Below are 576,716 nucleotides of genomic sequence, written 5' to 3'. Positions count from 1 at the left end.
TGAAGTAAGCAGGGCACTTATCTTCAAACGACCGTTAGCCTTTTCTGAAATAAGAGTAATAAATAATCACACTTTACATAAAAAGTAACTGAGGTTCAGATTGACAGTAGATTGGAGAATAAGCTTTAAAATTACACAGACTGGGTTTGAGTTTCAGCTCTAAGAACTTTAAAGTAACGTCGTGTTTCAAAGCCTAGTCTCTCTTCATGTGCAGTGTGGGAATAGTTGTATGTGCATTACAGCATCAGCAGATAAATGGCATGATCTGGGTCTGGGCTCTCGTGTGGTACCTAAGTCCCTGAAGGTGAAGGTGATGTATTACGGCACTCCGGAAGCCAAAGAATAAACAAGATTGGCTTCTAGAAGAGCCCATTTTATTCCAAGATTTGGGAAGAAAAGGAAGTTTATTTTAATTAATTTAATACATTCTTTTATGATCAAGTGGCATTTATCCCTGAGATGCAAGGATGGTTCAGCATTCGCAAATCAATAAATGTGATACACCCTATTAAGAGAATAAAAGATAAAAATCAAAAGATCTTCCCAATAGCTGTAGGAAAAACACCTGACAAAATACAACATCCTTTCCTTGTAAAGACACCTTAACAAATTGGGACTGGAAGAAATATACCTCAACATAATAAAGGCCACATATGATCAATCCTCAGCTAACATCGTACTCAACAGTGAAAGGTTGAAAGCTAATCCTCTAAGACCAGAAGCAAGACAAGGATGCCCATTCTCACTGTTGTTATTTGACATAGTCCTGGAAGTCTTAGCCAGAACAATCCGGCAAGACAAAAAAAGCATCCCAATCAGAAAGGAAGATGGAAAATTATACAATCTTATACGTAGAAAATCCAAGACCACACACACACACACACACACACACACACACACACACAACTAGTCAGTGAATTCACTAAGGCTGCAGGATACAAAATTAACATAGAAATCAACTGTGTTTCTGTACGTAAACAATGAAATGTCTGAAAAAGAAATAAAATTCCATTTACAAGAACATCGAAAACAATAAAATACTTAGGAATGAATTTAGCCAAAGAGGTGAAAGATCTGTGCATTGGAAACTATGAGACTCTGATGATAGAAATTGAATAAGACACAAATGGAAAAATATTCCGTGTTGATCGAATAGAAGAATTAATACTGCTAAAAATGTCCTTACTACCCAAAGCTGCCTATAGATTCAATGCTCCCCTATTGAATTTCTGATGGCATTTTTCACTGAAATAGAAAATAACAACCCTAAAATTTGTAGGAAACCACAAAAGATTCCAAATAGCCAAAGCAATCCTGAGAAAGAAAGAACAAAGAACATCACACTTCTGAGTTCAAACTATATTACAAAGTTGTAGTAATCAACAGTATGCTAATGGCATTAAAACAAACACATAGAACAATGGAGCAGAATAGGGAGCCCAGAAATAAACCTGTGCATATATAATCCTTTGATAACGTGCAAAGAGTACTCAAGGGAGAAAGGACAGTCTTTAATGACACTGGGACAATTAGATATTCACATGTAAAATAATGAAATTAGGTTCCTGTCTTACACCACTCACAAAAATTAACTCAAAAGGGATGAAAAGCTTAAATGTAAGACCTGAACCCACAAAACTCCCAGAAGGAGACATAGGGGAAAAGCTCCTTGACATTGGTCTTGGCAACAATTTTGGGGGGTATGACACCAAGCCACAAAACTACAAATAAACAAGTGGGACTACGTCAAACTAAAAAGCTTCTGCACAGCAAAGGAAACAACGAAATGAAAAGGCAACATGCATAATGGGAAAAAACATTTGCCATCCATCTGCCCCCAAAATATAAGGAATTCATACAACTCACTAGCAAAGAGGCAAACAATCTGATTTAAAAATGGGCAAAGGGGGGCACCTGGCTGGCTCGGTTGGTGCAGCATGCGACTCTTGATCATGGTTTGAGCCCCATGTTGGGTGTAAAGGTTACTTAAAAAATAAAAGTGGGCAAAGGACCATGAGAAAACATGTTTTCAAAGAAGACATACAGATGGCCAACATATGGGAAGGTGCTCACCATCACTAATCACTAGGGAAATGCAACTCAAAACCACAATGAGATATCCTACCTGCTACAATATCTATTATCAAAAAGACAAGAGATAACAAATGTTGGACAGGATGTGGAGAAAGGGAAACCCTTATGCACTTCTGGTGTGAATATAAATTGGTACAGCCACTATGGAAAACGGTACAGAGGTTCCTCAAAAAATTTTAAAATAGAATTACCATGGGATCCAACAATTCCATTTCTGATTATATATATCCAAAGGAAACAAAGTCATTTTCATGAAGAGATGTCTGAAGCCCATGTTCATTGCAGCATTATTTACAATAACTACCTTATATATAGCATATATATATATATATAGTTTACATATATATAGTTTATATATATTAGATCTATCGATAAATGGAATATTATTCAGCCATGAGAAAGAAGGAAATCCCTCCATTTGTGACAATGTGGGTGGACATTAAACTAGTGAAATACGTCAGAGAAAGACAAATATTATATGATTTCACTTACAGGTGGAACCCGAAAAAGCCAAACTCAAAAACAGAAAAGTAGATTGGTGGTTTCCAGAGGCTGAGGGGTGGGGGGAATAGGAGGATGTTGGTTAAAGGGCAAACTTCCAAGAATAAAGTGGGTAAGTTCTGGGGATCTGACATACACCACGGTGACTATAGTTTACAAGTGTTATCTACTTAAAAGTTGTTAAAACAGGAGATCTTAAATGTTTTCACCACACAAAAAAGGATGGTAATTATGTGAGGGGGTGGAGGAGTTAACTAATTCTATTGCAGTGATCAGTTCATAATGTATACATGGAGCAAATGATCACGTTGTACGCCTTAAACTCACGCAATGTTATACATCAGTTGTATCTCGTAAAGCTAGGACATTTTTTTGCTTAAACATTAAAAAAATACAGAACAAAATATGTAATTCACATTAATTTTTATGATAAAACAGAAGACCTCTAGGAAATGTTAAGGCTGCATTGGACTGAACTGCCAGCCTCCTGGAAGTTAATCTACTGTTTTCCCACCTTAGGGTACTTTGATGGAAATATGTGAGAGGCACCCTTATAGATAAAGGGCTTAAGATACTCCCTGAGCCATAGTGAATGGCTCCGTATGGTGGTTCTTGTTTTTATTAAGTGATCTCAAAATCACACCAGGACATAGTGGAAGGAAGATTACAGCCTACCTCTTCTGCATTTCAGGCTCTTGATTCTAGACCTGAAGAAAGAACACCCAATCTTAAACTTCCACCCATTTCCAGATGAATTTTGAACGTTAAAAGGAGGAGGCCAGAGAACATTGCCCTTGGAGTCACATCATTTCTTCTGATTTACAGGTCTGACCCCTCTCTCAGGGATCAGTGGATGCAGGCTGCCTGCAACAGAAGTCTCCATTCCTGGGCTAGCGTGGTTGGACAAGAACGTTTCTCTGGAAAGGCATAGCACAGGACGTGGACTTTTCCCTTATTTTCTCAGACTCCCCACTACAACTGAAGATCAGCCCTCTTGGAGTTTCCTCCAAAACAAGCCATACTCTCCATGATCCCACAGGAACGGCGTTATCTGTAGCCACGTACCTAACACATGGGGCACAACGAGGACATCCCCACCCCTCATTTAAACAGAAGAGTGTACTGGAATATTCAGTTTTCTGATACAGAAAAGTGACCCAATTACTTTGATGGATTATCTTGGCATCTTCTCAAAAACATTTAGCTACTGCTTCCTGGGTACACACTGGTTGCTAATGATGTGGGAAGGAAGCATGCCAGATGAGATGGGAGTTCTCACCCCTGAGAACATCAGCATCATGTGGGGACCTCTATTAACATGACAGATCCCCAGGTCCTATCCCAAACCTAACCGAAAAATATTCTGATACTGGAACCCCAGAAGTACACTTTGCACAATTTTCATTAGCGATTTTGACGTGCAGCCAAGGTTGAGACTCCCCCCCCCCCCACTTGGGAGCTTATTATCTCGGGCTCAAGAAATTACTATATCTTATTAATAATGAGGATCTAATGAGAACAGTACTTTACCTGACATAATCTTTCATACTTCCTGAAGACTTTCCATGTGTTCCATGAGTCCGTTAATTGTGACAACAGTCCTGTGAGGGAGGCATCACCATTTCCATTTTGCTGGTGAGGAGAGCGAGGCTCAGGAAAATTTAATGGCTTGATGACTTGTGTTCCCTCTGTTCCTAGATGGGGAGAGCTAGAGGGAGCGTCACTCCTGGACAAACAATGAAAAAGAGCTGTATTAGTTTCATATTCACCATCTTTGGGGGAAACCATCTGTGAACTGAGGTTGCAGGGCAACCGGCTGGCCCAAAGTATGAGGAGAAACAGGCATCTACAGAGAGGGAGGAATCACAAGGGCTCACTTACCTGGGGCGGAAGAGTTTAGAGCAAGTATGAATTGTGGATAATTGTGAATTGATGAGTGCAGCCTGGGGGGGGGGGGTAGCGTGAAGCCTCTGACAGCCACAGAAATTGGGAACACACCATTTCTTGTAGGTCTTCTCCTCCTAGACTTCACGGGGTGCTCACAGCAAAGTCCAGCCTGAGCTCCAAGAAAATGTCCACTATGGTGCAATCCTGGGGGAGGGGCACGGCAGCCATGTGGGAGAAGAAAGTCTACCAGGACTTTGCTCTCATGTCTTTTCTAAGGAACAAAAACATCAATGAGGGGAAGGGAGGGCAACGAGATCTGCTTATTTTGGGCACTGGTGAAAAATCACTGAGGCAGGGGTCAAGAATCCCTACTCCTGGGGGGAAAGGCAGGAGAGGGGAGAAGACCACACCCATGACAGCCAAGGACACAGTGTCCACCTAAAACTGAGGCTGAATCAGGACCACAGAAACACTCCCCGCATCCTCTCTACCGAGCTAACCAGTGCAGGTAACAATTAACATTAACAGCAGGGTGGCTCAGTGGGTTGAGTGTTCAACCCTCGATTGCAGCTCAGGTCATGATCCCAGGATCATGGGATCAAGCCCCGAGATGGGCTCTGAGCTGAGCATGAAGCCTACTTAAGATTCTCTCTCTGTTGGCCCCTCTCCCCCACTTCTGTTCTCTCTCAAAAACAAAAACAAAAACAAACAAACAAAACTGAAACAATTAACAGAATACAGCTGAGAAGATGAGAGAAACCCTCTCTGAGACACAGTGCAGGACCTAAAGCTCACGCCAACGGACATGGCTTTGGCAAATCCGGTTACACCCACGCCTAAGACATTGCTGCTGGGGGCGGGGGGTAGGTGGCACCTGGGTGGCTCTGACAGTTAGGTGTCTGACTGTTGATTTGGCTCAGGTCATGATCTCATGGTTCGTGGGTTCATGTTCTGCATCGGGCCCAAGACTGTCAGCTTGGGGCCTGCTCAGGGTTCGTTCTCTCTCTCTCTCTCTCTCTCTCTCTCTCTCTGCCCCTCCCCTGCTCCTGCACTCTTGCTCTCTCTCTCAAAATAATTAAGTAAACTTAAAAAAAAAAAGATATAGCTGCAGGAACATGAAGCACAGAGGGTAAAAACAGCATCAATAAACCTCAAATCCGGCCCAAGTCCTGAGTAGATGAATTCGAATATCCACACTGTTTATTAGTAGGAAAGGCATGCTCATATGTAGGCATACAGACTCTTTACCCCAGTCTCTGCTGACAAGATGTCAGCTTTCAATGACAAAAAATTATGAGACACACAATTCAAAAACATTCTCTAGAAACAAAGCAATAATTGGACCCAGACTCAGACTTGAAACAGATGTTGGAAATACCCTGGTAGGAAATCTTAAATAACCATGACTGGGGTGTCCGGGTGGCTCAGTCGGTTGAGCGTCTGACTTCGGCTCAGGTCATGACCTCATAGTTCGTGAGTTCGAGCCCCGCGTTGGGTTCTGTGCTGATGGCTCACAGCCTGGAGCCTGCTTCAGATTCTGTCTCCTTCTCTCAGTACCCCTCCCCCACTCTCTCTCTCTCTTTCAAATATAAATAAATATTTTTTTAAAAAATTTTTTAATTAAAAAAAATGGACTTGCACACAAGTAACTGGAATCCAAGAAGGAGAAAAGAGAACAGAGCAGAAGAAATATGCAAAGAAATAATAGCTGAGAATTTCCCCCAAATTAATGACAGAAACTAAGATCCAAGACACTCCCAGAATGCCTAGCAGGTGATTTATGTAAATATACCCCCCCACACACACACAGACACACACCACATTCAAATTACAGAAACAAAAGGAAAAGAAAGTAAAAAAGCACAGCTGGAGAAAAAAAGGACATTACGCTCACAAGAACAACGTAAGAATTGTAGCAGATCTCTCATCAGACACCATGCAAGTCAGAAGACTATAGTGTGACAACTTCAAAATGCTGAAATTTAAAAAAGGAAGTCTTTCAATCCAGAGTTCTATATCCATCAAACATATCTTTCAAAAATGAAGGAGAGGGGCACCTGGGTAGCTCAGTCGGCTAAGCATCTGACTTCGGCTCGGGTCATGATCTCGCGGTTTGTGAGTTTGAGCCCCGCATCAGGCTGTCTGCTGTCAGCACAGAGCCCGCTTCGGATCCTCTGTCTCCCTCTCTGTTTGTCCCTCCCCTGCTCATGCTCTCTCTCTCTCTCTCTCTCTCAAAAATAAATAAAAACTTTTAAAAAAGACCCAAAACAAAGAACACGAAAGTAAGCACTGCCACAGACAAGATCGACTGTTGATGCTAAAATTAATGAGGTTAGAGTTGAAGCAGAAACAGGATATTCATAGTCTAAAAGGATCTCCACCAAATATTTAGCAATTACAAAAAGAAGCAATAGGAACTTTGCAGTGGAGAATTCTGGCAGACACCAGATGAATCAAGTGAACAGAATGAGCAACCACAATAGTACATACCAACACCATGTGCCACGGAAATGACGCATCGTGAAGGGCACGGCATCTCTGAGGCATCCGTCACACCAACTGCAGTCTAATCAAAAGAAAACATCAGACAGACCCAAACCGAGGGACGTTCTACAAAACAGGGACGAGAATTCTTCAAAAGTCTGAAGCTCATGAAAGAGAAGTAAAAAAGAACTGTTACAGATTACAGGGAAGCATAAGGAGTCATGACAACAAAATAGAACCCCAGATTCTAGCACCTGACAAGGACATTTGTGGAACCCAGTAAATTTTGTAGTCTAGTTCATAGTATTGTACTAAGGTGAACGTCTTAGTATTGACAATGGTCCTGTGGTTACGAAGTTAACAGGAGGAGAAGTTGGGTGAAAGGTATATATGGAAACCCTTGTACTATTTTTACAACTGGACTGGAAGTGTAAAATTATCTCAAAGTAAAAAGTTAAAAAGAAACAAAACAAGGGACGCCCGGGTGACTCAGTTGGTAAAGCGTCCGACTCTTGATTTCAGGCTCAGGTCACGATCTCAAGGTCGTTAGTTCAGGCCTCACATTGGACTCCATGCTGAGTGTCGAACCTGCTTAAGATTCTCTCTCTCTCTGGGGCACCTGGGTCACTCAGCCGGTTAAGCTTCGGCTCAGGTCATGATCTCCTGGTTTGTGAGTTCAAGCCCCACATCAGGTTCTGAGCTGATAGCTCAGAGCCTGGAGCCTGCTTTGGATTCTGTGTCTCCCTCTCTCTCTGCCCTTCCCCTGCTCAGCTCTGTCTCTCTCAAAAATAAATAAGCATTAAAAACAAGTTTGTAAAAGTAAATCAGTGGTTCTGAGAGTGCCCCCTCAAGGGCACCAGCAGCCCCTGCACCTGGGAAGTTGTTGGAAATACAGATTCTCAGGCCTCCACCCAACTTCAGGGATCAGAAGCTCTGAGGGTAGGGCCAGGCCATCTGTGTTTTAACAAGTCCTCCAGGCAGTTTTTTTCCAGTGAAGAGTGCTGTCCTGAGCATGAGCTCGGAAGGACGGGTAGGAGACTCCCCACCCCCCGGGGTCCTGCCTGTATCCCCATCAGGCTATGCCGCTGTGGCCAGATCCCAATGCCTCCCAGCCCTGAATCTCTTTTCTGCATCTCAGAGCCATTTCTAATTATTTTGAATTGCCCGGATGCAAAGTAACTACGCTGAAAACTATGCTTCCAGTAAGCTATTAGATGAAGGTAATGATTTAGCATCCCGGATTTATGCAGAAGGTAGCACTTTTTTTAAGGGATTTTTTTTTAATCACCTCATAGCTGTCCTTGGTAGATTTCTGTGTATTCCTAGGGCATTTGATGAGTGAATTTTGTTTAGTCTTCCCAGAAGCTGCCCTTGGATTTAAGTCATTACAGAATGACCTACCAGCAGCAGAAGCTGTCCATCCAATATGTACCACCTTCCTCAAAATCCTCAGAATCGCCATGGGAGATTTTTTTAAATGCAGATTTTCAGGCTATTCCCAGACCTTCTCAATCAGAATTTCTATAGGCCAGGGAATCTGCATTTTTAATATGCATTTCCTGCCTTCCCCCAATGAAAATCAGTTTTTCTGCATATTAACATTTGAGAACCACTGCTTTGGGGGATGGGGAGAGGGGGCTGAAGAAAGGCATAGACTTAAAGAGGATACAGGACCAGCCTCAGATGTGGTGAGAAGGATTTATGGACACCGGAGATAACTACAGCAGAGATTTTTGCATCCAGGCTGGTTAGGCTGATGGCCACTGAGATGCCTGAAAACCTGCATGGTGCATCTGTCCCCATGATTGATTCCTGGCATTCTCTGACCCGTGTGTGAACTTGGGCACCACCCCACCCACTTGTCCCAGCATTCACCCCTGCTGTCTCACAGGCTCTTTAAGTCAGTTCAATATTCAATAAATATCAAAGCCTGCCCTGTGTGCGCTGTTTGAAAGTGCGGAACAAATCCCAGGGCAGTCCCTGACTTCAGGAACACAGTGAACACTGCAAGAACACATTACATAACTAAGGGCTGAAACAAACTATAAAAACAAATTCCCAGGGTGATCAGGAAGGGGTGGGAGTCCACGTAGACTGGGAAAGTCAGGGAGGTCTGCATGGAAGAGGTGGATGAGGGCTAGGACTGGGAGAATGGATACAAGAAGCAAAAAGCTCTCTGCTGAAGGCATAAGGAGGTAAGAAAGGAAGAAGGGAGATCAAGGATTCCAAGGAGAGAGACTGTTTGTGAGCATCTCCCCCTGTGCAAGGGAAGTCAGGAGTGAGAGGCAAGAGCTAGGGGAAACTGCTTGTTCCTAATTCTCCCTCCTCTAAGGACCATCTGCTCCCACTCTTCTCCCTTTACTGGAGTCTCTGGCTCTTTTCTTCCCGGTTACCCTGGCCCCTCCGGGATATTCACTAACCGCAAGGGCTCTTTAAACTTCCACGGAGCTACTTACGCTGTACCTAGTGGGGTAGAGAGCAGTAACCAGCATCGATGCCTCATACTGCCAGAGGAGAAAGAGTGGGACAGAGGAGTGCTGAGCTGAGAGCCAACCTGGGCAAGATGGACAGGCAGCGGCCCATTGTGTCAGCCAGGGACCTGCAGAGAAGGAACCAGTGGCATGGTAGATACACAAGACAGAGATTTATCTTAAGGGATTGTTTCACGCAATTGTGGGGGCTGACAGGTTCAGATCTGCAGGGTTAGACCAGCAGTCTAGAGACCCAGGGAGGAGATGAGGTTGGAGCTCTTGTCCGAAGACAGTCCAGAGACAGAATTGCCTCTTCCTCCAGTGACACCAGTTACTTTCTCTGTGTCTTCAACTGATTAGATGAGGCCCACCCACACCCTAGAGGGAAATCTGCTTTACTCAAAGTCCACCCATTTAAATGTTCATCTCATTGGGGCACCTGGATGACTCAGTCGGTTAAGGGCCCAACTCTTGATTTCAGCTCAGGTCATGATCTGATGGTTCTTGAGATCGAGTCCTGTGTCAGGCTCTATGCTGACAGCATGAAGCCTGCTTAGGATTCTCTCTCTCTTCCTCTCTCCCTCTCTGCTCTTACCCCACTCACACTCTTTCTCAAAATAAAATAAATAAACATTCAAAAATAAATAAATAAAAATAAATACATAAATAAATGTTAATCTCCTCTTTAAAATACTTTCATAGAAACATCCAGACTGGTGTTTGACCAAATATTGGGGTACCTTGGCCTGGCCAAGTTCACACACTAAATTAATCATCTCATGCATTAAACCCCTCAGAGCCTAAAGAAAAAAAAATCAGAAACCATCCTAAGCCCTGAAATCCCTCTCTACTTTGGGCTCACCAAATGGCATATTCTCACTTGGGAGGACTCGATGTCAGCTTTGAGGGAAGGATGAGCACTCCTCCCAGTTTCCAGGGACCTCCCTTGACCAACCCCTCAGCTCTAGGGGTTCAGCCACTGCCTCCACACCCGAGAGCCCTCTTTCCCTGCCTTGAGTAGTTAACCACTTTTCATCACGTAACAACAATTTCTGTTCAATTTTCCCCGTTCAAACTGCTAGTGTGGTTTCTGTCTCCAAATGGACTCCAAGTAAATCGGAGGAGAGCCCTAAGGAGATGGCCTCTGATCCTTCCCTTCCCTAACACAGCCTGAGGGGGGAGGCTGAGGGGAGGGGAAGGAAAGAAGAGAGAAAACTCTGTCCTCTATGGAGAGGGAAGCTGCTGTCTACAGCTCCCCCGTCCAGTCTTTCCCCTGGAACAGGGCATTCTCCAGAATCATTTGAGAGCTTTAAAAGAACATGATGCCCCATTCCTGTCTCCAGAGATTCTGGCTCAGTTGGTCTCGGATGACACTCGGTCATGAGTATTTTTTAACAGCTTCCATAATTGTTACAAGAGAGATTTTCATGAAGCTCTACATGTATCCTCTATAACTTACTATATAGTGTGTTTTTTATATATTTTTAAATTTACCCTGAGCTACTATATTTTGCAAGATTGGTTTGGAAAATTTTAGCCTGGCTGAGGAGAGAGGTGGATTTGTCCTCCCCGCCTAGAGGGAACAGTGTGAGTACAAGATTCAGATCAGACACCCGTCCATTGTCTCCTACCGCAGCTCCTACATTGTCTCCTACACGCTCTTCTTGGTGTGGCCCATGTGTTGAAACATAATTTTCAAAACAGGAAAATCCTATGTCTCCTACAAACATACAGTGCGCAAAAATATTAGATTTCTTTTTTTTTTTAGTTTATTTTTTAAGACAGAAAGCGAGAGGGAGAGGTAGAAAGAGAGGAAGAGAGAGAATCCCAAGCAGGTTCCGTGCTGACAGCGCAGAGCCTGGTGCGGGGCTCGAACCCACGAACCGTGAGATCCTGACCTGAGCCGAAATCAAGAGTCGGTCGCTTAACTGACTGAGCCACCAGGCTCCCCAAAGATGTCTTTAACTCAGTGAAAACAAACAAGAGGAGACAGACAATGGAGGACAACAAACCTGCCTGAAGAGACAATAGGAGATATATCGTGCGTGTACACACACACACACACCGAGAAGGAAAGGCTTCCAGAACAAGATTGGTAAATTAGATACAAAACTGGTGAATGCTAACGGCTCATTTTTATAAATCCAGTAGGGGGATTTTCCTTAAGAGACCAAAACACAAACAAACAGACCAACCATCCCTGGAAACAAATATACTACGATGCTAACGGTAATTAATTCTGAGTTGCAATATGGTTCACTCTCAGTTGCTTCTTTGTAGTTATCTGTTGTTTTTAAATATTCAACAATTAAAATAAAAATATAAAATAAAACAGGTTCAGTACTAAGGGGTGGAAAAATCAGACAGATTCGGATTTGAATATTGGCAAGTCTGTTAATTTCCCTGACTTTTAGCGTCCCCATCAGTGAAACAGAATAGTGAACCTAACCTTACAGCTGAGCCTCGCAGCTTAAAGACTGTAATATGACCAGAAGTTCCTGACTCGGAGTAAGCACACAATGAAAGGATTAACTTTTGCTCTGTTCTTGAAGACTCCATGCTGTGTTTATGGACATTTGACTGTCTCCCTCTTGCCTTAACAGTCATCCTGAAAGCTCTCTGTCTCTCTCTCTCTCTTTTTTTAAGTTTTATTCATTTATTTTGAGGGAGAGAGAGAGAGAGCAGGGGAGGGGCAGAGAGAGAGGCAGAGAGAGAGAATCCCAAGCCTGACATGGGGCTCAAACTCACAAACTGTGAGATCATGACTTGAGCCGAAATCAAGAGTCAGACGCTTAACCAACTGAGCCACCCAGGCGACCCTGGAAACTTTCTGAGCTGTCACTCTACCTATTGGACCAGCCACTCTCCACTGCCTCTCCTAATTAGTGCTCATAAAATGGATGCCTCTCCAAGTATCCAGGGTATCCAGTGTATTTTAAATTATTTATTAAATATGAGTTAATGGAACTGAAAGAGGCTCTAAACAGGGATGCCAGCTTTACTGTTGGGGTTTTATGGCGGCTCATCCAAGCATTTTTGCGCCGGATCTGTGCAATGCTGTGTTCATGCAATCACTCACTCATTTAGAAAACATTTAGTGAGTTCTACCACCTGTCAGCTACTGTCCTGGGCATTAGAGGTAGAAAGATGAATGAGGCGTAGTCCACTCTTTTGAGATTCGTGGACTTTAGACTTTATTCTACACTATGGAACTTGTCAAAAACTTGGCCTCAGATGCTTAGATCAATGTTAATGTGAATTCCTCTGGCCTCTTAAGATCTAGATGAGATCAGTTCAAAGCTCTCCCCTCCTTACTCCCAAGGTTGCTGTGAATTCTAGAGGGACTAATGTTTGTAGTCATCTGGCTCTGAGATTCTTAGTAATCTAATTAGCATTCTCTCTCTTTCTTTTTCTTCTTCTTTTTTTAGAGGGAGAGAGCACAAGCAGGGGAGAAGGGCGGGGTGGGGAGAGAAAAGGAGAGAGAGGGAGAATCTTAAGCAGGTTCCATGCTCAGCGTGGAGCCCAATGTAGGGTTCGACCCCATGACCCTGGGATCATGATCTGAGCCAAAATCAAGGGTCGGACACTCAGCTGACTGAGACACCCAGGTGCCCCAGAATTCTCTTTTTTTTAACGGCTCCTTAAATACCTTCCTGTGTGAATGAATGCATTTGTGATTCCTGATATATGTCCCCCCACCCAAAAGCACATAATACTATTTTTTCTGTCTTCTCTCTCCCTCCTGCCTTCTGTGATGGTTAATTTTATGTGTCAGCTTGATGGGGCCACCAGATGCCCCGATATCTGGTTAAACAACCTTTCCAGGTGTGTCTGTGAGGGTGTTCCTGGAAGAGGTTAGCATTTGAATCCACAGACCGAGTAAAGCAGATTGACCTCCCGCGTGTGGGTGGGCATCATCCTATCCCTTGAAGGTCCCAGTAGAACAAAAAGGTGGAGGAAGGTGGAATTTGCTGTCTGTCTGGCTACTGGAGCTGGGGCGTCAGTCTCCTCCCCTCAGAGTCCCTGGTTCTCTAGCCTTCTAGCTGGTTCTCCAGCTTGCAGACGACAGGCTGGGGGACTTCTCAGCCTCCAGAATCACATGTGTCAGTTCCTCATACTAAATCTCTTTGTATTATGTCTATCATTCATCCATCTATCTCCTATGGGTTCTGTTTCTCTGGACACCCTGACTAATACACCTTCCCACCTCATATTCTCATCCTCTCCTGGATTATTCTGGGGAACTATCAGTTTCTCTAACCTTCTGTGAATTGTAATACAGTAAAATTGTAAATTTTGTGAGTTGTAGTACAGTAAAACCTTGCAAAAATTTGCAAGCATAATTCATTCCAGAAACATGCTTGTAACCCACAGCACTTGTGTACCAAAGTGAACTTCAAGAACCATTGGCTCAGTTGTGATCGTGTGACATTCGGCGTCGTGTACTATGTGTATGGCAAGACATCACTTGTTTATCAAGTTAAAATGTATGAGAAATGTTTCCTCTTTGGGGTGCCTGGGTGGCTCAGTTGGTTAAGCGTCCAGCTTTGGCTCAGGTCCTGATCTCACGGTTCGTGGGTTCGAGCCCCGTGTCGGGCTCTGTGCTGACAGCTCGGAGCCTGGAGCCTGCTTCGGATTCTGCGTCTCCCTCTCTCTCTGATCCTCCCCTGCTCGCTCGCTCACTCTCTCAAAAATAAATAAAATATTTTAAAAATTGTAAAAAAAGAGAAAAGAAATGTTTGCTTGTCTTGCAGAACACTCACAGAACAAGTTACTTACAACCCAAAGTTTTCTTCCTTGTCCTTCCCTTTTTTGAATGATACCCCTTCAATGAGACTCAGCCTATCGCTGAATCTATTTTTTTAAAATATATGAGAGGAGTGAAGGGAAGATGGCGGCGTAGGAGGACGCTGGGCTCACCGCGCGTCCTGCTGATCACTTAGATTCCACCTACACCTGCCTAAATAACCCAGAAAACCGCCAGAGGATTAGCAGAACAGAGTCACCGGACCCAAGTGCAGACGAGAGGCCCACGGAAGAGGGTAGGAAGGGCGGCGAGGCGGTGCGCGCCCCACGGACTGGCGGGAGGGAGCCGGGGCGGAGGGGCGGCTCGCCGGCCAAGCAGAGCCCCCGAGTCCGGCTTGCAAAAGCGGAGGGGCCTGACGGACTGTGTTCCGACAGCAAGCGGGACTTAGCGTCTGGGAGGTCATAAGTTAACAGCTCTGCTCGGAAAGCGGGAAGGCTGGAGGACAAAGGGAGGGTGAGCTGCGGAGCCCCCGGACGACTGAGCTCAGTTTGGCGGGGAACAAAGGCGCTCCCAGCGCCATCTCCCCCGCCCATCCCCCAGCCAAAATCCCAAAGGGAACCGGTTCCGGCCAGGGAAATTGCTCGCTCCGCGCAAACACCCAACTCTGTGCTTCTGCGGAGCCAAACCTCCGGCAGCGGATCTGACTCCCTCCGGCTGCCACAGGGCCCCTCCTGAAGTGGATCACCTAAGGAGAAGCGAGCTAAGCCTGCCCCCCCTGCCGCCGTGCACCTTGCCTACCCACCCCAGCTAATACGCCACATCCCCAGCATCACAAGCCCGGCAGTGTGCAAGTAGCCCAGACGGGCCACGCCACCCCACAGTGAATCCCGCCCCTAGGAGAGGGGAAGAGAAGGCACACACCAGTCTGACTGTGGCCCCAGCGGTGGGCTGGGGGCAGACATCAGGACTGACTGCGGCCCCGCCCACCAACTCCAGTTATACACCACAGCACAGGGGAACTGCCCTGCAGGTCCTCACCACACCAGGGACTATCCAAAATGACCAAGCGGAAGAATTCCCCTCAGAAGAATCTCCAGGAAATAACAACAGCTAATGAGCTGATCAAAAAAGGATTTAAATAATATAACAGAAAGTGAATTTAGAATAATAGTCATAAAATTAATCGCTGGGCTTGAAAACAGTATAGAGGACAGCAGAGAATCTCTTGCTACAGAGATCAAGGGACTAAGGAACAGTCACGAGGAGCTGAAAAACGCTTTAAATGAAATGCAAAACAAAATGGAAACCACCACGGCTTGGATGGAAGAGGCAGAGGAGAGAATAGGTGAACTAGAAGATAAAGTTATGGAAAAAGAGGAAGCTGAGAAAAAGAGAGATAAAAAAATCCAGGAGTATGAGGGGAAAATTAGAGAACTAAGTGATACACTAAAAAGAAATAATATACGCATAATTGGTATCCCAGAGGAGGAAGAGAGAGGGAAAGGTGCTGAAGGGGTACTTGAAGAAATAATAGCTGAGAACTTCCCTGAACTGGGGAAGGAAAAAGGCATTGAAATCCAAGAGGCACAGAGAACTCCCTTCAGACGTAACTTGAATCGATCTTCTGCACGACATATCATAGTGAAACTGGCAAAATACAAGGATAAAGAGAAAATTCTGAAAGCAGCAAGGGGTAAACGTGCCCTCACATATAAAGGGAGACCTATAAGACTCGTGACTGATCTCTCTTTTGAAACTTGGCAGGCCAGAAAGAATTGGCACGAGATTTCAGTGTGCTAGACAGAAAAAATATGCAGCCGAGAATCCTTTATCCAGCAAGTCTGTCATTTAGAATAGAAGGAGAGATAAAGGTCTTCCCAAACAAACAAAAACTGAAGGAATTTGTCACCACTAAACCAGCCCTACAAGAGATCCGAAGGGGGACCCTGTGAGACAAAGTACCAGAGACATCACTACAAGCATAAAACATACAGACATCACAATGACTCTAAACCCGTATCTTTCTATAATAACACTGAATGTAAATGGATTAAATGCGCCAACCAAAAGACATAGGGTATCAGAATGGATAAAAAAACAAGACCCATCTATTTGCTGTCTACAAGAGACTCATTTTAGACCTGAGGACACCTTTAGATTGAGAGTGAGGGGATGGAGAACTATTTATCATGCTACTGGAAGCCAAAAGAAAGCTGGAGTAGCCATACTTATATCAGACAAACTAGACTTTAAATTAAAGGCTGTAACAAGAGATGAAGAAGGACATTATATAATAGTTACAGGGTCTACCCATCAGGAAGAGCTAACAATTATAAATGTCTATGCGCCGAATACCGGAGCCCCCAAATATATAAAACAATTACTCATAAACATAAGCAACCTTATTGATAAGAATGTGGTAATTGCAGGGGACTTTAACACCCCACTTACAGAAATGGATAGATCATCTAGACACACGGTCAATAAAGAAACAAGGGCCCTGAATGAGACATTGGATCAGATGGACTTGACAGATATATTTAGAACTCTGCATCCCAAAGCAACAGAATATACTTTCTTCTCGAGTGCACATGGAACATTCTCCAAGATAGATCATATACTTGGTCACAAAACAGCCCTTCATAAGTTTACAAGAATTGAAATTATACCATGCATACTTTCAGACCACAATGCTATGAAGCTTGAAATCAACCACAGGAAAAAGTCTGGAAAACCTCCAAAAGCATGGAGGTTAAAGAACACCCTACTAACGAATGAGTGGGTCAACCAGGCAATTAGAGAAGAAATTAAAAAATATATGGAAACAAATGAAAATGAAAATACAACAATCCAAACGCTTTGGGACGCAGCGAAGGCAGTCCTGAGAGGAAAATACATTGCAATCCAGGCCTATCTCAAGAAACAAGAAAAATCCCAAATACAAAATCTAACAGCACACCTAAAGGAAATAGAAGCAGAACAGCAAAGGCAGCCTAAACCCAGCAGAAGAAGAGAAATAATAAAGATCAGAGCAGAAATAAACAATATAGAATCTAAAAAAACTGTAGAGCAGATCAACGAAACCAAGAGTTGGTTTTTTGAAAAAATAAACAAAATTGACAAACCGCTAGCCAGGCTTCTCAAAAAGAAAAGGGAGATGACCCAAATAGATAAAATCATGAATGAAAATGGAATTATTACAACCAATCCCTCAGAGATACAAACAATTATCAGGGAATACTATGAAAAATTATATGCCAACAAATTGGACAACCTGGAAGAAATGGACAAATTCCTGAACACCCACACTCTTCCAAAACTCAATCAGGAGGAAATAGAAAGCTTGAACAGACCCATAACCAGCGAAGAAATTGAATCGGTTATCAAAAATCTCCCAACAAATAAGAGTCCAGGACCAGATGGCTTCCCAGGGGAGTTCTACCAGACGTTTAAAGCAGAGATAATACCTATCCTTCTCAAGCTATTCCAAGAAATAGAAAGGGAAGGAAAACTTCCAGACTCATTCTATGAAGCCAGTATTACTTTGATTCCTAAACCAGACAGAGACCCATTAAAAAAAGAGAACTACAGGCCAATGTCCCTGATGAATATGGATGCAAAAATTCTCAATAAGATACTAGCAAATCGAATTCAACAGCATATAAAAAGAATTATTCACCATGATCAAGTGGGATTCATTCCTGGGATGCAGGGCTGGTTCAACATTCGCAAATCAATCAACGTGATACATTACATTAACAAAAAAAAAGAGAAGAACCATATGATCCTGTCAATCGATGCAGAAAAGGCCTTTGACAAAATCCAGCACCCTTTCTTAATAAAAACCCTTGAGAAAGTCGGGATAGAGGGAACATACTTAAAGATCATAAAAGCCATTTATGAAAAGCCCACAGCTAACATCAACCTCAACGGGGAAAAACTGAGAGCTTTTTCCCTGAGATCAGGAACACGACAGGGATGCCCACTCTCACCGCTGTTGTTTAACTTAGTGCTGGAAGTTCTAGCATCAGCAATCAGACAACAAAAGGAAATCAAAGGCATCAAAATTGGCAAAGATGAAGTCAAGCTTTCGCTTTTTGCAGATGACATGATATTATACATGGAAAATCCGATAGACCCCACCAAAAGTCTGCTAGAACTGATACATGAATTCAGCAAAGTCGCAGGATACAAAATCAATGTACAGAAATCAGTTGCATTCTTATACACTAACAACGAAGCAACAGAAAGACAAATAAAGAAACTGATCCCATTCACCATTGCACCAAGAAGCATAAAATACCTAGGAATAAACCTAACCAAAGATGTAAAGGATCTGTATGCTGAAAACTATAGAAAACTTATGAAGGTAATCGAAGAAGATTTAAAGAAATGGAAAGACATTCCCTGCTCATGGATTGGAAAAATAAATATTGTCAAAATGTCAATACTACCCACAGCTATCTACACATTCAATGCAATCCCAATCAAAATTGCACCAGCATTCTTCTCGAAACTAGAACAAGCAATCCTAAAATTCATATGGAACCACAAAAGGCCCCGAATAGCCAAAGGAATTTTGAAGAAGAAGACCAAAGCAGGAGGCATCACAATCCCAGACTTTAGCCTCTACTACAAAGCTGTAATCATCAAGACAGCATGGTATTGGCACAAAAACAGACACACAGACCAATGGAATAGAATAGAAACCCCAGAACTAGACCCACAAACGTATGGCCAACTCATCTTTGACAAAGCAGGAAAGAACATCCAATGGAGAAAAGACAGCCTCTTTAACAAATGGTGCTGGGAGAACTGGACAGCAACATGCAGAAGGTTGAAACTAGACCACTTTCTCACACCATTTACAAAAATAAACTCAAAATGGATAAAGGACCTAAATGTGAGACAGGAAACCATCAAAACCTTAGAGGAGAAAGCAGGAAAAGACCTCTCTGACCTCAGCTGTAGCAATCTCTTACTCGACACATCCCCAAAGGCAAGGGAATTAAAAGCAAAAGTGAATTACTGGGACCTTATGAAGATAAAAAGCTTCTGCACAGCAAAGGAAACAACCAACAAAACTAAAAGGCAACCAACGGAATGGGAAAAGATATTCGCAAATGACATATCGGACAAAGGGCTAGTATCTAAAATCTATAAAGAGCTCACCAAACTCCACACCTGAAAAACAAATAATCCAGTGAAGAAATGGACAGAAAACATGAATAGACACTTCTCTAAAGAAGACATCCAGATGGCCAACAGGCACATGAAAAGATGTTCAGCGTCGCTCCTTATCAGGGAAATGCAAATCAAAACCACACTCAGGTATCACCTCACGCCAGTCAGAGTGGCCAAAATGAACAAATCAGGAGACTATAGATGCTGGAGAGGATGTGGAGAAACGGGAACCCTCTTGCACTGTTGGTGGGAATGCAAATTGGTGCAGCCGCTCTGGAAAACAGTGTGGAGGTTCCTCAGAAAATTAAAAATAGACCTACCCTATGACCCAGCAATAGCACTGCTAGGAATTTATCCAAGGGATACAGGAGTACTGATGCATAGGGGCACTTGTACCCCAATGTTCATAGCAGCACTCTCAACAATAGCCAAATTATGGAAAGAGCCTAAATGTCCATCAACTGATGAATGGATAAAGAAATTGTGGTTTATATACACAATGGAATACTACGTGGCAATGAGAAAAAATGAAATATGGCCTTTTGTAGCAACGTGGATGGAACTGGAGAGTGTGATGCTAAGTGAAATAAGCCATACAGAGAAAGACAGATACCATATGGTTTCACTCTTATGTGGATCCTGAGAAACTTAACAGGAACCCATGGGGGAGGGGAAGGAAAAAAAAAAAAGAGGTTAGAGTGGGAGAGAGCCAAAGCATAAGAGACTGTTAAAAACTGAGAACAAACTGAGGGTTGACGGGGGGTGGGAGGGAGGGGAGGGTGGGTGATGGGTATTGAGGAGGGCACCTTTTGGGATGAGCACTGGGTGTTGTATGGAAACCAATTTGTCAATAAATTTCATATATATATATATAAATAAATAAATAAATAAATAAATAAATAAATAAATAAATGACATTTATTGTCAAATTGGTTTCCATACAACACCCAGTGCTCTTCCCAAAAGATGCCCTCTTCAATACCCATCACCCACCCTCCCCTCCCTCCCACCATCGCTGAATCTAATAAATATCTCTAGTTAGCTTCACAAAGGAAGAGAGTTCTTCAAATTACTCCTAGTAAGGATGCCATTATATATTAAAAGTCAAAGACATTTCTCAAATACGGAGTTATTGGGGGTGGGAATATCCAGTTACAACCACGTGTGTTGATTCAAAACATTTCCTTGGGGCACCTGGGTGGCTCAGTCAGTTGAGCGTCTGACTCTTGATTTCAGCTCAGGTCGTGATCCCAAGGTCATGAGGTCAAGCCCCGCGTTGGACTCTGCTGAGTGTGGTGGAGCCTGCTTGGGATTCTCTCTCTCTCTTTCCCTCTCTCCCACTTCTGCACGCTCTCTGTCTCAAAATAAATAAACATTTTAAAAAATTTCCTATTTCCTATTTTACTTTCTTCTCAGATTGGTGGTGGGAGTTGATTCACAACCCCTTGTGTAAAGTGACAGACAGCTTCTTGTTGGACGTTTCAAGTATCCATTCTCTGTGCCGAAAGTCGTAGAGACAATTGTTCTTCATGTCTAGAGAAATCGCCTCTTACCCAGAAGCTCTCCAGGAAAAATTAAAGAAACGTTCCCCCAACCAGTTCCATCTTCAAAGCCTTACATAAGAGGACTCTTAGTTAGAGCCCTCAATTATTCCATGAGTCGAAGCTATAATGGGTGGGCTGGGGGTGGGGAGTGGATGCCACTCACTGGACAGTCATAATCCCGTTACTTGATAAGTGTCTTAGCCTAAGCAGCATTGACAGGCTCACTGCAGGGCAGTTCCCAGTGTCACTGTTAGTGCAGTCGGTTGGGGGCATTTCCGCCACAAAGCGCCCTTTGACTCCCCTGCCAAGTAAAGGAAGAGATTGGCAGATGTTATAACCTTTCCACCTCTCTTAGACCAGATGCCACCCTACAAATAGACATTTATTAAATAACTACTTAGTAGCGTGCTGGTCCCAAACCTGCCTGTTCCGTGAGCTCGATGAAGTCCCAGCTTCTGCCCTTCACATTCTCTGACCACACTCCTCATCAAACATTCAACAAGACAGATAGACCAACAGTCAGCACGAGGTAGTCAGGCCCTCTGTGTTAGATGCGAGGCTGTCTAGGGGCTTGGCTGAGGACTGGGCTTCATCATTATCCCTTTCTGTCGTGCACATTTGGTTTCTTTGATTGGCTCTGTCTGGGATGACCGCCGACACTGAGTTCTTGCTGTGTGCCAGGCATCGTGCTAAGTGTATTATGTACATCATTTTATGCAGTCTCCATAATAACCATATGACGTAGGAACTGTTTTTTTCTTATTTCATTTAAATCCGAGTTAGTTACCATATGGTGTAATAATGGTTTCAGGAGTCAAACTTAGTGATTCACCACTTACCTATAACGGCCACTGCTCATCCCAACAAGTGCCCTTCTTAATGCCCATCTCCCATTTAGCCCATTCCCCGACCTAACACCCCTCCAGCAGCCCTCAGTTTGTTCTCTGTATTGAATAGTCTCTTATGGTTTGCCTCCCTCTTTGTTTTTATCTTTTTTTCCCTTCCATTCCCCGTGTTCATCTGTTTTGTTTCTTAAATTCCACATGTGAGTGAAATCATATGGTATTTGTCTTTCTCTGGCTGACTTATTTTGCTTAGCATCATACATTCTAGCTCCATCCATGTTGTTGCAAATGGCAAGTTCATTCTTTTTGATTGCTGAGTAATATTCCATTGTATCTATATAGCACACCTTCTTTATCCATTCTTCAGCCAATGGACATTTGGGCTCTTGCCATACTTTGGCCATTGTCGATAGCGCTGCTGTAAACACTGGGCGCATGTGCCATAGAGACACTTAGGATTCCTGTTTTACAACCAAGGAACTCAGTTGGGGTGACTCAGAGGGGTGATGTGTGCCAGGTTACAGAAATAAAGGTGCCCAAAGTGAGAGGAACAAAGACGTAGGTCTGGCTGAGTCCAAAGCTTTAAACACTTAACCACACACCGTATTTAACCTGCACCACGTGCAAGCCCAGTTCCCATAAAACAAAGTAAACAAGAAACAAGAAACAAAAGAAATCCCTTTGATTGGCCACCTTGTCTCTCTCCTTCCCTTCAGAGCCACTCTTGCCCAAGCAAGGTCTGGCGTGGCCATTCCTTTCTCTACCTGTCCCCTCCCATCCTACCACGCTCAGGCTTTGCCTCCGGCACACCACTGTAGTCACCAATGAGATATGCTCACCGACAGCCTCCATATCACCAGATCCGAGGGACGCTTCTGCACAGAACTTACTCCGTCTCCCGGAAGTATCGATTCTGTGGGCCCCAGGCTCCCTGAGATTGTGTCTGCCATTTTGCCCCTACTTCTCTGGGCATGGTGCCTCCTCAAGACACCTTTTCCTCATCCATCCTGTAAACATTCTCCAGGGTTTGCTCACGTGCACCCAAGTGGCTTTCACTTCCGCCCTGCGGAACTCTAGAGCTCCGTTGATATTATTAACTTGTCCTCAGGGTTGTGGAAAAAAAAAAGAAGCAAAGTAGGTTTCAACCTGTGTAAGTAAGGGATGCTTTCTTTTTCTTTTTTTTTTTTTAAGAGACATTAAAAAAATTTTGTTTGTTTATGTACTGTTGAGAGAAAGAGACAGAGACAGAGACCTGAGCCGAAGTCAGAGGCTTAACCGACTAAGCCACCCAGGCTCCCCAGGGATGCTTTCTATGCAGACACTGTCTCCCTGTAATATTGTAAACGCTATGGGATGAGAAGTGTAGTGGACAAGGCTACATCCACAAGTTCATCCAAACCTGTAACAACTCCTTAGGGTTACCTGACTTGCATAAGCGATGACAGAAGCATACTTCGGTTAATGGAGTTATAGGTGGGGTATCGGGACCCCTTTGGTGATTAAAGGGTGAACGCTGGCCAGCCCTTATGATCACGAAACCTCTGGACCTCTGGTTTGACCACAGGGCTTGCCTACCCTGCCATAAGCATATTTGTTGCTCAAAGTTTTTGTGCCTGGGGTAGATCTGTGTCCCAGAAAAAGAGACACTTTTCCTGAAATTCCAACCATTTGTGACACGATCTAGGTAGTTTACTAATAAAGGCCTGCATGCTTGGCAGAATTTGGCGTGAGACTTGCTTTCATGGTCACATACCCGCCCATAGGGGTTGTGTGAATGGGGTCATAGGGCTCCTCCCTGCCCCCAAACACCACAAGCTGCCCAGAGTCATCAAAAGGACCTGACATTCAATGAATACAAGATTAGCTTTTGGTATACAATACTCCCTTTGGAAAGGATAGAATCCAAGGTCAAAAAAAAAATGTCCTACCTGTGGATGTTTTGTGATATTTTTAAAAATAAATGTTCTACTTAGGAATAATTTTAGATTTATAGAAAAGTTGCCCAGGGGCGCCTGGGTGGCTCAGTCAGTTAAGCGTCCAACTTCAGCTCAGGTCATGATCTCGTAGTTCATGGATTCGAGCCCCACGTCGGGCTCTGTGCTGACAGCTCAGAGCCTGGAGCCTGCTTCGGATTCTGTGTCTCCCTCTCTCTCTGCCCCTCCCCTGCTCACGCTCTATCTGTCTCTCTCAAAACAAATAAATAAACATTTTAAAAATTTTTAAAAAGAAAGAAAGAAAGAAAAGTTGCCCAGAGGGGCGCCTGGGTGGCTCAGCCGGTTGAGCGTCCGACTTCGGCTCAGGTCACGATCTCGCTGTCCGTGGGTTCGAGCCCCACGTCGGGCTCTGTGCTGACTGCTCAGAGCCTGGAGCCTGTTTCCGATTCTGTGTCTCCCTCTCTCTCTGACCCTCCCCCGTTCATGCTCTGTCCCTCTATGTCTCAAAGGTAAATAAACATTAAAAAATTAAAAAAAGAAAAGAAAAGAAAAGTTGCCCAGATAGTTCAGAGTTCCCATATACCCCTCAGCCAGCTTCCTTGAGTGGCAACCTCTTACCCAACCCTGGTACAAGTGTCAAAACTAAGACATTAACATTGGTACTTTACTGTTAACTAAACCATCCTATTCGGGTTTCACTAGTTTTTCCCCTGATGTTCTTTCTCTGTTCCAGAATCCAGTCCAGGAAATCACACTGCCTGTGGTCGTCGTGTCTCCCTAGTCTGCTCTGATCTATGACAGTCTCTCAGTCTTTCCTTGCTTTTTAGGTCCTTGACCGTTTTGAAGAATACTGGTCAGGTATTTTGCAGAATGTCCGTCAGCCTGGGCTTGTCTGATGTTTTGTCACAATTAGACAGAGGTTGTGGGTTTGGGGGAATAGTCAATGTCTGAGGTGTCCCAATGACACCTCCACCAAGCGGGAGGACCCCCAGAGGGCTCTGCAGGAGCCATAGACTGGGAAGGGAGCCTGGGGGGATTAGGAGACAGTACTAGGAACTACATGATGGGATGTCATCCTGAAGACCTGTGTCTGTTTTGTGGCCAGTGGCAGTCCCAGGGCCAGAGGAAGGAGTGGATCATTGCTGAAGGAGATACATATGTCTGAGGCTGAGGGAGGACATGGCTAGCTGTATGTGGGAAACCACAGCCCCTGTACACACAGAGTAAATAGAGAGGCCAGGGACGCCTGGTGGCTCAGTCGGTTAAACATCTGGCTTTGACTTAGGTCATGATCTCCCGGTCCGTGAGTTCGAGCCCCACGTCAGGCTCCGTGCAGACAGCTCGGAGTCTGGAGCCTGCTTCAGGTTCTGTGTCTCCCTCTCTCTCTGCCCCTCCCCCGTTCATGCTCTCTCTCTGTCTCAAAAATAAGTAAACATTAAAAAAGAAGAGAGAGAGAGGCCAAACATTCTGGTTAGAGACTTCTGCCAACTCAGATCTTCTACAATAAGGATGCATCTCATGTCAAAAAAAAAAAAAAAGGAAGGAAGGGAGGCAGGAAGGATGGAAGGAAGGGGGGGAAGGGAGGGAGGGAGGGTGGAAGGGAGGGAAGAAGGAAAGAGGGAGGGAAGGAAAAAAATATAAATCACCCTGGACTATATTTGACTTTATACCATATAATTTTTTTAAAAACTTTAATGTTTATTTATTTTTGACAGACAGAGAGTGAGCAGGGGAGGGGCAGAGAGAGAGGGAGACAGAGGATCCGAAGTGGGCTCTGTGCTGACAGCAGAGAGCCCGATGTGGGGCTCAAATTCATGAACTGTGCAATCATGACCTGAGCCGAAGTCAGATGCTTAACTGACTGAGCCACCCAGGCACCGCATAAAATATAATTTTTAATATGTTTTACAGAGGAGAGGTCCCAAAAGTCACACTGCAATGCTACTCCAAGTGCAGGCAAGTGAAATTCCACTCTTTGGTATTCCTGGATTGAATACAGGCCCCTGAAGAACAGAGTTCCAGGGACTTTAACTTGGGGTGAATGTTTATCAGCCAGTGTCTCTAATAAGAAGGGAAAGATACAGCCAGAGAGACTGAGGTGCCCACAGAGAAGGGGAGAAGAAGCAATTAAAGGCAGAGTCCACAATACTTCTAAGGGCTGGGCTTGACCTTGAGAACGCTTGTTCCATTAGCTCCACTGGGACTGAATTCCTGTTCCACACGAACTAGATTAGTAGTAAATGGCAGAAACAAATAGACAATTAGCTAACAGGTTAAATTAGTTTAAAATCAGAAGTGAAATTAAATGCACAGAGCCCCAGTCTCTGGAGGAAGAGGCAAGATTATTGTTAATAGAGCACAGCCGGGCATGCCATACCTTTGGGAGCCCCCTGCCTAGGGAAAAAGACACAGAAGTAAACAAATAACCACAAACTAACATTACATTAAAGGGATTATGAGAATACAGAAGTGGAAAAACCATGCCTCAGAGAGTCAAGAATGATTTCACAAAGAGCTTACACTTAGACTGGGTCTTGATGGATGTGTAGGAGTTTATTGGGTGACAGATCACTGTGAAATGGTGAAAGAGCAAGGGTTTTGGAGCTAAGAAGACCAAAGCTAAAATCCCAGCTCCATTCTTTACTATTAGTGTAACCAGAGACAAGTTATTTAGCCTCTGAGACTCAGCTCCCCTGCCTATAAGATACCTAACATGAGACATCCTTGGTACATATAGTATCCAGGAGCTGCCCAGCACTCACTAGGCTTCTTGTAAATAGTGGGTGCATTAGAAGTTGAGGGTATATAGGATGCCTGGGTGGCTCATCAGTTAATGTCCAACTCTTGATTTTGGCTCAGGTTGTGGTCTCACAGTCGTAAGATTGAACCCCATGTGGGGCTCCGCCCTGGGCATGGAGCCTTCTTAAGATTTTCTCTCTCCCTCTCCCTCTCCCTCTGCCCTTCCCCCCAACCCCCCTCAAAAAAAAAAGGAATTTAAGGGTATGTATAAAAATATGTTGGAGGGATGAGTCACACAAAGGTTGGGGAGAGGATGTGTTGGAAGGTTTTGGGGGTCCAAAGACCCTGAGTTTGAATTTCTTCCCATCCTTGACTTGCCAACAGTGTGATACTGGACTAGTTATAAAGCTTCTCTGCAACTATAAAGTGGGGATAATAACAGCACCACCATGTACGGCTGTCATGATGGTACAATGAGCTAATGCATGCGAAATGCCCAGCACACCATGAGCCATCAGTAAGTGGTGGCTATTATTTCTGCTGTCATCATCCTTATTCTTTCTGTCATTACTGGGAAGAGGAAGTGAGAGAATGGCACTGAGAACCAACTGATCATATCTGGCCCTGCACATACACTAACGGTATTTATCAATTGGCTTACCTCTCCAGCGTGTCTCCCCACTAGAACATGAGGTCTGGTGAGGGTGGGCTCTTTGCCTTGTTCACTGCAGTGAAGCCAGTATCTAGCAGAGCACCTGACACACAGTATGTACTCCATAAACATATTTAGGGTGGGTGGATGGATGGATGGATGGTTGGATGGATGGTTGGATGGATGGATGGATGGATGGATGGATGGATGGATGGATGGTTAGACGGATGGATGGATGGATGGATGGATGGATGGATGGATGGTTGGATGGATGGTTGGATGGATGGATGATTGGATGGATGGATGGATGGATGGATGGATGGATGGATGGATAGATGGATGGTTGGATGGATGGATGGTTGGATGGTTGGATGGATGGATGGATGGATGGATGGATGGATGGATGGATGGTTGGATGGATGGATGGTTGGGGAAAATCACAGGCCCATTGCAGGGAGGACTCAGAGCAGAGCTATGAGTATGGCCCCATTCCAGATGCTGTTAAAGGTTCAATAAAGGCTCCCAGTAGTGGTCCCTGGAGGATGGAGCTGGGAGGAGGCAGGTGGGAGCCCTGGGAGGTGGGTGGGAGAAGTGGGCAGAGACGGAACATAGCCAGCTCCTGAACACAAGTGCAGAGTCAGCTGGACCTTCAAGGGGATCACTGCCAGCCCCAGTCCCTGGCCCAGGCAGCCTGCCAGCCCTGACCTGGAGCCCCAAGGAGGAGTGGGAAGCAGCGGAGGTGGGGGGCATTGTCTCTGCACCTGCTCAAACTCTGACTACCCTTTGTCACCCTTTTCTGAGCATTAGGAAACCTGTGCTCAAGTCCTGATTCTGTCGCTCATTGCTGTGTCACTTAGGCCATTTGTGTGACCATCTAGGCTTCAATTTCCTCATTTGTGGCCGGGGTGGGCAGGGGGTGAAAAGACCTACCCTCTAAATTGCTGTGAGCACTGAACATAATGAGAGCACCTGACACAGTGCCTGGCATGAAGCGGGCACCCAGCAGAGGTGGCTGCTGTTATTACTACTGTTAAAATTATCATATCATTAATAATAAAAAGGCACTTTATGAACTGTTATCATTATTACTACAGCCCCAAAGAATCTTTTGTTTGAGCTGAATGGCATAAAGACAACTGCTCCTACCTCAGCTGCTGAATTCCCCTTCAGATGGAAAGCCACTTAGGGCTGTGGCCTGTGAGAATCATCTGTGTGCCATTCTGCTTTTTCCTGGTCCCCTCTCTGTCCCTCTCTCTGTCTCTTGTCTGTCTCTATCTCTCCATCTGTCTCTCTGTCTCTCATCTCTCTGTCTGTACCTCTGTATCTCTCTGTCTGTCTCTGTCTCCCTGTTTCTCTCTTCCGCCCCTCCTAACTCGTCATCCTCAAAGGCACTTTAAGCATGCTCTCTTTCTGAGGGCTTCCCAGCCCCACCACTACCACCATCTACCATCTGCTCCCTCCCCACTTCCGTCAGTCCTCTGAAGGGCTTTGCACAGAGCCTCTGTTTCCTCATCTGTAGAAGTAGATATGACACCACCCATGTCCCCGTCTCATGGGCTGTTGGGGGGGATTCAGTGAGATGAAGCAGAGAAATTGCTTAGCCTGATGTCAGGCCCATAGTGTTTGGTAAAATGGCAGTCAGACAACTGTTTTCTTATTTCTTATTTCTTATAATTTCTTATTTCTTATTTCTGTGTTTGCACCTAATTCCCTCTATTTCATTGTGAGTTTTGAGGTCAGGCGCTGAGCTCTGGAATCAACTCTGGATGAATCCCAACAGGGGTCATAGGGTCAGTGTGGGGAGGGAGGGAGGCACAAACGGGAGAGAACGGAGGTGGTGATGGGCTGTTTCTGTGCCAGAGGCATTTCAGAGAGAACCCTCTGTTGAGGAGGGTGGGTGTTTGAAGCAAAAAGTGGTTCACACTCCCTCTTCCTTCTTGCCACATGGAGCCACCAGAGGGATGTGCTTCCGTGGGGGGGACCGGTAGGTGAGTTCAGGCGCATGGGGTTAGTTAGGTAAGACCCCAGGATGAGGGCGCCTGGTCTGGCCTAGCTCACAGATGTTAGTGATAGGAGGCGCCGTCCTAAACGCTGCCACAGGTGAGGACATGAGGACGTCTGACCCTCCCCTGTACTGAATGGTGTGGCAGGAATAATGGCCTATACTTCCCAGATGAGGAAACAGAGGCCCTAAGAGTTTAACTTGCCTGAGATCATGCCTTTCCCCGGTGCTGCATCAGGGTCTCAAATCCAGCCCCCACCCCCAATGCCTAACTGTTCTTTAACCTCTCAGTGTCACACAGAACAAGCTGCATCATGAAGCATGGGCAAGGGGAAGGGCCCAGACTCTCCAAGGACATGAATGAAGGGCGTCCAGGTTCATAGGCAAATAAGCCTCCCTCAGGCCCCGAGCCCTTGTGCAGTTGCGGCAGGCAGCTGGCAGACAGACAGACAGACACACGTCCACACCCCCATACTGAAGCCTAATCAGTGTGAGGTCTAACCATTTCACTTGCTACAGAACTACTGAGACCTACTGTGTGTCAGGTGCTGTGCTATCCCTATTTTATTTCATTTAATACTCCAAGCAATCCTACAGACTTCCATTGCCATTTTACAGATGGAAATCTGAGTCAGGCAGTTTAAGGAAGCTAAGGTCATACAGTCATTAGGTGTCATTCACGTGACCATATTGTTAATCCTCAAATCCCCAGGGAAGCTCAAGGGCACACCATCACTGCTATCTGAGTCTCACCGTGTGTCAAAGCTCCAGGTGACCATCATTTGCACACCTAGATTTATAAAGGAGGAAGTCCCTGGGGGGATGGGAGGTTGTATCAGTTTGCTTTGGCTGTAATAACGCTACATAACAAACAACCTCAAAACTTCAATGGCGTACAACGATGAGCACTGATTTCCCTCAGGCGTGCACGGCTGGGGGTTGGCTGAGCCAGGCTGTGCTCCCTGGCAGTGGCTGTGGTCCAGGTGTCTCTCATCGTCCTCCTGGAATCAGCAAGCTTCCCCAGGACACTCTTCCTGTGCTGATGACAGAGGCACAAGCGAGCAGGTAGAAATGCGAAAGATTCAGCACACCGTCATTCCGTCTCATTCCACTGGGTAGCAAGTGACACCGCCAACCCAAAGGCCAGGGAAGCATGCACCACCCACGGAGGTGAGAAGAACTACATGGTCATGTGGCAGAAGGGGTGGCCTTGGGGAGCCATTCCCTCCCCCTCTGTCCCTGCAGGTGGCAGCATTTGGGCAGATAGATGAGGAGAAGCTCAAGTTCTCTCTAGAAGACAACAGTGTGTGGTTTGTCGCCCACCTCTCTCCCATTGCAACGAACTGGTGTCGCTTTGACGAAACATGCTTGGGTGGGCTGTGAATTTCTGGACCTCATTGTCTCTGATAATATTAACAATAATATACCTCAATGGGGAAAAACTGAGAGCTTTCCCCCTGAGATCAGGAACACGACAGGAATGTCCACTCTCACCACTGTTGTTTAACATAGTGTTGGAAGTGCTAGCATCAGCCATCAGACAACAAAAGGAAATCAAAGGCATCAAAATTGGCAAAGATAAAGTCAAGCTTTCCCTTTTTGCAGATGACATGATATTATACATGGAAAACCCGATAGACTCCACCAAAAGTCTGCTAGAACTAATACATGAATTCAGCAAAGTCGCAGGATACAAAATCAATGTACAGAAATCAGTTGCATTCTTATACACGAATAATGAAGCAACAGAAAAACAAATAAAGAAACTGATCCCATTCATCATTGCACCAAGAAGCATAAAATACCTAGGAATAAACCTAACCAAAGATGTAAAAGATCTGTATGCTGAAAACTATAGAAAGCTTATGAAGGAAATTGAAGAAGATATAAAGAAAAGGAAAAACATTCTGTGCTCATGGATTGGAAGAATATTGTCAAAATGTCAATACTACCCAAAGCTATCTACACATTCAATGCAATCCCAATCAAAATTGCACCAGCATTCTTCTCAAAGCTAGAACAAGCAATCCTAAAATTCATATGGAACCACAAAAGGCCCCGAACAGCCAAAGTAATATTGAAGAAGAAGACCAAAGCGGGAGGCATCACAATCCCAGATTTTAGCCTCTACTACAAAGCTGTAATCATCAAGACAGCATGGTATTGGCACAAAAACAGACACATAGACCAATGGAATAGAATAGGAACCCCAGAACTAGACCCACAAAAGTATGGCCAACTCATCTTTGACAAAGCAGGAAAGAATATCCAATGGAAAAAAAAAAAACAGTCTCTTTAACAAATGGTGCTGGGAGAACTGGACAGCAACATACAGAAGAATGAAACTAGACCACTTTCTTACACCATTCACAAAAATAAACTCAAAATGGATAATGGGCCTGAATGTGAGACAGGAAACCATCAAAACCCTAGAGGAGAAAGCAGGAAAAAACCTCTCTGACCTCAGCCACAGCAATTTCTTACTTGACACATCCCCAAAGGCAAGGGAATTAAAAGCAAAAATGAACTATTGGGACCTCATGAAGATAAAAAGCTTCTGCACTGCAAAGGAAACAATCAACAAAACTAAAAGGCAACCAATGGAATAGGAAAAGATATTTGCAAATGACATATCAGACAAATGACGTCAGATACATATCAGACGTATCCAAAATCTATAAAGAGCTCACCAAACTCCATACCCGAAAAACAAATAATCCAGTGAAGAAATGGACAGAAAACATGAATAGACATTTCTCTAAAGAAGACATCCGGATGGCCAACAGGCACATGAAAAGATGCTCAACGTCGCTCCTCATCAGGAAAATACAAATCAAAACCACACTGAGATACCACCTCATGCCAGTTGGAGTGGCTAAAATGAACAAATCAGGAAACTATAGATGCTGGAGAGGATGTGGAGAAACAGGAACCCTCTTGTACCATTGGTGGGAATGCAAACTGGTGCAGCCCCTCTGGAAAACAGTGTGGAGGTTGCTTGAAAAATTAAAAATAGATCTACAGTATGACCCAGCAATAGCACTGCTAGAAATTTACCCAAGGGATACAGGAGTACTGATGCAGAGGGGCACTTGTACCCTAATGTAATAACGGCACTTTCAACAATAGCCAAATTATGGAAAGAGCCTAAATGTCCATCAACTGGTGAATGGATAAAGAAATTGTGGTTTATATACACAATGGAATACTACATGGCAATGAGAAAGAATGAAATATGGCCTTTTGTAGCAACGTGGATGGAACTGGAGAGTGTTATGCTAAGTGAAATAAGCCATACAGAGAAAGACAGATACCATATGGTTTCACTCTTATGTGGATCCTGAGAAACTTAACAGAAGATCATGGGAGAGGGGAAGGAAAAAAAAAAAGGTTAGAGAGGGAGGGAGCCAAAACATAAGAGACTCTTAAAAACTGAGAACAAACTGAGGGTTGATGGGGGGTGGGAGGGAGAGGAGGGTGGGTGATGGGTATTGAGGAGGGCACCTGTTGTGATAAGCACTGGGTGTTGTATGGAAACCAATTTGACAATAAATTTCATATTTAAAAAAATTACAAACAGAACTAAAAACAAAACAAAACAATAATATAATTTACAGTTGTCTGGATCTTGAAAGATTTCCAAGCGTTCATTATCTTCCTGACCCTCCCTCAACCCCGTGAAGTGTGCAGAGGAGGGAAAGAGCCCATGATAACTTATAACTAATAGCAACAACTCTAATAACAACTAGAATTTCCTTAGCTCTTGCTGTATTCCAGGAGTAGATTTACACAACGACTCATTTAAGAAAGACTCATTGCTCCTCACAGGGGCTCTGGAATCAGAGTCTGCTTTGGAATCCCAGGGTTTCTGTTTCCCAGCTGTGTGCCCTTGGGCAACTTATTTAACCTCTCTGCGTCTCTGTGTTGGTTTCCTAAAGATGCCATAACAAATTACCACAAACTGGATGGCTTAAAACAACCAAAATCTAACCTCCAGATCTGTGAGGCTAAAAATCCTCTTTTTATAAGGACACTAGTCATACTGGAGTAAGGGCCAACCTTACTCCAATATAAACTCCAGTCTTAACACACACAATTTAACTAATGACATCTGCAAAGCACCTATTTCCAAATAACCAAATAAGGTCATGTTCTGAAGTTCCAGAAAGAACATGAATGGGGGGCGGGGGACAGAGGAGACACTACCCAAACCAGTCCACACTCAAAGCCTTGTTTTTTCTTTTCCATCTATAAAATGGCGCTGTTAGTGGGTTCTATCTTAGGAGCACTGGGTAAGGTATAGCCGGAAAACTTTTGGCACAGAGCCTGGCACATTAAAAGTGCTCATCAAACAGAAGCTTTCATGTCACTGTCACCATCATCCCCACTTTACAGTGAGGGAAACAAAGTCCAGACAGGCAAAATTGGTTGCCATCTCATACATGGCAGAGCCAGGTTCTTTAATTCCTGAGCCAGTGTGCCATGCATACAGTAGGTGCCCAATAAATGCTCCATGACAACAACTTGAAATCCAATGGGCACAAACCAAGCCGTGGAGCCCTGTGACCACTCCAGGATGAAGGAGATGGAACCAGAAGGGCCTGAAGCCTGAGCCCCCTCCCGGGGCAGCGCCCCCCCCCCCCGCACCTCCACTTCCACCTCCACCCTGCAAGCTGGCTCCCAGCCTCTCAGCTGTCTTTGAAATCAGCTCCTAATTCCACTGCTCTCTGTCTAGTGGGTTGAACCGACACACCTGGGGAAGGATGTTTACCATTAATATTGCAAATTGGATTCCACGAATTAGTCAATCCGCCGCGGGCAGCCGTTTGGCTGGAATTCTTCCAGCAGCTGGCTTTTCAGCTGTTGCAAAGCCGCAGGGACTGCTGCCTTCCCAGGGACTTTGCTCTGTCAAGAAGGCTTTGCTGAGACAGAGAAAGCCCAGTTTTGACATTTGGGGGAACGCTGTTGTTAACAAATTGTAGCTAATCTTACCTCCACGAGGGCTTCCCCAGGCACACAGCTGATTTCTCCTGCGATTTGTGGGGGAGCCTATGGGAATGGATGGGCATGCATTGGTGGGTGGCTTTGCTGCCATGATGTGGGTAAGTTCAGGTAAAGCCAGACCCAAGCAGACTTGGGGCAGTGGTCAGCTTGGCTTCTGCCCCAGGACTCACCCGTGTCCCCCATGATCTCAGCTTCATTCTCTGGAAAGTGCAAATTTCCCCTGTACACAAGCCACTGGGTCAGGTACAGGTCGCAGGACGCACACACAAAACAGTTATGGTCCCTACTCCAGGAGCTTCCAGGCGCAGAAAAGAGATGTGACGTGTACAACCTCCCTAATTAAGTCAACGAATAAAAAAGTCCTAAGAGAGGAGCGCAGGAGCACAGCTTTGGGGGCAGGGGGAGGGTATCAGGAAAAGCTTTATTGGCAGGTGGCATCTAGGTGGGTCTTGCAGGTTGAGTAAGAGTTCAACAGCTAGTGGCGGAGTTAGAAGTATGAGTAAAGTCAAGGAGGTGAGAAGCCCAGGGCAGGTACAAGAAACAAGAACTGGTCCAATTTGGCTGAAAAGCAGGAAATTATGGCAGAAGCAACTAGCGAGGTGATAAATAGTAATAATGATAATAATCCCCTCTGAGGAGTCACTCCAGAAATCTGCAAGCTCTAGAAAATGCCTACAAGCTCATCAGAGTCCTGAGTTTGCAATGTGATGGATAGTTCAGAAGCCATTGTCATTGTTTAGGAAGGGCCCGTCGAGGCCCTTGCATCCTGCACCCCCTGGGGTGAAGCGCCCAGCAGCCTAGCCCCCAGAACGGGCTGCCCATGCAGCCAGTTCCATTCCTTCCATCCTCACTGCACCTGAGAACGCAAGGGTTGTAAACCCACTTCACAGATGGGAAAGGTGAGGCCCAGGGTTTCGAAGTAGAGAATGGCATGCTTAGTAACTAAAGGGAGGTAGATTTTTCCCAATGACCTCACAGTCATTGCAGAGTTTTCTTCCATCATCCAGAACGCGTTTTCATTGAGGTGCCGGGGGTAACGAGGCTGGGAGAGGAGCTGGCACATGAGAGTGACTGGAGCAGCTGGTACTTGTCCTGAGGGAATGGGAAGGAGGGGCTCCTGATGCCACTCTGGCAGTGAAGCCTGACCTGAGTCTGGAAGAATCTCATCGGATCTCATCCGGATGAAAAGAGCCAGGAACTCTGGGCAGAGGGAACAGCCTGTGCAAAGGCACAGAGGAATGAAAAGCAAATCAACTAGAACGTATGTTCCACAAGAATAGGAACTGTGTCCACCCATCCCCAGGCCCAGTGCCCAGCCCATAGTAATTGCTCAGTGCATACCAAATGAGTGAGTGAATGAACAGCTAGTTTACTAAAATTCAGGGAGAGTTCAAACCAGAAATGGTTTTAATTTCCTCCAAACCTGTGCTTTGGCCCATGCCTTGAAAAAGCCTCCTTCCCACCCCTGGATATCTTAGGCAGATCCCAGCATTTTTGGTCATTTCTGGTATTAAGAACAGTCCTATTTTCGGAAGAGTCACTCTGATTAAAAAGCCTGCTCCAGTCTAAAGCACCCCCCATTCCCCTAACTCAGACCCAGTTCACAGCTCAAGACCCCTCCGCCCCAGCAGTGGGAAGGGGCAGGGCCTTTCCTTTTTTGCCGTCCCTCCTCCCACTCTGCTGCTGACACCACCTGGGAGGGGGGATTACAGGGATGCCACAAAAGTCTGTTATCAAATCTGAGCTCCTCAAGGGCATGTGTTGCATATTATTCTTCTATGGAGACAGAGTTGACATATAACATCAGTTTCAGGTGTGCAACATAATGAGTCTCTATTTGTATATATTATGAAATGATCACACAGTAAAGACAAAATTGTTTTCTTGTGATGAGAACTTTTAGGATCTATTCTCTTAGCAACTTTCCGATATAAATACGGTATTGTTGACTAGAATCACCATGCTGTGCATTACCTCCTTAGGACTTACTTATTTTATAACTGAAGTTTGTACCTTTGACCCCCTTCACCCTTTTCACAGCCCCCCTTACCCACCCCCTGCCTCTGGCAACCCCTAAGCTTTTCTCTGTATGTATGGGTTCAGGTGGTTTCTTATTTTTAAGATTCCACATATAAGTGAGAGCATATTGCATTTGTCTCTTTCTGTCTGACTTATTTCACTCAGCATAATACCCTCCAAGTCTATCCATGTTATCCCAAATGGCAAGATTTCCTTCTTTTTTATGGCTGAATAATATTCCCGTGTGTGTGTGTGTGTGTGTGTGTGCACATCATACTATAAACACATTTTCTTTACCTCCTCATCCATCAACGGACACTTAGGTTGCTTCTGTGTCTTGGCTGGGAGGGGGGCAGATATCTTTTTAAGTTAGTGTTTTCATTTCCTTCAGACAAATACCCAGAAGTAGGATTGCCGGATCATATGGTAGCTCTATTTTTAAATTTTTGAGGAACCTCTGTGCTGTTCTCTATAGCGGCTGCACCAGTTTATGTTCCCACCAGTGGTGCACGAGGCTTCCCTTTTCTCCACATCCTCACCAGCATTTGTTACCTCTTGTCTTTTTGATACTATCCCTTTTAGCCGTGATACCTCATTGTGGTTTTGATTTTCATTTCTCTGATGATGCGTGATGTTGAGCATCTGTTTGTGGCCCTCTGTGTGTCTTCTTTGGAAAAATGTCTGTTCAGATAATTTGTTCATTTTTAATTGGATTGCTTGTTTTTGTTTTGTTTGGTTTTGTTTTTTTGCTACTGAGTTGTGTAAGTTCTTTATGTATTTTAGATATTAGCCTTTTAATCAGAGATTGTTTGCAAATATTTTCTCCCATTCAGTAGGCTGCCTTTTCATTTTGTTGATGGTTTTCTTCACTGTGCAGAAACTTTTTTGTTTGATGTAGTCCTTTTACTTGCTTAGTTTTGCTTTATGGCCTTTGTTTTTGGTGTCAAATCCAAATAATCATCTCTAAGACCAGTTTCAAGGAGCTTACCCTCAATCATTTCTTCTAGGAGTTTCAGGTTTCAGGTCTTGCATTCAAATCCTTTTTGTTTTTCTTTTGCATTCAAATCTTTACTCCATTTTTAGTGAATTTTCTTTTGCATGTGACTGTCCAGTTTTCCCAACACCATTTATTAAAGAGATTGTCTTTCCCCATTGTGTATTCCTGGTTGCTTTGCCAAATCAAAGCTAATAGACCATATATGTGTGGGTTAATTTCTGGGCTTTCTATTCTGCTCCATTGACCCATGTGTCTGCTTTTATGCCAACACCATGCTGTTTTGAATAGTATAGCTTTGTAATATACTTTGAAATCAGGAAGAGTGATTCCCTCCAGCTTTGTCCCTCTTTCCCATGATTGCTTCGGCTCTTTGGGGTCTTCTGTGATTCCAGAGTGTGCTGCATTTTAGAAGGGCCATTCTTCTTTAAGCTGGACTGTGTCATGCCACACAAGATGTCCGGAATCCCTGCCCACTAAATGCCAGGGCAACCCCACCCAGTCATTGTGACAATGACTGTAAGCATCTTCATGCTTACAGATGGTCCCCTAGGGAGTGATATTATCTTATTTTGAGAAGTGAGCCTTAGCTGGGGCTATTTGTCATCCTCTTTTGGCTGACATCCACTGGTCAAAATGCCAGCTATTCCATGAAGCACACTGGGCTTCTGCTGAGGCTCCCTGTGGATACCTCCACCATGCCCTGTCCCCTGACTTTGGCTTTGCATTCTCCAGCTGACCTCTCATGACCCCCCCTGGGAGTCTGCCATGAAGACTGTTCCTGCCAGGGCTTCCTCATGCTGGCACACAGCTTCTCGGTCAGGATCCACTGAAGGATCAAGCCAGCTACTTTCTGGGCCAGAGGTATACAGGCTGCCCGTGACTGTCATCTCTTTCCAATTGCCATAGTGAGCTGCCCCAGTCATGCTCCCATGTGGGTCCCCCAACTCCAGGCACACATGTCAAGTTCCCACCAAAATTACTCTCTCCCATGCTACAACCTGGTGCCCAGACATGTCTGCAATTTAGCAGACCTGTGGCCAGGGAATAAGACACAGTCCCTGTTTTCACAAGAACCACCTGTCTCTATCTACTTGAGTTTTGCTCACTTCACTTGGAAGGTGGAAGGGAAAATCTAGAGTGCTTCCGGCTTCCATGGGTGCCCTCCTCTTTCCAATGTCTACTCTTCCATGATAGGTGCCATTATGGCTGCTGGTGGGAGTTTATAGGATTGAGCCCTAAGGGATGTATCTGACATCTCTCTTAGCAGGTGGAAGAACTCATCTCCCTTCCATTTTAGGGTTTCTCCCAACTTCTGGAACTGCTACTAATATCTTATTCCACTTCCCTTTACAAACGAATGAACAAGCACAGTCCTTTGGGAAACAGTAAGTAGATCTCTGAGCCCAGAAATCAGGTTGTATGTAGAGTAGATGAGAGTAAATGAGTCAGGTGGAATCCTGGAATATGTGTAGTAAGTGACGTTTATGTGCTAAACTCTACAGTATGAGCTTCCAATACGTCATCTCGGTTAAAACCTAATTTTACAGAGAAGGAAATTGAAGCTCAAAGAGGTCAGGGGACTTGCCCAAGTTCACCCAGCTGTGAGGTTGAGGGGCTGGGCTGTGAACCAAGGTGGCTCAGGAATGCCATGCTCTGAACCTCTGTTCTTGTTGAGTGAAGTCCCAGGAAGATCCATCCTGCCAGCAGCCTGGACCACAAAGCCCTGAGGAGGGGCTCAGAGGGGTCCTCATTATGCCCGTGTTTGTTATCCCAGCAGCCACCAGTCCCAGGCTGCAGGAAGTCATGCTACCATTTTACTAATGAGTTCAGCCCTTATAGAACCAGTCCCCACTCAACCATTGTTCCCCTGTAGCCTCTTCCTGGTATGTTGGGTCATTAGGTCTGTCCTCAGTCTCTTGCTGATGTCTGATTGTCAGATGCTGCCATCCAGAGGCACCAGCAGAACCGCAAATCGTGCCAACAGTGCAGGACTTTGGGAAGTTGATGACCAGGGCTCCAGGGAGCTGCTCACACCTCCTGCAAATGCCTGACCCCTGGAGGATGTGCTGAGGATGTGCCCAGTGAACACCCCAGGGCCAGAGCTTTGACAAGAATGACCTGATTGTGCCATGAAAACCAACTGAGGAGTGAGAGATTTAGTATCAAACTCTCGTATAGCCTGCCACAGTAATTACTCGAAAGAGACACCTCCAAACAAAACATCAGATTCATGCTTGCTTCACTTGTAAAACGGGTGCAGAATGCCATTATGCCGTAAATTTCTGATCATTTTCATAATTATTCATTATATTTCTAAAAAATGGATTCTTGCCCATATTTTTTTTTCTTTCTACTTTCTATTCCATTCCAGTCCTTGCTTTCAGAGACTGGTCAGACTGGAGAGGAGAGGAAAGACAGAGGCCTGGAGGCAGTCAAAGGGGAAATGGAAAGAAGGAGGGAGGGACAAAGGAGCTCACACCTGCACACATCGCTAATGCCACCACCAGCAGTGACATTGGGATTGGCAGCTGATGAAGGGCATTACCGAACTTGGTGAGCATGATACAGACATGATAGATCCGGGGGGCCTCAGCCATGCCTCATCCACAGATATTTACTGAGTGCCTACTGTATACCAGAAATAGTGCTGGGGCACAGAGACAGGAAAGACCTATAGCTCACAATGTGTTAGAAGAAAGACATGTATGAACAGGTAATTCTATATTGGCAGGGGCGGGGAGTTGTTTCTTTTTTTAAGAAAAGCTAATAATGAGTCTCTAGGGAATTATGTTGTTACAGGTTGAATTGTGTTCCCTTCCTTGAAAGATATGTTTAAGCCTTAACTCCCAGTACCTTGGGATGTGGTCTTACTTGGAAATAGTCATTGCAGATATAATTAAAATGAGGTCATGCTGGACTAGGGTGGGCCTCTAATCCAATATGACTGGTGTCCTTATAAAAAGATGGCCCCAGGAAGACAGAGACACAGAGACAGAAGTTGTATAGCCACAGCCAAGAGACACACCAGAGGATGATGGGGCGGGGGGAGGGGTGGCGGGCGTGGAACAGATTCTCCCAAAGCTTTTCTGAGAGTGAGGTCCCTCCAACACCTTGAGTTTGGACTTCTCACCTTCAAAATTGTGAGGCAGTACATTTCTGGTATGTTAAGCCACCCAGTTTGTGGTACCTGGTTTCCACAGTAGTCCTAGGAAGCTAATCATATGCTGAGTGAAAAAAAATCCCCGAGGTTACAGTCTGTATAATTCTATTAGCACTCTTGAAATGACAAAATTATGGAAATCAGAACAGATTCGTGATTGCTAGGGGTTGAGGAGGGGGTGGGGCTGAGCACAAAATGAGTGTGGCTGTAAACAGGATGCTGGTGGTGATGGGCATGTCCTGTGTGTCGCCTCCATCAATGCCAGTATCCTGGTCGTGATACTGAAAGACCTCCGTCTTGACCTCAGTCTATACTTTTGAACTGATTACATCCCAGTTGATCTTTTAACTCGGGCAGAAGACCAGGCGGGCAAAGCATCCCATGGTGGGAACCAAAACTACCCCCTCTAGCAATAACAACTGTCCTCATGCCACCAAGACCCAGCGTGATTGACCCCAAGACAATGACCATCCTGACCTCTACTGCCCAGCTGCATGGACCCACAAACCTTGGCCCCACAGTTTTCTTACATAACCTAACAAGTATTTTCAGCACTCTGGAGACAGGCTTTAGGACACTAGTCCACTGTCTTCCACATGATGGACCCACTGAAATAAACCCCTGTCTTGTTTTACCACTGCCCCCAATCTCTCTCTCTCTCTCTCTCTCTCTCTCTCTCTCTCTCTCTCTCTCTCCCTCTCTTTCTCTCCCTCTGCCCCTAGATTTACTAGGGCAAGTGACCAAACCTGGTCTGTTTGGGACCCCTGGACCCAGGTGCTCTTGGTCTTTGGTAAATCACCCCCAACTAAAGATGAGAAATTGGGGCTCAGAAACCATACAGCTGATGGGCAGTCAGTCCAACTTAGACATTCTGGCTCCCAACCTGTATTTTCTTTGCCTTTTTATCCCCAGAAAATTCAGAGAGCCTTTGGGTTGGGATGCACCCTAAGTCCACATTCTACAACTTTCCATCCAGCTGTTGTGCACCTCCACTAGCTGCTGGGGACCCCACCACTTTTGCTTGGAGACATCTCTGCCTGGCTCCCACCTACTTTCAAATCTTGTCTTAAAAACACTATCGGGCCCCACTCAGAACCCCAGAGTTAGGGTAAAGATTATTTTAAGCTGAAAACATTTAACATTCAACAGATGGCAGAAAGAAGCCTTCTCAGCCTCACTTATCTGATGAACAGCAGCAACTTCTAGGAAATGAGGCTTCCATGAATTCCCTCTTTGGGACAAGTCTACTTCCAGGAGAGAGACCGAAGATAAACCTACACTAAACCCCTCTGGGGGGGAGGGGGAGTTTCACAGTCCTGAAGAAGATGGAAAGACTACACATACCTGTATAGAAACATCATCTCCCATTTGTTTTCCTAAAAATCCATTTGTCTTTCCCAAAGAAATCTGTTTGTTCTCCCCCCACTTTTGTCCCACTAAGTTAGGTCTATAAGCCTCTAACTTTACATATTTATTGAGCCACCTATTTCTTTTGTTAGCTCCTTTTGGTATGCATACAAATAAGCCTTTTGTCTCCTGTTACTATCGCAGTTTAATTTGCATGCCCCCACTGACTGAATCTAAGAGGGTAGAGGAAAAGTTCTTCCCCTCCCACAACAGCATCCGCCCCAGGACATCTTGCCCCTGACCCTCCTATCTGATCTCTACCCTGGCCATATCTATTCACCCTATTCTCTGAGCACTTATCCCACAAGAGTTAGATGGTTATTATTGGGGACAGAGGTTTATAATGCCCAGACACTGTCTTTTGGTTGCCACATCTACTACTCACCCCCTGTATCCCTGTATCACTGCATCCCTGCCTCAGGTGCCTGCTGGGGCCTCCCCGTTTACTGGTTGAAGGAGTGGGGTGTCCTGCTCAGCTGTGAACAGCTCTGCTGTTCTCCACTGTGTCTGGCCAAGTGCAGAGACATCTAAACTGCAATCGCTTCCGCACCCCTCCAGTGTTTTCAAACTTGGCTCTTCAGGCTTCTTTCCCTCTTACTCTTAGGTTCACAGGATCCTCATTACCTTGAAAAAGCCTCATCATCTGACCCAGCTTCTGTTTCTGTTCCTGTCTGACTCATCTCATTTTTGCAGCAGGACTGCTGAATCAGCCACTACTCCACGTCCCCAGACTTTATTTCTCCAGAACGTTCCATCCTGCTGTGACTTCCATGCCCTCCATTCTCCTACCCCCGCACCCCCGCTCATCATACATAATGTTTCTTTTTTTCTACCTCTGAAAGTAACATGTTCATTATAGGAAATTAAAAAGTAGCGAAAAAAATATAACGAAGAAAATATAAGCATGCCATTTTTCTACCACCAGATAGATACAACCCCAGTTAAAAGTTTGGTGTGTTTTTTTAAGCTTTTTTTTATATATATAAATTTTTTTTAATGTTTTATGTATTTTTGAGACAGAGAGAGACAGAGCATGAGCAGGGGAGGGGCAGAGAGAGAGAGAGACACAGAATCTGAAACAGGCTCCAGGCTCCGAGCTGTCAGCACAGAGCCTGATGCGGGGCTCGAACTCACAAACTGGGAGATCATGACCGGAGCTGAAATCGGATGCTTAACCGACTGAGTCACCCAGGCCCCATTAAGTATTTTTTTTAAATGTATATTTATTTCTGAGACAGAGAGAGACAGAGCATGAGCAGGGAAAGGGCAGAGAGAGAGGGAGACACAGAATCTGAAGCAGGCTCCAGGCTCCGAGCTGTCAGCACAGAGCCTGATGCGGGGCTTGAACTCACAAACCGTGAGGTCATGACCTGAGCCAAAGTCGGATGCTCAACCCAGACGCTCAACCGACTGACCCACCCAGGTGCCCCAAGCTTTTCTTTTTTTAATGTATAATAAGTAAGTGAGCAAAATTGAGACCATACAATATATTTAGTGTTATATTTTCCTTCTCTATGTAAAATAGTATCACAATCATTGATCATGAATATTTTTCTCATGTCATTAACTATTCTTTGAAAGAGATGAATTTTCATAATCTATAACATTCTATTATATAGGTTTATTTCCCTCATCCGACGAGTATTTACTGAACATCTATTATGTGCCAAGCACTGTTTTAGGCACTGAAACAAGTCAGATGAAGTCTCCACTCTCATGGAGCTGAACTTCGGGAGGGAAAAAAGCTATGACAAGGTGATATTTTGGTTGTTAGATATGCCATTATGTATACGAGCCTTTATTTTTAGACTTTATGAAGCTTTCACATTCAGGAGCAGGGGTTCCGTGTCAGAAAGATCTGAGCTTTACCTTTGTGCCTTTGATAAGTTACCTAACCTCTTCCTGTGTCAGTTTCCTCATCTGTAAAATGGGTGTAAAACTAGCATTTCCTCACTGAGGTAGATGAGATACTGCCTGCAAAGCACTCAGCACCTGGTAATCACTTAACACAAGTCAGCTGTTATTTTTATTGCAACAAAGGAACAGAAATCCATGTGCCCATGCTCAGTAATTTTTGCAGGATAAACTCCTAGAATTAGAATGAGGTGGGTCGAAGTTAGCATTTGTAAAACATTGACATATTGCCAAATTGCCCCAAGGAAGTTGACACTCCCATTGGTAGGGTCGGAGGCATTGGTGGACCGTGCCCCAGGGATCTCCTTAAGGGCCATATCCGGTGGCCTTTGGGTTCCCTGTCCTATTCCTCAATGCTGCTCTGTGCACCTGACACCATTGACCCCCTTGAGAATTCTCTTCCCATCACTTCCTTGACATATACACTACCAGGACTCCCCTCTTGCCCTCTCGCTGCCCCTCCTCATGCCCCCCTGACACCTCTCTACTGACAGCCATTCCCCAGAGTCAGTCCTGGGCTGACTGGCTCCTTCCTCCATGTCCCCCGCCTTGGAAGATCCCGTGACTGCGGCCAGCACCTCCGTGAAGACGCGTCCACGGCCGCTTCCCCCTTGTCTCTTAATTTGCGACCATCTTACCTGGAGTTCATCGAACTTCTTGGACCTCTGAGTTAATGTTTTTCGCCAAGCTGGAGGTGTTATTGACAATTCATTTCCACAATTTTTTGGCCTCTTTTATCCCCCTTTCCTTGTAGGACTGCATTTCTGTGTATGTTGTAACACTAGATTCTATCCCAGGCCTCTGAGGCTCTGTTCCTTTTATTTTTTCACTCTTTCCTGTCCTCTGGATTGTTTGTTTCTATTCATCTTTCTTTAAATATGTGGGTTCTTTCTCCGACCCACTGAACCCACCTAGGGAGGTGCTTGGGCTTTTGAGCGATTCCAATCTCGACCCGCTCCACTTCCTAGGCAAGTCTGCCTAACTTCTCTGAACCTCAGTGTCCTCATAAAATAGGGGTGACGATACCTTTTCCTCAGATCTCAGACTTGAGATGGAAGTGTGCGAAGTGGGTTCACATAGTAATGACTTGATCAGTGGTAGTGATCTACTTTTCTAAAAATTAAACTTTTAATTTTGAAATAATTAGGAATTCACGTGCACCTGTTAGAAATCAAACCGAGAGACTTTGCAGGTGCTTTGCCAGCTTCTGCCAGTGGTAACTTGCACTTGCACAACTGAGTGCAGTGTTGTTAGTGGGGCCCAAACAGACCAGGTTCATCCACTTGCCGAGGATAAAATCCAGAAGCAGAGAGACAAACGGTGGCAAAACAAGAAAGGGATTGATTTCGGTGAGGCCGACGCTGGGAAGACAGTGGACTAGTGTCCCGATGTCTCCAGAGTGCTGAAAATACTCGTTGGGTTATGTAAGAAAACTGTGGGGCCAAGGTCGGCGGGTCCATGCAGCTGGGCAGTAGAGGTCAGGTTGGTCATTGTCTTGGGGTCAATCACACGGGGTCTTGCTGGTGTGAGGACAGTTGTTATTGCTGGAGGGGGTAGTTTCGGTTCCCACCATGGGATGCTTTGCCCGCCTGGTCTTCTGCCTGAGTTAAAAGGTAAGCTGGGAAGAACTTAAACAGAAAACACAGACTGAGGTCAAAATGAAGGTAGTTAAGGCAACAACTGAGTCCTGTTTCGGTGACACATGGAAGTCAAAGCATCGCTGTGCATCATCTGGGCACAAGTCTAAGATGGGAGCCACTGGGCACCCAGTAAAAGTGCAGGTGGAATCTGAAGTCTTCAGCTCTAGTTCATCTCTGATGATCCAGAGCTCAAGACAGAAATGAAGTTGAGGAGGGGGGGGAGGAGGGGGGGTGGGACCGGGGGTCCAGTGACAATGTGGTGACTTGGTTCCAACACCAAGAGGAGCTCAGGCAGGCCTTCCTCTGGTGTGGGGGGTCAGCCTGATGGAGCCTGAACAGAGAGGGACAGAGGGTGGCACAGTGATGCCACTGAAGTAGATTCCAGAAGTGCCTAAAGGGTGTGGGGAAGAGAAAATAATTTTCCCTATACCCTTCTAGGTTCTTGGCTGAGACGCCCCTGTAATAAAAAGACTGATTAACAGGAGAAAAATAAACAAAAGTTTAATAACATGTGTACCTCCTATATACTGGGGAGAAAACCGAGTATCTCGCTGAAGTGGCCCAAGCCACCCCCTTAGATATCATCTTCAGCTAAAGACAAAATGGGAGGTTAGCAGGGAAGCACAGAAAGCAAGGGCATGCTTGTTACGCAGATCTAAGTCTTTGCCTTCTCGTTTGACAAGAGTTCCCAGAGATTTGCTCTGTAGCTCTTCTGGGTATGAGGGAGATGCCCTTACGAATGGGGATTTCCCTTGTATTTGTAAACGTCTCTTACAAAAGGGTAACTTCTACCCACTTATCAGAGTTGCTCCTGTGTCTGCGGTTTCTTAAAAATAACCAGCTTTGGGGGCGCCCGGGTGGCTCAGTCCGTTAAGCTGTTAAGTGTCTGACTCTTGATTTCGGCTCAGGTCATGATCTCACAGTTTGTGAGTTTGAGCCCCACGGCGGGCTTTGCACTGACAGTGCGGAGCCTGCTTCGGATGCCCTCTCTCTGTTCCTCCCCACCTTGTGCTCTCCCTCCCTGTCTCTCAAAATAAATACAAATAAACTTCAACGTTTTTTTAAATTAACCAGGTTTAAATAATTCTTATGCCAGAGGGGCATGTTTCAGGGTGACAAATTCTGCTCCCCTTCGGGGGCCAGGGTTTAGCCAGATAGAGGCCAATTAGCAGGCTTCCCAGCCAGGCCAAAAAGGCCATCGTAGGAAAGAGGACTGGCCAGCCCAGGGGGCGGAGGGGGAGAGAGTGAGTGAATAGAGGGTGCAGCGGGGGAGGGCCCAGGGTCATTTGGAAGCCCAGCACCTGAGACCAGCTCCTGAAGGAACTTCTAGTCTGGACAGGAGAAACCGGCCGCTGCGCAGAATTTGGTTGCGTGGCTCCATCTGCCGGCGACTCTCTGAACTGCATGCACCCACGGGCCTCTCAGTCAACTGGCCGCTGCTCATTTCTCCTTCAGTGACCAAGCACAGAAGACATACCCACGGTGACAAGCAGCCTGGGCACTAAAGCTGGGGGGTGTTTTTGGTGACAGATGATCAAACCTCAGGTCATTTTGCCCAAACGCTTCATTTAAAAAAGTATTTAATAAACATATGTCGTACTTAACACATGGGGCAGGTACTGTTGTAAATACAAATGTCAAGTCGTTCTGTGGATAGGGTGTGTTAGTACACCCATTTTACAGATGGGAAAAGTCATGCCTGGGGCCACACACTGATGTCCTATGTGAGTGGCAAGCTGGGGTCAAATCCGAGCGACCTGACTTCAGTCTGTGCCCTTAAACCATCACGCTACTGCAGAGACCAAGATGGTCTCGCTCATGTCAAGCAGTGACGTCTGCAGCCACGGGCGTTGCAGCTGAGACTAGATAGCGCCCAGACCAGCACAGGTGACAACAGCCAGAAATGATGACCAGCAGAACCAGAGAAGACCTGGAAAGGCTCAAGACAAATTAAACATCTTTTATTATTTTTTTAAATTTTTTTTAACGTTTATTTATTTTTGAGACAGAGAGAGACAGAGCATGAACGGGGGAGGGGCAGAGAGAGAGGGAGACACAGAATCTGAAACAGGCTCCAGGCTCTGAGCCGTCGGCCCAGAGCCCGACGTGGGCTCGAACCTACGGACCGTGAGATCGTGACCTGAGCAGAAGTCGGACGCTTAACCGACTGAGCCACCCAGGCGCCCCAAGACAAATTAAACGTCTTTTAAAAGAGAAGACTTTGGAGCAAACTGTCAGACTCTCCAGAGGGTGAGTTTTCACATCTGACCACATCAAAAAGACGATGGCCACCAAAGGCCCTGTCCATTGATCTCCGAACATACCGGAGATCCTCCACTGCTTCGACATAAAAAGCAGCGGGGGCCAAAGAGCGGCCCTGGGCCAGACGGAGCCCTCGCCCCAACAACCGCGTGCTCGCAGACTGAGCGCATTGGGTTCATTAACTTCTTACCTCTTGTATCTTGTGTGCTATGTGACTTTGTCTTGTGCTTTGCTTTGTGTGACACGTATGACGTCAACTTAAATGCATAGTGAAATGTCATTGAATTTGGAATCCTGGACCCGCTTTACAAGTATGGCAGCCTTGCTTTAGGATGGAATCAACTTGACATTGTGGAAAGACACACTCGTGTGTGCGCCCTCGTAGCGTGCTCACGACAGTTTGCACAGTAGGCAGGATTCTGTGCCATTGACTCACTGCGTGTTAGACAATTTAGAAGAATCAGAAAAGGCTCCTTGAGTATTGCTTGAATTGACTCTAGCAGAAGTAATCAATAATAAATTGGGGAGTAGATTTGTGTGAATATAGACTTTCCAGGCATCTTGCTTGGGGTGAGATCCTAAGGTATCAGCAAAGGCAGAGGAAACCAAAACCGGTTCTATGCAGGGGGCAGCCGGCAGTGAAAGCTTATCCTGGGCTTTACCGCTTTGCAAGCAGGGTGGGAGGCGGAACTAGCCAAAGCTGAACCCAAGAGACACCACTTCAGAAGGGCAGTTGGAGGGTTAAGAAAAATGAAGCCGTTTGGAAACATTGCAAAAATACATGCCACTAGTGGCCAAAATAATCTATAGCTTGGCAGAAAGACGTGAACAAAACCCGTGGAAAAATGTGTACACATATCCCAGGTATAAGTGGGGCATGGAGTTCTACATAGTTAAGAAATTGTGTATCGCAGCTGCGAGGGTACAAAAATGGAAGGAATGTGCGGGCACTAGGTAAATGCCTTACGAAAGCGGGAAGGGCCCAGATGCTGGACACCATACTTGGTGTAGAAGACCCGTGGTAGCCACAGAGTTAGAAGTCAGAAAGAAACTCACTACCAGGACCCCGGATCCTAAAAACATAAAGCCCTTACAGTCAAGAGCGTCTACTGCAGACTTCACCATCTTACCAGTGAAAGCCATCTGGCAGGAGCGCCGGGGTGGCTCAGTCGGTTGAGCAGCCGATTCTTGATTTTGGCTCAGGTCATGACCCCAGGGCTGTGGGATCGAGCCCCGAGGTGGGCTCCACGCTCAGCGTGGATGGAGCCTGCTTGGGATTCTCTTTCTCTCCCTCCGCCCCTCTCCTCTGCTCTCTCTCTAAAAAAAACAAAACAAAACAACCCAAAACCCATCTTGCAGCCAGACCAGGACCAACAAAGGGGTAAAAAGTAGTCCTCTATTACTAATAGAGGAATGAGGACGTTCCAATCAATGAATAATTCAAGTGTAAAGGACAAAACACCCTTGGGACCTTCCATCCTGAGGATCCAGGAAACTATATAGTAACCCAGGGAGGGGTTTGGCCGGGAGGATTATCAAAGCAGACCTATTATCACAAGAAAGAGTGTTCAATTTAATCACAGTCAAGGTTAACCCGCGAAGTAACAGAAGATGGAGAATATACTTGTGCTGAGCTTCAAAAACTTAGGGCAGATTTCCGTCAACAAAGTCTGTCTGATGTAGACCGATTACTCCGCGCGTGCGCTGACGGAGCGCACACGAGAGCCCCGGCAGGTACAGAAATGCATCAGGGATCAGGTCTTAGGGGCAACACCCTTGGCTGCCTGCTTGGCAAGTGACTCTATCTTGCCCGCTGCATTTCCAAATCTACGTTCTATATCCTAAGATCTTTCCTGACCCCTTGAAGCTTGCTCGTAAAACTCAAGAACCGTTTCCAGACTGTTCTCCCACCGCGCCACCTCCAGGGCGAGCCGCGTGAACCAAGAGCAAAGGCAGCCAGTGTGGCGGACAGGTGTTCTCAGTCCACGAAGTGGACTTCACCCAGAAGGAAACCCTGCAGGAAACGCGCCCACCCTTGCAGCCCCAGTGCCTAGCACAGTGCCCCAGGCACTCAGCGAATGCAGGCATGGAAGAAAGGAGAGGGCAGAGGGGAGGAGAGGGAGGCCGAGGGGCCTGGAGGGAAGAGGAGAGGTGGGTAGAGAAACAAATTTGGAGGCTGGTGGTGTCGCTGCCTTAGATGCTGCACCTATGTCCTCTCTTCTGCAGGCCACCTCTCCAAACTTTCTTGCTGGCTCGGCCATCAGTAAAGATTTTTGAAAAAGAGTTGAGCATCAAGTCCTATTTGTGTGTTTATTTATTTTTGTAAACAAATCCCCATACATGTATTTATCTATTATATACACATGCAGAGGTCTTCAAAGCGAGGTATGCAAACCGCTAGGATTTGGGAATCTGTTTCTTGTTCCCTAGTGCCATGTTTTCTCCAGGCTAAAATCTGCTCTCTCCGAGGCTGAACCTGCATTCCCAAAGTTCTCCTCCCTCCTAACAGAAGGAAGCCCACCCCATTCACCCACCTGTATCTTGCCGTGTCTTGGGCAGGGGGACCCACACAGAAATGACTGAGAACACGGCTTTGGGGAAAGCTCCTTTGAGGACTAAAATCAAAGCACCATAAATACTTGGGGCTTAGGGTTTCCCCATCATATACCTATTTCTGCAGGGGGTGAAGTTTGGCATTGGGAAGGAGGCCCCACAGACCATCAGGGATGGTGGCCAAGTGGGAGTGAGGAGAAGTCTCATTTGATGGCCTGTCCCCTGTCATAAAACACGTTAGGCATAAAATGTATCGCTCCTGACAGAGTGTCCCTGGAGAATAAAGCAAACCAACAGTGGTAAGAGACGCCGAAGCTGAAAACAGCTCTTTAAAATGTGTTTAAATATTAGCAATTTTTCCAGTTAATCTCAATACTTGCTCCTAGGATGAAACATAACTTAGAACAGCTAAAGTAAGATTGGTTTATGACTCTCTTTTCAGTGTAGTTACAATGTTTTCTGAGACTACTCAATATTGCAAGATACTTTAGATAAAAACAAAAACCCACAGATCGGATTTTAACATGGTTTCTTTCAGATTCAGTGGATGTTCTTTTATGAGGTTATGGAAACCAATTTATCTAGTCATATGAAATATTGATTCCGACTATAGTCATAGTCAAGCCTCACCTTCTTTTAAAATGTTTTCTATTTTCTGCTTCCTATTTCTGAAATTCTATGTGCCAGAAAATTTGAAAAATGCACACATACACACGTTTACCAAAGGAATGCCATACATTTTCTCATAATCCTTGCTTCACGGAGAACTTTTAGTTTTAGTTCTGTTACATTGCATTATTGAAAATCAAAGAGAAACAAAGATTAATTTACCTTGTTTTGAAACAAGACAAATTGTGAAAAAATGGACACATTGTTCCAAATTGATGTTAACTGCCTTTGATCACTTCTTACCAGATACAGTCTATAATTCATATCTCAGCAGTTTTTGCAAAGAATATCCCTGCGTTACATATTAAGAAGTTTAGGGACACCTGGGTGGCTCAGTTGGTTGACTGCCTCACTCTTGATTTTGGCTCAGGTCATCGTCCCAGGGTTGTGGGATCGAGCCCCTCCTCGGGCTCTGCGCTGAGTGTGAAGCCTGTTGAAGACACACTCTCTCTCTCTCTCCCTCTCCCTCTCCCTCTCCCTCTCCCTCTCCCTCTCTCTTTCTCTCTCTCTGCCCCCGCCCCCGTTCCCACATGCTCTCCTTCTGTAAAATAACCAACACAGATAAGGAGGCATCTTGGAAATTAGCAACAGCAGGAAGTCCCTGTGGGCACTGGGGCGGAAGGACAAAGGGAACTTCAAGCCCAGGGCCCTGTCACTCTGTGGGAGCCGGAGCTATGGTTGTCCTGACAGGTGAGCACTGAAGCCACCGTGGCCAGGCAGCCGCTGCCCCCGCCACTGGAGGCTGAAAGAGAGAGAGAGACATTTCTGACTCCTCCGTCTACTCCCTTCCAGTCTCCCACCGGAGAGCTGCTCATTGACGTGACCTGGCTGACACGGTGGCCCGGAGAGGGAAAGGAATGGATCTGAGGTACTAATATTATCCTCTTGAACATATGGGGAAACTGAGGCACAGACAGGGAAGTGACATGCCCATGGGGAGTAAGGACTCCCCAAAGATGTCCACATCCTAATCTCTGTAACCTGTGAATATGGTAAGGTAAGTGGTAACCTCGCTCCAGGGGGTGGGTCACGCATGGAATGATGGGTACTAATCAATTGATCTAAAGATAGGGAGATTATCCTGGATTACCTGGGTGGGCTTGATGTGATTGCCAAAGTCCTTAAAAGTGAAAGAGGGAGGCAGATGTGGAGTCAGAGAGAGATGTGAGGCCAGAAGCAGGGGCAATGTTACCAGCTTTAGGACGGAAGAAGGGCTACAAGCCAAGGAATGCAGGTGGCCTCTTGAAGCTGAAAAAGGCAAGGAAATGGATTCTCCCTAGAGTTTCCAGAAAAGACTACACTAAATTCGTGGTAGTTTCTTAGAGCAACGATAGGAAACCGAGACAGCAGTAAGCGATGGAGCCCAGTTTCAGACCCAAGTGTTCTGATGCCAAAATCTGCTGCTCTCTTCCCTATTGGGTAATAATTTATTAATAATAAATGTATTAATGATTAAAATTTATTATTAATTCCCTATTGGGTTATATTGCTTTGACTCTAACCCCCCTTAAGCCTCCATTGGGAGTTATGTGTCTGTTTTTCAGTTCTTCACCACATGGTGTCTCCAGTCCCTATCACTTGTTGCTCTCACCTCAGGGCCTTTGCACTCGCTATTCCCTCTGCCTGGAAAGCTTTCCTCCAGATACTGAATAGCTAACTCTCTAATTCCTTAAGTTTTTGTTCAGATAACATCCTATTTAAAGTCAGAAGCACCTACCGCCACTGCTGCACGATCTCTAGTCTTCCTTCCTATTTAATTTCCCCCAAAGCATTTATCTTCGTGTAGCATGCTATATACTCATTTACTTGTTTATTGTAAAATCCATTAGGAAAAGGATTTTTGTCTGTTTGTTCACCGCAGTATCCTCAGACCGTAGAGGAGAGCCTGGCACATGGTGTGCTCAGTAATTATTTGCTGAATGAATTGTGAGATGGGTGACAAGGTGGGGATGGAAAGAGGGACGAGATGATGAAACATGACAGAAGCAAAGCTATAAGACTTGACCACTGAGGTGGCCGGGGAATGGGAGAGGTTGGAGGGGAGGCTTCCGGCTTAGGTCTCTGAATAGTGTCATTAGCCAGGATAAAATATATGTGAGGTCCTAGGGGAAGACACTAAGTTTGGCCTTGGATACTTGCAGGGCATCAACGTGTGTGTGTGTGTGTGTGTGTGTGTGTGTGTGCATGTGTGTGTGCGGAGATACAGAGAAGACAATAGATACGCACACCTACTCAAACACAAGCAGAAGTACAAGTCCATATACAACTGTACACATTTATATGTATACGCTATTGTGATATTCAATATCATGTTTCAATTCCTAGATGTCCTAAACACAGCCTAGGCTAACTACAAACAAAATATTACTTCTGTGAGCAAGGCAAAAGTCACTAATGTGATTCTTCATAATCTCTCATCTTCTTCCCAGCCCCACCCTTTTTTTCCCCCTAAGGCAAATGGATATTCCCTGACCGGGTCAGTTTCTGTGCCCTCTTTTCAGGGGAAATCCAAGAAATTGGAAAAAGGGAGCTAACACTAAGGAGAGTAGAGAAGTTACATTTATCTACAAAATGAATAGCTAAGAAGCAGGGAGGGGGTGGAAAGACTGGAGCACGTGGTGCTTGGGGAGGTTGGAAGCTGCAAGAGTTGGGGTTACAGGGCTGGCTGTCATTGGAGTGGAGAATAGTGACGGGGCCAGCAGGAGGGAGAAAAGAGATGAATGTGTTTTCTGTGCATTGAGGGGCTTCTTAATGCAAGTCCTCCAGAATTTAAGTTTTCTTAAGTATCATCAGCCTGTGCTTCTTTGAATGTGACACCACCTCAGGACCTCTACACTTCTTCGGGTTATACACAGATTGCTTAGACATTCCATACAACTCTGGCGTTTCTCTCAGCATTCGTGAAAGGGGAGTTGTCTTGCCCCTCACCTATCATACTGTTTCACATATCATGTAGATGCCAGATTTGTTAGCGGGGATCAACAGTTGTCAAGACATAGTTTTTATAGATGACGATGAAAAGGAAAGAGTGATTTCCTATTTTTGTACCTGTTGGGTGTTAGTGAAATATTTTTAGCATTTCACAACTAAAATGCCTAAATTAATCAGGAGCAGAGAAAAAAAAAAACAAAAAACAAGAATGAATTCCGTCTCTCCAGTTCAGCAACAGGCAACATTTTGAGCACCAGTTGTGGAAGTTTCCAGAGGCCAAAGGGATGCTTGCTATCTTTCTAATGTCCTGGTAGGTGTAATAAATGATCAACGTTACCAACCAGGTGCAAGACTAGTTATTTTAAGACAACATGTGACATCATCACAAGCCACAAAGCATCAAAGGAAAAAAGAAAACGCATCCAGGTAACTCATCAGACAAGGAAATACTCTCAGATGATCACGTCTATTCCAGAGCCCAAATAATAGCTTAAATGTTGATCCAAAAGTTTATGTCACCTTCGCCGTTATAATTCCATTCCAGTTCTTGGAGCAACACGTGAAATTCTTCTCAGTTAAGATTTTTGCAGATTTTAAATATTTTATATTTTCACAACTGTCTTACTTCTTTCAAAGTCTACGTCGTCGTCTTAAACTGTTGACAACAGCCTAACAACTTCGATTTAAAATTGTTTTTCAAGTAAAATATTTTACAAGATTCACGTTTTGCTTCTAAGATATTTCGTTGCCCCACCAAGCCCTTGGAGAGCGACTCCGTCAGGGAGGGATTTGGCTCCTCTCGGCTTCCGTAGCGTCATAGGCAACTTCCGCTTCTGTCGGCCGCCTTGGCAGATGCATATCCGGTAGCGGTGGTTCAAGCGGCCGGAGCAAGATGGTGAGTGACTAAGGGTTTCGGCGGGTGGTGGCGGTGCGACGGGGTCGAAGCGACCCGCGACGAGAGGGCGAGGCGGCTCCCCGAGGCACTCGACCCGCCCGCCTTCCTGCCCGCCGGCCCGCTCTCCTCGGGGGTCGGGGGCTCCCGGAGACAGTGCTCAGGTCCGCCGGGGCCGACCAGCGGGCCCGGACCGGGGTTCCTGGGGCCCCTGGCGCGCAGGGTCCCCCGGGAGGGCTGCTAGTGGGGCGGCGGAGCGGGTCAGGGCGCCCGGCTTTGCTCCTCCGTCGCCCGGGGCCCCGCTGACCGGCGCGGGGAGTTCCGGCGGGAGCCTCCCTGAGCACCTGGGACCAGTGCTTTCTGAGCCGCTCAGGTGAAGGGCTGCGCGACCGCAGAAGAGGGAGGGATTCGTTCCGGCCGAGGAGGGGAGAGCGCGGCGGTGGACGACCGCGGGGAGTGGGGGCACTTGGGGAAGGCATTCAAGACTGACGTCTTTGTGACTGGTGCACCTCGGAGGGGAATCTCCCGCTAGCAGTTGTTCGTTAGTTCAGTAGGCAGGTGTTTATTGAGCACCTGCAACTTTTTTTTTTTTTTTTGGCCAAGTTCTGCTCTAAGCGGTGAGGGCGCAAGAGGTGAGCGTGATTGGCGAAGTCTCTGCCTTCATGGAGCTTACATTCTAGACAAGGCGAACACACACACACACACACCCACACACACACCGAAAAGCAGACTTGCAATATGATGGCAGGGAACGGGAGAGAGATGGGTGGGTGGCCAGTGCTATATGGTTGTTTATAGAAAGGGAGGGGATGGCTATTTTACATAGGGTGTTAGCAAAGTCCCCTCTGAGGAGGTGAGATTTGAGCAGGGGTCTAAACAAAATGAGAGTAGCCTATGCCGACATCTGAGGGGAAGGGGCTCCAGGCAGAAGGAATAGGTAAGCGCAAAGGGCCTGAGATGGCAGTGTGTTCAGCCTGTATCCTGAACATCAAGAACGCCGACCACATAGTCTTCTAGGTCTTGTAAGGACTTCGGGGGTAATGTTCTAAGCATGTGCTAGGTACTTTTCCATAGTTATTCTCCTTGTCACTGTCATGGTTATTGAAGTAGAGCTGGCACAGTGTTAAATTAGTTTCAGGTGGACAACCCAGTGATTGGACGAGTCTGTTCTCTGCTGTGCTCTCACTGTAGCTGCCATCTGTCCCTTTACAGTGCAGTGCTATCCCAGTGCCACTGTCTGTATATTTATGTGCTTTATGTGCCGTACCTTTTACCTTTTATTCCCGGGATTTATACCTTTTATAACTGGAAGCCTGTGCCTTCCATTCCCCATCACCCACTGTCCCTTTCCTCTGGCAGCCACCAGTTCTCTGTGTTTATGGATCTGTTTCTGCTTTGTTTTTTGATTCCACATACAAGTGAGATCGTGTTGTATTTGTCTTTCTCTGTCTGACTTCATTTAACTTAATACCCTCTAGGTCCGTTAATGTCACAGATGGAAAGATCTTTTTTTTTTTTTTTTAATGGCTGAGTAATGTCCATTGTGTTTGTGTGCATTTACATGCCTCACCATCTTTATCCATTCATTTATTGATGGACCCTTAGCTTGCTTCCATATCTTGGCTACTGTAAATAATGCTGCAATAGACATAGGGTTATATTCCAGCATTTTCTTCTTATCCTTACAGTAATTATTATCATCCTCACTTTACCAAGGAGGAAACAGAGACACATTAAGTGGCTGTGCTATTACACAAACCCTGCCAGTCTTTGCTAGAGGCCATGCAGGAAGATATTGGTGTCCAATAGACCTTCGTGATTCCTGGCTACATCTCTGACAAGCTTTGTGATAATAGGCAAGTCACTTAACATCTCTGGGCCTTGGTTTCCGTATCTGTAAACCAGGGGTTATGATTGTGCCAATTTCATAGGGTCTGTAAGAAGTAAACTAGATGATACCCTGAGAATGCACACTGTTTGGCATAGAGTAAGGGCTTGAAATGGGTTATTGTTATTGTTATTTGAGACTGAGAAACATCTTGTAAAATGCCCCAGAAATGAAGAGGTTTATGACCTGTACAGGAAGATGCCCTCCTGTGGGGCCAGACTTGCAGGATCACGAGTGGTAGATGAACCTGGGAAAGGTTAGCTGCAGCCAGTTTGGCAGGGGCCACGTCTGCCACTCTAGAGTTTGGACATTACACCATAAATGCTGGGGAGCAGCTGAAGGTTTTTGAGGAAAATTAAAGGATCAGCTCCTTGTTTTACAAAGGAATAGCTGGATTGGTGAGGGGAGAAAATGCTGTGGGAATGTGAGTGGGAGGTCAGAGTTCTGGATAAAAACAGAGATGGGTTAAATGAGAGTGAAGAACTGAACCAGATAGTTTTATTTCAGAGCCCAGATTTTGTAACCAGGCTGGTCATTAAAATCCTGACCCTAATATTTCTTGTTCACTGGTGATATTGTATTGCTGAGGAGTTACTGTGAGTCATGCACATGCTGAGTGGTTTATGTGCCTTACCTCATCTTCAGTAAGGGGAGCTAGAATCATCCCCACTTTCTGGTTAAGAATGCTGAGGCTCAGGGAGGTGACCTGTGTGATGGAGTTTAAAGCTAGATGCATCTGATTCCATAGCCCATGTTCTTAGGCTCATCGCAGCTCCTCGTCTAAAAAGTGGGAATGATAAACCCTACCTTGAAGGGTGGTGTGAAATTAATGAAGTAGTAAAGGAAAATGTCTGGTACAGACTTGGGCACATAGTAAGCACCCCACAAACATTAGCTGCCCCAGCCAACAGCACATTTCTTTAGGAGGTGTAAGTAAGTATTAAAGGCCTGTACTTTGGACAGCCTACTGCGGTATAACTAACTCTGTGAACCACAGTTTTTCAGAGCCTGCAATTACGTCCTTCAGAATAAAGCACAGAATTTTAAGAATCCTGCAGGTGGGGAACTATATTTGACCCTAACTCTTCTAGGTAACAATGATACATTGTTCTGTCTTGATAATTAAACTGGTGGTGTATTAATTTAGAGGTGCTTACGTGGAAGTGATTTGAGGGGACTGAGGGCTCCTCTATTCAAGTAAGCTCACTATTGTTTAAAATGCCACCAGCTTTGAGATAGTGTTCTTTATTAAGCCATCCCTTGTAGCCGAGGGGTCTGTTTTAAAATCCCCAAATCCCACGAGTGTATTAATACACTTGAGTTCTTGATACCTTAAGGTGATTTAGCTTTTCAGGTTGGGAAGAAAGACCTGCCTGAGAGCCCCAGGCTTTAGAGATGGGAGGTATGTAAGTTGCTTTTGAAAGAAAAGTCTCCTGGGTCTTGGTGTGATCGTAGTAAGGAGTAAACGATTGATAAATGATTGTTAAATAGGTAAAATGACTTAGCTTTGATGGCCTAATTTCATGAAATATACTCACTCAAGTAGTTTTATATTAAAGAATGTCAAGCTCTACTTTCCCCTCAAAAAAGGGGTGGTCTTAGAATCCCAGCCTCATTATGATACATCAGTTTCTTAGTAGGCTTGTTCTTGATTTAAGATGCAAACAGTTGCAGGGCACACCATTGATCCACTAACAGCTTTTCAGGAAGAAAAGAAATTTCTACGATGCTAAATGTACATGTTGACTGCAAGGTACATTTTAAGTCCAGAAATGTTAAATGGTGTCATGGAATCCTGGGAATATAAGGATGTTCTTTTGAAATGATCGCATTCTGAATTTATACCTCTGATTTCTTTTTTCAGGGTCAAAGTCAGAGTGGTGGTCATGGCCCTGGAGGTGGCAAGAAGGATGATAAGGTAAATAAGCCAGATGTGTCTGTGATATGAGTAAACATATCTTGTGCAACATATCTTGGCTGTCAGCTGAGAAGTCCTTTGGGGACTCGTGAGTGTCAAAATGCAAAATAAGTAATCCTGTAGTTTTTTAACCAGCCTGGCCTCACATACAGTATCCGTTTCATGTTGTAGAAGATTATTGACCTGTCAAGTAAGTAATTATGAATTAATGATTTTTATTTTTAGTTTCATTTTAGAGAGAGAAAGGGGGTGAGTGGGAGGAGAGGGGAGGTGAGGGGAGAGAGAGAGAGAGAGAGAATGAGAATGAGAATCTTAAGCAGGCTCCACACTCAGTACAGAGCCTGACACAGGACTTGATCCCACGACACTGGGATCATGGTCTGAGCCGAAATCAAGAGTCAGATGCTCAAATGACTGAGCCACCCAGATGCCCTGAACTAATGATTTTTTTTTTAATTTATTTTGAGAGGGAGTGTGGTTGTAGGACAGGCAGAGAGAAAGGGAGATAGAATCCCAGGCAGGCTTCGTACCAGCAGTATAGAGCGTGACACAGGCCTCAAACCCGCAAACCGTGAGATCGTGACCTGAGCCAAAACCAAGAGTCGAATGCTTGTTTAACCAACTGAGGCCTCAGGCCCCCCACCCTGAATTAATGATTTTTAAATGTGTAAAATAACACTACAGAGTGTTAAAATAAATTGCCAGTAAATTAGTGTTTAATATCCTCAGATGTGAAGAAGAATTGTCTCATTATTTCAGCTCAAACTTTTGGTATATAATTCTGAATTCTGACGTCTAGTCCTTATTGAATAGTCTATCATTGTGTATTGTAAAAAGAAAGATCAAGAGGCGTCAATTAAGCGTCTGACTCTTGATTTCACTTGGTGATTACATTCACCAATTGCAGAAGTGTAAAACCTAGCTTTATTTGTAAAAGGAGTTTTTAATAGCATTCTGAAAGATAAGGAAAATTACAGCCCCGAGAAAGATGATGGCCCTACAGAAGTTTGTGTTTTGCTATGATTGGTGTGGTTTTTGTTTTTTCCCGCTGTTCTAAAAATTCAAGGACAAGAAAAAGAAGTACGAACCTCCTGTACCAACCAGAGTGGGGAAAAAGAAGAAGAAAACAAAGGGACCGGATGCTGCCAGCAAGCTGCCACTGGGTAATGGTTCCTCCCTGCTGTCTCGGTTCCACGAGAGCCGTCTGTGTGTGTAGCGTAGAGGTCGGAATGTGGAGTCAGGAAACGGGGTGGCTGCAGCGCTGCTCGCGGGTGTGGCCCTCCTCTGGGCTGCGGTAAAAGCTGTGCTTTGGTGTTAGCAGTGTGCAGACGGTATACAACCATGTCTCGCTTAAACAGCCAGCTCCTCTGAGGTATGAAGAGTGTAGTTTGAGATTAGAAAAGTCAGATTGAGCTTCAATAACTTAGAAAACACGCTTATTCCCCGAAGAAATGGAACGCCACTGTGTTGGAACGTCCGTCTTGGGATTCCTGAACACCAGCTGTTTCAGTGGCTTCATACTGAACATAGACTGAGATTCAGAGCAGGTGACCTGACCCAGCCCACCTCTCTGTCCTCAGCCCGTCACTCCCCTTGCTGTCGTTCACACGGCCCTGCCTTGTGTTCTTTGACTCTTATCCACATTAGGGCTTTTGCCCTTTGCTTAAAAACATTCTTCCCCCCTCTCCTTCCCATGGCTGCCTTTTTCTCATCACTTCGGCTTACATAACCCTCCCATCCCCATCTAAACAAGTCTCTTCCTGCTTAGATGAAGTAATTTCAATAAATGTTGGTTGGTTAAGAATGAAAGGAATCCGACAATTTGAAAAAATGAATAATGAGTCAATATGGTATCGGTAAAGACTAGGTCCTCAGATTGCCAGAAGAGCATAGGAAGTCAGGTTACATGGGCCGTTACTATATGGTAAGGTGATGTCTGAGTTCTGTGGGAAGAGGATGAAGTATTTAACACAAATGGCTGGCATATTTTATTTGCTGTTGAGGGAAAATGAAATTAGATCCCTTTTTGCCAGATGTAGTACAGACGTGAAAATAAGTAAATGAACGAAAATTCAGGAATATATTTAACCTCAGGGAAGGAGAGACATTTTGAAGAAACCTAGGAACCACAGAAGAAAAGATTGGCATTTTTGTCTATATATGCTAAAATTCCTGTGCAGCAGGGGACTTCAAGCCAAAAGAACGCAGAAGAGTGTGGAAAAAATGTTTGCCGCCTATGTTAATACCACTGATCTCTCACGGTCCTCCTACAAGTGGATGCTTTTGTTCTAGCTAGCATGCAGCATGTATTCTGACTGAACAGCACTTGTAGCTATTTTTATTAGCACCTATGGGGAATAAAACACCGAAGCAAACTGTCTTTTGGGTCCTTGAGTTCTTTTTTTCTTATATATAAAGACAGTTCACTTAGTGTATGTCATTTTGTATTAGCTGTCTGGTCATAGAACTCGTCCCGTTTTTACCTGCTTACTTATAACTGCCAAAGTCTCTCTTCCCTTTGCATTTAGGCACCTGCTTATTAGCTTATTTTAAGTCTTAACCTTTTTTTCTTATGGATGGACTTAATTCATTGCGAACGTCAAGCTCCACATACAATAAAACTTTTTTAATTACAGTGACACCTCACACTCAGTGCCGCTTAAAATTACTGAAGTTAGAGAGAATTAAAGACTATCTTCTCATGGAGGAAGAATTCATTAGAAATCAGGAACAAATGAAGCCTTTAGAAGAAAAGCAAGAGGTAAACTGAGAAATTACTGTAACTTTGATTTTACAAATTGACGGTTTTAGTTATTAGATAGAATTCAGTGAATAAGTGAAATTCAAGCAGTTGACCTGTGCAGGCTCTTATGAATCATAAATTAGCTGCCTTTTAAACGCACCACCTGCTTTGTAAACGTAGTAAAATCTAGTAACTCTAGTAAAACTGTCAGCATTGTCTACTTTTTAGGTCTAACCCGCTTTTCCTTCGTGGCATACTCTTACATAGGAGGAGAGATCAAAGGTGGATGATCTGAGGGGGACCCCGATGTCGGTAGGAACGTTGGAAGAGATCATTGATGACAATCACGCCATCGTGTCCACGTCTGTGGGCTCAGAACACTACGTCAGCATTCTCTCCTTTGTAGACAAGGACCTGCTGGAGCCAGGCTGTTCGGTCCTGCTCAACCACAAGGCAAGTTGCCGGTCTCGAAGCCCCTAATTAGGGATGGTTTCTCCTTCCTCTCGGATCCGCCGGTTCGTGCCGTTCTGGTGATTGGCATTGTACTGTTGTAAATGGACTGTGTAAACCTCACGTCCCTGCAGTAAAACTTAACGTTCTCTGTAGGTACATGCCGTCATAGGGGTGCTCATGGATGACACGGATCCCTTGGTCACGGTGATGAAAGTAGAAAAGGCCCCCCAGGAAACCTATGCTGATATTGGGGGGTTGGACAACCAAATCCAGGAAATTAAGGTAGGTCTAGGCACCGGCTCTGGGTTTTTAAGACTTTAGATTTCTTACTGCGGCCTCATTTAGGGTGCTTAGAGTTATTTTGCATATTTTGTTTTTTCTGTACTGATCAAACAGTAACAGAGCTTGCCAGTGTGCTCTTTTGTAGCTGTTGATACCGAGTTAGGTAATGGAAATAAATTGGGTGATTGTTGCTTCAGCAGCTGCAGCTTAATCCTTTTTATATGCAGTGTTTATTGTGTGTGTGAATATATAATGTTTCCATCTGTGTTAACTTCAGCTGTGGCCATCTGGAAACCTCCAGTGATGTGGGGACAGTGTGAGTCGGGGCAAGTGCAGTGGTCATTCAGGTTGGCTGTGGGCCAGCCACCTGCATGGCGTCTCGTCTGTAGGGAGGTCATGCACAGCTGTCCCTGGTCTCCACCTGGCACCTCTCAGACAGCTCAATCTCTAGCCAGCGTGTCCATCGGTGTAACAGCAATCAGAAAATCATCCCAGCTCCTGTCTGTAGTTTAAATGGAAAGGGTGTATTTTCACTTGAAGTTCTTTTGCTCAGGAAGAGCTTATTAAATGTTGCTCAAGGCTGGCTTCTGGAAAGTTAGAGGGAAATTGGGAGCAATAGACAGGGGGCGGCACCTCGGGCGGGACAGATGTCCTCTTCAGTGTGTCCTTGCTGCTAGATGAAGTCACCCACAGTGTCTCTAACAGTAGTGAGGTTTTAGCTTATTTTTGTTGAAAGTGAGCTATATTCTTGACGCCGGTTAATGGATCTGATAATTTTAGTAGGAAAGTGTTTTATTTTTACCAGTGTTTGTTTTCTGTAGGAATCCGTGGAGCTTCCTCTCACTCATCCTGAATATTATGAAGAGATGGGTATAAAGCCCCCAAAAGGGGTCATTCTCTATGGACCACCTGGCACAGGTACGTATGCTCCGTGTTTGACACTCTCTGGGCACTCAGCTGATCTCCTGAGCTGCAGCATTAGCTTGTTATAATTAATTCTTGTGTAAGGATGCCACAGTTCCTTAGTTTAAAACAAAGTTCTCTAAGCGGCATTTTGGACGTTTTTGGAATAAATAGGGAAACATACCTATTACACAAAAGTATATCCGTATAGTAGATGCTTAGAAACTGAATTATCTTAGACTTGAAATTGTAGACTTAACAGACTTAATGTGTTAAAAACAGTAGTAGGAATTGCAACAAAAAACGAACACCAGTAGGCAGCCCCCACCCCAAATGCCTGCTCAGTGTGAATGCATTTAGTTTCTTAGAACTCCTCTTGTATATCTCATTTATATGCTGTAAAACATAAGGCTTTCAAGTATTCATAATTCAAGATTAGTGTGAGTCTATTAAATATACTTTAGAAGACAGGAAGTAAACCAGGATGCTCAACCTTGGCTGTACACTAGGATCACCCTGGAGCTTTAAAAAATACCAGTATTTGGTCCCATCCCTGAAAATCCCGATCTGCATCTGGAGTGTGTGGCCAGACATCAGAACCATGGTGGAGAACCGCTGATTTAAAAACCTCTTCTGTGCTGTTCAGATTACGTTCATTCTCTGGTCCATTGGTACTGAATGAATATAATACTGTATACATAGATGAAGATAAAAACACATATATTTGGTTCACCGTGTGACTAGTTGACCTGAGTAAGTTGTACAGTCCAGGACTTAGCAGTACATCGCTGTGTAAATTCCAGAGGAAGCACAGTTATTTGAATGAATTGAAACCACGTTCCCAGGAGGATCCTGAGAGGACTGGGGACTGCCCACAGTGGAGGGTCTGGGAGACAAGTGGAGACGAGCTCCGGAGGCATGGAGCTTCTGCAGCCTGTCCTCTTACAGCCCAGGAAATCAAGTGTCAAGAGAGGCCAGTGACCACTAGCCCAAGGCCGCGGTCGCTCTGGGAGTGAGCTGGCAACAGGGCTATGGCTGGAAGAGAGGCCTCCTTTGGTGCATGTGCACTGCTAGGGACCGGTCTGAGGAGCTGGGGTGAAGCACAGGGTGGTGGGCCTGACAGGAGGAGGAAGAAGCCGGTTCGGTGAGCCCTCTGGCTACTGCAGTGCCACAGCAGCTGGCCTTGGCCGCTTCTGGACTGAAAGATGCCACCCACTTAGAAAGGTCCTTTTTGTCTTCTGTTCACCAGCCCTAGTTGGTTCTCTCGGGGAGTCTCCGCACTTTAAGCCTTCACACCCAGCCCTCTGTCTGTCTCACCACAAGGATGTCGTGGCCACATCTTGTAGTAAAGCTTAGCGCCTCGTCCTTCTTCCCACTTGAACTAAGTCTTCCGTGTTACTCCCCGGCAGCCTCCTCCCCTTCCCCCGCGGGCCTAAGGTTGGTCCTTTACCAGCCCTGCTCTAACTGCCACCGTGTCCTGATGCTCCTGCTTGGCCCTGTGCCCCTGTCCTCACTCACCATCAAAGGGGCCAAGGTCTTCCAGCCCTAAAGTTCACAAAATGGCTGCCAGATCTCTTGGTTTTGACCTGAAATAGAAATCTCAAGGAACGGGGCAGGACTGGAAATGTTTGAGATCTTCCCTGAGATTGGAGAGAGGAAGTTCCTCACAAGGACACGACAGAGACTGAGAAAAGTCTGAAGAGCTATCATTTGTGGGTTTCACTGGGAGCTGGCCCCGTCGCAGCTGAGCCTCGGGGAAGCCCAGCCAGCACAGCCACGACGCCTCGGGTGGCCCCGGGGGCTGCAGGCCTGGTGCTAAAGAGTGTTTCCTTAGGTCAGACCTAGGGTTCTCAGGCTGTTTTTCCATCACTGATTGTTTCACAGAGTAGAGTTTGGATCCCAAACCCTGGTGGCATGCGTCGGGTTAATAATATTCTATGCAAGTTCGAATAACCCAGTAAAGTGTATTTTCTGACACTATGATGATGACTTTAGGAAGATGGTTAAAAATAATCAGAACGTTCTGAATTTCCTCTTATCTGCCTTGGAGAACATAATGTCAAGACACTGGAATGGTGGCATGCCTTTTCATCGGAGGGATCTGCCCGTTTTTTATGCCCGTTTTAGGTGGTAGTGACAGGGTTTTCGAGTTAAGACAGCACTTGAGGGTTTTTTCACTTTGTCTTTCTTTTTCTAACCTAAAATAGGTAAAACCTTATTAGCCAAAGCAGTAGCAAACCAAACCTCAGCCACTTTCCTAAGAGTGGTTGGCTCTGAACTTATTCAGAAGTACCTAGGTGATGGGCCCAAACTCGTTCGGGAGTTATTTCGAGTTGCAGAAGAACACGCGCCATCCATCGTGTTTATTGATGAAATTGATGCCATTGGAACAAAAAGGTACATTTTTCTCTGTGTGTCCTTTATAGGTAAAGACCTCGTAGCTCTTGTCTGAGAATGATCACGGAGCACTGCCTGTGTGGCTTGCACATGGGTTTGCCTTGGCTCCTTCTGTACGTGGCTGTGGATGCTTCAGGCTCTGCTCCTGGGTGCCAGGTGACAACCACCCGGGAGTCGTGACCATCTGGAGATTAGTGTGCAGCCATGCCTTGAGTTTCTACTCTGAGCCAGGCATCATCTGCACTCTGGGGACACAGCCATTGTCACAAGGCTTTCCAGGAGCTCATGGTTGGGTCGGGGGCTCAGATACCAAACGTGCAATCCGAATTAATGATGCCATCTCAGGCACGAAAACATCTACAGTTTAAGTAAGATTATGTGGTGGCTGGGAGGCTGTGCTGATTTTGTTGCCAGAATTGAGGGCATCAGAGGTGTTTTTATAATTCCCCTTCAGCAGATCAGTTCGGTTTTCATCCCTTCTCTTCTTTTTCAAAGATACGATTCAAATTCCGGTGGTGAAAGAGAAATCCAGCGAACGATGTTGGAACTGTTGAACCAGTTGGATGGATTTGATTCAAGGGGTGACGTGAAAGTTATCATGGCCACAAACCGAATAGAAACTTTGGATCCAGCACTTATCAGACCAGGTCAGATTTGCGTTTGTCCCATCAAGGAGAATGAGTGTGTTTATACGTGTTCGTGTTTAAGTGCACTTTCAGGGGATTTAAAAATGATACACATCAAGGCAAATACATTATTGAAGTGTAGAATAACTTCCCAAAAGCTGCGTTCCACTGAGGTAATGGCTAAGAGCATGATGTAGTAGGTGTAGCGTGGCCCTTTTCATCGCAGTCTTAAGTTGTGACCGTTTCTCTTTCCCGTAATGAATATTCTTTTTTCTGAAGAAATAGCTCCTATGGTAGCTCCAGTTAATTTCGCATTCGGGTAGCACCAAAAGCAGCAGTAGCTAGTTTGTGTGTTTCTGAAGGTACCAGAGGAGAGAGGATTTCTTTTAAACGGGATGAATTCAAACGTGGATATTTACAAAGAGTAGTGTTCACTTTTCAAGATTTGGACCCTTCCCACAAGGGAAGTTTCCCTCTGAAACTGCAGGTGTGAGGAGACAGGCTTCCCGAGCCACAGCGGAGCCTGGGGGAGCCACAGGGGTGTGACTGGAAACCTTTTATACCCGCAGGCCGCATTGACAGGAAAATTGAGTTCCCCCTGCCGGATGAAAAGACCAAGAGGCGCATCTTTCAGATCCACACAAGCAGGATGACGCTGGCCGATGATGTGACCCTGGACGACTTGATCATGGCTAAAGATGACCTCTCTGGGGCCGACATCAAGGTGAGAACCTGGGCTGGACTGTACCTCTTGGTTGTGTGTGCGCGTCAGGACGTTTCTTCCCTGATGACCAGAATTAGGGCGAGGCTCGGCAGCACTGTGGGGCCAGCCTGCTTTGTATGTGAGGACCTGGGTTTCTGTCAGGTAGGGGTAAGTGCCACGGTCAGGTAGGGACGGCGTGTGTGGGGCCTTTTCACGCCGGTGCCTGCACTGAACTGCGTATCGTTGGCATCTGTAGAACTAGGTTAGTGTCTTTGTTGGTAACTTCAATTTAAAGAGAGTTTTTAAATTTTGCACCAACTTTGTATTTTGGGAAATTTGAAGTCTTCAGAAAAGTTGCAACAATAGTAAATGCCCACATACCCATCACCTCAGTTCACCAAGTGTTACCGTTTTACCTCTTTGCTTTATCATTCTGTTCACTTTCTTTTTTGCTGAACCATTTGAAATATCCTGAGGGTCACAACCAGATAGAAACTTAGTGCTGAGATTGTGGTTTTATCACATCATGTTGTGTGGGTTGTTTTACTTTTGGCAAGTGTTGCGAGACAATAAATGCAGTAAATGGGGAGATTTCCATTTAGCCAGAACGCATGCTCTCTCCTCAGTGTAGGTAGGTGAACTGGATGTGTGCTCTGTTGCCGCGAAGTTTCCAGGTGTAATGGCATCTGTGGCCCGGGAACGTGGCTCCCTGTAACGACAGTGGGGCGTTGGTAGAGCTTCCCTCCCAAGCCACTCCGCCGGGTAGACCCCGAGCCAGTCCTCCTCCTCAAAGCCACCTCAGATCCCCTGAGAAAATCATTAGAAGGCTTCAGACATTCACAAGATCTCATCTTTTCCCAAATGGTTGAGGCAGTTTTAGTGTGGGCGTCTTACACCTTATTTCAAAGTAGCTCTCGGAATCATTAGAACACAAAGTATTTCATTTTCTGAACATACTGTTTGTTCTTTCTCACAGGCGATCTGTACAGAAGCTGGTCTGATGGCCTTGAGAGAACGCAGAATGAAAGTAACAAATGAAGACTTCAAAAAATCGAAAGAAAACGTTCTTTATAAAAAACAAGAAGGCACCCCTGAAGGGCTCTACTTGTAGTGACCACATCTGCCTTCAAGGAAACGGTCAGGGTGTCCCGACTCCTCCGAGGGATGAGGCTGGGAAGCCGCCCAGAGGAACCCACGTTCCCGTTGGTCTTTCTTAGCAAAACCTCCCGTGTCCCTTTTTGAGCGCGGTGTGTAGGGTGCCCGCCAGGCTGCCTTCATGTGTTGGCCACATGCAGTGCTCTCCCCCCAATAAAGTGAGCGCCTCCTCAGTTCGTCCCGTTTCTGGAGCCTCCATGCCAGCCGCTCAGCAGCCGGTCCAGCATTAGGTGGACCAAGGCGTTAGAGAGGCTTCTGGGCAACGGCCAGGAGTGTAAACCCGAACACCTCCTGCCCTGCTCTCCTCCCCAGAGCCGGCAGCAGGGCTGGACAACAGCAGCCGCAAAGCCAGCGGTGTCTGCTGTTTAAGCAACAGAGGCTGACTGTGTGGTTCTGGCTTCAGAAGGAAACTCCGCTTTCCCTTCTGGAAGGTCTGTGGAGCATGAGGGTTCTCGCATCCTTGGGGCAGGAAGGTATTGGCGTTGCTAAGCAAGGTTCCCAACAGGAATCTGCCCTGCCTGCTCGTTCTTAGGTTCAGAAACCTCACCCCCCTCAAGGGTTCTCAAAACCTGTTAGAGTTTCCCCTTACCTTTCTTCATCCATTTCCGGCACTTCTCCCCTCTCTTGAACAGTTCGGTCTTGAAGCCGCGAAGGAAGCGGGGCAGATCGAGGCAAGCGTCCACTTGGCTGGCCAGCCACCTTCCTCGGGTGCCCTGACCCGCCGCCCTTCTCCCCCACCAGTGTCCGCTGGTTTCTAGGCAAGATTCTCTTCCACGACACGGGCTTCTCTGGATGAGATGCCAAAGAAATACAACTTCAGCCGTTCTAGAGATCAGGATAGAGGCAGCAGCTGTCCGCGTTTCCCTTAGAGCAGGACCTCAGGGAAGATAGAGCAATTTCCTCCCAGTTCAGTGTCCTGAATAATGACTGCAAGGCGTGTCCTTTTCAGAAGAAAGTGGTCTGAATGTGGATATTTACGTTTCGTTCCATTCATACCCTCAGAAATCAAAACAAGAATGTGGCCTGGCAGGTCTGGGTCTGGGCCTCTGTGTCACAGCCCCCAGGCAGGGGTGGGTTTGGTGGGAAGGCGCTGGCTCCACTCTGCACTTCTCAGATGGCCGCCTGCACACTCCCCTGCCGCGGGGGTCCTTTGGGCAGTGCCCCCCACACTTGGTGCACCTGAGTCCCCAGGGGGGCCTGTTCAAGTGCAGGCCCAGACTCAGAAGGGCTGAGGTGGGCCCGGAGGCTGCATCTCTAACAAGCCCCCAGGTGATGCTCCTGGTCCACAGAAGGGAGGTGGCATCAAGAGCCTAGCAAATAATGAGAAACTTTTAAAATGGGAGCGAGGCCAGAACACCAAGTTTTCAACGGCTCTTAAGGGCAAAAGCTGCTCTCCTCACCAGCTGCGGGGAGAGGTCCGAGTGCTCAGAAACCAGACCTTTCCTACCACGACGGCAGGACCACCAAGGGTGCCAGTGGGGAACGTTCACGGCCAGGCAGAGGAGTGGAACAGACCTCCCGCACACCAGCCACGACGGGTTTAGTTTTCACTTGGCAGGATTGTTCCCTACGTACACACATTCACATATACGATATGTAAACAATGGTTTTGTGTCCTTCACACATCCAAACAATGTGCAAGAGGTAAAAGACTGATAACCCAGACCCAAATTACTAAGAATTAAGAAACTTGAAAAGTGGAGGTCTCGTGACACGTGCTCACACACACGCGTCCCCGTCCTGCGCATCCCGGCTCCGGTGGGGGGGGGGGGGGTCGGGGGCGGGGCAGGCGAGAGGCCCGGAAGGCAGGGCCCGTTCCCTCCTGGTCTAGTCCTCCAGCAGAAGCGCCAGCTCCTCGACGGGCAGGCGCACCCGGAGCTCCTTCTCCGTCATCAGGTCCAGGACCTCTTGCATCTCTTCGGGGAAGTGCTCCACGGCGTCCAGGTACAGCACCTAGGGCCAGGGGTCCAGCGCTAGCCAGCTGCCCCCACGCCACCCCCCACAGCCTGCGCTCCCCTTTGGCCTCACTGGGCAGGACGCCCAACTCACAGAAGTGGGGTGGAAGGGGTGAACTCCAGCAAAGCCTTCTCTTCCCGAAGTGGGGTCAGGACTAGGTGGACATCTCTGTCCCTGTTTTTGACACCTCCTGACCGGGCTTTGGGACACAGACCCCAATGCTTTCAGCATCTGTGCTGAGCTTTGGGCAAATGACGGACCCCCTTGCCCACAGCAACGCGCAAGGAAAGGAAATAATCAATCGCCCATCAGCTGAGGCTCCACGGGGGACAGCTGCACGATGAAAGGGTCTGGCATGGGCCCTGTCCACAAGGACACGGGAGAGGGGCGGGCACCGAGGCTTGGCGGGAAGGTCCCTGGGAATGTGTGGATCTCGGGGGCTCTGGAACTTACCTTCGCCCAGGGACAATTCTGAAGTGCTTTGTAGAACACGCCTTTGCTCCTTTCTTTGTTTCCTAAGGAAACCTGAGGCAGGGGGCAAATCACAGAAATGATTACTCGAAGCAGAGAGTCTAGGGCTACAGAAACTACCCTGTACTAATCCACCTGGGGGCTCGGCTGCAGTGGGCCAGCCCGTGGGGAAGGGCTGGTACCGCCACCATGGCGTGTGTTCCGTGACCCGCAGCACCAGGACGGGACAAGCACAGAACTGTAGAGGACACGGCTGGTGGAGGAGCAGAAGGCAGGGGTGTGGTGCTCGGGTGGATCCGGGATTCCGAGGGTCCCTCCGGAGGCTTACGTACTCAGCACCAGCGCGGTGAACCAAAGAGGCTCTCGTACATGCTGGCCTCTCAATATGTTCTAACTTCTGCTAGCGGTCAATGGGAAAGAAGAAATGGCAGCGGAGGGTAAAATGCAATCCGGTGACCACCGGCTTGGGTGCCCCTGCTCCCTTTTCTGTTAGTAAGACTGACTTCATCGAGCCCACAGCACCAGCGGACCGCTTTATACGCTCTAGTTTCTTTCCCAATTGTGCAGGTACGTGATCAAAACACCCGAAGAATCTTGAAAATGATGGCAATTTCGGGGTGCCTGGCTGGCTAAGTCGATGGCGTGTGCGTCTCTTGATCTTGGGGCTGTGAGTTTGAGCACCATGCTGAGAGTAGAGTTCACTTAAAATTTTTTTAAAAAAGAACGAGGGGTGCCTGGGTGGCTCAGTTGGTTAAGTGTCTGACTTCAGCTCAGGTCTTGATCTCCCACAGTTTGTGAATTCAAGTCCTACGTCAGGCTCTGCATGCTCAATACAGAGCCTGCTTGGGATTCTCTATCCCTCCCCAACTTGTGCTCCCTCGCTCTCTCCAAATAAATGGCTAAACTTAAAAAAAAAAAAAAATTAAAAAAAAAAAGAACTGTAATTTTATCCAAAACAACAAGGTTCAGTGGGAAAGCGCTGGTTACTGTGTAGGGAGAACAGCACATTTGGAACCGCCCCCCAAACAGGTTTTAACCTAAGTCCAAACCTCAGTGGGAAAAGTTAACTGTTTCCCCAATTCCTTTCTTCTCCTGTACTCGCCACGGCCAACAACAAACTAATTCTTTCCATCGTTCTCCCAAAGAAAATAAGTGAGTAAATCCACACGTGCGCACACGCACCTGGAAAGGCACAAAGACACAACCAGCCAAAGCACCAGCCCTCCTTATGGAGCCGGCTCCCTTCGGCCTCTCCCTGCACACGCGGCCTGCACCCCAGCATTCTGGCCCTATTCTGATTTTTCTCCCGGGTTATCAGAGCCCTGGGAACCGACCCGGATGCCTCAGGAGCTGTGAGAAGAAGTCCTGCTCTAACTCGGCTCTAACTCCCCCTCAGTCCAGTGCTAACCTTTCCAGAAGGAGAAATCCCACACGGGCCCCCATTCTTTTCTCCCAAGTCAACAAGAGTTTTTTTGTCCAAAATCCGAATCTGGCTCATGGAAGATCTTTGTAAAAAATACGCCCGGTCCACCTCGCACCACCCATCTCTACCGACCAAGACGGGAGACGTTAGAACCGGCAGACGCGTGAGCCATCGCTTCTTACGCTTCAAGGTCTTTCACTTGCTGACCAAGGCTCGCGCGGTAACGGCGCTGGAAATGTTAGGGAGCGTCTCCTCTCCTTCGGCTGAGTGCTCCTGTGGCTCCACCCACGGGAGCGGAGGTGCGCCTGGAACCCGTTCTGGCCGCTGCCTTGGCTGCACCCCCGGTTAACAGGCCGCCACCACGAGTGCGCCGTGAACACCACACCAGCACCTGGACTTCTGAAGGTTTCCCCGTCACACACGGGCGTCAAAATACCAACTCTGAGCTCTGGGGTTTTTTAAATGTCACAAAAACACACAAACTTTTGCGGTAATTCATCTTGATGCCGACTTCCGCCCACAAGGAAGTGCCTATTTGTCCCCGGTGGGCCAGTAGGCGGCTGTCCCGGGATCACGCGTCCTCCCTGCCACTCGGGCCTTTCAGAGGTCGGGGGGAGAGGGGGGCACACCCACATGAATTCTGAGATCTGCAAAGATGGGGGGGAGGCCCAGAGCTCTCCTAATCCATAACTTACTTGCTCTTTACACCCGACTCTGTCCTTTGTCAAGTGGAAAAGTCCACAAACTTTGTCTTAAGTTACCCAGTGGAAACAGAGATAAGGAAGATCACTCCTGGCTTCTGAAAGCTACGACGTTCATTACAGATCACGTGGTTTAGTAGCCTTCAGCTCAAACACTGAAGTGGCCTAGAAGCCTAGGTTTCTAAACTGCCATGCAACGTGGCAGTAGACGTGTTGTGGCAAATGAGGCCCGTCCTGAGGCCAGGTCCCGAACCAAAGGCAAAGTTGACTCACAGACGTTTGAAGCCCAGGACCCACCCAGCAGCCCCCACACGCACAGCAGCAAAATTAAAGGGCACTGCACCATGTTCAATCACCACGGTACTTTTCAGTGAGACAAAGCTTCTCTGGAGAGGTCGTTGTAAAAGCGACATTCTAGGGTGAATCTTATTACCTTTCGTGACAGAACAGAATCAGGATCTGGGGACTCTTATGAACAGATGGCAAAGAACTAAGGTCTCTTTCCAATGAAAGCTCAGACCACTTCCAAGTTGCTGACTCAACAAAGTCAACTCCAAGAGATCCACAACCCGCGACCTCTTGCCCAGTCCTGAGACACCGGACGTTAGTCACCGGGGTTCCCGTGAGGATTAAGCGAGGCCACGGAGGCGTGAGGGCAAAAGCAAGCCCCTGCCAGCTTTGCCAGGAGGTGGCGACCGGACGCCTCTAACTTCTCACTTGTGACGAAGCAAAGCTCGGCATAAAAACAAAAACTCTACATATTTTCTTACCAAAAAATTCAGGTACATCCTCCACAGTAAGGGGCACTGGCTGCCGTTGTCGCTCCGCAACGCATTTTCAAACAGGGCTCTGATGCGATGTGTCAAGCCGGTCTCGGGAATTGTGGCGTGGACCTCTCTACCATCTACCCTGCAAGACACAGGCTCGCGTGACTCCGAGGCCACTTCTCGCACCCACGGCGCCACAGGAAGAAGAGGTACATTAGTGACAGCAGACAGCAGCATCGGCAGGACCAGAGTGTGTCTGGGATGGTGCTGTCCCAGGTGTGGGGGCGCTAGGGGTGCAGAGTACAGACATGATGTGGCCCCTCCGAGGCCAGAGGAAGGCAGCGTCCAGGGTTGTGTGTTTTCTACACCAGAGTCTGCCTAGACGTCACCCGCAAACTCCTTGCTCTCTGTTTTCTAAAGAAAGCCTACCCTCTGATCAGCGGAATGCAAATTCTACCTTACGGGGAGGAAAGTCCTTTCCATTTAAGGAAAATAGAGTGGCCAAAATCCCAACGGAAGAAATAAAAAACGAAGTGAAACACTGTTCAGAGGCAACTCTGAGTAGCCAGCTTCTACGAGGTCAGGGTGAAGCGACAGCAAAGATCTGGAAGGAACGATAATGCCGAAGCTAAGGTGTCCCCAAGACCACCGCCCGACCTTCAGACACAAACGCTGTATCAAGAGGTAACAGTTAAGCCTGATACTATTAGCATCTGGAACAACAACAGAGACTGGTAATTCTTTCCCGCTCCCTCTGGACTCAGCACTCACCTCAGCGGCCCCTCCGAGCAGCCCTAAGAGGCAGGCTCTCAACCGTTCCCACGTTACAAAAGGGGAGCCCGTTAGAGGTGACTGGACTTGCCCAAGGCCACACGGCTGGCAAGCGGAGGAATTGGGATCTGGATCCGGAGTCCTACTCCAGGCCCGGGCTCTTGGTCCACGTGCTCTTAGCACAGCTCCTCGGACAGCCGAAAGCCTGGCCGTCACCGCCCACACGCCATAAGCAAGGTTCAGGATCCCAAAAAGCACGGCCTAGGGAGGCAGCCACGAAGGCCCCTAATGAAAGCTGTGGCCACTTGCAAGGCTCTTACTCCTCTTTCCACAGGTCATCCGCCATCACCCGGAACATCCACGGCGGGCGCTCCAGCACCGGCCCATACTCACTTCCGGATCCCTGGGGCCCAGCAGGGCAGTGGGGACCCGGCAGGCGTGCCCCAAAGGTCTGTGGACACACGAACAAGATGTCTGTACTCACCTGTGAACACTTTCCACCAGTCTCTTCCTCATTTTCTCGGCCTCGATCGCAAACAACCAAGGCTCCAAGAGTTTGGTAGACCTGGTGACCGCGTCGAAAAATCTTCTGGTCTCGCTGGCTGTGTGGGACCTGCTCTGAATCTGCACGTATGCCCGCCAAAGCACCTGGTTGCCTGGGTACAACCTTAACGCCTCGGAGAGAGCCTGTCGCAGAGGAGCCAGGGGGTAAAGGCCGACTTTCGTGTGGAACCTGAGCAGGCTCGTGTGCATCAGCGTCACGGCCTCCAGCGCGCCGTGGGGGCCCTGGGCGCGGGCACCGTCCTCCGGGCCGGAGCCCCCTGGGGGAACAGAGCCCTTCAGTTTTGCGAGCACCTGCTCGTACACCCGCACGGCCGCGTCGATCCCTACGGTCAAGTACTGAAAGAGCATGAAGCATTTCACCAGGCTAGTCAGGCGGTCGAAGGAGTCGCTGGGAGCCGGAGCGGACACACAGCCGTCGCCCAAACAGTCCTGCAGCGCGTGTTCGTACGCCTTCCGAGCTTTCAAGATGTGAACGGCCAGCGCCTGCCCGGAGTAGGGCCCGCAGGGCCCCTGCTCCGTCAGCCTGGTCAGTACGTGAACGGCTCGCGCCGCGGCGGCCCCTCTCGGGTCCGGCAATAGCTCCGCCTCCAGCCCGGCGTAGAGGAGGCCGAGCTCACACAGCTCACGGTCCCTCAGGTCTCTGCCCCCCGCCATGCTGAGCGCCGCATCGAACACCTTCCTGGCGTCCTCGGTGTTGCCGAGCAGCCACTCCAGATGTGCGTACTGCTTCCAGAGGCAAAAATTGTTGCGGTTTTCTGGCTCCTTCAAGAGATTTTTGGCTAGTTTCTTGCAGTTCTTTCCCTGTGACTTTAGCCTCTTCTTGTTTTTAGTGTGCAGACACCAAATGACCTAGAAGTAAAAAGAAAAGGACTCCCGAGTGCCCTGGGATTTTACGGCAACCCCCCTGTACCGTCAGTGTTAGAGAGCCACACAGGTGTCGACACTTCCCGCCTTTCTCACGTGTTTGGTAAAACCTGAGGCTCCCTGAGCTGGGAAACAATTCAGGATTGTACCGAGGCCACAGGCGCCCCCACACGACTGCATCCAAACCTCTATAAACAAGGCTCGTACACCCCGAGTAGTCTCCTCCCGTGAGAGGTGGCCACCACATCTTATCCGACAGATACAACCTGGTGTGTGGATCGGCAGCTCAGGCGTCAGAACCGTGGGTGTTAAGATTCACCACTGACTGGTGACCGGCAGAGGGCAGAAGAGCTCACCCTAGACAAATTTCTAGCAAACGGATATGAGGAGCAGGGTCAAGTAGCTTATTTTATCTATTTTAATAAACCCCGAAATCCTCTAACCCCTGCTTACGCTTAGGCCTGGCTGTTCACACTAACTGCTCCTATAATCCCAGACATCTGGCAGCAGAAGTGCGAACACAAACGGCCCCAGTCACTGGCAAGCTGCACCCCCCTTCCTCCTGCCCCCCCCCCCCCCGCGGCCCCTCGGCAGGGGCAGCCACACACCAGGGGCCTCTGGGGTCCCCGAACAAGGAGGTGGTGTGGCCCAGTGCTCCGAGGAACACCAAGAGCCCCGTGATCATGTACAAAGCCCCCACGTGGGGTGGAGGAGGCCAGAGTTACCTTCTCGATCTCGTACCGTAACCAAGAGAAGCAGAGCTGAGACCTCTCCCGGCCTGAAAACAAAGGCATCACAAGGTGAAAGATGTTGCGGATGAACTCCTCGCCCTCTCGATTGTGACCCCGGGTCCAGTGCCGGCGGCCCAGTGGGTCTGAGCAGCCAACACAGCTGACACCGGAAAAGGAAAGGTTGAGAAAAGTCAGTGGCATTTCGTCATGAAGCCCGTCATCGAAGATGCTGTTCTCATCCATGGCCAGGTAGAGGCAGGAGGCTGGAGGGCTGAGGCCAGAAGGCACGCCCAGGAACTGCAGAAAGGCCGCAACCAGCTGAAACTGAAGATCCTGGCTGGAAAGACGGATCATAGACTGGGCAATGTCATCAAACAGCACCTGCAAGAGAGACGAGATGAAGGGGCCTGCTCGGGAGCTCGGTTTGTCTACTGTGACAAACAGGGTTTCATGACTTTCCCCACAGCTCTTTTTATGTGGATGTGCTAATGACTCGATATTATTCATATTAAATTTTAAACGGACAAGAGCTAGGTTTCCTGAAAGATACAAAAAAGTCAGAGGCCTCACAGGGCTCCAGAGAGCTGGAGGGAACTGTTGGCAGGCTTAAGCCAAAACCTTCCAAAGGAGCCTAATGGATTCACAGAAAATCTAGAATCATACTCACTTCTGAAAGCACACATATTTGCTTTTGTGGTTACTCTAAGTTAACGACAGTTAACACTGTTTATTAAGATAGAAAATAATTTTATTATTTGGTGATTTCCTTGTACAAAATTGTTTTCGGAAATGAAAACTATGCCCAAAAGGAGATAAAAAGTAGCAAGGCAGGAAGGAAAGGCAGCAGCCATGGACCACGAGGTAAGAGCAATTAGAAGAGAGAACGCTAACTGCAAATGTCCACAGATGATTTCATGCAGTAACTTGAAAAGGTAAGGCCACAGAGACCAGCCTTTGTCTAAGGGCGCTGCTGACCTGCTTGGTCCCTGTGGTTCTCAGCAAAGAGGAAAGCAAAGCACGAGCATAATAAAACTGGACGCCCTGGGGTTCTACTCGTCAGAACCGTCAGTTAATCAGAAAGCTGTTCTACTCCAGGCTCTGATTGGAGGAAAAGCTAAGGGACAAGGAACGGCTCACAGCAGCAGTTTGGTCCAGAGACGAACTTCCAGAAAATGGCTGGAATTCTGAGCCTTGAGAATGAACTTCTGGAAGGGTGACCCTGAGCGCCATAAAACCCAAACACCAAGACCCTACTCCTCCCGACACAATCAGCTTCGGCCAGAAAAGGGACTCGCCTGGCGATGGGCCATTCACCAAACATCCGAGAGTGGAGTGGAGGTTTCCCTGAAGTCAGCCCCTCCTTCCTGCCCAGAGCTCCCCACTTTCCTGATCCTAACTGCAGTCTGGCCACCCCATTCGCCACACCCCAAACATTCCAGGCACCCATGCTGACTCCTCTGCCTGGAGCAGAGCTGGCTTCAAATATTCACTCACCATCCAGGAACATTAGCCGAGCACTCACCCCAAGAAAAGCACCGTCCACGCACTGTGACCCGGCAGCAGGCAAAAATCCCCACCCTCAAGGCAGGTAGGTTGTGAGGGTCACAGACCACAAACCAGGCCGAAGCCAACAAGCCTCGCCACTGCAAACACCCCCACCCCCCCGCCCCCTGTCTGTACCTAGAACATGCTGTGAGCCACGCAGTATAGTTGGTGTCTTATGAAACTGGGTCAGTTTCAGGTCTCAAAATAGAATCTCTTCCTTTAATGTAAATCGTCAGAGCTGCTGGTCACTAGACACAGCGCAGCACAGACCAAGGCATTCGATGATAGTAAGTGAGATAACGTGAGACGTAAGTCAAGGACTCGGTAAGTCAAGACGTAAGCCAGGACTCGGTAAATGCTACTTCCCTCCCCAGCAAGACAAGCGGTACACGGATTGTCCCGACACGGCCTCTCCATCCAGGTCCTCTTGTCTTCTGGAATCAAACCTATCTGCTGTACCTCTGAGGATCCCAGAGTGCTGCGGGGAAAGTGGACGCGGTTAAAGAATCTAGGACGGCGATACCACGTTTTAAAACCCTGAGTCCTCAGGCTTCTGTGTGAAAAAGTAACTGAATAACCTGGAAGACAATCTCCGGGGAAGCCTGCCCTCCTTACCTGGGGACAGGAACTACCTGGTCAAGTTCCTCCAAGCTCCCACGCCACCAGTGGCCCAGGAGGTCCCCACAGACAGAAACAGGAGCAAAAGCTAACATCTCCCAAGCCAGGTGAGTGCTCAGACAGTGAGCTCAGCAAGCTTCTTTCAGGTGACCAGACCCCAGGGGAACGGGGAGAAGGCAGAGACCCCAAGGCCGGCCTCCCTCCTGGGCCGGGGGACCTGCCTGTCTCTCTGGATCCTCACAGTCTTCCTCGGTTTGCTTCTTGGTCTTATCAGGGCGCCACGGCCGCCAGTGCCTCTGGTCTCGGGACCGCTCGGTGGCAAGCCAGATCTGCCACCTGGGCAGACTCTTCTCTCTTATTTCCTGGTCCTCATCTTCTGGCTCATCATCATCATCATCTAGACAAGAACGGGACTTTTAGCCCCCCTCACCGGCCACGGACACCCAACCGCTCTGCTACGCCAGCTGCTGTGGGGGGCCCTGGAATGCCATGATGAGTAAGACCCAGGCCCAGCCTTCTGGGACACCCAGGGACTCAGAGGCACCGAGGGACTCTGCCATCATCCATCAAATCCCCAAAACTCCCTGGAAGATTAGCCAATGAAATCAGATGATTTTTAATGCTATCACAGCAATTAAAATGGGAATACGCACATTACAGAACAGCACTGCCCAAGAGGACTTTCTGTGATAATGACATAATATGTACCCATGTGTCTAATACGGTGGCAACCAGCCATGTGACTTACTGGGCCCCTGAAATGTAGCTGATACCGGAACTAAATTTTTTATTTCATTTTAATTAAAATGGCCACATGTGGGGGCGCCTGGGTGGCTCAGTCGGTTACGTGTCTGGAACCGTCTGGCTCTTGGTTTCGGTTCAGGTCATGATCTCACGGTTCATGGGTTTGAGCCCTACATCGGGCTCTGCTGCTGACAGCGTGGAACCTGCTTGGGCTTCTCCCTTTCTCCACTCTCTCTCTCTGCCCCTTCCCTGCTCGCTCACTCTCTCTCAGAATAAATAAACTTCAAATAAAATAAAATGGTCATATGTGGCTAGTGCCTACGTATTTGGACAACACAGTTCTAGAACGCTAAATGATATTTAATGACAGCACTGGTTCAACCTTTCTAAAGCCACCAGAATTTTCAGCCAGTGGCCTTATGACTACAACTGGTGTCCACTTCTCAAAAAAAGGTAATTCAAGATTATCCTGTACTTTCATTTTGTTTCCTAATTCTGAACATGCAGAATGGAAGAGGAGAAAAGTTCAATATTTAAAAATAAACAAACAGGATATATACATTGGTACAGCCACGCAGAAAACAGTTGGCAGTTTCTTATAAAACTAGACACGCACTTATTCAAAGACCTGGCAACTACAGTCTTTGGTGCTGATCCCAGAAAAATGAAAACCTACGTACACACTAACACCTGCACACTAACACCCACGGCAGCTTTATCCATAGTGGCCAAGCCCCGCAAACACTCCAAATGTCCCACAGTAGTAGGTGAAACGAGCTGATCCGTCTACACCTACTATTCACAGTAAATGTGAATACACTATGGACACGTGCAACAATTCAGACGGATCTCAGGGGAATGATGCTAGGTGAAAAAAAAGTCAATCTTAAGAAGTCACACAGAACACAAATGTTGGTGAGGATGTGAAGAAACTGGAACCCTTGTGCACAGGTTGGGGAGAATAGAAGATGGTACAGCGCTCTGGAGAACAACATAGCGGTGCCTCGGAGAAGTTTTTAAAACTACCGCATGATCCAGCATTGCCACTTCTGGGCACACGTGCAGAAGAACTCTAAGCAGGTTCTCAGAGACACGTGTACTCCATGTTCACAGCTGCAAAAGGTGAAGCAACCCAAGTGTCCGTGGACAGGTGAACGGATAAGTAAAATGCGGATGCCATTCAGACTTAAAAAGGGGGGTACTGAGGGCCGCCTGGGTGGCTCAGTCGGTTGAGCGTCTGACTTCAGCTCAGGTCATGATCTCACGGTTTGTGAGTTCGAGCCCCTCATCAGTCTCTGTGCTGACAGCTCTGAGCCTGGAGCCTGCTTTGAGTTCGGTGTCTCCCTCTCTCTCTGCCCCTCCCTGCTCATGGCTTCTCTCTCTCTCTCTCAAAAACAAACAGTAAAAAAAATTTTAATTAAAAAAAAAAAAAGGAGGTACTAACACATGCTACACGTTGGACAAACCTGGAAGACATTATGCTAAGTGGAATAAGCCAGTCACAACACAACAAGTACTGTCTGATCCCACTTATCTGAGGTTCCTAAAATAGTCAAATTCAGAGACAGGAAGTAGCATGGTGGCCGTCAGCCGGGGTGGGATAGGGTGGGGAGAGGAATGGGGAGTTACTGCCTAATGGGTACAGAGTGCCAGCTGGGCAAGATGAGGAGGTTGAGGAGATGGACAGAGGTGAAGACAGTTGCACAAGAGTATGCATGTAGTTAATGCCACTGAGCCATATATTTAAAAATGTTTTTTAAGTGGTAAATTTTGTGTGTATTTTACAACAGGAAATTGTTTTAAAAAGTCACACGCCCTATGATTCCACGTATCTAACATGTAAAATAACGTGACAACATAATAACAGGGGTGGAGGGCAGATCAGTGGTCCTCTGCGGTGGTCGTGGGGGCGGACATGGCTTTCAGGCACAGCATCAGGGAGCCCGGTGGTGACGAATCGTTCTCCGACAGCGGGGGTGGTTACAGGAAGCCACGCCTGCGATTAGGCTGCACAGCACCAAACACGCAAGCAAATGAGAGCTCGTCAAGCCATGAGATGCGCGGGTGCGCACGCGCACTCACACATGCACGCGCGTGCGCACACAGGAGACCGCCCCAGGGTCACTTCCAGGTTGTACGACTGCACAGTCGCTGGTGGGCCCTGGGGCGGGGGGAGGGGGCACAAAACCTCCCTGTGTATTTTCCAACTTCCTGTGAATCTCTATTTCAAATTAAATGAGTAACAAGAACTCCAGAGAATTTAAAGGCATGATGTGTACATTAGCATTTTAAAGTTTATTTATTTATTCTGAGAGAAAGAGTGCGAGTGGAGGATGGGGAGAGAGAGAAAGAAAGAGAATCCCAAACAGGCTCTACACTATCAGTACAGAGCCCAATGTGGGGCTTGAACTCACAAACCGTGAGATCATGACCTGAGCCCAAGTCAGATGCTCAACCAACTAAGCCACCCAGGAGCCCCTGTACATTTGCATTTTAAACTCAATATTCTATCTATGGCTCAGTCGGTTGAGCGTCCAACTTTGGCTCAGGTCATGATCTCACAGTTTGTGGGTTCGAGCCCCGCATTGGGCTCTGTGCTGACGGCTCGGAGCCTGGAGCCTGCTTGGGATTCTGCGTCTCCCTCTCTCTCTGTCCCTCCCCCACTCATGCTCTCTGTCTCTCAGAAATAAAAATGTTTAAAAAAAAATTTTTAATAAATAAAATAAACTCAATATTCTATCTAAACACTCTTCTGAGTTATCAAAGAAAGGTAAAATTTAACTATTTATCACCTTCTTCTAAAGACTTACATTTAAGGTAACCCTTTAACCACACTGAAAACCTCTCACCATTAAGAGAAATCACCTGTGAGTCACACATCAGACTTAGATACCTGAACTTATTACATTAGAAATTCAACAGATTACATGGTTTTGGAAAGACATATATAAATATGTAACAACACAGACTAACAGAAAGTGAGGGTGAGAGAGAAGAAATAAGCTGTGATGTATGAAGAAAAAACACCTCAGAATCAATGATAAATACCAACTACACTCTAAATGCCGACCTTGTCAAGATGGACAAGAAAACTTAAAGCAAAAACAAAGAATAGTTATCATTTCATTTTTCTGGAAACAAGAAACGGTCAGCCTTTCTTCTGATCCTGTTGGTTTTCTGGAAGGATCCCACTAAATTCATTTAACTCAATAGAAGATTCTCCGTAACGGAAACGCCAACTTATGTCCGTAACTTGACATTAAAAATCAAGGTTTTACCACTTGCATTACCTTTCTGGGAAAACAAACTTCACATCTGATTATGAGTAACTATTGGGCCTTTGAGCACTTTTCAGAGAAGTAATGTTAACTTGGTCCCTGGACACTGCTATGAGAATTCTACTTTCTTCTCACAGAACATGGTAAACCTTACAACATAAATTCCATGCACTTTAAGAGTCTTGCCCATTAAAACAAAAACAAAAAAAGCAGCCGAAACACAGAGAGGCATGCTGAGCTGGTACCTCAAAGAGAAGTTACCACCAGAAAGACTTCCATTTTCTGGTCCTTCATGGGTCTTGCAGACTCACTGGCTTAAGAGGGTAACACCTACAAGCATTTTGCCCTGCAGGTCATTTTTCTTCATATAGGAACCCCTGGCGAGCCTGAAGAAGGTTTCCAGTTCTCTTTGGGAGAGAACACTCCGGGAGAGTCAAAGTAGCTGAGCCAAGCGAGCGTGACCTTCCCTGATGGCGCTGCCCCCAGCAAAGCTGCCCCGGGCACCTGAAGGGCCAGAGAGGCCACCCGGCCTGGAGCGCTGCACAGACACACTGACCGCGGCTAATCCAGAGTTTTCGTTCCTCAGGTGAAGACGCCGTGGCCAGAAGGGTGACGTGTGTGAGGAGGGGCCCCCTTGCACTTTCAACAAAACCAGGGTGTGAAATCCCAAGGAGCTGAGAGCTGCACTGGCCAGTACGACAGCTGCGCACATGCGGCTACGGGGCCCTTGGAAGTGGCAAGTCTGAACTGAAATGTGCTAGAAAGTGTAAGATACACACCAGACTTCAAAGAGCTCGTATGAAAAAGAAAATGCAAACTATCTCAATGTTTAAATTATTAGTTACATGTTGAAATATTAAGGTTTTGACACACTGGGTTAAACAAAATATATTCCCATTAATTTCACCATTTTACCTTTTTATTATTATTTTTAGTTTTTTATGTTTATTTATTTATTTTTTTGAGAGGGGGGAGGGAGAGAGAAATCCCAAGCAGTCTTCGCACTGTCAGCATGGAGCCCGATGAGGGGCTCAAAGCCACGAAACCATGAGGCCATGACCTGAGCCGAAAGCAAAAGTTGGACGCTTAACCGACTGAGCCACCCAGGCGCCCCACCATTTTACCTTTTCAATGTGGCTCCTAGAAAATGTAGTTATTTTTGTGGCTTGAATTATGTTTCTATTGGACAGTGGTGTCTTAGGGTGTAAATCTGGAACGTGCTTTGGGGTCACTTAGAATGAGTTACACAAATGCTAGTTAGTGTTTCACAGTATTCCTAAACAGGCAAGTGTTTGTCAAAGGATTTGTTGGTCTGTCCACTGCCAAGGAAAGAGAAAGACTGACTTAAGTACACGCTAAATGGGGCAGGGAGAGGGGGGATTTCAGGAGCAACCTTATAAAAGGAAAAATGAAAATTATTGCCCTTGGAAAGAAACTCGAACCCTCCCAAGGCCTGAGGGGTTGAGTGAAACACCCTAAGGGTGAAGGACAGTCTATTCTCCAAATGCAACCACTTGACGTATTTTTGACATTCAATGTTCTTCAGGACTAATAAACAGCTTACACATATAAAGAAATAATCATGAAGATACGAAAACACATTCCAGAAGAAAAAGGCAGAGGCATACGCATCCTGAGAGGCGCCTTACCTGGACTGATGACCACCCAGCCGCCCCGCTCCTGCTGGTGCATCCACGCTCTCCAGCCTCGGGCGCCCTTCTCGCCAACCCGGGGCTCCCCACTGTCCCAGAAGGGCTCAAAGAATTCCACCTGTTCAGGATGAAAATATGGAGGTTAGCCTAAGTTGTACAAAACTGCTGAGTCACTGAGCAGAGTGCGTTCTGACTGGCGTAAGAGGGGCTCATGGCAGAAATCTTGCTCGCCATCAGTCTTCCTAGTAGATGTGGGATACATCCCCAAAATAGAAAAAACTAATTACGTAGTGTGGTGGGCAGCCTCCAAAATAGCCCCCCAGGACCCTGACCCCTGCCCTGTGGCTTTCACACCCCTGAGCGAGGGCTGGACCCAGTGACTTACAACGAACACAATACGGCAAAAAGTGACGAGCTACCACTTCTGAGAACCAGTGACAAAAAGACCAGCCGTGGTCACCGAGAAGGGAGGGCCTCCAGCTGAGTGGGAGAGGAACGGTTTCCCAGCTCTGACCCTGCTGTAGAACAGTCTAACTGGGAACAGTGACACTGCCAGTTCCCTTAAAGCCACTGGGCCCCTGAATACCTGAAATCATGTTGCTTTCCAGACCTTCTGTGGGGAAGGGGATTGATTCAAAGTTTCAACAGGACAGCCTGGGAGCTCCTGATGGCATGACCTCTCAACTCTGTGTTCCTAACTGGCACAGTGCCCAATACATAGTAGGGACTCAATAAACGCTTGTCAGCAGAGAATGGCACATGGCAGGCATCTGGTGAAGAAAATGGCCTGCGTGTTAAAGCCAGGCCCTGGGATCACACCTCAGCTCTCATGCGTTTGGGGCATTAGGTCCGCTGTGTGTGGACCCCAGTTCAGTGCAGTAATTCCCCGTGGAAGAGAAGTGATCACAGCCACGAACAGGAGAGCAATCGTCTCATCAGCTGACAATAAGGACTTTAAAAGTGAACCAACGACTTGCTCAATGGAAGCTTTTATAAGAAACGTTTTGAAGAGGACGAGGTGGCCCACGGCCCAGGAGCCGCAGGACCGTCCAGCCTGAGCCTGGAGGAGCACCACACACACTAGGAAGAGGGCTGCGTCCCCGCACCGAGGGCCCGTCAGCCGCCTCGGGAAGGGGAGCTGGGAAGACCACCCCCCTCTCCACGGGTCTTGTTGTTACAGGAGGGATCGAAGAAAGTCACTCTAGAAAAAGAAGTGTATCTTTTTTTTTTAAGTGTGACGGTGATAACCAATTTATTCATCCCACTGAAACAGACCAGACTCTGCTTCTTTGATGTTATGCCGTGTATGGTAACGAGGTCTCTCCGTTATAAAGATATGGTACGTCACCAAAGAAAAAGCCTTATTTCAAAGTTGCCTTGCAAGTGCTTTGAGACTACATGTGCTACTAATATTTAAAATCTCCAGAGTGTGCAACGGTGGACACTCTGGGCGAGTGGCTCTTGACGCTTCACAGTCCCGGGCAGTGCCCTCCCCACAAGTCGCTGTCCTCATCACAGACAGTGAGTGTCGGCAAAGGGCGGCAATGAGGGCCACTCCGATCCTGCCCCCGTAAGCACACACCCTGTGCCCCGCAGTCAGCTGAGACTCACGTCTACGGCACGGCATATTCCTAAAATAGCAAAGCACATCTTAAAATAATGTTATCTGGCTTATCATACTGCTAATCAGTTATACTAATATTAACCAATATTCTTTAACCCAATTTTGCCTAGGAAAAAACAGATCAAAATAATGATGATAAAAATAGTCTTCAAATGCAATTCACGGACATTCCACAAGATGGAGACCTCAGCCTCTCAAGACCTCTGTTTAAGTTCACCATAAATTCAGCTATCCTACCCATCTTCCACCAGAGCCCCTTCGCAAAGCAGGAAACTGAGATTTCTTCCAAGGAAAAAGGGAAAGGAAGGCTTTCTTATACGGCTCTGTGGTAGAATGTTTTTACTGCTTCAACATCACAAATATGGGCAATGTTCATGTGTCACCTAAATGATAACAGATCCCCCATTAGGACATGTGTTGACAAACCACCACCAAGTAACAGCGTTTGCAATTCCCACGAAGATCTTAGGTGGTGGAAATGTTAACTGGGGAAATGATGTAAGACCGAATTTCAAATGCACGAAGGTAGGACAGAGTTAAGATGTGACTTCAGAAGCGTAACAATTGCTTCTCTGCCTGGTGAGGACAATGAGCACTGAAACAAAGCTCCTAAGAAAAAAGGGGGGACATAGTGAGTCTTTATATGGGGGGGGGAAATCCTTCATCTCTCCATGTTTCACCACCTTCATTATGGAATTTTCCTTGGATCACCACAATACTCTTGAGAAATAATTCTCAGCAAGACTGATACAAAGGAGGACAGGATATTTGAAAAATACCAGCACCATCTCCCAGGATCACACTTGCCCCCAGAAGAGAGAAGAACGGGAGAGGGAGGAGAGAGGGAGGTGGGCCACGCAACCAGAACCCCCACCTGTCCTTTGGTGGGCAGGTCTTTCACACTGTCGGGTTTGAAGAAGGTGAAGTCGACCATGGCCTGGAACAGAGAGACCGCCTTCTCAGAGTGACCAGCCTGCCGCAGGAAGTGGCATTGCTGAAGAAAGAGAGCTGAAAACGGGGACAGAAGGGAGACTCCTGTTAACAGCATCAAAGGGAAAGAACACAGCTTCCAAAGCATGCATTCTGGGGCTCCTGGGTAGCTCAGTCGGTTGTCTCCGACTCTTGATTTTGGCTCAGGTCATGATCCCAGGGTCATGGGATCAGGCCCCACATCGGGCTCTGTGCTCAGCATGGAACCTGCTTGAGATATTCTCTCCTTCCCTCCCTCCCTCCCTCCCTCTCTCTCCCTCCACTTCCCTCCCTCCCTCCCTCTCTCTCTCTCTCTCTCTCTCATCACCCTCTGCCCTTCCCCCTGCCCCTCTTCCCCTCTCCCCCCGCCCCCTACCCTCCTTGTGCACACTCACTCACACTCTCTTTCTAAAAATAAATAAAAAATAAACAAAAATGTGCATTTCCACACTGAGAATATCTTTTCTCCAAATTTAGTTACTGTGGTAATTTCAAAGCTGTAATAACACATGTCCTTATTAAAAGGATTCACAATGGTACTGTAATCAAATGATGTACATTTATCCCAATTTTTATATGAAACCATCGTGGAATACAAATACTGACAAAAACTACATATGTTATAGGAAAAGACGGCAAAAGGTTGGTCTGAACAGTTAATCAAATATTCAAAGCTCATTATGCCACGAAAAATTCTCGGGAAAGGATGATGTAGATTGTCATCAGAAAGCAGAGATGTGTGCCGAAAGCTAGATGGCAGTAACCATCGGCAGCTTTCATCATCTCTTCAGAGTCAGCTGTAAGCAAATCAGGGTTCCATGCTCGAAGACATTGGTTTGTCTCAACTGTGGTACAATTCCATTTACTAAATACTACTAAGCTGTATGAGCATACCGCGAACGGTATCAAACATGAGACTCTATGTCAGCGTGGCAAGTGCTTATTATTTCTGGAGCAATATATTTCTATCTTTGGAAGGTAACAGAAATAGCAAGGGTTTGATCAAATAAATGCCTGCTGTGTGCCACACACTGAGCTGTCTCAGGTAATGTGCAGGTAATGTGCTCAATAACCCTCCAAAACAAGTACTATACCACTGGTGCTGAGGGAGAAACTGGCACTCAACCAGGTTCAGGAACAGGCAAGGTTACCAGGGAAGGGCAAACCCAGGGTTCGAGTCAAGAGTGATATTCTCCAGCTCCTGCTTCACATGCTGCCTTCGGTAGCTCACTACTGGACACAGTTTCTATTCTAGCCTCCTTTGGGACACACCAGAACGGTTAACAGCAAAATAAGAGCTGCTGCTAGGCAGCGGCGCCTGGGTGGCTCAGTCGGTTTAAGCGTCCGACTTTGGCTCAGGTCATGATCTCGCAGTTTGTGGGTTCAAGCCCTGTGTTGGGCTCTGGGCTGACAGCTCGGAGCCTGGAGCCTGCTTCAGATTCTGTGTCTCCCTCTCCCTCTGTTCCTCTCTCTCTCTCAAATAAAGATTAAAAAAAAAAAAAAAAAAAAGAACCGCATCTACACAACGACCTCCAGTCAGCTGGGGCTTCCCCCTGAACACCACAGCCTGAGATCCTAGAACGGGGGAGATGGCCAGACAAGCACCTCCACAGAGAAGGTCACGGACAGCCAGAACATTCCAGACTTCTCTAGGTTTCCTCGGTTAACAAGCAGAAAGGCTGGAACTTCCAGGCCAGTGATACTTCTCTAACTTTACTGGCTCTAATGCCCACCCCACCACCCCCTGCCCCCGACCAAGAAGCTGGAAAGGGGAACATCTGTGGTAATCACAAGGAATTCCAATGCTTTTTTGTTTAAATCAGTTTTATCCATGTCGACACTTCTAAAGTAAAGCAAAACTAAGTGTTCATTTCTGGCGAAAGCCGAAAGAAAGGAGAGCTCCCCCCAGACAAAGGGATCCGGTCCTCGGCTTCTTACCAAACATGGCGTCCTCGGTGCCCGGCAGGGCGGGGTGCGATAAGATGCTGCCGTCCTTCACGGCAGACAAGGTGCTCAAGCACTTGCCGTACAGACCGTGAATTTTTGACACCGTAAAGGTGCTAAACTGGCTCTGGCAAAATAAAAGGTATTTCTGCCACAGGGCTGTATCGTTGGGATGCAGAAAGATCAGTTTCTGCCACTCTTTGGCCAGGGCGGAGGGCTCCCAGAACTCGGAGCAGAGCTTCAGCTTGGCGAGTTTCAGGTCCACGCTGCTCTGGTTGCTTTCGATGGCCCGCTCCAGGATGGCCAGCTTCTTCTCCAGAACGAGCCTCAGAGACCGCTTCCGCTTTTCCTGCTCTCCTTCCTCGATGGCATACAGGCCAGGGCTCTGCATGACCTCGTCCTCCAGACAAAAACATCAAGTTACAAATGCGAACGGCAGTGGGGGAGCCTCAAACGCTCACCGCCGGGACAGAGACGCTCACAGCCCTTCCGGGCCGCACCGCCCGTCACCTCTCAGAATCACTCGTTAGTCCTGCTTTCTTGATAAGCATTTATCAGGGTTTTGTTTTGTTTTTGTTTTGAGTGGAAACTCTGCTACTGGGGCACCTGTGCCACCTGATATGTTTGATCTTGCGTTTATTTCCCTGTCTACGCTCCGGCATTTCAAACTTCGATCACGTATCAATAGCCAGGGTGCAGTATCTTGGAAACTGCTTCCCAAGAGCCAACTTTACCAATAAAACAGCCAAATGTGAGGCAAAATAGGATAATGGTACACGTGGTTCAGCAACAGAGAAGTAGGACGAAGACAAAGCCATGTACTTTGGGACGGGAGCAGCACAGCTCTGACCAGGGAATGGTGTGAACACCACCTTCTCCCCTGGATTCTGCGTGTTTTGCACGCTGTCTATACCCCACGGGTACATCTCCCTGCCTGGTGAACGTCTACTCTTCTTTCCAGATTCGGGTCAGATTTCACCTTCTTCTGGAAGCCCTTTCTCACTCCCTAGTAGCAGGTCACTCCCTCATCCCACCCCCAAGTTCTGCACGGAAGCACACGCTACCCCACACTGCATTTATTCAGTCTGACCAAGTTCAGGGCGAGGGCTCCAGTCTAATCATCCTCAAACGCCCAGTGCCAGGGTTCCTCCCAGGGGCTCGAAAACCGCGGCACAGCAAATCTGTTTTCCCCAAACTAGGACAGTCACTCCGGTAAGAGAACTGGGACGGCGACACTTACCTGAAAAGCAACAAATGCCATCCACAGCTGAATATCCCGGGGATTCTCCCGAACTCTCCTGTTAAACTCCTCCACTTTGGCCTTGAGCAGGGCATGCTCTCTGTCTGTCTGTGAGTCTGGCTGCTTTGATTCTTGCTCTGAAGGACCCTGTCCTTGTAACCACTGCGTGGTGGACTGATCGTAAATCCCCAGAGGGTTCAACCAGGTCGTAACAGGAGGAACCACATCATCCGAGCCCTTCACTGGGATAAATGAGACCGGTTCAGATGAGGGAGGTTCGGTTTTACCGCCAACGGCGACTCCATCAATGTTCATTAGTCCCACGCTCTTCTTCGTGAAATAGCGCTCGACATGCTTGTGTGAGTGCTTCTTTTCTGTGGCAGCCCCCTCCCAGGATATGCACTGCTTCTTAGGGTTAATGCCAAGGCAGGAGTCTCCTTTCCTCTTGTATCTTATATTTGCAAAAGAAAAGAAGACACCGAAGGCGTTATGTGCATGGCCTCTGCACAGGCGAAGGCTCAGCTCAGCAGACCTCAGCTCTCGTTAGACAAGTTAACTGCATGTATTCAAATTCACCTCACCCTCAAACTGTTTCTATTTAGAGAAATATGAGAATTAGCAATTAACTTTTTCTGTGTTTGACTTATTCCCCTAAACACTTCAATTCTTTGTTAACATCTCATGAATTTAAGATCATGCCTGTCCTCCAGATTCTAGTAATTTCTATTTTCCTGGAGCTTGTAAAGTACTGCCCCACACGTTTTGTCATCAATCATCACAATCATACATACCCAGGCAAGGGAGAAATCCTCATCCCCTTTTACACTATTGCTAAGGACACTGAAACCCTGGGTGATAATGTGTCATCTGTCTCCTAGACCAGTCCCTTTTCTTCAATGTGGCCCTGCATCTCCACTTAAGAAGAAAATGGAGAGGGCTAAAATTGTAGTTTTAGTCCTGAAACAAAAGTATGTTGGATAAAATTACAGTTGGCTAGTTTCTACTCTAGGGGAAAAGAGTCTGGGTTCTAAAATGCTTTTATGGGACATGTAGGTGTCCCCAGATTTACAAACACAGGACCACCGAGTATCTGCACAAAAGCTAAGGGAAAGTGTGCACTTTTCTGTACGCATGTTATACAAACAGTCAAGCAAAAAATGGGCAAGATCTGGAAGGAATTCACCAAAGAGGACATGAATGGCCAATAAGCACACGCAGAACTGCTCAACACCACTAGTCATGACGGAAACGCAAGTTAAAACTACGAGATACACAGCATACCCACCAGAACTGCTAAAATTAAACACTGACTCTCATGTGCTGTTAGTGAGAATGTGAGTTGGTACAATCACTTCGGGGAAAGGTCTGTAAACTAAACTTAGACTTACCAACTGTGACCCAGCGATTCTATTTTAGGTATTCACCCAAGAAAAAGGAAACTGCATTTCTACACAAAGACTTGTGCTCAAATATTCTCAGTAGCTCTATTCATAACAGCCAAATACTGCAGAGTCCAGACGCTCAGCAATGAAAGAACAGATAAACAACGGTATGGCCACACAATAGAAGACGACCGGCAGCGAAAAGCAACGAAGTACCGATAAATGCCACAATGTGGCTGAATCTCCAAAACATCACACTGAGCGAAAGGAGCCAGACACGAAAGGGTGCAGACTCCATGATTTCATTTAGACGGAATTCCAGAACAGGCAACGCTAGTTAATGATGGGGAAAAAATCAGAACAGCAACTGCCCCTGGGGAGATGGGGAGTGGACGGAATGGAAAAGAGCGTGAGGAGACGTTGCGGGGTCACGTTAATGTTCTATATTTTCATAGGGGGCTGGATTATACAGGTGTATCATGAAGATTTGTGTGTTACACTGTATGCAAATTTTAAGTCAAAAGAAAAAAATGAAACAAATCTTGAATGCTAGTTAATGACATGCATTCTGAAGCATGGAGGAGGCAGCATACTGATGCTGGCATCAAATAAACAAGGTGGGTTAGAGGACAGACGAACAGATAAATATGTGATCAGGCGAGGGCAGCAAGATGTTAATGGCAGAACGTAGAGGGTGGGAATACGAGCTTCTTTCAACTGGTGCTGTATTTTTTTTTTTTTTTTTTTAATTTTCGTTAACCTAATGCTGTGGGGAGCAGCATGAGGAGGACAGAGCTGCCGCTGTCTTCTGTCCTCTTCCAGAAAGCTCTGTCTCCACCATCTCCTGGTCGAGGCCCAGCAGCTCCTTTGCCTCCCCATAGTCAACAAGTGCCTGAGAAGCCTCCCTCACCGCTCACACACGCCCGTTCTCTTTATCGTCTCCCCTGGCCCCTCCTAGGTTACTTCCTGACGGTCTCTCCCCAGCCTAGTCCATAGAGTGGTCAAAACAATTTTAAGGTCTCCCCTTCATGACTGTTTTGTTTTCACTAAAAATGAACGGTATTACGACATTCACATAATCTCTTAAAAAATGTTTACAGAGTTTTCTGATGTTAAAGTGCATTTTGTAAAACCGATTTTAAGAGCTGCACTTTATAACAGATGAAAATGATAAAGGAGAAAAAAAAGAATCTTACTGATATATATCAAGTGCCTACTTTCAGATATGTGAAAATAGTTTTAAAAATAGTTGATGTTAGGGGCATCTGGGAGGCTCCGTCGGTTAAGCGTCCGACTTCAGCTCAGGTCATGATCTCACAGTTCGTGGGTTCAAGTCCCGCGTCAGGCTCTGTGCTGACAGCTCAGAGCCTGAGCCTGCTTCTGATTCTGTGTCTCCCTCTCTCTCTGCCCCTCCCCTGCTCACATTCTGTCTCTGTCTCTCAAAAACAAAATAAATGTAAAAATAATAACAATAATAATATATAAAAAAAAATAGTTGTTACTAGGGGCATCTGGGAGGCTCAGTCGGTTAAGCGTCCGACTTCGGCTCAGGTCATCATCTCAAGGCTCGTGGGTTCGAGGCCCGTGTAGGGCTCTGTGCTGACAGCTCAGAGCCTGGAGCCTGCTTCGGATTCTGTGTCTTCTTCTCTCTCTGCCCCTCCCCTGCTCATGCTCTGTCTCTCAAAAATAAATAAATGTTAAAAATAGTTGATATTATGGCTTCAGGCTTTCCTCCCTACTTTAAGCACTTTGCCACACCATTAGTTTTAGCAAATATCATTTTTATTGTAAAGCTTTAAATTGGCCCACTGGAGGGGTAAGCCCTCATTTAAGTTAACGTCCTTCTATTTGGGTTTTATCTAATTTATCACTTGTCATAGAATCTTAATTGGGCAAAACCTAGGATGTAATTTAATGCAATATTCCTCCAAAGGCAGGCATGTTTCCTGTAAAATCCTTATCAAATAGTCAGCTGGTCTTACCTGAATAATTCCAGAAGGAATTATTGGAGATTCAGTGAAGGATATCAATGGACATTTAATTTAAATGAATTCAGCTATAAGGAAAAGGGAAGGGATGGGAAGGGAAGAGAAGGGAAGAAAGAAAAGAAAAAGGGACAGGGTATGGGAAAAGAATATATTTAAATCAAGCATATAATTCTGCCCTGAATCCACTGAGTGGCTCTGAGTCCCAGAGTGAGCTGTGCAATAATAAATTTGCCTTTCTTTCAGTGACTTCAATTCACACATGGCTCTCATGGTGGCAGTCACCTGGGTCCACATTCCAACCTCATCATTTACTAACAAGATGACCCTGACCAAGCTATTTCAAACAAAAACCAAAAACCTGTCTGTGCCTCAGTTTCCTCATCTGTGAAACGGAAATAATGGTACCCATGTCATAGAACACAGGGACGATCAAAAAAGTTTATAAATTTGAAGTCCTTAGCCATATAACAAAGACTAGATAAGTTTAAGTTATTATTATTTTATAAGACTTGGCTCTTAAACATAAGCCAACTATTTCATCTGGTATACAGCCAAAGAAACAATCCATTCCAAAAATGGATTAAAACTGAGCTGAACTTCACTGACAGCCAGGATGTTAGTCCTAAGGCATTTTCCGAAGGTAATTCTGACTCTTGTACACAAACCCTAGGTCCCGTTCACTACAATACTCTAACACACACCAGGTCACTGCTGGGATGCTCCCACGATGAGAACATTTGCTCTGATACTGAGCCCAGTCTTTCTGGAACTTCCACTCATTGGTCCTGGCTCTGCCTTCCCAAGTCACACAGAACGTTGCCAACCCACCTTCCAAAGACGATCCAGCAAAGCTTAAAAGACAGTGACCATGCTGCTGTCACAAGCCAAATACCCACAAGCCCTCATCTGGTCCTCACAGGACAGTGCTAGCCAAGTCCTCTCAATGCTCCTGAGTTGTCACTGCCCCTAAGTGTGAAAATTCACAGCCTGACAAAACACCCCCTGTTCTCTGACCAACTCACAATGCTGTGGGATCAATACCTTCCGAGATGTGGACATTTAACAGCTGTACAGCCATTAATCCGGTCAAGACTTACCTCTCCTAAACTTTAGGAATTAACTGGAAAATAACACCAACGCCCAAGCCCTTCCCATAGTATCTTTGCAATTCAAATGAATAAACTGGTCTCATTACTCTCTTCCTAAGGTCTGGGCCATTCATTAGCACAGATTTAAGAGCCACTCACTGTGAATACTTTTCCCTTTTCATCTATTAATAAATAATGCCTCTTTATTTTTGCAAACCGATTTCTAATTCATATCCATTATTTCTGATATCTGAGTGCAAGACCCAGCAGGAGTTAACAAATGAAGAAACAGAGGCTCAGACAGGGTAAGGGATTCACCTGGGATTCCATTATTAGTCAACGGCAAAGCCCATTTCCCAATCTAGAACACAGCCTACCAGACAACCAGGCCCATCTTTACTTGGGGACAGCAAAAGAACATTACTGGTTCGAGGAACACAGGTTCCCCAAAAAGCTGCTTCCAGGCAGTATGATCTCCGGAGGCTACGTAACCTGTCTGAGGTTGCTTTCCTCGTTCGGAAAAGAAGAGTGCGGCCCTCCTCACACAGCAGCTGGAGGGTCAGACAGGCTAGCGGGAGTGGAAGAGCAGGCTGGGCCGGTGTGCGCTGGCCTCCCCAGCTTTGGCTGGGTCCTCCCACGTCTGTGGCGTGGAAAATCTAACGAGACTTTGAGGAGCAGGAAAATAACTCAAAAATATATGAATACACTGGAACAGTCATGCCTCTCAGACGTGACAGTACGCAGCTACAAACACGCACTAAAATCTTATGGATATAAACACATCGTAAAGGAAATCTTTGTTGGAATCACTTATGTGGTGAGGAGTAACGTCATGATGAATGGCAACCATGAAAATTGGGAGGTGCAGCAAAGTAATGGAAACTGACATTTAGTTTAAAAAGTAATCAGCTTATAAAGAACGATAACGGTCTCCCCTTGGCTTTATATTCCAATATTCTCTACCTTCAATTTTCATTACTTGTAAGCTGTTTGGGAACAGAGATTGGGTGTCACTGTTCTTTGTGTCCCGACAGTGTCCTACAACTACTAAGTGTCTAAGGGATTTAAGAAGCATTTAAATATTTTTGATTGGCAGGCTAGAAAAGTTTAATGAACTAATTACTGAAGCAAATACCATCACCCATTTTTTATCTGGTGATGTACACTAGAAACATTTTGAAAAAGTCGTTACTATTTAATGTCTTTTTTTTTAAATGGCTTACGTGGGGGAGAGATAAATAAAAGTCTTCATAACTTTTAAAAACGGCATATAGATCAGGGGCACCTGGGTGGCTCAATGAGTTCAGAGTCCAACTTCAGCTCAGGTCACGATCTCATGGTTTGTGGGTCCGAGCCCCGCATCGGGCTCTGTGCTGACAGCTCAGAGCCTGGAGCCTGCTTCGGATTCTGTGTCTCCCTCTCTCTCTGCCCCTCCCCTGCTCACCCTCTGTCTCTCGCTCTCTCAAAAACAAACACTTTAAAAAAAAAAATGGCATACAGATCAGACCAAATGGTTTCTGGATAGTTTGTCACAATTACTTCAAGGTATTTTTAGAGTAACTCGTTCAACAAATATTTACTAAAAACCTATTACAAAGGAGACCTGGATCCTGACCTCAAGGTTTAAGCTTTCGTTTCAGAATGTGAGAGATAAGACACATATGTCAACACCTCGGCAATGGGGGCCACCCCCCGGAATCTAGAAGGGATGGGAGCAGAGACGATGCAGAGAGGGCTCAAGGGGGGGCGGGGGGAGACAAGTTACTTCCCACCAGTGAAAATCAGCAAAGACACCGTGACGGATACCTTGCTATATCTCCTCGGTAGAGAGACTTATACTCCCAGTTTGCAGGATCCGGTTTCTTATCTGTTCTGAAGGTTTCCCCTGTGAGAGCCTGAACGTCCTCAAGCCAGACGCAGCGGTGCCCAGTATCAGCGACGGCGTTCCCTTCTCGGCTGTGGGGCAGAGGAAGGTGAAGCACAAAAGGGACATCTAGTTACACGGCCCACCTCTTCGGAAGTACGGAAGGTAAACATTTCAAACGCCGCACGGCATCAAAGTGCTTAAATGCATAAACTGAAAGGCGCATGTGTCACAAAGATGGAAAAAACTTTAAAATATAAAGCAAAAACTGTCAACGCTAAGTGGCATCTTACCAAGAAGTCAGCCTACCTCAGAAATTAACCTGATATAGCTGTTCAGGTATTCCATTAAATGACTGTAACTAGAATTTCAAGCGTATGTGGTAAACAAGCGGGCTGCCCTTGCTTAGCCTAACTCATCCAAAAGCGCTCCGGTTATTCCAGCCGAATCTTGGCAACAACAGCAAAGCTGCAGCTCTGAATGGGTCAGCCTCAGACATCACTGAGGCTCGGGCTGAGTCTTGTCTGGACAGCTGGGCTCTGTGGACGGTGCCTCGGCCTTGTGTGCTGACCCCCCTTGCAAAAGGGCAGAGAGAGTCCACTGTGAGACGAGACCCTTCGGTACCCCCAGAACCAACTAGAGAGTGGGCAGACTTCCTGCCAAGATGCACACGGAATCACTTCCCAGGAGTCAAATGAGAGCGAGGGCAAGTCTTTCTGGCATCTAACATCCTCCCTGCTCTGAAGATCAGCTCATAATGCTGCTGACACACAAGAGGCTGCCAGGGCAGAGTCGCAACGGCATTACCTTTGCTCTCTTTGCTGTCTGGCTCTGCCCAGAGAGAAATAACGACTCTAAAGGCTTCTGAATCATTCTTGGCTGGGAATACAAAGGAATGGCATTTCAGGGACACAGAGTAGGTTTCAATCAGTATTTCCTGAATGACAGCATCTCGGGTCACAACACACAGCGATTTTTAACATAGTCCCCTCTGGAACACCCGGAGGGTTTTCTGTTGACAAACACCGGAAGGGGCAGCAAAGGGAAGGAATGAGGTGGATGCATTCCAGAAAGAAATGGAAAGCCTGGGGGGGGGGGGGTGCTGCAGACCACTCCCGGGGAGGAGACAAGGTCTGATCCGTCCCCTACCAGGTACTGAGGTCAAGAAGCAGGACGAGGTCTGGGCTTTGAGCAGGGAAGGGTCTGCCTCACCTGAAGATGAAGAGGTCACCCTAGGAAACAAAGGTCCAGGCGAAGCTGTCGCCTTGGGGGAAGTGGCCCCTTGATCACCCTGAAATAGAGTCCCGTGGGGTATACTATACCCCTGAGAACCTACTTTCCCCACATCCTGGAAATACTCTCACAATGCATCAGTATCTTAGTCCTTGTCTCTATGGAAACAATTCCTCCAGGCCATCTTCCCAGGGAGAGGCTACAGAAGTTCAGATCAAGAAAATAAGAGAGCAACAATCGATTTTGATCTTAATGGGGATATTCTGCAAAGTATCAGTGAACTTAAAAATGCCATTTGGATCACAGAAGTATCAAGAGGCTGTAAAGATCACCTCCGATGTGACTAAGCACAGGCTGAAAATAACTACCTTTCAAGTTCAAACGGTAGTTCCTGTGTGGGTTCAAGAAATCCTTTAAAATTCACTTTCCTCGACGGTAGGAAAAAAAGGACAGGTAGCTAATGGTGAGTTTTCAGAAGAAACGATGATTAATGTATTTTTCTTTGAAGACATACTGAAAGCAAAAATATCAGTAATGCACTCATTCACGTAACAAAACTGTATTGAGCGCTTACTACGTACCAGGCCCTGTGCCAAGCACTGAGAGAACACAATGGCAAGCAAGACGGGAGTGATTCCTGCCCACAGAAATTCAGTCAAATTCAGAGCCCTTTTGCTGGATTCCCTTATTTTCCCCTCCTAGAGCAAATGTGGGTTACAGGTATAGCACCTGAGACGCAGAGAGAGAGCTAAATCAATCTGTGTCTTCTGAGCCACAGAGGCCTGCAACGTTCTCCACGGTCTGATGGCAGAAGGACCCAGGAAGACAGCGGCATCTGCCTGTCTGATGGCAACTCTATGGGCAGAGTCCAGACTTACTCCAACACAGAGCTCTCACTGACCATCAGTGAGACTTCTAAGCATATGATGAAAGCAAATCATCCCTAAGAGTCAAAACTTCTTAAGAGCACTGCATTTTTTTTTTAAGTATGTCTTAAATTTTCTCTCTTCTAGCCCATATGAACAAAGGAAAGAAAAAAGTGAAGTGAGAAATCACTCAGGTAGTTTCACCACACGCCACCTGTCACAGGCACCACAGGGAAAAGTGCCTCCCTGTGTGGGAGGCCAGGAGACGAGGCAGAGAGGAGCTGTGAGCACCTGTGCAGCCGCCGTGCTGTGGGACAATGTGAGCAACACGCTCACGGCAGACAGTGGAGCAAAATGTGAGGAGGAGTAAAGCCCCCAGGAAAGGAGACACTGTGGTCACGAGCTGGTCCACACTTTCAACAGGGGTTCTAAATAAATGTGGAGAAAAGGACAAAGGCAGCGATGGAGTGCTACATTAACCTCAACCAAAGAGTGTGTGTGTGTGTGTGTGTGTGTGTGTGTGTGTGCGCGCGCGTGCACGTGGGGGTGATGCGAGCGATCGGAAGTGTGGGGGCCAACAGCCCCTCCCAGATGGGACCCTACACGACGCAGGAAAGTGGCCCATATTCCCAGGCTGTGCGTGGCCCATCCGCCATCTTTCAAAAACCCCAAAGACTTTTTGTCTGAATCAGATTTTGACACAACCATTACTGTGTCTCAATAACTTTTCTCAAATAAAATCATGACTCTAATTTTTTGTAATGAAACTTTTCTTCTAAATGCTAACCTAATGGTAGAGCTCTCTTTGGAGAGTTTTGGACTCCAGTTGACTAAGTGGCTAACCAGGCATTCAAACGTCTAATTTGTGGCAACAACTGAGGGGAAAAATTCAAACTTTGAAGTCATAGGTATTTACGAACAGAAAACCTACTTTGGTTTCTCGGATTCCTTTTTACTGTCTCTAATGCTTCTGGAAGCTTTATCCTTTTCAGAATCACTATCTGGCTCAGACCCACTGCTACTGGACCGCCCATGTTTTCTCCTGGTTTTCTTGTGGTGATGCTTCCTTTTCTTCTTTTTCTCTTTCTTCTTTTTTCTGCTTGTTTGTTTGGGCTTTTTGTTAGTGTCACTTTCATCCGAAGGCTCTGATTTCAGAGGGCTCCTGTTGGGGAAAATCAGTATCAGAGTAATTTTCAAAAGAGAATTAGAAAGAAGACTATGTAAATAAGCAAATATGTAAAAGGGAACTCTGCAGTGCCTTCCTGGGTCACAACTCCCCTTAAGGACTTAAGAGTTGGACCTAAAACAACAGTAGGTGAAGAAATCCTAATTTCAACAGTTTCTAAACCTAGATGTGGGGCTCAAACTCATGAACCGCAAGATCATGACCTGAGCCGAAGCTGGACGCTCAACTGACGGAGCCACCCAGGTGCCCCACATCTATACATTTTTGAAGGAAAGTAATCTACCAGTCATTTTATCAAATATAGTATTTTTTTAAATAACATTATAAAAGGTTTATTTTCAGTCCTACATATTAAGGCAATATGTCCTTAATGATGAGGGAGGGTGGGGCAAGCTGAGGGCAAAATACGGGCTGGCACCCCGCACCCCCACGTGGGATATGTGTGATGTGCCTGGGACACGCCTGGCTCCCCAAGAACAGAGAAAGTGTTTAAGTGCTTGCCATGGTGGTGTGGGACACTAAGGCAAATGAAAACTGAAATTCCCTTACTGCCTACAACCCATTGACAAGTCCTTGAAACTGGCAGGGTGACCTCCCTCTAGGAGCTCAGCTGTCTCCAGGATGACGCTTTGCTGGGGGCAAAAGACAACCTTGGCTTAACATTATCCCAACCTCGAGGATCCTGTAAGTCGACTTCCCTCATCCCACCTGCCCCGAGATATATGCTGGCAATCCTACTCCAAGCTTGTGCCCCACCCCCCATACATCTGAAGGGTCTCGTGACTGAGGTTTTATTAAGCTCTAATAAGCGGCATTTCCCTAGCAACAGCCAGCCCCTCAAGGTCCTGGAAACCTTGCTTCCAAAATTCCTTAGAGACTTACTCTATCCCTGACCCCCTCCCAACCTGAGGGTATATAATGAGCTCCCCATCAGGACCCCAGTGCAGCTCTTCCTGCCCATGGGTCCCGTCCCCATGCTTTAATAAAATCAGCTTTATGCACCAAAGATGTCTTCAAGAGTTTGTTCTTGGCTGTCAGCTCCAGACCACCCCACCATCACCCCAAAACTTCATCACTTAATGCCAAAAAAAAGATTTCATTCTGGTCCTTGCGTTTAAAAGCTCCAAGGAGCTCTTCTGCATTACTGAAACACCTACAAACAACTGCCTCATGCATCAACTATTCTCAATTTCCAAAGGCTTCTTGTACTTTTAGAGTCCTGGCTTCCCAGGGTTCATCATCTTAATTAATGAGACCATCTAGTCCATATTTGCAAGAGAACTCATTTCTCAATTCAATGATCTACAACAATTTCTTTCTTTTTTTTTTAATTTAAAACTTTTTTTAATGTTTATTTTTGAGGGGGAGAGAGAGAGAGAGAGAGGGAGCACAAGCAAACGGGGGAAGGGCAGAGAGAGAGAGACAGAGACAGAGACAGAGAGAGACAGAGAGAGAATCCAAAGCAGGCTCCAGGCTCTGAGCTGTCAGCACAGAGTCCGACGCGGGGCTTGAACCCACGAACTGTAAGATCATTACCTCAGCTGAAGTCGGACGCTTAACCGACTGAGCCACCCAGGCACCCCAACAACTTCTTTCAAAGCTTAGTCCAGATATGTGCCATTCTGCTTTCCCCAAAGTTTCCAGGAGATGTTATCCTACATTCTACCACACCAGCATCTTGTTTTTCCAAAACTGCTAAAAATGCAACTGAAGAGATATCTGAGTGACAATATTCTAAAGGTTACTAATGAGGTTAGTCAAGTTACTTAAAGAATCACAATGATGCCGTTTCCCTTGGGGCTTAATTATTGGCAGTAACTGTGTCTCGCACTTGCCACTGTAACGCAGGGGGAAAAATAGGTGCAGGGGAAAAATAGAAAGAATTTAGGAATGAGGTAAGGAAAAACAGTCAAAGATCACCTCACTGCTTGAAGTGAAAAGAGTTCTAATTCGCTCTTTTATCACAGGGTTTACGGAGACGCATTATTCAAACTAAGCTACAGACTACACACTGACAAAAACTGGAAATCCATCTTTCATAAAAACCTACCTTGTCAGAGGTGACCCTTCAGAAACCAGGGCTGTGGCCCCTTCAGTTTGTTGGCTCAGAGAGGTTATGGCTCCAGCACAAAAGCTTGGGTTGCTCAGCCAGTCTAATTCTGCACAGGCGAAAGAAAAAAGATCAATGAAGTGAGCTCGATGGGATTTCTAGAGCAGGCAATCCATCTTACCGGCTGACGTCCTAATTCACAGCCAGTGTCAGCCACACGTCGTGAACAGTCCTCAGAAGCCGAAGGGAATCCATGAAATTTTTATTTCCCGGGGCATGGGGCTCTAACACACTCTAAAATATTTAAGACCGAAATCCTCTTGTGATAGCAGGCTGTGGCTTAAGCAAAAGCCACATAACAAGCGTGGCTTAAAAAGCAACAAGGCTTTATGGATTCCATCCACACTTCAATGAGCAGGAACGCTTCCAAAGCACTGGGTTTTAATGACCTCGCATTTGATTCAGACAATTCCAAAAAGTTTAAAAATCAAAGCATGCACAAAAGCCTGCCATGCTTGATACTGTTACAGGAGATTAAGATATTTTTCTTTAAAAAACATTCTGTTTTGGGGGCACCTGGGTGGCTCAGTCGGTTAAGCATCCGACTCTGGCTCAGGTCATGATCCACAGTTTGCAAGTTCGAGCCCCGCTTCGGCTCTGTGCTGACAGCTGGGAGCCTGAAGCCTGCTTCGGATTCTGTGTCCCCCTCTCTCTCTGCCCCTTCCCCGCTCACACTCTCTCTGTCCCTCTCTCAAAAATAAACATTTAAAAAACAAAAACAAAACAAAAAAAACAGTACTCCTCTTTGAAAATAAAAACACAAGCTGTCAACTTTTCCAATGCTAAAATTAAATAAAACATTAATAATGATTATCTCTGGGGGTGGTGAGATTAAATGTCCAAAATTTTTCCTCCATTAATTTTGAAGTCCTCTGGAATGAACTATTTCTTAATTACTAATTTTCTAACCTTTTAGGAGCCTTAGCTGTGAAGGAAAAAAAAAAAAAACAAACCCTGGGGTGGTGGCAGCAAGGGGGCTCCTGGGGGGGGGGTTTGTATTTTGTCCTGTTTTGTTCTAGGACAAGGCCAGAGCATGTTCATGCGCTCAGGAGAAAGAACCCGTGAGATGGCTAAGTTAGGAGATGCACTTCCTAACAGTCATACTGGGATATCATCTATATACCATAAGGGTCACCCATTTAAAATGTACAATGCAAGGGGCGCCTGGGTGGCTCGGTCAGTTAAGCGTCTGATTCTTGATTTCAGCTCAGGTCATGATCTCATGGTTGGTGGATCCAAGCCCTGTGTCGGGCTCTGCGCTGACAGTGGGGAGCCTGCTTGGGGTTCTGTCTCTCTGCCCCTCCCCCAGCTCACATTCTCTCTCTCAAAATAAACATTCTTTTTAAATGTACAATTCAATGGTTTTTAGTATACAGTAAAATATTGGATTGCAAGTTACTTGTTCTGCGAGTGTTCCGCAAGACAAGCAAACATTTTTTTTTTTGAAATTTATTGTCAAATTGGTTTCCATACAACACCCAGTGCTCATCCCAAAAGGTGCCCTCCTCGATACCCATCACCCACCCTCCCCTCCCTCCCACCCCCCATCAGCCCTCAGTTTGTTCTGTTTTTAAGAGTCTCTTATGCTTTGGCTCTCTCCCACTCTAACCTCTTTTTTTTTTCCTTCCCTTCCCCCATGGGTTTCTGTTAAGTTTCTCAGGATCCACATATGAGTGAAAACATATGGTATCTGTCTTTCTCTGTATGGCTTATTTCACTTAGCATCACACTCTCCAGTTCCATCCACGTTGCTACAAAAGGCCATATTTCATTTTTTCTCATTGCCACGTAGTACTCCATTGTGTATATAAACCACAATTTCTTTATCCATTCATCAGTTGATGGACATTTAGGCTCTTTCCATAATTTGGCTATTGTTGAGAGTGCTGCTATAAACATTGGGGTACAAGTGCCCCTCTGCATCAGTACTCCTGTATCCCTTGGGTAAATTCCTAGCAGTGCTACTGCTGGGTCATAGGGTAGGTCTATTTTTAATTTTCTGAGGAACCTCCACACCGTTTTCCAGAGTGGCTGCACCAATTTGCATTCCCACCAACAGTGCAAGAGGGTTCCCGTGTCTCCACATCCTCTCCAGCATCTATAGTCTCCTGATTTGTTCATTTTGGCCACTCTGACTGGCGTGAGGTGATATCTGAGTGTGGTTTTGATTTGTATTTCCCTGATGAGGAGCGACGTTGAGCATCTTTTCATGTGCCTGTTGGCCATCCGGATGTCTTCTTTAGAGAAGTGTCTGTTCATGGTTTCTGCCCATTTCTTCATTGGATTATTTGTTTCTCGGGTGTGGAATTTGGTGAGCGCTTTATAGATTTTGGATACTAGCCCTTTGTCCGATATGTCATTTGCAAATATCTTATCCCATTCCGTTGGTTGCCTTTTAGTTTTGTTGGTTGTTTCCTACAAGCAAACATTTCTAGTAAATTTTAACCTGATAAACAAACGGTGTCTTGCAATACAAGTAGTATGTGATTCAGAATGTCACATGATCACAACTGAGCCAATGGTTCCCCTCTCTCTCTCTCTCTCTCTCTCTCTCTTACTGAGGGATTGTGGGTGATCTCCCATGCTCGGTCTCAGGCCGTGGTGTCTGGAAGAAATCAGTGATTTTTCAGAACGTTGGAAGGTGCCCACAACTGGTACTAGTGTATTTTTTGTCACTTCAAAGCACCTACAGACAGTCCTCTGCTTTTCCATTCAACAGTAAGCTTAGGAATGTTTAGCTTCATTCTAGGTCAGGCTCCTTGCAGATATAGATGCTTTCCTCTGCTGCCTTATTGCCAGTTACATTAAATACAGTATATGACAAGAGTTCATTAATACTGTAGTCAACTTCCGTGTGAGCGTATACAACGGCCCCATGCAGAAAAAGATTCCACTGAGCCAACAGACAGCAGTGATTCCATTAATGATAGTGAAACTCGTCCTACACAATAACCCTCCTCTCTCGTCTCCCTCACACCAGCCACGAAGGTTTTCAAAGGTAAGTACAGGTTAATTTATTTTTCTTTATATGTTTTCTTTATTATTTTGTATTATATTATGGTACTGTATCATTTATGTGAATATTTTGGGGTTGTGGAATCATCTGAGTTTCCATGATTTCTCATGAAGAGATTCACTTTGCTACACAAGTGCTTTGGATTACAACCATGTTTCCAGAACAAATCATACTTGCAAACCAAGGTTTTACTATATTTAGAACTGGGCAGGGCACCTGGCTGGCTGAGTCGGTGGAGTGTGCAACTCTTTTTTAAAAAAAATTTTTTAACATTTATTTATTATTGAGAGACAGAGGGAGACAGAGCATGAGCATGGGAGGGACAAAGAGAGAGGGAGACACAGAATCCGAAGCAGACTCCAGGCTCTGAGCTGTCAGCACAGAGTCCAACGCGGGGCTCAAACTCACAAACCGCTAGATCATGACCTGAGCCGAAGTCAGACACTTAACTGACTGAGCCGCCCAGGTGCCCCTGGAGTGTGTAACTCTTAACCCCAGGGTCATGAATTCCAGCTCCGTGTTGGGCATAGGGTTTACTTAAAAAAATATATATTTTAAGTAAAAAATATCTGTGTTTTAGATTATATATGTATATATGCTTGTGTGTGTGTATATATGTATATGCATATATATGTACATACATATACATAGATATGTATTATGTATATATGTATATACACACACATATATATACATGTATATACACATATATATGTGTGTGTGTGTGTGTGTATATATATATATATATATATATATATAATTGTTCAATTATCACCATAATTTTAGAACATTTTCATCATCCCAAAAAGAAACCCCAGACCTATTGGCAGTCACCATCACTCATCTCTGGCTCTCCCACCCCCAGGCAACCACTAATCTGTCTCTACAAATTTGCCTGTTTGGGACAATATGATTTTTTTTTTTAATTTGAGACAAACAGAGGGGGAGAGGGAGGGGGAGGGGGGAGAGGGAGGGAGAGAATCTTAAGCAGGCTCCACACTCAGCACAGAGTCCAACACAGGGCTCGATCTCACGACTACAAGATCATGACCCAAGCTGAAATTAAGAGTCAGATGCTTAACCGACTGAGTCACCCAGGCGCCCCCAGGACATTTAATATGAGATCATACAGCATACAGTCTTTTGTAACTGGCTTCTTCTACTTTGCATTATGTTTTCAAGGTTCATCCATACTGTAGCATGTATTAGTAGCCGTTCCTTTTTATCGGCAAATAATATTCCATTTTACGGGTAGATCACATTTTGTCCACTGATCAGCTAATGGACGCTTGGGTTGTTTCCCTTTTTTGGGTGTTATAAACAATGCAGCTATAAACATTCATGTACACGTTTTTATATGGACACATGTTTTCATTTCTCTTGGCTAGACAGCCAGAATTGCTGGGTCATGTGGTGACTCATGCTTAGCATTTTAAGGAAATGCCAGACTGGTTTCCAAAGTGGCTGCACCAGTTTACGTGCCCGTTAACAATGTAGAAGGATTCTAATTTCTCCAAATCCTTGGCAACTTGTTACCGTCTGTGTTTTAGATTATAGTCATCCTAGTAGGTGTGATGTCTTTTCTCATCGTGCTGCTGGTTTCCATTTCTCTGGTGACTAATGATGCTAAGCATCTTTTCATGTGTTTATTGGCTAATATTTGAACAGAAATAGTCAAATACTTTGCCCATTTTTTAACTGGGTTGTCTTTTTAGTATTGGGTTGGCAGAGTGCTTTACATATTCTTTGTTCTAGTCCCTGATGGTTACTGCATCTTAGGAGGAAGGAACAGAATGTGTGCCCCGTGATGACAGGTACTTTGTTTTACTCAACTGCTGTATCCATGGGACCATGAGCAATGCCTCGCATAACATCAGGAGGCGTTTAATAAATATTTGTGGAAAAGAGGGGAGACAGGGAGGGAGGGAGGAAAATTCCTAAGGAGGAAAGGGACATTAAAACAAAAGGGAAAGAGAAGGATTGTAACTCTTTAAGTGCCTACTGTAGGCTAAACACCAGGTAAAGCACTTTACATTCTCGTTATACCTTTTAAGCATCAAAACAATCTTCTTTGGGAGGTATTACAATCTATATTGTACAGAAGGAAACTAAAGCTCAAAGGAATTAGGTAATTTGTAAGGTCATACCCACTGAGGGCTACACAGCTGTTCGTGCAGTCTCTTTGCTACTGTTTCCTTTTCCTTCTGCGGTCTGGATCTGATCCCTGGCAAGAGGTATGTGAAAAGTCTCTGTAGCTCACTGAGATCATGATTATTGCCAAAACAACTGCATTGTGTCATGAACAAAGGAAAGGACGGAACAAGCAATATGCAAAGAGAGGTGCTCTCAACATATATTTCACATACATAAACATATTACATATTTTACATAAATATTTGAGACAGTGAGGACAGCGTGGAGGAAATGTAAAGAAACACAGAGGTCAAAACAACATAAAGTGTGTAACTCTCCAAAGTCCTTCAGAAGTCCTCCAAAAATAAGAAAAAGGGTTTTTAAGGAAACAATCAAGGCTTTGCCAAATGAGACCACTGTGGGAAAAAAAGTAATGTTTACAGAACTAAAACGCTTGGGGTTCTAACCCAAATCATAACTGACCTTCTCTGTGACCTTCATCTCAATCAAATGACCTTTTGTCGGGGCAAATGGTATTTCTACCTGACAAGTTACTGCTACTGCTTTTTTTTTTTTTTTTTTTGGTCCTGGTAGCACATTAGCAGTGAACATGCATGGAATATTAGAAGTAATCATCACTGGATGTTAGGCATGCAGGAATTTTGGAGATAATCAGTTGAGGGATTTTAAAACTTTTTTTTAGCTAAAGAAAACACCGCTTAAACAAAATCTTCCCGAGAAGCCCAACCTACAGAACAGCAAAAGCAGGGATGCTTCCTGGGGTTCAGAGGGAGGGGGCAGGTCTGAGAAGGCTCTCCAGAGCACAGCCCGGGCACCACTCCCCCATTTACAGAACAACATGGGAGGTCCGAAGAAGTCCAGTCCTCTGGCCAAGGGCACACACCCAAGCCTCGATCTGCACTCTGCCCAGTTCTCTCCACCATACACCATGGCGATTTTCATTCTGTGATCTCATTACCTGCGGGGCCGTCTTCCCACTTCATTCTAAGGTCCACAGCTCAAATCCTTACAGGGACCAGGGGCGCCTGGGTGGCTCAGTTGGTTAAGCACCTGACTCCAGCTCGGGTCATGATCTCACAGTTCGAAGTTGGAGCCCCGCAACGCGCTCTCTGCTGTCAGCACTGAGCCCATTTTGAATCCTCTAGTCCCCCTCTCTCTCTCTGCTCTTCCCGCCCCCCCCCAAATAAACAAACATTAAAAGAAAAAAAAAAGGCTGACTAAAGAAAATCTTTACAGAGACTGGATTAGTAATGATTCCTGTGATAGCACAGAGAATGAAAAAAAGAAAAAGACAAAAATATTTTGCCAAATAAGGAAATTGGTTTACAACTCTTACATCCGAGTTTTCAGCTCCCACCCTCCTCCTATCCCTTCCTTTCCAAGCTAAGTGCAACATGAGGGCAGAGGTCATGACTACTCACTCCTGTATTCCCAACCCCTAGCACAGGGCCTTGGCACAAAGCAACTGGGATCAATAAATATTTGTTGAAAAAACAAAATGAGTGAGGATCTGAGCCATATCTTCCTATCTTTGTATCCCCAGCACCTAATATACTGAACTGAAGCAATTTGAGATTGTCAAAAGTATGCCATTATCTAGGTATAAAGTACAACCATTTTAATTCTTCCAGTCTTCACTGCAAATGGAGATTGAATCATTAAAGAATAAAGTACTGAATACCCACTATGTGGCCAGGCACAGTCCTAGGCTTTCGGGGTAGAGAGTGACTAAGGCAGGCCAGGTCTCTCTGCTCATATGGTATTTATACTTAATCATAACCTTACTGTTCACATAACACATGTGCATTGTGAAATTAAATTTTGGTTATATGGAATCCTGGAGAAAGTTATCTGAGATTAAACAATGCTTTATTAATCAGAATGCAGTCTTTTTCTATATTTACTTACATCCTCACAATTTACAAGTTCCTTTGACAGAAGTCAAATATGTATTTAGATAATTATATCAACAAATATTATGTATTTAGATAGTTACATCAACACCATGCAGGATGTAACATATTACGGACAGGTTGAGCAGGATACAACATGCTTGGGTTTAAATGGAGAAGCTGCCTGGCTGACAAACCTTTTGTCCCTGCAGGCTGGTAAATGAGCATAGGTTGAACCTGCCTGGAAATGAGCACTCTGCTACACACACACACACACACACACACTCCTAAGAAAGGAAGCATGGAAGCATCAGGCAAAAAAACACTTTAGGAGCTTTAGAGCCTGGCTGGCTCAGTCGGTAAAGCATCTGACTCTTGATTTCAGCTCAGGTCATGTTCTCACAGTTTGTGAGTTTGAGTCTGCACCGACATCACAGAGCCTGCTTGGGATTCTCTCTCTCTCCCTCTCTGTGACTCTACCCTAATCAAATGCACGCACTCTCTCCCTCCAGATAAACAAATAAAAAAAAAAAAAGAAGAACCACAGCATGTGTAATTTTACAGAAAATTATATAATGAATCATCAGTAAGTTGACATTCTTTTTATCACAAGTTTATTATATAATGCTATCTCTCCATCACTAGTGAAAATGCTTTAATTCAATTCCACTGGATACAGGGATGAAGAAATCACCACGAACAGATTTAAAAATTTTTTAACATTTTTTGAATCACAACTGGATGAAATATCCAAGTTCACCCCCTTCCCATTCTATTGTAATAAAATAGCACTGATTCACTGGTTTAAGTGAACTCAGGTGAGCACCACCCCTCCAGGAATCATTCAAAAAGGCATTTCTAAGGCTGACTATAACAAACGAACATATATATTAGGGAAGGGGATTGTCCCTTTAGTAAGACTGAGTCAAGCTCTTCATTTTGATCGAAACCTTTATTTTCTGACAAGGAAACTGAGGGAGGAAACATTTGTTCAGAAAGCCCCAGCAAACATGGCTAAGCACTGAGTTTAAGGTGATTACAGAGAACCTAACCAAAGTCAGCCCTTCTACAGAGCTAACCTACAATTTGAAGAGAACCCAGGGATCCCAAAAGTAATGTTTAAACGACCCAACCCCCAACATTCTAATATCACAGTGTGACTCAGAACACAAGTCTTTGAGTCAGAAGGAGCTGTGTTCAAATACTGGCCTTACCGTTTACTGGTTGGGCAACTCTTAACAAAATATTTAATCTCTAAGTCTCTCTTTCCTTTCATTCGGCATATTTTATTTTATTTTTATTTCTTATTTCTAGGAGCTAGGAACACAAAGCAAACAAGACAAACCCAACCTGACTCTCAGGGTACTGACACACTGGCAGTCACACACAACGTGACAAATGTCAAGATAAAGAAAATACATGGGGTACAAGGAGAGCACATGGTCCCAACCAGGTATGGGTCAGAGAAGGCTGCCTGGGAGAACATCTCCGTCGAGACCTGAAGGATGAGGGTAATCTGCTAGGGAGAGTCTGGGCAGAGGAAATGGCTGCTACAAAGGCCTGAAAGTGCAAACACAGGGCTCTGGGAAACAGCAAGCTATTATGTCTGGACCCCTGGGAGGGAGAGCAACTGGGGGCAAAAGGAAGCTGGAGAGGTTAGGGGCCTTCAAAAGGTGTCAGAGTTTGGGCTTCTCCTAACAGCCACAGACAGACAGTAGACAGCTCTGAACAAGAGTGACAAAGTCAGAGCCAGGGTTCTAAAGATCAGCAGCCAAGAGGAGTATTTAAGAGCACGTGTTTTGGGGGTGCCTGGGTGGCTCAAGCCATGATCTCATGGTTCATGAGTTCGAGCCCCGCATCGGGCTCGCTGCTGTCAGTGCAGAGCCCGCTTCGGATCCTCTGTCCCCCCATCTCTCTGCCCCTGCCCCACTTCCGCTTTCTCTCTCAAAAATAAAAGAATAAATTAAGAAAAAAAGAGCACGGGTTTTGAAGCTGGACTGCCTGAGCTCAGATCCTGGTTCTGAGGCTGAAAAAAGGACGGCCATAAAGAAGGATGAGATCTTGCCATTTGGGACAACATAAATGGACCGAAAGGGCTATCATGCTAAGTGAAGTCAGAGAAACAAAAATACCACACGATTTCACTTCTGTGTAGAATCTACAAGACAAATGAATAAACAAACAAAAAGCAGGGGCTCCTGGGTGGCTCAGTCAGTGGAGCGTCAGACTTTGGCTCAGGTCGTGATCTCACCATTTGTGAGTTCGAGCCCCACATCGGGCTCGCTACTGTCAGCACGGAGCTTGCTTTGGATCCTCTGTCTGCCTCTCTCTCTCTCTCTGCCCCTCCCCTGCTTGCACTCTCTCTAAACAAAACATTTTTAAAAATGTTTTAAAAAACAAAAAGCAGAATCAAACTTCTAAATACAAAGATCTGATGTTGCCAAAGGGGGGATGGGAGGATGGGCAAAATGGGTGAAGGGGAGTGGGAGATACAGGCTTACAGTTATGGGATGAATAAATCACAGCAAGAAAAGGCACAGCATAGAGAATGCAGTCAATGGGATTGTAATAGTGTTGCACTGTGACAGATGATGGCTACACTTGCAGTGAGCATAGCGTAAGGTATGGAGTTGTTGAATCACCATGTTGTACATCTGAAACTAAGGTAACACTGTGTGTCTACTGAAATCCAAATATAAAAGGAAGTCCGGTGCTTCTATGTACAAAAGAAGACCAGAAACAGTGTAAATGTCCTTAACAGAGGATTGTTTGAATAAACCATGTGACATCACACGATGATGTTCTGTGCATCAGTCAAAAGAAATGAGGAAGATCTCATACTATGCTGTACGGTGATCTCTGGGATTCAAGCTAAAATGCAGACCAGTAGGCATTAAAGAAGGGAATATAGTCACTCATATTAAGGGAGAAAAAAAATGGAAGGATATCATTGACTAATTAAAATTCTAACTTGCAGAGTAAGGAAAGTAACAGGCTGGAGGAACAAAGATGGAAGCCTTTATTTCTCTGGATATACCCGGTTTACATTTTCAACCTCAGAACCATGTAAATGTTTCACAACACTATAAAACAGGACTGATTCAAAAAGAAGAAAAAAGCAATCCCTAAAAATTAAAAATATACCTAATTGTATAACAAACTGTTGATAACACCACAGAGAATTACTTCAAGTGATCTTAAAACACAGTAATTTGACCACACATCTGCTGCAGGATAGGTCCTAAGGACAAAAAGAATCACAAAGAAATACTAAACTATTTTTTAAGCTTATTTATCTTGAGAGAGGGAGAGAGAGAGCATGACAGCATGCATGAGGAAGGGGTGAGAGAGAGAGAGAGAGAGAGAGAGAGAGAGAGAGAGAGAGAAGGAGAAACCCAAGCAGGCTCTGCACCATCAGCACGGAGCTGACGTGGGGCTCGAACCCACGAACCAGAGATCATGACCTGAGCCAAAATCAAGAGGTGGACGCTTAACCTACTGAGCCATCCAGGCGCCCCAAACTATTTAGTATTAGTCACAATACTACTGTTATTTTTAACATATACATAATTGTATTGATGGCATTAGGAACTAAGATTTTCAGTGTAAGAAGAAATATAAATATTAAATTACAAATTTATATACAGATTACATATTACATAATAAAAAGAAATTAAGTAAAAATCTCACAATCTTCAATTTGGCCCGGAAATATCACTGTGAATTCATGATGTATTTTTCTCTTCCTGGTTTTGACCACTGAAAATGTCTAGAAATAATGGCAACCCAGTGCAACTAGCACTCCGAACACCAATTTGTGGTTTCAACCTCCCCGAACCATTTTCCACTAAAAGAAACAATGGTTTTTAGAGAAACAGCCAGTTCCAGGCCATAATGGAACATATAAGTGATGAGCTCTGGGCATCCTTTAGACCAGAAAGCAAGAAAGCAATTAAAGACATCTGGGTCATGTCAAAAAAACACATACCAACTTAATTAGACTCCCATTAGCCACGGATGGGACAATGTGAGCAATAGAAAAAATATCTGCAATGGATTGAACTATAAGTGTTAAAAATTCAATAGTCTGTAACGAAAGCAGGGAAAAAAAGAAACACCTAATTGGTCACCTCTAAAAATTGTAAGGACCCCAACTCATTTTCTGAAAATTGGCAAAGAGAACACATCAAGCATTGTCGTTCCTGCCAGAACTGTATTTCAGGGTATCCCAATAGTGTTGACAGGAAGTTTATAGAATAATTGTCACCTCGGTCAATAGCAAATACCCCAACGAAGTATTTTCAGTTAAAAACATTATACCTGAATCTAATTAACTCTCTAGATCTAATTGCCAGCTCACAAGAAATACTGGGATAGAGAAGCATGCTAAAGGACACCAGGAGGATTTGGTGGGAAATGTCCACAGGACAGATGACTCAGTGTCCTCAACAAATAAATCACAAGGGAAAATGGAGGGGAAGGAGAAAGTGTTTTATATTAAAAAGAGACTTAAGAGATATATCTACAAAATACACTGTTGTATCTTTTTTGGATCCTGACTTGAACCAACATTAAAAGACCATTTGCAAGACAAGTCGGGAAATCTGAACAGACTAGAAATTAGATGACATTAAAGAATTACACTTAATTTCATTAAGTGATGCTTAGATTTTTTTTTCATAAAAAGCTCTTTTACAAACATTATCCTGATGCTGAAGACCCCCAGAAGACATTCGATAAATATCTTAAGATAAATGACAAGAGCGACACTCCCCTTTAAACCTTCTATTTCACCTTCCCCCAGTAAAGGATAACCCCTTGGCAGTTACTGAAGTCACCACCCTTCCTTACCATCGTCTCAATCACCCTTCCCAAGACTCCTCTTCATGCCTCTGTATTTCCAAACTGGGCTGTTTGCAGTTTTCTGCATAGGTCCCATGATTTCCTTCCTGCGTGTCTTTGAAGGCCCTGGAATGCCCTTCCACTATCTCCATTTGTTCAAATCCTACCCTCTTGAAGACCCCTCACAAAAGTTAGCTCCTATATAAAGCCTTCTTTGAAATTCCCATGTTGCAATAGCTCACCTGTGCCACCTATAACATCTTACCTTTTCTGTTACTTTGTGAAATACCTATTATTGGTCTGTATATTCAGCAAACATTTATTGAATACCCTACCACGTTTTGGACCTGTGCTAGGGGCTAAGTATGCTATCATGTATAGACACTGTCCCTGACCACATGGAGGTTAGGGTCTAGCGAAGGCTAGCCAAAAACTACACTAACTATATAAGAAATGACTCACAATTATGAGAAGCATTACCAAAAAAGAAGCGTGTGAACTAGAAAGGATATAAAAAGAGGTGCCAGACACAATTGGACTCTGCCACGTGGGTGTACGATTTAGGATTAAATACTCTACATTACAATTCACTGTGCCTCACTTGTTAATAACGCAGATTTCCTGGGAATGCTTAAGGCTTAAAACGAATATGTAATACCATCACCTGGCACCCAGGAGACCCTCAATAAACAGTTCTGACTCCCAGCACCTGCGCCCTTGCGGAAAGAACTTGCTTTTTTGATTAGGCTTTGGGTCCTAATCCCTAGCTTTGAGTCTGACAAAAGCTATGAACCCAATAAGCATTTCAGAAATGAACCCAATAAGCATTTCAGAAATCAGTAACACGGAAAAGGAAGAAAGATGTGGTAAGAACACCCAGCATCTACATCAGGAATCTCCTTGAAATGTAGGGTACTATTATCTACGTTTTATACATGAAGCAACTGAGGCTCAGCGCAAGAATGAGGTCCAAAAGCATGACAACATGCAAGTCCCAGCTCCAGGGCCTCTCCTCGGTCTCTTTTTCTCCATCCATTACTCCGCAACTCAAACCCAGAAGCCAGGACGAGGCCAGGAGCCCTTCCCAGAAGGCTTTGCAGCGCCGCTGAGAACTCTGGGATACAAAGGGATAAACAAATCCAAGGCAAGGACCGAGACCTAAGACCGAGAAACTCCTTTGTAATCTCGCCGGGTGACTTCTTCACCCCTTCTGTTTCCTTACCTTTCCTGGCGCTGCCGCTACCGGAAGTCTCACCAATGCCTGCAAAGGCCGGGAACAGCGCCATGACGGCAGGCCGCACCGCCGTCCCCCTCTCCAGAAATGGCGCCGGCGAGCGGACGCCGGTAGTGAGGCCTTCGCGGTTGCGGTGCACTCTGGGAAGTGTGGTTTTTCCCACTCGCACTCCCTGGGGCTTGACCCGGGGACCTGGCAGGGCGAGGAGGGGCGGGGCGGGGCGGGGCGGGGTGGGGCGGAGCCACATCGCCGTAATTGATACTGGAAGGCTTCTGTTAGAACCCGGAAGTGCAGAGACCGGATGTGGAATTGTTCAGAAAGTAGTAGGAGCTGGGATTCCGGTTGACCCCTGAACTCGCACCGTCACTAAGTGGGTCACATTAATCAAACTTTGAGGTTCAGTTTCCTCATCTGCAAAATGTTCGTTAGATTAAATGAGCCTTAATAAGGTGCTTAGTTGGCATTGTGACTGGCGCATGGAGAGCACTTGATGAAAGTTAGCTATTATGTGAGTTGTGACTGCAGATCCAACTTAAAGCCACGTGAGATAATTCCGTTTACCATTTAAAATACCTTGGGGTGCCTGGGTGGCTCGGTCGGTTAAGCGTCCGACTTCGGCTCAGGTCATGATCTCCCAGTTTGTGAGTTCAAGCCCCGCACTGGGCCCTGTGCTGACAGCTCAGAGCCTGGAGCCTGCTTCGGATTCTGTGTCTCTCTCTCTGCCCCTCCCCTGCTTGCGTGCACTCTTTCTCTCTCTCTCTCTCTCTCAAAAAGTAAATAAACATTAAAAAAAATTTTTTTTTAATTAAAAAAACACCTCAGGTTCTACCAAAACCCCTGGCTCTAAGTTATCTCAATTGGAGCAGCATCTGCCTCCTTAGCAGATGACTGCAGAGCGGAGATGCTGATGGTCCTCCCCAGTGCTCCATGTCTTTCTACTCCAGAAAAATAAGTTATATGGAGGGTTTAGGAAAATCAAACCTTAATAGTAATGTTTCTGTAATCAGAAGGAATCTGGGCATGTTAGATATTTTCGGTGCTACAAATGCATAGGAGAATTGGGCTTAAGAGAGCACCCTTATAAGAACAATTTAAAGGGGCGCCTGGGTTGATTACCTGGTTGACCATCTGGGACTCTTGATTTTGGCCCAGGTCGTGATCCCAGAATCCATGCTGAGCCTGGAGCCTGCTTAAGATTCTCCCCCCCACCCCCTTCTCTCTTTCTTCCTCTGCCTCTCTCCCCTGCTCGTGCTCTCTCTCTCAAAATAATTAATGAAAAAAATTTAAAAAACAATGTAAATTTGGGGGGGGGGTATTTATTTGCTGAGAAAGAGAGAGAGAGAGAGAGAGAGAGAGAGGAAGCTGGGCAGGAGCAGGAAGAGGGAGAGAGAACGGATCCCGAGAAGGCTCTGCACTGCTAGTGTGGAGCCCAATGCGGGGCTCAAACTCACAAACTGTGAGATCACGACCTGAGCTGAAATCTGGAGTTGGATGCTTAACCAACTGAGCCACCCAGGCGCCCCTAAAAAAAACACTTTAGGGGCGCCTGGGTGGCGCAGTCGGTTAAGCGTCCGACTTCAGCCAGGTCACGATCTCGCGGTCCGTGAGTTCGAGCCCCGCGTCAGGCTCTGGGCTGACGGCTCAGAGCCTGGAGCCTGTTTCGGATTCTGTGTCTCCCTCTCTCTCTGCCCCTCCCCCGTTCATGCTCTGTCTCTCTCTGTCCCAAAAATAAATAAACGTTGAAAAAAAAATAAAAAAAAAACAACACTTTAAAGTGTACAATCAAGGGGCGCCTGGCTTTGCAGTTTGACCCCCCCCAACTGGGTGTAAAGATTACTAAAAGCAATTAATTAACAAAAACAAAGTGTATAATTGAGTAACTGATACAAACCCCCTAATTTTAAGTCGAAACTTTATGAAGTTTAGGCAGAGTTTCAGAACATCAAAGAGAATATAAAGTTTACTATATGTGTAAGTATAATTGCTTAGCTTTATAAAAATTAATACCTGACAGGTAATTGAAGTACCTGAAAAGGAAATGAAATATATTAAATTTATAAATTTATATGAAATATATAAATACAGAGCAAAGGTCAGCAAGCTTTTTCCTAAAGGGTGAGAAAGTAAATATTTTGGGCTTTGTGAGCCAGAGGGTCTCTGTCACAATTACTCAGTTCTGCCGTTGTATTGGGAAAGCAAACATAGGTAATAAACACATAAACAAATGGGAGCGGCTGTGTTCTAACAAAACTGTGGTTACAAAAACAGTGAGCCACAGTGGACTTGGAAAGTGTTCTGTATTACATTGGGCAGTGTTTGATTAACTATCTTTATAAATTGAAACAAACATTATTCAAGATCCCTTCAAGGTATTGCTAAAATTTACTAGGCTTATAAATCAAATAAAATTTGTAAGCTGAACTTGAACATTTAAGAACATTGTTCTTCAATGAAAACATTTATTCCTGGGCACCTGGGTGGCTCAGTTGGTTAAGTGACAAACTTCAGCTCAGGTCATGATCTCATGGTTCATCAGTTTGAGCCCCATATCGGGCTCTGTGCTGACAACTCAAAGCCTAGAGCCTGCTTCGCATTCTGTCTCAGTCTCTCTCTGCCCCTCCCCCATTCAAGTTCTTTCTCTCTCTCTCTCTCTCTTAAAAAACATTTATTCCTTTATAGTCAATAGCCAGTTTTCAGGAAATGAAAAAGCGGAAAATGTTAAAACACCAGGGGACACAATCAGCAAAACCCTGAAACTGTATAAAACAAACCATCTGGTTCTTAGAACAAATAAAATACAAGGGAAAAAATCAAGTCAAAAAGAGACATACAGGGGCACCTAGCTAACTTAGTTGGAAGAGGCTGTGACTCTTGATCTCAGGGTCATAAGTTTGAGTCCCATGTTGGGTGCAATTACTTAAATAAACAAATATTAAAAAAAAAAAAAGAGGGGCTGGGGCACCTGGGTGACTTGGTTGGTTAAGCATCCAACTCTTGATTTCGGCTCAGCTCATGATCTCAGTTTTGGGAGACTGAGTCCCACGTCAGGCTCTGTGCTGACAGGGTGCAGAGCCTGCTTCAGATTCTCCCTCTCTCTGCTCCTCCCCACCCACCTGTTTTCTCTCTCTCTCTCAAAATAAATAAATAAACTTAAAAAAAAAAAGAGGGGTGCCTAGCTGGCTCAGTCGGTGGAACGTGTAACTGAATCTCAGAGTTGTGGGTTTGGGCCCCAGGTTGGGTGTGGAGATTACTTAAAATCTTTAAAATAAAAAAATGGAGTGGCATACATTAAAAGAGACTTGAGAGGCATATTGACCAACAGTAATGCACATATCTTATTTGGATTCAGATTCATACAAACTGTGTAAATCAAAATCATGACACTTATGAAACCATTGGTTGGAAATTTGAACACTGGCTGGGTAATTCATAAAATTAAGGAATTATTGTTAAAATTGTATAGGCATGATAAAGGTGCTGTGATTACAGATTTTTAAAAGAGTCTATGTCTTTTAGATATACATACCAAAAGGTGAAATGGTACATTGCCAAAAATTGGCTTCCAATATGGGAGGAAGTCAAGGGGCGAGGTATGGTTGAAGCAAGATTAGCCGTGAGTTGATAACTGTTGTAGTAATGTATACATGTACTATTATTTTGGCCTTTTTTCTGGTAAAATGTTGAAATGTTCTATAATACAAAAGTTTTAAACTAAACATCAAAAAGTTTACTTTTTTATTTATTTATTTATTTTTCAACGTTTATTTATTTTTGGGACAGAGAGAGACAGAGCATGAACGGGGGAGGGGCAGAGAGAGAGGGAGACACAGAATCAGAAACAGGCTCCAGGCTCTGAGCCATCAGCCCAGAGCCCGACGCGGGGCTCGAACTCCCGGACTGCGAGATCGTGACCTGGCTGAAGTCGGACGCTTAACCGACTGCGCCACCCAGTCGCCCCAAAAAGTTTACTTTTTTAAAAAGCATAACAATAAAAGGGAACAAATTACTGATAGGCACAACAACATGAATGAATCTCAAAATCTGTATGCTGTGCAAAAACAGGCAGACACAGGAGTTCTTACCATATGGTTCTATTTATACAAAATTCTAGGAAATGCAAATTAATATATAGTAACAGAATATATAGTAGCAGATCAGTGGTTGCGTAGGGCTATGGGAGCACACGGAGGGATATTCTATGGGAGGCACGCAGAATCTCTTGGGGGAGATGGAAATGTTCTGTATCTCGATCATGGTGGTGGTGGTTTCATGGAAGTGTAACCACCACCTGGCTTTTTAAAAGTTTAAGACCACACTAAGGTTTGGAATGTATTGTTTCAATAAATTAAACACCTTTTAAACCAGGGGTCACCAAACTTTTTCTGAAAAAAGTTGCAGAGTAAATATATTAGACTTAGCAGGACATAGGGTCTCTGTGTCAACTACACTGAAATTTGAATTTCATATAGTTTTCACAGGTCACAAAATATTCTTCTCTTTTTTGCAACACTTATAAATGTAAAAAGTATTCCTAACCCATGGACCATAAAAATCAGCAGTGGGTCAATTTGACCCATGGCCACAGTTTGCTGGATGGTTGCAAACTCTACATCATTAAACAAAACTAATTTTTTAAAAGTTTACTTTACTTATTTTGAGAAAGAGAGAGTTTATGAGCAGGGGAGGGGCAGAGAGAGAGAGAATCCCAAGCAGGCTGCACGCTGTCAGCACAGAGTCCAATGTGGGGCTTGATCCCACGAACCTGGGATCTTAACCTGAACTGAGATCAAGAGTCAGATGCCCAACTCACTGAGCCACCCAAGTGCCCGTAAAAGTAAATTTTTGAAAGGTCTTTTCTACATGGGAAATTCCACCCCAGAGTACGTGGAAACAGCTCACTTTAACTGTTGTTGTTGTTGTTATTATTATTATAATTGTTATTATTATTATTTATTTTGCCCTACAGACTTTGGGTATTTCCAGTGCCTATAGAAAGGATTTCTTAGAATAAGCCAAAAATGGGTTCAAATTCTGATTTGGCTTCATATGTAGTTTGACTAAACGGTGAGAGTGCACCACTCGACCCCTTGTACTTCTATTCTTTGTGGCAGGGATTGCTCCCTCTAGCTGGGCACGTTGCTGTTCTAGATCTATCTTACGTTCCAGTGTGTTCTCGTTTAGCCTGCGTTGCCTCATGGATTTTGATCACCTCCAGACACTGACAAGAACGAATCTTTTCTCTGAGGCTGGCGGGAGGAGAAGATACGTGAAGGAGGAGCGGTGGGAATTGTGCAGGAGAGATCTGCAGAAAGGGGCTCTGTTTTAGTTGCAGGAGTTGGAAGAGAGATGCTGTTCCATTGGATCCCAGTGGAGTAGGCAGCCAGTCTGGCCACGAAGAATGAAAAATGAGTAGAGGCTACAGAAAGCTATAGAAAACAGCCTTTAAACAATGTCATAGGAGACACAATATGAAGAAATAGACTGCCAGGAGGCACTTGGACACAAAGTAGGTAGCTGCCTAGTCCTTATTTGTTGGTGAAATAATGCCTATGTAATTTCCATCTACTTTTGGAGAAAAACATTATAGGAAAAAGAATAGGTAGTAGACTCCTATTGTTTTGCCTAATTCACAGCCCTTTTCCTGAATCCGGGAAGTGGTCATGTGTGTACAATAAGGCCAGGTGTCTTGGCCCCACCTGAGCTTTCCCGGTAGGTATGTGACCCAACTCAGTCAAGGCTTCGGTTGGTAAGGGCTCAACCCAGATCTGACCCAAGCCAGGCCCAGCAAAGTTCTTTTCCAGGGATTTGGGAACTAGAGCTGAGCAAAGAAACTGGCCTCTGTGTGTCTAGACCGCATGATGTAATAGCCCAGGAGCTGGCGGAGGGGCAGAGGATACCTGCCTGTTAGTAGAGAAAGATGAAAACAGATTGAGTTGGAGAACAGAGTCCCAGAGATTTGGGGAAGCTCATTCCAGTTGCCCCTGGAGCCTCATTCCTATGCTTGGATTCTGGGAAACAACCTAATATCCTTATAATTCCTTCTCCATTTCAGTTAAATGGATTCAAGTTGACTGGCTTTCACAACCACGGGCCCTAACCAATAGAGAATGAATGAGTGCATGACATCATTTCCACACTCAAGGTCATAACCTCACAGTCTGGAGGTGTTCCGATTCGTTGGAGTGATGAATGAGACTTTTAAACTGGTCTACCTAGACCCTGTAAGAGCAAACTCCTTTCATCTTCTTCTTCTTAATGTTTATTTATTTTTGAGAGGGAGAGAGACAGAGAGTGAATGGGGGGGGGGGGGCAGAGAGAGAGAGGGAAACACAGAATCCGAAGCAGGCTCCAGGCTCTGAACTGTCAGCACAGAGCCTGACGCGGGGCTCGAACCCACAGACCATGAGATCCTGACCTGAGCTGAAATCAGACACTTAACTGACTGAGCCACCCAGGCGCCCCAGGGTTTTGAGAAGTTTTGCAGAAATTAGAGAAGGATGTCAGCAACAGGTGCTAATGATGCTACCATTTAGAACACCCTTTAGAAGGAAGCTCACTTGGATTTATTCTCCTATAAGGAGGGTTGCGTGGTCAGGCTGAGGGCATTTCCTAAGAGCCTTGGGGAAATGTGATTTTGTTCTTTTTAGTGTGAGCTCTACTCCCAATGTGGGCCTTGAACTCACAACCCACGATCAAGAGTCATATGCTCTACTGACTGAGCCAGTCAGGCCCCCTGAGGGGGGAAAAAGTTATTTTAACCAGAGTTTCAAAAGGCTAAATGCATTTCCTTGGGTAGCTTACTCTAAACTAGCACCTCTTCCCAATATGCCCTGAAAGAATTTTCTACTTTCGTTGTCATGCAAGCTCTTCCAGGAAGTGGAATGTGGTTGTTTTGTTTTGTTTTGTTTTGTTTTGTTTTGTTTATCTTGAGAGAGACAGAGACGGCACGGGAGCAAGGGAGGGGCAGAGAGAGAGGAAGAGAGAGGATCCCAAACAGGTTCCCCACTGTCAGCGCAGAGCCCAACGCAGGTCTCAAACCCACGAAACCATGAGATCGTGACCTGAGCCCACACCGAGAGTCGGACGCTTAACCGACTGAAGCCACCCAGGCCCCCCAAAAGTGGTATATATGTTTTATAGCTATATTGATAATGAAAGAAATCAACGATAAACCTTCTGTTTTTCAATAATTTTTACGTAAGCAAATGGTTAAATCCCCCCTGGTCAGGCTGCCTTTCTTGGTCTAGAAAAGTGACATTTTAAGAACTGGTTTGTCTCCATTTAACAACTTCTTTACCTTGATGATTTGTCTCTCTGGCTTGTGGTCCCATATCTTTTAAGTGCGAGGCAGGAGTGGGGTGTTTATGCCTCTCCACTTTGTTCCCATCTACACCTCTCTTTTCACTGCCTCCTGTCACTGCCCAAGGAGCAAAAGCGTGGATTTTTTTCCCCTGTAAATTTCTAGTTGCAAGTGAAAGTGTCTAAATTAAATCGGTTTCACCTTTTGCCCATCTATTTAGGAGTCCAGAAAGGAACTATCCTGTCCATTTTAAGCATGCAATACACGCCTGATACAGGAAAAGTTTTAAACACAGGGAAGTATGAAGCAAACGCAGAATAATCACCCATATTCCATTGCCCGAAGACAAATACTATTTCAGAGTATTTCTACACAGGGCTTTTCTTTCTTCCTTTTCTGCTTTTCTGATGTCTTAGGTTATGAGCATATGTTTTCATCATAGTTATGATTATTTTTCCTCCTAATATTCTACGCAAGCATCTCTCTGCTTTATTACAAATGTCATAAACATGTATTAGATGTATAATATTTCCTCCAATGGATGGGATCACAATATACTTAACCATTCCCATTTCTAGATATTTAGCAAATCTCGCTTCTGTCATCTTGTTGATTTTATCTGTGAGATCTCCAAAACATGAATGGCCAGACGGGACTGTGAGTCACAAGATCGTAAATGGTAGACCCACCAGTGGCCAAGAGGGGTGTTTGTAATGATGAACTGCCTTGTGCTGGAGCATGAGGAGTGAGGTGGCAAAATGGCAGTGATGGAGGGCAAGAGGACACTTTCTAAAAAGACAAATATAGGAGTGCCTCGGTGGCTCAGTTGGTTGAGCCTCCGACTTTGGCCCAGGTCAAGATCTCGCAGTTCACGAGCACAAGCCCCACGTCAGGCTCTGTGCTGACAGCTCAGAGCCTGAAGCCTGCTTCAGATTCTGTGTCTCCCTCTCTCTCTGCCCCTCTCCTGTTCATGCTCTCTCTCTCTCTCTCTCTCTCTCTCTCTCTCTCTCAAAAATAAATAAACATTAAAAAAATAAAATAAATAAAAATAAAAAGACAGATATCAGAGTGCCTGGGTGGCTCAGTCGTTTAAGCGTCTGACTCTTGATTTCAGCTCAGGTCATGATCTCCCAGTGTGAGTTTGAGCCCCATGTAGGGCTCTGCACTGACAGCTCAGAGCCTGCTTGGGATTCTCTTTCTCTGTTTCTCTGCCCCTCCCCTGCTTGCATGCTCTCTCTATCAAAATAAATTTAAAAACCTAAAAAAAAATTTTATAAATAAAAAGACAAATATAATTTCAAATAATAAAGACAAAGCTCCACAAAACATTTATTGTGCAAAGTCACTATACTAAGTGCCAACACTACATCTCAACAAATAATTCTGGCCTGTAGGAGTAAGTGCAAAGATAATCCATGAATGAACAAGGGGCACTAACGAGACTGGGGAGGTGGGGGTTAACTCTGCCTGGCTCCACAGAGGTAAAGCTGCTTATCCGAGTCTTGAAAAATGATGAAGGAGGAGTTCCCTGGATAGACCAAGGAGAAAACAAATGTAGGCAGAGGAGATAACAAGTGCAGAAGTCTAAATTATGAAACAGCAAGGTGTGTTCAAGGACCCTCAACCAGGGCTATGTGGCTGCCGTGAAGTGAGAGAGGCTTTGGGCAGGTCCTTATGGACCCTGATGCCTTGTGGTGTACAATAAAACATTTGGTCCTTGTCCCTGGTTCTTCCTCAGAGGCTAATACTAAATCCTTGGAATTTTCCAAGATTCTTTGTTATTCACAGGCAGGAGGGGGACAGGCTGGAAAGACTAACTACATGATTAGAGGGCTGGGCTTTGAAACAGCTGACCTCTAGGGAATGGAGTGGGGCAGGAGGTTGAGTTCAATCACATAGCCAATAATGCAATCAATCATGGCTATGTAATGAAACCCAGTAAAACTTGAAATCTATTTCTCCAAAGAACATCCTGGTTGATGAATACATCAGTGTGCTGGGAGGGTGGTGCATCCTGGTACCATGAAGAAAGTGCACAGAAGCTCTACATTCAGGATGCTCCCAGACCTCATCTATGTGTGCTTCATTTGGCTGGTCCTGATTTATATCTTTTATAATAAAATTATAATCATAGCTATAGCACTTTTCTGAGAGTTCTTTGTTGTAGCAAATTATCATACCTTAGGTGGTTGAGGGATCCCCTGAACTTGTACTCAGTTGGTCAGGAGTGCTGATAGCCTGGGCACCCCCGAACTTGTGGCTGGCATCTAAAGTGAGAACAGTCTTTAATTAGGGACAGAGCCCTTACCCTGTAAGTCTGCACTCACTGCAGGTGATTTGCATAGGACTCACATGGCAGGATTGCACCGTGCTCAGGGATTTTAACCTTATTTTGATGATTTTTTTTTCCTTAGAGAGAGAGAGGGAGCGTGAGCAGGGGAGAGGAACAGAGGAGAGAAAGAGAGAATCTTTAGCAGGCTCCATACTCAGCTCGGAACCTGACACAGGGCCCAATCCCATGACCCTGGGATCATGACCTAAGCCAAAATCAAGAGTCAGATTCAGATGATCAACCGATTGAGCCATCGAGGCGCCCCTGAACCTTACTTGGAAAGATTTTAAGCAAGGGAATGTCAAATATTTGTGTCTTAGAAAAACCACTGTGTGGCAGTGTGAAGAATGGATTAGACGGGGGACAATATGAAATTAGGGTGTTACGGATTGTTGGAACTCAGAAAGGAGCGATAAACGAGGCCAACACATAGCAAGCAAGAATGGGGATGAATTATAAAAGATCTCTGTAAAATAGAGTGTGCAGCATCCCGGGGGTTGGTTCCGCAAGGGTGTGCCCAGACTGTAGTGGGATAGAGACAACGGTTTATTAAAAACATCACTTTCAATGAGCAGCAAGCTAAATGATTTGGATCTTTTAAAAAATAATAATAATAAAAAGATATATATTTCCTTTTGAGTCCGCTAGAAGAGTTTAAAGATACCAAATAATACAACAAATTATCATGTGCTAACCCCCACCTGCAATTTAGCACACGGTAACATCTTCTTCCTTTCTCTTCAGTTGTTCTATTTGTGCCTAATTTTTAAAATTATTATATAAGCCAATGGCTCTCAAGGTGGGGAGGAGGGGCAGCTCTTCTCCACAGAGAACATCTGGCACTGTCTGGAGATATTTTGGATTGTCATGACTGGGGAGTTGCTACTGGCAATCTAGTGGATAAAAGCCAATGGTACTGTTAAACATCCTACAATGCACAGGGACAGCCCCCACAACAAAGAATTATCTGGCCCCAAATGTCAATAATGCTGAGGCTAAAAAACCCTTATTCACGGAAAAGAAAGAAAACAGTGTAGATAAAAGTGAGATCCTCATGTATCTCTCCCCAGATCCAAACCCACTTTCCAACCACCCTCTCCCCAAAGATAACCACTCTCACGAATTAGGTAGGACAGAGGTTTGTTGGTTTGGTTTTTGGTGGTATTTATTTTTCCAATTTCTTTTTTTGCTCAATTCTTAGGGTTCGAGTTTTTGAAATTTTTAGCTAATTCTCAGTCTCATACAGGAGTAAAAGTACCCCAAATAGACACCACTGTTGCCGTAAAAAAAGTATAATGGTGGGGGTGCCTGGCTGGCTCAGTCGGTGGAGAACGTGACTATTGATCTCAGGGTTGTGAGTTCAAGCCCCACATTGGTTATAGAGACTACGTAAAAATAAAATCTTGAAAAAAAAAAGTACAACCGTATACATTCTGCCTTTTAAAGCCTTGACACATGCATGCACGTGCCCAGATCCATCCCCTTGCCACCTTAGTCTGCCCTGCCCTCTTTCTCAAGGTAAGCTAGGTTGTCCACCTAGGAACTTGAGAGGAGACTGTGTTTTCCTTTATTTATTAACCTTTATTTACTGTGGTAGAAGACCATGAAAAGTTATTGACAGAAACAAGATAAGACACAGGGCTAGCCATGTTCCAGCCCTGACCAAAATGTAATACAATAAACATTCCCAGGGTACCCAAGTGGCTCATTCTGTTAAGCATCTCACTTCAGCTCAGGTCATGGTCTTAAGGGTTCGTGAGCTCGAGCCCTGCTTCAGGATTCTCTCTCTCTCCATCTCTCTCTCCCTTTCTCTCTGCCCCTTGTGGGATTCTCTCTTTCTGTCCCTCCCTCTCTCTCTCTGCCCCTTGCTCACTCGTGCTCTCTCTCTCTCAAAAAGTAAAAATAATAAATAAAAACAAACATTCTCTAATTCATTCAGTGTCCTTGGACACTGCCAGTAGGAGCCCATCCTACAAGATCATGTGATTGATTCTTATACAGAATATCGTATGAGTTTAATAACATCTATTGGAATGGAATCACCAAAGATAGGCTTATGAAGCAAAGGTGACGTAATTTGTTCTTTTCTTAATTCTTTAGAGAGGGAGGGGGAATGGCAGAGGGAAAGAATCTTAAGCAGGTTCCATGCTCAGCATGGAGCCCAATCCCACAACCCCCAGGATCATGACCTGAGCTGAAATCAAGAGTTAGATGCTCAACCACTCAACCGACTGAGCCACCCAGGCCCCCCAAAGATGATCTAATTTAAATCAGAGTTTTACAAACTACTTACAAACAGCTGTTTGTGTTACAAACAACTTACAAGAATTTTGGATTAATTAATCCAAGAAATTAGGGTTAATACTGAAATGATGTGTCAATGCCAAAAAAAAAGTTAATCAACTGAAATAAATGAAAAAGTAACCAATAAGATGGAGAACAGGGGCGCTTGGGTGGCTCAGTCGGTTAAGCATCTGACTTCGGCTCAGGTCATGATCTAATGATTTGTGGGTTCGAGCCCTGCAACGGGCTCTGTGCTGACAGCTCAGAGCCTGGAGCTTGTTTTGGATTCTGTATCTCCCTCTCTCTCTGCCCCTCCACTGCCCATGCTCTGTCATTTAAAAATAAATAAGTGTTGGGGCGCCTGGGTGGCGCAGTCGGTTAAGCGTCCAACTTCAGCCGGGTCACGATCTCGCGGTCCATGAGTTCGAGCCCCACGTCAGGCTCTGGGCTGATGGCTCAGAGCCTGGAGCCTGTTTCCGATTCTGTGTCTCCCTCTCTCTCTGCCCCTCCCCCATTCATGCTCTGTCTCTCTCTGTCCCAAAAATAAATAAACGTTAAAAAAAAATTTTTTTTAATAAATAAATAAATAAATAAATAAATAAGTGTTAAAAAATTTTTTTTAAAAAGATGGAGAACAAAAAATTGCTCCTTACTTTTTATTAAAAAAATTAAAATTCCTGAATACTTTTCAAATGCATGCTAAGTGCTGTGCTCTACACTGTGATAAAAATATCTTCTCCAAGTGACATAAATCTCACCTAAGATGCCTGTAAGGATCTCATGATCCAGAAGGGGAAACACACACATCAGCAGATAATGTTCATAATATGATGTGATGGGACAACAAAAGAGATATTTTTTCAGTATAGGTGCAGCAGAGATTAAATTAAAGACTCGGTAATAGCGACGCCCTTCTTCATCACCATCAAACTCTGGTTCATAACCTTGTGATAAGAGCTGAGAACACCATTTAAATTAAAATAGTCAAGTAAGTGTGCCCTACCCAATTTGAAACACATTGCTATAATAATCTATAATAATTTGAATGATATGGCACTGGTTTAGAACTCAGTGGACATAATAAAACACAATAGAGATTATAGAAAGAGAATCTGGTCTCCCATAAGCATGGTATTTCAAACCAATGATTGGAATGTGGATTATTCAATAAATGATCTTGAAATACATTTAATTTGGAAGAAAAATTATATCCCTACTTCTCCTTAATATCAAATAAATTCTAGTTGGATCAAAGATGAAATATTTTAAAAACATGCAAAATTGAGAAGAAAATATAAGTATTTTTAAAATCTTTGGAGGATGGGCACCTGGGTGGCTCAGTCAGTGAAGCGTCTGACTCTTGATTTGGGCTTAGTTCATGATCTCACAGTTCATGGTTTCAAGCCCTGCATCGGGTTCTGTGCTGACAGCCTGGAGCTTGCTTGGGATTCTCTCTCTCTCTGTCTCTGTCTCTCCCTCTCCCTCTCTCTCTCTCTCTCTCTCTCTGCCCCTCACCTGCACATGCACACACACACACACACACACACACACTCTCTCTCTCTCTCTCTCTCTCCCCCAAAATAAATAAAATAAACTTTTAAAAAAATCTTTGGGCAAATAAGATCTTTCTAAACAGAACATCAAAGCTAGAATTCTAAAAAAAAAAAGTTGATAGATTTTATTAGACTAAAATTTAAAACTTCTGAACTATAGACAACTCCTGAAAACAAATATAAAACATGAAGCAACAAATTAAAAGAAAAAAAAAACTAGATCATAGATCACCCAGGGGAGCCTAGTGGATTCAGTTGGTAGAGCATACAATTCTTGAACTTGGAGTTGTAAGCTTGAGCCCCATGTTGGGAGTAGAGATTACTTAAAAATAGAAAATCTTGGGGCACCTGGGTAGCTCAGTCAGTTAAACGTCTGACTCTTGCTTTCAGCTCAGGTCTTGATCTCGGGGTCCTGAGTTCAAGCCCCATGTTGGGCTCCACACTGGGCATGGAACCTACTTTTAAAAAATCGGATCGTCAGGGAAATACAAATCACACCACAATGAGATACCACCTCACACCTGTCAGAACAGCTAAAATTAACAACTCAGGCAACAACAGATGTTGGCGAGGATGCAGAGAAAGAGGAACCCTTTTGTACTGCTGGTGGGAATGCAAACTTGTGCAGCCACTTTGGAAAAACAGTATGGAGGTTCCTTAAAAAATTAAAAATAGAAGTACCCTATGACCCCAGCAATTGCATTACTAGGTATTTATCCAAGGGATGCAGGAGTGCTGATTCGAAGGGGCACATGCACCCAATGTTTATAGCAGCACAATCAACAATAGCCAAAGTATGGAAAGAGCCCAAATGTCCATCGACTGATGAATGGATAAAGACGTGGGATGTATATATATATATATATATATATATATAGGAATATTACTCAGTGATCAAGAAGAATGAAATCTTAGCATTTGCAATAATGTGGATGGGACTAGAGTATATTATGCTAAGTGAAATAAGTCAGAGAAAGACAAATATGTGATTTCACTCATGTGTAGAATTTAAGATGCAAAACAGATGAACATAGGGGAAGGGAAGCAAAAATAATATAAAAGCAGGGAGGGGGACAAACCATAAGAGACTCTTAAATACAGAGAACAAACTGAGGGTTGCTGGTGGGGTGGGGTGTTGGGTAGAGGGCAGGGCTAAAAGGTGAGGGGCATTAAGGAGGACACTTCTTGGAATGAGCATTGGGTTCTATTCCTGAAATTAAACACACACACACACACACACACACACACACACACATCCCCACAAAGCTTAAGCTAACTAATCCAGGAAACTCCAGAAGTGGAAAATATTAATTAGCAATAATATAAAGTTTTGAGTACATTTTATATCATTCAATAAAAAAATTTAATTTATAAATGCAATTTAAACTTTTGCAAATTATGTGAAAAGAAATAAAAATCTGCCTAAAAAAGGAGAGAGAGAGAGAGAGAAAGACAAACCAAGAAACAGACTCTTAACTATAGAGAACAAAGGGATGGTTACCAGAGGGGGTGGAGGATGGGTGAAATAAATGATGGGGATTAAGGAGGGCAGTTGTAGTGATAAACACAGCGTGTTCTATGGAAGGTGTTGAATCACTATATTGTACACCTGAAACGAATGTTACTCTGTATGTTAACTAACTGGAATTGAAAGAAAAAACTTTAAAAATCTTAAAAAAAAAAAAACCCAACTAGATCATCTGGAAGAATATCCTTGACAGATTAAAAATCTGTTCAGGGGAACCCTCAGTCAGTTCAGCCTCCGACTCTTGGTTTCAGCTCAGGTTGTGATCCCAGGATTGTGGGATCGAGCCCCAAGTCGGGTTCTGAACTGAGCATGGAGCCTGCTTAAGATTCTCTCTCTCCCTCTGTCCCTCTCCCCCACTCGTGCTCTGTCTCTGTCTCTCTGTCTCTCTCTCTCTAAAATGAAATAAGAAATAAAATAAAATAAAAAGCTGTTATTTTTTAAATAAGAAAAATGTGACTCTCCCCCATAACATGGGGAAACGAGATGAAAATGCAATCCACAAAAAAGATATGCAAATTATCATGTGAAAAGATATTGTTCTTATTTTTTTTAATGTTTATTTATTTTTTGAGAGAGAGACAGAGACAGAGACAGGAGACAGAGCACAAGTCGGGGAGGGGCAGAGAGAGAGGGAGACACAGAATCCAAAGCAGGCTCCAGGCTCTGAGCTGTCAGCACAGAGCCCAGCGTGGGGCTCAAACTCATGAACTGTGAGATTATGGCCTGAATCGAAGTCAGACGTTTAACCGACTGAGCCACCCAGGCGCCCCAAGATACCGTTCTTATTAATAGTGAAAGTTTCACCACCATAAATGATAGTGAAGATTTAAAAAATGGAAAATACTAGTGTGTGCAGAAAGCAGACATTATTATACAATGATGGTGGGAAGAGAGCTAGGTAGAAATCTTCTGGGTGGGGATTTGGGAATATGTATGAAAAAGTCAAAGGAGGAAAACAAAACAAAACAAAAAAACAGAGGCAGGTTGAGGGGAGGAGGGGAAGGTGAAGGGAGTATTTTGAACCAGCAAGTCCTTTTCTAGGAATCTCTACTGTATGCATCTCTTGTGTTTACGACCACATAGTAGTCGGCTCAGGCTGCCCTGACAGAATGCAGCAGACTACTGGCCTCAACAATAGTTTATTTTCCCACAGTTCCGGAGGCCTGAAGTCCAAGACCAAGGTGGCCATCTTCTTGTGTGTTCTCAAATGACCTTTGCTCTGGCGTTTCTTTCTCTCATGTAAGGACACCAGTCACTTTGGATTAAGGTCCCATTTAACCTTCATCACCTCTTTAAAGGCCCCATCTCCAAACACAGTCGCATTGAGGAAATAGTGCTTCAACATGTAATTTTGAGGAAACACAACCTGGTCCATAACAAATAACGAAAAATTGGAAACAACCTAAGGGTCCATACAGTAAAACATTACCCAGCCTTAAAATTGATACAGTCAGTTTATATTTATTAACATGGAAAGCTGCCATGATACATGATATGTTTCTTAAAAGATTTTAAAATCATAGGCTTATATATATATATATATATATATTTCATATATACATATTTGAAAAGCAAAGTTTATGCACCCTAAACAAGGTAACATCTGGGTAGTGGAAATTGAATGTGAATATACACATTCAACTTTATATTTCTATGAATAATATATAATGAATATTTTTACCTTCACATAAAAAAGAAAAAAGCCATTTTATTTATTTTTTTATTTTTAAAAAATTTTTATTATTGACATATAGTTGACATAGGATGTTATGTTAGTTTCAGGCGCACAACATAGTGATTCGACAATTCTATATCTTATTCACGGCTCACCTGGGTAAGTGTGAAAAAAGCTATTTCCCAAAGGACAGTTCAATCCCAAATTTATTTCTTTGAGGATCATTTAAATAAATTTCCATTTCTGATTACTAATTTGTTGCATAAATAATTACAACCTATAAGCCAAAGTGGTTCTACCGGGTACACCAGGAAAGAGGCCACTGATGTGAGGCAGGTTACAATCTTGAGCAGAAGCTATCCATCTACAGGAAAATTATGAACCTAAGTAAATATTAATTAACAATAGAATCTATGGGGATGCTTAGTGGATATTTGGCAATCCTTTGTTAATTTGATCATTTTAGCCAGTTAAACTAGATAATATAAGCCAAAAGTCCCTGAGAGTACACAAATACACTGACAGATTTCAAAGACAATAAATTCTTTTTCTAGCAACTTGGAATCCTATGGGCAATGTCAACACCAACCCAATGGAATTTCTCAGACAAATCCACTTCTACAAGTAGGAAAAAAACCCAACACCACAGTATACAGTATGCTGCTTTAGTTCTCGATTGGTTTATCAACGAATTCGGTCCCTGGAGTGACAACATTCCCTTTAGTGAAAAATCATCCCAACTTGCTACTTAGTTTGAATTAGGGTTTGTCAAATTCAAAGACCTCAGCAGCGCAAGGTCACATGGCGGTGACGGTTGTTTAGACTGAGTGACCATGCCCCGGGTAGTTCCTGATTGACGCTCCCCATTTGCCTACACCTGAGAAACAGATCTTTCCCCGTGGGACCGAACGGTGGCATCAGGGGTGCAAATTCATCGCCGGATTTTTCAGCTTCCCACAGGTCTGGCTAGCTGATTGATCAGAACGAATGAAAGCGTTAGGTCTTCCAACCTCCCTTCCGACAATCAAGCAGCTGATTGCAACTTTCCACAGCCTTCAGCATATGGGTTGCATGACCCATGGCCGATTCCGCTGAATATGCTGGGAATAGCTTCCTCTTTGACATTCAAGTTAATCATCACTATTGAATCTTTAATACTTAAAAAACACACGGTGCTTAATTTGTTCATGAATCCGTGGTTTGATAAATGCCAGTGTATATATTAAATTATGTTAATGCCTAATATCTTTTTTGAGCAGTCAAAAGTGCGTTAAAAATTAAAATAAAATTAATTCCCGCTTTCCCATTCTTACACTGTAGGTAATGTTATTTTACGCTGTGCTGTAGTGTTCTACAAATTGATGTTCGGTGCTTTGAATTAATGAACTTTGTGATTTATTTACTGCCTGGGGTGCTGTTCATTAGTTTTTCAATTACTGTAAAACTTTATATAACACGGCATGAGCCCCTAAGCAATCAGATGAACAGTACTGGGGAGTTTTTCTTTTAAATAGGATCATGTAATAAAGACAGAAGACTAAATTAGCATCTCTGATATGCCAGCCAGAGACACTGGGTGCCATGCTGGTAGGCTTGTGAATAACCTTCCAGAAGTGAATCTTTCAGAATCAGAATGCTCGGGAAAATCTGCTCTCCTGCCCTTGAGTAAAAGTCCTGGTGAACCATCTTTGTCCACAGAACTCAAAACAAGAATCTCTAGGATGCAGTGTATTAGCAAGAGGCAGGTGTGATTTGAAAGTACTGTCATATCACCCTACAAACTCTTAGAAAGGCCAGAAGTGATTGTTACGTGATGAGGGAGGGTGGGGCAAGCTGAGGGCAAAATACGGGCTGGCACCCCGCACCCCCACGTGGGATATGTGTGATGTGCCTGGGACACGCCTGGCTCCCCAAGAACAGAGAAAGTGTTTAAGTGCTTGCCATGGTGGTGTGGGACACTAAGGCAAATGAAAACTGAAATTCCCTTACTGCCTACAACCCACTGACAAGTCCTTGAAACTGGCAGGGTGACCTCCCTCTAGGAGCTCAGCTGTCTCCAGGATGACGCTTTGCTGGGGGCAAAAGACAACCTTGGCTTAACATTATCCCAACCTCGAGGATCCTGTAAGTCGACTTCCCTCATCCCACCTGCCCCGAGATATATGCTGGCAATCCTACTCCAAGCTTGTGCCCCACCCCCCATACATCTGAAGGGTCTCGTGACTGAGGTTTTATTAAGCTCTAATAAGCGGCATTTCCCTAGCAACAGCCAGCCCCTCAAGGTCCTGGAAACCTTGCTTCCAAAATTCCTTAGAGACTTACTCTATCCCTGACCCCCTCCCAACCTGAGGGTATATAATGAGCTCCCCATCAGGACCCCAGTGCAGCTCTTCCTGCCCATGGGTCCTATCCCCGTGCTTTAATAAAATCACCTTTTTGCACCGAAGACGTCTTCAAGAATTCTTTCTCGGTCGTCGGCTCTGGACCATCCCACCACCCCCCCCCAAAACTTCATCATTATGTTTTGCACTAAGATTGAAATGTGTCCATGTGTCGGATTTCTTTCAGCGTCTCTTTTGGTAAGCTCTGACATGATTCCTGGCACACTCCCTCGGGGTTTTCTTCAACTCTTAGATACCCTGTGTCCTTTCCAGGAGGGGCGCTGCATGTAAAACATGGTCCCTGCTGGAAAACTCCCAGGGAGGTGAGGCTGAGGCAAGGAAAGTTTAGAGGGAGCCTCGCCGAACGGCTCCCACAATCACAGAAGAGCTAGAAGAACAGTGGGGAGTGAGGGGAAGCTGTTGGCAAGGCGACAGAGGCAGCTGACGGGCTCAGAGGGAGTCCAGACTCAGCACCAGCAAGGGGGCGGGGGGTGGGGGTGGTAAACACACAGCCACCGAGGCCCAGGCTTCCTCCAGTTAGCTCGACCCGACCCGCTCTGCCCCGTGACCCTAAATCTACATGTATTTCAGATGTGCCCACAGAGAGGGGAGCTTTTCATCTGACACAAGGGATTTACTATTCAAAGGTACAGTAATTCATACTATTCATAGGATGAAGGCAAGAAAGAAACGCTTGTTATCTGCATGGGGGGGGGGAGGGGCGGAAAGCCTGTTGACAGGACACCGAGAAGCTGAGTACCCCCAGGAGCTGAGTAGCTACTCAGGCCGCTTGAGATCAGACCACACAAAACACCAGAAGGAAGCCTGTGCTTGGGACGAGGGGGGTAGTAGCCATGTAACTAATACGTGTTCATTAGTCTTTTGCAAAGTTATACAAAATACAGCGTGAGGAGACTTCAAACTCTAATTTTTTTTTTTTCAACGTTTTTTATTTATTTTTGGGACAGAGAGAGACAGAGCATGAACGGGGGAGGGGCAGAGAGAGAGGGAGACACAGAATCGGAAACAGGCTCCAGGCTCCGAGCCATCAGCCCAGAGCCCAACGCGGGGCTCGAACTCACAGACCGCGAGATCGTGACCTGGCTGAAGTCGGACGCTTAACCGACTGCGCCACCCAGGCGCCCCTCAAACTCTAATTTTAAGAATTTTATTTCTGTATCAGAAATATAACGGAACCTCAGTTTTCTAGAACTTTCCTGGTTAGTCTGTTCTGGCATATCTTAGTTGGCCAGTCTGCCCTCACCCCTATGGTCATCCCCAGTGAAAACAACACCAGTCCCATTGCCTCTTCAGTCACGGGGCTGGTCCCAGTTCACTCGTCTGTCGTACAGCGTCTGTCTGGCCTGACCCCTCGCTTCTTGTCCTCCAAACTGTTCCCTGCCCACAGCCTCTCCTGACCCTCTGACCTGATGTTCAGGATGGCTTCTCTGGCTCTTAACCCTGTCACCATGCTTCTTCCTTGATTTAAACACATCCCTTTGCTGACGCCTGGATGAGCCCCTCTAGGAGCCCCTCGCCCAGGATAGGTCCCCACCAAACCAGCCCTGGTACCTCCAGCTGAACAGACCAAGGCAGTTCTGTAGAATTTGTTTTTGGGGGCCAAGGGGGAAAAAAATCTTCTTTTGCTCCAACTCTTACTGTAAATAGCGCTTCTAAAGACCTCGTGAATTTATTGTCTGATCCTTCCTCCATGATGAGAGATGGTGTGAATCTCAGCATCCTCATTACCAACATCAGTGAAGGCTACACAGGGCCGTGGTTCACCCAGTAATATGGTTCATCAGCTAATAGAACTAGACACTGGGGGGCACCTCGGTGGTCCCGTCAGTTACGTATCCGACTTCGGCTCAGGTCGTGATCTTGTGGTCTGTGAGTTCGAGGCCCACGTCGGGCTCTGTGCTGACAGCTCAGAGCCTGGAGCCTGCTTCAGATTCTGTGTCTCCCCTCTCTCTGCCCCTCCTATGCTCATGCTTTGTCTCTCTCTGTCTCTCAATAATAAATAAATGTTTAAAAATTAAAAAAAAAAAAAACCTAGACACTGGGATCCTGAAGTCACCTCTCCTGTCATTCGATGTTTTCTGATGAGAGATGAATACTACAAAAACAAATAAGCAATAGATTCTAGTTGCTGCAAGTTCTGAGGAGTGGAGTTCTTTCCAACTTGTTACCCCGCAATATCGAAGTGGATCCTGAAAGCTAGGTAGCCTCTGGGCAGTAAAGGTTATCTTGGGCCTCCAAAATCACAATTACCTCGATAAATAAATCACTGTCTCCAGAAACACCCAGATAATTCATTTACAGTAGCAGCTATCAGGTTACTTGAAAAATATAGGCACAGCATAGGTGATAGTGAATAAAGGGTGTGGGTTCGGAGAAAGTCACCAACAGTGCTCACCTCCATGGTGGCTCATGGGTACAGACAGGATGGCCGGTCCCAGCCTGGACCCACGCGAGGCTCTGCGTAGATTGTCCAGTGACCACCAGACCCTGTGGGAAGGTGGCACCAGCACAGGAGGGGGACTGAGGGAAGATTCAGGGCTAGGCCCCACCTTAGCCTCTGGACTAGGTGTGTTACTTTGGCCCCAGTCAGGAGAACTGGTGAATTTCCCAAATCCAAATGTCAGTCATGATTTCCTAAATGGAATGGATCACAGCCCTCGGTATTTTGGAAACTAACCATATCGTCTCCCCTAATCTCTTCGGGGAGAGCTGTCTACTTCTACACATCCGCTCCCAGGAGGTCAGACCCCAAGGAGCTCCCGTTCCAGTGCAGGTCACAGGGTCAGAAGATGCTGCTTCAGCTGCCAGCTCGAGGTGAAGTAGGCAGAGAACTGGGAACAGGCGGGATGTGCTATTTTGATGTACATTGCTCCCACTGCAGCATAAAGACACCATTAAAATGACTTTGAAAACTTTAGACATCTTGATGTATCTGCTCATCTGAAGCTTACTTTAATAACTATAATTTTTTTAAAAATCTTAATGTTTATTTATTTTGGGGGGAGAGAGAGACAGAGTGTAAGTGGGGCAGGGGCAGAGAGAGAGGGAGACACAGAATCCGAAGCAGGCTCCAGGCTCTGAGCTGTCAGCACAGGGCCCGACTCGGGGCTCAAACCCCCGAACCATGAGATCATGACCTGAGCCGAAGTCGGATGCTTAACCCAGCTTAAGGTCACCCAGGTGCCCCTTAATAACTATAATTTTAAATAGCTTCTATCCTGATCTTGATTCTTACAACTTATGTTTCATTTTTAAGGTTTATAATGACCGTTATTTAATGTTTATTTATTTTGAGAGAGAGAGAAAGAGAGAGAGAATGCGAGCAGGGGAGCAGCAGAGAGAGAATCCCACGCAGGCTCCAGGCTATCAGCGCAGAGCCTGACCCAGGGCTCCATCTCAGGACCTCACGGACCTGAACCAAAATCAAGAGTCGGAGGCTTAACTGACTGAGACACCCAGCCACCCCTATAATCACTATTAATAAAACAATTTACTTGGGAATTTACCTGGTGTCTATTTCTTCACGTACAGTTTTTATAACAGCAATCCCAAACTCCTCTAGGAATGTTACCAGCATATTTATTGCCTCCATTACTCACATTGGGAAATACTTGATTGCTTTCTGCTTTTTTGTTAACTCGAGAAGCTCAATGATTTTCAAAAGGAAAACTCTTTTTTTTTTAAGTAATCTCCACACCCAACGTGGGGCTCGAACTTACAACCCCAAGATCAAGAGTCACATGCTCCGCCAATTCAGCCAGCAAGGACCAACTCTGTTTCATCACCCACTGGGACTCATGAACCCCCCAAAATGACACATAATCCCCTGTCCACGTGTGCACATTTCTCTGGGGAGTAGATCCATAGCTTTCGTTCTATTCTCAAGGGTCCATGACCCCCTCTTCCTCCGAAAGAACAGCAATTGTCTGCCATTTTAATCAAAACTATCATTACACTATACTTGCAATATTAAATCACCCTCCTGGCTGATCCCCCTACCTCCAGTCTCCTTCCAGTCCCTTCTGGACGCTGATGTCACCCCACTGTCTCGTCTGCCCAACACGAGGTTTAATTGCTTTGGTTCTTTCTCCCTCTGCATGCAGTGCCCACAGAAGCCTGGTGGTGGCGCCACCACACCGCTTTTATTCCCAATTCGCTGCAGCTCTCCCATCTGCAACACCTCCCCCGCTCTCTCCGCCACCCTCGCCCACACCCCGCGCTTCCAGGCCCAGCAAAAGTCGCCTCCCAGACTAGGACCAGCCCCGAGGTAGAGAGGTAGAGTCCGGTTTCAGATGCAGACTACCTGGGTGGGGATGTAGGCCTGGAGGTCTACAGGGTTGGAAATGTCAATTGGAAAGTTTTTAAAAATCTTGAAAAAGGGCAAGCTCTCCAAGGGAAATAAAAACAGAAAACAGTCAAGGGCTTATCCTCAGTTTCTACAGCACTTAGGTGCTGGATCAGTGCTCAGCAAAGAGCAGCACTCGAATGCTTACAGAATCAACGTGAGATGTCTTGTTCAAAACAAAACGTATCTAAGCGGGTGGGGGATTATGAGGTCAGAATTTGCCTGCAAAATATTTCTAACAAACTGCTTTGTAGGGGCGCCTGGGTGGCGCAGTCGGTTAAGCGTCCGACTTCAGCCAGGTCACGATCTCGCGGTCCGTGAGTTCGAGCCCCGCGTCAGGCTCTGGGCTGACGGCTCAGAGCCTGGAGCCTGTTTCGGATTCTGTGTCTCCCTCTCTCTCTGCCCCTCCCCCATTCATGCTCTGTCCCTCTCTGTCCCAAAAATAAATAAACGTTGAAAAAAAAAAAATTCAAACTGCTTTGTAAAAAAACAAAAACAAACAAACAAACAAACAAAAAACCCAGGTGAATTATTTCCCTAGTCTTTGCGTCACAAATTATTTATCAAAGCATTGGAGTTGATAAGCAGTTTTAAGCAATGCACGTCAAATGACAGTCCCGAATAGGGGCAGGTTAAATACACATCTTTCATGAACATTTTTCCAAGACAAGATAAGAAAGTAAATCTAAAGTGGAGAGACAGAAAATACATGGGATTAGGAATCAGTTAACACCTATCTCTGGTATTTGCTCAATTACTGTTACGTATGCAACTAACCCCGGTCATAATTATTTAGGAAAGAATTCGTGTCTTCTTTAGCAACACACTCTACACCGATATCGTCGGTCTCTAAGGTGCAAATGGGTCCGCAGGTTAAGTTAGGTGTTTGATATTATGAGTCAATATTAATATTAAACTCGGGGCTGAAGAGAGAACAAAAACCAGGTCAGTGCGCAGCTAGGTAACCACGGGATGGTCTGCGACTTAGGCAGGCGGCTGTGAGCTGCCCAGTTTAGGTGGGAGGGAGGTGGCAGTCCCAGCAGGAGGCCGGTGTCTCAGCACACGGGCTCCTCCTTCACCCTTCGCAGCAACGGTGCTCCCCAGTCTGATGTTCCTACAGGGCATCATCTTCTTCATTTGCAGAGGATGATGGACAATATCAAGGTCAGGCAAGGTCAGGTCACTCGCACAAGGTCCCAGCCTGTAGGCACACGGTCACCGTGGAGCCAGGCCTCTACCTGACGATCGACTCCTTCCGGAACTGGCAGCGATCTATCTGTAAGTTCCTCTCGGGCTTAAGCATGCCCTTTGGTCCTCCGCACGCAGGAGCGTTTTTAAAAACCTTTGCAGCTGAGCTCCTGACAGCTCCTCAAAACCCTCATCCCCAAAGCTGGCTGCCTGCAGCATTCTGCCAGGGTTCGGACCACACGGCCCGACCGTGCCCCGAATCTAGAGGAGGATTTGCAAGCAGGAGAGCCCTCAACCATAACTGCTTCTTCCATTTTACACGTGACCAAATGGGGGACTGAAAAACCCAAGAGCTGGCCCGAGATTGTGCAGCTGGCTCGTGGCACGGCCGGGGCCGGTCCAGGGGAGTCTCTGCCGCACCCCACTTCTTCCAGCTGTTGGTGGCCGGGGGGATACCGACCGAAGTAAGGCTGCGTTTTTAGGAGGCGAAAAGTGGGGTCCTTTAGGAGTCCTGAGCACCTGGGGATTTGGAGTCTTATCGGAAAGGCATTGTTCCAACTTACTGGATTTTTTTTTTTCTTTTTACAAATTGACTCCCTGCCCTTGCCGGACTCTTCCCACTCATTCCTTCGGAAACATGTCTACTTTTGACAACTCTTGACGTTAGTACGCAGCTGAGGTGAGCGCGGGGATTCCTGTCTCCCGGACTCCGTTGTATATTAATGAGCACTGGCAAAGAACAGGAGGAGAAGGTCAGAGCTCCCGAGCTTTTATGGGGCAGCCAGTGGCCAAATCCTCAGATCTGCAACCTGCGTAGGGTGCCCATGTCCTCAGGAAAGGCTTCGCACAGCTCAGAAAAGCCCTTCAGCTGATCAGCTTTGAGACATCTCTGAGCTTCCTGTTTCTGCCAATTAAAGCTACCTCACCCCTTTCACCTTTCCCCACTGGTGTAGGAAGATGGCCCAATTTGTCGGCAACCAAAGCAGAGACGATGGCTGAGCTGACTCATTTAGGAACAGTAATTCCTTCCAGAGAAGATTCTCCATTCATTTAGACACCGGAGCAATTATTTGCTGGCTGACAGTTGTAATTACTTTTTGCTGCAGGTAGGTAACTGTTCCAGAAGCCAAGCTAATAGGATTACTGGTTTCTGAAGGGCTTTTGGAACAAGTAATTTTCAAGTAGTCAGTGCGGCATGTTCAGTGAACTTTCCACCCAGGGTAAATTCCTTCCTCTGTGGCTCCCCACGGAAGGCCAGGCGTGGGTTCTTCAATGGGGCACTTTGGAACTGCAGGACATTTTTCTTCCAGCCTCCTTTGTTTGAAAATGGGACCTGAGCAAATCATGCTTGGAGATGTTTCACGAGCTTGCACATAATTTTCAACTGCTCTGAGACTTGGCATTAAATTGTATCAACCAACCAACCCTTTTGGCCACAGCAGGGTAAATCCCTTTCCCAGTCATGGCAGGTCGGGGTAACTTCTCCCTCCACGCTGCCCATTTCTGAAGGGAAATTAAGGGGGAAAAAATAGACCCGGACAGCATTTTGGACAAGGTTTCTAACACAATTACCCTCTGTGTGCCTTGTAGATAGTGATTTTGCAACAAGGTTTTCTATTTGGTAAGAAAAAGGCCTTTTGAATGCTTGTCAACATTTGTCCCTACCACATCGTTTGACATTTAACAGAGCTTAAGCAGCACATCCACGGTCTGTTGGGACAACGGTTTCTTTTACTGAGGAGTTTGAGGTATTTTTGCTACTGTTGTTGTCATTGTTGGGATTAAACATTCTCACATCCTGCACTGCCGTCCACTGATCAGTGGAATGCTGGTCTTGAGCGGGGCATACGTGTTCTGTGTCCATGAGTTAGTCTGTCCAGGAGAGGCAGCAAATGCAAAATTGCATGACGGGGACAAGACGGGGCCTAACTGAAGGCCAGCATCTCCAGAACAGCTCTGCTTTCAAGTAAATAAGAACACTGAGTTGTGGCGAATCAAGAGGCGGTGAACTATACAGACTGACGGTGTGGAGACTATCTCCCTTGTAGCTTTCTTGAAAAATAACCGACACACGGGAGCGCCTGGCTGGCTCAGTCGGTAAAGCATGTGACTCTGGATTTCGGCTCAGGTCACGATCTCGCCGTTAGTGAGTTCGAGCTCCGCATCGGGCTCTGCACTGAAAGCACAGAGCCTGCTTGGATCCCAAGATCCTTCTCTGTCCTTCTCTCTCTGCCCCTCCCCACTTCCCTCCCTCTCTTTCTCTTAAATTAAGTACACAAACTTACAAAAAAGAACCAGTCTCAGCAACTTTCAAGCACACAATGCAACATTGTAAACCATAGTCATCATGCTGTCCATTAGATCCCCAAAACGTATCCATCTTCTAACTGGAAGTTTGTTTGTCCCCCTGACCAACATCTCTTTTCCCCCACCTCCACCCCCCAGGCCCTGGCAACCCGTGCTATCTACTCTCTATTTGTATCAGCTTTGCTTTTTGGGATTCCACATATAAGTGAGATCATACGGTATTTGTTTTTCTCTGTAGAGATTATGTTTTAAAGGTTTGGACATATAGTCAATGCATAGGAACTTGCAAATAAATTTTATTACAAGTAACTTGTGCTATCAGTTTGGTCTACTGATACTCAAATTCATTAGATTCTGGGATCCCCGGAGAAGGAACTGTAACCCTGCAGCAAACTTCCTTCACAGCCCTTAGAAATTGAAAATCTTCACTTATTGTTAGGCAAGCTGAAAGTATGCTAGAGAGCTGTCCTCAAAGCCTGAAAAGTGCTTAGCTGAAATTGTAAAGGAAGCTTAAGAAAATGTTTACTGTTTAATATCACACAGCCTTTAGCATTACCGCAACCTTTGCGAGTTGTTCTGGTGTCCCCCCACCAACTGTAGGACCCCAGCTCTAAAATATCAGGAGAGTAAAATTTGTAAATGAGAGTATAGGAATCAAAGAACAAGTTTAGAAGTAGGGGCGCCTGGCTGGCTCAGTGAGAAGAGCATGTGACTCTTGATCTTGGGGTCATGAGTTTGAGCCCCACGTTGAATGTAGAGATTACTAAAAAAAAAAAAAATTTTTTTAAGTACAAGTTTGGAATTGGACAAAACTGGGTTCAAATCCTGCTCTATCACTTCCTACCTGTGTACAATCATATCTACCTTGAAGGGTAAGCGTGATGAGATAATGTATGTGAAGCACTTAGTACTATGTGCCTGGCACATAGTAAATGCTCAGAAAATCGTGATCAACACATTAATGATACTGATGAATCACACTTCCTTCGATGACACATACCAGTAACATTTCTGAACAAAAGATGCACCGTTTGCCAGCCAAGCCTCCTTTGTGGAAGGAAAATTCTTTTTTTTTTTAAGTTTTAAAAAATCTTTGTATTTATTTTTGAGAGAGAGAGACAGAGCATGAGTGGGGGAGGGGTAGAGACAGAGGGAGATACAGAACCGGAAGCAGGCTCCAGGCTCTGAGCTGTCAGCACAGAGCCTGACGCAGGGCTCAAACTCACGAACCTTGAGATCATGACCTGAGCTGAGGTCAGATGCTTAACCAACTGAGCCACCCAGGCGCCCCAAAAAAATCTTTTTTTTAAGTTTACTTATTGATTTTCAGAGAGAGAGAGAGAGGGAGGGAGAGAGAGAGGGAAGGAGTGGGGGAGGGGCAGAGAGAGAAGGAGAGAAAGAATCCCAAGCAGGCTCTACACTGTCAGCATGGAGCCCAATGAGGGGCTCAAACCCAGGAACCATGAGACCATGACCCGATCCAAAATCAAGAGTAGAATGTTCAACCCACTGAGCCACCCAGGTGCCCCTCATTAAAGAAAATGCTAAGGTACCCAGGAGACATAGGCTATCCCAAAAGGTCATTCTGGTCACTGATCACAAACTGTGGTCAGTGGCCCCCTGCAGCAGAATCGCTAAGAGTGCGTCATTATAAAACTGGTTTCTGGGTTCCAGAGAAGGCAGGCTGTATTGGTCAGGACTGGCGAGGCTATGCTGTGTAACAGACACACCCTAAAAGCTTAGTGATTTAACCTTGAGAGGTTTGTCACTCATTCAAAGTCCACTGTGGCTCTGAGCACCCTCTGGGGAATCTCACTTTACGCAGGGGCTCAGGGGTACAGGCTATTTCTGCTCTGTGGCTCCGCGATGGTGATGAGGCAGGTGAAGACAGTCAAGGTGATCCCTGGCCAGGGACCTACTCACAATCCATTGGCCATAACCTGTCACATGATCCCACCTATCTCCAGGGACTAAGCAGGTGGATATCTGGTGAACATTAAATGTCTCTGTCTCACCTACCTCCTCAATCAGTCCCTGGGGTGGGATCCAGGACTCTATGTTTTCAGACTCCCCTAGTGATACGATTCAAAGTTGCAGCACCATGATTATCTGCTCTGGGCGATATTCCTTTATGGGATAAGTAATTTGAAATAATGGAAAAAAGAGTGGTTCTGTCAACATACTGATTTATGAAGATGAGCATCGAAGGGCCTAAAACATCAGGCTTTTTTCTGGCTGTCGTTTAAGTGTCTGTCTTAGATACAGATGCCTCTCAAATCTATTTCTGGTCCAGATTCCCCCCTGTATACACTCAGCCAAGGGCTCAAGGGTGCCTCCACATGTTTGTTCATCCCTACCAAGCCTGTCCTGTGGCCAGGGACAATGCCAACATCCACCCTCCCAGGTGACTTCCAAGGCGTCCTGACTTGGGAGTCTTCCTTGCCCCTTTTCTTTCTTTCGTGTCTCAAAGCCAGACATCAAGACTGCGTCTCTGTCTCTTTCTTACACAGTCTGTCTATTCTTTCTCTCTTCCTCCACTGCTATCCCTTTCCTCCAGGGTCCTATCATCCCTCACTCACATGGTCCCCCTGCCCCAGTCGAGCGTTTCTGTCCTCTGTGTCCTGTGTTGCTGAGTGATGAATTCCCCTTCGTGATGATTATTTCTTCATCTTCTATGACTCAGCAAGACTCCCCTCTATAAGCCATTTCTGACTGTATTCTTTTCCCTTCCACTGCTCCCTCAGGTAGCTTGTCTCATGCAGCTCTACAGACGTCTTTGTCTCTGCCTGACTGCAAGTCCTGTGGGAACAGACAGCAAATTTGCCTCTCTCCAGGTTGTCCTGACATAGTCTACACCATACTCAGCACATGGTAGGTATGAAGGAAGAAAGGAATGCAGGTCGCAAGCTGCATGGTGCCTGGCACACAGTAGGCGCCATATAAAAGCTCGCTGAATGAAAGAATAAGCAAGTATCCAACCATCCTCCTGTGCTTAATTATCTGAAATATCCATTAGTGTCACCAAACCCAAGGTGATGAACTAATTAAACTGACTATTCACCTTTATGGGTACGGCACTTTTTCTTTGGAAGACTTGATAGGCAAATGCGTCTTCACTGGAAACCGTGTTCTGCCTCTATGACCAAAGAATGAGAATCAGATGCGAAGCGAACCATCATGTTCAGGGTATCTGAGTAATATCATTGTGCAAGGGGAGTTCTATTTTAATTTGCAGGAAAATAGTTCTGAGTAAAATAAGGTGAATTAAAAATAGAATCAAGCGAATTAAAAATAAACTGCGTGAGTAGACTAATACCTAGTTCAAAAGGCGCTAACAACTGAAAGTGATATCATTTTTCTTAATTTACTATATAATCCATAAATATTTGGGGCAGTTAAAACAGTAACGTTAACATATCTACATGAGTACTCATCCACACATAATTAAAAATGAGCCACAGGGTGCCTGGATGGCTCAATCAGTTGAGCGCCTGATTTTTGATTTTGGCTCAGGTCACAATCCAGGGTCATGGGATCGAGCCCCACATAAGCTCCATGCTGAGCATGGACACTGCTTAAGATTCTCTCTCTCTCTCTCTCTCTCTCTCTCTCTCTCTCTCTCTCTCTCCCCCTCCCTCTGCCTCTCTCCCTGTTCATGCTGTCTCTCTCAAAAATTAAAATAAAAAGAAATGAACCAGAAATATTCTCAAAATGTATTTCTAGGGGCAAGTTTGTGAACCATTTATTATACAGTGTGTCTCATGTATTAAATCATAATAAAATTTTGTTACAAAGTCTGAGGTATTTTAGTTTATTACCTCTAAGTTTGTTCTTTCATATATATATATATATATATATATATATATATATAATATACACACATACATATATATATGTATATATATATATATTTTTTTTTGAGGGCAAGAGAATGTGAGGAAGAGGCAGAGAGGGGGGTGCGGACAGAGGGTCTCAAGCAGGCTCTGTACTGAGAGCAGTGAGCCTGATGTGGGACTAGAGCTCATGAACCGTGAGATCATGACCTGAGCCGAAGTAGGAAGTTTAACTGCTTAACCGACTGAGCTACCCAGGGGCCCTTTCATCTATTCTTTAAATGTTTATTTTGAGAGAGAGAGAGCGCGTGCATTGGAGGACAGGGAGTCAGAGAATCTCAAGCAGGCTCCAAGCTCTCAGCACAGAGCCCACGGGGCTTGTTCTCACAAACAGTGAGACACTGAAATCAAGAGTCAGATGCTTATTCAGCTGAGCCACCCAGGAGCCCCTGTTCTTTCATATTTTTAAGGGACCTCTAATCACAAAAGGTTTCCAGAAAATTACCCCCAAATGGAAGATTCTACACAAGAGGGTAATATTTAATATGTAGACATAAAGAGGTGAAGAAAGATTAATGAGTTAGAAATAGTACATTGAAAATATGAAATTCTTCAAGAATAATTTTGACAACACATGAAATGTTTAGAAACTATAGACAAGCAAAAATAATAAAGTGAACATCAGTCAAAATCCTGCCAAACCAGATAACTACTATTAAGGTGTTGGCCTTTCCCCCCACCAATGAGCACGTTTTAGGGAGCACAAAGTAGGGCCATCATAGTGTTCACGATACTTCAGAATCTGATTTTTTCATTTAACAGTATACCACGAGGATCTTTGCCTGTTAATCATTTCTACGACATCAATGACATTCTACAAATCCATTAAAATTATCTTGTTGTACCATGATTCATGATCACTTCTCGCTGGTAAATTATATCCCACTTTTAAAGTACTATAAATAAGGCTGACATTAACATCTATAAATTAAATCTTTGTGCACATTCATCATTATTTCCTTAGGATAAATTCTAGGAAGCGGAATTTCTGGGTCAGAGGGAGCAAAAAAATTTTAATATACATGGTTTAATACATAAGGCTGAGCAGCTCCAGAAATATTATGCCATTTAATGTACAAATATTTATGGCTCTTCTCATTTCCTCTTTGGTACATTGCTTAATCATGACCTTTTGCCCTCATTATTACTGCAGAGTTCGTCTTTTTCTTATTGTAAGAATTCTTTATAAGTATGTATATGGGATCTTACATAATATATTAGACAAATATATTAAATATATCGTCTTACAGGGCAACTGGGTGGCTTACTTGGTTAAGTGTTCGACTCTTGACCTCAGTTCAGGTCATGATCTCATGGTTTGTGAGTTCAAGTCCCGCATCAGGCTCTGTGCTGGCAGCGTGGAGCCTGCTTAGGATTCTTTCTCTCTCTCTCTCCCTCTCTCTCTCTGCACCTCTCCTGCTCATGCTCTCTCTCTCTCTCTCTCTCTCAAAATAAGTAAGTAAATAATTTAAAAAATATTAAAAAATTTAATAAGTATATTGTCTCAGGTTTTTTGTTTGCCTTACATTTTTGCTTACATTAGAGTTTCTTGTCATGGGAAAGCTTTTGTAATTTCCTTTTAGTCAAATCCATTCATTTTGCTCTGTGGTTTCTAGCTTTGGTGTCATCATGTTTAGAAAAATGAAGGCCAAACTCTAGCATATACAGTCACCAAAGCTTTCTTCTAGTACATTTCAGTTCCATCACTTACGTCTAAATTTTTAATTTCTCTGAAATCTTATGTTGACATATGATGCAGAGCAGAAATCAAATTTTGTTTATTCTCCAGATACAAGTTAGCCAATTGTCTCCATTTACATCATGGGGCAAAGCTTTAGCCGTTTGTTAGTTTCCATTTAAACAAACTGAGCCGGCAGCAGGTGCCGTGCCCTCCTTCAAAGCCCGGAATTTGGGGTTTCTGCTTTCCAGAGCGTCTGTTCCTGGAGCAGCACAGGTGTTGGTGCTTCTCCTGAGGTCCTTTGCTTTTGCCACATTTTGCCAACTTTCTTGGTTCTCTGACGGAAAGGAATATGCCAGTGGTGGTTGCCACACTGCCCCCCCCCCCCCCAACGCCCAGCACCGCTGATGCCCCATTCCTGAAGCTGGGAAAACTAGTCAAACCAGAACAGGGAGTGTTCCAGGCCAGCATGCTTAGAGGGGGGTGGGGGTGGGGGGGACTGGGAAGAAAGGGCGCCAGAGATAGTTTCCAAAATTTTAAATGCATATACTCAGGATACCACTTCTTTGAATCTAGCCTAAAGAAATACATTCACATGTGGAGAAAAATGCAAGGATAACACCGTCCGCTGCAACACTATCAATTACGGCAAAAAAAAAAAACAACAGAAAATTGATTACATAGTGATACATCTGTATTATGGAATATTTTGCAGTGATTAAAAAGAATAAGGGGGAGCGCATGGGTGGCTCAGTTGGTTAAGCGGCCGACTTCAGCTCAGGTCACGATCTCGCGGTCAGTGAGTTTGAGCCCCGCATTGGGCTCTGTGCTGACAGCTCAGAACCTGGAGCCTGCTTCAGATTCTGTATCTCCCTCTCTCTCTGCCCCTCTTCCACTCACGCTCTGTCTCTGTCTCTCAAAAATAAATAAATGTTAAAAAAAAAAAAGAAGAAGAAGAGGGAGGGAAGAAGGGAGGGGCAAGAGAAAGACTGCAAAAACATATTAAAGGGGCAAATCCCACTTAGGAAATAACAAATGGCATTGATAGGGAGAGTGCTGGGACGAGGGATACAGATAATTTTTAAAAAATACTTCTTGCTCTAAATACTTCTGTAGTTTCAAAAATCCTTTACAATAAGAATATTTTCAGGAAATTCTTGTGCAATTTTTTTAAGTTTCTTTATTTTTGAGACAGAGAGAGCATGCGTGCAGGAGGGGAAGAGAAGGAGACAGAGAATCCCAAGCAGGCTCCACACTATCAGCACAGAGCCCAACATGGGGCTTGAACTCACAAACCACGAGATCATGATCCGGGTCAAAACCAAGAGGCAGATGCTTAACTGATTCAGCCACCCAGGCACCCCAACTTGGGCAATCTTTTTAAAAGACAAAAATAAGCATGCAAAAATGAAGACTTTCATGGAAGTCAGTCCTAAACCCACTTACGCCAGTATGAACTAGAGTGTTCCCGAGTTGCCTACCGGCTGGGGCTCAGCGTTTCCTTATCAGCAATTTCAACAAGCCCAGGCAGGCGCGGGTGAAGGCCAGCCCACGAATGCATACCTGGGACCCAACGTTTAATATAGGAAATGCAGAATGGAATACATTAGGACAGGAAACATAGAGGCATCCCAGAAATGCTTATATTAAGGACCAATTGAATCCAGAATTTAAAAAACAAAAGAAGCCAGAAATGATGAATACAGCAAAACAAATTATCATCCAGATGGAAAGGACTAAATGGACTTTGTTCTGGGTTGGACTTGCCTACAGCATGGCATTCATATGATATAATATAATATAATATAATATAATATAATATAATATAATATAATATAATTTATATAAAATATAATTTATATAAAATATAATTTATATAAAATATAATTTATATAATTTATATAAAATATAATTTATATAAAATATATTATATATATAATATATATATCTTTTTTTACTGCCTCAGAAGAAAAATAGAAAAGGTATGCCCGAAAACCACAGTTTTATTTTTAAAAATGGAAATGACCATCTATTTTGATACTGTGACATCTCTTAGGACTTACTGAGAGTATACCCAAACTGAATTACTCAAGACCCGGCCTTTGTTTCCTCCTGCATTTATAGCAACTGTCAGATAAGACTCAAACACAGAAGTAAAAACACCTGCCCCAGCACAGAGTGTCAGCCAAGTGCTGAGGACTGTCTGTGACAGGAGGGGGAAGCCCACTTTGCTTTGTAACACAGGAAAGCCAGGGAGGGAAAATCCTAAAGAGTCCTGTTAAGTGAGAAAGGGTCTCCTCTACTACCCTTCCCTCACTCAAATATTCTCTTACCGCCTCAGCCGCAACTTTCAGCCTGCTGAGGCCTCTCATTTAAAAAAAAACAAAACAAAAGCAAAAAACAAACCTTCTCTTTTCATGGACTGAATTTTGTCCCCCCACAATTCATATATTGAAGCCCTAACCCCCAGTGCAGTGGTATTTGGAGACGGGGCCTTTGGAGGTGACTAAGTCTAGATGAAGTCACGGGTGCTTGGCTGACTTAGTTGCAAGAGCACGCGAATCCTGATCTCAGCGTCAGGAGTTCGAGCCCCATGATGGGTGTAGAGACTACTTAAAATAAATTAAAACTTTAAAAAAAAGTATTTAAAAAAGAGCGTTTAGACAAAGTCATGAGGGTGAAGCCTTCATCATGGGATTAGTGCCCTTATAATGAGGGACGCAGAGAAACTGCGCTCACTTCCCAGTGTGTGAGGACACAGTGAGAAGGTGACTGCTACAAGCCAGGAAACAGGCCAGGAGCAGAGCTCTCACCAGAAACCAGCCGTGTTGGCACCTTGATCTTAGACTTCCAGCCTCCGGAACTGTGAGAAAATGAATGTCTATGGCACTGTGTTATCGCAGCCCGAGCTAAGACAGTCCCACCCCCACCCTGCTTTCAGCAGCCACTCTTCCACCATTTCACAGCCAAGTTTCTGGAATGGTAGTGTCTATGCAGACTGTCTTCATTTCTTTGTGGCCCCCATCCCTTCACCACTCATTCCTCAAACCCCTCCAGTCTGCAAACCCCTCCACTTTACTAAGCCAAAGCCCCTTTCTCTAAGGTCACCATCACCTCCATATTGCTACACTCAGTGGACCTGCTTTGGATCTGACCACTCTGTCTTCTCCTAATTTTCCTCTTCTCTCTGGCTGTTCTGCCTCCGCCTTCCGTGCAGGCCAGCTTTCTGCCGGGGCCTCAGGCCCTCTTCTTCTCTCCCTCTGGACTCTCACTCAAGGTACGCACCTCCAGTATCACTCCCGTGACAATGATTTGGACTCTCATCTTCAGCCGGGACCTTTCCTCTAAGCTCCAGACCTACAGATGCCTACTGGACAGTTCCACAAGGTGCACTCAAGCTCATGTCCAAAATAAACTTGCAATTTTGCCCCCTAACCTGGCTCTTTCTTGGTGTCCCGCTCCATGGATTCAGCAAATGAATTGGAAACCTAGGAATGAATCATCCTTGACCATTCCCTCCTCCATCCTCTATCTGATCTATCACTGAGACTCACTGATGTGACTTTCTATGACCAATCCCTTCTATGTCCGCTCCTCTCCTACCTGCTATCGCGTGGATTCCTAACTGGTACTTCCACATCCACCCTTGCTTTGTCAACTCATTCTGCACCCTGTATGGAGCCAGGGTGGTTTTTTTCAGAGTGCAGATCTGACCACGCCTTACTCCTGCTGCAATTCTCCGTAACTCTTCGTTGCTTTTACATTATGACTAGAACCCCTTACGTAGGCCTCACAACTAATCTCACTTCCTTTCCAGCTTCCTCACATACCACACTTCCCGCTCCCTCTCCACAGCACACAGGCCGTGTTTCCTCCTGCCAAAGGACCTTGGCATGTTCTGTCTCCCTTGCCTAGAATACTCTTCTCCTCTTTATGCTGTTATGGGTTGAATTGCGGCCCCCAGAAAGACATGCTAAAGTCTCAACCCCCCAGTACCTCAGAATGTGACCTTACTGAAGACAGGGTCTCCTGCAGAAGTCATCAAGTTGAAATGAGGTCATTAGGGCAGGTCTTAATACGATATGATTGACGTTCTTATTAAAAATGGGCCGGGGCCCCCAGGTGGCTGAGTCGGTTAAACATCTGACTTTGGCTCAGGTCACGATCTCTCGGTTCGTGAGTTTGAGCCCCGCATTGGGCTCTGTGCTGACAGCTCAGAGCTTGGAGCCTGCCTTGGATTCTGTGTCTCCCTCTCTCTCTGCCCCTCCCCTGCTCACGCTCTGTCTCTCCCTGTCTCTCTACAATAAAATAAATGTTAAAAAAAAATTTTTTAAGGGGCAGTTTGGGCACAGAGACAGGGAAGATGATGTGAAGGCACAAAGGGAGAAGACAACCTCAGGGGTGCCTCTACAAGCCAAGGGACACCAAGGATTGCCAGCAAATACCAGAAGCGAGAAGAGGCAAGAACCAAGGGCAAGATGCCCTAGAACCATCAGAGGGAGCATGGCCCTCCTGACATCTTGATTTGGACTTCCAGTCTCCAGAACTGTGAGACATTTGTGAGGTTTCTGGAGACCCAGTTTTTGGTGTGGTGTCACGGCCACCCTAGGAAACCAATGCATCCTGTCATTCCATTTGTCTCATTAACTTCCACTCAGCCAAACTTTCTCGGGGAAGGTATCCTGGACCTCCTGGCTCAGGGGAATCCCCTATTGTAGACACACAGCACTCTGTTCCCCCCCACCGTCTCTGTAGCACTTACCACATTACCCCTTGACATTTATTTATGCAATTTTTTTTTTAATTTTTTTTCAACGTTTATTTATTTTTGGGACAGAGAGAGACAGAGCATGAACGGGGGAGGGGCAGAGAGAGAGGGAGACACAGAATCGGAAACAGGCTCCAGGCTCTGAGCCATCAGCCCAGAGCCCGACGCGGGGCTCGAACTCACGGACCGCGAGATCGTGACCTGGCTGAAGTCGGACGCTTAACCGACTGCGCCACCCAGGCGCCCCTATTTATGCAATTTTTTGATTGTCCAACTCTCTCACTAGACTCTACAGCCTCTTACAGTAGGGACTGTGCCTCCTTTAGCTCACCGTGGTATGTCCTGTGCCCAGACCAGTTCATGACACATATTGGCAATCCACAGGTATTTGCTATATTGAAAAAATATAGCAAATATATTGAATACATGAATGAGAGGAAGAGGGGTGAGGGGGGCATGTTGGAGAGGTGAAGACTAAGACCTTAAGAGAAAGCAGGCGAGGAGACAGTTTAATGTGACATACTTTCCACAAGGGAAATGCCTCTGCTATCAGCTGGTGCTATCATCGCACAAGAAGAAAGGTTCGAAATGCACATATCCCTGGGAGAGATCAGGTATTAACCTAAATTTGCATTAGCATATTAATAACACATCCTTTCCAGAAAGCAAGCTGGAGTAGAGGGTGTGCTGAGGAGAATACTAAATCAAGACACTGAAAATCTAAAGGTGAAAGTGGTGACCAGTGAGGGAAAAACATGGGGACCAGGGTGAATGGTGTTAAAAAGTAACCTTTCGTAGGCCATAGTTTTGCTGAGGGTCACCTTCCATCGGCCGGAAACAATCCACCAGATCACAACTTACCGAGGGTCAATGAGACCCCTTCCCTGGGGTCTAACGTGCTTACGGACACTTGGCAGGTGCTGGCAGCCAGGAAACGATTTACCTCTTCAACCAGATGCATGCAGGGGGACAGCGAGAGGCTGTGCAGATGGCACCCACCCAAAAGGATTCTGATCACAAGGTTTTTCTTTAGGAATTAAAATGGAAGAATCTTCACCATTGATCAGCCTCCAGATCCTACGAGGTACTGGCCACCACACACGGCCAATTATCACAGAACAGCCATTTTTGGGGAGAGGTCAAACTCCAGAACCCAATAATGACAGGAAATGATCCTCACATGCTATTTAAAAAAGACTTGCTGAAGATCAGCAGACACAGAAGAGAAACTTGAAATGGATAATTGCTTTTATAAAGCACTTTCAGGGCTACAGGAGTTCAATTTTTTTTTTCCTCTACTGTCAACATGCCTTTAATGACAATGAAAAGGGAGACGGATTTTTCTCCATTGCCCCAACTCAGGAGATAATTCCAGAATAATGATTAAACATCGCCCAAATGCCTCCCATTCTGAAATTAAGGTGAATTGCATAAAGTATTAGATTGAAGTTTACTAAAATCTTAGACTTTCAGAGTTTAGAAGGGATCTCTGAGACTATCTGGCCCAATCTCCCTCCAGTGAAAAAAAATACATTCTATACAATCTCCAACAGTGACCCCAACTCATGCTTGAGTTTTCACAGAAACAGTGATCTAGTTTACTTCTTTTCTAGCCAACTTATGTCATTATTAAGCAGTACTATTTAAGCTTTTCAGCTAAATTTTATGACATGGAACTCTATGAGACCAATTGGATCAATTTAAGTTTTACACTGGTATCTTATTCCTCCAAAAATAATTGCCCAAAGGAAAACATTTTAATTGCACATTTAAGTGAAAGGCACAGGATTGGCAACAGTTATAAGTTTTAATTTGTTTATTCGTTTTATGTAATCTCTGCCCCCAACAGGGGGCTTGAATTCATGACCTCAAGATCAAGAGTCGCACGCTCTTCTGACTGAACCAGCCAGGTGCCCTGGTAATAATTTTATTTTTAGATTTATGGCCACTGTAATACTCCTGTGGCAGGAATGAAAGTAAACTAAATTTTGAAATTTAATAGATAACCATACACTTATATTTCAACATGTAAATTATACGTTTGCATTCCTTCTCCAAAACTAGGTTTCAGCATTGGAATTATTTCAATTTTTACATTTTTTAGTGATACTTGAACCACACAGAACACTTATTTGTGAGATCTCTTTCCTATGGTGATTTGTTTTTGTGAACAATTTTATTCCTATGAAACATATTGTTGGCACTTGGTATAGTTGTTTGATTTTATAATATGACAGCATTATATCAAGAGGAAAAGCAATTGATGATTTAGAAATTTTGAAACATCAACTGAACAACTGGAAGTAAAACCAAAAACTTTCTCAAATATGTTTTAACGTTTAATTATTTTTGAGAGACAGAGAGACACAGAGAACAAACAGGGGAGGGGCAGACAGAGAGGGGGACACAGAATCGGGAGCAGGCTCCAGGCTCTGAGCTGTCAGCACAGAGCCCAACACGGGGCTCGAACCCACGAACTGTGAGATCATGACCTGAGCCAAAGTCAGTTGCTTAACTGACTGAGCCACCCAGGCGCCCGTTTTCTCAAATGTGTTTTAAGTAAACTATTAGAGTCAGACTACAAAAGAATACTTTTAACTTTGACCAGAATTTAACAATATTCGAAACATTTGTAAGAATCTTAAAACATACAACCGAAATAGGGGCACCTGGGTGGCCCAGTCAGTTGAGCCTCCAACTGTTGGTTTTGGCTCAGGTCATGATCCCAGTGTTGTGGGATCGAGCCCCGTGTTAAGGTCCACACTGAATGGGACCTTAAGATTCTCTCTCTGCTTAAGATTCTCTCTCTCTCTCTCCCTCACCCCTCTCCCCAACTTGTGCTCTCAAGTAAACATTAAAAAAAAAAATACATATATATATATATATATATATATATATATATATATATACACCTCCAAAATAAACAAGAAAATGTGGATGTCACAAACTTTGATGGGACTGAATGTGGAAATAACACCTTACCTTTTTTCCTGAAAGTCAATAACAGGCCTTAGTCATACCAAGAGAGAAAATTCTAAAGAAAGGGGATCTTATCATTAAATCATGAGATGATTAGAAAAAGCATTAACCTTTCAGGAGGCAGTAGGAAGAAGGTAATCTCATCGAACATCTCTAATCAGTAAAAGGGGGAGCCTTGAGAGGCTAAAATGGGTTAGACAGAGCTCTGCTACAGTTCCCCACGATTGATACAGGCTGCTACTGTTGGATTCAGATGTAAGGGTCCATACTGACGAAAATTAGTCACAGCAAGTATTTGTACTACCAGCCATGTCCAAACACTGCTTTCTACTGGACTATAATAATCACATTTCAACTCGAAAGGGATGAAAACCTCCACAAATGCTGAAGCCTATTGAAAATAAATTGAAAACCAGTGGGATGTAGAATGCAGTTTAAAAAGCTTCCTGAAATCAGCCACCTTAAACAGAAGAATTATTGTGTGGGCCCTAGAGAAAATTTCAGGATGCCCATTGAAAGCAACCATTAAGATATTTCAGCGTCTCTAATTATTATATTATTGGGAAGGGAGGCTAAACAGTCTTATTTGGACCTGCTTTGGACAAAACAGAGTGTAACCAAAGACAAATTCCATAGTTTGCTTGGGATGCATCTTTTATCTGCCATATTTTAAAGGCAGAATTTTGAAAGAGGCAAAAAATGTTTCTCACTGTCTAACTCCCCCCCCCCCCCACCGCCCCCATGCTCACTGTGAACAAAAGTTCTGTGTTGTGGATTTCTTACGTGACAGAGGTAAGTGCTCAGGTGCATCAGCAGGGAAGGGAAGGAGTAAATGCCACAAATGCTCATCCCGGTTGCAGCGGAAAACTAGCCTCATCGTTTTTCAGCTGCATAAAAAAAAACAAAGGAAGACTGTTATATGTCGCAGTCGTGGATGATCACAGCTTTCACCAAACACGCACACCAGCGCCCTGCACCATCACTTCAAAGAGCCATTCTCTTGTGCCGAACAATTTGAAAAGCAAGGGAACTACCGAGAGCCGTTTAGAAAGTGAAATGTGGCCTACAAAATAATTATCGGGGTCAAAACTAAAACTAAAACTGAAGGTAGGGGCTTTCTTAGATTTACTTGGATTCCTTCCTAGAGGGTTAACATCAAGGATTATCAAAGAAAATGAATTTTAAAATACTGTATAAACTCCTTTGGAGATGAGCTACATGTACGCAAGCAGATATTCTCTGGATGTGTATAAAAATCATCTCCAGACACTAACAGACACACTACCCTGAATTTTGGTAGTACCACGTAGGATCCATAAGATGGCAGGCCTAGATTTCACAGTGATAACGTTTTTTTGGTTTTTTTCCCACAGCGATGTTCTGAAAGGTGTAAATCTATTCATCGCCTTGAAGTAGATAGTACATATTATCAGCAGCCCGTAGCTAGCAATAATACTAAGAGCACCTATCAGATTAAATTTGTAAATATTCAAAGATGGGAACTATTACCAAACCAATGCATTCTATTAGTTCATAACGCATCACAAAATTTTACAGCCAAAAGGAAACTTACAATCGCCTATTCCGGTATTGCCTTTGTCTAATACGGAAACCAGGGTCCGGGTTTCAGTGCTTTGGCCAAGGCCACGTGGCAAAGCGGGTAGCGGAGAGAGAACCGGGATCCCGCTTTCCCTCCTTCCAATCTGCACCGGTGCCATTGAACTGGCATCTCTCCAAGTCCTCGGGGTGGCATCAAAGTCCACACACGACGGCTGTGCACTAACTTACTGCTCTGAGCCCTACTTTTGCACTTCTTCACAGACCGCCTTCTACCTGTCCGTGTCACTCACGAGTTACCCCGAGCCTGGAATCCCACGACTGTCTTCATAAATTCGTCCATGTGTTTCTCAAACTGGGCTGTGGGGAGGTACAGTGGTATTTGAAGCTACAACAAGAATAGATGATTGGCGGGGGGTGGTCACAATACTTTTTTTTTTTTTTTTAATGTTTACTTATTTTTTGAGAGACAGAGTGTGAGTGGAGGAAGGGCAGAGAGAGAGGGAGACACAGGATCCGAAGCACGTTCCAGGCTCCAAGCTGTCAGCACAGAGCCTGATGCGGGACTCGAACTCACAAACCGTGAGATCATGACCTGAGCCAAAGTCAGACGCTCAACCTACTGAGCCACCCAGGCTCTCCCCACCTTTTTTTAAATGTCTATTTATTTTTGAGAGACAAAGAGAGACAGAGTGTGAGCGGAGGAAGGGCAGAGAGAGAGGGAGACACAGAATCCGAAGCAGGCTCCAGGCTCTGAGCTGTCAGCACAGAGCCGGATGTGGGCTTGAACCCACAAACTGTGTGATCACGACCTGAGCTGATGTCAGACGCTTAACTGACTGAGCCACCCAGGCACCCCTCACAACATCTTTTTAATGAAAAGAAACATAAAAATGTATATGAATTTTAAATACGAAATACATAAAGTTTCAAAGAGGTGTGTAGCTTTGGGTAGCCTCGCTCAGGCTACACCCTCAGGCCTGCAGAAGCAGACCCTTGGTCCCCTAGCCTATTGGGATACTTTGGTGGAAAGCTCAGAACTTGGTTAAAAGGTTGCTCTCTGTCAGAATGCAGCCAGGAGCCCGCCTTGTCTACTGTAAAGTACATGAAGAAGGTCATGTGACACTCGTGTCCTAGACAAATTGTCACACTGCTGTCTAAATACCTATCCTAAGATAAATGTAGAGTCTATATATGACAAGAATTACATTGTAAACAAACATCATAGTATAAATCAAACATCACTCTTATACAGCTATTGTAAGGAATAACAGCTAGAGATCACTGGTAGGCAGAATTCTAGGGGCAAACCAAACATAGTAGACGGAATAAAAATAAACCAATGTACTACTTTCAGGGTTTTATAGTGACTTTTTCCATTTACATGTATGCTGCAGACAGAAGTACAGGGATTCAGGAAGCAGGAGAGATGGTGGGCTTCTAGTCAATTATCTAAACTGTCTTAGTCGGTTTTCTATTTTCTCATAAAAGAGTAGATTGTGGGGGCGCCTGGGTGGCGCTGTCGGTTAAGCGTCCGACTTCAGCCAGGTCACGATCTCGCGGTCCGTGAGTTCGAGCCCCGCGTCAGGCTCTGGGCTGATGGCTCAGAGCCTGGAGCCTGTTTCCGATTCTGTGTCTCCCTCTCTCTCTGCCCCTCCCCCGTTCATGCTCTGTCTCTCTCTGTCCCAAAAATAAATAAACGTTGAAAAAAAAAATTTAAAAAAAAAAAAAAAAGAGTAGATTGTGTCATGATGGGGGGGGAAGTCTAGAATTCTAGATTGTTTTTTCTCATCCTTTGCTCTACCATTTCTTCAGGCATTACTTTTTCACGCATGTAACAGAAGATAATTAGCAGCTAAATCTTTTCCTGTATGCCTTGACAGTGATTAATTCAGTTACTTGAAATATACTTACTTCCTTAAGAATTCTCGTCATATCGATCGGTTAGAAATCAGTAAATTAGTCAATGTTGTGAAAAACAAAGACAAATTGAAGAAGGATTCCACATTAAATGGGACTGGAGACACGACACCTGAATGCAATGCATGATCTGGGATTTTCTTTTGCTGTAAAGAACAGCATTGGGACAACAAAATTTGAATGAAGACTATAGATTAGACAATAATGGACAACGGTGTTATGTCCTTTTCCTGATTTTGACAATTATACCATAGTTATGTGATAGAATGATCTTATTTCTGGAGTTCTCCGCTGAACCATTCAGGGACAAAGGGGCATAATGTCTGCCGCGAGAATGAGCACGAGAGGACATGCATGAATGTGCTTAATGTGGTAAATGTTAACAGTTGGGAAATGGAGGGGGACGGTTCATGGGAATCCTTTGTACTGTTCTTCTAACTTTTCTGTAACTCTGAAATTATGTCCAAAAAAAAAAAAAATTAAAAGAAACGGGGAAGACAATTTGTTTGAATGGCTACATATAGAACTCCAATGGAAACCAAATGTAGAAAGATGAATGGGAAGGGCAAAACTGTCCTGGAAAGGAATCCTCTTTGTTTAGAATATTTCTTTGGAATGTATGAGTTTATGCCACTAGACGTGACATGCTATGCTGTCTATTGTATAAAAGTATGCTCCTAGTAAACATTGGTGTAAGAATTCTTTTAAGTTTATTTATTTTGAGAGAGAGCGAGAGCGAGAGCAAGAGTGAGAGAGAGAGAGAGAGAGAGAGAGAGAGAGAGAGAGAATCCCATGCAGGCTCCACACTTCCAGTGCAGAGCCCAATGCGAGGCTTGAACTCATGAGCTGCGAGATCATGACCTAAGCCAAAATCAAGAGTCAAATGCTTAACTGACTGAGCCACCCAGACTCCCCTTGTGTAAGAATTCTTACTGGAGAAGGCAAATGTTGCTGTAATGAAAGGCAAAACAAGACACGAGAAAACGAACTCTAGTATCTGCCTTCTCTGTGTGCATGGTAGACTGTGCTGATGTCCCCAGGATTTAGCACATTGAAGTAACCTTGCTTACTACTTTCTGATGATATTCAAAGGGCCTGGAATGATCTCCCACGGGACTATTATTAAATGTATTTGGTTTTCAATTGCTTACTGTGTAATTTTTTTAATGTTTATTTATTTACTGTGAGAGAGACAGAGAACATAGGGGAGGGGCAGAAAGAGAGGGAGAGAGAGAATCCCAAGCAGGCTCCATGCCGTCAGCACAGAGCCCAATGTGGGGCTTGAACTCATGAACCGTGAGATCATGACCCGAGCCGAAACCGAGAGTTGGATGCTTAACCAACTGAGCCACCCAGGTGCCCCTAAATGTGTAATTGTTAATGAAAAATTACATAGATTTGCTTTCTGTAAAGCCTTGTTCCTAGTTTATACATCTTAGGGTTACAATACTCCTGAATTGAGAGTGCGGTCTGGGCTGGTGAGGAGGCAGAAGGATGACATTGGAAGTGTACAAGTAGTTCCCACAGTCTTGGTAATTTTCTAGTTATTTGAATAGGTGGCGGGTTCACTGGGGCTTATTATGCTTATTAATTTACATTTACTATATATAGCGTTTTGTATGTGTTAAATATTTATAAAGGCATTTGAAAAGAAGAACATAATGCGGTATTTTCCTTTTTAGAAGCTACATCACAAAATAGAAGCTTTCCTTTTATTTAACTCTCTTTTTCTCTCCAACTATTTTAATAGCTGTTGATTCAGATGCTCAATCTATATTTATTTAGCAACTATGACACGCCAGACATGGTTGTAAGTATTGAGGGTGTAAGCCAATATAAACGTTAACAGAAACCAACATAAATAAAACATGGTCCCTGCCAGCATGCAGGTGATGGTCTCATTATGAGCACTGAAAGGGCAAAGCTAGTGCGATTCTTTGCAAGCTTGGCACCTCCCCGAGTGCCTTGCCCAAGTAAGAGTCTCAACGTTCACTGATGATATTGATGCTGTTTGCACCGCTTACAGATCTTTTTATCGGTAGAAGATTCTTTATGTTGTAATCAGATCATGTGGCCATTTAAAATAGATTTATCCAGGGCGCCTGGGTGGCTCAGTCGGTTAAGTGACCGACTTCGGCTCAGGTCACGATCTCACTGTTTGTGAGTTCAAGGCCCGCGTTCAAGGCCCTGCGGCCTGCTTCGGATTCTGTGTCATCTTCTCTCTCTGCCCCTCCCCTGGTCACACTCTGTGTCTCTGTCTCTCAACCCTGAATAAAAGTTAAAAAGAAATATAAAAAATAAAATGAAATAGACTTCATCCAGTGACAAGGGGAGCTGTCACACTGGAGACCTAAAAGCCGCGTAGAATCTCATCCTTTTTGGGAATCTCATCTTACTGAAATAATCGTCACTGCAACAAGTTTCCAGGTAGAGTAAGGAGCTGTAGACGTTTGCAAACTTTGTTTGGTGTCCAGCTCATCCATCATTAATCATTCACGGAGAAGAGATTCTCAAATGGCAGCTTTGTTGCCTTTCTGAACCTTTTAAACATACAAGTCTTACACAAAGACTTGTGTAAGACATGTATAGATTTCAAAAGGGTTTCTCTGTCAGTCTTTCTGTAATAAAATTTAGCAAATACGGATATTAACTAGGAAGAGCAGCATGAGGGAATAAAAAAAAAAACCCACTGGGAATCTGTTCTGAAAATAACTCCTGTAGTCACTATTCATCCTCCTCAAAGAAAATAAATATTTTTTCAAGACGATAAACAAACATTGATTGAACACATCAATAGTACTAGATCTTATGGGAAAATGTTCTGTGAAAAATCTCATTTATGTACCTCGTTTCTTAGTTGAATTATATACATTTCAGGTGGCACAAAATTTAAAACAAAGACTAGAACCTGAAAGTTTCAAAGACTAGCTCTACCAATATGGCATATTATAATTTGAAAAATATTTTTATCAGCGATGAATTAGAACCCTTACCTTAATGAATAAATGGTGCTATAATATCCCATCTTCCAAATTCTAGTAGTAGAAAGATGGCTATTTTTGCTTTAGTAGAGTTTTAAGATTTAAAGAACAAACAAAAGGGGTACCTGGCGGGGCTAAGCATCTGACTCTTGATTTCACTGAGGTCACGAGCTCACAGTCCGTGGGGTCGAGCCCCACATTGGGCTCCCTCAAAGATAAAATGAACATACACTTAAAAAAACGTTCAAGTATTGAAATATCTCCCTTAGTGCTAGATCATTGAGTAATTGCATGAATGCCTCCATATATAGTTACCTATATAAAATAGATCATATGTGATCGCACAGCGGTAAACCCTAAGCACATCACACTGAAGGGGAGTTTTGGATTTTCTAAAACGCTTTTTGTTTTGGTTTTGATCGAGTCAAAGTCTAGATTCTATGGCAGGGGTTGCAGAATTACTTGATGTATGTATATTTTCTGAGAGGTTTCCATGGCTTTTATTAGACTCTCAAAGGTGCTGATGACCCAAATAAGACTATGAACCACGACCCCAGAAGAAAGTAATCAACACTCACATTCAAAGGCACTTGACATATAGAATGAAATCAATAGACATGGTTGAATGAATAACCTTATTCCAGAGTGTCATTGAACTTTTTAATGCTGTAATCAAGTTTTGGATAGAAAAGATAAATCAGAAAAAAAAGAGGAGAAAAATGACACATCAAAACTGACAAATCAAGAGTGACTACTATATGCAGAGCAATGGTAAGGGTGGCAGGAGAGCTTTTTTTAGGAGCGCCTGGGTGGCTCAAAGCGTTAAGCATCCAGCTTCAGCCTAGGTCATGATCTCTCGGTGAGTCTGAGCCCCGCATTGGGCTCTCTGCTGTCAGCACAGAGCCCACTTCGGATCCTCTGTCCCCCTCTCTCTCTTTGCTCCCTCCCCACTCACTCTCTCAAGGATAATAAATAAAATACATAAATAAATGTAATTTGCTGTTAAGGAACTTATGATACAATCAGAATCAAACATAGACAAAATGCTGTGAGACTATTAGCAAAGGGGAAAAGATAGTCAAGGTGTAATAAAACGTATGCTAGAACTTTTGAAGGTGAGCCTTTCCTAGAGTTGAAGGACTTTTGACACATGCAGGGTTTAATTTTTCCAGCGACAATCAGAACAAGACAGGAAGTGTAAAGGGTAGGGAGAGGTGGAATAAAGGAATCAGAACAAATGAAACTTTCCCCTCCTTACCCCTCTTTTTAGAATCTTCAGTGATTGGGAAGATGGTACCAGAGGCAATCAAGCAATCCAGTGGTTCCTGAAGGGAACACTCACTAGCTCTTTTTATTGCTTTTTTTCTTGGGGAGGCAAGGTGGGTGGAGATCACAGACTTGACCAAGAGCATAAGAAAACCACTCCTCCGGTGCCCTGAAACCATTAAACATCTTCACACAGGTACTAGCACAAGAAAATTTTTCACCCAAGGCAAATGCCTTGAAAAGTTCTAGTTCACATTCTGGAGATATCCCCAGTAGGGCTATTTGGTAGCATAATTTGGTACACCCCCAAGCCGCTGCTGTTGCTTTCTTCTATGAGCTTTCTTTCTTTCTCCTTCTTCTTTTTTTCATGTTTATTTATTGATTTTGAGAGAGAGGGAGAAACAGAGAATCCCAAGTAAGCTCCATACTGTCAGCACAGAGTCCAATGTGGGGCTCGACCCCACAAACTGGGAGATCACAACCTGAGCTGAAACAAAGAGTCAGACGTTTAACCAACTGAGCCGAGGTGCCCCTCTTCTGTGAGGTTTCTGAGGAGTCCAAGTAGAAGACCCAGCCCAGGTTTAGCATCTAAAACTTTTCCTCATTTTGGTATTAGGAGTATAAAAAAATTGAGGTGAAACTTGAGCAACTGCATTTTGCTTACTGGTGTCTTATTTCTTCACTATAGGAAGGTATGTAGAAATCACATGATGAGATCAACATTTAAGAAGATAGTCCTGGGGGTGCCTGGGTGGCTCAGTCGCTTGAACGATCAACCAACTCTTGGTTTGGGCTCAGGTCATGATCCCAGGGTCGTGGGATCAAGCCCTGCATTGGGCTCATGCTGAGGGTGGAGCCTGCTTGAGATTTGAGATTCTCTCTCTTTCTCTCTCTCTGTCCCTCTCCCCCCCACAAAAAAAAAGAGAGAGGAAGAAAAAAAAGATGGTCATAGTCCAGGAATTCAGCCCAATCATGGTGGTATTTGTTGCTACTTCATTTTTTTACCTCAGACACAAAGTACAAAAGTACTATTACTTAAAAAGAGGGTCATTTCGGGGTACCTGGGTGGCTCAGTCGGCTGAGTGTCCAACTTTGGCTCAGGTCATGCTCTCCCGGTTCGTGAGTTCGAGCCCCACATTGAGCTCACTGCTGTCACTGCAGAGCCTGCCTCGTTTCCTCTGTCCCCCTCTCTCTCTGCCCCTCCCCTGCTCACACACTATCAAAAATAAGTAAAACTTTTTTTTTTAAAGCACATCACTCTTGGATCTTCTCTAATTCCACTGCTAACGTTTTCAGATTATAGCTAATTTGCGGACCAAATACTGCAGACAGTAATGACTCAACTTCCAGTTCTGTCACCATGGGTGAACCTGGACAAGTTATTTATTCTCTCTAAGCTTAGATTTCCTTATTTGTGAAAACGAGTGAATAACAGGGTTTTTGTGAATAAACAAGATACTGCAAATAAAGATACTGCATGGCATTTTCTAAGTGCTCAATAAATGTTTGCCATTATTCTCATTGTTATTGCCTTCATCAGTCTCCCTGTCTACAGTCTCTCTAAAATTCACCTCCCACTATGATGCCACATAATTATTCCTAAATCACGTTTGATTTTGTCAGTGTCTTGTCAAAACTCTTCAATGGATTCCATGCATACAAGAGAGTCTTTTCTTTTTGCCTGGAACATTGCCATTCTCCGTGTACCCTTAACCAACCTGTCACCAGCTTCCTCCATAGAGCTTTTTCTGATCCCTCTAGTAAAATGAGTTTTCCCTCTGCACTTCTGAAATATTTGGTTGTTTTCTTCTACCCTGAAAAAGTAGTTCCTAAGTTTACATTATCTATCAACTTGAATGTAAGTCCTTTAAAAACCAAGGGACAGGGGCGCCTGGGTGGCGCAGTCGGTTAAGCGTCCGACTTCAGCCAGGTCACGATCTCGCGGTCCGTGAGTTCGAGCCCCGCGTCGGGCTCTGGGCTGATGGCTCAGAGCCTGGAGCCTGTTTCCGATTCTGTGTCTCCCTCTCTCTCTCTGCCCCTCCCCCGTTCATGCTCTGTCTCTCTCTGTCCCAAAAATAAATAAACGTTGAAAAAAAAATTAAAAAAAAAAAACAAAAAAAACCAAGGAACAAATAAACTATTGGGACTACATTAAAATAAAAAGCTTCCGCACAGCAAAGGAAACAACCAACAAAACTAAAAGACAACCTACTGAATGGGAGAAGATATTTAGAAATGACATATCTGATCAAGGGTTAGCATCCAAAATACATAAAGAAATTATGCAACTCAACACCAACCCCCCCCAAATAATCCATTTTTTAAAATGGGCAGAAAACATGAACAGATATTGTAGCAGGATTCTCGCACGGAGAGTCGTGACACTGAGGCTTTTCTTTCCAGGAAGCAACTTTATTCGCTCCGGTACAGCTCAGTTGTTATGGAAATATAAACCTCTAAACCAAGATGATGCTCTTTGACCCAAAAAAAAGGGGTCCAAGCATCAAAGGGAGGAATGTAGTAGGGTCCCGTCCCTAAGAAATGGGGAAAAAAAAACTCTCGAGGCAACCTGTCTACACATGTACATGACAACACCCCTCACCACCTTGTAACATGAGATCACTTAATCAGACTGCATGCTTGTGTGTTACCATATATGGGAGACAAAGAAACAGAAAATGTATAAAAACTACGCCATGTGGTTTTGGGGGCTCAGTTCTTCAGTATGAACTCAACTGAGCCGTACCGGCCCAAATAAAGTTGCTTCCTGGAAAGAAAAGCCTCTGTGTCATGACTCTCTGTGAGAATCCTGCTACAATATTTCTCCAGAGAAGACAGACAGGTGGCCAACAGACACTCAACATCACTCGTCATCAGAGAAATGCAAATCAAAACCACAATGAGGTATCACCGCACATCTGTCAGAATGGCTAAAACAAAAAAACACAAGAAACAAGTGTTGGTGAGAATGTAGAGAAAAAGGAACCCTTCTGCACTGTTGGTCGGAATGCAAACTGGTGCAGCCACTATGGAAGGGCAGTATTGAGGTTCCTCAAAAAATTAAAAATAGGACTACACTATGATCCAATAAATCACACTACCAGATATTTACCCAAAGAATAAGAAAACAGTAATTCAAAAGGATATATGTACCCCCTATATTTATTGCAGCATTATTTACAATAGCCAAATTATGGAAGCAGCCCAAGGGTCCATCGATAGACGAATGGATAAAGAAAATGTGATGTGTATACACACACACACACACATATGTATACGTATCTATACACAAACACACACACACACACACACACACATATATACACAATGGAATATTACTCAGCCACAAAAAAGAATGAAATCTTTCCATTTGCAATGACATAGATGGATCTAGAGTATAATGCTATGTGAAAGAAGCCAGAGAAAGACAAATACCGTATGATCTCACTCATACATGGAATTTAAGAAACAAAACAAAGAAAGAAAGAAAGAAAAAACAGAGAAACCAAAAAACTGGGTCTCAAACATAGAGAGCAAACAGATGATTACCACTGGGGAGGTGGGTGAGGGATGGGTGACAAAGATGAAGGGGATTAAGAGTATACTTACCTTGAGGAGCACTGAGTAATAAATGGAACTGTTGAATCACTATATTGTACACCTGAAACTAATATAACACTGTGTGGTAACTACATTGGAATTTTAAGAAGAAGAAGAAATACAATTGTCCAAGGAAGACCAGTTTATGGCGGCAAGTTTCAGAAAGGAGTATTTTAACGCCACCCAGCGTGGACGACTGGAGGACAGTCTAGGAGGATGCTGAGGTAGTCCACGAAGACCAGTCTTAGAAGGGTGGGAGGGAGAATTAAAAGGAAAAAGCAGTTGGGGCGCCTGGGTGACTCAGTCGGTTGAGCGTCCGACTTCAGCTCAGGTCACGATCTCATGGTTCATGAGTTCAAGCCCGCGTCGGGCTCTTTGCTGATGGCTCAGAGGCCGGAGCCTGCTTCGGATTGTGTCTCCCTCTCTTTCGCTGTCCCTCCCCCACTTGTGCTCTGTTTCTGTCTCTCAAAAATAAATAAATGTAAAAAAAAATTTTTTTAATTAAAAAAGAAAAAGCAGTGAAATTGGTGGTTGGGGGCTACTTTTAGGAAGCCCCCCCTCATCTCCACCAGACCCCCCAAATCCTACGGAACTAAGCATTTAAATAAATTTGTTCTGCAAATTAAAAAAAGTAAGCAAAAGTAAATAAACAAAACCAAGGTACAAATCGGTTTCATTTCATAGGCCCGTTGCCTCTAGTACACGGCCCCATTCACAACAGGTACTTGACACATACTTAATGGAATGAATAATCAAATACTCAGGAAAGGTAGAAGGTGGTAACAGAAGAGGGTGAATGAGATAAAGTGCCAAGGGAACCCAGGGAAGGAAGAGGTTATTTTCACGGACTTTGCATTTGAAGTAAGCCTTCAAAGACACTAGAATTTTGTGAGGCAGAGATGGTGGGAATCAGAATTCCAGGCCAAGGGAGCAACGTGCATAAAGGATGCAGGGGGAAAGCTCAAATACTGAACAATTCCTCTGGCTCAAATCTAGGATGCAAAGCATAGTAGGTTGTAAGGACTGACAAGGCCAGATCATGAAGGACCCTGGAGGAACTAGTCCTGAGGAATCTGGACGTGGTCCTAGAGACCACAGGAAGCCAAAGCCAGTGTAAGGAGGGAAATAATCCGCTGTGTGCTTTGGGAAAACTACTCCGTCAGCTGGGCTGAAGCTGGAAGGGCGGGAGACCAAGGAAGGCGTCTGTAAGAGGGAAACAGCAACAATGTTTTGAACTGTGCTGATGGCGGTGAGAATGTTAATGTGAAAGGATGCAAAAGGGAACAGAGTGGAAAAGAACTGCGGTGGAGGCAATGGAGAAGGAGCAGGGGCTCTCCACCTGGACTCCATGAAGCAATTCACAGGGTCCGTGAACTTGGACGGAAAAGTAGAACATCTTTATGTTCACTAACCTCTAAGTGACATGTAGCATGCCTTCGGTCGTGAAGAGGGGCAAACACCATAGTAGCAATTAGGCTTCCCCTGACTGGCCGAGGGACCCACGACATAAAAAAAACAGAACTTAAGCACTCTAAAAGGGACTGAAGGGGCACCTGGGTGGCTCAGTCAGTTGAGTGGCCGACTTCGGCTCAGGTCATGATCTCGCGGTCCAGGGGTTCAAGCCCCTCGTCGGGCTCTGTGCTGGCAGCTCAGAGCCTGGAGCCTGCTTTGGATCTGTGTCTCCCTCTCTCTCTCTCTGCTCCTCCCCTGCTTGTGCTCGATCTGTCTCTCAAATATAAATAAATGTTAAAAAAAAATTTTAAGGGACTGAAAGTACAGTAAAGGCTCTACCAGCGATGGAGATTTGAATTAAGTAACAACAACAACAACAAAAACGTGCGGGGAGAGAAGGGAAAATAAAGATGGATGGGGGCGCCTGGGTGGCGCAGTCGGTTAGGCGTCCGACTTCAGCCAGGTCACGATCTCGCGCTCCGTGAGTTCGAGCCCCGCGTCGGGCTCTGGGCGGATGGCTCAGAGCCTGGAGCCTGTTTCCGATTCTGTGTCTCCCTCTCTCTCTGCCCCTCCCCCGTTCATGCTCTGTCTCTCTCTGTCGCAAAAATAAATAAACGTCGAAAAAAAAAAAAAAAAGATGGATGGAAGTATCGGTTTGACTTTGGATGAGTTTCAGGTGTCAGCCCACGCTTATCTCATCTCTTGTGACCAGCAGCCTTCAGCCGCAGGGAAACCTAATCGCCCCTCTACGGTAGGAATTTTCATTTCCCATCCTGCTCATCCTCCCATCTCGCGGCACTGAAAACAGTCCAACGGTGACCACATGTCCTTGTTTGCCGGGGACAAGAGGGGATCTCTTGGACACGGGCCTTTGATGCTAAAACCGGGGAAGTCCTAGGCAAACTGACAAGCCAGTCACCCCAAGAGTCCTCAAACCTGGCACTGTATGCCAGTAAGGCTATATTAATACGATGCCTTCAATTAAGGGGAAAAAATATGCCATTTAAGATTCCGGATCTGAGTTTCTCCATCTGTTCTTCCCCCAAAGAAGAAAATCTTGAAGGAAAATCTCTCTCACACAAGGTCAGACAGCGACGGGTATTCAAAAAGCTGCTTTAGTAACTGAATATCAGTATCAACATTATGTCAATAGTTCTGCAATTGACACAGTGCTGGCACATTCACATCTCATGCAAAACTCACAAGGACTCTGTGAGATAGACTTGATTCTCTTCATGCTACAGAAGAAACCACGGTTCTGGAAGATTTAGTCTTTTGCTATACTTCACACAGCAAGCAAAGGGCTCCTAGTGCTGCAGCTGCCAAAGAACACTGAATTACTGACTGTTCCAGAGAGGCACAAGTGGTCGCTGCTAGGTGGAGATGATGCAAAGCTGCAATTTTCTTTCTTTTGCAATGTCCATGGAGCCAGTGCTCAGGCATCATATCCATACACCGTAAAGTGCAATGTTAGTTTTGGGCAGAAGGCACCCTATGGTAAAGTGTCGGTTTACCTATGGTTAAAAGGCATACCGGCCAATAATTACATGTTCCAAATTGGTTCAGATTAGGTAAGGGTAGCAATAGCTTGCAAATCAAAATCTGTGGCACATGGTACCAAAACTACCTAATCAGAAGAGCTACACAAGGCAGTGAACCCACTTGTATTAGTCCAGATGCAAACCCTGACACGCCCACGTGTGCCCGTACCGATCCAGGAAATCTCGGACAGAGATGGGAATGGTGAAAGCCAGAACACCTAAACCAGGGTAGTAGATTATTACTAAGGCTTCATACATGGGAGAGGCCCGGCCTTGCTGGGTTTAATGGGCCCTGCAATTCACCACCTACCTCTCCCCGTAGCCATGGCAACACCCACACCAAAGCAGCTCCACGACTCACCTTTGGATAGCCACACGCTACCGAATTTGCACCTGCGCAGCTCACAAGAAACCAACACAGACATCACCTCCCGCGAAACAAGACAACCGTGGTTTTTCTCCGTTTCCCATCTCTAACTCCTCCGGAGAACATATTCTTTCTTTTCACCCACAAGCACGAAAGGGGGGAGGTTGAGTCCTGAACAACGACTACTTTTGGTATAAAGATAAGAGGGTTTGGGTGTGTGCGTGTGTTTTACGAGGGGGTGGACATCGGAGATGAACGAAAACCGGATGCACGCATAAACATAACAGTTGCCTAAAAAGGCAAATAAACTGATATGATCACACTAATTTTCAGCCGACATCTCGTGGCATGTCTATCAGGCAAGCTCAGTTTTGCCCCTGCAGGCCACTGTCTCTGGAGCCGATAAAACTGTTTCCAAGACGGCTGATTTGCAGTGCTAAAAAATAAAAACGCATTCCGTGCGGGCAGGATCGCTCACAGCATGAGCAAGGGCCATGACGTATTCGGCAGAGCTTTCCAGAACTGCTTTCCAGCTCCAGCAAGATGCCCAGGAAGCAAAACACATCTTTGCTTCCAGAAAATAAGAGGAACCGCGCACGCCGAGAGAACGCACAGCAAGCGGTTTTATTGAGGCGGCGGCTGAAACTCGCCAGACCCCCTCCTTCCTGGGTGGCTACTCTGCCCGGAGTTCCGAGCCGCGAGCCCTCCAGCTCTACCCCCGCCACATCCCTGGCACCGGAACCAACACAAAACAACCCCCCGCAAAGTAAGAAGGGAAAAAGAAACCCCAAACAAAACTTCTGTCACACAGCCTTTCTCTACTGGCCAAAGCGCCGCGAAAGCCCCTCTGCGTCCGGGGCCGTCCGCACTGCCACTAGTAAAGATGGCGGCCATAGGCGGAGCCGCTCCCTCCCGAAGGCCGCGCGCTGCCCCGCCAGCCACGACCATTCACGCGGAGCCCTCCACGCCCTCCGCGGCTTGACGCATTGCAGGTGCGGAGCGGCCAATGAGGCGGCTCGACGCTTTCCGGCCAACCACTGCAGGGTCGCGCTGGCCTATCAGAGCGTCCTTGTCAAACAGAACGAGGAATGAAGGCTCAGCAGCGCCAACTAAGCAACCGGCGTCTGAGCGCATTTTGGGGCGTGTGTCTGCGGCCTGCCGTGTGCTCCTCCGCCGGGAGATATAGTGCCCTCGCCCGCGCCCCGCCCCGCCGCCCGCGCGCGCTTGAAAGCCTTAGGCGCGAGGCTAGCGTCTTGTGTCCCGCTCGGAGAGACCGGGGAGGAGTCGGTTGCCTTAAAAGCAATGCAGAATTCCTTGGCCTGGGCCCGTGGCCCTCCGAGGGGCGATCCCAACCCGCTGCCGCCCTGCCCCCTTGCTCAGTGAGGCCGCGCTCGGTGCCGTTCCTGTGGCATGTTTTGTGAAAACAGTTGCTGCCGGAGAAATAAAGCGGCCTCCCCTTATCTCGAAACCCCGACCCAAACTGCCACCGAGCTGACCCTTCCTGTTTACAGCAGAGGCCCGACCGCCCGAGAAGAGCCCTCGTGGGCACTTTTGTTTCTCGGGGAGGGGGGGGGGGGAGACGTTTCCATTTCCCTCCTGTGGTTTCTTTATCTCCCCCCGCGGGCCGGGTTTTGAGCCCCGTCCGAGCAAGGAGGGGGCCGCCAGGGACGCGGCCAGGAGCCGGCTGGGGACAGGCGGTGGTTCCCCGCTGCTGAGCTCGCTCGAAGACCGAGGGGAAGCCTCTAGCGTCCTCCCCCATGGAAAGCCCCTTCCGATTGAGGACGGGGTTCAGTGGAACAACCTCTCAACTGGGCCAGATCTGGTGCCACAGACTGTGTGGTGGCTGGATCTCTAAGCCCTCATTGTGCAGTGAAAAATCTGAGACCCAGGAAGGTCAAGCGCCACGCCTACAGTCACATAGCGATTTAGTAGCGGAGCGCAGAATACAGCCTAGGTTGTCTGTCTCCCAAGCCTGGGGTTCTCTGCTCCAGTAAATACCCCCACTTTCTAGAGCCAGCGCTATAGTTGTGAGAGATGGTGGAAGCATTTGGGGAAGGAACTTTATCGTGAAACTGCAAGATGGTGTGGGAACTAAGAATGGGGTTTCTCGGAACAGAATTTTGTTAGTGTCCTGTAGAGAAAGCAGCAGAGAAGAAATGTTACTTGGGTATTCTCACTACTCTAAGAATCTAGCTGAGAAAATGAAATCTTGTGGCTTTCTTAGAACTGCCATTTCATTCAACATCCTCTATCTGTGATTTTGACACAATAGAGCTTTGATGATCTCATGATTCTTGCCATTGAACTATTCTCTATTCCCATCCTGTTTCTAAGAGTATGCTGTTAATGGCCTTTCCTGAGGTTTTACAACGAGTAGTGGTGTTTCTGCTGTACCCACGTAAAGGTTGTTCTTTGATCTAAGGCTGTAGTTGCCAGTAGCTGTTTATTGCCGCTTCTTAAACCTTTACTCAGAGCCTTGTTCAAAAAGGAGAAAAGCTGTGGTTTTCTTTCTGTAGGCGGCCAGTAGTCGTCCCCAAAGATGCTTGCCAAGTGAGCAACGCATCATAAAAATACCTGGCCAAAGAAACAATACATCATATTTCTTTTGCAATATAAATGTTAGAGGAAATATATACCGTGACTTTTTCGGTTAAGCCAGACCACGGTGCGAGAAAAGAGATTTGGCGGGACGCCTGGGTGGCTCAGTTGGTTAAGTGCTCGACCTCTGCGCAGGTCATAATCTGGTGGTTTGTGGGTTGGAGGTCCCCATCAGGCTCTGCACTGGTGGTGTGGAGCCTTCCTGGGATTTACTCTCTTCCTCTCTTTCTGCTCCTTACCCGCTTGCGCGCTCTCTCTCAAAATAAATAAATAAACTTAAAAATATTTTTTTTTAATTTGAAAAAAAAAAGGGATTTGGCTGGGACACTAACAAATTGGGAATTCTTGCAGAAGTCTCTGTATTCTTGGGAACTCAGTTTTATATTCAGTAGAATGAGAGGATGGGATTAGATGATTTCCACGTTTCCTTACAGCACTATTATTTAATGTTGCTGTGAAGAAGTTAGACCACGACTCACTGTGTCATCATATTTAGGCTTATCTGCTTCTGTGCACAGTGCTTTATACTTTTAAAGTGACTTTTGCATTTACTTTCACATTTAATCTTTGCAGTACTTCTAGAGGGAGAGTCTCCATTGCATAAGAAATTGGGTTCACTCTCAAGGGTGTCCCAAGATTATGTAAATGTGAATCAAGGTGCTACAAGGTACTCTTCTGGGCCGATTACTTCAATGCTAGTACATGCTAAACCTGCTGTTGCTTGGTGGTCAGCAATTAGCTCACTAAATTGTGAGCTCCTGTACGGATAGGGCCTATCCAATTCGTCTTCATATTCTCTGTGCTTAGTCAATTTTACTTTAGATTACAGAAGCTCAATAAAGATTCATTAAAGGAATGAATGAACAGTAATTAGGACAGTAGTAGAAGAATCCAGATGTGAAAATGTCTTTTGAGTTCCAAGAAAATCGACCAACCGGGGCGCCTGGCTGGCTCAGCTGGAGGAGCGTGCGACTCTTGATCTTGAGCCCCATGTTGGGTGCAGAGATTGCTTGGAAATAAAATCTTTAAAAGAAAAAACAGAAATTCAGCCAACCAATACTTACTGATAGTCTACAATGTAGAAGGTACAGTTTCTTTTTCAACACTACAATTTTTTTTTCTTCATTTGCGTTGTTTCCACTTGTTTTTTTTTTTTTAATTTTTTTTTTCAATGTTTTTTATTTATTTTGGGACAGAGAGAGACAGAGCATGAACGGGGGAGGGGCAGAGAGAGAGGGAGACACAGAATCGGAAACAGGCTCCAGGCTCCGAGCCATCAGCCCAGAGCCTGACGCGGGGCTCGAACTCACGGCCCGCGAGATCGTGACCTGGCTGAAGTCGGACGCTTAACCGACTGCGCCACCCAGGCGCCCCACCACTTGTTATTTTTAAGTTAAGGAAATATCATCATTATGGGACATTAATAATGTCTTCTTAAATATCAAGGCTTATCTCCAAGCTTTTCTTTGTATGCATTCTGTTACATTCTTTGAACAATACAAAGATTTAGAAGAAAATATTAAAAAAAAAAAATCAGATTCTCTGAAACCAAATCACTCGATTTCCCTTACTATTGTTGCTTTTCTGGTCTTTATAAAGAGATAATGTCCTTTACCCAGCTTTTGGTCTTTTTTTGTAATTTGAGGGGATAAGTGTCACGATTGATCAGTCAGTTTGAGGAGGCATGGCCTAGCCTGTTCTAAGTATTTTAATCAAGTATCATTCAACAAAGTGGGACTTCTATAATGATCTTAATTTTTACTGTTTATAAGAAGATGTAACTCTTGAGTCAAATCCCCTATGACCTTTAGTTCTATTTATATCCACATCTCCAGGGGTCTCCTAGTTACTGTGGAATTCTGCACAAATCCCTTGCAAAATTCACAAGTAAAATAATTAGAATCATAAAATTCTAAATCCGGGAGGAACCGCAAAATGTCTATCCCCCTTTTCCATTTTACAGATAACTAAGTTCTGAGAAGTGAATAGTTAGGAACAGAGTGGGCTTTAGGATCCTTCTAGACTGACCTATGCTTTGACCTTTGAAAACATTTTAATCAAAGATTAATTGTAAAAAAAAAAAAACCCACACTATAAAAAAAAAAGATTAATTGTAAATGAGGGGAGCAGAGGAATGTTATCATCCTCAAGGCCTCCCAGTGACTGGAAAATCTTGAAATGACTTTGCTTTGGACTTTGTTATGCCATTTAGGGATTGGCACTCCTGAATTGTTCTCTGTGCTAGGCCTTATCTATACAGCTGGTTTAAAATCTTTGACCTTTATTTAAATTGCTGACATTTTCCTGTTGTTAAGCTTTATCAGTTTCTTTACTTAGGTCTTCTTCAGGCTAGCAGCGTTTCCCTGTCTCATTCCCAAGAGAAGCCCATTTTCTGAAATGAGTAACAAACACATGAAAAGGCATGTCACCATACAATTGCAATTTTTCCACGACATTCTGAAGTATTTTTTTTTTAGGGTATTGCAAAGTGCTCATAAAGAATAACCGTGGTTTCGTCTTCATTGGTCGTGATGCAACTTTTAGGCCGGTTCCTAAAAATGTGGTTCTCCTCCTCAGCTGATTGCAACAGGTATGAGTGGACTTGTTTAGAGCATGGTGCTGTTTCACAGAAAGAATAACTTGTTCCATAGCTCCAGTAGCACCTAACCCCCTCACCTAGCTTGGCTGTCTAGCAAATGTTCACAAGCCAAAAAAAAAAAAAAAGAGTTTCGAAAGAATAGCACAGCATGAGCCTCTGTATACAAAATACAAGCTGAAATGCGTGCTCAAACCTCAAAGTCTCCCCAAATACAAAGCTCCCGCGGGTACAAAGCACCGTAGAGTTCCATCGCGTCTCATGTTTCTTTGGGATTTGGAAATCAGAAATGCCTCTCTTCGAAACACTTGTCAACAGGCCATTTAAAATATGGCTTCTTTATTTTGCTGCTATTCAATTTCGAGGTCATCTCCTACGTCTCAAACTTGGTGTGAAACAGGTACAACCGTGAAACTTTGTGTAGCAGGGAAGAGCTAGGGCAGCAAAGCCCAAACCGATAAATCAGTTCTCTGAGTCACAAATCTCTGAGGCGGCTCTACGGGCCGGTGATGACTCAGCAGCATTCCGCTGGAGTGGCGGAGGGAGTGAGGCCTGCTGGAGGGCTTGTTGCCCCGGGCAGCAGCCTGTTGGGGGCGATGGGAGACCTCTTGGATCTTCCCACTGCAGAGCTTTAGGGGGACTGCCTCGGATTCCCTGACTGGTCCGGAATGGACTTCTGCCCTGCCCTTTGCCATATTTAGCTGCCACAGGTTTTAATCGTATAGACAACCACAGCTTACATTTGCCTAGGGTTTTATTGTTTACAAACTAATGTGACATGTTTTCCCCTTTCATTTTCTCACTTTTTCTCGTACAAGTCCTTGAGGTATGTTATTATTATCGCCATTTTACAGATGAGATAGCTGAGTCCGTGCGGCTGAGTGGCCAAGGAAGCGGCCATCTAACCTAGCAAATGATATTTCACAGTGTTGTCCCCTCCTGGGAAATAACTGTTTGCTTTGCCAAGGTTAATAGAAATAAAACCTTGAAAAAGCTTTCATTGAGGCAAGACACAATTTATTTCTATCCTCTTGCTTTATGGGGGAGAATGTGAGAAGGGAGGGGGCGTGCCAACAGGCATCTGTACAACTTGCAAACTCTCCTGAAGGCAAACCTTTTCAGTGACCGAATGGTCCACTCATCCCGTTGTGATGCCTAAAGTTGGTTTATTAGCCAATGACTCAGAGTCTCTACTTAGAATGAACAAAACTCAAGAAGCATCTTCACTGGACTTGGGCGTAGATAGTTCAGTTTTCCTATTCAAATACAACTTGCCTTTGGCCATAGTTTCTCCATTACAGGAAGCTGGGAATGTATCCAGTTATGTGAAAGTGGGGAGAGAATTGCCGAAGAAGGAATATGCTTGCTCAGGGCTGTAGAAGGGTACGGGTCAGGAGCAAAGCAGGAACAGTCCAGCATGTTCCTGAGGAGATGTGGCCTGCCACCAAAGCTATGGAGACTGGTTTCAGGTGATAGTTCAGCATTAAAGTAAATATTTCCTTTTCCTTTTCTCTCTACTTTGGAAAATTCATGTCTAATACCTTCCTTAGTCCCAGGAGTGAACTGAGCTCAACACTAATCAATTAAATAATCTATTGGTATTTATTGACTCAGGTACTATGCCAAATTCAAGAGTAGAAGATGGATGGGGCGGGCGCCTGGCTGGCTTAGTCAGTGGAACATGTGACTCTTGATCTCAGGGTCATGAGTTCAAGCCCCCTATTGGGTATGAAGCCCACTTGAAAAAAAAAAAAGAGTGTAACATGGAGCTTCTGCTACTATCTGGACGAGGAGGTGAGGTACATGAAAAGATAATATCAGAAATGGATAAGAGGTAGAATCCAGAAATGGATAAGAGGTGGAATTTGGGAGAGAGGGAGTTCATTTGGAGCTATGATAATCAGGAAAATCTGTAAGGTGTGGTATTTAAACTGGGAATGAAGGACCCGCAGGGTTTAGACAGGCGGTGAGGATATGGACAGACACCTGGACCCTGGGAATGGCATGGAAAGGGCAATCAGTTGAGAGGGCACCATGCTTATTCAGGGGGCAGAGAGTTAACCAATTTGAAGCAGAGAATTCATATCTATAGAATAACAAAAGTAACTCGGAAAGAGTATATCGACAAACTGTTGAAGGGCTTTGAATGCTAGGCATGAGGACTTAGCATTTTATCTCCTGTAGGCACCGAGGAGCCACTAAAGGTTTTAGAGTGAAGTGACACAATGAAAGTAATCTGGTGGCTGTGTGCTGCATAGCTCAGAAGGAGACAAGTCATTGGGATGAATAAAGAATCATGGACCTGGCATTACAAATTTTGGGATCCTGGATTTTGGGATTCTGAATTCAGGCAAATGTGTGTATTTCTTCCCTTAAAAAAATCTTTAGAATGGTGCTGTCCAAATTGAACTTTTGTGATGACCGAAATGTTCTATGCTTTGCAATATGGTAACTCCCAACCATGTGGGTCTCTTGAATAGTTGAGATGTGGCTAATGATCCTGAGGGACTGAATTTTTTATTTTAATTTTAATATAAATAGCCACATGTGGCTAGTGGCTACTGTAGTGGACAGCATGGCTCCAAAAGGCAGGACAAAGGCCATTTGTTAGGATTCAAAACCAAACCACACAGTCAACAAACTAGACCTTCCCTCTGCTGGAATTGGTGAGGCCCATTCTTTGCTATAATCCAGAATCTGCGTCAATTTATCTAATTTATCATTATGGTCAATTTTCTCCGTATCAAGACCTCATTGAACATACCAATTTGTGCCAATCCCTGGCTCTGCTCTTCAGGCAAACTGAGTCCCCCAAAATGTGCTGAGTTACCACTATGGCCACATATCCCTCAACTGAACAGTTGTCAAATCATTTATAAGTTGCTAAATGCATATTATTATATGGACATCTGAGACGAGCTCTCTGGCTTGTCCCCCACTCTAGCACATATGGTAGGAATGAGAAGTTGCTGGTTACTGTTTGGATGTTGATTAAAGTTACTTTTACACTTGACTTTTGGGTTAATTGGATTTAATAGGGGAAATGGTGACTTATGAATTTCGAAAATAAGATGACTTAGAGAATACATTTCTCAGTGGGTCAGCTGCATTAAAAAAAAAAAAAAAAAAGCTTGAATTTAGTGTAAACAACTAAAGCACAAAAACTGTGATCTTATCCCATTGGGCATTTTAGAATCTGAATTCACATACTTGTTCCCTTAAGTCTGTACAACCATTGGCTGCCTGTGACTTAAGAGCTCAGTGGGTGAAAGCACAGAGCTAATGAAGCCCAAGTCATGGGTCCAGACTTATTAATGGCCAGTTATTTTGCTCTGTTCTCTATCCCTGACCCCGACTTGCTGTGTTGCATATTCATGACCTTGGTCACAAGGGTGGAACAGGCCAGAGAGGGAATGGTGCAAATCCATCACCACAGCTACTAGCAAAACAAGCACAAGCCCTGTGAATGGAGGGCAAGATGTGTCCTCTACTTTACAAAGGAAAGCATTAAAAAAAAAAAATGCAAGAATGGGTAAAACATGCAAGGTGAATGGTACTCTTTACAAATACTGCACTTTAGACTATTAACTAAATATACTGATGAACATTGCAAGCTGGAACATACCGCAGGGCATTTAGTCTGATCATGATTCACTTAAACTTATGGGGCACTAAATAGACATATGCTAAAATTGATAATGTTTTTCTCCTGGTACAAAGTGTTGGCCTAACACTTGCTTATTGTGTTCTGATGGTAACATATTTAAAATTTTCAATGTAATGTTAGAATTCTTCCTTTATCCTTTACCTTTATAAGAACCATTCATAAAGGATAATAGCAAACACACACACACACACACACACAAAAACAAAAAACAAAAAACAAAAAAACCCCAAAACAGCAACATTTGAAATAGAAAAATGAGGCATCTTGTCTGTTGTTAGAGATAGCAAAGCTTTTATAATAATCCTGTGGAACATTTCATGAAATGTAAATCCACACACAAACAGCAGGAAATCTGTTCTGGCTCATGGAGATGATTAGCGAGGGAGAGAATCCCAAATAGTAGATAATCATGGAAGTATTATGGGGTGGAGAAGGGGGGAGCTGGGATGGTGGGGAGGGAGAAGACAAGACTCCTTTCCTGCGAGATCGCTCCGGGGCTCCAGTTTGGCGTCACATTATGTCTTGAGGAAAACCATCTGGACAATCCTCCCATGAACACAGCACCGATTATAGTTATGTGCAGTGAATGACTTTAGACTGGACACTTTGTAGAGGGTGGGTACAAGAAATACTCAATCGGAGCCCTGTTCTGAAGCAGCAGATCTAAATATGTACATATATTCTCTGAATATATACTAGTGAAAATCAGGGCCATATTTCTGTCTGTATTCATTGATGTCTTAAAAGCAGGTTATGTTGGGGTACCTGGGTGGCTCAGTTGGCTGAACATCTGACTCTTGATCTAGACTCAGGTCATGACCCTGGGGTGCTGGGATCGGCCTGCTTTGGGCTCCATGCTGAGCATGGAGACTGTTTGGGATTCTCTCTCCCTCTCCCTCTCTCATTCTATCTCTCTCCATCCCTCTGCCCTGCTCCCATGCGTGCTCTCTCTCAAAAAAATAAAAAAAATAGGGGGCGCCTGGGTGGCTCAGTCGGTTAAGCGTCCGACTTCAGCTCAGGTCACGATCTCTCGGTCCGTGAGTTCGAGCCCCGCGTCGGGCTCTGGGCTGATGGCTCAGAGCCTGGAGCCTGTTTCCGATTCTGTGTCTCCCTCTCTCTCTGCCCCTCCCCCGTTCATGCTCTGTCTCCCTCTGTCTCAAAAATAAATAAAACGTTAAAAAAAAAAAATTAAAATAAATAAATAAATAAATAACCAGGTTTTGCGCCAAGACAGTTTTGTAAAAGAGACATTTAAAAGACCAAACGCTGGCGCTAGGGCATGGAGCAGGAACAGGGTTAGGGAGCCCTCTGTTATCTCTTCCTATGAAAGCACGGAGTCGTCACCTGAATGTGCCACAGTGAATACGTTCCCCCGCCGCCTTGGGCCTCATCTGCAAAATGGAAATGTCCTCTAGCTACAAAACGCCACAAAGTAAATGTTTTGCCTTGAGTTTTCTTTCACAAACACTCTGCTCCTTGTGTGGGAGATGTAGCTATTACTACATTCCTATAATCTTATTTTAATTTTAAATCCTTGGATAAGAAATATTTCTTTAAAAATAAATTTTATTTTGGGGGGCACCTGGGTGGCTCAGTCGGTTAAGCGTCCGACCTGGGCTGGGGTCATAACCTCGCGGTTCGTCAGTTCGAGCCCCGCGTCCGGCTCTGTGCTGACAGCTTGGAGCCTGGAGCCTGCTTCCGATCCTGTCTCTCTCTCTCTCTCTCTCTCTCTCTGCCCCTAACCCAGTCATGCTCTGTCTCTCTCTCAAAAATAAATAAACATTAAACAAAATTTTTAAAATAAATTTTGTTTTTTAATTTTTAAAAAAGATTTTAGGTAATTTCCACATCCAACATGGGCCCCAAACTCACAACCCCGTGATCAAGAGTTGTGTGCTCTACCCACTGACCCAGCCAGTCACTGCTAAAAAAACAAATTTTAATTTTACTCTTTGTGCTTCCTCCTCCCCCCAGAAAATTAAATTAAACCTAAATTCTATTAAATTACAGGAAATAGTTATAGTGTAATGTTTAAAGTGCTTGGGGCTAGATTTTTGGGTTCTACCACTTAAATTAGGCAAATCATTGAAACTCTTAGTGCCTGTTTCCACATAAGGATAATAATACCTGACTCATGAGATGAGCAGAAGAACGAAATAATGCATTTTGCACAGGGCCTGGCCAGAGTCAATGCCTGGCAAAAGTTGTTTTTGTCTTTAACCTATTTCCATTTCTTCATTTGCCCCCTTCATCTTCCACATATGCACATTTGTGTATATACACACATAGGTGCATGATAAATATATTTTTATTTTTTAATTTTAAGATTTTATTTTTAAGTAATGTCTACACCCAATGTGGGGCTAGAACTCACAACTCTGAGATCAGGAATCACATGCTCTTCTGACTGAGCCAGCCAGGTGTCCCTGATTTTATTTTTATCATTTTATAAAATAAAATGATTTTATTTTTATCATTTTATAAAATAAAATGATTTTATTTTATCATTTTATAATGTTTGTTTATTTTTGAGAGAGAGAGACAGACAGAGTGCAAGTGGGGGAGGGGCAGAGAGAGAGAGAGGGAGACGCAGAATCTGAAGCAGGCTCCAGGCTCTGAGTTGTCAGCACAGAGCCTGATGAGGGGCTCAAACTCACAAACCGTGAGATCATAACCTGAGCCGAAGTCGGATGCTTAATTGATTGAGCCACCCATGCGCCCCGATATGTATATTTTATAATCATATATATTATAATCTCAGGCACAGGGTTTTATAGCTGGAAGGAATTTATAGATCAAGTCCAAAACTTTTGTCTTATCTTTGAGTATGTACGAGTTTTACATTTGTATTCTTACCATCAGACTCACTCTGACAGAGTGATGGAGTAGTGGAGTGGTGTGGTTACTCAGGCAGAAATGACAGAAATGATATTCCAACCTGAGATTCCTGGCTTGGGCTGCATTCTTTTAACTTCCATGCGACATTACTTTATTTAAATAATAACAATGATAATAACCATTTTCCTTTCAACATCATGAAATACTCCATAGCTTCTGGGTTCTCAGGAAATTATGATATCACAATAATGTGGCTTCTTTTCCTGATTGATCTCTCCATAAATTAAGAAGTTTATTGACTTCAAAGAATCTATTTGACTTTAATGAAAAATCAGTGATCATCTAGGGAGAAGAATCTGCTTCATGAATGAGGCAAATCCTTCACATTGTATGTTTAAAGTTTTCAGATATTGATTTCACAAGTATATAATCTAATATTAGAGCCCCTGTGCAAGGGCCCATGCTCTATTTTATGCTCCATCATTGACTCATAGTAAGATCTTGGGCAAGTCACTGACCTCATATTTCAGTGTGTCAAACTAGCCAAAAAACTGAGTAAAGCATGACCTCACTACAAACCGAGTAGACTTGAAAGGTGAGATGTGCTTTGATACATGAAAGAATTACTAAAACAGAACTTAAGCTAGTAAAACATAAAGAATCAGAATAATGAATTGGACTATAGTAAGTAAAAGGGTTCTAAAATGTATAGGTTTTAGCAAGCAAAGTCATGAAAAAGTTTCAAAGTATTTAATTTGGGTGAAATTGGTTAAAGGACAGTGGGAGAATATGATTTTCAAAATACTATTTGAAAAACCATGGCTTGTAGCAATTTAACCACAATAATTATAAGGAATGGAAGATAGAAGCTAGTGAATCCTTAATAATTAAATACATTTCATTTCTAAGGCTGTTCCCCTTACTTATATGATGTATACTGTATTTTAAAATGTATTTCACTAAATACTATACGAAAAACCTGACAAAAGAATACAAATACCCTAGCAATGAAGCATTTTTAAGATGTGTTTGGCCATTTAGATTTGTAACACGCCATATCACGGAATATTCTTTACATTGATTTTCTATTCGTGCCTCTTCTTCTCTCTTCCTATTTCCAACTCTCCCCTTAATATATACACTTTATTCCCACTCAGGCTTTCCACCGTGAACAAACCTGAACAAACACAATGAAGATGAGGAAAAGGGAGGGGTAGAAGATGGGGGAGAAAGATGATGATTGGTAGATTTGTGAAGCAGATCATATCTTTCTGGTCTGCAGAGAGAAGGCAACACTATTCCACCATTCCCTGGCTTGCTGCTGCAGCCTCTTTAAGTCTTTTTAAAAAAAATTCTTAAGTTTATTTTTGAGAGAGAGAGAGAGGTGGTAGGGGGGAGGGTTGCAGAAAGAGAGGGAGACACAGAATCCAAAGCAGGTTCCAAGCTCTGAGCTCTTAGCGCAGAGTCAGACTCCGGGCTTGAACTCACAGACTGCGAGATCATGACCTGAGCTGAAGTCAAAGGCTTAACTGACTGAGCCACCCAAGCACCCTGCTGCAGGCTCTTTAAACTGAACAGCAGCTTCACCCTCTCTGCAGCATTTCAGAAGGAACGCCTGGTAGAACAGTTCACAAGAGGTTATCCCAGAAGTCTTGTGGCATCTGCAATGTGCCTGAACATTTTTCATTTTTAAAAAATATCTTTCTGCAAATTTTGTCAGAGCCAGAAACAAACATAACCATGGGAAGCCCTTTCTAGCAGAGTTTGTCAATTACACACTTTGTATTCTCTGATTAAGTAAGCAAATGATAAATTGGAACTGTTGCCCAGGCCCTGTAAACAAAAGATCAAATTTTGTCTTCTGCCTTGGCAAGAAAACTAACTGCAGCATTTTGTCAAGATTTTTACAAGTGCTGATTTCAAATTAATTAACTGAAATTGTCCTTTTTCTAGTTTACAGAAAAATTGAAAACATTAGTAAATTTAAAGATAAAATATTTTTAAGAAAGGAACATAATCAAGATTGCACATTAAAATATTATCCAACTGCACTGTAGAGTCAACTTGCTGTTTGTTCCAGCTCTAACCTAGGAGATTCTAAGTGCCTATTTTCTCCCCTTCTTTGCTTTTATGGATTTATGAATAAAGGTCTGAGCCTTCTCAGGACCAGGAAAATTAAAAAAATGTATCAAAGCATGGGTTTTAAGGTCTATGGAAGATTCACAGGTACATTAATTTCAGTAAGACTGGAGCCAGGATGAACAATATTTTCCATAGGAAAAAAAAAAAACAGTAAAGGGAGAGATATTATTCAGGCATACAAAAAATATTCAGTGGAAACGTGAAAACATTAAAAGAAGACTGGCTAAGCATATGAGCATGACACAGATTTAGCAACTAAGCATACATCATTTGTTTCAGAAACTGCTTCACTTTTTTTAAAAGAAAAAAAAAAAACATCTGACCAATTTCTTGCGCGAGGAAAACTGCCATGACCCTTCCAGACCCTCCCCAAGGCAGCTGAGGTGTGCAGTCAATTCCTCTGTCCCCAGCTCCCCACGGCCGGCCGCCCCTTGCCCCAGGACCTCCTGAAGCTCCCCGAATGAAGGGGACCAGCTGGGGACCCAGGGGCGCAAGACCAGGGTGACCTGGTTGCTCCCGACAAGCTATAAAAGATGCGAGGCGGGGGGGAGGGGTGTCCCACAGGTGGAGGTGGAGGTGGGGTTGGGGCGAGAGGCAGACAGCTTCTCAAGTCCTGGGCTGTCCCAAGTCGGGGCTACACAAACACTCTGCCCTTGAGCGTCCCCACATGTGAGTCTCTGGAGATACCACCCCTCACCTGCCTCTGCCCCTGCCCCGCGACCTCGCGCCCCTCTCCAAACCCTACGAGTCCCGGGCCCCAGCCTCGGCCCGCGGCCGGCGCGCGGGTGCAGCGAGAGGCGGGGCGCGGTAGGGGCGGGGCCAAGCGGGCAAGGCCCGGCCTCTCGCAGGGCCGCTCGGCGCGAGGCAACCGCGGTCGTGGCGGAGGGATACGGATCTCCATATATATACCGCGGGGAGCAGGCTCGCACTTCGGCAGTGGTGCTGAGAGCCTCGCGGGCGCGGCGCCGTTACTCGCAGTCGGGCGGCGGCAGCGGCACAGTGCTGAGCGCACACCGCGCCTTAGCAGCAGCAGCAGCAGCAGCAGCGGAGGCACCCCCGCCGTCACAGCCTCTGCGCTGGTGCAGCCACCCTCGCTCCCTCTGCTCTTCCTCCCTTCGCTCGCACCATGGTAGGTCGGGAGTGGTAAACGGCGGCATAGCAGCTCTCTGCCCATGATTTCTTCCCAAATTTTTAGTTCAGCCCCCCCTTTTGGTGGAGGGGAGGTCCTTTTTTCCGGGTGTTACGCAGCAACTGCGGTTAAGAAGGACGCATTTCGGATTTGCATGTCGCTTTCCTTGGCCAGGGTTTCTTCTTAAATTTTGGTCCCTCTTGGAGCCGGACTTGGCTGTGGGCTGTGCGCGGGCAGGGGCTCCGGCCGCAGCAGCACCGGGGCCTTCCGCATCCACCTCCTCCCCCCAGCCCCGCACCACTGCATCCAGCGCGCCGCACCCGGGCTTCCCGCAGCGCTGCGCCTGGGCCGGGGCCCGGGTGGGGGGGCGGGGGAGCCGGGCGGGGCCGGGCACTCGATACCCCCACCCCCCTCCGCCTTCAGCCCGGGGCACGGAGGCGGCGGGTCGGGAGGGCTGCAGAGAATGAATGGGCCCACGCTAGCCGGTGGCGCACATTGCTCGGGCCGGGGCGTGGGGGGCGCCGTCCGCGTCTACCTCCTCCCCCACCCCGCGACCCTGCTGCGCGTTCTGGCCCAGCCGCTTTCCCTCCTCCCTCCCGGGGGGCGCGGCGCGGGCGTGGGCTGGGAAGGAAGGAGCCGGGGAAGGGTGGGGTGGGGGCAGGAAGGCGAGGGGTGGGGGGCGGAGAGGGCGGAAGCGGCGGGCCGGCCGCCCTGCGCCCGGGCGGGGCCCTGCGGTGTGGCCGGGCTCGTGTCTCCCTGTTTCGCACCCCTGCAGCCCCCCCACCCAGTGCGGTAGTGAAGGCGTGCGTGATCCTCAGTACATCGGGAGGTCCCTTCCCGCGGGAGGCGCTCGGCTTGCGCTAATTGGGGCGGGGGGGGGGCGGGGGAGGAGGGAGCTGGCGCGCGGCTCGGTTTCCATTAGAGACGCAAAGTTTCTGCTTCAGGAGGAGGCGGCGGCGCGGCGGGCTCGCCGCCTGGGGGAGCAGAAGCGGGTGGGAGGCGCGGGGCGGGCTTGGCCCCCTCTCGCCGCGCGGTCCCGTAGCGGGGGTGGGAGTGGGGGTGGCCCTGGTCTGGGAGGGGCGGTGTCCCCGCCCTGGGGCCCCCTCGCTCCTCCGCACCCCGCCTGCTCGCGGGGCACGCACCCCTGCCTGGCCCCTCGCCACTTTGCAGTCCGCAGGGAGATGCCCTCCACGTTTCCGCTTTCTCTGCGGCCTCTAGATTGCCAGATGCGCCTGTGCGCCTCGCCGGGTGTGTTTTCTACAGCCCCCTTCCTCCCTTGGGCGGGCAGGGCTGACATCACTCACAGCGTTTTCTGGCTTGGCGGGGTGGGGAGTTTCAGGGCACCTTTGCCCCTAGGCCAAAGCGATTTGGGGGCGGGTATTTCTTTGTCGAATAAGGCTGATGATGGTCTCAAAAACCTCTCCAAGAGAGTTTTGCGGTGAGGTGGGACTGTGCTCCCCCAATAAGGTGACAGCTTCTCTTGCGAGGTGTGGCACCGCTTCCTGTTGTACAAAGACAGATGTCCTGACGTTACATAAATCATCGGGTCTCCTTCTTTCGATGTAAAGAAAACCATCTTCCGGTGACTGGGGTAGAAAGGAAGGAAGACCCAATTCTAATTTGAAAAAATAAGTCCCCCCCCCAAATAAATAAATTGGAACGTTCTTATTGGGAAAGTTTTCATTTAAGAGTTCGAGTAAACATGACTTGGTTAGCTTTCTGTTAGAACTTACTTTGTAACTGGCTTCACTAGGTGGTGTCCTTCATTAAAATAAAAATACATATTAGCTCTCCTTGCATTCTCAAATTCCTCTGGCTGGAGGCACAGGTTCCGTGTTGCAGAGATCAGACAATACAAGTGAGAATTACCTTCATGGCCATTACCACCTCAAGCAAAGTGTGTTTATTATGAGCAGCTCTCTTGGTAGATTGGTAGAGTAAATATTCTCTGGCAAAGTTAATAGCTACTTCTTTTCCAGAAAAGAGAAGGTGTAGTCTTACAATTGTTGTGTACTTTATGTGTACTTAACGTTTGCAGTTTTGTAACAGCTCAGTTGTAGGATGGTTCCATTTTTTCCTGGCTTCTTCGTCAAAGATAATTTGAGGGCATCAGCCATAATAAATGGTAGGCTTTTAAGACATAACTGCCTAATTTAAACAGAAAGCATTTATTACACAGAAATCAAGTTAGGTGGGGCAACCCATTGCCGTAAGTTTATTTTTTTCCACTTCATTGTGTCTCATAAAATAGATCTAAAAGCCTCTTAATCCACTCCAATGCCATTACGTAACGCCTATTCGGAGATTTTGGAGCTCCCGCAGCAATGCGCAAGGTGCGCTAAAAGCCTGCCCCTGGACGCGATCCTGGCTGTGGTGACAGCCTCAGACTAGGATCCTTGGATGGAAGGGGGGACTGCGGTGTCCCTGGCGCAGTAGGTGGCGCTCTTCTTTCTCAGAGCTTGTGGCTGCATCCTATGCGGTGTGGCCTTTTGCCGCTAGAGGTGCCATTTTTCAAATTATGAACTGACCCTTCCTTAGGGAGACCTCAGCACATCGCCTTAGGCCCAGCCAAGAAAACCTGAAGTACAGTGTTGTCACTTCTTTGTCACCGTTTGTTTTTAAAATGGGTTTCATTTAAGGGCAGTGCTACCGTTTGGGGATGGTTGTCTCTTTTTTTTTTTTTTTTAAGGTCAATATTAAAAGTATAATTGGGAAAACTATGTTGCCCTCAGTCAACTCTTGTGCATTGAGTTATAACCTCTTCTTTCTTTATCTAGGCTGATCAGCTGACCGAAGAGCAGATTGCTGGTAAGTTGCTGACTTCAGGGGGTTCCAGTAGACCAGAACTAGGCACGACTGTGTGGGTGGCTTCTCTGACCCTTCCCCCCCAATAATCTGAGCAGTTTTCTAAGAATTGATTTAAATGGAAACAATATGCAGAGATATTTAGGTCAGGAGTGAATTCCTTGCCAGTGTTTCAGAGGCAACGTGGAAGGAAGTGGAGGTGGGAATACTTGTTCCGCCCTGGAGTGTTTGACTGAACGTCCTGGTGTTCAGGGCTCCGCACGTAATGAGATGGCGCTGAGCCTGCTCCTCGCAAATGGAGTTTAGAATTCTTACGCCACGGGGCTTTTAGGAATTCACCGCGAAGGCTTGGGCTTGCTGTTTGAAAATAAATGGGAAAATGAACGTTAGGACTACTATAATCATTGGAAAGGGAGTTACTTTAGATTCTAGCTTTTAGTGTTCCTTGGAGGACTTTTTTTGAGGATGATTCTGTTCAGGAAACCAGGAATACGCCTTTGAGATGTTAAGTGCCACGTAGAGAGAACAGCCTGGTTACCTGGGACTGTACGTTTCTAGGAACCGCTTCATGTTGTTATGAAACCAGGAGTTCTTATGGCTGTAGAAATTTAACAGGAAGGGGCCTGAAGGGAACTTGCTGACCAATCTTCACTTGTCAGATTGGATTGAGGACTAACTTAAGTGTGTTTAAGCTTAGTTTTCTTGAAAAACATGAGAATACTGTGGTTTTGCTTTATGGACTGCTGAATGGAGGCCAGTCCAATAGGACTGTTGTGGTCTTTATTTTAGCAGATAAAGACCAGGCAGTTACTGATAATTCCCAAACTTGGACGGTTTGCTTTGGCAAGCCCAAGGAAAGTGTGTGCTGTGCCTGGGTTGGATAAAGACGTTCATTCTAAAGGGTACGCTTTTGTTTTCAGAGTTCAAGGAAGCTTTCTCCCTATTTGACAAAGATGGCGATGGTACCATCACAACAAAGGAACTTGGAACCGTCATGAGGTCACTGGGTCAGAACCCAACAGAAGCCGAATTGCAGGATATGATCAACGAGGTGGATGCTGACGGTGAGGGCTTAGACCTATGAATGAGTGCCAGCGTTGTGTAATGCAAGTTCAGACATGTCACAAGATTGTCTTTCAGGTCCCCAGAGCAAAGCACATGCACCGCAGTGGTTGCCTTACAGCCGTTGACAAGGAAAATAGAAGATTATGGGCCTGCCTTTGGCTGTGCTCACTGTCTAGAACATTTCCTGGATCAGATCGCTGATTTGTTCTTTTCTACTTGCCGTGACCTACAGCTCAATCTTTTATCAACTGGCCCATGAGTCTGCACTGAGTCCTGTGGGGGAAGTAAAAACAAAAAAAAACAAAAAAAAAAAACCCATAGACCTTTTAAAAGAGCTTACTGTCTGTCTCTCGAGGAGTGGGAAGTGAAGGTGGGAAAAGAGCACTCTTAGAATTGAGTACAGGCGTGAGCTGTGGATGTGTTTGTGCCAGAGAATTTTGAAGATCACGTGAAGCTTGGAGAGATGGGGTGCTTGGTGACTGTACGGAGTAGATTTATAGAATCTACTAGAAGAAGAAGATAAATAAGGTGCAGAGCAAGAAGGAACAAGCAGTAACCCCTGTAACAGTTGGTCACCAATTGGTCATCCATATCTCTGGACTCTAGAAGAGTGGAGAGTAGACCTTATCTTGCTCACTTCTATCAGTAAACAATTTCTGAGCATTCCCCTCTTGAAAAAAAAAAAAAGACACCATGTGTTTGTGGAAACCATATATACATGTACTGTGTAACATTGTAGAACATGGGTAATTTTTCAAAAGATGAGCCAAGAATAACAGTTTGGATCTAGACTCTTTTCTAGATGATTGGCTTGGTGTAGTAGCCATTTAAACAAATGTGGTATCCTAAGGTGTTAGAGTAGAGTTAAACTTGTCTGATCACATTTAGAAGCAGGGGTTTGGGGCGAGCTCTTTAACAAGTGGTTTCAGCCCATTTGGGCTACTTCAGAAAGAGTTTTCATCCATATTAGTGTTGATTTGGAAAGGAGATAGCTCATAATTCTCTTGCGTTTGATTGCTAAGGCCATCTGGGAACATGGAGTGGCTGCCTCCCGTTTCATGTGGAGCCTGGGAAACTGCTTAGGGACTCGCAACTGGCAAAGTGTCTTGGGCCCTTAGATTGTATGCAACAAGGAGAGAGAAGTTGTCTGGGGCTACAGAATCTAACACTTTGCGATGAATAAGTGTAATGCCTGAGGACGTCTTCTCTGCATGGCTAGGAGATGGCACTTCAAATAATTTTTGTCTTGCGTGAATGTCATTAATGCTTTAAAATTTTGGAGGCCAAAATGACTTAAAGGGGTCTTTGAATTACTATTTTGATTTAAAGGTACTTACTTGTGAAAATGAGTACTTAACCTTAGGCTTTTTTCCTCTAGTTTTGTTTCCATTTAATGCAAGTTACCCTGCTAATCTGGTGGTTTGTCTCTGGAGGTGGTTCACGTAACTCTTCGTTTTAGAGGGGAAGTTGTTGGGAATACTGGCTGTAGAACAGATTCTTCTGACACTGTTTCCTAAATGTTTACGGTTCTGAGCTATGAAAACACTTCCGAGCCTTGCCCTTAATGGGAAACAAACAAAGATACGGAATTGGAGAGAAAAAGATTAGTGGACTTATAATGTGGTTGAGAAACACCTTCTGGAGAAGACTTTGTGACGGTTTATGGTCTGTGGCATAACAAAGTCAGTTTTTCCCCTCCCGTAATTCTTTTCTTCTGTGAGAACGTTTGGTTGTATTGGCAGGCCAGTTCTGAGCCTTTCCCAGCATCACTGGCCAAGGCAGAGTTAGGTCGGAGTGGTCACCCTCACTCAGGGGGACGGCGCTCTCCAAAGCCTCTCTCGGGAATGGAAGGGAGCTGTGCTCTTTCTCTCGAACTGTACACCCCCCCATTAGTGGTCAAGAGGCCACGTGTGCACTTTCCTTTGCATCGTTAAATGATATCCTGGGCACCGATTGCTAGTTTGAATTACCACGAATCATGTGAAATTACCCTGCAAAGTGTTTAAACAGTTTAGGCTTATAAATGGTTTTACCTAATAAAATAATTTACCAGTTTGTGCCAGTGAGGCTTCAACCATTCCGTACAGTGCTTTTAAGATTATCACTGCCAGGTAACATTACTGGAGCATTTCTTTTACGTGAGCTTTTGTTTTTTAATTTAAGGTAATGGCACCATTGACTTCCCAGAATTTTTGACTATGATGGCTAGAAAAATGAAAGATACAGACAGTGAAGAAGAAATTCGCGAGGCATTCCGAGTCTTTGACAAGGTAATCCTGCATCTGTGTTGCAGACGGTACTTACATATGGCTTTTTTTTTTCCCCCTATCGTTTCTAAATGCTCTGACAATCTGTTCTCTAGTTAGCACACTTAAAGCTAATTGCCGGGGCCCTGTTATCTCACTTTCAAATATCCTGACTTCTGCAGCCATCTTATTGGGTGAGAGTAAGCATAGTAAGTAGTGGCGAGTTCTGAGCCAAGTTCTTGGTTGTTACTTTCAGTTTGTTAGCTTTTGCAAAGCCCCTGTGTTCTCTGGGTTCGCTGAGTGTATGCACGTAGTCGGTAAGCGGGGAGAGGGGGCCGGACCGGAGATGTGCAGGCTGTATGCAGAAGTGGCAGTACTGGGAGAGGAGATGATGAAGTCACAGACCTGCTTAGCTGCCACTGTCAGTAACAAGGCTCCATGTTCACAGGATGGCAACGGTTACATCAGTGCGGCAGAACTACGTCACGTCATGACAAACTTAGGAGAAAAACTAACAGATGAAGAAGTAGATGAAATGATCAGAGAAGCAGATATCGATGGAGACGGGCAAGTCAACTATGAAGGTAAAACACTACAATTTCCTTAGCTTAGTTTTGAATAGACTTCCCTTTGGTGTCTGTAAACAAGCTAACTGCTTTCACTAGACAGGGGTTTTTTTGGTTTGTTTTTAATGCAGAAGAGAGCTGACGTGTTCATGAAAGCTACTTTTGAAGATAACCAAAAGCTATGATTATTTGTCTTTTCAGAATTCGTACAGATGATGACTGCAAAGTGAAGACCTACTTTCAACTCCTTTTTTCCCCCCTCTAGAAGAATCAAATTGAATCTTTTACTTACCTCTTGCAAAAAAAAAAAAAAAAAAAGTTCATTTACTCATTCTGTTTCTATATAGCAAAACTGAATGTCAAAAGTACCTTCTGTCCACACACACAAAATCTGCATGTATTGGTTGGTGGTCCTGTCCCCTAAAGATGAAGCGCTACACATCAGTTTTACGATATAAATACTTGTACTACCTTAACGATAAGGAAGCACTTAGTGGACTCCTTGCAGTTCCATTTGCTAATGATTACTACACTGTTTGGGCTGGCCAGTTTTTCATGCATGCAGCTTGACGATTGAGCACAGTCAGGCCTTTGTATTAAAAACGAAAAATGAAAAAACAAATTTAAAAAAACCTGTTTCAAATGGGTTCTAGTTCAATTTGTTAGTATAAATTGTCATAGCGGGTTTACTGAAAACAAACCTTTAAAATTGGTTTACCTCAGGATGCTGTGCAGAAAAATGGGTGAAGGATAGATAGACCGTCTAGACGCGGCCCCACAGAGCAGGACGGCCCCCTGTACTTCGTGCGCCCCCACCCGTGGTGACAGTGACACATCCTGCCGGCATCCTGTGCGTGTTGGTTTAGCGTTGTCCGCATTGTACCAGAGAGCGAGATGGGTGTCGGGCTGTCACCATTCACACAAATTTTTAAAAAGAAACCTTTATCAAGGGAGCATCTTTGGACTCTCTGTTTTTAAAACCTCCTGAACCTGACTTGGAGCCAGCAGAGGTAGGCTGTGGCTGTGGACTCTTCAGCACAACCATCAACATTGCTGTTCAAGAAATTACAATTTAACGTCCATTCCAAGTTGTAAATGCTAGTTTTTTTTTTTTTTTCCAATAAAAAGACCATTAACTTAAAGTGGTGTTAAATGCTTTGTAAAGCTGAGATCTAAATGGGGACAAGGCAGTTGGAGGTGAGGTTTAACCATTTAACGCCCACAGCCCAGAATCGGGCTTCTCGCCCTCCCGACATCCCAGCATCAACCTCTGAGCGTGAGACCTTGCCTAAAGCCGGGCAGATAGCAATTGCTTCGTCCTGTCCATAGGCACGTAGGTCTACTTGTATTTTCACTGGGGGGAGGTGGGGAGTGAAGGCCGGGAGCTTCATGATTATTCAGGCAGCGGAGCTCTTAAGGAAGGAAAAAAACCCACTTTTTCTCAAGCATGTACTTCGGGGTTCTTCTCAGTCGTACTGCCGATTACCTGTTTTATGTAACTACTTGAGACCATCTGTGCAAGAGACATGGTTTTGTGTGTCTGTAATTCAATCCTCGCTGGGTGGTAGGAGCACGAGGTCCCCTCTTAGCCAGTCTTCGTGCCTAAAAGACACTACCGGTCACCTTTGATTGATGACTTTTAATTTATACTACTTTCCTTAGCCTCCTTTTCTATTTTTTTGTTTTGTTTTGTTTTCCTGCAGTGGACTTGACACTTTGCTTTCTTTCTCCCAAGTAGTCCCCAGCCTGAAAGTAAACAACTCCAGCATGGAGTGGATTTTGTGTCTAATTATAAACCTGTAACCAAAACTGAGATGCTGACACTGGTCTTTGCGGTGGGATTGGTGTTCTCTAAAAGCCCCTTTAAAGACAGAATGCATTTAGCGTAGAACTCTTTTTCTGCAATGAAGGCTGGAGGTGCGTCTTTCAGGGTGTTAACTGGTCGTAGCTTACCAGTAAGGAGATGGGGGTTTCAAGAGTGTTCGTGGGCGGTTTTAATTTGCCTGGGACAGCAGCAGGCTGCCAGTGAGGCAGCGAGAAGCTCTTGGCAGCCAAACGGGTGCATTCGGGGCTGGTTTATAGAGACCCTTGGCTTCTCCCTCCTACTCCCTGTCTTTCTGGCATTTTACAGCCTGTTAGATTTCCTGCCAGAGGGATAGGTCAGAGCCGTGGAGAGGAGCCCACCCATCTGCTGCTGGTCGTTAGACTGGGCGGTTGTAGAAGAGAAGGTGACTGAACTAGAGATGGCTTTCAGAGTTCCCTGGATCTGGAAGGAGCACCTGAGAACACCTTAGAGGTTCTTCTGGTGAGACAGTGAGGACCGAGGGCTCCTGGACGTTTCTTGCAGGGAGGCCAAGTGTTGACCCATCGCGGGCCTGTGTTCAGTGGCCTCTCCGTAGCGTCAAAGAGGGATGGGGGTGATTTAACTTGTTTTCAAAACTTTGCCTTCTGTCTTAACTCTTTCGTCAAGTCTTTTTCTAGAAGCTGGGTGGGCTCCATTTAAGCGGTCCCACAGTCCTTCGTGAAAGACCGTTCATGAAGTCAGAGTCTTACATGGCCAGCATCCTGGATGGGAAGTGAAGCCTTGCCCCCAGGGAGTGCTGAGTTCAGCTTGGCGTCGAGGGGCAGCCCAGTCCGCTGTAGCCTTTTTTTTCCCCTCTGGCTTTTGAGGGGATGACCAGCCCAGATTGGGCGTTTGCAGGCTGCACGAGTTTGTGAGAGGAAATAGCTGGATGTGGGGGTCCGTCCCCCTAACGTTGGTTAGCACCTTCCTGTAAACTCTTGCCCCTACTTCTAACTGCTCTATAAATATATACATATATTTATATATATAAAGTGACTAGTTTAACTGGCATCCCGCTTGAGCCTGAGACTTGCCATAAAAAAACTGCTGAGTACTTGGCAAACACTTTCATAGTTTTGTTCTCCATCTGTTTGGGGTAGGTGTTAAGCAAGGCAAATGCATCTCGATGTTTCAGATGGGCCTTTGATGCACTGTTGCCAAGAAAGGCTTTTTTTCTGATTTTTAGACAAATGAATTTTTGCACACTTTAATTGGTGTCTTTCGGCAACACACTGAAAATTAGCTACTGTACATATTTTTATATTCTCTTTATAAATGCATGTCTGACTGTACTTCTAACCTGTATCGTAACGAGCGGCCGTCCAGTAGGCCTCCCTAAGTGCCACCGTGGCACATCAGAGTAGCAGCATATTATTGGCCCCTCAGCATACTGGGAACTTCTTCCTAAACCAAGAATGTAAATTTGGTCAAGGGTCTGCTCTTGTTTCATTCAATTATTTTAAACCTTTGAACTAATACTGTATATCCTAAATACATTATCCTTTTGGCAGTGACTAGGATTCCACGAATGTGTCTTAACCCGTCCCTTCAGCCGGCAGTTTACGATTTCCTTTTTTTTTTTTTTAAATCCCCTGAAGTTGTCTTCTAGGAGACAGAAATCCTTTGCGGTCTGTATCCCTCGAGTAAGAAGGTAGTGGCGTGGGTGGGGTGTGTGTTCTTTCTCCAGCCCTTCTACTGTTCATTACACACGTCTGTAGCAAAAGATGGCCGTAGTTCTGTTACCGGAGTTAACCCTTCACCATGGCGATTTGAAAAGGAGATGTACTTGAATGTTTCTGTAAATCTTGAGATAAACTGTTTGGAGATTTAACCACCTCTCTGATGGGGGACCAACTCTATGGAAATTGTAAATAAGTTTTATTTATAAACCTGGCACTGTATTCAATAAACATTTCTGCAGCCTTTCATCTCTAACTGCGAACTGTGTAGGTTTTTAGCTTGTATAGCCTCCGATCCCTTCTGCTTAACGGGCAAGGTACACCTGCCCTCAGATGTTATTCCACCCAGGCTCTAGGACAGTGGGCGAGCATGAGGGGCCAGAAACACCACAGACACATCCCACTATAGACTTACTCTAGTTTTAAGTTCAAGTGATAATAGCTGACATTTGAACTCAATCTTGTGGCCAATCACTGTATCCGTGCTTGCTTTATGCAGAAAATTCACACCACGAAAAGGTTCATTTCCCTTTAACCTCAGCGTTAATTCCAAGTTTCTTGAGGAATTGTGTGAAGAAATACACTTTACAAATTGGATGGGAATTTTATACCTAAGCCCATATTACTTCTGCCCGCGTCAAGAGCAGGGCGGCCAAGGAAACGGGGTGGGATGCAACTTTACAACCTTGGAGTTGAAACCTTCCCCTGTTCCGATCCTGTTCAGACCCTGGTCCTAGGCAAAGTTCTCTAGCGGGAAAGTCCACCTGTTTTCCTAAAGGATCTTTTCCAGGTTGCTTTGCCCGTTTCCTTCTGCACAGAATCCGTGAGAGAGCCAAAAAGAAGGGGAAAGGTCACAGGGGAAGCCCCTGCTTTGGTCAGAAGGCTTGAGACCCGCTTCCAGGGAGCATTTGGCCCCTTCTGTATACAGGAGCTGAACTAAAGGATGTGGACACCACTGTGGAGACAGAGCCCCTCTGCCTGACACTTTAGGCCTGGCTCTTTGTTTTTGGTTCTTTCCCTCTGGAGCTGTGGACAGGTGCTTCCCTTCTCTGGGCCCCAGTTTCCTCCTTGGTAAAAGAAGATTTTTAGACGAGGTGGCTTTCTAGGATTCTGGCCAACCCAGCTTGGCATCTCTTGGTGTTTAAATTGAAATTGCAGCCTAAGGGGTGGGAGGCAGAATAGTGTGGGCGTGCTATACGCTTCGAGGTGACAGTTGGGATTTTTAAAGTGTCAGCAGCTCCATGTTGGGAGTGGAGTGAGGGGTAAGCTTGCTGTTCAGACCGACGTCAGGTGGGGCACCTGGGTGACTCAGGTGAGAATTCGACTCTTGATTTTGGCTCAGGTCATGATCTCATGGTTCATGAGATGGAGCCGTGTTGGGTTCTGCGCTGACAGCATGGAGGTTGCTTGGGATTCTCTCTCTGCCCCTCCCCCCCACTCACGCTATCTCGCTCTCTCTCAAAATAAACATATATATGAAGACTGTGATGTAATATTGGAACGTGGGTCAGAGAAACTGATCATTGACTTCCATCCTCCTCCTGGGATGGAAATAGGAAGCTCTCTGCCTGCAAGAGATTCAGTCCAAGTGGCAACGTCATCTGGATTTTCAGCAGCTTTGGTTCAGGAAACACACACACACACACACACACACACACACACACACACACGCACACATTTCCGATTTGAGCTGAACTTCCCCGGGCACTGGGGGCTGGAGCACCCAGTGACTCAAGATGCCTTAGAAGGAAATAAAACTTGAAAGTTTTTTTATAGCTTGGAGCCTCTCTCTCACTGCCCTCCACCCTCTGCCAGGGAGCAGGAGGAGTTAGCTGACTCCAGAACCCCACGGGAGAGCAGATGAGGCCAGAGGAGCCGGCCGGCTTTCCCGCCTCTCCCATTGACAATCCCTGAACTTGAGTTAAAAAAAAAAAAAAAAAAGGCAGTTTTCTTCAGAAGAATTATGTTCTGCCTCTGTGTCAGCAACCTTTGGAGTGAGTATGTATGTATTTACACACTCAGATATTATTAGAAATGTCTCATTTGAAAGTTTTATTTTCACTTACAGAGATGAAGGGGAAAAATCTGGAGGTACTTCCACTAAGAAGATAATTTCTTAAATTTTGTGTTATCATCTTTCTATCCTGGTGGTATGTAAACATGTGCAGTTTGCTAATAATTTTTTTTAATGTTTTATTTCATTTTTTGAGAGAGAGAGACAGAACGCGAGCAGGGGAGGGGCAGAGAGAGAGGGAGACACAGAATCTGAAGCAGGCTCCAGGCTCTGAGCTGTCAGCACAGAGCCCAACGCAGGGCTCGAACCCACAAACCACAAGAGTATGACCTGAGCCCAAGTCAGACGCTTAACCGACAGCCACCCAGACACCCCTACGGTTTGCTTTTAAACTAATTTACTTCCCCTTGTTGGGTCTTACTATATACCCTCAGGCTGTGACTTTTTTAATTACCGTGTTTTAGAGTAAAAGATTTTTTTTTCCCCCACAGAGATTGGTACCAGAGGCAAGATTTGAGATAATGGATTATAAAAAGAAAATGGGAAATAAATGAAGAAGTAATCATAAACTAATACTTTAGTTAAAAGGACTAGATCAGGGGCACCTGGGTGGCTCAGTCAGTTGAGCATGTGATTTTGGCTCAGGACATGATCTCATGGTTCGTTGATTCAAGCCCCACATCAGGCTCTGTGCTGACAGCTTGGAGCCTGGAGCCTGCTTCGGATTCTGTGTCTCCCTCTTTCTCTGCCCCTCCCCCATTCACACTCTGTCTCTGTCTCTCAAAAATGAATAAATGTAAAAAAATAAAAATAAAAAAAGGACTAGATCATACATTGTAGGTCAAACTCTCAGTGCAAATACCCATATCTGGTGATTCTCAAACTTTTGGGAACACTTGACCATGACAAGAAGCTTGTTACCTCAACAGGCAGCCAGTCCCATTTTGACAAAAGTATGTCTGGGATTCTAAAAGAAATGTTTATTGTAGAAAATCTGTGATCTCAAATGACCCCACTACTATGTAAAATATACTTAATGCTTAGTATTACCTTCCAGAATTTTTTCTCACCATATGGATGCAGAGAGACAATGGACAAAATTGGATCTGTAGGTACGTTTTTTGTTTTTTTTTTTAAATTAAGCATAATATTCTTTATTATATACAGTTACATATTGTGTATATTATATACATATATAATCTTTTGATTATGCTTTTTCTTGATCTATAATTCATGTACCATAAAATTCACCCTTTTCATAGTGGTTTTTAATATATTCACAAATTGTGCAGCCATCAATATTATCTAATTTTAGAGCATTTTCATTACCCCAAAAAGTAGCCCTTAGCAGTCACTCCCTATTCTCTCTTACCCCTACCCCTGGCAACCATGAACCTACTTTGTGTGTCTACAGATTTACCTATTCTGGACATTTCATATAAATGGAATCATGTATTCATAATTTTTTCTCCTCTCTTTTTTACTTTTTATGCTGAACATTCCTCCATATACTTCAATTCTTAGATACAATTTTTAGGAGCTGACTACATGAGTATGGCCTACTTTCGTTAACGATCCCCTAGTAAAGGCCATTTGGCACATTCCATTTTGAGCAGTTCTCAGTGTGAGGACATTCTTAATAGGTTGACCTCTTCCTTTTAGCTTCTCCTCATTGATTCCACGTCAGCCTGGTGGAGCTACCACATCTAATCCTGTTTCTACGCTGTAGACCTTTGGTCTTTTCCACTTCCACACAGCCCTCCTTAAATCTTCAGGCTTGGGGTGCCTGGGTGGCTCTGTCGGTATGACTCTTGATTTCGGCTCAGGTCATGATCTCATGGTTCACGAGTTCAAGCCCTGTGTTGGGCTCCGTGCTGACAGCGTGGAGCCTGCTTAGGATTCTCTCTTTCTCGCTCTCTGCCCCTCCGCCTCCTCTCTTTCTCTCTTCTCTCTCAAAAAAAAAATTACAAAAAACTCTTCAGTCCTGGTATTTACTTTTCGTTGTTGTTGTTCTTTTTTTAAAGACTGCTCTGAGCTGGGGCGCCTGGGTGGCTCAGTTGGTTAAACATCCAACTTCAGCTCAGGTCATGGTCTCACGGTCTGTGAGTTCGAGCCCCGCATCGGGCTCCGTGCTGACAGCTCGGAGCGTGGAGTCTGCTTCGGATTCTGTGTCTCCCTCTCTCTCTGCCCCTCCCCTGCTCATGCTCTGTCTCTATCTGTCTCAAAAATAAATAAAAAAAAGAAAAAAAACAAAAAACAAAAAAAGACTGCTCTGAGAGTAATCAACAAAATACAGTGAAATTCACTCCGATTCTGTATTCAGACAGACTTCTGCATTCAAATCTTGCCTTCCCAAGCCATACAATTTGGCAGGTGACAGCTTGGTGCCTTAGTAGCCTCAAGGCGGTTGCAAGAGTGAGATTACAGAAATCCTCTGGCTTGGCGGCAAGCACGTGGAAGGTGCTTAAACGCTTTCTTCTTCCATGAGGTATGAATTCTGTTACTGCAGAAGAAAACGAGGCCAGGTTTCCAGTTTCCTTTGTTTGAGCCAGCTCCTGTTGGCTCTTGGGAGTTGCCACTTCCTCTCTTTGTTCAAAACACACAGACCTTCTGGTTAGTTAGCTTCTCATCCTTTTGGGAACCTGATGACAGATGCCAGTGTCTAGTCTTCTGGTATCGGCTCCCCAGAGCTCACGGGCAGGCCTTCTGGACCCTCAGCGGGGCCAGGCCTAAAGGCCTCTGTCAGTGTTCTCCCTAGGTGTGCCTGCATGGGAAGAGCTGTAGCATCTTTGGGCACTTGCAGACTGGGCCTTCTCTGGAGAATGATCAAGGTCCCGTTCTTGTTAAAGGTCCATCTTAATGGAAGCAATTGACCCCATGCGGGAGAGGGCAGTGGTGAAGCCCTCTCTTCCTTCTCAGGGAACATCTCATTACCTTCTGTCCCTGGCAGAGGACTACCTCTTCCTGCTCCTTCTCTTCTGGGACCCTGTGGTTCTATCAGAATTCTGACTGGTCCTTGAGAAATGCTCACTGCCCCCAGCTGGGAGCCCTACTCTCTAGGATGGCTGGACCTGGCCCAAACTTGTCTAACACCGTGGAAAGTAAAGCCACCTGGTCGCATCCTGCCTCTTCTCTTCTCTGCCAAACTTGATCTTCACCTGGAACATGTCGTATGACATGCCTTGGCTCCCAAGACCTGATTCCAACTCAGTGTCAGAGACACCTCCCCAAACCCCAGAAGTGGGCAATGACCCAATGGTCAGCTAAATCTTATGTGAGCACATCATTTTTTGAAGGGTTCTGGAAGGAAATTCAGAGTCTGGACACAGCTGTTTAAACGGGGCAAATCCTTTAACTCAGCCTTGCCCATAACTGCTTAGTCTTTCCATTCAGGCTGCCACCTGTAATCAGGAAGGAATACACACACACACACACACACACACACACACACACACACACACATATATGTATATACTTTTTTTTTTTGCTTGCTGAGAGAGCCAGCTGATTAAGGGAATGAGTGAGAGGGTTGTATTCTAATTATTTGTTCTCAGGTTTGATGCCTACAACGTTTAGAGCTCTGAATCAGAGGGCTTCTAAATATGGGAAGACTCAGTCTCTACCTTTTGAGGAGCTTTTGCAGGCTTTTCAAAGAAACAGTAACTACAACTACCAAGCAGCATGCCGATGAATAACATATACCAACTTGAATACATAAGAACTGATGCAGACATAGCATAACAATGTATAAAACAAAAATCGACAACAACAGGAATAACAAATCCATCATCATAGAGATTTTAGCATTCTTCTCCCAGTAATGAAGAAACCAGGCAGACAATAGCACATTTGAACTACGCAATTCACAAGTTTGATCTTGCATATATGTAGAACATTTTATCCAGCAATTAGAGATTTCAGATTGCAAATACTAATTAGGTCTTAATAATAGTTATAAATTAATAAACTATTATATTATTATAATGTATACTTATAAATACAAATATATAAATAACTACTAATGTCAACAATAAAATTAATAAGGAAGATATTAAATACAGAATTAAGATTGACTATATATTAGATCATAAAGTAAATCTCAACAAACACTTTTTTTAACATTTACTTATTTTGTTGTTTTTTTTTTTTAATTTTTAAATGTTTATTTAGTTTTGACAGAGAGAGAGAGAGACAGAGCACGAGTGGGGGAGGGGCAGAGAGAGAGACACACAGAATCTGAAGCAGGCTCCAGGCTCTGAGCTGTCAGCACAGAGCCCGACATGGGGCTCGAACTCACAGACCGTGAGATCATGACCTGAGCCGAAGTCGGATGCTTAACCAACTGAGCCACCCAGGCACCGCCTCAATGAACATCTAAAAAAAAATCTTTCACATTGACTATGTTATAACAATGCAATGGATGAAAAATAACTTAAAAAAATACAACTTTAAAAATACGCATTTGTTTTGAAAATTAAAGTCCATTTCTAATAACACATGGGTCCAAAAAGAAATAATGAAAATCTAGAAAATATTTAGGACCGAATGAAAACAAAATTCTGCATTTCAAAGCTGTAGGATACAGCTTAGAAATGTATAGCATTAAAATAATTATAATAGAAAAGAAGAAAAGCCAAAAATAAATAAGGTAAATATGCAGCTTAAGTTAGAAAAAGAATAGAATAAGGCCAAGAGAACAGAAGGGAAGTATCAAAGATAACCACAGGTACAAAATACAAAACAAAACACAAAGCAGCGGTAGTGAAAAGAAGACCAACGAAGACATACAAAGATGGCTCTTTGAAACGATTATTAGGAAGAGTGTGGCAGTTTGTAAAAAACTAAAAATATAATTACCCTCTGATCTAGCAATCCCACTTCTGGGTATATAATCAAAAGAATTGAAAGCAGAGACTGAAATAGACATTTGTAAACTCATGTCCACAGCAGCATTATTGACAATAGCTGAAAGGTAGAAGCAACCCAAGTGTCCATCAGTGGGTGGATGGATGAGCAAAATGTGGTGTAGACAGACAGTGGAATATTATTCAGTCTTAAAAAGGGAGGAAGTGCTGACACGTGCTAACACATACATTAACCTTGAAGGCATTGTGCTAAGTGAAAGAAGCCACTCAAGAAAGGACATGAATCCACGTTCATGAGGTCCCTAGAGTAGTCAAATTCACAGAGACAGAAGGTAGAATTTCTAGATGGATGCCAGAGAGGGGAGAAGGGGGAATCCTTTGCTAAATGGGTCAAGTTCCAGTTTTGCAAGATAAAAAAATTCTTTGGGGGCGCCTGGGTGGCTCCATCGGTTAAGCATCCGACATTTCAAGTCAGGTCATGATCTTACTTGAGTTCGTAAGTTCGAGCCCCACATCAGGCTCTGCTCTGACAATAGGAGCCTAGTTGGGCTTCTTCATCTCTCTCTCTCTCTTTATACCCCTCCCTCACGCTCTCTCTCTCTCAAAATAAATAAATACACTTAAAAAAATTGTTTTTAAGTTCTTTGGAGGCCGATGGTGGTGGTGGCTGTACAGCAATGTGAACGTACTTAATGTCACTTAACTGTACACTTAAAGATGGCTAAAATGGTAAATTTATGTTATGCATATTTTACCACAATTTTTTTTAAGTTAAAAACGTGGAGAGAACATTACAGAAAGATAATGTCATCCTGGAAGTTGCTTATATTGCAGATGATGTTTTGTCTTCTGTTTCATTGATTTGATTTTCCCCCCTCTTACTTCACCATTAATATATTGTGTAATTATTATAGCTTAAATTTTTTTTAACATGTTTATTTATTTTTGAGAGACAGAGAGAGACAGAGCACCAGCAGGGGAGGGGCAGAGGGAGAGGGAGACACAGAATCGGAAGCAGGCTCCAGGCTCCAAGCTGTCAGCACAGAGCCCGATGTGGGGCTCGAACCCATGAACCGTGAGATCATGACCTGAGCCAAAGTCAGCTGCTTAACTGACTGAGCCACCCAGCTGCCCCTAGTATGGCTTTACAATAGAAGTTAATTTCTGGCATTTCAAGTAAAAAAAAAAATGCTAGAAATGTCAGGCAGTGCTTATGAAAAAAATGTGAGAAACAAAAATGGAGACATAACCACAAATAAAGCAGAGATTTAAAAGAAAAAGCATATTATGAAACTTTGATGCCAGTAAATATGAAAACTTAGGTAAAAGAAACAATTCCTTAGAGAAGAGAACTGACTTAAGAAGAAGTAGAAAACTTAAAGCAAACTATAACCATTCAAGAACTCTAATCGGTAGTTAAAAATATATCTACCTGTAGCGAATATCTGTCAAATTGTGCCATTCTTCCCTCTGAGCCATGAGGTCTTTATCTCATCCCCTGGAATCTAAGTGGGCACTGTGACTATTTTGACCAATGGCACACAGTAGAAAGGATGTGCTCATGTCTGGGTCCATGCCTTAAGAAAACTGAATTTTTCTAATTCTGTCCTTGGAACATTCGGAAGGCCCTGAGACATTCATGCTGGAGAGGCCACAAGTAGATGTTGGGCCAAGCCTTCCTTCTGCTGTCCCTACCAAGGTGGCCAACGTGTAAGGCCATCTTGGACCCCCTAGACAGGGCTACTGGCCAGCTGAAAACCACTGAGTAACCTCAGTTGACCTCTGGCCACAATGCTTGTCCCTTCACTATAGGATGACTGGCTCCTTCTCAGCCTGTGGGTCTCAGCTTTGATGCTTCCTCTTCAAGAATCCTTCCCTAACCATCCTCTATAAGACTCTACAAAACCCTGTCTCCATTAAGCAGCCACTTCCCATTCCCCTTTCCTCCAGCCCATGACCACCACTAGTCTGTTCTAATTTATTGATTCAGGATATTTCATATAGACAGAATCACACAGTGTGTGGCCTATCACATCTGGCTTCCTTCACTTAGCATTTGCTTTGAAGTTTCATCTACACTGTCACAGGTTTCAGTGCTTTGTTCCTTTTTTATGGCTGGATAAAATATTCCACCGTATAGTTAGACCACAATTTGAGCCAAGCTGGGCTGGGAACTTGGTTCTCTTGCCCCAAACTTCAGATTCCTGTCTCTGAAATAGTGAGAAGGGACCTTATATCACACTCCTGTGGAAAGGTGAGGCACGGGCTCTCTGTGAAACCAATTCACCTGTCCAGCTTGCAGATACAAACCTTCATACAGCCATGCATACACATGCAGGGCAACCGGCAAGATAATGAATAGTTAAAGCCCTCTTTCCCTCCACCGACTAGAACACTCTCTTTCCTTCGCTGGAGCAGGGTTGGGAGTTAACCCTTCAACTGGAGACTCATTGGGTCAGGGGTCCAGGGAGGATCTGAGATAACAAGAAGGTACTTGGGTGTTTGGGGCAGTGATTTTTTTTTTTTTTTACCAGCAGGTAAGGATGTTTTAAAATATTTTAAGACTGTTAAGGCTACGATGTATGTGGCAGGCGAACCTCAAGGTCGCACACCTATGAACACCAGCACGTCCGCAGACACAGACAAGGGCACACATCTTCACACCCATGCATGCACCCTGCCCAAAACCAGACTTCCTGACCTCCTGCAGTTAGTTTTCCTCGAGTGAGGCCAGAGCTGGGCTGACCCAGGCGGCACGCTGCCAGCTTGCTAATATTTCCCTCGGCTCTGGCCCGAGAAGCTTCGGGGAAAAACCCACTCACATCCTGAACTCTCACCTGCTCTGGGCGGGCTTTCAGGCTTCCTGGCCTGGGTGTCATGGCAAGTGGCCGCGGTTCCACCCTGCTCTTCCCTCTGCCAAACACGTTCGCAGGGAGAAAAACCCACCCCGCACAGGGTTTCTCCAGAGTCCTCCTTGGAAAGAGGCCTGCGGGATGGGCTGTCTGGTTTTCCTACCTTTTGGAGCTGGGATAACTCTAGGATAACTTGTTCAGGCTCTTCACTTACCAGGTGAAGAATTAGGTCCCAAACGTTGGAGGAGAACCAACCAAAGTCACACATGGCGAGGGTGGTGAGACCAGGGCAGAACCCAGGCCTTCTGATGACCCAAATACCACTTTCTACCCCAGCAAGAGACAGATGGTGATTCCCTGCCTGGGAGCACTTGTTACCTCCTGTCCAGTGCCCCCTCGGGCGAGATGGCTTGACTGGTCTGCTCTCTCCTTGAGTTCTGCCCCATGACCATCCTGAAGGCCTGCCTTGGGCCAGCTCCCCTCAGGACTTCCCCATCCTGTGGCCCGCTCTCCTGTTTCCAGAAGCGAATGTGTTCCGGGCCCGGCCAGATGACAAACATTCCCTCCCTGTAAGGAACTCCTTCGTGGGGTGTGTGTGTGGCCTTAGCTGGGTTGGAACTCAACCTTCCCGGCCGGGCACCCTCTCTGCGTGGGGCACAGGCAATGCTCGCTCTAGATGAGCTGGGTGGTGGCCACGGATGCAGCAAGGCCTCGAGGACCCCTCGGGGGCATCCAGGTTCTGACAGAGGGGGAAGAGGTTCATGCACGCACAGAAAGCTCTGGATGCACCCTGAGGGGTTTGCAGTGGGGAGCCAGAGAGCCTGTGGTGCTGGCTGTTCCCCATTTACCCCAGGACTCCTCTCTGCTCAGCTCTGCACAGGCTTGGTGCCCCGGAAGAGGCTGATCCGTCTCCACTGCACGAAGGACTTCTGGTTGGGTGTAGCCAGAGGCCGGCACCATGGAGACTGAAGGGCGGAGGGGTGTGGGTCCCTGCTGGGTCGTGAGTCAGCAGGGACTGTGTCCCAGGGGCTGGGACGCCTGGCAGAGGGACACAGCTCTGTGGAGCAGGCCTCTCTATAGCCTCCGCACCTTGTCCCCCTGTCCTGGCAGGCTTAGGGGCTGGTGCTGGGGAGGTGCTGCTGGGGGCAGGTGCTTAGCCCTGGGGAGCTTCAGCATCCCACACTGGCTTCCTTAACCCTGTCCACACCTGCAAACAGCCCCAGTCTCCCTGTGTGAGGGGGCCCTGTGTCCTGCGGGCACCCTGGCTGGGTTCACAACCCTGCGTGTCAGGACCAACAGTTGACAAGCACCAGTCTAGAAGATGAGGGAAAAGCAGAAATGACAGTAATGGTGACTCTGGGGACTCAGGCTGGGAAGTGGCAAGCAAGCAGGAGGCTCACCCCCCAGAATAGTCTCCACTGAGCAGAATTCTGAGCACAGCTATCGCCCAGGCTCAGCTGGGGGCCCTGGGGGCTGAGGCTGGAGAGCCACTGAACCACACAGTGAAGGGGACTGTCCTGGCTCCCAGCAGGAAGAAGCCAAGATAGCGCTCCCCAAGCCCAGGCAGCCTGCGGGAGTGGCAGGGGGTGGGGCGGGTCCCCAAAGGTAGGGAGCTAGGGAGGCCCAGGCGAGCCTTCTTCTCCACCCCCACTCCCAGTCAGCCCACAGGGAATCGACCTGGGCCTCTAGCATGCCTGTGAACTTCTTGGACCTTGAGGGAATAGACCTGAGCCTTAGGGAGATGTGAGAGGGGGTGGGGTCAGCATGAGTGTTAGTTCTGGGTTCAGCTTTCCCACTAATTAGCGACAGAACCCCAGGGGGCAGCTCCTTAGCACTGGGGCTACAGCTGTCCCCCTCCCACACCTGGACTCTGGGACTTTGATCCAAATCTACTTGAGAAGCTACCGAGAGCTGCCTCGGCTTCTCTAGAAAATTGGAGAGAACAAAGAAGCAAACTTACCAGTTACCATGGAAACCATCCAAAATTTAAAAGACTAAAAAAAAAACCAGTTTAATATCTCAAAAACCCTCTTGTTGGTGTGTGTGTGTGTGTGTGTGTGTGTGTGTGTGTCCCCTTTCAAAAACACACGCTCCCATACAAATCCACATTAGTCTGATGAGACAGGGGATGAGGACCAGAAAAGGATTCAGGATCTCTGGGGGCCGCGGCGTCCCCAGAATTAGTTTTAGGGTTTAAATTAAAACAGGAATAAACATTTGAAATGCAAAAGATCTAAATCCTCAGTCTCCACTGATGAAAAAGAGGTAAAAGCTCTTTGCTGGATTAAAAGGGAGAGAAGATGGGAGGGTGGGGGAGGGGGGCAGATGGCGCACACTGGTCCCCGGTGTCTGAGGGAAGGTGGGGAACCACTGCTCCCTCCGGGGCTCAGCCGTCCTTCCAGCACCCTGTCCCATCCCCCCTCTCTCTGCAGGGCCTGAGAAGTGAGGACCCCGAACGAGGCATCCCCCGTATCGCGTGGCGTTGGTGTGGGTGAGTGGGGACTGAGCTAACTTTCTATTTTGTGGAGGCCATTGGTTGTGCCACTGCCTAAATGCTGGATCCACTCCCGTGAACACGGGTCTCCCCTCCCAATGTGTCGTGCTGGCCCTGGGGACGCTGTCCTGGCGGGTCCCTTGCTGCAGAGCTCCCCACTGCTGACAGGATGACTGTGTGGGGCATGCTGGCTGCCCTCCCCTGGGAACAGTGCCCTGAGTGCCCACAGGTAGCCACCCTCCTCGAGTCTCAGGCATGTGGCCTGCGGAGGACTCATCCCACCCCCAGTGCCCGGGAGAGGCCTGTCTGTCCACAGGGACAGTTTGGAGGATGAGCCAGGGGCATGTGATTAGATGCGGGCTTTGAGTTCTCCATCTTCCCCTCTGGACTTGAGCTGGGCAGCATAAATGTACTGGAGGCCATCTCCAGCTCGTGAAAGGGAAAACCTACTTGCAGAAAGGAGCCAACACCGAGAGAGCAGCGCCGAGCCAAGAGGATGCTGGATTAAGCCTTACCTGCAGCCCACCCCCACCCCGCCAACCCCCCAACATTTCAACTGCATGAACTGATACATTCCCTTTTTGTGCTTAAGCTAGTTTGAGTTGGTGTTTTCATCATCTGCTCCTAAAAAAGTTCTAGTTGGTACAGACTCTCAACCCCTCATCCTGGCATTAAGGCTCCTTGACATCTGTTTCTCTCCTCTTCTTTCTTCACCCCCCACACTCCCTGCTCTGCACTCCTCCACTCAGCACGCAGATCCAGTGGGCCTTTTCCAAACACAGTGCAGGCAATCCGCCCTCCAGGCTGCTCACAACACTCTCCCCACCTGGAGAGCCTGCCCTACCTATCTCAGTACTAAGTAGGTAGCACTTAGTACAATCTGAGTACTTAGCACTGTCTAAATTGTACTTAGACACACAGGGCAGATTGGATTTCTACTAATTGCTAAGTACTACTTGTCTAAGTATCCACTTGTCTTCCAAGGCCCTTCTCCGTCTTCCAGAAGTCTTTCTTAGAAGGCTCCTCCCGTGTGTTGCCCTGACTGCCCGCGTTTCTCCTCTGGCCTCCAGGAAATACACTTGGCTCCCCTGGTGGTCCAAGAATTCCAAGTATCATGACTTGGCTTAGTTTAGCAGTTTCCTAGAACCCGTTCCTATCCCACAGAACCAATCCAGCAAGGGACTTGTGCCTGTGGAGGCCTGTCCCCAGGCCCCAGCCCTGCCCTGTTCAGAAATGATCGTTTCATCCTCATTTTCTCATTTGGTCTTCACAGCAGCCCTGTGAGGTGGGGCCCCCGGGTGGCTCAGTCGGTTGAGGCTCCAACTCTTAATTTTGGCTCAGGTCACGATCTCACATTTTGTGGGTTCAAGCCCCACGTCGGGCTCTGTGCTGACAGCACGGAGCCTGCTTTGGATTTCTCTCTCTGCCCCTCCCTCCTCCCTCAAAATAAATAAACTTAGAGCACAAACTCCAACAGCCCTGCGAGGCAGGAGATTTTAACCCACTTTCAGAACAGGGCCTTGAAGCTCAGAGCAGTTCAGTTACTTGTCCTGGATCACATGTCCCTGCACTAGCAGACCTGGGATGCCGAACTTAGGTCTTCTGATTCAGCCCCACTGTGTTTCCGTGCTCATTCCTCTGATGAGAGGCAGATCTGAATTTCACCGAGGGATCCCGGAGGATGTGTGTGAATTTCTCCTTGGCTCTCTCCTTGGAACAAAGGGTGACACCTGTACCCTTGTGGCATGGCCACTGTTCTTCCGTCACGGACCCAGCAGGCTGCTTACCAGGGGGCCGTGGCTTCCAGAGGCAGGCCGGCCTCATCCTGACCACGTGAAATCCCAGAGGTCTTGCCGAAGGATTGTACCTTTCTAGATGAACGACATAAATTCGTGGAAGTGTTTTCAGAAGGGCGTTTTTCCTCCGCTGGTCTCCATTTCCTTGAAAAACACAGACTTGGAGGTAAACAGTCTTTGCTGCTGCAAGTGAGCAAGAACAGATTTCCTTCCACATCCCTAGATCTGACAGTTCTGTTTCCTCTGCCCTTCCTTCCAGCGCTGTCCCCCAGGGAAGCCTGAGAGGACCAAGTTCCAAGGAGGGAGGGTGTCCCACAGAGCCAAGGTGCAGGGACACCTGGGATTCCCAATGCTTCTGTCTCCCCATCAGTCAGCGTGCTTGGCCTCCTGCCCTCTTGCCTCTCTCCACAACCATCAGGCTGGACCCAATGCCCTTCTAGAAGCAGAGGTAGAGCATTCCTGAAAGGAAGGATGCTGTCAGGTTAAAATGGAGGCTCGATCCTAATGGGAAAGATAAGCCGTGGGCTTCAACTATCTTTTCTTCTTCCTTCCAGACCCTGAAATTGGCTCGTAAACAACACATTGTCAGATCCATTTTCAGCTTCTGGAAATTAAACACTCTGTTAGGAAGAGTTTGTACGAACATCCCTAACTGCGGAGAGCAAAATGAGAGGAATTACCGCCTGTTTGTTTATGCTTTACACGTTATACTTGCAAACTGCTTCAAAATACATTTTATTTTCTCTTAGGGTTTTTTTTTTTTCCCTCCCCAAGATCCTGGTGGGGATGCATCCTTTAGGTGATTCCTGGGTGTGGGTTGGAGGAAAACAGCAGTAGAGCGACCTGCCTTCAGTCAGCTGCAAATTAGAGGTGGGCTTAACAGGTCCGTGGCGGATGGGATGATTGATTACAACTTCTCCCTCCTCTGTGCTTGTACAACACACCCACACAGAAGCACAGCAGAGTTCTCCACCCCTCTGACAATGAGGCTGACCATGTGACTTTTTTTCCCCAATGCCGAACGGACAAAAGTGCCAGTGAGCCAATTCTCAACCCACGCCCTAAGACACCGTGTGCATTTCCGCTTGTCCTTCCGCCATCTCTGTGAGGAGTTTCCCCCGGTAGCTTCTGCCCGTTTATCCTGGGTCCCAAAGTGAACACATGGGTGGCGGGGGACGGGGCGGGGGGGTGGGGGTGGGACAGAGTTGCTCTTATTGACCTGCAGATGCCTGAGTGAGAACAAATGATGGTTTTAATTCTTTGAACTTTGGGATGGCTTGTTACACAGCATTTCGTGGCCATAGCTGACCAATACAAGTACTTAGTAGAAATTCTGTAGATAGTTGGTGATTAATAAATGGCACCATCCCTGGCATATTCATTTCCTACCGATTTGCTGGGCATCTATGTTTTCGCCAGGCACTGTGATATGTTAGGTCCTAGGGATACAGATAATAACAAAAATCAATAAAATAATAATAATAATAGCTAGTGTTTATTGAGCATTTACTAGGTTCTAGATACTGTGCTTAGCTCTTCCTGTATATGCTCTTACTTAATTTTCCCATCATTCATATGAAGAAATAGAGGAAATTGAGGCTGTGAGAGGTAAGTAACCTGCCCCAGGCCATATGGATGGAAAGACCCAGTCCCTGCCCTCAGGAATCTCAAGGTCTGGCAGAGAAGGATGTGTTCATGGTGAACACTCATGCATCCCTGTCTGTGTGACTGAGCTGATGATGATTACTGTCCAAGTCTGGAGTCTGTGCTGAGGCAGCAAAAAGCAGTCTGGCCATTTTGGTAGGAGAATCCGCCTTGCTCCTACCTGCAGGCAGAACGTTTGCTCTGGAGGCTGTCAGGAGGAAGTCAGGGGACAGTGAGGTTAAGACCTGGATGAAGGTGAGCCTGTCAGGAAACCCACAGGTGCTGAGGAAAGCCCCGCCTTTGGAACTGCAAATGCTGGAGACTGGGCTTCTGTGGTATGTCGTGTGACCGTGGGTCTACCCCTTGCCCTCCTGTGCCTCAGTCTCCTCACCCCTAAAATGGGCTGGAGGATACAGTGGGGTGAGCCCTGTGGTGGAGCCCTGGATCACTGCTTTGGAAGGAAAGCCTTTCTCTTTGTTGTTATCAACTGCAAGGGGGAGGGGGGAGGGAGGAGTAGACACGTCCTTTCAGCAGGATGTTAAAAGCAGTACAAACAGTCTCACTGTGCTATTTGTTTGATTAGAGACCATGATGACTGTGTCCCTTTTTCCTGGAAACTGAACTATAGAGAGGGATTTTAGCACCAGCGTATGTTGTGTGTGTGTGTGTGTGTGTGTGTGTGTGTGTATTTTGGAGGAGTGGTGGTGTTTGCAGGTTCTGTGGGTTTAGCTTTTCAAAGGGAAGGGTCACAACCACACCAATATCTTCCATTTATTGAGCCACTATTATAAGCCAGGCACTTATGTTATCTCATAATAGCCCTGAGAGGCAGGAGTCCTCTATCTCATGAGGGAGAAAACTGAGCCCTTTTAGGGGTGGGCCTACCAGGTGATTTCTGTTGTTCAGGAGCACCTCTTCTTAGCTTCTCCTCCTGGGAGAGTAAGATGTTCTTCATGGCGGTGTCATCTTGGGCAAGTTCTGAGTGTTTCTGAGCCGCAGTTCCCTGATCTATAAAATGGGCATAACTAAGCCCTTCCTCACGAGTTTGTGATGACGACCGCCACTGAGTAATGTAAATGTCTCGATGTAACTGTCTGAGACAGAGAAGTCACTTGGTAAAGATAATTATTTTGTGTAACGCATAACGATTATAGATTTACTCGAAAGACATTGGTAAGTCCTTTTGTCCAGATGAAATAATTCTAACTCCATCTTTCTCCCCAGAATGTTTTATTTTGTTTTCACCCTCACTGACTTTGCTCAATTCATTTCAAACCACAGAATCACAGACCATCGAAGCTTGAAATCAGCCAATGCCTACCCGTCTAGTTGGTTTGAATCTTTTCTTGTTTTTTTGCGAGTCTAACCAGGGAACACTTTTTCCTGACTAAGCCTGGCAGGGAAGGCCAGTGAGTGAAACACAGAAGAGCAGGGTTGTTTTGACTGAGGCGGGAATGGTAGGTGGTGAAGGCCCAAAGTCCTGTCTGATGGGGGTCCCTCCTCCCTGGAGGGGGAGCCTCTCGGTGCTTCTGAGGCCGTTTGCCTGGTGCTCTTTCAACTTCAGTCATGACCCACCAGTCACCATGAAGTCAACTGGGAAGTCTCCACTTAGGCGGAATAGAACAGGAAATATCCAAGTGCCTGGCCCGAAGTCACGGTGAGTGTTGGCTTGTATCAGTTTTGTTACGGTTACATAAGCACCCATGTGTCTACTGGACCATGATGTAAAAATCCACTTCTCACTGGGATTTGCCATCACAAAGTTTGGAAGGCCAGGGGTGCCTGGGTGGCTCAGCTGGTTGAGCGTCTGACTCTAGATTTCAGCTCTGGCCATGATCTCGCGGGTTCGTGGGTTCGAGCCCTACATCAGGCTCCTCCCTGACGGTGCGGAGTCCGCTTGAGATTCTCTCTTTAGCTCTCTCTCTGTCCCTCCCTCGTGCTCTCTCTCTCTTAAAATAAATAAATGAACTTAAAAACCAATAAAGTTTGGAAAGCCACTGCCATTCACTCCGATCTTTTCAGTCCACGTTTGGGGAAAAAGAACCCAAAAGAGGGAAGTGACCTGCTTGAGTAACGCGGTAACACAAATCTCTGGATGCTCTGTCCATGGTCTTCTTAACGCACCACACAATGGACTAGGTAATGGTTACTGAGTGCTCACCGAGTGCTGGGTACTGTGCTCACTGCCTCAGGCAAGAAGCCATTTCGTCCCCACCACCCATGATAGTGATGGGTGACAGTAGTTCTGTTCGTATCACCATCCAGAGAGGAAGAAACTGAGGCACATGGCAGGTGCACAGGCAGGAAAGAGAGCCTGATTCAGACGCAGGTGTGTGGCCCCTGAACTCGCATGTCACCCATGGGGCCCTGCTGCCTGGGACTAAGGAGGGTGCACTGGGAACCCAAGGCTGGATGGGGAAGGCAGACCAAGGAGGAAGGAGCCCATCCTTTACTGCACCGAGGCCCCCCCCATGGGCCCTGCAGTGCACGCGTGGAGCTCGAGGGGAGCGGATTCCACGGGGTTAGCAGCTCCTGTCCGGCTTCTGCTGCCCCTGGCAGGCCAGCGTCCTCAGGCTGGAGCTGGGGGTCACCCACACTGCACCTGGGCACGCTCAGTGCCCCTCCAGAAACCTTAGGGAAGGCAGGTGAGCGAGGGCGATCCTGTTACAGGGACAACCTCGGACCTCTTTTGAGTTGTATTGTTAGCACTTTTGCCCAAGCAGATCACGCGTCCTGTGCCCCTCAAGCGGTCGTGTCTGGGATGCTCAGGCAGAAGGCAACAGGCCTGCCGTAAAGCAACTCTGATTTTTGTGTTTCTTTTTAACATTCATTTTCTTTTTTTTTTTTTTAATTTTTTTTTTAACGTTTATTTATTTTTGAGACACAGAGAGACAGAGCATGAACAGGGGAGGGGCAGAGAGAGAGGGAGACACAGAATTCGAAACAGGCTCCAGGCTCTGAGCTGTCAGCACAGAGCCCGACGTGGGGCTCGAACTCACGGACCGCGAGATCGTGACCTGGCTGAAGTCGGACGCCTAACCGACTGCGCCACCCAGGCGCCCCTTAACATTCATTTTCTAGACACACCCCTACAACGCTTCTGTCCTCTTTGTCCCCATTGTCCAGGTGTTCCGGCCCGTGTCTCTTCTTTGTCTCCCGTGTATCTGCCTGGAGGCCCCCGTCTTCCTCCACGGGCTCCTCTCTCTGTCTCTGGGCCACTGATTCTTCCTCTTTCTGTCTGTCGCTCCGATGTCGTCCCTCCTTTCTCACTGACAGGGACAGAGCTGGCTGCTCCGGATTCTGCACCGCTGGGACCAGGAGACTAATGATCATGGGGGGACAGGCTTTCTTGTGCAGGTTTCTGGGCAAGGCCTACCTCAGCTCCCATCGATCCCCCCTCTCCAGATGGACAGGAGGGGTGCGGTTCGTAGCTCGTTTCTCCATGGGAAGCATTAACAAGGTGCCGTTAACCACCGGTAGCCTTTTGAGCCATGGTTGCCCTGCTCTGGAACACCATCCGATTCCAAAGAGAACCAAAACCGAAATACCCACACCGGACGGGGGGGTGGGGTATTGCAGTGACCTTGACCCTGACATACAAAACAATTGCCTCCTCCCCCCAGCATTCCCAGGATCCTCCCAGAAGCTCTGTGAGGGGGGCCAGTACTGCCCCCACTTCATGGATGAGGGAACTGAGGCTCAGAGTGGTAAGTGAAGTGACCGCCAGGGGTCACACAGCTGGGCCACAGCAGTCCAGATTCGAATCCAGGTCTCCTGGCCCCAAACTCCAATGCCGCTTCCCTGAGGCCTGTCCAGATGGAAACTTCAGGAAAGTGTTGGCAGAGAGAGAGAGAGAACAGGAGCAGAATGCAGGTTGCTTAGAATTTTGACGATCTGTTTCCCGCATAGTGATTTCCTCTATTTCTCTGGGCTGCAGTGAGACCATTCCTTCCTGAAGAAAAGATGGTATTTCTGCCTGCAGGCTCCTTCTCCCTTGGGGCGAAGGTTCCCAAGGCAGCAGGGAAAGGGAGCAGCTGGTGAGAGTTCCTTGCACTGTCCCAGAATCCCATGGGGCTGGGACGGGGTCTGCGGCCCCTGGAGAGAGTCGAAGTTAGCAAGCCTGACAGATCCCCCAGCTGCCCACACCTGCTTGTGTCCACCCTGTCATTCCAGCCTGCTGACAAAGTCTGAGGGCCTCAGTCTGATTTTTGGATGGGCAAGGGGGCACCGAGGAGGGATGGCGAAGGGGGGTAGCACCCCGCCCTCCAGGGCTGCGTGTGATCACGATCAGTGAGAACACCCTAAGGAGGGTCAGAGAGGCCCTCAACAATGGGAGGGACCAGACACCCTCCCGGCATGGAACCTCTCCCTTCACTGCCAGCTTCAAGGGTCAGCATGAGATTTTGTTTAAGGAGCTGAAGCTGGTGGGCTTGGCAGGTTACGGTATGGGGGTGGAGACGCTGGTCCAGTGCTGTCCACTCTGGGGATCTACCAGAGGTCTAGGCAGGCTGGTCTGCCTCAATCAGCCTCCCCGAAGGATGTGCAGTGGACAACTCTGGGGAGCACCATTCCCATTGTGCAGTGGACAACTTACACGCTGGTAGGCGGCAGTCTGGTCTGGGAAGGGACCCTGCTATTGATTTTGCTCTGGGCCCTACAAATTATGTAGGCAGCACTGCCTCTTCTTATAACCCCGTGGAACAGACATATTCTGCATTGTCACACCTATTCTACAGATGCATAAACTGAGGAACGGAGAGATAAAACGACCTGCACAAACTCAACCCGCCTGTGAGCTGCAGAGCAGGGGTCCTCTTGCATGGACCTCCATTAAATAGCGTCCGTTTCACTGGGGGTGGTGACCCTGTCGCTGTGGCCACACACCTGCTGGGCCCGGTGGTGGACAGGTGACAAACTTGAGTGGCCTTTCCCTCTAGCTCTTAGAGGATAGGGATTTGGAGGATCTCATCAGTCTCTGGAAAAACCTCCAGTCTTTGACAAAGCAGTGAAAATGGCCTGCAGTCCACCCACTCTGTTTCTTTCTTGTTCTGGAAGATGAGTGAGAGGACAATGGGCGGGGGGCGGGGGGGAAGCAAAGATGAACAAATGTCACAGAAAGTCAACGGCACCTCATCCGGCTGAGCGAGGTAAGGAGGACACAGAGAAATGTCAGGAAGGAACAGCCCCCAACCCAGGCCTGGGACCTCTGGAGGGTTCTGTCCACAGCTCTGTCACCCATGCCGAAAACGAAAAGTGCAAGACAAGCTGGTCCCTACCGCCTAGAACAAAGGGAGGCTGGTGTATCTTAGTCACTGCTGACTTCTGGCAAATAAGCGGCTTTAGGAGCAGGACTGCTTGTAAAGTTCCCAGCTCCAAGCTGGAGGCAACATATTCAAAGGGAAATAAGGACCACATCTATCGAGGTGATGGGGAGACCTGGGAGCCTCTTGCAAGCTCGTAACGTCTGAGCCGGAATCTTAGATGCACCTGCAGTGGGTTCGACGCTCTCCCCAGCACGGCTTTTATTCCTTTGGAGTGGTTGGTAGAAGGAAGCTCAGAAGGGCTTATGTGAGCTTGGGAAGTGGTGTATGGGTTTTGAAAAATATAATAAAGTCCTCTACTACTCCCGAGGCTGAGCGCATCTGGGAGGAGGGGAGGAAATTGCAAGTGGTTTTTTTCAGCCTGAGATGCAAGGTATGGGCAGCACGTTCCCGAGGAGAGGAAGCGCTCTGTTAGCTCTGAGTTCTGAGGTGGCTGGCTTCACACACAACACTCCAGCAGCTAAAGGCAACGAGGGAGCTCCAAGGTTCCAGCTGAGCACGGGTCTCAGGGCTGGAAACCCTGGGCAGGGGCGGGGGCAGGAGGACGGAAGGACCAGGACTTCTCTTTGCCTTCTTGACCTCAATTTGCTCCTCTGCAAAATGGGAGGCGGGAGGCCGGACTGGAATGGTCCCTTTGGGCTCAGACATTCTGGATTATGAATCTAGAGAAAAAGGGACAGGCAGGAAGAGGTTATTCGCTAGTACGTGTGCTTCTTTGCTGTCACGGCGGACACGTGGAAAAGGACATAAATGTAAATCTCACAAATAATTGTTATCGCAGTAATTGCAAAGCAAACACCCGTGTCACAGATGACCCAGATCCAGATAGAATGAATAATCTGATGGTGCCAGGATCCCTGCGTGGCCTTTCCCACTCACACCCCCTCCCCCGTCCTACAGGCACTCATTGCTTTGCTCTCCTGAAGGTCATTTCCTTCTCCATTTCAGCTTGCCACGGTTTTGAACCGCATACGAATGGACTCATACGGTGTATGTTACTTGTATCAGCTTCTTTTACTCAAAACCATGATTGTAACATTTGTGTACTTATGCAGATGAAGAAACGGAGCCCCAGAGAAGTTAAGCGACACATCAGAGGTCACAGAACTAGTCATGGCAAAGCGGGGCACGAAGCCACCCTTCCTGGTCACTCCACCACCCAGAGCCGTCAGCTGGGGTTGGTGACTTCCATTCCCAGCAAAATGGCAGAGTGGGTAACCTGAGAACGAGTGAGATGGCTCATATCCTGCTTCACTTTCTTTTTTAGCGTTTATTTACTTTTGAAGGAGAGAAAGAGCGTGAGCGGGGGTAGGGGTGGAGAGAGAGGGAGACAGAGAATCCGAAGCAGGCTCCAGGTTCTGAGCTGTCAGCGCAGAGCCCGACGCGGGGCTCGAACCCAAGAACCGCGATAACATGACCTGAGCCAAAGTCAGACGCTCAAGTGACTGAGCCACCCAGGCGCCACCCACCCACCCCTCCCCCGCTTTTTTTTTTTTTTTTTAATGTTTTCCTAGTTCACTTCTTCATATATAAGTTGGGACAGGGGCACCTGAGTGGCTCAAGCAGCTAAGCCTCCGACTTTGGCTCAGGTCGTGATCTTGCAGTTTGGTGAATTCAACCCCACGCCGGGTTCTCTGCTGTCAGCTCCCTCTTCGGATCCTCTGTCTCCCTCTCTGCCCTCCCCCAGTTGCGCACTCTCTCTCTCTCTATTGAAAATAAATGAACATTAAAACAATTTTTTGAAAAATATGTAGGTTAGGACAAAGTATGAGAATAAATCCGAGTACCTGCGGTCCCCCCTCGTCTCTCATTTCAACAGTGAGCAAACTGATGGGAACATGGATTTTCTGAACCTCTTCAAGAGAGCTCATAGGCTCTTGCTCCTGAGGCTGACGCAAAGGTATCATAAAATCGCCACATTTTACAGCGGCTTGAGGCCAGAGGACTTTTTCAGCTCCTGCCCGGGAAATTGTTCTCTCGTGTTACCCTTGCCTTTTCCTGGACCCTCAACTTCATGCCAGGGACCCCTAGAGTCTTGAAAAACACCCTCAAACAATTTCCAACAGTGGCATTAAGTGGTTTCCTCATTTTGTCTTCGGCGGGGCTCCTGGCAAGTCAGTTATGTCCTGATGTCTCTGAGATGCGGAGAGCCTCTGGGTTTGGGGAACATAGTAGCAGCTGGGATAGGACTTGGGGGAGGGGGATTGTTGGTTGGAGAGGAGAGATGGTGTAGGAGGAGAAAGGGATTGCTGAAGAAATTGGGCTGGATGGGGCTCCTGGGTGGCGCAGTCGGTTAAGCGTCCGACTTCAGCCAGGTCACGATCTCGAGGTCCGTGAGTTCAAGCCCCGCGTCGGGCTCTGGGCTCATGGCTCAGAGCCTGGAGCCTGTTTCCGATTCTGTGTCTCCCTGTCTCTCTGCCCCTCCCCCATTCATGCTCTGTCTCTCTCTGTCCCAAAAATAAATAAACGTTGAAAAAAAAGAAATTGGGCTGGTGGAGACCAGGGCATGGGAAGGAGGGCAGGCTTCCCAGGACAACTCAGGAATCACAACACAGGGGTCCCGGCGCTTGGTGAGGGGGCAGGGTGGCAGGGACGAGGACTTGGACAGTGCCTGTCCTGGGTCAGGTCTTCTGGGGTACTCGCGACTGACTCCTTTGGCCCCTTCCAGGAGGACACAGAGCACCACCAGGCACCCCTAGCCTTGGTCTGAGGAGTGAACACTGGGCGGGACCCAGGGGCCCTCGAGACGTGCTGGGCACTACTCTGGGGACACCTGTGTGTGAACTCACTTGGGACTCACAGGACCTGACACATTTTATTGGCATCATTGCTTTATGACAATGATTTTTTTTTGACAAATGGGGAGACTGAGGCACAGGGAGATTAAACGACATGCTTGAGGCCACCCAGTGGTGGAGCCAGGATTTGAATCCTGCCGTCTGGCTTTCTTTTCTTTTCTTTTCTTTTCTTTTCTTTTCTTTTCTTTTCTTTTCTTTTCTTCTTTTCTTTCTTTTTTTAATGTTTTTTTTTTTTTATTTTTGAGAGAGACACAGAGCATGAGTGGGGGAGGAGCAGAGAGAAAGGGAGACACAGAATCCGAAGCAGGCTCCAGGCTCCGAGCTGTCAGTACAGAGCCCGATGCAGGGCTTGAACTCACAAACTGCGAGATCATGACCTGAGCCGAACTCGGCAGCTTAACCGACTGAGCCACCCAGGTGCCCCATCTTCTTTTTTCAATGTTAAAAAATGAAAGGATGGGACCAGGTGGGATGGGACCCAAGGTCCTTCCGCATCCCACCCCTGGGATGGTTGATGGCCTTCTCTGCTAACTTAACTGCAGACTCTGGTGTCACACAGGGCGACAGAACAAACCTTATGATAAACAAGTGGCTTTGTAAAAGACGAGCCTGTCAGGCTAACCCAGTTTCCTTCCTTGACATCATGAGATTATGCGCGAATGGCCAGGCCTGGGGCACATCCTGCCCAGTGGTTTGTGGGGAGTGGCCGGGAGCCAGGGGTCCCTCGGAGCTCCCCTCCCTGCTCTTGGTGTCTCTCTGAACCGGGCCCACGCCGTCCGGGACAGCTGATGCTGGGTGAGCCGGCCTGATCTCTTCCGCCCACCCCCCCCTGCCCCCCACCCCCCCACGCTAACCCTGCCCGGTGCCCTTCTTGGGCTCTGAACCCGAAACGCCAGGACAGGGGGATGAAGATGGGTCTCGCGTCCTTTCCCCGTGGGGTAGCGCTGGGTTGTCATCAAGCGGGCTCACCTATGCAGAGTTGGGAACCCAGTGCTTTGCTGGCCTGCCTCGACTGCGGTGCCTGCTGAAGCGGAAAAGCAAAGATAAGCCTCGGAGGGAGGCACCGAGGGGCCGCCTGGTCAGCACTGAAGGGGGGAAGGGTCAGAGGGGAAGAAGGGTCGGCCCCAGCTCTGTGCTAAAGCTCTGTGTGGCAGGGTCAGGGGCTTGTGATGGCACTGGGCACCCCCCTGGACAGAGGCCAAAACCCGGACTCGGAGTGACTTGGCCACGTCCACACAGCGACGGATGGCAGACCCAAAATTGAAAGGGGATCTCTGGAGGCCAAGTCCGGGCCCTGTGCACTTACCCTTGCTGCCTTCCCCTTCGGTACCAGCTCGGCAGGCCCTACGCCCTGGTCATATGGGCCGGGCACCCAGAAGGCCCCAGACGGCACCCAGACGGCAATGCTGAGGAACACGAGACTGTGAGAGATGAAAACGAGCTGGTCCCGTTCTCTGGGGGAGAATGGGTGGTGGAGACTCAGCGATGCCACGCCCTCTGAGTTCTTGGGGCTCCGGCATCCAGAGCCCAAGAGCCCAGGCGTAGGACGGCCCGCAGCTCTGAGTCTCTGCAGGCCAGGAGAGACACAGCTGCCCCTGGTGCCTGGGGCGAGCTCTCTGCTTTCCCTCCGGGTCCCCGACACAGTGACACAGCTGGCCAACACTCAGGACGCACGAGAGTTCTTTTACACTGCACGACAACCCTGTGAGGTTGATTCATTACTGCACAACAGCCTATTAGAGATGAGGAAACTGAGGCATGGAAAGGCTAAGTACCTGCTTGTACTAGTTAAGTACACGGAGGAGGTGGAAAAACCAGGATTGCGAACCCAGACGGCTTGGCTCCCAGGTCCAAGCACCCAACCCTCAGGTCACCCATCTGGGGTAATTAAGAAGCACCCCTCCCGCATTCCCCAAGGTCCCTGTGGCCTGTCACAGTGCCCCACCCGAATGGCAGACACCATGCTCAGTGTAGGCCAGTCGGACTCTCTGGAGCTTGAGTCTCAGGCTGAGTGACAAAGGGGACTGGAGTCATCCTCCCAGAGGTGCCCCCAACAAGCCCATTTCTGGCTGAGTTCTTTGGAATTGCCTTTGTTTCTCCAGCTCTTCCTTCACCACTGCATCGCGTCCAGTTTCCTCTTAGTAAGGAAGGAGCCCCAGCAGGAGCCCCTGCTTGTTAGCCAGAATCGGGTTCTACAGTTCAAGAGTCCTGTGGATGCAACCATCCCCCAAATGATTTGCTTTTCTTTCTTTCTTTCTTGCTTTCTTTCTTTCTTTCTTTCTTTTCTTTCTTTCTCTTTCTTTTTTCCTTCTTCCTTTTTTTCTTTCCTTCCTTCTTTCTTTCTTCCTTTCTTTCTTTTTTCTTTCTTTCTTTCTCTTTCTTTTTTCTCTTTCTTCCTTCCTTTCTTCTTTCTTCCTTCCTTTCTTTTCTTCTTTCTTTCTTTCTTTCTTTCTTTCTTTTAAAGTTTATTTATTCTGAGAGAAAAAGAGAGCATGAGCAGGGGAAGGGCAGAGAGAGAGGGAGAGAGAGAATCCCAAGCAGGCTCCTCATCATCAGCGCAGAACCTGTCGAGGGGCATGATCCCACAACTGTGAGAACATGACCTGAGCCGAAATTAAGAGTCAGATACTTAACCGACTGAGCCACTCGGGTGCACCGGTTTTTCATTTCATATACATTTAAAGTAAGCACTAACCACGTGCTTAAACAGGCCTGGATTCAAATGTGGGCTCTGCCACTTACTAGCTGTTGTGAGCCTGAGGAAGTGACCTCACTTCTCTGATCTTCACCCCTCTCATTTGAAAAATGAGGATATTACTTTGTGGTACAATTATAAAGATGATGCTCTGGCAAAGGAAAAAGCAGGTGCAAAGAATGAGAAGTGAGTGTTTGCCTTTGACCACATTAATGCTTGCATTAATGGTCCCATCCTGTTACTCCTCCCTATGTCCATGCCCTTCGCCATGAGACTTTGCAGACCTGACCTTACTGTGGGTGGGAGGTCCTTCCCTACCTCTTCACTCTGCGCTCAGCCCTGTGCTTTGGCCAATGGATGATAGCAGCCATGGCTCGGGAAGACACTTGAGATGGGCTTGCAGAATCGAGTGTGCTCTCTTATGCTGCTACAATGGTCTGCAGATGGCAACCCACATCATGCAGGGTTGAGTCCATTGGTAAAACTGTTGTCCATAGTAACTTGGGAAACAAAAAAGCTTATCTAATGAACTCTTGGACTCGGGCAAAGAGATTTCCAGGCAGAATATTGAAAGCATCGGTTGGCTCTTATGAGTGTGTTTGGTAAGGTACTAACCGACGAGATGGGCTCAGAAAATAACTACTGGGTGTGCAGACAGTATTAGAAGGACTACAGAGAAGTTAGCATCTGTTCTGTTGATATGGTTTTGGCCCAAAAAGTAGAATGGCATCAAAGACATAGGGAACCCACAGAGTTTTTGTAAACAGTTGTATCGACAAAAGGACTCCCAGTCTGAATTAAAGAGACAGAGACCGTTCAAAATGTAAACAGACCTCAGGGTAGGAGGCAATGTGATTGCTTAAAGGCTGTGTTTCATGATGCCTTCAGAAGTGGCCCGGGAAGGTGACAGAAAAGAGGCTGGAGAAGGAGCCGTGTCTCCCAGAAGCAGATCTTAGGGCCGATCAGAGAATGTCACCTGCCCTGTGGGCTGGGGTAACGAGAGACATTGTCCCAGCAGGATTTCAGAATTGCTGCGGACCAGGGACCACTATGGAAGTCCTTCTTTGCTGGTTTGAATGGCAGTGTTCATGGCAGATATCCCGTTCCCAGTTTACCACTGTATGTTGGGGGCACGGAAGATGGGCAGCTGTCCACGGGTCTCTGAAGGTAGACGTGATCTAGCTGTGTCTGGACTTGACGTAGATTGTGAGAAAGTAGACTCCAAGCTTGATGCCATTGGTTGATTTGGATTCTTGCTATGGTAGTGAATTTTGAATGGGGTCCGGGGGGAGGACCTGATTAATTTGGGTCATAAAGGCCGAATGTGGTAGATTTGACCGCACCAAGGGACCCAATTCTTCACCCTTCCCTGTATCCGTGTCCTTTGCATGTTCTCCTATTGTGGGCAAGAGTCCCTTCCCCATCCCTGAGTCCCGGCTCAGCCCCGAGACTTGCTTTAGACAATAGGATGTGAGCAGATATCACAAAAGCAGAGCCTTGACAAGTGCTTCCCCCACAGGGCTTCCCCACCTTGCACCTCCGACGATGCCACGAGAAGGGCATGCTCAGGCTGGCCTAGTGATCCATGGAGGACGACGAAAGAGCCATCCCCAACCCAGCCAGCCAGCCAGCCAGCCAGCTTCAGACTTCTGTCCATTCAAGGCCTATAGAAGGGCACCTGGGTGGCTCAGTCAGTTAAGCGTCCAACTCTCTGTTTCAGATCAGGTCATGATCTCACGGTTCCATGAGTTCGAGCCCCGTGTCGGGCTCTGTGCTGACAGCACGGAGCCTACTTGGGATTCTCTCTCTTCCACTCTCTCTGCCCCTCCCCAGCTCATGCTGTCTCTGTCTTTCTCAAAATAAATAAATAAACTTACAAAGAAAAAAAAAAACCCATAGAACTACCCATCCAACTCAGTCTAAACCAGCTGACCCCGGGCAATCCACTCACAGGAAAACCAATGATTGCTGTTTTAATTTTTTTTTTTTCAACGTTTATTTTTATTTTTGGGACAGAGAGAGACAGAGCATGAACGGGGGAGGGGCAGAGACAGAGGGAGACACAGAATCGGAAACAGGCTCCAGGCTCTGAGCCATCAGCCCAGAGCCCGACGCGGGGCTCGAACTCACGGACCGCGAGATCGTGACCTGGCTGAAGTCGGACGCTTAACCGACTGCGCCACCCAGGCGCCCCAATGATTGCTGTTTTAAGTCACAGAAGTTTGAAGTGATTTATTATGCAGCAATAGCTGATTGGACATAGCTACAAAGTGGAGTTTTTCTCCACGGCAGGCTGCTAGCCATGCATGAAGACCAAGTGAAACTTTTCTCTTGTAAGAATTTTTCTAACACCAATCATGCTAACAACAAAAACTACTACTTATTCAACTCCTACGGCCGGGTCTTGTGAGAAGAGCCACATACGTATCAGCTCATTGAATTCTTGAAACAACCCTAAGGGGTGGGTGTGATTATTCCCATTTTCCAGATGAAAAATGGTGAGGCTCAGAGAGGTTAAGAAACCAGGTCTAGGTCACACAGCTAATTTGCAGCAGAGTTTGGATTCAACTCCAAGCCAGCCGACTCCACAACCTGCCTTCAGAGTGTTCTCTGTCCTACTTCTGGCTTTATTTATGGTGTGACCATGTTCACTATAATCTCAAAGAGAAAAGAAAAAAAAACTTGTAAAAAGAGCAAAAACAACAAACATTTTATTCCAAGTAATGTAGTAACTTTTTTTGTGTATATACTTGGCTGTACTCTAAGCGGTTGGTTTGTACGAGATGGTTAAAAAGGGGCCAAAGATAAAAGGTTGCTTTTCCTCCCTTTTCCTGTATATGAAGTTGCTGTTTGTTTTTTCACGTTTGTTGTATGTGTGAAACAATGTTGTCCAACAATGGACCGGAATTTTATTTTGCTGAGTTGTTCTAACAAGAACAACAAATATAAGTGGGTGTAGGCATTGTAGCCGATGGGGTTGGCTTCTTCCTTGGGAAGAAGTGACTCCATTTTTTAGGCTGTGCACAGGGTCACACAGCACTTGCTGGTTTTGTTTTCCCAATAGAATTTTTTTTTAAGTTTATTTATTTATTTTGAGAGAGAGAGAGAGAGAAAGAGAGAGAGCACAGGGGAGGGGCAGAGAGAAAGGGAGAGCGAGAATCCCAAGCAGGCTCCACACTGTCAGCGCAGAGCCCAACATAGGGCTCAAACTCACAAATCGTGAGATCATGACCTGAGACGAAGTCGGACGCTTAACCAACTGAGCCAGCCAGGGGCCCCAATAGAAGCAATAGAAGACATTCTGTAAGCAGGTGTCAGAGAATCGCAGGAGTGAAAGGCGGACACTCAGATAAGGTGAGGTAGAAACCGCAGGAGGCTGATAGGACGGCACCCCTAGGTCAGGGAAGAGGTCAGACCTCGCAACTGGGAGTGCAGCCCCATGGAATCGGGACTCAGTCTTCCTGGAAGGCCCTGCCTGGCTTGTGCAGGTGCCGTTGAGAGAGCAGAGATTATTTTTGACACGTCAAGGACATCAACGAACAGAGGTTGGGGCACGGAGTCCCCTTGGTTCCATACACAGAGGACGCCCACGGAGAAACCACGACACGGAGAAAATGAGGCTTGGACTGGGCATCAGAAGATGGTCAGGATTTGGGTAACTTAAGAAGAAATCTCAGGGAAGGATTCACTTGCCCAAAGTCCTGGGACTAGCCTGGGGCAGGATGGGACTGACCACGGATCCAGGTGTGCGCGCTCCCTACTACCCCACATTGCCCTGGGGCAGGTCCCCGCCCTGGCAACTCCCAGCCAGGCCCTGAGCATATGCCTGTCCAGCAGCTGGCACCATGGCCGTGGGCACCTACAGCCCTGGGTGAAAGCTGGGGAGAGCAGGTGACAGTGGCCTTCTGGGTGGTGCAGTGTGGTGGTGACAAGCACAGACTCTGTAGCAGGTGGCTGGGGACCTGTTCCTCACTCTGCTGCTAACCAGCCACGTGGCCTCAGGCAAGTCACTTAACCTCTTTTATTTTTAAACTTTTCATGTTGAGAGACTTACAGATTTATAAAAGAGTGGCAAAGAGATTTTACATATTACCTGTCACCACACGTCACATACCTGTCACCCAGCTTCCCCTGATGTTGACGTCTTACATCACTACGGTACATTCGTCACAGGTAAGAAATGAACACTGGTACATTACAGTTCACTGCATTCCAGGCTTTCCTCGCATTTCCGGTTTTTCCACCGATGTTCTTGTTCTGTTCTGGGATCCCCCACGGGATACAACACCACATTTAGATTCCACCTCTCTTTGCTTCGGTCCCCTCTGTTGCAAAATGGGGATGACGGTAATGATGGCACCTATTTCATCGTGAGGATCCAGGGGTGGACCACAGATGTCCGACACAGAGATGGTGCCTGGCACAGGGAGGTGCTGTGTAAGTGGAGGCCGTGATTATTTCACTCCACCTAGCAACGCCTTTGCGTGACCTCTGCAGTATGCCTTACGGGACCAGCTAGGACCTCTACCACTCACTTGGGACTCAGGTTCTTCTGTAACCCCTGGCAGGCTGGGTTGGAGACAGTCAACCCCAGACATCATCACTGAGACCCAAGAGGTGCTTCTCCTACCTCTGCAAACTGACCAGGGGCAGTGGCTAGGGACTCACTTTGGAATCAGGCAGGCCTGCGTTCAAATCATGACTTGAACGAGATGTGGGGGGGGGGGCGTGGTATGGCCACCCACCCTCCTGTCATCTAACAAGTAGCTACTAAGGGCCCACCGGTCACGCCTGGCTCTGTGCTAGACATTTCCCCACACCCTCCCAGCAACTTGTAGGATGCTTGATGTTTCCATCCCCATTATACAGATAAGGGAACTGAGGCTCAGAGTGTTTGAATGAATGACTGAAGTCATCCAGGTAGGAAGGAAGGGAGCCAGGACACAGGCCCAGCCCCTTTGGGTGTGGAACCCAAACCATCAGCTGTTCTTCTAGTTGCTAATGCCTCTCTGAGCACCAGCCCTGTTAATAACAGCGATAACCCCGGGTACAGGTATGGCTCTAATCACTTTACATGAACTCAACCAGTGAATAAACTGTTTTTGTTTTAATTCACTCGCTCCTTATAATAACTCTTTAGGGTGGGTGCTATTATTACGCCTCTCTTACAGATGAGGCACGGAGAGATTAAGTGACTTGCCCGAGGTCACACAGCTGGAAGGTGACAGAGGCTTTGAATCCAGACTCTCCACCTCCAGCACTTGCCCTCCTCAGCACTGAGTCACCTGCTACGCACTCATCTTTTTTTTCTTTTTACACTCATCATTTTCTGTAGCCAGGATTTCACAGACTCAGGGTCTGAGGGCCCCACACGTCCCGGGGGTGGTGGTGGACAGGACACAGAGCTGCCTTAGAAATAGGAGGAGAAATAGAAGCAGAAATAGGGACCCAGAAAGAGGGTGGGCAGCAGAGCACGGTCGGGGACAGCCCGAGACCCTCCTCTCCAAGTCACGAGGCCGCCCGGAAGCCCTGGCCGAGTGCCCCGCGCTGGCCGTGCCGCCCGAGACCACCCTCGGGGAGCTTCCTGCTGACTCTGGGTTCTGGAGGCGGCCCCCAGGGAATGCCCTGATGGCCTGGTTGGGCATTTTTGCAGAAGCATCAGCTGGGGAGAAGAGGGCGGGCAGGGAGGGGAGCAGAGAGGAGATGGAACAACATGGCCAAGGCCAGGGGCAGCTGGGCAGAGTGGAGGGGAAGCCGGCATATGTGATTCCCTGTTAGCCAGGCGGCGTGTTCAAATGAGGACAAATATGTATGAGTGGGCACGGAGCCCACGGGGAGCCCAGCAGCACAGTGCAGAGAGGGCTTGGTCTGCCTGGGAAGTCGCTGCAGGGGTCTGCATCATGCTAGGAAAAGCAGGGAGTCTGAGTTTGCTGCAAAAGAAGGGGGGGTCTGGGGAGGGGGAGAAGACGGAAGCTGTCCATTGTCATGCCTGCTGCCCGCCCTGAGGCCGATGGCCACTGTCAGCCACCCTCTCTTCCAGCCACTCTGGGAGGCAGGGATTATGGAGGTTTAGAGAAATGAACTGATTTGCCCAAGGTCACACAGGTTACTAACTGCAAGGTGAGGTGTCTCAGATGGTATCCTGGTCCGAGGAGGTTGGGGTGTTCAGGACTTATAGAGAGCTTCCACACCAGGCCGGCCTCCCAGCTTGCAGCCCCACCTGCTATCATTTGTGGCTTTGAGGTGCAGAGGGGACTCTAGGGCAGCTCATGGGCTCTGAGCTCACACCTAGCAGTGGAAGCAGCCACAAAGGTCAACCCACAGCCTTGGGGACAAGGACAGATTTGAGGGCTTTAAAAGACAGGCACAAAAAAAAAAAAAATTAAGAGGGCAAAGAAGGCAGCACTTTAGTTAGTTTGGAGTGGATGAGGAGGGAGGCGTTCAGGCGAAGGTTTAAAGAACTAGACCGAGAAGGGTCTTGAGGAACAGGAAATAGGCCAACAGGTGGAGAGAAGAGGGGCAGGGGCAGTGTTTGCTGCTGATTGCACTGAAGGCCCCAGTGAATGGCCTCCCTGAACCCACGCCTTCTGCAACGAGACTTTGTAGCTCCTCCCACCCGCGAATCAGGGATGCCCTTGGTACTGGCTTGGGCAGAGAGAAAGCAGCAGCAGTGTGCCAGTCCTGAGCCCAAGCCATAAGAGGCCCTGCACGCCCCCACTCACTCTCTTGGACCCTGGCCTCCTCGGTGTGAACAGCAGGGTCTAGCCTCCTGAGGGGAGGTAGCTGGAGGGATGGGTGAAACGAGCGAAGGGACTTAGAGTACATGTATCATGACGAGCCCTGAGTAATGTATAGAATTGTTGAGTCACTGGGGCGCCTGGGTGGCCCGGTCGTTAAGCGTCCAACTCTTGGTCTCAGCTCAGGTCATGATTTCATGGGTCCTGAGATGGAGTCGGAGTTGGGCCCCACACAGCGTGGAGCCTGCTTGGGATTCTCTCTTTCTCTGTCTCTCTCTGCCCCTCCACTGAGCGCGCGCTCTCTCTCTCTCTCTCTCTCAAAATAAATAAATAAACTTAAAAAAAAAAAAGAATTGGTGAATCACTATATTTTGTACACCCGAAACTAATAGAACACTGTATGTTAACCATACTGGAATTAAAACAAAATAAATTAAATTATTGGGAGGTGTTAGGTTATGAAGGTGGAGCCCTCATGGATGGGATCAGTGCCCTTATGAAGGAGACCCCACAGAGGTCGTACCTTCTCTGCCACGTGAGAACACACGAGAAAAGGCCCGTCTGCAACCCAGAAGATGGCCCTCACCAGGACTGGACCACGCTGGTACCCCAACCCCTGGAAGTCTGGAGACTTCCAGACTCCAGAACTGGGAGAAATAAATGTCTGCGGTTTATAAGCACCCAGTCTGTGGTATTTTCTTACAACAGCTCAAGTGGATAAGACATCGTCTGTGGACATCTTCCATTGCTCCATGGCCATATGGGGTTGGTTATGTCTACTATTCTAGGTGTCTGGAGTGGGGGGAAGGCCTTACCCTTTTGCGGGGGGGGGGGGGGCATCTTAGATGTGCCTCCTCTGCTGGAGTCACCAGTGCTGCTGGGGGTGGGGAGACCTGCACTCACGGAAGGAGCCCGAGCTGGGAGTCTGGACACGAGCCCTGGTCCTGGCATTGTCCCAACAACTGTGACTCTTGGGCAAGACCGTCCCCCAGTGGCTCAGTATGTCAAGCAGAGGGCAGGGAGTCGAGGGAAGCTTTGCAATCCTGTGCTGATCTCCAGCAAGCACCTTTGGCATTATCCCCTGAAAACCTGCATCTGAAAATCAGGCAAGGAGGCTACCTGTGTGGGATGCTTCCCACATGCTGGGAGCCCTCAGCACCTGCCAGTGAGCGTGATTCCCCAGGAGGCCCAGAGAGGTTCCAAGACATTCCACAGCCAGAAAGTGGCCAAGGCTGAGCCGGAACCCCAGTCTCGGGCCCTGTAAGGACGCTCTGTGCCACACAGCTGGGACCCCAGCTCAGCTGCACACCCACTCTGGCAAAAGCACAGGCAGGAAGTAGGTGAGAAGTGGGTTAGCTCCTCGGGAGGGGCCGAAACCGAGGCCTACTAGTTCTGTACCGAGGAGTGAAACTGGGGTGGGGGTGGTCCCAGGCCCTCTGTCCCCCAGGACAGGTCCCCGTGTCCTGACTCTGGGGCTCCAGTTGGAAATTGGAGTTGCAAGGCAGGCTCTCCCTTCCCCACCCAGGCAGATCCCGAGCCCAGCACTGCCACTGCTGCCCCTCGCACCCAGGCTGGAACCCTCCCCTCAGCCTGGGCCACTCTTAGGCTGCTTACCTGTGTGAGCTAAAGAGCCTTGGCCTTGGAGTCAGGCAGCCCTGAGTCAGGCCCTGGCTTTCTAACACTTTACCTCTCTGTGCCTCAGTTTCCTCATCTGTCAAACGGGAATAAGGAGAGCGATGACCTCCCGAGGTTGGGGGAAGGACAGGCCCTTGGGTGTCTGTGTGTGGTTTGGATTCATGCGGCAGGGGGTTGGGAGGAGGGGCCCTCAGGAGTGCTCCCCACAGACACACCTACTACTGGTATCTCACTCCCCTCCTCAGAGAAGAAGTAAAAGCTGCTTCTGTCCTTCTCCCTCAGAGCACTTGAATGATCTTTATATATATATATATATATATATATATATATATATATATATACTTATTTATTCTTGAGACAGAGAGAGACAGAGCATGAGCAGGGAAGGGGCAGAGAGAGAGGGAGACACAGAATCCGAAGCAGATTGCAGGCTCTGAGCTGTCAGCACAGAGCCCGACGCGGGGCTTGAGCCCACAAACCGTGAGATCATGACCTGAGCCAAAGTCGGACGCCTAACCGACCGAGCCACCCAGGTGCCCCTTGAATGATCTTTTTTGAAAAAGCACAGTGATTTCCAAGGCAAGCCCAAGCCGTGAGCGGCTCCCGTGGCAGGTCCCACAGTTTGGACTCCGAGCTGCAATTCATTCCGCGGTCATGCTTTATTCCTGCTGAACCCAGGCCCCCGCACTCTCGGCCCAGGCCTCCTCCTGGGGCCCTCTTCTCCTCGCTCTCCCGGGATCTGCGCGCCTGCCGACCCCGAGACGCTCGCGCTGCCTCGGGAGACGACAGAGTTGGGTGTCTAGACCCCGCAGCTGCGCTCCCGCAGGAGCTCTGAGCTCCGCAGAGGCCCCAGGGGGCGGCGGCCAGCACCCCCCACCGCCCCGCTCCGCGAGGGACCTGGGCTCCCAGCCGGGTCCTCAGCTCCCCCTGCCCGTCCCCGCCCCTCCCCCCGGCCAAACACCCCCCCCCCCCACTCCTGCGGGAAAACCTCCCCGGCGAAAGGCTCCGCCCCCGAGCGGGCTCAGGAGTGGCAGGAAGGGCAGCCAATGACAATGGAGACAGAGCATTACATCATCACTGTGGGCTCCCATTGGTTGGCAAGACAGCCTCCTGGGCTCCGCATCCGAACTGCGACTCCAGGCCTCTGTGCCCCAGGCTCCCAGAGCCTTGGGGTCAGGCTGGCAGAGAAGGCCCGTGTAGGGCAGAACGCTGGGCAGACGGAGGTCCGGGCTGTGCCACCGAGCAGGGGAGAGGCGTGGTGTCGGCGGGCGTCCCTTTCCTCACGTGCAAGAGAAGTTTCCTATTCTAACATCTTCCCCCACTGCCACCATTTTACAGAACTCCCAAGACCACCTTTTGCCCCCCCGCCCCCCGCCCCCGTTCCTCTACCTCCACATATTCACCCACTTGTGCGTTCTCCCTGCAGGGCTGCTAGCCCTCGGGGGACAGAGGTCTTGTCTGGCTCGCTCTCCGGTGCATCCCCGGAGCCTGGCAGGACGTGGACACGTATGATAATGGTTTGCATGAGCTGAATGTTTCCTAAAAGGCGGACACAGCTAAGGCTTCTATGTTATTTTATTCATATTGTAAACATTAACTCTGCGCAGACATTGAGGCTGGGTGAGCATAACGGATGGTCCAAGGTCATAGACCTGGTGAGTGGGAAATTCGGCATTTGCACCCAGGCAGACTGGCTCTAGAGCCCTTAATCCCTATGCCCCGGGGAATGAATAGCCAACCCTCGCTGTCGGGCCTGGTTTAAGCTCCCCAGCCCGATGGGCAGTCTTTGGCAGGAGGCTTCCTTGGCCTGGCTTGTCGGGGCCAGGCAATTCCACTGAGCCGTCCTAGTGGGCTTGGGTGGTGATGGGGAAAAACCGGTGCTGGGATTTGAGGAGGTCAGTCCTGAAATGTCAGAAAGGATTTCAGCTCTTCTGCCACCCCGAGGATGGTGGCGCATACATCACAGCGAGCTGGCTCACGTCAGGTCATCCGTGGCATTCGATGCTGGCATGTTGCTTCCTCTTCTCTCCAGCCCCCGGCGCCCCATCTTTCTCTCAGTTCTAGTCCGAGCGCTGCGCAGATTCTCTGTGAGTGATCCTAAGAAACCGTGCCTCCTCTCTAGGCCTTGGTGTCCCCTCACCTGCACCAGGAAAAGGTGGGATGGATACTCTCAGACCCAGAAAACCTTTGGGGTCCAACCCGTGCCCTCCACTGGAGGTCTCTGGCCATTGGGCCTGTGCCCTGTTGTTTTGAGCCATGGGGGGTGCTGTCCCAGTGGTGCCAGGTGGGGGAGGGGGGAGTGCAGGTGTCTGAGTGCTGTGCTGAGGCTGGAGGGACAGAGAGAATGAGGCCCAGCAGGGGAACACATACTTTAACGGATAATTGCAAAGCTTGTCTGTGAGTAGGAGCACAGGGAGAGAGCATTCAAGTCTGCACCGGAGTCTGAAGGATGCTTTGAGGATGAGAATGCAGCCCTTGGCTGAGCCTTAATGTGGCCCAGAAGTTTGTCAGGCAGATGGGCTGGGGAGAGGGAAGCATTCACTCACTCACTCACTCACTCATATTTTCTGAATAAATACAGAAGGGCATATTGTGGAAAAGAACGTATCAGGGGAAGATAGGACTGGGTACTTTTAAAATCCAGAGTGGCCTTCACCATGGGTGTTCAGAATCTCCATGTAGAGTTCCAGGAGGGGGCTGGGCCTCTCCCTTTTTGGCAGGCCTGACTGTTGGGTGCTGCCTCTCTTTTCCCCTGCCCACCACACAGCCAGCCCATGCAGTGTCTGTGAGCTGCTCTAGAAGGATGTGACTCCGAGGAGGCTCTGGGAGCCGTGTATCCTAGCAACCGCCGAGGCTGGCATCAGCAGGGCTAGGCCCAGACTCAAGGTGTGTTCTAATTTTTCAGCCTTCTATTAATGGTGCCTCTCCCACAGGGATGGGGGTAGGAAGGAAGAGGAGGGAGATGGTCAGGAAGTCTAGCATCCAGCCCCCTACTGTCTCTCAAACAACACAGTTGGGGCAGAGGGGGGGGGACGGGGGGGGGGAAGGAGGGAGACAAAGGGAGCCCTTTAGCTGAACATACCCCGGGCCGGTCACCAAGGCCAATTTATAATCATTCAGAATACAATGAATCCAGGTAGTGATCGTCGGTGACAGCTAACATGGTGAAAGGATAGACAGATGGAAATGATGTTCCTTCTCGTGGAAGACTGTAACACCACCTAGGAAGTATTCCTACCAAAAGTCAAACCAGAATCTGATCAAGCCTCGACAGGTAACTCCTGGTTACAGAGATATAACCAGATGAACAGAGAAGCTCAAGAGAAATCCCAGCCAATCATAACGGATGGACTTTATTTGGATCCTGATTCTTAATAACAAACTAAAAAACAACAATGACAATAAAAACTGAGACATCCGATGAGACCATTGGGGAAATTTAAACACTGACTGGATATTTAATCATGTCAATGAGTGATTTTTTAATTTTTGAGCGCAGTTAAGATGGTTGGGACTATGCTTAAAAAGAGACCTAACTGGGGCACCTGGGTGGCTCAGTCGGTTGGGCGTCCGACTTCGGCTCAGGTCACGATCTCGCGGTCCATGAGTTCGAGCCCCGCGTCGGGCTCTGTGCTGACAGCACAGAGCCTGGAGCCTGTTTCAGATTCTGTGTCTCCCTCTCTCTCTGACCTTCCCCCATTCATGCTCTGTCTCTCTCTGTCTCAAAAATGAATAAACGTTAAAAAAAAAAAGAGTCCTAACTGCTGAGGAATGCAAACGGAAATATTTGTGGATGAAATCATTAGATGTCTGGAGTGTGCTTTCAAGTCATGCACGGTGGAGAGGTGGATGTGGGGGGTTACATGCAATGAGATTGACCCTGAGCTGATAATTGTTGTAGTTGGTGATGACGGGTGCTTGGGGTCATACTACCCTATTAATTTGAGTCATATGAAATTGCTGATATTTGACCACTTTTGACCTTCAAAATGGCAATTTCGTATGGTGCAAACTAATTTTTTGGTATATACTTGACATTTTTTCCTAATAAGATATATATATTTTTTGGAGTAGAAGGAGAGGTCCATGCCTGCTTTTCCGGAAGTCTCTGCACTAGGAAAGAGGTATTGTAGGCTGGTACTAAAATATGTAGCACTGTCATGAGAAAAGCTGAAAACAGCCCTCCGAGGCTTTTGTAACCTGTGTGAATTATTTTCTGTTGAACTAGTAATAATAGTCATTCACGATTTGCTGGCCACTGACAGCAAATGTTCAGCGTCTTGCCTGGGTATGTTTGAGCTGCAGAAGGTGGCTTCATTGATTTATTTTTTATTTTTTTTTAAATGTTTATCTTTGAGGGGGGAGGGGCAGAGAGAGAGGGGGAGACACAGAATGGAAAGCAAGCTTCAGGCTCTGAGCTGTCAGCACGGAGCCCAGTGGGGGGGCCGGAACTTGTGAACTGGGAGATCGTGACCTGAGCTGAAGTCGGACACTTAACCGACTGAGCCACCCAGGCGCCCATTCATTGATGGCCAATTGCTCAATAAGAGACAATAAAAAACTGAATCCAAACAAGCAATCCACTGGGCATCGAATGGAAATTCTTGGCTTATGAAGGCAACTTGGGTCATTCCTGGAGTTTCTGGAGATACACTAGCCTTGTGGGACATTGTCTGGACGATCCCCGCAGTGGGTGCAGAGGCAGGCCTGGGACTTCAGCCCTGCTTTGTTCCGTGGTCTCTGCATATCTCTCGACCTTTGGAGCCACAGCGTCAACTCTTACCTTTTTTGGGACTTGTGGTTTCCTGTACCTGGAAAAGGCTGGGGTTTTCCATTAAGTCCCTTCTCTGGTTGCTGTTTCTGTCTTGATGATGAGTTAGTTACTAGATCAACCAACAAGGTTTTCTTTGTTTCAAAAATATTTATTTACTTATTCTTTTTAAGTAGGCGCCACACCCCACATGGGGCTCGAACCCACGACCTCAAGATCAACAGTCACATGCTCCACCAACTGAGCCAGCCAGGTGCCCCCTTATTTGTTTTTAACGTCTTCTCTTTGCTGACGACTGTGGTGGGTGCTGGTTTCTTGTCTTAACAAGCTCACCAATCAAATCCCGACTCTACCTCTTACAAGCTTTGTGACCTCAAGCAAGTATTTCATCTCCGTTTGGGCCCCAGTTTCCTTTCTTGCAAACTGGGGGTAATGAGAGTTAATACCCTCGTGTAGGGATTTTGTGAGGATTGAATAAGATAAAGCAGGCCAAGTACTTAGTGTCTGGCACATTGTAGGGCCCAGTGAATGGTAACTACTAGAACTACTATAATTATTATTACATAAAGCCCTGAGTGTTTAACAGTGAATACAGACCCTGTGGTTCCAATGATGTGTGATGTAAGACATCCTAGGGGACTGCTGTCACAGGGAAATCTTGCACTAAACCTTGAAGGATAAGAGAATCGGAAAGTACCAACTGCCCCTCAATATTCATTCTTCCCCTTTTTCTTAATAACAAAATCGAGACTACATTTTCCAGCCCTCCTTGCTGTTAGGTTTGGTCATGTGACTAAGTTCTGGCCAAAGAAGTGAAAGCACATGCTTTAAGTAGGACTTCTGGAAAGCCTGCTTAAAAGAATCTGACTCAGCTGGGAGCAGAGTCCCTTTATCCCTCTTTCTTTTTTCTGTTGGTCTGGAATGCTGATGTGATGGCTGGAACTCCAGCATCTACTTTGAAGTATGAGTTGACCTTTTCTGACCTTGACAGAAAATATGCACTGAGGATGATGGAGCATGATGGGAGCCTATTTTTTTTAAATGATACTATGGAGCCACTATGCTGTCCCTGAACTGCCTATCTCTTTACTTTTTTGTGTGACAGAAACGAACTTCTATATCACGTCTCCCGTTTTTTCCTGTTATTTGAAGCTGAACCTAATTCCAGGGGTCATATTCAAAATATTAAACACCAGAATGGCATGGGCACTGACAGGTCTGAACAAACTCTGGTCATAGTGCTAGGGTACCAGATGAAGGGCTAGGATAGCAGGGAGATTGGAGCAGAAGATATTTATCGTGTAGTATGGAAGTATTTTAATATTTTAGCCACCAGTCCAGCTGTATCAATACATATCAGCTGAATACCAGCCCTGCTTATTCTTAGCTGATACAACAAAGTTTGAGAATAGCTAAAAAGACAAGAAGGCCTTCGGATCATGGGCACAGCTTGAGTAGAGGTTTAGTGGGTGAGTGAAGCATGGTGAGTTATGAACACTGAGAACTCTAATTCAATCTGACTTGATGGGAATGTTTTTTTCTTTCTTCTTTTTCCAATTTTTTTGTGTTAAAATACATGCATGTAAAATCATTTTAACCATTTTAAAGTGTATAGTTCAACAGGATTGAGTACATTTATACTGTTATGCGATCATCACCACCGTCCATCTCCAGAACCCTTTCATCTTGTAAAACTGACACTGTCCCTGTGAAACACTAACCCCTCACATCCCCCCCTCCAGCCCCCGGCAACCGCCATTTCACTTTCGGTTCCTGTGATTTTTTTCTACTCCAAGTACTTCAGGTAAGTGGGGCCATAGAGTATTTGTCTTTTTGTGACTGGCTTATTTCACTTAGCATAATGTCCTCAAGTTTCATCCACACTGCAGCACATGTCAGCATTTCCTTCCTTTGTAAGGTTGAATAATATTCATTTGTATATATATGCCACATTTTGTTTATTTTTTCATCCATCAACGGACACTTGGGTTTCTTCCATGTTTTCGCTGCTGTGAACCTGGGCGTACATATTTGAGTCCCTGCTTTCAGTTCTTTTTGGTATATACCCAGAAGTGGGATTACTGGATCATTGGGTATTTCTATTTTCAATTTTTTGAGGAATCTCCATACTGTTTTCCACAGTGGCCGGACCATCTGGCATTCCCCAAAACAGTGCACAAGTGTTCCAATGACCCCACGTCCTCGCCAAAACTTGTTGTTTCCCGTTTGGGGATAGTAGCCATTCGAATGGGTGTAGGGTGGTATCTCATTGTAGTTTTTTTTTTTTAATAAATAAAAAAAATTAATGTTTATTTTTGAGAGAGAGAGAGAGACACAGAGTGCAGGCAGGGGAGGGGCAGAGTGAGAGGGAGACACAGAATCCGAAGCAGGCTCCAGGCTTTGAGCTGTCGACACAGAGCCCGACGCGCGGCTCGAACCCATGGACCGTGAGATGGTGACCTGAGCCAAAGTCAGATGCTTCACTGACTGAGCCACCCAGGCGTCCCTCATTGTAGTTTTGATTTGCATTTCCCTAGTGACTAGCAATGCTGAGCATCTTTTCATGTGTTTACTGGCTATTTGTATATCTTCTTCAAAGAGAGAATGTTCTTTTGAGCGAATGTGTGTATGTGTAGGTTATAAAGGGAGCGGGAAGATAACATCAGAGAGGTCACACAAATCAGGTAACGGAAGCTAGGGAGAGGTAGATTCAGGAGTATTCTTGAATTTCAGCATTTGTGGGCTTTGGACTACACGAGGGACTAGATGGGAAGTAAGAATCTTGGTTCTGCAGTGCTGGTGTGTGTGTGTGTGTGTGTGTGTGTGTGTGTGTTTCCGTTTCCATTGCAGTATAACCAGCCATCTCTATTAGTCAAAGAAACACAAATCCACCCAGATTTGAGGGTGAGCAGGCCTGGGTGCCCCCTCTCACGGGAGGGATTCAAGGTCACATCGCCAAAACATATGTGAGGTGGGCCATGCTATTGCAGCCATCTTTGGATGCGACAACCTGGCACAGGAGGTGTCCTTCCTTTTCAACACTGGTCTTGTTAAGAAGCCCCTCGGGGTGGAAGCCTTCTCTTTCTTCCCAGTCCCAGCCTGCTCAGAACTAGGAGGAGGTTCTCACTGTCTTCCAAATGGGATACACAGTGTGCACCTAAATTATTTCTGGAAACCAACTATATCTTTGGTGGAAAACGTCCAAGAAAAAGCTTAAGCACTGAACTAATTAGCTAATGTAATTGAAACAAACGGAATAGTGCAGGCTCTAAGTATGACTCGAAAATGCAGAGAAATGGATTTTTCAGTGGGAGGTGATATAGTTCCCATCACTACCCAAAATTACTGGCTTTATGAGTTATTCATTTAGCAGAATTTCCTGAATGCCCACGAGGTGCCAAGCACTGTGCTGGGTTGAGGTTGAAGATGCAGATGCCCCTGTAAGATGCTTAAACTTAGCAGCAGAGAAGAAGAAGAAGAAGAAGAAGAAGAAGAAGAAGAAGAAGAAGAAAAAGAATGTAGACTCGCTCAGCGCTCTGAGGGAGGAAAGCAAACGGTGTCTTGGGGACATGGAAGGGTTGGGCTCTAGGATTACCCTTGGGCTGAGTTTCAAAGGAGTGTAAGAGTCCTAGGAACTCAGGAGTAAAGCAGACACCGGAAAATTTACAAAGAACTTTTATACCTATGCTTTGATCTAACTTTCTTGACAGCTGTGTAAGGGAGTTCATCCCCATTTTTTTGGATAATGCTCAGAAAGATCAAGTGGCTCACTCAAGGTCATGCAATTAAAATCAGAGATGAAAACTCGAGCCTAGTTCTTCTGACATGTTTTACTTTCTTTATTGGATAATTAACTTCTGGGGAACAGCTGTTTTCTTCCCTGATGCCAGATCAATGACAAGTGAACGGATTTGAGCTAAAATCATGGAGGGGAGAGAACGATGATCTTTTATCATTTAGATCCCCCAAGGTCACTCTCAGTTTTGACATCCACACTGGCAGGAAGAGAGAGAGAGAGAGAGAGAGAGAGAGAGAGAGGAGGATTTTTTGACCAGGTCAGGATGTGGTGTTCATCACGTTCCCCCATGTTCTATTGGCCAGAACACAGCCATGGGGCCCCATCTCAAGGTCAAGGTGGCTGAGAAACATAGTCCCCAACTAGCCAGGCGCTTCCCTGCACACGAAGAAGGAGGAGCATGATTGTTTGGTGTTCAAGTGGTCCTCTCCGCCACAAGCCAACACTTATAGAGCACTTACAATCTACCGGGCAGCATTGTAAAAACTCCGCCTGTATTAATGCATTTGATCCTGGAAACATAACTCTATGTGGATGTACTACTTACAGTCCCATTTTATGGCTAAGGAACCTGAGGCACAGAAAGGGGTAAGCAACTGGGATTCAAACTGACATCCTTGCTCTGGACCCTGGAGCCTGGCTGTCCCCACCCCATGCATCACTCATCAATTTCTCCTCTGAAATGTGGCCTGCACTTGGCTTCTCCTCTCCATTCCTCTGCCACCGTTCTGGGTCACACCCTCTTCATATCTCATGTGTCCCCATCCCCTGGGTTGTCCCCTCCTATCCACTCTCCCCTCTGCTGCCAGTGATCTTAAGTGTCAAGTGTGGTTCTGTCTCTGCTCTTTCTTCCCAGAACTTGGGTGGTGTCCTCAGGATAAAGTCCTGGCTCCCTTCATCTTTCACTAGCCTCTGTGCTCCAAACACTCTGGGGTTCAACCTCTCTGAGCTTCTCACCAGTCCCTATACTCACCAAAGAGCCCAACTGTGAATCCATGCTTTTGCGATGCTTTTCCTTCTTTCTGGAATGTTCTCCCTCTCTTGCATTTGCCAAATTCCCAGGCCCTCAAGACAAGGCTCAGAAGCTGCCCACCCCATCCTTCCCTTCCAGGCCTCCCCAGGCAGGTCCTTCACCCCTTCTTCTGTGTTCCCCAAGCTTGTACCCGGACCCCACCCCTTCCCATACTGCCTTGTTGTTGGCTCTTTACTCAGGTGTTTTGCTTTCCCAGACCAGGAGCAACATAGGGTCGGGAGGGTGTCTCATCCATTGTCATTCCCATGGGGCCTGGAACAGTGGCTGAGCTTTCACACTGTCACAGCAGGAAGAAGGGTGCCTGTTTTCTATGGCCTGTTCTGCCTCTGCCTAGATTTGACCCTGGTTGACTTCTCTGTTATGGGAAAGCATTTGTCTATTCGTGGATTCTTAACCCTGGGCACCTTGTAAAAATGACTGATGGCCACACACCATCCCAGTGATTCTGATTCCCCTGTTCCCCAGTGATGCTACTATGCAGTCAGGGTTGAGAACCACTCTGAGTGCTTCTCTGGTTTTAACGTACCCACAACCCCCCTGGGATGCTGCCGAAGCGCTGGTTTGAATCCAGTAGGTCTGGGATGCGGTTGCAGTGGCTGCGTTTCTCACGAGCTCCCAGGTGATGACGATGCTTCTGGTTCATGGATCACGATGTGAGAACAAAGGCCTTAGATGATCTGACCATCCCTTGCCTGACATTCAATGCCACTGAGATGGGAGGAGGAGGCCCGGGGGCCTGCATGAGGGGTGAGGGAAGGTGGTGAGGTTGGGGAGGTGGCTCATACTCGAGAGCTGCCACGGAGGACACATGGGCAGCACGTGGTGACACTTGGCACACAGGTGGTGGAAGTGCTTGCATGCGTGGTCCTGCTGATCATCGACAGCTAGTGTTTACCATGTGCTGGGCACTTTTCTAGACTTCTATTCCAGTAACTCACTTGATCCCCCTCCCATTTTATAGATGAGGAAACAGAAGCCCATTAAATAACACATCTAAGGCTTGCAGCTGGGATATGACAGAGCCCAGGCTCCAGACTGTGTGACGTCTCCTTTGCCATGTTGTCCCTCTAGTGTCTGAGCCAATGCATACTCATTTATTTGTCCATCACACCAAACATTTGATGAGCCCCTGTTCTGAGCCAAGCTCAGGGTTGGACACAGGGAAAAACAAGGGGATCGCCACCCAGGACGGAGCCCAAAGGCAGACCCTGAACATTCACCTGGAGGGCTTATGGAAGGGCCTCTCTGGCCCCCACACAGAGAACCCCAGCCTCACCTGCACGTGGATGAGTAGCTTCTAACATCGGCCACAGCCTGATGACCTGGTTAGGTGGACGGTCAGTGGACAACCACACACAGGACTCTGGACACGAGGAAGTCAGAGCAGCCTGGGGCTCCCGCCCCTTCCTCCTCAAGACCTTCCTCTCCCGTCCAGCTTCTCAGGATGTCGGTCCTCCTCAGGCTCCAGCTCACTCCACCATCTGAATCTCATAGTCACAGCCCATGGGCCACGTAACTGCCCGTCTTTAACAAAATCAATGCCATTCTATTATTTATTAATTGCTTCGTTATTATTTTGGTGGATGGAATAGGACACTCAGCCCTCTGGGCTCCTGTAAAACAAATTGACTTCCAGCCCACACCACTTAGATAATAATAGATCTTCATGTGGGAAAGCCGGACGGGTGTATTGGGACACCATGGTTTCCTGTATCCCTGGCTCCTGGGGACTGACTGCCTTCACCCGACTTCAGGTGGTTCTCACAGAGTGGCTAACCCATCTGATGACCTTGGTAGCTAAGGTCTGAGCTCTCCCTCAGGGTCCCTGGTTACTATGGCAGCTGATGTTCTAAGCTCCAGGTTGGGGAGAGGGGAGGGAGACCCGGTCAGGATGAGAGTTATCCAAGCCAGAGGGAAGCGGATGAACCAGTGAAAGGCTTATTTTTTCAAATATCTTTTTTTTTTTTTTCAATTTAAATTCAAGTTAGTTAACATACAGTGTAGTCTTGGTTTTAGGAGTAGAACCCAGTGATTCATCCCTTACATATGACACCCAGTGCTCATCCCAACAAGTCTCCTCCGTAATGCCCATCACCCATTTAACCCATTCCCCCCACCCACCTTCCCTCCAGCAGCCCTCAGTTTGTTCTCTATTTTTAAGAGTCTTTACGGTTTGTCTTCTTCTCTGCTTTTATCTTATTTTTCCTTCCCTTCTCCTGTGTTCATCTGTTGTGTTTCTTAAATTCCAATGTGAGTGAAATCACATGATATTTGTCTTTCTCTGCCTGACTTATTTTGCTTAGCGTAATACACTCCAGTTCCATCCACATTGTTGGCAAGTGGCAAGATTTCATTCTTTTAGATCACTGAGTAATATTCCATTGTATATGTATTACTACACCTTCTCTATCCATCCATCAGTCGATGGACATTTGGGCTCTTTCCATAATTTGGCTGTTGTTGAGAGCGCTGGTATAAACATTGGGGTGCCTGAGCCCCTTTGAATCAGCATTTTGTATCCTTTGATGAAAGGCTTTTTCAAAGCCAGTCCCTCCTTGGTCCCAGCTCCTGTCCCACTGGGCTGTCACGTCTGTTGGCATCGCTGTCATCTCCATCAGGCTGGGAGCTTCTCTATCATCCCAGGAGCCAGTGTGGAGTTTGACAGAATAGATGATATCATGTGCATCCCACTGAAAGGGAGAGCCCAGGGATTATAATTCCAGTACCTGTACCCAGCCTGGCATCTGCCGTTTGTGTTTGATTCTTTCCAACAGCTCACATTTGTGACGCATACTTCCAATGCTCTGGCATACTGTTTATTCACGGTCAGTATTTCCACTTGATGAAGTCCTGTGGGATTCTGCAACTTATATAACAAACTCTTAGGGAGCATTTACTATGAGCCAACCCTGTTTTCAGTGTTACTGACTCATTGACTCCTTATGATAGCCCTCTGAAGTTGGTACAATCATTATCCACACTTGGCAGAAATCTGAAACGTGTAGAGGTTAAACAAACCTGCTAGTAAGTGACCTTCAGCTAAGCTTTCTCTCCCAGTCTCATTTCCAACCATTCTTCCTGTTTTCTGACGCTGTATGCTTGCCTGGATCTTCATGAAGTAGCTTCCAAATTTTTTTTCTTATTATGTAAAATGCAAAGTTCCTCAGGTACTTCCTTTGCCCAAGCCACATACCAGAAACCAGCAAAAGATATTATACAATTACTATGAATGTGCTAACCTTGCTCTGCCAACATTTTGTTATAATAATAATAGCTAACATTTGGAGAATGTTGACAACTCTATGCCACAAGCTTTAAAAAGTTTATAAATGCAGAAACTGAACTTCGGATAGGTTAAGAAACTTCCAAAGGTCTCACAGCTAATAACTTTTTGTGTGTGATTCAAAATTTTTTTTATTATTGGGATTTAGTTGACATACCATGCTATGTTAGTTTTAGATGCACAACGCAGTGATTCAACAGTTCTATGTGTTACTCAGTGCTCATCACGCGGAGTATAGTTTCCATCTGCCTCCATAACTTCCAAGCTTTTTTTTTTTTTTTTTTTTTTTTTTTTCAACGTTTATTTATTTTTGGGACAGAGAGAGACAGAGCATGAACGGGGGAGGGGCAGAGAGAGAGGGAGACACAGAATCGGAAACAGGCTCCAGGCTCTGAGCCATCAGCCCAGAGCCTGACGCGGGGCTCGAACTCACGGACCGCAAGATCGTGACCTGGCTGAAGTCGGACGCTTAACCGACTGCGCCACCCAGGCGCCCCACTTCCAAACTTTTTGATCATGCACTCCACCAACAAAATTTCTAACCATCCATCCTTCCAACATATGCATGCTTGAGTGTGTGAGCATGAGTGGGGGAGGGGCAGAGAGAGGGAAACAGAATCCAAAGCAGGTTCCAGGCTCTGAGGTGTCAGCACAGAGCCCGATGCGGGACTCGAACTCACAGACAGAGAGATCATGACTTGAGCCAAAGTTGGACGCTTAACCAACTGAGCCACTTAGGTGCCCCCTTCATAGGAGTCTTTTAAAGACATCTGTCCACTTAGAGTTGATTTAATGAAAAGTAGGCAGTTGCAAATCCAGTTGCCCAGGCAAAGCCGAACTACCATATACTGAAACCCCATTGGGAGAGGGTGTCAGTGTATGGTCCCTCCAACGCTGTGGCCACCTGATCTGGGACAATCTGGAGGTCAGTTTGTAAATTCAACATCAATAAAGCTTCGTTTCTTTCTGAAGTTTTACATACAGGTCTGAATAAAAATCCTAATACTGTCTTCCTGCACTCAAATGAATTGGCTTTCCAAACCCCCCGGAGTCCACTCCCCGCCTCCACCCCCATTATAATCTATGGTTTTGCTCCTTTAATGTTTAGTAGAATTTCCAGAGTTCTTACACATGATTCAGACATTTTTACACAGATTAAGTCTTTGGTTGAGCAAATAAACATTTAAAAACATCCACAGATAGTTATTTGATTAAATACATGCTCGGAAACACAAACAGTTCTCAAAAACACTTTTATGTAAGGTATTAAGTTCAAAATAGGTGATCTCATTTGGTATTATACATGGTAGAAAATTCTAAGCTTGATTTTAAGAGATCAGATAAACAAATGCTCTGGAGAGCTTATCATTCTTTTAAACAGTCCTTCCCTGCCTGTCACTTGTTGGGTCCACATTTGTAAAGCAATGTGCATGGGTCTTAGGGGGTCACTGGCTGGAGAGATCATGGGATTAGTGAGCCCAGCTGGCCGTGTAGCTCCCAAATAAGCGGAGATTTAATGAGGGAAACACCTGAGTCTCATAGAGGTGAAAGGTCATACAGACAGTTAATGGTGGAGCTGGATTAAAAGTCAGGTCTCTTTATGGCCGCAGCATACCAAGCAAGCTCTTTATTCTTTGGTATATTAGTTACACACTAGTGTTGTGTAATAAGATGCTCCCAAACCCAGGGGCTTAAGATGGCCATTGATTACGATCATGTTCACGGGTCTTCAGGCCCAGCGCACCTCAGCTAGGCTGGGCTGGTTTCCAGAGGCCCAGCCCTGGGTTCCAGGCCCCCAGCTGCAGGTTGAATTCAAGCCTGCTCTACATATAATTCGTGTTTCTTGGCCCAGTAGCTGCTGGGGGTATGTGGTCTGTTCCACTTGTCTGATTCTAGGGCTCAGACTGAAGAGGCAGCTTCTTCCATCCAACCAGTGGAGCTCAACAGGGCAAGTCTAGCTGGGTGAATGCATTTCAAGCCTCTGCCCACTAAATGGCCACCAATATTCCAATGTCACTTGTGTGAGTTACGTAGGGCAAGCCCAAGTCCAAAGGGTGGGGAAGTACTCTCCGTCTACCATGAGGCTGTAGTAGATGCAGATTTAGAACTCTCTGACAGGAGAGGGACAAATTTGAACCAATAACTCAAGTTATGCACCTGGTTTAAGTTAGAGGCATACTGTATTGGCCCCAGCATCACCTGCCTTGGACTCGTATGTGCTGGAGCGTTTTGGATGATCTGAGGAGGAGGGACACTCGAAGTGAAGGTAAAAAGGCTTGTCTCCTCCATTTTTGCTGAGATATTTGAATAAGTGGGATGATTTCCTATGCCTCCCTGGGGCTCTGAAGGGCTTTTATTCAGCCCCTGAGTGCAAAGGTGGTCCTGGCTGGTAGCCCCGGGTTTCCTGGTGTAGGGCTGGGGAACCTGTGTGGCATCTCTTCAGGGGCCCCGTGAGAAGTCCAGAGAAGGCCCTGGATGGCACCATGGCACCGCCCAGGACCCCCACCCCCCACAATAGGCTGAACTCTGCAGGATGATGGAAAGAGCAGATGTGAGGTTGCAAAAAACGGATGCGACCTAGTCGTCCCCCAAATACCCACAGTGACAGAGTAAGTCCAAGCTTCTCTTCATACAGTTTCCCAGAAATGCCCCAGTTCTCACAGAGGAGAGCAAGCCCCTGCGCATTCACAGGGGCCAAATCCCCAGTGGCCTGAAGGGGACTGGACTTGCGGTGGCCGCTGGCCCAGAAGATGGGGCTGGGGCTGGGAAGGATGGCACTTCTGTCTCTATTGGAGTCTTTGATTTTCTTTAATGTTTCATCATGAAAAATTTCCAAACATGAAGAAAAGCAGACATAGTAGTGTATTGAGCATTCTGACATGGGCTTCATCTATTGGTAACTAATATCACCCTAATACTTTTGTCATGCCAAAATTAATATTTCGTTGCTTAACGTCATCTAGTACCCTTACTCTGCCCCCAGTTCTCTTAAAAAGCCTTTTTACAGTCACTTGTTTGAATTAGGATTCCACACATTGCATTTGGTTGGCATGTCTCTTAAGATTCTTTCAGTCTGTAACAATTGCCCCTCCTTTTAAAACACCATTCCTGGGGTGCCTGGGTGGCAGCCAACCCTTGATTTTGGCTCAGGTCATGATCTCACGGTTCGTGAGTTCAAGCCCTGCGTCGGGCTCTGCACCGACAGCACAGATCCTGCTTGGGATTCTCCCTCCCTCTCTCTCTCTCTCTCTCTCTCTCTCTGCTCCTCCCTAACTTGTGCTCACATGTGTTCTCTCTCTTTCTCTCAAAACAAATAAATAAACATTTAAAAAATAGGGACAACTTTGACTCGGGTCATGATCTCATGGTTCATGAGTTCTAGCCCCGAATCAGGTTCTGTGCTGACAGCTCGGAACCTGGAGCCTGCTTTGGATTCTGTGTCTCCCTCTCTATCTCTGCCCCTCCCCTGCTCACACTCTGTCTCTCTCTCTCAAAAATAAATAAATGTTAAAACATTTTTATATAAAAAAAATAAAAACACCATTCCTTTGTCAAAGAAACGCAATCATTTGCCCTATAAAAAGTCCAACATTCTGGATTTGACTGTGTTCTCGTGGTGGTGTTTGGCATGTTCCTCTCTCCTCCATTTTTCTGTAAACTGGAATATCTAGAGGCTTAAATAGATTCAGATTTAGTGTTTGGGGAAAAGAAATTACGTTGTGGGTACTGCTGTGTACTCGTGGGCATCCCATCAGGAGGATGTTCTATTCGATGTCTCACATCGGTTGTGTGATGTTGACTGATCAGTCAGTGCAGGTGCTGGAGCCTGACCTATTCTAAAGTTCTCCTTGAGTCTTCTACCCCTTTCCACCAGCTTTAGTAGCCATTGAGTGAATAGACCCATTATTTCATCAGGACTTGCAAGGGTGATATTCTAATTTTATCATTTCTCCTGCTTTTATTAGCTCTCATCCTTCTATAAAGAGGAATGTTCTCACATCAACCATTTGGTTATCTTGAAGATGAGTTTTACAGGAAAGGCATGATAAGTGCTTGAAGTGCTTGATTCTTTCTCTTTGATGGTCTTCTTTCAAAGTGATGAGATAGTGCCTGAGCAAACCTCCACAGGTGGCCAATAAAGGACTGTTTTTGTTTTTTATTGAAGCCGTTATGATCAGTAGGTTTTTAACATATTTACGTGCTTTACTCCATTTTGGTCGTTAGTCTTCTTGACAAATAAATATTCCCATCTTTGGCCAGGGGGGAGCTCATTCAAGTTGGTTCTCGTGTCCTTTTTGACATGACCCCAGTAATCACTGCCTTGCTTTCAAACAGAACAAGAGGATCCAGACTCATCCTGTACATTTCCTGCCCCATCCCTAAAATCAGCCATTTCTCCAAGGAACCCTGGTTTTCTTTCAGTGAGAAAAGGTACTCAGACATCACAATCTAGATATTAAGTATTGCAATTGGGTTGTTACTGCTTCTAAGACTTTTCAGTGGACAATGCTAAGGGGAAAACTGCATATTTTAGAAACAGGGAAAAAATCCTGTGATACTGATATTTCAAATTTAATTAAAGAGCGTAGGTAAAATTTTATTTAACTTTTTAATTTCATATTTATCTCTTTTCTCTAGCTCCAAAAATATTTATTGCCCTGTCTGTATCCATCCATCTATCCATCCATCATCCATCCATCCATCCACACATATATTCACACAGATAAGAGTAGTTTCAAACTAACCATGCTGACATTGACACTGACAATAACCAATAACTAAATACAGTTGGAGACTGCTTTGTGTGTGATTTCTTCCTTAAGATTTGCTGAATAGTGTGCTTTAAAGTCACTTGAAACCATGTTTTTTTCTCCATATGGTTACATTGCCAGCTTGATGTATAACCATTATGATGTAGAAGTAGGTTGATTTAGTTCAGTTTGGTATGTAATTAAAAAAAATTAGAGATCCTTTGACTTTGTTTTCAATTTTTATTTACTTGATCTCAAGTCAAAACTATGAAACAAGTTGCATTCAGAAAAGTCGCTTCTTGCTGTGTTTGCCTCTCTTGTTTTTACTAGTTTTTGCAATTCCTTCGATTATTTCTTTTTGAAAATATAAACAAATACATACATATGTGTATATGTGTATTTCCCCATTCTACACAAAAAAATAACAAACCATGCACTCTGTTCTGTACCCTCCCTTAGCAATATGTCTTGGAAATTGCTCTACAATACCATTTACAGGTAGTCCTCATTCTATATACCTAAATAGTACTCTGTTGTATGGATGAACATAGTCTTTTCAGCCAATTCTTTATTGATAAATATTTGGGCTATTTCCAGCTTTTTTCCTTTTTGCTATTATAAGTGATATTCCAGTGAATGACCTTGCACCTATCATTTTGTATTTCTTTCAGTGTGCTTTTGGGGCAGATTCCTAAAAATGGGATTACTGGATCAAAAAGTAGATGCCTATGTAATTTTGCTAGATATTGCCAAACTCTCAAGAGAGGTTGCATATTTATGCTTTCCTATCAGTACTATTGGAGAGTGCCTGTTTCCCTAGGGCTTCTCCAACAGAGTATGCTGCTGAATTTTGGAGTTTTGCCCATATGATAGGTAAGAAGTGGTATTTTGGTTCAGTTTTCATTTGCATTTTCCTATTTTCATAGGTTAAGAAGCTATTTGCGTTTTTTCCCCCTGGGAACTGTCTATTTCCATCTTTTACCCATTTTTCTTTTCTTAGCTGTTGTTGGGAATACTAATTCTTTAAAAAAATTTAAAAAAAAGGAATACTAATTCTTTGTGATGTAAGTTAAAAAATATTTTCCCAGTTTATCATTTGTCCCTGTGTTTTTATATGCTTTATAACATATGTTTATATGTTTTTTTATATGAAAATTTTAAAAGCCTTTTTTTAATATAGTAAATTTACCATTTCCCTCCGTATTGTTTCTGGATTTCTAGTCATAATTAGGAAAATGTTTTTCCAATCCCAGGTTATAAAGATTATTTATATTGTTTTGTTTTTTACAATTAGATTTCTCATGTAAATGGAATTTAACCTGGTGCACAGTGTTTGTCTGCATCTAATTTTATCTTTTTCTGTATGGCTGTCCAGTTGTTCTACAAGACTTATTAAATAACCTTCTTTGCCCCCGCTTACTTGAAATGTTGCCTTTATCATATACTCAATTTCCTTAAGTACTTGGGTCTATTTCTGGATTTTCAACCCTTGCACCATAAATAGATATATTCATCTTTATGCACCAATACTACACTGTTATAATTATAGAGGCTTCCAAATATGTTTAATATCTTATAAGGGTAGGACTCCTTATTACTCTCTCATTTTCTTTCCTGGCTATGCTTACTAGCTTTCTTCCATATGAATTTTATAATCAATCTTTAATGCTCCAGGGGAAAAAAAAGATGGTATTTTGAGAAGGGTGAATCCTATTAAATTTATAAGTAAACTTATGGAGAATTGACATTTTTACAGTGTTGAACTTTCCCACCAGGAACATGGAATATACATCAGTTTGCTCAAGTATACATATTTGCATTTCAGGAAACTAAAAAAATTTCCTCCTATAGATTTTACACATTTCTTGTTAAGCTTATGTCTAAATATTTTATTTCAAGTTTTGCATTACAAATGGAGCCTGTTCTTCTGTTAACTTCTTCTTATAATTTTTTATATTTATAAAGATGATGGGTTTATGCATGTTGATTTTATTATCTTACTACTTTACTAAATTCTCATTGTTTATAGTAGTTTTTCCATATTCTTTTGGCTCTTTCAAATATATATAGTCATATTATCAGCAAACTGAGTTTTTTCTTCCTTTCTGATTATTATGCTTCTACTTGCTTTCTCGTATCTAATTGCATTGGCTACTATCTCCATCACATGTTACATAGTCATTGTGTGTTATTTTAAATGTACTGTTGTTTTGTATTTGCTAGTATTTTATTTAAGATTTTTCTGTGTATAGGTGAGATTGGTGGGGCCTGGTTTTAAACCCTTCTATGGTACCCATGGCATGTCACCTACAGGTGACAGCATGAACTGCAAAGAGTCTCATGAACTTCACTTTGCATTTTCTTCTCTTTCTTCCATGCTGGCTAGTTCCACACTTGTTTGCTTCCATTGTTTTTGTTGTTTGTTTGTTTCAGTCTTTTGCGTTCACCCTCATGTTTGCTTTCCATTCTTTCTCCTTCCTGGAGATCGATGAAGCTTGGTAGTGTTGGGGAAGTGAACGTGCCTCAGACTCACACAGACCAGCCTGGCATTGAATCAGAGCTCAGCCACTTACCAGTTCTCTGACTTTGGGCCAATTGCAGAATCTTTTCAAGCCTCAGCTTTCTCATCTGCAAAATGGGAATGATAAAAATGCCCAACTTTACAGGTTTGCTGGTAAGAGTAACACAATTAAAGAATACAATTAACAAGTGTTTATTACAGCTGCTCGCCAAACCCTTTCTTTCCTCCAGGGCACAGACTTAGATAACATTTTCCACTCTTCATTGCAGGTAGGTATGGCCATGTGCCTGTGTGCTAGCAAATGGAATGTGATCACAATGATGTGTGCCTCTTCCAGGTAAGGCCCATAAAAAAAAAATTCCCACGTGTAATTGTCCATGCTCTTCCTTCTACTGGGCTGATGCAGACGTGCAAGGTGAGGAATGTGGAAGGGGACTGGGCCCCTGAATCACCACATGGAAGAGAGTCACCTGCTAGTCACAAACACAGTGTTGGACTTTACGTGAATAGATAATAAATTTCTATCACATCTGACCCATTGCCCATTTCAGAGTTTGCTTGTTACGGCGCCTAGCATTACCCTAATTAATACCATGCTCAAAAAACACAACTTCTTCCTCTCCCTTTCCCCTCTTCTCTCCCTCATGACCCAGCTCAAAATGTCAGCTCCCTGGTGAGATTTTCTCCAATCTCCTCAGGCAAAATTAATGAGTCACTGTCTCTGTGCTCCCAGGGCACTTATAAGCCCTGACCCAGTCACAAACTGGGTTCTGAATTTCTTTGTTTATGCTTCTTCTCCAGGTGCCTTGCCCAGAGCTAGTACTCAACAATGGTTAGTGGATTACATGAGGAATGAGTACATAGTATGCAAACGCCTCAAACAGACATTCTGAATAAAGACTGAAGGCTGGCTAATGTCTGCAAAAGGGTGTGGCAATAACACACTAACCTTTTCATCTAACCTTAAATCTCAAAGCAAACTGTTGGCATAGTTACACCTTTGTTTTTTGTTTTTGTTTTAATTTTTAAAGTGTTTTATTTATTTTTGAGAGAGAGACAGAGTGTGAGCAGGGTAGGGGCAGAGAGAGAGGGAGACACAGAAACTGAAGCAGGCTCCAGGCTCTGAGCTGTCAGCGAAAGAGCCCAACGTAGGGGCTCGTGAGATCATGACCTGAGCTGAAGTCGGACGCTCAACGGAGCCACCCAGGCACCCCTTAAAAAAATTTTTTTTAATGTTTTATTCATTTTTGAGAGACAGAGACAGACTGTGAGCTGGGGAGGACCAGAGAGAGAAAGGAAGACACAGAACCTAGTTATACCTTTGGATCACTGCCAGGGACGGCTCTCTGTAAAGCCTCCTGTTTTTGCACTGGTACAAATGACGTAGGTTGCATGGACCCTTCATTTCCTACCACATAAGGTTCAAGTCTTGGCTCTGTCTGGAACTAGTCATGTGGCCTTCGATTTGTCACACATACACACACATGCACACACACAGACACTGGTTCAAAGGGATGTACCTGGGAGTGAGGAGACCACTTGTGCTCTGAGGGTGAGCCTGGGGAAGTTGAGATGCAGGGAACTGAAGCTGGGGGGAGGCAGCCTACAGTTTTTCCGGTCTAGGGTCAGGAGACTCCTGAAATGCAAGAATGATGGGCCCAGGACTCAGCCCTCCCCGCCTTGGTCAGCTCAGTCTGTCAGTCTTGCTGCTCCAAACTCTCCAAGGGTGGGCCACATGAAGATTTTCTGAGACCCTGTATTTGGAAGAGATACAAATACAGTATCTCTGTATTTTGTGGCCACCACCTCACAAGTCATACAAAATTAAAACAATATTAAAAATACCATAGTCTCATTAAATTCTGATTTTTTGTGTGTGTGATTATTACTTTAATAGTGCTTTTACAACATTATATCAAAATCTTTTAAAAATGTTTTATTTTTCCTTATTTATTTTTGGTGCCCCTATTTGCCATCATCTTTAGCACCTGCTAGGCCTCCTGCTGTAAGATCCAAGAGGCAAGTGATGCTCCTCTTGAAGCACCTTGAAAATTGTGTGTCCCTGGGATTTATGGGAGTGGAGCCCAATTCCTGTCTGTGTGGGTAGGTGTTAATACTTCCCCTCACACGTGGCTGGAAAGGAGCCAGATCTCAGAGCTGTAGCACCTCTCCTTAGTTCCTTTGGTGCCTGGAGGAGGCAGGAAGTCTTGCAAGCTGCTGAGTGTGGGGGTGAGGGTGTGACAAAGGGCGCTGGGGATAGGGACAGGCAGGGAATGGAGAGGCTGAGCTAGGAGGAAAGCTAGCAGGGAGAGGCCTGTGGAAAATGCCGCCTGCATCATCTCTTGGGCTCTGGGCGTGGCAGAAAAATGTGGAGCAAGCCCAGGTGCTTCCTCATGCAGGGGCCTCAGAGCAGTTCCTTGGGACAGCAGCTTGACTGGATGGAGGTAGGGGGATTGGTACTGGGAACAAGGAGCCCCTGGTTGGCCTTTGAGCCTTTTTCCTGATGTCTCAATAGAAGCAGTAAAGCAGAATATTTAGCAATCATGGACTTCAGAGTCAGATTGCCCAGATCTGAATCTGGGCTCCATCATGCACTAGCTCCATCACCTTGGGGAAGTCATCTAACATTTCTGAGATGCGAGTTGGTCCAGATGGAAGGGATCAAACAGTCAACTAGTCTAACAAACTTGTTTTACATATGATGCTGATGAGGTCCTGAGTGGGGAAAGAGCTCTCCAAGAGTTCGAGTAGGAGGTGGAGTTAGAGCCTGAACCAAGGACTTCTGACTCCCATCCAAGTACTTCATCCAGCATATCTCTGTGAACATTGGGCACAAACAACATCCAACTACCAATCCCCCCATTTAACCATTCATTCTCTTAATCATTCATCATCCATCCCCAAACCAATTGACTCCTTTATTTAACCATCCATATAAATATCCCATCCACCCCTATCTGCCATCCACCCATCTATTCATCCGTATATCCCTCTATCCAACTATTCCTTATTCACCCATTTACCCACCATCCTTTCTATCATCTATCTACTCATCTATCCACCCATCTATCCATCCAACCACCACCACAACCATGAACCCAAGGTGGGAACGGGGGATGGAATGACTGTTGGGTACCTAACCAATAGTGTTTGTCATAGGGTGTGAGAAACTGAAGTTATTACCTTTAAAATTTGTGTTCCTAATTCAATTCAAAGTGGTCGATGAATTGCTATTAGGTTCACAGCATTGTGCTGGCATTGCTGCCTAAATGTAAAGGTTCAGGAAAAAAACCCTGTTATATACAAAACATTTTCTACTAAAGAAATATGACAACTAAAAGCAGTTCGAGGCCCTGGATTGGATCTTGGACTGGGAAAATAAAATAACTACAAAGGACACTATTGAGACAATTGATACAATTCGAATATGGACTGTGTAATAGATCATAGTATATTACTAGAATGTTTGATACCCTGATTTTTATAACTGTACTGTAGTTATATAAGAGTATGTCCTTTTCTTGGGAAATACACCCATAAGTATTTAGGGTAAATGGACACAATATCCCCAACTTAGTTGCAAATTATTTAAGAAAAAAATATTTCTTATATGTAAAAAATGTTTACATAAATATTGTAATATACAATGTAAAATATATTTATATATAATATGTAAATGTACATATAATATATAAAATGTATAAATGTTTACATATTACATATGTAAATATATATTATAAATAAATAAATATATTTATAGAAAGAGAGAAAGCAAACAAATGGAAGCAACTGGTGAATTTTGGTGAAAAGCAGTGAATTTTGGTCAAGTATATAAGGAAGAACCTTGTACTATTCTTGCAGATGTTCTGTCTGTTTGAAATGATATAATTAAAAGCCATCCCCCAAATGCAGTCTCTTTCTCTTGGAGTTTACTGTTAGATGAGGGAGCTACCCATGGAAAACCCAGACACATAAGAAGAAGACAAGACCTATTAGTCCATGAGTGTTCATGTTCCCCTTTCACCCCAAGCACTGTACATGATGAAGACCTAGAGGGGAGAGAATGGAAGAAAAACTAGGGGGTGGGACTGGGAAGAACACGGAGAGAAGGTTTGTGAGAGCTGTAGCTCCCGGGTCTGGAGACCTTAGGAATGCCAAAAGGAGCTTCGGAGAAGTCTATTATGGGTTTTGAATTTGATTGCTTTCCAAGAATCAAAAAACAAGGATTGAAATGTCTTTTAAAATTGCTTTCAATTGCTAGACTTTCTTTGAGTGCAACTTCATGCAAAGACTAATTCACAAGGAGCCCTGCATTTTATCAGGTTGCAGAGATATAATTATTCCCCGTCAATTAGTATTACGAGATTGCTGAGGAATGGGTTGGTTATAGAAGCTCTACCTCCAATAGTCACTGGAAGATGTTGGGAGTAGAGCTTGAAGGGTAAGTGGCAGCTGGCTAGACAGAGAGGAGGAGGAGGCCTTGGGAATCCAGGTGAGAAAAGGGAAACCCTGTGCTAGGCTCTTTTACATACCTATATTTCATTTCATCCATTCAGTGTCCTTGTTAACTACTTATCATTAGCTCTGTTTTACACATCAGGAAACTGAGTCATAGAGAGTTGCCCACACTGCTGGTAAGAGGCAGAACCAGGAACTGTATGACTCCAAAGATCTATGATGCCATGCTGCCTCAGGAAAGAGCATCTGGGGAGATGGTAGAGAGAGATAAGGTGGGGGTGGGACTGAAGGGAAAGGCCTTGAAATGCTAAGAGTGTCAGCCCAGACTTTACCAACATAGATTTCCAGAAAACTACTAGCAGGGAAGGAGCCTGGTAGATGAGGGGTATAAAGAATGGGGACCAGGGGTTCACAGTCTTGTCCAGCCACAATAGCAATGGTAACAAAGAAGGCCACCTCTTACAGGACCTCGCAGCAGACCCCTTAGCCTGACAGGTTCTCCTCAAGGTGGGAACTGCTTCTTTCACCACGGCACCAGATACATTTAAATTCAGAGAGGAGGATTTGTGACTCTGTGTGGGCAGATTCCCAGTTGTGAACTTGCCAGCTGCCATTTCTTGTTCCTTCTGCCACAGGATGGGGGAAACAGGCCCCTTCTCCCCCTTGTAGAGAGTGGGTGATTATTGGACACACACCGGCTGCTCATTCATCCAGTTTCCCTCTGTCTGGTGGTGACTTGGACAGCAGCTCAAACTCCAGACCAAGCCCTTCCTAGATGGGCACAGGGGCTGAGCATGTGACATAAGGGACTAAGAGAAGGCTGGGGTCTGGAGAAATGGCTCAAGGGCAGAATGAGGGGGACAGTGAAAGCCAGAAAAAAATCATTTGGGGTTTTAGCAAAGTAGAAGTAGAATTTTCCTGACTGGGCCAGTGTTCTCTCTCCATTGGTCAGCTAGAGGGGAACTATGATGAGGCCCCACAGGATGGCTGAGCCACAAGATGGAAGGAGCCTGGGTCTCTGAAGGACAGTGAGGAGGACAGCTACCCAACTACCCTGAATACCTGCCCAGGACTAGTGTGAGCAGAGTAACAGAGGGGCCTCTGTTGTAGGGATCTGCTACATGTTTGGGCCTATTTGCTACAGCAGTTAGTTGGCCAATACACAGGCTGAATCATCAAGGGGTCAATGCAAAGAGCATGATCTTATTCCTGGTTCTACCACCAATTGACTCTGTCGTCTTGGGCCAGTCACTTTTCTGGACCTCAATTCACCTGTGAGACCTGTGAGACAGGTTTCTCACCTGGACCTGTGAGAAAAGAGGTTCAGTTAGGTGACTTCTAAAGTCTCTTCTATTCTGCAATTCTTTTTTTCTAAAAGGTGAGCAGCAGTCCTTGAGAAAAGAAACCCAGCCAAATATTTGACAAAATGCCTCACAGTATCCTTACTGATAATATGGTAAAATGGAACCTTGCAGGTTCTAGGTGGAGATAAGTCACAGAAGATAGATTAATGATGCCTAAGGAGCATTGTTTCGTAGATCAATAACCTGGAAAGGAGGTCTCTGGTGACATTGATAATTTGGATGAATACAAAGAAAGGGAGCTGGAAAATATATGGAAGACACAAAGCTGGCTGGCTTATAGATGGATGAAACACTCATGGTTCAAAATAGTCTCTATAAGGCAAGGGCTGTGACAAAGGCAACAAAGGGAAATGAAGAAAGGTAATGCAAGCCCTGCAAAACTCAAGGGCTAGAGGAGGTTGTCTTGGCAACAGGCCTTAGCAACAGGCTATGCAAAAGTGACCTGGGCATTTTTGTTGACCACAGGTTCTCTTGGAGCCAATACTGGGCCATGGCTGCTGAAACCCCACTGCATCTGTGGCTATACTAAGCAGCCACACACTGGGTCCAGGGAGGGGAAAAGGAAGAGTCATTCCTCAAGATCAAGTCATACCTGGGGTCTCCTGTACCATTTATGGGACAATTGATGCTTTAAAATAGATGTCAGAAAACTCTTTCTGTAAAGGGCTATGTAAGTAAGTAAATGTTTTAAGCTCTGTAGCACAAAAGCAGTCATAGCCAATAGTAAATGTACGAGTGTGGTTGTGTTCTAATAAAAGTTTATTTACAAAATAGGTAGTGGGTCAGATCTGGCCCCTGGGCCAAATAGTTTTGCCAGCCCCTACTTTAGAAAAAGGACAAACGAAAATGACAAGCATGGGAAGGGTTCTGGAGGCTGAGGCATATATGGATTGGTAAGTATGGAGAGGTAGACATGCCCAGTCAGTGGTCTCAAAGGGAAAATAATAATGGAAGGAAGTTACAAGAGGCTTATTTTAATTCGTGTCAAGGAAGACCCTTTTTAAAACAACAAAGGGGTAATTCTGTATCATCAGAAATGGGCAAGTAGAGGCCGGGGGATGTGGGAATTGGGCTCTGTGTTCTTTAATGTCCAGTTTTGCTCTGGAGTGAAAAGTTCTCTGCCTCCCTTGATGGCCCTGTCTTCCCTTCCTTCCCAGTACTCAGTGCTGAGCTGGTACATCCTGCCCACACAGTGAGGCATAAATAATACATTGGAGATACAGCCATGTCCCTTTGATCACGAGGCTCCAGGAGTTGGAAAGACATTTGTAGGACTGGCTTGACTGGAAATTTATGGTGAGCACTGTGGAGGCTGGAGAGGCCTCTGGCTGCAGATATGCTCCTCTACCCACGTAGGTGATTGAAAGCTGGCTCCTCAAATGGGGATCCTGGCCTGGGACTGAGCATTCAGAACTCAGTTTGTCCCTTTCCTGACCAAAATGGTGGAGGAGATTGGATGAGTTCATTTCTCTGGTCCTTCTGAACATAGGTATCTTGGGGGCAGTACACAGCCACCAATGATTACTGACAGAAACACATGCCTCCATGTCAGTTTTAGCTGGCCCCTGGAAGGAGTCTCAAGAATAGGACTGGGACATCCAGGTTTCCTGAGGCAACATTCTGGATTCACTCACTTCAGTTCTGTAAGTTCATGACTGAGCTTGAAGAGGTCTGATCTTTCAATCTTGCAATAACCTGTGAAATGAATGGGGTGCCACCAGAGAGTTTTGGTTGCTAATAACAGAAACTCCAACTCAACTAGTCATAGTGGGGCAAGGAGTGACTCATCACCAAAGGCATGAAGGCTCCAAGTTAGTGAGGTGGCTTCTCAGGTAAAGGAATCTCCAATTCCCAATGGCTTACATCAATGAAAAAATGCATCCATTATATCAGCGACAATATTCAGTAACGTGAGACCCCACCTCCCTGGCCACAGCTGATTGGACTACAGGGAAGTATGAGGCTAAGAGCAATCAATCAGTTCCCAATGAAATAGTCAGGGGGCGGGGAGCTCTGCCCAATCAGGGAGCCAGCAATTAAGAGATCAGAATTTGAGCAAGAGAGTTGGATAGAGTGTGGGACCATCTGTGAGGGATCTGAAGACAAAAATCCAACTGAAGGTAGTGGGTAGAGGAACATGAGCCAGAAGGATGCAGAAGCCAGAGGAGAGTGAGAAGCAGGCAGAGTCAGCCTGGAGAGGAGTTGGCCATCTTTAAAGTCACAAATAGGGGATTCTCTTTCCCCAGAGCTGAAGCAGGTCTTTCCCAGCTCCCAGTTTGTTCTGGTCTTTATGAGCCTGGTTGAGTGTCTCACCATGGAGGTTATGCCAAGTGAGGTCATGCCTGGCAGAGTTGCTATATTTGCTGCTGTCAAAGCATCCATCTTCCTTCCTCCCTCTCTCCCTCCCTTCCTCCCTCTGTTCCTTCCTTCCTTCCTTCCTTCCTTATATTTGAGAGAGAGAGAGAGAGAGAGAAGGTGGGGAAGGAGCAGAAAGGGAAGGGGACAGAGGATCCAAAGTAGGCTTTGCACTGACAGCAGAGAGCCCAATGCAGGGCTTAAACTCATGAACCTGAGCCAAAGTGGATGTTTAGCCAACTGAGCCACCCAGGTGTCCCTGCCACAATATCTTTTAATAGGACCTATGATCAACTTCTCACTATGATCTGGGAGATTTTGAGGAGAGAAGTGAATCCCCAGGAATTCTAAGTAATTCTCTTGCAGGGTCATGATATGGCATAAGCCAGACTTCCTGGGTCAGGTTTTCTCTCCTCAGGGTACCCCAGGAGGATTGAGGGAGTGCTGGAAATGATACCCATGTCTCTTGCCTCCTTGATCTCTCAATGCCAACCATAGACCAGTAGCCATCTCTGGGCTTGAGAGAATAAGCAGTCAGCCAGGGCCAGGGAACTCAGTCAACAATAGTGTCAGGGAGGTGTGGTCAGCTGGCATTGCCCTCAGCCCTGGCCTCAGCCAGGAAGGTCGATGTGGGGTGTAGACAGAGGGAAGGGGAAAGTGGGGAAGGCTCTGTGGGGTCTCTAGAGCATAACATATTCTGCCTGTGTCCCTTGTCTGCCTCCCCCACCCCCGATTTCATTAGCAGCACCTGGACTTGTTCAGACAAGGGAGACCACCCAGACACCATAGTGGCTAAGGGTGCAGTCCCTGGAGCCCAACCAAACTGCTGAATCTGCCATGTATTGTGTGAAATGAATAAGTCACCCATCTTCTCTGAGCCTCCACTTCCCCATCTGGAAAATGGGGATGATGATAGAGCCTACCACACAGGGTGGGAGGATTACATGAGTTCACATGTGTAAAACACTTGGGATGGTGTCTGGTGTATAGTACTCACTCAATAAATGTTAGCCACGGCTCCTAAGAGCAAGAGCTCAGGGGAAAGAGTAGGAAAATCAGGATTTAGAGAAAGGACAAAAAGATACAGATAGAAACATTGAAGGAGGAAGGGAATGAAGAAGGCAAAAAGGAAATATGGGACTCATTTGGGTGCTGGCCTTGTCCACTCAGGGTCTGCTCAGGGCTCACTCTCTTGTTCTTCCCTCCCCCATATAATATCCCTGGAATTCTGAGGAATTCTGCTTCCACTCTCCAGTGGTTGCCATGGTGATGGAAACCTGGACCCAGTGGAAAGTTCTCTGTGCTTGGCAACGAGGCTGCAGCACCCTGCCTTCCGCCTGCCTGCCTGTGCGTGGGCGACTAGCTACAACTGCTTCCAGATTTGGGGCCAGCACAGCCTCTCTGTGGAGACCCAGCCCTCCCCCCCTCAGAATCTAGGATGAGGGCCCTGGTGTGACTGGCACCAAAGGCCCTCAGAGAATATCTAGCTTGTCCCTTTTTGCAGCTGGGACATTGGGCCAGAAGGGTGACTTGGGAGACTCTTTCAAGGTCACACAGGCCTCTGACTCCCCTGAGTCATCTCCCCTGGGCTTAGCTGTGAGTCCAGTAGGCATGGTGTCCCTGAGGACATCACAGATGGCAGTAGCTACATGGTAGGCCAGCCCCAGAGAACACACCAGCTGCTGAGAGCCAAAGGGACACGGGAAAAGAATCGGAGCCTGGGGAGAGCACAACTGCTTCCACTTCTCCCAGATTTGGTGGTAGATGGGATTTATTGGGGTGCCATGTTTGCTTGTCTCTCAACAGCCCTGATTACAGCTGAAGTAACAAGGTCACAAAGCCAGCCTTTAGCAACCTCCCTCTAGCCTTCCCTGGTAGGGTCCCATTGCTTATCTTGGCTCCTCCCTCTGCCCATGCCCTGCCCCCCAGACTGAGCCTCAGTCCCCAGCAGGAGCCCAGCTGTCCCCTTCAGTGTTGGTACGGCCTGGCTTAACCAGGAATCTCCTACCTTTCACCCCCACCCCCACCCCGCAGTTACTTGTGTGATTTTTCTTCTGTGGACTCTGTGTTGTCTAAACCTTTGTCCTTTGAGCAAACAGCGTTTATTGAGTAACTCTGCACACCATAGCCCATTTTTGATCATCAGAAACCAGGCTCTGACTACCCCAGAAGCAGAAACATGGGTTTGTATGATTGTGTGGTAGGTATGCGGGACCGTTCCAAGAAGTGAAAATTGACACTAGCTCAGGGATTATCTTATGGTCCCTACCTCTCAGAATCTGGCAGGAGAAGGTTTCCATGTTGGCAACAATAGAATTTCCCCCAGTTCCCATAGGTCAACCCCAGCAGGTGGGATGTGGTCTGTCTTGGGAGCTCTGACCACTGACCACATTAAGGCCAGACTGGGCCATATCATGCCTACCCCCACTTCCTATGTATGAGCTTTGACTAGGCATTTAAGGTTGCTGCTGAGAATTCAGATCATGGAAAGGAAGGGCCCTCTACCCTGTTTCTGATAATGAGATCTGGAGACAAAACTATGCATTGGAACAAAGGGCTTTCTTTGAACAAGAAGTTATTACCCAAAGAATAGAGACTAAGCCCGTGGGTCCTAATTTTCCATGGAATCTGGGAGTTGAAAAATTCCCTTAGAGATAGATTTATCCCAATGTCATCATTACACAGGGGTGTGAACTACAATCTAGAGGGGGAAGTGATGGCATTGGCAGGGGATGAGTACCAGGTCCAGGGGTAGGGGGAAGTTTTCACCTCCATTACACCTGAGATATGTGGTTACAGAAGAATTGCATCATTTCTCTAAGCCTCAGTCTTCCTACCTGCAAAATGGGGCTCAAGTTATCAACCACCATTAATTCTTCCACTGGGTCACGTGATCCTTAGGGGAAGGACCATGCCAACCTCCTATTTTTCTGCCACAGTCCTAGCACAGAGAGGTATAGAGGTCCTGGAATAGAGGTCCTGGCTTGATTAAAGGGTGAGAAAAAACATGAGGGCATTCCTTCCACATACTATCCACCACTCATTCATTTCATTCATTGACTCATTTATTCGTTCAACCAAAATTTATTGTCATCCTTTATGTGTTGGGAACACAGCAGTGCAGAGAATTACTAGGAGCTTAAAACTGACTGATGGGGTTTGGACAGGTGGTCCTCACACACTGGAATATGGGAAGTACAGGACATTATGTGAACACAGAGGAGAAGATCACACTCAATTTTACAGAGCCCAAGAAGACCTCCTTGAGGAGGTGACAACTTAGCCAAGACCTCAAAGATAAGAAGGTTTAATAAAAGCAAAAAAAGCAGAATTAGAGTTTGAGGAAAGATAAGTGTAACCTAGATAAGGAGGGGTCCTCTGGGGCACACAATTCCCCACTCTCTACCTCTGCTCCTCAAAGAACAAAGTTATACAGAGCAGAGACTAGTGAGGTGGTTCAGGACCACGGAGAGCACCATGACATCCTAGCCACCATTGTGGTCTTGCTAATGCTGAGGGGCACAGCACAGGCTAAGACCTGAGATGAAGAAGGGCAGGGCCTATGGGGGTTTGGGAACCACCAAGCTGGGAACAGAGGAAGGAGAATCTGGGGGACTCACTAAGATCCAGGGTACTGATTGTTACATCTTCAACTGGATGAAGGCTGCAGTCACAGACCCATGAGAGCTGGTGAGCAACTCTGCATGAGAGTGGAGGAGGGAAGAAGAGGTATAGAGAGGAGCTGGGCTGAGTCTGCCTGGATCCTCAAGCCCAGTACGAGAGGGGGCTCCATGCTCCCTGATCAGCTTCTGGGGGCATCCGTGGGTTCCCAGCTCCTGCTTTGCTTTTGCAGCCCACCTTTCCATTATCTTACTTATTAATTGAGCACCTATGTCAGATCACTCCCTGTTCTACAGGTTTAGGGTATATCAGTGAGCACAAAAAAATAAAGTCAATATCCCCATAAAGCTTATATTCCAGTGGATGGAGACAGATAATAAATAATAAAATAATGAAATTATATAGTATATTAAAAGTGGTAAGTGCTATGAAAAAAGGGGGCGGGAGGAAAAAAGAAACCTGGCAAGGTAAGAGGAATTCGAGCACTCAGGATGGGCTGGGAAAGGGGGAGTCAGTTACAATGTTAAATATGTAGGCTATAGTGGGATTCATTGAGAAAGTAACACCTGAGCAAAAAAGGTTGAGAGGGAATAAGAGGGCTCCAGGCAGAGGGAACAGCCAGTGCAGAGGCCTGTGTTGGAGAAATAGCAGGGAGGAGTCAGGGAAGAGGTGAAAGGGACAATGGGGGACCATATGGTGGGGAAGCTTGCACCAGGTTGTTGCCAGAGCAGTGGAGGGAGCAGTCAGATTCTGGATGGATTCTGGAGGTAGAACCAACAGGACTTGCAGAAGAATCAAATGTGGGATGGCAGAAAAGGAGAGGAGTCAAGGATGACTGAAGTTTTGGCCTAAGCAATTGAAAAGGTGGAGCTGCCATCAAGTGGGGAGAGATGTGGGCAGAGCAGGTTTGGGGGCACAGAACAAGAGCTCACTTTCAGCTGTGTCCTTTATGAGATATTCATTGGACATCCCACTAGAGACACCAAGGAGGCATTTAGAAACATGATTCTGGATTTCACAGCCCAGAGTAGCTGAAATGGAACAGGCCCAGAAGAGGCTGCCTGAGCTCAAGTCCCCATCAGAGCTGGCACATCTCCTCCACACATTTCCCACCACTGCTTCCATGTCTCTAGGGGTGGGTCATCGTTGTCTGCCCCTACAGACATATGGAGGCCTCTGTATGTCTGAATAGTCCTGAGGGAGAGAAATTCTTCCTACACTGAGCAGACTTCTGTCCCAGGTGTCAAGACCACGAGAGAAACTTAGATAAGAGACGCTGTGACCTCCACATGTAAGAGAGAGTGAGATGTAGAGGACATGTAAGGGTTCTTGATATCGTTCCAGTGTCTGATTGCAATCCTTTGTGAGACCAGTTTTCCCTAAGACACCCAGGGGCTTTCCAACGTGTGTTCCCTTTCTCTTAAGGTGGCTCTAGTGGGCTCTAGAGGTCTCTACCTCTGCCAAGCCAAGCCAAGCCAAGAACTGACAGAAGAGCTGTGAAGATTCAATGAAGGAAAAAATGTCAAATGCTTAGCCTGGTGCCTGGTGCCTGGTGCCTGGTGCAGAGAAGGTGCTAGATGCAATGAAATAGTCACCTGTGACAGAGGTAATCACCTGTGCCCCAGAGCATCCAGAAAGACAGTGATCAGGGAAGGGACCCTTAAGTTAAGTCCCAAAAGGTGGGTAGGACTTAACCAGATGAAGAGAGGGATGCAGGGATTCCTTGTCCCCAAGCCATCTCTTCTCCATATGGAGCATGACCAGCTCCTGCCACACATCCGTCCACCATGACTAGTGTGGAAGCTCCAAGGACAGGCACTTGAGAGGACACAGCACAGTGTAGAAGTATGTGGGGACTAGAGCTAGATATTCAAATCCAGGCTTCATCCTAGCTGTGTGACCTTGGGTAAGTTATTTGACCTGTCTGCATTTCTGCTTCCTCATCTGCAGACAAGGGGATAGTAACAGGGCCTATTTTGTAGACTGGTTGTGAAGACAAAGTGGGCTAATGCCTGGTAAGAGCCTAGACGTGGTGAGTGCTCAAGAAAATGTATCTATTATCATGGTTGGGGCCCGACACTGCACTGGCCTCAGCTTCTGCTCAGCCCAGCAAGCCCTGACAGGTCTGTCATGGTTCACAAAACCTGCTTCAGTCCATGAGCTCAGGTGGCTTTGTTTTATAGAGAAGGACATGAAGGTGACTCAGAGAGGCCAAATGACATTTCTGAAACCCTACAGCTAGTCTGGGGAAAACTCAGCTGAAGGAGACAGACAGGCAGTTGCTGAGGGACCAAGTAAAAGTGTTGTGGGGACTCAGGGCCAGGAGCAGGAAGCAAAGGAGACAGGCAGGGCTGAGCTGGGGGGAGGCAGTTTCCAGCAGGAAGAGGGAGTGGAAACCAAGCAGCTTCCCGAGGGGTAGTGGAAGCTCTGGCCACAGACACCTGGCTGTCCCATTGGGTCCCTGCAGACCTCTCCTGCCTCAACTCTGGGTCCTCGGCTGCAGCAGAAAATCCCTTTGCTGAGTCACCGAGCAGCTGGAACAGGCGTGGAGCTTCCTGAGTCTTCCTGTAGAGCTAGCCAGTTTCATCCCCCTGCTGAGCAGCTCCTTGGAGCATTGGCTTCTGCTCTGGCCTGACCTTCAGCTGATTATGTATCCTTGGGTAGACCCCTGACTGTCCAACAGGGGTTCCCATCACCAAAATTCAGCTGCCAGGAAGCTAGGGACATTGATGGCCTTTTTTCTGTGTATTCTAGGGCCTACAGTTCAGTCAGGTACTTGATACTCAGAGAGTTTTTGTCAAGTAAAGCGAATGACTGAATGAATGAATGAATGCATGCTCAGCCTTGGTCTGAGGGCAGTAGTGGAAACCAGATGAGTAAATAGGCAGCAAAGGCCTTGCTCAAAGGCCTTGGTCCGGTGCTCAATATCTGCACACACACTGGCAATTGGACCCTGCTCCAGGATGCCTCCAGGCCTCAGAATCTCCATGACTGAATCCAGACTCATCACCTGCCCTCCCACCCTTGCTGCTGCTTACACATTCCAACATCTTTGTCTCTGACCACAGAGAAGGAATTCCCTCAGTATCACCACCCTCAGCTCTTCACCTCCTAAATAATTCTCTATCCCACCCACTCTCTCCATCTGAACTCCATCACCTTGCTAGACCATATCCTCTTTCCCCTCCTATCTTCCAGAATGACCTTGCAACTGGTCTGTGTCCAGGCATGCCCTGACCCACCCCACCCACCCCATTTCAATCTTCCCACTGTAGCCGAATAAGTCTTTTGCTTCCAGGGCTCCTTATTGTCCTCAGGACAGAATCCAAATTCCTCAGCAAGACCTGCATGGCCCTTGGAAACTGGACCCCTGCTTATGTTCAGCCTCCTCCCTCTCCATACTCCCCTCGTCTTATTTCATAACACTCTCCTTATGTTTCAGGAACCACCATATTGTTTCCATGTCTCTGTATCTTTGCACATTCCATTCCTTTGGCCTCCCTTGTCTGCATGATAAACATCCCTCCCTCCCTGGTTTGGTAATAAACACCCATCTCTCAAATCCCTCAAGAAAAGTCCCAGAAAACCCATCCTGACCACCCCAGAGTTGCATAATTTCCCCTAAGACTTGCACAACTTATTATGAACAAATCTATTCTATCACATCTCTCATGTTGTACCTCAAGTATTTGGATGTCACCCATCCCTAAGAGGTATTTCTAGAATATCTAGGCACATGGTTTGTTCAGACTACATATGAATATATATATATATATATATATATATATATGTATATATATGCAGTATCTAGCTCAAGTAGGTGTTCATAAATATGTAATCAATAAATGTACTGATGGGGTGGACAAACGGAAGAATGGGAGAAAGAATGGTTGGATAGATGGATAGACGGAAGTAAGGAAAAAGGAAAGGCAAATGGATGGATGTATTGAAGGAACAGGATGAAAGGAAGGATGGACAGCTAAATTGAAGGAAAGGACAGGTATTGAATGGAAGGGTATAAGGACAAGGGATGGTAGATGGAGAGGAAGACTGAAGTTTGGATGGATGGAAGGAAGGATGGGGAGATGGAAGAAAGGAAGGAAGAGAGAAAGCATGAATGGATGAAAGAGTAGTTGGATGGAATGGATGGATGGAAGTAAGAAAGGTGAAATGACGGATGGATGAATGGATGGATGGATGGATGGATGGATAGTTGGTTGGATGGATGGGTGGACGGATGGTTAAACAGATGGATGGAGGGCTGGTAAGATGGAAGAATGAAAGGGAAGAGAGGAGGAAGAATGGAAGCATGGTTGGGTGAATGGGTCAATGCTTAGGTGTGATTCATGGATAGATGTAACAGGTTTTGCACCACTTGAACTGGTCAGCTTTCTCACAGGCATTCTGGGGCTCCCACGTGGTCCCTGAAGTTGGTCCTGGCCTGGTATATTTACACTGCACACTTTTACATTTTGACCTTAGACAATAAAGTCATCTACTTGTGGTTGTTAAGAAAAACTAGAATGGTAGAGGTCAGCCAGTTCAATATGTTCAAGGGAGTGTCAGAGGAAATGGGGCTCAGAGGGTTTGGGCAGCCTGCCTAGGTCAGAGCCAGTTCCCGAGGTATCTGACTGGAACTCAGCTCTTCCAGCTCCCTCCAAAGCTCTGCATTGTACTCTTTGGTTTGCTCAAAGCTTCTCCCCAGAGGCTCATTCTGAGCAGGCCCTGCCTGTCCACTAACCTGGGAGAGATTTTTTCATGGAACAAATGAGAAAAGGAAATGATCTCAACCTGGGATTGAGGCTGGGGAGGCCTGAGTCAGGCAGCTGCTTTTCCACACTAAACGTGACCCTGGGCACATTCCTAAGTGGCAGGAAGAGGATCTGGTCCAGTGCCAGCTTCCTGGCACCTTGCCAGGGCCATGACATTGAAAAGGTTTGGGGAGCAGCAGAGAACAGTTTGGGTGCCCAGAAAATCCTCAGGGGAGGTGGGCTGAGAGGTCAGAGTTCCCCTCATTGAACCCAGGGCAGGGCATGAGCGTGGAGGCATCCGTGGACCTTCTGTCCCTGCCACACCCATCCTCTGTGGTCAAGGTCCAAAGGCTGAACCTCTACCAGTATCCTCAGCCTTGTTACCCCTGGTAGCACTCACCACTCTCTTTCTGAGCTCTTCACCCACAGATTTCATTATTGAGGCTTCCAGAAGATACCTGGACACCTGTGGTACCCATATATTGTCCTGTATCTCTGCATCCCAGTGTGGGTGGCAACAATCCAGGGGAACAGTGCCTGGGAAGTCATTTGTTTCTTTCTCCGGTCTTCCACACAAAGCGCCACTCTGGGACACCTGGTGGCTACTCCCTTGGAACTTCCACCTTCACCCTCTCATGGAGACCTCACAGCCCCTTGAAGGGAGGGGCGTGGGGTTTCTGCTATGCAGACATTGACCTACAACCCAGCATAAGAGGTCAAGCGAGGCCACACAGTTTAGTTGCCAAAGGTGCAGATTCTGGAAGGTGCTATCAATGAGAGGTAAAGACTTCACTTTTTAAGCCTCTGTCTCTAATTTTGTAAGTTCTGTTGTATGTTTATTTTCTTTAGGGCAGCTGAAGGACAAAGCATGTATTTTTGAACCAGCAATGTTTTTAGTGTTTTCTTTTTCTCCCTTTCTTCCTGGGAAACAATTCAGGGCTTTCTTTTCATGCTTCATGACCATAGAGACTGAAAAAAAAAAAACAAAAAAAAACCTTGCTTTGGAAAATCCAGAAAGAGTCCAAGTTTCCTAGGGAGGCCAGCCGGGCTGGTGGGGTGTGGGCTTTTTTGCTTTCTTTGGTGCAGACGTGGTTGGCCTATCCTGCCGCTCAGCCTCAAACACTCAGCCCTTTGTGGGCCTTGTGCCTGCTGTGGTTTTTAATGTTGTTGTGTTTCAGAGTTAAGAATCTGTGGTTTTTAATTGCACCTCAGGATACCACCCAGCTCTGTTCCCAACCACTGCACCCCCTTACAGGCTGAGCGGAGGGACTCAAGGTAAGGTCTGAGGCTCTGTCATGCTGATAATTCATGAAAAAACATGCAGAAATCTGTATTTATTCAACCAGAGATGTCCTAGAAACCTTTACAGAGAACTAGATATGAATTCTAATTTTAAAATATATGTTTGGGTAGATTAATATTTGAATTGGACAAATATATAGCAAGAGTATTGTAATACTGTGCTTTGGGATGTTCTTTACTGCTTAAGAGTCCGCCCTCTTCGTGGGCTTCCTTGCCTCTACTCTTGACCCGCACAGTCTTTTTTCAGCATTGCAGCCAGGGCAAAACTTAAGGCACACACATTTAGGACAGGGGTCAGAAAACTTTGTCAAGGGCCAGATAATAAATATTTAAACTTCGTGGGTCTTACAGTTTCTGGGGCAGAAACTCAACTCTGCAAAAAGCAGCTATAGGCAATAGTAAACAAGGGGGCATGGTTGTGTTCTAATAAAACTCTATTTACAAAAGCAGGCTGAGGGCCTGATTTGGCCCTTGGGCTATATTTTACCAATCCCTCTTTAGAGAAAGGACAGACATAAATGACCAGTATGGTGAGGAGGTTGAGGTATATGTGGATTAGTGGAAGAACTTCATGGGGATTGATGTGGAAAAGACTCGGAGAGTTTGACACATCCCTTAAATGACCAGGGAATGGGAGAGGGACCCACTCAGTGGTCCCAGAGGCAGGCCATAATGAGGGAGAGATACTGGAGGTTCATTTTCATTCATGACAAGACAAACCCCATAAACAACAAAGGGGTGAGTTCCCTGTTGGTAAGGGCATGCAAGCAAAAGCTGGGGCATGGGAGGATTGGACTGGATGTTCCTTAATGCCCAGTCTTGCTCTTGGAGTCAGAAGTCAGAAGTCCTCCACTTCTGCTCAAAACAGTCCTCCCCTTTGCTCACAGCAGAAGCCAAAGTCCCCACAAAGACAGACCAACAGTTCTGCACACCCTGCTCCTGCCTTCCAATCCTCTCCCTGTCTCTGCACTCCTGCCTTACTGGCCTCCGGGTTGCTTCCTGAGCCCCAGACACACACCCACCAAAGTGCCTCTACTCTGGCTGATCTGGTTCCTGCAATTCCACTTCCAGACCTTCATATGGCCAACATTCAAACAGCCACCTGACATATACATCACCACCTGCTCCCCACACGCCCTAGTGCTTTACCCTACGTTACGGTTCCTCTTAGCACTTACCTCCACTTGATGTGCCTTTGAGTTCACCTATTCACGTGGCTGACCGATTTAGTTGATCGATTTGGCTGTGTTCTCCAACTAGAATGTCAGCTCCCTGAGGCGGGGACTATTGTGTCCGGGTCACTACTAGTTCATAGTAGCCACTCAATGAACAGTTACTGAAGATGGCAGGTTGTATTTTTCAAAGGTGGCTGCCACCACCTCCCACCCCACTCGCTCTTCATACAGTGTAATTGTGACACTCACTCCTTTGAATGGCAGGAGGTGGATGTCTCTGCTCTCTCCCCTTGAATCTTGGCAGGCCTGTGACTATGTCAGAAGTGACGTTATGTGACTTCAGAGTTGGGGTCAGAAAAGCGACAGGGCTCTGCCCAGTTCTCTTGGGATGTCCGCCCTTGGAACCCAGCCACCATGGTGTGAAGAAGCCCAAGCCATACAGAGGTCAAGTGCAGGTGCTCCAGCCAATGGCCTTTGTTGAAGTTCCAGCTGACAGTCCGCCTCGATCGTTGGACACAGGGGTGAGGAATTCTTCAAAAAGGCTCCAGCCCCAGCCACCGTAACCACATGAGAGGCTCCAGGTGAGAACTGATCAACCCCCAGAACTGTGGGGTATAGTAATAAATTTTTTTTGAGAGAGAGGGTGCAAGTGAGTGAGAGGCAGAGAGAGAGAGAGAGAGAGAAGCGGGGCTCAGCCAAAGTGGGGCTTTTTTTTTTTTTTTACCCAAAATGGGGCTCGAGCTTACAGGACACAGGGCTTGAACTCATGAACCATGAGATCATGATCTGAGCCAAAGTCACATGCTTAACCGACTAAACCTCCCAGGCACCCCTAAAATGTTGTTGTTTTAAGCCCCTAAGTGTTGGGGTGGCTTGTTATCTACAGAACATCCAGTGACAGCATGCTGATGTGTTGTTTGTAACTCCCGTGTTCCCCACGTCAGTGTTCGGGACCCCACTTGACACTGACCCCTTGCTGGAAACCAGCCCTTCTCAGAGTGGGTCCTGCTGTGTCTGCATGTTTTCCTGGGCACTGTCTACCTCGTGTGCTCTCTGGAAGCTTGTCCTGGGCGGGGGGCGGGGCATGCCCTCTTTTCTGGCGTCTGCTGAGACTCCTTCTCCCGGGCCTGGCTCTCTGCTGGGGTCACTGCAGATGCTCTTCGGGCCTCAGGAGGCATGGGGACATGGCTCTCCTCAGGCTGTTCCCCCTCCCTAGGTTGGCCAGAAAGATGCCCCTGCATTGAGGCTGAGGGCTCCTCCATCATTGTCCTTGATACTCGTGTCCCAGAAACTGCTCACTGCTTTGGATGCCTACCTCTGCCACCAGCAGGCGGGAAACAGAGGCACAGCTTGTTTTTAACTCTCAGCTGCCTCCATGTGACCCACTGCCAAGACCACTTTAGACCCTGGAGCTAAAACTGAGAGTCCAGGAAGAGGAGAAACTCCTCCTGTCCCCCTTGCCCCTTTCCTACCCCCCTGAGACATTCCCTTTTCACGAACGTTCTTTCCAAGATCATTGGCGGCACCCATTCCACTCAGATTTCACCCGAGAAACAACCCCCAGCGTCCATCCAGGATGTGGTTCAGCGCTGTGATCCCAGCAAGTGATCCCCAGAGAGCCCAGCACTGGTATTTTCCTGAAAGCCTGGTCTATCCACGAGCACAGGGTTCCACCTGTCTTCTCCCAGCATCCTCTGGTTTGCCTGCACCTGCCCTCTGTAGGAGAGGTGCTGAGGGTGCTGAGGGTGCTGAGGGTGTGGGCAGGGCTGGGGCTAAGAGCACACGCTTCAGAGTAAACCAGACCCAGGTTTTCATCTGCTTTGTGGCCTTGGCCGAGTCACTGACCCTCCGTGATCTTGGAACGGGGGAAGGGTCTTTCTGGCCCTACCGTGAGGATCAGGGAGGTAATATGTAAAATGCCCTTCTCATAGTGCTCGGCACATTGTAGGCTTGCAATACACGGTGGTTGTCACTATTGGCATGTGACTTGCCAAGGTCATGCAGCCAGCCAAGGCACACGCAGCCCTGTGTCCCCATCTCCTCCGCTTTACCTGGCTGACAGCCCCCCTGCCTCACATCACACTCAGCGGGTGCACACCCCCACGTCCCACGTCTTCACTGAAACCACCTCTGGAGGGACAGCCCCAGGAGCTACCTTGGGGCCACAAACCAGCTCCCCCTGGGGCTTCCTTCTTGGGCTTGCAAATCAGGATAAGGTCTTCTTCTCCGCCTTGGCAGCCCTTGGCAGACCAGAAAAACAGAAAGGTTCCAGGAAAGGAGGACATGTCCCAATTTGGCCTTTGAGTCAGGGTCAGATGGATCCAAGGTTGGCTGCTGGAAGCAGCATGAACCCCCAGAGGGCTTGGGGGATGCACCTCTGCCCCTTCCTAGCTGTGTGACCTTGGGCAAGTCCCTTTACCTCTTTGAGCCTCAGTTTTGTCATCTCTGAAATGGGCATAGTAGTACCAGCCCGGAGCATCGGTGCTTCCACCTGGCTCTGGGGCTGGATGAAGGCACTTCTCTGAGGCCACCTCGAAGTCGGTCTCCCTCCTGTCTGGGACCATAGTCCCTTTTACCTCCTCCCCCAAAGAAGTCCCATGGTGATGTATTTGCTTGCCCTTTACCTTTAAGCGCCTTGAGGACTGGAACCTTCTACTGTGTTCCCTGTCAGTGGCCCCATGCCCAGCACAGGGTCACATACAAAGAAACCAACCTGTGTCAAAGGAGCAGGTGCTGACTGATGTGTGACCTCACAGCTCCAGCTGGGACTGAGAGTCCAGAAGAAAAAGGCCCCAATCAGTGCCCCAACCAGGCAGAGGCAGGGACAGGGGCAGGCTAAGGATGGTTGTTTTTAGCTCACCTGGCCTTTGGAGCATTCCTGCACAGTGGCCCAGGGGCCAGCCCAGCCCAGCCCGCTGCAGGTGGCACTAAGAGGATGACGAACTGCCCCACTTCCCAGAACCCAGGAGCCCTAGAGGTACCTCAGCTGGAGAAATGTCTAGATTCCACGGGCCTGAGCCGTTTTACTTTCCCCAAGGGTTTCATCTTGTGACCTTTGTCATTGTCATCATCCAATAGGCTTACATAACGGTTATGCTACCCCAGGGCTGTTCTAAGTGCCCAAAACATGTGAGGTCACCTATCATGCTAACTCTGGAACATGGGTACCATGAATTAGCCTGGGACCCAGAGAGGTTGGGTAACGCGCCCACGTCATGTGGCTGAGGGGCAGAGCGGGGCTCTTTGCTTCTTTCTGAGAGCAGCAATTGAGAACAAGGCACAAGATGGTTCTAGGCCATCTCCAGGCACAACTGTAAGTTCCCCCGATGCCGCCTGTGGCCTTGCGAGCTTCCATTTCTTCATTTGTAAGTGGGGACAATAATGGCCAGCTCCTGGAGGCAGGAAGGAGCTCCAAACTCGAAATCTGGCCTTACTTCCTTCTCGCCCAGCATCTGGCGGAGGCTGGTTCAGAGGTCCCCACTGATACAATTCTGCTGGAACAGCATTCTGGGGTGGAAGGAAGTAAGGGCAGGGCTGGGGAGGAGCCCTCGACTTCAGGGCTGGCTACACTGGGGGGCAGCCCCAGAGTGTGACATCCTCAGGCAGGGGTGGGGCATGTGCCCCAGACCTTCCCCTTCAAGGCCGAAAGCCTTGGCTGCCCCCTCTAACGAATACTTGGGTAGGCTCACAGCATCCCCAGGGCCTGGCCCTGAGCTGTGGGCTGTTTGCCAAGGTAGGGTGACCCTGGGTCAGAAGGCCTCCCCAGGCTGGCCCACCCCCGCCTTTGAGGAAATCCACTCTGTTCCCCAAAGGATTCCCTGCGTGAGTGTCCTGCCAGCCAAGGTACACGGGACCTTTGTTTGTGGAGCCTGGGGTGTGGGCAGGAGGGGAGGATGGGGCTTGGGCCAGGAGGAGCACCTGGCCTGGAGCACCTGGCCTGGCAGAGGCCCATTGGGCACAGGCCCAGGAATCATGGGCATCCCTGGAAATCATTTTCTGGCCCCCAAGCCCCACCCTCGGGCCTCCCGGGTCTTCTGCGTGAGGTGAAGCCCTAACAGGGTCTCTAACAGGGACCTCAGGGCAGGAGACGCGGAGCCCAGAGCCCACATCGCCCTTCTCCTGGAGGAAGGGAGCCAGGGAAGGCGGCCCTGGCTGAAGGTCACACAGGAGCCCTGGCTGCTGGCCACCTTGGGCTGGGCCTGTCGCAGGAGGCCTCTCGTGCACCGAGGGCCTCAAAGTAGCCCTTTGACATTCTCTGCAAAGGAGGTGACAGCCTTAGGTATGACTGACATATCCACAGGGCTAAAGGAAGCTCATTTTATGGCTACCGGGGAGGAGGGTTCCCTCACTGGACGCACCATCCATGGCCCCTAACCGTGTATATGCAGAAAAGAAATCCTCTAGCTAACTTGTAGCTGCCACTATGATGTTACCCCGGGAGGGGCTTTAAAGGCGATTATTAATGATTAATTGCAAGCATTCGAAATAAGACCATGATTTTTTTTTTTAACTGTATCTTGACTTGGTTTGGGGTGTTCTCCACCTCCGTGGGCCTGGGCCCGGAGACTTCTGGGTGGGTGGCGGGGCAGCCTCCGCCTGCCCCTGCCACCCTCCCCCCACCTCCACCGCCTACCCTAGGGAGGGAGGGAAGGTGGTGAGGAGTCACATCGGAGCCAAGTGCTGATGACCAGGGTGTGAGAGACAGGTGGACATCTCCCAGATCGGCTCCCCGCAGAAGACAGACTCTCAGCTGCCAGGTTTATCTCAGCTGGCCCCTCCTCTGTGACATCGGGCCAGAGGCCCCTGCCCCCTCATCCCCATTCCCGCCTGGGGCCTCAGTGTCTCCAGCGGAACCTCAAAGGGCTGAGCTGAGCGGCCTCTCTGGTATCTTCCAGCCTTGACCCAGCATGGCGGAGACACCCCAGCTCACACCCTCCAATGTGGGGAACCACCTCGAGCACTCCAGGGCTTGAGCAGCCTCAGGAAGGAAAGAAAATGCTCTTTAAGTTGTCATAACAGAGCGGGCCTCCAGGCACCTCCTGTTTACCGAGGCTGAGTAAATACAGCCCGGCCCTTAGCAACAGGCACAAAGGGGCCCTTGTGCCGCCTGCTCGCCCTCCCTCTGCTCTCTCCCTGAGCTCAGCCCCAGCTGGGAGCACTGTGGGAGGCAGGGTGGCCTGGCCTGGAGCCGCCTGGCGGGTGACAGGGGTGGGTGCAAGACCTGCCGTGTGGGGACCCTGGGGCGTGTCAGGGACCCAGGTCTGCACGGGCCCCTGTCTTCTGCAGGCAGGAAGTTCTGCCCCATTTTGATCCGGCTTGTCACTCAGAGATGGAACAGGTAAGCCTTAAACCAAGGAGGAAGGGTGGGGGTGGGGGGTTCAATGTCAGTCCTAGCTGTGAAACTTTAGGCGTCTTATGGAGCCACGTTGAGCCTCAGTTTCCTCATTTGTGACCAGGGACTAATACACCCCACCTGCCTCACCTGGCCACCTGGGCATCCGATGAGACGGATGTTCATTCTATACGACCGACCCCGGGCAGACAGAAGAGTTGTTAGTTCAGGCTGAGGGGCAGAGCAGGTGTTACGAGTCGATGACAAATGGGTTGTGCCCCTGTTGAGTGCTAAGAGCTCCCAGAGCCCCCTTTGAAGGATGAGGGGTCCCACTTTTGGAAGCCTGTTCTGTGCCAGGCACTCGGGGCGGGGGGGGGGGGCAGGCGGTGAGGCTGGTACACCCTCTCCCCATAGACCCTCACTGTCTAAAGTGGGAGATGAGGCAGGTAATGACAAAGGGCTGATTTCTGTAGCATGTAAAGTGTTACCACAAATCAATACAAGGATGAGTGGCCCGGTTGAAAAATGAGGAAAAAATACGGAAAAGTAATTCATAAAAGACTGGCTGATAAACACTTGGGGGGAAAAATCAACGTTACTAGTAACAAAAATGAAAATAAAGGCAACAATGAGATTTTCTTTTTTTTCCTCCCGTTAGATTATCAAAAGATTAGAAATGTTTCTCGGGATGCCTGGGTGGCTCAGTCGGTTAAGCGTCTGACTTCGGGGCCGGTCATGATCTCACCATTCATGGGTCCGAGCCCCGCACGGGGCTCTCTGCTGTCAGTGCAGAATCTGCTCGGGATCCTCTGTCTCCCCCTCTCTCTGCCCCTCCCCTGCCTTGCACATGAGCGTGCTCTCTCTCTCTCTGTCTCTCTCTCAAAAATAAACATTTAAAAAAATTAAAGAAATGTTTCTCTTTGTATTAGCAGGACTGTGGGGAAATGGGCATCTTCATGTACTAATGCTCTGCCACTTACTAACTCTGGACTACTGACATAAAACTTCCCCCTGCCTCACCTTCCTCATCTGTAAAATGGGCTATGGAAGCATCCACCCGGCAGGTTTGTGGGGGGATTAAATAAGTCATGAGGTATAAAGTGCTCAGGGAAGGGCCAGGTAAGAAAAAGTGCTCAGTACCTGGTATTTATTATTCATTTGTATTATTACTGTTGGCTCAAGGCATAAATTGGTGCACTCTTTCTAAAGGCCAACTTGGAAACACGTGTCTGAGTTTTAAAAGTGCCTACTAAATCCTGCTCTAAGAAAATAATCAGACAAGTGAGCAAAGACCTGTATACAAGGATATTCATCAGAGTGTTGTTTGTGAAAACAAAACATTGGAAACAATCTAAATGTCCATTAATAGGGAACAGAATAATTCAATTCTAATCTACCTCTTCAATGAAATACTGCCCAGCAATTAGATCAGATAGGGTAGACATGTTTGCATTGACATGGAAAGTTCTACACGTCACATTGATGGAGAAAAGAGCAGGTCAGGTGACATCTGATGCAAAGAGATCCCATTTACATGCAAGTGTAAACACAGATTTATACGTGTGTGTGTCTGCACACTGAGGGATGTGTGTGAGGATATTCTCCAGAATGCTAGAGGGGCCTTCTCGTAAGGTGGCTTTTATTTTCTTCTTTATATCTTTTTGTATTCTTTTAAATTTTTTTTAATGTTTATTTATTTTTAAGAGAGAGTGCAAGCAGGGGAGGGGCAGAGAGAGAGAGAGAGACACAGAATCCGAAGCAGCCTCCAGGCTCTGAGCTGTCAGCACAGAACCTGACGCGGGGCTTGAACTCATGAACCATGAGATCACGACCCGAGCCAAAGTCGGACACCCAACTGACTGAGCCACCCAGACGCCCCCCTTTTTGTACTCTTTAAACTAAAATACACACAAACATGTATAAAGTTGTTTTTACAGTTTATTAAAGCTACCTATAGTTTATTAAAGCTATTTTTGTTGTTAAGTTCAAAGGCAGTAAGTGCTGAATGGAAACGTGGCCTTACTCTCTGTGTCTGGAAAGGGCCAGTGCGTGGAATGACTTAAATGAGGATTCGCAGCGTGGACAGGAAAGGTGTGGTCAGTCCTGATTCGGGGAGGGGGAGGCTCCATTGAGGGTGGACACAGAGGACAGGGAAGGTCACAAGGTCAGTGCAGGGGGACACTGTTTGTGGTCAGGACTCTGGCAGAGACAGGGAGGAGAGGAATAGGGAGCAGTAGTGAGAAAAGTAGACCGAGGCCAGGTTGCAGTGACTGGAAGGCCAGATGCAGGGTGTGGATTTTACGCAGAAGGGGCAGGGAGCTGGGGCAAGGCAGAGGCCCCAACCTGGCGTCTTTGCTTTCTTTTGGTTGCTTACATTCGGCTCTCACTGCTCTGGGCAGGGGAGCCTTGGAACGGAGGGGACAAGCCCGAGGAGGTAGGTGGACCCTCACACACGAGCAAGTTCTTTCCGCTTGAAGTCTTTCTGCTTGAAGCCGGCCGGGGCTGTGGCCATGACCAAGTCTCTCCCAGTCCAGTAGAGCCTGGGCCTTCCCATGATGCACGATGAGAGCCGGTCCCCATGCACCTGTTGGAACTTGGAGAGCCTGAGGAAAGGGCTAGATTCCTGTGGTCAGCAGACTGTCACACCCCAGAGCTGACAAGGACCATGTGCCACTCCCCAGAGCCATCTGATGGCAGCCCCATGAGTAACCCCAAGGTTTTCACCAGGGCATCGTATAATTATAGGAGATCCCATGCTCTAGTCCTCGTGCCCTGGGCACTTCCCTAGTTGGCCAAAGGTGCACTATTGACATTTTGGGGGTTAGATAATTCTATGCAGTGGGGCTCGTCCTGTGCACCCAGGGTTTAGCAGCACCCTCGGCCTCTACCCACTGCCGTGAGCAGCACTCCGGCCAGATCTAACGACCCAAATGTCTCCCACCTCCTCTGGGTGCCACAATCGCCCCCAGTTGGGAACCAGGGCTTCACAGTGACCTTCCGTGGCCGTCAGCCCCTCTCCGGGACTGAACGCCAGACCAGGGCAGGGTCTTCCCAGCCCCAGCCCGGGCTGTGCTCCAGCAGGAGCTTGTGATGGCCGAATGGGAGCTCCAGCCCTGCCTTACCTGGACACCCCCTCTGCCCCCCACCCCGCCCCTGCCACTTCTACCTCGGCGGTGGGGGAGTAACAGCTGAGAGAAGCAGGTCCCATCCCTGTCCCTGCACCTACCTGCCTGGCCCAGGACACTGAAAGCCTCATTGTCCCTCCCACCTCTCCCGGCTCTGGTCTGCAAGCCGCCATGATGGAAAGAACCAAATCCTTTGAGTGAAACAAACTTCAGTAACTTTCTCAGACGACCGCCCCCCCGTCCCCCCCCACACACATGGGGAGGCCAGCTGCTGACAGGGTGGGGACTCCTTCTCCTTGGATCACTGCATATGCATCCTTCACACCCAGCCTTCTCTGGCACCAGCCGCCTCAGAGGGAAGGGCCATCGAGATGTAGTGTCACATCCTTACCACCCCAAAGCACTTAGGGGAAGCTCAATTCTCAGAACGGCAGCTGGAAGGGTGCCTCAGATGACGGCTCGATGTGCAGGGAGGAGAGAGCCAGGAGGGGACGTGGGCCGGGGTGTGACGTGTGCCCCACGTGGGGCTCCGGCGACTCCAGCGGCAAGCATCCCAGGGCCGTGATCCCCAAGGGGGATCTTTGTTTCCATCTGAGACTCTGACCCGGAAGGATTCCGTCATCTTCAATGTTTGAGACAGACATAAAGGAAGAAGCCATTGTAGTTAGGCAGGTGGCCAAGAAGGCACAGAGTGCCTTGAAGGAAGGGAGCCCATGCCAGCTGCCAAGGAGCTGGCCAGAGAGGGAGCTGAGAGCATTTGCACGTTCGGGGACCCCAAATGTTGTGTATTTGGTGACACGGGTCTTGCCTCAGGAAGGGCTTCTTCCCAGAACCCATGGCCTGGACCAGAGCTCACTGGGTGCACAGGGTATCAGCAGAATTCTGGAAACCGGAACCGGGAAGTCTCCAAGAAAAGGCTTGTCACAGGTCCCTGGAGAGGAAAGATTGGATCCTGATGACTAAGCCGCACTGTCCGGGCTCAGCCATGATTCTCCACGCTCAGATGTGTTCACCGAAGGGCAGACGTACTGACTTTTGTTTCAGAAGGTGCCTGATAGGCAGCTGTCCCCAACAAACCATCTTCATAAAGTGCTGTCGCCTCAGGGCTTCTTGGTTCCCAGGGGTCCCTGGAGCCGCGGAGTGGGCAGAGAGGGGTCATACCAAGGCATCTGGGCTTCTAAATGACTTCCTGTTTTTCAAAGTTAAAGGGGATTCTGGGTGACCCTGGGACATCATCGCACATAGGCAGGCAGAGGTTTTGGTGAGGGCTGGGGAGGAGAGGGACCCTCGCGGGAATGCCGCCAGTGGATGTGTCGTGGTAGGAAGGACAGAAGCTGCGGCACTAGACGCTGTTTGGGGACACGGGACATCATGACCAAGATTCTGGGGCCTGGGTGGGCACAGCCAGGTAAATGGCCCCTTCCTGCTTCCAGCAAGGTGGCTTCGGCAAGCCTGTTCCTGGCTGGGTTTGCCACCTTTAGGGACACAGCTGCAGTGGAATTTGGGGTCCCTTTCCCTCCCCCAGGGAGTTCAAAACTCCTGTGCCCTCTGTGTCTCTTGTCCTCACATTGCCCCCTGGAGGAGGGACGGGGGGTGGAGCTCGTGGCTGAAGGGGGGGCAGATGCCAGGCATTTGAACTGGCCCTTCCCCTCCTCTTCTTGGCCATCCGAATCCTGATTTGGTTCAAAACAGCAGAGAGTGCCAGGGCCCAGGGGATGAATCTTGCCTCACTGCTGGTCCTGTGCCCCTTTGCCAGAGTCTCTCTTTCCCGGCCTCCCTTGCAGCTCTAGGTGGCCAGTGACCCAGTTCCGGGTGATGAAACATAAGGTAAAGTCTGTGGGGAGGGAGTGAGGGTGGCATCTGGGAGAGCTTTTGTTTCTTCATAAAAGGGACAGGTATGAAAGGAGACTTCTCTTAGGCCACCTTTCCTCTCTTTTCATGCTGGAATGCAGACACGATGTCCAGAACTGTGGCAGCCATCCTGTAACTATGTGACACCATGTTAACGCTGAAGATGACGGGCCGAGAGGTGGAAAGAACCTTGATGATCTCACTAAGTTGCCGAACTGCCCAGAAGTCCCCTATGCCCGAGGTCCTCGTTAAATAAGCAATTACTGTACTTGTGGGTTAGCTGGATTCTGATACTTGTAACAAAACATGTTAGGGAGGCAGTGAGGTATGACTTCCTCTGTGGGAGCGTATGTAAAGGACCTGGCTCAGCGGCCACTGTCACGGCCGCGTGTATGTGCTCACACCCACAGATGTGTGTGGACGGATGATAGATGAGTCAAGTATATGTACACGTGATCTCTGGGGTAGAAGGTGGTTCGAGTCCAGGTCCTCCGACTTGGCCCGGGTCTTTCGGGTTCTCCCTACCCTAGCAGAGGGCGGTTTGGTTTCCTTAACTAAATGGGGGACGATAACGATGACTGCCTAAACTGGCAACTACGATGTCAAGTCTCACGATAACCCAGAGTGTGGGCCAGAGTCCTGGCTCCACCCAGCAGACGGGGAAACCGAGGCTCAGAGAGCTTGAGTGATGTGTCAGAGTCGTGAGCCAAGCTGTGGCGAAGCTGGGGCCCGAACCAGCCTTCTTGCTCTCTCGTGTGGCCTCGCACAGCGCTCTGGGCGTCGGAGGGCTGCGTGTGTGCGTGTGGGCAGGGGCATGTGTGCAGAGGTGTGCCTGCAGGGTGTACATGCAGGGGTGGGTGTGCGCAGCCACACAGGCCAGTCACATGGGCTCTTCCAGCAAGGATGCCCCTGTGCGACAGACAGCTCCCTCCGCTCCCTCCGGCTCCCTGGGGCCCTGGGGCCTCCCGCTCCCTTCTCCAAAACAACTTCATCAGCAGCATGGGCAACAGCTCCCCAGGGGTGGGCCACCTGTTTACCACTTACGCGGGCCTCACCCCTCCCAGCTGCTCCAGGCTGCGACGACCAGTGCCCTCCAGGCCCCCAGCCCTTTCCCTCCCGGCGTCTTCGAGTGCCAGCTTGGTGCAGCTGCTCCTGAGAAGACCTTCCCTTTCCTTTGCTGCCCAAAGCCCCCAGACAAGGGGGCGCTTTCCAGCCTTCTCCCGCTGGGCAGCCTGGGGGACAGGGCTGGGGGCCTGTGTGGGACAGAAGGAAGGCAAAGGAAGTCAGAAGCTCACAGAGATGGTTCCAGGCTCCTCCCTCCCACCGCCCCCTCTTCCTTGTCCAAGCAGATCTTTCAGGTCGTCCTGAAGGACAGAGGTCCACTGGGACCTCAGGCTGCAGCCCAGAGGTTGCCCGGTCATGGCAAACATGCTGGGGAGCCCTCCTGCTCTCACCTTACGCTGAAGGGTGCCTCCCTCCTCCCTCCTGTTCTCTGTCCTCACTTCCTCTTCCCCACCGCTGGTGGAAGGAGATTCGGGCCCCGCACTCCCATCTGGAGCTCAGGGCAGTCCCACCCCTCGGCCCTCCAGCTCCTGAGCCACAGGCCTCACCTCTACGATTTTCTCACAACAAACACACTGTCCTGTTGTCCTCCCCACCAGGGAGTCTTTGATCCAGCTTGGGCCCTGAGCCAGAAAGTCATTCAAAGAAAGTACAGCCAAGGAGAGGAAAAAATTGCTCTTCTGACGGGACAAAACCAAACACTGTCACACGCCAGGGCCACTGGCCTCCTCCCAGGAGCTCGGAGAGAACTTCTGGGGGGTGGGGGCAGGGTGGGGGCCAAGGAAGGGGGCAGAAGAGGGGTGGTTATGGCCAGGGCCTTGCAGCCCAGCTGGGGTGCAGAGCCCAGGTTCATTCCTGCCGAGGCCTTGAGCGGGCACCCAGCCTCTCGGGGACGGCCACCTTGTGGGGTTGGGTGCCTTGGAGGCCCGAGTGAAGAGGGCCTCCTGAGGTCTCTGCTGTTTCCCACAGCTCACAAAAGTGTTTGGGGGCGGGGGACAGTCCCCACACAAGCGACCAACTGAGGCTTGGGAGGGGTGAGCCGCCTGACATCACGGTTGGGGCACCCTCGGCTGTTCCCACGTTCCCCGGGGCCCCCACGGCTGTCCCACACCTGGCCTAAGGAAGACAACACAGCAGTAAAGATAGCAACCCTCAGGAGCCCCACCTTCTCAGTCCCTGGCTGGAGGAACTGAGACCCGGGCCAGCTCCTATGGGGTGCCCGGCTCTCCTCGCGCCGTGCCTCGCTGAGCTACGTCGCTGATGCTTACAGCGTGCTTCCTGCGAACGGGGCTAGTGCTTCGCGCTCTCAGCGTATGATCGTGTTTGGTTTTTATAACAAACGGAGACATTAGGCACCTCTACTACCCTCCTATTTACAGACGAGTAAGCTGGGAGGGCGAGGGACAGACCCAAGGTCACACAGCTGACCCGCGGTGGAGTCGGGACTCGAACCCACGACGGCTGCCTCCAGTGCCCGGGGCTACGGCCCCCGGTGAGGGCTTCCTGTTTTAAGTGCTGTATGTGTAGTATCCCAGTCGCCAGTTCCTTCTAGGGGACTCGCAGCCAGAATGCCCCGTTACTGGGACAGCGTAGCCTGTCCGCCTCTCTGTTCGGTGCCACGTCTGAGGGTGTCTGCTCTGTGCCAGGCAGGCCGCGGAAGGAGATCTTGCACCCTTGCCACCTGGCTCAGGGGTCCGGGGAGGGGCAGAGGGTGGGTTGTGTCGGCTCTTCTCAGGGGGGCAGGGGGAGGGGAAGTGAGGTTGGAGGGAGGGAAGGGTTGGGGAGAGAAAGGGTGTCCTAGTTAACCCTCCAGACAGCCCTGTGAGTCAGGGCGCATTGCCACCCACTCTGGAGATGAAGCCGGGGGCCTCCTGTGTTCTGCCCGCGGCCCAGCAGTGAGGCGGAGTCCCCCCTAGACCTGCTGGCTCCAGGACCAGACCCCCTGCCTCACTTGGTCATTCCTTCCGGCTGAGGGTGCAGGGCCCAAATTAGACACTCGTCTCTGTCCCGATAGACTGAGTGCCTGATGCTCTCGAGCGGAGCTCCCGGCTCACCCACGACCCATCCTCCGGGGCGAGTTGGGAACAGCCACGCAGGAGGCCCGTATCCACATGGGGTCCCCGGCAGAGCGTGGACCACATGGGGCTGAGGACCAGGCAGCTGCAGGAGGAGACGGCAGGAGAAAGGGCCACGGGCGCTGGGCCTGGCCCCTCCCTGGCCTGCTGAGCCCGCACGGGGCCGGCAGAGGGTCTGGAGTCTAGGGCGTTTGTCACTCTGTCCCTCCTGCCCCTGAGCACTGGGGGTGGGCTGGGGCTGTCTGCGAGGAGAGGCAGTGAGAAGGGCTCTGCTCTCCTTTCCAGAGATCTTGCTGGACAGAGCGTGGGGGATGGAGGGTCCTGGCTTCCAGCTCTGCCCCAGCCGCTCGCTCATCAGCTGTGCGACCCTGGATATGATTCTTAGCCTCTCCGAAGCTTTGGCCTTTTCGGCTGTCACAGGGCATGTATTGGTCTGCCCGTGCTGCCGTGACAAAGTCCCACAGACCAGGACTTAAACAACGGACGTTCCGTGACTCGCAGTCTGGAGGCTGGAAGGCCTATGTCAAGGTGTCCACAGGGCTGGTTCCTTCTGAGGCCTGGCTCCTTGGCTTGTAGGTGGCCGCCTTCTCCCCGTGTCCTCTCGTGGTCATCCCCCTGTGCGTGTCTGTGCCCTGATCTCCTTTTAAGGACATCAGAGCTCACCCTAATGGCCTCCTGGAATCACGTCTTTAAAGACCCTATGTTCAAATACAGTCATACTCAGAGGTACTGGGGGATTAGGACTTCAATCTAGTGATTTGTTGGTGGGAGTCACATTTCAGCCCTTTAACAGGCATAACGTGAGTATGTTCTCACAGGGTTGTCATGAGGATTATTTACTATTGAGTTTACTTATTTTGAGAGAGAGAGAGAGAGACAGAGTGAGTGGGGGAGGAGCAAAGGGGGAGGGGGAGAGAGAGAGAGAGAGAGAGAGAGAGAGAGAGAGAATCCCGAGCAGGATCTACGCCCTCAGCACAGAGTCCGACGCGAAGCTCGATCCCAGGAAGCGTGAGATCATGACCAGAGGTGGAATCAAGAGTCAGATGCTCAACTGACTGAGTCACCCGCACGCCCACATTGTGAGGATTATTAATCACGAAATGTAGGCTGGCAAGCCTGGATGCTGCCACCTGTCCGGGCACATACACGGGATAACCCTCACCGCTCAGGGGGTGCAACCTGGTGCCTGCACCCTGAGGAAATGGAGGGTGCTGAAGCCCGGGGCTTGGCTCAGGGGGGCCCTCGGTCAGGTTGTGGCTTTCCAGAGCCTGTCCTGTCCACTCAACCACGGGAAAGGGGAGCGTCCCTGTGGCCCTGGTCCGTGGCCCGGGCCCGAGGCCCGGGCTTCAGCCAAGCCTCCGCTTCCTGAGCCGGCCTCCAGGACGGGCTGGGCCGCCGAAACCCTTCCTAAAAAGGAATTGGGCTGTAGTGGCCCAGGCTATTTTTAGACAATTGTGTTGAAAAATCCCCAAAGTACATGTAGCATCATGCATTTTTTTTTTTCCTTCAGGAAGAAAAAAGAGAGGGAGTAAGTGGACTCCCCCCATCCCCCTCCCCCACCCCCGACACTGGGAGGGGCCTCACAATGTCCCCTCCCTAGAGGGTCAGTAGCCAGGGTCCTGCAGCTGTCCAGCTGTGAGGTTTAGGAGCTCAGCACTTTGGGCCAGGGGAGGGGCTCCCACTGGCCCCCACCTCACCCTGGGCCCTCAGAGGGGACAGGGCACATGACATCACCCCACATTACAGGCAAGGAGACTGAGGCCATGCTGTCCTTGGCCCCATACTCCGGCTTCGCATTTTACTTTTTATTTTATTCTTTTAAAGTTTGTTTATTTATTTAAGTAATCTCTACACCCAGCGTGGGGCCTGAACTCACAACCCCAAGATCAAGAGTCCACTGATCCAGTCAGGCTTTACTTGCTTTGTTTGTTTGTTTGTTTGTTTGTTTGTTTTTGAGACAAAGAGCTCAAGTGGGGGAGGGGCAGAGAGCCAGGGGGACAGAGGGTCCGAAGTGGGATCTGCCTGACAGCACAGAGCCCGATGCAGGGCTCAAACTCACAAACTGCAAGATCATGACCGGAGCGGAAGTTGGATGCTCAGCCCACGAGCTACGCGATATGTTTTGATGGCTGTGAAGCCATCCCTACAACCGAGATAGTGAACACACTCGTCATCCCCTAAAATTTCCGTCTCCTCTTTGTAACCCCTCCTTCTCGCTCCTCTCCCCTCTCCACCCGCATCACTACCCACCCACTTGCCCCAGGCAACCTCTGGTCTGCTTTTTTTTTTTTTTTTTTTTTTTTTTTTAATTCTAGAGAGAGAGAAAGCAGGGTGGGGAGAGGGGCAGAGCTGGAGAGAGAATCTTAAGCAGGATCCACACTTAGTGCAAAGCCTGACGTGGGGCTGGATCCCACGACCCTGGGATCGTGACCTGAGTCGAAATCAAGAGACTCACGACTCTGAGATCGTGATCTGAGATGAAATCAAGAGTCGGACCCTCAAGCGACTGAGCCACCCAGGGGCCCTGCTTTCTGTCACCATGGATGAGTTTGCATTTTCTAGAGTTTTCTGTAAATGGAATCCTACAGTAGGTTCTCCTTTGGCTTCTTTAAATTATCATCGGTATTCTGAAATCCATCCATGTTGCCTGTACATCTCGACAGCTCCTTCCTTCCTATCGCCACTGGTACCCCCTTGTGCGGCTGCATCACAACCTGTTTACCCATTCATTTGCCGATGGACATTTGAGTTCTTTCCACTTTGTGGCTGTTATGAATAAAGCAACTCTGGGCATTCATATACAAGTCTCGTACGGACAGATATTTCCTTTTCTTCAGATAAATACCTAGATAAATACTACTGGTAATTCTATGTGTAACTTTTTAAGAAACTGCCAGATGGCACCATTTTGCAGTCCCACCAGCAGTCCCGCCAGCAGTATATAAGGGCTCCAATTTCTCCACATCCTTGCCAACACTTGTTGTTGTCTGTCTTTTTGATTATAGCCATCCTAGTGGGTGTGAAGTTGTGTCTCCTTGTGGATTTGATTTGCATTTCCCTTATGAGTAATGATGTTGAACATCTTTTCCTGCGTTTGTTGGCCCAGATCTCACTTAAAAAAAACAACAACAACAAAACAGCACATACTTTTAATTTTGGAATAATTTTAGCTATACCGAAAGGTTGCAAAGACAATACCGATACCCATACCCCCTCACTCAGTTTCCCCTAATAGTAACACCTTATATTACCTGGCACATGTCACCACTAAAGAAGCAATATTGCCACATTATTATTGATTAAACTTCAGACTTTATTCAGACCCCACTAATTTACAACGCTAATGTCCCTTTCTTGTTCCAGGATCCCACCCCGGAACCCACACCACATCACATGCGGTGGTCGTGTCTCCGTGAGCTCCTCTGGTTAGTTTCTCAGACTTTCCTTGTTTGTCACGCTCTTGACAGTTTTGAGGAGCCTTGGTCAGATATTTTATAGAAAGTTCCTCAATATAGGTTTTTCTGACGTTTTCTCATTACTAAACTAGGGTAATGGTCTTGGGGGAAGCAGACCCCAGAGGTGAGGTGCCATCCCATGCCATCCCATCCCATCCCATCCCACTGGGGGTACATGCCATCCACATGACTTACTGCTGGTGACATTGACCTTGATCGTGTGCCGGGTTTCTCTGCTGTGGTGGTACAATTTTCCCCCTTTCTAAACTCTGCTCTTTAGATGGGAGTCCCTAAGTCCAGCACACTCGAGTGTTCAAGCTCCTGAAGCCTCACCTTTATCTGAGAATCTTCTATGCCAGGCACTTCACACTGTCCCCAACCCTACCACTGTCCCTTTGGGAGAGGTCCCAATAACCCCTAAATTTGGTAATGTTTAAGATTACAAAGGATCGGGGTCATTTAGTCAAGCCCTGTCTTGCCCTTCTTACAGATGAGGAAACTGAGGTCCAGAGAGGGAAGTGATTCACCTATGATCTCACTACGATCAGAAGGAAAACGGGGGCACCTGGGTGGCTCAGTCAGTTAAGCATCCAACTTTGGCTCAGGTCATGATCTTGCAGTTCGTGAGTTCGAGCCTCGCATCAAGCCCTGTGCTGTCAGCGCGGAGCCTGCTTCTGATCCTTTGTCTCCCTCTTTCTCTGCCCCTCCCCTGCTCATGCTCTCTCTCTCTCTCTCAAAAATCAATCAGCATTAAAAAAAGGTAAGAAGTAAAAGGATCTCAGGGCCCCAGACCAGGGGAGAGATCTGGAAGGATGTCCTGGCTCAGAGTAAATGCTCGGTAGGTATTTAGGGATAGATGAGGCGAGTATATGTTGAGTGAATGGTAAGGGCTTCCAGAGGTGATGAGGGTTCTCGGTGGACACCATAGGCCAGGCAGACACCTGCCACCTGCTAGTTCCCTGCACAAACTAGGGAAGGAATGATGCTGAAGGGCAGACAGCCCCACACTCCCCTGCTGTGAGCCTCAAATGCCTCCCACGTTGGCCATACAACAGAAGGGCTAGAGGAGCCCAGATTTGGGGCTTCCGCTGGCTACAGATGACCCTCTGAGTGGCCGGTTAGGAACTAGAACCCCCATAGTGAGCAGACACTGTCACATCTCACCGGTGAGAGAGTCCAGTGGGAGGGCAGTTTATTAACGCTTATCAAGGGCATTAAAAATGTTCATGTGTTTGCCCCGGTTCCTGCAGGGAGGCGAGTGGAATCAGATGGATCCTGGATGGAATACAGGTCATGCTCATTGGCAAGTCACTTGATCAGTCTGTTTCAGTTTTCCCGTCTACAAAATGGGGCTAATCACTGCATCTACCTTTTGTATTGTTTTTAATTACGTTAACATACTTCAGCAAGGGCAGTGCAACATATATTAATTTTGATGTGCACCTAGAGATGACTACTTAACTCTTAAAGAAGTCTAAGCAGGAATATACACTCCAGGGCTGGTTGGTCAGCATCTGAAAGACTAATCAGAGGCCCCTGGTCTAAGAGGCAGCTATGGGGCGCCTGGGTGGCGCAGTCGGTTAAGCGTCCGACTTCAGCCAGGTCATGATCTCGCGGTCCGTGAGTTCGAGCCCCGCGTCGGGCTCTGGGCTGATGGCTCAGAGCCTGGAGCCTGTTTCCCATTCTGTGTCTCCCTCTCTCTCTGCCCCTCCCCCGTTCATGCTCTGTCTCTCTCTGTCCCAAAAATAAATAAACGTTGAAAAAAAAAAAAAAAAAACTAAGAGGCAGCTATGACCTGCTCAGCTACTATATCTTCCACCAGGTCCAGAGGGTTTGGGGAGGGTGCTAATTAGTACAATGGATATGAAAAACGCTCTTTTTTGGGGGGGGGGGTGAAATTACTGGTGTTAAAGTGTTAGTGTGGATTGGCTGGCAAGACTGTACAGGCACCTCTGACGTGCCCAGCACTCCAGGAGTGGCCCAGGACCAAAGACCCAATCTAGTTCTGTGTCCAGATTCCTTTGAAGGTTTTGATGTCTGATCTGACCAGAGGGAAGCTGAATTCTGAATCTTGCCATCAGAATCCTGTCGTACCTGTCCTTTCCTGGGAGTGCTTCTCGGCACCCGGGATGCCGGAGAGCTGGGACCCATCCCACCCCCACCCCATCCCAGGCCGTGCACCTGCTTTGGCACCTGCTTGCTGATAGCATGATCTGCCTGGGTTTTGCATTCACGGGGCTCAGCTGGCAAGGTGGACTTGTGGGTCAGGAGCCCGCTGCCCTCCCTGCCAACGATTGGCCTCCACACAGACCTGCCAGCGATTCAAACTGACCAGCGTGGCTCCGGTCAATTTACAGACCGCCTCATAGAATCACGAGGGTTGAATGAGGTAATCCACAGCATCACCCAAACCTGGGGCGGTTTGCTTCACCTTCTCAAGAGGCCTTCATTCCTCATCTGTTCCGGTACCTGTCATAACAGTATCCACCTCACAGGGTTGCCGTGAGTGTTGGAGTTCATCCAAGTACAATGCTTCGATCGGTGCCTGGTGCATAGTAAAGGCTCAGTAAATGTGAGCTGGCTTCCATCATTCCACTTCGTGTGATATGACCATGAGAGACCATGGCTGACAATAATGGACAGGTGGAATGATTCACAGTGCACCCGTGTGATGGAAGCATCTGCTATCCTTAAATCGTGTACTGAGTTCAGTGACAGGGGAATATTACGTGAAAAGGTGTGTAAGTATTATATGTAATTTCCATTTCATCAAAAATACCCTCATAGGAAAATACTGGAAGGCAACAGGGCAAAATGCTGAGAAGACAAACACTAGATGGTGACATTTGACCTTAGTCTTTGTATTTCTGAGACTGGTCACAGTGGGGGTGGTTGTCAGAATAATGGCCCCCCCAAAATGTCCACATCCTAATCTTTGGAGCCAGTGAATATGTTGCCTTATATGGCAAAAGAGACTTTGCAGATGTGATTAAATCAAGGATCTTGATTTGGGGAGGTTATCCTGGATGATCCAGGTGGGTCCAAAGCAATTACAGGTCCTTGCACGTGAAAGAAGGAGGCAGGAGGCAGGGTTGGAGAAGGAGATGGGACAAAGAAGATCACGGGTCACAGTGATTCACTGCTGGCTTTGAAGACGGAAGGAGACCACAAACCACAGAACATGGGCCGCGTCTAGAAACTGGAAAAGACAAGGAGCAGATTCTCCGCCAGAGCCATCAGAAGGAACGCAGCCTTGGGGCGCCTGGGTGGCTCAGTCGGTTAAGCGTCCGACTTCGGCTCAGGTCACGATCTCGCGGTCCGTGGGTTCGTTCGAGCCCCGCGTCGGGCTCTGTGCTGACAGCTCAGAGCCTGGAGCCTGTTTCAGATTCTGTGTCTCCCTCTTTCTCTGACCCTCACCTGTTCATGCTCTCTCTCTGTCTCAAAAATAAATAAATGTTAAAAAAAAAAAAGAAGGAACGCAGCCTTGCTGACACCTGGATTTGTCCTATGAGACCTATTTCAGACTTTTGATTTCTAGAACTGTAAGCTAATAAACACGTTGTTTTAAGCCATTGAGTTTGTGGCAATTTTCTACAGCAGCAATAGGAAATTAATACAGTGGGTATTTTGCAATGATAAATGAAAAACAAAAGATGTTTGCGATTTATTTATTTATTTATTTATTTTTTAATGCTTTCTTCTTATGTTTATCTTTGAGAGAGAGAGAAAGACAGAGTGGGAGCAGGGGAGGAGCAGAGAGAGAAGGGGAGACACAGAATTTGAAGCAGGCTCCAGGCTCTGAGCTGTCAGCACAGAGCCCGACACAGGGCTCGAACTCACAAACCGTGAGATCATGACCTGAGCTGAAGCTGGACGCTTAACTGACTGAGCCACCCAGGCGCCCCTGATTTGTTATTTTTAAGACCATCGTTGGCTAAATAAAAATACAGTAAAACCTTGGTTTGTGGGCATAATTCATTCTGGAAACATGCTTGTAATCCCGAGCACTTGTATATCAAAGCTTATATATCAAAGCACTTGTATATCAAAGCAGCTGTGATCATGTGACGTCCAGCATCACGTACCTACTGGTATTGCAGGACGTTGCTCTTCTATCAAGTTGAAATTTATTAGAGGGGCCCTGACAGCAGAGAGCCCGATGAAGGGCCTGAGCCCACGAACCGTGAGATCACGACCTGAGCCGAAGTTAGACACTTAGTAGACTGAGCTACCCAGGTGTCCCCAGAGAGGGACTCGATCCGCAGAGGGAATCGTGGCGTGGCCTCCAGCCCTGCTGCATACGGTTTGTATGGGAGGGGGGAAGAGAGCCAGCACATGCCTCCCTGCCCACCCAGGGCCGCTTGGCGTGTCTCAGGGCTGCTCCCCCCACACCCTGTGCTCGGCAGGGAAGAAAGCACATCCTTGCGGTGCGCCTCTGGGGCCAGGCACCGTGTTCCATCAAGATTACGTTCACACGCCCGGTAGCCCCGTGAGCGGAAGTGTCAAGCCACTTTGAGACAGGAGCTTGCGACCCTTTTCCGTCAGAGGTGACGTGACCGGGCAGAGCTGGGATTCCAGCCAGATCCGTGTGACCCACAGGAAACCGTATTGTCCTCAGGGGGTCGGGGGCCAACCACCAGCAGATGGAGGAGGCAGGGGGCCTGTGGAGGCAGGCCACTGGCCAGCTGGAGATCCTAGCTCCAGACAAACCTGCAGAAGGCACCCCGTGACCTGCCTGTCACCTTCCCTTAGCCAGCCCCACTCAGGGCCTGAACCCCCAGGAGGGGTCCTGCTATAGCGGGGCCCCACAGCCCCATGTGGAGGCCCCACGGGGGACAGTGTGCCTGCCCGGCACCCCATAATCCCTACAGGGGCCTGCCAACTCACATCTCAGCCCAGAAGTGAGGCCACCATCCATCCCCGCTGGACCCTGAAACCCAGAGAGGGACAGTGACTCAGTCAGGGTCACCTCCAGGCAGGCATAGAGCTGGAATGGGTCTCCCAGGGCACGGCCTTGAGGAGGGGGTCCCAGATGGGCTCTAAAAGACCTTCCGGAGGAGGCCATGCTTGTCTGAGACATTTGCAGGATGTCCTTTTCCGGGTCCCGTCCAGCGGCAGCGTGGGCGGCGGCGGCAGGAAATGAGTGAGAACAAGTGTGAGAGGAAGGCCGGTGGCAGGAGCAGCATAGCACAGAGGGCCAGCCTCCTGGGGCCCCACTCCCTGTCACAGGGAGACACGGGGGGCCTGCTGGCCCTGAGCAAGTTCTCGGCGACTGGCGGTCAGCGTGTGGCTCTGAGTGGCAGGAGGGAACAGAGAGAGGAACCGAGAGAGGGGCAGAGAGGGCAGGGAAGGACAGGAGCGCCTGCCAACGGGCCGGCCGCCGCACTCAAGGCTGAGAGAGTGCTAGTCACCAGTCCTCCAGCTCAACTGGTGCCCCCCCACTGGATGACGTCCACCCTGCCGGCCCTGAGAGGTAGCGGGGAGAGAAGAGCAGGAAGGAGACAGGAGGGGAGGAGGAAAGGGGGAGCTGAGCAGTGACAGGCACCCCCCCCATCCGCAGGGGAGGGCTGGGGGTGGGGATGGGTGAGGGGACGGCAGGGCGCCTCGGAATCCCCTTCTCCCCACCGCCCAGTTTAGTGGGTACTGGCTGGGCAGGGTAGGGGTGCAGGGGAAGGGCTGCTGGCCCAGTTTAGTCAGTACTGGCTGGGCTGGGTGGGGGTGGGAGGTTCCCAGGTGCCTCACTGACAGGGTGGAGGGTGCCGGGCAGAGGGTAGGGACGACCATGGGACCACAGGGGAGCTCTGAGCCACCATCTGGAGTACTTCCATCCATGTGCCCTCCTTTAGGCCATAAGACAGGTAAGGACACAGGCATGGGAAGCCTTGGTTCTCACCCGGGGAGATCTGAGCTCACAACCCTCTCAGTCCCGAGGGTGTGCAGGGCCCTGGCCACAGCCCACACCTCGGGGCCTCGACCTGGCCCCGTCCCCACGATCCTTCTCTGCCGGCAGGGGCTGGCTCCTTGGAAAGAAGAACCTCCTCTCTCCTCTCTCCCCTCACCTCTTCCTCCTTCCCTCCCTGGCCCCCTCACACCCCCTTCCCCTCCAATTGCCCACATTTTCTCTTCACCCTCACCTTCAGCTTGCTCTCTAGCTTGCTGAGAGGTGGGGGCCACAGGAAGAGGACCACCGAGGCTCCTCGGCATCAGGGGTCAGGTGCTCTACCCACGGAAAACACCTGGGCTCCTGGCTGAAGCAGCCGGCTGCCTCTCAGCTGCTCGGGGACGCAGCTCCGGCAGTTTCCGGCCCTGCTCTCCTCGTCCATCCATGTCCCGTCTGCAAACTTGAGCGTGAGCCCATCTTAGAAACAGTCCCGGCCCACCTGTGCCCCCACCTTCTCAGGGTCCCTTGGCAGTGACATGCTTGAAAGAGACGTCTGCCCTCCAATCTCTCTTCCCACTCTTGAACCCGCTCCAAACTGGCTCCACCCTACCACTCTGTCCAAACGGCTTATCTTAGTTATCTCAGGCCGCCATAACTGAAATACCACAGACTAGGGGGCTTAGCCACGGGAATCTATTTTCTGACAGTTCTGGAGGCTGGAAGTCCAAGACCGGGGTTGTGGCCCATCTGGGTCATGGTGAGAACCCTCTGCCTGTGGTGAGAACGGCCGCCTTCTGGCCGCATATGCTCACACGGTGGAGAGAGAGGGAGACAGTGTGAGCTCTCTGGTGTCTCCTCTTACAGGGACACTCATCCTGTTGGATCAGGGCCTCACACTTATGACCTGATTTAACCTTAGCTACTTCCTTAGACTCTGTATCCAAATACAGGCACATTGTGGGGGTAGGGCCTCCACTGTAAATGGGGGGCGGGGGCATGACTCAATCCATAGCACAGCTCTCATCAGGATCATCACCAACCTCCATGGTGCCAAACCCAGGGGTCCGTTCTTAGGCCCGGCCTACTGGCCTTCGGGGCACGGAACACAGCCGGCTCCTTTCCTCCTTGGCCTCTGAGACTCACTCTCCTGCTTCTCCTCCCTCACAACTGCTTCTCCTCATTCTTTGTCGGTCCGTCTCCATTTTCCCAACCCGTTAACCTTGCCATGCCCTGGCGCTCAGCCCTGACTTTTCCCCTTCCTGTCTGCACTCACTCCCGAGGCGGCCCCACCACAGCCCCCTTCACTGATGTCCCCACGTTTACACCCTCATCTTGGAGTCTCGCCTGTGCGCCAGCCCTGTCTAGCCAGCTGCTCCCCACTCGGAGCCTTCACGGGCATCTTACAGTCAACCTGCCTACAACAAACGCCTGTCTTTCTCCCACCTCGCCAACCTGCCCTCCCCTCGGGGCCGTCAGCTCCCTTCATCCTGTGGTTCAGGACCGAACCTTTGCCATCCTCCCTCACTTCTCTCTTCCCCTCGCAGCCCTGGTTCTACATGTGAGCACATCCTTTTGGCTCCGTCTTCGAGATACTCAGTCCAACCACACCTGACCACTCGGCCTCGCCACCGTCGTGTTCATCCGGAGGAACCATAGCGCCCTCCTGACAGTCTCCCACTCGGGTGGGCTGGGTAACGTCTCTCCTCCCCCAAAGAGGTCTGCGTCGCAATCTGTAACCTGTGACTGTGTCACCTTACGTAGTAAGAGGGACTTCGCAGACGGAATTAAATTGAGGACGTTGAGATGGGAGATTATCTTGGATTATCCAAGCGGGCCCAAGGTCCCTCCTTTTGAGAGGCGGGCGAGGACAGAAGGCAGAAGGTGACGTAACAGTGGCAGCAAGTGTGGTGTGACGTGGGGCCGCGAGCCCAAGAAACGGCAGCCTCTAGAAACGGATTCTCTTCTAGAGCCTTCGGAAAGAACACAACCCTGCCAACACAGACCTCCAAAACGGTAGAATAAATGTGTGTTGTTTTAAGCTGCTAAGCTTGTGGTAATTTAAAAAAAAATTTTTTTTAACGTTTATTTATTTTTGAGACAGAGATAGACAGAGCATGAACGGGGAGGGGCAGAGAGAGAGGGAGACAGAATCGGAAGCAGGCTCCAGGCTCTGAGCCATCAGCACAGAGCCCGACGCGGGGCTCGAACTCACCGACCGCGAGATCGTGACCCGGGCTGAAGTCAGACACTCAACCGACTGAGCCACCCAGGCGCCCCTGTGGTAATTTTTTTAGAACAGCCACAGGAAGCTAATGTGCACCCTTGATGTGGGCCACAAGGCCCTGCATGATCTGGCCCCTGTTAAGGCCCTCTGACTCATCTTTTTCCTCTCCTCCTTACCGCCCTGTCCCCTGTCTGCCTATGAGCTTTTGCACTTGCTGTTCCTGCTTCCCGGGATGCCCTTCCCCCCCCCCCCCCCAGATCCACCTGGCTTGTTCTGGCCAAATGGTACTTTATCAGAAGCTTTTCTTTTTTATTATTATTATTTTTTTAACGTTTATTTATTTTTGAGACAGAGAGAGACAGAGCATGAACAGGGGAGGGTCAGAGAGAGGGAGACACAGAATCGGAAACAGGCTCCAGGCTCTGAGCCGTCAGCACAGAGCCCAACGTGGGGCTCGAACCCACGGACCGTGAGATCATGACCTGAGCCGAAGTTGGACGCTTAACCGACCGAGCCACCCAGGCGCCCCTATCAGAAGCTTTTCTAACCATCTCCTATAAACCGTAACTCTGATGCCCCCTTGCACCCCTGCATACTTGTATCACTGTGTGTATATGGTACATACACCAGATTATATATTTCTCTCTTTTCTTCCATGAAAACGTAAGCGCCGTTTATGTGTGCTGCTTGCCCTCAGTGCCTACAATAGGTGTTCCGGTGTTGTGAGCACTTTACAGATATTTGTTGGATGGAGGGATGAATGGAGGAATTTTACAGATGGGAAGACTGAGACCAGGGAAGGGGAATAAATCGAACACGGCAACTGCCACATCTCACTGTTCCTCAGCTGGGCAGCCGTAGGCACCTTTCAAAGGTTTATCCCTCAGGCCTGGGTCTCAATCTGGGTTCTGCCGGGTAGTGTTCACATGACCCCAGGCTGGTGTCTCACCCACTCAGCTTCTGCTCCCTGGTCTGTTAATGAGTGAATGAATGAATGAGTGCGTGAATGCAGGCCATTGGTTGGGAAAGCCCTGCAGGCTAGAGGACCAGGGCCGGAGCAGCGAGAGACTAATGGGGAGCAGGAGGGGACAGCAGGGCCAGGCCGCAGGCGCTCGGGGCCTGGTTCCAAGACAGAGTGGGATTAGCCGTGGAGCAGAATGAAGTGGGCAGAGGCCTGATCCAACTCTCACCCTATAAAGGACCCTCAGAGAACGGATTGCAGGGCACAAGGGAGGAGCAGCGAGGACACTGCAGTGGTCCAGTCAGAGGTGGTGGGGCCGGCTGATGGGGCAGGTGGGGAGGGAGAACGGACATATGATCCGGGTAGAAATGACCGGCCTCACTGACGGGTAAAATGGGGGGTGGGGAGCAGGTGAGATTAAGGAAGAGGACCAAGGGGTTTGGAAAGAGTTCCCTAATGGGGGTGGACAGTGACGGCCCCTCACGGAAACGCGCTCTGCTTGCACAAGCAAAACAGGGAAATGCACAGGCTCCCGTGATGGAAAAGTCTGGGGCTCCAGTGCTCCAGCTATGAGTCTGGGATCCGGTCCCTGTCTCCTCACTCTCTCCTCCTGAGTTGGCATCACTCTCAGGCAGGCCGTCCCACACGGTGCCTGTGGCCAGCAGCAACCCCAGGCTGGCATCCCTTCAGGACATCAAACCCAACAGAAAGAGGGTTTTTTTCTCTTTCCGTAACACAAATCCTAGGTGGGCCTCCCGTTCCCATTGGTCAAGCTTGGACCACAGGCCCAAACGTGAACCACTAAAATTGGGGGCTGGCTGGCAAGGCGGGGCCCACGTGCTTATCTTTGAGCCACGTGGATGGAGAGTGGGGGAGGGGGTTCTCCCGAGGGAGATGGGACCCCGGGGAGGGGACGGATGGGGGGGTAGGCAGACACGATCCATCACTAGTGCCCTTGCACAGCCTGACGTCTTAGGGATTTTCCGAGGCAAGGGCCTGGCACAGGGCTGGCTTGGGAGATAATGGCCGGTATGGTCCCTGGACTGTTATTTTTGGGTAGTCCCGGCTCCTGCCTTCCTGGTCCTGATCTGGGCAGGCCTCTCCCTACACTCCTGCACAGGATGGCAGGGCTGGGCCCTGAGCCTCCAGCCAGGGTGAGCTGCTACCCCACTGGATACCTGCCCCTTCCTGCCTGTATCTAGTGTTGAAAATTCCATGATTTTTGTCCATCCACAGCCCCAGATGCCCCCTGGCAATGCCAGTGCTGAGGCTGGGGGGCTTACCTGCTCTGCTAATGGCAGGCAGGCTTCCTGCCTGTGGTCTCTCCCCAGACCTCAGCTGCCCCCTCACCTGCCTGCCCAGTGAGTCAGGAAGGCTGCGCTCAGCTTGGGTGGGGGGGCTCGAGATTGGAACTCAGCCCCTGCCCCCCACCCCCCATTTTCTTGGGCCCCGGCAAGGTGGGGCTGCCCCGTATCTGCTTGGCTGAGCAGCTCCGGGGGATTGGAAGGTCCTCTCCGGCTCTTGCTGTTATCCATCCTGTTGGAGTCAGTCTCTGGCTCACATTTGTCTCTAACACCTCTCTGCCCTCCCTCCCGCCACGGTGGCAGGAGGGTTGCTGAAGTCCTAGCCACACCACTCAGCATGGAGAGTAACAACCTTTCCTCACACCTCCTGCCTTAATCGGGTCACTTTATTCCTGATCCTGTGCGCCCGTGAATGCAGACATCAATTGCTAGGCCTGAGTCCCATGCTCCAATCCCAGACAGCAGGGGAGCGATGGGAAAGGTGAATTTCCACAGGGAGGTCAGGGCGGGTCCCGGGCGCACACGGCCTCCCGCCCCGCAAACTGAGCCTTAGCCCCTCAGCCCTGTGGGCTTTCATCAACACCACAGACCACGGGTCCATTTAAAAATCATTTTATTATTAACATCATCTTCCCATTTAGCCAAGTGTCTGTCATGTATAAGGAATGTCGGTAAATATTCCATTTGAAGCTTCTTTGTACATATTTCCATCGATAAATAAACTCTGAATTCACATAAAAAAGTTAAACTTAAATAGCTCCTATTCCCTTCTCTTGTAACAGGCATATATTGGTGAAATATAAATATTCTCGGACTCAGGCTTTGTTCTAAGTGAGGAGAGGAATTCATCACATGGTACAGTTACTGACAACAAAATCGAGAAACTGTCAGCTGGTGTCCTGGCTTGGACTAGGACTGAGGTGGGAACCAGAAAATTCACATTTGGTTTCCCGGCCGAGGTTGGGGGAGGAGTGGTGACGGGGAGGAGAGTTTCCTTTACAGCTCTGATAAAAATAATCTGCTCTGCCAGTGAACTTTAACTTTGAATATATTCTTCTACATTGGCTGATTCATTCCATTATTGTTTTACTTAAAACTTGGATGTCAGCTAACAAAATATGGCACATAATCCATTTTGAACAATGTCGGTGGGCTTGGAAACTATCATTGGGCTGGCCAAAACAACAACAGAAATGCACGTGGGGAGAGCGACGATCCGGGATTGTTTGGTGAGTTCACTGTGGTCAATCGCATGTTCAGCCACGGCCTCGGCGCGGGGCGCCCCGGGTGGGGCCTCCTGGGCCCGAGCGGCAGTGAGGCTGGCAGGGGCCTGCTCAGAGCACCCGGGGGATGATGGTGAAGGGCACGGCGGGGCTGCTGGCCTCCAGCTCCAGGGCTGTCAGGAAGCACTCGGTGGCCGCCGCGTCATTGCCCTGAGCTTGAAGGACCTCGCCCAGCCCGTTCCAGACCTCGTGGGCCGTTGAGTTCACCTGCACCGCGTCCCGGAGGATTTTCTCTGCCAGACTGTAGCGGCCCAGCTGATGAAGAATCAGGGCCTGCAGGCATCAGAGAGAGAGAGAGACAGACAGTCAGAGAGAGAGTCTCTGCAGCTCTAGGCTCTTAGCCGTCCTGGAGTGTCTGCACGTTTCTGGGAGGCTGGTGTGAATCTCCACCGGGCTGGGCACCCGGCAAGTTCGAACCCTTCCCGCACTCAGGGGCAATGTTCCAAAGAGTTGCTCGAACTGTATGAAGTTGCCTACGTACAGCCGTTTTTTTGAAATATACAAAAGGCAGTTCCACACGGTTCATCTTACTACTTAACCCCCAGGAGCGAACCAATCCGAGAGGCCAGTCTGTACTGACCCAGGGGGCCGTCCCGGGTGTACCGGCTGATACGTAACAGGTTTTCTAACCTGAAGAAATGTCATTTGTGGCATTACTTATGGTGGTGACTAGAACAGACCTTTTTTTATTGCTCTCAGTCCCCCTACCATAAACAAGCCCCTGCCTTCGTTGTCCCCCGCCCGCCATTTTACACAGTTTTAATTAGGACGTAGGGGTTGGTCCCCAAATATTTGACCATGACCATGTTTCTGAGTTATACATCTCGATGACCGATGTTTTTGTATTCTTTCATCCGATGATATATTCTCTTTGCTCAATCTCTCCCTCACGGGGAACACGCTGAAATTGTGCCCACTTTCTCTGCTATTTTATTTTATTTTTTTTTTTACTTTATTCTATTTGTTTAGAGGGGCAGAGAGCGGGTGTGAGAGAGAATCTTTGGCAGGCTCCATGCCCGCACGGAACCCCACATAGGGCTCGATCCCACCACTCTGGACTCAAGACTCAGACGCTCAACAGACTGAGCCACTCAGGTGCCCCTCCCTTTGCTATTATAAATCATGCTGCGATGGTCTTTCCAGACAGCGCCTCTGCGCTCTTACAGAATGGCAGATCTCAAATCTTTTCTACAGTCCTGTTGACCTGTGGGTAAATGGAACCTTACTGAGAATACCCACATATTCTGGGGGGGACGCTGGGGTGGGGGCAGCAGCCTCTGTGGGCTCCTCGCAGCAGCCCTGGAAGGGGCTCAATGGAACCAGCCTGATAGCAATTTGGAGACTCTTCCTTTACGGCAAACTTCCGCAAAGTGACCTTGACCGGGTTAGAGGATGTGACTCTTTTTAAGTTCTCCAAATAGTCTGCAAATTATATGCCTAAAGGGTCACTTTCTTTTTTTTTTTTATAATTAAAAAAATTTTTTAATGTTTATTTTTGAGAGAGAGAGAGAGAGAGAGACACAGAATCCAAAGCAGGCTCCAGGTTCTGAGCTGTCAACACAGAACCCTATGCAGGGCTTGAACTCACCAACTGTGAGATCATGACCTGAGCCGGAGTTGGGTGCTTAACCGACTGAGCCACTCAGGTGCCCCAGGCTGTGTCACTTTCTCACCCATCCGCAGAATTCCAGTGCTTGGTCCCCTGTCCCCCACTATCATTACTCTTCATGTTTGCTAATTTCTAAGTGCAGAACGTCTGTCCTTAGTAAAACCTGCATTTCTTTAGTAACAGTTGAGGTTGGGGCTCCTGGGTGGCTCAGTCAGTTGAACACCTGACTCTTGATTTTTGGCTCTGGTCATGATCCCAGGGTCATGGGGTCAAGCCCCGTGTTGGGCTCTGCACTGCGCATGCACTGAGCCCGCTTAAGATTCTCTCTCTCCCTCTGCCCCTTCCCCTGCTCTCTCTCCCTCTCTCAAAAAAATAAAAATAAAAAAACCCCAACAATTGAGGTTAAAGATTTTCCATGCTTTTGTTTACAAGTCTTTTAGAAGACTGCTATTCATCTGCTAGCATACTTGTCTAGATTGTTCTTTAACTTTTGAGATTTTTTTCTTTGAACAAAAGTTTTTAGTTCTTTAAGTTGGATTTGTTGAACTTTAGTGGGTATTGTTTCGTTTTTTGGTCACTCCAGAGCTCTGAAAGTTATACTTTCAAAGAACTGACGCGCGTTCAATCCCGCTTTGTTAAGTAGTTGTCTGCTTTATCTTGGCAGACAGGAACCTACCTGGATTTCTTCTTCTCTGCCGGACACAAACTAGCTACCCCTCCCTCCCCGTCCCTCCCGTGAGGTGCTGCCCGTCATGAAGTGAATTATTACATGAAACACGGGGCCTTCTACAACTTTCCAGTGAGCCACAACAACCCCCTCCCGCCTTTGCATCAGTACTGTGCTGTTAAGATTGCTGTTACATCATGTTTTAATGGCGGGGGTGGGGACGAGAGCCTCTCCTCCTTCCCTTTGCTTTTGAGTATTGCACGACCGTGCCCGATGAACTTAACAATCATCTTGTTCATTCTCTTCGGGAGTTGAATCGTGCTTGCGTTAACCTCCTAGGTGTGTGTGGAGAAGCCCGACATCTACCGTGTTGGGTTTTCCCAACCAAGAACATGGCATGGTCGGCTGGTCCCGCGTATCTCTTCCTAAATTTCCCGGCAAAGCCTTGCTCTACCTTTTTGTGGTTCACGCGCAGAACCGATGAGGCACCCCCAGTGTTCTCGAGCATATGCGTCACCGAGGGGCGAGGGCCAGCAGGTAGGCTCTCGGGAGCAGAACCTGCTGGGGAGGGGGCATAAACGCGCCTTCCAGGGGGCTGGCTGTGGCCTGAGCCATAGGCCACAGACAACGTGAGCACCGGGGAACCAGGTGGGGCCCACTCTGAAGAGCTCTGGCCTCCGAGACAGGCTGTGAGGAAGGCGCCTCCGTGGGCGGTGTCCAGGTCCTGTGGGCTGCTCGGGCTGGCCTCTCCCCCTGGGCGTGTGGCTCTGGAGGTGGCGTCTGAGGGCCTGGAAAGCAGCCTTGCTTCCGAGAATCACCCGCACTTAAGAGTACCCAGCGCAGGAGATGTGAGGACGATTCTGGCAGAGGCCAAGGTCAGTGGGGCGACGGCCAAGGCGACCCACAACCCCAGGGCAGTGCGAGATACTGTGGAGGGGTACTCTCCGTGCCCCCAGCTCCAGCTCCCCGAACTGCCTTCCAGAGCGAGGAGGAGAAGGCCTCCAGCAGACAGAGGCTGTCCTCCCCTGGCCAGGGTACAGCAGACCTCAATGTCAGCTCGACTCTCTCTGGGAGGAAAATTGAAAGGAAACACTATACATCCCCTTTCTTATTAACATCGATATGTGCCTTAATTACGTCTCTGCTGGAGTCCACGTCCTAAATGGGATCCGTCAGAGCTGAGGCTCTGAGAGGGTGGCCAGGGCCGGGCAGACAGGTGGCTCCCTCTGATGCTTTAGGACACGAGAGGTGGCCGGAAGTCAGTCCTTGCTGTTAGGATTTCACCTTGGCTTCTGAAATTCTTCTCTCCTCAGACTACAGGCCTTCCCGTCCTCCAGCGCGAACTGCAGGTTTCAGCCGCCGTCCCAAGGCTGGTCAGGGTCAGTTTTGCAGAGGCCGCCGGTGAGAGCCTCCCAGCTGTCTCCCCAGAGCCCCATCCTCCACCCACCTAGGAGCGGGCAAGGGAACCATGTGCTGAGAGCAGGGGTAGCGGTTCAGCATGGACCCAGCTTCCTGCAGGATGATTAACAGTGATAACAGCAGCAAGGGCTTTCAGCGTTTTTGACACACCAGGCACCATTCCAAGCGCTCACGTTCATTAGTTCACTTAATCCACCCGGGGACCCCGAAGTGGTTTCGCACGGGCATGGCCGGGACATGTCTGCACCTGGCTGCAAGGCCGGCTTCGACCGCGGTGGACAAAGGTCCTGCAGCGGAGGAGGAAATCTCCCCACGCACTAGGTACTCCTCCCGTTTTGCGGGTGAGAACTATGGCTCCTACGGCTGCGTCTCCTGCCCCAGGCGCACAGCCAGCTGCTGCAGAGCTGGACTACAACCCGCATCCTAACTCTCAGGGCCTGCCTGACATCCATTCGGATGCGGAGTCCGGGGCGGGGCTACAAGCGGCCACCTCCACCTCCTGGGGGGGGGGGCGTGGGGCATCCTCCCTCTGGCCCTCCTTCAGAGACACTGGGGCAGCTCGACACCCACACTTCTCAATCTTGGAGGTCCAGGCGGAAAGGACGAGAGGCCCTCCCCGGCTTGCAGGCAGCAGGATGTGAGGGCCAACGAGCTCCTGCCTTCATTCCTTCCGGGAGAGGTTATCAGCTTGAGCTCACTCTAGAACATTCCGATTTAACCAACAGAGCCGTGAGAGGAGGGAGGGGGTCAGGGTGGAGGCAGCAAGCAGTGGCATGAATTTTACCCAAGTGACCCTGTCATACTCTCTCTCAGTGCATCAAATTACTGAATACACACCACCTTTTTCTGAGTGGCCCTCCCAGGCAGGGAGACACTCACTGCGTGTGCCGGGCAGATGGGTGAGGAGGGACAAGCCACCGGGTAAGATGGAAAGAGGCGTCCCTGGTTACCTGGCGGCAGGCCGAGCATACAGTCTGGGTCCCGACAGGCTCTGCTTTCTTCCTCTATGCGGAATGTTTTCTCCGCATCAGGCACGATGCTAGGCACTTGTGCTTGGCTCGTCTTACATTACCACCGCTTTATAGATATAGAGACAAGGTTCAGAAAGGCCAAGAGTCTTGCCCAAGGTCCCAGGGCCAACGGATAAGGAGCTACGGGCCGGCCCAGGTCTGCCGGAGGCCAAAGCCCCCATGCTCCCCGCACACCTTCCCAGCCGGCCTGTCTGCTCACTGCTGCCTCTGTCGCTTTAAGAGACGAGCCTGGAGCCCCCTGGGCACTGACCCAGTTACATCTGAGCCATGGCAAATGGGCATCTGCCGCACTGGGTCTCCTTTTCACTTCTCCAACCATTGATCACTGGCTCTGTCACTCCTCCCCGTGGTTATGGCCAGGAGATGGTTCCTCTCCAGCCCAGCTTTTCTCCAGCTCGGGTTGCTGCTTGGCAGTATCCTATATATTCACTCAAGGACGAGGACAGCTCCTTGCCTCCCTTTGGTGGCCCAGAGGCTAGCTATGATCTTGAGGCTTGGCATGGACATGGGTGCCAAAGGACTGGGGGCCAATGAGACGTGAAGACCCAGAAGGACCAGGGCCTTGGCCCAGCAAGACCCAGAGGCCACTGCACTCAGCAGCAGTGACCTGCCCCCACCCTGCTGGAGTGGGGACAAGGTCACCAGTCCTTTTAACTGGGAATTTTGTTTAGAAGATGGCAGGCTATTGTCTCTGGGTGTAGCCTACCATGGGGGCTCCAGGGTCTAAGGCAGGGAACACGTCTCCCCACTCCCAAATGCTTGCAAAGAACCAGCCAATGGGCTAATCTGACCTATCACCTGCAGTGTTGGGAAGCTAAGAGTCTTCATGTTGTCCAGTGTTGTACAGGTCTTGTGGGCTTGGAAATTTCCAGCCCGTGTACCTGGACTTATATTCCTAATGTAGGAACAGGCTACCCTTTCCAGATGACCTTGAAGCTTCCTGAGCAATCTGTTTAGTGGAATTAATTCCTAAAGCTGGAGCTGCTCAGGGAGACATCAGAAGCTTGCCAGGGGCTGCCAGCTCAGGCTTGGCAAGGGAATGAAAAATCAGCCTCTGCCCAGTGCCCCAGCAAGCCAAGAGCAGCTCAGAAATCAGTCACATAATGGGATCAACCAGGACAAGCTCCAGCTGGGGTCTGAGCCATTGCTTGGGGCCAGCATCGCCGGCAGGTTGGCCAGAGGTGGGCTGGGACCTGGACACGCCTGGCTGTCATGAATGACATGCCACCCAAGCCCCGGTGTGCTGGGAGAGGCCTTCCCTGGCTTTGCCGTGCTCTTATGCACTAGAATCCCGACACCCTTTTCTTTAGGCCCTGCCTCCTCTCTCCTCCAACCATCAAAGGCTTAACTCGTGAGGCTCGCGTTTAACTGTTTTCACCACGGCTGGATCCAACTTCCTCCTAGGACAGACCTCTTGGTTCAGCCAGGCTGGTCTAAAAGCCCACCCATTTCTGCAGGATGCCTCCCCCAGCCTTCTTCCCCCTCTCCAACCGTAGTCATTCCTGGTCTGGCCCCTCCTGCTGGAGTTCAAGTCCATCTGCTCAAAGCCCTACAGATCACCATTCCCCCAAGAGCCCGGGCCACACTGCCCCCCTTAGGCAGCACTACCCAGAGGCACGGGTCCGGCTCCCAGCACTCAGGCTGGTAGGAGACAGAGCTCTCCATGAGTGACATATTTCATTACCGCAACAACCCGCCTTCTCTCCCATATCAAAATCCAAACCCCCACTGAGTGACTGTCCAGATCCCAGCCACGTTCCGGCGACACACAGGAGGTCAAGTCTGCTCTCAAAGCTCGGGGCCCAGTGAAAATCCTAACCAGATCGAGCAATCGCTCCCTAAGACCTAAGACACCACTGCAGGCCGAGGTGGGAACTCACGTTGTCCGTGCCTTCTCTTTTTTTAAAAAAAAATTTTTTTTTCAACGTTTTTTATTTATTTTTGGGACAGAGAGAGACAGAGCATGAACGGGCGAGGGGCAGAGAGAGAGGGAGACACAGAATCAGAAACAGGCTCCAGGCTCTGAGCCATCAGCCCAGAGCCTGACGCAGGGCTCGAACTCACGGACCGCGAGATCGTGACCTGGCTGAAGTCGGACGCTTAACCGACTGCGCCACCCAGGCGCCCCTGTCCGTGCCTTCTCTTAACACCAGCCCCTTCTCTTCTCTTGGAGGTTGTGCAGACAGGCTTCCACCTTTCCCAGCCCTGGGGTTCCTGAGCCACCGTGAGAGCCAGCTGGGCCAGCCTTCTGAGAAGAGGGGAATCACTGAGAGGTAACTTACTTGTCCCTTTTCCTGGACACAAATGAAGACAACCTCCCAAGCTTGTGATTATTATAATCACGTGTTCTGTACAAATAAGCTCTTGGTGCCACACCAAATTGGAAGTGAGAGATTAAATTAAATCTGTTATTTCAAATGAGACAAAATGGACTTGGCTAATTTGAGGACGGTTAGCATCTTCCTCACTCATGTCTTGTGTGTGTGTGTGTGTGTGTGTGTGTGTGAGATAATTGATGCCCAAGGACTAAAGACCTTGCCACATGCCGTGGGCACCCGCGCAGGAGCTCTGCGTGGGCTCTAGTGCCCAAGGCGTCCTGCTACAGCCCTCGCTCTGGAGAGCACTCGGAGCCCTGGATCAGGTGACCAATAGCAAAGAGGCAGGACAAAAGCCACTATTTCAGACATCCCCATGGTGCTCTGTGCAAGTGCCAAGATGGCCCTTTGCTGGGCTCACTGCTTGCCCCTGTAGGGGTATAGGCACAGAGAGATAATGTCCCTGCAGGAAAGCATCCTTCTCAATGCCGAGCCACCACTAAAAAGCAGTCCTGCAACTCAGCTCTGGTTCGGGGGTCAAGCCGCAGTCTCCGTGTGCCTATCACTCTTTCCGGGGAAGGATGCTTCGGAAATCAAATGGTCAGCAGCAGGGTGGGGGTGAACAGCTCCCTTGTGCTTTCCATGCCGCGCCAGGCTGCTGCTGCAGACTCCACCCTGGGGCCGCTGCTCTTGACTTCTGGAGCAGAGACCAGCAGGTGCCCTTCCTGTGTTCGAGCCAGCCTGGGTTTTGCAGGGGCTGCTGGAAGCACCAAGGCCGGGGGGTGGGAGGAAGTCTGGTGTCTGGGGTGGGACTGGAGTATTTAAAGAGTTTTCTGTCCCATCCTGGGTCAGACACTCCACCATTAAATCACTGCAGGGGGGTGGGGTGGGGGTGGGGGTGAGGGCGGGAGCTTAGGGCAGTATTGTCAGGAGGTTCCTCCAAAAATACAGGTAAACCTGCAAGGACAAATGCATGGATCCACTAGGCTCTATTAATCTTTAAGTTTTTTTTTTTTTAAGTTTATTTATTTTTGACAGAGACAGAGTGCAAGCACGAGCTGGGGAGGGGCAGAGAGAGAGAGAGAGAGAGAGGGAGACACAGAATTCGAAGCAGGCTCCAGGCTCCGAGCTGTCAGCACAGAGCCTGACGCGGGGCTCATACCCACGAGCTGTGAGATCGCGACCTGGGCCGAAGTCCGACGCTCAACCGACCGAGCCACCCAGGCGCCCCATAGGCTCTATTAATCTTTAATGGGCAAAGTGTGATAGCCAACACGCTGCGTGTTACCGATTGCCAAATGCTTTCCTAACCGTCCTACGCGACAGGTGCTACGTCAGTCAAGGTGGCTTATCTCCGTCCCAGCTCCCCAACTAGGCCTCGCTCTGAAAGGCCGGAGGGCAGGGGCTGGGCAAGCTGTGGGTCGTCTCTGCTTTGGCAGGCTCGACGCCGAGCAGGCGGGGCCGTATTCAGTGCAGAACGAATAAATGAGGGGCCCCCAAAGATCGAAGAAACGAGGATCATGTTTAAGGCCACTGCTGGCCAAGTCCAGGTCGGTCTGGCCCACAGCCTGTGCTCCTACCCGCCACGGCATGCGTCGGAGAGATGGGGGACTTCGCCGGCACCCATGAGCCAGGGGCCTGAAGGCAAGGCTGTCCCTGGAGGAAGTGGACATGGGCTGAGGACCAGATCTGCAGCCCCTCCTGGGCCACTCAAGCCGAACTGGCACCTCCAAGACTTTTGGACAAAGACACCTAAGCCTCCCCTCTGGTGGGACTTCTGTTGTGACGGCAGCTAGAGGAAAGCCCATCTCCTCAGCCCGTCACCCTCTGGGACGGTGACAGAGCTGCCTGGCTGTAGCCTGAGCGGCGGCTGTGCTGACTAGAGGTAGCTTGTTGGGGATCAGGACGCAGGCGAGGGGTTACAAAGAGCTCTGCGGGCTCTGGCCACCGCCAGAGGACCCATGCCACGCAGGTGAGAGGCCCGGCTCCTTCTTAGAGAGTGGGAGGTGTAGGTTAAGAGCGTGGCCTGGGGCTCACTGGGACTGGGTGTGAGCCAGTCCCACCAGTGACTTGGACAACTTCCTCCGGGTCCCAGATACTTGATCTGTATAATGGGGACAAATGCCAACTCACAGGAGGGTCATGAGGCTACAAGAGCCCAAGTTTGTAGAGCGCTCAGTAAACCTCTGGTGAATGGTCACCATCATCAACAAGACCGTGATCGTTATCGTTACCCTTAATGACCTAGGGGGAGGGGAGGCCCTCCCGAGATGCCCAGGGTTGCAGGACTCTCCACTGCCGTCCTGTGTGCCTCTGGGTAGAGCTTGTGACAGCAAGGGCCATCTGGCTTGTCCTTGCACACAGAGGGGGTTCTTGGTCAATGTTTGGTGAACGGGTGGGAAGATAGACAAGCGGATGGCACGGGACACTGTCTGATGGTGGGAGGACGGGGGCGGGCATGACTTCTTGCCAGTGCTCTCGACCAATGAGTACCAAAAGGCCTGGCCTCGGGTCACCCTCGTCCACACTCGCATCAGAGCCCGATCGCTCAGAGCCTCCACGTGTGCCTTCTGGGGACATCGTTGAGGCGGCTGAGCCCGACGGGAAGAGGCGCTCTGTTCCCAGGGGGTTGCCACCGTCTCCCCTACAGATACTGCATCGCCGAGGAAAGCAGGACGCCAGTCCCCGTTCTGGTCAGGTACTTGCGTTCTCCTTCCTGAGGATGCGATCCATCAGAGAGAAGCCGGGTGGTAGTGGCGGTGCCCTCAGAGATAGTTTCCTTTTAAGTCAGAATCTAAATGGACTGCCAAGCAGGGCCACCCTGAGAAGGCCGCGGGAGACGGTGGCCTTGCAAAGGTTTTCTGGGAGCAGCGGTGGGAAGGCCAGGTGGGGGGCTGCCGCCGGCCCCCCCTGCCCCGGGAGTGGCCCTTTCTTCTCTGGGAAGCATCAAAAGCACTGACAGTTGTGAGCACCAGCATTTTGTGGGCGCAACTGAAGGGGCAGCCTGAGCCCCGCCCCGCTTCCCAATGATGCCTTGAAAAGGAACTGAAAACACACTCGGATGGGGTGGGGGTGGCGCTCAGCTTCTCTACCTGGATTCCAGCGGCTCTGGGTGAGGTCTGGGCTCTCCTGGGCTCTGTTTTATGTTTCATTTCTGTGTGTTTTGAGTGCTTAGAAATGCACACTGGCTTGCCAGGGGGCCGAGCGTGTGTGCCTTGGCCAACTATGCCAGGCTTGGAAGGGCCTGCCTAACCAGGCCAGGAGCTCCAGAGGCCAGATTCTAGGTGTCCCGGCTGATGCCAGGCGTCACTGCCCTATGCCGCTGCCCACTGCACCTCCAGAGCGCGGCGGGGGTCACACGCTGCAATTCAACCCCCTTTGCTACGTCAGTCAAGAATGAGTTTGGGGTGCCCTTCTGGCGGTGGCTCGGCAGGTCAGAAGTTTGGGGTAGAAACTGATAAGGGGTGGGTCTTTTTGTTTTAGCCATTTTACTTAGTTTCGCCCCCAGTTTCCCCAAAGGCCGGGGCCAGCCATTCCCGGCAGCCGCACACCCATCTAACCACAGACAGCAGGTGAGGCTGCCGCAGCCCCCACCCACGGCTGTCCGGGTCCCATCCACCCCACCTGGCCCTCGTGTAGGGACACAACATTCACGAGGCCGCTTGACCTTCAGAGCAAAGGGCCACTGACGTCCAGTACTGGGGACGGGGGCTGAAGAGCAGGAAGGAAGAGGCTGAGGGACAAAGGGGAGGAGGGCGATGTGGGCTGAGCGGCTCCTGGGGAAGGGCCAGCGACTGTTCAGGCTGCCCCGAGGAGTGGCTCCTTGTGACAAGGTGAGTGGAAGCCAGGCCCCCACGTAGCTGGCCTCGCTCCATCCATGGTGGGGCCAGAGATGGACATGGTGGACATCACAGGACAATCTGGGCAGGCCTGGGCGAGGAGGGGCAGTGGTCTGAACCCAACAGACACCCCGTGGAGGCTTTCCCTCAGGGTGTGCTGTGAATTGGTGCTGAGGATTCCAGAAGGAGGGAGGCAAAGACCCCAGCGCCTCCCTTCCTCCACCCAGGGAGGACCAGACGTGCCCGAGAGGCAGCTGGCACCTTTGTTCGGGCAGGAGATCGGCCGGCTGTGGGAAGCTGTCCTCTCACAGGCCCCTTTTCCAGGTCAAGTGTTTTATTTGAAGAAATGTGCCTTCTGGAGACCAGGCCTTTATAGCATTTAACTCAACTCAGAAGGAAACAAAACTCAATTTTTCCCAAACCTCTTATTTTTCTAAGCCAGCAGCCAACCATCCACGGAAGCAGAGCTCCTTGGGGTGAGGAGGGGGCTTGGGCCTCTGCTTCATGACGCACGAGCCCCTGCTGCAGTCCCTGACAGGCAGCCTCCCACTCTTGCTTACACCCTCCAGTGACGGGGAGCTCACCACCACCCCGGGCAGCCCACACCATTAGTGGGCAGTCTGAACTGTCAGTTAAAAATGTAGAGCCCTAATTAGGCTTTTTATCTAATTACTGTTCTCTGATGTTCGTTTAGTCTTCTTGAGTCATATGGAAAAAGTCCCCTCCGCTTTATATCTGAAAGTCCTTCAGGATCCGAAGGAAGCTTCCAGAATCACACACGCACACACACACAAGCCCTCTCTCTCTCTCTCAGTCCAGGGCATTAGAGGAACAGTAAATTCAGGCCTCCCTAATCTCCCCACCTCACTGACTTTTGCTGCTGAGCATGGTACCCAAAGGAGACTGAATGGTGGGTTCAGAAGAAGGAGCGATTAAGCCCCAAGGCAATGTGACTGTGGCTTTTCCTTTTCTTAAAGCATCTGACTGGCATTGCTTAAAGCTGCTTTCTTCCAGAATGGTCTGGAATATTCTGGAGGAGCTGATTCCTCAAATAGCAGAGCTATAGGCTGTCCAGCAGTAAACGTGCCAGCAGTGAGGATGGGGGCAGTCTGGTCATAAGCCAAAGGGCCCGTCCAGCCTCAAGTGGATTTCACACAGAAATCCCAATTTGGCCCCAAATTTCCTCTGGCCTAATTTCTTTGAAACTGGGTACTTCACTGTCGGTGCCAAAATATCCACGTGCTGTGGTGGCTTTCAGAGAACAGTTGCTGGGGATCAGTGGGACATTTTAGGGAAGGGACCACAGTCAGCCCGCCGCCAGCAGCTTCCCAGCACCAAAGACCCACAGCCTGCCGCTGCTGTAGACAAATGCCCAGAGGGTGGTCAGGGATGGCAAAGAAGGGCACATGAGCATTCCCCAAAGGGCCACCCTCCTATTTCACAGGCAGGAAACAGAGGCCCTGATCTACCCAGGTGACAGAGTGAGCTGAGGAACAGCATTGAGGTCCCAGGCTGGGGCTCTGTTTGGTCTGCTGTAACCAAAGCCGTTTCTAGTCCTTTCCTCCCTTCTATAAACTCCACTGAGCACCTGTGGGTGTTCTGGCACCAGTGTGTGTGTGTGTGGGGGGGGGGGGGGCTAGTTTGCTGAGGGTCCCGCCCCAGAGAGCTCCCTGAGCCCAGCAAGGGTGACTGTACATGTGGAGGTCCAGTATCTGGAACAGAGTGAGGCCTGCTGGAAGGAGCACAAGGGAGGTCATTCCAGAAGAGATAACACAATGCTCCCACCCATTTTTTTTTTTTTAAACTAATGGGAAGGCTGACGCTCAGAGTTGGGCGTGACTGGCTCATGGCCACAGAGCTACTTCGAAAAGCTCCTTGTGGACAGGCATGTGGGCAGCCCAGCTTGGGAGGGGCTTCACTGATGACAGAAAAGTGAGGAAAGGGTCCTGGGCGGGCGAGCACCTGGCTCAGTCACCAAGCCAGGTAGAGGCCAAGTTGGGTCTCAGAAGCCAGATTTGCGGAGGACCACCTCAGCGCTGTTTCTCTTAGGTCAGGGTACCGTGGTCTCTAGAAGGTGTTGGGCATTTAGGGGACCAAGAGACACATTCTAAGAGGGCTTCTCAGGGTTAGCTGGCTCTGGACTGGGCTGTCCAGGGAGCAGTCCTCTTTGCAGAAGGAGCTCTGGGGACAGGACTTCCCTGTCCAGCTCTGTTAGCCTGGACACTAGGTCCTTCTTCCATGCAGGGGATGCCACTCCAGTGGGGCTAGACTGTGGGCTCTCCGGACCTAGGTGAGCACCACAGGACCTAGCTTGAGAGGGGCTGATGGGGCTGCTCACATCTGCGTGACGTGACGAATGCCCACCCCACCCAGCACCCTGTGCTAGTGGCCCAGACGGTCACCTGCACGGCAGTCCCTCGAGGTCTGGACTTTGCCATGCAGTGCAGGAAAAGCCCAGCTCCCTTCTATTCGGCCTGCTGTGTTAATTTTACAACACGCCCCCCTCCCCCCATCTGTAATGTCTGTTGGCAAATGAGATCATTTAGGACACTGGTCACACTCCAAATCAGAGATGGGGTACCCTGTGCTCTCAGCAGTCTCTCCTGCCCTATCTAGGACCCGGCTATCTAGCACCCCAAGTTCCTTTCTTTCCCTACTCTTCGGAATGGTGTGGAGATTTCATTAGGAAAAAGATGTCAGAGCCCCTCTCTGACTTCATCGAGAAGGCCAAGAAGGCAGCTGCTTCCTCCCTGGAAACGGCTCAAAGGCAGCCTTCGAGCTGCTCCCTCTTGGTCCCAAGCACAGCCCCCACCCCAGCCCTGGGAGGTGAATCGCTCTGATATGTGTGTAAAGCCTGAGGGTCAGATACCGCTGCCAGCAGGCCCTTGGAGACCAGGCCAAGGGCAATGGGGAATCCCTGTGTCTGGTGGGGTGAGCTCTCCCTTCCCTTTCCCTGCTATCCACTGCAGCCCAAGGCAAGGCACTCACAGATTACACACACACACACACACACACACACACACACACACACACCAGCATAAACACCTGCAAAGCTCCGCATGGTGCACCTGCTAGGCAAGTCCCCTGCACTATCAAAGGACATGAGCGAGAAGGTCTGCCTCTGTGCGACTCGGGTTGAGCAGGGGGCCCTGGTGAGGGTCAGAGGGGACAGGGCCTGCTGAGCCTGGGATGCTGGGCATTCTCTTTATCTGAAGCCCGTGACAGTTCTTGGTAAAATTCCAGATGATTCTCCATCCTCCCCTGACCCAATCTGTCATTTAAATTGCACGCCTGGTTGTTACAACGAGTATTAGTGCAGAGCCTGAGGGTGGACATAAATATTAGCTACCAACTCTTAGGTGAGAGGAATCTGCAGTTTGGCCCTGGTGCTGTGGGACCGGCCACATCCCAGCCAGCATTTTCTGCGGGTGCTAATGTGGCTCCCCTTGCTCGTACTTTTCCATTGGTAATGGGCAAGAGACTCCTGTTGACTTACTTCTACATCTCCCTCGTTGACTGATTTATTTATTTTTATCTACCTTCCCCGACAAACAAGTCAGGCGGACATAGCAGCCCAGGGCGGCCTGGAAGTCAGCGCTTCCCCACGGCCCCGAGTTATCCACGCAGTGGAAAGTTTGGTGCTAATCACTCCCCGGGGGCGAAGGCCCAGCCTCCCAGCCTCACGGGAGGCTGCTGCCACCTCAGGTGTGTTCGGGAAGATGGCGTCCCACCCCAGGCTGGTCCAGCTCAGCCAGAGAGGTGTGGGCCAGGGAAGCTCCGAATAAACTTCCAGCCCAGCCCTCCCCTGGGGTCCTGGCACCCTGGCTTCCACAGGTGAGAAGGGAGGCCCAGGCAGATGCTTAGCTCCCCATGAGGCGATGGACACAGGTAGGTATGGAGGGAGAGACATGGCCCAGAGCTCTGGTGGGGGATGTGTCTGACAAGCCCCAGCTGCAGGTTCTCTGTCCTCAGGAGAATAATTCACACGTGACTACCACAGAGCTGAGCTGAGGGCTTGCTGGGAGCCCCTGGGCCATCGACAGTGGGGGAGTCCTAGAAACCCCAGCCCCATCCCCGAGGTCCAAGGCTGGGCCTCCTTCCCAGTGACCCTGACAGACTCACGTTGGGCCTCTGCTTTAACCTGTCCTCAGATGGGGCAGGGGGAGGCTGTCACACCTTCCACTGGGATGTCACTGCACTGAAAAGTCCTGGCCTTCCCTGGGGCAGGAACACAGGGCTGTGGGGGACATCCTGCTGGCGGGGGGCACACTGTCTGGGCCTGCTCTGTGGCCCACTGCCAACCATCCTACTTGGGCAGAACCTTCTGTCTGCCTCACTTTCCTAACCTAGAAAACAAAGAGTAGATGATCAATATGAAAATTCTAGGGGTCTGGTAAAATCTTCCATCTAGCAAGTGTTTTTCGGACCACCTGTTAGGCCTCCGGTTTGAGAACTTAAATGTTAACTAGAGAAAGCACCATAGGGAAGAGCCTCTTTCTGCAGTCTGTGGGGTGCAGGGAAGGCTGCCCACAGCATGCCAAGAAGGGGCAGGGAGGGCTTCCTGGAGGAGGAGAGGCCACCACAGCCCAGAGAGCGGCCCTGGAACCTCGCTCCCTGCTGTGCTGTGTTGGCTGGGCTGAGTGGGGCCTGCGGGGTCACCGGGCAGTGCAGCGTGGCTTTCTCTCTGACACCTGAAAGGCAGCCAGCGGCTGGAGACACTTCGGCCCAGTGTGGAGTGGGGTCAGAAAGTGGCGGTACTGGAAGACGGCTGGATTTACAGGAAGCCCTGGGAAGCGCAAACAGCCAACAGCGCAGACGCAAAGGGCTACCAGCTTCTGACCTGTGCAGACTCAGGCACCCGGAGGCAGGGGCCTCGGCGACTCATCTCTGTATCCCCAGAGACCGGTGTGGTCCTTAGGACCCAGTGGGCACTCATCAATGACTGCAGTATGGGTGTCATCTCCCAGCTGTGAGCCAGTCCCCCACTGCTGTCCAGGCCAGGGCCCGCCAGAAGGGCGTGGAAACCTCGCCCAAGCTCGGTGCTAACTTGTACCTCTGGGTGCAGTGGAGGCTGGCCCAGGAGCGGACGGTGCTGTCCGGGTGGTGGGGCGATGGGTGTGCCCCTCAGCCTGGATGGCCAGCAAAGCTTCCAGACCCCAGCCCTGAAGGCCACCTGGGGATGCGGGTGCATCCGGGCTCCATGGAGAACACTAGCTCCACAGGCAGCCGCCAGGATGACGCAAAGCGGGGTGCTCCCCGAGTCTGGGTTTTCAACAGGCCCTGCTGGGGGCTGCTGGCCCCAGGCCACCACGGCAGTGCCACGCCCCTGATGGAGACAGACGGTTCTCTCGCCAACGCGCCAACGCACTGAGACGCAAATGCCGGTGATTCACTACCTGCCACGGGGGACGAGGTCATTTTGGCAGGCGCCTTCCCCACCCCTGCCAGGGTCTGGCACCAGCTATTTTTTCCATGTTTAAAGAGAAACAAACAGAAATGATAAGATACTTCTGATGGGGAGAGAGGACTGGGATTGATAGGCCTTGGAAAATTTTTTCCACAAATAACAAGAGGGATTCCAATCCAGGCAGGAAGACAGGGCAGGGGGCTCGCTGGCCAGTGCTCCGCCTGACCCCGAGCGCTTCCCCCTCACGCCCTGTGCCATTCCTGGTGCACCAGAGGACAGGAGAGCTACCCTCTAGTGAGAGAAGAAAACAGGCAATTTGCTCAGAAATGAGGATTTTTACCAAAACTTTTGCCCCAGGGCCCCCAGACCTTGTCCCAGGACTGGAACAGTGACGATGGCAGATGAGCTAGGGGACTTGTGGGAGCAGCTGCCCGCAGGGAGCCACATGGCTGCTGTGGAAATGGGACAGAGACTCGGCGTGGCACTTTCTTTTCCAGCACAATTGAGCTCTTATCACTGACCACTTCAATATGGAATAAATCAGCATCAAGATTAGAGTCATTTCCTCAAAAATCCCCCAGCACTCTAAAGAGAGGAGCACAGTGATGTGCCCGGTCTCCGGAACAGAGGCTTTTTGGGCATAGCTAACATGCAGGGGCCACCTGCTGTTGGATGGGCCGTAGCTAACAAGGAGCCTTCTCCCAAGCCAAGCCCACGCCCAGAGCTCCCAACAGATCTGGGAGGGGTCGAGCCCCTCATTTGCAGGGACACGGGACACCGGAAGAGCAAATCAAAGCAACAGCAAGGATTGCTCCCGAGCTGCAGTACGTGTGACTTTCACGCCACGTGGGTTTAGGAAAGGTAATACTGTGCCGCTCCCTGGGGCCCACACAGGTGGCTGCTCACAGCCCAGGGGGACCTGCCCAGAGGCTCTGGCTGCCAAGGAGCTGAGGGGACGAGGTCTCAGCCTCCCTGTAACCCACTCGGGCACCCGCTGCTCTCCAGTGGTGATGCTGTGCCGGGGAGTGAGCCCTCTCCTTGTCTCAAAGAACGGTGAAGAGCAGGACCGTGGGGAGACCCAACGGCCATCCTCTGTGGCTTCTGGGGGATCTCTTCACCTCACACATGATTCTCACAGCCACACTGTTTTGGGAGAAGGAGGGCCTGGAAGACTAGAAGCTGCCAGGCAGATCTTATGTGCTGGGAGTGCTCAGAACTGTGTTCAACCTTTACAACAGCTCTGCTAAGGTGTTATGTAGGAGAGGGTTAAATTTTCTTTTTTAATGCTTATTTTAGAGAGACAGAGACAGAAAGAGAGAGAGAATGAGCAGGGGAGGGGCAAAGAGAGAGGGAGACAGAATCTGAGGCAGGCTCTGCTGAGCTGTCAGCAGAGTCTGACGTGGGGCTCGAACCCACGAACTGCGAGATCATGACTTGAGCCCAAGTCGATGCTCAACTGGCTGGGCCACCCAGGGACCCCCTGTATGACAGAGGTTAAATAACATGTCCAAGGTTAAATAGCATGTCCAAGGTCCTACGCATCGCCAATGAATGGGAGAGCTAGAATTCAAATGTAGGACTTTTCGCTCCAAACCACACCTTCCTTCCTGCCACCCACCCAGGCAATTCTGAGTCTCGTTCTTTCTCCCCTGAGCCTCCCCATAGCTGTTCTGTCTCTATCTAGAGTGGCAAGGTGAGCTCCACTCTACCTGTCCCACGAGAACCCGCCGCCCTGGAAGTCCTGAGGCAGGGACACGTGTGTTCTTCTCTGCCTACCCACTGCTCCCCCATTGCCTCCCTTCCCCCCGTGAAACCACTTAGATCTGTACGTCCAGTGTTGTGCTGGTCTGCTGGCCCTCTGAAAGAAAAGAAAAAGCCCTGATTTGTAGTGCTTGCCAATTTCTAGGGTATCAAGACTCCCACCATGGCTGGTTTCAAGCTACCCACGAGGTCACTCTGGGCAGAGCTGGGAAAGGATGAACGGAGTTGGCTGGCCGGCTCTGGCATACACTGCCTGCATCTACTGGCGAGCAGGAGCCACAAGAGGCCCCTGGCCCAGTAGCAGAGGGACCACAGAAGATGCAGGTGATGCTGGTGCCATAAAATCCGCCCATCCTGTCGGCCAAAGCACACTGCTATCTTGATGGTGGAGGGGGGTCGGCACAAAACTTCTATTTTCTTCAGGGTTAAGGATGCAGAAAGGGAGCAGAGGGACACGTTTTCTTCTGTCATTGAGCAATCTGACTTGCGGGAAGCCTAAGGCACCACTGAACCACCCTCAGAACACCTCCCACATCCGGGAAAACGGGGCTGGGGGCTTCGTTTCTCCCCTTTAGTCTCCCAAGATCATCCAGCAACACAGCCCTTTCAGCCTGATTTCTCTAAAGCCAATTTTCTTGTCAACTGGGCTGTGTCCCATGTCATACTTGCTGGTGGGCATGTGGGCGTCCGCGTGGTGGCAGTTGGGGGTGGGTGGGTAGCTGGAGGGGGCTGTTGCCGGCAAGAAGGATGGGATTGTAGCCGGCTTTCTTTCATCATGCCAGAGGCAGGAGCAGATGCATCACCTCTGTGTAAGATGCCAGGCAGCAGGTAAAGAATTTAACAGCTTGTGGGAGTTCTAATTAGATTGCCAATTATAACTCGATTGACCTGCCTGGCTTTGAAAGGCCTGGAAAAACGCATGTTGTCTGTAGGAAGAAGCAGATTTTGCTTCTAGTTTGTTCTGGGGGATCCCTGCAGGGATCACTTGCTTGGACTTTGGTTCTAGCCCCATGCATCTGTCTGGACTCCCGCCGCCCCGGATGCAGAGGAGGAGAGAAAACCCGCGGGGGTGCAGGGAGGGAGAGAGATTCGGATCCCTGTGGGGGGGGGGAGCCGTTGTCTGCAATAGGCATCTTTGCTCCTTTCTTTATGAAGAAAGACTCAGCATCATGTCCCCTAGGCTCCCCTGCAGGGTTGGGCCAGCAGTTTCTCCTTCATTCGGAAGGACATCAGCCAGCATTGCAATTACGGATCTAATCAAAACTGACCTCCTGGCGAGGCCAGATCCCAGGTTTTGTGTGTGTGTGTGTGTGTGTGTGTGTGCGCATGTGTTCAAGAGTCTTTGCAGAAAAGGTCACCGTTGATATCAGCTTGGGGCACGCCCCCTCCCCCGGACATTGGCACCCAGCAGGAGAATCGGGTCTCCAGCAGACACGAGACGGCATGTTTCACATCCCTCCTAGGAACCAAGGCATCCGTTCACTGTTAGACACCATTCAAGTCCTTCTCGCTCACACATGTGATCCCATCTGATTCTCCCATCACCATCTCTACTCATGGAGGAAGAAACTGAGGCCCAGAGAAGCTCAAGGGCTCCCAGCTCCTCTGTGTGGGACCATGTCTGTAATTCAAGTCATTCTTGTCTCTCACACTTATCACAGTGATCTTGCTCACCGGGACCCTTCCTTCATGGACATCCCATAAACCTCACAGGGCCCTAGGCCGGCCACAGCCCGGAACCAAGAACTGAGTGGGGCCATGGGAACAAGAGGGCTTGGGGATCTTCAGGGTCAGGCCCAAATCCCAGCTACAGTTTGGATGAGCTGGGTGCATGGGAAAACTGTGTAAATGACCAGAACCCATGTGTCCTCATTAGCCAAGTTACTCTCCCGCTCTGTGAATGCTGGTGCTCCTTGGGTTCCGTCCTTGGCCCTCTTTCTTTCTCTCTCTGACTCGCAGCTCAGCTGCCACCTCCAGGCCACCACTGCTTCCTAACCATGGCCCCTGCCCTGGAATGTTCTGCCTCCAGACCGTGTGCAAGGCTTGTACCTTCCTTCCTCCCATTGCTTCCCTTCCTCCTGTGTTTCCTCTTGTTGGTGAAGTCGTCTTATCCATCCAGGTACCTGACCCGGGTATCTGAGAATCAGACGAGAACCTTCCAATTCCCTCACCAAGCCTTACTGCATCTGCCTTCTCGAAATCTCTTCTCCTGGACTGTCAAGATGTTATTAGTGGAGTCCAGTCCTTGGTGTCTCTTAGCTTCTACTAACGTATCCTCCACAGCTTCTAGATTGATCACTCCAAAATGCAAACCTGATCTCACTACTTTGTCTTAAGTTTCTTTTAATCTTGAAAAATTTCAAGCATGCAGAAAATTCGAAAGGCTGATATAATGAACATCTATATACCTATCACCTAAATTTAACAACTGTTAACGTTTTTCACACTTGCTTTATCTATTTTGGGGGCAAGCGTTAGTATTTTGAAGTAAACTATAGGCACTGTGACACTTCATCCCTAAATACTTCAGCAGGAATCTCTTAAAAAAAAAAAAAAAAAAGAATGTTTCCTTACAGAACCACCTCTAACAAAATTCATAGTACCTGCTCACCATTGTCTACTAACGGGCCCCAACTGTCCCATGTAGATCTCCAAGAGCTAGTTTGTTTACTAGGTATTCAAGCTCCATCTGTCCCTAACTTGTGGAAGAGTCGACATCTCTACTCTGCTGCTGAATCCTGGCCCCCAGGTCACACCTTCGGTGGAGCCGTGTCTGTCCCTCTTCCCTCATGACACCAGACAACCTGTGACCTGTACCTCTGTCTGCCAGAGCCCCTGTGACTTTTTTTTAAAATACTTTTTTAAAAGTTTATTTATTTTGACTGGGGGGGGGTGGGGGAGACAGCGGGGGCAGGGCAGAGAAAGAGAGAGACAGAGACAGAGAGAGAGAATCCGTGCAGTCAGCACAGATCCTGATGTGGGGCTTGAACCTCATGAACCTCAAGATCATGACCCGAGCAGAGATCAAGAGCCAGATGCTTAACCGCCTTGGCCACCCAGGTGCCCCTCCCCTGTGCCTTTTCCTACACTTACTTATACATGTTTATGGCTCTCCTTCGAGACTTGAGGGGAGTGGTCTGGTCCAGTATCTGGCACAGAACCAGGCTCCACGCAGCTTACGTACATCGTGCCATTTAATTCTTACAGCAGTAACTAAGAGGCCATTGTGCAGAATCCATGATGCTGAAGGTAAAGCCAGAACAATACCTGACACAGAGAAGGTGCCGGTGCCCAAGTGCCGGGTCCCTTCCTGCTCACAAGCCTCCAGCTGAAGATGTTCTGAAAGGCTTGAAGAGAAACAATGCCTGCAGAGGTATCTGAAGAGGCAGGTGTCCCATAAATACCAAGCAGATGAGGAAAGGGAGGGAAGAGAGATCACGCGTCAGTCGGTGAGCCTGGCGGGAGGTGAAAGCGGTCAAGTAACCGTGGGGACAGGGGGTCTGCCGCCAGGCAAAGGGGCTGGAGTCCCAGGGACCCTGGCAGAGGAGTTCTCAAAGGGCTTTGCTAAAGCTCCTGCAGGCCTGGAGCTTTCTGGTTGCAGGGGCCCAGATCTGGGAGCTAGGGGCGGGCCCTCAGACTGTGGTTCTGGTCTCCCTCTGCAGCAGGTCGCCAAGGCCCCGGGGAGGGACATCAGGGGCAAGGCTGCCTCCAGACCCTGGGCGGTGCTCTCACCCAGTGCCCCTGGAGGGAGCCTCTGCACACTGGCACACCATTCCTTGGTCAGCGGCGCTCACTGGCTTCCGAGAGCAGGGGCTCCCCAAGGAAAGGGCCCAGGGCATGCTTCTGTGATCTGTGCAGGGGAGGGGGCCTGCCTTGGCTCCAGGCCACCACCCTCCTAGAGTCCGAGGGTTTGAGGCTTGGTGGGTTTTGGTATTTTGTCACTGATCCGTTTGTCATTCCTTCCTCCGAAGCAACCCCTCACCCCCACTCCTTTGGCAACGGGAGGGGTGCCAAAGGCTACTCTCTCCTGCGCCCAGCTGGGCTCATAAATCAGTGCTGATCCTGCCGATCCAGGCTGTGAGAAGGGGTGCTACACAGCAGGGGGGCCAGGTAAGAGGCAAGTGGGGAGACCAAGTCTTGACTCCAATTGGGAGCAAAATTGAGAGAGGATGCAAACTCAGCGGATGCTACACGACCCGCCAAGACAGGCTCGAGCCCCCTACTCCCCTTCTCCCCAGAGCAATGAGTGGGCTTCTCCGGGGCCAGGGCCTACCCTCGAGGAGTCCTGGGAGCTCGTCTCTTCCCCACCCCCACCCCGATGTCAAAAGGCAGACGTCACCGCTCACTTCACAGACAAAGTGGACGTGAAGCCTTCGGGAATGATGCGGTCAGGATTCCTGGTGGGTCTGCCACCTGCTGCCCTGTGCTCTTGGCAAGTCCCTTCCCCCCTCTGGCCTTAGCTTCCCCATCCGTCAAAAGGGGTGCTTAGACTACGGAATTTCGTTGGTGTTCTAAATCCTGCGATGCCTCTGCTCTCTGGTGAGTGTTAGGTCCAAAGACGTCCCGGCTGCTTTAGGCTCTCACCCCTGATACTGGTGAAGAAATGCCGGAAGCAGTACCTGGGAGAAACTTCCAGGGTGTCCTCCCCAGACCTTTGGGCTGAAGGGTTTTAGGCTCAAACTGAAGCTCTAGACAACATGTGTGCAGGCATGTCCCAGAGAGAGCCCAGGAGCACTCCTGGGGAGCGGGGAGCCTCTGGGACTAGCACTGAATGATGGGGAAGCCATTCAGACAAGAGGCGGGTTGGGGACAGCCAGCCCAGGTGGACCCGAATGCCACTTTCTCATGGCGACAGCCCTCTTGTTGACTTCAGGGACAGGCGGTGTGGGGGAGGAGGGTGCTGTAGCAGGGCTCGAACCCAGGGGGGCCTGAAATAAGGAAGGGGAATTAGGGGCAGGTATCTGGGAACACAGAACAACCCAGATAAGGGAAAACTTGGATCAGACAGTCTGATCCAAGCCAGGGAGCAGCAACCGTGGCAAGGCAGGAACGCGGTGGAAGTGAAATGTCAAATCATACTGGAATAATGGGCCAGAATTTCTAAGAATAAATGGTTTGGATAGAGTATGTCAGATTTTAAATAATTTTAGATCATAATTACTAATGAGACACTGAACTGCACTGCCTGTAATTAGTCATCTAAGACTCCCAAACAGAAAATAGAAATAAACACAGAATTAATTTTTTCCTTAAGCCGCGGCGAAGGAAGGCCCAGTGACATGGCTTGTATTTCGGAGCCTGCACCGGGTCTGTGATTTCAGTCCTCGCTGAGAGCCGGGTGGCCTGATGCCATATCTCCCTGGCCAGCACTGAGAAAATGCTGCAGTGGGAAGGAGGAATCCAAAAACCAAGCAGAAAATGTCTGCAGAGAGTATCTCTGCACCAAAGGATGCTGTTTGGGGTGGGAGGGCTTTTAGTGCGGGAGGGGTTGGCAAGATCAAGGGCCACAAGCCACACAGGAGCCACGTGGGTGCGGAAGTTCTACATCTCCAGGTGACACTCCTTTTGCTCCAAGGAGGACATACACGCCAACAAACGGAAAATGCTTTAAGCTAAAAATACGCATTTTCAAAAGGATGTGAGGACATAGCTTGAGTCATAAAAAAAAACCCTTTCAATTACCTGGTTCTTCCCCCAAATAATTTCCAATCCCTCCCCCTATTCAGATGTCCTCCCCATGTGGCTCGCACCTCCGACCTGGCTCTGGGAGGCTCACTGTCGCTACTGCTGCAGGCATCCTACCCCCAAACGGGCGCGGGCACCGTGCAAACCCAGTTAGAGCGACACGGCCCCCTCTCCTCTCCCCAGAGGAGCCCACCCTCAAGGGACACGTCTTGGTGCTGTGGCAACAAGGGAAGCTGCTTGAATCTGGGTTTGGGGTAGGCACGGGGGTTACAAACAGAGGCTCCCACAGCCTGGGGCCAAGATCAGAAGTCACACCCTGAACAAGACACCAGACTCACAGTCTATGGAGGGAACCAGATAAAAAGGGCTGAGGATGTGTCCTGGGTCACCATCGGGGCAAGTGAAGAGATGACTAGGGGGTGGCTGACAGAAACTCCACAAGAGAACTCATTTGAGCAGAAGGATCAGTGTTTGGGTGTCTGTTTTCCTTAAACAGGAAATGGTATTTAATGATATTTGTATGGCACCCTGGGACAGGAGGACCGGGCTGCTCTAGGCCACATGTGACACACTACCCCCTTTCCTTGGCACTCCCGAGGGCAGAGGCTGTCCCCTCTTTGGCTCATCTGTAACCACAGGACAGAGGCGAGATGCTCTGGCCTAAAGGGCAAGAGAGTCTGGGGCCTGGGAAGAGGGTCTCTGCATCAGAGGCGGGCGGGGTCACTGCCTGGATCGGCACAGCCCCAATCCCTCGGTCCCTGCCACGTCCACCTGTCTGCCTCGGTGCCCCAGGCTGCCTGGGGACGGCCATTTCAGCATGGGGTCTCTGGGATGGGCCGTGGAGCCTGACATCCGGCTTAGAGGGGGAGTGCCTCTGGGGAGGACGAGGGGTGAGAAAGCACAGGGGTGCGGCCCAGGAAAGGCATCAATCTTTATAAATTTACCGTTTCACTTTCTAGTCTGAAACTAGGTCTCTCATGGGCACAGTTATTATGGGTCAGCTTCTCGGAGGGTGATCGTCTCACTGAATGAGAGACAGAGAGCAGGCAGCCTGGGACACATGGGGCCTGGAAGACCAGGGCTGACCCTGGCAGGATGGCCTGGACGCGGCTCCACAGCAGCCTCTGGCCTACGGATGGTGACCGCTGCCACCCTCAAACGGGGCACAGGGGCTGACAAAGAAGCATGCGCTTGGGGACAACAAGACAGGGTGTCTGTACTTGAGAGGGGCCCACTGCTGCCCCCCAGGGCCCCGGGGCAGAGGGCTGCCCCTCTGGAGCAGGTGCTACAGGTTGGCCTGGGGACCTGGCTGGGCCAAGCATGCCTGGCAGGAGCCCCACCTTATAGCACAACACGTCCTCTTTGAGACCCGGCCTGTGACACACTCAGATCCCACTGCACTGGAAGGTTCCATCAACTGGCTGACTCGGCCTCCATGGTCTCATGTGAAACTGTGTGGCTGCATCCTCCAGTCCCCGCCTCGGTGTCACTTCCTGTACTCGTGGCGGGAAGGGACTGTGCCAAGGCCAAGCCAACAAACGCCCAAAGGACTCCGCGTAGAGAAATAGTTAGCCTAGTTAAAAATAGCGTGTTCCCATGACACCTGCTCAAAGTCCATTCAAGGGAGATGGCACCCGGTGCTTTGGGGGTCTTTGTAAAAGGGGAATGATGATATCTGTCAAGGTCAAGTTGGCTCCTGAACTTGTTTTTCTCCATCTCTCCCTGCCATACCTCATCTACCTGACACTCCTGGTCTACACTGGCCGCTGTGTCACCACAGGCATGGCGCCTTCCCCCGACAGATATGCAAAGAAAGAACCCTATATTGGTTCCACAAGTGCTTCAAGAGAGGGAAGTCAACGGGCCGAAGGCCCCTCTGCAGGGGTGGGTGGGTAGGGGTCAAGAAAGGCTCCTCAGAGGTGTGACATCTGAGCCGGCCTCCATGGCAGGCTCTGCCCTCCCTGCTACCCAGGCCAGTCTATGGAGCCTGCCCAGCACCCCCTTCAGGTCCAGGGCCTGCCGCCACCCTGGTCTGGCCCCCCTGAGCCCAGATGCTTCCTGTCTCTGCCTGACAAACCACACCATGCCTTCCTACTCTTTTTGGCTTTAATAAGCTGGACTGCGGGCTCCAGAGAAATAGAAAGTAATACTTAAAAGCAAAAGCACGAGCTTTTGGCCAACCACGTTTCATGACATATTCTTATTTCAGCTCCTCCGGCTGCTGAAATTCGGTTCAGAAGGAAAGCCACGCCCATGGGCAGATCTTTTGGAAAGGAGATGCCTCCCTCACTGTCAAGTAGGTACACAGGGGCTTCCACCGACTCAAATTATACAGAATGAGAGTAGCGTTCACAGCTAGTGTTTGTGGAGTGCGATGCAGCCCGTATGAGCTCGTTTAACCACACAATAACACGGATGGGTACTATGGTTACCCCTGTTAAACAGCTGACATAACGGAAGTGCAGGAAGATTAAGGAACTTCTCTCGGGCCACACTGTTAGAATGTGACAAAGCTGGGACCTGAACCCAGGCAGGCTGGCTCTCACGCCGGGCTCTGAACCGCTGTGCCATGCTATCACTCAAGCTGTAGGCGCTTCTGTAGACTCCACAAACATCCAATCTTAGTATCGCCCAGCCCTGGATCTGCTCTTAATTTGCAGTGTAGCCTGGGGCCGGTCACCAAGAGCAGTCTCCCCAGCAGTAAAAAGAGAAATTGTCCACTTCAGCACATATCGTGAGAACAAACGCATCAGGTAGGACCTATGAGGTTTTCAATTTCTTTGTAAAGGTTATTATATTCATGCCAAATACTAAGAGTTCTCGAGAGGGCCTTGAGCTACTAATGGGGCTAAAATGTAGTGTGTGCTACTAAAAGAAGGGAGAGAAGGCAGAATAAAGAACAAAGACCTAATCCCCCAAAAGAATGTGCTACTTCTTCTCTTGCACTGTTAGTTTGAATCCCAGTTACAGCGAGTGAAGATACTGGAGAAATTGAGCGTCGTACATTTAAGAGTACTCTCCGTAAGCACACAGATGTGTAGGGAAGGGAGAACATCTAAATATTGCATTAGGTCGTTCTTCAAAGAAAAAAACTGGTCTTAATTTGAAAAGCATATTTTAAAAAAACAATCAAGTAAATAAAATGCAATTAATAGATAAAAGAGCCTTCTCACTTGACTATGGCAAGGCTTTGTTCCTGCCAATCATTCTATGGACAGGAAGAAAATTGATACTTCAGATGAAAGAGATCCATTTCCAAAGATCAGCGTTTGAAAGAGGAAGGGTATCTTGATGCTATTTCATTGGCTTAATTGTCTTACCCAGAGTAGCAATAGAGATCAAGGGCCCCTCTTGAAGACAGGTTTTGCCGCGGGAAAACGAGCCGTGCCGAGGTGAAACCCTGCCTGATGTGTCTGTGCCCTGGGCCGCCCTCGACCCCAGAGCCCCCCGCCAGACTGATGCCGAAAGCAGACAGATACACAGACACAGGATGCCTGTCTCTGGAATGAACTCCTGCAACTCCATCCCATTCGTTCTGCACCTCTCTGCCAACAGAGGCACAAACCGGAAAACATGCTTCTAACCAGTAAAAGAGGAGACACAAGCAATTTCCCCTCCAAATCTCATTAAACAGATGGACGCTTGAAAAGATGGGAGAGAGAAAAAACACCGAAGGTTCAGAATTTAGCAGTGCAAGTCGCCGGAGGGAAGCCAGAGCTCACCTCTTTCCCTCGATTCCAACCCTCTCTGCCATCCTTCTGGCTCCTCATGCAGAACGGGGTGAAGCCTTTTCCACAGTAAACAGGCATGTAAGCCCGAAGACAGTTAAAAGAAAGCTCCAACTTCGGGCCCTTCTTTGAACTTCAGAGGAGCCTTTCTCGCCTCTGAACAATGTCGTTAGCCAGCCTCGTTGTGACGAATACTTCTGCATCAAACTTTAGAGCTGTTAAAACAACTTAAAATGTAGTCACAATCCATGAGACATAACCCACTGCACTGGATAATTGATGTCCTCCTTCCAAACCCACCGTCGATGTGACGTGCCTCTGCTATTTCGTTGTTTTTTTTTTTTAATGTTTATTTATTTTTGAGACAGGGAGAGACACAGCATGAACGGGGGAGGGTCAGAGAGAGAGGGAGACACAGAATCTGAAACAGGCTCCAGGCTCTGAGCCGTCAGCACAGAGCCCGACTCGGGGCTTGAACTCACGGACCGCGAGATCATGACCTGCGCCGAAGTCGGACGCTTAACCGACTGAGCCACCCGGGCGCCCCTGCTATTTCGTAATAGAACGCGCTTTTCCAACAGCTCAGCCATTCTCCCTGCGTCTTTGCCACTAATGCACTGCCGTGGAACAGAAGTACAGCAGTACTTCTAACATTGTTAATGTCACTTCAGATTTCTGATGTTTCAGAAAACATTAGATCATGGAGAAACCCCTTCAAGACAGCCTGTGTACGGGGGCGCCTGGGTGGCTCCGTCGTTAAGTGTCCAACTCTTGATTTTGGCTCAGGTCATGATCTCATGGTTTGTGAGATTGAGCCCCATGTCGGGCTCTGTGCTAACAGCGTGGAGCCTGCTTGGGATTCTCTCTCCCTCTCTCTCTGCCCCTCCCCTGCTCACATGCCCACGTGTATGCTCTCTCTCTCTCTCTCTCCCCAAGTAAATAAACATTAAGAAAAAAAAAAAAAGATAGCCTGAGTATGAAACTGTTAGCCAGAAGCCGTCTTGACTGCACTGGGGGTTTTCATGTCTTATGATCCTTCCACAGAAGACAAGCCTCAGCCACAGTCCTTGGGCAAATGGCCTAGCCTAACCCATCACCTCCAACCTCCTCTCTTCCCAGCCATCTTCCCCTCTCGTTGGGGAGATCCACCAATGGTTTCTTACCACTACTTCCTCTGGGGGAGGTGGTGAAACTTACCACCTTCCCCAGTCTTCAGGCTGCCCTCCTTTGAATGACTGATGGCTTCTGTCCCTTTCTAGGCCTTGTCTTGGGAACTTCAACATTCAAGAGGATGGCCCCTATGTTTTCTCTTCTCTGAGCATCAGCTCTGGCATATCACTGCCTCTGTTGCACAAAGACTTGCTTTAGGTGAAGGCTGACCCCTGACGCCATCTCTCCTCCTGCCCCCTGCAGAGGTGCAGGCTCTGGCTCACCAGTGCCTCTGTTAAGCCCCTCCTCCCCTGGTTCCTCTCAGGCTCACAGCCCTCTTCAGAGCCCTGTGTCCTTCCCTCCATGTGCTGTCCACTCTGGGAGCCCTGGGCAGCACCATCCCCCTCCCCCCAGCCTTTGTTCCATGCCTTTTCTCAACCTGTCAAGTGGTTTAGAAGAAGACCTGAGCATGCTGGTAATATGATCTAGGATACATTTATTTCTTAGCAATACTTTCCCCTCCTCGCCTTATCAGCTCCTCTCCGTATCACCTTCCTGGCTCCCTGCCATGCTCATTCATCTCCTGAAAGTTCTTGTTCTTTTCATCCTCCAATCTCACGCATTGCCCCCATGAGCCCAGGCTGATGTTATCAGATGTTGAGCAGATGTCCCTGTTTGCAGAGCCTGTCCCTGTCCTGGTAATTCCGTCCTTGGCTACCTTGAGTCTCTATGCCTGCCTGTGGCCTGAGCAGTGCTGCCCAGCTGTCCCCAGCCCACTGACAGCCCTGTTTCCCTCCCCCCACCCCCACCCCCCACTCCAGGTCACAGGACAACTGATGTGGAGAAGGGTGCTCTGTGTTTCATTAATTCATCTTGGGTCCTGGGGATGAAACATGGCATGGAAATGTATGTAAATGTATTCACTTATGCAAAATGATATGAAAATATGTCTTTAGATTTTCTGGGAAAAGTCTGATCATTCTATGAATTCCTCCCCTTGTCAACAACATTACTTTGTAATTCCTTATCCCTTCAGCTCCCTGCTCCCTTAATACCTGCCCACACTCAGCTCTCTGCCTCCCTTATCTTGTGCCAAATCATTATTAACGGTCAACACATTATTTCTCTTCTCCCTTCTCTCTATATGTGAATTTAAACATATAGATGAAGGCTGAAACGATTAGAAAAGTGTTAATTTTTACTGGGTGTAATTTACTTTTCTTTTGTCGAGTCTGACCTTCTATTAACTTTAGTGAATACCATCTGCCTCCAAGTCATTACTGCTTTTCTAACAATATTAACGTGTTTGCATTTCTGCTTAAATCGTCCCTGTCCTCCGAGCTGGACAACTGGCACATGCTATTGCTAACAAGCCCTAGAAGCTAACCAATCCTTGTTCTTCACGAAACAGGCAGAGCTTCTGACCGTTGGGTTCTTCGCACTCTCCATCTGCCACCTGGGCTCCCACTGTAACAGACGTGGCTTTCTTCCTTCAGAAGAGCTCCCTCCGACTGTCCCTCCGGCTCCCCTCCTTCCTCTCCAAGCCTGACTGCTGGCGTGGACGCACTTTCCACCCTCTGGTTTTTTCTATGACCCACAATCGGCCTGTAGCCGGCTCTTTCCCTGGGAACCCCTGTGGTTGACTCTCGTGGTTGGCTCTCCGGCGGTCTCCAGCGCTCGTGCTCTTCAAACTCCTCATTGTGATCTTCTGAGCCTCGCCCTGGCCTGACCCAAGCCCTCACTTGCACACTCCTCGCCCCGAGTGTCAGAACCGTCATCTTGGCTGTTTCTACCCTGCTTCCAGCACAGAAGTCTCGAGCTCCTGGCTCCTCCCTGGGACTCGGCCTGGTAAGAGGCCTCTGACCTCTCTGTTGACCCCTTCCCCTCAACTTAGGGGCCTGCAAATCAGTCTGGTTTCTATGAGGGCAGAGGCAGGACCTACTATGCCTTAATAAAGAGATTTCGGTTCTGTGTTTAATTTGTGTCTGGTGCTAGTATTGACCCCATTTATACATCTGAGGACACTGAGGCACAAAGAGGGTGACTTACCCATGGTCCCCAAACCAGTGACGGACAGAGCTGGGATTCTAATCTCACACCTTTTCTGGCCTGGAGCCTCATCCTTAGCTTCTATTGCAAAGGCCGCCTCCTTCCCTTATTATGCTCCAAGCCATAGAAACACAGCTTTTCTGTGTATCCTGGGGCCGGAGGGCCTGGGGGTCCTGGGGGTCCTGGGGGCCGGGGCCGCCCCCCCCGCCCCCCCCCCCAGACACCAGGAGATCCAGTAGCACCAGCGGGAAGGGAATCTGCCAGCTGTGAGATGGACCGTGGGGGGTAGTCTGGAGAACACAGACCATGGTGCATCATTTACAAGGTCACCAAGAAGGAACCATCCACTCTGCCCTTTGGAACTCACACCAAGTATAGTCATTGAGCAGTATTCTGGACTCCAAGAATCAAGACCTAAACTTTGCAGGCCTGCTGGCCTCAACCTGCCTCTAGTCTGCGTGGTTTCTGCATATGTCAGGATGCACTGAGAAAAGTCTTAAGGGTTTATGATTACTATTTTCTACGGGCAAGAATGCCTTTGAGCCAGACAAGGCTCAGACATTGCTGGTGATGGCCTGGCCTCACCTGGGTCCCGCTCACCAGCTCCCCTCACCAGGCCTGAGGCTACTCCTTTTGAAAGGCGAGCATCTGACATTTGTTGGAGAGCTCGGGTGACTCGAAAAGCTCCAAAGGTGAAACAGAAAACTTTCCTGGTGCGATCTTCCTACTCGATCTTTTGTCTCATGTTCCCCTTGGGGATGAACAAGAAATACTTGTCTGAATAATTCATAGGCCCTGAGGTAGAAATATGCTGCTTCTTTTCAATAAAAAGGCTGGGTACACGGTGTTGATTATACCTCTTCTGCAATGCTCTACCAAAAAGCACAGAGATCTGAGAAGCTCTGTACCAAATCCCTCTTACAACAGGGAGACAAAAATGAAAAGCCATGTAATATTTTTAATCAAACAGACTAATGCTTGGATAATATGGAAAATTACTTATAAAGCTGTACCAAGCTACAAAATGTTCATAAAGGGAAGGTGAAAAAAAAAATCAAGTAGCTGTAATTATAAGGTCTGATTTATTTTTATTTTTTTTAATGTTTATTTATTTTTGAGAGAGAGAGACAGACAGAACACGAGTGGGGGAGGAGCAGAGAGAGAGAGGGAGACACAGAATCCGAAGCAGGCTCCAGGCTCCGAGCTGTCAGCACAGAGCCCGACATGGGGGTTTGAACTCACGAACGGTGAGATCATGACCTGAGCCGAAGTCGGATCCTTAACCGACTGAGCCACCCAGGCGCCCCAGTCTGATTTGTTTTTAAAACAGAAAACTAGTAGTTAGTTATTTTTGAAACTGCTGAAGCCCTTCTACATCTTGCAATATCACTAAGAGACGTAGCAAGAGAACTAAGGCTTTGGGATCCTTTGGAGAACATTTTATTTCTTAGGTACTAAACCATAGCCTCCTAGCGTTGGAGGAGGTTCCCAGCCTATTTAGTTGCTTGTTTTCATTTTACAGAAAGGAAACGGGGGGCAGACACTTAGGGTCTTTCTTTTTGTGAGCTTAGGCAGGCTCACAAGTTAAAGAGTGAGCAACTGACACCACAGGGTCCGGAACGCTGTTCCCAGACTTCCTGGTCCACTGCTCACTCTTTGTATCACACACTGACCACTGATTACGGACACCGGGCTCCCAAGGGCTGCTGACACGAAGGCCACCTCAGTTTCACCACAAGTCTCCTCTGTCCCGTGGCTCACGAAATCACAGATATCCCACCACTAAGTACGGAGCGCGAATCCCAAACGTCAGCCTGGCGTGCAGGCCCAGAGAAGCAGTATGGCTTTTCATCAGCAACTCAGACTTTGGTTAGCTTTTGAGTTTCCATTCAGACTCACAGGAGAATAACAGGAGATCGGCGGCTTTGTGGGGCAGTTGTGCTCAATGCGTGTGCCTAACACAGTAATGCCACCAATGCGAACCCCGCGGAGGGATCAGTCTGCTCCCCCACTCCACTGAAAACGAGGTGGAGGGACAGCCGACTCCAGGCAAGGCAGGGAGAGGAGCAGCCAGGCAGCCCCCCGGCTTCGGGCGCACATGCATTTCTGGGGAGCCACCACACCACGCGCAGTGTGCAAACCGGGTGACTTAGCTGGGTCCTCTCGGTACCAGAGGGCCCATCCCGCCCTCCTCTGACAGGATGCCCCTGTCAGCCAGTAGCCTCGGAGACAAGCTGGAGTCTCCCAGCGTGGGGACACCCTCCCGAGGTGGCAGCACAGAGACCAAGGTGACAGTGGCAGTGCCCAGGAGACTAGTGACTCATGCCTGCCCCTTGCGCGGAACAGGACCGCTGGGCAGGGCTGCCAGGGCTGTGCACCACCAACTCCCAGGGGCTCCATAAACCACACAGAAATGGCGCCGCTGGCTCTGTGCGGTGTGACGGCCTGGCAGGCTAACCACATGGGCCTCCGAACCGGAGGAGACCCGCCAGTCGCTCCGAGGGGAGCCCCGGCCCGGGAGCGGGGGTCCCGGCCTGGCTCTGAGACTCACCAGTCGCTGCATGCTCTTCACGTGGGTGGGACTGATGGATAAGGCTTCTTCATACCACCGCCGGGCCTCGTCGAGGTTTCCCCGGAGCTCGGCAACCTGGCCACGCATGTACAGGACGTTGTGGGACATCGGGAAGAGGTTGGCGGCTTCCTGAGTACAGGCCGTGGCTTCTGCAGGCTTCCCAATGCCAATGTAGACTTCAGCTGTGGCGGGGAGAGCAGAAGACAGATGCTTTACTGGTTTGCTGCCTTTCTGAGGCCCTGCGAACGGCTGTGACTCTAGTTGGGGACACTTACATCCCCCCCACGGGAGTCTGGCAGGGACCCATCTGGAATCCGCAGGGCCCAGAGCCAGCCAGTCCCCCAGCCTGAGTCGAAACAGCTGCGGTGACGGCCCTTCCCGCCCTCGGTTACACCGGGACTCGAGTCTCTCTGGCTGCAGGGCCTTGGAAGGTACACGAGTCGCCACCAGCCAGAGGGGAGTGAGGCCTGCCTGGCGCCACCCCCCCCACCCCCACCCTCAGAGCTGACCTAGGGCACCTTGGTGTCCGGGGCACCTGCCCTCGGCTCTGACATCCACAAAGAAAGGGCCGGAACGAGCTGAAGGCCAAGAAAACCAGAGGCACACGGCCCCTCAAGGGGGACAGCTCTGCCCTCCGGCCTGTTTTCCTGATGCCAAAAAGCATACAGAGGGAGCGGACTGTGGCTGCCATGTTCACGGGCATGAAATAAAACGGCGGCTCCATCAGACCCTGCCCTCCGACCAGTAAAAGCTACTGCGCCCTGGAGACCATTAACTGTATGACACCGACAAAGCCCTTTGAAAACCAAGCTGTCACTTTCAAAAAGGCAGGAAAACGACCTTTCCTGCAATGTCAGGCCTCAGCTCTCGCCGGTGGAGTCCCGAATCGCTTTGCGGCCCCTGCCTCCCAAAGGGCCCATCGCGCACGGCCGCCCGCCTGTCTCTCGGGCACACTCAAGTGCCCTCTTCTCCTGAGGCCTGTGACCCTAGCACCATCTTCTTCCCGGCACTGGGCAGGTGTCTCCAAAGACTTCAGACCCCTCTCCTCTCTCCTCACCGTATCTGTCACGACTACCGCCCGGAGTCCTACTTGGCCGGCCGCTGTGCCCTGGGGCCTACTGACTGCTTCTACCTCCAAGGCAGCCCCCGGCTCATCGGCTCCTGCCTGGACCCCCACCCCCTCACCCCTGGTGGTCAGCGACATCTGCACCCATGCCCCCAAGTTACACATACAGTAAAATGTTATGTGTCATATAATGCAGGCCGAAGTAGAAGGAGTAGAACACAACACAAAAGAAATAGAAAAGTCCTAGTATTTTCCTTGTGCACTTCACAAGCTGTGTACTGGAGGCCACTTTGGAACTGCCCTGACCAGGGCAGGCCCTCCTTGGGCCCCTCACCTGCTGCCTGCCACACCTGTCTGTCCCACACAGCCGCTGCCAGGTCAGCCTCCTGAGGCAGAGCTCGGGGCCGGTCATCCCACCTGCTGAAAAGCGCCCCTTCCTGAAGACCTGCTGCTTCTGTTCAGCCCTCACGCCCTTCAGCCTGCCTTCCAGCGGCCTCCCAGGGAGGCCTTCCCTGACCGTCCTGCTTAGCGGGCTGCTCCCCACGTACTCAGCATGACCCTGTTCCATGCTGTTTTCTTGTCCTCCATAATTCCGACCAACAGGTTCCTCTCGTTGGTTTCCTGTGCTGTCTGTGTGTCCCCTGCAGAACGTAAGCCATCAGCACACGAGCACAGGGACTGTGTGCGTGTTGTTCACCGCTGTGTCCCCGGGGATGGGAATAGCACCTGGCCCAGTCAGAGCTCAGGGAAGAGTCGCTGAGCGAATGAATGAATGAATGAATGAGTAACAGTAACAACAATAGTAGCTAACATTCATTAAGCATGTGCCTTATGCCAGGAAGTGCCCTCATTTCTCCTTCATCGGCACACGATGCCATAGGTACTATTATTTTATCCCCATTGTACAGATGAGGAAACTGAGGTACAGAGAGGCTGAACAACTTGTCCAAGGTTTCAGGGCAAGTTGGAGGCAGAGCCTGGTTTGGGCCTCTACAGAGAACAGTGGCCCTGACCCCAGATAACATCCAGATCCCTCGATGACTGGCTCCACGGCCCCTACGAACCTGTGTCTCTACTGCTCCCCGACACCCTAAGCTCTGGTGAGCCGCTGCTGTTTCCACACACGTGTCCAGTCTTCTGCCCCTTCCTGTGGTGCCATTCTCCCCCCACTGAGGCCTGCTCAATAGCCGTCATCCCTGGCAGCCAGCTCTTCCCCTCAGAGGGGAGCCCGGCCTCTGCGGTCTCTGATGGCTGTGGCCCTAGTAGATGTGTTTCAGTGAAGGGTCTGGGGTCCGCTCGCGGACAGCACACTTTCTGTCTCCCCACCTGCAGCTTTGGGCCCAGAGGCTGGAACAGGGCAGGTGTGGATCACACACTTGGGGTGTGTTCATGTTGACTACTTTTTGACCTCAACCAGCCTGATGGCCCCTCTCCTCGAGCCCCCTCTCTTTCCCAGGGATGGTCACCAACCACTGACTCCTCAGGCAGGGACAGAGCCCTGGGGAAAGCGGGCCCCGCACCGCCCATCTGTTCTTCCGATCTGTGGGTGCCCTCTTCGACAGGGAGCACAGACATGACGGGCTGGCCCAGGGGTCCCTCAGACGTGGAAACTCGGGCCACTGAAATCCAGCCGAGCCCTGACGGTAGCAATGCCAGCACCGTGCCTGTCTCCCGTCCTCTGGAGGTTCAGCTCACCGGGTAGTTACTGAGCTCCTATGACACACAGAGACTCTGCAGGAACGAGGGTGAAAGTCTGTCCCCGGTGAAAGTCTGCCCCTCCTGGGAAGGACACGGCAGGGCTGTCTGATGTCTCTCACCATGCAATTCCCTCCCGGCTCTAGCCAGCCGGCTGCATGCCCACTGCAGTTTCAGGTTACTTGAGTGTGCCAGTGACTCGGGAGAGCTGTACAGAACGTTCCTCCCACTGTATGCTTGGCTCCTGACTTGCTCCCATTTTGGGGGTGGGCTTGTGTACATTTCTGAGGTCCCCAGGGCCTAGAGCTGACTGGGTGGGTGACACACTGGGCCTCTGTCATCTAAATCACTATGAAAAAAGACCAGCTTGGGAGTGGGGACCGAATGCTTCTAGAATTTTTATAACAAGAATCAAGGTGGGGGGGGGGGGGCGGGCTTAAACACCAGCATGACAATGCACCCATCAGCCCTGTTCTAGGAAGGTTCTCCGTGGGACCATGTATCTTCATGACCACCGTGTTGTCATCCGCCACGTGTCTGATGCTATTGCTTCCTTCCTGAGGAATCGATTGGAAGACAGAGACCCAGCTGAGTCATGATCATGACAGTGGGAGAAAGAATCTAGGCCTCCAAGGATTTCTTTTCAGTGGTGCAGAAGTTACAGGAGGAAACCTATGTCACTGGCGAGGCCTGTGCTCCTCACATAGGTGGGGCAGACAGATGCATGGCCTGGCTGTTCCTAAATACATCCATTTTAAGCTCAAATGGAAGGACACAGGGCAGATATCCTGTGGTGATTTTCAAACCATTTCCTCCAAAGGAGCCTCTTTTTCCAAAGGGATCTTAAGAGTGGCAGCTGGCCTCCCTCTTGGTTTGGTCCCCTCTTCTGGCCTCTGAGGCACCTCTGGGGACCTCAGGGCTCTAGGGTCCTCAGTTTTGTAAGCCAGTGTCACGAGAACACGGAGGGTTCAGTTCCTGTACCTGGGCCGAGTGCGTGGCTGGGGCAACGCAGTCAACTTCTCTGGGCCCGTTCACCTGTCAGCTGGGGCCCGAGGCTGGCCCACAGCTCTCCCTGGACAGCGGTACGGGTCAACCAGGGTGGTGGGAACTGGGGAGGATGGCGCTTCGTGGAGCCCTGCCGCCTTCCAGATGGCCACGAAGAAACAAGAGTACGGGATGCTGAAGCCACCTGGGAGACCCGTCAGCATATTTGGGCATAGTTTGGGCCGATCGGTATATTTGGGGGTGCAGGGCCAGCCTTCTGTTTACCACGGCTCCTGTGAGACAGTGGCTTGGAATAGTCATTCCCCCTTTATGAGGAAATCACGTCTTCTTGGGGTGCAGTCTTAGGCTCCAGGAGCAAGACCCTAGTGGACGAATTGGGGAGGAAGAGGGAAGGATTACAGAGGCCTCCCTGCATCCCTGAAATCCCCAGAGGGGTCCTCTTGCCTAGACAACACAGCTGGCCTTCTGGAATGTAACGAGTCCCTGTAGGTATTTACTCTGAGCTTATGACGCTTGGGAAGCCTTCCTTCCTGGGGGTCCTCAGCTCCAACAAGGCCCAGTACCTTCCTGGATGAGGGGTTCACAAGTGTCCATCCCTGAGTCCTCAGGGCTGCAGCTCCCGCCTTTGTGGCTCCATGTGGCTTCCATAAATGAGCTCTACCGTCCCCTGGAGCACATCATCTTTTCGAGAGGACCCTCCAACCTTTGCTTCTCGTGTCTGCCAGGGGCTCATCTGCCAGAGCCATGCACCTGGCCCTTCCCCGCCTGCCCCAGGTCCCATCTGATCGATGCGTTTGGGAGAGGGCCTTGGGCGTGCTCGCGGTGGCCCTTCAGAGCCCCCTCCGCCCCAGGCCTTGTCTCTCGGATGCCTGAGTTCTTGGCTTGCTCTCGCAGGCACGTCGCGGGGCTCTGCCTCTGCCACGGGGAGGCCAGCAGTTTGGGATGGGCGAATTTACCTGAGCCGTGATGTTAGGGAATCTGACCGAGTCCAGATGCCAAGCCACATTCTCAGATTCCACTTCCCCAAGTAAGTGAGCCGGCAGTTTGCTCTCCACTTGCCAGAACTCAGGAGCTAAAGGGTGTTTCGTACTTCCCTAAAGCCTCCAGCATATGACCAGACTTGTTTTCTCCCTCTAAACTATGAGCGACTCCCAGCCACGGCCATCTCTGCATTCCTTAGCACAGGCTCTAGCGTTTAGCAGGTGTTCAAAGTGCAGTCTGAAGATTAGCGAATGCTCAGTGAAGGCCAGAGATGGGCCATTTCTGGGGCACAGGCCAATGAAGCAAGTCGAGGGTCAGAGAAGCAACAGCAAACAGTTTCCCTGACCCTTCACCGATGGCTAAATTCAAGTTAAAAAAAAAAATGAACAAAGGGCCTTGTGAGCTTATGTAAGAGATGGTAAGAGTCTGCACCAAAGGAACAGCAAGACAGAATGAAGCTGGCTCCCGGAACCGAGAGAATGCACTTGAACCGTGCAGGGCAGGCTCTGAGAGGTCACTCTCTGATGGGGTCCCAGGCACAGAGATTCTGTGCTGGTTGCTGGCAGCTGACAGCCTCTAACCGGAGGTAAGGGGTTGCTCAGGGTCATGGACACTTTCCACCTTTCTGAGAGCTCACACTGAGCTCTGACAGTCCCCTTTGGAATCACTTGGTTTGTCCTTGTCATTCTGTTGCTGCGGAACATGTTGGAAATAAAATCCCCTCTCTGCTTGCAAACTTCCCATGGTTCCCTACTGCAGGTGAATGTAACTGAATGTTTTTTGTTTTGTTTTGTTTTAATTTTTATTTTTAGTTTAGAGACAGCGTGCATGAGGGAGAAGAGCACAGAGAGAGAGAGAGAGAGAGAGAGAGAGAATCTCAAGCAGGTTCCATGCTCAGTGCAGAGCCTGACATGGGGCTCGATCCCACGACCCTGGGATCATGACCTGAGCCAAAATCAACAGTCAGATACTCAACCGACTGAGCCACCCAGGTGCCCCTGTAAACCAATTGTTTTTGCTCAGCGTTCAAAATTAGGGCCCTGCCACCTTTCCGACTGCCTCCCGCGATGTTTAGTTTACGGTCTCACCCCCACACCTCTGCTTGTGCTGTTCCTTCTGCCCCAAATGCCCTCCCCGAGTGGCCATCTGTGAAGACTCCTGGCTCTCAGCCCCAGCACACTCCAGCTGCACTTGCCTTCCCTAGACACCCCCAGGGAAGCCACCTCTCACACTCCTGTTCTTCCAGTGCCCTGTGTGTGCTCTGGGAAGCATGCACCCCAGTCCACCTTGTCCCATGAGAGCTGTGTGTGTGCTCGCTTTCCCACTAGAGGCTGTGGTCCTGGACGGCCAGTCGAGCTGCTCTGCCTTGGTGTTGAACCATGCCTTGCGTGGAGGGCCTTCTGAAATCACTTGCTGAACCATCTATGGGTGTTATCTGAAAGAGCTAAGCTCTGCATGTAAGCCTGAGGACTGTTTCTTCCTCAAGGTGAAGAGCTGTTCCTGGTTGGGGGACCCAGTGTAGATGCACTCACAGTCTCCCACAGGTCTGGTTTCCCCATTCATTCATTCATTCATTCATTCATTCATTCTTCTAACACTTGTCAAGCATCTGCTTCATGTCAGCTGCAAGGTTGAGAAGTGGCTTACAACATGCCTTCCCTGGGCTCAGGGTTGTGCATGTTGTGCACTGTGCAAAGGTGCTGGGCAGAGGGGGGCTGAAATCTAGCCTGGATCCTGCTGGCAGGCTGTGTGCCTGCTGCAGGGCTGCATTTGCCCAGAGAGATGCAAAGTGCCTTCTCACAAATGTGCCTTCAGCTAGTTAGTTAGGCCTGTTCTCTGCGGGATAGTCTACCCGGAGGGGACACCTATTTTGGAACTCAGATAAAGGAGCAGCAGTATATGCTGGAGGCAGCTCAAGGGCGGCACCTTGTCTGGGTGCTCAGATCTTCCATTCCACCTGAGGTCTGGCCGACAGGGATGCAGGAAAAGACCCGTGTGCCATCAGGTGCTCCCCAGTCATACAGGTCAGACCTGCAGGCAGGCAGGGAGCTAGGCCAGTGGGCCCCCTGACCCTCTAAAACCATTTCCTTTACCCCAAACCCTACTTCCCTGACTTGCGCTTGGAAAACAAACCTTAGCAACTTGGTTCTGGGATAGCTCCTGCACATGGGGGGCCGAGGAGTCCCCATGGTGAGCACAGGGCATCTTCTGGAAGCATCAGGTGCTCCTAGAGCATAGCACCCGGACCGCTGAATTCACTCTTTCATATTAAAGTCAGCACGAGGGCCTGATGAGTCTCCTGTCACCCTTGCAAGTCATGAAGGCCCAGGGGAGGGCTGCGCCCTTATCAGCTCTCCCCAGAACTGTTCTTTACTTTTCCTCCGGGGAAGGTCAGAAGTGAAAGAAGGCAGTGATTTTGTTTGCATGCATCTGTCCTAACCTGAGCTTCTCTGGGCCGAGCCCCAAGCTGGGCCTACAGTCCCCAGGATGAACATAGCCAGGGCCTTTCCTCCATGAAAGCTTGGCCAAATGCCTCTGTCAGGGTCTCAGCTTCCGGATCAACACTTATTTCTGAGTTTCCGAGTGGCTGTGTCAACCTGTCAGGGGGGAATGCCTCCCCGGGTGGCTTGGTAGGGGTGGCAGGACGGGCTCCTCACCCTCTAGCTGCATCGGAGACACCTGACCCCTCCAGGCCCTGGCCCAGCTGTTCTCCTGATGCCTCAATCCTTCCCCAAAGCCCTCCGCCCCTTTGGCTGACCTTGACTCATTCAAAGAGAAAACAGAAGCTGGCAAAGCAGACCTTGAGCCTTCTCTTGCCACCACATTGACAAGCCCTCTGTTGTCCTCTGTGCCTATCCACTCTGCTCCTAACTGAGGGCCAATCCCTCTGCCTGCGCCCTGGACCCCACCACTCTCTTGCTTTCTAGAGGGATTCAGACCCCCACGTATCCTCTCTCTCTTCAGGGCAAGGAAGGCCTCAGTCTTGACGTGATCGCTCCCAGCAGCAATCAACATGCTTCTGTGTCAGCCATTTGTGAAGCCCCCTAACTTGAACCCACACTCCTCCCCAGCTACCCCTCATTTCTCCCCTCTGCTGCATAGGGGCCCTTCCTGGAAGGATTAGGTACCCCCTGCCTGTCTTCGCCACCTGCCATCCACTCTGCAGCCACATCAGGAGGCTCCATCTCTGGCCCCCTCACCTGTCATGGCCGCCGCCAACTCCCATCCGCCACGACCAACAAATGCTTCTGTGTGCACCTCTTCAACCTCCCAGCAGCACGTCCTACCAGCCGTATCCTCCTTAATAACAGTGATTTGAGGAGTTCTCAAGCGCTTGCTGCCCACGGAACACTCCCCATGCGTTATGCGGTGTAGCTGTCACAACTGCCCTCATCTTCTGTCGGAGAGCACTAGGCTACACCCAGGTGACACCGGGATTTTCACGAGCCCGACTTCAGAGCCCTTGATCGCGCCGCACAGGCCCCTTGGAAGGAAACCCTTTCAGCTGCCACAGTGCCACCTCTCCGGTTCCCCTCCTGCCTCCCTGACCTCCCCCTCCTTGCCCTCGCTTTGGCTTTTCCCCTCCCGCCGCCCAAATTTTAAATGTGGGAGGGGCTTGGATCACACGCAGTCCTGTCCCTTTCCCTGCTCCCTGGACGTTCTCTTCCTGGGCCTTCTTATCACACCCCTTGGCCTTAAATCCTCACTCCCAAATGTCTGTTTCTAGCCAAAACCTGACGTGGAGGCTTGACTGTCCAGCTGCCCACATGCCGTCTTCATTTGCGCATCCTCAGGCACCAGACGCTTCCAAGTTCAAACACGACTCTGGTTTCCCTTCCTCCCTGACCCCAATGCATCAGTTCTCAATGCCCGCTCCCCTGCCATGGCTTCCCATCACAGAGAACAGCGTCACCAGTCACCCGCTGACTCAGGCCCCGAACACAGAACTCTTCCCAGATTCTTCTTTTCTCCTTCTCCCCCAACTTCACACCCACCGGGGAGTCCTATGGATCCTGCCGGACAGTGCGTCTCAGGGCCCACCTCCCTCTGCCTCAGACACCGAGCCGCACCCTCTGTATTCCACTCTTTCTGTTCCCACCCGTCTGACCCTTTCACCCTCCTGCCGGAAGGCCATCGGTAGCTTTTCAATGCTTTTAGGATTAAGTTAAAGATCTTAGCATGGCTACCAGGGGCCCTGCAGGACTGTGCCTCACCTCGGGCCACGTCGTTTCTTTCTCCTTAGGCTCCAGGCCCAGGGGCCCTGCCATTTCTCCAACACTCTCCGGCACTGTCTGCAGGCCTCCCAGGTGCTGTCCTGTGCCTCCCCGCCCATGTCCCAACCACCTTCAATCACTCCTCAGGCCTCCGGTCCCATGCCCAGACCTGCTCTGGCTCCCGGCTTGGGGCGACCTCTGTCGTCAGTTCTCATGAGAGACCAACCCTGACCCTTCATAGCACGTGGCACAATGAGAATTAATCTGTAATTGTTTTCTCTCACATCTGTCAACTCCATGAAGGCAGGGACCGTGTCTGTCTTTATGACCACTGCTCTCCTGAGCCTCACTCTGACTGTGGCCCATAAACACGTGCCGGAAGACGTTGTGCTGAACGCCTGAGCGCCCACCCGGGGTTAGAGCGGGGGTGCTGAATTCTGGCTTCTCCCCTTACTGGCCATGTAACATTAGGCAAGTGACTTGACAGCTGTGTATCCGTTTCTTCATAGGTAAAATGGGGTGATTAAGGTGTTTACACCTCAGAAGGCAATTAAGGCATATAAAGTCCTTGGAATAAAGTCTGATACCTGGACAGTGCTTGGTAAATGTTAGCTACCTGTAGAATGTAGACCATTTAGTCAAAGCCACTCCGGGCAGGAGCAGGGGCTGGTTTGCTTAATCTAGACTGGCCCTGAATGGGGCTCGCCCGACCCCCAGGTACTGAGCGTTCCCTCCTGCAGGGGCTTTCTGTGCGGTGACCCATACACCACCCGTCGGGGAGCTGGGGGCTATGCCACAGGATGACCCCTCGATCCTGCGGATGCAGCCTTTGGGAGGCTGGGAGGAGCCTGGTAAGGGGGTGGGGGCGGGGTGTAGGCTGGGCCAGGGCCAGGGAATTCGTGAGAGTATCACCGCTTTAAGTTCCCAGCAGAAATCAGAAAATCTGATCTTGCACATCTAAGAATAGCCGCTAGTTTCAACTGTGAGAGCGCCAAAGTGAAAGCTATAATTATTAGTAAGTAACAAGCAGAAATTAACCACCTACCGCAAAGTCATTTTTAGCCGCCATCCCAACGTGGAAACTAAAAGATGGGCAACAAAAAGCTGCCGCCTGGTGTGGCAAAGGCTCTGGTTCAACCCGGAAGGTCTGTGAATGTGTGAGTCTCCGATGGCCAACCATCGGTTTGCCTCTTAAAGAAGTACGGCTCCTAGGGAAATGGGTTTTGCGGTACAATAAGCATCACGTGCTCTAACGGAGCTCCCCTGAGTCTGTCTCATTCCCCAGGAAGACCACAGAGGCACTTATTTCCATCTGGCCTGGGTTCTCCCACAAAGGAGAGGAGATAACCCCTTCTGACCTTTATAAGATGGTATATATACCAATGGCCGCAGAAGGTGCTTGGAACTTCTGAAAAGGAGACCATAAAAATGGGTAAATGTCATGTAAAGCCCGGATGCCATCAAGAAAAGATTGATAAATATATTTTTTAAAAACTGGCCAAAAAAAAAAAAAAAAGACCAACGAAAACACTAACAAAATAAAAACAGGAGAAAATATTTATAGCTCATATCACAGACACAAGGCAGATTTCTTTGACACATAACATGTGCTTACAAATAAAAAAGGAAAGCTCAGTACCTAAGAAGATAAATGAGCAGAAACCATGAACAGACGATTGAAATACCACTTTTCACCTATCAGACTGGCAGAGATCTAGAAGTCTGAGAGTTCGTCGTGTCGATAAGGATGCAGGAAAATGGGCCATTCACACACTGTTGGCGGAGCTATAAGTTGGTACTATTTTGTGGAAGTCAATGTGACCAAACTTATCAAAATTGAAGAGTCCCTTTGGTCCATCAAGTCCATTTTTAGGAATTTATCTTACATGCAACATAGAGAGCAATAAATATTTGGAAGGATACTTACTGATGCATTGTCCGTAATGGCAAAATATTAGAAATAATCTGTTAACTAATGGAGTCATATAATGGATTTATACTATGCAGCCAGGAAAAAGTCTGAGTCAGCGTTACATGCGCTGATGAGCAATGACCTCTGTGTGCGAGTGACAGCTCAGGAAAGCACACAGGGGACCTGCTAACAGAGGGTGCTGTGGGTGGGTGGCTGAGGCTCAGGGGCAGGATGGAGCCTTTTCACTCTCCATCCTTTGTACCTTTCCAGTTGTGCACCAGGGGAAGGTACTCTTTATTCAAAAATAATTTAGATAAAACTGTCAGGGAGGTCCCAACAAACTAAGGAACAAAATACACACAACCCATGCTGGTCAGCCACCAGGTGTCCTGGTGAAGAGCTGGAGGTCAGAGGGAAGGGTGTGAACTGGGAGTGAGTCCCACCGCTCAGGAATGGAGGGACCCTATGTGGCCAAATGTCCTTGGTCTTCCCGGATCTGTGCTCCCTGCTAGGCCATTGGCCCATTCCTTCACAGGGCAGCTGGAGGCTCTGGTGTCCAATTCATGATCTCTTTGCCATTCAAATGGACATACCAGTGGCCCACGGACCTGCTCATCCAATAGGCTGAAAATCGAAGGTTGTCTCAGAGTGACCTCATCTGCTAGCTTCGGGGGCCCCCTCACCATGGGCTCTCTTCATGAGCTCCCACTATACTCAGCTCACCAGAGAACACAATCTAGACAGGAGAGACCCACAAATGCCACAGTAACACCATGGCCTTGGGCATTAGGCCTTGATCTAATTAAATGTTTCTTCCAAAGCTTGCAAAATTTACAGAATCTGGCAGTATTGCTAGGCCTGACGATGGAACCACAAATTGTCCAAGAGTCGGCATTGGACAGGGCGGGCGGGGGCGGGGTGACTGGTCACTGCTATCTTGCCTCTGAGAGCAGTAGAGCTCACACCACAGATGGTAAGGTCTTACGGTTAAGTGGAAGCTGTTTTCTCAGTTCATTCTGAAGTTACCTCTCCAAAGACTATATGAATATATGATCCGATTCTAAATCTTGACTCAAAGTCATTGCTTTGAAAGAGTCAATATGGCACAGACCCCATAAGATTCTAATTTACTCAGTGCATTCACATAACATAAGCACTATGAATATTCTGTCCAGAGTTTATAAGGCAGGTATGGCATTCGTTTCCCACAGTCCAATGCCACCAACTAGTAGACTGTTTTTTTTCTAAATGTTTTTCCATTCATTTTTGAGAGAGAGAGAGAGAGAGCGTAGGCACGTGAATGGGGGAGGAGCAGAGGAAGAGGGGGACAGAGGATCCAAAGCGGGCTCTGCACTGACAGCAGCGGGTCGATGCAGGGCTCGAACCCACGAACTGTGAGATCATGACCTGAGCCGAAGTGGGACGCTCAACTGACTGAGCAACTCAGGATCTGCCCTCCCGCCCGCCCCCCCACCAACTTGTAGATTATTAAAAGCCACACCTATAAACTAACAACGAGAACTTTGTTCTGTGCTGTAAGCTGTGCCGATGAGAAGTGGATATTATGTGATCATGTAAAAATTCAAGGACAGCTCTAAACTGAATCTTCGCTACCAAGTTCTTCAATGTTCTCATCAGCAGCCACAAAATTCCCTCCCAAGAGTCACGTGAGATATGCAAAAAGGAACAGAGTCTGAATAACCGAATAAGGGGCAGCAAGCCAGCGGGAGAGGCCATTCTGGAACTCAGTGACCCTCACTCAGGTCACTGACTTTTCCAAGAAATGGGCAAGAAGAAGTGTCCCTGAAGTCAAGGAAGTTCATTCCAGCCTAGAAGGACTGCCTTCAGCTCTTCTGGTTTTTTTAGATGGTGGCCCTCCAAAATCCCAACTTTAATTCAAATTCAAAAGACACTTCTGCCCCCACACTGGCCCTGCAGGGTCAGCCGGTCTCTCCTGGCCGGCCCTGACACTGAAGCCTTCCCTCTCTGCTCTCTGGAGTCACCGCTCATCAGGCGGCAGGATGGGACAGGTGCCAGGCCCTGGACTGGGGACTGGGCTCTTCTGTGGGAGAGCAGCATTAGTGCAGAGGAAGGCATTGCTGCTGTCCCCACGCCCTGAGCGCCAGCTCATCTAGGACCCGGCGAGAGGCCACATGCTGGCAAGCGTCTGCGCAGGAAGAACAATCAGCACATTCATGAATCATCCCTCTTTTGTACTTCTGCTTAGAAGAATGTAATTTGTTAATTTACGGGAGTTGTTATGGCTCAATTAAAGATGCCAACACAGAAGAGGCCGGCTGAGCTTGGCTCTGTGACCCGCCAAAGCCAGGTAGATCCGACCATGTTTCCAACAAAGGTCCGCCAATGGTTCCAAACAAGGCTCAACATCACATAATGAGCCTTGGCAAAAGACGACTAAATAGATGGACAACGGTGGGTAATGAGTACTTTCCTCAGCTGAATCTGGCCTTCCGCCGTGCACCCCGAGGGTCTAGCCTGGGAAGGCCCAGTTGGGGGTCTCGCAGACCCAGTGATAAAACTTGAGGAACAGAAGTTACCGTCTATACCCAGATATAAATACGGAAGGAAATCCGCAGCCATCACCTACCCGGAGCCTCTGTGTGTGTGGGGGGCGCTCGTTGCTGCATTGCCTGCACGTGGGATTTATTTGGGGGATCTCCAGCTATGCGGCAGCAACCATGTGAAACTGGAGGGGGGGGGGGCAATCACATCTGCCTTCTGGGCTGGTTTCCAGCCCTGTGTTTGCTGCTACCCGCCCCTGCCTCTGCAGATTAGCAGGAGTGCCAACAGAGAGGGGGCAGGGACATCGAGAGCGCTGCCCCTTCCCTGGCTGTGACGAAGACATCTGAGCCATCAACACACCCGTCCCCTCTCCCAGGGACCCCAGGATGCGCCAGGCGCCGCGCTCATCCACCCTAGGAGGCCGGTGCTATTACCCCCACTGTGCAGATGTGGACCCTGAGGGGGAGGGGTGAAGCTATTAGCTCCTGTCTACACAGCCAGTAAAGAGTAATGGACTTCCAGACTTCTGAAGCCTGGGACACCCTACTATGCTGACCCCTGCAAAGAAAGCCTGGGTATAGCTCTGGGGTCCCTGCTGCAGCACAAACCCTACAACCACCACTGAGATCTCCCCAAGACCCTTGGCGTCCAATCAGAAAATTTCCGCTGGATGCCTGCTCTGTACCAGGCGCTGGCTCAGGGTATCGAGGCAGGGGACGGGGTGGGGAGATACACAGCAACTCGTGGTTCCTGCAAGGAAGTAGTGCCATTTTGGCGTGTGACCACAAAGGCCGTGATTTCTCCTGATGTGGGGTTGAAGGCTAAATAGGCAAGTGCCCACAGGATGCTCCGGCCTCCGGCTCAGTGGGTGTGGGTGTGGGTGGTGGGAGGGCCCACGGGTAGGGGCAGGGCAGTACCTGCATGGAGCCAGATCTGCGCCAGCGTCATCCAGGGGTGTAGTGGGCCCTGCTTGGGGGCGCTGCTCTGCAGAGAAGAGGCCACTTCCGACAGTGCCTGCTCCACTCTTGAGGCTGCTACTGACGTGGCGTGGACAGAGCCTGTGAGGGGTTTCCGAGAAGACGGCATCAGAAGTCAAAGGACAGACCCGACTGACTAGTCACCCCCCCCCCACCCCCTCCCACACACAGACACGAGTTCAAGACGAACACACACTCCTTCCCCAGGACGTTTCTAAGTCTTAAGTCCATAAAGAAATACGGACAATCATTATGGCCTTGAACCTGAGTTTCCATCCAAGGCTCTAGCTAATCTTTTAGTCAACATCCAGAGCACATGCCGTGGGAGGTGCTCCCTCGAGGAGCTCAGTCTAGGACAGCGCGAGTGTTGGGGGGGGGGCGACAGGGGTACAGCTAGACACAGCTATGGCGCTCATGCGGAAACGTGGCATAAATGAAGTGCTACAAAGGAAAGTTACAAGGCACCCCTGTCAGGGCCTAAACCTGGAAACTATCGTCGGAGGGGGGGGGGGCGTGCACTGGTGACTGGGGGAGGAATCATCCTTGCCTCCTGGGGATGGAGGCCGTTCTTAAGATAAACCAAGCCACTTGCCATTCCACTCCCTGGCTTTTGCAAGGCGGCTAACACCCCTGGATTTGGAAACACATTCTAGGACATGACTTAGGAGGAGGAGAGAGAGCACGCTTTCACCTTACGTACAAGCAGATGTCGGTCATCAAGGCTAAACTGAGGGAGGATGGGCTGTAGCAAAGGCACCTATGCTCAGGAGTTGCTACCTGCCTGACTCTTGGGTAAAATTTGTCCTAAAAGGCTATGGAGAGGTGTGGACCAAGCACATTCACAGGCAAAGGGAGTTGGCAAAGGAACTTCTATTCGGAAATCAATTGACTCATTCCTCTTCGTGTGGCCCTTCTATGGGTCCTGATGGCTGGAGACCATCAGGGGCTTGGTCCTCACCTCTTCCCCCAGTTCTCTCCTGGAGATGTGGTTTCAGAGCTGAGAGAAAGGGTCTCAGTTATTTCAAGGTGAAAACTTGATACTTCTATCACTGGCCACATTCTAAATTTGAATTCATCATAAAGTGTAATATGTAGATAAACATGGAACCATCAACTTATCATAAGGATTCAAATAGTGATAATATATAAAGACCAATGCTGACTACTCAAATAAACGGAGCTGGTTATACTCTAGATAAGACAAAATTGTGAGCATAAAAATAATTTCCGTTGGGGCTTTGAAGTGCACCATAATTTATTCATTTTAAGAGTATTTGCAGCAATAGACTGGCCATCCGTTTTGCGTTTTGACTGTTCCAACATGAAGGAAACACAGATACCTCTAAATACACTCAAATCCTTCAGCAGGGATTTGGTGGAGGTGGCTTATGGGAGGTGGACGGAAACCAGGCCAGGAATTCACCTTCTGTGGATAATCCACACAGGGCACCCACGAGGACGAGCAAGAGGAGAGCCCCCCCCACCCCCGCCACCCCCCATGCCCTCTGTCCCGGGAAGGAAGTGAGTCCTGCAGAGTGAATGCAGCCACACCGGAGGAGGAACCGGAGGCTGAGTTAGAAGACATCAATCAATGCCATTACCATCCGGAAGACCTAATGAAGTTCAGCTAAGAACTGACTCTTGGGTAGACAAAGTGTGTCTGACTACTTAGAAAAAACAAAAACAGAAAAACAAAATCTAAACAGCAAAGTGATTACACTGCTGTTGATTTTTTTGGTCTCGTTTTGAACTTTTTTTTTTTTTTAATGGAAAATAAATATTTTAACTTTGAGAACAAAGTTTCAGGAGCAGCTGTCAGTTAAATAAACAAGGTTGCCATTGCTATAGTCTGACGTCGCCACGGTGGCTTGCCTTCTCATTGACTGCCTTGAACAGTGGTTCTCAACCTTGGCTTCACATCAGAATTACTTGGCGGGGCGGGGGGGGGGTGGTGTGTGTTTCAAAACCCATGATGTCATGGATTTTTAAACCACCCCCACACCAACTGAGTCACTAACTCTAGGGATGGGGCTAGGCCTATTGTTAATCACCCAGGTAATTCCACCGTGCAGCTAAGACTGAGACCCACCGACCTGGAGAGACAGAAAAGCAGATGTCATTAATGTTTGGTCAAAAGAAGCCTGAAAGCATATTCTGCACATGCCAGGCAGCGAGCGTGGGTTTTCCTGCTTCCCTGCGGCCCAAGACTCTGGAGAACAGAGTTCCAGGAAGATCTTGTTCTTTAAAGAACATTCGTTCTCAATTCTCGTGGTCTCAGGATCCTTTTATAGACTCTGCAGAGTTACTGAGAAGCCCTCAAGAGATTGTACTTATAGGGGTTATATCTCTCTCTATATTTACCACACTGGAAACCAAAACTGAGAAGCGCTTCAAATGTTTGGTCATTAATTCATTACAAAATACAACAATAAACTACTACTGAAGAAAAATTCTACACATTTTCTAGTAGGTTCTATGGTTCCCTTGCTACAAGGGACCTGTGACTTTTGGAGGGGCTAATTTTGCTCTTTGGATTCACTGTTTTATTTGGTCTGCAAACAAATTAATCAGAGCTACTGTTAAAGTTCCTTCTCTTTGTGATATCTACATATGACCAAAGTAGCTAATTATTCACATAATATATGCTTCACTGTGGATAAGTTCTGGCAAATGATGACGGTAGTGATGATGAGTTTTAGTGAACATGGTGTAGCAGGCTTCAGGCACTCCCAACTAGCACTTTACATAGATTATTTCATTTAACCTTTAAACAGTTCTGTGGGGCTGCTAACAATGTTATCTGCACGGTTTAGGGGACAAAATTGAGATTTCATGAGGTTATCCCAAGTCATACGGCCAGTGGGTGGCAAAGGTAGGGCTTAAACAGTAGTCTAACTCCAAATCTAGCCTCTAGCCTCTAAATCCAGCTCTGGAGCCACCTCCTCCAGGAAGGCTGCTGTGAGCCTTCCCTTTCTTCCCCCTGCCCCTCCCCTGTAAGAAGCTAGGCCTTGGTGCCTTGGGTCCTCGGTGCTCCTATACTCCCTAGGGGTGTGGCTATCACTGAACAGACCGCACCATTTCATGTTCAAGTTAATGTAACTGTCTCCCCTCTTAGACTGTGGTTCTGGAAGATAGGAAGCGTGCATTTAGGTGCTGTCAGGGGCTAACGACGCCAAACCCGTGAGAGATACCTGGTAAAGGCCTGTGGAACGAAAAAGTGAATGAATGACTACTGTCAACAGGCACGTCACTGTCTGAAATCTGGAAGACAGTGGTTCCCTCTTTTGGAAAAGCACGTCTGTGTCCTCTAGTCTCCTTGACTAACAGTGGCTCCGAGGCCGGAACCTTCACGGTCTCAAAGGGTTTTCTCAGCATGGCTGTCATCGCCTCCAAGCACCCGGACTGCAAATGAGTGTGGCGCATAGTTAGATTAAAGTCACCTCACTCAGTGACTTTCTCCCATCTCTAATATAACCAAGCCATTTAAATATGGAGGGTAACAGGTTTCTCAGAAATATTTTTTTTTTTTCCCTTCCCAGTCAATCCCTTTTAACACCTGCTTCACAAGGGCAGAGACCCTTCACGTCCTAAACCAGGGATGGATATTAGAGGCTTCGGATATGTACTAATAATAGGTGACTGGTAACAATGGCAACATTATCTCATAGTTAACACCCACTATTCCTGGCAATAACACCATCAATCAGATTCCTCCATTGGATTAGAATTTGGAGGAAAAAATAAATAAACACGATTATGAATCAGAATGGATGTATCTGATTAAAGAAAATAACCAAAACAACCTGTATCTTACTGTCTCATGGGACTAAAATGGTAAGTGCCAAAATAGATATGATATCAAAATAGATTTGGATTTATGTAGGTACACAACTAGAAATGCTAGTTCTAACCAACACTTTTTTTTAAAGCAACCACTTTCCTTCTCACCAAAGTAAATGTATTCCCACAGCATACGTGGGGGTGGAAGGGATTATTACCCTCAGAGAAATGGACAAATTGAGGCTTAAAAAAGGAATCAGACAGAGGAAGGAATAGAAGACATATTTCTAATTTGAAATCCAAGACTCTGGAGGAATCAGCTCCCATATAATCAGGTTCCACAGGTAAGCCAGGGAGGCCGGCTGCTGTACATCTCTTATTTAGCACAGGAATTCGAGACGTGCTTATCACTGTCCTAACCTTGCAAGCTGAGCAGCTGTGGTGCTCCACCCAGTCCCTCAGCCACAGGGCACGAGGCCCTGAAAAGCCACCGCAAAACCTAACTGAACTGAGAGCTGACACAGGCAGGTGAGAATGTGCCCTAAAACCTGGTCCAGGTTCTGTGACCTAATCGTCCAAATGGTCCGGAGGGGGTGGGGGGTGGGGATCAGATGCCCTGGAGCTGAGATCTGTATTTTCTCAAGCCAACTGCTCTCTCTTCCCTGCCACCAAGATGCCCCCAAAGAAAATGTGATCTTGGGCACCTCTTACGAAGGCAAAGTGTCCCCTGATGAACTGTTCTGATCCCTCCATCCCGGGTTTTCATCGGGGTTCTCCTTGGACCACCCTGTGTGTGGGGATGGGGGGAGGGGACGGCAACAGAGTGGCCCCGGGGAACTGAAGTGGACAGGCATCTCCCCACGGCTGAGAGGACTCAGGACCGAGGCCACTGACCTCAGGAAGCCGTGAGTCCAAGCTCTGAACCCCTCTGCTGACCCATGCTGCTATCATGTGCTGAAAACCCTGTTGGGAAACGCTGCCACAGACAGGACACTGGGAACAGCCAGCTCAAGTTGCTTGTGCAGCTGCAGCCTTTACGAAAATCCTTTTTCCAAAGCACGCTACACCTGTGGTCGACTTCACACAGCCCTCCAACGTGGCAGCTGTACGCGAACCCCATCTGACCATTCAAAGGGATCTCGAAGGCAACCGTTTTGTTAAGCAAAAGGCACGATGAATGACGTGGCTTGGTTATGTTCAATGAGGCGTTATTTTCACAAGCGTGGTCACTGAATGCACGGCCTATATTTATATTCCAGCTGTCCTTCTGACTGTTCTGGTGGCATTAGGTAAGCGGCTATGGTCTGAAGGGTGTGCCCCTCCCTCTCCCCTCCTATCTTCTCAGCGTGTAGCAGATAAACTGGGTCTGAGAAGGAACCCTGCCCCCCTAGTGACTAGGCAAGCGTCAAAGTCCAGGAACAAGGGACAGGTGTTACACTGCGTGCAACGAAACTCGCTTATCGGAGAGTCAGTAGACACAGCTCGAGTGTGTTTGCTTGGGATCCGGGCTGCTCTCTGCTTCGCGGCCCCAGAATCAACTCAGATGCCTCACGTGTATGAATATGGGGAGAGTGATGGAGCATGGGGCTGTGCCCCAGGTCCCCTCTCTCTGCTGGTCACCCACATTCTCCCTAACGCTACAGTGGCAGATACCTGGCCTCCCCACAGTTTTTCTGAAAAGAAACAGAGCCACTCCAGTAGCGGGCACGCAGAACCTCCACGGCCGATGAACCTCTCTACTGATTTCCCCTCGGTTATGAAATGATGCAATATTATCTGTCAGTAGATTTCGTCCAGCTTCCAGTTTCTGAGAAGCTGTGCTCCCCCCCCCCCGAAAACAATTCCAATAAGAAGGAAACGGAAGCAGTTACACCTTCTTAAAGACCCCGAATACTAAATAGCAACCCTGAATGACTAAGCATTCTTGCCAGAGAGCTTTGCTTACAATTTTTCACTTTTAACAGGAAAAGAACGTCTGTTTCTCGAGATAGGGCTTGAAAGTAAATCAGTCCGACGCTGCAGACTGCTGGCAGCCGGTGACCTCACACCTGCCACCTGTGCTCTGAGACCCAGGATGTCCTCGGGGCGGAAGGAGACAGCCCCTCCGTAGCCAGTGATGACTGTCTCTTATTTTTTGAAGGGAGAGGAGAACCCACTCTCACATCAACATTATTTATCTCTGTACCTTTTTTTTTTTTAACATTAAACATTTTGGCTCCCCTCCCACCCCACCCCCGGCCCCGATTTCTGCTGGAGGTGGTCTTGCTTCTCTAAGGAGGCTGACTTGGGGCTGGGGGTGGGTTCCTCGCTGTGCTGTGCAACGTGTCCTTCTCAGCTCCCCTCTTAGTAGCATGTCTGCTGGGGTGACAGGGGCGTGGGGCTCGAGTGCTCTACGGGCAACCGCCGGCCCTACCCACTTCCCATGACAACCAGGCCTCCTGCTTGTGGGTTCCTCCGATCAATAACTCTGGTCCCCATTCTGGGAGATACTTCCCTTTTTCACAGAGTGGGAAAGAGATTAAGACAGCCAAATAAATCAGGACAGCCAAACCCACGGTCTCAAGACGAGATCACAATTTCCAAGTGACTTTAACAGAATATCAAGCACAGCTGAAACCTGACAGGATGTGTCTTCTCCTGAAGGGGGAAAGTTCTTTCCAGGGAAAGCTTTAGGGAACGATCCCACTAAGGCAGGGAGAGACTGGGGGATGCGGTCACCAGTGGGCATGCGGGGGTGACCCAGCATGCTGCTGGCGGGTGCTGGCAGGGCCAGGTGGTCACACGGGAAGCGTGGAGGGAAGCCGTTCACAAGCATGCAGGAAGATGCCAGCTGTCAGAGTGAGCCGAGCCATGGCTCTGGGCTGGAGACAGTACCTTCTGGAGGACGACACCAGGCAGATGCTTTCATCGCCATCAGAAACCCTCCCTGTTGCATATTCATGAGGCTGTGTCTTTGCACTCGAGTGTCTGGGGAAGGCTGTGTTTGTCTTTGAATGCAGCTTATGGGAAAAGCCTTCCCGGTTTTGGGTGAGGGTCTAATGATTGGACCCACACTCCTTAACTTCTATCCGAGTGCCGTTTGTCACTGACTTGTCAATCTCCTGAGATTCTTTCTATTCAATCTTGTTTAGAGAAAGACACCACAGAACTAATTGGGGAGAATTAACTGTAATTTCATTAAAAGAGCAAGAAGAGGTTCATACTTGACTCATCAGGGCTGGAGTTTTTTAACTGCCACCCCTCAAAAGCAGTGGAGTCAGCACTAAGAGTAACTTGTTCAAATACAGATTAAAAAAACCCCGACTTTATTCTGTTAAGCAGGAGCAGAGGGTGAAATAGACACCCAACAGACTGGTCATTTCCTGATCACGAGATACATTTTGAACTGTCAGAAAATGCAAGGTCAATAATAAAATGCTAGCCATAAGAAAAGGGGAAAAAACAATGACCTTGAGTTTGTTTTTCAACCTTATTTCATTCCAGGGGTTTGTTTATCATTAATCTGCTTATTCTCTTCTCCGGGTTACAGGTTCCTAAAAGGGGCAGCAGCTTGACCAGAATCAGTGATAGGAAAAACTGAGCCAAGAACCCAAGTTGGCGTTCTTGATTTGAGCATGTTCTTGGAGAGGCAAATAAAATGTCGACACACATTCTCCTCCAAGGTAAGGACTGCAAGGGCACTCAAGAAGGGGGCTGCCTGGCGTCCCCGGGTCTAAGGAGTGGTGAGCAGCGTGGAGAGAGCCTTGGACAGTTGTGTCCCAGTCGGGCTCTTCCCACCTGGCGGCCACCTCCCTGCCCCTCGGGAGCAGGTACCTGACCAGAAGCTTGAGATCAGGAGGGGCTCCTGGCATACCATAAAGGCCTGTGTGAACAGAAGAATTAGTAAGCTGACATCCCTACAGATGGGGAAACTAAGGTGGACTCTGATTAAATGAGTTCCCTGGGTTCTTCCACAGAAGTGGCCCTTGAACCTAGGTTTCCTGACTTTGGAGAGAGCTGGAATGGTTTCCACAGAAGATAGTTAAGTCCCTTGTACACATGTATCGAGCCTCACTGTCACTAATATGGGCTGCCTGAAGATTTTAAGGTAACCTGACTTTCTGAAAATCAAATCTTTTTAATGTATCCGAGGAGCCTGATATTGAAAGAACCTTGGCGGTAAAACCTTTTTTTTTCCCCCATGAAGAACCCTAATGTGATGACAACACCAAACATATCTCTTCTATTATGGACTTGTATTTATTTAAAAAAATGTCTTATTTGTATTGACACTTTTAGAAGCCAGAAATAAAGTCACATCTAAGCTGAGCTGGATTTCAGAGGGGAAATCAACTCCCTGAGGGGTACATTTACTATAAGCAGTAAAGGCTCAGATCATTCAAATGCATTGGATCACCATATACGTGAGCATCTCCCAGAATGCGGTGCCTGGAATGCTGATTCTACAGGGTGGGAAAAATGATGAAATTAGCTCAGGAAATGAGCTCGAACTTTTTTTAAACTGCAGGACTTCTCAGAGCCTTTAATATGCTAATGTGAACTGTTAGTCCCTAAGAGGGAGATGCAGTATTTCCCAAAAATATTTGCCCAGAGAGAATCAGAAGTCTAGGAAACATCCTCTGAAAGATGTGAAACTTCACTCCTGCCTTAAAAGGATACCACCTAAAGTATGAGTCCTACACCCAGGGAACCGCTTAGTCTCCTTTAAATTTTGGTAGGTGTAGGTTAAGTTTTATGGCATCTGTTTAGCTTATTTTAGGAAAATTCATGATTAGGACTGCTTTCCTATGCAGCAATAATGGTTGAACTGGAAAAAAAATTTCCAGATTCAACTGGTTCCCTCTACCTAAAATTCACAGACGACCCACACTGGGGAGGCTGAGTGCCTCACACTTCCAATCAGGCCACTGGGGCTGCTGACCAATCCACTGCATGCCCTTACTAGGGCATCTTTCCCACACTGCCTCCTTCTGTGGTCCCTCCCAGAGAAGTGCTGCCTCCTCATTGCTTAAGCCCAAGCTGCAGCGGAATGCATTAGAATCTTGGGAGAGATGGGAACTGGGGGGGGGGGGGGAGGGGGGGGGCGGAGTGGGCAAGCACGTGGCAGCTTTGCGTCCATGTCATCTCAGCATTCCCAGCGGTCGACAACGACAACACACGTTCCGTGGTGGAGGGAAGCGTGATTCTGGAGGCCCTCAGAGAGGTTAATAGATAGATTGGTAAGCTACTTACTAACTGAAAAAAGGGAGGGGAAACCATGAAAGTATACTTCTGGAGAGTTGCCTTGGAACAACAAACCAAATCAAAAATTAAAACCAAGAAACAAAACATTTGAAAAATCAAAATTAAGGCTAAAAAAGCAAATAGAGTTCTAATAACCTTCCAACTGTTAAGTCTGGCTGTGTCGAATTAGATTTCAACTCAAGAGTGACACATGTTTTTCCACTAACAATGATTTTTTTTTTTTAAACCAAAGAAAGGCCAACTGGGCATTCCCCTCTACATTGAAATGTTCACCCAGCACATGAAAGCTGACCGATTCATGTAATGTGTTTTGTTTCCAGGGCAGGAAATTCCAAAGGGAAGGGAAAAATAATCAGACAAGCACTTTTCAGATCTTTCCACCACTAACCCTAATCATGATTCCAATACTTTGTAGACCTCGGCCAGTTTTTGCTCCTATGAAGTCAAAGGATTGGGGAGAGACATTCGTAGAACTTGGGGCCTTGGCTATCCCTCCTAATGAAAGGAGCTGGGATTCAAATTCATTACAGTTTTAATCAAGAAATTTTACATTTATCAGTAATGTGTGGTATGTTTTCCCCTTCTCTAACGAAATGTTGTATCTATGGGGGAGAAAGATTCTTGGGCACTTCGGTCTTGGTGTAAAACACCTGGTTACTGGCTAGGCACTCTCTAAGGATGGGAAGATGGCTCTGGGTTTCACAAAGAATAAACAGTTGAGTCCTTCGTGGAATACAGCACATTCAGCAGAAAGCCCAGTGGGGGGCTCATCGCCCTAAAAATTCACTAATTCATCTGATATCTAGTGCTTCACTGAAGAGTCAGGACTTCAACCTTATAAAGTCTAAAGGAACACAGGGATCCTCGGGATGGTGTTGACAGAGGTGGGTTTGCCGTGTAACAGGAGAGGACGGGCCAGTGGGAATGTATCATGCTATGCTAGAATGGTAAGATCCCATTTTAAGACCAAAAAACTGGGCAACAGTCAATGTGAAAAAAACAGCTTTTCTGGAAAAAACTGAAGGTGGCAATTGCCTGGAGGCATTGTATTAAGAGACAATGTCTATTTTAAGAAGTGGGTTAAAAACAACATAAGCAGTTTATAAACATTATCTTCATCTTGCGTTTCATAAAGCTGGGATTGCCACGAAAGCAAAGTTGAGCACACTTACTACACAGATAAGTAGAGCCAGAGTGTTTCCTGGTTTGGATGATTTATTTTAGATGATAGCCTCATTTCTGCCCCGGCTTTGTGCGTGTGTGAGTTTAACACAGCAGCTTTACCATCCAAACGATGAGCACATTAGAGGAAGCAGTTCTCTCAGACAGCGCCTCCCCTCAGGGGCTTTTGTTCTGCATATAACTGAGCATCTGGGACAAAGATGAGCCCTTCTAAATTATGGATACAGAGATTAAATTTTCTGGCAGTGCTTTGGGCAAAGTGGATGTTAAATAAATAAGTGAAAGGAAGCAAGGCTGTACCTCCTAGGGGGAGACCCACAGTTGGGTCCCATCTAAGGACCTTACCGACCAGGGTTTCATTTTAGTACAGGACTCTCTCTCTCTCTCTCTCTTTTTAATGGACAGGTCCCCAAACACTGTAAAAGAGACTTTCAAATTTCTGTATTATTTAAAAGCAAGATCAGATTAAAATACCATCCAATTTCCCTACATGATTTCATGGGTTTTCACCCAAACCCTACATTTTCCTTCCTAGCAAATGGAAAACAATTTATACCGTTGCTTCCCAAGATGTGGTGACCCACTGGCTTTGGAATCCCAAGTGGGTATTCTGTAAATCCAGGTGCCTGGGCTCCAGCTCAGGCCTACTGAGTCATAAGCTATAGGGATGGGGATCAGGGGATCTGTGGTTCTTAAAGCTCTTCGTGTGCTTTTGATGGACAGTAAGTAAAGTTTGAGAACCACAAACTTAAAGGGCATACGACCATTATCTTTAGGATATCACCTTGATCACTGTATGCTTGTCGAATTAATTTCTAAATAGAAAATCAGAAATACACATAAATAAGTTATTGGCAAAATGTTCTAATTTGCCTTTTTTAAAAATAGCGTTTTTATGCATTAACATTAACTCCAGGAAAGCATACAAGTAACCAAGGACAGGACGTAATTGTCTAGAAAAGCTTCTGTTTATTCTGCTCAAAACAGGTTTCCTTTCCTTTTCAAAGAGGAGGTTGGAACTTGGGCACCAATGTCTCTTTCTGCCCCAAACAGTTCTTGGACTTTTTAAATTAGCAAGATTTTCCCCTCAGATAAATTTGATGGGAGTTTCCTATTCAGCTTATCAGTTAGGAAGATTATCAGAAAATGAAACATCAGGCAAATGAAGCAGGTCTAACAAGAAAGGAAAAACCATAAAGCATGTTTACACAGAGAGGGCTCCTGGCGGGGACCTGGGTCATTGAATGAATGAGCTGCAGGGGGCCACACAAAGGTGTCAGGTTTGGGAGGAGAATGAAGATGAGGAGATACAAACAGGTGGAGAGGAGATTCGGTTCTTGAAAGAGAAGAGGAGGAGGAGGAGGAATCTGACACTAAAAAAGTGAAAGAGAAAAAAAAAAAAGGATAAAGGCAAAAAAAGCTTTAGAAACACAAAGGAAAAAATAAACTAGCTTTTCATATACTCACATAAGCTGCAAAGAAAATGAGGTCATGTAACAGACAATCATTCCTGTACTGGACAATAGCATACAAGTGCTTTTCGAAGAAAACAAATTTGTTGTTTTTTTCCCCCACTGGTTATTTAATTGTTCTGCAACAACACCACAGAATAAAAATAACTCAGATTTACCTGGGCACAGACTCAGCAGCATGATCCAATGACCATCTCTAACCTACAATATCCAGAACATTCTAGAGGAAACCGCTTTTCATTTGGAAAGGTGCAGTAGACCTTGGTTATTCCTGGACTTGTTTTTTAGGAGAAGCCCTTATATAAAGTTTACCTGAAAGGTTAGGTTTTCCTAGGTAGAGATACTGAGGTATGATGATATGTCTTAGTCCCAGCATCGTGACAACAGAGTGCTAAGCTTTCTAAGTTGGTCTGTGGTTCGGTGCACAGGCTGGGGCAATTTGAAAAGGAAGCTGTTATTGTCGCCTTCAGGTCTCACAGCTGGAGACATACACAAGTAAGAGGGAGACCACCTTTCCCAGACACAATGGACCAAACTTTCAAGTTAAAAGAATGACTTTGCTTTGGACAGGTGTCCAGTGATATCTACCAATGATTAAAGATAAATGTCCTTACTCCACATCCTGTTTTGAAGGCAAAGGAAGAAAAAAAAAATTTTTTTTTTCATCCTCTATTTAAGGAACTACCAACTTATTCCTAAGAAAAGACAATGATTCATAGCTTCAACGTTAAGACTGTCACTCTATTTGATTCCTCTTTTTCCATGGCTGGGACCTATCAGAGGTGGGGGAAGGGGGACCAGAGGTGACACTGAAAGGGAAAACATGTTGTTTAGGGGGATTTTTCAATTTGTCACATCCATTTAATGAACCCAATGCCCACTTTCTTAGCCACAGGGGACTTGGCCAATCCAAAGCTTCCAGACAAGAGTTCCCCTGATGTTATTCCATAGATGTTCATGTGGACAATTTCGGAGGTAAAAAACCATACCTAGTTAAGTAACCACTTCCAACATCAATAATGCTGAGCCTGCACCTTATAATGACCCAGATGTATCATAATAGCATTGGACTTACATTTTTAAAGAGTTCTTATCTATTTGACATGTACACTGAAATTTTAGGACACAAAGTATGATGTCTGAGATGTGCCTTAAAATACTCTGCAAGATCTAAGTGTGGGACAGGAGAGGTGGATGCAAAAGGAATACTGATTGCTGAAAGCTGGTGGTAGGTACGTGGGGATTCATTATATTAGTATCTCTATTTTGGGTATGTTTGAAGATCTTCCACAATAGAGAAAAAATTTTTTAAGAGGAGATACGTTTTTGTTCTTCAACACCCAAACAAGTAACCCAAGAGGGCCTATCTGCACGCTGGCTGACTGAGAACGGACAGGGTCATGGCGGTGGAAGTTCGCCATGGCTCTGGCCGCATCGTTGCCGATGCCAACGCTGTGGCTTTGCTAGTGTCACATGCCTGTGCCCTTTAAATGAGGGAGTTGGGGAAAGAAGAGAAGAGCAGGTGTTGCATGGACCCATGCTGTTAGCAAGATGTCACCTGCAGGGCTGGGTTCTCTCAGACACTTTGTTTTGATTCAGGAGCATTACTACCTCGGGTAAGTTCCTTTTCTCTTTTTCTCTAAGCCCAGTTGCTTTCCGAAATGAGCAGAGCTGCAGTGGATACTCAAAATTAGCCAGCCTCCTCCCTCACGTGCACTGAAGACTGTGGCAAAGGGAAGGAGGAAGATGGCCGAGATCCCCGCCGGACGGGTTAAGTCCAGAGTGTGAAGTGCGTGCGCCATGGAATGCTACGTTGTTGTAAAGAATGTGGACATTCTGTACGGATGGATACGGAGGGGTCTTTAGGACATGCCGTGAAGTGAACCGAGCCAGGGACTGAACAGCACATATACACAGTATTTGTCGTGTGGGGGGACATGGAAATGATATCTCTGAATATTTGAATGCAAACACACTGGAGGGGCAAACCAAAAAGTCAATAAAAATGGTTGCCTTTACGGAAAAACCAGACGGGGGTGCGGGGATGGGAGTAAAAACTTCTCTAGGGCACCTTCCGAATCAAAACCTAAAATCTGTGTGCTGTTCACAAGTTAGGCCATCCACACAGGTGTATGAATGAGAATGGGTTGGCCCTCTGACTGCTCCCCCACCCCCCAAGCTGAACTACAGAAAACTGGGCTCTAGTAACCGAGATGGAGGCACACTTTCCATTTTTAGGCGAGCCTCCCTAAATTTCGTCTCTTTGCTTTCAACTGTCATTTCAGAATGTACTACCCTCATTTACAACCAGGGGGCAACTGGCAAGGCCTCCTGAGGTGGCCTTCCATTCTTCTGATTCCCTGGCCTCCTGGGTAAGTAATTGGTGCTGTGTAAACCAAGAGTTTGGGGCTCTGGGGGCAGGGCTGGGGAATGAAGTCTTGTAGGGATTCCTGCAAGCATCATCTTGTAGGGATACTACAACAACAACAGTAAAATGGTCAGTGGCCAGGCCTGGGAGGCTGTGCTTCTCTCCTGCTGGGGGCAGGGCACCTGTGCAAGCAATCCAGACTCTAACCACCTGGGACCCCCGGAGTGAGTGACGGAGCAGATGCATGAGCCCCTGCCTGTGCCACAGACACACCCCTCCTGGACGCTATGGCACCTGAGAAGGCTCAAACCTGAAGAGGGAGATTCTTGAGGTCTCTAGGGAGAATGTCCCACGGGGCAAAGGGGAGAACAAATAACAGGATCTCTCTTATTTTCTGCCACTCTCTGTATTTAATGCGATGTGGCATTCGAGCCTTGGGACTTCAGGGGAAATGAAGGTCCAGGCCAGCTGGAAGGAGAGGGGGTCTGCATTCAGTAGGACTGTCCTCCCAGGGTGGTGAGGAGGGGTGACGGGGGAGGAAGCCCTGGGCAGCCGCAGCAGCTGTTCTGAACCAGCCAAACTGCTGCAGGTGCGGCCGTGAGCTTCCCCTCCTCGCCACCGTGTCCCAGCCTCACCTTGCAGCGGCCAGTCTGGACAGCCTTTCCAGCAACGAGGGCTTACACAGTGTCTCTAGGAGCACTTCTGTGCTACTCAAAGCCAGAGGCCCCCCTCCAAGGACTGCTGGTCAAGGGGAGGGAGGCGGTCAGGCCACTGCAGGGTGGGGAGGGGGAGTTTCTCTGTGGCTTGGTGGTCTGCATTTTGAGCACAGGCTGCCAGTGTTAAACCGCATTGATTTGCAATTCATGCTGCATCTAATACCCAACACTCCTTTGACCTAGGAACCCTGGGGCCCTGGGGGCAGACTTCTGAAGACTGCAAATTTGGTAAAAGGGAGCCTAGCACAGGAATGCTGTTTGCAGGCAGCTGTTAGCATGGGCATGGGCCTGGGCGGGTAGCACATCCGGCTCCGAGAGGTGGTGTTTCTTCCATCCTGCCAGGGGTCGGATCTTCCAGGAGATGGCTGTGCATACCTCAGGGCTGCTCCCTGGCTTTCTCTGGAAAGGCTTGGTCAGGAGATGGACTGGGAGGCTCCTCCCATGAAGCCAGCCCATAAAAGAGCCCATAAAAGAGCCCTGTGGGGCAGGGGGAGAGGAAGCAGGGCCGGCTTTCCGATGATGCTGTGAAATGGTCTCTGAGGCTCAAAGCAGAGGGAATTTCTTTACATCCTCCAAACTGCCCCTGGATGGTCGGTGTAACTGTTAGCATTACTTGTTTGGAGGTTTGGAAATGACAGAGGTATATTTGTTCCTCCTTACCCGGCACATGTGGAAGCAAAAATGACGAGGTGTACCTATTTGCTCAGAGGCAGTGAGTGCAGCAGGCCTTCACGTGGGGACAGGGGCATCAGAAGCTCGGAACCCACCTGCGTCCCTAAAGGGCCTTTTGGCCCAGGGTGGGGGTGGGGAGGATGTTCCTATGTGCAACTGATTAAAAATCAAAACCGATTTCAGCAAGGTCTGAAACCTAAAGAGAGAGAGAGAGAGGCAGACAGAAAAGCAGAGGGGAAGCTTCACGGGGATGGGAACGATCTAATTTTAGTTTTGAATTTTGGGCTCTGAGAACAAGGGGAAAAATAGAAAAGATTTCAAAGAGCTCTGCCGGGCAGGCACTATCGCAACCCCCACTGTGAACACACACTTGAAGAGACGCTGGAGAAAATGCGCCTCGATTGAGTTTAACCTGGTTGCGTGAGGAGCGTTTCCAAGCCCAGTCCCTGGCAGTCTCCACCCCACGCCACTCGGGGCCAGGCCCCACGTTCTCGTGGACACCGTTTCGTCCCCTCTGGTCTGTTATTCTCACCTGTCTCGGGATCGCTGAAGTCTGGCAAAGTAATTGTGTTAAGCTGTCGTCTGTCAGCAATGGTTCTATCTAAGAGGCTGCTCCCACGTCCAGAATCACTGCAAAACACAGCTGCAGAGGTCAGTCATTTGAAGGGGGGCAGGGGAAAGACACAGACTTAACCACCACTGACCCTGAAGTGCAGTAACACCCCTTTTGTGCGTTTTCGATGCTCTTTAACATTCTCTCCGTTGACGACCAGGCATCCCGCTTGTGGCAAGGCCTGGGCTGGGATTACTTTCCATGTTCACTGTCACAAACACACATAAACCACACCCACAGACCCTTGCTAATTTTCGCCCTTTTTGTGTCATTATAAGATACAAGAAAGAAACTTTGAAGGCAGGTTCTCGAACCACCTTAGAATGGGGAACCCACTGGATTGGCATTCTGTGTTGAATGTCTTGCACCTCATCAAGCCCGTAAACACACACCGTCCTCGAACTGCTTTACTAATCAACGGTCTACACCTCAGCCCTCACTGCCCAGGGGAGTCACCTGCCTGGGGCATTTCTAGAAGACTCTGAACCCTAGGCCCCTCTCCAGACCAAATCCATCAGCATTTCTGGGGCAGTCAACATTTTTCCAAGCTCCCCAGATGGCTCTGATGTGTAGCTGGATCTGAGAACCCCTGGCCCCTGCTTTTCCTTTCCAAGGGCAACCACAGTCATGGCCTGGTTTGTGTCCCTACTTAACACAGGAGGGAAAGGGGCTGTGAGGTCACACAGGCCAGCTGCACCACCCCTCCCTCCCCAGCCTGCTCCCACAGAACGGGCTTGGCACCATTGGTTGGCAAGTCGCTTGGGAGACCACATCAGGCCCGGGTGGAATGAAACACAGGTAGCGGACCGGAGCTCATACAGACTCTTGTTTTCTTTCGTTCTAAGAAGCTTGTAAGCAAAAACAGTTACATTCTTCCTTTTTTCCTCTATCATAAGATTCCATCAAAGAAGCTCCAAAAAGCAGCCCATCTATCTCTTGAGGTTTGAGTCTATCTATAATGCTTTTCTTTGCATCTATTTTGTTTTGTCAGTCTGGGGGCTCTAGGAGTGGTATTTTGTTGTTGTTGTTGTTAAGAAAGTTCAAATTCTATAATAAAGGGACACAATTTCCTTCCTGCGTGCAGCTGTTGCTAAAAGTGATACAAACAAGATTGGTATGAAACTTAATATGGTTCTCAGGCTGCAATTTCCACGTCCAGTGATGTAGTTAGAGAAATCCACAGGAAACAGATGGAAACTTGCCTCAGTACAGACTATTTGTCAGCCTATACTTATTACATCATTGGATACCCGTTTTTTGGAAACCGCTCTATTCATTATTTCCGCAATTGAGAAATAATAAATGTCTCTGAGCAGAAGACAGCACAAAAGTACATGCAAATGTGCATTAATCACATTACCGACTGAACAGTTCCAACATTGGTCTGTTCATGTATATATTTTTAATATACATATGACAAAGATATTACAAAGAGTTGTCTGAATATGGCAATGGCTCCTCACTTAGGAGCTTTCCAGAAGATGTTATCTCAACATATAGTGATATATATTTTTTTCAATCTCCTGGGGGATTCCAGGCCACACAATAAGGTGTTGGCATTGCCAAGGAAGGATTCACCCGGCATTTTGGTGGACCCAATCTGAGGAAATGGATCAGAAGTGTTTGTTTTGGCCCTAACCCTCCGGGCTTCCCATCTTACCAAGTTTCAGAGCCCAAGGTTGGCTGTCACATGTGCTGCTGGGTCCTGGGAGCCAGCCAGGGGGTGGGGGTGGGGGTGGGGGGGGTCATCTGGCTTCTTACTTTCTATCTGTCCCTAACAAGTAGGTCACTTGGGGTCTACTTTCCCTGTCAGATGAAGATAAGGGTTGTCTTCATACATACAGCTTTGCAAGGCTGAACTGAGGTCATGTGGTCACAGCGTTCAGAAGATTTGTAACTTTTGGGTATATTCCGTGCATCGTTATCAATATACATACCCATACATGCAGCTGAGGTTAATACGGCTGGCTAATTTCTGAGGACCACTTATTCCTTGCATTCTGGTGCAATGATAAGGGTGGGAAAGCTGATTTAAGGGCCTCCTGCTCTCAATGTTAGAAACTGCAACCAAAACCCAAATCGTGACTTGTGAGCCTTACCCACTGGTAATGACACAGGATCGACTTCCCCTCCACCAGCCCATAGTTACAACCCATAGTGCATGTTCCATAGTTCCTTTTGAAAACAGTATATAAGCAACAATTCACTCTTCAAAATGGAGATGGTTTTGTTTCCACCCTGAATGCTGGGACTGAGAATTTGGCTGGTTGCTTTAAGCAATGGTTAGTTCTACCTTTAGAGGGTACGGAGTCTTAACCCATCAAGATTTGCCTTTGCGATGACCTCTGGAATGTGGAGGAAGGGGCAAAGGGAGGCCCTGGCCAACCCTTGAGTTTCTTTGACTTTCTCTGGCCAGTGTCTCTTACAAAAGACTTCCTCTCTCCCTCTGGGGCCTGCTTGGGCCCCTCCCATGGACCACCCTCTGCCACCTTACTACCCAGTTAGTAGAGCCCAGTGCTTTAGGCTGCCAGGAGCACCTCTCAAGGAGGCAAGCAGGAAGGGAAGCAAAACCATTCCTGGTCAGTGGTGCTAGGAGACAGTTTAGGGGGAGGACAGTGGCAGGAGCCCCAGATCCATGGTACGTAAGCTACAGATCTCCATGTAGGCAGATGCACAGGTGTGGGTAACTTCTGTTCCCCGCTCAGACTGAACATTTAGAGTGCACTGTAGTGACGGTTAAAGTTATACCAGACACTGGAAGCTTCTCTTGGAAATCCTCTCTACCTTCCGTGGTACGCAGAGGTGGCCAGACGCAAGAGGCAAGCTGGCAGCGGGCTAGGAGTCAGAGTCCGGGAGTTCTTGTTGCCACCCAGCCTCTCGCCAGCTTCTGAACTAGCAAGTGGCACACATAAGTGCCGGGTGTAAGAGAGGGGCCTGGGACAGGACACCAGAGAGGGGCAGGTGGGAGAGGAGATGCCTGGTGTCCTCCAGGCCTCTTACAGCTGGGTAATAGGAATCAAGGTAAGCTCCCAATATCTCTGACCCTCAATTCTCATCAGTAAAATGGGTATGAGAGAACATGACATTTGCCCGTTTCATGGGGCTGCTCTGAAGATGAAATGACAGCCCGCTTTGTAAACAGAAAAGCTTCACCAAAATGCTCTGGACCTTCTGTCGGTAAAAATGTTAAGTGCTGTTTGTTAGTAAGGAATAGGACTGAGGAAGAAAACATTTTCTTCCAATTACATGGCTACATGATGGAGATGGTCCCAGTGGTAGTGGCAAGAGGGAGAAAGAAGGGGTTAACAATAAAAAAATAAAAACAGGGGCGCCTGGGTGGCTCAGTCTGTTAAGCGTCCAGCTCTTGATTTCGGCTCAGGTCATGATCTCGTGGTTCGTGAGATCGAGCCCTGCATCGGTCTCTGTGCTGACAGCACATGGCCTGCTTGGGATTCTCTGTCTCCCTCTCTCTCTCCGCCTTCCCCCGCCCCGCTCATACATACTCTCTCTCATGCGCGCACCCTCTCTCTGCCCCTCCCCAGCTCGTGCTCTGTCTCTCTCAAAACTAAACATTGGAAAAAAAATTTTTTTAAATAAAATAAAAATAAAGGAAAAGAAGTTGGTTGCTGACGCAGGTTGGTGCAGGAAGCTTTGGTGTTAGACCGGGGCTTGAATCCTAGCTCTACTGCTTGTCTGATTGGGAAGATGGAGGCAAATTATTCAGACTGGTTTATTTTCTATAAAGCGGAGAGAACAGTAGTGATTCTGCAGGGCTAACGTGCGGACTGAAGGTAAGGCACGAGTGGATGGCCCAGCACAGCCATGGCCCAGGGAAGGGTCACTCAGTTCGAGGAGGCTGCTGGGGCCTTCTGGGGGACGGGGTGCTCTGCTCACAAGCCACCCTGTTCCCAGTGGCAGAGTCAAAATGTGCAAGAACCAAAGGGGCTTGCTACTTTACTGGGAGAGAGGAGACGGAACAGGAAACGGGTTTCTCTCCTAAATGCACATAAAACTGCACACCCAGCGAATAAACCCAGGCTCCTGAGATGACACACACCTTGCCACATGTACACTGGAGAGAACGCCTCCCCCCCATGCTGCTCACAGCAAGAGATGCGTTCTCAGACTGCGGGTGGAGCGCTCTCTGCAAGCTGTCTGAGGCTCAGTTCAGCCACTAGCTCGGTGTGATTTTCCTTCGAGCAGAAATACAGAGCGAGTTGCAGAGAACACGAAAGCCACGTTGAGTCTCCGTGTGGCCCGCTACTGCTCATACCATCCTCTGTGCCTCACCGCCTCCCGGGCTCTGGAGGCCTGTGTCAGCCCCGGGATGGAGCTGGGAGGGGGTGGGGACAGCGGGAAACCCTGGCAGGTCGAGCACACTCAGAAATAAGGGCGCCCTGAGTCAGGAAGTCAGTGTGGACCTTCTCTCGGTACAAAGCAGCCACTTCCCAAGATGCTTTCTGCTGTTTTCATTTTCGTTTTTTTTTTTTTTTTTTTTTTAAAGCAGGGATGCTTCTCGTGCATCGGTTCATGCAATTCTACCCTCTTCTGAAACCCTGTGTGACCTGATCATAGACTCAAGGCTCTTGGGCCCAGAGCTGCCCTTATCTGGAGAACTAGGAAGTATGTGATCCCTTGTCAAGACACAGCCCTCTCCTCTTTATGCTTTATTCTATTGCCAGGGTCACGTCTTGCCTGACCACACTGGGGAGGATGTCTAAATTTGTGCAATGGTAAGGCCTACAGGAGAAACATTTATTTATATCCCAAAGAAAATAAATAAAGTTAAAAAAACAATCAGGAAGCTCCTTAATAAGGGGCTGCTCGATTGCCACCCGTCCCCCCTCCCTCAAGGCTCTCTGAGTAGCAGGAGCGAGAGCTCCGCCAACTGATGGGTCCTCCTCCAGCCCCCCACCCCCCGCACACCCCACCCAGACTCTGCTTCTGGAGCCAGGGTCCCTCCCTGCTCCGGCCCCGAAAGATCCTTCAGGAAACGGAGGAAGTATGGACACACAGCCCAGGCATTTGGTTAAGTATTTTTAAAAAGCTTTCCAATTCTGCTATTTTTTTCTCCTCACATTCAATATTCTTGGTTGCTAAGTGGGAGGAAATGTGGGGAGGTGGGAGAGGTGTGGAGAACGGAGGGAAAATTGGCAATGTGAAGGCTGATGGGTGTATTTTCTCATTTCTAAAGGGGGTACAGGCAAAGGAATGCTCCAGCACGGAAGCAACCAGCTTGGGGAGCGTCTCCTGTTAGCTGGGCTTGTGGCAAAGACTCTACCCCAAATCCTGCTGCTTCTGGTAAGCCAGGAGCGGGGGGCTTTTCGGGAACATAAGATGGGCATTTTCTATTTCTGCTGGCAGACTCAGAAAAGGAGAATTAATTAAAATGATCTTTATTTTCAGAACATATCCGCAAAAGGGAAGAGGCCAGTTTCACGATTATCTTTTCACGGAGAGGAAGATGGGGCATGAGCAGTCATGTGCCACAGGCTATGTGAAGGGGACTCCTGTCTAATTGTTGCGACTCCAGCGATGCAAGGGTCGCCTGGCCGCCCGCTGGGCGTGGAACTGGACGGTGGGCTGGCTGTTCAGGGTGAGCTTCCTCCCGTCCAGCTGCACTGCCCCCAGGCCTGTGGTCACAAGTCTGTCGAATGTCAGGTCACAAACATCCATCCCCTAAGAGGGCCCTGATTTTGAATATAGTTTTTTAACTGCAGAAACTTCTATAAAACAAAATCCCACACGGAACCCCACCTGTACTCTGTGGCCTCCTTAGCGCCCATCCCACCAGCGCTCTAGGCCAGTGGCCTATTGCCTCCTGGGGGACTGTGCTGGGCTAGTGACACATTTATGACACATTTACGATGTGAGTTGAACATATTTAGGCTCCTGACTTTTAAGAGCCTAGTGTGGGCTGTCCGTACATCTTGCTATGAGCTTGAAAAACGTTCCTAGTGTGTCTGAGCAGTTGTCTGAGTTCACTTGAATTATTAGGTCCCTTTTCATTAAATGACGTCCTTCATAAGGCAGGACACACACCGGGAAAAACTGTTCAAGACTTGAAAAAGGGCACAACAGGTTACTCGGTGTCTTACAGCGGTGAGCTGGGGGTTGACTAGTGAACCTTCTGCAGGTTATCTGCCTCTGTGGGCAGATGAGATATGACTGATTTCTACCCTGCAAAAAAGATGACCCCCAACCATATATTTCATTGTTCTATAGGATCCTATCTTTGCATGTCCTTGCAAGTTCATTTTAGCATATCTATCTTTTGCAAATTCATTTTAGCGTTATCTATTTTTTGAATTCTTCTCTGAACCAGTCTTAACATCTTACTGGTTCCCTCGTTAATGAGGTAAATAAAATCTCGATAGGTCCTTGTTTTGTATTTGGGCCATGATTTGAACTGTTTGAAAATCATGCTTTATCCTGCCAATAGTGATACAGTGATTTCTACTCTCTTTAGAAGGACATGGCCTATTGTCTACGGAGGCCTTTTAGATATTACCATAGGAGCCCCATCTGGAGTATACAGTTGACGAGTCTATCCACAAATTACCCGAAAGATGGTAAGACTTGTCAAAGAAGTTAACTGAATGGCTGGTTGAGAGGAATCAGATAGAGGTCGCCCATGAACCGGGCCCTAGAGGGGCATCGCGGCAGCAGCCGCAAAAGAAACCCACGGTGTGGGGGCCTCATCGGCCACTGGAAGAAAATCCCCTTAAGAATGGAGTGTGTGTGGCTCCATTGCTACCATCCGCTAAATGCCCATCGGCGGCGGCACTGTGGGGCGGGGACCCATGCAAACACCACACAAAGCAGGCGCTGCTGGCCTCTTACCTGGGGTTGGTTAGGTTGTAGCAGGATTTCCATATCTGCAACATGTGCTTACAGGTGAGGAGCGCCTCATCTGGGCCCCGGCACAGTGACTCCACCTTCACTTTGGAAAACAGTAGTCTACGGTGGGGAGACAAAGGGAGAAAACAACACGGCTCAAGCCAGAGTCCCCACCGGAAACCAAACACCGTGGCCTGGCCTAGACCCGGGTGCTATGGTGCTCATCCTAGAAAGGGGTGTCCAAAGGCTTGATCCAGGGGAAGCCGTGGTGCAGACCAAGGATTCCAGAACTCCCAGCTCAATATACGGCTTTGTATACTGAAGGCAAATGCAGGCACACCAAACAGGACCATCTGTGATCAGGTTAAAAGCATCAGAGTGGTTGGGGCACCTGGGTGGCTCAGTCGGTTGAGCATCCGACTTCGGCTTACGTCATGATCTTGCGGTTCACAAATTTGAGCCCCGTGTCAGGCTCTGTGCTGACAGCTCAGAGCCTGGAGACTGCTAACGATTCTGGGTCTCCCTCTCTCTCTCTCTCTCTCTCTGCCCCCTCCCCCACTCGTACTCTGTCTGTCTCTCTCTCAAAAATAAATAAACATTAAAAAAATTTTTAAAAAAAGCATCAAGGTGGCTAATTTTATTGAGAACACAAGGATTTTATTAAGGCGACTTTTTTTGAAAGTTTATTTCTTTATTTTGAGAGAGGGTAGGAGAGGCAGCAAGAAAGGGAGAGAGAGAATCCCAGGCAGGCTCCTCACTGACAGCACAGAGCCTGATGAGGAATTCAACCACAAACTGTGGGATCATGACCTGAGCTGAAATCAAGAGTCAGATGCTTAACTGACTGAGCCACCCAGGTGTCTCAAGAGCGGCTTTCAAACCAAGCTGTTTATTAAGAGCTTTTTAAAACAAAACCAGTTCATTTGCAAAGCTTCAAAAATTCATTAAAAGGGAATCTTGATTTATTTACAAAATTACACAAGAGGTGTGACTCAGTTGATATAAGCATCTACAAATAACCTTCCACAATGATCCTCATCATGTGATGGTGAATAAATCTCGTAAGCTTCGCAGAGCCTGAACTGCAGGCACATAAAGAAGGGGGCATCTGGCTCATGCCCTGTCCTCGGATCTTCTCAGTCCTGCTATTTATGGGTTAGGATTTCACCAACTCACTTCGTAATCACCAACTATCTCTTCCCTATTTTTGTTACCACCAATGGCTTCACCCTCTGTCCAGACCTTCTGAGAGCTAAGCTTCGATCCTTCTCTCTCGGCCCCTCGGCTATCCCATTCCTAAATTCTACTTATGCCTTTCTGAAGACATTGGCTCCCCTGGGCCCAGAGCCCATCAGTACTATCCTTGCGAAGGCCCCAACATGAGCCCAGATACCGCCCTGGTGGTCTTCCAGTCCCCTGAGTTGCCCGGCTCTAAGAAACTGTAGATCTCTAAAAATCATTTTCATTCCCAGCTCGAGAAACTACAATGATTCCTTATTGTTTGTAATAATAAGTCAAAATTCCTTACTGAGTCCTCGAAAGTACCCTGCCCACCGGCCACTCCTGTGTCACCACCCACCCCATTCTGGGCCACACATCCCTCTGGACCCCTTTACTCCTACCAAAGGCCAGGTTTCTGCCCTAACTCTATGAATATATTTGCCGTGTCCTCAGTTTTCATCTGTATGGATGAATCTACTACTCTCCCCCATTCTTCTTAAATTCTAAACCCGGCTAAAACCCCACCTCAACAAACAAGACCACGTTTACGTCTCTGTCTTTTCTACTCCGTGTCACATCAGCTGCTGCTGGTTGTTAATGAAAATACAAAGAAGAGAGGAAGGTGCTCCTGTTTATTAAGGGTCTCCTCTGTGCCAGGCCCCGTGGTTGGCACTTCACAGACAATATCAAGGGCATCTTTGTAACAGCTCTTCCCGGCCCGGTGGTGTTTCTCTCCCTACAAGAAAAGAGCAGCACCCCTCACTTCCGGAGTGCCTAGGATTGTGCTCAGAGGCCAGCGGGCCTTAAATCTGCATTTGCTCATTGACTGCTTTCTGTACAAATCACAGATTGTGAAATATGTGTCCAGTGATTTAAGGTAGATATGTAAGACAATTCTTCCACCACAAATGACATAACGGCTTCATTTGGAGGCACTTTAGAAGAAAAAAGTCTCCTTTTCCTCAGTGGGAGATGGAATGAGGGTGGTCCGAATGCATTACTGCCCAGGTTCCAGAAGGGGTTAGTGTCACCTGCTCCCTCCAAATGGAACACAGGATGCCCAAGGGGGTGGGTGTTGGGTGGCTCTCAGAGCCTCCTGGAGCCTGGATCTGCAGACGCCTGGGATGACAGCGACGGGCCGGGTGATGACAGGGACGCAGTCCCTGATCTACAGACAGGTGGGCATAAAGGGTGAGGCCAGACGTGAGAACAGGGATGGGCATCTGCTCGAAACATCTCAGGAAGGAGAGGTTCCCAGAGGCCTTTCCAGGACTGCCCACAAAGAATGACAGCCACTCAGGGCATCTCAAGGGGTTCCTAAGGAACCAGGTGCCGACTCCTGCCAATGTCTCCACTAGTCCAGAGAGTGGTGAGAGTTTCTTCCCACCGGAATCGGCCACCAAACATGGGTCAGCTGGGGATGTGTTACAGATGGAGGAGAAGCTGCCCAAGGGTCACCTAGCAGCATTTGGCAGAATCCTATTCAGAGGCCAGAGACCCCCTTGGGTCCGGTTGCCAAGCCATTTTGGCCAAGGAAGACCCCACCTAGGACCAGGGTGATGTTCTCTGAGAGGCACATCGAGCCCACCTGCCCCAGGGAGGGCCGCGAGATGGTGGGGAGGGTTTCCCCGCACACGCTGACGGTGTGGTTCCAATCGTCCACGATTGCTTTCGCTGTACCCAAAGTACAAAATGCCGGAGCTTGTCTCCAAGCCTCAACTTGGGGGAATGGTTCCATGCAAAGCCTCTTGGCTGCAAAAAGAACTTCTAATTAACATGAAATAACAGCTTTCAAACACTTGACTCAGGATATGGAGTTGAAAAGGTGTGGGCTGGATTTAAGAGAACCAGACAGGAAGAACAATGGGGGAACGGCTGAGCACAGATGATGGGAAAGGCACCTGGAAGTGAGGCTGGAGGAACAGCATGAGAGAGAGACTGGCAGAAAGAAAGAGCTGGAAAACACGGGCAGGGGAGAAGAAGCAAAGCCTCGCAGCTGCTGTCAGGTATCTCCAATACGCTGGGCAGAACGCCCTGCCGAGCCAAACTCTGATATGTTCCCTCGGATGGGCACGTAAAAGCAGGAGGCAGAGACACGGCCTCCAGGAGACTGCTCCTTCTCACCACTTCCCCAAACCTCAGCTTGTCTACAAGCAGAGAATAATACCGAGCACAGGACAGGTGATGCTTGTCAGCATACTGGCCAAACCCTGCTCACACATTTCAAGACTGTTTGAAAACATCTGGCTGGCGGGAATGCGACATTAGCCCAGATAGGAAGGGAATGCAAACAATGATTAGCATGAGTGTGCTACAGGTGATATCCAAAGATATTACAGATTCCACCTACTGAGGAAACCCTGAGGACAAAACAGGAAGTCATGAGAAAGCCTGGGACAAACCAGCATTGAGTACGTTCCAGCACGCGGAACTACCAACCCGGCAGAGCGGGCAGAGGGGACTTCAGGCTGAGATAGTCTGCCGGTCACAGCAGCCAAGTCCGACCATGAGCTGAAGAAGTCACTTCTCTTAGTAAGAAGTTACGTGCTGGGAAAGTGGTCTATTCCTATGCCCTATGCCTGGCTCAAAGGTCATTGACCTAATTAAAACAATTTTGGTTCACACTCACTGAAACTTACAGAAAATGAATGAAGGATAGAAGAAGCTTGCCAATATACGACTCTGACTACATTCCTGATAGCCCAAACCTGGCGTCTCACACACTGTTGTTCCTGACCCGGCTCCTGCCCAAACGCTTAGCCTCGGTCTGCCCCCTGCCCGTCGTGTGCATCCCCCATTCTGGCCGTGATCAACTTCCTCCACGCCACTCTCCTTCATGACCAGGCCCTTTGCACATGCTATTCCTTCTGTCTGCAATGCTTTTTCCATCCATTTCTGCTTTTTAAAGCATCTACTCATCTTTCAAGATTTGGGGCAAACAGCCACTCCCTCCTTCCCCCACTGCCCAGTGAAGCCGACCTTAAGGAACAGGAGCTAAAGGTCCCAAATAGAAATGCAACTCCAGAGAAGACAAGAGAGCTCAGCTGTGGGATAAGAGCCTACAAGCCAGGAAACTTCTGCTTTTAAGACAAGCGAAATAATAACAATAACAACAGCTTTAAACAGTTAATTTAAATTTAACTATTTAATCACTGATTCTTACACTAACCCTGAAAGTCAGGTTGCGAGTTAAGTAACTTGCCCAGGTTCGCACTGCTGGTCACTGGTTGAATGGAAGCAGAAACCTGGATCCATCGGACTCCAAAGCACTGAACAAGAAACGCAGGAGAGTGACTGAAAATGCTCTAATCACGCTCCTGACATTAACGAGGATAGACAGCATTTTCTAATCCATTGCCAAGTATTTAAAACCCTGTATAATGTGCAAAGACCTGTGTCACTGTGTGGCATAGAAAGTGGTAAATATAATAAAATATAGTCCCTTGCCCTCAAAGAACATAAGTCCAATCAGAAGAAAAGATCTGGCCATGAATAGGAGGTAGGCTTCCTGGTTTAGGGACAGATTACGGCCCTGGAACTCGAGTGCGGCCGCAGGAAGATGGGGGTTGGGCTGCTGGGGGATTGTTCCTGGGATACATCAGACGGGCTTCTTTACAAAATGATCACATTTATCTGTGCTTCTTGTGACTTGCCTCCTTCACCCAAAAGTCCGGTGCATACAAAATTTGAGTCATTTGAAGGACTCAGTTAATCAAGGTTTTACTTTCCACTGAACCTAACAGAAATAACATTTTACCCTATTTTTGGAATTTTTTAAGACTCCCAAGATACTTCTTGAAATAACACCTGTGTTTGGCTTAGTGTAGAATTTAGAAAGAAGATATAACCCCCCGTGAAGCTCAGGGGCACGTGGTACTGCGACTTTTCCTTGGGTACCTTAGGGAATGCATCAAAGTGGCATTTTATCGGGGCCAGGTTTAATGTCTAATGATCATCTTCAGGAAGACTTTCCTGACTCCCTGGAAACTGCCCCCAACCACCAGACCCTCAACTCCAGTGGCTCATTCCAGTTTAACTTTATCCCCCACCCCCAGGAGTCCCAGACCTCAGACGCCCCTCCTTGAGTCCACTGTAGACGCTCACCCTCACAGCTCCCACCTACGCTCATGGTGTTGTATCTGCTGGCCTGGAAGTCTGCTCTCTCCCAGTGCTCTTCCCACTCCCAGCTATGAAAATCCCACTGTCTGACATCTTCCATGGCCCCCAGACTCAGGCAGAAATCTATTTCCTTCCTCCCCTTACACGTACAAAATATTTTTTCTAATCTGTTAATTCATCCATATTTGTACAGCTGACCACCTATATACATCAATGTACCTGATAATGAACTCAAATTTGTTCATCCTTTTGTCGGTCATTTTTTAAAAATGTTTTTATTTATTTTTTTAAATTTATTTGAGAGAGACAGAGACAGTGTGAGTGGGGGAGGGGCAGAGAGAGAATCCCAAGCAGGCTCCATGCCGCCAGCACAGAGCCCCATGAGGGGCTCGAACTCAAGAAACCGTGAGATCATGACCTGAGCCGAAACCAAAAGTCAGACGCTTAACGAACTGAACCACCCCAGCCTCTTGTCAGTCATTTTCAAAGTGCCTATTATGCCCCTGAGGCTACAAAGGGGAATAAAACGTGGAATGTTCCCTCACAGTCTAGCGTTACGCACACATGATATGTGAAGAACAGACATACGGACAAAGTTCTGTGGGAGCACAACCGGAAGAACATTCTGCCTGGGGCTCATGGAAGACCACAAAGAAGTGGGACCCTTGCGGGGGGTGTTGGGGAGGGCCTTCCAGGCAGGCGGATGGACAACCTCTCGAGCATAGGCAGGGAGGTGTGAGGGTCCACAGTAAGCTAGGAGTGGTGTCTGGAATCCGGGCTATCAGGCTGGGGCCCGAGATAAAGGTGAAGGGGTAGGTATTTCAAATTTCTGGAATCTAATATGCCTCACAAAACTTTCTGGTGAAGAACTCTCCAAGAAAGTAAATGAGAAAAGTTTAGAGAAATACTAAATTAATACTTCCCTCCAACCTTATTTGGCAGGATATAAAATGCACTCATTAAGTGCATCAAGGAGGAAACATGCATATTAATATACAAAACCTGCACTAATGAGCCGATCTGTAAATGCTGTATTCAAGGCAGATGATTCAGAATGAGAATCACAGGAACCTTGAACATTCGGTATTTGGTGCTGGTCTGTGTTTGAATGCTCTTGGGCCCAGCATGCTCTTTGTTTATCTGCTGAATATAGGCAGGGATGCAAAAGAGCTGTGAAGAAAAGCACATGGTATCTGCCCAAGTGGGGCAATGGCCATGGGGGCCTTGACTACCGCCCCCATCCCTCACTTCCAGGGAATCTGATCCGAGAGCTGACGTGGGGCTGGCTGCCAAACACCTGAAAGAAAGTGAGAATCTGTCACCAGGTAAAAGAAATAATGGGTCAGGAGAGGGGGTAGGAGGTGCAGGTATGTTGAAATTAAAGTTTAAACTGAGAAAATGGTTTGGCAGCTGCAGACCAGTAAGGTAAGAGGAATCGAAAGAGATGTGCCAAAAGCATGTGGTGACGAGGGGAAGAAAGATGGAAATCTGAAGCCAGATGAGTCAGCTGGGAACGAGGTCTGAAAGGATAGAGAAAGCAGCCCGTTGCTGATCGGGCAGAGGTATGTCATCAGATAAATCTAACCAACCCCTCAGAGGGGAATGAAGGGTTTCTTCCAGGCTCCGATGTGGCTTTCAAGAAGGAAATCTAATTCACTTCATTGTCACCAACATTTCTGATCTGGTCTTGGAGCCTCTCCTGGCTGGGCTTCCGAAGTGGTCCAGTCCCAGAAGGTCTGAGCCTGGGCTGAGTCACTGTCACTGAAAATCAAGACCATGACGGGCCTGTGAGCTGCCTGGCCTGACAGTTCAACAGGGCCCCTTCACCACCAAGGGGGCCAATGATGTTGGGTTTACAGCAGTGAGGGCCGCAAAGCCACGCTCTGAAACTGTTCCCGAGGGTCCTCTGACAATAGCTGGAAGGGATGGGTGGTAAGGAACCAGTTCATGTGACTCTTCCCACTAGACATCAAATAGTGCCTGGGGACTCACTAATGGTGAATGTTCAATAAAAGTCACCTGAATGAATGATCTATCTACTCAACTGTTACTCGGGAAACACGCAATTTCTTTGACCGTTTGGCTTACAGAATTGCTGTATTGACACTGTTCATTGGCTTGTTAGAAAAAAAAAAAAAAAGAGAGAGATTTTTCCAATTAATCCAAAACTGGAAAAGGCCTCCAGTGGTCCTGTAATGCTTTGCTACTCAGAGTGTGGTTTGGGTCAGGCAACCGTGGGAGCTTGTGAAGAATGCAGAACAGCCACCCACCCTAGACCCAGCGCATTACAGTCTTCACGGAACGCAACTTGCAGATGATTTGTGTGCGAATTGAAGTTCAAGGGCCACCAGCCTGGTTCATAACTCTCCATCCAAACTTTCAATCAGCTGATCTTTTTAAAGACCTCCAAAGGAAGTGTTCCCGTAGCCCCTCCATTTAGGAAAGCCCGCCTCTGTTTATTTCCCTCCAGTAAGAATTTTGGGAGTCTTTTATTCTTGAATTCAGTGGGAATTCTGATCAACACTCACATTAAGCTCACAAATGAAGCGGACCCCTATCCATGATCTTGAGCAGAATGCTTCTGTTCCTTCCGGAGGGCTTCCCAGGGCAGCTTCCTGAGGGCCGTGCTATAACCCCGCCCAGGTCCTCCCTGAGAGTCTCTCCAGCGAGGGTCAGCATATCAACCCTGGGGGCACATTCACATTGTCTCAAGGGCACAAGTGTCTCAAGGGCACCCCTTGAGTCTAGAGGGCACTGAGCATCACCCACCGCCATTGTGGGTCCTCTTGAGGGACAGAAAACTCCAATGTCTCCCACAACCAGGCAACTCAATAGGAGCTGGGCTCAAGATGTCAGGGAGCGTTTGGAGTCGTGCCTGCCTACCGGAGAGGTAATCAAATCCAAACATTTTTAAAATGTACGCTGACCTAATGGAACTCCGCTAGCAAATGTCAGCTCCCAGGCCGCCAGACAGAAACCCCTGCTTTACAAGCTTTTCAGGGGTCAAATCTGAGGAGCTGGCTTTCTTGACAAAACCCCAAAGCACAACACAACCACGGAAGGAGGGTGGGAAGACTGTGGGTCTTCTCATAAGTGTGTCTGGTCCAGGGATAAAGCCTGTCCAGGAGCTGGCCCCGGGCGGGTCCCTGGCAAACTTCTGTCCGGGAGTTTTTAACCCCTGAGCAAGTTCTAAAAATCTGACCACTTTTAAGGTTCCTGGGTGCTCAAGAAGAGGTCACCTAACGCGCCGGCCTGTCAGGGAGGTCATTTCAGCATTTCCCCACACTGGCCTCGCTGTCACCCATGTTATCCCGGGCCCAGGCTCCCAGGTCTGCTGGTTCCTGGGAAAAGCGGCACCACTCTTGTTTAACAGACTCTGGTATCAGGAGCAGAAGCCTCGCTCTCCAGAACTTAGCCGACCCTCGTCCCTGGCTGGGAGGCTGCCGGAAGGGACGGGAGCTGCGGGGCGTCCTGCCGTCTGTGAGGGCTCAGCTGCGCCTCTTGGTATCCTAATCCGGCCTCCTCTTTATGACAGGCAGGGACTCCTGTTAGATCCCCTATCAGTTACATTTCGCTTCTCATTTCAGTCAAAGTGTCAACAATCTGGAATACTCCCCCATCCTTCTAGCGGTATTTTTAGAACAAACAAACAACTGACATATTTAGCTAAAATAAATCACCTCAAGAAACCCCGGTTTGGCTCATTTTTTGCTCCCGCTCCGGTTCTTAATCTCAACTTAGACCAGTGACCGGGACCAGCAGCCAAACTGGAAATGACATGGCCAGGGTGAACTAAAAACACCCCTGGAACCACAGTGGCCGTGTTTCAAAGACCTCCTCCGGGGTGTGAGTTTGGCATTTTTTGGAAGGGACCCATTTCACTTCGTGCTATCCACGAAGCACCAAAGAACCAACATGAGCAGTCAGGGCCACTTCCTGAGCGCTGTCTCACCGGGTGGTGGGGGGAGGCCGAGGGGGTACCGTGGAAGTGGGAGCACCTGCCCTCCTCTTTGCTATAAGCAAGCCGGCAAGCAAGTGCCTTTGGCACAGTGGCCATCGAGGAAGTAAATGTGTGAATGGGAAATATCTGAAAGCAAGTTTTCCCATTAAACTATCTGGCTAAAAGAAAATCATCTATTCTCGCTGAACCACAAAGCCATCGGTCATTTCTAAAACGGGGGAGGGAGTGAACCAGAAGCAACTCTACTGACCTGCCACCTGCTCAGAGCCCATCTCTCTAGAGGGTATCCCTGTCCTTATTTCGGACTTAGCTCCCATGGCCCTGATTTCCCGAGTCTGTATTCCCGAGTCTGAAGCTGGGAGCTTGAGCACAGAAATGAGGCATATGGGTCCATTTCAGTGGATGATGGCAGATGTCAAAAGAATGGGAATCCTCTGTCACATGGACCTAGATGGGGAAGAGCCCAGGCCAGATGGGACAGAGACAAAGGAATCCATGAGGATCTGCAGTATAGAAATGGCACCCTCCACTCAAGGACAGGATGGGAACCAGAAAGGAAGGAACCTGGCAGGGGGCTGGGAAGCTGAACCAGCTCTTTGGGACCTGAGGTGGACAATCCACCCATCCCTCTGGGATTGGATGCGAAATGGGACCTAGTTTCTGCACCAGAAAACTGCTGCTGTGATTCCTGGCCTGTTTCACATGTCCCATGTTCTCGGTCTTTATGTCCTGTGTGTTCTCACTTAGCACATCATGAAGGGGTGGGTTTTGTCTTGCTTGGCTTTGCTTCAGCGGTGCCAAGGAGACCAGAAGCAGGACCCTTGTCCGTGGGGGCTGGAGCTTTAGCAGGGGGCCCTGCTCTCCAACGGTGTGCGTGGCGGGGGCCACAGCCATGATCTTTGTTTCTTCTGAGGTGCTCGGGACACTCTAGAGTAATTCTTCACACGGCACTGTAAGCGGCACGAAGGCAGGGACGGTGCTTTCCTCGGCTGTGGCAGAAAGTGGGAGCTCTCTAACCTTTAACTAGGGGGGTGCTCAAAGAACAGACAATCGGATCATCTGTAGGTGGGTTATTGATCCCAACCAGCTGTTTCCAGCTGAGGATTCCCACAAGAATACTTATAGGATAAACGTGGAGACTGTCTTCTTTGCTCTCGGGGACTTTTGTTGTGTTTTGTTTTTAAACAAATAGTAAATAGTAATCTTTCATGACCTTAAAATGCAAAAAGACCGCTATGAATGCACTGACATTCACCTGTATTTGGACTGTTGGATATTTTTTGCACAGTTGGCTGGGTAACTAGCAGGTAGGTGCTTTATATGATCCATATGTAGTAAGTAGATATCATCATTGTATACAGCAGAACTTGGCAGATTAAAACCAAAATGGACAACGGAAGAAACACAGGTAGACACACGCTTAGCTGGAACTAAGGCTACCAGACTATTCGGTAGGGTCATCAGTTTCAACCACTCACTGCGCAAACGTGTATTAATGTGTACAGCATGGGCTAGGTGCTAGGGACCCAGAGGTTTCAGGAAACACCTTGAATGAAGTCTGAGGATGACACTCCATACTTTGAATTGTTGAATAAGGTATCTAGAAGAACTTGCAATCTTGTAAAGAAAAGCTCCAGAATAAATAAACCTTGTGCATGCCACCACTGGGGATAGATGGCTTTGGGGTGGCCGCCCTGGCCTGGCCTCTCCCAGCTGCCAGGCCTCCTGAAGAGCTCTCTCCCCTGGCTGATGGGAGAGCGGCACATCCTGAAGGCTTTCTCTCCAGCATGCTCTGAAATAACCAGGAAAAGGGGAACTCTCTGGAAAGGAAGCAGGAGAGTCCCATGAGGACTTAGGACTGGGGGACAAACAGCCACATGCATATCTAGGACTGGGCATGTGGACTCAGGGAGCAGAGTTTGGGCCAGCTCAGCTCCCAATATGAGGACAAAGCCATCCCTAATCCTGGAGCAGGGAGGTCTTCTCATGACCCAACATGGCTTCGAATACATTTCTCCTCCATTTTCTCTTTTCCAGTTCCTCTACGCATACCTCACAAACCCAATTTTCAGTTTCTAAGCCGTTTTTCATTGGCTTTTGGGTATTTTGTCTCTCTTAACAAGCATCTACATTTACTGAAGGCAACACGGCAGACCCAGAACTTCACAGAAAGATTACATCAACGGGCTGGTGCAGGGGGCGACCCCGTCCCCTGCCTCAGCAAGCCCCTCCCAGAAGAACCGTGGCTTTGTGACCCAGAGCCAGAGAGTCAAAGGGTGGAGGGGCCCCCAGCCATCTAATCTCAGCCTCTCAAGAATGCTGGCAACCCTCCTACCACCACATACGTCTACAGGGAGAGAGGCTGGAAAGCTGATTTTTTTTTTTTAATTGTGGTAAAATATACATAACGTAAAATCTGCCATTTCAAAGCGTACAGTTCAGTGGCATTAAGTATATTCACGGTGTTGTGCAACCATCACCACCATCCATCTCCAGAACGTTTTCCTCTTACAAAACTGAAGCTCTGTACCCAGTAAATGGTTACTCACATGCTCCCCTTGCCCCAGCCCCTTGGCAACCCCTAGTCTGCTTTCTGCCTCTGTGATTTTGGCTGCTCCGGGAACCTCACAGAACAGTAGCCACACAGTATTTGTCTTCTTGTGTCTGGCTTATTTCACCGAGCATAATGTCCTAAAGTTTCATCCATACGGTAGCTTATGTCAGATCTTCCTTCCTGTTTAAGGCCAAATAATATTCCATCCTATGTATATATCACACGTTGGTTAAATCACGTTGGTGCCCCGTTCATTCATCCGTGGGCACCTGGGTTGCTTCTACATCTTTAGCTATTGTGAAGAGTGCTGCTGTGAACACGAGTGTGCAGTTATCTATTTGAGTTCCTGCTTTCAATTCTTTTGAGTACTTACCCAGATGTGGAATTGCTGGATCATATGGTATTTCTATTTTTAACTTTTTGACGCACTGCCATACTATTTTCCACAGTGGCTGCACCATTTTACATTCCCACCAGCAGGGCACAAAGGTCCCAGTTCCTCCACATCCTCGCTAACACTCATGACTTTCTGGTGTGTGTGTGTGTGTGTGTGTCTGTGTGTGTGTGTGTGCGCACACGCGCGCGCATTACTAACAGCTCTCCTAATGGGTATGAAGTAGTATCTCATTGTGGTTTTGATTTACATTTCCCTGATAATTAGCGATGTTACGAATATTTTCATGTGCTTGTCGGCCAGTTGAATATCTACTTTGGACAAATGTCTATTCAAGTTCCTTGGCCGATTTTTTTTGTTTGGGTTGTTTTTTGGTTGTCGGAAGTTGTTTTTAAGTAACCTACTGCACCAATGAATCTGCTCCGCTTTGATCCACGGTGTCTTTGAGGGTGCCACCCATTTTCTTTTGCCCAAAGATCCTCCTCTCCAGCTTGTATTCAGGCGTGGGCATCCCTGGGTGGGTTACCTTGCACTCATCCCTCCCAGACATCCTTCAGGTTTCCATGGATTATTTCTCTGAGCTAACGAGAAGAATAATCTCTTCCTTGTGGCCCAACTTTCTATCAAGTGCAAATGTAATGGGCATGTTCATTACTCCATCACTCGGCCCAGGCATAAGAATAGCCCACAGCACCTGGCCTCTCAGTAATCACTACATCAAAACATTACTCAGTATCATCTTTCAACTTACATTGAGTGTAAGTGAGACACAGTGAGGAAGAGACAGCCTTACTTGCCAAGTAATGATTTTTTTTTTTAAACCAGATATATGCTCCACTCAAGTACAGAATGATCCTAACCATGTTTTCCAGTTTATTGATAAGACTGACAGGGGAGACAGCATAAAAATGCGGTCCTTCTGGATTGCTAGCTCTGAGCATAAAATGTCTTTCTCTTATTCATGGCAGCCTTCCCAATGCCTAGCATGGTACCTGGAAGGTGGTAGGAACTCAGTGCTTCAAAGGCAGTGATTAAGAGCACAGATGTTGAGGCCAGACCACCTGTGTTCAAATCATGACTGTGACTGACGACGAGGTGGGTAATTTTGGACAAACTAGTTTACCTTTCTGTGCCTCGATTTCTTTAGCTGTAAAATGGGGGTGATAACACTGCCCACCGTGATCAAATGAGTTTAGAATGAATTTACAATGTGCTGAGAAGAGTTGCCTATAACAACTATTATCATAAATGCTAATAATTATCGCTGCTAAGTGAATGAGTAGATGTTATGTATGCCCACTGCTTTCCATGCAGTTAGTTCCCATTGGTATCAAAAGAAATGTGATCTCTCGCATGTGTGAGAGTATAAGATCACCCACAGGAGAGTGTTTAGAAGAGCTGGTGGTCTTCTGGTCAGGTGACTGAGGACTTGTGTCAGTACCCTCTCACGTATCAAAGTTACGGATCAGAAAACATACTGGAGGCATCCGGGTGGCTCAGATGGTTGAGTGTCTGATTCCTGATTTCAGCTCAGGTCATGATGCCAGGGTTGTGGGATCAAGCCCCACGTCTGGGGTCTGCACTGAGCGTGGAACCTGCTTGGGATTCTCACTCCTTCCCTCCCTCTGCCCCTCCCTCCCACTCGCATGCTCTCGGTCTAAAAAATAAACAGATAAAATAAAATTTAAAGGAAATGTACTTAAGAGAGTTGGCCACACACCTTAATGATGCCACTTGGATTTGTATCCTTGAGAGGTTCTAAAAATTGCTTTCTTATGCTTTGCGTCACAAACCGCACTTGTGGTTTAAATAAGAAAGATTAAAATTCAAATCAATTGGGGCGCCTGGGTGGCGCAGTCGGTTAAGCGTCCGACTTCAGCCAGGTCACGATCTCGCGGTCCGTGAGTTCGAGCCCCGCGTCGGGCTCTGGGCTGATGGCTCGGAGCCTGGAGCCTGTTTCCGATTCTGTGTCTCCCTCTCTCTCTGCCCCTCCCCCGTTCATGCTCTGTCTCTCTCTGTCCCAAAAATAAATAAACGTTGAAAAAAAAAATTTTTTTTAATTCAAATCAATTAACAATTTGTAATCAGTCAGGCTGCACAGCCACCATTTGTCTCAGGGCAAGAAGCTAAACCTGGCAGCGGCTGCCCTTAGCAGCTACTGTAAGGCTGGCTGAATTAGAAGAAAACATTTTAGTTACACTAAAATTCTCAGATGCCACTGTAAGTAGGATACTATCTGATATATTTTTCAAAGACAAAAAGGAACAAATTGTCAGCTTCCATCCCATTATTTTATCTAAAAATGCATCCCCATGGCAGAAACACAAAGTCCGTGAGGGGCTGACCAAGACCTCACTGACAGATTGCCGCACCGTCCCCCAGAGAGACACCTGTTCCAAACATCACCCGGCACCTACATCTACCTTCTTGGGCCAATGAAGAAATCTACCAAGTAAAGTGTATTCATCAATCAGGAAATTTTTGCAAAGCTGTATTTCAAAAGGAGAAATGTCAAGGCTCCTCTAACAAGTACATTAGATAAGGAATCTACCCGAATTTACGCTCTTCAATAGAAAAATGTGTTCTTTGTTAGATTTTATTTTGGGAAAAACTTACAATGTGTTAAAGACATTTTGGAGCACTGGGGTGGCTCAGTCGGGTAAGCGTCCAACTTTTGATTTTGGCTCAGGTCACGATCTTGCAGTTTGTAAGACTGAGCCCCGTGTCGGGCTCTGTGCTGACAGGGAGGATCCTGCTTGGGATTCTCTCTCTCCCTCTCCCTCTGCCCTTCCCCTGCTTGTGTGTACTTTCTCTTTCTCTTAAAATAAATAAATAAATAAATAAATAGACATTTAATATATAATCAGCAAATAATTTGTCATTCGTTTGATTAGGTATTTAATAAAAGGTTTTAAAAAATAATTTTTTAAGAGAAAAAGAAGTCACCACAAGAGGAACAAAATAAGAGAATACATCTATAGAAATCGTACACATAAATCCAACCATACCATTACTTATATTAAATGTGAATGCACTAAACACTTAAGACAAAGGGCAGGAATGATCAGACTAAATAAAAAAGCAAGACCCAATCATAAGCTATCTATAAGGGAAGAAGTATTTGGCTGAAAAGAAATAATGGCAGAGAATTTTCTAGAAATGATAAACAATACCAATCCACCATTTAAGTAAGCCCAGTGAATCCGAGCAGAAGCTACTCTTATCTGTATTACAGCGGAAATGTACAGTGTCAGCAACAATAGCAATTAAGAATAGCCAGAGAGAAAAGACAGATGACATTAAAATGATCTAAAATTAAACAAATAGTTGACTTCTCAACAACTCCAAGAGGAAAGCAAGATCATTTGTGCCGTGAGAAAATGTGAGCCTAGAATTATATATCCAGTTGGAAAATCTCTCTCGAGAGTAAAGCCAAACATATTTTCAGACACAAACTGAGAAAGTGTGCCAGCAACAGACCCTCACTAAAATTTCTAGGATAATCACTAAACAAAAACCAAAACAGAATGTTTCTTTTCCAAATTGGCAAGTAAAAAATACGTAACAAAACCACAATTAACCTAAAAGAAGGTAGGAAAAGAGAGGATAACCTATGAAAAAAAGGGCAGGAGAAAGAGAAAGCACAAATGAGGTAGGAGACACTAACGCAAATATAATAGTATTTACAGTAAATGGAAATGAACTAAATGTTCCAGATAAGACTGTCGACCTGAGTTAAAAAAAAAAAAAATTAGCTGTCTATATTGAGCACAAGAGTGAATCTAAAACATAAGCATATAATAAGTTCAAGATAACAGAATGAAGAAAGATACTCCAAGCGTGCATGCAGTGTGCACATGTATTGTATGTGTGCACACATTAGATAAATGTTGTGGATGTGTGTGTATCGCATGACAAACTAGATTTTGAAGCAAAGTGAATTATATAACTTATTACATAATGATAAAGGGTTGAATTTACCAGGAAGACAAGCAATTCTAAATTTATATGCACCTTATAGCACAGCTTTAAACTATATAAAGCAAACATTGCTAGAACTATGTGGGGAAATAGGACAATCCACCATCCCAGTGGCACATTTCAACACACCTCTGCTCAACAATTGATTGGTTAAGTAAACAAAAAACATCAGTAAGAATGAAGAAGATCTGAATAGTGCAATTAATAGCTTAATCTAATAAATATATATGAAATATATACAAATATATAAAAATGTACCTCCAAATACAGAAAGTGTTCTTTTCAAGCACAGATGGAATATTTACAAAGGAGTGACCACATGCTGGGCCATACAAAAAGTCAACACATTTCAAGTTCATATAGATTGCAGTTTCTGAACACAATTCAATGAAGTTATTAAAAGCCCATTAACAAAAGATAAGTGGAAAGACCCATATACTTGACAGTTATAAAACACAGTTCTAAAATAACCGATGGGTCAAATAAGAATAATGGAGATTTAAAGTTATTTAGAATAAAATAATGATAAAAATTTCACATACTGAAATTGTGGTCTCCCAACTAAAGCAGCACTTGGTGGGAAATTTTTAGTCTTAAATGTTTATGTCAGAAAACAAGAAAGACAAAAATTAAAAATGAACTAAACACCTAACTTAAAAGATTAAGAAGGAAAACCAAGCAAAACAAAACAAACTCAAAGAAAATAGAAGAAAGAAAATAATAGAAGAACAGAAATTCATGAAAGACAAAGTAAAAATACAGTTGAGACCATAAAAAAGCTGGTTCTTCGAAAAGATCAATGTAACAGACAAATTTCTGGCAAGGCTGTTCAAGAAAATTAAAAAGAAAGCACATTAAGCAGTATTAGGAATGGAAAAGACTTAACCATAGGTGCTACCTGACAACAAACAGATCATAAAAAAATATGAACAACTTTATGCCAAGGAAATTTAATATTTAGATGAGATGAACAAACCCTTAAAATATATGTTGTATGTTTCAGCCTCTATGTTATATGTAGCTTAATAAAATAAGTGGAAAACTTGAAAACCCCCTAATTATTATTATTAGTAGTAGTAGTATTTATGAAATTTATTGTCAAATTGGTTTCCATACAACACCCAGTGCTCATCCCAACAGGTACCCTCCTCAATGCCCATCACCCACTTTCCCCTCCCCCCACCCCCCATTATTTTTTAAAAGCATCAGAAGTCTTTCCATAGAAAAAAACCCAGCCCCAGATGGTTTTACAGGCAAATTCTACTGAAACTCATTATTCTAGAAACAGGTAATTCCAATCTTACACAAATGATTCGAAAACACCCCCAAAATGATTCCAACTCCTTTTAGGAGGCTGGCCTAATCTTGACGCCATAACTTGACAAGTATACAAAGAGAAGGGAAAATTACAAGGCATTTCACACCTGAACATAAATATAAATGTCCCTTTAAAAATTAGTCAACCAACTCTCTCATCACCTATAGCAATTCATCTCATATAATTTCATAACTAACATCTTTTGCATTACTACCATTTGGAAGTGATAATTACAATTTTATTTACATTTAAAAAATAAATAAAAATAAAAATTAGTCAACTGAATCCATTAAAATAAGCTAATATGTCATGATCAAGTTGGGCTTATTCCAAGAATGCAGAGTTAATTTAACATTAAAAAATATCAATTAGTATAACATTCAGATTCAAGGCAGTAAAATCATACAACAATCTCAATAAATATAGAAAAAGAGTTTGATAAAATTCAATATCAACTCATGATTTAAAAAGATCAACACTTAGCAAGCCAGTAAGAAGAAAAGTTCCTTATCTTCTTAAATAATATCTATAAACAAACTCGTAAAAAGCATAATTTGTAATGGCAAAACACTGAAAGAATTTTATTCAACTATACAGAAGGCCCAGTAAGGCCAGTTTTAAAAAGTTGAGGGATTAGAGATAAAGAAACTGAATTTTAATTATTTCAGGTAAAAGTCATTGTCTATACAGAAATCCCAAAGTAATCTATACATAGATTGTTAGAAGTAACAAGAGTTTAGCTGAGTTGCTGGGTCAAGAAGAATATACAAAAATCAGCCACCTTTCTACACACTAACAACAAATAGATAGCAAATTTGATAAAGAAAAAAATACTACATATATAGTGTATACAAATGAAATTTTTTTCAGGTAGTTAGGAATAAAGCTAGTTAAAAATGGGCAAAATATTTATAAGAAAAATCATAAAACTTCATTAAAAAGTATTTTTAAAGACCTAAATAATTAGATATAATGGCCATGGATTAGAAAACCAACTGTCATAAATATAGAATTCTCCTCAAACTGAGCTATTAGACTAAATGCAATTCCAATAGATTTGTTTTTGTTTTTGTTTTTGGAACTTGACAAAATTGATTCAAAAATTTATACACAAGGGGCACCTGAGTGGCTGAGTTGGTTGAGTGTCCGACTCTTGATTTTGGCTCAGGTCATGATCCCAGCATTGTGGGATCGAGCCCTGTGTCAGGCTCCGTGTTGGGCATAGAGCCTGCTTAAGATTCTCTCTCTCTCTCTCTCTCTCTCTCTCTGTCTGTCTGTCTCTCTCCCTCTGCCCTTCTCCCCAACTCACTGTCTCTCTCTAAGGAAAAAAAAATTTATATGCAAGTTCAAAGGCCTGAGAATAGCCACAACACTCTTGAAGAGCAAGATATGGGGACAAACTTACCCCCCATATAATAAAGTTGTAAGAATTCAGAAAGTGGCAATCACACACAGATGGGTACATTGACTGAAAGAACCAAACAGAAAGCTCAGAAATAGCAACCCCCCCCTCAATATGGGCATTTGATTTAAGGCAAAAATGATACTGTGGAACAACAGGGAAAGGAATCTTTTCAATACATGATGCTAAGACAAGCAATTTTTCCACAGAGGGAAAAATTACACTACATCCTTCACACCATACATATATAAAACAATCATTTCCAGATGGACCCTTAGATTTAAGTGTGAAAGGTAACACAAGAGAGCTCTTAGAATATAACTTAGGAGACTTATCTTCATGACCCTAGAGAAGGGAAAGTAAGGTTTCCTAAACTAGACACAGAAAGTAAAATCCATAAAGGAAATAACTGATAAATTCAATCGCTTTAAACATAAGAACTTCTGTTCATCAGAAGACAAGGCACAGACTGGTGGAAGATTTTTGCAACACATGTCACCAACAAAAGGACTCGTAACCATAATATATAAAGAAATGTCACCAATTGGTATGAAAAAGTCAACCCAATTAGGAAAGAAGAAAGATTTCTCCCTGTACTTCACAAAACAGAAAAGCTAAATGACCAATAAACAAATACAAAGGTATTCAACCTCATGCAACTTAAATTCACAATGTAACACCATTGCCAAAAATAAGTCTGAAACACCAGGTATTGGTGTAGGCAGCCACATGGGCTCTTGGGCACTGCTGGTGGGAAACTGGCACAACCCCTTTGGAAAATAGTTTGGAATCATTTGGTAAAATGGAAGATGCAGATACCCTATGACCCAACAATCTCACTGCTACATAATGCCTGGAGTGTTTGCACATGTGCACCAGGTGACATGTACAAGCATATATTGGGACGCCTGGGTGGCTCAGTTGGTTAAGCATCTGACTTTGGCTCAGGTCATGATCTCGCAGTTTGTGGGTTTGAGCCCTGCAATAGCTCAGAGCCTGGAGCCCGCTTTGGATCCTATGTCTCCCTCTCTCTGTCTGCCCACCCTCACCCCAACTTGTGCTCTGTCTCTCTCAAAAATATATAAATAAACATTAAAAAAAAAAAGAATATCTACAGCAGCTTTGTTTGTAACAGCTGAAAATGGAAAACAACCTGTATATCCATTTGCGATCAACTAGAAAAATACATCTTGGTATATTTGTATAATAAAATACTATTTACCGGTATAAAGAATAAATTGCTGCTGCAGGCGGTAAGGATCAACCCCAAGAATACAATGCCACACGATGAAAGCAAGCAGTATAAGGATATACTCAGTACAATTCCATTAAAAATGTTTAGATATGCAAAACCAGAAATTTTCATTCTTTGGGAGTGCAAACAGATATGGTATAGAAACACAAGGGAATGCTCAACATAGAACTCAGGATGCAGTTAACGTCCGGAGATGTTAGAGAGGTAAGGGGACAGGATAGGCAGGGATACATAGGAAATTCATAGGCAATATTAATTTTCCTTTTCTTAAACTAAGAAGTGAGCACACATGTTAACTGTATTATTATTTTAAATATATTTAATAAATAACCTTTAGCTTTTACTCAATATTTAATAACAATCATTTTAAAGGATTCTCAAATATCATATTTGAGAACACTGTAGAAGGACTTGTAATACCAATAACATGGATTCCTACCAATTACTAAGTGATTACCATGTACAAATGCCTTAAATGCACTAGCTAAGACAGCTGAACGTCCTCAGAGGGGCAGCTGGTCTCTCAAGTACTACTTATCCTTACTGTCACCATGAAATGATAAAAGATGGCACTTAAGTACCTTGAATGAGCTTAACAGGGACCAAAAAGTCTATTATTCTCTGCATCAGGCTAAGAGGCTAGCTAAATCAATGCTCTGTTCAACAGTTTAACTGCCCAACAGTTAAACAGGCCTAAGCCCAACTGTGGGAGGGGCTTTCTCCTCCATCTGGCAAGTTATCTAGGAGGAAACATCAAGCATGTCCTCAGTCTGTGTATGGCCATTGGGACACGAGAAACATGAGGCATTCCCAGGCTTCCGAGAGCCTACGGTTCTGCGGGAGACGAGCTTGTCACAAACGGATAATACGTGTCGGCATTCGGGACAGGTGCCCACATGGTCTTGTTTAGGTTGGTGATGAAATGTTTTACCCACGTTGGAAAGAAACCATGGGATCCACCAATTACATCTGGCCCCAACTTTTCACAAAGTATTCTTGGGAAGAAGTTTCCCATCACATAGGAAGAAATACAAATATTTAAAAAGCAAACAAGTCATTGGCTGCTCTCAGACCTGCTGCCATATGCTTTGCTTTTTTGAGCTTACAGCTTAACATTAAAATAACAGGCCTGCATTCTTCAAATATCTCTACTGCTGTTCCTTACTTATTCTACTTGAAAAGGCTGTCAGCTGCTGTCACTTGGAAGCATTACCATATTAGCCACCACTGTTTACTGCTCACTGTGTGGCGTGGCTATTAGTTTAATAAGCCTCCTCTCGGATGACACCCGAGGCTGTCTACACAGGAGACACACGCGGGAGTCTAACGTCTAATGAAGGTGTTGGGGTGGGAGGCAAGGAATGCCGCTTTATAAATATTGATGAGAGAAACCGAATTCAACGGCATCAGGTTGTACTTTACTGATGGGTAAAGGACCGAGTCCTTTTTAAAGTGCTTTCACCATTTTAAGATTCCTTGGGCTAACCGGCTTTGGATACAATCCAGAAATACACTCGGTGTGCAAAAGAGCACGTTTGAGGCCTGCAAGAAGTAAAACACTGCAGCAGAGCTCTTTAATTCACTCTGCACAAATAGCTGAACCTACAAAAGAAACCTCTAGTCAGAGGTTTCCTGGGTTATAATGAGAATTTTCTCGATGGGGAGAAGAGAAGTGCCCTTTTCACTTGAAGACAAAGAAATGTTTGTAATGGAAATGCGTGAACCAATTTTCCAAGGAGAGCTGAAACGCACTGATTAAAAACAGTGAAGTGATGAGGCACGGAAATAAAGCCAAAGCAGAGCCACTTAAAATTCACCACGGCGGCACTGATTTCTGAAAGTGAAGGGAGCTGCCCTGAGCCCCTGTCTGCATTCCTTCCCTCCCTCCCGCCCCAAGCCACCCCCGCCCCATCACTGACCCTGCCACTTAGACAATTAGAACTGCCAGCGTTTCTGGCCACAGTATACTGGTTACCAGGCTACTCCACTGAGGATAAAACGGGAACCAAGGCACCCACACAACAGTGTCCTTCTCCACAAAGCCTAACCGACAGGCCCGGATTCAGGGATTTGGAAGAATGTTGTGAATTCAAGTAGACCGACATGCATATGGCAGTTTACAATGTCAATTCTTCAGTTAGGTACAGACACTAATTGATTTATTTAGGGAATTCTATTTCCTAGAGAACAAAACCAAGGTACAAAGAGGTCAGTACCTTGTTGCAAGGTGCCTAAAAGATGATAACTGCCTGGAACTAGCAGAAGGCGCCGGTGACCAGGACAAACCAGCCATAAAGCCTGTTTCCCAGGCTTCAGGCACTGGAGTCGGCTCGATTTAACTGGTGCCATATCCGTGTGTATCTGTATTAGCATTTACTTCATAGTTTTCTTTAAATTGACTTTGAAACAACTCATTTGAAAAATCTGTGGTCTCCCTCTGAGCAGGAATTTCTATGAAATCACACTTTGATACACAGGTATATTTTTTCTAATGTGCATCTTAAAAAATAAAAAATGTTCGTCCACCATCCATCTAAAATCATCTTGGGGCGCCTGGGTGGCTCAGTCGGTTAAGCGTCTGACTTCGGCTCAGGTCACGATCTTGCGGTCTGTGAGTTTGAGCCCCGCGTCGGGCTCTGTGCTGACTGCTCAGAGCCTGGAGCCTGTTTCGGATTCTGTGTCTCCCTCTCTCTCTGACCCTCCCCCGTTCATGCTCTATCTCTCTGTCTCAAAAATAAATAAACGTTAAAAAAAAAAAATTTTAAATCATCTAATGTGCACCAAAGCTACATACACATTGGGAAAGACCTGGATAAGGTGTTTTAATGTAATAAGGTGACCTAACAGGCTGTGTTTGTTTCTAAATATCATGGAAAAACAAGAATAAAGGAATTTTGTACTATTTACCCTCAGGGTATCCATGAAGGACTTAAATTAGAGTGACGGAAGGGGGAAAGAAGTAAAGTTAATAACTTCTGAGTAAGGAAAAACAAAAGGCCAGGATCACTTACATAAAATTTTCTGGATATTCACTCAGGGCCATGTCAATGATATTCAGAGCATCGTGGTAATGCTTTTGTGCAGACAGTAAGAGGGCAAGAAGGTGCAGGGAGTTGGCATCATCGCCTTGAAGTTGAAGAGCTTGGCGGACGTACCCCAGAGCCTCTGGTATCTGGTTTGAAACAAAATCAAAAAGAATTTTAAAACACACACACACACACACACACACACACACACACACACACACACATACACACACAAGAAGATACCATTTCAATATCTGATTCTCTATAAACATCAAAAGTTGCTTCACCCTGTGCCACATTCAGATTTTAACCTTTGTGATAGCCCCAGGATATTAACCACAAACATGCAGACAGATGTCTTCTTCAAGCGACAGTATGACCTGCGGAGTGATGCTAGATGCTCTGTTTCTCTGTAAAACTGCCAATACCAAATCTTTTGTTTCTCTCCAAAACACAATTTCTCTTTTTCCACAAAACTGATCCAGTCTTGATTATGTCCAAGATTGTTTCACTCTCAATGGAGACACACACAAGTTGCCAGAGGTTTTTAGTGTAATTAAGCTGCCTTAGCTGAACTGTTCTCATTTTTTGAAGTATTAGTGAACTAAAGTACATAAGAAATTACAAAACCTTAAACAGAGCTTTCCAAAGGATCAGACACGCGTGAATCTTTTCAAGTTCCTTTGTCCTGGACATCTCCATCAGGCATCAAGGAAATATGCAAACAAACCAACAAACAAAAACCCCACACCTTTCCAAACTACAACCTAAAATAACTTGATCCAAGAAACAAATTGCAATGCCGCATACAAAGCAGATGTATCCAAATTCAAATAGGGTGAGATAAAACTTTAACCTTTAAAATGCAAGAGCTGTGCAAGACTCTTCAAAATTGTCCAAGCACCAGGGTTGATAAAATGCATACATAATGGATATTTGAACGCCCGAAATTCCGTGCAGGTTTAACAGTAACTGGGGGGAATTAGAACCTGACACTGGATTTCGAAATAGAGCTCAGGACTGAAGCATTCTTACACAACCACCCAGGGACTGCTTCCTGTCCCCCTGCCTCAACTCCAGTCCAGACCTCTTCTCTGTTCGCCTGCTTCTTCCCAGCCCTCAGTAACCTCACTCTGTAGCAAGAAGCCACGACTTCCCAAACCTATTCATTCTCCTCTCTGAAATTCCATTTAGGATGATTTAAGTTATAAAGCCTGGCTACAGAGACTTTCTGCCACCGAGCCATAGAATCAGGGCTGTCACAGCCTGGGAGAGGCCTCATCCAGCCCAGCCATTTGTTTACAGGGAGGGAGCCGAGTCCAGGGAGGTGACAAGACTTGAGCATTGCCATCTAGCTAGTGAGTGACTGAGTCAAGAGTGGCTCTAGACCTTCTGATTCTTCTCCTGTCCTCTCCTCCTGCGCAAATGGCATTGGCTCTAAAGATAAGAGGGCCACAGCCTTGGGGCCCCTGCCCAGCAGGGTCACTCTCCCACAGAGGTCTGGTGTCTTCACACTGCGGGCCTGCAAAGATAGCGGCTGGACCCACAAGGCCCCACCTATGTAACCTCTCTTCGGGGAGACAACCCACTGCGTGAACAGCCCTCAGCTTCCTGTTAGGAAGGTCGAAGGCAGGTGTACTTCTGGTGTGGATCTGCAGGGGTGACCAGAGTAATCAGGGACAAACTGATAACAGGATTCAACATGATGGCCTTAAGGGAGAGCTGACTGGGAAGGAATTCAAAGCTGGTTTCTTCATTCAACGAGTGTTACCGGGTACCTAACATATGGTGGGCAGTGTCCCAGGCACCAGGGTATAGTGATGAAGGTGACAGCTTCCTGCCCTCTTGGAACCTGAAGTCTAGGGAGGAAGACAGGTCCTGAACAGGAGAGCTGAGCAGGAGGAAGGAGAAGAGATGGCTCCTGCAGGAAGGAGGCTTCAGGGAGAAGGTGAGAGACGCTCCTGGTGGAGGAGGGCCCGGGGGGTCGACCCCCAGTGCGCAGCTGAGGCAGTAGCAAGCTCCCCATCCGTCCAGCTGTGAGCCCTACCATGCCGGGCGACAGGGCCCACACAGAGGAGGCATCCTGGTTTCCTCGGTCCCCGGGTCACCACGGCAAGGCACTCCTCAACACCATTCCCAGGCCCGCGGGGAGTCAGAAGCATGCCCACAGCCCCGGCCTAGCCGGGGAATGGCATGTCTGGGGAACTGACCTCTGCTTCACCCTCCAGTCAGCACTCAGGAATGTGCTGGGGTTACCACCAGTGTCTTGCACCTGGTGGGCAGGCAGGCATGCGGCCAGACTCTCAGAGCAGCTGGGAGGGGACGGGAGGGTATGAGAATGGTCAAGACGGCTTCTGGAAGCTGCTGTTGGGAAGAGGAAGGCCAGCGAAGCTTGCCTCTCCAGCAAGGAGAGTGCTGAGGAGTCCCGTATGTCGAGGGGGGAGCCACTGTGACTGTCCCTCTCTTCCACATGTTATAAAGGAAGCTGCTACCTTTTGCCCATGCCTGCCGGCAACTTCCTGTCAATCGCCAGCACCTTACGATGACCAGTGGCTAATCCCCACTGCGCAGCTCGGCACTGGGTCTGCCAGCAAGGGACAAAGGCTCTTTGGTGACTCCTGGGTTCATTCAGGGTGTCTGCCACGTGCTGCAGCCCGTGTTGCCCTCTGAACCCTCCAGATGTGTGGACGTAATCTCCCAAAGCGGAGCCCGGGACATCTGTGTCTTCACAGCAGATGCCCAAACTGACCAAAACACCAGTGGCTGTGCCGTGAGGAGTCAGCATCCTCTGAGAAGAGACTGGCTTCGGGTCAGCTTCGGGTCAGCGAAAGAAGACCAGCTACTGACTCAGAGGGAGGCGCCGAAGGAACTGTAAGAAGGCGCGCACACCAAGTTTAGAGAACGTGAGAGAAACTGACCTGTCTGGAGATGGCAAGCTGCAGAGCCAGGTAGAAAGCTGCTTGGTGATCTGTAGGTGACAGGCTGTGGGCCCTGAAAAAGTATTGATGGCCATTAGAACGCGGGAGAGGCCATTTGAACCCTTCCTATCCAATGAGTGTTCCCATTTGCAGTTTTACACGCAGGCCACATATTTACGCAACATTTCCTTCAAACTCTCCTCTTTTGTCCATTAGCAAGTGTGACGTGTTTTCCCTCTTATGGCTGTGTGTGCGTATGGCGCCGGAGCCTGCCTCTGTGTTTCGTCTAGCATCTGAAATGGCAGCCAAGGACCCTTGGCTTTGAGGAGGTGAAGCCACAAGGCCCTGAGATCTGACCCCCCAACCCCCAAGCAGACACCTCCCTTGGGCTGAGCAGGAGAAGCCCACGTGTCATGCTAGGACACGGTGAGGCTATGAGTACACTTGGCAAGGTGACAGCTGCATTGGTTAAGTTTTGGCTTGGCCTTAACACTACTCCCTCCAAATTTCGGGATTTCAGGGAAACCGTATGAAAATCAAAGACCTGGCTTTGCTTGTAAAATGAGGTTTTGGTTTTTGATGAACCATGGGAAGAGGAGGATTCTCATTCAGCCTTTTGAAGCTTCTACTAAGCTCCCTCCAGCTTACTGATGTAGTCTGCGTAACTATGCATGTAAGTCTCTGTGGCCAGACACTAGGCTTGGTTTTATTAACTGGCCTTTGACAGCGAAGGGGAAGAGGCTGTACTGGCCTCCTACTTGATTGCAAACACAGTCATTCTTGCTTTTATGTGGAGGCCAATTGTATTTCACCAAGAGTAACTCAAAATGTGACTCGACGAGGCAGAAGTCTGTGTTCAGAAGTCTGGTACGAAGAGAAAAACAAACTTTCAGTTTCTTCAAAAGGCACTATGGGGCCGACTAATTACAACTGGGGGTGGGGGTGGGGCAGACAGTACACAACCCTTCACGGTCCTCTGTCAACACTCTGGGATTAAAGGAGAATCTTCTACCAGCAGAAAACAAACCTGAGATAGAAAAGGAAGCCAAATCATTATGTATTCAATGGCAGTAAACACGTCAAGGATGTCTTCCTGTAGTAATAAGGCCTTTTGCAGAAACCATCTGTCTGCTGTGGAGAAAAGGGCTAAACAGTCTTCCAGGTATTTGGGATCCAGAAAATACGCTACTGGGTCCAACAAGTAGGGCATTGTTTAGACAAATGTGGTAGCTCCAGTGCAGGACTGGGGAAACTGGGGTGGTGACTGTCCTTTAGGTACACTCAACAGCAAAGGACCCAGACTCCCATTCCTGCGAATCTTCATTCATCATCTTGCCTCAAGACACAGCCCTCATTTCAGAGGCTGAGACTGAAGAGGTGTGCGTGTTGTCCTTTTAAATGTCATATTTCTGGGGCGCCTGGGTGGCTCGGTCGGTTAAGCGTCCGACTTCGGCTCAGGTCATGATCTCACGGTCCGTGAGTTCGAGCCCCGCGTCGGGCTCTGTGCTGACAGTTCAGAGCCTGGAGCCTGTTTCCGTTTCTGTGTCTCCCTCTCTCTCTGACCCTCCCCTGTTCATGCTCTGTCTCTCTCTGTCTCAAAAATAAATAAAATGTTAAAAAAAAATTAAATGTCATATTTCTGCCAGAGGCCTACTTGGTGGGCTCCAGGTTTTATGATTTTACAAGTATTGGTTTTCCATGAATTTGTACACCAAAGAATTTTTTTTCTTTGGTGTTCATAAAAAGTGAGATTGGAATGTCATGGTTTCTGCCTCTCCCAATTATTCAGGGAAAACGAATACACACTTAATTATGAAGAGACTTTGAATTATTTAGCATTATTTATTTTATCTTATCTTCTTTCACAATGGATGAAGCCAGGTTTTTACAACCCTCAAAAAAAACCCCAAATTCCTCAGAGCTACCATTTTCTCAGGCCAGTTTAGACTTGTCACAAATGAAGTTAAATCAAGTCACGGTTGCTTCTGCCCAACACCAACCAAGAAAAGCTGGCAATGGCTTGGTGAGTTCAGGGAGTAGATGGGGATAGTTCTGACCAAAGGCCCACTCTGGCCTCCTCAAATAATGATTAACTGCCAGCCACAGCACTATGAAAGAAACAAACCAGGAACGACAGAAATCTTGGCATTTCTGGGGTGCATCAGGACAAAACCTGAAGACTGCCAACTTGACTACCCAACTGCCAAGTTTCTAACAGGACACAACTTAAACATACACATTGAAAAATCTTATTTCAATAATTTTGCTAATGAATTAAACTGACCACTTTAGCCTATGAAAGAAAAAAGGAGATAAGGAGAATGCCCAAGAAAACAAGAAAAAGCGCACAGTGTGGAGCTCATGTAGACTCCAGAAAACTTGCTTCGGTCATGTAGAACAGTTTCAGCAGCTAGGCTTCCTGTGACAAAACTATGCCAACAGAAAACGTGCTCAACAGAAATGACCAAGCAATGCAAGTGAGAGGAAAGACATTAGTAGCGATCTTGAAAACTGTAAGCCTGCTGGACTCAGCATATGGACTTAAAGCAGCCTCATAAAGCCCATTCCCATAGAGTCAGCACCTGGTAAGGCTGCTAAGAGAAACCCAAAGACCTAAAAATGTCACCCCATGGATGCTCACAAAGCACTTCCCTTGTCAAAGCACCTCCATATCCATTAAGTCAGTTTCTCTTCTATGAGAAAAAATTCTTAGATTGCTGGCTCACTGAGGCTGCCCATCTGTCCATCCATCTACTCATCCATCATCCACCTACCCAAGTCACCCATCCATCCATCCATCCATCCATCCATCTGTCCACTTATCTGCCATCCATCTCAACTAGTCGCCCATCCATCCGCCTGCCCTTCCATCCATCTATTAGTCCATCTACTAATCTGACCACTCATCCATCCATCCATCTTAGTCATTCATCCATCCACTAATCCATCCCTCCATCTACATATCCAACCATCCACCCCTCTATCCACTCATCCATCTATCCATATCCACCTATCCATTCACTCACACATCCATCCAATCATCCATCCACCACTCATCCATCCATTCACCCTAGTCATCCATCCATCCATCCATCCATCCACCCATAAATCCATCCATCCATCCATCCATCCATCCATCCATCCATCCATCCACTCATCCATCCTCATCACACATACACCCACAAATCCATCCATCCATCCATCCATCGGTCCGTCCATCCATCCATCCATCCATCCATCCATATTATGCAGTACCTATTGCAATGCCAGGACATGTCCTAGCCTCTTGGAGAGGAAGGAGATGAAAGAACAACACAAGCGTCTTTCCTTCAGAAGCTCCCCACAACCCTGCAGACGGGGAGACCCAAAGTGATCGTTACAGTGCAGTGGGAGCATGTCCTGGGAGAGGTATGCCAGGGTGCTATTGGAGAGCATGGATGGGCCTCCCAGACCACCTGGCTGAAACTCAGAATGCCTTGAGGTCACTCTAGTGCTTTCCTAGACTCTGGTTCCAACATCCTCTAGAGATGAACCAAGAATATAGAGAAGGCTGACCAATTTGAACCTGGTCCATAAGACACATACCTGGTAACAAGAACAACTGTAGTTTATGAAGCATCTACTATTAAGCATCCTGTCCAAGAGCATCCAGCAAAAGAGGTAAAGCCAGAAGTGAAATTCTGAGGCCTTGTCTCCCTAGCATAACACCCCATTGCCTTGTTTAGCCAACTCTTAAGGTCCCATTAGTCCTAATTACAGTGGACATGGGATCTGTGTGTTATTAAGGAAATAAAAAACACAAACCTGATGAAAGTTATTACTCAGGAACCTCCCTTTAGTTACACACATAGGATATGACCAACTTGTCCCGGTTTGCCCAGGATATTCCTGGTTTTAGTACTGAAAGTCCTATATTCTGGGAAACTGCCCAGTTCCTGACGAACTGTGCATAAAACATGCCACATTAACTTAAACTGAAGCTAGGAGGGGGAGAGAAAAAAAAGAGCGAGATTGGACCCCCTGTAACACTTTATATGGCAAATGTGAATGACACCATGTCACCTCTTCCTTGTGGGGCAGCCCAGATTGCTGCCGTTGGGGGGTCAAGCTGCTGAAACATGCTCTCGACTGTTTGCAGACTTGCTTTCCTCTGGAGGACACAAGAGCACAGAAGTAGCCACTCAGACCACTTGTGTGTCTTCAGAAAGCTCAGAAGACAACACTGTTTTTCCTCGTGATTCTTTCGTACCAGGCAAATGAGTTGGTTCAGCTGCTCGGGCTGAGTGTATGAGTCAGCAAACAGCTGAGGGTCTCAGTATTAAGATGCAGTCATGCAACTAGGAGGTCTTCAAAAATCGACTTTTGGAATCCACTAGAAAGCAAATCTTTCTGAATTCTGACTCCGGTCATAATTAAGAGTTAATTCTCACATGCTATATCTATAACCCCATCCCCTTCTTTTGAAAAGTAGGATCCACACCCAGCGTGGAGCTCGAACTCACAACCTCGAGATCAAGAGTTGCACCTCCACCGACTGAGCCGGCCAGGAGCCCCAACGTCATCCTTTTTGAATTATACTGTTTTCTCTTTAAACAAAAAAATTGTCAAACAACGGTATAAACAGAATTGTGGGCAGAAGATTTACAATACACAGTAAATAAGTACTTCTCAGCCAAGTGGTTTTTAAATACCCATTTACATTTAAGAAGTAATACAAATCATTCTTATTTACCTCACATCATTCCCTTATAGATTTTTGTTAAGTCTCCAGTGCACTGGAATAGCTCTAGCTAATGAACGTACTTGAAACAAAATAATTTTATTCCTTTGAAAAATATTCTTTATTTCACACAAATACTAATGTAGGTTAGCCTTCCCCAATATGATCGTGTAGGTTAGCAGGATTTTATTACTCTTTATTCCCATATGAACTAATATTTTTAAAAATCTCCATGAATTAAAACCCAAGCAAAAAAAGGAACAAAAAGGGATTTCAGGCCAATGGAATAGCTGTTATATAACATGAAGTTACGAATTCTGGCAGCTCAAGGCAGACCACCGCCATGGCTGTTTTTAGACAGTCGGGAAGATGTGCCGATTTAAGAAAAATGAAACAGATGTGATGGCCACTTTTCATAGGCATCCATGTGTGGGCTTTACAAACTAGGACTGCAGGACGTGAAACTCCAAATCATTTGAAATGGAAATGCTTTCCACACTCCATGCTGAAGAACGTTAACAAAAGCTTAGCATGGAGATAGGAGGTCTGTCTGCAGATGTCAAGTGGTACTTTGCGTCATTAACCAGTCTGGGACTGGCAAAAGGGAAGAAGCTATCAGCATGCCTGCTAGGAAACGAAAAGAAACGAGACAAAAGAGTCCCACAGTAACTGAAGCCGGGTGATAATGATTTCATGAAAAAAGGGACATGTGCGCAGTGACAAATCTGTAGGCAACCCCAGTTACTAAGAAAAGAAATTGAACAGAGGTTATTTGGTATTGAGAGGTCCTCATAAAATTTTCAGATAAGTAACGAAGTTTCTAATACAATTCCAAGAAATCAGTGTAACTCAGATACATTTAAGGTGACAGGATCAATACCGATTCAAGATTTGACATCACGGGGCTACCCCTGCAGGCAATGATTCGTTTGGGTGATTTATTATACCTGTGGTAAGGAATAAAATTAGGGCGGCAAAGTATCGTAGGTACGAGGAAAGCTGAGTGGGAGTCAGGCGACCTTGATTCTACCCTGACTTCAGTAGCTGTGTGACTCTGGCAACCCTTTTCCCTCCTGCACACCTTAGTCCCTTACCTGAAGTAGACACACCACTTGTTGGTCTGTCTTATTGGCATGAGGATCAAGTTCAAGGAGGAATGCGAGAGGTCACTCGAGCATTCTCTAATTATAAAGGTGCCCTCCTAATTTCATGAAGAGCATAATTGATGGAGACAATCACAAGGCTTATGGAGCTCAGCGGCAGTGCGGGGTCTGAGACTTGCTGGCCTGTCTTATCACAGCATCTCAGAAACTGTCCTAAAATCTGGCCTTTTCATTTCTTATAAACATCTTTAGCATGACGTGTAAAACAAACAAACAAACAAACAAAAAAAAACACAAAGGCTAGAAAAGAAATGATCCCTTTTCTAGATGATGACAATTGTCTTTAATAAAAGGAAGCATCTCCCCAGACATACAAAGTGTCCATCTTCTTAGAGCTGAAATCATTTAATTAGGAATGAATAACATGCCCAAGTGGATAAACAGATTAACAATGCAGATTTACGTAGCAACAAGTGGGGCAGCAAGTTTTGATACTGTGTGTTCGGTGCTCGAGATGAAAAGACTCCCGGGGGGAAAATACTGTTTACATAATCTTTATAAATATCTCTTCTTTTTATACTTTTCATACTTTGGTGTCATTATGCACAGCCGAGTGAAAAGATGAACTCCCACTCACCTCTGAAATGCAAGAAGCGCCTTTCTCTGTAGGACCTCCTGCATCCCTCGCAAAGAAGCTAAGAAAAGGGTTCCATTAGTCAGTGGCATGGAAGATCGGGGAGTTTCTGACAAACACAAAGCTCATCATAAAAACTGTACATGCAACTGGGTTAAAAGCAACACAGGACTGTGTGCCCAGCCCCGTCCGAGCACTGGGAAATGAAGCCCAGACCGCCCCCAGACGGTTGCACTCTGTGGGCACAGCTGTGGAGCCATGCCGAGGGGACAGTATGAGTTGGCTGGTCACCTTGATGCCCCAAGCATAGGGGGCTGTTGTCAAAAGATCAGCTGGGAATTCCAGAGAGGAGCGCGTCTGCTTTCTCGAGCGCGGGCATGTGGCTTCCGGGGGGAAGACTGCCTCTACTGGATGGTCCAGAGAGATTCAAGCACCAATGGTGTTGATGAGACGGACTTCGGTTCCTTCTGGCACTGACAACTATGATACTGGGCCAAGGGAACTAGCTTGATGCCATACGAGGCCGGTTTAAGTCACACTGGACAATGGCCAGGATCTTTAATACCTTGATGTGAACATAAGGGATAGACCAGGCAAACCCACAACTGATACTAGAAAATCAGCTGAAAAGTGTGAGGCCATCTTGCTGTGAGCCCACACGTCCCCTGTATAGAGCATATGAGAAACGGCTTCCTTAAGGTCTGTCATGGGAACTATAAAGGTACTTTTTCCTAGGGCATGAGAAAAAGTCCTGGAGGAACCTGCTTAGGGTTGGAACTGAGGAGGCCCTATCGAACAACCCAGCATGGCCGATCCCCTCCGGCCATGATACTGAGAATGGTGGACAGATGTCCCAAGGGCCATAGCTAACTTAGAACAACAGTGACTAAGCTAGAGAGCATCTCAGGCGATCCTACTAAACCATGAATGCAAGATGAGGCTCAACAGGTCAAGCACCTCTCCCGAAATTACAGGGCTAATCAGGGCTGGGGTCCAAACTAAGACTCTATCTGGATAAATATACGGCATTAAACTTAAACTTCACTGAAAGTCGCCCATAGTTAAAACAATGTGCTGGGTGTTGCCAGTGTATCATGTATGCAAAAAAGATTAGCAAAAAAAAAAAAAAAACACAAAGAAACAAAAAACAAAAACAAAACCCAAGCCCATTATTGAAAATCGATTGATAATGTGAAATTTCTCTAAGGTCTTTGATTTTTTTAGGGCAGAGGAGAAGAGGATTTGGGGTAATTTGTAAAGTAAACTACAGCAAAACTATAAAGAAAGTGAACACTATACAAGTCAGGATGGTGTTTTTCCTTCATGGGGACTGTGATCAGGAGCGGGGGGGGGGGGTGGGTGGGGCAGGGGGGACAGGAGATGTTCCCCGGGCAGCTGGTAAGGTTCTATCTCCTAAGCAGGGTGGTGATTACAAGGATATCTCCTGTATCCTCATTAGTTAATGATGCATTTGCTTTGGAAATTTTTTTTTATTCGTGTTATATTTAACAACAAAATGTTAAAGACATAATAAGAGTTCAGGAAAGTAATTTATCAGTTTATATTTCCTGCAAACCTACCATTGAAAGCTTCATCAGGTGTACAAAACATAATTAAGATTTTTAAAAAATAGCTGGGACCCCCAAATTCTACGTACATCCAACAAGCATGTCCCCCCGCATGGGTATTTGGTAAGCTGTTGCACAGCATGTGCACATATCTGAACTAAAATGTGCTACTAGGGAAGGGGCATCCTGAGCAGTCAAGGGAAGCTTCCTGGAGGAGGCTGGCCCTAAACTCTTCCACATTCCTGTGCCTAAGACACAACATCCCTTCACATGGGGACAGCCCAGCCAAGTGCCAGGGCAGACGCAGGTGCAGGCTGGGCTGGGTGAACCATCTCTCAAGACCCTGCACCTGCCAGCTGGGCACCCCGTGCACCACCAGTCAGTGTACCTGGCGCACAGGGCCTTCGCCCCCGCGCTCCGATTCTCCAACCAGTGGGAGCGAAAAGGACAGCAGCAGCAGGTCCCCACGGGACGGCACACCCGAGTGACCCAACTTAGATGCATACTCCTGCGACAGTCCTCTGTGAGGGCTGTGGCAACCCTGCAGTGCAGACGTAGGGAGCCCAGCCCTGAGGAGCCCAGATCCCTTGGGGCGGGACTTCTCTCACCATCAGTGGCCTGCAGACTGTACGTGAGCCCCAGAGCTAAGTAGCCTTTGGCCTTGAACTCTGACGTTTTCTCTCCCGCATCAACGACGGTTTTGGCAAACTTCTCGGCCTCTTCCAACTGAAAAACCAGACAAGTTGAAAACGACAACAACCTGCAGAATTTCTAACATGAGTTCCCATAAGCGTCTGCTGGCAAAACCAGATTTCTGATGAGTCACTGTGAAAATAACTCCCAGGTCTTCCAATTCCACTCTGGTGATTCTGTTCTCTTTATTTGAGCCTGTCTGACAGACCTCAGGGCTCCCACCTTGCCTTTCTTTCTTTCGAGTTTGCCTTAATGCTTTTTTTTTTTTCACTTCTTTTCCAAGGTCATTTTCATTCTTGGTGGGGTTCTATCTTTTTCATCTTTAGTTTTTACTAATTTGTTCTGTAATTGGGCTGTGCTAGGGATTCAGAAATCGGATTGTAAACAAATAATATCTATAATAATTATAGAGGTAACTTATATATAATATATATATGTTTTATATAATAAAGTTCTTAAAACATTTGGTGTCTGGTCCTTCCTTTTTTTTTTTTAATGACAAAAAGAACACATTTGGGCTTGGATTCTCTTTCCCACAGCTGTTAAAAATTTCAGAACCCCCCATCTATTTATTATACAATGCAGAGCACATGGACCTCACGTCAGCAGATTCCAATGAGAAAATGTGAAAGGACCACAAATTTCATGGCTCTTTCCAAGCACCCGGAAACGGCACCCACAGTAAGACCTTTTGCACAATTTATTAGAAGCCAAAATGATAAGATTTGTTTCTTCAAAATATGGCAAATGTTGGGGCCACGGAGGCTGGGTGATAATACCCGGGAGTTCATTACACTCTTGACTTGTGGGGTGTTTGGAAATTTTAATAATAAAAATGTAAAAAATATATATATACAGAAAAGATTTGTTCTGCTCATCTTCACACACAAAAAAAGAGAGTCCAATTTATTTTTGGCCTTAGGGAGAGATCTGAGTGACAGTCACGAACAATGCCATGGCTGGAAGGGGCGCGACAGTCATCGCCGGAAAGTGGCATTTTCAAAACGGAAGGGTCTGTCCAGCTCTTCCGCCCACTGCTGGAGCCTGCCTGTGTGGTTCCCTCGCCTGTGGCACCGAACTGTCCGAAAGTGCATGAACCACACGACGCCTTCAGAGCTGTGAGCCTCAGGTGAGAACCTGCCCTTTCAAAATGTCTTTTTCCTTCCACACTTCCCCAAGTACAATTTAGCGGAAGTAGAACACGTTCTTCCCAGGGCTTACTTTCGTCCTGCTGCGTGAGAATAAATGGAAAAAAAAAACAAAAAAACAAAACAAAACAAAAAAAACAAGCAGCGAGGACCGTAACAGCAAAAATCCTCAGCAAGGCACCTCGGTCTTTGGAGCAAATTCTTCTTCTAATTAATCTTGACGTGAAGTTAAAGAAAAGAAATTAAAACTGGATCGTCTGTGGTAATGATCCATACCACCACCTCAGCGGTTAGTCTGGCTTTTCTACATTCTATTCAAACGGTATTTTTTTTTTTTGAGGTACTAGCACTGTTACAGATGGGACTATTCCCAAATTCAAATCTGAGCGACAGGAAAGCCTACGTGAAGCAGGAGGAACGAACAGCATTGGTTTACACGTGAGCTGCAGGAGAGAATGACTCTTCTCTTCTATAGAAAACCTCCGCTCTGCTAAGAGTGAATCACTCAGTGACATACACCTTTCCAGTCCCGCATCCCTTCTTTGCGTACAGCAAGGCTGGTGTGAGTACGAGTTCCAATTCTCTTTTATCAGTTCTGCCTCTTTCATCAACTGAAGCACATTCCTGTGAAAAAGAAAACCCTGGAGTATCCCGGGAACGTGATTCTCCTCAGTCCTGGCGCGGTGCGTTGAGGCCGGAGGGGTTCTGGGGTTTGGGGCTTTGGGCGGCCTTGTTTTGGGGTAGGTGATGAATTGCCACTATTCTCTCTCAGTGTTTTGAAGTGAAAGAGGTCACTGCCTGAGCGCGCGGGGCCCCAGCCCTACTCACCCAGTGAAGGGAGCCCACGCACAGCTTCGCGGCGAGGAGTGGGATGGTGGCGTCGTCGGGCTTCAGACGGATACACTCTTTCAGCACCTTCACGGCACGAGCAGACTTGGCAAAAGGAAATTATTTCTGTAAAACTCAAACTTTTTTGACAGGACCAAATACAGGGGCCTTCCCTGAGGGGTTTCAGTAAGGGTGGCCTCTTCACGAGGCTTCTCAACTTTGAACCCAAGCGAGCAGGGGCCTGAGGATGGTGACAACCAGAGCTTGGGGCTCTCGAGTGACGGGAGTAAACTGTGGTTAGGACAAGTAGAAATGCTTCCCTGGAATCGCCCTAATTTTCTTCCTTACTTGTGTAGCCGTTGCAAAAACAAGAAACAAGTAAATAAAGGCAGCGAAGGCTTATTATGAAAAATAAACGGTACAATTTAAAGGACGCCATACTCAATTTCTGTCTCCACTTGGCCCAAATAATCTCATATCTCAGACTTAACGAGGCACTAGATGGCAGCTTCGCTAAATGGCCCGAATTAACGAGAATGGTGGCTACTACCTTTATTGTGTGTGTACCCGTGCAGGGGGTAGGGGGGTGCTATTCTACACATCTTAGGGGTTTTACCTCATTTACCCGATAACGGTTCTGTGAAGGAGGCGCCGTTAGGTCTCCACTTTGCCGAGGAGGAAATGGAGATACTAAGTGACCTGCCCTCAGTGATAGCTGTGAGGGCAGCTCCAGGCCTCAACTCCAGCAGCAAGGCTCCACAGCCCAAGTTTTCAACCAGGATCCTACTCTGCCTGATATAATGCATTGCTAAAGACAACGGAATGATTTCCCCCTCCAGGAATATGTTTATACTTCCAAATGAGTGAAAGGGTCGCTGGGAGAACCAGCCTTAGCTTAAGTCCCGCCTTCACACGACAAAGTTACAGTGGCCAAAAAAGGGCAAATATTTCAGAATTTCTCTTCTCAGTGGCATGTCCGTGTTTGGCTCCCAAATCATTACATGTGATGACTTAGTTATAAATGACCACAGGAGAGTTTCAGATAGTTGGTGTAGACATCTACAAGGTGTGATATCACCCCCTGGAATTCCAAGACATGAAGCACTGAGATAGAGGATTACGCATCAAAGGGCAACTCACTTTTCCGGCGGCCATGAGGGACAGAGCAAACTGGTACCACAGCTGGAACTCCTCAAAGGCAAACTTCATGGCTCTTTCCAGGCACTGGTTGGAAAGAAGAATAAATGCAGACATCTGAGAACTGCCAGTGTCACAACGGGATATGTGTGAGTTTGTGTCTACACATGTTAAGGTAAGTCCTACAAAATCTGCTTCCCTCGAATGCGTCAGACTTAATCCTCCACCAGACCCCTCCTGAGGAGCTCCCACAGGGTATGAGTCACTGTGCCAGAAGCCAGGACCATCCACAGTTGACTAAGTAGTTTTTCATCCAGTACAAAGAAAAAGGCACGTACAGAAACAACTCAAACACAAGGCCCAGACTGATATGTGCCCCAACAATGGGCAAGTAATCACAGAATTGAGAAATGGCATCCTGGAAAAATGCTACTTGAGCTGGGCCTTGATTAATGAGGAAGAAAAAAAATGCAGCTCTGATCTGGAAGAGGGGGGTATAAGCAGAGATGTGGAGGTGAGAGGGTATGCTTTGACTCGATGATAGCAAATGGTCCAGTAATAAAGGCAGCCCAGGGCACACAAGCAGGAATGGGCGGAATGAGGCTGCGAGGCTGGCATAGGCTGGGCCCATGTCACTGAGAGTCTGACATGGCAGCTCCTTTTCAAAGATGTTCCATCTCCCTCCTCCACCCCAGGCTTGGTGGTGCTCCTCAAGTTCATAACTGTATGTTAATATCACTGTCTTCACCTTTCCTGCCCCAGCCCAGCCACATTCCACTGTGAAAAACCATCAAGGGCAGAAATCCTGACTTTGTCACCTCAGGACCCACCTAGGTGGGTAATCTACAATAGGCTTCACTATGCACAGAGTGATATGATCACATCAGAGCTTTAGAAGGATCATTTGGGGGTGGGGAGAGGGATGTGTGACCAGCATGAAGACAGACCAGGAATAAGGTGGATAGAATGGTCTAGAGACTTCAGCAAAGACAGGGCAGCCAAGGAGGGGGGAGGGATGACTGGTGATGTGTAGAGGCTGAAGGAGGCCTCCAAAGTCTCTGGCTTGTATACTTGGGAGCAAACCCATGACAGAGAAGACCCTTGTGTAAACACACACATATGCGCGCGCGTGTGTGTGTGTGTGTGTGTGTGTGTGTGTGTGTTTATGAGAGAGAGAAAGAAAATTTTTAGAATAAAGAGAGAATTTGAGGAAGAAATGTGTTTTATTAATGAGCTTGGTAAGGAACATGGTGAGTCTGAGGTGTCATGTGGTTACTGATGATAATTAGAGACAATCTGGGGCCTCAAGAGAAAAATCTAAAAAAAGACATACATTTGAGCTGAAAGAAATTAAAGACATAAATAAATGGAAACACATCCCATGTTTATGGATTAGAAAATTTAATATTATTAAGATGTCAGAACTATTCAAAGTGATCTGAGGATTTGACACAATCCCTGTAAAAATGCCAATGGCATTTTTTTTTTTGGCAGAAATAAAAAAATCCTATCCTAAAATTCATGGGATCTCTAGGGACTCAGAATAGCCAAAACAATCATAAAAAGGAACTGAGTTGGAGGACTCACACTTCCTCATTCCAAAGCTTATTACAAAGCTACAGCGCTCAAAACAGTATGGTACTGGCATAAAGACAGACCCCAAAGAATTAAAAGCAGGGACCCAAACAGGTATCTGCACACCGATGTTCATAGCCGCATTATTCACAATAGCTAAAGCATGGAAGGGACCCAAGTGTCCATCAATGGATGAACAGATAAACAAAATGTGTGAGATATAAGCATACAATGGAATATTATCCAGCCTCAGATTAAAAAGGAAGGAAATTCTGTTGCATGTGAAATAAGCCAGTCACAAAAACATAAATACCATATGATTCCACTTGTATGAGGTACTCAGAAGAGTCAAGATCACAAAGACAGAGAGCAGGATGGTGGGTGCCAGGGTCTCGGGGAGGGGGACGGGGGAGGTAGCATTTCATGGGGACAGTTCCAGTTTTACAAGATGAAGAGATTTCGAGAGATAGATGGTGCTGATGGCTGTACAACATTGTGAATGTATTTAATGCCACTGCACTGCACGACTTTAAAATGGTTAAGAAGGTAAGACATGTATTTTACCACAGTAAAAATAACTGGGGGAAAAGTACATTTGAGAAAACAGTTGAAGCCATCAGAAGAGGTTTTTTTTTTTTTTATTTTTTTTTTATTTTTTATTTTTTTAAAAATTTTTTTTTTCAACGTTTTTATTTATTTTTGGGACAGAGAGAGACAGAGCATGAACGGGGGAGGGGCAGAGAGAGAGGGAGACACAGAATCGGAAACAGGCTCCAGGCTCTGAGCCATCAGCCCAGAGCCTGACGCGGGGCTCGAACTCACGGACCGCGAGATCGTGACCTGGCTGAAGTCGGACGCTTAACCGACTGCGCCACCCAGGCGCCCCTTTTTTTTTTTTTTTTTTTTTTTTTTTATTTTTTGGGACAGAGAGAGACAGAGCATGAACGGGGGAGGGGCAGAGAGAGAGGGAGACACAGAATCGGAAACAGGCTCCAGGCTCCGAGCCATCAGCCCAGAGCCTGACGCGGGGCTCGAACTCACGGACCGCGAGATCGTGACCTGGCTGAAGTCGGACGCTTAACCGACTGCGCCACCCAGGCGCCCCAAGAAGAGGTTTTGAAGAACATCAAAGGAGTGCTCGGAGAGAGGGCAGTTCGGGCAGGACCGTGGGAAGCATTTCTACTTCGGGGCCAGGAAAAGAGGCACAGACAGGTCTCAGGACGGGGACGAGGAGACGGTCAGAGTGCGGGAGACCCAGGGGCCCCAGACCCAGCAGCAGGTGGCCGAGCTCCGGGAGCACGGTTCTGGGATGCGGTGCAGGAGGATGCCGGGCTGCGGGGGCCTAATGAGCAGAGAAAAGAAGGAGGGGAGTCTGCAAATGGAAGAACAGTGACTTATCTATGCACCTATCTTTCCATGGAGACAACTTGAGACGAACAAGCGGAAGAAAGTCAGAGAAGAAACCGAGGAGATAAATTAGGTCCCCCAGGACCAGAGAGAGCCAGGTCCCTGGAATAGACGGGCCCCTGGTGGAAGGCATTCTCTTAAGGACACAGGCTCTTTAAGATAAAGAGGAGAGACCCTTACCAGCAGCTGTCCTTCCCAGCCACCGTTTCCTCTGTAAAGATGGGCTAAGGTGGGTGTAGGAGCAGGGAAACAGCATAGGGCCGGGAGTTTCTTAAAAAAGAAAAGCTTTAAACATCAACTTCACCCTGAGACAGACAGACACCAGCGTCACCTTAGAGGCTGGTGTGTGTGCAATGGCACCTGCAGCACCTGCTGCCAATTCTCTCTAGTGATGCTCTGTGGCCAGCCTGGGGCAGAGGAGAGCAACTACGGAAGTCTCAGGACTAACAAGCAGACATTCAGGGATGGGTAGGGGGCTAGGGGCTGAGGGAGGAACAAAGGAGCCACAGAGAGGGTGACGAACGAATGGCAGGAAATAATAAAGGCGAAGTGAGGAGGTGGGAGAGGAGAGAAAAGAATTCCAGAATTTTAGGTAGTATTTACAGAGAAGGTCACAGCAAATACTATGCTAGCTGGTTCACTGTAAAAACCTACCCCAATCAAAATATATTAAAAGGTAAAGCGATAAGCAGTTAAGAAGCACCTACTGCACACCTGGTGATGGGACAGGATGGGGATCTGCAGATCCCAAGTAAGATGAATATTTGGTTTCTCATTTCGATCACACTGGCAAACTGCTTAGCCAAAATCTGGGGGGTTGGACATGTGACTTCATTCTGGATCATGTGATGTCGGCAGAGGCCGCTGGGTGAGGCCTCCGGCATGGCTCTCTAAGAGGAGGGTTTTCTGGGCTACTGCAGGCTCTGCCCTCAGCCCTGGCCCTCCCTCCCACCTGGGACGCAGACAAGAACGCCGAAGCATGAGGACAAGAGCCACTCTCTAGAATGGCTGAGCAGAAAGAGAAAGCACTGGGCCCCTGAGGCTGTGACATGCTGTGGCTGTGACTGCAGCCTCTTTCCAGACGTGTTGCTGTTGTTGTGGGGGGAGAAATTGACTCATATTTGGCTAAGTCACTGTGAGCTGGTTTTGTTGATTACATCTGGCTGCACCTCTCACTAACACAGACACTAAATGGCAGAGCTGGGATCCGAACCTGACCCCAGAGCCCCCTTAGCGGCTCTGCTATACTGATAAGAACAGGAAACCCTTAAGAAGGGCCCTTAAAAAGCCCTCACTGTGCCTTTAAGAAGCACTGTGGGAACAAAAACTAAAGCAGCCTGCTGAAAACATCAAGTAGGCAAGATGCGCGAAGGGAGACCTCATCCAGGTGTGGGGTGGTAGGAGCTGGGAAGAGGTGGGGGAGGACGGCTCTTAAGGAGAGAACACCAAGCAGTGAAAAGCCAACAGTGCTTGGAAACTGAGTTGGGGGATGAGGGACGGCGGAGGAGGAGGAAACGGAAAACATGATCACACTGCAGGAATTAGGCAAAGGAGCCGGCACGTGGAGAAGGTCGCAGATGACAATCAAAAATGAGGTTTGTCCTAACAGCTCTACGGAACCAGTTCACTGCAATATGACCACTAAGTACTTAAATATGTACACAGAAACATTTAAATGTTTGAACGCTTTTCTTCCTCCTTTTGCTAAGAGGAATGATAAATATCAACTGTTTTCCCAATAAACAAAAGGAGCTCAGCAGCTGAAACAGCCTGTTCTGAATCAAAAAGCTAGATGCTATAAATAAGTGTGCATCCTTATTTTCTTTTGTGCCAAAGGCTAACATACTCATTATACTCAGTGAAAAACACTTACTGGAGGCCTAATTGGTACAGAGCTCCATTCCATATGCTACCAGCCATGGCACCAGGAAAATACCAGCCCTCCTAAAAAGTAGACCTGGAGAACCTTGGGGCTACGAGGGAACCTGAGAAACGTCCAGTTGAAGTCTCCAAAGGAGAGATCTCTGTCGTTTTGGCTTCCCATCACCTCAAAACACTTCTGATTTTTTTGTTTCAAGAGTTGGGGATACCCGACATTGGAGGAAAGCAGCCTCTCTGTCTCCCTGTAGTAAGGCCTAAGGATGAATGAAGGACAGAAGCGATAGGAGTGGGTCACGTGGCCCAAACTCAGCCAATCAGATGCTCCTGCCGGAGCTTTGCATCTGGAGCAGGGAGGGGAGGGCCTGGGGGCCACAGTAGAAGAAGGGTTGGTGGAGGCCCTGGAAGGAAGGAACGGTGTCCTCCCAAACTGAGCCAGGGACCTTGCCTTCTTAATTTCTGCTCAGACCCATTCTTCAGCCTTCTGTGGATCTTGTGAGCAGCACACAGGGACGACTGCCTTTTCTGCTGGAGTGAACTCGTCAGCTTCTGCTACCTACAATCAAAGCCCTAAAGGTACAACCAATCAAATGCTTCAGGCTCTTACAAGCAAGCCCTGCCTCCTAGCCCCCAACAAGTAGTTGTACTAGTTCTGCTGGGGACCTTCCAGAATAGGGAATTCACAACCTGAACAGTAGCTGGAAGTAAAGCCAGGCACCACCACAGATGGAGCGTGTGGATTCGGGCAAGCCAATTAACCTCTCTCTATCCACTCCTCGTGGTAAAATGGGAAATATAATAGTAATTAATGTAGAGAGTTATCAGGAAGATTAAATTAGTTAATACACGTAAGCAATAAGAACAGTAGCTCAGATACTGGCTAGTAAGTGCTAAATAAAAGTTAGCTATTAGTTGTTGATAAAAATTTAACATTCTTTTTAAAAAAAATTTTTTTTAATGTTTATTTATTTTTGGGAGAGAGAGAGAGAGAGCACGAGTGAGGAGGGACAGAGAGGGAGACACAGAATCTGAAGCAGGCTCCAAGCTCCGAGCTGTCAGCACAGAGCCCGACGCAGGACTCGAACTCACAAACCATGAGATCATGACCTGAGCTGAAGTCTGAGGCTTAACTGACTGAGCCACCCAGGCGCCTCTAAAAATTTAACATTCTTATATTAAGAAGCAAAACTGTATAATTCCCATCACTTTATCTAAACTTAATGAAAATCTGAATATTAAAGTTCAAACTTATAATATATCAGAAATAATTACTTTACAAAATGCTTTCTCATCTTAGAAAAGGATTCAGTCTGAGATCCTTGAAAATAGCACACTTTATAGAATCAGACTAGAATATATGTTAATTATCTATTTCCTTAACAAGTGGTACGGACTGAATGTTTGTGTCCCAAATTCATACGCTGAAACCTAACCCCAATATGATGGTGTCAGGAGGTGAGGCCTCTGGGAGGTGATTAGGTCATGCAGGTGGAACCCTCAGGAATGGGAATAATACTCTCATAAGAGAGAAGAGATCCCTTGCCCCCTCCACCGTGTGAGGACACAGCACGAAGCCCACAGTCTGCAACCCAGAAGTGTTGGCCCTTGCCAGACATCAAATCTGTTAGAGCTACGACCTTGGACTTCCAGCCTCCAGAACTGTAAAAAATAACTGCTTACTGTTTACAAGCCACCCAGCCTGTGGAATTTTGTTACAGCAGCCTGAATAGACTACAACGACGAGCCTTACTATAGGATACTGACTCTGTAGCCGGGAGCTAGTCTCATTGCTTTACAAGAACTGCCTCATGGCTCGTCCTCACAACCCTCCAAGGACAAGCCGGCACTATGACGGTCCTCCCTGGAGCACGGATGTGCCAGGTCGCAGTGAGCTGGTGGAAGAGGCAGGACCTGAATCCGGAAGGTCTGGTTCCAGAGTCAGAGCCCTTAACCACAATACTCCCCTGCCTCTGCGACTTTAATTACAGACAGGCCAGCCACACTTATCAGTCCCACTCTTGCCGCATAAAGCAAAGGATAGCTAAAATAAAAGGCCCCCCAAAATGCCACATGCTCACCTGAACTGTTCTGGAGATTCAGCAATATTTTTTACTGCTAATGGGGCCCTCGCTCCCATGGCCTCTTTGGGATCCCCGAGGCTTCAAAGCACGGAGGACTTTCCGGCTTGCGGAATTTTCAAGAAACCTCCCAGACCCCGTGATATCCACCAGCACCACAGTCAAGCAAAGGTGCTCAGTTCGTGTCCTTCAGGCATGTCCCCTCCACTGTGGCATCCTTCATGGGCCCCTCCCGCTTTGGACCTCCCTCCCATAATGAAACCGGTTTCCTAAAGTTAGTCCAGGTGTGTCACAGAATTAGGAAATACAAGCCAACAACGACAAAGTAGCCCTTCGCCCCCAATTCTGAGGGGTTTGAGCTCCGGCATCACAGCTGAGGGCTCTTGTTCCCCCGAGGCTCTTGGCATCTTATATACGGTGACGGCACGCTGTCTCTGAGAAAATGCCTAGACAGCTCCAGATGCTTGGGAAAGCTTGAGGCCAAGCATACCTCTTGGGTATATAGCATGTCCTCCCCGTGGTCCCCTAAACACGGGGATTATATAGCCCCGAAGCAGCTCAAGTCAACATACCTCGACAACGAACGGAAGCCCTCTCCCAAAGGATGCAGCTGAATAAAAAGGCACTTGAGTCATCTCTGGAGGCATTTGCCATCCACGGCTTCCGCTCCTTAGATGAGGTGTTTGCTCACCCCGGTTCTACCTGACTACCCTTTTTAAACACCCCCTAATCATATCTGTATAGGGTGAAGTAAACATTTCCCAGTTTTAATGGACCGAGGGAGATGGCAATCCATACGTGCTGTAAAATAAAGTCAGACAAAATAAGAACATTCATATTTCAATAACGGTTCCAGTCTAAAAGACGTGGGTGTTTGTGTGCCAGGGGCACGTGAGAGGCCGCTTCAATCCCCAGGCCCGGCGGGGGCTGGCGGCCAGAAGGGGAGAGGAGCCCGTGAGGCCAAGAGAGAGAGAGCAGTCACGTGCTGAAGGCCAGCCCTGAGGCCAGCTGCCCAGGCTTCATCCAAACTCCCTACTCACCAGCCGTGGGTTGTCATGGGGTTAAGTGGAGAAATACTTGAAAGAGTGGCCGCCACAGAGCCAACGCGATAAACGCGTTGCTGTTGATGGTGCTTTGATGAAATGAGGAAAAGTAGCAGACGCTGCGGGGCTCGGGTCTGATCTGAAGGGGGCACGAAGGGGAGGCCGAGGGCCCTGTAGATGGCGCGGGGGGTGCCGGTAGATGGCGAAGGAAGAGGGGAAGGGGAGAGATGCCAGCCAGATGCCAGCCCTTTCCCACGTGTGGTGTTGGGTCGAGAGATGGCAGCGTGGCCGGGGCAGTGGGACGTGGGGCAGATGATGCCTGGGCCACACACCCCAGGCGGCAGGTGACATCTCCAGATCGCCTCCCTTGCAAGAAAAGAAGGGGGATTCGGGAGTAGCATTACGTCTACCAGGAAAGGCAGGTCCATTCGCTGTAATCACACCTCTGCCAGCTCGCTACACCCCAGGTCATGTTCATTTAATACCGCGGATATTTTGTAGAGCAATAATTAGACTCTAAACGGCATCCTAATCATTTGAGCGGTAGTCAAAATGCCACTTGCGAAAATGTCGCTTCCCTTTGGGAGCAAAGGCTCGCCCTTTCCAGTCTATTTTGGCTCTACATAAACCAGCCAGCCCTGAGGGGGCTCCAGGAATGAGAAGCTCTTCTGGCCCAGGCAAGGGATGTAGCGATTACCTTCCTAGTACCCAAAGCCCAACTACATGAACTGGGTGCGTGGCAGTGACAGCAGGACAATGCCACGAGCAAGGAAAAGCCAAAGCCTAGTTTTGGAATTCAAGAGTGAGATCCAGCAGCCAAAACCCATGGGGGAGGGGACAGGAATAAAATAATCAGATACCCCTCAGCTTTACCCTGGAGCTTACGTCTTAAATCCATCAGTATTAAAATAGAACAAATAACACACCGAGCTGTCTTCATTATTCACCGTCGTGAACAGGTTGGCCATATCCTAACTAAAAGTTCTCGTAACACAGATCCTCCAGTGGTTTAGGAGAATTTTCTACATCATATATACTTAATGAGTTCGTTGATAAATGTAATCCTTTGCAGCTGTGTAAAATTGTAGTTTTTTGTTTTAACTTTAACGTGGCGTATGGATAATATTTCACCTCTTTACTTTTAACAATGAGAAACTATCTAAGCAATTTACACATTTTGGACCAGTATCTTAGACCCACAGAACGACATCATCAGAGAGCATGTTGGGACCCTGGAGACTGCCCAGCCCTATTCTTCCTTTACAGATGTGGCAACTAAGACCCAGAGAGAAAACAGGGCCTGCCCAGGGTCACATAGGGGCAGATCTGAAATTAGAGCTTTGACACTCAGTTCCGAGCCCCTATTTCTATATTAACTAAAAATAAGAGTACAAATTACAGATCTACTTGAGAGATCTACTCTACGAGAGTCTGAGTCCAGGAGAAGCTTCTAAAAGTCATGCTTCTGGGACTCTCAGCTACCAGTAAAAGTTCCCCCACCCAGGTTGTGAGGAAATAGATGAGGTCCGTCAAGTCTCACTCAAGTTTTCCCCTCACAAATGAGAAATAAAACAGAGTGAACCCCACATCTGTGCCCCCATCCCATTTATCTTTTTGCTTTCAAACACCAGTACCGCTCCAAGCTGAGGAGTCTCAAACCTTTATTGTTCAGACAAGTGCTTAAACCAAAGGATACCACTGCTTCTGGCCATGGTGGGAGGAATAGAGAGCAGGCTGGTTTCCAAAGGTTACCGACTTTATTGTAGACTTTGAACGCTGGACACCATCCTCTGGCACGCTCTCTGCTCAACTCTATGAAGTGACTTGATCAAGTTTGCCTTGCGAGTAAAGGGTCTCCAGGGTCCTAATAAAAAACGATTCCATCTGCCGCTGCGCTCATGTAGCTGTTATTCTTGCAAAATGAATCACTAAATTCAAGAAACGGGCATCCTGTTGATCTACCTCCTCCTCAACTCCTTCTAACCTTGGGTCTTCATCTGTTTTCAGTCCACCTGCCCTGGATGGGGGTGCCAGGTGTTTGCCCTTCGACCACGGCTGCCGCTTCACCCATGCAAGGGCTGGGGGAGGGAAGTGAGGAGTCAAGGTAACAGCAGACCAGGGGAGTGTCACACACGAAACAGACGCTCAGCGAATGCTTGAAGGAAGGAATAAACCTGGGTCAAGTGGCGACCCACTCTTCCAGATATGCTTTTAGGAGGCCACCCAAACAAGGAAGCACTTGGGAAGAGTACAGTAAAGTGCCAAGAACCTGGAGCTGGCGTCACATTAGGAAGGGCTACCGTAGTATGGCCTGTGAGCCAAACCACACCTGCTGCCTGTTGGCATAGAGTCCAAAAGCTAGGAGTCCTTTATAGACGAACATTTGCCATCAATTTGATGAGCAGAAATACTATCTTTGAACCCAAATTAAGTGAAATGTCATCCTCCAAAATAATCCCGTTCTTCTCATTAGTGGACCTGTATCACAGAAAGTTGTAGTCATTGTTACAGTTGGAATGTAATCAATAAAAATTCTGTGGAAATTTGTTTCCTTTCTCGTCATACCTACATAATATCCTTGATTTTGCCTCTTGGTCCTCAAAGCCTAAAATACTTAGTGTCTGGCTCTTTATAGAAACGTTTGCCAACCCCCAAACTAAAGGCACGGGGCACTTTAGGCTGGAGGAAAGAAGACGGCATAACAGCTGCCTGTCACTGAGGCAAAACCGAACTTGCTCTATTGTTCCAAAGAGACAGAATAGATGGAAGTTATAGGAGACAAACTTCAGATCCATCCTTTCTACTAACCAGAAAGAAATGGAATGGTACATATCACATACCAAGAGCTGTGCTATTTTATACCTATTGTCTCACCAAGTTTTATGACGGTCTTTGAGGTGGGAGTCCAGAATGGCTAACTCTTGGGGCGCCTGGGTGGCTCAGTCGGTTAAGCGTCCGACTTCAGCTCAGGTCACGATCTCGCGGTCCGTGAGTTCGAGCCCCGCGTCGGGCTCTGGGCTGATGGCTCAGAGCCTGGAGCCTGCTTCCCATTCTGTGTCTCCCTCTCTCTCTGCCCCGCCCCCGTTCATGCTCTGTCTCTCTCTCTCTGTCTCAAAAATAAATAAACGTTAAAAAAAAAAAAAAAAAAAAAAGAATGGCTAACTCTTTCCAAAATCACAAGCTAGGAAAGTGTAGTGTCAGGATTTGAACTCAGATATACTCAGACTCCAAGGCTGAGTTTTTCCACTGTACAATGAAAGACCCTACCAAAACTCAAGCATTATCTGCCAGGGTAATTACAGAGGGGATTTTACTTGAGAAAGCACATGATCACCACCACCAATAAGAACAGCAACACACACTTTGCATATACTATCCCATCAATCCTTACAATAACCCTCAGAGGTAGGTCCTATCATTACCTGTATTTTCCACGTAAGGGGACTGGTGTAGAGAGGTAAAGGAATCTGCCTACGTTCATAATCAGCATATAAAGTAGCAGAATTGAGATTCAAACTAAGATCTGATATCAAAACATGAGATATTGTCAGGAGGGCAACACTTTCCAAATGACCTACAGAGTCAACACAATCTCTATGAAAACTCTAACAGGTCTTTTTTGCAGAAATGGAAAAGCCAATCTTCAAATTCATGTGGACTTGCACGGGGCCCTGAATAGGCAAAACAATCTTGAAAAAGAGCAAAGCTGGAGGACTCAAACTTCTTGATTTCCAAGCTTGCAAAGCTACAGTAATCAAACCAGTGTGGTACGGACATAAGAATAAACATATAGACCAATGGAACAGAACTGAGATCCCAGAAAGAAACCCACACATCTATGGCTAGCTGGTTTTCCACCAGGGTGCCCAGTCCATTCAATGGGGGAAAGAACAGTCTCTCAACAAATGTTTTTAGGACAACTGGGTTTCCACATGCAAAGAATGAAGTTGGATCCCTACCTGTATACAAAAGTTAACTCAAAATGGATCAACATTCTAAGAGTAAGAGCAAAGACCATAAAATCCTTACAGGAAACATAGGAGTAAATCATGACCTTGGATTTGGCAATGGATTCTTAGCTATGACACCCAATGCATGAACAGCAAAAGAAAAAAATGGACACAATAGACGTCATCAGCATGAAAAGCTTTTGTGCATCAAAGGACATTATCAAGAAAATGGAGAGACAGCCTACAGAATGGGAGAAAATATTTGCAAATCATTATCTGTTAAGGGTTTATTATGCACAATAAAGAAAGAATTCCCAGAACTCTACAACAAAAAGACAAAAACCCAAGTTTAAAATGGGCAAAGGTCAGGGGCACCTGGGTGGCTCAGTCGGTTAGGTGTCTGACTTCGGCTCAGGTCATGATCTCATGGCTCGTGAGTTCAAGCCCTGTGCTGACAGCTCAGAGCCTGGAGCCTGCTTCGGATTCTGTCTCCCTCTCTCTCTGCCCCTCCCCCGCTCACACTGTGTCTCTTTCTATCTCAAAAATAAATAAAAACATTAAAAAAATCTTTTTTAAATGGACAAAGGTCTTGAATAGATATTTCTCCAGACAAGACACACAAATGGCCCAAAACCACATGAAAAGATATTCAACAGCATTAGTCATTTGGGAAATGCAAATCAAACCCACAATGAAATACCATTTCACAACTACTAAGATGGCTACGAGAAAACAAAACAAAGCAAAAATAACAAGTGTTGGTGAGAATGTGGAGAACTTGGAACCCTTGTGCCTTGCCGCTGGGAATGTCAAACGGTGCAGCTGCTGTGGCAAATAGTTTGGTAGTTCTTCAAAAAGTTAAACAATTACCGTATGAGCCAGCAATTCCACTCTTGTATATGTGACTTTACAGAACTGAAACCAGGAACTCCAATATGTGTTTGCCAATGTTCCCTGCAGCATTATTCACAGCAGTCAAAAGGTGGAAACACTGAACATGTCCACCGATAGATGAATGGATAAATAAAATGTGGCGTATACATACAAAGGAATATTCTCCAGACAAAAAAAGGAATGAAGTCTGATACATGCGATCAGACGTGTTACACAACAGAGTGGAATCTTGAAAACATTAGGCGAGGTAAAATAAGCCAGACATAAAAAACAAGGACGGCATGGTTCCCTTGACATGATGCAAACTCATAGAGACAGAAAGTAGATCGGAGGTTAGCAGGTTACGGGGGGTGGGGAGGAGGAAATGGGAGTTATTGTTCAATGGGTAAAGACTTTCTGTTTGGAGTGATGGACGATTTGGAAATAGTCATGAAGGCTGTACAATATCGTGAATGCAATTAACTCACTGAATTGTATACCTTAAAAAGGTTAAAATGGCACATTAAAATTTATTGAGGGCCATAAAAACAGAGCAATGATACTTAATTCAAAAACGTTTCCATAATGGTGGACATGGAGGTGCCAGGGGCCATGTCAGGAGGTGAGATTCTTTGGGGCAGGCCTGTCACACAAACGTGACGTAGCCGATCCCTGCTGGGTGACCCCCAGAGCTGGACCAGAGTGGGGATCTGTAGGTGCTCTGGCCCATGCTGGGCCCAGCTCTTCCTCTGTTACCTATTTCCCAGCTAAATGACCTTTACTCTTTGGACTCACCTGGGAAGATATACTCACTGCATATCCAGGGAAAGTTTATCTTGAAAATCAAAGAAAAGGGAGCAGGACGAGAATGTCCATTGGCTTTGAGTTTATTCAGCAAGTTTCTACTGAACACCTACCATGCACTAAACATTCTGCCTTGATCTCTCAGAAGGCCACGCCTCTAGTGGTCGGGCCACACTGATGCCTGCTAGCGAGCTGGGCACCTAGGTCAAGGCTGGGCTTCTGTAGCCCAAGTGGGGCTGCACGAAACACCAAACTCTAATATAAACTGACAAATGGTGGGCCTGTTCCGCAGACTTAGACATTCAAGTGTCTTTCACATGCTCCCTGATTAAATGAGTGTTTGGGTTAGGAATGTGTAAATGTCCCTTTGGTACAAGCACTAGCCAGACAGTTCTACCCACAGAACTATAATGTTGTTGAGATTTACCAGAAACGAATTGGGAGTTCAAAAGGAAAGACAAAAATACCACTTCTGTCTTTAAAGCTGCCGTCTCTATGTAGAGGGGACACGTACACCCTTCCCAAAAGGACCCCCTAACATTCTGTCAAGAGGGAGCCATTAATAGTCAAATTCAAGAAACAAACCTACTTCGCAGTTTGGGTTCATTCTGAAAAAAACAGAGGAAGCGGGGCTTGTTGCTTTACTTTTAATAGCACGGGTTGTCATGCCAACTAGTGCTCCTGTTTAAATTGAAGGGGAAGAAAGAAGTGTTCCTTCCTACACAAACCTTTCAGCGGGGCTCACAATTAGTCTTCTAAAAACACGAAAACTCATGGCGCCGGAGATACGGTAAACACCATGCTTATATTTAAGCCTGTCACAACGAGGATGTGGGAAACCTCTGGTTTGTACTGCCTTTACACAAGGCTCCTGCCCGGTGATCTGGCTGTGCGCTGCCCTGAAAGAGAGCAAGGCGTTCCGTGGGCACACACACAGAGGCGGCCGATCTCGAGACGGGAGGGGAGCCTTCCATCTTGAAGGAACACAACTGAAGAGAGAGACAGAGACAAACACAGTTTTCTGGTCAAGGTGGCTCTGCTCCCCGCGAAGGCACCGTTCCTAAAAGGCTGGGTCCGCACAGTGCTGCACAACACCCAAAGGTGCCAGTGATGCGGGGAGGGAAGGGGAAGGCGCACCAGGTGCTGCGGCAGAGGGACCCCCTCGGTGCAGGGGTGCCGAGGGGCCCGGGTCAGCGGCAGAAGGACGGTTGTTGGCTTCTGCTCAGGCAAGGTCCCAGCTGGCATAAAGGAAGGTCTGCTCAGTGTTGCTACGGCAAGCAGGACCTGCTCACAGACCAGCCGCGGCGCGGCACGGCCGGATCCCATCAGCGAAGGGCACAAGCAGTCTGTCGCGAGATGTCGGGGGTTCCCAACCCAGCCCCGTGCCCGTCTGGTGTCCTCTCCTCCCGCTCCTCCGTGAGAGCCTGCCCTTGTCTCCCACGTCCTCAGGCCTCACGCCCTCACACCCCCACAGTCTTGAGGATGAAGGTGTCTCTCTGCTCTGAGACTTTAATTCCTAGCAGTCCTTGAAGAGCCAATTCAGGAACCAGCGTTCCTCCTCTCGCACTGGCCCCCCACCTACAAACACTGCGGCAGCCTACCCGGTCTGTCCACCTGTGGTTAGCATGCCTTGGGCTAACCAGTCTTCTCTAATCAGTGTCCTTTTGTGTATTTCTATTTAATTTCCCTAATTAGTTTCTGGAAGTTTCTGGAAGCCAAAAGGCCTTTCTCTGTGCACTTTGTTGCTTCCCCTGTGCCTGGAAACCCCTGAGCATACGGTGGTGGGGACAGCACAGAAGCACACAGTGGCCGCGTAATAAGCTCCAGTGCTGGGCTCTGTTCTGAGTACCTTATGTGGTTTGGCAAATAAGCCTCACAATAGAGGCTGAGAGAGGTGTGATTATTAGCCCCATTTCCTTTTGCAGAAGGAAAAACCGAGGCATATGAGGTCAATGACTTGCCAGGATCACACAATTGGTAACTGGCAGACCCAGGACCCAAACCCAAGCTCTCTGACACGAGGGCCTGGGCCTGGGCCACACTTGGTTGCTGCCCTGGGTTTGGGGGTTGAGAAGACAAAGACGGGGTGGGGAGCCAATGGAGGGGAGAAAAATGAGTGGGAATATCTATAGTAAACACATACGATACTATCCCATTCCTTGAAACTTACGTAAATGTACATGCATTTATTCACAAAGAGATACATGAAAAGATGGTCTCTATGATGTCAATGGGTAGTCAGCTGTCTCAGGAGGGCGGGGCTTTAAGTGCCTTTTATTTCCTTTTCCATATTTGTCTGTACAGTTTGATTTTCAAGGAGTCTGCAAGGTGCTGCATACTGCAAAAATGATCACCGATGAAGTCAATTTCATCATGGGAGGAAAAGGGAAACAAAACAAAAGAAAAAGAAAGGAAAAAGAGGGAGGGATGGGACAAGCCATCACGTGTTTCTGATCGGAAGGGTGGCATGCCACACCTGTGACTTAGATCACCTCGGGGACAATGCAGGAGGTGAAGACAGACATACTATTCCACCGCAATGAATGACAGCAACGACAATCCCTAACTCTCATGGGGCCCAAAGAAGTAGTACAGGAAGTTGAAAATCCAGCTGCCCCCACAGCAGCACGGCTCACCACAGTCAAATGCCCATCACCAGATGAACGGATGAACAGGTTGTGGTATAATCTACATGATGGACTGTTATTCGACCATAAAAAGGAACGACACACTGACAGGCTACAGTGTGGGTGACCGTGAAAACATTATGTTGAGTGAGAGAAGCCAGACTCAAAAGGTCACTTACTAGATGATTTTATTAATAGGAAATACCCAAAATAGGTAAATCCATAGAGTCAGGAAGCAGGTTAGTAGTTGGCGGGGACTGGGGGGAGGGGGGAGGGGGGACAGTTGCTTCCTGGGGATGAGGTTTCCTTTTAGGGTGCTGAAAATGTTTTGGGATTTGATAGAGGTGATGCCTGCACAGCACGGGGAATGCACGGAACGCCACTGAATCGTGCACGTTTAAAATGGTTTAAGTTTATGTTACGTTAACTTATCTCAATTAAAAGACAGTCCAATTAGCTTTTAACCTAAAGCCCCAATAAAATGGAAGGGCAAATGAGAAGAAAAAAAAAAAGAAAAAAGAAAGAAAGTCCCAGCAAATGAAGGAAGCAGGACACTCCACGGAAGATGTGGCCTGGGGCCGGAGGAGAGAGGGTCCCTGCTCAGCCAAGCGTGGACCTTCCGTAACTGAGCACCGAGGTGCCACCGTCTCCAGATACCGGGAGCTTTCACCTTCCTCCTACGACACCTCCTGTTCTAGCTAAAAGATATGAGACAACGTGGTCATCAAATATTTGCTGCGGGAAGCTCCAACTGCAAAATCAAGTAGAAACAGCAAGAAAGGTTGAAGCCACGTATTCAAATGCTTTGCTACTGGAAGCGGACCCTGCGGGGAGCCCTCCCCAGCATCAGCCACACCAGATGGCAACTGCCTGCTGCTTGGCTGCCTCCCCCAAGACTGGGAGCCACTCACGGGCAGGGACCATGCCTCGTGCAAGGCTGTGTCCCGGCCTTTATCACAGTCCCTGGCTCAGAACAGGGGAATGCATATACCTGTGTTAAAGAAATGAATGTCCTCCATTTTATATATCTTATCATTTGACTTCTATATATATTTTTTAAGTTTTTATTTTCATTTATTTGAGAGAGAGTGCACAAACACATGCAAGCGGTGGGGGTGGGGGGGGAGGGAGAGAGAGAGAGAAAGAGAGAGAGAGAGGGAGAGAGAGAATCCCAAGCAGGCTCCACGCTCAGCACGAGACTGGCACAGGGCTCCATCTCACGAACTGTGAGCTCATGACCTGAGCCAAAATCAAAGGTGGGACACTGAACCCACTAAGCCACCCAGGCGCCCCTGATTTATATTTTTAATAGATAAAACACAGCCATGGGATAAAATCCAAAGGCCTCCAAGGAATGTAACGGTGGTAAATTTCCCTTTCTCCTACCCTTGTGCTCCCTCACCTACGAGGCAACCTCTGACGCTGTCCCCATCACTTTAAACGTGACCAGGGCAGTGAAATTCTGAATTGCAAAAGCTCCGGCAACCAGACCGCCCGGTGACTCGGGCGTCAGGTCATCACCACAAGATGGAAGCCACATGTGATACCAAGATGAAAGTCATCGGAGTGCAAACAAGGTCCCAGTATTCCGTGCTGGGAGGAGGCACATGCCAGGCTTGCAGAGGAACGCTGCTAAGGTGACAGCCGTCCCCCTAGAGTCATTCATGGCATGTCGAGAAGTCCGTGGGCAGGGGCCAGCCAGCCACCTCCAGTTCCTCACACCTGATTCTGACGCTGGCGCATTTCAAGCTGAGGCAAGGCCACGTGGCCACATGATGGGACGAAAGCAGACACACAAACCGCAATCACGCTCGGACCCAGAGAGATGCTTTAGCGGTTTGTCTAGAGGAAAAACGTTCACCTTAAAAGAACTCAATGGAGAGCTGGGTGGCACTGTCCCCACGGACAGGCTCCACGGTGGACACGGCAGATGGGAACTCAGCCGGCCAGGAGGAGAGGGGCCGGGGAAATCAAAGCACCCACGGTGGCAAAGAATCTGGGCAGCGTCCCCAGGGGCATACCGTGTGCGACAGGAACATCTGGACACACTGAGCCCCGGCCTGTGAGGGGCTTTTTTTGAAGACTGAGTAACCATTGCCCTGTATAGTCACCAAACCGAAGCCTAAAAAAAGACCCGGGCCGCGCAGGCTCATCTGTTCTCCAAGGCTCCTGCCTAATGTGGCGAAGCACCGGCGAGAGGGTGAGCCGGGTGCTTATCTGATTTCAGCCAATCTGTTACTGTATTTCATTCCCTGTCCTCGTGCCCAGAGGCTGTTGCAATGTGTATAAATTTAGAAAGAAAAAGATAAATAACATGGAAAAGTCCATTTTAACAAAATGACTTGTTTTCTTTCTTTTCTTTCTTTCTTCTTACTCCACTAAAGAAAGGACAAAATGATCGTGTTACTTATTTAGCCCTTACCGTGGCGGAATTTGGTATTCTGGGCAGCAGCTCAATAATGCATGACCGCAGCCCAAGATTAACTAGCTTCTTCTGAAATTGTAAAATAGTCAAGCTTCCATCCCAAATATTTTTTAGAAGCTGAAGGAACAAAATGACAGTACCTCGCCCAAGATCTGTAATCAACTAGAGCGTCTTCTGATCGAGCCAAAATCTCTGAACGAAGACTGTGCTTATCGACACGAATGTCTATGCCAGCTCACTGACCACACACGGCGGTGCCATTTTGCCCCAGGAGTTATGCGTCGATGCTTTAAATAAGGTAAAACCTTCATAAGGACATTAGTATCACGGATGGGAGGTTTGGGGTTACGGTAGAAATGACCCCCAAAGAGAAACTGCTTGAGAAATGCTTGCCTTCCCTCACACGCAAATTCACAGCCAGTGGGTTTATGGACCAAGGTAGGAAGTCGCCACCAGTGGATTCTACGAGCTAATCATTTAGCCCAATTCCCACTCCACAGAGTTAAGTGATGGGCCCACGGTCACGTGGCTGCCGTGGCAGAGGGGTCAGGACCAGGTCTCACAGCCCTTCCCCCGGGCTTATTCTGCTGGCACCACTCCCCACCGGAAAGTACCAGACTCAAGCGCTATACCTCCGACAGCATCTCGTACTGGCCTCTCCTCCCAAGGGCAATGGTCAGCAAATCATAGACCACAGATGCGCTCTGCAAGCTGATGAGGCGGTCACTCTTGTGCTCGGGTATCCGGCTCAGCACAGCGTCCCGGTTGGCCTGAAAACAACGCAGAAGAGAGAAGCAGATGGTGAGCCAGTCCCTGCACACCGCCAGTGTTCGGGGCAGAGAAGCCATCTAGGCCCTCCCGCCCCTAACAGCTTGCCGAGGGCCTGGAGACAGGGGAAGGAACGAGTACGGGACTTGTCACCTTGCGCTGTTTATTCAAATTCCCCAGAGCACTGCAGCACATGGTACGGGGTGTTATCCAAACACGAAGGCCCGGAGGTGTGGTTCTAGAGGATGCTTGGTACCTGTCAGCAGGCATTTGAGGGAAGCTTTGGGGGCTGATGGGGAGCAGGGTGGTTTCTCCTGGGCTCGGGCTCACAGCCAGGCTTGCTGCAGACACAGCCAGTGCTCGGGGGCAGCAGAATGACCCATCAGGTACGGCCCTGCTGTGCCTTGCCTGTAGGTCCTGCTTCTGCTCTACATTAAAGAGCAGGGGGGAAATCCCCAGTCCCATGTTCCCATCATCAAAGGGTGCCATTACGTTGTGTCTGTCAGTCCTGCGGAGACGTGCGGTCCTTTTCCTGTGTCACTAAAGCAACATTCAAATCCCTATATGGCACCTTCCCTGGAACAGACTACAAAGACTAATGCAATCTTGTTTAGGGAAGCACAAAACAGCTGTATCAGAGAAACCAAGAAGCAAACAGATTTTTGTCTTAAAAGATATTACCGAGGACTCAAGAGATCACCTTGCCTATTTTCCATCGCCGCCGCTTGGCACAGAGATACAGCAGGCACATTCAAACTTATTAATCTCATCTATCTAGAAATCAAATGCTCTTTCCGACAACTTGTTTCCGTTACTTCCGAAATTTAATTTCTCTACAGATTCTCCACACATATCCCATGTATCAGGGACGCTACCTACTCTAACCATTTTCTTTTTCTCCCTAATAGGGAGCCGGAATCAACTCAGTTAGGTTTTGCCTGTCTTTGTTCGCCCTGCTAGTTAACAGAAGTCTCCAGATCTATCCACCTCTAGGAGGACAGAAGGGGCCCGTCGGTTTTTCCTGCAAAGGGGTGCCTGAGACACCAGGGTCGCTTGTCCAGGCCAGCTGATGATCATCTCCCTGCCTGACATTTGGATGGCCGCGCGCACACCTTCTCTCTCCCAAACGAGGCAAAATGCTTTTTCTGTGTGTGAGTCCAAGGCACTCACTTTTAGCCACCCATCAGTACTTACTCACTCGAAAACTCCTTGCTCTTAAATGTCAAAGACAAATAAGAATACATAAGACAGGCCACTTCCTACAAAGTGAGTCATCTCTTATGGATACAAGCCTGCTTTTGAAGATTTCATTCTAAGGTTTTCTTGTTAGGAGTGTCTTTGAGCCAAGAAAAGAAACCCTGAGGGAAATAGGAGGGCCTCCTGTAAGGGGTCTCATTTTATTTACTTGCCATAAATGTTCCATACTGAGACCAATGCCTGGAAGAGAACAAAACAAAGCAAAACAAAGCAAAATACTACTTAGGGGATATTTTCAAGTTATGCCAAGCACACTTTTTTTTTTTTTTTTTTAATTCTTAGAGAAAATCTATTGACGTCTTTTGATTAAAACCTCAATACATCCCGGGCGCCTGGGTGGCGCAGTCGGTTAAGCGTCCGACTTCAGCCAGGTCACGATCTCGCGGTCCGTGAGTTCGAGCCCCGTGTCAGGCTCTGGGCTGATGGCTCGGAGCCTGGAGCCTGTTTCTGATTCTGTGTCTCCGTCTCTCTCTGCCCCTCCCCCGTTCATGCTCTGTCTCTCTCTGTCCCAAAAATAAATAAAAACGTTGAAAAAAAAAAAACTTAAAACCTCAATACATCCACAGAAAATAAATACCGCAGAACACCGTGTCGGTGGTAATTGTGGAAATGTAGTTCTGATGACCCCTTTCTCCTGGGGAAACTTCATTTGACACTTTCTTGCAGGTGGAGAGACTATGGATAAATTGACTTTTCTAAGTTAAAGTCAGAACCAACGAAGATACAATTTTCTCAGATACCAAAAAAAACACAGCAATTCTCAACTGGTTCTGAAATTGAGCACATGAAACTTTCTGTCTAACAGCTGAAAAATCAAGAAGTCAAGGAACATGAAAAAAGGCTTGCAAAGGCAACTTAACTGAGACTTCTACCTACATAATTACGGAATAATTTACAGGGAGAGCACAGTCATTTTGGTTGGAAACCCAGACCTCCATATTTACTGATGATGTCATTGGATTTCACCATCCTCTGAAGAGAGTTTCCAGAAATTCAATACCACAGAGCCAAATCGGACTGTCTCAAAGGGATCTCAATTTTGAGTTAGTTTCTATCATTTATTAGTTTCTATCATTTCAATTAAGGAGCAGGAAAGTTGGAGACATCATTCCCAAGACATCTCCACTTAGAGCAAGCATTTCAGAGATGTGCCTGTGTTTTCCAGACTCTAAACTGGAACACACAACCTGACCACAGAACACCATATTTTCAATCAGAATTGTCCAAGAAATCTAAAATGTGTGGTCGCCACTCTTTCAGAACTTTTACAACGTCACCATCCCAATCTGCCCAAATGAAACTAATTGCTAGGTTGTGGAGAGCCCCGCCTAGAAGGAGGGCACGAGAGCTAGGAGGCCAACTCGAGCTGGCCCCCACCAAAGAACTGATGACGAAGCACGGAGAGACCGGCTCATTCGCAAAACAGTTCCCGAATGCCACAGAGTGCCAGCCTGTTCACATATATGCTTTCCCTGACTGTGCCAAGGCAGAGTAGAGAATGTAAATGACACCGTTCTAAGTTACCAGCTGACAGTCAAGGAAAGATGAGTCAAGGGGGCAACCTGTTTCCTTCAGAGGAAGTAAGGCCAATGACGTCAAAGAGGTTCCAAATAAAAAGCAGTGGTAACTCAAGCAGTCTTGCTCCTGTAAACATCTCTGGGCCATTTCACAGAACAAGGAAACCCAAAGCTTGAAATTAAGGCAAGGATGCTAGCCTCCCTGACTAATCCCAGCCTCTTCCAATCCCTCCTTCGCTCAGCATACAGCCTTCTTCTTGTGTTCCATTTCTAAATCTTCTTCGGCTGAGCGCATTTCATGGCTCCATTTAAACTGCACACTTGGGGAAGAAGGAAACTACCTTCTCTCGCTTCAGTTTCGATTCCTTTTCTTCCACCTTCTCCACCTGCCTGCCTGGTGAGGAGGGAGATATGAGAGGATGCAGCCTAATCTGGAAAGAGCAACAGACCACTGTGGGATGCATCCGTTTTGCCTGCTCTGGTCCTCATCTACAGAATGAGTGAATGGGTGGGAGGACATCTAGGTCCTTCCAAGTTCCAGGAGCCTCGCCATTCTGCTCAGGTGCTTAGCACACACCATTTAGGTGCTAACGTACTAACTACTATAACACAGATTGCTTCTCAGAGTTTCAAGCCAGGCGGTCATGCCTAGTGATATGCAGAGTAGAAACCCAATAAATGGTGAGTAATGAAACACTAGATGTAAACTTTGATATTCTGGCCAGACATTACGAAAACATTTCAAAGGAATCTGATGGCCTGGCAAAAACTCCCGCACAACAGCAGAGCAGGTAACAGGAGCGAGCTCTCACGGCCAGGGACTCTGCAATGCCCAGGGAGCGGGCAGGAGACCTGTCCAAGGAGCTGAGTCTGCTCCATCGGGCTCCTGCTTTAAAAACCAGAGGTTTGGGGCGCCTGGGTGGCTCAGTCAGTGAAGCGTCCGACTTCAGCTCAGGTCACGATCTCACGGTTCATGAGTTCAAGCCCTGTGTCAGGCTCTGTGCTGACAGGGCAGAGCCTTCAGATTCTGTCTGTCTGTCTGTCTGTCTGTCTGTCTCTCTCTGTCTCAGTCCCTCCCCCGCTTGTGCTCTTTCTCTCTCAAAAATAAATAAAACATTTTTAAAAATTAAAAGAAAAAAAAACAGAGGTTCGCATACACCACAAGTTATTTATCCCTAAACTCTCCCTCCCACCCAGGCAAGTTGAGAAGGCTAGAAAAGGTTACCCTCTGGGGGCTTCCTTCCCTTTTTAGGGTTACTTTGATGGTCTTTTTAGCTGCAGTTTTCCGATACACAACTGTGCTAGTGTTCCATCAATACTCACCAGGTGGGCAAATAAATGAACTCAGATGCCTGTTACCTACTAGGGCAGAGAAGTCCCATGCCCCAAGCTGACATTAACCTACAGGGGACATTTCTAACCATTCCAAGAATTAAGAAACATCCTTCTTTTCAAACCCCCGTTGTTTTTCCCCCCACCCAGCTATCCCCTCTAGAAAGTATTCTTCTCCAAAGAAAAACAGCCACTGTACTGATGGAGTCACCATATCACAAACAGGACTGTAGGAAGAGGGGAAAGAAAAATGTAAAAACACATTCTACTTACCATTGATTCACTGATCAGCAGTAACAACAGGGCTTCTTCAGTATTTTCTTGAGGACAAAAAATGCTGTGTAAAGAAAATCAAATGTTATACATGGCACTTTCAAAATAATATAATGAACGGAACTGATTATTAAAAGCTTTTAGATTTTTTATATAGAATCCACACAAAAAAATACTGTACATCAGGACACTTGAAAATACTGTATCATCTGGACAGTATCATCTGGACACTTGAATTAATTTGCTTATTTCTATGGTAATCTATGGAAGTTTTAACTATATTTTAACTATGCATTTTAACAGCAGGCAGCAGAGTGAAGTAAAGCTGTAAAAACCACATTAAAAGCCCAAATAACATATATGCCAATTACAGAGGCAGAAATTTGCTACAAACTGACATTACCTCCATGATAAAGCTCTCTCTTAAACCCATTATGGGGTATCAATTATAGGCATTTTACTAAGCAGGTGTCTGCTTACCTATTTCTTGCTAACTGCCATATCTTATATTGTCCATTAGATGAAATAAGAGATTGGAAGCAATTTTAGAGTTTGAATCATTTCTAGAATACTGTAAGAATTTGGCGAGCCACCTTAGTTAAACACACATGTTCGTTACAGGGTGGCCCGCAAGAGCTAGCTGTCTTATTAATCTGTTTTATGGAAGTTGGCTGAGCTATATAACATCTTGGATTGAAAGAAAAAGCTTTTAAGCTCAATGTTGCTCCTCGAGATTAGAGAACAAAAAAACCCAAACATACCCCCAATCTCTATTCTTTATAGCCTATAGCCTTGTGCTTTGAGCATTTTTAAAGACTTGTAGCATTTTTTCCCTCTGTTCTAAAAGCTCTAGAATCCTTTGAGTAGAATTGGAAGTGTTATCACCAACTGAGCCAAACTCGACTGTTTCACGGAAAGGAAGGGGAGTGCAATAAAAATGAACTTGGTTAAAAACACACAAACAAGGGGCCCCTGGGTGGCTCAGTCGGTTAAGCGTCCGACTTTGGCTCAGGTCATGATCTCACGGTTTGTGAGTTCGAGACTTGTGTCAGGCTCTGTGCTGACAGCTCGGAGCCTGGAGCCTGCTTTGGATTCTGTCTGTCTGTCTGTCTGTCTCTCTCCTTCTGCCCCGCCCCCACTTGTGCTCTGTTTCTCTCTCTCTCTCTCTCTCTCAAAAATAAATAAAGCATAAAAAAATTTTTTTAAACAAACAACCCCCCCACAAAACAAAACAAAACAAAACAAAACAAAACAAAACAAATCTCCTGGACGTTTTGGAGACGATTACAAAAGAATAAATCTTCCCAGTGATAACATCACAATCATTTCAGAGATGGGATGACTCCCCCACCAAAATGGTGAAAAAATGTCTTCCACATCATTATAGATCCTTGTTTTCTCTGAAGCGCTGGCAACTTTTGTATGGCGACAAAGGACCGTGAAGAGCAAGACAGAAAAAGCACAGGGCCTGGTTCTCTTTTTACAACTCTGACGTCCCTAGAGGTAAGGAAACCACCTGTGGATGGTTCCTGTTGCTCTTGTGGGCTAAAATTTTACGAAAAGACTGGCCTGTAAATGATGAGCAAGATTCTGGGATTTGCAGTGAATTTCCTAAAGGAGGTAGCTTGAGGTGAGCTGGGTTTTTCAGAGATGGAACTCTTCTTTCTCCTTAAATTTAGAAATAGTGCCTACAGAATTTGAATGAAGAGTGTTCATGTGTGTGTGTGTGTGTGTGTGTGTGTGTGTCCACCCAGCAATCATTTCCTGATATTCTGGCTCCAGCTTACATACAACTGGGACCTTACAAATAAAGCAGTAGCATTAACCTTTTTTCTCATGGCTAGCCAGTTCTGCATTGTCCAGACTAATTGAAAAGAAGAGAGAGCCCATGCTAATTGTGACTTAACACCAGCCAATTCAGTCCATGGATAATCCCTAAATTCCATTTGAGCCATCCAGCCTGCTTAAATGCTAAGTTGTGTTATTTTTACCAGAGCTGCTAACAAGTAACACATTAACTGATTCTAATTCCACTTCCTCTACCCTTCCTTTCGAGGCAGGCGAGATGGGTACTCAGGAGCACTGCAAAGCTCTCAGGGCTGGCAGGAGGAAATGGGGGGTGAGAGAAGGAGGAAGGTAGTTTTAAGGGACATGTTGAAAAACTATATATCAGAATGCACCCCTTCCAATACTTATGGATTCTCTAGACCCATTTCTGTCCATTCCTCCCTTCTTCTCTGTTGAACCTGATGTGGAGCTCAGGGTAGATGTCGGAATTGTGACAGTCTCCTGGTGGGGACCAAGAGCCTCAGGGGAGGTCCCAGGGTGCTTGGGTCTCAGCCTTGTGGAGTGGGAAAGCTGGGGCTCTAGACCCACAGGACATTGACTAAAGGGTACGGTGCAGGATTAAAAGGAGCAGAGAGAAAACAGGGCCCGTGGGGGGTGAGGACAAGCTCCTGGGGGACAGACTGGTGGCCAGCGGAGGGGATAGAAGCACAGTGCTGCTGGGTAAGATGGAAGGACTGCACTGAAAGCCCAGCCACATTACTAACTCACGGGCTGACCTGCAGGCAAGCCACTCATTTTCTGACTTTGGATGAAATTTACCAACTCACTGTCTGACTCTACACAAAAGAAACAAGGACAAGAAGCTTCACTTATAAATAGTGATCATGACCTTGCTGAGGTTCACAGATAACAGCCCTTTCTTAAAATTTTCCCAGATAGGTGAAAAATGTCACCGTATGTGGTAGAAACCATCATACAAAAGAAATCAATCCAATTTTATCCAACTGCCGTTCATCTTTCTGTCATCTTTAGCCATTACACAACTAATGACGAGTCGGATGTCTGGAAGTCAACGGCACCATCTGGGAGTCAAAGCAGACCCTATTTAGGTACAAAGATGGCCCTGAGCACCTCCAACCTGTAAGAAAGTTATGTGTAAGTAATGACGACATCAACTCCAAGGCCCAGCAATGGTGCCTTTTATTTTGACTATGTCTTGCCTGATTGTGATACTACTAGGGAATCTCTGGACAAATACAGCCTCTGAACCACAGCCAGTGGAGAAGAGCTAAAGAATCAAAGCCAACAAGGCTGCAGCCCCACCCCATCCCCAAGTCACACTGTTAAAGATGCTGAGACAGAAAACACATCAGTCCCAGGTTTGTGTGGAAGGACAAGGATTCCAAGAAAGAAAAACTAATCATTAAGAGTACCTGCTGATTATGAGGGATCAGCTAGCCTGATGTGAGGATCAACCAGGCACACAATTCCATACAGGTCAACATCCCCTCATGACAAAGAAAGAAGGGTCCTTCGTTTGGATCAAGTCCCCTGAGCTATACTCTGGAGTGGACTGGGTGAGTCCCACAAAGCATATGGCCTTGGACGAGGCCTTCTGCATTCCTGATGAGAAGACAGGCCCTCCACCATGACTGGAAGGTGGGCCATGTATACTAGAGGTGAGCCCAGGCAGGAACCGGGGGCACAGGGGGTTGCTCACACGGCTTCAGTTCTGCCATCAGGTGGTTCTCCTGACCCTTCAAGCCCCCCATCTTCACACTTTAAACAGTGTCCTCATCTTTACCCAAAGCCTGTGCACTGGCTCTGGGAGGTTCAGACCTATATTTAGAACTCCATGATAGTCACTCTCTCCTCCTGGGCCTACAAAGGAGTTCAGCACATCTGGCTCCAGGCTTTCAATAAATGTTCTCATCAACCACTTTCTGGCACAAAAGTAGTTTTTAATCTCCCTCCTTACTTTGCATAAATCAAGAAGTCGAATATGCATTTAATGATCTAAGCCACCTCAAGTGTTCTTTACAAGGAGGAATACAATAGAAGGAAGATATACCTGACGTGTGTACACTAAAGGAACATGTGTAAGAATGTTCATTGCAGCACGTTCTAGAAGGAGGAGTCAGATAAACACATGAACCAAAAAAATCAGATATTTTGAGTGCTATGATGAAAAATAAAGGAGCTAATGTGATAGAATATGCTTGGAAAGGACAGTTAGATACAGTGACTGGGAATCCTTTCTGAGAAGATAACAGTTAAGCTATTTGGGCCAAGGCCTAGATGAGATGGAACCAGCCCCAACTGAGAAACAACTCCAACATACATCATGAACAGAACGGATCAATATATTAGAATAGCTGTGGAATACTGTGCAATAATGAAAATAGACTCCAACTGCATGCAAAAATATGGGTGAATCTCTCAAACATAATGTTAGAAGAAGTTAAACAGAAGAGTTCTTCATGTATTATTCCGTTTACATAAATTAAGAAAAATGGGCCAAACTAATTATTGGGACAGAACTCAGGATGGTTTCCCTTGGATAGGGAACTTGGTAAAAAGTCATCAAGTTTTATACTTCTGGTTTATTTCTCTCAATGTGTGTCATGTATCAGTAAAAAGCTTACTTAAAAAATAAATAAGCAAAGATAAAAAAAAAATTCCACATGGAAAGACCTAGAAGGAAGGAAGTAAAGAGGCCAATAGCATGTGCTCCCTCCCCTCTTTTCTATCTAGGATTGTCAACATCTGCTTTCCTTTCAAAATTCAAGATGGGGAGAGAATGAGCATCCTGTTTCCACTTCACATGCAGGCCACATTGACAAGGAGTGGAGTTTTCTGACAGAGCTCACTTTTCCATTATGACCAACTATTCTGAAGGGTTCTTGCGATTTGCTGGAGCTAGAAGGCTCTGTGCCTCCTAAAGTCTGCTCTGTGCTCATATTTCTCATAAGAGACTGAGAAGGGGGAAGCATTTGGGACTATTGACCAAGATGGGGTTTAATCATTATCTGTGGATTTCCTTTTTCACCTCCCAACTACCACAAATGAATTGGTGGTAATGCCCTTCTCGCCACAGGGTTGACCAATCAGATAGTCCTGGTGACTAGGAAGCGCCAACACACGTGTAATCCCAACAGGCTTTCTCTGTTTACTAATAAACCAGGAATATCCCTGGGAACACACAAAACTAGAAAGCTAAAAAATGATAGTAATGACTGAAGGAATAAGGACCATGTGGAAATTAATGAAATAGTGAATAGAGACACAATTAAAAAAAAGGAACAAAACTAAAAGCTGGTTCTTTGAAGAGATCAATGAAGTCTGATGAAGTCTGGCTTAGCATCTGAAAATTAATTAATGTAATACATTACATCAATAAAGAAAAAATGTACATGATCATTTTGATAGATGCAGAAAAAACATTTGACAAAATTAAATACCCTTTCATAAAAAAATTACTCAACAAACTAGTGATAGAAGGGATCTTTCTCAACCTAATAAAAGGTATATATGAAAACCCACAGCTAACCTCACACCTAATGGTGAAAGACTAGACGCTTTTCCCTCGTAAAATCAGGAATAAGACAAGGATGTCCGCCACTCTTGCCACTTCTATTCAACGTTATACCAGAGGTTCTAGCCAAGGCTATTAGGGAAGAAAATGAAATAAAAGTCATCTAAGTTGGAAAGTTAGACATAAATTACTTCTATTTGCAGATGACATGATCTGGTATGTGGAAAATACTAAGGAATCTAAAAAACTATTTGAACTAATGAACTAGTTCGGCAAGATTGCAGTATAAAAGATCGATATAGAAAATCAATTGTATTCTATATATTTGTAATGAACAAACCAAAGACGAAATGAAGAAAACAATTCCACCTATGATATCATCCAAAAGAATAGCACACACAATAAGTTTCACAAAATAAGTGTAAAACTTTAACCCTAAAAATAACAAATCACTGCTGAAAGAAATCAAACAAAACCTAAATAAATGAAAAGACATCCCATGTTCATGGATCAGAAGACTTAATACTGTTAAGATGGCAACACTCCTCAAATTGATCTATGGGTTCAATGTAATTCCTATCAAAATCCTAGCTGCCTTTTTTTCCCCCCAGAAATGGACACTAACTGATCCTAAAATTTATATGAAAATGCAAGGAACTGGGGGATGGGGGTGACAGCAGCTAAGAGGTACTGAGTTTATTTTTGGGGTAATGAAAATGTTCTAAAGTTGATTATGGTGATGGAAGCACAATTATATGACCATATTAAAAGCCACTGAACTATATACTTTAAATGAGTAAATTGTAAAGTATGTGAATTATATCTCAACAAAACGGTTAAAAAAAAAAACCCAACTGACTGTATCTGTGCAAAATGAAATTGTGACTTAGCAATCAGCCCTGGTATGGGAATCCTCTGGTGAACCAGTAATTGCATTTTCTAGATCTGCATGTTGCCTCCATAATTCTCCTCGGACAGATGGGGAAGTTGACGTCAGAACAGTGACAAAGTCTGAGTGGTTCACAAAATAAAGGAGAAGTGGCCGGCTCTATGAGCTTTTTTGCCTTCGAGAGGTGAGGCCACATTGGAATAACACCCAAAGAGACAGAGAGCTCTATCTATGTGTCCAGCTTGATCAGGGGAGGGAGTAAGAGCTGAGTTTCTCAATATACCTGGCATCTTATATACCTGCCAATTAAGAAACATAGAAAGCACACACACAAACACACACAAAAATCTCAGGTCTATTTTTAGGATGTAAGTTTCACTTTAAAAATGAACCCCAAACCTGCTTCTAAATAGTTCATAATGAGAAGTCAGCATTTTTAAAGTGAGAGTTTGGGAATTGTTAGGACAGACGTTCTGTGAATCCAGATAAGGACTAAGGAGTGAACACAGGCCATGAATTAAGCAAACTCATGGTTCAACGAAGCCATAAAAAGGGGGGATTAAATTAAAAGGGGATTAAACACAAATTAAAATAAGCCTAGGGAAAAAGTTAAGAATATGCTCACTCTGAATCCATACAAGAAATACAGTCTGAACAGGAAGATGATGAGGGAGAGAAAAGCCAGGGTCAACATAAGAGGATTAAGAGAGGCTGCCTGGAGAAATGCTGTCCCCTTTGAAAATGCGACAATCATTTTCAGAAGTCACACATGTAGTATCTAGCAATACAGCAGCCTGCGGTCTCTCTGCCATTTTCCCGATTTGATAACAACCGTGGAGGCTTCCATATGCATTCATACACGCCACCTTTCCCTCATGGAGAGAGTCTGAAAAGTCATCATGCCTTGTCCTCGCAGGGACAGGCAAAGATGGGAAGGTGAGGCTCTAAGGGGAGGAATCAAGAGTGAGTCAACAACTGTCCCTGTCTCCTGGCCCTCTTCATGGTCTCTCCCTGCCACGTCCCCCTCCCCCAAATGGGGAGGGCCCACACGGAGACTGCAGTGGTTCCCTAGCCCACCTTCCTCAAACGTGGTTAAGTCCCAGATTTAAAACTTAAAAAAATTAAGAAGATCTAAAAATGACATCATCTTCCAATCACTTGCAAATTATTTAATTCTCCTTCTTCTTATAGATAATTCAGTTTAAAACAAATTTTTATTCATTTTTTTAATGTTTATTTTTATTTTTGAGAGAGGGAGAGAGTGGGTGAGAGATGGGCAGGGGGGTGGGGGGGGACAGAGGATCTGAAGTGGGCTCTGCACTGAGAGCAGAGAGCCCAACGCAGGGCTTGAACTCACAAATGGTGAGATCACGACCTCAGCCAAAGTTCGGTTGCTTAACCGACTGAGCCACCTGGGCACCCCTAAAACAAATTTGTCGCTAACTGCTGGATATTGCTAGGTTTCTTACAATAAATAGAATGAGAATCCCAAAGACCAACAGTGATGGCTGAAAATGGTGGCCAACCACCGAAATGAGAGAATTTTCCTACTTAAAATGCCCCACCGGTGCATAGATATTTGCAGAAGTTATGAAAAATAATGAGGTGCATCTATTAAATTGGCAAATGAGACTTGTCTGGTTCTCTTCTCGGGGAAGAATCTGCCCTTGAACTTCTACTCATCCTTGAGTTTTCCCCCAATCCCCTAACCTACAAATGAGGACATCAACTGCCATACTTCTCTCCTGAGTAGACGCGGGCTTTCCGAGGCAGGGTGTAGGTTTTGGTGTTTGCTCCTTTCCGGAGAGGATCGTCCAGAGGTGACTGGCAGGGTGGATCCTCCAGGGGGTTCCAGTAGCTCTGTTCACACATACCCCGCAACAAGATCTCCGCCAACTGCCTGGCTATTGTCTGGAAACACAAAGGAGGAAAGGCATAGCTATGAATCAATTTTGTATCATTCATTCACTCGTTCACTCATTCAATAAATATTTTTCAGTCATCATTTTGTGCTAGGCACAATTCCAAGACTCATGATTAAAAATTTTTTACTTCTCTGATGAAAATTATATCAGTTGGTGACAAAAAAATAAAATACAATACAGCAAGATAGTTGAACCTTTTTGAAACACAAGTTCATGCCCTTTGAATGCCACCCTGCCTCTGAAATGCTAAACGTGTTTTATGCCTAAAGCAACTGAAACTTTGAGTTAAGTTCTCTCCCAAAAGCTCTTGTAACAGGTGAATTGCAAATATTTTCATCACCTCCCAACAGATCCCTGCTGAAACCCAAACTTGGCATCAACCTAGATGATGTTATTCCTGAAAAACTAAAAAAAAAAATCTCTTCATTGATGGTAAGATGACAATCAGGGAAGATTTTTAGAATGCCTTCCCTCTTTGAAGTGCCACAGGCCAGTCCCATGGTGGCCCCATCCTGGGACTCAGCACCTGGGCACCTCGTTCCGGGCGCACCCTGGGCCTTGCGGCCCAAAGGCTCCTGCTGACCTTGTGCAACAGAGAAAGCAAGGTGGGGAGCGTGGCTGCTGATCAAGAGAGACCTCTTTTCAAAGCTGGATAGGTATCTCTTTTCTCACTGTGAAAACCCAGACATATCTGGGTCTTGTCATCCTGAGTTAGAAACAGATTTACTATGCTTTCTAAGCCCTCTGTCATGGAACATATAGAACAGTACCACGTAGGATGAATGGGAAGAGGGTGTGTGTGGCATCTACTAAGAAATAGTTCGTTGGCTGATGCATATCAGTTCATTTACCTCATAATCTTCCAGAGATAAAGGAGAGGAGAAGTAAAAACAAACACACAAACAAACAAACCCACAAAATCTCTCTGAAAACAGAAGCATTGCACCTGAGGGTGGTCCAGGCTACCCCATGATCAGCCAAAGGTGGCAAAATAAAACTTCAACCATTAGGTTTTCCCACAAGGTTTTAGCATTCTTTGGAACACGCAGAGAATGCTGATCTTCCCTGAGGGCGAGACTTTTTTTTTTTTTAATAAATATGTTCCAGGAGAGAACTCTGCTAGGTTTTCATCCACATGAAATCTCCTAAAACACCACAAGGAAACTTAAAAGCAACCAAATCACTAGCTTAGTGGTTTCTGATGACCACTGGGTAAAGGCAAATTTTCTTAATTATTCCCAAGTAAGACCCGCTGGCTTTAAATGTCTACAAAAATGTGAAATTAAATGCACTCCTATCATCCCCAACTGAGCCATCTGTAAAGATCTCATAAGCACACAATTTTCAGGACCTGAACAGCTCCCGAACTGTTTTCTTAAACCTTCCATTATAGTTTCATTTCCATCTCATTGCAGTCATATACGTTAATGACTTCTGCTGGAAGCATCAACTGGCAGAAATAACCTCCACTCGCTATAGCTGAGGGGAAAAAAAACGTCAAAGGAGAAAAAATGAACGAGGAACTTCATTTTCTGGGTATATCTGCCATGGAGGGATTCTGAAGTTATAAAAATCTCTGTCCTAAAAACAGTTTGCTTGTCCACTACTAGACAGCTCATGCGAGATCTCACTTTACCTCAGGGTATTAACCTTCCAGAGAGACTTTGAAAATAAGGTTTTGATGTGATTGCATATTTTAAGGGTGTCATTTCACCACTGCACTACCGACTAGTTTGGTTGTGGGCACTGAGAGCCCACATGAAGTTTTCAGAACAGGAGATTAAATATGAGAAATTACCAGCAACATTACCAATGTCAATCAGACCTTCTACTTTTTTATACTCAGGTTTCATTTGCTTGCAGTTGAAAAGTTAACAAATTATTGGTAGCTATCAAAGTCAGAAGGAAAGAAAGGAGAGGAAGGGAGCCAGACGCAAGTCAGGTTTTTATGTACAAATCCGTTTTGTAAATCCATTATGTAAATCCATTTTGTATATATTTTTTAAATTGTGGTAAAATTCGCATAACATAAAATTTACTATTTTAACCATTTTGGTGTATAATCCAATGGCACTTAGTACCTTCAGTGCTATACAATCATCACCTCTATCTGGTTCCAGAATATCACCCCAAAAGGAAAGCCTGTACCCTTATAGTAGTCACTACATTCCCCCCTTCCAGACCCTGGGAACAACTGATCTGCTTTTTGTCTCTGTAGATTTGCCTGTTTGGGACATTTCATAAAAATGGAATCACACAATTTGTGGCCTTTTTGTATCTGGCTTTTTCACTCAGCGTAATGTTTCCAAGGCTCACTTATGTTGTAGCCTGGGTCAGTCTTCACTCTTTTTGTGGCTGAATAATACTCCGTTGTGTGGACATACCACATTCTGTTTATCTAATCGTCAGCGGATAGACATTTGGATCGCTTCCATCTTTTGGCAATCATAAATAGTGCTGCTACGAACATTAACGTTCAAGTTTTTGTTTGAACACCTGCTTTTAGTTCCTTGGAGTGTTTCCCTAACAGTGGGGTTGCTGTAAATGTACTGTTAAGCCCTCAGCTATGGTCTCACCCCATAGAGCTTACAAAGCAACGTTTCCATCTCCTAAGTGTGTCATAAATTTGCAATGATCAGCTGATCCTTGAGGAATCCTATGGTTATGAGCAGTATTAACTGGACAAGCTTTCTGATGTCTAGTCCAGACCAAGATACCAGTGAATAAGCCCACCAAGCACCAAGTGCTTCTCAGCTGGGGAAGGCAAAGAATCCCTTGTGGAAATGAGAAAATAAAATTCTCGGGTCCTGCCCCAAACCTACTCAGTTGACATCTCTGAGGTCAGGATTAGGGATGTGTACTTGTTCAAAAATGTTGCTCACATAATTCCAATGCACACCTTTGGTTCAGCCCTCAAGGAATTGGAAGCAGTTCAACCTAGGTCACGTGAGCCTCATCAACCAAGACCACAGGTCTACTCGCGCCTCAAGTCCAACACAGACAGCAAGTGACTCCTCTCGCGTCAGCACCAACCAGTTAGCAGCTGAAAATGCCCAGGGGCAACTCTAGTCTATCCAGACTTCTTTAGGAGCCTCTTCACGGTACTTCTCAGAAAAAAAAGGAAAACTAATTGAAAAAACTTCTCTCCCTTCCTGACATATCTTTATTCAGAATCCCACCTCATAGGATTTTTATAAGTTAAAGTACATTGATTTCAATACCACAAACCTTAGGCAATGGTGGAAGATATTCTCTAATTCTGTGAAAAATAATGTTGAAGAAAACAGCAGGCAGATCCCCACAGTGCACTCAATGCACTCGCATCTTCTAGTGGGGGAAAACCATTAATCTTCTTAATAAAATATATATGCTTTTGAGTCAACAATATGAACAAATGCATCATATTTAAGCAATCTTGAAAGACTGGATTTTTAATCAGCTCTTAAAACAATTATAAGAACACTTGCCAGTATAATCAGTTACTTTAATTGTGCTTCCAAATCTTAAAAGAACCTGTTCATGCTGACCAGGCAAGGAGTGTTATGAAATGTTGGGAGGAGGTCAATCTGAGAGAAAAGACATTTGGCAATAATTTTTATCTATACTTTTTCAGGGTTTTGTTTTGTTTGGTTTTCCCTTAAAGAGCTCTACAAATCAAAATGTCTAGTTTGAACTTCTTAAGGCACCTAAAAATCCCATCAATATATAAATAAATCTCACAGACCAGGTGAAGTCTTGGTGGGGGGTAGGGGGTGGGGGGTGTAAAGTCACCCATCTTCCCTCATGCCCACTAATTCCAGGAAAGCCTCTGGCTTAGCCACCTGGCCCCATGACAGTTGCGCATCCTAAAACCCTGAAGACACCAAAAAGAAGATTCAGCCTCTCTTCCCACAACAGAAGTCTCTTGGCCTTGCCCAAGTGAAACTCTACCATGGCACGAAAAGGGGCCATGACGTGAGGAGGACAGTAGCATGGTAACAAGACAAAGGAAAGTGGAATCTCGTGCGGGGTTGTATGTGATATTCGCTTAGCTTCTGGTAAGCTCCAGACCTTCACCCAGACACCCCTTGGCTATGGCTCTGCAGGCCAAGCTATGGAGGTACCATCAATAAGTTCCCCCAGGCGGGAAAGTATAAGGAGTAAAAGGAAGAGGGAGAACTTAAGTCAACAAGAGAGCCAAACAGCGATCAACAGCTTGGTTTATGGAACCAGCTTTTATATTTCTCCTCTGAGTTTTAGAGTCAATATAACTAATCAAACAACTAAGTACTCTTCAGGATCTAATCTGCTTTTGCTCTGGTTAGGTTTTGGTGTGCAATCATTAGCAGACAACCGACTCCTTTGCTACACTGGCATCTGGGAGGGCTTACGTTGCCCCTGCCTTATGGGACGCATTCCTTAGGTTTCAAGAGCTAGCACTGACAATAAATACATAAAAAGATGCTCAACATCATCAACCATCAGGGAAATGTAAATTAAAACCGCAATGAGACAGCACGTCACATGTACTGGGATGGCAACAACTAAAAAGACAACAGCAAGTGCTGTGAGGGATATGGAGAAATTGCAGGCCTCGTAACTTTCGGGGGGAATGTAAAATGGTGCAGCCACTTTGGAGAATCATCTGGCCGTTCCTCCAAATGGTAAACGCAGGGTTACCATATTACTCGACAATCAAAAAAGAATGAACTCTTGCCATTTGCAACAACGTGGGTAGAACTAGAGGGTATTACGCTAAGTGAAATTAGTCAGAGAAAGACAAATACCATATGACTTCACTCATATGTGGAATTTAAGAGACAAAACAGATGAACAGAGGATAGGGAAACAAAAATAACATGAAAACAGGGAGGGGGACAAAACGTTAAGAGGCTCTTAAATATAGAGAACAAACTGAGGGTTGCTGGAGGGGTGGTGGGTGGAGGGATGGCTAAATGGACAAGGGGTTAGTGGGGAGGACACTTGGAATGGGCACTGGGTGTTATATGTAGGGGATGAATCACTGGTTTCTACTCCTGAAATCATTATTGCACTGTATGCTAACTAACTTGGATGTAAATTAAATCATTAATGAGTTAAACAAACAAACAAACAAATGTAGAGCTACCATACGATCCAGCGATTCCAGTCCTAGGTACAAGAATGTATATTTCCACCTAAAAACTTGCATGAGAATGTCCACTGCGGCATCGTTCATAGTCACCAACTCGTGGAAACAATCCAAATGTCCATCTGATGAACAGATACATGAGATGTGTTCTATCCATGCGGTGGGATAGTATTTGGTCACAAAAAGGAGTGAAGTGCTGATCCGTGCTACAACTTGGGTGAACCCTGAAAGCAGTGTGCTAAGGAGGCCAGTCATAAAAAGACCACATGGTACATATCACCCCGTTTATCTGAAGTGTCCAAAACAGGCAGATCCATAAAAGCCAAAAAGAAATTAGTGGTTGCCGGAGGCCAGGGGAAAAGGGGAGCGTGGGGATTGACTACTGATAGGTATGGGGTTTCTCTTTGGGGATGAGAATGTTCTGGAATTAAATAGTAGTGACGGCTGAGCAATCTTGCGAGCATACTACAAACCAGTGACTTTAAATGGGTGAGATGTATAGTGTGGAAATTAGATCTCAATAAAGCTCATATATCTATGACAGAGGGGCAGAGGGACAGAGGGAGGGGAAGGGAGGCAAGGAGTGAGAACACCTGAAGTGCCCTTCTGGCCTCAATCAAGTTATCCATCACACTCACCATTCGCAGGTTTTGAGTTGTTCTTGTTTCTACTGCTCTGAGGATCTCTCTAAATCTCCCGACTCCTCTTGTCAAGTTCCTGTGTGCACACAGAATTTGACAGGGTTTCCATCTGGCGCGCATTAATATTAAATATTTTATACACATATTTCAATGCATTTTGTCTACATAAAAGCTGTTGGCTAGATTTTCAGCAAACAATTATTCTGCACATGTCCATCCATCTTTGTTCAACTCTGAAAAATTTGGCCTGGGATTGGTGGTCTTTTGCGCTTCCACAGTCAGATTTCCTCAAGAAAAAAAAAATGTGAAAATCAGTTCTAAGGTATAGAAGGAAGAAAGGAAGGAAGGAAGGGAGGGAGGGAGGAGAAAGGAAAGGAAAGGAAAGGAAAGGAAAGGAAAGGAAAGGAAAGGAAAGGAAAGGAAAGGAAAGGAAAGGAAAGGAGGAAGAAAATGTAAGATATCTTGCAAGAGTTTCTCCTCAACCTCACAATGGCTCTGTAGTTTTCCTGCTCTATTGATTGGTGCTGAAATCTATCTTTTCACTTAAAAGGTGGGTGGCAACAGGGTACAGAAATGTCAGCACTGAATGCACTGTGGGTAAAGGCTTCCTGTTACTTGCGATTTTTATGGGCAAGACAAAGGTAACAGGTATGAAACGGTGGGGTTCCACCAAGCAATCACTCTGCATCTTTGAGGACAGAAATCACTGTCCCCAAAAGCCATCAAACCGGCCTTCCTCCCCCCAACCCTGCACCAACAAGAAAAAGCAAATGGTCAAAGGCCCTTCCGAGAGCAAATGCATGAGGACTGGAACCCGGAGCTGCCTGACTCTGCTCAGAACACATCTCCCTTCCTGGCCCCACACCTCCCAAGACAAACGGACAAGTCATTGTTTAGTGACATCCTGGTGCAGATGTCCAGGCCCCTGCCCGGTGTCCTCCCTGAAAGCTGCGCCTGCCCTGCTCAGCTGGGAACACTTCCCATTTACATTGAGTGCTGCCACCACCTATGACATAACTCGGTGATATTTATAACTTGCTCATTAGGACACATCTCATCTTTCCAAAAAGCCGCAGAACGGGTCAGCCGGTACAAACCTGTCAGCCAGCCTCTGCCGGCTGGGACAGATGCTCTAGGTATTTGCCTCTCTTCTTGGGTGACATTTTAAATCATGCAAAGGTATTTAATCAAACTGAATGTGGGGTTTCTGTAGGTTACAAGCACTCATGCGGGCTGTTCCTTTGTATCTTATACCTACATGACGTCCCAGGACTCTCGTTCACAAGTACAGCCCCGGAACTTTAAGATAATAGTTTACTGGCGTATGTACATAAATACTCTCGGATTCCTCTCACCCACACATATCAGATGATACCAGATCAGAAGCTTTATGGTGACATAAAAAGAGAAGCGTGTGCTCAGGACTCTAAGCGGCGCTAAAGAAAATCTAACAGAGGCGTGAATAAAAATTAGGTAATGGGCCCCAGGACATACAATCTCCTCTGCTTTCCCCTTCGTTTGTTTTTATGGGATCTGTGTTCACAGGCAACAAAGTACATTTGCTTTGGACTGAAGCTCAGCTCTCTTAAGTAACGGGGTGGGGGGTGGGGGAGGAAATAGCAACAGCTAAAAAAGGGATGGGTGTGGGCACGGTGGGCTAATTTTGTTCCAGAATCACAGACCAAGCTCCTACTGTGCGCAAAAGGAACGGCAGTTTGAACTGTAGGACGTAAGGGTGGGGCTGAGGGAACACAACTAAAGACCCAGTGTGTAAAGGGCTGTTTTTCCAGGGTGGAAATCAGGCCTGAAAGTAGCATCAAATCTGAATATGATGAGCCAGGGAAGGCTGCAAGATAGGCCTGGTCATTCAGAATGTCTCCCGCGCCCTGCTGGCAAAAGGAGACACTTATCCAGTTACAGACCCACAGAATTTTCCAGCTAGACACGATCCAACGCAACCTAGTCCATTATGACACAGAAGTGAAATGGCTCGCTCAGGTTCACAAACCCAGTGAGAGAATGAGCTGGAAGCTTTCTCCTGGGTTCTATCACCTTTCTGGGCAAAAGAAATGTCAGCTCTGAAAGCAAAGTGAGGCTCTAGAAGAAAGAACCAATAAGAGAGCTCAGGTCTCTGTTTTGTAACATTTATATGCAAATCACTTCATATATACATAATACAGATTTTACCCGTTCCAGTGACCACAGCTAATGAGCTACTGCTAGGAAGTGGTTCACGATCCGAAAGAAAATGCGTCAGCCCAGGTGAAGCCTTCTGGAGGGTACTGCCTCGGCTGCCTTAAAAGAGAAAGGATGGCTGGAGAAACTCAACTACCCTCTGAGGGCCAGGAGGCTCTCCCGCGCGGGACCGAGGCCCCCTGCTGGATGACTGGAGGAAGTGTCTGGGCCTCAGGGGTGCGGCACAGGAGGGGGCTGATCAGCCTCTGGGTGCTTGTTCCCAAGGTACCCACGCTGCCTCTGAAGCAAACAGTTTTTCTCAACTGTTTCCACGGTATTTCTGGCGGGAGCTTTTCAGAATCGAATCGTTCCTCAAGCTCTGGGATCCTGCTTGTAAACAAAGGATCCACAGTGACCCCCGAAGGCCTCACCCCGCCGTGCCAATCAAACGAATGTGGCACCATCCACATGTGGGTGTCCGGCCACAGACCAGGCTGACAGCAGGAAGAAGGGGCTGGAGGTGAAAGATTTTAAATAGCAGAAGAGGAAGAAAGTTTCCCAGATGCAGAAACATCTCCTTCTCAGCAACTCCTATACCATTCATACATTTTTTTTTTTTAGGCACATAATTTTATTCAACCAATCATTTCCAACCGTTGCCATGACAGCAGGAAAAAAAATTTAAGCTAGATGGATGATCATGACAGAAAGGAACAAAAAGGGGAAATTAACTTATAAGAATTATAGCCTAAATGCTATGAAATACTCCATTTTGAGGGAAATAAAAGCCACAGGATTGCCTTCATGTCTCTAAACTATTAGTTTATTCTTCAAATGTTGAGATCATTAAATATCTAGAATGAATTGTTGCTTAAAAACTCCACTCCAAAACGAAGACAAGGGAGGCCAGGACGTTCCTTGGTTTTGAGGGTTTCCACAGACCCTTCACATTAGGTCACTGATTCCATTTCAACACCCTTGACTGAGAGAGCACAATGATGTCAGAATTCATTATGGCAAACTAGACTCAAAATGAATGTTCCTGCCAGCCTGTGAGCAGCGGGCACTTTGGCAAGCTGTCAGAACTTGGGGTTCACCTCCCGCATCTTGCTTGGGTAAGCTTCCTGAGCTGGGCGCGTCTCCCTCCATGTGGAAAGGTTCCCAACAGCTCAGCTATCACCAGGGAGAAGGGGCCTGGGCGTCCCTTGAGCCCCAGCTGGTTGTCCAGTGTGACGAGCAGGCACAACCCTGCCTTCCCTTGCCAACATCCCTGTGTGCCCCCAACCCTGTGGGGAGAGCTTGGGCCAGTCCCACCGCCTTGCTCGTGTTCAAACCCAGGCAACCTAGTGCTCTGTCTTGACAGGAAAGCCCGCCCACTTTTCCCAGGGACGCGTTCTGTTCCTGGTGACCTACTTGCACTCCTTCTTCCCTCCTCCTTTCTCCATCTGGTTTCAGATGGGAGGAACCTCCCAGGTCTTGTCTGCTGGCCCTTAGGTCAGGGCAAAAGCATGACTTCCTGAGGACACCGAGGGAGGCGGCCCCGCCAGCACTTGGCCTCCCTCTGGACCCCGCGGGCCCTGCGGCAGCCATTTGAAGGCTGGTCTCTGAAATTTACACCCTGCCACGTGCAAGTCCACGGCAGCGCCTGTTTCACGACTCTGAGCCACATTCAGAGCTCTTTGACACGGCCACCTGTGCCTCTGTGCCACAAAACCAAGGAGGAGCTGCATTGGGAAGGAAGCCAGAGCTCCAGAATCAAAATCAAAATGGGAAACCAGGGCTGGGAGAAACTCGGAGACGTTCAGAACCGTTACACCTCGTGATAGGTGGCTCCTTCAACAGCAAGCTCAATACACCTTTTTTCGTTATTATTTCTCCTTTCGTTTCTCGGGACCAGCGTGGGTGGGACGGGGCAGTTCTTCCCCTAACTTGTCCTTCCAGATTATTTTCTGACCTCAGAGTCTGGCCCAGGCCACCAACACTCTTCGATTCAACTATCCATTATCACGGTCATGCAAACCCAAAGTTCTGGGGTGAATAAAATACTTTTTATGCTGTTTGTCAAACTCCTGGATGATAAGGAAAAAGTGCTCCTGCTAGAGTAAGTTCAATATTTTTTCTCCTCTGTGGTTAAGAAATTTATAACCAAAGATCAATTACAGGACAAGTCAAGCTGGTAGATCTCTCAGAACTAAGAAGTCGCTGGCTTTTCCCAGGTCTTTTCTTACCAACTAGCACCCCTGTGGCTCTTCAGCAGTAGGGTCATTTCAACAGTCACTGAGTGCATTGTTCTTCAGGTTCCAGGCTCATCCCTGAAGATACACTGGCGAGCAAGGGACACCATCCCACCCCAGGGAGCTCAGAGGGCTTCACACACCCCATAAGAACGTAATAAGCATCTTGAGGACCAAGATCTGTGTTCTATTCACCGACATACCCCAAGCCCCTCAAACAGAGTCTGGCATACAGCAAGTGCTCAATAAATACTTGTTGAATGAGGGACGCCTGGGTGGCTCAGTCAGTTAAGCATCCGACGTTGTCTCAGGTCATCATCTTACGGTTCGTGAGTTTGAGCCCCTCGTCGGGCTCTGTGTTGACAGCTTGGAGCCTGGAGCCTGCTTTAGATTCTCTCTCTCTCTCTCTCTCTCTCTCTCTCGCTCTCAAGAATAAATAAACATTAAAAAAAATTTAAATACTTGTTGAATGAATTTCAGAGCTACTGTAAGTCGAATAAACCAAGATCACAAGGGAATACATTTTCTACCTGCTCCTTGTCCCCTTCTTTCTCGCTGCACTGGGTTGGCAGACAGCACAGCAATGCACTCTCTTAAACAGAATATGTCACAGATGCCCTCGGTGGCATTGCAGCATGGGTGCCTGGGGGAGCAGTGACATACCTGCCTGTCCCAAGTGGCAGAGTGAGGCATGCCTGGCCTGACAGCTTCTAGAGAGCTGCACGGATAAGAAGGATTTTGAAGATTTTTTAAAAACCTTCCAAATATTTCAGGGAAGCTTTCCTGCTCACGTGCCTTTTACACTTGCTCCTCTCTGTCTGAAGTATTCCAGGAACTGTTAGTCATCCTTCAAGACCCAGGTCAGAGGCCACCTGGGGAGCCTTTTCCTAGGTTCCCTAGGAAAACGCAGGTACTGCTTCCTGGGTTCTCCCAACAAGCTCGCTTGTGTTTTGAGCCTAGTGAGCACTCAACACACTGGTTTTCACATGTATTTCTGTCTGTCTGCCAACCAAAGCGTGATCACCTCGGGAGCAAAGACCCTCTTTGTCCCAACTGCTACATAGAACCAACCAGGCACCCAGTGACACTTAGGAAGCTGTGTGCCCTCAAAAGAAAGAGTGAGCGCCATCTTGTATTCCAAAATCCCTTTCCCCATCTCCTTGAAGAAAAGTCTTCTTGACCACAAATGGGACAACTGAAGCAGACCCTTCTCACATGAGACACACCCCACTGGTATGCTAGACATTGTCAACACAACCCCAGAAGGACGGAAATAAACCAGCCTTCTCTAGGTCAATTTCTCTTAGCTCTCAGGCTTGAGAATTGCTTCCTCTTCATTTATACAACCTTAGGATCATCTATTTGGAAAAAGTCTGAAATCAAAACCAGATATCCAGATCGGGAAAGTGTGAGAAGAAAAAGACATCCTTCGCAGTCCAAAAGGGCACTTCTGGCCGGCTGTCAGGGAGCTGCTTTTTGTCCCAGAATGGACTCCAGCTTCTCCCTCTGTACACGCTCTTCGCCTCGTATCCAATGACATGCATTTGTGAAGACAGATGGCTTGCTGTAGTCAGAGGCCAGGGATCAAACCCACAACCTTGGCCTGGTTAGCAAAGGACTCTGTCTGATCAACGGAGCAGGCCAGCTGCAGCCTAGATATAGTGGTGGAGGGTGTGACAGCCATCCACGCTGGGAGGCGATCAAGCAGGCGAAGCTTCCGGAAGTCTCACTGCAAACCTAATGAGAGTTGTACTAGGCTTAACAACATTTTTTCTGACTACCTCAGCAACTGAGGCTTCCCCGTGACAAAAGCAGAGTCAATCAGGCATTTCGGTCAGCCGGCCAGGCAGCAGGCAGCACGCGGAGCAGGCTCTGTGTATCAGACAGCGTCTCAGGCAGCGGAGGGACAAGTCCAGTGAGGCAGGCAGGGCTGTCGTGGAGCCGGGACAGGACATGCACACTTCCAGCGTGGTGTGCTAGAGGCCCCCAGATGCAAGCTGGACTCGGGCAAAACAACGGCACCCTTCCCCCAGTAACCTCTTCCCTGACACTCGCCCGGACCCCCGGCCTCTGAGGAAACACGGAATACGGAGAGGCTTGCTTCCTCCCACGTTCTTCTCCTCCAACTTTGGGGAATGGGTCAAAGGCTATCAATCCTCATTCCAACAATATCTACTGAGTGCCTATGGGCATCAGGAAAGGGGCACAGGGGTGCAATTGTGAGCCAGCCAATACACGTGCATCCTCGTGAGCTGTGGTGTGACCATGGTCACCTTCGCCCCGAATCCCAGCGGTATCCAACACAGAGCAGGACTCCTCAGTCTAATGCTACCTGCACCAAAAGAACCAGAACTTATCTAACACGTGAGGCCGGCCCTCCCATATGCTCACCTGGAAATCCACATACTTACATATATACTGACACCTAGACCAAACAGAACATGGGTCCTAGAGCCACATGGTAAGGTCTCAAGCCCCAGCTTCATACTCACTCATTGTTGACCTTGGGCAAGAGCCTGTGCCTCTGCTTCCTCATCTGTAAAATGGGGATAACAAATGTAGCCCCCTCCCCCCCACAGACTGGTTCTAGGAATTAAATGAGTTAATACACATGGCAAGTGCTTTTAAATGTTTACCATTATTACTACTATTTCCTCACAACTCTGTCGTTGCTCTAAATAGTTTTGGAATTCTGGAAACTACCTCCCAGTCAACTTACAGAACATGAAAGTCTGTTTTACCGCTTTGGAGACATTTCACTTTGAAGCAAAAAAAAAAAAAAAAAAAAAAAGTTATTCCTGGTTTGGATTCACTCATTCACTTTGTTATTTACTGAAAACCTACCATGCCCTCAAAGACAAAAGACAACAACCCATGTCAAGGGAGGGTAACAGAAGCTCCTTCTCCGGGGCTCTGTAATCACTCTCCCAGGAAATGATGGTGAGATCTCCCAAGTGTGCTGGTGCCCACAGGGAGGAGTGCAGAGTCCCCACCGAAGCTGTAGGGGACGGTCAGGGACAAATGCAACACTGAGAAGCAGAGGCACTGAGGGAGGTGAACTGAATCCTTCTCGTGCTGTCTCAGTTAAAACAGCCAACTTACAGAGATTGCTCTGAATCAATTGATGAGGGCCAGGCCAAACTCAAAAAGGTTAACCTGGGAGGCTGAACCACTAACTGTCTCACAAGTACTTTTGACCTCCTGCTCACCCAGCCGATTGTGCTACGGAGAAGGAAAAAGGCGGAGAAGACATCAAGGGGAGGACAGTCCTTCCAAATGTACTGCAATACTTGAGCTAAAAGTTAAGTACAAGGATCAGAGTGCAATACTCACTTCCATTTCAATTAGCGGAAAACAGAACTGCAGTTCCAGAACAACGTCTGGGGACAATATTTTAAAAGCTATGACAAGTGGGAGAAAAATCCAAGGGACTCAGTTAAAAAGAAAAAAAAAAAAGATCTTTAAATGTACAGGGTCACAGGTCCAAACGCCTTCAGGAGCCAAGCAAGCGGCCATGTGGGTGGGGCCAGGCAGTGGCAGCAGCTGGGGGCGGTGCTGGGGCCCCAGGCCTGCCTAAGGTGTAGAGTTCAAAACCAGGCCAGATACACTCCATGTGGGAAAGGCGGTGGCGGGGGGGGGGGGAAGCGCCACCATTAAATTGGCAAATGAGAGCCTCCAGTATTTTTCTTGGGGAAATAAAGCAGTATATCTCAGCTCGAGGCAGCGTGGTGCCGTTTGGGATTCGCAGACATTCCCGTGAGTCATGCCAGATAACTTGCTTGGGTCTGGGAGAGGCTAATAAGCTGGGGACAGAAAAGAAGAAAAGGGCAAAGGTTGCGAGTGATCATGAGCAGAAGAGGAGGAAGGGAGAATGGAATGTGAGACATCTGGAAACACAGCGAAGGGAAAACAATACCAGATGCTAGGCACGCACCGCGAAGGGTAAGAATGTGGGCAACTGGCTTTATCTTGCTGTGCCTGTTTCCTCGTCTAGAAAATGGGGCTATCTTCCCTCCAAACACTGGAGTAAGATGACACCTGTACAGCTCCTGACCCAGTGCTCAGAACCATGTGAACTCCCCCCATTCTCCAACCATCCACTGCCTCCCACCATCTATCATCTGGCTCTCCGCTCCACATGTCAACATTGACTGGGCCAGAGCCAAAAGCAGCCGCTGCTATGTCCGTGTACCTTTGGTTTAGCAGAAAACAGAGGAAAATCAGGACCAGCTTCTATTATATACTATGTCAAAATGTTCTTCTCAACCAACCAACAAGTATTTATTTAGCACCTTCTGTAGTTTTACAGAACTTTTGCATGAGGAAACAAGGGCTCAGGAAATTACGTAACATCGTACAGCCCACGGACAGAAGAGCCAGCATTTGAACTCAGGCTCAATCTGATTCTGGTGCGAAAGCTGAAGACCATCCCCGTCGTGCAGAAGAAGCCCGCAGACAACCTGGAAACTGTGACCGCTTCGCGTGACGCAGAAACAGAGGCAGAAGAGAGGCCAGAAAGGTTGGGAGCAGCGAGGGTCCAAGTCTCCACCTGAATACACTGGTTTCTAAAGAAGGGATGGGATTGGAGGCCCCTCCCCTGGGGGCGGAGGACAAAGGAACCTCGGGGAATTTCTGCTGAGTGGTCTGGGCAGAAACACAACTCTGAAGTAAGACGGTATCAGAGAGACTAACACTGACCAAAGGACGACAACACAGAGACGGGTCTCTCCCCAGTCGTCAGGACAAGCTTATAAATTAAATTCTTTCATCATACAGTGACTCGTTTATTTGGCCTTCCCAATCACAACCAGTCGCCTAAGATGGTGAGCTCAACTGTACCTTTGGACCATCTATAGAAAAAAAAAAAGCTTTGCTAAGCACACGAGCAGGACAGGACAAGCGTGATCTATGAGGAGCATATTTAATTGTCTTGGGGGAATAAGCTATTTTCGAGCCCCTCGAAGCCATTCAGAAGTGTATTAATAAACCACTGACAAGGTAATTAAAAAATATTTCACTCCCCCATCAAGAAAGCCCCTCTAAGACTTTCGGCTCCTTCAGGACAGAGACTGGGTCCTCGTGTGCTCGCAGGATACGACCCAGCTGCATACCTGCTACTCACAGGGCTGCTGTCAGGATTACGTGAGGTAACGGTCAACGATGAGTAAATGTGAACCACCATCATTATCTTCTTCTGAGGCAACACCAACTGGTTCCATGCCATCTCCCAACCCATTATTCCAGATGGTTCTCCCACCAACCTAGTGAGGCATGTAGGACTTCATTACCTTCAACTGACAGAGAGGGAGACCGAGTCCCTGAGAGAGAAAGGGAGAGGCCCACCCAGCAGCTCCATCAGTGAGTGGCCCCTGGCTTCCCAGTACAGGGATCCCTCCCCTGCTCTCTGCCGGGCACTGTTCTATCTCATCTTTCACTGCCCACCCTCCCCCATTCTTTGTTAACTTTTATTGTATGAAATATAGAGCAGACAGCCAAATAAAACAAATAAATCTCCCGGGGAATTCTTAGGAGGCAAACACCCTTATAACTACCACTCAGGTTTAAAAAAAGACCACTGTCAGGGAGGAGAGCCTGGGAGACTCAGTCGGTTGGGCATCCTACTCTTCATCTCGGCTCAGGTTGTGATCCCGGAGATCGTGGGATCGAGCCCTGCATCAGACTCTGCAAAAAGCCTGCAGCCTGTTTAGGATTTTTTTTCTCTCTCTCTCTCTCTCTTTCTCTCTATTTCCCTCTGTGTTTCCCCCTGCTTGTGCACACATGCTCTCTAAAAAAAAAAAAAAAAAAAAAAAAAAAAAAAGACCATTGTCAAACACCCTATCCCAATTAACAGGCTCCTCCCTCCACCCAAAAGTACCTGCTACCCTGACTTTTAGAATAATCGCCTCATTCCATTTCCTTATGGCTTACTCCCTCAAGTATACATACCTACACTACAGTACAGTCTTGCCCACTTTTCTCCTTACTCAAGGAGTCTTTAAAATCTCTTAATCTATAGGTGCCCTTTCTACCTCCTTCTTTTCCTTAGAATTTATCTATTAAAGAATCTGAACTGTTTGCCCCATCGAGTTTCTCCTTAGCTGGAAAACTGCACAGTTTCATACTTTTCTCTGTTCTCTGTATTTCTTAAACTTGGTAGTTGGAATTCAAGAGTTGACCTATTCAAGTTCAATCCCTTTGCTCAAGATTTTGCCAGTGGTGTACCCCTCTATCAGGAGGCACATCATTTCTGGCTGTCACTTTTTTTTTTTTTTTTTTTTGGTGTTAGCAGCCCTTAGATACATGAATTCACTGGGAGGTACAAAATGGTGATATTCTAAGTCTCTCTTTGCATTTTCATTCATTAGCTGGAATAATCTTATAGGAAGGTGTTTCCTTTCATCTAATATTCGGTTTTCCAGTGCTTTTTATTTACTTTGTTGATACCGATTTAGAACTCATGAATTTAAACATATTTGATGAGTCTCTTGCAATTTTTATCCTTCTTGAAATTCAAATTGTCCCATATTTGGCTTGAATTCTTTAAACATGATCCTAGAAATCTTTTGAGTTTCCTTGCTATCTGGTATGTAAAGATGTTCCAAACTCACCCTATTCATTTCTTATTCCAGAACTGGAATGATTTCTTTTATTGGTAAATGATACTTCAAGATCACAATCATGCACTAGGGATGTTCATTGCTACTGGGTCAGTCACTGAGTCAGACCTCTCTCCCTCTCTCCCTTCTTCTCTCCCTCCCTCTCTCACGCACACAGGTGTATATATGTATATATATACACACATGCACACACATGTACATATGCAGACACACACTACCTCATGGTTTCAATCATTTCCAATTTAATCATTCAGGACTGACACAGTTTGTTCTTGATTTCTTCCATTTTAAATCTGTTTTGCCCCTCTCCCACACCAAGAAATCTGGTTCTCAAGGACACAGGGGATAATAGATAGAACATTCCATAAGTATTCATTTGCTTTATTCCATGTCACATAAAAGTGTTTTGGAGTAGCAATACTAATAATACCACCATCATTATGATTACTGAAATATTAAAAATTTATTTTCCGCATGTGCTATCAGCGTTCTCTTTCCATTTTAAAAGTTGTGATTGTACTCTATCTGTTATGAGACACACAAAGAAACAGAAAAGCCTGACCTATGGCCAGAAAAAAAGAGCAATCAATATAAACTCACTCCAAATGGATCCACATGTTGGATTTAGCAAAGACTTCAAAGAAGCTATTATAAGTACAAAGAATTAACAGAAACCATATACAAAGATGTTTTTTTAAGATCAGTCGATTCAAAAACAGGGAATCTCAATAGTGAAACAGAAACGATAGAAATGAACTAAATGAAGAGTTTTAGAATTAAAAAGTATAAGTACAATGAAAAATTCCCTGAACGGAATTTGGCTGTTTTGAGATGGCAGAAAAAGCACAAGCTTAAAGATAAATGAATAAAAATTGTCCAGTCCAAAGAACAGAGAGAAAAAGTACTTTAGAAAAACAAACATGTAATTGTAAGCCTGCCGAAAGCAAGAAAAAAAAAAATCTTGAAAGTAACAACGAAATTAATCACATACAGGGGAACAACCATACTGTTCTCATCAGAGGAGTAGATACACTCTAGGTACGGAAAGAAAAGAAACTATCACCAAGAATTCTATCTACAATAAAACTGTCACCCAGAAATGAAGGCCAATAATGACATTCCCAGATAAACAAAGAGTGAGGGAATTCTCAGCTAGGGAATTCTCACACCCAATACAAAAGTTTAAAGGAAGTCCAGACTACAAGGAAATGACAACAGAGGGCAATTTGAATCCACAGGACAAAAATCAGTTAAGAGTACCAGGAATGTAAATATAGGGGTAAATATAAAATATTGTATGAATACATTTTTAAATCATTTTAAACTCCTATAAAAAATAAGATTGTATAAGGGAATACTTGTTTTCTGCACTGTTGTGTTTATAACATATAGAGACATTAATAGCACAAAGAAGGGAGGAAATGAAGCTATATTAGAGTCAAGTTGTAGATTTTAGTAAAATTGAGTCAGCGTTAATCTGAAGTAGACTATGATCATTTAAGACCTACATTGTAATTCATAAAAAATCAACAGAAGAGTTAAGATGTAATACTAAAAAGTATTTGCTTAACACAAAAGAAAGTGATAGGGAGAAACAAAGAATCAAAAAAGATGCCAGACATATAGAAAAAAAGCAAGATGCAGACATGAATCGAATCACATCAACAGTTACATTAAATGGGGATTGAATCAAAAGGCAAAATGTTTATACTAAATTAAAAAAGCAAGGGGCGCCTGGGTGGCGCAGTCGGTTAAGCGTCCGACTCAGCCAGGTCACGATCTCGCGGTTCGTGAGTTCGAGCCCCTCGTCGGGCTCTGGGCTGATGGCTCAGAGCCTGGAGCCTGTTTCCGATTCTGTGTCTCCCTCTCTCTCTGCCCCTCCCCCGTTCATGCTCTGTCTCTCTCTGTCCCAAAAATAAATAAACGTTGAAAAAAAAATTAAAAAAAATAAAAAGCAAGATCCAACTACATGCTATCTACAAGAAATATATACAAGTAGTACTTTACTCCAAAGACACAAACAGGTTGAAAATAAAAGGATAAAAAAGATACACTATGTAAACAGTAACTACAAGACAGCTAGTATGGTTATACGGATATCACATAAGACAGTCTGTAAGTGAGGAAACATTACCAGAGACAAAGAGGCATTTATAAAGAACCTACAGCTAACATGTTATGGTGAAAGACCAAATGTTTACTTCTTAAGATTAGGCAGGAATAAGATAAAGATGTCTCCTCTTATCACTTCTCCTCAGCTTTGTTTTGGAAGTTCTTGACAAGGCAACAAGGTAACAAATGGAAGTAAAAGGCATACGGTTTGGAAAGGAGGAAGTAAAACTGGTTTTATTCACTGATGATGTGGTCCCGCGTATAAAAATTCTAAGGAATCTATTAAAAAATCTACCACAACTAATTAGTAAGTTTGGCAACATCACAAGAAACGATATTGAAATACAACAATATATCAACAGTATATCTATATGATAGCAAAGAATAATCTCAAAGTGAAATTAAGAAAATAATTCCTCAGGAGGCCTGGGTGGCTCAGTCGGTTAAGCGTCCGACTTCGGCTCAGGTCATGATCTCACGGTTCATGGGTCTGTGCCCCGCATCAGGCTCTGTGCTGACAGATAAGAGCCTGCAGCTGCTTCAGATTCTGTGTCTCCCTCTCTCTCTGCCCCTCCCCCACTTGCATTCGGTCTCTCTCCAAAATAAACATTAAAAAAAATTTTTTTAAAGAAAATAATAATTCCATTCACAATAGCATAAAAATGAATAAAATAATTAGAAACAACAATAAATGCTTAACTTGCACAATAAAAGCCACAAAAAATTCTTGAGAGAAATTAAAGAAAATCTAAATAAATGAAGAGATCCTGGATTGGGAGATTCACTATTACTTTTATGGCAATACTCCCTCAATTGATCTAGAGATTCACTGCCAACCTTATCAAAATCCTGGCAGGCTTTTTTTGTAGAAATTGACAAGCTGATTCTAAAATTTATATGGAAATGTCAAGGACTGAGAATAGCCAAAATAATTTTGAAAAAGAACAAAGTTAGAGAACTCACACTATCTAATTTCAAAACTTGCTATAAAGCTACATATTCAAGACAGTGTGGTATTGGCTTACGGACAGACATATAAATCAATGCAACAAAACAGAGATTCCAGAAATAAACCTTTAGATTTATGTTCAGTTAACTAATTTTTTTACAAAAGTGTCAAGGCAATTTAGTGGGAAAAGAGACTTTTCAACAAATGATGGTTGGACAACTGGATATCGAGATACAAAAAAACTTTTTTACTCAGACCCTTACCTCACACCATACACAAATATTAAAGCAGATTACAGACCTACATGTAAAAGCTAAAACTAGAAATTTTCTGGAATAAAACATAGGAGAAAATCTGTAGTCTTAGATTAGGCAAAATTTTCTAAGATACGACACCAAAGGATGACCCATAAAAAGAAAAATTGGACTCCATCAAAATCAACTTTTCTCTTTAAATGACCTCATTAAAAAAAATTAATACAAGCCACAGACAGGCAGAAAATACATGCAAAGTATATACCTGATAAAAGACTTGCATCAAGAATATATAAAGAACTCCTACAACTTGATAAGACAACACAGTAGAAAACCAGGCAAAAGATCTGAATAGATATTTCATACAGAAGATATAAGGACAGCTAAGAGGCACACGAAAACTGCTGAACCTCATTAATCATTAGGGAAATACACATTAAAATCACAATGAGATACCACTACAAACCCACTAGACTGGCTTTAATTTGAAAACTGACAACACTAAGTGTCAAAGAGGATGAAAAGAAGTTGGAACGCTCCCACGTTGCTGGCAGGAATGTAAAATGGCACAACCACTTTGGAAAACAGCTTGGCAGTTTCTTAAAAAGTTAAACACAAACTTATATGACCCATCAATTCCACTCCCATGAATCCATCCAAGGGCAATGAAAACATGTCTACAGAAAGTTTTGTACGTGAATGTTCATAGCAGTATTATTCATAACAGTTAAAAAGCGCAAGCAATCCAAACGCTCATCAATTGGTAAATGAATACACAAAAGATAGCACAGCCATGTGATGCAATAACTATTTAGCAATAAAAAGCAATGACCTACTGAGACTTGCTACAATGTGGGTGCACATAAAAACCATGCAAAGTGAAAGAGGCAAGACACAAAGGACTCCATATTCTATGATTTCCTTTCTGTGAAATGTTTAGAAAAGGCAAATCCATAGAGCCAGAGAACAGATCAGTGGTTGCCCGGGGCTAAGGGTGGGAATGGAAACAAATACGCATGAAGAACTTTTTAGGGTGATGGAAATGTTCTAAAGGTGCCATGTGCCGATGACTGCACCACTGTAAAAATTTACTCAAAGCAATTAAACTGCAAATTTACAACAGGTGAGTTTTTGATATATATCTATAAAACCTAAATAAAGCTGCTAAAAAACATAGCAGCTTGCTTTATGATAACTCTTGGCTATCTCCCTCTCCCCCCAACGTTTACCTTTTCAGTCTTTTGTCTCTTGTGTTACTTCTTGGTCAATTTCCATTCCACGCTCTGCAGTTTCCCCTCATTGTGGGGCCCAGTCCCAGCAAAGAGCCCACTGGTCCATTTTCAAGTCTTCAGAGGGGCCACACTGCTCCAGCCCCTTAGACCTTACTCGGCAAAACCCTCTCATTTTTAACCGTTGATCCCAACTGGCCTGCCAAGCTGTCCAGCCAACTCTTGTTGGCTATTTTAAAGTCTCTTACTCTCAGGTCCATCAGATGCCCCATCGCTTCCTTCTGCATTCTCCTACACAAATGCAAGTAACATGCTAGTCCATAGCTGTCGGGAGTTGTCACATCAGCTTGTACCTTGGTGTTCACGAGTATACCTTGGCATCTGGTTCTGTTATAAATGTTGTTTTGGGTTTGCTGCCTGGTTACGGTATCTTTAAAAAAAATGTTTTTAATGTTTATTTATTTTTAAGAGAGAGACGAACAAGGTGCAAGTGGGGGAGGGGCAGAGAGAGAAGGAGACACAGAATCCGAAGCAGGCTCCAGGCTCTGAGCTGTCAGCACAGAGCCTGGCATGGGCCTGGAACTCAGGAACCATGAGACCATGACCTGAGCTAAAGTCAGACGCTCAACCGACTGAGCCACCCGGGAGCCCCTACTGTGTCTTTTTTACGTGGATACGTAAGAAGATCCAAAAGCCATGCGGCCCCTGTTGTCATCACTTTCCCAGATTTCTTAGCTGCCAATCGTACCTTTCCCTCTAGGAAGCTGAGAAATCCTTCAGTCTGTGGAGCTGATCAAACCTTGGTATAGAGCTTACTATGTGCCAGACACTGTTCAAGCACACTATCGTTACTGAACCCACTTAATCTGCTTAAACAACACATGAATTAGCACTATTATTATCCTATTATATATATAGCATATATATATATATATATATATATAGTATATATATATAATATATATATGCTATATATTATAGCACTATTATATAATTTACAAATAGGGAAACTGAAACAGAGAGGTCAAGAAACTTGCCAAGATCACAGTGCTGGTGAATGTCTCTATAAAATCTAGAGTCAGTGCTCTTTAACCACTAGACAATGCTGCCTTCAATGAGCGTATGAAATGTATCTGGCCTGATAGATCTATCATTCACCTGTGACTAACACCCCTGTCCCCCCAGTCCTCCCTAAGATGGGAAACTGTAACCCCTCCTTCAAAGACCAAGTTCAAATGTCAATTCTTCTAAGAAACTGGATGAGCTCACATAGGGAGGTGGCTGTTTCTTCCTTCCTCCCCCTTCTTTTCTCCAACCCATCCCTTTATGATTGTGCTTTTCACCAGGTGTTAAAATTGTTCGTCAACATCCTTGTCTTCCCCATGGGCTCGGAGAACAGTTTTCATTCGTCTCCTATCCCAGAGCTTACCCTAGTGACGGGCGCCCAGCAGGCTCTCAATAAACATTGATGGAACTGAGTCGGCAATAGTTTTTTTTCTTAAAACTAGCTCAAAATGTACTTGAAAGCAACATAATTGCATCTTTTTTTTTTTTTTTAATCTGTAATTCAGAGGTTTTACCAAGGCTGGCTAATGAGTTTTTCTGGGGCATTCTTCAGAAGAAACACAGCATCTGATTCTCCTGATATTTTAGCTGCTTATTTCCAACATGCATAGATTGTTGCTTCTGATGCTAATTGCCAGGGAGATTCAAAGGAGAACCAGCTACCACACCCTTCAGCCAAGCACCTGCCAGCACAGAGAGGATATGGGAGGAAGAGCTAGCAGAAGAAAGGTACCATGTGTCTGTGCCAGGCCTAAAGAATTACCACCAAACTCACAAATAAACAGGAAAAATTCAAACCTAAAATAGAGAGGAAAGTGGAAAAACCAAATGTCAATTGAAAAGAAATAATTCATTAATTTTTAAAAGTCTGGTAATTTAACAGGGGCACCTGGGTGGCTCAACTGGTTAAGCATCCGACTTTGGCTCAGGTCATGATCTCAAGGTTCGGGGGTTTGAGACCTGCGTCGGGCTCTGTGCTGACAGCTCAGAGCCTGTTGCCTGCTTCACATTCTGTGTCTCCCTCTCTCTCTCTGCTCCCCACACGCTCACACTCTGTCTCTCTCTCAAAAATAAATAAACATTAAAAAAAATAAAAAATGAAAAAATAAAAATCTTGTAATTTAACAGAGAGCTTTGCTATGAGAAAATACAATTATATCGTAGATTTCCTTGTTGGTGTACAGATCTATGGCAGATATTGCCATATAAAAATAAATATACAAATATAAAGGCAGATATTTGTAAGAAAATGTATAACCCCGCTCGTTTTCAGTAGAAGGTTCTAGTAGTTCCTAAGAAAAGTCAGAAATTCTGCAAAGATGCCTTTGTCATTTTCTGGGCTTTAGCTCAATCTCTCTCTGCCACTTTAAGACTTGACTAAAAATACCTCTGAGAAAAAAAGAATGGAGAGAAACACAATGATTTAAAAAGAAATAGGTAGGAAGTATCCCTTGAAAGAGCTGGGTACCCCATCCCCTCCGACCCTGTTCTCGTGTAAAGTATTAACGCATTTGACACCGAAACCAGGGAAAGAAAACAGTGGCTTAATGAGTTTGCTCTGGCCAAGAGCCAGAACAGGGGTGCTGCCTGTGTCCCCACCCCTCTCCTTCCCATCCACCCTGCTTCCAGGGCTAATACCTCTGGACTTGCTCTGTGGCATGGATATCACTAAACCACCAGGAAAGCTTCCCGGAATCTGACAGGCTCAGAGAGGGTAAAATTTGGCTTCCTTCTTGACCAGACAGGATGCGAATTCCTCTTTCCCAACACACATGTGTCATTTCAACAGTCGGCCCTTGGGGGGCCGCGTACAAAGGCCACACTTAAAATACTCTGACGTGCTTCAGTGTCCAACTTTGCCCCAAGAAGTTTCAACTCGAAGAGTTCCTTACTTGAAAAATGCGGGTCTGGAAAGCCCTGGGAGCAAACTTTCTCAACAACTAAACCACTGAAGACAGTCATTCTCGTCCCTGCTGTGGGAACTCTGGACTCCCAGCCAGACGGGTGCATATGAGGCTTCCGTGAGGAGGCCTGCAGTCACCAAAATTCCACTAAGCTAGGAGCACTAAGCTAGGCCAGGGCCTGCTTGAGAACTTTCTTATAGTTAAGCCGCCATTACTGCAAATATCCTCCAATCCCAGAGGTAAGGAGGAAAGCAGAGGTCCCAAAGCTTTACCCAGAAAATGTATTACTTTCTACTGAGGTCAAGGAAGTTATCTGATGCCTCGCCCCCTCCACCCTCCTTTAACAGAAGGACATGATATGCAGAAAGACCTAGATGAGGAGAGCACATCTCCCTCCTTACCACCGAGAAGCAGTTAACTGGGGCAGTAAGTTCCATTGAGCTCTCGATAAATATATGCTACATCACCTAATTTTAAGGTAAGCACACAAATGTCAGCCATCTGTGAGCCATGGCTATCTCAGCTGAAAACAAGAAGCTCATTTACTCACTCGTTCATTCACGTACAGCTCTGTACCAGACATTGCTCCCCACACAAAAGAGAAACTTCTGCCCAAGTGGAACGTATATTCTAGTGATGGGAGACCGACAAATTAGATAAGAAAAAAAAAATACAATGCGAGCAAAGGGTTAACAAATTCCCTTCCTTGTCTGCTTGAGAACTTGACCCGAGGTTAACTTTCCAGTTCTGTTTCCCAGGAAACCTAATAAAGATAAAACGTCAATTATGTTACCAGGCAACATTGCTTATGATAAAAGTGACCCCTGATTGATAACTTGCATCTGGACTGGAAGGAACCATATACATCTGACAAGGACGTCGTAGCTTGGGCTTCCTCAAATGTGAGGGCTTAAAACTGAGCACCTCCCTAGGGGAACCCTGAGTACTTGGGACAGATCCCGTGCCCACTAATTGCGAGGCTCATTCTCTGCCACTTGATGGGGGAGGGGCAAACACAACAGCTGCTGGGTGGCCATACGGACTGCTGAGACCATGATTCACAAAGAAGAGAAACCCCTGACGTTGCCCTGCTGGCAATTTACAATCCTGTTCTGGATTCTTCCATCTAGATGGGTGTCCACTGTGGCCTGTGAAAGTCTTGTGAGTTAGAGTGTTTCACTGAACCTGAGAAGACCCTGGTGAGCCCTGTGTATAGTATATGTGATGCTGGTTCAACGCTAAGGAGAAAGAAAGACAGAAAAAAAAGATGGGTCCATTGGGCTAGCCTGCAGGCTTCTACACAATAAGCACCACCCCCCCAACCCTTGACTTTGCCACTTAGCTGCCATGGAATGATTTATCTTCTCAGGCTTCTGCTCAGTCACTCCCTCAGGAAAACCTCCCCTCACCACCAAATCTAGGTCAATGTCATTTTAAAATGGACTCCCACAGAAATGGGGACCTTCCCTTCTGAGCACTATCTCAGCCCTAGACACCCAAGAATATAATGATCGAATTTCTCTCCGGGAGCAAGGAGCAGGTAGGGCTGTTCACCATTTCATCCTCAGGTAAATATCCTCAGATATTTATGCTGGCAGAACAAGTGAAGGTCACGACACATCATCTGAAACCAAACAGAGGTGGGTAGTGTTCCTGATACCACGGATACCACCAGTGTGTGCTTTTTTGGGCTACCCCCATCCAGAGCATGACCCAAGAATTGTTCTGCAAATATTGCCACTGCTATCAGTAATTCCCAGGGGGATCAATCTCCAGTCATATCAAGAGGTATTGGGAATATTAAAAAAAAAAAAAAAACCTGTTAACTTTGATTGTCAGACATTGTATTGTACAACTATCTCTTTCAGGAAAACTTGCCAAGCGAAAGGGTAAATTTTTAAAAATTTAAAAATTAGCGTTGTCTTTGTCCTATTTCCGAAGGCTTGACTCACTGGGAATTTTTATTTTCCTGCTGAACTAGAAAGTCCATAGGGATCATTTGTGCGCTTAACCCTAGCTCCTAGCCCATGAATATTTGATGGATGAATAAATAAGTGAATGAATAAACAAATAATCTCTCCCTCCCCTCCTGCCCCCATCAAAACAGAAAATAACCACAGAGACAAATCTATTGCAAAGAACTGAAATAAACTCATCTACTAGCTCATGTTTCAGGGAACTCCCAATTCTAAATGGTGACTGAAAGGAGGCAGCGCACAGCCGGTCAAAACCATGTGCGCAGAGGCCTTTATGAGATGCAGTGAACTGCCGGTTAGTTCACTGGTCCCTCCCCTTTCAACCCTCCCATCTCAGCACTTTGGAAGCCTAAAATGACCTACCCTCTTCCACTAAAGCCAAGGGCAGACCAACATGGACACAGCTCCCTTGCACTCGTAAAGCTTTCGGACAACACAGGGCTCCAACATTCATTGTGAGTACATTGAAAGCAATTACCTGTTCCCTATAATTCATTCCCCATAATTTATCACTGAAAGTGGTCTTGGGGTTTCATAATTAAAATTGACAAAGATTCCTTTGTTTCCATACTAAAGTTCTGATGGCATTAAGGGATTAGCCAGACCTAGTCTACATTTAAACAAAACAGAGAAGATTTGGCTGATGCATTCTGTTACATAAATAATTACATCTCGACTGGCTTTTAAAAGTCCTTGTTTTCTAAGTGTAACGTATTCCTCCAAGCTACGCTGCCCAGTGCACCACTGTCAAGAACAGGGTACCAACTGGGCATGGTCCATGTGGGCCAAGTGGTGAGAGAACAGGACTGGGTGTCAGGAGGAGGTCCAAGCCCCAGCTGTGCCACCAACTAGTTGTGTGATTTAAAATCCTGCTGCCTTGGGGCGCCTGGGTGGCGCAGTCGGTTAAGTGTCCGACTCAGCCAGGTCACGATCTCGCGGTCCGGGAGTTCGAGCCCCGCGTCAGGCTCTGGGCTGATGGCTCAGAGCCTGGAGCCTGTTTCCGATTCTGTGTCTCCCTCTCTCTCTGCCCCTCCCCCGCTCATGCTCTGTCTCTCTCTGTCCCAAAAATAAATAAACGTTGAAAAAAATAATAATAAAAAAAAAATAAAATCCTGCTGCCTTATCTACTGACTGTTTTCCCAACCAAAATGGAAACTCCACAGGGGCACTGACTGGGTCTCACCTGTTCTTAGATCAGTGTTCGGCATCAGTAAAGTAACCCAGTAAGGTTCTCAATACACATTTATTAGATGATACTGAATGTGATTTCTCTGGCTCTCAGATTCCCCATCTGTAAAGGGCAGTGATTGAAACAAATGTGCTCTGATAAGTCCCCAGATTTCCAGATTCTATACCCCGCCATCAGTTCAACTATTATGGAAATTTTCCTTAGCAGGGAAATGACTCGTGTGACATGCTCAGGGCAGTGAGTTAGGTTGACCAAAAGTCCTCGGGACCGAGTCTGTGACTCTCCCCTTGCAACTGCTTCAGCCACGCAGAATCCTTTCAGATTCTGAAACACGCCAAGGTCTTTCCCGCGTCCAGACCTCTGCACATGCTGGCTGCTCTGCTTGGAATCCTCTTTCTCCTGCTGTTGGCAGGGTTACCTCCTTCTCACGGTCAAGTCCTGGGCTCAGCGTCTCCTCCTCGGCAGGCCTGGACTGACCACCCTACATAAGCAGGTCCTCTGCTCTTTGCCTCCACTGCACCCACTCAATGCCTGACACTTCTTCCAATTTGTAATTGTACACATCGGTTTCCCAGTTTATTATCTGTCTCCCTCAGTCGACTGCATCCTCCCTGATAGCCTGGACTATGTCTCTTCTATTGGCCAATGTAGTACCAAGCCCAGTACTTGACATACAGCAGAACTCAACAAATACTTGTCAGATGACTGGCCAAATCTATGGCGTGCCAGGCCCTATGCTGAGAAGTTTATGTGAAAATCCACAGATCTCTACATAAACCCTCACTCCAGCCGAATGTATACGATGCTGACTAGAGTTCTAACTCCATAGTTCTACCAGCTATTTGGGAGGTAGCCCTGGCACTCCCTAGTCGATTTGCATTGACAGCATTTCAAGTGCACATCCTCAAAGCTTTACTCCCTTTACAAATCGTGAGGCTGTCTCAACATGGCCGCTTTCCTATTTGCTTTTGTGGCAACCTGGACCTTGCCCTGGCAACTACACAAACTATCCCGAAATTGCTTGTTTTAATTCCTAACTCCCCATGGGACTGTAAGTTGCAGGAGGGCAGGGACATTGCCCCTCCTTTTCACCAGCACCTAACTCAGATGGGGTCCGTTACCTCACAGGTAAGCAATAATCCTCACTAAACGAATGAACAAATGACCTTGCTGAGTGAATAAATAAATGGGCCTAGAAACTCGAGCTCACTTCAGTTAAAGTAATCAGGTGTCCTCCTTCATTTCACAACCTTTAAAGTTACTTAAGTTTACGTCTTTTTTTTTTTTTTAAGGTTTATTTTTGAGAGACCTAGAGAGATAGGGCATGAGTGGGGAAGGAGCAGAGAGAGAGGGAGACACAGAATCTGAAGCAGGTTCCAGGCTCTGAGCTGTGAGCACAGAGTCCGATGCAGGGCTCAAATCCACAAACGGCGAGTTCATGACCTGAGCCGAAGTCAGATGCTTAACCGACTGAGCCACTCAGGCGCCCCTACTTAGGTTTATGCCTTAACCTTTTCTTTTCTCCTACTATCTCCTAGAGTGCAGGCCCATTTCCTTCTAATCTCTGAATCCCTGGAAGATCGTCACGGACAAGAAGTTGATACACAGCTTCCTGGAAATGTGTCTGAATTCTCCCATGTTCGCCGTTGGCTTCTGATACAAAAAAGTCATGTGCTGTTCAAGAAGGGAAAACTTCAGACCACTGTAGGTGGGAAGACAGCCGGTAGGCCAGCTAGCAGGCAAAGGTGAAGGCCAAGCTGCTTCAGTGCCTGGGGAGATGGTGCATGCAGCACGGCCCCCCTGGCTTCCTGGCTGGCCCCCTCCCCATGGTCACATGGGCCGTAGGAGTCTGTCTGCCTGTGGCTGCTATCTGGGGACCATAAACACAGGAAGCACCCTACTCAGCAGCCCGTGGGACACTGCAGGCCTCTCTGCCCCTTTTTGGCCTGCTGATTCTGGGCTACAGTAAGCCAAGCTGAACAGTTACAAAGGGCACCAAAATTACTGGGGAAGTCTAGGAATCTTTAAAGCCAATGCACAGTGGTGATTAGCGGTCTATTTGATTGCCTGTAATAACAAAACTCCAAAAAGGCGCTCTACACCGCTTTACTCCCCAGTGTGGCCACAAGCATCTCGGGGAGCTCAGAGTCTGACCACAGGCCTGACTTCCCACCTTCTCTGAGTCGGGGTCTCCCAGGTACAACTCCAGGATGCGCTCTAGCAAAAACTACAACCCACAGGCACGCCTCCCAGGTGTCGCTGGTATTTGCCTTGTTTTAACTTGTCCCCACCCTCCCTGAAGTAAAAGAAATTCAGAGCCAGGGAAAACACACACTGCAATCCGTTTTGCTCAGCCAGTACCTCGGACATGGCTGACAAGAAGCAAAACCACTTGAAATGTCCTTTGCTGACCTCTGTTTATAAAAGATGATCAAATATTCCTAAAACAGCATGTAATCAATAACTGGAATCCCAAAGCCAAGCTTCCCGGAAGAGCCATGGGGACTGAAGAGAGGAGAATCATTTCTCTTCTCCTTAGAAGGCTGAGGGGAGGGGCACCTGGCTGGCTCAGTCAGAAGAGCGTGCGACTCTTGATCTTGGGGTTGTGAGTTCGAGCCCCCATGTTGGGTGTAGAGATTACTTAAAAATAAAATTTTAAAAAATCTTTCAAAAAAAAAAAAAAAAAGAAGGCTGAGGGGAGCGCCAGGCTGAGACCCCCTGTGCTGCCCAGTGAACACCCGTGGCTACCACATCAGACCAGTCACCCCACCTCCTTTCCCTAAAGCACCAAGGCCATCGGTCATTAGGGCTATCCAAGCTCACTGATAACACATCTTGAGCACAGCTCACCCAAAGCAGCAGTCACAAATAAATGCCCTTCCCTGAAAAACGTGTGGTATGAGCCTCAGCAACCAAATGAGTGATGGCTGCTTCACAAACTCCTGCTTCAACTTGGTTCCACTTCCTGCTGGAAAGTCGGCTGGGCACCATCATCACCAGAAATGACAACTTAGCGCCTGCCGCTCGCCTGATGCCCTACAAAGCGCTTCCACGAGCATTTTCTCACGTGTGCGTTACCTCAGCTCTGTGACATAGGTGGGATTACGCCCATTTCACAGATAAAGAAACTGAGACCCAGTGAGAAGAAGGACTGGCTCCATCCAAGTCCAAGGCCTCTGGCTCCCACTCTCGCTGCCCCTCATCCGAGCGCCAGCCTGGGCAACGCCCTCCGAGAACCCACGGAGGGAGCAGTCCTGGTGCTTGAAGGCTAACACTCTCTGATCTCACCCTCTGCAGAGGCTGAGCTACCCACAGGGTAAGAACTAGATGTGAAACAGACGGGGCAGAATGGCGCTGGGATGGCACCAAGCATTCTCTCCCTCCAGGAGGAAAGAGGCTGCAGGAAGGGCCAGGGGAGAGGAGGAGAGAGGAAGAAATGGTGACCTGGGACATGCTCTGCATGAGACATGAGGAAAAATGTGATGAGAAAACCCCAATCAACAGCAGAGCCTGGGAACCGTCCCCTGGCAACGCCTCATGCTTGGGTCCAGCGCTTCCTCCCAGCGGGGCAGGATGACGGCAGGCCATGGACCAAGCGTCTCCACACACAGACAGACCTTCCCCTGTGTGGCACAGGGCTGGAAGGACTGATGGCAGAACGGCAGCCAGGTCACCGTGTTCCCGTGGGGTGACCTACAGCGCCAGCCTCACGGGGCAGCAGTGCCCAGGAAAGAGCGAACACTGTGAGGGTCAGTGATGACAAAGTAAGAGCCTTGGTGAACACAACGGCATCCCTGGGATCCAAGGTCTGGAGCTCAGGCTCTTTCTGAAAGAGACCCAAGTTCACTGGTTTGGCACTGACTCTTAGAAAAGATGGGAGAATTACAAAAGTATAAAGTTGATTACTAAAACTCATTAAGTCCTCAGGGTTGACAACTAAAAAGCTGAGGGCATCTGAGTATATTTCTCTTTTTTTTTTTAGTTTGTGTATTTATTTTGAGAGAGAGCAAGAGAGTGTGAGTGGGGGGAGGGGCAGAGAGGGAGAGGGAGAGAGAGAGAGAATCCCAAGCAGGTTCCACACTGTCAGCACAGAGCCCGATGCATGGCTCGAACTCACGAACCATGAGGTCATGACCTGAGCCTAATCAAGAGCTGGACACTTACCTGACCGAGCCACCCAGGAGCCCCTAAGTGTATTTCTAAAGAAAAAGATCTGCTTTATGGATTTCCATCTCTTATTACGAAGCTCTCTACAGTACATTTTCTTATCCTTGCAAATCAGTCTAACCCTGTCCATTATATCCTTCCAGATACATATTTTTCAGGGGCAGAAAGATGAAAAGGAGCAAACACATGAGGAGATGGGATGTAAGAAGCCACTGGTGCTTAGGGACAGCAGCTACCTCCGGATGTCCCCACCTACTCTGCAGAGACCCTAGCTGCAGACGTCCACTGACAAATGACCCAGGTCTGGCTTTTGGGCCCTGAGAAACCCACTGCTCTAAGTCAGGTGGTGCTGGAAGCACTGGGCATGACCAAAAGCTCCAGCTGCTTTTTCTCTTTTCATCCACGTTTTGTGGTCCCCTAACTGGCCTTCACCTCTATCCACCCCAAAGTAATCTCTCATCACTGCCGCACAATCCCAGCCTTCAGGACGCTGCAGCTGGCAAGGACCCTCTGGAGTAGCTGGCCAATCCCCTCACTGGTCTTCAGAGCCCAGACAGAACAGCAAGACGGCAAGAAAGGAGAAGAAAAGGCTTCAAAGTTAAGCGGTCTCTTCACTTTGGCTACGTCAAATGGGAATCTCCTTGAACTTGGGTGAAACAAAAAGAGAAATGAGCCGGTAAGCAATTCCTGGCATGTAATCCATCATCTCGTGCAAACTTCTCATCATTATTATTTTTCAGTTGGACTCCGGTGGACCACCAACATTTCAGGGCAGGAGGCCAGAGCCCAGTATGACTGGCTTCCTCCTCAATGAATAGGCTTCAGATGAAAACAAATGATCCAGCCCACCCTCACCAATCTTACACAAAGCATTTTCAATAGCAGGTATTGGTTTGGCACCTCTGAGAGCCCCAAGGGAACGCATTCACCCCTCCAGACTTGCATCTGGGAGTTAACCACACACACTTACAGGTTAGAGGGAGGGAGAGCAAGGTCAGGGTCTCTCCTTGATGCCCACCACTTATTATTAAAAGGGAGAAGAAACAGATCCTCAAAAAAATATTCCATGCTCCCTCCCTTCTCCCTCTATTTATAACATCACTGGAAATAGAACTAAAAATGGAGCTTAGGGGACATGCACTATCGCTCAGATGATCTCAGTCAGTGGAGGATGAGATCAAACTTGAGAGCATCTTCTTGGTGCCAAGGCCTCAAGCCAGTCCAAACCTTGGGGTGTCCTTGCGGCCCTTCACAGGCCGTGCCAATCTGAATCAATGGCCTTTGGAGCCAAACAGGCCTTCTCTACAAACAGTTTAACAAGATTGGGAAAATCAGCATTTACGCACAACAAATAGAAGATGGAGGCGTGTGGCTTTGAGCCCCCAGGCAGATGAAATGCCATTTCCATGAGCTACGCCCCCAAGGTTTGAAGCTCTTAAAAATGAACAGGGAGCAACTCCACTGTTCATTTATCCCAAGGCTGGGACCTGCGTCCCCTCTGTCGTTCAAAGCGCTACGTGACTATTCCTAGAGGAAGGGGGATGGGCCCCTAGGGGCCTCCCGTGCCCAGCCCAGGAGGAGCTACGGAAGAGCCAGATACCTACTGTTGGACTTCATGTACATCTATCCTGCAGCACAAGGTCAAAACAAGGGACAGCTGAAGAGATTTGGAACACAATCATCGCATTTCTTGTAAGAGCCACACAAAAAGGAAAACCGCCACCAAATGCCTTAGACAGCTAGCCCTCACATGCCCTTTCCAAAGGCAGCTCAAATGGAAAGCGTTCTTGTGTGGCCTCAGAGCCGCCCCCACGTTCATAAAAACTGTCCGATATTTGGCAAACTCAAGTCTCTGGACTGATAAGCCATTCAAGGGACAGTGATCCTGTGTGCTGGGATTTCCATGTCATGAACTTGTCCCCCAAAAGAAGGGGGAGGCCTGTGTGCAGAGCCACTGCCACGGAGGAAGGATGGCATAAAGCAGGCTCCCATCGGACCCCCCCCCCCCCCGACTCCCGCTGGGCCGGTGCTTCGTTCATGTGACTCATACCCATACAGCCCTCCTTCCTCCCTCTCCCACCTTCAAACCTCATGGCAAAGTGAGAGAGCCGGGGGAGAACAGACAAAAGAGCCTATACCCATTATTCTAAAAAACTATTCCAATCGTAGTTCATATTTAAAATTGCTTTGTTACAATAGCTAAACCGGAGATGGCATTGTAAGGCTTTCTATTTTCCTTCTTTAGGAACCTGATTTAAAAAATGAAGAAGGCTTACCCATTTTTGAAATAGAGGACATGGGCTCTCTGAAGTCCTGTTTCTAGGAAAAAACCTAGTTCTTGATCGTGGGGAGCAGGGCCAGGCTTAGGGCTTCTGTTTTGAATATTGGTAAGTATTACCTAGAAGGGGAGAAAATCGGAAAACTAATCAGATCCACATCCAAGCCTCGTCCCTTCAAACCGCATGTCTACACGCGCTGCACGACCTGACAAATCACCTTCCTCACGCACACACCAGTGCATCGGGGCTGGTGCAGAAGCGAGTGCAAGGATTAGGAGAGCCAAGAGAATGGCACCTATGAGACGGGGCATGTGTGGCCCTCCTGGCGAGGATGGCTGAGGACTGAAGGGTGCTGAAGGGTGCATGGTGCCGGGAGAAGAGCTGAGGCGGAGGGTTCTGCTGGATGCCAGGATGTTGACAGAGAGTCTGGGTGAGACAGAAACAGGTCCCAGCAACAGGCGGGAATAGTCATCAGCTACCAATGGCCGACGTCACAGACAGGCAGACTGAAGCTTCAGCCCTACATAAGCTTGATGAACTCAAAAAGGGTGGAGCCTATGATTGGCATTGGCCCCAGAGTTCCCTAGGGAGGGCGAACCCTCTAAGCTACAGAGCCAAGGTTACAGACTCTCGAGGGGAGAGCCGAGACAAACAACCTAAGCTCTCTCTCTCCCCAGACTTGATCTTTTGTCAACAGACAGAGAGGTTTTAAAGGTTTAAACTTTTAGCCCCGGCAAGAAAGACTGCCAAGTAAGCAGGATAAAGACCTGTAAGTTGAGTGGGTTACAGTGACGTGTAAACACATATCTACTATTACAGAGGCTACTTGCCTTAAACTGGCAAGTCGAATAAAGCATTTATCAAACAGAAGCTACTTGTGGCCAATTTAAAAACCATACAAGTGTTCTCCAAACATGTTGTCCACATTTGCTGACAGTGAGCAGCTCCCCAAAGACCCAACTGTTAGCCACGCCCCAAACCTCTTAGAGGTCTCGACATTATTCTCTGAATGGAGTTGAAGCGATTGCTGGATCTCTAACTCTCGAGCTTTGGGAAACAGAAAAGAAAGCACACAATGAACAGATGTTGTGGAACGAAATCCAGGCGGGCAACCCTTGCATTTGAACAACATCCCAGCATCTTCTCAAAACTGCCTGGCTCCTTCCCGACTTAGCACTTGTCTCTGCAAGTGCTAAGAGGTAGGTGTTCCTCCTACCCCGTGAACCGTCAGTTTTGGCTTCACTGCAGGCTCCTCCCCAACATCCTCCAAGTGCTGCGGATGCACAGAGCACGGTCTCTTGTAAGTCTCTCCTCAAGATGATCTCATCCGTTCCTCTGAGCTTCAGAAATCATCTCTATGCTGCCAACTCCCAAATTTATCCTCTCCGCTGCAGACTTTCCCCCTCTGAATCCCAGACTCAGATATTCAACGGCTTCCTTGACATCTCTACTTTGGGGCCCAATAGTTAGCCTTCGTGTGCTTTCAAAAATAGTTTTTTAATTTTTTAAAAATGCCATGATTATCTTAAAAAGCAAAAAACCAATTCTGTACAACACAGAAAGAAAATTAAAAATCATCTCAAAATATCCCCCCTACAGAAATAACCAGTTAGCATGTATTAAACAACAATCCAGATGTCTCTATACATACGTATCAAGGGAAGAAAGATAAAAATCATTTTACAAAAACAGATTGTATTCTATAAGCCAGTTTTAAACTTAAAACCATTAGAATTAATTTTAATTGAATTTAACAGGAAAAACTAAAATGTGATCAGAGTAACCACTGAACTTCAGAAAAGTGTTTGTTTGTTTGTTTGTTTTAAGCACATAGTCATTAAAGGCCTGGGCACTTTTCCTAAAGTTAAAAATGGATCTTGTATTTATTATGTGTGTGTGTGTGTGTGTGTGTGTGTGTGTGTGTGTGTAGAAAGAGAGAGAGTATAGATACAGATACAGATATATCTTAACAAGTTAAGTCTTTTGATCCATAAAAGTGGGATGTCTTTCCATTTGTTTAGATTTTCCTTAATTGCTTTCAACAGTGATTTGTAGTTTTCAGGGTATAAGATGTATACTTCTTTTTATTATCCCCATGTATTTTCATCTTTCCGATGCTATTATAAATGAAATTGACTTCTTAATTACATTTTCAGATTGTTTATTGCTAGTGTATAGAAATAAAAGTGATGTTTTTATATTGACCTTGTATTCTATAATCTTGCTGAAATCATGTATTAGTTAAAATAGGGTTTGTGTGTGTGAATTCCTTAGGATTTTCTGTATGCAAAATCATGTCATCTGCAAACAGAAATAGTCTTACTTCCCCCTTTTAATCTGGATGCCTTTTATTTTATATTGCCTAATTGTATTGGCTAGAACCTCTACTACAATACTGAATAGAAGTGGTGAGAAGAGACATCCTTGTCATGTTCCTGATCTTAGGGGAAAAACATCCAATCTTTCACCATTATATATGTTGTTAGATATTGGTTTTTCATAGGTGCCTCCTTATCAGGTTGAAGATGTGAACTTCTAGTTTGTTGAGGGGTTTTTATCAGGAAAGGGTGTTGGATTTTGTCAAATGCTTTCTCCACATCTACTGAAATTATCATTATCATGTGGGTTTTGTCTTTTATTCTATTGATATATATTTTTTAAAATTTTTTATGTTTATTCATTTTTGAGAGAGAGAGAGCGCACGCGCAAGTGGGGGGTGGAGCAGACAGAGAGGGACAGAGAATCTGAAGCAGGCTCCAGGCTCTGAGCTGTAAGCACAGAGCCCGACACAGGGCTCAAACTCACAAATGTGAGATCATGACCTGAGCCGAAGTTGGACGCTTAACCGACTGAGCCACCCAGGCACCCCTCTATTCATAAATTATATTAATTGATTTTCACATGTTAAGTCAACCTTGCATTCCTGAAATGAATCTCGCTCAGTCAAAGCATAATCCTTTCTATATGTTGTTGGGTTCAGTTTGCTGGTATTTTGTTGAGGATATTTGCATCTATAGTCATATGAGATATCAGTCTCATAAAATGAGTTAGGGAGTGTTTTCCTCCTCCTCTGTTTTCTCGAAGTTTTTATAATATTGCTATAATCACTTCCTTTAATGTTTGGTAGAATTCACCAATAAAGTCAACTTGGCCTGTAGTTTTCTTAGAAGGTTTTTAATTACAAATTCAATTTCTTTAAAGATATAGGAATATTTGGGTTATCTATTTCTTCTTGAGTGAGCTTTGGTAGTTTGCATGTTTCAGGGAATCTATTTTCTGTAAGTGATCACATTTACTGACATAAAGTTGGTCATAATTTTCCCTTACAATCTTTTTTTCTTAAAGATTTTATTTTTTAAATAACCTATGTACCCAATATGGGGCTTGAACTCACAGCCCCGAGATCAAGAGTCACATGCTCCACTGACTGAGGCAGCCAGGCACCCGTTCCCTTACAGCTTTTTAATACTATGAATCTGTAGTACTATTTCCTCTTCTTATGGGTTCATAATTTGTGTCTTCTTTCTTTAACTCTTCCAATCTTGTTAACAGTTTACAAATTTTATGGATCATTTCAAAGAATCCATTTTTGGTTTCACTGATTTTCTCTACTGTTTATCTGTTTTCTATTTTACTGATTTCTGTTTTGATCTTTATTATTTCCTTCTTTTTGCTTGCTTTGGCTTTAATTTTTTCTTCTTTTTCTAATTTCTTGAATTGGAAATTTAGATCACTGATTTGATTTTTTTTCCCTTCTAGTATATGCATTTAATGTTATAAATTCCTCTATACATGTTGTTTTAGACATTTAGAAGCTCTACTTTAGGTACATACATTTTTAGAATTACAATGCCTTGTTGTTAACTGACCCCTTTTTAATGTAACATCTCCCTTTACCTGTAATATTCCTTGTTCCAAATTTAACTCTCTGATGTAATACAGTCATTCTAGCTTTGCTTTGATTATTGTTTGCATGATATATAATTTTACTTTTTGTCTACCTATATATATAAATTTTAAATAGTTTTCATATAGATAGCATATATTAGGCCTTGCATTTGCATCCAATCTGAAAATCTCTTCCTTTTAATTCTTTAGACCATTTACATTTAATGTACTAATTGACATGATTGGAACCATCTTGCTAGTCTTTTTTTTTTTTTTATTGTCTCATCTGTTGTTTGTTCCTTTTTTCTCTCTCGTTCTGCTTTTTAGATTGATGTTTCCATTTCATTTCCACTAATGACTGGTTAATCGTGTTTGTGTGTCCATCCATCAGTCTTTCTCTCTCAGCTGCCCAACTATAGACAATACAGCTCTTTAGCTCATCACAATTCATGTTCAAATAATATTACACTAACTCATATGTAGCATAAACACCTTATAATAGTGTACTTACATTTCTTTCCCCATCCTTTGTGCGATGGGTGGCACACCTTTTACTTCTATGTTATTTATCCCACAATATGTTGATGCTATTATTGGTTTAGGTGGTCAATTGTCGTCTTTTTTTTTTAATGTTTTATTTTTTGACAGATAGGGTGTGAGTGGGGGAGGGGCAGAGAGAGAGGGGGACAGAGGATCCAAAGCAGGCTCTGCGCTGACAGGCTGACAGCAGCAACCCCGATGCGGGGCTCGGACTCATGAACCATGAGATCATGACCTGAGCTGAAGTTGGACACTCAAATGATTGAGCCATCCAGGTGTTCCAAAGGGGTCAGTGATCTTTTTAAAAAATTAAACATAAGAAAAAGTCTTTTATATGTATGCTCATTATCACCATCTGTGATGATCTTCACTTTGTTATATCTATTTGTATTTTCTTCTGCTTGAACTTCACTTTGTTATATCTATCTGTATTTTCTTCTGCTTGAACTTCTTTACCATTTCTTGTCATGCAGGTCTGTTGGTAATGCATTGTTTCAAGTCTTGTTTGTCCCAGAAGAAACAGAAAGTTTTTGTCTTCTTTCTTCGGAGGTGTTTTGGAATTTTTCATCCAGTACTTTAAGGGTATCTTTCTGACGTCTTTTAACTTACAGAATTTCTAATGATAAGTCTGCTGTAACTATTACCATTATTGTTCTGTATTTAAAGTTTCTTGCACCACCTGGGTGGCTCGGTCAGTTAAGCAATTCTGGATCTCAGCTCAGGTCTTGATCTCAGGGTTACGAGTTCAAGCACCGCATTGGGCTTTGTGCTGGGCCTGAAGCCTACTTAAAACATAAATAAGTAAATAAGTAAGTAAGTAAGTAAATAAATAAATAAATAAAACAAAGTTTCTTTTTCTCTGGCTTCCTTCAAGATTTTATCTTTGATTTTCAACAGTTTAACTATAATATGTCAAAGTGTATGTTTCTATTTGTCCTGGTTGGTGTACTCTGAGATTCTTGGACATGTGGTTTGTTGTGTTTCAGTAATTTTGAAAAACTCTTAGCCATTTCTCTTCAAATATTTCTTCTGTTCCAGTTTTTCTCTCTTCTCCTTTTGAGACACCAAATACATACATGATATTTTTTCCACAATTCTTGCATGCTCTGTTCTAATTTTTTCCTCACTCTTTTTTTTTTCTTTTCGTGTTTCTGTTTGAATAAGCTCTATTAACCTATTTTCAACTGGAAGATTTTTTTCCTAGTTGTGTCCAGTATTCTAACAAACCATCAAAAAATGTCTTCATCTCAGGGCACCTGGCTGGCTCAGTCAGTACAGCATGTGACTCTTAATCTCAGGGTTGTAAATTCAAGCCCCATGTTGGGGATAGAGATTATGTAAAAATAACATATCAAAAAAAATTTCTTCTTCTATTATATGCTGCTTTGTTATTTTTAGCATTTCAATATTACATTTTTATAGTTTCCATCTCTCTGCTGAAACTCCCACCTCTTTATGCATGTTGTCTACCTTTTCTACAATATCCTGTAACATATTATTCATTGATATTTTTCAGCTCCTACCTGATAGTTCCAACACGTGGGCCATTTCTGGGTTTGGTTTATTGCTCTTCACAACAGTTTGCTTATTCCTGCTTGTGTGTGCATTTGTGTATATATCTCGTATTTTTAAATTCAATGTTGAAGATTATGTGTAGAAAAACAGAATGAGGTAAATAATATTTACACCTGAAAATGGGCACATTTTTTCATCTAAAAGGCAACAAATGGGGGAGACTGAGCCAATGTAGTCAGAGGATGAAGCTGGGCTGGGTTTTGTTGTCTCTATAGTTACTTCCAAAGTACCACAGATTGCAAACTCCTCAAGTAGTGGGCTACTAACTTGTGCTTACTGTGGGACCTGGTATGCCAGAGGGTTTTCCTCGGTGTTTCTGTTCCAATTTGTTTTCAGCAGTCCCTGTATGTTTGGGCTACAGAGGGGATTTCTCTCCAATTTCATGCCCCTTTCCCAGCAGTATTCTGCTGTTACTCATTACTTGGCATTGTGTTTGTTGTGTGGCTGGTGGTGGGAGGGGGAAATTCTTGCTTTTCCTGGTCCAATTTCAGTCTTAGGAAGGTTCTATACACCTGGAGCTCAGAGAGAAGACTCTTCCTCAGGGGCCCCTTTCTGGGCACCTCCTTCCTACCTTCTAGAATGCCTTCTTGAGACAAGAACTGCCTAACTTCCACCCCCAGGAAAACTCTGAGCATGATTAAATCTCCAGAAGTCCAGGGTCACTCCAAAACACAAATCTCTAGTTGTCGCATCTTAATAAAGAACATCATCCACCCAGCTGCCCAAATCGGACACTGGGGGTGAGCCTGGACACCCTGCCACTCTCTCACATCTAATCTATTACCACGTCCCTTCTAATTATTTCTCAAATATGTCTCTATCTACCCATTAGTACAACCATTACCTCCATCTAAGCTACCATCACTTCCTGTTAGATTTCTACACTAGTCTCCTAAATGGAATCTCTTTCTCCTTTTCTTCCTTCCCACTTTCCACAAGCAGCCTGAATAACTTTTCTCTAACACAATCTGGGTCTTGTTACCTTTGTCATCTTTCTCACCTTTCAGGTGTCAGCTTGATTGTCACCGTCTCAGAAGGGCCTTTCCTAGCCACCTAACATCAAGTAGGCCTGCCTCTGTTATTCCCTCTCAAATCATCCCATCCTTTTCCTTCACTGCGTTTATTGATGTATTTTTTTTGTCTTTGAATACTGGCTGTCTCCCTCCACAGTGCTAAAACTTCCACAAAGTCAGGGCCACATCTATCTCATTTGCTAATACATTCAGTGCCTACTGCAGTGTTTGGTGTAGGGAAGCATTCAATATACAGAACAGATAGATAGATAGATAGATAGATAGATAAATAAATAAAATAAAATATGTAGCAAATGAATGAATGAATAAATTTGCAAGACCAATCAGAAAGGCAGGGAAAAAGGCAATACGAAGGTAACCTAGTATGCATTAGGTACTATGTAGGTACACAGGCTCTCATTTATTCCCCCACAAAAGACCACCGAGATACACTATCCTCTCTTCACTGAAGGAGACAGCGAGGCTTTGTCCCATTGAGTGAATTGCCCAAAATGCGCAGCTAGCCCATGTTAGAGTTGGTGCTGAAACTCAGGTCCACCTGACTCTGCAGTCCAGCTCCTCTGCCTCTGTCCTCTTGGTCTGTGTTTGCTTGCAGAACAAAGTTCAAAAGACAAGAGGTCAGAGCTGCCAGGATGAGGCTTTAGGTTATAAGTGGGAAGAATGGGAAAGATACAGTGGGGAGGCAGAGAATAACCTAGCTCAGCTAAGCACCTTAAGTTTAAGCACCTTGGATTTCATCCCGTCTTCACAAAGAGCCTCTAACACATGGGCCTGGGCAGGAGCACTGTTTGGCATGTCGAAGCCACCACTTGTTCTGTGGATAAACACTTCCCTGCAAGAAGACTGCCAACAAACCCTCTTCACAAGTGCAGTCTGCTTTGGCAAAAGCATGCACCTAGTGACTGCGGAAGCATGACAGAAAGGGGGCAGAAGCTGAAAACTTTAGGTCAAAAGACCCAGGTTCAAGATCATGTTCTGATACTCCTCACCACTATGGACTTAGGACAATTCCTTCAATCTCTCAGACCTTCACTGTCCTCATCTGTGTATGGGCATAATAATATATACCCGACATAATGGTTATGAATTGTAAGTGGGAAACTTAATAAGCACACAAACATTTTAATCCTTAATGGGCAGATATTTATGAATTACTTCAAACAGGAACAAAATAAGGGCATTTTCTACATTTTCTACCACTTTCATTCTTTTAACATTGCTTTAGAAAAACCGGAGATGGGGGGAAAAATCTGGAGGGACGGCATGAGAGGGATAAGACGGAAAATATTAGACAGGAAGAAACAACAACAAAAATCACTCCTCTGCCATGTATTCATATTCTTAGAAAAATGAAAAGAATCAATTCTATTTTTACAGAATTCAGGACTGTGGCTAGTAATCCTATGCTACCACCCTTGTCAGCCTTTAAAATTCAGCTCAGATGTCCTGTCTTTCAGGAGCCCTCCCTGACCTACCATGCTGCTCCACCAAGACCCTTCTCTGGGCTTGCAGAGTCTGCTGAGTGTTCCCCACCAAAACACTGCCCACACTGGTTATAGACCTGTGTCCTCACGAGATCATCCGTTTCCTAAGGACGTACTCTGTGGCTTATTAATTCCAGTGTCCCTCGTGTCAAGCACACTGCAGAGCACAGAAGGCACTCGGTAAATGTTGGTGTAAGTGAACGAAAAAATTAATAGCACTGCTATGTGCGAAAATATAATTAAAAAATAATGATCCCATTCACAAGGCAATACAAATGGAAAAGATCTGGGAATAAAGTAAATTGACTACAATCTGTGAAACAAGAAGTCTTACAAAGCGGAAGGTGGTATCATGGTCATAGATGAGTGAAGACTAGATATGATTCTCCAAATTATGTATAGGGTTCATAAAAATCCAACCAATCCCAATAGGATTTTTCTAGAACTCAACAGAATTATTCTAAAATTCACCTAGAAGTATCATGAGAAAAGAACAAGGGATATTCTGAAAAATAAGACTAATGCGTAGTTACTAATCCTTTCAGATGTTGAAACTCATCATAAAGAAGTACTTATTAAGTAGTGTCATATTGGTGCAATATAAGATTAGGAGAACAAAATAGGACAGCCAGAAATGACTGTTGTATCTAGAATTTTATTGAATGACTTAAAATCTATGACAGAAAATGTGAAAAAAAAAAGATCATCTTAAAGCAGCAGTGAAATTGGAGAAAAACAGTAATTTAGAGTCATATCTACATCATACAACAAAATAAATCCCAAGAAGATTTCGAAATTAAAAGTTGTTTTCAAAAACATGGAGGGGTGCCTAGGTGGCTCAGTCAGTTGAGCATCCGACTTCACCTCAGGTCATGATCTCATCGTTTACGAGTTTGAGCCCCACGTCGGGCTCTGTGCTGACAGTCCAGAGCCTGAAGCCTGCTTCAGATTCTACTTCTCCCTCTCTCTGCCCCTCCCCTGCTTGCACTCTGTCTCTGTCTCTCTCTCTCAAAAATAAATAAACATTAAAACGATTTCTTTAATAAATAATAAAAATATGGAAAATGGTTCAAAAAAATGTTAAATCCTGGACGGGGTTATCCCAAGATTTCAGCTTTTTTTTTTAATATGAAATTTATTGTCTAATTGGCTTGGTTCCTTTATTTTGAGAGAGAGAGCAAGTGAGGGAAGGGGCAGAGATAGAGGGAGGAAGAGAGAATCCCAAGCCGGCTCTGCACCATCAGCACAGAGCCCGATGCGGGGCTCGAACTCATGAACCGTGATATCATGACCTGAGCCAAAGTCGGCTGCTTAACCGACTGAGCCACCCAGGTGCCCCAATGATTTCAGCTTTAAAACAATGAGGTAAATGTAATTTAAAAAATCAGATTCAACTATATACAGATTTAAATTTCATAAGCAACTTGCAAACGGAAATTTACTGATTGGGAAAATATTCAGAGCAAACATGATTAAAGGGCTAACATATTTATGATATAAGACTTTATTCAAATTATCAGAAAAAAAAAATTCATCCAAAAATTGGACAGGAAGTAAACACAGGCAAGAAAGGAATGTTACTAGGTTAAACATAAAGTTACCAGTTTCCACTCCTAAGAATATACTCAAGAAAAATGAAAACATTGCCCACATAAAATCTTATATGTGAAAATTTATAGAAGCATTATTATAACAGCCAAAACCTGGAAGCAACACAAATGGTGAATGATAAAATGCTGGACAGTATATCCACAAAATGGCACATTTGTCGATAAAAAGAAATGAAGCACTGGAACGTGCCACGAGATGGACGAAGCCAAGAAGCCAGTCATAAAAGACCACAGGTGGTAGGGTTCTACTTGAATGAAAAATCTAGAATATACAAATCTATACATACCGGGGAGATTGGAGGCAAATGGGGAGTGAGTGCTAACGGGTACAGGGTCTCTTTTGGCGGTAACAAAAATGTTCTGGAATTAAATATTGGCAAATGGTTATACAACTCTAAATATGTTAAAAAGTACTGCATGGGATCCTTTAAAATAGCTTTTTTTTTTTCAAAAATTGTTAACATTGATTCATTTTTGAGAGAGACAGCACCTGAGTGGGGAGGGGCAGAGAGAGAGGGAGACTCAAAATCTGAAGCAGGCTCCAGGCTCTGAGCTGTCAGCACAGAGCACAATGTGGGGCTGAAACCCACAGATGGATGGTTTCCTTTAAATAAGTGAACTGGGGGCGCCTGGGTGGCTCAGTTGGTTAAGCGGCCGACTTTGGCTCAGGTCATGATCTCACGGTCTGTGAGTTCGAGCCCCCCGCGTCGGGCTCTGTGCTGACAGCTCAGAGCCTGGAGCCTGTTTTGGATTCTGTGTCTCCCTCTCTCTGAACCACCACCCCCCCACCCGTTCATGCTCTGTCTCTCTCTCTGTCTCAAAAATAAATAAACATTAAAAAATTTTTTAAATAAATAAATAGGTGAACCGTATGGTAGGTGAATTATAACTCAATAAAGCTGTCATTCAAAAAGAGACAAAACGCAACCTGGAAGTAGATGGACAAAATTTCAGCCTGACTGATAGTCAAAGGAAGGCAAACGAAAACCGCAAGCAAGGTCCCATTTTTCCACCTAGCAGATCAGCAAAATAACCTTTACACAACAAAATAACCTTTACAAGCCCGTTGAGAGTGCAAAGCAACCATTATGCTCCCGGCGCGCCAAAGGGAGATGTTAGTGTGACTCGTATGGACACAATATGTAGTTAATGAGAATGTCGAAAATATCTCCACTTGCAGGAATCTGCCGTCAGGAAAACAACGAAAGCGAAGGGGGAGAGGTCCCCGCAGGAAGCTGTCATCGCCACGTTATTTACAACAACGGGGCAGACCCGGCAGTGAGCTGATTCTGTCAGAGAGACCGGCCACTCGATGAAATATTATTTGGCCATGAAAACATTCTGAAGTCCCGACGTAATGTTGAGTGACAAAGGACAGATACGAAACTCTTGAATGCCACGCAATTACGAGGGGAAAGGCTGGCTGGGAACGCACGAAAATTAAAATCAGCTGCTGTTCTTTTCCGGTTTCCAGACTTTTCTACCACTGCTTCAAGTGTGTGTGGCCTCCTCTCCCAGGCAGCCAGATGGCAGGCCCAGAGTCAGAGCACATTTACTGGCTAGTCAGCCTCTCAACGTTTCTTTAAGGAAGCAAAGTTCGTAAGCTACGAACAGTCACCTGGTGCTCTGGCCTGGGTGGAAAGGCAGGCCCTGGAGAGGCGGAGGGAAGCAAGAATCTTCTTCTTTACCGTCTCACGTTTTAAAGCCAGAAGCACGGCCACGTGGACCTCCAGAGTCACCCCCTGCCTTCCCCATCAGCGGCGCGGGGTCCTTCTCCTGGGACACCTCGTGTGAATTCAAGACCCGCCGTGACCTCCATGTCATCCGGTCCAGAGTCCGGCACGTCGACGACGTCACTGCGGGCGCCTCCCGTGCTGGCCAGGGAGCAACGCCTTGATGGAGCAGGAGTCCCGGGCCGGGCCCCGCGATATTTGGGGACCAGTTGTTTTCTCCTCCAAACGTCAGCACTGAAACTGCCCACGAAACGTCTCCGGCACCCCGTAATTTAGCAGTGACTTCTTTTCTAAAATCGGGCGTGAAGAAACGAACTGCCGGCAGAAGGTGAAGCTGAACCCCGGCGCGGCTTCTCCTCAAGAAAGCCGTAACCAGCTGGTTGGCTGAGGCGTGCAAAGGACACAGACGGGATGATTTCATTTGCCAAAAGCGGGGCTCGGCTTATGCTCTTCAAAAATGAAGTCATCTTTATTCCTATCGCTGCACCAGGAGACGCTCCTTGTGGGGCAGGTAACTTTATTTACCGTTGGCATAATGCCACCAGCTCGAGACAAACAAATCAAGGACAGCCTGTGTCCTTTCTAATTCGATCCGTTCTAATTCGATTTGTTTGATTAAATTACTATATGTGCACAATTGTAGGAGTGTCTTACTCCCCTTCAGAGAACAAACTGAGAAAATTAGATGGCTCTTTAACCCTAAGATAACAGGAACAACTCTAAACAAATATTGAATCACCCTGCTTTCGTGGATTCAAATTTTCTTCGGCCCTGCCTCCACCTCTGGACAAGGGGCAGGGGGACAATAATACATGGCACGTCCCATAAGGGGTGGAAAACACCAGCCCCAAACACACCAGGCAGTGTTAGCCCCACCGTGACAATGGAAAGTCGAAAATATATGACTGGACCAAGGTCAAACAGTCAGGGGTAAACAGAAGTCCGGAATCCAGATATGACATGAGGACTCCAGGCAAGACGTGGTCCTGTTAGGGCTTCTGCACAAGAAAGGGAAAAGTTCTGAAAAAAAATCACTCCATAAATATGCTGCTAAAAATTATTTAACAGTTTAATAATACAAAAAAAAAAACAACAGTGTGTTAATAATATTCCAGATTTTTATCCAACTATCTGAAATCTTCTAAGATTAGGAAAGATTCCACCGCTAACCGTATGATGGCAGGCCTATGAGTGAACCCATGTTATCCTCATGGCAGCCTTACAGCAATTATTATTGCCATGATACAGATGAGGATCTTCGGGTGGCACAGAAAGGTGGAGTAACTTTCCCAAAGTGCCACAGCTAGGAGGTGGCAAATCCAAGATCCCAACCCTGGCTGTCACTATACCACTGCGTTCTGCTGCCTCTCACAGCTAAGTCAGCTGCCTCACAAATCTAACACTCTCAAACATCTCTGAAACACGGTTCGGGGGTGTCACATCATGAAAAAATATCGACCGTGTCACTCCACCCTGTCCTCAAAACTTCTCCCCCAATTTTCCTCTTGCTAGTGAATGAAGAAAACCGCTCAGAAAACCAAAACAAACAAACAAACAAAAAACCACCACTAGTAGATAAAATGCCGGAGGTCCTGGCCAATGGAAGTTTCTTTGCTACGGAATGGCCGGTAAATGGGGGGAAACCACTGAGTGACCGACTGCCTGTGCCCAGCAGAACGAATACCAGAACAGAGTGTGTGGGATTTTCTACTTAAAAGGCCTGCCCGCCCAGAAAAACAAAGCACTATGAACCTCGGCTTGTCCTAGTCTGTGACTTCTTTCAGATTCTATTTCCCTAACATTTCTGTTAGCATAATTCTTAAAAGTCATTTTAACTTCAAACTTAAAAAAAAAAAAAAAAAGAGGCCAAGTAGGTATCTTCTGCATAGAACGCCAATCTTGCTTCATCAAGACCTTGAACATCCACCCAGCCCAGCAGTCACTTAGAAAGGCTATTTTTCCCCCACGCTTCCCATCAATCTACACATGGCTTCTCGAGCACCTACTACAGTCAAAACAGATATCTGGGTCATTCCATCTCTCTCATCACTAATACCCCAGCATGTTGTATCTTGGGGGGGGGGGTGGCAAAGTGATTTCCCATAAAGCAAAACTCACACTGGAAAATCAGAGCCAGAAATGTGAAAATCACCTATACCCTGAGATTACACCCTAGGCTGAGGCTGCTTCCCCGCGCTACCGAGAGCTACGCTCGCTTGGCCAGATACCTTCTGAGCGCTTTCTGTCGGGAAGGGTGTGGGAAACGACACTACCTTGTACTTGTGTGCAGCAGCCTGACATGAGTGAGCCCTGAACTTGGTGTCAGAAGAATTCTAATCCTACCTGTGGTCCTAACTTCCTGTGGGTCCTCCCTGTCTGGGCCTCCATTTTCATCTCCAAATCTCACATCCTATGACCACTGTTTCCCAACACCGCACAAAAAAATTTTTCTTTTAAATTCTATGATTATACAAGTCTCCTTGGTGGTCTGGCGGGAGAACCCGACAGTGAACTGGTGGTTATCACTGAACACAACAGGAAGTACATCCAGAGCTGCCAGTCCCCACGTCATTAAAGACACGTGTCACAGATGAACTCCTCCAGCCGGGAGAAGGCAGCCCCGAGGTAACGGGGCCAGACAACTGTTGGCAAGTAAGGTGCAAAATAAGGGCCCCTAAGTGGCAAGGGCTGTGTGGTCAACAAGAACTGCTTGGCTGGGTAAGAGACGTCTCCACTTCCAAGCACTGGCTATCAGGGAGACAGCCGTTCAAGACGCTGCGCATTTTGAAAATGCATGACCATTTCTTTAAAGATCATATCAGAAATTCTGAATAACTGAAAAATTCCTTTCTCATATGAGCAGCCTTCTGAGGGGACGTTTTGGCAAGACGGCCAAGTATCTTCCTGAATTCCCAGACACCATGACCTGCGATTTATGACCCATGCTGGTGTCGGCCAGGTCAAATGCTGGTCCCCTCATTCCCCCAGACTCCTCTCTGTGGCTCTCACCTGCACTCCCTGCCCCTTACAAGGCAATTCTGATCCTTATCACACACATCAACACGTTATGAGAAAACTTAAGGGAAGAAACTGCTTCAGTCTGTACGCATACAACGTAACAGAGCTAACCAGACTTTGGCAGCCCCTCCCCATTCTAATCCTTAGGGAAACAGAGAACTCATAAACTTGATGAGAAACAAGACATGTGTCATTTTCATGTCTCTGGGTGTGAAGGGGGAAACACCGGTGGCAAGCCCTTGGTCAGAATGCCAGGAAACTCTGCTGGGGGTAGAGATGGCTAGAACCCATTGTCATTAGTAGAAAATAAGTGACGTGTACCAAGAATCCAGTATATTTCTGCATCGGGGCTAAGTTCCTTCACTGACACATCCTTTTACCATCTCCACAAGAACTTCATAAAGTAGACGTTCCTTTTACACACAGAAAGGTTGAGGAGAGAGCAGAGCCAAAAGATGGCGATCCTTCTAAACAGACAAGCTGCCCGCACCTGGCTGGCCCCATCGCGCCTCCGACCTCCTCTGCCCGAGGGCGTGAGCGCAGGTATCTTCCCTCCATCCCTGCCCAGGGGGGCCCCCTTGTCAGCTGCCGGCTTGGTTCCCCACACCACAGGCAACCACTGACCATCCCAGATGGTTTCGGGGGATACGCACCTGCTCCGAGCAGGTCAGCCGGGAGTCCCCAGCCGACCTTTCATGTAACTATGGATGTAAAGCTTCCCAAACCCCAGATGTACATCATGTGGGCATATCATCCGTGCAAGTACAACCCACTTCGCGTAGGAGAACATGAATGACTAACCACCCCCGGGGCACACTGTCACTTCTGCTCTGAGGATACTAAAATGCTTCCCAAACACTTTTCACAAGATGCCACAATCCCCACCATCTCCCATGCGCTGAAAAATGTAAGGAAAGCTTTACACCCAGAGGCAGACACGTGGAAGGTTTTCCAGAGGTTGACCACAGTTCTCTATGGTCTGGTTTGAAATTTTTAAAAAATTATCAGCTGGAGCGAACACACGCTCCTCACTTACCCTCTCTATCTCTTGGAGGTACAGGAGTGCAATGTCGCCTGCTTTCTCATAGCAGGTGATGACATCCTGTTCCCGGTCCACGTGGAGGTTACTGGTAGAAGAGGAAACAGGCAACTTCTCTAAACAAAGTCCTAAAAAACAAACAAACAGACAAAAAATCAAACATACAAAAACTAGGTGAGTTGTTTTTCATGGAGCTTAATTTTTCAGTATTGCCCTAGAGGACCAGAAGATGGTCCCAGGATATCATAAACTGTCAGAGAAGCGGCTTCTCTGCCCTCTACCCTCCCTAAGGACAAAATGGAACATCAAAATGAGACACCAAAAAGAATATCCGTATATGACACATGAAAGAGGCCCCAAATACACAGAAATTACCCCATGACTTTGATATCCAGGTTGAGAATTTGACCGGGTACTTTACCATGACCCCATTCAGACCTAACAGAGCTTCTCATTCAAGGTATGGCCCAAGGCCCTTAAAGTAAGCAAAGCTTGGCTCACAGCACAATACTAGCTAAAGAATATCTTCTATCCCAAAATGTACACTTAACTAATTGAACATAAAAAAAAAAATGTTAAATGCTCTCAGGAGTCTCAGTTACTAGGAAAATCTTCTGACTCTGTGCTTTAGACTTTTGGGAGTCACAATAGCCCCACAGACCACCTCTCCGCTGTGGGCTAAGAAAATACCAGAGCTGCTTTGTGGGCATTTCTTTGGAGACGGAAGAGATCCTCTTTGCCAAGAGAGTGTTCAGGGCTGGGAGGTACAAAAGTATGAAAGATTGAAAAAATAAGAATGCTAAGAACAGCTGTTGCCTGAACCAGCACCAACCTCAGGCCCGGCCCTGGGCAACCAGTCGCCCCCCGGTCACCACCCACAACTGGGGGCAGAGAGAGGGAGGGTCTCCGGTGACTCTACACAAGAGGGCTTCTCCTGTGACAAGTGCCCTGGGACATATGTATACAACATGGCATATATTCCACTCCAGGGAAAAGTGCGGGAGAAGTTTTGATATTGACAGAAAGGGGGTCTGGAACTGGAAGAAGCCAGAGAAATTCCCACCCCCGGAAAACCCACTCATTTTATAGACCAAGAAGCTGAGATCGGCCAGGGTGAAAGTAAGTGATTTGTCTAAAACCTGACAGTCGGTTAATAGAACAACAGGAATCAGAATTCAGGTCTCCAGCCTCCCAAATGACACCCATCTAGTTAGTTGCTAATTTTCAGAGCAGACCCACTACAGAGAAGAGACCAGACATGCTGAGCGTCAGCAAATGACCCATTCTTTCATGTGTCATCATGTTGAGAACAGCTTCTTCCAAGCTGCTCTTATCAGTGACCGTCCCTCCAAGGCTGCAAAAAGCCACGAGAGAGATGTCTGTACTGAACAGGAAAGAAGAGAAGCCACTTCTATTTACAAGGACACAATAACTGAGGACAGCGTGCCTGGGAGCTCAGAGGTTACCAGTTTGTCACAGAAAGTGACGGCTCAAAGATTTTGTCATTTTTTTTTAGCAGCTTTATTGGGGTGAAATTGGCATACAACAAGCAAAACATTTTTTCAATGTTTCATCATGATGATTTTTTATTTTTATTTAATTTTATGTTTTATTAACTAAAGTCCATAGTTAAACCACATTAGGGCTCACTGTGTTCTGTACTTGATGAGTTTTAACAAATGTTTTGTCATGTATCCACCATTACAGTGTCCTACAGACAAATTCACTGCCCTAAAGACGTCCCATGCCCCACCTACTCATCTCTATACCCCTCCTCCTGACCCCCTGGCAACCACTAATCTTTTCACTGTCTTTATGGTCTTGCCTTGTCCAGGATGTCATATAATTGCAATCATGCAGCATGTAGCATTTTCACTTTCACTTTTAACTTCACTTTCACTTTTAACTTAGCATTTAAGGTCCCTCTGCATCTTTTTGTGGTCTGATCACTTCTTTTTGTCCCTTTACAATATTCCACTTATTCATTAATCTATTGAAAGGCACCTTGGTTGGGGCTTAAGCATCTGACTTCAGCCAAGGTCATGATCTCGCTGTTTACAAGTTCAAGCACGGCACTGGGCTCTGTGCTGACAGCCTGTCTCTGCCCCTGCCCCACTCACGCTCTGTCTCTCTCTCTCAAAAATAAATAAACATTAAAAGAAGGAAGGAAGGAAGGAAGGAAGGAAGGAAGGAAGGAAGGAAGGAAGGAAGGAAGGAAGGGAGAAAGGCACTTAGGTTGACCCCAAGTTTTGGCAATTACAAATAAAGCTGCTATAAACATTCACGTGCAAGTTTTTGTGTGAACATAGTCTTCAATTCAAATAGGTCAATCAATACCAAGAGTGAGACTCTGTAAGAAATAGTTACAAATGGGGTGTCTGGGTGGCTCAGTTGGTTAAGCGACCGACTTCGGCTCAGGTCATGATGTCGCAGTTTGTGAGTTCGAGCCCCGCAACAGGCTCTGTGCTGACAGCCCAGAGCCTGGAGCCTGCTTTGGATTCTGTCTCCCTCTCTCTCTGCCCCTCCCCTGCTCATGCTCTGTGTCTCTCTGTCTCTCAATAATAAACATTAAAAAAATTTTTTTTAATAGCTACATAAACATATTTTGTTTACAAATAACTTTGAAACAGTAATATTTTTAGCTTTGTCAGAAAGTGCCAAACTGTCTTGCAAAGTGGCTGTACCATTTTGCATTCTCACCAGCAATGAATGAGACTTAGTATTTCTCAGCATCCTTGTCAGCACTTGGTGTTACCAGTTTTCTGGATTTTAGTCATTCTAATAGGTATGTGGTAGTATCTCCTCGTTGTAATTTGCAATTCCCTAAAGACAAATGATGCTAAGCATATTTTCTCATGCTTATTTCCCATCTGTATACTTCCTCTGGTGAAGTGTCTGGTCAGATCTTTTGCCCTTTTTTCAATTGGGTTGTTTATTTTCCTATGGTTGAGTTTTAAGATTTCTTTGTATATTTTGGATACAACTCATTTATCGGATATTTGCAAATATCTGCCAGTATTTTATTAGAGTCTATGACTTGTCTTTTCATTCTCTGAACAATGTCTTTCACAGAACGAGAGGTTTTAGTTTTAATAAAGCCTATCAATCTTTTTTTTCACGGACTGTGATCTTGGTGTGGTATCTAAAACCCCACTGCCAAACCTAAGGTCACCTAGGTTTTTTTCCCTATGTTATCTTCTAGAAGTTTTACAGCTTTGCGTTTTCTACTTAGGTCTAATCCATTTTGAGTTAACATTTGTGAAAGGTGTAAAGTTTGTGTCTAGATTTTTCTCTTTTGCATGTGGATGTCCAGTTGTGCCAGCACCATTTGTCGGAGAAACTATCTTTCCCCCACTGAATTGCTTTTGTGCCTTTATCAAAAATCAGTGGATTATATGGGACATCTGGGTGGCTCAATCGGTTAAGCGTCCAACTCTTGATTTCTGCTCAGGTCATGATCCCAGGGTTGTGGGATCAAGCCCTACATTATGCTCTGCACAGAGCATGGAGTCTGCTTGGGATTCTCTCTCTCTCCCTCTGCGCCTCTCCCCTACTCACATTCTCTCTCTCTCTCTCTCTCTCTCTCTCCCCCTCTCTAAAATAATAAATAAAAGTTTCATATCCTCATTAAAATAAATCAGTTGGCTATAGTTGAATGGGTTTATTTCTGGCCTCTCTCTTCTGTTCCATGCATTTATTTGTCTATTCTTTCCACAATATTAGGCTGTCCTAACTACTCTATACCATTTTTTCCAAACACAACAAACAAACCTCTACTGAGGGATAATTTATATGCCATAAAATTCACTCAGTTTAAGTATGCAATTCAACAACTTTTATCTTATTTTATTTTTATTTTTTGACACATGTAGGGTATCTGTTCATAGGAAAGCCACAAGGTTTGTGCCCCTTGTCACAACGAACCCAGATTCCTGTTGGGTGTGTTGTAAACAGAAGAGCCATTTCTTCAGGCCCCCTGCTCTGATCACACCCCTCAACAGCTTTTAATAAACTCAGAGCTGTGCAGCCATCAACACGGTTCAGTTGTAGAACATTTCTGTCATCCCCCAGTGATCCTTTCTGCCCACCCCCTGCCTCAGGGAACCACTAATTTGCTTTCTGTTTCCAGAGAGTTACCTTTTCTGGACATTTCATAAAAACAGAATCATTTAATATGTGGTCTTTTGTGTCTAGCTTCTTTTGCTTAGCATACGGTTTTCGATGTTCATCCAAATTACCACAGTACTCCATTTCTTTGTATTGTTGTATGGATAGACTGCATTTTACCTGCCCACTTGCCACTAATGGACCTTTGGGTTGTTTCCACCTTTTGGCTATTATGAATAATGCTGCTATGACCATTCATGTATAATTTTTTGTGTGGACAGATCTTTTCAATTCTCTTTCAATGGGTATGCACTTAGAAGTGGAATTATTGGGTCAGATAATAAATTTATGTTTCATTATTTAAGAAATACTAAACTGTTTTCCAAAGTGGCAATAGCATCTTACAGTTTAGGGGGGGGTCCAGTTTCTCCACATCCTCGCCAACACTCATTATTGTCTGTTTTATTGGAGCCGTCCTAGCGGGTGTGAAGTGATCTCATTGTGATTTTGATGGGTGTTTCCATAATGACTAATGAAACTAACCATCTCTTCGCGTGCTTGTTATTCATAGATCTTCTTTGAAGAAATGTCTATTAAAATCCTTTATCCATTTTTACTGGGTTGTTTGTTCTCTTATTATTGAGCTTTTAAGAGTTCTTTATATATTCTGAACACAAGTTTTCTATCAGATGCGGGATTTGCTAATATTTTCTCTCATCTATAATGTTAAGACATGTTTTAATATGTCTTTTGAAGATCAGAAATCTTAAATTTTGATGAAGTCAAACTTATCAATATTTTCTCTTATAGACTGTGCTTTGGGTTTCCTATCTAAGAAATATTTGCATAACCCAAGGTTACAAAGGCTTTTTTTTTTTTTTTTGAAGTGTTTACTTTTGAGAGACAGACAGAGTGTGGGCAGGGAAGGGGCGGAGAGAGAGGGAGACACAGAATCTGAAGCAGGCTCCAGGCTCTGAGCTGTCAGCACAGAGCCTTACGTGGGGCTCAAACCCACGGACCACAAGATCATGACCTGAGCTGACGTTGGACACTTCACCAACTGAGCCACCCAGGTGCTCCCAAAGGCTTTTCTTCTTATACGTTCTTGTGAAATTTTTATAGGGTAGGTTTTACATTTGGTCTATGATCCATTTTAAAATAATTTTTGTAGGGCTGCCTGGGTGGTTCAGTCAGTTGAGCATCCAACTTCGCCTTAGCCATGATCTCATGGTTCGTGAGTTCAAGCCCCATATTGAGCTCACTACTGTTGGCATGGAGTCTGCTTTGGATTCTCTCTCTCTCTCTCTCTCTCTCTCTCTCTCTGTGCCCCTCCCCTGCTTGCACACATGCTCTCTCTCTCAAAAATAAAAATAAACATTTAAAGAATATTTTTTGTATATGTTGCAAGATAGAGATCGCAGTTTACTTCTTTATAGATAGACATCCAAATGTACTACTTATCGAAGATTTTTTACTTCACATGGAATTGCCTTTGCACTTTTGTGAAAAATCAGATGGGGATATACATGTGAGTCTTTTTCTAGACTCTCTATTCTGTTTCAATGAGCCAATTGTCTATATTTATGCCAATAGCACCCTGTCTTGACTACAGCACCTTTATAAATCTTGAAAGCAGTGTTAGTGTTCCAATTTTGTTCCCATTTATCAGGTTCTTTTTTTTTTGGGGGGGGGGGAGAGCTATTCTTAGTCCTTTACACTTCCACATGAAATCTTCTTGTCAATATATTTTTTTAAGTTGGCTGGGCTTTTGATGGAGATTGTGTTGAATTTATAGATCAATTTGGGAAGAACTGGCGTCTTAACAATATCGAGTTTTCTGACTCATGAACACAGTATGTCTCTTCATTTCTGTAGGTCTTTAACTTCTCTTAGCAATGGTTTGTAGCTACCAGTGTACGTGCCTTGCAAACCTTTCCGCAGATTTACCCTTAAGTATTTCATATTTGTCATGGTGTTAAAAATGATACTGTTTTAATTTCAATTTCCTTTTGTTCACTGCTATATATAAAACTACAATAAATTTTTGAATATGGATCTTGAAATCTGTAACCTTGTTAAATTCACTTATTCTAACACCATTTTTGTAGGGTCCCATAGGGTCCCTCAGAATTTCTACAAAAATACTCATGTTGTTTGCAAATAAAAGGCAGTTTTACTTCATCCTTTCCAATCCGGATGCCTTTTATTTCTAGGTACTGCCTTATGCCTTGCTGCAAAGAATCTCCAGTACAATGCTGAATGTAGTGGTGAGGTCAGAAATCCTTACCTCATTCCTGATGTTAGGGAAAAAGCACCAGCCCTCCACCATTAAGTTTGATGTTAATTGTGAGTGTTTCACAGATGCCCTTTATCAGGCTGAGGAAGATCTCTTCTACACCAATGTTACTATGAGTTAATATCAAGAATAGATGCTGAATTTTCTCAAATCCTTTTTCTGTGTCCACTGAGATAATCAGATGGCTTTTTTCTCCTTTAGCTTTTTAATCTGGTAAATTACACTGACTGACTTTCACATATTAAAACAAACTTCCTTTCCTGAAATAAACCCCACTGACCATGATGTATTATCTTTTTTTATACTGTCAGATTTGATTTGTTAAAATTTTGCTTAAAATTTTTTCCATCTCTGTACATGAGGAATATTCATCCATAGTTTTCTTGTAATGGATTTGGGATTTGTATAAATGCTAACTTCATAAAATGACTTGAGAAATATTCCCTCCTCTTCAATTTTCAGGAGGAGTTGGCATGGAATTGTTATTTTGTTCTTAAGTTTTTGGGAGAAGTTACCAGGGAAGCCATCTGGACCTAGAGTTTTCTCTGTGGGAAGCTTTTAACTACAAATTCAATGTCTTTGATACAGGGTTGTTCAGATGATCCCCTTCTCCTTACATGAGCTTTGGTAGTTTGTATCTTTCAAGTAATTTGTCCATTTCTTCTGAGTTGTCAAATTTACTGACATGGTGCTGTTTAGAATATTCCCTGATCCTTTTAAAATCTATAGAATCTCTGATCAAGGCAGCTTGTGTTCTCTCTTTTTATCCTGGACAGTCTAGCTAACGGTTTATCCATTTTACTGAAATTCTCAATAAAGATCTTTTGACTTCATTGATTGGGGTTTCACTGATTTTCCTCTATTGTTTTCCTGTTTTCTATTTCCTTTATTTCTGCTCTGGTTTTCGCTATTCCCTTTCTTCTGTATACACTGAACTTGATCTACTCTTCCTTTTCTTATTTCTTAAAGTGAATGCTAAAGGATAAATCTGAGACCTTTTTTCTTTCCTAATATAGGCATTCAGCTATAAATTTCTCCCTAAGTACTGCTTCAGCAGTACCCTATAAATACTGATATGTTGTGTTTTTTTTTTTCATTCAGTTCACAACACTTTCTAATTTAACTTTTGATTTCTGCTTTAGAAATGTATTATTTAGTTGCCAAATACTTGGGGATTTTCCCAAGATCTTTCTATTATTGATTCCTAAATTAATTCCATTATGGTCTGTGCAGTAAAAGGCTAAGCGGGCTTGGGATGTTCGAACTCCGCACATTCCGAAGAAAGGACTGGCCCTTGTGCAGCTCTTGGGGAACAACCTCTAGGATCCTAGAAAATCGTACCTGATAAGAGTGTCTTTGTTAATCTGGGTCACACCAGATAGTTATACTTATAATGTGATTTATGGTGAAGGCCTTGGGCCACCCTATATCCGTTTGACCTCTGGAAATAGTAAAAACCGAATAATTAAAGTCAGTTCCATGGGTGCTCCATTTCTACATAACAGAATCCCAATAAAAACCCTAAATGCCAAGGTTTGAATGAGCTTCCCTGACTGGCAATACTCCGTAGGTGTTGTTCCACAACCTTCCTGGAAGAATGAAGTGCTGTCCATATGACCCCACTGGGGGAAGACCACTGAAAGATTGAGACTGGCCTCTCCCAGACTCTGCTCTAAGCGCCTTTTCCCTTTACATATTGTAATCTGTAAACTTTGTTGTAATCGTCTGAAACAGTGAGCATAACAACTTTTCTGAATTCTGCGAGTCTTTCTAGTGAATCACTGACCTGAGAATTGGTCTTAAGGATCCCTAACACAGGCCAGAGAACATAGTTGAACCCTTCTAATTTGCTAAAACTTGAATCAAAATTCTGGCCCAGAATATGGTCAGTCTTGGTAAGTGTTTCATTACACTTAAAAAGACTGTGTATTCTGTTGCTGGGTGGAGTGCCACATAAATGTCAGTTAGGTCAAATCAGTAGACTGCTTTGTTCCAAGGTCCTCTATCCTTACTGACCAATCAACTGTGTACTTGTTCTATCACGTATTGAAATGGGTACTGACGTCTCCGAGAACTGTCAGTGGTCGCTTTAGGGTTTAACTCATCATGGTCTACTTCAAATGACAGTATTCCACATCTCATACAGTACAACACCTTCACCATTGCATACTTTCATTTAACTCTCTCCAGTCTTTATTCTCTTATTATACACACTTTACCTTCACATAGGTTCTAAGTCCCACCCTACATAGTTCTCATTTTTATCGAAATGATCAATTACATGCTAAAGACATTTAAAGAACAAGGAAGAACACACACAGCCATCGATATAGTTATGACTTCGTTCCTTTGCATGGATTTGTATTTCCTCCTGGTACCACCTTCCTTCTACCTAAAGGGCCTCCTTTAACATTTCTTAGAGTTGCAGTTCAGCTAATGATTTCTTTCAGCCACTGTATGTCTGGAAAAGGCTTTTTTAGGCCTCGTTTTTTGAGAGATATTTTCACTAAGTATGGAATTCAGGGCCGATAGTTCATTCCCGTGTCCCCCACCAGCGCTCTAAAGGTGTCACTCTGCTGCGTTCTCACTTTCATGGTTTCTGACAGTAAATCTACCACGATTATAAACTTGGATGGGTTTTGACAATAAATCTCCCTTATGTTTGTCCGTCTGCATGTAATGTGTTTTTTTTTTTTTTTTTTTCTGGCTGCTTTTAAGATTTTCTCTTTATCACTGGTTGTGAGCAATTTGGATTATTAAGTGTTTGGTTCCGTTTTCTTCATGTTTCTTGCGCTCGGGCTTCACTGAGCTTTCTAGATCTGAGGAATTACGGTTTTCACAAAATTTGAAGTGTTCAACTGTTATTTCTTCAAAAATCTTTTACGCTACCCATCCTATTAGGGAACTCCAATCACACACACATGAGGCTTCTTAAAGTTATTCCATAGCTCACGTTTGCTCTCTCCACTTTTTGAAAGGAATATTTTTCTCTCTGTTTCATTATGGATAGTTTCTACTACTATGCCTGCAAGTTCATGAGTTTCTTCAATGTCTAATTTGCCATTAATCATATCCAGTGTATTTTGCATCCCGGACATTACAGTTTTCATTTCTAGAAACTTGACTTACATGTATTTTTTGTTTCTTGGTTTGTTTGTTTGTTTGTTTTTTAGAGACAGAAAGCATGTGAGCAGGGGAGAGGGACAGAGAGGGAGAGAGAGTGAATCTTAAGCAGGCTCCATGCTCAGCATGGAGCCCAATGGAAGGCTCGATCCCATGACCCTGGGGTCATGACCTGAGCTGAAACCAAGAACAGGATGTTCAATCGATTGAACCACCCAGGTGCCCCAACTTATGTCTATTCTTATCTTCCATGTCTCCAGGAAATTTTTAAATGGAAGGAATACAGTTCTAATTCCTGTTTTAACGCCCCTTCAGTCCTAGAATGTTCAATATTCATTCCTTTCCCATTTAGAGTCAAATTTGTTTACGCAGTTGCAAAAAAATCACTATGCAGCCTCTCTCCAGTGTGAACTCTGCTACAGCCTCTTGAAATTTTCTTTGAAGGAGCATACAAGACAAATTGAACAAACTCTGGGGCGCCTGGGTGGCTCAGTCGGTTAAGCGTCCGACTTTGGCTCAGGTCATGATCTCCTGGTTCGTGAGTTCAAGCGCCACATCGGGCTCTGTGCTGACTGCTAGCTCAGAGCCTGGAGACTGTTTTCAGATTCTGTGTCTCCCTCTCTCTCTGCCCCTCCCCCGTTTGTGCTGTGTCTCTGTCTCTCTTTCTCTCGAAAATAAAACATAAAAAAAAAATTTTAATTGAACAAATTCAATGGGAGTATTAGTTGAGTTTATTTATAGAAAGCACTCACGAAGCGTTTGCTATGATTATTGTTAAGGTATTATTACTACCACAACAAACTGCCTCACACTCAAAAAGCAAACCAAACTAAACGAATTCACCATTTGCCAGAGCAGCTCTGGAACTACTCTGAAGCGTGTGCTTGACTGGAGCTTCCTCGATGTGCTTTAAGTGCTCACTTGTGCAAAATTTAAACCACCGGAAAACAAAAAGAGATCAATGGTTCCATAATCTGCCTTCTGCTTGTATGAAAAATGACCAAATAATGTGCAAGTCGTTATCAGGAATTTAATATAAAGAAAAAAAAAATCTCCAGGGTGTGTTGAAGGGCCAGGAAAAAGAAAAAGGTGGGGGGGGGTCGTCTATCCTGCGGCACTTTGTATCACTGCAGGCTGGACCCTGACCACTAACGCTCGTGAAGACGACCTTCAGGGACCCGCCAAACCCACCAAATCAAAGAAAAGCCAATTCCAGTTCAGCACAGTTTGTCTATCATCTGTATTTGGGGGTCTGAAATATCTGAAATCCAGTCATCTAGGCTTGCAATCCATCAACATGCATAGTTAGTAGGAACACTCAAACCAGTTCCACAACTTAATCCTCCACAGTGAGGAGACACGGGTGTTTTCTGTGGGTCTGTGTTCTAATTCGGGAGATATGTGGACACCCAAGGTCTGGGCTGGCAAACAGGCCCCTGGCAAGGAATCATTCTTAGTAGGGGGCTCTTTATGGTAAACATTATTCCTTTCCTTCTCCCAAATGCTATGACATTCTTTCCATGTGTCACTGGGCACATCTCAGAGCAACAGCAGAGCCTTGATTTACCACAGTGAATTTGTGGCTATGCAGCTCAGCTCCAGGATATTTAATTCTCTGTCAAAAGCTACTTACAGGGCCTCTCGACTAGACTATAAATTTTCAAGCATCTGGGATCAGATCAACACTGTCTGAGAAGCAAGTCCTGAGGTCATGGCCCAAACTGGCCCCCATTAAAATGTCAGATGACACCCTGTCAGTTTGGAAAGCTATCATCAATAATGATTTTAGTTACTTTCTTTTTCCCAAAGAAATGCATGACCAAAAAAATAGTGAAGAACAGACTTGACAAATAGCTGGTGTGACAGCAATGTCCAATGCACATCTTGATAAGCTCTGTGCCTCCAAAATCAAAGCTGCGTACAAAGAGTGGAAATCAACAGTTCCCTGCCCAATCATCGAGGCCAACTTTAAAGCATGGACGAAAACAGTAGCGGACCATGTGCTACAATTTCAAAAATGCAGAATAGCCACTGGACCCAAAATGCATCCCCCTGCCACAGGAGGGGAAGCCCACAGGTACACTCACTTCTGAAAGGTCCCTCCTATGAAGGGTAACACGCTTAAGTAAATTAGTGATCAGAAAATCATTTAGATCACACCTGACTGCTTTCGAAGCCCTTCCGTGTACAGAAGCCTGTGTGGTCCTGGTTAATAGACACCATCCTCCCTCCAATCTCGTGGAGAAAGAAAGTCTCAGAAGAATGAAGCGACAACCAAAAGGTCTGTGCAGGGGCCAGGAGGAAACTATAAGAGGGCCTGGGAGCTGGGCAAATGTGTCCTGTCCCGGGGAATATTCTGAGGGGAGAAATCAAGACTGCCGAGTCTGATGCAGCAGGAGGGGTGTCGGAAGGCAAAGGGGTCACACGGCCACCAGCAGACCAAAGGGACGTCACAGTGGGGGCGGGGGGGGGGGCAGGGGAGGGGGCTAGGCTGCAGGGAGCCGGCTGAGGACCTCGGACACTTTTAAAAGCTCAAATGTGTGCAGCCTCTGAACTGCTCTATTTAGGTGTGGCCTAGAGAACATATAACATAGCAACCTGGACTCTCCATCCTTGGTTTCCTTCTGCAGCAAGGTTTCCTCACCTCTGAAAGGGAGCTCCGGTTTATCTCCACAAGGGCTATGTATCCCTGGAGGGCTGGCTGAGGAAGTGGCCAGCTGCACATCTCACTGGCCAAAACTCCAGCGATCCCTGAGGGGGAACCACCCCAAATTCATTTGGGACTGTTCAAATTTGAGAACCCTCAGTGAGGAGCCTGGTCTGGGTATGTAAGACTAAACAGTTTCAATAATGATAAAGGCTCATTTATCAAGACCCTACTCAGCACCCAGCACTATGTCTGGGGCCGACATGCACCATTTATAATCCCCACAGCCACCACGCAAGGAGGGTGTTAACAGCACCTTACAGATAAGACTGAACTTCGGGCTCCACAGCTAGTGAATTTTATGATAAAGTCAAGTTTTGACCCCTGGTCTATCAGACCACAAAACCCTACTCACAATAGCCAGTCTCGCTGAGCTGCTGACAGCATATTCAGTGTCTGATAAGAGTAATGATGATAAAAATGAGTTTCAAACTGTAAAGACACAGAAGTCAAAGTCCAGAGCCCAAAGGCAGTGGTCTCTCCCACCAAGAGCTGTGCCTCCCTGGACAGTTCTGTGGATCACTGGGCCTCCCACACTTTGTCTGTGTCAGGAAGGGCTCAGCCACCAGGATACCAGCTTGAGCTGCACAACTTCAGAGAACAGCCAAAACCAATATTTTGAATTTTTTAATCGCATTAAAATGAACAAGGAATTAATTTCTTATAAAGTTATGCAACACAATAAAAGCCTATAAAATATAATCATATGAATTAGGGACTACAACATTAGGCATTGTTTCCTCATTTATCTTAACCACATCTCTGGAAGCCAGACCCTGACACTTGGCTGTAACATGACCTATAAGGGAGTATATAACTAGAAGTACCCGGAAAACTTTATTATAATACACTGTCTCTGATAACCCAGTCCTGTGGTATGGCCTTCAAAGACAGTAAGACGATTTCCAGGGATCTCAATTCCCAAGGCTGAAAAGAAATTCAGGAAAAGAGATTCCAGATCTTCAAATCCAAGTCCTGGCAAAGGCAGCTCCAGATTGTTGGTCCTGTGTTCTCACCTCTAGAATGGCCAGGTTCCCACCAGGTGTCACATGTACTCAACTCAGTGGAAGGACAAGCCACTGTGTAGGGTGTAGGGAGGAGAAAGCCAATGGAAACCACCAAATGCTGGTGGGGGTAAGGGAGGGGGGTGGCTGGCCTAGACTTCTTGTGAAGTCCCCGTCAATCCAGGGCTTCTATAATTTCTAGTGGTCTCTGGGCTGGGGGCCTCGGTTGGCCCCTTCCAGATGCTTTTAGAAACTGCTGTCTTCTTTCCAGAGTCAGCATATTCTTCTTAGAAGGCGTGCACGTATATACACTTACACACACACACAACGCACACACATCACTCACAAAAGAAGATGCCAGACCCTGAATTACACACTCACCTGCTACAGCAGACCATCTTTCAGTGCCCCTTCCACAATTCTGTGAGCAAGTGAGACGTAAACTCAACCTGAAATGCTCGCCAAATGAAATTTGCAATTTGAATGACGCTCGTTAAGTCACTACTTCGTAACAACATAAGAGTAATAACAACCCTTAGTGAGTACTAGCTGCACACCTACACACGAGGCACTTCTGAGAGTTTGACATAATTTCTCTACCCTTCACAAGAATGCTATGAGGGAGGATTTACTATCATCCCCTTTGAGAGATGAGGGAACTGGTCTCTGTGCTATTAAGTAACTCACCTAAGATGATGCAACTAGTAAGTGGCAGAGCTAGGGTTCCAGCCAGATGCTATTACTTGACTTTAGGTCTCACATTACACTCTCTGGTCTCTGATTTACCTGCCTCTATATGTAAAGCAGTGCTGTGGTAGTGATTAAGAACTTGGGTCTGTAGTCAGACTCCCTGGTTTTCCAATCCACAGGTGACTTTCTGTGTAAAAACGCCCTGTGCTTGGAACAGTACTCGACACATACTAAGCACCTGAAAAACAGTAACTACCATGATCATTCCCTACACCACTGTTATCTTTAGGTAACAGCAGGCTGGAAGGTCTCCAAGTGGGAGCATCATAGTCATTTGTTATACTATTTGTATACAGATTTTAATGACAGCTTTACTGAGATATTACTTATATACCACAATCACCTGTTTAAAACATCATGATTCAGTGGTGTTAGTATATCCGCCTAGTTGTGGAACCATCGCTGCTAGCTAACTCAAGAACATTTTCATCACCCAAAAAGAAATCCCACTCCCATTAGCGGCTCCTCCCCAGAGCACCCTCCTCCCAGACCCTGGTAGCCACAAATCCACTTTCTGTCTCTAGGGATTTGCCCCGCCTGAATAGTTCACATAAATGGAATCATACAGTATGAAACCTTTTGCTTCTGGCTGCTTTCACTTGGTGTGTTTTTTTCGAAAGGTTCATACCTCTCGTATCAAGTATCAGAACTTCATTCCTTTTTTTAATTGAGGGGAAATTCACGCAACACAAAATTAGCCATTTTTTAATACTCGCTGGCATTTAGTACATTCACAATATTGTATGACCAGCATCTGTGTCTAGTTCCAAATACTCCATTCCTTTCCATTGCTGAATAATATTCCATGGTACAGGTATAACACTTTATCCATTCATCGGTTGATGACCATTTACAGTTTTTAGATATTATGAAAAATGGTGCTGTTAATAGTCATGCACTGATTTTTGTATGGACACACGTTTTCTCCTTGTTGTTGTTCTAACATTTGTTCTTTATTTTGTTTTGTTTTTCATTAAGTTTTTTTACTTTAATTCCAGGACAGTTAACAGTGTTATGTTACTTTCAGTTGTGCAACAGTGAGTCAGCGCTCATCCTAAGTGTTTTCCATTCTCTTGGCTATATCCCTAGAATAAAACTGATACAGAACATGGGGTAATCCTATGTTTTGTTGTATTACTTTCAGTCTTTGTTTAAAAAAAAAATCGCATTACTATCTAACTGCCACACTGCTAGTAAAACATTAAGAAATGAAAATACATGGGCTTCTGAGTACACAGGCCTCAACCCCAACCCTTGCTTCTCCATTTATTAGCTCCGTGGCTTTGAGAAAGCTGCTCAACATCTTGGAGCCTCTATTTCCTCATCAAGTAAACGAGAATATTCTGAGGCTTAGCCGGGTGCCTAGCACAGAGGGAAGTAAGTCCTTGATAAACAGTAACTACTACTACCAACAAGCACCTTTCTTGGGGACAATGACGAACCTTATCCTTTTTTAGAAGTATCTGAGAAAGGCAGAAAAGCACTGAGAAGAAGAATCACCCATACTCCCACCACGCAGAGTTATACGCATACACCCTCAACCCCAAGCATTCATGATGCCGTGTAAACTCTGGTCTCGGCTTTAGTTTCTTTCCCAAGAAAAGTAGACAAGGGATCCCCACAGTGCAAAGCGCAAGCCCTGGGCGCCCCAACTCCAGCAAGGAGCGAGGGCTGCCAGTGACCAGATGTGCTGGTCCTTTCTTCACTTCTAGAATTCTCACTGAGCACCACCTGTGGGCAGTGCTCTGCTGAGGGCTGGGCCATGGTCTTCTCCCTCGAGAAGCTCACCTCTAGTGCAATGGGGGAGAAAGACATTCTGAAAACAATGGAAGCAGTGCAGTGACTGAGACAGAATAGGTATCACAGAGAAACTGAGGACAAGCACCTCCGTGGACCTTCGCCTCAGATTCCAGCCCTCAAACTTTCTTTGGTCTCTTTGAGTCTCTGCTTGCTTTCCAAAATGAGAACCGATGAGGAGCCTATTAACACAACCAACATTAAATATGAATATGGGTCAGTGGCAATAAAAGGGCTCTTACACTTCTCACACCATCTAAATATAAACAGGAAGCTTTGACTAGCAACCTGAGATGAGTAGCCACAGAGCATGCAGCCTCCCGCTAGTGGGAGCATGGTTACATCTGGCCGGGAGGACGCCAGAGATCAGGAGCGGGAAGGCTTCTGATGCAGGAACCTCCCAGGCCCTGGCCTCGGCCATCACTTTTTCTGGGTCTGGCACACTGGCAAAAGCCAGCACTCAGCAAGGCCCTAGCCCCAACTCTATCACCCTGTTTCCTCCACCCATCGACTTTCCTTTTTTTCTTTTCAAAAAATTTTTAAGTTTGCTCATTTATTAGTAACTTATTTGTTTACTTATTAGAGAGAGAGAGAGAGAGCACCCAGGCACCCCTACCCATCTACTTTTCTATAAAACTACTTTTTTCCCGGTACCAAAGGGATCTCAAGGCTTCAAAAAATAGTAAGAGGAGGAAGGAAGGAAGGAAGGAAGGAAGGAAGGAAGGAAGGAAGGAAGGAAAGCAACTTCTCAAGGAAAAAAGAAAGGTTCCCCTATCTTCTCTGCTCACTCTGCAGATGAAAAAATCTATGCTCAGAGAGGGCTCCCCATCTGCCCAAGGTCACATAGAGGGTTATCTGCCCAAGGTCACATAGAGGGTATTGGTAGAGCCAGCCCTGAGCCCTGCTCCGATGAGCTAACTACCAGAGCAGGTCCCCGGTAGCTGGAACACGGGCCCCCCACTGGACTGGAGAATTCTTCTGCCAGGGAAGAGACACTGTCAATGGTTACTTGTCTGTGCTGCGCACCTCCGGGATACCTAGAAGGTCATGGTCATTAGCAGATAAGCAATTCATAAAGGTCAGGCCTAGACACTGTCACTTCAAGACTGGTACATTAATCTACCAACCACTACTCCAGGAAAATCTTCCTTGGGCTTCTACAGTCCTAATTATAACCGGGGAGGGGAGTTCGGTCGGTGATAAAAAGAAGGCATGTTAACTCCTGCTAAACCTCCACTATCGGCATACATACTGGTACATCCCTTTCCTTCTTAAAGCGATGCACGCACTGAATGTCTCCGGGTACTGGGCACTGCGGACGCCTGCGGGACAACAGCAAAGGCCCGGCCGGGTCTGCACCTGCCAGAGAGGCCCCCTTGCCCCTGGAGGCTGCGCTTCCAGAAACCGGCCTGGAGTTCCTCGGGCGGCTCACGGACTTAATGAAGCCTGGCAAGTTCACCCCTCTCCTCCGACCCCTGACCTCGCGTGGAATCTCAGAACGACCCAAATGTCAGGGCCTGCCCCGCGAGTCCGCTGCCTGCCGCAGGCCCGCGGAGGCGGGCAGGACCAGCGCGGAGACGGGACGCTGAGGCGCGCCCTGCGCATGCGCGGCCCCGGGAGCCCGGCAAGCACGCGGCTCCGGCGCCCCCTGGCGGCGGCGGCGGCGGCGGCCGGCTCGACTTGGAAGCCCCGGCGCGGCCGCTGGCCGCCGTCCCTGTTGGAGTGGCCCGCGACAGAGCCTTGAGCAGGTGGCCTCGCTCGAGGCCGTCTGTGGAATTCCGGTTCTGGAACGTGCTCACCGAACCACAGAACTCTACTGCTTAAATAAGAACCCCGAGTGCTGTCTGTGCTGTGTTCAGGGAGATGGAAGTTTTCCAGAAGCTCCTGCAAAGTCGGCCTGGCAGCAAGGCAAGGCACCCCCAGGACCCCAGCGTGGACTCGGCCTCTTGAGTGCGGCCTGGGCAATCTCTGGAGGTGACCCGGGGGTCCCTACCCACACAATGCGCCAGCCCCAGTCTAGGAGGCAGGGGAAAAAGGGCCAGGGGCTGGAAGGGGGGACCCACCCTTCACCCCTCCTCTTAAATGGGGACCTTACCAGCTTCTATCTAACAGGGTTGCTGTGAGCATTAAGGGCGCTGAAGGGCAAGGGCTTAGAATGGTATTTAGAAGGAATCATCTTTAATGCTGTAATTACCATTAATAACCTGCTACTAGGATCCCAGAAGCCGGCACACAGTAGGCGCTCGCCGAAGCTGAGGCCCTCTCCTTCGCTAGTGAGGCTGCCGCGTACCCTGTAGGGCAGTTGCGGGCCTCTGCCTCGGTCAAGGCTCAGGGCCCTGGCCAGGGAGGCCCCGCCCGGGCCCCGCCCCAGCTTGCCGCCCTTCTTCACCAGTCCCAGCGTGAGGGAGAGGCCGGGGAGCCCAATCCGACACCCTCCTTCTCCACAGAACAGGCTGTGCTCCGCTCCCGCCCCCACAGAGCTCGGAGCTTTCCAAATCTGGATGCTTTTTTCATTCCCGAAGCATCGGGAACATTTGGGGGAAGAAAATGAACACCAGACATGGTTTGGAAATGATGGAAGCCAAGAGATGGGCGGTGGCAGAGGGAGCACGGTCTCAGGCGTCAGGAGTCCTGGTTTTAAAATATTCAACAGGAGTATGAACTAAATGATCTTTTAAAACCTGGCCAGCTTCGTACGAGCGTAGGCCCCAAAGAGATCCTAGCAGAAAGCACCCAAATCCCAAGAGTGAAAAATAGAGCAGCTATAGCACAGTGCAGGGGAGAAACCTGCATTAAGGACGTCCAAAGAGTCACTGGCTTTCAAAGAAAAGGAGCCATGGGAGAGAGGTTTCTAGAGCCCTACAACCTGAAACACAGTCCACAGCCTGGGACGAGCCGACCTGAAACTGAATGTGGTAGAAGACGAGTTAGAGACACGATTCGTCTCGTGTCAGGCCCAAACCAAAATCTATTTTTATCTAGAATGGAGAGGATTTCAGAATACACTGGAAACACGGCACTTTTGGTTAAGCAACTTGTGTTACTTGGCTAGAGTTCACCTTCAGCGGTGCACCCCAGGGTTGACAGGGGAAACTGTTTAAAGAACCACCCCATCGCCAGTAGCCCTGTGTGGCAAGTACTGTCCCTTGCGTGAATGTGGGGACACAAAACAAGCAGTTGGGACATGACATGCCCTCAGAGGCCACCCCGGAGCAGGCGCTCACATATTTGCTAGCTTAATGAGTTAAATATACAATCTAGTTTGAGAAAGGCAAGTGACAGGTGTGAAGTCATCAAACAAAAACTGAATGCCAAATTGGATGGTACTAACTATAAATAGAGGTAGAAGAGGAAGGAGGGACTGAAGTGGACAACAGAGCTGGAGAGATGGTCACTGACATGTCACCAGGGGTGGACTCCTCACAGGGAAAAGGAAGAGACCCTGGTTGGAGGGAGAAGACAAGTAGAGGTGGGGAATGGGCCTGGCAGGGGTGAGGGCAGGTGGGCAGAACACGGGTGGGACAGACCAGGATATGGGGCTGCCCCAGCAAGACCAGGACAGAGCCTCCAGAATCTGGAAAACTGCTCGGCCCCGCCTAGACCTGCTTTGCTCAGCAGAAGCACTCATCAAGAACCTGAGCTTCAACAGTAAGGGAAAAGCTAACTTGGGGTGGGGGTGGGGGGCTCCACTCTTGATTACCTCAGTAACTTTCCATAGTTTTTAAACCTCAGACTGACTTGTCCTGACACTCAGGCCACTGTCTACTGACTGCTTTCACCACACTTTAACTTCAGCCTACTTAAGAATATAAATCTGCCACAAATGTACACTGCTGTGTTTTAGACCCTGTAGACCCCAGGGAAAAGTTCTGTGTCACCTGCCTCCCTCCTCCTCTCCTCCCAGAGCCCTGGTGAGTGCTCTCTGCCTGAAGGAAGAGCTTCTCTGGTACATCCCCAGGGCCCCCAGGGTTCCAGCTTCAGATCTTGCCTTTCCTCACTCTCTGTGTTCCTCCGAGAGCGAGCTTCAGCCACTGCTGGGTTGTGACCAAATTCTATACACAATCAGCTCCTAAATCCTGACCAACAAACCCGAAGCCTAAAGACCCCTGTGCTGAGCAAAGGCTCCAGAATTAGAACGGTTCCCTGGACAGCACCCCCTTGCGGTCACAGAGGTTATCACCATGTTCCCCTCCAACCGAGTATCTTCCCCCCCCCCCCCCCCCCCCCCCCCCCGCCTCCAAGGGAAGCTGGCTTCTCCTCCTGTAATCCTTAACCTGGTTCAACATCATTCTCTGCCCCGTGAGTGATGCTGAAAATCCCAGTCATCTTGACTCCTCCCTCAACCACCTTCCCACAGCAACTCCCCCCAACACACACGTCTCCGGGGCCTGCTGGAACCCGGGTTTTTGCAGTATCTGTCAGGATCCGGTAGGACAAGAGAATCACTCTAGTTCTTACAGATAAAAGAGGTTTAAGGGGATGAAACAGATGAAAAGACAAACAGGATGGTGTGGCGTCCAAGAATTCTGAAACGTCAGGAGGCCACTGACATCCCGAGGGCCAGAAAGGACCGAGAAAGGAGATGGAGTTACGAGAGCCCAGAAGCTGGGACTACTGGGGGGGAGATGCAACCCAGCAGAAGCTCCCCTGTGGGAGCCAAAACCTCAGGGGAAGTCTGTCAGACCCCCACAGCTGGGGCACCTGCTGTCAAAAGTGCTGCTGGAGGCAGACAGACAGCAAGAGCGAGCGAGCGAGAGAGAAATACCCTGGCTTCTCTCTCCTCTTGCTCCCCAATTTCCTGCCAATGCTTCCTGTTGGCCAAACCCAGGCAGCAACCAACTGACTAGGGGATCTTGGAAACAGCTGGCAGAAGTCAGGCGCCCTGGGATGTAGAGCAACAAGAGGGAAAGAGCCTGCAGCCAGTTCACCTCCCTGACCGGTCCCCTTCCCTGTAATCTTTAATTCCTTCTAATCCATTCTCCGTTCCATGCCAGAAGGATCGTTCTTACTTATAAACTTAAGTTACTCTTGGTTGGCAGTTTCCTGGCAGGGCAAAAGAGGACTCCTCCCCCAGGCTGACTTTGTCAATCAACGGCAAATACAGGAAGTGCTGTTCCCTTGACCACACCGTAGACTGGGTGTACGGTGTACATAACATGGGGGCTGCTGCTGAAGGTATTACTGAACTTACTAGCTAAATATCATTCCTTTCTGACCAGGGTTGTTTGCCACGATCAAGAGGCTCGGGGCTCCAATGAAAAAATGCCATGTCAAAGGAAGTGGAGAACAAGTAAAGGCTAATTAAAATCTATTAAAACAGGGCACCTGGGGGGCTCAGTCGGGTAAGCATCTGACTTGGGCTCAGGTCATGATCTCACAGTTGGTGAGCTCCAGCCCCACTTTGGGTGAGCAGGAGCCCTGCTTCGGGTGAGCCTCACTTCTCTCTCACTCTCTCTCTGCCCCTCATGGGATTCTCTCTCCATCTCCCTTTCTCTGCCTCTCGCTCACTTGCACCCTCTCTCTCTGAAAAAAAAATAATAATAAAATAAAATCATAAAAAATACATTTTAAATTTTACAAATCTTTTAAAACTGTAGAGTAGTAAGAGACGGAATTGAGAAATCAAAAAATTTCCTAGAAAGACAAACTCAAGCTCAGATGGCTTACCGGTGAATTCTACCAAATGCTTAAAAAAATTAACACAATACTTGGCAAACTCTTCCAAAGAGCAAAAGAGGAGGAACACTTCAAAACTGACTCTGCAACACCGGTGTTACCTTGATAACCAAAACCAGACAAAGACATCACCAAAAAAACTACACCAATATTCATTCTGAGTATAGAAGTGAAAATCCTGGACAAAATATTAGTGCATCAAACCCAGCAACATATAAAAGAGTGTATATATGCCCTAAGTGGGATTTATCCCAGGAATACAAGGCTGATTAAACATATGAAAATCAATGTAATACGCCACATTAGAAGAATAAAGCACAAAAATTTACATGATCATCTCACTAGAAAAAAGCATTTGACAAAAAAAAACCTAACATTCTTTCATGATAAAAAACACTCAATGAACAGAAATAAAGGAAAACTTCTTCAATCTGATAAACGCCATCTATGAAAAACCCACAGCTAACATCGTATCCAATGATGAAAGACTGTAAGCTTTTCCCCTATCTTAGAAGATCTCTGTTCTGGTCATTTGTATTAAACATTAGAATAGAGGTTGTAGCCAATGCAATTAAGCAGCAACAACAAAAGGCATCAGAGTGGAAAGGAAGTAGTAAAACTATCCTTTTTACAGGTGACATGATCTTGTCTAGAGAAAACCCTATAGAATCTGTACACACCAAAAAATTATTAGAGCTAAAAAAATCAGTTCAGCAAGGTTATAAGGTAAGAGATCAATATACAAAAAAACACTTGTATTTTTTATACACTAGCAGTGAACAATCTGAAAATGAAATTAAGAAAACTATTCCAGTTATGATAGCATCAAAAAGAAGAAAATAGGAATAAATTTAAGAAAAGGAATGGAAGTCACACTGAAAATTACAGAACACTTTTACAGTCAAATGTTCTACCACTGAGCTATACCCCCTACAGAACACTTTTGAAAGAAATTAAAGAAGACATTCTGTGTTCATTGACTGGAAAATAATATTAATCAGATGGCAATACTCACCAAATTGATCTATAGGTTCAACAGAATCCTCAAATTCCCAGCAGTATTTTTTTTCCCCGGTAATTGACCACCTGATCCTAAAATGTATATGGAAATGTAGGGAACCCAGAAAAGCCAAAATAATCTTAAAACAGAACAAAGTTGGAAGACTCACGCTTCTATATCTCAAAACTTAATACAAAGCTACCGAAATAAAGACAGTGTGGTATTGGCGTAAGGACAGAAATATAGACAAATGGTGGACTAGAATTAAGAACCCAGAAATAAACCCTTACATTCACGTTCATCGATTTCAACAAAGACATCAAGACAACTCAATGAAAAATAGTCTTCTCAACAAATGCTGTGGTAATAACTGCATATCCACATGCAACAGAATGAAGTTCTCACACCATACATAAAAATTAATTCAAAGTAGATTATAGATCTAAATCTAAGAGTTAAAACTGTAAAACTCTTAGAAGAAAACATAGGAATACATCTTTGTGACCTCAATTAAGTAGTGATTTCTTAGCTACAACACCAAACACATAAAAGCAACCAAAAAAAAAAAAAAGTAGAAGAAACACTGAACTTAATCAGAATTTAAATTTTTTAATGTTTATTTTTGAGAGAGAGAAAAAGAGAGAGCGCGCGGAAGAGGGGCAGAGAGAGAGGGAGACACAGAATCCGAAGCAAACTCCAGGCTCCGAGCTGCCAGCACAGAGCCCGACACGGGCTTGAACCCACGAACCGCAAGATCATGACCTGAGCCGAAAGTCGGACGCTTAACCAACTGAGCCACCCAGGTGTCCCAAACTTAATCAAAAATTTAAAACGTTTATGTTTTGGGGGGTGCCTTTGTGACATACCACTTCATACCCACTAGGATGGCTATAATCAAGAGGACAGATTATAGAGTCAGCTTCACGGCGGACAAGTTGTAAAGCAATGGGAGCCTCTAGAGTAGTATAGCCGCTTCGGAAAATAGTTGCAGTTCCTTGAAATGTGAAACCCAGAGTAGTCACATGATCCAGTCATTCCATTCCCAAGTATATACCCAAGACACATGAAACTATATATGCCCCCCAAATTTTATGCACAAATGTTCACAGCAGCATTATTGATGATAGCCCCAAAGTGGAAACAACCTCTTGTCCATCAACTGATGCATGGATTAATAAAATGTGCAAAACGTGACATATCCATACAATGGAATATTATTTGGCCAAAATATGAACGAAGCACGGATTCATGCTACAACAGGGACAAACCCTGAAAACATGCTAAGAAGCCAGACACAAAACATCACATACTACATGATCCTGTTTGTATAAAATGCCAGAACAGGCAAATGTAGTGGAGACACAAAGTGGTTGACTTCAGCTGGGGGGATGTTAACTAGGCAATGGGAAGTGACACTGGTGATGGGGTGATGAATGCACAACTCTGAATGTACTAAAAACCACTGAACTTTAAAAGGTTGTATTTTATGGTATCTGAACTATATCTTAATAAATCTGTTTTTTTTAAAAAAGCTATATTTGACCATATAAGCTATACAAAGACCATATAAGCTAGACAAAAAAGCTATACAAAGACCATATTTGTAACATGAAAAACTGAAACAATACAGATGTTCCATAGGAAAAGTGGCTCAAAAATATCCCATATGGCACACCACCATGCCGTCGTTAAAAACTTTTTTCAAAGATACATTATACATATACATATATACATATACATATATACATATAGTGAAAAAGTAGACCATAAATAATATATCTAGCATAATCCTAACTGTATTTAAAATAGCATAGGAGCACCTGGGTGGTTCAGTCACTTGAGCATCGACTCCTGATTTTGGCTTGGGTCATGATCCCAGGCACACAGGATTGAGCCCCACGTCAGGCTCCACACTGAGCACGGAGCCTGCTTGGGATTCTCTGTTTTTCCCTCTGCCCCTGTCCCCTGCTTGTGGGCTCTCTCTCTCTCTCTCAAAATAAAATTAAAAATATTATATAAATATATTTTTATATATTTTATATATTAAATATATATAGATATAAATATAGATATAGATATTTAGGTATAAAATATCTATATGTAGACATATATAAATTTAAAAATATATATTTATATTATATATATATTATATGTAATACATATGTGTATATATGTATGTGTATATATATATGTGTGTATATATATATATATGTGTGTGTATATATATATATATATATTTAGCAGTGGTCAACTAGCTTAAGTGGTAGCATGAGGACTGATTTTACTTTCTGCTTTACATTTTTTCTTTATTTTCCAAACAGCCGGCACTCAACACACAACCAAAGAATCGAAGTTCATTTTTAGGTCAAAGGGGTTCTATTCAGTGTGGGCCAGAAGGAGAGGCAGCAGGTCCCCTACCCTATGGACAGAAAAGCACAAAGGTACAGCCCTCTGCAGAGCAGTCTGGAAATACTTCTCTTTTGACCCAGAAACTCCCCTTCTGGAAATCTCTCCCAGGGAAATCATTAAGGACAAGCACAAAGACCAGGCCGAGAGGGTGGTTCGTCACAGCTTTACGTGTAACAGTAAAAAGCTGAAAACAACCTACATGTCCAAAAATAGGGGCTTTTTAGTTAAATATATTATAGCTTGCCCATATAATGAAATGCTGTACAGCTGCTAAAAGTGTTTATGATCTGAAGTGGAAAAAGCAGGTCACAAAGCAGTATATGTGGTATAAACTCATTTTTATAAAAAAAAAAAAATCACACATGATAATTATAGAGATCTAAAAGTAAACGCACTAAAATGTTAACAGAGGTTGGCTCTGGATAGACCAAGTGATGGATATTTTTATGTTCTTTTGACTGGTCTGTATTTCTGATTTTTATATAATGCACATGTATGTTGTCTGTAACAAGAAGAACAGTAAAATAAAATGATGGGGGAAGGGGCAGGAGGTCAAACACAGGGACAGCCAGAAGTCCCACCTCACTGCCCAAGGAAAGGAGCATGCTAGACAGGACTTTGGGGAGGGGAGGGTGAGACCATCACAGCCACCCGTCGCCCCCAACTGCAGGTGTATGTCCGACTACACAAATCTCCTTCTGTTGACCTCGGATTTATAGACTTCAAAGCATTTTCCCATTTTGTCTTAATCCAGCCTTCTCAGGACTCTCACCTGAATATTATTGTCCCCATTTTGCAGGTAAAACAGGTAGGACTTAGGCACTTAAATCAAATGGTTTAAGAATCACAGAACAGAATGAGGGGTTCGCAGGTTATCTGACGCCAGACCCTTGTCGACAACAACCCCACTCTAAATGAGTTTATGCTCCAGCTGAAAGGCAGCTCGATAAAGCAGAGAGAGTAGGGATTCTGGGGCCCACAGGCCTTGAGGTGAATCCCACTTCACCTCCGAAATTCAGCCTCTCAACTGCTCACAGGGAATGATAATCCCTGAGCACAGGACTGCTGCCAGAATGGGGTGCAGTCACACAGGTAAATGAGCAAGCATCACGCCTGCCTCTGGGCAGGGCTCGATAAATGCTAACCCACCAGGAACCCCCACCTCTCAGGGCAGCCAAGCCCTGAGGTAGCTCCTGCTAGTAGAAAGACTTCCAGATACGGGCCTAACGTTGGACTCGGTGAAGTTTCCACCGCCCCGCTCTGGCCCCATCCCCGAGGACAGAACAGAGAAGTCTTTCTTCCCCCAAGGGCCCTCCACCCCTGGAGACTGTTCTTTTCCAAAATGCCCCATTCCTTCAGCGCTTACCCACCTGATATGGTCTGGTTGGAAGGCCCCTCCAGTCCAGTCCACAGAGACTCCGTCACAGAGCAGCCATGTGGCTCCTCTCATGTTCCTTCTACCCTGCAAGGACCGCTGCCAGGGAGAAAAGGGTGTTCAGGGCCCTGGGCCTCTTTGACGAGAGCACTCCTATTCAGAAGAGCCACACTATGGACTTCTATCATAGAAGTCTGATTCTCCCAGTGGGACCACCCCTCCTCATCACGGCCTTCATGCAAGGCCTAAGCCAGTCCCTGGGCACGATTCTGGCCCCTGAAACTACATCAAGGATGGGAATGTGATCCACCAGGGCCAAGGAGACACAGTGAGAATGTGGCCGAGGTTTCTGAGACTTACACCTAAGAGAATCAAGAATCTGGAGCCGCCCCAGCCGCCTGGAGCCTGGAATGGGAACCAACACAGAGGACGGTAAGCTGAGAAATGGAGAGAAAGCACCTATCTCTGAAGCCTGAATGCGGCTGCCGCTGAGGTCGGCCTGGGTTGGGTTTTCTTTCACCGACAACTGAAAGTTGTCTTTCAGAAGACACAGATCTTAGCAGAACTTCAAAAGGAGCCTCCAGCTTGGCTCAGGGCCTCCCCTCCCCTTACACTGCTTCCCTTCTGCGTGTCCCTGGGGGCAGGGGCTTGGCCCCACCTCCCGAAAGCCTTGTAGGGTGGAGTTTGAGTTGCTGACTAGGATTTGCACTGCCGCCTCCCATCCTCTCTGTGAACAAAACACATTTGTTTACCGCTGGGGCGGGGCAGAGCAGAGGACAGGGACCCTCTGCCACCGGTCTGCCCCCTCCCTACTCTCATGTCCCCAGTGACCATCACATCTCTTCGGTGACACTCTCTCCCACCAAGTACACGAGTGGCCTCACCCCAAGCCCTGGTCACCGCCCCTGTGCCTGAGGCCGAGCAAAGGGCTCAGAAGACTTCAGCCCCCCGGCCTGAAGAGGGCAGGGGGCCCCTACGTGAGTGTGACCGCGGACGCCTTCGGCACTGGCAGGGCATGGCCAGCCTGCAGCCAACCCACCACACCCGGGCTGCCCCGGGACCAGCAAACAAACTAACGTCTCCAAGGATGGAGCCCGCAGCATCCTGAAAGCTGAAAGCCCCCAGAGAACATGTTTCCACTTTCCTGGGGGAAGCTGGGGCTGCTCCCGGGAGCCAATATTCCACGATGGGAAAATACGCTTCGAAGCAGAAAAGTAAACCACCACGTAGGAAACGAATGCCTCAAGTCACCTGGTCGAGGGTCTGGCCTCGCCTTGACATACAGTGCTGTTAGAATCAGCCCCTAGGGAGAAGAGCCGATATGCCTTCGTTCTGTATCTTTTACATTCCTCAGAGGCAACCCCTGCTTAACATGGCAGCCTTTTGGGGGGTATGACGGTCCTCAAGCCATAACCACCCACCGTCTGAAGAATTTCCAACTCAACTTGTTCCAAGCCTTTTCCCATGCCACCCAGATGCCCAGGACTGAGCCAAGTGTGGAGAAGTCACACCCGAGCAACACTTGATAAAAAGCCCCTCATCAATGGACTGCATCCGTTATGCTGAATTGTCTAAATTTTGCTCTGGTAGGAGGCCCACAGGAGACAGTGGGCAATCCCCAGGGGCCTCTTCCGAAAACATTCATAGAGAATGTTTAAGTCTCTTGGCCTAACAACCGCTTATGCTGAGCTGAAGTCTGCGGGTGTGTGAAGACACTGGGTTTCAAGCTGGGGAGAACAGGGCTGGGATCCAAACCTTTTGGAGACGGGTTCTCTATTTACAGACTAGTGCTTATCAGTTGCGGAAGACAGGTGGTGCTTCTGGAAAGCCTCTCTTGAGAGCTCCCTTGCCCCTTCGTACTGCCCACTGCAGAAGGCAGGTGTCTTCGTTCCTTCCCTGACGCTGACCCCTGAGATGGAGACACTCAGAACGCACACGGACAGTTGAAAGAGAACCCTAGGCCCAGCTTTACTGGAGGCAGGCAAAAGAGGATGTAACATTTTCCAAGGGGAAGTCGTTATATGATTCTCGTGCTATTCATCACACCTGCGCTTCTGGGAAGACCAAGGGGTCCACGAGCTCTGCAGATTCTAGAGAAGGGGAGGTCTTTAGGGATCAGCCTCTGACCTTCGACCTCCGGTCAGGAAGGGGTGTCCAATCAGAAGAGACAAGCCCTCCTCCTGGGAGCCGAACCAAGAGATGGTTTCTCCTCAGCTATCTCTCCTCTCATCAGCCAACGTATTTAGCATGTTCCTTACGAAGACAACTGTCAGATGACTGTGTGAATTGTTCGTGCCTCTTACAGGAACACTACTTGAATCAACTGATCCATTCCAAGGTGAATGGTCCTTTGTGATAAAACCATGAATGTGGGCCCAATTCCAAAGACCTCTAACCCTCTGGGTCAGCCTTGGGCAAGACTGGTGAGGGGCAAATGGACTAGTCTTGGGCCCCACCCTCAAGCAATCCCCTTAGGGTAACCTCTCCATCTGCCCCTGGCCACTGGGTACAGCCCTCCTCCAACACCATCAACACCTTTTCCTCTTTATAGGGCACTCCAGGCCTCAGATCTTTGGCTTCATCTGCCCCTAGAGATTTCCCTCTAAATATACTGTTCCCAGGTCCCACTCCTGGGCCCAAACCCTCTGCCAGACAAGGCAGATATACTAAAGCAACGATTCCCTCTCTCCATAGCTGGATGTTACCTGGGGCTTCTGGAGAGGTCTATCCATCTGAGGTCACACCCAAGAACAAAAATAGCTAAACTTTGTTGCTCTCTGCCAGGTGCTGTGCTAAGAGCTTTACAGGTATTCACTCTTTCCCTACGATAACCCTACAATGCAGACACTATTATTATCTCTATTTTATAGAGGAAAAAAACGGAGCCCCAGTGACGTGAAAGCAACTTGCCAAAGATCTTATAGCTGATAAGAGACAAAGCTGGAGATCAGATCTGGGCAGTCGGGCTTCAAAAGCCCCAGGCTCTTAACCAACGCACCAGAGGAACAATTTGAAACCAGGAGCAAAGGAGGAAGAGAGAATGTGGCTCCAGAGAGCTCCCCCACAGCGTGCCACCTTCTCTACCTGGGCACAGAGGCCGAGCAGCCTGACGGGCAGGTTTCCTACCTCATCCTGGCCCTCCCTCCAGTTTACTGGGTGTCATCAGGCAAGTCCCTGAGCCACTCTGGCACAGTCTCCCCCACTGGAACACAGAACATTTGTATGAGGGCCCCGTTTGCCCTTTGCAATCAATCCTTCTCTGCCTGATACCACACAATCTAGAAAGGAAGTGTAATACCACGCCGGGTATGTCTCCGGGTCCATGATGTCCCTCCTCTTGGGCACCAAAGCCTCAGTCTTGCACGTCCCCTTCCATTCACCCGAGAGCAGGCTACGTCTTTCGGCCACTTCCAGCTGGGTGAGAGACCACACTCTACGGGACATGTCTAATCAGAGGCTGACATGTGCCCCTGGTCTTGTTTTTCCCAGGTGACTATGGTCCTATAGCAACGTCTCACCAATGGACTGTCAGCAGAAGCGAGGCATGCTCCTTGTGCTCACCCAGACATCTCTCTCTCTTCCCCTTTGCAGGAGCTGCAACACATCAGCAAGCCGGCTTCAATCACAGAGATGAGAACGACACCCTAGTGCCTGGGGAGAAACGGTAACCTCAGGGAACACAGCTGCCCCACCGGCTGTGACCAGTTGGAATATTACAGGACTTCTCTCACATGGGAGCCAGTGCATGTTTGGTCCCTGTAGGATGAAAGGGTACGTGCCAAGGCTGTCTATAAAGTCCACATCCAGGAAGGCAAGCCACTTCTAGCTTACACAGTCCCATCTGCAGAAAGTCACCCCGTGTCCAGCAGATCTAAGTCCCAAAATAGACAGTGGCCATGTGTCCACTGTTCCCAAGCCTTCCCGTTTGGGAAAGAAACATCTGTGGCCATTTGGTGTCCTGGAGATTTCACCTGAAACCTCAATCTGTATCCCAGAACAAAGATGTCTACTCACTGGATTAAACCAATGCTATCAGAAGCTAAAGTGTTTCTCAATTCCCTCTATTCCCACCCTCTATTTGTCTGCTTCGGTTTAAGAAATGAAGGAAGGAGTTAAGGGGATGAGGGGGAGGTGAGATCCACTTAGGAACTCTCTGATCATGGAAGTGAACTGAAACGTACAACCTTTTGGAAAGAGATCCATGTCCGGCTCTGTCATGGTGTGATGCCAGTATATGCTCTCATAGGTACTTCCCATGATTGCAAGGATATGACCCTGAATCACTAAAATATGCCCAATACGTTGCCTACAAACAAAACGCATCTCACTGTGACCGGCTATGAGCGAAGGCACCTGGAATCACCTGAGCTACACGATGGGCATCTCAGTAAAAATCCAAGCAAGGGAATTTTATAAATTTCACTCAATAACTGAGCACCAATCATGTGCCAAATACTGTGGTAAGTGCTGAGGCTCGCAAACAAAGAGCTCTTCCTTCAGAGGAACTCATGGACTGGTGGGGGTGTCTGATAATAGGACAGCTAACACTAGTATGATTTTCAGGCAGTATGCTAATCTACCACACAAAGACAGCAGTGAACCTGATTAACTCTGAATGTGTGAGTCCCAGAAGGGGTCAGAGAAGATGGGAGGTGTGAGCTTGAGGCACAAAATCTACAGGTAAAACTCTAGGCAAGGAGAAGGAATTAAGGTGGAGGAACAAGGAAGGTGAGTCTGCAAAGAGGGGTGTATATACAAATCAGGGGTATTCTCCAGTGATCTGAATGTCTTCTACATGAGGAGACCTTACCTGGCCCAACCATCCTCTGACCCACATGCCAGTAGAGCAGCATGATTAAGAACATGGGCTCTGCACTGGGTGTTGTATGGAAACCAATTTGTCAATAAATTTCATATATAAAAAAAAAAAAAAAAAGAACATGGGCTCTGGAGCTGCACACGCTTCAGACTGAGTCCCCCTTCTGCCGCTCAGTAGGAGAGCATGGGCTCCAGCACCGGTCTCTGCGCTCAAGTCTTAGCTCAGCCACTTCCTGGCTTTGGGACCCTGGGCAGATTATCTAACCTCCCTGTGCCTCAGTTTTCTCATCTCTAAAATGGAAAGAATAACACAGCCTACCTCATAGGGTGGTTGTGAAGACTGGCTGATACCCAAATGAGGGGCACAGAGCCTGGCACAAGTAGGCATCGGTAACATTCCAGTAACCTCGCCCAGTCTCACTTCCTTGGTCTGTAAATTAGAGGTTTGCAGGATTTAAGAGACACTAAAGCCCTAACTGATAACTCAATGATGTTGGCTTCTGATTCCCAATAAGTCAAGGCTAACATCAGCCCGTCAGGGGAAGCGCTCCCAGCAATGGCTGGAGAAGCAGATGTGGAAGTTCATGGACATTTCCAGGCTCTGGCTGGCAGCCCGGCTCAAGTCAGGCCTCCGGAAGCCATGGACCAGTTTAGGTGACCTGTGAAAGGCCAATTCCTCCACCTCCAGCAGCACGCAGGTGGCACAGGGGAGGGGTGTCCCAGGGGCTGCTGTGCTCAGCTCCAGCCAGGGCCTGCCCAGAGGCAGTGAGGGGACCGCTCTTTCCTTCTTCCCAACAGAGCTGGAATTGACTGGATGGTCCCAATCTGGAAATGTCAGCAGCTAATTCAAAAGCACTGGAAACACGGAGGTGACCACACCAACCCCGTCTCCAGGGCCTGCAGGTTAGCGGTTCGCACGGAGCGGTGAGACCTCCGTATATTTTGCGTTCATCGAACATTTGTCCGCAACCTCTCCTAAAAACTTCTCAAGGACCTTGATGGAGAAAGAAGAACCAAAGAGTATTGCTACACAGAGTTAAGACCAAGAGCCTCTTGAACTCCTCAGAGAAACTGGCCTGTCTTTGGGCATCTCCATGAACTAAAGGGGCAACTTTTCTGCCACTCATAGTCACTTCTTGTGGTCCCCCCATTAAACACTTAGCTTGTAAGCCAAGAGTTGTGTCATGTTCGTTATGTGCCAGGCACTGTTTTAAGCATTTTCTATATACTACCTCATGTAATCCTCATGACAACCCAAGGAGAGCTTGACAGATGGGGAAACTGAGGTACAGAGCCATTAAGAATTTGCACAAGGGCGCAGAGCCAGTACATGATGGAGGCAGGCATTGGACCCAGAAAGATGGCTAAGCACTGGTGGTCCACGCTGCCTCTCACGTGGCCGACACAGGTTCTCAGGGCTGGGGGCCTCCACTGGCAAAAGTGACCCTTCCCTCTCCCATACACGTGTGACACTGAATGTGCCCACGGAAGTCAGAAGCTAGCCAGGGCATGGTCTCCCGTGAGCCGGGCAGCGTGTCTCAAGAGCCAAGTGCCTCAGGGTGCCTGGGTGGCTCCGTCGGTTAAGTGACCAATTTCAGTTCAGGTCATGATCTCAGGGTTCATGGGTCTGAGCCTCACATCAGGCTCTGTGCTGACAGCTCAGAGCCTGGAGCCTGCTTGGGATTCTGTGTCTCCGTCTCTCTCTCTGCCGCGTGCACGCTCTCTCTCTTTCTCTCTCTTTCTCTCTCTCTCTCTCTCTCTCACACACACACACACACACAAACACACACACACACAAATAAATAAACATTAAAAATTTTTTTTTTTTAAAAAAGAGCCAAGTACCTCAGCACCATGGCTAGGGGCCCCCTGCTCACCACATGTCACCCAGGGCAACTCAGGGACCAAGTCTTCTGTCCTCCTTGCCCACCTGCAGCCACGAGACTCTGCTGGCAGTGCCACCTGCGGATGGTCTGCCCCCCCAGCCTGTCTTGGAGCCAATGCGAGGACCTGAGCTGTTGCTGTGAAGCAGGCCTCAGAGCCATCCCCCACCCCCCGCTAGCAAACACCCCTGGCTAAATCCACCAGCCCCCAGGTGACTGGAAACTGCCAGAGGAAGCTCTGCTCTCACTGGAGAATATCGTTCCTGGCCCCAAATCACACACGAGCTCCCAGAAGCCTAAGCCACAGGAGGTGATGTGAGGTGACGGAGTGGGCACCGCGAAGAAGCGGGCAGCAAACCACCAGAACGCCCTGGCCAGACAGACGGCATCCTTTCCCAGCCCGCACGGATGTAGAGAAGATCAAGTAGATGAACCTGGCAGCACTCGAGGCTCCCCAGGGAACTGGGTGACTATGTCACCCCTGTCACAAAGCTCATAAGTGTGCCTCGGGCCAGGCCTTTGTTCAATATCGCATGGGACAACCAGTCAGACAGCCAGCAGCACACAGATGACCGGCTCGCCGCCGTTCTGGTGGCCCCTGTGCCCAGCCACAGTCCATCACATGCACGGTTTGGACGGTAGGTGGCAGGAGGGAGAGGAGCAGCTTCAAATGGTCCCTTTCCTCCCAAGGCCTTTGGAATTCAAAGTGTCCCTCCTCCTCCAGGAAGCCTTCCTGGCCCTGCGGGTCTGTGCGACCTCTGTTGTCTCCAAAAAGCTGTTAGCCGTGCCCGACTTTTACCGTTTGCTCCTTGTTTGGCGCCGATCTTTTAAAATGTTATTTAATAAGCACTTCATAGGCCACTTCATAGGTTCTGTGGTGCTCTGCATACATTATTTGACTGAATCCTTAGAATACATCTGTGAAGCGAATATGATCATACCCATTTCACAGATGAGGAAGTAGCCGCTTGGAAAGGTCAAATAATGTATGTGTCCTGCCTCTGGCATTTTTCCCTCTCTGAGACTGCATTCTCACACATTTGGTTACAAACTCCTTCCTGGCAACTGGGGTGATTTATACTTCTACCCCCACAGCCCCCAGGCACACAGCTAAACACTGGACGACTGACTGTGCCAGGGATGGCCATCCGCAGGGACCGATCAGCCTTAATTAGCCCAGAGGCGGCATCAATGAATACGACTGGTCAGCCACGTGGCCCTATGACAAGACTCCCTGCATGTGCTGTGCAGGATCCCCATTACCCCATAAACCTCTGCTTTCCTTGCAGATTAGTTATCAGCACCCTTTCTGTGTTCGGCCTTTCCTTGTTTTGGTGAGAACTGCAGACCGGAGGCTCTGAGGAAGCAGAGTGTGGCTGGGCCTGAACTATGCAATGCACGTGGTGGGCTCCACCCCGAGGCCTTGCTGGGGACTGCCAGTCCAGGGCACGGGTCGGCCTGCAGGCTCCACGCAGGGCAGCGTGGCCCCGGGGGACGGCCTCCGGGGAGGGAAGGCGAGGGCTCACCTTTGGTAGCGTAGGCTTCCGCAATCAGGCGCAGCCTGTAAGGAGGGACGGCGGTCAGCGGCAGATCATCGAGGCCCCCCCGGGCATAGATGTTGAGAGCCTCCTTATAATCTCCTTCCACGTAATTCAACTTGGCCATGATCAGACTGGATTCTTGTAGGAACTCTGACTAGAAGGAAAAGGAGAGAGAGAAACGTTTTCCGACGATGCTCTGAGTCACGCTCCCTTGGGGGCCCTCCACCTGCTGCTGCAAAGCCTTGAGGCTCTCTACACAGAGCCCACACTTGAACGTGCACAGCACGACGGCCCCGAAGTGGAAACAACCCAAATGCCCATCGACTGAGGAACAGATAAGGAAAATGTGGGCTAGCCTCGCGGTAGAATAATCCTCAGCCAGAGTGAGAAATGAAGTACTGGCCCACGCCACAGCACAGATGAACCTCAGAAACCTTACGGCAAGTGAAAAAGCCAATCACAAATGGCTACATATTTAATGCTTCCATTTATATGAAATGGCCTGAATGGTCAAACCTATAGAGGCAGGAGGTAGATTACCGTTTGCCTGGGGCCGGTGGGTGGGAGGATGGCAGGTGACTGCTAATGGGTACGGGTTTATTTTGGGGGGTGTTGAAAATGTTCTAAACTGAGGGTAATGACTACACGAGTCTCTGAATATACAAAAAAACCCCACTGAATCGGACATTTTAAATGGGAGAATTATATGGCACATGAATTACATTTCAATAAAGCTGCTGTAAAACAAAACAAAACAAAACAGAACAGAACACTGAGGCTCCCCCCGCCAGCCCCTGTGCTTGGCTATGCTGGGCCCAGAATGGAAGGGACACTTTATGAACAAAAACATACAAGCACCTGTCTCAAAAAAGGACATCCGGGTAGGTCCTGCCCATTGCACAGGGGGTATGCCACAAGACCGTAACCCAAAGGACTCCAGGAGAGAGGCTTTCTAAATTGGTGCAGGGCACCTGGGTGACTCAGTTGGTTAAGCGTCTGACTCTTGATTTTGGCTCAGGTCATGATCCCACAGTTTATGGGATCAAGCCCTATGTCAGGCGTGCTGACAACGCGGGGCCTGCTTAGGATTCTCTCTCTCCCTCTCTCTGCCCCTACCCCCATGCATGTGCATGCGTTCTCTCTCTCGTTCTCTCTCTCTCTCTCTCTCCCCCCAAAATAAATAAATAAACATTTTAAAATAATAATAAACAAATTAGTGCAAAACCCAGGACTTTTCTTTCCAGGGGCAAACTTCTCCCACTGAGCCATTCTTCTTGTCAAGGTGACTGAGCCCTGGTCCCCTCCACAGAGGCTGCAAGCTCTAACAGTCATCTGATGGGCCCTCGTTCCTCTCCAGGCAGGAGCACTTGGCTCCCCCAGTCCACACCCACCCCACCCCCTGCCCTTCTTCCAGGCCACCGCTCCTCAGCAGGAAAAGAAGAGACGACCCAGCCATCTATAGAAGGAAGCCGATTTATACCCTGGCGCAGGCCTTCTCCCTGGAACCCAAGCTACGCGAGGCTAGCCTCGCCAGCATACAGGAGCTCGCCAGGAAGCTGCACTGTCCCGCAGCCTGCAGCTGGGAGGGGGTGGGCAATGCACAGGTCACCTGCCAGAGCATGGCAAAGCAGCTGTCCGCCAGGATGGTCAGCTTCCAGGCATTTCTTTCTTTTTTCTTCGAGTACAGTTGGCACACAATGTTACATTAGTTTCCAGTGTATAACATGGTGATTGGACAACTCTGTAAGCTAGGCTGTGCTCACCACAAGTGTAACTACCGTCTGTCACCAGAGGATGCTCTTAGGATACCATTAATGTGTTCCCCAGGCTGTGCCTTTTACCCCCATGACTTCTTCAGTCCAAAACTGGAAGCTTATATCTCCCGCTCCCCTTCACCCAATTTTACCCACCTCTCCCTCCTCTCCCCTCTGGCACCCATCAGTTTGTTCTCGGTATTTATGAGTCTGTTTCTACTTTTTGTTTATCTGTTTAGTCATTTGTTGTTTTTTAGATTTCACATATAAGTGAAATCATAACGTTATTTCTCGAAAGGGAACAGGGGCAACAGGCAACACTGGAGAGATAGCAAAATGGGCCCAGGAAGTGAAGGGAACAAAGGGGTTTCTTTTTCATTTAAGTTCACTATTATTCTTTTTTAAGTAGGCTCCATGCCCAATGTGGGGCTTGAACCCACAACCCTGAGATCAAGAGTGTCGTGCTGTAGGGGCGCCTGGGTGGCTCCGTCGGTTGAGCGTCCGACTTCGGCTCAGGTCATGATCTCACGGTCTGTGAGTTCGAGCCCGAGTCAGGCTCTGTGCTGACAGCTCGGAGCCTGGAGCCTGCTTCGGATTCTGTGTCTCCCTCTGGCTCTGACCCTCCCCTATTCATGCTCTGTATCTCTCTGTCTCAAAAATAAACGTTAAAAAAAATTAAAAAAAAAAAAGGGAACAAAAGAGTTTCAAGTGGGGGCAGTCGGCGGGGGGGGGGGGGGGCACCAATGCAAGAAATTAGAATTACATCTGCAAACGCAGAAATCAAAGCAGACTTAAGAGAAAAAGAGCGATGACAAAAGCACCCACCGCTGGGTTCTCCACCCAGAGGAAAGGCTTCCTGGCCGACTAGGCTGTCTTCCTTCCTACCTCAAGCCCTCCGGCACCGAGACCACTGGCTTAAAAGCAAGGGGGAGGGGCGGCGGAAGCTGGTGTCTAAGAGGCTTAGCGCTTCATCCTGGGACAATGAAAAGGTTCTGGAGATGGCTGGTGGAGACTGTTGCACAACAGTGTGAATGCACTCCATGCCACTGAAACTGTATACTTAAAAATGGCTATAACGCTAAATTTTGTGTTATGTATTTTTTACCAACAGAAAAAGATTTTTAATATTCAGCTTGAAAAAAGTGTAAGTTTTTTTTTTTTTTTTTTTTTTTTTGAAAAGAAAAGTAGACTACGAGGCCAGATGGAAAAGATGTAGGAGCCTGAAGAGAATTACAAGCGGAAAGGCACAGTTTGAATGCAGGGAACAGCCTTGCTGGGTGAGTCCAATCGGCCGCAGGCGGACGGAGAGCACCTCCCCCACGGTGTTCGGCGTGGCCTTGCCCTTGGTAAACACAGTTCTCTTGACTTGAATCAGAAGCAGGGCTCCTGACTCCCAGGTCAGGCTCTTTCCGCCACGCCACATCGCCTCCTTGCTCTGGTCCTTCCTGCCTCAGTCCACGTGTGTTTTGTGGGTACCTTGTCTGCACTGGGCTTTAGCAAGCTCCCAACCAGGAGACAAACCGACGTAAGGTCAAGAAGAGAGGAAGTTTCCCGTACAAAAGTTGTGTGACTCTGGAACACTCTGTATAGGGTAGAGGAAGCTACAAAATGGTAGGAGGAGAACATTCCTCCAGGTAGAACCAGTAAAACAGCAACAAATGACAGGTCCCTGGTGCTGTGTGGCTGTGAAAGAACTTCCACGTCCGGGCCTCAAAACAACCCTGAGCTAACTATTTGCTTACAGATGAGCAGTGTGAAGCTCAGAGAGGTTAAGTAACTTTGCCGAGTCACACAGCTTATAAATCCAGAACTGGAACACAAACTCAGGCATTCTAACTTGAAATTCCGTGTTCTTACCACTACACTGGGTTGTAGAGGGTGCAGAGCAAAACCCAGCAGCACCTGGTAACACAAAAGGTCAACTTTTCACCATGAAGTTAGGGGTCTCGAAGGGGGGAAAGAAACTAGCCAGAGGTCAGGCCTGGAGCGGGATCCTCTGCCTTTCTCCCCTAACACACAGCCACATCCTCTTGGAGTAGTGCTTGAATCTGATGGCTGCCACTGTGAAGCGTGGCCCCTCGTGTCCACTGTCCTTCTACCCCTTCGCACTGATGAACACCTGCTAGTATCATGAGCTGACTTTGAAGAAAAGTGTATCGTGGCCCCTGGAAAGCAACAAGGAAAGAGAGAACATGTGTTTTTAAAGCCCCACCTGCAGCACCAAGTGCTTACTAAACTGAACTTCCTATATTAAAGTGAATGCTCTCAAGCCAGCCTCTGAGGGGCCCGGGGCTATGTCCACTGGAGACAGACATACACAAAGGCCATTTTGAAAGGAGGCTTTCTGCCAGGGTTTCCAGAAGCCTGCAGCCACATAACTGATGAACACTAACACTCACGTATTCAAATGCTGCCCATGCCCTCAACTGCTCCGGGGCCAAGGAGGTGATCAGATAACAGGGAGGAAGAACATCTCAGAATGAAAGCTCGCAGGCTTGGAATATACTGGAGCTGGGAGGGTCCAAGCTCACCCCTCCAACAGCCCACCCCTTTCAAACCAAGAGAAGCTAAGCCCCAGGGAGGGAAATGATCTCCTTGGGGTCACACAGCAATTTGGGAATAGGCACAGGTTTCCAAAACAGATACAGAAGGTAAAGTCGAGGAAAACATGGCCTATTGGGGTGGGGGGGAGGGGAGGTACACAAATAGGAGAGTAAAGTCCCAGAGGATTTGGAGACAGGAAGTAAAGAAAAGGGAAAAAGAAATCATCCAGGTCAAAAGCAAAGAGATACAACTCAACAACAACAAAAACCCAACCTGAATAAAAGCTGGCCAAGGCACTTGAATAGATATTTCTCCAGAGACCTACAGATGGCCAATGAGCATATGACAAGATGCTCAACATCACTGATCATTAGGGAAATACAAATCAAAACCATAATGAGATACCACCTCAAAAGTATTAGGATGGCTACTATCCAAAAACAACACACACACACACACACACACACACACACACACACACACACAAATACAAAATGCTGGCAAGAATGTTGTGAAATTGGAACTCAGTGTTGGTGAGAATGTAAAATGTAAAATAGTGCAGCTGCTGGGGAAAACAGTGTAACAGTATGGAGGTTCCTCAAAAAATTAAACATAGAATTAGCATATGATTCAGCAATCCCACTTCTGGGTATATGCCCAAAAGAATTGAAAGCAAGATCTTGAAGAGATATCTGTAAACCCATGTTTATATCAGCATTATTCAAACTACCAAAAGGTAAAAGCAACATCAGTGTCCACTGATTGATGGATGAATAAACACAACGCAGCTTAAACACATAGCAGAGTATTACTCAGCCTTAAAAGGGAAGGAAATTCTGATACGTGCTACGACATGGATGAACCTCGAGGACATAATATTAATAAAATAAGCAAGTCATAAAAAAACAAATACTATACAATTCCACTTCTATAACGGATCTGGAGCAGGTAATATCACAGAGACAGAAAGCAGAATGGGGGTTGCCAGGAACGGGTAGAGGGGGGAATGGAGAGTTAGAGGGTAATGCATAGAGTTTCACTTTGCGATGATGAAAAAGTTCTGGAGCTGTGATAACAGTGAGCGGGGCACAAGAGCACAACGGTGGCTAGAGAAGATGATGGGAACGGGCTAGGTACGGGCAGCAGCCTGCAGAAGCGGTAAGAGCCAGCCTTCGGGGCCACAGAGTGTGCAGAGCCCCGCAAGCGAGGTAACGGTGGGGAGGGAGGAGGGGGAGTGAAATCCAGATGAAGGGAGATTCAAAGGAAGCAAGAAAGGACTGTGGTGAGAGGGAGAGGGCAAGCTGGGTGCAGAGACCAGAAGACAGAGCAGGCGGAGAGCAGAAGGGTAGCACTTCAGGTTTCTGTGCCGTGAGGAACAGGTCATTGCTCAGGCAGAGGGCAGTTCCTGTCCTGGCTCCTTCCCACACCAAGGTACCAGGCCTGCGGTCACCAGCAGGGGCCCCACACAGTTCTCAGGACATGCGTGTCTCAGGCAGGAACTGGCGGTAAAGGGTACTCCTGATCAACTCCTCTCCTCCCTACAGTGGGCCAAGGTGGCAGGTTGAGCTCTGGGCCTCAGACGGCAGCTTTATCCAAGCACCTGGGGCAGATGATGCTTCAGGACAATGTGTCATCGAAGAATCACCAGAGAGGCCCCTAGGAGCCGGAAGCCCCCCCCATGGTGGTCAGCCAGCCGTGGGTCCAGCACAACAATAGCGCAGCGGGTCGGCCTGCTTCCCAGAAGCCACGGCAGGGTACAGACGTGCTCCCCACCTGCCTGGCTCCTCATAACTACTCACTGCCCGGAGCGGGGCGGGCCCAGCGTCACCCCTCCGACCCCGCATCTCGGGCACCCACAGTACCTTCAGGTTCCCCCGGTCCAGGGCGGCGGTCAGATGCTTGCGGACCTCGGTCAGCTGGGGCCTGGGGCCTCGGGGACTGGCCCCCTGCCGTAGGGGGTGTTCCTTCAGGTACTGCTCCAGCTTCGACTCCCCGAGGAGGAGCTCTGCCATGTCATCTGCAGAGAACAAAGCGAGAGGCTAAGTGGGAAGGCCCCCCAAGGACTTCAGGACCGCCACACCCTTGCGCCGTGCCCCCAGCAAGGCCCTTCTGGAACTTCATAACCTTAGATGGAGTCCAAGGAGGCACCATCTTATGGTGAATTCTGTTCATCAATAAGAATGTTCCAGGGACATCCGGGTGGCTCAGTCAACTGAGCGTCCGACCTCGGCTCAGGTCATGATCTCACGGTTCATGGACTTGAGCCCCACGTAGGGCTTGCTGCTGTCATCGCAGAGCCCTCTTCAGATCCTCTGTCCATCCCTGCTCTGCCCCTCCACGACTCATGCTCTCTCTCAAAAATAAATAAACATTAAAAAAAAAGAATGTTCCAGAGTTTGTACTCAGAGAGGTGGTAGCTCATTCCTTTGTCACACATTGATTGAATCTAGAAAGACTTGATATATGTTAACAGAGAGAGCCCAAATTCAGTAGGAAAACACAAAGTTGTCTTACGATATTTTTCAGCATGATCTTTATAAAACAATACTATGTATTTTCCAAGAGCAATGCGGTGAAATCTCCTAGTCCTGTTGTGTTCTATGGCCTTATAACACGGAGGTGAGCTGGCAGAATATCTTCTACAGTCATTTTTTTATTATTATTTTTTTTACATTTATTTATTTTTGAGAGACAGAGAGGACAAAGCACAAGTGGGGGAGGGGCAGAGAGAGAAGGAGACACAGAATCGAAAGCAGGCTCCAGGCTCTGAGCTGTCAGCACAGAGCCCGACGCGGGGCTCGAACTCACAAACCATGAGATCATGACCTGAGCCGAAGTCAGACGCTTAACCGACTGAGCCACCCAGGCGCCCCTACAGTCAGATTCTTAAAACGAGTTGTGTCAAAAACACCTGAGTTGCATGCAGTCTGTTTCCGCCTAAAAGTCGAAGCTATATAGACATTGACAGCTGGGAATGTCTAGATGCAGGTTTTACCCCTAAGAGTATACTACTTATGGTTGCAATTCTGCTAATATCCGTGCTGGCTTGTTAATTAGAATGAAGAGCTCACTCCAGAAGTAGCTCTTTGGGATCCGCACATCTAGATGCTCTGAATAAACCCAGAACAATTCATACACCAGCCTGAGCACGACGTATTTCTGCTGTCATGGGACAGGATGCAATTGTATCAAGATGTAAGAGTGACAAAACAGGTCTGGAAGGATATATCTCCAATCCATGACCGTGGTTACCACCGGGATGCAGAGCGGCAAGGACCTCAACTGGAGTAAAGGGTCAAAATGGACTTCAGTTTTACCTTTAACATTCCAGTCCCAGAAAGGAGAACAGATTTGCCTATTGTTTAGGTAATCTAAAATTAACTCAAGAAAAAAAAAAAATCACAGAGGACCCGCTGAGATTCTGGGTGGTAGGTCCACTGAAGGCTGCAAGCTGGAACGACAGCCCTCCCAAGTCCTGTGGTCAGTGACCCAGATCTGCCAAATCTAAAGTTCTCAGCAGTGCTTCTGTCTGTGCACCAGGAAGCCTAAAATAGTCTCTTAGAGACGAGACCGAGGGTCCTAGGATAAGCCGAGCAACAACAGAACAGGGCTGAGATAAGTGACTGAACACAAAAATTCTGTAAGTGTCCAAGAAGAAAAAGCAAATCACCTACAAGATGAGGGGGAAGATCAGGCAAGATCCACAGAAGTATCCTGAACCGAAGACAGTGAAGCCACGTCTACAGAAGGCACAGGGACACAAAGCGTAGCCCAAGTGCACATTCTTGAGAATGAAATCCCGCTAATAAAGAAACTCGGGACTCAGGGGTGAAGGATATGTGGGCAAAGGCCTGACAGGGAGGGTCCACACATTTACATACAGGATACTAGGTGCCTACAAGAATTACAGTTAAAGAACAGACTGTGACTGCTTTAAACACAGTGCAAAAATGACAATATATCAAAATTGGGAGGAGCTTTAGAGCACCATCTTTCAAAACACGGGAATATAGGCTTAAAGAAAACACACACACACACACACACACACACACACACACGACTCCAGTCTTTTGAAGAGTTGATTGAACTCTTTTAGGAAGTGATGCCGTGCGCTGAAGCATTTATCTGGAGTTCAACAATTCCCTGAGATTCACTTTTGTTTCTTTTTTCCCATGAGTACTTATTAATACTTTATTTTTCAAATCGAGAACGGCTGCGCCCAAGACCTGTGTACAAGCCACACGTTATTTTAAAAGTTGCAGTCGCCATTGTAAAAAAGGAAAAAGAAACAGGTGAAATAATTAATTTTGGTAATATCTTTTATCTAACTCAATATATCTAAAATATTATCAGTTGAACAAGCAATCCATATTTTTTAACTACTGGCATAGTTTTATGTTCCTTCTTTGCATTGTTTTCCAAATCTAGGGGCACCTGGATGGCTCAGGTGGTGGAGCATGTGAGTCTGATCTCTGGGGCGTGAGTTCGAACCCCACGTTGGGCGCAGAGCTTATTTAAAAAAAAATTAGTAAATAAAAATGAATTTTAAAAAAAGCTTTCCAAATCTCATGGGTACTTCGCACATATGGCACATCTCAATTCTAACCAGCCACCTTTCAAGTGGCCAGAAGCTGCCCGTGGCTGATGGCTGTGACGTTGGACAGGAATGTGCGATCACTCTTCATAAAAGTCTGCCTGCTTACCTTTATTCTGTTTTCCTAAAAACATGTCTAGAATGAGTATCTCTTAAGAATGAGTAATAAAAATTTCTGAATGATAGGATTTGGGGTAATTTTTTAACTCTGTGTAGTTTGAATTGTTTTCATTGAGCAGAATTGTTTTACCTTAATATTAGGAAAAAGGGCGAGTCTTCTTTAAACACTGGAAGTATATATGATGGGACAGGAACAGTGGTTATTTCTGGGGTGAGACTATTCATATACACGGACTTTCTTTTCTGTAGATTTTAAGTTTCCAAAAGCTAAAATAACGTTAGATTCAGAGTTACAGATATAAATTCCAGTTTGTCACGCTGGGACTGTGGCCCTAGGATTTAACCTCAGTGTTCTGGGGGGGCGGGGGGAGCAATGTTAAGAAAGCTCCACTGTACGTGTGAACTGAGGATTCCTCGCTCCGCATTTTTCCCCACTCCGATTAACTCCCCACTGCGGGCTCCCCTGACCTACAGCTGAAATGGCCGTCCCCAGCAGAATCACTAGGCCAGCAAGCAGAAAGGACAGCAGACTGGGCCCTCTGCTGTCTGCCACCTCTTTCTAGTTGTGCGACCAGGGGCACATTGCTCACCCTCTTGAAGCACCAGCCTCCATGTATGAAATGGGAAGGATACTGTGACCACAGTGAGACCGTGGATGGGAGCTAATGCATTCTCGGGGAGGGACATGCTGTGGCCTGGCCTGCCATGCCTCTCAACTAGACCCTACAGGATGAGTAGGATCTGGACTGGCAAATAGCACAGGGAAGGACAAACCAGGCTGAGGGAACAGCAGAGCACAAGGAAGGTGCAAAGGCAAGGAAAGTGCACCGGACCAAGTGGCCGGAGAAGAGGGTGTGGGCGAGCGGGAGGGCAAGAACGGAGACTCAAGCGGGGAGCAAAACATGGGACTAACGGTTCCCCTCTCCCCGCTGAGCCCCATCTCCGTGGAAAACAGGTTCCGTCCAAGTTCTCCACACGTGGGCCCAGTGAACCTCCTCCACGCCTCTGGGATGACTCGGAATGCGGAGAACACATCCACCGCTCCTTGATAAACACCTACTGATCTTTTGGGCACTGCTCATCTCTCCCCGCACGTGCCCTATCCCACGCCACCCCCGGCTGCCACCAGGAACCTCAAGCACGCCAGCCTAGGCCTTTACTTATCTGCCCCTTCCACACTGAAATGAGAGGCCTGAAGGAAGAATCTCTATGTCACTTGTTTTCAGTCTCAGGGCCAACCAAGCGTAATGTCTGGCACAGAGCCAGTGTTCAATAAACGGTGAAGTAACTCAATGGTAGGCCAAGGCACTTGGACTACACCCTCCAGTGTTAGGTCTGGTCCTGCCTGTGGCAGAATCTGCCAACTGTCCCCAAATATTCATTCTCCCCTTTTTCCTTTAGTATTAGAGTCCCTGAGTTTTATCCATGCCCATGGCTGTCAAGGTAGAGACTACTTCCCGGGCTCCCTGGGGGCTGGATGCTAAGTTGTGGTCAGTGGGATGTGAACAGAGTGCCGCATGCAGCTTCTCTGCTGGCCCCACAGGAAGTGAGCTCACCCTCCGGTTCCTCCTCGCCCTACCCCAATAGCTGGGAAGAGTCCGCGTTGCTGGGAAATGGCGCATCCATTCTAACCCTCCAGATGGAAGCCATCTACTGAGGACCACAGAGCAGCACAACATGAGGAACCTCGGTCTCCAACACGCGTGAACTGCCACCAAGCCCCAGACCGCTTATGATCAATCACTGCGTGAGACAGAAACATTAACTTCCACTTGGCTCTTGTTGTTTAGTCACTGTCACTCGGACCTTAGTTACAGTGGCCAAACTGCTATCCTGACTAGATCTCCCGACCACCAAACAGGCTTTCAGCTGAGAACGGCTATCTGAGAACACCTCACCGAACAATATTCATTCCCAGGATCCCGCACGTCTGTAAGGAATTTCCACAGAACCCAACTGAGGGCTTTGGTAGAATGCCCCGACATCCCACCTCTCCCATTTCACGGCTTGTATATCCTAGGCTTGCAAAAATATTTAAACAAAGGACGACATAAAGAGACGTAAAAAGCTACCACCTTAGTGCTTTGCAGGATTTACAGACTTTTAGCGTATCGATCTCCGGATAATGGAGGAACACACCAGTCTTGTTGCCAAGCTCTATCAGAAACACTGGACGGGCCCTGGGAAAGGTTCACTGAGAGGAAGAGGCCTTGCTCAGAGTGAGGAGACACGGTCCCTTCCCTCATTGAAGCTCCACACGACGCAGTGGTACTGGAGACGTGCACAGTCCTGGACTGGAGGAAGAGGAGGAGACAAAGCCTTCACCAGCTATGTCACAGGTACGTGTTCACAAGCAGAAGAAACAGAACGTGCAAAGGCATGGCACAGCCCCGTTGTTCGGGGAACTCCAAGAGCTGAACCATGAAGGGCAGAGAGGGGAAGAGGGGAAGAGTTGGGATTTCCTGCCAGGTCGGCGAGGATCAGCTCCTCAGTTCCCGAAGGAGCCGCGCGCTCTGAGCAAAGAGCGGCTGCAAATTGAAAATCTGAAATGAACGTAGCGGCTGCAAAATAATTTGTGAAACTTTAAAATTGTTCAGGCTCCAGGGAGTCGCCCAGGCAAATTATGTTTCCTTTTCTCTCCTTCCAAAAAGGTGACTTCTCTACCACTCACTCTCCCAACCAGGAGGGCAAAGATCTGAAAAACATGCTATGAACTCACGCTGGAGAAGTTCTACGGAGGCTGCGAGGCTCCATCCTCAGCCGGCGCTGCCAGCTCTTGTCAAGGACCCCTGGGTCCCCAATTCAGAGGCCACGAGTGACAAAGGACACAGATGTCACCTAGCCAGTTGTTACTGCCCATAGCATGTCCAGCTACATGCTAGGAAGGTGAGGCACAAGGGGAAAAAAAACGGCACCTCAGGGCACGCAAGAAAATTAATTCCAGCTGGATTAAAGAATTAAGTATGAAATAAAAGAGAATAAAAAGTTAAAAACAGACTTTCGCTTCCAGCCAAGATGGAACAGATTTACCCTCCTGTATAAAATAACCACGAACACAGGGCGCCTGGGTGGCTCAGTCAGTTGAGCGTCCGACTCTTGATTTCAGCTCAGGTCATGATCCCAGGGTCATGGAATCGAGCCCCATGTCAGGCTCTGCTTTGAGGGTGGAGCCTGCTTAAGATTCTCTCTCTCTCTCTCTCTCTCTCTCTCTCTCTCTGCCCCTCCCCTGTATGTGCGCATGCACTCTCTCGCTCTCCCTCTCAAGTGAAAAAAACAAATAACCATAAACACAAGACAAAATATGTGAAAAAACAATTTTCACAACATTGGACGTGGGACAACAGAGAAAAGTGGTCCCTGAAAAGTGGGGAGCAGACAAGGTGAGCTCTGTAATTGCCTTGAGAGTTTCTGGCTGCACCACTGGAACAAGGAACCCTTACATGAGGATTCCGCCTCATGAAATACTTAAATCTAAGTATCTCTCCCCACTCACTTGCCTACTCACACTCACCAGGCACAGGGTAGGGCACAGCCGGCCATCCCACCCTGCAGGGAGCACAGCAGGACTGCACAGTGGGGCCAAGGGTGTACTTTCCAGAATGGAAAAGCCTAGGAGTACAACGTGGAAGACAGAGCTCTGGCCTCAGGCAGCCCCAGGCTTAACGTCGGCTCCCTAGCTTACTTAGCTGAGCGGCTCTGGGCAACTTACCTAACCTCTCTGAGCCTTAGTTTCCTCACCTGGCAACGGCGAGGATTGGACGTGGGTGTAATGCACAGAGTACAGAGCAGGTACTCAATAGATGTGAGTTACGATTACTGTCATTGCCATTCATTTTGGACTTGCTATCTCCCAGAATGGTTATGTTGCATCTAGGAGGCCAGAAAGCTCTAGGGGACACAATCCCTGTGCTCAAGAGGCCTGCGATCTAGTAGGACGATAAGAATGTTGTATAATCTTACTAGACAAGCCATGCTGGGCTCTTACTAAATGCCGTGCCGCGCGCTGAGACATCACATCACCCCGTTAGTCCTCCAAACCTCACTAGGACCTTTTCTCAACCTCCATCCTCACGGATGGGGGACCAGGCACAAGAGGTGAAGCCGTGTGCCAAAGGCCACAGGGCCAGTCAGTCCTGGAGCTGGAATTCTGAACCCAGGCCATCTACCTGCGCCGTTGCCCCGGCGCGTCAGGCACGAACTGTGTGGACATCAGAGAAGGGGCCCAGCTTCCCTCCCGAGCAGCCATGGGACGCTGGCCAAGCCATTTCACCCTTCTGCCGCAGGGCTGCCCGGGCCGTTCCTAAGTCCCTTCCTGCTCCGCCTGCCAGGACTGTCAGGTGACCAGGGTGAGGAGGGACTCAGGGGTGCTCGGGGCTGGTTTCCACCTTTCCCACGGGTATTTTTCAGGGTTTAAGTGAGGCTGCAGAAACCAGCTTCCCAGGGACTTAGGTAGAGATACAGCCTGAAGCTGAACAGAGACGGCTCCTGGGGACCCTCACTGAGAAGCAGATGGGGAATCGGCCCCGGGCGAGAGCCCTGTGCTGAGCTTCATCTGCAAACAGACAATCTCCGAAGCCTGGCGGCTGGCCCTGCTCGATGCCCAGGCGGCCTTGGCCTCCCTGATTCCCCCAAGGAGGGAGGCGCGGTGTGGCCTTTGCCACTTCAGGTGACTGCCCCCCCTCCCAGCCTTCTCCCTCACGGGATAAAGAGCTGACACCCAGAGACTGGATCAACGCGGAAGAAAAAAGCCTAAGGTTTCCACTCTATTCCAGGGAGTACGTGACACCAATACAAAAAACTCTCAACAACTCGCATTTGTCAATAGAGAAGCATTTAGGTCTATTCAAACCAATCCCGCGGTGGCTCCGATCCAAGAGGAAAAACAAACCCCTGCTCAAGTCCAGCCGCTGTCAGCGTCCCCTGCACCTCCGTTGTTGCCCTGCGAAGTCAGCCAGGTTCTCCATTTCTTGGTCTCAGGACGACTTCAGTGAATTTCGTCTCATTTACTTGGCTCCTTGTAAGTCACAGGTACCCCAGCACCTACAGCACTTGTCATCCCCTCCCCACCAGGAAGTGACAGAAAAATAGACACTGGGATACTGTCGGCAGGAGCATAAATCGGTACGAGTGTCCACCGAGGGCAATTAGCAACATCTACAGAACGATTTATGTACCTGCACCATCTGACCCAGAAATTCCAGGCTTAGGAACTTATCCCATACATACGTGCACTCCTGAGCACCTACATGTACCAACGGGGATGTTTCTACATACGGCCCCACTGGGAACAGCACAGGACAGAAAACCTGCACAGTCCTCACTGCGGCGTGCCCCACGTGATGGGACATAACGCGTCCCTTACACGGAAGGAAACGGATCTACATACGGTCCCGCGGTACCTGACTGCACGAGCGGCCCCAGCTCTTCATACCCCTGAACCCACATGCTTTCTGGCCTCTCACACTGAACGTGGGCTTGGCCGCGTAACTTGCTCTGATTGACAGGACAGACGCAGACACGTGTGACACACACAGAGGCTCGGAAAAGGGCTTACTCGCGTCTGCTTTCCTCTCGCTTCTCTGTGACCCTTGAGAACGCAGCCGGGCTGGCTAAGAAAGGCCACAGGGAACACAGCTGAGTCGTCTCAGCCAGGCCCAGCCACGGGAGAGGGCCCAGACAAGGGCAGCTCCATCGCGGAGCAGACCCACAGCTGGCTCCCCTGGCAAGCCCAGAATGGTGAAAAATAATAAAAGGTGGCTATTTGAAGGCACCAAGTTTGAGGATGGGTTTGTGACACAGCAATAGGTAACACTGTCAGAGAGGGATACAAAACAGGGTATGCAGTATGTTACTATTGTGTGTGAAAACCAGAAACCAACAACACTCTTTCTTATACACATACAGATATGCTGGCTATTTCTTTTTAATTTTTTTTTTAATGTTTACTTATTTTTGAGAGAGAAAGCACAAGCAGGGGAGGGGCAGAGAGAGAGGGGGACCCAGAATCCGAAGCAGGCTCCAGGTTCTGAGCTGTCAGCACAGAGCCCGACGCGGGGCTCGAACTCACAGACCGTGAGATCATGACCTGAGCCGAAGTCGGACGCTTAACCGACTGAGCCACCCAGGTGCCCCATACGCTAGTTCTGAAAGGACCCCCAGGAAAGTTCCAAGAGTGGCTACGTCTGTGGACAGGAGCAAGAGGACACAGGGATGCTGTAGGAATAAAGTTACTTTTCTCTCTTGTATTATTTGACTTTTACTACCATGTACATTCATTGCCTGCATAAAACATTAGTTAATTTAACAAGAAAAGAGGGGAGGGGCGCCTGGGTGGCTCAGTCAGTTAAGTGTCCGACTTCGACTCAGATCATGATCTGGTGGTTCGTGGGTTCAAGCCCCACATCGGGGCTCAGAGCCTGGAGCTTGCTTGGGATTCTGTGTCTCCCTCTCCCTCTGCCCCTCCCCTGCTCGGGCTCTGTCTCTCTCTGTCCCTCAAAAATGAGTAAATGTTAAAAAAAAATTTTTTTTAATAAAAAAGAAAAGAGGGGAGGTGGACCGGGATGGGGGGACTAAATGAATGATGGGCATTAAGGAGGGCACTTGTTGGGATGAGCGCTGGGTGTTATATGCAAGTGATGAAGCACTAAATTCTCTTAAAACCAATAAAATAATCATAATAATCAAGAAAAGAAGATGGCCCGTGTTGGAGTGTGCTGACTCGGGAGTGCGTAATCTGGTCACCCACAGGGGGCTGGCAGGACCTGGCCCGTCATCTCAGAACCAGGTGAGGGAGGTCTGGGTCTGCAGTTATTAAGTAGAACTCGTCACCGCTCTCCCTGGGCCACCAGCCTCCCACGTGCACACTCTCCAGGCCCCCCGCATCCTTCCGAGGCTGTGGCAATCTGTCTCACCTGGGGGTGCCTGGACAGGCTGTACCTCCCTCCCTTCTCCTGCCAACAGCCCAGGCGTCGTGTGAGCTGCAGTTCAGGGTCACCTTGGAGAAGCTTTCCTGCTCCCTTGGCCTGACCTCAGAGTGCTGCACGCATTAGCCACCAGCCAGCATTTACTTAGCACCTGCCAGCACCCGGCACGTACAGTGGTGGGTGAGGCAGAAGCGTCTCTGCCCTCGTGGTGCTCACATTCCAGAAGGGGAGACAAACCAGGAAAAGGCCAGGTAGCGGTAAGAGACGCGCAGAGAGCTAAAACAGGGCGGCGTGGCAGTGCACAACTGGGTGGCTACCTGAGACTGGGCGAGCCACGGAAAGATCTGAGGGAGGAGTATTCTGGCAGCCCACGGAAGGGCCCTGGGGCAGGAACGCAGCTGGCATGCGTGAGGAACAGCAAGAAGGCCGTGTGGCTGGAGCGGCGGGGACAGATGGGAGCATGGTAGTCAGAGAGGCGGGTAAGGGCAGCCACGAACACATTGTGGCAGACTGTGCTCAGGAGTGTGGCTTTCCTTCTCAGAGCATCTGGAAGCCTCTGGAGGGGGTGGGGAGTGGGCAAGCAGGGGGTTGAAGTGATCCGGTTTAGGTTTTGTGAAGACCCCTCCCTCCGCCGTGTGGAGAGCGAACTTGGGGCTGGAGAGGGCGAGGCAATGGCAGGGACGGTTGGAAGGTCACCGCAGAGGAGTCTGGTGAGGGGTGACGGATGCCAGGACAAGGGGGCACAGGTGAGAAATAGTGCCGAAGGGGAGAGACGGGCAGAGGGGAAGACGCGATTTGGAGGTAAAAATAAACAAGATTTACTAATGGGTTGGACCGGAGGTGTGGCACACAGAATAACACCCCCTGCGCCCCAGAGATGACTGTGCCCTAATTGCTGGGACCTGTGAATATGTCACCTTACATGGCAAAAGGGACTCTGCAGATGGGATTAAGTTAATGGCCTTGAGACGGGATTATTCCGGATTACCTCGGGGGCACCACCGAGTCCTTGGAAGAGGGAAGTAGGCGGCTCAGAGGAGGAGATGGTGGTGAAAACAGGTATAGTCACAGAGGAAGCTAACTCCTTGCTCTAAAGATGGAGACGGGGCATGAGGCAGGGAATGTGGGCAGTCGCAGAGGCCAGGAAGGCAAAAGCATGGATCCTTCCCGAGAGCCTCCAGAAGGAACTCAGCCCCTCTGACACTTGAGGTTAGCCTAAATGAGACCCACTTCCAACCTGTGGCCTCCAGAACAGTCAGAGAACACAGCTGCATTGTTTCAAGCCAGTAAATGTGTAATAATCGGTGACGGCAGCAATAGGAAACGGATGCACGAGGGATGAGGAATGGATGGGGATTAAAGACAAATTCTTTAATCTCAGATATGACACTGCACAGTGGAGTAGACAGTGGTACCGTTTTGCCGTTTACTGTAGGGGAGGAGGAATAAGACCAAGAGTTCTGCTTCGACAGACTTAAATAACATTCGATATCCAAGTAGAGACATCAAATCGGTGGATGGAGGCCGGCGTCAAAGCTGGAGGAGAGTGAGTGAGCGAAAGGACCAGGTTAAAGAAACCGGGACTGCCTGTTACAAAAACGGAGGTGAGAAGTTTCCAGAAAGAGGGAGTGGCCAAGTGGGTTAAAGTCAGCTGGAATAGGGAAGAAAATAAGAGCACAAACGTAACCACTGGATTTGGCAACAGGGAGGCAACATCGGAGGGTGACCTTGACAGGAAGAGCAGCGGGATGGGCAGGGACACAAGCTCCGAGAGGGCTGAGGAGACAAAGGTTCCTCGAAGAGGCTTTGCTGAGACAGAGCAGAGAGGCGGGCAGTGAGGAGACAGAGACGTGGGACTGAGGAAGGTTTTTACAGGAGAGTCTTGGGTATCTATGAACCCTCTAGGGCATGATCCAGGAAACAGAGAGAGACAGAGAATTGATCCAGAGGCGAGGAGAAATGCCAGAAGCCGTGAAGTCCTGAGGAGGCTCCAACAGGGCGATTGTGAGCCAAGGTGAAGGGGGTGCAGGCCTTAAAAGGAACCGGAGCCTCCACACGATGACAGGAGGGAAAGTGGACACAGATTCGGTGGTGGGAAACAAGGAGGTTTCCTAACTGCCTCTATTTCCTCGCTAAAATATGAGGCAACGTCATGAGGTAGGAGAGGATGCCATCCAGATAAAAGGCCTAAGAAGGGAAAAGAATGCGTGAGAGCAGGAATACAAACATGCCAGAAGCGTGGCAGTGCCTCCGAGGTCACTTGTCATCAAGTGCAAATGACGCGCAAGGTTCCTCCCGCAAAATGCAGCACGCAGGGGCAGGCCGGGAGCTGGGCTTAACCGGGGTAGGGCCACACAGCAGGGCAGAGAAGAGAAGGTCATGTCACCCGGCCCCTCAAAACCCTCCGGAAGCTCCCCTTTCACCCGAAGTGAAAGCCAAAATCCCTGTACCTTACCACCTTGGCTCTGACCTCTGCCCTGTCACTCTCCCCTTCACACCCTGTCTCCAAGGCACACAGTAGGTACTCTTTAAATATTTCTGAAAGGAATGAGTCAATCTCTAGTCTCCCCTTCACGGACAGGACCTAATCAGGTACCTCAGCCCCCCTCAGGCGTGCCTGGCATGTAGCTGGGATATGATTGTTGACCGAGACCCCGGCCTTCCCATTTCCACCTCAGGGCTGCCTCTGTTCCCCCTCCGCCATCTTTGCTTGAATTATGACCCGGTTCAGAGGACCTGGCCATTTGGATCTTGACTGAAAGGCAAAGATGCCATAAGTCAAAGATTAAGGAGCTCAAAGAAGTTGGCAGAAAGCTATATTCTGGGAAACTCTTGGTAGTTAGAGTCCAGGCTCCAAGCCAAAGCCTTCTGCCCGTGTTCACGCACAATGCAGAAGCTGGAGGGACAGGATGAGAGAGTAAAGTGTGGGAACAGAAGACAATATTTCCACTGCGCTGGCAGAATAGATAAGTATACTGGTTTAACACACACACGCTCATACACACGCACATGCACACACATACACACACACTTCCCTAGAAAAACCTAGTCTAAGAAGAGAAAAGGTAACTTGAAAGTCATGATCTTGGAGTTGGTTTGGCCTGTCCCCAGGGCTCAGCAGGACAGGAAATGACTCTAACAGGGCAGGGGGATGTTATCAGGCCAGCCCAGAAGGCTTGGAAAGGGCTCGCTCAGGAAGCTGGCCCCACACAGACAAGTTAAATGCATACCCACACAGAGCCGGCAAGCATCTCTTGAAGATTCAAAGCTCTAATCCTGTCCCTGCCCTCAAAGACTACAGTGTGGGGCCATCAAGTCCAGGCACAGCGGGGTGGAAAGACCACCAGGGACACTCAGAAGACAGGTGAAGTAGGATTTCTCCAAGTGAGAGTCCAGGCAGAAGGAGACGCCAAAACTGGTGTGTGCGGTGGGGCAGAGGTAGGAAGGAGGCTGCCCCGGGCCGCGGGGCAGCTGCAAGGGGCCTGAGGGACCTACCTTCCCAGGCCTCCAGGCCCAAGACTCAGTGGAGAGCGGAATCTCTTGGCCTGGCGGGCCAGAGAAAGGAAAGGCATTTACTGCAGGTCCCTGTGCTCGACATGCCCAGCAATATCACCTCACCGACTCAACACCCCTTACTTGAGAAAACATACTGCTTCTTCTTGGACTCAGAACCTGCAAGGGCCAGAGAAGGCAGTTACTCAAGGGAGGCAGGCCTCACAGCAAAGGGGCTGAACCAGCCCACAGGTGAGGAGACTGGAGGGACAAGGAGAGGCAGCAGGGAGCCCTGGCCACTCAGCAAGTGTCAACCCTACAGTTGCACAGTAGACACAGGAAGAGAAGGTCATGGGCATTCAGTCAGCCTGAACAGCAGTCCATCAGCCAGAACTTACCCAGAGCCCCAGGCAGGCGGGGCCATCCAGTCACCTGAGGGACGATACCAAGAGTCTTAGCCTCTCAGGTAGACACTCCCTCCCCAGGACCTCCTCAGCCCTCGTCCTCTCCCACTCCCACTCCCAGCACTGAGCATGTGTGCTACACTAGAGCACAGGGTGGGCCTAATGACCACGGCACCCCAGGCCCTCTCAGGCAGCGGCTTGGCACCCAGTATGCACTCAGCAGGTGTTTGAGGAGGAAATGAATCCGAGTTAACTCCTCAAGGGCAGCGGCCAAGGTGTTCACTGAACAACTAATTGAGTACCTACCGTGTGTCAGACATGTTACTGGTGCTTGAGATATAGCAGAGAACAAAAGAGCGAAACAGCCCTGCCCTCATGGGGCTGACAGCCCAGCGGTCACATTCGTTGTTGCGTCCCCAGTACACATCATGACACCCCCACATCCTATCCCGGCTCATTAAAGTGCAGGATGGAAGGCTGCAAGGAGAGGGCTGGGGAGTCTGTCAGACCTGGCGTGAGGCCCCAGGTCCACACTGACTAGTTCGGGGACCCAGCTAACAGCGACTGCCGTTCAGCTTTGGGCCTCAGCCACAAGTCAGTACAACAGGACCCCACCCCAACCCCTCCTGCACGGCTCTGCTATCCCTGTTGTCATTGTCGCCCTGCCTGCTTCCTCCTCCCTGTAAAGGGCTGAGTATCTGGACCTTTCTAACCTCCTTCCACACACAGTACTCCTGATTCAGGCAGGCTGCTGCAGATGACTGCTGGTGCCTGAAACTGCATTATCTCTTTTACTCCTCAAAACAACCTTTGAGCTAAAGAGGGAGGCTCGGGGAAGCTGAGTAACTCACCCAAGGCCGGACAAGCAGCATCAGAGCCGGGATCTGAACCCAGGTCTAATTGGACAAAGCCCTGCTTTGCACCGGGTTCCTTTCCTCTTTGCTAAAAACCGCTCCATCTGCTTAACAGGGTGAACTACGGGCCTGCTTGCCCAGGCCTGGGGGGTTCCCAGGACACAGGATTTTCAGTTCTGAAAACCAAGAAAGCGTCAGGCCGACTGGGACATGTTGGTCACCCTAAAGCCACAGCCCTGCCCAAGATCCTCCTCCTGGCACTCTGCCAGGCCCCTCCCACTGTCGTCTCAGCGCACCCTGCCCTCAGCCCCCCAGTAACCCAGCGGCACCCTGAAGCCTCGTAACGCGGTCATTGTTCTCCTCAGGCTGCAGGCGGGGCACGCTGTCCCCACCACTTGGACAACCGTGTCTAAAATCTGGTCCTGGAACTTGCTGTGCTCCAACCACCTATGCTCATCAACAATCGTGCTTCCTGAACCCCAACCCCACTATGGCTTCCTGAAGCGGAATTCGGGCCCAGCATGGGAATCTGAGTTGCTAAGCAGCCCCCAGGCGACTCAGCTGCCCAGAGATTATGTGACTACCCTGAGCTGGAAGCTCCTCGTGGCTGGTGACCCCCTCACTCTATTTCTTCAGGTGCAGTCCCCACGCATAGGAGGTACTCATTAAATGCTAAGGATTATGGTTGAGAGCAGGGCTTCCAGACCCGCTTGATCACACAACCCACCTAAGGCTCTATTTAAAAATGCACACGTCGGGGCACCTGAGTGGCTCAGTCAGTTAAGCGACCGACTTCAGCTCAGGTCATGATCTCATGGTTTGTGGGTTTGAGCCCCATGTTAGGCTCTGGGCTGACAGCTCAGAGTCTGGAGCCTGCTTCGGATTCTGTGTCTCCCTGTTTCTCTCTCTCTGCCCCTCCCTTACTTGTGCTCTCTCTCTCTCTCTCTCTCTCTCTCTCTCTCAAAAATAAATAAACATCAAGGGGGCAGATGTCCAGCCCCCACCTTGGACCAAGGGAAATCACCTCCCCACCGGAGAGGCCTGGGAATCTATGATGTCCAGGCTCCCTTAGTTCAGTGCTACTCAGAATGGGTGGACAGACCAGGAGCACTGGCATCACCCCGGAGCCCTGCCCCAGACCCACTGCATCATCAGAATCACTAGGGATGCGGCCCAGCAAGGCTACTTGGTGATTCTTTGATCTGACAAGTTTAGAAAACAATTTGTTGGTATAAAGAAAAATGGAACTAGAGTGAGAAGAGGGTTAGAAACCAGCTCGATGAACATCTCCAAACGTTGGTCCACTTATCCCCAAATGAGAATTACAACCTCCGACCCCATTCCTCACGTGGTCATTGTGATGCCCAGAGCACGGCGCACAGCAAAAGCTCAAGAAATGCTTGTTCATTCCCTACTCGCACTGTTTTAACACCCAGGGAGTCAGGAAAACTAAGGCTTCAGAGAATCAAGTGAGGTGCACAAGGTCACTCAGAGGGCAAACGCATGCAGATTCTGACTCCAGGTCTAGGCAGCGTCCAAAAGGACCACAAAACGTCTGCTCCGCCTTGCTCTGGCACGTCCCCCTCCACCGCACTTGACGAGCAGGGGCAGACACACAGGGGCTGTGGCCACACACACTGCTAGGTTTCCTGTGGCTTGGGACTGCCCTCTCTACGTTACATGGCATTCATCTGACCCAGCTGCCAAATGCCTGTTCCTTCTTGTCTTGGTAGTTGATGGAGAGGGTTTTGAGAGGTGTCAGAAAAATCTTCCCTTCTCTTGGCTTCTCAGATGGGAAACACTGGCTTTCACAGAACGCCCTGCAACCCTCCGCCACCCGCCAAGCATGAGGTCACCCAGCGGGGCAGGAATCTACCCAAGTGAGGTCAACGGGCATCAGAAGCGGAGGCCGTTCCCGATGGCGTGCCCGGTGCAAAGCTGGCGGGGCAGCTTGGGGTGCCCCGAGTGAGCGAGGAGGTGTACCTGCTGGAGGGCCTTGGGCGGCAAGTAAGGAGCGAACCCAAGTCAGTGTGACTTCAACAACAAGACGTTTATGACCCCACATACAAGCAAGTCCAGAGAAGAGGACCTCCCGTCGCCTGTTCCAATCGCTCAGAGGCCTCCGCGCGAAAAAGTCCGGGCCCAGTTGGCCGCACAGCACGCCAAGCGGGCTGACAGTTCATCCCAGCAGAACCACAGCCCTCGGTCCCCTAGAAGCTGACCGCCTGGGTGAGGAGACAAGACATGTGCCAAGACAGGCCACATGGGGGAGGAGAAACAGCCCTGGACTGGGGGATGGGAGACCATAAACCCACCACCATGGGCTATTTATATTCTATGTGTCCCTTTGCAGCGACTGCTCGTGTGTTTTGATACAGAAAGAGTGACATGTTTTATTATCAAGTGCTGCCCCGGACCCATTGAGAGGGTCACATACTGGCCAGCATATGGGAAATTTCCAGTATTTCTGGAAAATTCTACATTCTTAAACGCAGCTGGCACCAAGGGTTTCAGAAAAGGGATGCTGAATGTGTATCACCCCTTCCCATGCGGGGTTTCACAAGGGGAAATAACGCTCTTAGTTAGGAAGGAGCACAGCCTCACTTTGAACCAAGCAACTGAACCGGTAAGCCAGAGCTCTGACCCACTCTGCTCTTTTCTGCCACTCGCCAGCTGGTGGCTTTGCAGGAGACACCTCTGTGAGCCTGTTTTCTCACCTGTAAAATGAAGAGCCAAAGACTAGATCGATGGCTTTCAAATATGTTTTTAAAAGCACATTAGCTCTTCTTTCAAAGGAAACTTTAGGGAAAAGTATCGCTGCTCCGTTGTGTGAGGCCCGCGCACCTGGCCCCCAGGCCCCTAAAGCGTGTTCCCAGAGGGGTTCCTCAACCACGCGGTTTGAAAACCGCTACACAATGGGATCTCTCAGGACCCATCTGGTTCTAACACTGTATGGTTATTTTCTCTGAAGCAAATCCTTCTCTGTGAAGGGAGGACAGCTGGGAGGAACTTGAACCAGACCTTGACAGACGGGTAGGCTTCTGACTGCAGAGAGGACTTCAGAGCAATAGCGTGAGCATGGGGGCAAAGACAGTGAGCAAAGTGAGTGTGAGGGTCCAATAGGCCAAACCAGCCATGGCGGGGGGGGGGGGTGCGGAGGAGACAGGGATGGGGGTGAACTCAGGTAATGGGAGGACACACCGGAAAGGCTGGCTTACCAAGCAGATCAACGTCAGGAATCCTCAGAGCCTGAAATCCCTCCAAGTCGGAGGCCAGGGAGAAGCTGAGCAGTCCCAGCCCCACTGTGTGCAGCCACAAGGTCATGGTCCTTCTGCCCTCACACAGCAACCATGAGCCTGAGCCCCGGTGCTTATCTCAGAGCTATCAACATATTATTGCCAAATAAGTGAACCTTTGAATCCAAAAATCAGGACGTATGGTCTGCCACAAAGGTGCGTCCTTCAGAGGACAGACAACAGGACAGAGTACGTGAAAGCAGGATGGACGCCCTAGGAAGGCCGAGATGAAGTGTCATCAAGGTCTGACTCGTGTCCTTCCCCACTGTCCAGGAACAGTCTGACGTCCTGGGAACCTCCAAAGAAGCCATTGCAAACCACAGTGACACCTTCCCACCCCACAGCAGACTCTCGGTTAAACCTCAGCCTTATTTCCAAAGAAGCCCCTGGTCCAGCAGGAAAGGCTCCAGAGGCCTGAGACCAGGGAGTTGTCCAGGAACTCAGCCCAGCTCCAGAGTGGAAAGCCACCGTGCTGGAGGCACCAATGCCATGGGGAATATCAGTTATCGGCAAATGCAAGAACTTCACTCCCACTCAATGGTCTGCATACATTTTGAACCAAACTTTGCGCCACAAATATTCTTTGTTTCAGGCACCATTTCCCTACCTGCCCATCACCAAGAGGTACTTAAAGGGTCTCAAAACCACACTTAATCAGAACGGTGATGATCCCTTAAAGGAGAAACCACCATTTGGGGCCGAATTGTTGTAAGTGAGCTCAGTAACTGAGCTCACCTAAGATTAGCAGACAGGGAAAGGAAGGAAAAACAGACACTGCTTCAGAAAGGGGGTGGCTGTCTGTTGGGGCTGGCACAGGCTCCAAAATGCCTCTTTCTGTGCCTGAAATACGCGAGAGTCTCCACCGGGCACAAGCTCAAGTGTGTCATTTCTAGGCCTCCCATTCTTCTTCCCAGCCAGGTGATATCCAGGACATGGCCTGCCTTGTCCAGGGTTATACTGCGTCAGGTGGAGAGAGTAAACAGTGGTGTTTTGCATGTAGCAAGCTTTGCCTTTCTCACCCCATTTCTTCCTCACCGCCACCCTGGGGGAGTAGGATTACCAACCATATCACACCGATGAAGAAACACAGCCTCCGAGCGATTAGCTAACTGGCTCAGGGTCACCCAGCCAGCTACAGGTAGAGACTGGATAGAAGCCCAGGTGCCAGACCACTGCACTTTGTCACACAGCAGTGAACTCACCATGGGGAGGCTAAAGGGTGACATTCTGGAGACAGAAGGCAGCTGGGACTGTCCTCCTAGGGCCAGGACCGACCTACGAGCCAACAGGGAGCTGATGTGCTGTTCTCCGTCTTTACCCCCTCACCCCCCCAGGCTGCCACCTCAGCTCCAGGCCACCGCACCTCAGAACTCCCTGTACCCACAAATCTCCTGGATACCTTGTTAAGATGCAGATTCTGACCTTGCAGGTCTGGGGTGGGGCCTGAGAGTCCATTCCTCACGCGCTCCCACACGATGCCCAAGCTGCTAGTTCGCAGCAAGAATCTAGACTTGAGTCGAATTTTCTCCCACCTCAACCCGCCCCCCTTAACTTGTGTGGTCACTGTCCTGCTGGAACACACATGGGCCTGGCATATCACTGCCACACATTTTGTGTTTTTGAGATGGAGTGGTTAAAATGGTACCCACAGGGGGGCACGAGGCAGAAAATGGATTTGTGGGGTCTGTTTTCGGCTTGGCATTTGCCCTTTTCTTCCTTATCCACCTCTTGGCAAAATGTCTAAACCAATTTATCTCAGAGGAGTCAGGCTGGAGCAGCGTGCTCTGAAAGTGTCTACTATTTCAAGCCCACAGCCGTGCTCCCGTCCCAGAAGAAGCAAAAGCTGCTGAGTAGGAAGTCCTCTGCAGGCAGGTCTCCTCCACTCGGAAACCTCCCTTGGCTCCTACCTCATTCAGAGAGAAGCCAAAGCCTTAACCGTGACCTCCAAGCCTCAGGTGATCTGGCCCAGCCACCCCTCTGCCCTCATCAGGCCTCTGCCCTTGAGGTCCCCTCCCTGGAACATGCTTGGCCACAGCCTCAGGTCCTATCTCAAATGCTGCCTTCCCGGTGAGGCCCTCCCTGGCCACATATTAGTATCCTCTGTGCCCCCCAACCACCCCTCTCTCAAAGCACTGCTGCCTCTTCCCCTCTTGAGCCCCCTCTGATACCACTTACGACCATCCGGCAACCTGCAAATTTTACTGAGTGAGTTTTATGTACATCCCCTTGCCCCTTCCCCACCAGAATGTGGACTTCACAAAGGCAGGGACATTTGTCACTTTTGTCTGTTTTGTTCACTGGTATATCCCCAGTGCCTAAAGCAGTGAGTAGCAAGTACTCGATATTTATGGAACGGATGAATGAACGAACAAATGAATGAACGAATGAAGAGCCTACATATTAAGATGTCAGACTCTGCGAGTAGCCCTGGGAGTCATTAGTTCCTGTGATCCCCGTAACAATCCCTGCAAACTCAGTCTTCAGCTCCCCTTCTAAGGTGAGGAGACTGAGGCTCTGCGTGGTTAAGTGATTTGGCCAAGGACATAGAGTCAGGCTCAGGCACTGGTCTGCCTCATTCCAAAGACTGTGTTCTGTTATGCCTGTGGCTGCCTTCAAAGTGTCTTACTATGAAAAACATGACATTAACTCGCTTTCCTTATTCCAAGCAGCAAATGCTTTAGCCAAAGGATTTTGCCAAATCTGCCCAGAACTTGAGGTCCAGTGCACCCAAAAGGATCTAAGGGGGAGCTGGTGCCCTCAAACCCAGAAGGAAGTCCCACCGCCAGCCAAAGGAAGCCCCCAGCAGCCAAAAGAAGGGAAGGACCCTCCTTCAACATTTCTCTGAACCCTAAAGAAGAGCCACAATAATTCTGGTCTTGTTTCATCTCTTTCCTTGCTGTGTATTTTTACGTTCCTGAGCAATCTCTTTGACCTTTTTAAGGCTGGGTGGGTGACCTTTTGTCATCAACGACTGCTACAAGGTAGGTGGGTTCTGGGGCAGAAATCTGCCTCTCATGAGCTTCCCAAAAGCAAACACACACACAGACCCATGGACTGCAGTGCCCCCCACAACCCACTCCCCCAAAAGCCCCATAATGACTGAGGCTCAGGCCCCAGGGACCAGTCCCTGAGAAGGAAGCCAAGCCTTGGGAGGCTGTGAAGGTAAGATGGGTCCATACCACCTTCAAAGCCCATCTATTCCAAAGACCACCATAGTTTGAGTCGCCTCTCCCCCACTCATCACTCTCAATCGCCTTTCCTCGTCTGTTTTCTTTAAATCACCTCCCACTGGGGCACCTGGGTGGCTCAGTTGGTTAGGCGACCGACTTCAGCTCAGGTCATGATCTTGCAGTTTGTGAGTTCGAGCCCGTGTCAGGCTCTGTGCTGATAGCTCAAAGCCTGGAGCCTGCTTCGGATTCTGTGTCTCCCCCTCTCTCTGCCCCTCCCCTGCTCATGCTCTGTGTCTCTCTGTCTCTCAATAATAAATAAACGTTAAAAAAAATTAAAAAATAAAATAAATCACCTCTCACTATCTGAAGCTAACCTATATATTGATTTCTGTATTTGCTATCCTATCTCCTCAGAAAAGTTTAAGTACACGAGGGTAGGAGCTTGGTTAGTGCTGTTCACTTCTGTTCCGTTCCTGGCACAGGTGGGCACGCAAATATCGGCGCAATGAGTGAGTAAACAAAGCAGAAAACAGGTAGGTTCTGAAGAAGAGAACCAGGAGGGGCTCACAAATGAACCCATTTAACCCTAACATCAACCTGCCCTGAAGGTATTTTATGCCTACCCAGCCAGGAAGTGACAAAGTAGACCCAGGACTGTCCAAACTCCAAGGAAAAAATGAGACCTTGCTGCAGGTAACGAGAGGAGAAGCAGGAGGAGAAGCCGGTGAACCTTAAAGGAAGGGCAAGGTCAAGCTGCCATTGGGGCCCACGGGACCAAATACCATTGTTGTCAAGGGAGGACTTAGAGAAGAGTCAACACTTTCCACCAAGCTGAGCCCAGGTAGATCTATGCTTCCTCCATGCCCCTGGGGCAGTCATGGTACCCGCGTCCTTCCAGGAAACATCTGCCCAAAGCAGGGTACCACAGTTGAGAGTGTGCAAAACCAAGTTCTTATTTCAAGGCACTAATACCGTAAAAGGCACAGTCATAAACCATTCTTGAAGAAGACACGTGACATCCCTCTCCATTTCTGGGTAGTTTGAGGTTAGAGAGTTGAAAATAGTGTGATGTCTTTTCTTAGAGCAGTGCCATTCATTCATTCATTCATTCATTCATTCATTCATTCATTCGTTCAGCCACCATTTGCTCACAGAGCCTCAGGCTGCCAGAGATGATATAAAACACAAAACCTCTGCCCTCTCACCAGTCCACTGGTGCCCTTGGTTTTTGGCGGGTACTAAAGGACCAGCAAATATTAACGATACTTGCTTCCAAAACAAATAAGGCCACGTGGAGCTGCGCTCTGAAATGGGATTTTGGATGCAATTTTGATTCGATTGGGTACAAGAACCAATTCACTCAACGGGGCCATAGACTAACTCCAAGCACCAGGTTCCTACTCAGTGGCTCCCTTAGGCCCCTTCCTCCTCCGGGCACCGAGCCCCTTGCCCATCCAACCCCATTCCTCCACAACATTCCCACCTCTCTCTACAATATTCTCTCTCTGACTCTCTTGACTCTACTTCCCCAAACCTGACCTCCCTAGGTCCACAGCTTTGACATTCTACTCTCTGAACCCCAGGACACACATCTCCCCTGCCTTCCCCAACCACCCCCGACACACACCCCAAGTCTGAGCTTCTCCCTGGAGCCCCTTGAACGTCATGTGTTTACAAACCCTATTTCCCAGGGGTCTCTGTTCGACACCCCCCTGGGTACAGCATACACGCACACACTGTAATCCCCTGCACGCTGCACGCTGCACGGGCCGGGCCGTGCCCGGGGGAGCACCCTCCCCCATCGCCTCCAACTTCTTACAACCCCAAGGCCGCCCCGGCCCCTGGGACCCCGGTGCAGCAGGCGGCTCCTGGAGCCCCCCGACGCGCGCATCCCCCAGGAACCCGCCAGCACGCCGGAACTCCGGGACGCCGGGCACGGCCCCCGCCCGCCGGACGCCCCCACCGCGTGACGCCCGGGCTGCCCAGGCCCCGGCCCCGCGCACCTCGCCGGCGCGGCGCCCGCGATCCCGGCCGCGCCCCTGCCCGCGCCCCTACGCGCCTCCGGGGCCCGGCCCGGCCCGGCCCAGCGGAGAGCGCGGCGCCCCCCTGCAGCCCAGGCCGGCGCGCCCGGTGCCTACCGTTGGCGATGAGCTTGGCCGACAGCTGCTTGACGAGCTCGGGGATCCGCTCCCACTGGCACTCGGAGCGGCAGCGCTCGATCTCCGTCTCCAGCCGCGAGCCCGCCTTCCTGGTCGCCATCGCGGCCTGGCCGGGCCCGGCCCGCCCGCCCGCAGGCCCCGCAGGCCCCGCCGCCGCCGCCGCCGCCCGGGCGCCCCCGCCGCCGCCTCCCGCTGCCGCCGCGGGCGCGGGCTCCGGCTCCCGGCTCCGCGGCGTAACGGGAGCGCCGGCTGGGGAAGGGGCGGGGAGGCGGGCGGCGGCGGCGGGCGGCGGCGGGGCCCCGGGCGCCGCGAGGAGCGGCCCCTGCCGGCCAGGGCCGGAGCGGCAGGCGGGCGGGGGGCCGGGGCCGGGCGCGGCTGGGGGGCGGCGGGAGGCTGAGCGAGGGCGAGGTGCGGCGGCGGCGGAGGCCCGACGGGGGAGGGACGGCGGGAGGGGGGACTTGGAGGGGGGCGGGGGCTGGGGTCGAGACCCGAGGTGGAAGGGGTGGGGGGAGCGGCGGTGGTGCGGGCAGGTGAGGAAGGGCAAGGGTGAGGGGTGTGGGTCTGGCGGGCTGGGGGCCTGGGGACCCGAGGGAGGGAAGAAACCGCAAAGGGGAGGATGGGGATGGGGCCTAAAAGGGCAGCGACCCTGAGGAAGGTCACCCGCCAGACAGGACTAGTGGGCCTGGTGTGAGGGGAGTGTGAGGGGGAGGCCTGCCTGAGCTTGTCCTGCCATCTCAGGTTTCAGTAGATCCCTCTGGGCCAGGGTTGGCCTGTCCCCGTCAGGATGCCCCCCTCTGCCCCTGGCAGCCTTAGCCCCCAGGCAGACGAGGTGGGCGAAGAGTCATCCGTGTCAGGCCGGCACAGCACCTGTCCAGGGGCTCCATAAATGTCTGCTGAGTTGAACTGGGCCTGGCAAGGACTGCTACCAGCTCAGAAGCCAGCTGCCTTGCCCCCTGAGGAGTATGCAAAGTCACCAGTGGGGTTTCCTTGCCTTGGCTCTGTGGACTGAGAGCTGGGGGGCAGGTGTCCAAGGTGTGCATTCTTTCAGTTATTTGGTAACTATGTAGCGATCACCAGCTCTGTGCTTGGCCCTGGGTTGGGTGCTGGGAATAAATACAGTGGAGAACTAAACGGCCAAGACTTCTGTCTCTCCTAGAGCTTTCATTCCAGCCAGGGGAAGAAATAAGCAAAATACAGTAGTCAGTTAGAAAGTGAAGATGGCTATTTGAAGAGACGAGGGGGCCAAGCGAGAATACAGAGTGGGGGGCAAGGGGTGTGAAAGATGTTGCAATTTTCAATGGGATGTTAGCCTTGGCTTCATGGAAGTGACACTTGCCAAGGACTTCAAGAGGGTGAGAGAGAGCCTTGAGGACATCTGGGGGGGAAGAGCATTCTTGGCGTGGGAAACAGCAGCGCAAAGGCCCTTGGGGGTGAGGGGGAGAGAGCATTTGGGGAGTTGGAGGAACAGCAAAGAAACCAGTGTGGCTGGAGTGGAGGGAGGGAGTCGAGGAAAGGCAGGAGGAATTTCAGTTCATGGAGGGCCTTGTGGGTCGTTGTAATGACCTTGGCTTTTACTCTGGTGGAATGGGATGTCTGTGCAGGACTTTTAACAGGAGTGTCACTTTGTGACCTACATTTTAGGTATGTCCACTATGGCTGAGAACACTGCCAGTAGTTGGGGAGAGAGATGGCTGGGGAGGCCCCTGGGTGATAGCTGTGGCTGAGGTGAGGATGCTGGGTGCTGGACAGTGTGACTGAGGCCGGAGCTGACGCTCTGGAGCTCCAGTGCTGAGGAAGCACTGTCCCCAGCAGCGGCACCCCTTCCAGGGACCTCACTCCATCCAGCTTTGCAGGAGTTTCACATGGGTTCGTCTCCTGTCTCCTCAGCAGCCCTGGGGCTGTTCTTGGGGAGAACAGACATGGCGGACATCGGTTCACCATGAGGAATCTGAAAGGAGACATTGGACGTTAGGAAAGGAAGGTCAGGAGATAACTTCTGCCGTGACCAGCATAACCTTCAGGCACCCCCAAGGACCTGTGTCGAAGGTGACCTGAAGGGTCTCAGGTGTTGGGGACAAGCCCCAGGAAAGGGACATGTCTTAGCAGAGGACCCTTTGGTGCCTGGTGCCTTCGGTTCTGCCAAGAGGGAACAGGAAGAACAGGAGGAGAAATGTCCACAGGAGATATTTCCCCTCCCCCTCGGACCCTCATCTTCTCCTCGAGGCTCTGGCATGGCGATCTGTCTCTCCAGACATTTGCCTGGAATGTTTTGTCCCCTCTGGTCCAGGAGGGAAATTCCTGTGCGTTCTTGGAGCCCCAGGCCATGCTAGGGCTTCTAACAACAAGCTTTGTAGTGACATTTAAGACTGCCTCAGTGGCCACGCTGGAATGTGAATTATCAGAGTTCCACTTATGTCCCCCTACGTGATGAGTTCCGAGACAAGGCGTATGTCGTCATGAGGGCGGAGTGGAGCCTGGACCCTATCCCAGGAGGTGCCTCCTGGGCAGTGACATTTCACCTCTCCACACCTTACATGCCTCCAGCTCCTCAGCTAGCATACCTATTCGGTAGAGTTGGTGGAGAATTAAATAAGAAAATACAAGCAAAGCACTTTAAAATGGCATTGACCCACCATAAGAGTGCAAAAAACGTGAGCTCTCATTCTGTGCCTCTGTACCCCCCTTGGACCCAGCATAGGAACGATGTAGGAGTTTGAGTGAACGAATGAGGCTGGTGATCTTCAAGGTCCGGACTCAGCCTGCAAATGTTTTCCTTTTGGACTTAACAGAACAGTGTCTGTGACTGTATCTGAGGCTTCCACCTTCACCACAGGCCACCCTGGAAGTAGTGGACACCCAACAGAGTCCTCAAGGTCATTTGCTTGAGCCCTGAGGTTGCTGGGGTGTAGGGACTGGGAGCAGAAGCTGACAAACACTGTCAGCCTGACCGGCCAAGGGAAAGAACTTTCTGGCCCCTTATTGTGCAGAGCCCCAGAGAGGGCCCCTCGGTCTGGACTCAGCCCCACATCTGTGATGTTTTGGTCCTCCCCATGGCCCCGGCCGCTCTGACAGCTGCCGTGACAACCCTGGAGACATACAAGAGATGGCAGGTGGAGAAGTTCCCCAGATTGTTTTCCAGGTAAGTTTATCTGCAGGTGGCACTCGGAAATTCAGGGGTAGGAAGTCATACGTGCTGATGATAATAATTAAGCCAACATCTTTGTTTCCAGGCACTGGTATTACAGGTTTGACAAAGATGTGAAAAATCACAGCTTGTAGGCCAACCCCCGAGGCTGGCGATGCCCAGAAGGAAAGAAGCTAAGTGGAAGATGGCTCAGGAAATATGAGTCCTGGCTAATCCCCTAGAGTAAATCTGGCTTGCCAGAGCGGTGAGGGCGGGCTGAAGGCTCAGAGCAAAGGCCAGTACAAACAGGGGCGCCCCTGCGGTCTGGAAACCTACAATTCCCCTTCCCCCGAAAGCCTGGTCTCCTTTACAACTAGAATAGCGGGGAGCGTCTCAGTGGCTCAGTGGGGTAAGCGTCTGACTTCAGTTCAGGTTATGATTTCACGGTTGGTGAGTTCGAGCCCCACATCGCCCCACATCGCCCCACATCAGGCTCTGTGCTGAAAGCTCAGAGCCTGGAGCCTGCTTCCAATCTGTGTCTCCCTCTCTCTCTGCCCTTCCCCCGCTCGCACTCTCTCTCTCTCTCTCTCTCTCTCTCTCTCTCTCTCTCTCTCTCAAAAATAAACACATTACAAAAGTTAAAAAAAAAAAAAACTCTAATGGGGAAGACATGAGTGGGGGGTGGGATTGGGGGGAGAGTGCTTGAGAGAGGTCTGGGCTGGGGTTGGCGGAGCTCCAGGAGACTGAGGAGAAGGCAAGAGGAGGGGCCGGGGGCCTTTGCCCTGCACCTCCCTCAACCTGGAAGGCTCTTCCCCAGATATCCATGTGGTCCCCCTCCCTTCCTTTAGGTCTCTGCACCAAGGTCACCTCCTCAAGGAGGCCTTCCCTGACCACCCCATCCAAACCGACTTCCTGCCATTCCCTTCACTCCTGATCTTTCTACTCCACTGTGGTGTTTTTCTTTTTTCTTCTTGACTTCTAGGTATTAATTCAGTGTTTACTGTCAGTCTCCCCTCACTCAAATGTAAGCTCCATGGGCAGGGGGTTTTGTGGGATTTTATCCACGGCTGCCTCCCCAGCGCTGAGAACGGTGCCTGGCACAGAGTAGGTGCTCCGTAGATATGGGGCTGGGCTGGGCTGGGCTGGGCTGGGCTGGGCTGGGCTGGTGTAGCCGAGTCCTGAGCATCCCTGGGGACAGGCCCACAGAAGTGGGGATCTGCCTGCTGAAGCAAATGGGTCACATTTAAGAAAGAGATGGAAATCTACATGGAGCAAATGACAATGACCACAGTGTGCTAACAGAACAGTCACTTCTAACCGTTGACCTCACCAGGCCAGGGAGCAGCCCTGTCATCTGGGCCCTGGGCCCCTGGAAGGTGTGAGCCATGAGCAGCCACCCCGTGGGCAAGTGGGCACTGCGGCGATGCCCGTGAGGACCCTGGAAAACGTGCCAGAGCCTGCAGGCCTGGGGCTTGAGTAATGACAGGTGCCATGCCTTTGCGTGGTTTGTAATTATGAAATGTTTGATTCGTACAACCCATATAATCAAGGGGCACCTATGTAGTAAACTAGTAAAATGAATACCAAGGCACCTGCTGACTATCCCAGTGTTAACCATCATCTTGATCTTTGCATTTATTATACCCTGGCTTTGTTTTGTAAGTAGCCTTCTGCTGTCCCTTGTGCCGTGAATGTTACATGTAACCCAATATATGATATTGTTTGGTTTCATGCTTTGTAAACATGGTGTCATGTTCTGTCACTTGCCTTGTTGCTCATTCTCTTCTTGGATTTGTCCTTGGCACAGCCTTGTTGAAGGCCGTGGTTCCTTCTTTTTCTCCGTGTGTAATACTCTGCAGTGTGCCCATGACACCCTGAGTCAGCCACATTATCATACCCCCAGCACCCACACTTTTCTGAACAAGGCTGCTATTTTTTTTTATTTTTTTAAGTTAATTTATTGATTTTTGAGAGAGACAGGGAGAGCGAGTGGGGAGGGGTAGAGAGAGAGGGAGAGAGAGAATCCCAAGCAGGCTCTGCACTGTCAGCGAAGAACCTGGCATAGGGTTTGAACGTGCGAACCAAGAGATCATGACCTGAGCCAAAACCAAGAGTCGGACGCTTAACCGACTGAGCCACCCGGGTGCCCCAGAAAGCTGCTATTCAAAAGCTGCATCAGTGCTATTGTTTTGAGCAGGGTTTCTGAGGATGACTCAAGATGGCTCCATGCCCCTCCCCTTTAAAGTGCCCTAGGGTCCCCTGAGTTTCTTCCCAAAGGCCACCTGCTGCCTGGAGTCATGGTTCCCACTGTTGGGACACACCAGTGGGAATCTTGCTGGGCAGTCCCACTGCAGGCACTGAGGCTGGTGTCTCTATTTTATCATCAGTTGCCATCTGAGAGGGATAGCCAGATAGCCAGGGATAGAAGGCTGGCTGGCTGCTCGAGGAAGGCCTGGGCATGGCATGACCTGCACGTGGACACCATGTTCCCAAGGTGGCCTTCAGCCCTGTAAGTCCAGAAACATGTGGGGGCTCCAGGGCACTCCACCTGCTTCCACTACAGAAGCTCACTACAGACCACTGTTTATACTCCATGCCAACTTTCGTTGATGATGGAAGCCATCCCTCCAGTACCCCATCCCCGGAGACCCCGTTCCCAGTGTCACGATGCGTGCGAAGCTGAAACTGTTGTTAAGAGATTGCTTGGTGAGCAGGATTTGGAACCAGAGTAGGGCAACTCTCAAGAAGGTCATCATTCAGGCCCTGGAAAAGATCAGAGGACTGTGTTGGTCCCATTCTTGAGCCTACCTCTCCAAGGGTGAGAATATCCATATGTCCCAGATCTTTGTCTTCTGCTCAGGATGAAGCTGGACCCGTTCTGTGAATTTCCACTTTCTGTCTCCGCCCATGCCTACTTTGCATAGGCTTTGGACACCATAATAACAATCAAGGTGGTTTGGGTTTAAGCCTGTGGGATAGGAATCCCTTATTTTCATGAGTGTTTTTTCACACTCAGGGTTTAGGGGACACTTTCCTGTTACCCCTATACCACCTGTCCTACTTTCTGCCAGAAATAGGCTTAGTGATAAAATACCCAACTGCATGTGTGAATGAACAGCAACATAAGGATCAGAAACTACATGGATACAGGGGAGAACGTTGTACCTGTCACCTAGTCAAGAGTGTGACTAGAATGATTTTTAAGCTTCCTGGAAGACCAGACACAGAAGAGAATAAATGGAGTGGTTTGATTTGAATAATGGTTGATTCACACATCAGAAATTTTAAAGGGCCATCAGGAATTTACTAGGTAAGCACAAAGGATCTGGTTGATCCTGCAGAGTTGAATTAGCAAACATTTTCGCTTTAAACACTTTATTAGTAAAAAGAAGCTAACTCTGGGGCGCCTGGGTGGCTCAGTTGGTTAAATGTCCAACTCTGGCTCAAAGTCATGATTTCAGGGCTCATGAGTTCGAGCCCTGCATCAGGCTGTCTCCTATCGGTCCAGAACCCACTTTGGATCTTCTACCTCCCTCTCTCTCTGCCCCTCCCCCCTTTCTCTCTGTCTCATAATTAAACATTAAAAAAAAAAAAAAAGCTAATTCTCATTCAGGATGAAAGAGCCTCAGAAACACAGAGTCTACTTTTACGAGTGATCTTTCCCTACACAAGGCCACCAGCATGCAAAGTTTCCACAGTTTAATTCAACAAACATTTATTAAGCATCTATTGTGTGCCAGACAATGTTAGGTTCTGAGGATACAAAATTGTATAAAATGTGATGCCATCCTTCAAGGAACTTACAGTCTAATTGGGAAAAGGGACAAAGAAGTGAAAAATAGCTCTGTGGTTGCACTCAGATGAACACCAGGGACTGGGGGAGCCCTTGGGCCACAGAGGGGCTCCAGGAAGTCTGCCTGGAGGAGGTAACCCCTGAGCCAAGCCTTGAAAAATGATTTCGGGTCTGGTCTGATCGTCCAAGTGGAATATGTGTGACACTGAAGCTGGAGTTAGGAGTCCGGGATCTGACTTTCATCTAACTTGCTGTGTGACCTTGTGAAAGTCATATTCCCTCTCTGGGAATCACTGAATTCTCAGGGTAAATGTGGGAGAGAAGGTCACTAGCATTCCGCAGTAAGATGGGGCGTGAGAAATTCATCCACTGGAAAGAAAGACAAAACTCTTTAGAATACATGATTAAAATAAATGGGAAATAAATGTGATCGGTCAGGTACTTAGGCTGAAAGCGCCAGCTAAACCCCAGTAACACACCAGCGCAGAAAACCAGTACTTTGGCAGGTTGAAAAAAACACTTCAGTCTTTCTCAAGAAACAGAAGTTTCCTCTGAGGAATCTAAAGAGAAGCCTGCAAAGCCTGCAGCTAGGAACCCAAGCAGCCTTCAATCCAGGGGCCGGGCCCGCGCAGAAACCCGGAGCTCTAATGGAAGGGGCAGGCCCGGCGCGGCGGCGGCAGCCAATGAGAGAGCTTCCCGATGAGGTCATGGAGTTCCTCGGCGCTTCATTGGAGGACCCCCCCCCCCCCGCGAGGCTTTGGCGCCGACTGCCCCGCAGGACGGCGGGTAGCAGCCGCAGGCCCGGGAGCCAGGGCTGGGAGGGCGCGTCCCCAAACTTTCTCCCAGTATTTATTTACGCAGAGCAGCGAGCCACGCGGTGAGTAGGACCCGGTCTCCTCCTGCAGGGAGAAATGAAAATGCCCCCCAAAAAGAGCTCTTACCCACCCAGAGGCTGGATTCCGAGGAACCCTCATTTTGGGTGAAAGTGGAGAGCTTGTTTTGTCTTGTTTCAGTCCCAACACACTGATTAATTAGACACCCAAGGCCAGGAACAAAGACATTTCTGGTGTTTTGAAACATTTTAAAACCATGATCCTCAAACCCTGGTGCACAGAGGGATCCAGAATGCTGGCTATGGAGGCTAGGCCCTACCCCTGACTCTTGTCCTTCTGACTCTGAAACCTGCAGGATAAGGACACTGGCAGGGCCAGAGAGCTGGACTCCACTTTAGGAACTGAAGTATTTAAAACATCATCTGAACTTGTTAGAAATGCAAATATTCAGGCTGCCACCTAGACCTACTGAATCAGAAGCCATCTGTGTGTGTGTGTGTTTAATTTGCAGAGAGAGAGCACGCGCGCGCACACGTGAGTGGGGGAGGGGCAGAGAGAGAGGGAGACACAGACTCCAAAGCAGGCTCCAGGCTCTGAGCTGTCAGCACAGAGTCCGACATGGGGCTGGAACCCACGAGCCATGAGATCATGACCTGAGCCCAACTCGGTCGCTTAACCAACTGAGCCACCCAGGTGCCCCGCCATCTGTGTTTTTACAAACCCTGCAGGTGGTTCTGGTGCTCACTAATGTGTGAGAACTGACTTAAGTCCTCGTGACCTTTGAAACTGCTTCAGAACAATGTGGATTCTGCACTCAGAATCCTAGGGCTGGGAGAGGGGCCCCCGGTCCAGTCCCCTGTGGGGGAGGTAAGTTTGGAGTGCTGTCCTGTTCTCACCATGGACTCCTGGAGCCTGTTTCGGCTCCTAGCAGCTGCCGTGGTTTGGGCTTCGGGAAATTGGACCAGAGATGCACGTGTGACCAGGGCTTTCCTGGATCGAGGCAGTCCCTGTGAGTGGCTGGACCAAGCGTGAACTTGGTACCCACGGGCAGCCCTGTTCTGCCCTGTGGCCTGGGCAGCAGAGGAAACCAGTCTGCAGAAGGAAGAACAGTGAAGCAGACACATAGGCCCAGAGAGGGGAGGTGGAAAGAGAGTCCGTGCCGAGATGCCCTCCAGGCCCTGCACTGCCAGGCCCCTGCCTCCCTCTCAGACTTAATTCAGGCCACTGGCTCTGGCTGATGGACCTCAGGGCACTTTGGTCCTTAGACAAGCATAACCTGGTCCCACCCGAGGTTTGGGGCATGTCGTTCCCTCGGCCTAGAACTCTGAACCCGTCTTTCCCATGCTGCCTCAGGCTTGATGTTCAGGAATGTTCTTTTCTTTTTTGAGGTGGGGGAGGAATGTTCTTAAGTGACCCTTCCTCAGAGAGGGCCACTCTAAAAGGACCCCTCCTGCAGCCAGACTCTATCACATCAGCCTGCTTCCGTGTCTTCCTCGCATGTGACATCTTCAGTACTATTATGGGTATTCATTTGCTTACCAGCTCTCCATAAGCTCCTTGAGAGCCGAGATCCTGGGGGTTTGTTCATCACTGGATCCCAGGGCCTTGAACGTGCCTGGCATGTAGAGTGGTAACTCAGTAAATGTTAAATGAAGAAGAGATCACTTTCCCAGCCTTCCCAAGGCCCAGCTGCTTCCAGCCCTCAGGCTGCAAGAGACCCTCCCAGTCTGTGTTTCTGACAACACCCCTCCTGGCATCCCGTGTGGATTCCTGATGTTTGCCACTCAAGGACTCCTGAGGGGTTCAGCCTCGTTTTACAGACAAGAAAACGAAGGCCCGAGTGACTGGGCCAGGGCTATGTGGCCAGTGAGCGGGACAGTGGGGACAAGAAAACTGTGTTTTCAGGCCACCGCTGCATCCCCCAGGCTACTCACCCTCGTGATCTTGGGCCACTCCCCACAGCAAAGCAGTCAAGTCAACCTCAGGCTTTTTTTGTTTTTTGTGTTTTGCCTCTTCTTGTAAGCTTTTAATAAATCAGTTTCATTTTCAAAACATTGCCCAGAATAGTCTGTGGCCAGCAGAGAGATGCTGCCAGCACTGTCTACTGTAGGAAGTTATTTTCTGATGAGCTCCAGTGGGGTGGATGGTTTGAATGTCTCTGTTGCTGCAGGAGCATGACGAAGGTTGCACGGCTCCTCGCCCCACCCAGATTTCTCTTTTTAGCACGTAAAGGGATATGAACGAGCAGTTCCACTGCTGCGTATTTATCCAAAGAAAACAAAAACACTAATTGGAAAAGATATCTGCACTCCCATGTTCATTACAGCATTATTTACAGAAGCCAAGCAGTGGAGTCAACCTAAGTGTCCACAGACAGATGAATGGATAAAGAAGATGTGATATATATGTGTGTGTGTGTGTATATATATATGGTGGAATATTACTCAGCCATAAAAAAGAACGAAGTCTTGCCATTTGCCAAAACATAGATGGACCTCGATGGCATTATGCTAATGAAGTAAGTCAGACACAGAAAGACAAGTACTGTATGATTGCCACTTATATGTGGAATCTAAAACAAAACAAAAAAAACCTCATAGATACAGAAAACAGACTGGTGGTTATCAGAGGCTGGGGGGCCATGGAGCAAAATGGGTCAAGAGGGTCAAAAGGCACAAATTTCCAGTTATAAAATAAAGGCATGGGGAGGTAAGGTACAACACAGTGACTGTAGTTAATAATACTGTACTGCATATTTGAAATTTGTTGAGAGTAAATCTTAACAGTTCTCATCATAAGAAAAAAAAATTATCAACTATGTGTGGCAGTGCATGTTAACTAGACTTACTGTGGTCACTTCAGAACATACACATGTACACCTGAAACTATATAAGGGTATATGTCAATTATGCCTCAAAAAAATAAAAACCTAAAAGGACATGTTTTTACAGATGTTCTTGTGTTACAACCTCTGGTTTGCTGCAGTCCAGGGAAGCAGAGCCTTTGGCCCAGAGGGAAAAGAATTTTTTTTAATGTTTATTTATTAGAGAGAGAGAGTGTGAGAGAACGAGCGGGGGAAGAGCAGAGAGAGAGGGAGACACAGAATCCGAAACAGGCTCCAGGCTCGAAGCTGCCAGCACAGAGCCTGATGTGGGGCTTGAACCCACGAGCTGTGAGATCATAACCTGAGCCGAAGTCAGATGCTTAACCGACTGAACCACCCAGGCACCCCTAGAACCAGAGGAAATAGTTTTAACAGCTGTGTGTCGAACATTGTTCTAAGGAGCTTTCCCAAGCAATAGGACCCTTGCACTTGGCCTGGGACCTCAACAAATATGTGTTGAATAGCTGACTCAGCCATGAGTAATTGTTGTCAAACTCAGAGCTCATGCTGGTCAGGAAGGCAGGGAGTAGGAAGAATGGAGTTGGATGCCCTTGCTCTGGGTATTTATCCAAAGATGAATGGCCATCTGTCATGCCTTGTGGTCACCTGGGATCTTTATCTCCTTCCTGTATTTGGGGAACCCCCCACCTGATGAGGCAGATCCCCCCTCCCACTGGGGAACTTGGGAATGCCAGGCACTCACTGTGCCAAACTCCCTTGTGGATGAGGGTGGGTAACCTCAGCTCTGCTGGGCAGACAACCTCTCAGAGCCCGGGGGCAGCCGCATCCCGATCTGGTCGAGGTTGTTGTGGCTGCTGTGGGTGGTGTCGGCCCACATGCACCTGCGTGACCACGCCCAGCAGTGGCGCCATGCCCTCTCCTCTCCAGACCAGTCTTTGGGAGGGTTTCTGGCCTCTGTAGAGGGCTGCCCAGCTTCCAGGGATGGTTCCTGTCATCCCCGAGATTGTGAGCCATCTGAGGTTAATTCTGTTAATGCAGAAACCAGCCGCCATTGGTTTCTGTGGAGAACAGGACTGAGGGAGGAGGCTTCCAGAAGGAGGGCCAGGAACTAGCAGGGCAAGAAGAGGGTACAGGTGCCCGGGTGGAGGAAATGGCATTTGAGCAGGGAGAGTACCGCAGCAGTGTTGTCCTTGAGATCAAGTCATGGGTTGAACAGAGAGAAGTGAGTCACATGTGGGTAGGAGCCTCCCCCAGCTCCTCACTTGGGTCACCGAGGGTCACAGGAACCATGAATGGGCTGGAGGGTTTTCCTGCAAGTCTGGCTTGCTTTCTAAGCCTTTCATTCAAGAATGTCGATTAGACTGCCTCATCCTCATCGTGGGAGGCTTCTCAGGTTTGATCGGGAGGCCTCAGGCTGTGTGCCCAACCTGGGGCCCAAATAGCCAAGTCCTTCCCCTAAGATACCATTTTAACTTGGGGTGAACTTTCTCTTATTATTTGTTTTATTTTATTTTTGAGGGTGGGGGAGGAGCAGGGGAGAAGGGGAGAGAGAGAGAGAGAGAGAGAGAGAGAGAGAGAGAGAGAGAGAACCCCAAGCAGGCTCTGTGCTCAGCACAGAGCCCCACGTGGGGCTCGATATCACAACCCTGGGATCATGACCCGAGCTGAAATCAGGAGTCTGACTCTCGGGGCACCTGAGTGGCTCAGTCAGTTAAGCGTCCGACTTTGGCTCAGGTCATGATCTCATGGTCCGTGAGTTCGAGCCCCGCGTCGGGCTCTGGGCTGACAGCTCAGAGCCTGGAGCCTGTTTCAGATTCTGTGTCTCCATCTCTCTCTGCTCCTCCCCCATTCATGCTCTGTCTCTGTCTCAAAAATAAATAAACGTTAAAAAAAAAAAAAAAGTCTGACTCTCAACTGACTGAGCCACCCAGGCACCCCGGACTTTCCTTTCACAGGGAAAAGCAAAGCTTTCAGGGACCTCACCTCCCTAAAATCTCCAGCAGAGATCTTGCACCTCTACCTTTGATGGGAGCAACTAATCCCAGTGGGTTGAGCCCTTGCAACTCTGTGTGCATTAGAACGGGTTCCTGGGGAGCACCCAGGGGGCTCAGTTGGTTAAGCATCAGGTCACGATCTCACGGTTCATGGGTTTGAGTCCCATGTCAGCTCTGTGCTGACAGCTCAGAGCCTGGAGCCTGCTTCCAATTCTGTGTCTGCCTCTCTCTCTGCCCCTCTCCCATCTGTGCTCTTTCTTTCTCTCTCTCAAAAATAAATAATAAACATTTTAAAACATATATTAATCCTATTAGAATTGACTCCTGGGCCTAAGCCTGGGGGGGTGGAGGCAGGAAGGGTTTGGGGACCCCACTCCCGAGTGGCTGAGGGGTCCCTCTAGTGAGGCTTCACCCCATGCAGGGAGGCACTGATGTATATGGTGGGGCCAGGGATCAGGTCCTTTCTTGGGAGCAGGGATTCAATGAGCAAGGTATGGCAGGGGTGCTTAGACATGGGAGAAGAGGAAAAAGAAGAGGAGGGAAAGGTCCCTAAAAGGTCAGAACAGAGTCTGGTGCCCCATAGACTGGCCTCCCTCTCCTGTTCTCATCTCATTCCTGACCCCAGTTTAAACCAGTTGCAGCACAGCCCTTCATGCAAGTCCAAGTCCGCATGGATGGACAAGGAGGCAGCTGTCCACACAGGGGACCTCAAGGAGCACAATCTGGAAAGAGCCGAAGCAGGACGTGGCATTCCTATGGCCCTTACCATCCTGAACATCAAGCCAGCATCTGCCGCATGCTGCCTTCTACAGGTCATGGGCTCTGTTCGTCAGCTTCTCACAGTGTCCCCGGCCCGGGGGCCTGTGGACACCAGGCACTGCGGGCCATGGCTTAGCCCTCCGTGCAGCCTCAGGACACCCAACTCAGCAGGTACTCGCCAGTTCACCCATCCATCCAGCGGGGGTGGCTTGGAGAGCCCCCAAAGGAAGCAGAAGGGCAATTTCTGCAGAACCATGCCTCCCTCTGCACCAGACTCCTCTCCTTCCCCAAGAGGAAGAGACAGTTAGGGTTTCCAGTTCTCTCCTTTGTCATTCTTTTTTACACTAGTGCCTTATTGTGACAGGGGCACACAGTCCCTCTCCTGTTAGAGGCATTTGGGTGTGCATTTGCTCTTCCGGGGGACTGTGTCTCTCAGAAAGGCCAGGACGGGGTCTTGGTCACTTCAACAACCCCCACAGCATCTGGCATGTGGTTGGCACGCCGTAGTCTTTGAATGAAGGAACATTCATTGAATGGGATTGTCATACAAGAGGCCACCTACCCTAATAACATCTGTGTAGCGCGTTAGAATGTGTCATTTAGTTTGGGGGCGCCTGGGTGGCTCAGTCTGTTAAGCGTCTGATTTCAACTCAGGTCATGATCTCACGGTTTGTGAGTTCAAGCCCCTCATTGGGCGCTCTACTGTCAGCGTGGAGCCCGCTTTGGATCATCTGTCCCCACCCTCCCTCTGACCCCTGCCCCCCACTGGCACGATGTGTGTGCACCCTCTCTCTCTCTCTCTCAAAAACAAATAAACGTTAAAAAATAAAAAGTTTTAGATATAAATCAGCATGCATTCTCAATATAAAATATATAATTTAATAGTTATCAATATATTCACAGAGTTGTGCTACCATCACCAAAACCAATTTTAGAGCATTCTATCATCCCCAAAAGACATCTTGGACCCATCAGCAGTCACTCCTAGTCCCTCTTCCCCAGATCTTGGCAAACATTAATTGATTTTCCGTCTTTATGGATTTGCCTATTCTGGCCATTTCTTTTAAATGGAGTAACACAATATGTGGTTTTTTAAATAACTGGCTTCTTTGACTTAGCATAATGTTTTCAAGATTTCTCCACACTGTAGCATGTATCAGTGCTTCATTCAGTTTTATGGTCGAATAATGTTCCATTGTGTGGAGGCCACAGTTCTGAACATTGGGTTGTTTGAACCTTTTGACCATTGGGAATGAGGCCGCTGTGTACCTTTGTGTGCAGATTTTGGTGTAGACCCACATTTTCATTTTGCTTAGGTATATACCTAGGAGTGGAATTGTTGGGTCACGTGTCAACTCTGCATTTAACTCTTTGAGGAATTGCCAAACTGTTTTCCAAAACAGCTGCACCATTTTACATTCTCATCAACAATGTAGAAGGGTTCCAATTTCTCCACACTCTCGCCAACGTCTGTCTTTTTGATTCTAGCCATCCTAGTGGATGTGAAGTGTATCTCATTGCAGTTTTGATTTGCACTTCCTTGATGGATAATATTATCGACCAATTTTTTTGTGTGCTTATTGGCTATTTGTCTTCTATGGAAAATTCAAATCCCTTGCCTATTTTTAGTTTTTTTTTTTTTCAAATTTTAATTGAAGTATGGTTGACATATAACATTATATTAGCTTCAGGTGTACCACACAGTGATTTGACAATTATATACGTTACAAGGTGTTCACCACGATAAGTATAGTTACCATCTGTCATCACACAAAGTGATTACAGTCTTATTGACTATATTCCTTTATGCTGGACTTTTCTTCCCTGCGACTTACTTGTTTTATAATTGAAGGTTTGTACTTTTTAATCCCCTTCACCTGTTTCTTCTAACCCTTCCCTCCCCCTGTGCCCTCCCCTCTGGCAGCCACTAGTTTGTTTTCCATATTTATGAGTCTGTTTCTCTTTTTCATCATTGTTGTTTGTTTGTTTTGTTTTTTAGATTCCACGTAGAAGTGAAATCGTACGGTATTTTTATTTCTCTGATTTATTTCACATAGTGTGACACCCTTTAGGCCCATCCACGTTGTCACAAATGGCGAGGTCCTGTTCTATTTCATGACTAATATTCCATCATGTATATATACCACAGCTTCTTAACCATTCATTCATCCACGGACACTTGGGCTGCCTCCGTATCTTGGCTATTGTAAACAATGCTGCAGTAAACATAGGGGTGCCTATATCTTCTTGAATTAATGTTCTCATTTTCTTTGGGTAAATGCCCAGTAGTGGAGTTATTGGATTACATGGTAGTTTTATGTTTCGTTTTCTGAGGAACTGCCATGCTGCCAGGCAAATCCAACAGTGCATGAGGTTCCCTTTTCTCCGCATCCTCACCAACACTTGTTATATCTTGTCTTTTTTTCTTCAAACGTTTATTTATTTTTGAGACAGAGAGAGAGAGAGAGAGAGAGAAAGAGAGAGAGAGAGAATGGGGGAGGGGCAGAGAGAGAAGGGGACAGAAGCAGGCTCTATGAGCCCGATCAGGGGCTCAAATTCACAAACTGAGATCATGACCTGAGCAGAAGTTGAAGTTGGATCCTCAACTGCCTGAGCCACCCGGGCACCCCGTTTCTTATCTTTTGATACTAGCCGTTCTGACAGGTGTGAGGTGGTATCTCATTGTGGTTTTGATTTCCATTTTTGTGATGATGAGTGATGTTGAGCATCTTTTCATGTGTCTGTTGGCCATCTGGATGTCTGCTTTGGAAAAATATCCATTCAGTCCTCTGCCCATTTTTAATCCTTTGCCCATTTTAAAATTGGATTTTTTTGTCTTTTTTATTGTTGAGCGGTGGTAGTTTTTTTATATATTCTAAATATGTCTCTTTAAAAAAATTTTTTTTAGTGTTTATGTTTGAGAGAGAGAGAGAGACAGAGCACACGTGGGGGTGGGGCAGAGAGAGAGGGAGACACAGAACCTGAAGCAGGCTCCAGGCTTTGAGCTGTCAGCACAGAGCCGGACACGGGGCTTGAACCCACAAACTGTGAGATCATGACCTGAATTGAAGTCAGATGCTCAACCGACTGAGCGACCCAGGCACCCCTAAATATAAGTCTCTTATCAGATATATGATTTCCAAATATTTCTCCCATTCTATGGTTATTTTTTCATTCTCTTGTTAGTGTCCTTTGAGGTGCAAATGTTTTTAATTTTGATGAAATCCAATTTATCTAATTTTTCCTTTTGTCACCTGTGCTTTTGGTATTGTTTTTAAGACACCATTGCCTAACTTCGGGTCATGAAGATTTACACCTATGTTTTCTTCCACAAATTTTGTAGTTTTAGTTCTTATGGTTAGGACTACGATCCATTTTTGAATTAATTATTGTGTATGGTGAGGTAGGGGGTCCAAATTCATTCTTTTGCTTGTGGATATTCAGTTATTCCAGCTTTCTTTCTTCTTTCTTTTCTTTCTATCTATCTATCTATCTATCTATCTATCTATCTTTAAATTCAACTTAGTTAACGTACAGTACACTAGTGATTTCAGGAGTAGAATTTAATGATTCATCACTTATGTACAACACTCAGTGCTCATCCCAACAAGTGCCCTGCTAAGTACCCATCACCTATCTAGCCCATCCTCCACCCACCACCCTCCAGTAATCCTCAGTTTGTTCTCTGTATTTAAGAGTCTCTCATGGTAGTTGCTCCCACACCCTTTATTGAAAAGGCTATTCTTGGGGGCGCCTGGGTGGCACAGTCGGTTAAGCGTCCGACTTCAGCCAGGTCACGATCTCGCGGTCCATGAGTTCAAGCCCCGTGTCAGGCTCTGGGCTGATGGCTCAGAGCCTGGAGCCTGTTTCCGATTCTGTGTCTCCCTCTCTCTCTGCCCCTCCCCCGTTCATGCTCTGTCTCTCTCTCTGTCCCAAAAATAAATAAACGTTGAAAAAAAAAATTAAAAAAAAAATTAAAAAAAAAAAAAAAAGAAAAGAAAAGGCTATTCTTTCCCCCACTGAACGATATTGGCACGCTTACAAAAAGTCATGTGACCACAAATTGACCATAAAGGGTTTATTTCTGAATTCTGGTGTTTATTCCATAGATCTACATGCTTATTCTTTTTTTTTTTTTTTTTTTTTCAATTTCTTGATGTTTATTTTTGGGAGAGAGAGAGAGACAGTGTGAGTGGGGGAGGGTCAGAGAAAGAGAGGGAAACACAGAATCTGAATCAGACTCCAGGCTCCAAGCTGTCAGCAGAGAGCCTGACGCGGGGCTCAAACTCACGAGCTGTGAGACCATGACCTGAGCCGAAGTCGGACGCTCAACTGACTGAGCCACCCAGGCGCCCCTACATGCTTATTCTTATGTCAGTATCACACTCTCTTGACCACTGTATCTTGGTAGTAACTTTGGAAATTGGGAAATGTCAGTCCTTAATTTTGTCTTTTACAAGATTATTTTGACCATTGAAGGTCCCTTGCATTTTTATATTAAAATTTGGATCCGTTTCATATTAAAATTCGGACCCACTTCTGCAAAGCTGGCAGCTGGGACTTCGCTAGGGATTGTGTTGAATCTGTAGATTAATTTGGTTGAGTACTGACATCTTAAGAATATTAAGTCTCATCCTGTCTTCTACTTGTCCCTTGTCTCTGCAGAATTGCTGCTGTTTAAAAGAGGCCGGGAGCCAGATTTGCTGGGTTCCAATGGCCTCCGGGGCATCTGGTTGCTGAAATCAGAAGAGGTTTGCCTTTCTGGTCTCAGAGACCTAAGGGATCAAGGCTCAGCTTCAGGCAAGATCATCTCATGCTTGATTGCCAGAATTCCTGGGCCCCAATATGGATACGATTTCAGGGCTTCTTTCCACTGCAGGCCTGATCAGCAAATGCTCCCAGCTGAGTGTTCAGGAACCTTCACCACATTAACAAAGCCCATGATAGGTTGGCTTGTACACATTGGGCCTCAAATATTTTTGCTGCATAAACGATCAAGTCATTCAGGCAAACAGTAACCTCCAGGTCAGTTTCAAGGGCACCAAAAAGGCTTCTTCCCCTACCTGTCCTCCCCACAGTCCTTAGAGAGTCTGGTCTTGGGCAGTTGCCTGTTAACATGCAAATGTGTCTGAAGATAATACGGAAACTATAGTCTCTGTGGTCTCCCAGCTCAAATTAGTTTCTTATCTCCCTTTCCCTGTGGTGGGAGGGGCTGTCAGGGAATCGAGGGAGGGCGCAGAGGCCCTGTCTGCCCAGGTTAGTGTGGGAGGGTGCCCTGGAGAAACTTCATTGACATCCAGCTTTTCCCAAACAGGGGAACCAGTTCCTGGTGATTAAGACATTGGGGCCTGAAGGAAGTCCTGAGAGAGCAGAAGGTCACAGAGCACAGAGAAAGGAGCAAGGTGAGGACATCCAAGGGACTGTCTGTGGTCTGGAGGTAAGCCTGGATCAGACCAGACTGGAGCTCCAGGCTCAGGGCTCCCTTCCCTGTGCTATGGGTCACAGCTGCACACAGGCCGGGGCCATTGTTTCCAGATTTACTGAGTGTCTACTGTGGTGCCGGGGACAAAGCTGGATACTGGCGACACGCAGTGGGGAGCTGACAGCTGAATGGGGAGGACACCCAGCCATTAGATGGCTATGAAGTCACGTACTTATAACTATGAGTTATATTAGGAAGATATGTGGGGTCTGGGAAGGCGAGGAACAATCTGAAGGCCCCCACTGAGGGTAGGGATCAGGGATGCCTCTGGGCAGCGGATGGGAGTAGAGATCTGTCAGGATGGGGTCAGGGAGTGCTGGGGGCAAAGTGAGCAGGGCAAGGAGCTCAGGGGCTGGGGCCTGCCCTCTACTGGGTTAAGACAAGAGCAGGACCACAGGGGGCTTGGAGGCGTCTGCCTAGGATCAGTTGGGAGCCACCGAGCAGTTTCAGTTTCGGCGGAACGTGACATGATCAGACTTGGATTTTATCATGGTCATTGGGGTGACGCCCACCTCAAAAATCCCCGCGCCTGGCTTACCTGGCTTACCGCTGAAGTTCAGGCCCCCCTCGCCCAAGAGAGCCCTGGGGGAGGCCAGCTTCCTTCGCTGCAAGCGGATCAGTGGCCTTTGTGTAGAAACCACAGCTCAAACTTACTTTTATTTCCCGAAGACCAGGAGACATCGAAACCCACTCTTGGCCCTCAGCTTCAGGGAGTCTTTTTGGCTCCCGGGGGGGCCCTCTCTGAGCTGGCCCTCTCTGAGCTGGACACCAGAGCACAGGGGCGTTTCTGGGCTGGCTGGCCCCTGACTTTGTGCCTGGGAGGCAGAAGGTACCATTTTCCCTCGGGCCTCTGCACCTCTCTGAAATCTTGGGAAAGCTACAGAGCCACCTTCCGACAGGGATGGAGTGCTGGGGTCCGCGTGGTCCAGCTGCCGGGGCGGAAGGGTGCAGAGCCTGGGCCCCTCCTCCTTTACCGGCAGTATCTGCACAGTGTGAGGGGTGCTGTCGAGCAGACAAAATCAGCTGAGGCCCATCCGCTCGGCAGGAAGCTGGGTTCTAGATTTCCTGTGCCCCCCACCCCTCTGTGCTCTGTTGATTTGGGTGTCTGTATACAGGCTGGGGATGATGTCTGTCTGCTTGTGTTTCTCTCTTTCTCTGAAAAACTTGTAAAATAAAAAACCCACATGGTGTCCAGGGTGGAGCCATCTCTAAAGTGTCTTTTCTCCAGACTGTGGGCAAATCACTTAACCTTTCTGGGCCTCAGTTTTCTTGTTGTAAATTTCTCATGACCCCAAAGTATCTCAGAGTAGGAGTGTCAGGACACCCCATCCTGGTCAGTGGCCAATCGTGCAGTGTCCAGAAACCCAAGCGCATTGAGATCCGGGGCCTCCCCGAGTGACCCCACAGGGGTCACCTGGAGGGCCTCACACGGATGCAGAGGAGTGGGCCCCAAACTTCTAAGGGGCATCTGTGTTCCACAAAGCCCTAGAGCAGCTCAGGTCGTGACCTCAAACCCCAGGAAACAACCACCTATCAAAAGGTGGTCATGAGCTGTGGTTTCTATACAAGGGCCACTGATCCACTTGCAGAGAAGGCAGCTGACCTCCCCCAGGGCTCTCTTGGGCTAGGGGGGCCTGAACTTCAGCGGTAAGCCAGGCAAGCCAGGCGTGGGGGCGTCACCCCAATGACCATCAGAAAATTCAAGTCTGTTCATTTGTTTCAAGGTTTTTTTTTTTTTTTAATCTTTATTTTTGAGAGAAAGAGAGAGCACAGGTGGGGGAGAAACAGGGAGAGAGGGAGACACAGAATCCAAAGCAGGCTCCAGGCTCTGAGCTGTCAGCACAGAACCCAATGCGGGGCTCGAACTCATGAGCTATGAGGTCATGACCTGAGCTGAAGTTGGATGCTTAACCGACTGAGCCACCCAGGCAGGCGCCCTCTTTCAAGTTTTTTTGAGAGTAGCTCTGAACGAAAGCTAGAACACTGCAGGATGCTGCCGGGGTTTGCCAGTTACTCTCCCATGCTCCTGGGAAAGCCCAAGTTTGTTCTTCAGCTGCGGAACACAGCAGCAGAAGACGGTGTTTATGAATCCAAGGAGTGGTCTTGATTTCGCAGTGAAGATAGAAAAGCTGAGTATTTCCCGCATGGACCGTGATAAGCAGACCAGCTTGCTCCTGCGGCGGCTGGCTGCCGGGTCGCCCTGATGAAGATTTCTCAGCGAAATCACGGTGTTGAAGCAATCACAACCCAGAGAGGAAGGTGCCTGACTTCTCGGGAGAACACAGGTGACCTTTGTCTGAGGGGATGAGTCACGCTCTTTGTTGCCGAGGGGAAGATAGTGGGCATCAACAGAATGAGTCAACACGACTTTGCTGTAATTCACCTTCCTTTCTCGAGGGTGGAAGTGAACATTTGGCCCCTCTCGGGCCTGCTTTCATACTTCATCTCGGAGTAAGACCCTCATGGTGGGATGCAACGTCTTGACAGCAAGTGGCAAAATTATTCCATTATTCTGCAACACCACAGAGGGTCACCCTGCCCAGGGTGGGTGGAGGTGGAGGTAGCAAGAAGGCGCCCGCATGGTGACGAGGCCTCAGGAACACAAAGCCGGTGTGACGTGTTTAACCCTTGCCACTCTACCTTGGGGCGCAGAGATGTTGTGAAGTGTTAAGAAGATCCGCATTTCATTTCTCTTGTCTTTGATTTTGCTGAACTCAATTCCATCAGTAGTTATTAGGCAGCTACTCAGTGATCGCGACCCCAATCGTGATCGGGGCTGGTGCTGAATTCCCTCCCACCCCTGCCCCTCAGGGGAATAAAAGCGCAGGAGAATGTCCCTGTCCTGGAGTTTGGGCTCTGCCGGGGAGACGGACGGATTGGTTAAAAGGCTGGACAAAAACATAAGGCAGAGAGCAGAGATGGGGTGGGGAAGGTGGCGGGAGTGGCTATTAATGCTGTTTCTACCCTCTGGTTAGGCTCCCCTTTGGCTTTTGAGGAATGACCTCGAACTAGCACCTCTTCCGTGACTCAGGGAAGATGCCCCGCCCTCCTCCAGCCCAGGCGGACAGGACCCTCCCCCCAGGAAGTTCAGTCTTGCCTGGAGGGAGACAATGATGCAGGAAAAAGGACACACACACACACACACACACACACACACACACGCACGCTCAGTTACAGGCTGCCCACCCCTCCACGTCGGCCTCAGACACTGCTCAGCACTGAGTCCCAGATGAAGCAAACCATTTGTTTTTATTCCTCAGGCCCCAAGGGGTCAGATTCCTGCCCCTGCCACACCTGGCTCTTTGTTCCTTCGGTCCAGAGGTCCTCCCATTTGCTGTCATTCATCCCGTTTTTTGCTGAAGTTGTTCAGGGATAGTTTTTGTTGCTTTCACACAAAGAACCCAAGTGGGACACCTGCAGATTATTTTTATATCCCTCAGGGTTGGAAAAGATTAGAGAACATGCCCAGGACTCAGGAAGACTGACAGAACTGTCCAGAGCCCAGGCCCCGGGCGGAGAATGGCTGGCCCTGGGGTGCAGCTGTGAGCTCTGATTATAGAAGCAAGAAGACCCTGATTTTGGAGAGCGTGGAAAGCCTTCTTCTGTGTAGGCCGGTCAGATGAACAGAGATCTTAATATCTCCTCCCTGCTTTCCCCCCCACCCCCTGCATGCTCAGGACAGGGTGTCCCCCAGAGTGGGACTCACTGCTTACAGGGGGCCTGTGGATGGGTCCAGTTCCATGGGTCACCTGTTCCGCCAGGCCCGTGTGCCCTGTGGCCTGATGGCCCGCATGAGTGAGCACACACAGCTCCTCAGACTGAACTCCGTACCATCTCCTCAGTCACCCTGGGGATCATCTGGGTTCAGATTTCAATCCCTGGGTGGCCTCCTCTTGCAGTCGGACCGTCTTCCTTACCGGTTGTTCAGGGAAACGTTCTAAGACTGGTGGGACCAGCGTCTGCCTTGCTGGTCTGTTGCTTTTGGGGCCCTCTCCTACGTGTTATGTAAGCCAGAACCGACTGCCCTTTGCTGGTGGCACTGGCCGACGCTGTCCTTTAAGAAATCATCATGAGGGGTACCTGGGTGGCTCGACTGGCTGAATGTCGGACTTCAGCCCAGGTCATGATCTTACATTTGTGAGTTCAAGCCCCGCGTTGGGCTCGCTGCTGTCAGCCCAGAGCCCGCTTCGGATCCTCTGTCCCCCTTCTCTCTCTGCCCCTCCCCCACTCGTGCTGTCTCTCTCTCAAAAAAAAATATTAAAAAAAAAGAAATCAAACATCAGATATGCATCTTGGGCCTCCTGTGCAAATGCCTGCCCGAAGAGCCCCAAACTCGAAAGCAGAGCTTTGCAACCTGTCCCTGCGTTTGGCACGAAGAGCAGTTCAAGGTGGGGCCACAGTGAAGTAGCTTCTGCCTCTGATCTGGTAAGACCAGTACTGGAGAGTCGCTGGGGGTCTAGGAGATTGCTAACATCATCCCTACCGCTGTAGCTTTCTGCCTCCAGAGTGGATGAGTAGAAAATCTGATTCTAGTTCTCCATGGCCCCTTTGCATCCTAATAATAACCAGTGTTGGGGGGTTATTAGTCCGACCGCCATGCCCAGCTCCTTCAGGTAGAGCTGGCTTGTCCCCCGTTAGGTTCCGCCTTCGAGCCTTCAGTGTATTACTGGCCTCAGACCCTCCCTCCGTATTAGTAATCTATCATAACTATTATGATTTTTGAGCAGTCTGAAAGTATCAAGAGACTTCAGATAGACTTTAGAGCACCAAGAAGTCCCCAGGGGATGTTCCAGTTTCCTGTGGCTGAAGGATGACAATAAGGTCACCCCCGTTTCGCAGGTGAGGAAACTGAGGCCCAGAGAGGTTTACCCTCCGGTGGTCGGAACTCAGGCGGTGCTGAGGGGTGTCGAACCTGCTGGGGAGGCTAGGTTTGGAGGCAGGGGTCTTCCCCAGGCCTTGCACCACAGTCTCATTCTGGTTTTTGCCAGGCTAGTCCATCTACCCTTTGGGGTGCTTTTCAGCCACTTGTGCTCATGCCACAAAGGGAGGGACCCAGTGTGGCCTTAACCTGTGTTTCCCGTTTGTTCCATATCAATACCAGCCGTGGCCTCAAACTACCACCAGGGCACAGTTTGGAAAGTACTGACTGGTGGTTTTGCTTGACGTACATTATTATCGTACGCAAATGAGATTCTCAACTCGGTCCTGTGGCTCAGCGTCATTTGCAGCTGAACATTCTGCAGAGTAAACACGCAGACCGGGTTACCTGTGGGCTATCGGGTGGTCCACCGTTAACCCTTCGCCCCACACCTCTATGCGGCAGCTTAGCCACGGCGTTTGATGTCACCTGATTTTAGGCTGGGGATTATTTCTTCTCTGTCTTATAAATAGCCGAACACGCGCCCGGGTTAGCTGTTAATCCGTGGCGCTGGCTCTGAGATTTTGGAATCACGTCTACCTGGGTTCGAGCCAACAGCCCCACGTGGCATAACTGACCAAAGTTAAAGAAACACAGAATATGAAGCCCAGTCTGTGGCTGGATCTGAGAACTGATCGGAGTGAGACACACGAGGGGCATCGTCCCCATAAGGAAGCTCCGTGTACGTCATCCCACATCACTCCCTCACGGCCACAGGCCTCACGCTGTGGAAGACCCCGTGGCCCTCTGGGAATCCTTTGTGGTGAACGTGAACTTCCTCCGCTCGGTCAGAATGTCTTCAGGCCCAGTGAGAGGGAGGAGAGGGGATGGGAATCGAGAACGAGGGCTTGGGAAGCAGAAGGTTGGGTCATAATTTCCAAGAAACACACACAAAAAAACTTAAGTGCAAAAAGAGCCAGGCCACAAAGTCATGAACGACTGACAGGCAGGTTTTCATCTCAGCAAATAAAAAAATCCATTGCTCTCTTTTTTATGCATCCAGTTTAAAACAGAGCCTTAGAAAAGATACGCTGCGGTTTTAAACTGGGTGCAAAATATAAACAGTGTGCTGGACAGAGCCCAGCTGCAGGGACCCCAGAGTCAGCTGAAAACAATGAAGCTTTACTCAGGGGCCAGATAACGAACTAAGCATCTAAGTGGAAGGCACTTATTTCACTCCCAATGTTTTGTTTCGGCTGGTTGAACTCGGGATCAAAATGTCTTGGGAAAAGCTCTTGGGGTGTCGGTCCCAAGCGGGGCAGCTCCCGGGGGTGGGTGGGAAGGGGAGAGCTTTGCTCCTCTTCCCGAAGGGTCCCAGGAGATGGCAAGGTTGTGTCCCGGCTTTTAAGGCGTCTCCTGTGTGTTATGTCCATTTTGGTGGGAAGCAAAGGTGGCCTCCCGCAAGGTAAGTGCAAAATGCCTCTTCCCCAAATGCCATGCACCGCCAGAAAGGAAGCCTGCGGCACCCTTTAGCCGTCAGCCCTGGTACCCCTCACGCCGCCCCCGCCCCCCAGCCCTGCCCTAGGCAACCATGAGCCTAGTTTCTGTTGGGCGCTGGGGAGCATGGTGTGCTTCCCTCGGAGTGACACCCTGTCTTGGGAGCGGAGTGCTTGGTGGGCCCGGGCAGCGGGCAGCAGCCTCTGGTCTTCTGGGCTTGCCTCCCCCAGCAGGAACGTCTGCCCCGGGTGCCAAGGCGGTGGGGGCCCCCGAGCTCTCAGGGCACGGTGGAGCCTCCACCCCACAAGTAGGGGCCAGAAGGAGGAAGGGAGCCCCCAGCTCCCTCCTGCGCTTGCCCGGGACTTGGCCTCGACCACAGGTGGCTGGGCCAGGTTGAGAAATGCCGACATCCCACCTCTCCTGGAAAGAGGGCCCTCTGACCGGATGCCGGGGTTGGAGGGCAGGGGCTCCGCCTTCTCAGAGGTGCTATTCTGGAGTGGAGCCCCA

The 576,716-nt window shown here is 47.4% G+C and overlaps 4 protein-coding genes, 2 long non-coding RNA genes and 2 other non-coding genes across 14 annotated transcripts; 3 read left to right on the top strand and 5 right to left on the bottom strand.

Annotated features, from left to right (window-relative positions):
• The first annotated feature begins 54,485 nt into the window (after positions 1-54,485).
• On the top strand, positions 54,486-67,773 carry PSMC1 (proteasome 26S subunit, ATPase 1). Its single transcript, XM_047080234.1, has 11 exons — positions 54,486-54,535; positions 58,285-58,338; positions 59,405-59,501; positions 60,975-61,099; positions 61,349-61,534; positions 61,688-61,816; positions 62,638-62,734; positions 64,927-65,116; positions 65,612-65,763; positions 66,312-66,466; positions 67,422-67,773. Exons 1-11 carry the CDS (start codon positions 54,533-54,535, stop codon positions 67,554-67,556), a joined length of 1,323 nt encoding a protein of 440 aa, XP_046936190.1. The 5' UTR covers positions 54,486-54,532; the 3' UTR covers positions 67,557-67,773.
• Positions 58,811-114,484, bottom strand: NRDE2 (NRDE-2, necessary for RNA interference, domain containing). Of its 3 annotated transcripts, none has more exons than XM_047080232.1 (15): positions 114,306-114,484; positions 101,120-101,228; positions 98,815-99,045; positions 95,727-95,876; positions 89,463-89,913; positions 88,217-88,622; positions 86,184-86,317; positions 83,683-83,803; positions 78,233-78,408; positions 75,843-76,229; positions 74,174-75,102; positions 72,922-73,060; positions 70,010-70,081; positions 68,190-69,553; positions 58,811-59,705 (listed from the first exon to the last, which is right to left on the bottom strand). In XM_047080232.1, exons 1-14 carry the CDS (start codon positions 114,367-114,369, stop codon positions 69,428-69,430), a joined length of 3,495 nt encoding a protein of 1,164 aa, XP_046936188.1. In that variant the 5' UTR covers positions 114,370-114,484; the 3' UTR covers positions 58,811-59,705; positions 68,190-69,427. The 3 variants fall into 3 exon arrangements, with proteins under 3 accessions (XP_046936188.1, XP_046936187.1, XP_046936189.1); XM_047080231.1 differs by lacking the exon at positions 58,811-59,705 and adding an exon at positions 60,950-67,154; XM_047080233.1 differs by lacking the exons at positions 58,811-59,705; positions 68,190-69,553; positions 70,010-70,081 and having other exon boundaries at positions 72,963-73,055.
• Positions 114,485-184,013: 69,529 nt separating this feature from the next.
• On the top strand, positions 184,014-192,026 carry CALM1 (calmodulin 1). The gene is made up of 6 exons (XM_047080230.1): positions 184,014-184,202; positions 186,980-187,010; positions 187,928-188,071; positions 190,236-190,342; positions 190,767-190,902; positions 191,086-192,026. The coding sequence occupies exons 1-6, from the start codon at positions 184,200-184,202 to the stop codon at positions 191,112-191,114; spliced, it is 450 nt and encodes a 149-aa protein (XP_046936186.1). The 5' UTR covers positions 184,014-184,199; the 3' UTR covers positions 191,115-192,026.
• A 42,184-nt stretch (positions 192,027-234,210) lies between these two features.
• TRNAN-GUU (transfer RNA asparagine (anticodon GUU)) lies at positions 234,211-234,283 on the bottom strand. The gene has a single exon. It is a non-coding gene; the product is annotated as a tRNA-Asn (tRNA).
• A 56,249-nt stretch (positions 234,284-290,532) lies between these two features.
• LOC124512334 (uncharacterized) lies at positions 290,533-293,261 on the top strand. The gene is made up of 3 exons (XR_006962103.1): positions 290,533-290,811; positions 291,185-291,196; positions 292,764-293,261. It is a non-coding gene; the product is annotated as an uncharacterized LOC124512334 (long non-coding RNA).
• A 3,043-nt stretch (positions 293,262-296,304) lies between these two features.
• TTC7B (tetratricopeptide repeat domain 7B) lies at positions 296,305-551,140 on the bottom strand. 5 transcript variants are annotated; one of them, XM_047080223.1, is made up of 20 exons: positions 551,004-551,139; positions 527,875-528,029; positions 521,700-521,868; positions 487,226-487,356; positions 471,305-471,426; positions 443,155-443,233; positions 437,220-437,392; positions 429,270-429,333; positions 424,755-424,892; positions 405,466-405,549; positions 404,326-404,430; positions 402,265-402,382; positions 400,092-400,149; positions 393,632-393,704; positions 390,699-390,859; positions 367,486-367,602; positions 360,562-360,659; positions 344,536-344,676; positions 330,202-330,404; positions 296,305-297,264 (listed from the first exon to the last, which is right to left on the bottom strand). In XM_047080223.1, exons 1-20 carry the CDS (start codon positions 551,122-551,124, stop codon positions 297,043-297,045), a joined length of 2,532 nt encoding a protein of 843 aa, XP_046936179.1. In that variant the 5' UTR covers positions 551,125-551,139; the 3' UTR covers positions 296,305-297,042. The 5 variants fall into 5 exon arrangements, with proteins under 5 accessions (XP_046936179.1, XP_046936180.1, XP_046936183.1 ...); XM_047080224.1 differs by lacking the exon at positions 551,004-551,139 and adding an exon at positions 542,397-542,592; XM_047080226.1 differs by lacking the exon at positions 296,305-297,264 and adding an exon at positions 324,458-324,667.
• LOC124512715 (small nucleolar RNA SNORA11) lies at positions 491,093-491,222 on the bottom strand. Its single transcript, XR_006962230.1, has one exon. It is a non-coding gene; the product is annotated as a small nucleolar RNA SNORA11 (small nucleolar RNA).
• A 7,550-nt stretch (positions 551,141-558,690) lies between the features above and the next one.
• Positions 558,691-560,914, bottom strand: LOC124512302 (uncharacterized). The gene is made up of 3 exons (XR_006962098.1): positions 560,709-560,914; positions 560,314-560,389; positions 558,691-558,840 (listed from the first exon to the last, which is right to left on the bottom strand). It is a non-coding gene; the product is annotated as an uncharacterized LOC124512302 (long non-coding RNA).
• Positions 560,915-576,716: the final 15,802 nt, after the last annotated feature.

The sequence above is a fragment of the Lynx rufus genome, unplaced genomic scaffold (assembly GCF_022079265.1).
Source record: "Lynx rufus isolate CCGP_SWC_20201006 ecotype Redwood Valley unplaced genomic scaffold, mLynRuf1.p SCAF_17, whole genome shotgun sequence".
Taxonomy (NCBI): domain Eukaryota; kingdom Metazoa; phylum Chordata; class Mammalia; order Carnivora; family Felidae; genus Lynx; species Lynx rufus.
Note: the sequence above shows the minus strand (reverse complement) of the source record. Positions and strands in the feature narration are given on the sequence as shown.

Bases quoted from the DNA above. Each gene is read 5' to 3' on its own strand.
- CALM1 (XM_047080230.1), top strand. The intron at 187,011-187,927 runs GTAAGTTGCTGA...TTTTGTTTTCAG, and splicing joins GACCGAAGAGCAGATTGCTG to AGTTCAAGGAAGCTTTCTCC. The intron at 190,903-191,085 runs GTAAAACACTAC...TTGTCTTTTCAG, and splicing joins CGGGCAAGTCAACTATGAAG to AATTCGTACAGATGATGACT.
- NRDE2 (XM_047080232.1), bottom strand. From the start codon at position 114,369: ATGGCGCTGTTCCCGGCCTTTGCAGGCATTGGTGAGACTTCCGGTAGC. The intron at 101,229-114,305 runs GTAAGGAAACAG...TCGCCTGTGCAG, and splicing joins TAGCGGCAGCGCCAGGAAAG to AATTAGACTGGCTGAGCAAC. The intron at 70,082-72,921 runs GTAAGAAAATAT...CCCCTGCCTCAG, and splicing joins GGATGTACCTGAATTTTTTG to GTTTCCTTAGGAAACAAAGA.
- PSMC1 (XM_047080234.1), top strand. The intron at 61,817-62,637 runs GTAGGTCTAGGC...TGTTTTCTGTAG, and splicing joins ACCAAATCCAGGAAATTAAG to GAATCCGTGGAGCTTCCTCT. The intron at 65,764-66,311 runs GTCAGATTTGCG...TTATACCCGCAG, and splicing joins TCCAGCACTTATCAGACCAG to GCCGCATTGACAGGAAAATT.
- TTC7B (XM_047080223.1), bottom strand. From the start codon at position 551,124: ATGGCGACCAGGAAGGCGGGCTCGCGGCTGGAGACGGAGATCGAGCGC. The intron at 471,427-487,225 runs GTAAGTGAGGAG...CTCCCCTTCTAG, and splicing joins ACCTCCAAGAGATAGAGAGG to GTAATACTTACCAATATTCA. The intron at 400,150-402,264 runs GTGAGAGAAGTC...CCCTTTTCTTAG, and splicing joins CAGTCTGCAGGCCACTGATG to CTTCTTTGCGAGGGATGCAG.